At 37.8% G+C, this 439300-nt stretch overlaps 3 protein-coding genes across 3 annotated transcripts; 2 read left to right on the top strand and 1 right to left on the bottom strand.

Moving 5' to 3' along the window:
* The first annotated feature begins 51619 nt into the window (after nucleotides 1-51619).
* Nucleotides 51620-256947, top strand: PIK3C2G (phosphatidylinositol-4-phosphate 3-kinase catalytic subunit type 2 gamma). Its single transcript, XM_069861952.1, has 32 exons — nucleotides 51620-52352; nucleotides 58158-58240; nucleotides 62759-62916; nucleotides 66238-66349; nucleotides 74569-74671; nucleotides 82699-82769; nucleotides 87870-87933; nucleotides 92784-92906; nucleotides 98263-98296; nucleotides 106394-106589; nucleotides 110215-110337; nucleotides 113747-113878; nucleotides 121977-122091; nucleotides 124194-124327; nucleotides 130087-130275; nucleotides 142260-142353; nucleotides 143502-143596; nucleotides 172910-173090; nucleotides 174427-174534; nucleotides 176832-176924; nucleotides 179079-179208; nucleotides 184201-184337; nucleotides 187090-187259; nucleotides 200153-200309; nucleotides 204907-205016; nucleotides 212624-212816; nucleotides 213388-213509; nucleotides 218505-218613; nucleotides 226826-226901; nucleotides 234282-234376; nucleotides 250414-250539; nucleotides 256069-256947. The coding sequence occupies exons 1-32, from the start codon at nucleotides 51693-51695 to the stop codon at nucleotides 256219-256221; spliced, it is 4446 nt and encodes a 1481-aa protein (XP_069718053.1). The 5' UTR covers nucleotides 51620-51692; the 3' UTR covers nucleotides 256222-256947.
* A 2142-nt stretch (nucleotides 256948-259089) lies between these two features.
* PLCZ1 (phospholipase C zeta 1) lies at nucleotides 259090-317427 on the bottom strand. Its single transcript, XM_069849844.1, has 13 exons — nucleotides 317414-317427; nucleotides 316685-316808; nucleotides 312658-312892; nucleotides 304743-304944; nucleotides 302639-302783; nucleotides 301351-301503; nucleotides 288460-288687; nucleotides 284999-285155; nucleotides 283236-283352; nucleotides 269159-269331; nucleotides 264118-264250; nucleotides 262538-262687; nucleotides 259090-259175 (listed from the first exon to the last, which is right to left on the bottom strand). The coding sequence occupies exons 1-13, from the start codon at nucleotides 317425-317427 to the stop codon at nucleotides 259090-259092; spliced, it is 1917 nt and encodes a 638-aa protein (XP_069705945.1).
* CAPZA3 (capping actin protein of muscle Z-line subunit alpha 3) lies at nucleotides 317426-318658 on the top strand. Its single transcript, XM_069849758.1, is given in 7 exon segments — nucleotides 317426-317507; nucleotides 317896-317969; nucleotides 317971-318106; nucleotides 318109-318201; nucleotides 318204-318302; nucleotides 318305-318512; nucleotides 318514-318658. Coding segments are annotated over 7 exon segments (837 nt in total).
* Nucleotides 318659-439300: the final 120642 nt, after the last annotated feature.

A 439300-nucleotide genomic window follows, 5' to 3' on the forward strand; every position in this document is an offset into this window, starting at 1 on the left:
AATATAACTTCACTAGCTTCAGTCTTCTTTCTGTTGCAAGAAAGAGATTCATTTTTGTCCTAGACAAGCTACAGTTTTAACATGGGGTTTTTTTTGGTTTTTTTTTCCCCCCCATGGGAGATTTAAATTCATTTGCCATTCCTTTAAAATAGAGAGCAATACAAAAACTAACCAAAAATGTGTGAATTGGCACAACCAGAAAACAGAGCAAATGGCTGGCTTCAGGTCTTGAAGCTGGACAAGGGATCTACTTACATTCTGTGCTGAATTCAAGCTTGCTAATCATCCTGCAGAAGCCAGCTGAGATAATCTATTCTGTTGTGTGTCTCCTCCAAGCTCCACTGGCAAGATTTCTTCCTGAAAATTGGCAGGAAAGGCCCCTGTTTGCTAAACACTTAACTATTGTGGCAGTTGCAACCAGATTCTTAGCATAGAATAACTAGGTTGGAAAAGACCTTTGAGATCGAGTCCAACGTACCTGTCCACTACTCCACCATATCCCTGACCACTTAATCTACCCATCTTTTACACACCCCCAGGGTTGATGACTCAACCACCTCCCTGGGCATCCTGTTCCAGATAATCCTTGAAGGTGAAGAAATGTCTTGATGGTGTTCTGTGTTTATATGATGACATGGGGTTTCTATTTCTGAGTGGAGTTTTCTTTGTTTTGTTTAAAATTTTTTTGAAAATAATATGCTTTTTGCAACTTTAGGGTATGTTTGTGCCTAATGTACCAAGACCCTGATGAAGTGTAATGTGATACATTTTCTCAGTTGCCGTTTCCATAAACAGAAAATCTATCTCTGGAGTGCATCAGATTTTTTAACAGTCTTAGCTCTGTACCAGATTACAAATGCCAAGTTAAACACACTTCTCTAAAGAAGTACTTTTCTGTCTATACATGGAAGAGGGGGAAGGGATCGTGTATGTCTTTGCTTCATATCACATATATAAACTTTCTCTCTTCACCTTCTCCCCAAACCCAGTGCAGAATCCAGACACAATTTTTTTTAGGTTTTTTTTTTTTGGTTTGTTTGTTTTTCTTAAGGTATGTATTCTTTGAGATTTTTTTTCTTTTGCAGCTTTGCTTTAGTTTTCTTATGTTCCTATGCTTTTTTTAAAAAAGGGAACAATTGTGGGGAATGAAAATGTAGAAAGTGAGCCCAACCAAGCAGTATCTCTCTTCAGAGGAACCTGGCTATAAAAGATTTCCTTAAAAACAAAGAGAAAGGAATTGAAACAGGGCAAAAGTAAAATGAAAGGCCATTATAGCCTTTATCTTAAACTTTATTGTGTTTCACTATTTATCCTAGAGTTCTAAATGTAATTTAATCACTTCTGTAAAGTCGTGTTTATAAAGTCAGCTGAATATACACATGCACACAGAGCAGAAACTTGTGAGGGCATTTGGGGAGTCATAATGGGTCTTGCACTGAATCTACATAAGCAATGTCATAGTGCTGTGAAAAATATTATCCTGAGATATGTAAATAGGAGTATAACCTGAAGAGCAAGTGATGTGTTGTAGAAGTTTTAGTGGGATCACTGAGTCTATGTGTAGTTGCTCTACTTCAAGGAGGACCAAATAAAGACAAAGCAGTGAAAATGAGCAGAGATCTATCAGGACACTGAATGGGTCTCACGAAGGCTACTTATCTTTGAGAAGGCTACAGGAAGAGGACACAACAGTGGTTATCTATGTAAATAGCTACTGCAGAGGGAGAAAGAATAGTCTGTGTGCTGGATGGCATGGAAGATAATAGTTTGTTGGGGTTTTTTCTCCAGCAAGTATGACTTAAAATAAGCATTAAGAGAACTTGAGAGAGGGGCAGATTTAGACTAGACATAAGGAAGAATTTCCTCACTGTGAGAGTGGTGAGGCACTGGCACAGGTTGCCCAGGGAAGTTGTGGCTGCCCCGTCCCTGGAGGTGTTCAAGACTAGGTTGGATGGGACCTTGGGCAGCCTGATCTAGTGGGAGGTATTCCTGCCCATGGCAGGGAGGTTGGAACGAGATGGTCTTTAAGGTCCCTTCCAGCCCAAAGCATTCTATGATTCTAACTTGCAGGAACTTATTAAAAAAAAATAATGTATATATAAAACCACAAAAGCCCAAACCATAAACAAACACACCTGCCACTGCTTCATCTGATGAGGGAGACCTGGAAGAACAGGTTAAACAAATATCTGTCAAGAACTGCATGAGATTAATTGATCCATGTATAGGCCAGCCTATGGACTAGATTATGTTCTGGGGTTTCTTTCAGATTTGTAATTTTATAAGGAGTAAATTTATAGTACAAACCAGATTTTTTTATTATTGCTTTTTCTTTTAAATAGGGAAATAAAAGTTAGATTTGGGCACATCAGCTGGTGTTGGGAAAAAAAATCACCTAAGCATTAAGGGGAACCTGGATTTTGTTAGTCATATTTTCAGTATTTGACTTTCATGAACCTGTGAATGCATGGTATTTAATAGGACAAATGTTCACAGGGAATCAATTTTATATTTTCATACAAACCTCTTCCAGAAATCCAATCATGATTTTTGCATGCATATTGTATGCATTGGCAGCATATAAATAGAGTAAAATGAGGGGTCTGGTAACTTTTCCTGACCAACAACCAGTAAAACACATCTGAATTTTGACTATCAAATAAAATATCCACAATTAAAAGCTACAAAGGAGAGAGAAATTATTGTTAATAATGTCTGAAAGGGACAATTTATTTAATGATCAGGAGGAAGCCAGATTATCAGATAAAATGCTTCATTTTGCTGTAGAGTATCAATCTATGATTCTATAATCTATTATTTGAAAGTGATCATTTTCTTTTGGAAAGCTTATTTCCATGGTAAGGACCAACAAAAATGGTGATGAATCATAGAATGGTTTGTGTTGGAAGGGACCTTACAGATCATCTAATTCCAAAGGAATCCAATAGGATCTAAAGAATAGTGGAAAGAGAATGAGCAGAGCCAGTCAAAAACGATAACAGGAGAAGGAGCTTATTGGCTGTCTCAGTCCTAGTAAGCACTTTTCATTAACAGCAATTAGAGCAGTGTTAAGAATTATTTGTGCGTCCTGTTTTGCGTAAGTGCTTATCCAGTGACTGAGTCAAGTTTAGAGAAATGATTTCATAAAAATGGCAGCTGGTATAGACTGAACTCGCGATGTAAACAGTCTTTGACTTAGGGTTATAAAGTTTTTATAGTGCTTTACTTACTTGCACATCTCTGCAAGATGTGAATTTGTCATGCTGTCTTACAAATATTTTATGCTGTTGGATATATTAGGCTCCTTTCCGCATAGGCTATCCATGCTGCAGTCTTGCAGGCTGTGATGAATAGCAGCAAATAGCTAGAAAGTTTTTAGTTGTAACTATCCCAATGATAGAGCAGATTTCCTTACATTTGGGTTACCTTGAATGTGCAGCAGTTTTTACTTTTCTAATTAATTTTTTTTTGGTCATGAGAACAGTGAATTTCTCTGTACTGGGCGTAGTAAATCAACATCTAGAAAATTAAGTTGAGCGTTTTGACTCAAATACCTGTAGTATCTCACAACAGCAACACATAAAAGTAAGGAATGTAAAAAAAATAATAATAATTCATAGAATCATCATAGAATGCTTTGGGTTGGAAAGGACCTTAAAGATCGTCTAGATCCTACCTGCCTGCCATGGGCAGTGACACCTTCCACTAGATCAGGTTGCTCGTAGCCTTATCCAACCTGGTCTTGAACACTCCCAGGGATGGGGCATCCACAACTTCTCTGGGCAGCCTCTTGCAGTGCCTCACCACCCTCACAGTAAACAATTTCTTCCTAATATCTACTCTAAATCTGCTCTCTTTAAGCTTAAAACAATTACCCTTCACTCCATCCCTTCACTCCCTGATAAAGAGCCCTTCCCAGCTTTCCTGTAGGCCCCCTTTAATTACTGGAAAGCTGCTATAAGGTCTTCGCACAGCCTTCTCTTCTCAACCCTAACTCACTTAGCCTGTCCTAATATGGGAGGTGCTCCAGCCCTCTGGTCATCTTTGTGGCCCTGCTTAGGACTCACTGTAATAGATCCATGTCCTTCCTGTGCTGTGTACTCTAGAACTGAACACAGTATTTTAGGTGCAGTCTCTCAAAAGCAGAGTAGAGGGCCAGAATCGCCTCCCTTGACCTTCACGCTTCTTTTGATGCAGCCCAGGATACTGTTGGCTTGGTCATACTGAACACCTCTGGAGTTGTCAGGCATCACACCTGTAAGCCTTTGCATCATTGATCTACAAGGCTCTTCTAGCTCTTTCATGGTTTGCCTGCAATATTCCCGGCCCTACAATGGAAATCTTATATAAGAGAGAGTGAACTACTGCATTTCACTGTCCGCAGCCATTCTCTTGCACCAATATGTTGCAATAGCTTGTGACTGTGAAGTTTGCAAGACAAGAGAAGAACAGTGTGAACATTCATACTGGAAAGAACCAGAGAAGGTAAGACCATAATTGCATGAGAAAGCATCACTATATTTATCTCTGAGTCTATTATCCTGTGACTGAAGGGAACAACTGTATTTCAGCTGCTTTCTAATACTTGGAGAGCATAGCTACCTAACTGGGAAAGCATCACTGTCAACCTGACACCACTGTGCTTTGACAGTTTGTTAGCATATATTTGCAGCATCTTCAAGACCATGCAATCAGCCAGAATGTGAGTTGTTAATGGTAGATTTTCTATTTTGGGATGTGGAAAAGACCTGGAGAAGCAGCAGAAGCGCTTCTGGATCATGTTAGACTCTGGAAGCTATCCACATGTGATGTTTAATACTTTATGGCATACTAGCTGAGTGTTGATGGGTCTGCCAAGGTCACTGGCTCATGGAGGACTGTGAAGCTCTATCTCCACTCATCTCTGGGCTTGTTGCCATTCAAAACATCCTTGACAACACTATGTTCTAGATTCAGTGTTTTGCTGAAGCCATAGATGGGCATGCAATCCCAACTAATGCATGCAACATTAGGGTCTTGTTTTCTGGAATCTTTGTGTATTTTTTCTGAGACACTACTCTTCTGCTTAGCTTCCCAAATAGCAGAGTTTTGTGTTTATTGCTGATCAGTGGCAATGAACAGTATCTAGTTAAAAAGGTTTGAAAACTTGCCTCTTGGCACATGCTGGCTGCTTCTCAGCTGTACCTAACTAGCCAATAGAAAGAGATAATCCAGCAATCTACCTAATTGTCCTGGTTTAGTATTCTATGCCCAAGGACAGGAGTTCACAGAAGCATGTCCTGTTCTAGAGTTCCTACTATGTTCTATGTGTAGGTGCAGTCAAACACCATTGTTTTAGTGGTAGAAAATTTGCTAGCAAGACTATTCATGCTCCAGGACCAGCTCCACTGGTACACGTGAACTGGAAGAGAAATAGTTGATTGATATTCTATGTTGAAAATACACCTTCTATCTTTCCATTGCCCCTCTTGCCTCTCTTTTGGTGGGGCCATTTGAAGTCTCTTAGAATTCACTCTGATCAAAACTTCTGGTTCTGTTGGCTATGGCTTAGTTTACTCAGGGAGAGAAGAACAGAATTGTAAGCACAAGCTCTTAAGGTAGAAGGAAAAAAAAGAAAGGATTTAGTAGCACTGTCATAAGTCCTGATATCTCTAGTAATAAAATTGTGGAAGTCATCTAATAATTTTGCTATTCTAAACCATGAGCCAGGACACTTGGCTCCCTGTGTCATTGTTAGAGGGTGTCTATGTAAGCAACTACACTGAAGAACCCTTTTATAAAATATGGAGGAAGGGAGAGAGGAGGAGTGGAACAACAAACAAAAAACCAAGCTTGGCCTTAAGTTGTTTAATTAACTCCTGCAGCTGGGCCACATTGCACCACTTCCTACCAGGTCAGATGTATCAGGTTATGGGGCATCTGCTACTGCTTTCGATGTCCTTGTGACCTGTGTCTGACACATGTGATGTTCTGTGAGACTCAGTGGTTCAGTGGGTTGCCTCTCTTGTGTCTTCAGCTGAAGTGAAGAGGTACCACAAGATGCTCTTTTTTCCCTGGGTGGCTGTGAGGTGGCCCGGCTGTCCAAAAGGCAATGTGCTCTCTCCTGAGTGATAGCAGGACATCTTGTTCTCTGCTTCTCATGCTTCTTTCTGCTGTTTGATAGCACTCTTAGGATTGTTATCACTGGTGCTTAGGTTTTTTTCTGGGTTGGATGGGGGCGGGGGGATGTTGTCTGTCTTCAGCAGCCAAAAAGTATCTGTATATGGAAAGTGAGCTATTGTCTCAAAAATAGGAGAGGTTTGCCTACAGTAGGAAAACTCATATGAGAGAGTTTTGGAGAGCTCAAATTGCTGATATCCCTGCCGTGCCGTACCATGGATGAGTAGTGCTTGTTCTCCAAGAGATTAGAGCTTAGTATACTTTCATAGAATCCCTAGGTTGGAAAAGACCTTTGTGATCATCAAGTTCAACCATATCTGTCCACTACTAAATCATATCCCTAAGTGCTTCATCTACCTGCCTTTTAAATACCTGCAGGGGTGGTGACTCAACCACCTCCCTGGGCAGCCTCTGCTAGTGCTTGATAACACTTCCTGTGAAGAAGTTTTTCTTAACGTCCAGTCTGAACCTCCCCTGGCACAGCCTGAGGCCATTCCTTCTCGCCCTGCCACCTGGGAGAAGAAACCAGTATCCACCTCTCTACAGACTCCTTTCAGATAGTTGTAGACAGTGAGAAAGTCTCTCCTCAGCCTTATCCTCTCCAGGTTAAACAACTCCAGTTTCCTCAGCTGCTCCTCATAAGACTTGTTTTCCAGTCCTTTCACCAGCTTCTTTGCCCTTCTCTGGACATGCTCCATGACCTCAATGTCTTTCTTGTAGTGAGGGGCCCAAAAATGAAAACACTATTTCAAGTGCAGTCTCACCAATGCTGAGTACAAGGGCAGAATTCCTTCCCTAGTTCTGCTGGCCACGCTGTTTCTGATACAAGCCAAGATGATATTGGCTTTCTTGGCCACCTGGGCACACTGCTGGCTTATGTTCAGTCGGTTGTCAATCAACACACCCAGGTTCTTCTCCTCCAGGTAGCTTTTCAGCCACTCTCCCCCAGGTCTGTAGCACTGCACGGGGTGGTTGTGTCCCAGCTGCAGGACCTGACACTTGGCCTTGTTAAACCTCATCCCATTGGCCTCAGCCCATAGGTCCAGCATGTTCAGATCCCTTTGCAGAGCTTCCCTACACTCCAGCAGATCAATACTTCCTCCCAGCTTAATATCATCTGCGAACTTACTAAGGGTACATTCAATCCCTTTGTCCAGGTCATTGATAAAGATATTGAACAGGAATGGACCCAGCACCGAGCCCTGGGGACACCGCTTGTGATTGGGCCTCCAGCTGGAGTTAACTCCATTTACCACCATTCTTTGGCCCTGGCCATCCAGCCCGTTTTCCAACACAGCAGACGATGCGTCTGCCCAGGCCAGTGGCTGACAGTTTATCATGTAAGATACTGTGAGAAACTGTGTCGAAGGCTTTACTGAAGTCCAGGTACACTACATTCACAGCCTTTCCCTCATCCATCAAGCGAGTCTCCTTGTCTTAGAAGGTGATCGGGTTAGTTTGGCAGGACCTGCCTTTCATGAACCCATGAAGTGGGCCTGATCACCTGGTTGTCCTGTGTGTGCTGTGAGATGGCACCCAAGATGACCTGCTCCATGACCTTCCCCGGCACTGAGATCAGAATGACAAGCCTGTAGTTTCCAGATCCTCCCTCTGACCCTTCTTGTAAATGGTTATAACATCTGCCAGTCTCCAGTCCAATGCAACTTCCCCAGTGAGCCAGAACTGCTGGCAGATGATGGAAAGGGGTTTGGCAAGCACCTCCACCAGGCCCCTTAATACCCTCAGGTGGATCCCAGCCGGCCCCATAGACTTGTGTGTGTCTAATTTGCCTAGCAGGTCTCTTGCCATTTCTTCATGGATCAAGGGAGCTTTGTTCTGCTTTTTCTCCCTGTCCTCTGGCTCATGAGGCTGAGTACCCAGGAAACATATTACCTTACTATTGGAGACTGAGGCAAAGAAGGCATTAAGTACCTCATCCTTATCCTCATCCTTTGTCACTATTGTGACATCCAGTAAAAGATGGACATTCTCTTTGGCTCTCCTTTTGCTGTTGATTTTTATTCTCTTTCACAGAATTATCCAGTCTGAGTTCTAGTTCTGATTTTCTATCTACATGATCTCACTTCATCCCTGTAGTCCTCCCAAGACACCTGCCCCTTCTTCCAAAGCTCATATACTTTTCTCTTTTTCCTGATATCCACCCAGATCTCTCTGCTCAGCCAAGGTGGTTTTCTTGCCCACCAGCACGTTTTCTGGCACACAGGGACAGGCTGCTCTTGAGCCACCAGATTTCCTTCTTAAAGTGTATCCAGCCCTCTTGGGCTGCTTTACTCTTAAGGACTGTCTCCCATGGAAATTTATCAACCAGCCTTCTGAACAGTCCAAAGTCTGCCCTCCAGTAGAACTAAACATATAAAAAGATATTTTTAAAGACCTTCTAAAACAATTCTTCTGTCATGGGAAGTCAGGCCTACAATATTTCACTTATTTGTTAGCAAGAAAATGGAAGAGAGAAAGAAAGACAAGGCAATAAGGTCTAAAAAGAGAGTGAGAAGAAAAGGAAGGGAAGGTCGAGTAATAAAAACACTCAAGATCTAGTTGTGGCCTGCAAACAAACATTACCTTTTTAAGCTTTTATCCAACTTATGCCAAAGCATCAGTATTTTAGAAATAATTATGGGGAAGTGTGGTGTTTTGTTTCAGCGTTTTGTTCAGAGCTCTTTCTAGGCTTTTAAAATTCATTTGTCTTAAATGACAAGATTTTCCGAAGCAGAAATGTTTGTGTTCTCATAGCAAGAAGTTAATGAAAAGGCAAGTGTTAGCAGTAGACTAATGACAAAATACAGGTATCACAATATCTGCCTTCCAGAATTTTGGAACCAAGATAGATGTTGCATATTTCTGTAGCCAAAATATGTTCACTTTTTTTTTTGTATGTGAATTCAGGAAGGTTGCTCAGGTGTAACTGCCTGTAGAGCATTTCAAGCTTATGGATTTTGTACACCTTAGAGGATACAAGAAACTGAAACTCAAGAACAAGGAGAAAATAAAACCCAAGATTTTTGTTTCACAACCCAGAGCTGTAGGTTGAATCCTAGAAAGATTAAACTGTAAAAGGGATGTATCTGTGCACATGAATGTATTTCCACACATAGTTTAATTTCAGATGTGGAACTTTTGCTTTTAAGAATGATTGACTTGTCTTTTTCAAAATGGCTACAGCCTTTCGTATTGAACGAGATATTCTAGAAAAAAGAATTTTGATTCCAAATTTTCAGTTGGCTTTTAATGTTTTTTATATTGAACTACAAAATATATGCTTCTAATTGCCTCTAAGCATGATGTGTTGAAAGGGTGCAATGGACCACTACATAAGAGATGATAATGGATAAGAATGCACAACAAAGTGTAGAAAGGAATCACAGATGAAAAGCCAGTGTTGAGAAGGGCATGGAATATTTGTGCAGATGTTTTCAAAGTGCACATCCAGTTGTGCTGCTCTCAGACAGAGTTTAAACTCCTCCTTATTTTCTCCTCTCCTGTAAGTATTCTAGATTTGCCTGTATGGCAGTGCGCAGATCTCTGCTGCGAATCTTCAGCACCTGGAAGTAAAAAGGTGCTGAAATGAAATTCTAGTTGTGTTCAAGTTGGACTGAACAAAGTAATGCTAACCCTTGAAGAAGATGGTTTGAAATGCAAAGTGCTGAAGTAGCTCCTGAATTTCCAAACATTAACATTTTATTGGTTGGCACTGGCAGGCCAACTATAAGTAGTAATAATAACAATCATTTTATTTATTGGGCACCCTTCCATCGTTAATGTCCTGTTAGATGGCTCGCAAAAGATATAATCTGCTGTTAATGTCCTGCTAGGAGTCTCATAAAAGAAATAATATATAAAGGCAGTTATATGCTTAACGGTTTATGCTTTTTCTTTCGTGTTGATGTAGAAGATTACAGTAAAAAGCCCAATTCTGCATCTTCATTGAAATTAATGGAGTTTCAATGACTCATCGTGGATCTGAAACAAGTCCAAAATATGTTAATGCTTGTTCTACAGGGTTCAGTCAGCTGATGTTGGAACATTCCTGGTTGATTTGCAGGGTACCCCAACTGGATTAATTAGGAGAGAAAAATACTATTTCTCCCTCTGAATTCTGCTTACCGCAAAACCCACTTGCTATAAAATGTCATGTTAAGGAGGCTCCTTTTCCCCATCTCCTGACTAAATTGCCGTTTCTTGTGCTCATTCTTTTCATCTTTTATGTTGTTCATTAAAAACGTTACGTTTTATGCCCAGTATTGTTCACAGTCTACAAGGTTTTTATCACTTAGATAAAAGCAATCTTGTTGATGCACAGCTGGTCTCCTGAGTGATCTGATTGCTTTTGTGATAGGACTTAGACACCTAATGCTGTGCAGAGCACTTCTGTGCTTTTTTCAAATAATTAAATTAAATTACTTGCAGATGAACTTGTTTTATAACAAAATATCTGAAAAAGATTTTCAGATTTATGGCCAGTCTCTGCTGTACTTTCAAACATTCAGTAGCATTGTGATCTTTAAGTGGTCCCAGTGATATATTGGGAAATGATGTACAACTCTGCTTGAACATGATGTCCTTTTTCTCACTCTTCTGGTGGACTGGGAGAAGAGAGGAAAGCATCTTGCCTCTGGAGAAGGGATCACAGCTGTAAATCTTAAGCGTAAACACATGCCTCTTTATTAGTGTCCACTAGGATGCCTAATTACTTATGAGGTATAAAAGTTGGTGTTGGGCCTCTGCGCTGGCTGTTGGATAGCCTGCACCACACGTTTCTGAGAATCCTGAGGTCCCTGATGTTCTCCATGTCTCTGAGACACTGGCCACTCCAGTCCCAGCTCACAGTTTTGGGTGGGTAAAGGTGCACCTCACTATTAAACACAGGAGTATGATGCCTAGGTTTTCTTTGCCGATTTAGCCCAAATTCGAGACTGGTGGCATTCAGTGTGGTTCTTCTTTTACCTCACATAATCTACTTCCTCCTGAAACAAACATACAAAAGATCTTACTGTAAAAAGTTAGTACTTTGCCTCATCCGCCAACATGCTTTCATATAATCTTAACTTATAATAAAGCAAACAGGAGTTTTTTAAACAAGCCTTTTGTATTGTTTAGTGCATCCACTGAGACCACTTAACAGCTTTTCTTTTTATTGAAGATTTTTTTTTAATTTTTTTTAAGCTGCCAACCTGCTTCCAGATGGTATAATACATGGGAGGTAACAGTGAACTACTACCAAATACACTTTCATCCACATTTCCCTAGGAATACATTACCTAGCTGGCGATGATCCCAAAAGAACCAAATAGCTGCAAATCTTAGGTTATTAGGTCTCATAAAAATATTGTCAAAGTTAGCCCTAGTCACCCTGTAGCCAAGCCAAAGTCATCAGAATTTTTGGTCATGGGAAGTGTAAATCCCATTTAGATTTGATTAATTTTTCAGAATTTTGAAACCTATTTACTCTATCAATAAATGTGTCAACCTCTGTGGGCATGGAACTATTTTAGAGAGTCTTTTCTGTTGTTTCTTAAGCACTGTCTGGCTTTGTCCACGCTTCATTAAATGCATTTAGTGGCTCAAGAGGATTAGGATAACTCAAATCCAGCATTTCTACTCCCAGCAGAAATTAATTTCTTGAAAAGAAAGCTGTGCAGGTTTTGTTCTTGCTTTGTTTCTTAAACTGCCTGTAGCTTTGTCATTATTTCAGACAGTGTTTAAGGACCCAAAGTGAAAGCCAGTATATTAAAATATTTGATTATGGTTCTCCTTGATATAGTCTCGTATCAGTCTAATTACTGTATCTTCGGGCTTCCTAAATCTTCTCTACAGTAGCTCTAGGTATTGCTGCAGGTAAACCAAATCTAAAAAAGACTGAAATTTTGCTTTGCTATATGTGACACAAGATAAAAGTTAAACTGCTTTTCCCAAGCTCTGTGCATATAGTTGGCTAGCTCAAGCTCTAGTCATTCTCATGGTGAAAGATCTTCTGGCACCACACACTTGCACCCTGCTTCCAGCTGATGTTGTGGTTACCTCTTCCACTTCTCTCTCTCTCCTGCAGCAAGAAAGACTAATAAGATATCAATAGTTCCTTAACGACTTATGATTTTCATTAGTAGAAAACTTGTACCTGAAAACTGAATTTTCATGATATGTCATGGCCTGTTATATGAAAAGAGCCATTGGACTGTATCTTAAGACAAACTAACTGTAGAAATACATTTAAAAGGGAGTCTGGAAATAAGAAGGAAGTATTACATGCAAGTTCTGGCACTAAACAAAAAAGGAAAGCCCAATCATCCCCCCTCCCTAAACCCCATAACAACTAAAAATACTTGCATTCAGTATTATTTTCATTAAGGATGTTTAACAGCTCTATAACTGTTCAGCTGTTGACAATAGCATTTTCATATTGCACCTTCTGGTGGTTACTATTTTGCTATTTAAGAATAAATAGAGTGATATATAGGCAGACACACCAAAAAGAGGTAGTATTACTGCCAACTCCACTATAACTTTCCACCCGTTAGCATAAAACTCCACCACTAAATCTCTCAGGGTAAACTGTGTAGAGATAGAATAGCCCCGAGGTATTAAGAGTGATTTTGATATAAATTCCAATTCTATTTTATGACCATTTTACAGCTGCTTCTAGATATCTTCTTCGTAAACTGCAAGGTACAAGGCAAATGTTACTTTTTTTTTTTTTTATTCTGCAGGGTTTCAGACAGTTGGTTTATTGTGACATGTTAGCAGTCTTTTCTCTGCACTGCACGTTCATAAGAATGAATTTTAATGAGACTAAGCTAGCAGAAGACCCATAAAGGAGATGCGATTATGCTTTAAGTATTCATAAAATAGTTACATTAAATTTACACATTTTGAATTTGTCTGTGACAGTCAAAAGAAATAGACTGAGAGCATATGAGCCCATGTAAATCCATACAGTTAAAATGACTTTATTGTACGGGCTGCATATCCAGAAAACATTTTTTCATGCAAATAGGAAAACTTTTTGCTAGGGAAGGCCAGATGGAAAAAACAGTGATACAGGAAGTCACTGGCCAGTGACAGAGTACCGGTTTCTGTTAGCATCGCTGCTGAATGACATCTTTCATGCACGTATGGATGTTTGTGGATGGTATCATTACAAGATTTTTGATTGCTATTATGTAGTTCCGCTAAGCACCAGAAGATAACTTTTCATCTTCAGATAAAGACGTAGTTAATTGACCCCTTCATCACTCTATGTATGGGTGTTAGTAAACATTAAAAATGACTTAGTAAGTGCTGTGTATAAGATTTGTGAAAAAAAAACATTTAGGCTACTCAGTTATTCTTAGATTCTTATATTTCAGGCTTATGGCCAGGACGCCTGAAGTTCAGAGGGAAAAGAGTTTTATTTGTACTAATGTAAGTCAGTAATGCTTGTCTAATAGGTACCTTCTTCTGTCCTAGCTGGTACCATTCCCTAACAGTATGTTTAAAATATCTTTGTGAGCTGAAACCTTCCTCTCTTCAACGTATCCAAAAATAGTTCAATTTGAATTAAACTTCTTGTGCCGTTTTAGATGCTTTTTTACCCCTCATATTTATTTTGAAATTTACAGTAAAGTAATGTTAAGACAACAAAAGGTAAACCTTTCACATTTTCTAATATTATTTTTCAGCCTTGCTTGTCACGGGCATAAGATGCATAAATTCAGCTGACTGAAAATGCAGTGTTCAGAGAAATAGAGTCTTTGTTGAAAGTTTTATTTGCCATTTGAGTACGAGCATTTGTTTCCTTACTGGCCTGCACAGTTAATTTCTGAAATTTATACCATGACTCTTCTGAAGTCCACTAGAATGAAAGGAGGAATTACTGCTCTGGTTTAATTTTTAAAGAGCACACCAGTGGTAATATAGACCTTCTTCTAACCCAGTTTCTTCTTTGATTGCAGTTTTATTCAATTCAATCCTATCAGTCTTTCACAGTACAGGAATTCTACCTAGTATTTTTTCTTCCATGCTATTTTTAGACATAATAGGATTTTTGTCTGATGCTTACGTCTTTAAAAGGAAAAAAACCAAACAAACAACCTGGTAAGTAATTTGTTTTCCAATGTATTTTAAGATAGCCAAAAGAAACCATCATTCCCAATCAGTTCATTTTATTTTAGACATTAATAGCCATGTCATGCTATGAACAACCCTCAGTTTTTAATATATATTAAAAATTGTTTTATGATTTTAAGACTGACAGCCTATTAGCACAGGAGTATTTGATACAGAAGTGTACTTAAGTCTAACCTTGTTCAGTCTTTCTAGTGGTTCAGTCAGAGAGAGTAGTCTGTGAGCCCTGGTCCGTTGATTTATCATCTCTGAAGTTCTTTGCCAGTCCCAGGTGAGAGCCTGCCTTTTAGCAGGCCTTAATAACAGTTTCCCAGTCAAATACCTGCTCCTCCATAACGGAGGTCTTAAAAATACCTCAGAAGATCTTTTTTTTCCAGCTAAGTGTTATTTGTTCTTAGACTGGACATAGGAAGAGCAAAGTTTTGATTTGAAGCCTGTGAGACCTTCCTTTCTTGAGCCCCAATGATTTTCAGTTTTTAGTATAGGATAAGTTTTTCACAAGCACAGATTAACTCACCATAAATATAATAATCATATGTTATGGAACATTAATTTTATTCCACAAGAACTCGGACATCTCAGGATTGGAACTTTTCATGGCCAAGTAGAAAGTCTGCTTCATTTTACTCTAAAACTTACTTTTCCCCTGCCAATCTGAGTGTCTAGATGCACAGTTATGTTAGCATTAATTTTAGAAAATTTGATCTTGTATTTCAAAAACACTTAACTGTGGTTTAGGTTAAGGATGTTCTTGATGATACAACCTTTCTACAACTTACGTAGTTGTTCCACACCAGCTAGTCTAAAAAAACATATTTAATATACAATTAATACATATTGACTGAAAGCAATACAATCACAGTGTTATAGAGGCAATGACAGAATGGAGTTTTCCACAGTAAGTAGTTGAAGTATACACTGGTATCCAAATATCTTTGAAAAAACGCTTCTGTTTTGTGTTGCATTCCTGTCTTTCATGGAAAAAAAACCCCAACTATGAAGTCCATGATGTCATAGTAAACAATAAGTGATGGGTAGATCATTAATTTTTCACTGACTATCAAACAAGAAATGTGATTAGAGCAATATTTATCATTGCAATAAACTAAATTGAACAAGATGTTTCCCTGTGTGCATTCTCCTGAATAACAGGATCACGTGAAATGATTCAACACAAGAAGGGGATGTTTAGTGCTTTTGCCCCAGGCTTAGGTGCCACTGATACCATCTAACTAAATTGATGTTATTAAATGGCACAGACTCCTGGGGGAATGCTTACTTGGATTTAGACAGAGGTTTATTTTGGTACAGATTTTTCTATTTATAGTCAATTTAAGAGTAGCTGAAATCTATTATTTGTGAACTGGGGGAAAGTTGTCCATACTGAAACCTGAAAATGTAAATGTTCCAAGATGGTTTTGTCTGCCTGAAGGCTAATGGAATACTGTCCTGGGATTGATCCTAGGCAAATTTAGAACCTGTTTCTAGAAACTTAATTAGCATTTTCTTAACTAAAAAAACAAAAAAAAAAAGCTTAGACAAAGCAATATGCCGTGATCTGTGGAAGGTTGTTGATAAGAGGCAATTTTTGGTTTTGATTGCTTTGTTCTGTTTTTAACTTCTGTGTAATAATCAGTTTCACTTTACAGGGTTGTCCCCAACAGTGATGCTATATTTGAGTCAGTTGAGTTACAAATGATTAAAAAATTATGAATGTTACAGTTAAAAATATATTCTTCTTTATGAATTTGTAGACTGCATTGCATAAAGCTTAAGTCGCTGTCTAATTCTTGCTTAGCTGTTGGTTCTCATTGCTATATCTGTAGTGAATTGGTTTTCCAAAGTTAAAAGTGTGTACAGTTGTCACACGCATTGCTCTCAGAGCACGTGTCAAAGACTAGTAGCTATCATCTGCAGAACAGAAATACATGTATTACACTTTGACAGAAGAACCATTCTGGACTTCTAGTATTGATAACAAATTTTGTAGTTAAGATTAGAGAAAATATAAAGCTAAAATAATTTGTCTGATGAAATTAAGATATTAATTGAAGAATGAATGAAGAACACATTTTCTAATTGTATTTGGTTATAACTTTAATACTTCATGTAAAATTGAAGCATTGTGTGCAGCGTCCTTATAAACAGATTTTATTAGTTAATTCTGGTAAAAGCAACACCGTGAAAACTAAAGTCACAAAGTGAGTGTTGCATGGCAGTTAGGTACTGCTGGAAGGATGAAGTGGGATCTCCTAAATCTATACCATTTCTTCCAAGGTGACATAGACAAAGCAAAGTAGCTTGAACCGCTGTTCACTGCCCTATTGTTAATTATTTTAGGTATTTATTCCAGTTAGTGACTTCTGCCAGTTAACTTAAAATCAAATAGTCACTCCTCTTTCTTCTTAGTACTCCACAAGAAAATATAGGCATGAAAATGATCCCAAATTACTTTGTTCAAGCAAAAATCATGAGAGATGTGAAGGAATTCCTGTCTTTTCAGGTTGATTTTGTTATTTCTTTATTTTTCAAATAATGACAAGTTTTTAAAATAAATAATAAACATGTATTTTTATGGGGTTTCTTTGAAAATTACATTCACATTTACTAGACTGCATATTTGGCTTTTGCTTTACCTTATCAGGAGCAGTGCTGGTCCACAACACTGCATTCACAGGTGTGTCTTTGGAAGGGGAATATCCATGGGTTGTCCCAGTTGTCCCATATCCTCTGGTCTTCTTTATTGTAATTAAAATGACTAGTTTTTTGAAGATTCTGAACCTAAAGGATGGTGTAGCAAATAATGAAATAAAATATATAAGGGTTTTTTTTATGAGTCTGTAAATCATGCTTAGGAGTAACTGCTTTTTCTGAGTGAAGAGACAGAAAAAAGTAGAGAGGAGAGAGAAGTAGAGAAAAAAAAATATGATTATGGTACATTGCCCTAGCATCTTGTCAAGAAAAGATCCTTTTGTTTTCCCCTGTTCAGGTTAGAAAATTATGAGCCCTATTTTCAATCCCCAGTTCACAGCAGCAGAACACCAGGTAGTTATTTCTAGCATCTGTTTGTCATAAAGTAAGGTATACCCTAAAGAGACACTCTTCATAAACACTGAGCACCAGAAATACTGTTCATATTAAATTGGACCACATGAATAAAACAGAAGTCATGAATTTAAATTATTACTAACATTTGGAGAAAATGGCAGTATTTCAGCCATTAAATAACAACTTTGCTTTATTTCTGGAAACAAAGTTATTAAGTAGTAAATCATATTGATGCTATGTCTCCGATATATTTCTGGTTCTCAAGTAATCCAGACATATCTTGGCAGTATGGTATCACACTACAGTTGTTTCTTCAAAGGCCTTCAACTCACTTCTGTGAGATACTTGAGCCACAGCCATACTGTAATGGCACTATTTTATCGTACTAGGTCTAGGCGCCACTGTTTATGGAGCCAAAGTATTGTGGAGTTCTTGAGGTGGATTGTATAACTCATGTTGTAGTTGATGCTTCTGCAGTCCCATAACTGGTGGTACCAGAACAGCTATTTAGAGTTAACTGGGGTACAGCACAATGAGTAGTATTACTGCAGGAACTTTTTCTCCTTGATCTTTGAATTTTATTGGTTTATGTATCCTTAACAAGGTATGACTAAAACTCTACCAGAAGACGACCTACATGGGTAAATAAGTATCTTTATCCTGCTCATGATTTCCCATTCCTGCCCTTCCTTCACCCTTCACCATGCTTTCTAGGTAGTAAAATTAAGTAGAGGCGAGTTGGAAAAACAAGCATTGAAAAAGGTGACTGCTCGTTGATAGGGTCTATAAGGGGCTTATGTCAGAATGCAAAGGAGGAGAACTGGTTTCATTCCAATAATTTTGGCACAGAAAAACAGATGTTTCCTTTCTTTGCTTAAATAAATACATCCTGGATGATCTTGAGAAAAATAACTCAGTCTGTTGAGGACTTTGTAATGTATGGATGCAATATTTACGTAAGCGTCAGAAATTACATGTAAGAACTAGGAGTCACTTTCCATTTGAATAGTCTCTTCAGTTCGTATTGTCAGGTGGAAAATAAACTGGGTATTGTAACCATAAGAATAGAAGGAAAAGGTTTCTTTGGACTTTCCATCTCTTGTTGTTGCTTCTGTTCTTACTTCAAAAGGGGGAACTCAAGAGAACATAAAAAGATTTGGTTTGAAAAGTCACCTGCACTGAAAAGCTCAGAGACTTTAATATGTAGGTGTTTTGCAATTCTCTTCATCAGAGATACAAAAGACATCAGAAAACAGAATACTAAGCAGTGGAAAATGCAGATATGGAAGAGCTGCAAATCCAGCATTACAAGAATAGGCTCCAAGGGGAAAACACCTTCAGAGAGTGAAAGAAACACTGAGCAGCACAGGAGGCTACATGCTAGAGCTCAGGCTATGTACAGATAAGATTTGATAAAAGTCAAGCTGACTTAGACCTTGTGAAGAAAGTCAAAGCAAATAGGGAAAGTTTTCTTAGCTATATACATAAAAAGAGACTAAAGAATGAAAAGGTTGTAGGATGGGATAAGATAAAGCATAAAAGTGGCAAAATAAATAATGCGCTTCACAGTCTGTAAGGATGATTAGGCTGAATGTGGACTCAAAGATAGGAAAGAAAAAGGGATAAAGGGGGGTGAAAGCTGAGATGCAGAGTATTTTACAATACAAATTTAATGACCTTGAAGTAATAAAATGAAAATGAGATTCATTAGTACAAATTGTTGGGTCTTTTTTTTTTTTAGGATTTAAACATCCATTTGTATTATAAAGTGCAGACTGCTACTTTGGGGGAAAGCTGAGATGAAAAATTTGGGCAGAGTGCCAACTCATAGAGTACTTCTGAGCCACCACCACTGTGGTGTGTCTGTGGGACAGGAAAATACAAATTGAAATTGAAATAGAGGAAATTATTTCCACAAAGACAGGACAGTTGTTGCTATATATGAGCCATGTTGCAGAAGACACCTGTAATGCTTCATACTGTTCTGATCACTCGTATTTCAGGAACATAATAAAACCAAGCCAGAGTAGGAGAAGAGAAAAGACTGTGAGGACTACAAAAATGATGAAGGAAAGTGGCTTTCAGAAATGTGCTCAAGAAGGGGTAAGTAGAAGAGCTCTGTGTTTTCATTCTGTGAAAACAAAATCTAAGCGAGGTAATGGATAGAAAGCATCACTGCTACAGAAACCTTTATGCAGGGTGAAACTCTGACATCATTGAAAAGGTTTTTTTGGGGGGAGTAGGTGGTGAAGATAGAGGAGGGCAAAGGAGGTTAATCCTATCCTGTCACTAGCAAATAAGCCATCTATCTTGTTTAAAGGCACAGGGATTTTTCTCACCATGCAAATATTCATATGATATTCATATACTAATCTTTACAGTGACCAGTGCACTACAAAATATGTTAGTCTTTTTCTGCTATGAAGAGTGGGTTTTTTATTATTTAAGGAAAGCAAGTATTCCCACATTCCTAAAACAATTTGCCCATTACCCTTCCCTCCCTCACACATCTGAAATTCTCCTGGCTTTTGAAACATCAGGGTTGGAAATTAATTACTTTTTTTTTTAAGTTGTAATATTAATTACTCTATCAAATAGATTTATATGATCCATATGAAAACAACAAGATTTGGGTTGTTCCACCGCAAAGTGGAAGATAAAATGGAAATATATAGTAGTTCTTCAGGCTAATTAAATCAAAGCAATAGCAAGGCAGCCACAGTTTAGATTAAGATACTTCTCAAGAGATAAAATTAAAAATAGGTTAAGGCTCCCTTTTGGTGTTTCATGGTGTAAAATATTGCTAGAGACTTACTCTTTATCCTTGCCTTTCTTATGCCACTTTTCAATTAATTGTCTCTTCATAGAAATAAACATAGAAATAAGCATATACAAAAATACCAAACACTGATGGTAATTACTCTAAGTAAAATAGCTTTTTTTATTGCCGCAAATATAAAATGACAATTTTAATTATGTAAATTCTCTAATGCCTTAATGATTTTAGCCCATTTTCCAAGTTTGTACATGAAAGCTGGCTCCATATTTTTAGTATTACCAAAGTTACAAGGAGATATTATTGGGCTTTAAATGTTTATTGTCATCTTAGCAAAATGATTTTTTGTTTACGTTCTGAAGGGTTGGCAGAGTAGTGGCAATCCACTCACTAATGGATAATCTGGGTTTCTGCCAAAAGAACAGTAATAGCTACAAGCACAGAAAAAACATGTGAAGAGTAAATGCCAAATTAATCCCTGATGCAACTCTTTTGCCTTAGTGCAGTTACACTAGAGAATACATTTTTCACAGTGTGCATGATGTTATAATCCATTATCTTTTAAGGGGACTTGCATGTATCAGGACAGTTGAGCACATTGGGTTCAGCCATTGCCTTTCTATCGGAAAGACTCCCAAATCACACTGCCAGATGTGGCCTATGTGCCCTACTATTCAAAACAGCTAAACACACTCAGTCTCCCATTGAGAAACCTAAATGAATTGCAGCTTTACAACAGAATTTAGCATATTATAACTTCCTGTTGAATGCCATAAAAACCTAAAGTGATAGGTAAGACCTGCCAAAACCAAAACCTTTATATGCATTAATGGTAAAACTGTGATAATTTGTTTTGGCTTTGTTCAATACTGAATGCTAGCATTTTGATACTTTGCTGTATTTCATCTTTTTTTAACCTGTCAGTACGCTTATCATTCACGTAAGATAGGGGCATTGTTTTCCTGGAAACAGTAAGTAAGGTTATTTATGTTTGTTACAAGCAAAATAAAAAACAGCAGTGTGTCATTGCTCTTATTGCTGGGTTTTAAAATCATCATGCTCCACCCTTGGCAAAAGGAAACAGAGGGAGGGTACAATCTCCATACAAAGAGGTTTTTGAAAAAAAATCTAAGAATGTTATCTTTTAATGATGAATACTGAAAAAGAAAGTTGCTAAAGGCTGAGACGCTTACCTCTGTAGTCTGTCATTAATAATAATTTGATCTAACTAAATAGCGGGACACAATACCTCACTGATTTAAAATGGATTGTTGTAGAAAGTACCTTGGACATTTTTTTTTCCCATGATCTGTATTCTTTCTGTAATCAGAAGTGTAATTTCTCCATAATTTCTCTCACCCACATCAGATGTATTGTCTGAATATAGTGTGAGAAGCTCTTGATTCTCTTCTATCTGCATGGCTTCCCCCAGTGGTCGTGGTTAGCCATAATAATTGAATAGCTCTGTTCAGTTCTCTGATCACTGATTGTTGATGTGGTGCTTCCTTGGCCAGGTGAAGTGTGTTAGATCTCTAGCAATCTCATCTTTTTTTTTCCTCTGTCTTCCCAGCTTTGGATAAATTTTATCAGTAGAAATATCATTTTTAAACAGGGGCACCAGAGTCTGTAGTAACTGGATAAATGTAATATTCACATTCACTCTTTCAGTTTTCTTTCTTTGCTACTTATTACTGCAATCAGGCTTGTAAATTATGCCTCAAAAGTTTTACCCAGACATAGCCTAGTCTTAATCCATCAAAATCCTGGCCATGTTCTTATGTGGGTTTGCAATCATCCTTGTTTGATTTATTTTTTTTACTGGGGCATTGCTGCAGTTACTTAAAGAATTTTTGTGATCTCCCCACCATTCACTGGAGATCACAAAATCCTGTCTTGAACTGCATATTCTTTGTGGGTTGATGAGCATTTCAGCTGACTGATGCTGTTATTTTCCTTGTGTAAGTGAATGACATTTATTCTGAATTCAGAGCCTTTATATGTGCAAAAAATTTTCCTTGGAAATATCTGCCAATGCCATCTGGGTCAAATGCTATTGTAAGCAAAGATTCCACCGTTGTTCTAATAATTCATCAGGTCTATACCTGTGCCTTTTGCGGAATGAGAGAACATTTATTCTGTTGAAATCTATACAAAACCCAGTGACTTGCCTGGTTTGGAAATCGTCATCGCATCTTTTTCCATGGCTTTGTGATGCTATTATCTCTTGTTTAAACATGTTTTGGATTTTTTTAGCTTAATTCATCTTTCTCATAACAGAGTAATTTACTTGCAAGACATTTGCTAAGATATGGTCAATATAATAGTTGAATGCAACTGATTTCTTCTTTTCATGGGGTCTATGGAAAACATCCTGGATTATTTCCAATTATGTTCTCTGGTTGCGTGTGGGTTTCCGTGGTTTAACTGCTCCCTTGCTAGCAGTGGCATACTTGATCTCCTGTCTTTCAAGATTTCTATCACTTTTTTAATATTTAAACATATTCCTATTTTAATGGAAGGAGTTTACAGTTCTGCCGTCTTTTTGATGGTTGCAGACTAGAGTCTACTAAGCCTGGCTAGCTCATTATGTCCAATGTGTTCTGTTTGCTACCTTGGTATTAGCAAACAGGAGAATGGCAGAAATTGAAAGTAACCCTTTCCTTGTATGTTCTGTACTCTCTGTGCATCTTAGTGAATTGTTACACAACCCTACACCTGGGTCAGAGCAATCCACAGTTTCAGTACAGGATGTAGGTTGATGTGATTGAGAGCTGTCCTGCAGAGAAGGACAATTGATGAGAAGCTTAGCATGAGCTGGCAATGTGCACTTGCAGCCCAGAAGGACAACCATATCCTGCACTGCATCAAAAGAAGTGTAGCCAGCAGGGTAAGAGAGATGATTATGACCCTCTATTCTGCTCTTGTGAGACCCCATCTGGAGTATTGTGTCCAGATCTGGAATCCTCAAGGTATGAAGGATATGGAACTGTTGGAGCAGGTCCAGAGGAGGGCTACAAAGATGATCAGAGGGCTGGAGCACCTTCCATATGAGGACAGGCTGAGGCAGTTGGGCTTGTTCGGCCTGGAGAACAGAAGGCTTCAGGGAGACCTTATAGCGACCTTCCATAACCTGAAGGGGGCCTACAAGAAAGCTGGGGAAGGACTATTTACAAAGGCATGTAGTGATAGGACAAAGGAGAATGGCTTTAAATTGGAAGGGGGAAGATTTAGATCAGAGATAAAGAGGAAATTCTTCATAATGAGAGTGGTGAAGCACTGGCACAGGTTGCCATGGGAAGCTGTGGATGCCCCAACCCTGGAGGTGTTCAAGGCCAGGTTGTACGGGGCCTTGAGCAGCCTGGTCTAGTAGGAGGTGTCCGTGCCCATGGACAAGGAGTTGGAATTAGCTGATCTTTAAGCTTCCTTCCAACTCAAACCATTCTATTATTAAACCATCTCAGCTGCTTCACCCAGAAATCAGTTGGTCATTGACCCAGTAAGTGTCCCATATACCCCAGGATTTTCAATCGGAGTGCTTTATGTTATAGTCTTGTGCTATCTTGATCCTTCATGAAATGTTTGCTTTCATTCTAAGTCCACTTTCCCTTGGGTGCTTATTACTATATTGGATTTTTTCCTCTGCCAGTTTGAGCATAACTAATAATTGATCCAAAATCCTTGCTTATTTCCTTTCAATGAGGGTGGAAGAAGCCATGAGTGAAAGCAGATCTTTCAGAACACCCATAATCCCTAATTCCTAGCTCTACCTCATTGGTTTAGAAAAGAAAGGAAAAGGAAAAAACTGTCTTGGGTGTCATTCTGAACAGACAGCTAGAATATAGTTCCAATGAAATTTCCATTGGAAAGGTGAGTTGATTTTAACTATTCAAAAAATCATATGCAGAAAGACCTTTCTATAAAGCCATAGAAATGGAAAAAGTGAAAATCCTACAGTCATCTTTCTAAAGATCTAAATGGGAATGACAGCTCTCCATGATCATCTAGACAGGAGAATAAATGAGCATCCTTCATTGTCATCATGAAAATCAAACTGCTCTCATACTTCTTAGAAATCATCTAGGAGAAATTATCTGGGACAGGAGATAAGAACTAGTGCTAAGTAGCAGACTTTGAAAATAAAACAAGAACAAGAGGAAGAGGAAGGCAGGGGCATTTTTGTTCATGCCACAGTCTTCAGAAGCCTAATCTGGCTATTGTAGATTGCAAATTGTACTCGTCAATGGTAGACTGTTAAGGCAAAAAAAAAAATCTAAACATTATTTGGGATTTATAAATAAGAATTATGTGTTCCATCCTGGAGGTAATTGCTGCTTTTCACTCCCAAACGGTCATGAGGCATCATCAGGACTAATAATACTGTACTGTTTTGGTACTGCTGTGTAAGAAAAACAGTGAAACTCTGGAGGAGGATGGCAAAGGTGAGTAGAAATTTTAGATGACACTGAAATTAGGCAATACCAATTGATATATTTTGAGTTTGAATACAACAGTACATGACCTTCCACAGCTATGTATGGTAAGATCCTGCTCCAGTAGTGGAGCCAAGATAGTTATAATAGTTAAGAGGTAAACTGGTGAACTTCAATCTGTTTCTTTTGCCTTGTGACTAAAACAATGTCACATCAAAGGTGCAGCATAAGTTGAGTTGTTGAGGATGTTACTAAGAGAGTCTGTATATCCTTTGCAGAACAGTATACACATAGCTGAAGAATTAATAAAGTTTGAAAGTTTCTGATCTGCCTTCCACAATTGGAAAAATAGCTCTGTAATATGTACATTGAATGGCACCATAAATAATTTCCAGAATTGTTTGTCTGCTTCCTCTTAGAGAACAATTTCCTTGGGTTAAGCATCAGAATGTACATAAATTATGCCTCATAAAAATTAAAACATATATAATAATATTGAGCAGAAAACGTCTTTAAGTGATGTTTTTATGTAATAATTGTCATCTGAAGTAATGTGAATGGATTAAGATTCATGTGGAGCTGAATGCCAAACACAGTGAAGTAATTCATCTTCTGATTTCAGTGAGATGTGGAGAAGGAACACACAGTGGGAGATGTTGCTCCATGAGGAGCACCTCGCATATGAGGACAGGCTGAGAGAGTTGAGGTTGTTCAGCCTAGAGAAGAGAAGGCTCTGGGGAGACCTTATAGCAGCCTTCCAGTACTTAAAGGTGGCCTACAATAAAGCTGGGGAGGGGCAATTTATTAGGAAGTACAATGATAGGGAAAAGGGTAATGGTTTTAAGCTGAAAGAAGGGAGATTCTGATTAGATATTAGGATATCAGCTTCCTTTTCCTGGTAGTGTGGTGATGTATAAATCTGTGTAGATTTCGGGATGCAGTTTTGGGAACGTCCATCTTTACTGGTGTGGCGAAGGTGAGAAAGGACTAGTCTGTCAATAGATTCATGGCCATCCTTCACAGGTCTCACTTGCACTGGAATTGGTTTTTTGTTATTTAGAATTGTAAGTCCAGTCTCCCTAGTTATTCTGTAGGTTATTATGTTTTCCTTGAACCTCGAACCTTCACTGCATCATAGAATTTTAGGCCATCTTCTTTCAATCTTTTAGAAAACAGCTAGACATAAATATGTCTCTGCTCTTTTAAGTCACTTATAAAAAACATGAAATATAAAAAAAAAAAAATCAATTTCCATTGCCTTCGGCCACAGTTGGCATTGCATCCATGCATACATAAGTCATTTGCAATGTTAGTCTTGGATGACTGAGATATTGTGAGGGCACTCAGAGTGAAACAATAACTTAGCTATTTGGTCCACACTATTTATGTTCTCCTGGAACCATACTCCCTGGATTTAAGATGTTTTTTCTTAGTAAAATGTAGAATTTTGTTTGTCAGTTTAGGAAGAGATACAGGAGAAATGAGGATGGCCTTCTGTAAAATGATTGGTTTCTAGCCAGAATTAAACTGAAACCATACATTTCTAGTTCATGTACAAAGCTATAGGAACTTGAAGAGACGCTCTAAACCTGGGCTGGAAATCAAGTGGTTGAAATGAACTGGAGCGACTCAGCACATAGGCTAGCTGTACTGTTGAAGTATACCCCAAGCACTCTTTTACTGTCAAATTTTTAATAAAATAGTTCCAGATCTCTCCCAATATTGCTGTAACAAAAAACAAACAAACAAATCAGTGGGCCTAACTAACATGAGAAAGCCATGCTACCACTCTGAAAGAAAAAGCATAGCTAAGTTGAAAAGTGGAGTTGCACTTCCTTGTAATGATTTCCTCATTTGCCAAAAATTTCCCACACAGCATTCCTGCAAGTCTTGGACAAAGATTTTTCATCAGAGATCACATACAGAATGAGCATTGGGTAGAGCACTGTAGCTTTTCTGACAGTTCAGTTATATATTAATCTGAGATAGTAATTCCTGAGAAAGCAACAAGCCCTCCAAATAGCCTTATTGTTAGAGGTTCCCACAGTTTAAGAGTGCAGAAAGAAAAAAGAGGAAAATGAATTATGATAGGATTTTTCTTTTATCACTTTATTAAACTTCTCTAGGGTACATCAGTAACCAGTACTCAACTTCTCCCACCACCTCATCCCCTCAAATCCATGTATTCCACACTGACTGCTACAACATGAAGAATGATACTACAAAGAGACTTAGAAATATGTAAAGATCTCTATGCCTTCCCTGAATATGTTAAAATAGTCAACAAAAACATGGTAATTTCAGCTCCAGTTCATTTGATCTAATATTAAATTAGCTGCTCTTGGGACATCCTCTTTTTCATCAGTCAGAACACATTTGTACTCTCACATTTTTCTGTGGGGTTCATTAAGAGTTAAGAAATTGAACAGAACTGCTTCAAGTGATGAGCAACTTTTCCTCCCTCTCTCCCAGATCATTTTGACCTTGCGAGATTTTTGGCATCAAAAGGATGAAAACTGCTTTGCTGTTTAGAACCAAGGCCATCACTGATGTCAAGTCTCCTATATGGGTATGAAAAAGCCATTGTTTCTCAAAAATCCACTGAGCCAAGCCTATTGGAACAAGAATAAATTCTAGAATTCAGTTTGGAAAAATGAGTTGTAAAATTCTTGGAAAAAGGCAAAGATAAGTTGAATTTTATTCTGAGAACAAGTCTATGTGAGCAAAGGAAAGGGGTGAGGTGGTGGCAGGAGCAAAGTAGCAGTGATGTATATGAAACTGGAAGATCTTTTTCTGCTAATTTAACAATAAGTTTTATTCCTCTGTAAAATATATAGTAAATTTGTTTGATGAAACCCTAATAGAAGCAAAGAGGCTCTGAATAAGAAGAGAGACCTATTAGCATGGGTCCATGGTACTGCAAAATGAGAACCTTCATTATAGTGGAGGTTGCTTGTCATGCTGCTGTGGTCTTGTAATTTAATTTTTTTTGTGGGGGGTCTAGAGAAGAGGAAATATGTTATTGATCTTTTTATTTAAGAAAAACCCTAAACACCCAAATGAAAAGAAACACACAAAAAAGTACACACACACTGAAGAACAGGGGAAAAAAAAGCCCCTTGAGTCCATCAACTTCATTGCATGCAGTTCTAAAAGAAGTAGCTTTAGATTAGCTGTGATTGAAAATCCCATAGGAATGGATTAGCTCATATACATGCTACCCAGGAGAAAACAAAATTGTCACATATTTTGCTTAAGGTGTGGGAGGAAAAAATCAAATCAAATAGCATTTTTACAAGTGCATGTAATAACTTGAATTTAAAACAAGCTATGTATTATTCAAATAATTCTAAGTATGGTATAGTAAATTTTTCATGAAGGTTAAGAAAAAAAAATGACAGAAATATCATTTAAACTGAGTGGTTTTGATGCTGAACTTGAAAGTGAGGGATTTAATAGAACTTTTTTAATATGACGAGTCTCAGATAACATCATATTTGGCAAAGTGCTTTATTGGTTTTTGGATTAGAGTTTTTTCATAAATTTTGCTCTTCAAACTAATAAAATTCATGTAGTTGTCAGTTTGGATTTGATCCCTATTTTGTTTTGCCTCAACAGTGTAATCTCAATCAGTCTAACTTATTTTTATGCTGCATTTACTGGGTATAAAGATGACAAATGACTCATGTCTCAGTGCTAGTATTTTATCAAAAGTTTGAATGAATATCAAGGCTGAGGACAACAGAGAAAGATGAGGCCCAGAACAACAGCTGTGTTGCAATATACACTCTTCTGTCTTTACAGTATTGCTCGATAGCAATGGGGCTAACAGCCCCATATACATGAGCTTTGCACTGGCAAAGTACAGCCTCATTTCTTCAGAGCAAAGTGGCAGAATCCATGGGGAGGGATGGATAGTGGGGTATTGTTTATGGAACTGGTGAGGTCTTTGTTTCAATCCTCACCTTGCTGCTGACTTGAGTATAATTTCTGATGCAATCTTTGCGCTTTCTTTTGTTGATTTCCTTCCTGACTTGTGACTATTGGAAAAAGTCTTGGTGGTCTTGAAATACATCAAAAATTACCTCAACTATATTGCCTAAACTAAGACCAGGAAAAGTTTATATAAATGCATTCACTCTGAGTACTTTTTGTTGTATTGGTTTTCTATATAGATTTTAAACACTTAAGAGAAGGGACTGTTTTTTCACCATGTTTTCATGCCATACGTGGTCCCAATCTCAGGTGAGTCATCTAAATGTGATTGTAGAATGCTACAATAATAAGAATTAAAGTCTGGTAGCTTGAGAAAAGTGGGTTTCCTTTCTTAGGAATGTCTATGCTTATTTTTATTTCTTTTTCTTAAAATAGGCTTTGCCTCAACTTTCTGATTTAATAGTCTTTTATTTCTGGCATGTAAGGCGATGTTGAGAAGGCAGAAATCCCTGGAGCATCATTCGTTGATGATGCAGAACACTTCAAGGAAAGAAGTTGCAAAGAAGCATTTTTCAGTTACACCTTCTTAGTCCCTAACTTGTGATGATTCACAAGCAGGCAGGAATATTAGCAGTGAATTTATCTTCTGAGGGTCCTTCTCATGTGGCATTTGAGATGATTAGAGAATTAGGAGGAGGCATTAATGTGAAATATCAGGTACAGGAACATCTTGTACCAATGTTAGAAGATCAAATACCAACCTTTGGAAAGGACTTACAAGCTCTGATTCAGAATTATAATTGTCTAAATGAGAAGGCTAAAGGGGCTAGGCATTTATCTGTACTGTTGGTAAAGAATACCCTGGCCCTTCACAGGAAAGAGGAAGTGATGGTAGAATCAAATTAGAATGCAGAACTTTGAGGTTCCTTGGCATGAAAATGAAGAACTCTATATAACTCAAACTAGGGACATGATACAGGATTTGCTTGAACTTTGTATTTCAGATGCTATTGATGAATCGTAGAGTTTTAGTATGTTCCTTAAAAACTTTCATCTGCTGTTAAAATACGTATATTCCACAGTGGTGAAGTTTTTAATAAACTCTTACCTTATTTCTTCAGAAGGAAATAAAGAAGTACTGATGATAAATGAAAAGTACAAGGCAAGAAAATCACTATTATTGCATAAGGAAGAAATATATATATATCTCCTCTCAAACTCATCTGGGAAAGTGCAATATGCATCTTAAACCAGTAGGGAAGAGGTCTTGTGTTTTGATTCTTGAGTTGTCAAACTTACGATTTCAACTTCTTCCAAAAGTACATTTGCAAGTATCTAAAAAGAAATTGTAAAGCTCTTACTTTACAAATTTTCTTAGAGGAATGTGGTTAGAGCCTTCTCTCAACCTTATCTGTTGACAGTAAAGTCTTCTAAATTGTAATATCTTGTTTGAGATTCTCCAAGTGTGCTTGTAATTTCTGATATTTTCCTAAAATATGTGAAAACCCAAGCAGAAACAGATGCTGAATGTGTGTAGTCTTAGAGCTCCATTGATAAAGAAGCTATCCAAACAGACTCTAATACAAACACACTCTAGTACATCCTTTTTCATACAGGGATCAGAGTACAGCTGGAAGCTACTGCACTGTTTATGCAATGTTTTCATTAAAACCAGAAGTTCTTAACCTGAGCTTTCAACATCACATGAGGGTTTTTTTGACATCACCTATTTCACTCCACTGAACCTGCAGACTTGCCCAAGAATTGCGTTAGAGGAGTGAAAAAAACTAAAAGCACCACTACCAGATTTCTTGTAAGAAAGTGAACTAGACCTGAAAAAGTTATAGGTGATAAATGGCAAAGAACACATTCAGCAATAGGAAGAAGTTCTAGAGAGAGATTTTCTGGGTGTTTGTAATGGAGGAGCAGTAAATACGTGTAAAGTAATGATAACAACACTAAGAAGCATACAAAACAAAGAATACAGATATTTCAGTGCTTCTGCATTAAAAATCATCAACAGCAATAGCAAATATGGAGTGTAGTATTTGGGGTTATTTCTTAAAAATCCTTATTTCTTAGAAGTAAACATCTCAAATGTTTCTTTACCAGAGGAATGTGGTACCCTATTCAGTATGGTTTGATTTGTGTTTGATCACGTACTAATTAACTTGAACTGAATTTTCTAGTCAAGTTCTTAAAGGTCCTCCCTTCCCTTCTCTCTCTCTCTCCACCCTTTTAATATGTATATTCCTCTAATTTCAAATTTCACACTGTTAACAATCTCCAGGAATAAACAAATGGTGGAATTGAAGCACAGAAAAAGTGACTTAAAGTTTATAGAGTAGATCCAATAGCTAAACCATAATGTCTTGAGACTGTCCAGTGCCATTGGGTGCCAGTTTTGGATAACACCTGCTAGCTGACTTTTTTTAGGATTTTAACCCCTTCACCCTTATGTGATTTGCCTTTCTCTGAAAGTGATATAGGACTTTGCTGCCAGAAGGATTTGTTTAGCCTAAGTAAAATGATTCAGTAACCTTAGTCCTTTCCAAATGGTTTCTTGAGGTCTAGTTGAATTACAAGTGTGTTGGAAATGGCATCTTAGTAGAGATGAAAAAGACTGAAAGTATAATAAAAACAGCTACCATCTCTCCAAAAAGAGATTCTCCTCAGTACTGGAATGAGTTTTATTTTCAATATAAAAGATATATCGATATAGACCCAGTAGTATGGGTATGTGGACCACTCTTTAGTGGGTTGAATGCGCTTTAGTTCTTGTCCTGCCAACCCAGCTCTTTTGTTATAAATGCTGAAGTTCTGTAAAGTAAGAAACATTTTACCCTATTTTTATACCAACTTTTCATTATTTAGCATGAAAATAAATTTACTTCAAAGAGTCTTCTTGCTATCTTCGTAAAATATGTTGGGTTTTTTTCCTGCCAAGGCCAATTTATACTCTCACTATATGTGAAAACCCTGAAATCTCTTTCAAGCTGTATTGAAACTAACAAAGAAATGAAAATCCCTGATATTTGTTACTTTTTAGAAAGCTACTATCTCTGTATAATGAATTAGACACAACTAATTAACTGGGCACTACAGCTGTGAAGATTTCTGTTAACTGAACTTCAAAGCTTTCACGCTGACTGTTTGCAGGAGAATGTTGATGCTACGATCATCACTGTGCTTGTCTGTTGCTTTTAACAGTGTCAGCAGTAACATGAGATATGCACCAATTCCCCTAAAAGAAGCTGGAGATATGGGGATCCTGATGATAGTAATAGGTTTTCAAAACTTGCTTGAAGCATATAAAAAACTTACCTGACATATAGATATGGTCAAATTTAATTTAAAACTTCCAGTTATGAAAACTAGGTCTAAAGGTCCAATGCACAAGTCAGACTTTTTAGTTTATCAAGGCTGTTCCCCTGGCAATAGGGATTTATTCTTCACAGAAGATTTAATAAGGTACTCTTTTAAGAAGAACTGATGTTCTGTGTTTTAGTGGGAACTTTGTCACTTGTAGTCATCTGCCAGCCTGTATTCCTCTCATGAATGTGATTTTCTAGATTATTCCCAGGTGTGCAGAGGACTTCAAATCCCATGCTAAACTGTGTGGAAGTCCTTGTATTTATTCATATGGTGGCATTTGTTTCCCTAGTGCGCACTCATACCTAATACTCTGGATGTGAGTAGACCTGTCAATCAGCTGGAAACAAATAGTAGGCTAAGAGCTAAACAAGACAAAAAGGGCGAAGACCTATGCTAGCTTACATCCAAGCAGGATTTCAGTCACCTTAGGCAAAGGACTAAAGTTCTGGCACCATACTTCCCAGGAGGTCAGTTCTTCTTCAGCCAGAGGTGTAAAAACAGGCTGACCCCACCCCAAATAGCTTTTTTTCCAGTAAGCACACGATTTCATGCTTATAACATGAAGATATAGTATTATTTCCAAATTTAAAACTTTTTCTTTGCCTATTTGATCAATTTCTTTTGGGTTCTTCTGTACTCTGAATTTTCCTTAGGGGAATTTGCAACATTTTCCAGTGCAGTGTTGCTTGCAAGTTTAATTAACTTGTTGCTTATTTTCCTTTCTGCCATTCAATTTGAATTTTAATATATTTAGCATTAATAATAGTGTTTGCCTTCAGAAATTTGCAGTAAAAATATAGAAATATGTACAGTATAGGACTAAGGATGTCTTATTTACAATTATAAACTTGCTTCTTGCAGCTATTGTGGAAGCACTCTTGTAGAATGGGACTTGAGTGAAAGGCAGTTAGTAGCTTGGCTTTAACACAGCTTCTTCCTCATCATGCTAGTCAACACCTTCAGGAAAATATTATTGACAATGACAATAACTACTCAATGTTCTCACAAAATTTCTGAAACATAAATAATATCTAAGGAGGATGTGTGTGTTCACCTTCATTTTTTCCATATATATTTTATTTTTTCTGTACTTAAATCAGTGCTCTGATGAATGAATAGATGTACGCAGAGCACTGATCCTTATCTTATTAGCCTCTTGGATCTGATTTTATCTCACTTAGAAATAGAATTTGGCTGCAGTTCAACACTTGCTGCTGTCATGCATGTTACTGGGCATACTAAGAGCTACTTTATCACTATAATGGATTGCTGGATTGGGGGCCAGCTCATCCCTACTCAGCAAAGAGCTGAGAAATGTGCATACTTTAAGGAAAGTGTCCAAGCTGTTGACCTTAGTGTTCACTGCATGGATGGTGTGCCCTGATGTGCTTTGCTGAACTTGTACCCTTTTTGTTTATTAAACACTGATGATTACTTCTACCATAGCAAGCCTGTTTCTGGGATCTGCTTCATTCTACTGTACTAGGCTGTGGCCACTTTGCTTCATCTTGTATCTCTCACAAGTTTTACAGAAGCATAAAGCACTATTAACAGTAGGATATTAGTTCCAAATGGGTTCTTTTTATCGGGATTTTAAAAACATATGTCAGATTTAACCTACATGCAGTTTAAATATATGCAAACACACCTATTGTTAGAGATAAGTAAAACTTACATACACAAAAGAATTGTGATAACACAATAGATTTCACTTTACAGGGCACATCTTGATGTGTAGTTACTATGCTTATCTGAACTTGGAAAGTGTTAACATTGAAATTATTATACCTGCATGTGGATAGATGAGCAGAAGCTTGTTCAAGATTAGGTGAACCTGGCAGAGGGGAGCATACCTTGTCTAGTGCTCAGCTGTCTAGTTGATATTTGTTTCTACTGATAACCACTGAGAACAGTCTATGATAGTTTGGACTTACACAGCCTATACTGAGTAGATAATCTTTTTCATATTGTGTGGAAATCATAGACTATAAAGATGTGGTAGTTATTAAAGGTCTATGAAGAATCTTGTTTGCTTGAATTTAAAATCTGTAATTGCTGGTGTTTACGGCTGTCCTCTTCTTTAAGTGGAGTTTTTAGCAATGATTGTTTTTCATGCTTGGCACTTTCCTCTGTCATTACTTTGATGGTTCACTTGTACCTTTTAACCAGAAAACAGTAATGTTTTTGTAGTTTGCTTACATTTTAAGAAGCATTAGCTCAGAGGCCACATGTAGGTCAACTGGACAACTGCAGCGGCGCAAGCAGAAATGAGTCTGAGTGGGTGATGGATGCCCGTTTTCTTTATGGGAAAAAACAGTCACTGAATCATCCCTGTCAGGCAATTTGAGCAGCTGTAGTTGCACAGTTGGACTCTCTTCTTGGTCTTTGAGTAGCGAGGCTTACTTTGTGTCCGGCTGTCAGAATATTTTATGGATCATGCTTGCAATTTTTCACTTGCCTGAGTTTTCTCCCGTTTAAACCTCAGTTCAGTGATCAGGTCTTCAGCCCTTTTCTGGTTTCCTTTTCAGAAAATGCTTGCTTCATGTGAAAATGTTCAGAAGTACTTTTCTTCACTAAGTTGAAATGATGTTGTTTTCTTGTTTGCTCTTTAAAGTTTCCTAGAATGAAAGACTGCATTGCTGGTTCCCACTCTGGCTCAGCACAATCATCAGCTGGAGTGCTTTCTCTGCTTTTTACTAGAAAACCCATCATAAAGCTTAGAGAATTGTCTGTTGGAAACTCTAGCAAGTTTAATATTCTCACAAAAGGTTTTGATTTTGAAACATTAGGAACTTAAACAGAGAACAGAGAATTGAGTTTAAAATTCCATAGTTCCTTCCATTCAGGGATATTTACCCTGAGAATGGTGCAAATTCACCTGTGCTCAAAACCTAGCTGAGTCTTCGCACACTTACAGAAGTGGGCCTAGTTGCCTTATCCAATTTGTAAATCTGCTTTCACGTAGGAAGACATCAATTTTAGCTGTGGTAATGCATAACAGGTATCATTGAAACAGGGATCCTCACCCATTTTGTGTGAAGTCCCAGCATTAGCCACTTCAATCAGAGTTTTATACAAGGAGGAAAGAAAGTCTTAATTACTTACCCCTCTTCCCTTTAAATCTGCTGTATTATATACTAAATACAATATAATGATTAAAGCTACCTAAGTACAGCACACCAATTGGTACAGTGTCGCTTAGATAAAAATCCCGAATGGCAAGAGTTGAGGTGTTGTCACTCTTTCCAGCAAGATGGCTGCTAATCAGGAGTTCTAACAAATAACATTAAACAGCATTGTGTTCACATGCATACCATTAATTCTTGAAGTGCTTCATTAGTGCTCCAAGTCTGGTTTGCTTTCCTTTCTTCACAGCAAAGAATGGAATGGGAAGAGTTCTTGCTAAGGGCACGCTCTGCCAAAAGGGCCTGCTGAACTGACTTCAATTTTTAGGTTTTTAATGTTATGAAATGCTGGAGTTCAAATTAAATGGTGTTGAAACAATAGAATCAAATCCACCCTCAAAAGCATTGCAGTCATGGCTCTAAGACTTTTTACATTCTGGCCAAATATTTTAATACTGAAATGGGACCTAGTTTTGCAGACCTGGTAGCAGAGTTGGAAGCTGTTTGCTAATTGACTTTTGAGGGGCTGAAAGAGCATAGCTGGGGCAGTATTACTGAAGAAGTTTGTCTGTTTTTTTAAAAAAACACAAATGCCTCAAAATCAATTTTAGTTGAAGTTACCAAGGCTGTTCATTTACACTCTTCAAAGTATAACATTTTTGACCGTGAGAAACTTTTAACGCTTAATGTGTGGATGAGGTTTTTTTACCCAGAGTTGGCAGTCTAAAAGACAAAATACTGAATTGTGCTGACTTCTTGGCTTCTTCTTCCTTCTTGACATATTTTCCTTTCCTTACAGTGTAGTTTTTGTGGATATGCTGTCATCTTTCAGTTAGTTGCTATTGGTTAGAAACAAGCACTCATTATAGTTGTCCTTTTAAATCAAGGTGAAAAAAAGCAACCCAAAAAAGTGTAAAGGGAGGAACCTGCAGGAGGCAGCTAGGGAGGTAGAGTGAGATTAGCAAATATCTTGGAGCAGTAAGACAGAACAGAGAAATTCAGCAATCCCAGAGAAAGCCTAAAGGCATTGAAAGGCAGTTGTAATGGTGTTATCCAGAACTCATGAGAGTCTATGGGGTTGGAGAGGTCTAAGATTATTTTTTTTCTTAATTCCCTAGGAATTTGGTCAACTAAATGTAGGCCCCAAGCCACCTCCTGACATGAATTAAATGTATTCTGTGAGGTGACATGGTGTCTTTTTCCGTTCTCTTTCTCTGCTTCAGCTCCTTTTACTTTCCTTACTCTCTTTTTTTATTCCATTTTCATAATTTATCAGTTTTCTCTCAACTTTGTTTTCTATTTCTGTGACATCTCTCTGCTCCATTTAAATATTTTTTGCCTCCACTGCACTTCTGCTTTAGATAATGCCTTCCTTCCTCTGCTTATTTCTTTTTGTATCCTCTGCTGCCCTCTCTGATGATTTTATCTCTTTTGCTTCCCTCCTAATTTGCCGTTCTTTCCTTTGCTCCAGATTTCTGATCCATTGCCACACAGCTTTGCCTGCTTTCTTTATTGCCGTTTTTCTTTCTTAATTTCCTTCCTTTCTTACATCTGAGAGTATTAAGACTGCCTATGTCTTAATGCATTTTCATACCACTAGGATCAAGATGAAATACTGAGAACAATTAAATTGTATGTGAGTTGGGATTAAATGCAGATTTCTTCTTCAAATCCCCTCATTTTCCTTTCTGAGGGTAAGACAGAGCATTAAAACCCTGTGGTACATCTAAAGAGTTTTTTCTGTTTGCCAAACTGAGTTTTAGCAAATAAAGATTCCTTATTAAGTGATTAAAAGTTCTACTCAAGGTACATCAGTTTTAGGTGTTTTCCTTGCTTGTTACATTGGCACCTTAAAATGTACACTGAAGTTTGAGATCAGCATTATATGTGACTCTCATAAAACACATCCCTGAAACAGAGGCAAGAAACACAGTGAGAAGGATCCCTTAGATATTAGTGTCTAGCTACTGTCTATACAAGATCTAGTATCTAAGATCTGGAAACAAATTTTCAGAAATTTTGAGAGCCAAATGTTTATTAAAAATCTTCTCCAGCTATAAAGAGAGAGGGAAGTGAGCCAACAGGAAGGCCAGAGATGGAAATGTGGTGCAGTGTCTCTGCTGAGGAAAACAGTGTGTTTAGAATGGGACAAACCGGGACTATCAAGGATTAGGACTCATATGTGTTGCTCTTCTACCTTAAAAGGAATGTCATAGAATCATAGAATGGTTTGAGTTGGAAGGGACCTTAAAAATCATCTAATTCCAACTCCTCATCAGTGGCAGGGACACCTCCCACCAGACAAGGCTGCTCAAGGCCCCATCCAGCTTGGCCTTGGACAAGTCCAGCGATAGGACATCCACAACTTCCTATGGCAACCTGTGCCAGTGCCACAGTACCCTCATTGTGAAGAATTTCTTCCTTATGTCTAATCTAAACCTTCCCCTCTTCAATTTAAAGCAATTCCTCTATGTTCTATCACTACATGCCTTTGTAAAAAGTCCCTCCCCAGCTTTCTTATAGGCCCCTTTCAGGTACTGCAAGGTTGCTATAAGGTCTCCCTGAAGCCTTCTCTTCTGCGGGCTGAAAAACCTGAACTTCCTCAGCCTGTCCTCATAGCAGAGGTGCTCCTGCACTCTGATCATCTTTGTAACCCTCCTCTGGACTTGCTCCAGCAGCTCCATATCCTTATTATATTGAGGATTCCAGAACTGGACACAGTACTCCAGATGAGGTCTCACAAGAGTGGAGTAGAAGGGGAGAAGCAACTCCCTTGTCCTGCTGATCACACTTATTTTGATGCAGCCCAGGATATGGTTGACCTTCTGGGCATGAGTGTGCATTGCCAGCTCATGTGGAGCTGCTCATCAATGACCCCCCAGAAGGCCTTCTCTGCAGGACTGCTTTTAATCACATCACCCCCCATCCACATCGAAACTGTGGATTGCTCCGACCCAGGTGTAGGACTTTGCACTTGGCCTTGTTGAACCTCATGAGCTTCGCACAGGCCCACTTTTCCAACTTGTCCAGGTCCCTCTGGATGACATCCCATCCTTCTGGTGTGACAACTGCACCACTCAGCTTGATGTCGTCTGCAAACTTGCTGAGGCTGCACTCGATCTCACTGCCAATATCATCAATGAAGTTATTAAACAGGACTGGTCACAGTACAGATCCCTGAGGGGATATGAAAATCCATAGCTTGTTTAGAAGGCTTATTTTTTTCTAAACGCTTCAAAGCCTTAATATCCTCAAAACAGCAGTTTTTAGAAATAGTCTTAATTTCTTTCAATATTGCAGTGTAATATCGCTCATACCGAACTCTTACATAGTGCTTTCCTTCCATACCTTTTGACGAATTTTACAAGCAAAGTCAACATTATTCACACTTTACTACCAAACTCAGTCTGACACAATAAAGGTTTAAATCTTGTACAAAACTTTTCTGCTCTGCTCCCCAAAGCTGGGATGATATCCTGGCTTACTTGAAGTCAGTGGCAGAAGGCCCCATTAGCCTTCAGTGGAGCTAAAATTCTGCCTTCACCACCTGTCATCTGTTTTACTTTCTCAGTTCTTAGTACCCTGGAAAACTGAATTTGCTGAAGCAGCATCCACTTCAGTCCAGGCTCCAGGGCATTTTAGCTGAAATCCAGCCCTCAGAGAAGTGGACAAATCATAAGCTTTTGCTTTCTGGCAAATGGAGGAACAAGGGGTCCCTGAAACCCCACTATACTTTCTGCAAACTTTCTAAAACATATCACTAAATAAGAGAGAAAAAACAAAACAGAGTATTTCTATAAAGGATCCTTGTTTTGAGTATTACAGTTCTCTTTCAGTAAGCAATGTGTAGCTGTGAGAGTGTATTTCTTACCTTGTCCAAATATTTCAGTGGTGCAACAAAAGGGTTCAATGACATGGAACTGAGAAAGATGGTAGCTGTACTTCAGCAGTTCATTGGAGCTTATAATGTCAGATGAGTTAAAAAGCAGTAGAAAAAATAGCTTGAATCAAAAAAATGCAATGCATGACAGTTTTCTTCAGTGTCTGGTAGATCTGTAAGCTTATCAGCATCACGATGGCTTAAGCTTCTCTCTTGGTAGCTGAAAAGGGGCACTGTCTGCAAACCATCTCCATGTCTCTTCACTTGGTATATAGGCCTAAATAAATGTATGGCTGCTGCTTGGCTATAATCTGCTCAGGTACAGTATGCTGACTGGAAAAAGGTTGCCTAGTGCCTTGATTAGGACTCAATAAAATGACTTTGTTTTACCATAGTCAGTATTATTTGGCAAGTTCTGCATGGCAGTTTCCTAAACCACATCACTGTGTGGAGATTACCTCTTCCACCCAAAAATACTTTGCATGCAAGTGAAAAACACGTTATTCCTACTCAGTAACATTAAACGCAGAAAGAAATGTATTAATACAAGATCTGTTCAAAATACTGCTCCCATTTGGCCCTACTATGTGCATACATTTTGAATGGTCTGGAAGAATAGCAAGATTTTCTCACACGCAGTGACTGAATTAGAAAGGCAATGGGGGTTTGTTTGTGAGGGAAAGCATATCAGAAAAAGAAGCTGGTATAGGGGGTGGTGGAGAAAGAGGAGTCCTTCTGTGTCTTCTGTCTTTCATTTTAATATCCTAAGAGTGTCACTTCACATCATAAGGGTTCAAAGGGTTAATAGAAAGAGGGATTTTCATTACATTGTGCACAGTACCTATGATAGTGTCGGTTTAAACTTTAAAGGACAGGTGAAAAGAGAGAGAGGGAGCTGAATGCTTGCCTTATATATAGGAGAAATTGTTCATTCATGTGAAATGCTGACCTCTGTCATCCTGCCAAGTTATCCATGGGCCCTAGGGTGAGCGGCTGCTTGAGTGCTGGTTGCGGAAGTTAAAGCTGCCTGGGGAGTACTTTAAAAGGACAATGTCAAGGTTGGTATATCCAAAATCTGACCTATCATTTTTTCTCTTCCCTCTTACATCTATTTGAAAAGTTCATGTCATTTGTTATTACGTTTTTAAAAATCTTTTAATCTGAAACAAAATGCTTCAATTGCTATTGATGGTAGTGATAAGGAGCAGAAGCTGTGAGCTTTCACTGTGGTGATGCAGAGGTTGGAAGAAGGAAAGATCCTAAAATAAAACACTAACGTGGGGAGTGTTTTTTTAATTCAGTGACAATTAGTAACAGAAGATTCAGGCTGAAATGAGTAAGGGACCAATGAAAAAGCAAGAATGATGTTTTTACTAATGAAAGTAACAATACCGATCCAAACATAAGTTCACAAGAATTCCATTTATTTTTGTTCTAATAGTTTTAATTGTGTGTGCTTGTTCTTTCTTGGTAATAGTAGATTTTTATAAATGCCTATCATAACTGAAATATACCCTTCCTTTTTATTTTCTTTCCTTGATGGCCTAATTAAAACCACATTATATCAGTATCATTTTCTTCTATATGATACAGCAGTCCAAGACCCTCAGCACTTTTATAACCTCGCTATGCTACTTGCTATACTTGCTTACTGTCACACAAGTATTGCACCTACTTGAATAATTCCTGCTCCAAGTAGAAAATAGGTGAAACAACTACATGTGCAAGTCATAAAAGTAAAAAAAAAAAAAAAAAAAACGAAAAAAAAAACCCAAACAACTCAAAAGTAAGTAGTAAAATCAAAGCGATGAGAATATATTTTTTGTACATAATTAAGATGTTTACCAGGACATGAGGGGACCAAAATGAAACTTGAAACCTGAACTCGGAGGATTACAGTTCACCACTGGTTTACCACACAAAATTTCAGAGCACTCAAGAGTGTCATGCATGGTCATGCATTATACTGCATGATCACAAGAGGGCGATAGGATTAGACATAGTAGCTATTCGCTTTGAAGTCGACCTTTGCAAGCTTTCGTAAGTTTATCCCGTTTTCCAAAATTTTTCCTATGAACTGTGAGGCTCACTTCTGATTTCACTCTCATGTTTTTAAAAATACATAGCTACTAAGAAACCCTGGTGTGTCACAATCTCTTTCCTAGCGCCAAAATAATATCATTCCCTCTCTTTATGTTGGACAGAGTTTTCTAAATTCTAGAAGCATAAATGACTTTGCTCTGCACCATGGAACAAGGCAGCTCTGGTAAACAGGGGGAGAGTGGAGTAGAAGTCTCATAGTAACTGGCCGAGCCTCAAGGATCAGGAGTGGCCACAGAGAACAGGAAGAGTCTGCAACATAACTAGTTCCTCCATCCCTTCCCAATCCAAGCTGTTGCAAATCATGCTATTCCTTCGGAGTATCACTTTTGCAAAGCCTTTGAAGGATATACTAAATTCTAGTACTTGCTAACATAGATGATGGCTGGAAAAAAACCCCAAACTCACACCACCTTTCTGCAAGACAAACCCCTACAATAATAATTTCTAAATTCTCTTTCTCTTTGTAGCTAAGATTTCCCATATTCTCTAAACAAGAGTAAAAACCCAGACAGCAGTAAAGAAGCTGTCTTGGTTAAAAGACGCTCAGTCTCCTGCTAACAAAACTATTTAGTGTTTATCTCCATTATATCCATCTGTAGCTAATTGTATAGTTATGGTAATAGTGCCCTCCAGAGGAATTTTAAAGGAATTATTACACTCAAAGCTAATACAAAAGATGTTTTGAAAATAAGTGCAACAGGAAAATGGAATATTATTAAAATGATTAAATACTTGAACCTCAAGGGGAAAAAAATCTCAATATCAAAGCTTTTTCTATTTTGCACGTACATTTACATCTAAGAAAACCACATCCTAATTATAATAGGCTTCTTTGTAGCCTGATAGCATACATGAAGTTTGCATAACTCCTTTTGAATCCAGGATATAAAAGTAGATCAACCAAGTGAAGAATGAGATCGCTGTTCCTAGTCTGCAGCAGACATGAACAATGTATAATGAGTGGGCTCCAGCCTCAGTCTAGGATGACTGGATTTTTCCCGGACTTGCTGCTTTAATGTAGGCATGGCATAGTTAATTAAGGCCATCAGAAGTAAGTTCAGATGTTCACAGAGTTCTTTGGGTGTGGTTTATTTTAATATCAAGATAAAATGCTTATAGTCTCAAATTCCAGTATATTTTCATAGCCATCAATTGTAACACTAGGCCTCAAAGGAAGGGCATATTACTGTGGTACAACATGACATCATGCTTTAGATTGTGTCCTGGAGACCTGCAGTTTAGCCTTCTGAGATGACACCTCAGCACCTGAATTTCAGGTGTATTTAAATTTCCTTCTTTTTCTTTATTTTTAAGACCTATGGGGTCAAATTGCTGTTATACATTCTGAAACTCCTGTCCCCTCCTCTTCCAAAAGCTAACCAGCCCTTAATGAAAGCCAAAATGACAGTGAGTTCTGTATTCGTTGGCTTTTAAGTATACCTCAGACTCGTGTTTGACCTGAATGCCGCAGGTTTGCACTGAAGTGTCCAGGATTAGAGTTTTGCATCAGGACAGCCCCCACACGCGTGCTGCCAGCACTGGAAGGAGCAGTCTGGTGTTCTTACGCTTGGGATCAGATGAATCTGGTAGCTTCAGCACTTCTTGGGAAAGAAGAGAGATGATTGTGCTGCTTGCGTTTATCCCTTCATAACAATGTCACTGCCCTTAGTCTAAAACTTCTTCTAAACTGTTTTTTTTTATTTTGCATCAATCTCAAAGGGGAGTGTAGTGAACTAGGCACAGGCTGGTTAGGCAATGGTGACAAGACTTCACTGCTTAATGTACTGAAGCCCAGAGCTTTCCCCAGCAACTGTGGTGAAAAGTGTCTCTCTTCCTATCTGCATTCATGCTATCCATGCGTGGTGGTTTGGCTACCTTGTAGGCCATGGTAAAAGTATGGTACTACTTGTTTCTTTTATGATAGTTTCCTGCCACCCCCTCTGAAAAAGTGGCAGGAGATCACTGTTTGTGTAGAGACTACAGAAATTTTTAAATGTGGGTGTTTCATGGTCTGTTGAGTGGCAGGGATGAGTAGAGGGTGCTCTTGCTTTTCTTTCTTCCTTTCCTAAACCAGTGCTCACCAGATGATTTGATCTCATTGTGAGCTGGGAATCTGTTCCTGGAAGACACAAGCCACCTGTAGAGGCCATTGTGCACAGATACGAACTCCTTTGCCTTCATCTTCCACTGAGATATCCCTACTTCAGCAAAATTTTTGTCTTGCCTTCCCTGCTTGGGCCTCACAGTTCCCCTTCTGTCTTACTCACTTCTGCTATGAAGCACCGTGCTGCTGACTCCCTTCTTGATATGAATTTATTCCTGCATTTGAGTGGAAGACAGAGCGAGATGGGAAGGAAGCAATAAGGGTTGTCTGGGCTGCCTAAAGTAATGCAAGGCAGAACACAAATCTGAGTCACGGCTGCTGCAATGGGATGAGTAGCTTTGTTGTCATGAGGTAGGGTGTGCATTTATTGCTGCAGAAGTGCTGTAGTGCAACTATCTTACCAGCTTCAGTCAATGCACCTTACCTGTTTAATTCTACAGGTCTAGTGAACAGGGTCTTCTCTGTTGCTCCCCTAGTTCATGAATACAAAAACATTAGTAAACCCATGAACACGATAGCACAGGACCTGTCACAGCAGGCAGCAGTTGCTATTGTAAGATTAATCTGTGTGAGTACCACCACTTTGGGGTGATAGATGAAGCTGGATTCTCAGTACTGCAAGTATCTCTTTGCCAGCCACTCATTCATGAGCCAGTCCAATTGTGGTGGAGGGCTGCTGTGAGCTTAATTTCCTAGTAGCAGCTTGCAGAAGTAAGTTTTATTGTATGTGAGCAGTCCCTTTGCATTATTTATGTGAAAACTCAAATAAAATATTGTTGGCTTTCATGCTGCAGGTAAAGTTTTAATGAAAACAGTGATAAATGCTTTGCTGGCATGCATAGGCAACCTAAGTATGCAGCCAAATTAGCTATCTAAGCAGGCGCTTTATATGCTGAATTGCATATAAGGAATGCTGTTCACATGGTTTAAAAATTATATTTACCACTCACTATTTTTTTTTGTAGAAGCTATATATTTGGGTGTTGCTTTTTTTTAAAAAAAACCAAACCAAATATTTCAGTCATACTGTGAGCAATTGCGATAGTAAAATTTAAGTTGGAAGATATATGTAAGAATCTACCTGTGCACAAGCAGTTCAAGGATATTGCATTCTTTAAGACGTTGTAGTAACAACCTGTGTACTATGGCAAACGTCCTTGTGGAAAGGCAAGTTGAGACAAGGTTGGTACAATGTAAGTCAGCTATTGTTTTGGCCTCTTTTTATTCTTAAGGACTTACTAATTTGTTTTCTTTAATAAGGACCATAGAGCTGATTCAGATGCTGTATTAGGTTTACAGTATATACTAGCTTTTAGTATCATATTTACTGGTAGTATAAACCTAGAATAAGGTTTTATAATTTCACTTATTTCACTAAAGGTATGGCATCAATAAGAGAAAGACTCAGTCCTACTACTTCATCTGAATACTGAACAAGCCACTGAGCTGACACATCATGCAAATAAAAGGTCCACTCACAGCAAAACCCAACAAGGGATGTAGGCGGGTCTTCATTACCATTTCCCCATCACTCTTATGTGGTCACTTAGGAGCTGAATTTAAAGTCGTACTTAAGTTAGATCCTGCTCAAGTCAGTTGTAATAACAGCTCCCTGATGTAGCATGGACAAGCTAATATAGGAAGGTCACTCTGGCTCTGCCACCCCAGCTCAGGTCTGACAGAGGGGCTGAATTCTGTGCTTTGGGGTGTTCTCTGCTCTCCTTCTGTTATAGCAATCCTGTAGAGTCTCATGCATCAGAAGATGCAGCAGGTGGGCCTCTTAGGAATGGTGATGAGCCAGCTCACTAAATTTTCCATAGGTAAAAGCCTACTGTAGTGGCTAGGGAGCTTTTCTTATCACTGTGCTAGTATCACAAGGCTGTGGTTTTATATTTGTACAGTCTATGATACAAACAATTTCTTGAAGGTCAACAAACCCCATAGAATATACTGGAATGACAAAGCTGAATTTCACAGAAAGCCATTGAGCAGGCACACTACACTGGGGAAATGAAAAGAATAGGATAAGAAAACAGTGGAAAAAATTACAGAAGGTAAGAAAAATAGAAGAAAACAGCAAAAGTGAAATTTATAAAGCCGTATGGAAACAAGCTTTGGCTTTAAGCACTAAGCTTTTGTATGTTTGACTCTCTCAGCTGAAACCTGTGGCTTGACTTCTTTTCTGAAGAATTTAAGCTCTTTTTTCGGTCACTTAGCATTTATTAGGCATTTGTATATATCTGTACACATATATTAAGTTTTATAGAGAGATCTCTATATACATGTAAATATACATATATATGCATATATAAGCATTCACGTATGAGATTATGTGTGTACATGTGTACATAAAAATCTGTCTGCTTTTCTTATTTTAACTTTATACTTTAAGATGGTTGCAATAAGACTGTTCTTCATTCCAGCACTTAATTTTCTCAGCTATTTAATTGTTTTTAAAGCTGAAGTAATTGTTTCTGCCAGAAACAACTCTTCTGAAGTGGGCTGTTCCTTTCAGAGGATCAAAGTACAAAAGGTGTTCAAACAGGAGAGCTTAAAATCTGTAGTCTACATTTAGTCAATGCTAGCTTTGCAGTCTGTGCCTATAGACTGTGGAGGTTGATCTTTCACAGCAGGGTAATTCAAACATCAGGAGGGTGTTAGTAATGTAGGAACTTTGTGTATTTTATGTAGGTGTCAACAGAGCCTGTGAAAATGTTTTGTACGTAAAACAATTTTTTTTTTCTATTTGTGTTTCTTGGAAAAGTGAAACTTAGCTTCCGCCTGCCGCCACCCCCCCACCCCACTCCCCCTTCTATCTCTATCCTTTCCCTGACTTGTTCTGTGTGAGTAAACAGAGGGTGAGGAGTGTTTTCAGAATTGAAAAGTCCTGCTTACCCTTTACAGCAAATGTCTCTTTTACAGATGAATCATTTGCCAATGACTCAACCACTGTATTCTCTTTCTTGCAACTTTTATTTTCTTTGCCCGGCAGCATCTACTCTGCTGGATTTTACTAAATGAGTAAGAAGGCACAATCCATGCTTGATGAAGCTCATAAGAGAGAAGGAAGTAAGGGCCTGTGATACAAATCCCCATGCCTTAACATCCCTTTTTTAACCAGAATTCTTGTTCATCTGCTGCTTAAACACAACAAAATCTTGACATTTGTTTTCATCAGCACATGGAAAAACACTGTTGTAGCAATGTAGTTTTGCTGGTACCTTGTCATCGCCTTGGTGCAGCAGTACTTTGGAGCACTGATCAAAGAGAAGTAGTATCACATCATCTTCGAGTAGGATCTCAACAATCATGAATCTTGCCCTGCTGTCAAACAAAATGCTTAACTGCCACTGTGCTTGACACCGTAATCTCTCCTCTTGTGAAAATTTTGGGAAAATGACAGTAGGTGGCACTGGAGAATAGTAACACAGGCAGCTGGATCTGTTATGAAATGGAGCGATTTCCTCGCTGGCTCTCTGTTTAGCTAGTTTTCTGGTCCCATGGATTGCCAAAATGCTTTTTTGCAAGACCGTTTTTACTTGAAGCCTCAAATCTTCAAATGCAGGGTTATGATTTGGGAAAGCTCCAAACTGTCTGTGAAGCAACATTGAAAGCAAAAATCTGTATTTCATCTTAGGGTGTGTTGGAGTGAATATTTTGCCAGCTCTTTATCTGCAGCTTTTTATCAGACCTAGCTCATACGAGCATGCTCACACATGGCTAAACCAAAGACGTGATTATTAGTTAATGTGAGTGAAATGCAGACTCCTGCCGGTTGGTGGAGCAGCGAGAGTATCTAACAGAAAGAAAAGAGGCATTCCAGAGAGTATCCAGTTTTCTTTGTCTCTAGAGATTTTTTTTCCCACATGCCAGCAAAAGAGGAGGAGGAAATTCTTGGTAGTTCTTGGACGAATTAGGGTAGAAAGTGACTCAGCAGTTTCCTGCCCGCTACTTTGATGGGAAACAGAAAACAGGAAAAAACCAGAAAAAAACCAGAAAACAGCGGCCACCTTAAAAGCCTAATAAAATCCTGAAAATGTTCAGAGTTTCTCAAGAAAAAACTGTAATAATCTTCTCCTGGAAATCCCTGTGGGGAGAGAGGAGGAGTTGTCCCAGATCAGTTCACGTTACAAGTACAGCCTTCTGTGTTTGCTTGGGAATGTAAGCTCTTCCCATGCATATTTCCTCTGTTTTCATGATCCTCCTCCTTTTACGGTATCCAATCACTATGAGATGAAGCAACATCACGCTGCCACAGACTTGGAATGGCAGCTTCTAAAACTGGTGTGTTCCTCTCTCTCAGGATCGCTTTACAGCAATCACGGATAATGACTACAGTACAGCATAAATGCCACCAAATGGTTTGTGGAGCAAGATGACATTTTAAAGGTTGGAGAATATAAGAGAAAAAATGCATCGCTTTTCACCAACTGAAATAAGTTTTGTCCTTAGCTAACTGCTTTTAAATCACAATGATGTCGTTGGCAGCTTTTTGCTATACTTTGAAGGGCAAAGTTTTCCATGTAATGCTTAATCAAATCATTACTTCATTCAGTTTATCAGATATAAGATATCTGAGATTAATAATTAACTTTAAATGCTTTATCCTAATCTGCTCAGTCTTAATGCCTGGCTTTTTTATAACTGAAATATTGTTTTGTTCATAGTGATTCCTTCACTATTTTTGTGAACATTTTCATGTGACAACCTTGGAGTAGACTAGGATTCAGATTTTGTGTGAATCCTGAATAGCCACTTCAGTGAATCATTTTATACCTTTTTAAGGAATGGTATGAAGTGTGAAGGCAAATGGTCCCTGAGGGAGCTCCCTCTTCATAGTGCCTGGAGCCTCTGCTGCTCCCTTTTATGGTGGGCTCTGGGTTTCTGGTGGGCTCTGGTCTAGAAAGGTGTTTGTGACCAGTGCTGTATTTATTCCAGCTGTTTAGCAAGCCCTTTGCAGAGGGGCAAGGCTTCATCGGTCTTTGGGAAATACCCCAGCCTATGTGAGGTTCTACCCCATTAAACTCTCCCGGCTCTGCATACTGAGGAGCCAAAGCCAGAGGAACTCTGACATGCAAACTTTGTACTGTCTCCTTTTCCTGTTAGTAGAGCTAGGAGCTCCTTTGAGGGTGTACCAGCAGCACAGTTAGATGGAAGTTGCATGAAGATGGAGTAGAGTAAAATTCCTGAACATATACTTGTACAGAAGTCTTTCTAAGAGGCAAATCTTTCTAACAGGCAAGTCTTTCCCTTGGAGAAATTGTCTTGTTATTTTATGCATGTTTGATTCTTGCACTGAAAGAGTGAGATCATCAACCACAATAGGTAAAAAACAAACAAACAAAAAAAGGTTGAGTTCCCATATTGAGAAAGTGAATAGATAAGGTGTTACTTTTTTATTGTTACCACTGTTTGAAATTTCCCTGAAGAAAGACGTGGGAAAGAATTATTACCTTAGTAAACCGGTTAAACAGGAAGGAAAGCTTCTGAGTAAAAAGTTACACCCCCTTGATTCCGAAAGCACATAGGTAATCCTGAATGTGTCTGTGAGCAGGAAGACATAGGAGACTGTATATTCTTCTAAGAAATTATGTGTTTCAGGTAAGAGGTTGCAACAAATATTCTTACCACTTAGCAAGTCACCCAGGTGTCTCCTCCTGGTTTCTGGTAAAAAGGAAATATGGAGTTCACCGGGAACCACGCTTTTATACAAGAATGTGTGTGCATGCTGAAGTAAAGGAAAGTATTTTTGAGTGCTTGGACGGCAACTACAATGTTGTAAGCATTGTGTAATGTTGTCAAACCTCTTGATTTATAGTGATTATTTTACAGTATTTGTTAGGACTCTCCCTTAAAACCCCCGATCCCAGAACCACATAGTTATGTGAAAACACAGCTGTTACTTAAAAGGAATAGGATGGCTTCATAGTTGCATGAAAAAAAAGTCAAACCCTCCAAAATGTGAATTCAGAAATCATGAGTCAAAGAAAATGAACTTAAAAACTTATTTTTTTTTAAACATGCATTATAAACTTTGCCTCATTAGTGATTTTTGAAAATTCAGTGTTATCTATGAATTTTGCATGTTTCAAATGGAATTATGGTGGCTGGCAAAAAGCCACATCTTTTCCTGAACATCACATGCTGTTTTGAAAAGGATCAGGAGTTGACCAAAATACAGAGCCTAGTCTTACTACCCGAGCTGGGAGGTAAGGTTTAAGCCACTGAGTTTTACAACGTGGCATGCTGAGTTTCCAGTCCAAATGGTTGGTTTTAAATGCAAGTTGATATAAAAGAAATATAATGCTACAAACAGTGCTGTACGAATGTATGCCCACTGGCAGGCCCTCCTTCAGCTGTGAACCAGGCTGGGAGAGAGCCCACTGCATCATGTAGACTTCTTGTTATCCACATAGACTGCCCAGCCCACTTAAGAGAACAAGGGATGTGAATGCACAGACTGGTCTTTGGCACTAGAGCCGAACTGTAGATTTTTAAAGATAACTAGAAAAACAATGTTTGTCCTGAACAGTATGGAGAGTGCAGGAGATAAGCATTCATACACAGATGGATGGAGGTGAGCTCTGAGCATGTGTGTGAATATTTGTCTGTTGGAGAAATGTGGGATGTTAGAGATACATATCATTATTAACAGAATTTGAAACATAAAGAAAATATTTTAGAAACAATTGAAAACGTGTAATTTCTATGGTATTTTCTGTGCCTCATTTATAGGTAGCCAGACTTTAATAAAGACAATGGGATTGGAGGGAGGTATTGTTCTTTATCTTGTATTTTTCCTGAAACATTCTGATTTTCAAGATGAAGAAAAAGGACATTATCTTTCTTGATTTTTCTTTCTTGATTTTCTTTCTTGATTTATCTTTCTTGATATGTCCTTTTCTTTCTTGGTTTTTTTTTTCTTTTATTTACCTGCTGTAGAAATGGGAAACAGGAAGATGTAAATGAGGACAATTTCATACCCCCCCCATATTGTTCTGCTTATTAATTTTTTTTTCCAAATAAAGAATATAATCTTAATCTAAAAATGTAGTAAACTTCACAATTAATTTTGAGAGAAAGATGCAGAGACTGTAAAATGAAGTTCATGCTTAGGTTACCATTCAAAGTGGTATGCATCAGTTTGGTTATCTGGCTTCATGTAATTTCATGAATGCTTTTTTTTTCCAACACTGTTAAAGCAAACGGAAGAACACAACACATGGAATCACTAAGCGTAGTGCTTGAAAGAGCAGTTCACCCTCCAACTTGGAGATTTCATTTCAGCCTATTCAACTTTTTATTTCTTTTCTGATTTCTCACTCAGAGTTTGACTTCAAATGAAACAAAAGTAAATAAAGTTGTGATGAATACCTTCTGTTGTAATATCGATTTTCATTGCAAGGTGCTATTATCTAAACTAATACAGTATAGATCTTACAGACATATTGGAAAAGCTGTTTGTGGAGCTAAGCAATTTCTGAGCATACTTTTTATCTCGATAGTTGGTTTGGTTTTTTTTTCTTTTCCTCCTAGGGAATATATTTTTTTATTGAAGTATTAAATCAAATGTTTCTATTTCTTTTATATGATAAAGTACCCAGCATGGCTGTGTACTTTATGTAGTATTGCTATTCTGTATCAATTGTATTTTTATGCTGCATCTAAATTAGTAAATGAAACGGGCCAAGGCCTTGAGGGCAAGTGGCCCAGAATAGATTTGGGATTTAGAACTAAACTGTCTTCCTGAAAAAGGATACCCTTATCGCTACTGACAACAGTCTCCAGTACACGCTGCTCATCTGAACCACAGGACTACTTTGCACATGCTAAATTCATATCAGGAAGTTTGTTAGTAACAACATGAATGATGGTGAGCTTCTGCAGAAACTAATGCCCTTGCCTGTTAATTTACTAAAAAGCATAGAACCTCAAACTTTGAAAAACCTCAGGTTAAAAAAAGAAAGAAACAAAAAAGACTGAAATTGATTTATTTGTTTTTGTTTTCCTTTACATATCCATATTCAAGCTTTTGGGATGTAGTGTTTTAAATATTAATTAGAAATCCATTTCTTTTATGTTCTTTTACTTAACTATTTTTACCTGGCTACAATATGATACAAAATGGTAGAGTATGAAGAAATTTAAGGTCCAAAAAAAGAGGAAGATTCAAAAGAAACTGCCATTTAGGAAATCAGAATATGAAGCTTTCCTACCTGCTTGTTTTAAATTTAAACGTTGTGTGCTATACAAGTGTAAAATAATGGAAATAATTGTTGAATAATAATAATAGAGTAATAGTAGAGCAATAATACCAGAGTAATACTACTAAAAATTTATTATTTAATAATAATACTACTGATATGTCTGGAAACAAGGATCATGCAAAAGAATATTCAAGCTCCAGATTAAGAAAATATTTCCACCATGTGGAGAACTCTCTAAAGCAAAAAAAAATGCCCAAAGGAGTGTACTGTTTTCATTATGCTACATATTCATTAGTTAACTTCTATTCTGTGTCTTATTTCAGTAGGTATATGGCTCCAGGTATATGGCTCTGAACATTACCCTCTTGACCTCAGAACAGTTGCAAGACTACCGTGAGGATTATTAAGACCGAAGAGAAGAACCAGCAATGGCATACTTTGGGAGGGTGCCTTTCTCACACAATGAATTTCATGAAGGACAGGCTGGGAACCAAGCATCTTACCCAATGTACCATTCTGCATCTGCTGGAGGGGTCCATCTAGGATTTGATCAAGTAGTTGATGAAGTCAGCAATGAATTTTTTTTTCTTGGTTCATCACATTCGCATCATCACGAAGAAATGCTTTTCCCATCAGATGTCTTTGGTCTGAACGTGCCTAACCAGCACTTTTTTGGTCAGCCTCTAGGTGCTTATGGTGAGCTTTATCCTGGAAATCCTGTCTCTCACTGGCAACAAGGCAGAATGTCACCAACGATTGGCTTCAGATCTTCTTTACTGTCAGATTACAGGAACTTTTGTCTGGTGGATCCCTACTCCTACAGTCAAGAGCAAGAACTCTCTGGAGAGAATAGTAAAAGTTCAGTCACGAATGTTTTTGATTCAAATGTGGAAAGAAGCTACAGAAATCAAAGTTTTCAGATAGGCTTTGACAATGTAGGTACTCAGTGTCCTGTTTTCTTACACGACTATTCATTTGGACAAGAAGTGAGAGATGGAAGTGGAAATGGGGAATCTTATTTAACCAGCTTTTCCAAAAGCTATGACAAAAATCTTACCTGGCTCAGCAGCTCTGGACATGACAGAGAGGTATTTAAATTTTCTCATATTAACAATGCTTGAAGTTCTTGATTCCATTTTGTGCCCTTGCTCTTTGTTCACTCACACTGATGCAACATGGATAAGAAGCACTTAATTTAAAGACCTTGTGAAAAATTAAACATGTATGCCTTACTAGAATCAAAAAGTCTTGCTCCTATAGAGAGTTTTTGTCATGTGTCTCAGGACTCAGCTGGCCAAGAGCAACAGTGAGACCTCTTATTCACTTCTTATTTGGTCTTTAATGTTTCCAAAGATAGTGATGGAGGGAAACGTCAGGTAGTGTAACTTGATTTCTTGGCACTCAAAATTTGCCATAGTATTTTTGTACCTTTACAAGGAGGATGCCTTCAAACAGCACACAGGCTAGTTAGATTTTTTTTTTCCAGTACAGAAACCTCTGAGCATCCTCTTCCTTTGATTCTATTATCAGAAGAGAACCCAGCAGACCATAAAAAATTACTTTTGAAGGGAAGGTCCCTATTCTGACTAGCTAAGGAGGATTTCTTACAGGCAGAATCTGACCCACCTGTTTCATGTTTTAACCTTATACTTAAAATGTCAATGCATTGCTGTAACCTACCTATCAAAAGACTTTCTCTTAGAGTAATGGGCAGATTCCTCACCTTGTATAAAATGAAGTATCTCCGTTGACTTTAATGGAAACTTGCCATTTTACACTAGAAGAGAATCTAGATTACAGTCTAGAATGCTCCAGTAGGCTCATTTTCTGCCTCATTGAACCATAAAACTACCACAGAGGGATAAGTGCAGAAATGTAGAGTAAGATGTGTTTGAAAGAGTTAAGTTAACAAATCTTTATGGTCTGATATGACCTGGGATTCAAAATAAGTCCCTTATGCTGAATCTGTTTGTCTGTTGAGCCAGAGTATTGTCTATGTCTAGTTTTGCTGGCATATCCTAATCCTGAGAGATGAAAGATATCATGTCCTGCCTTCACCGTGTTCTGCATCCACTTTTCTGTATAATTATTATCTAAAAATGGACATATCTACTATAACTGTGGAAGCTAGATCCTATGGCACACTCTGTCACTAGATGTCTTTTTGAAGCAAATGATTTATCTTTTTTTCCTCCTTCCATCAGGTGTTCATAGCTCCATTTGTGGTTTTACAGTTTTAAATAATGATATGTTATGGGACTCCCATGACTCTTTCTGATGTTCTATCTCGCTCATTTTCTTTCCTTCAAAATCCTGACATAGAGAAGGAAAAAGAAAATGATAAATCCTCCCTTTTCTCTAGTCCTTGTTAACATTCTGAATCATTATAAGAATCCTAAAATAGCCTGCAGGATACCTCTGCACTGTGAATATTAGAAGGTAGTTTAGGTTCACTGTCTGCTTTCAACTTGCAGTGATCACAGTATTACAAAGCAGAGGGGAAGAGGCACTTGATTGACTTGTTTCTATGTCTGTGAATAGGAAGAAGTAAACATGCAGACCAAGACAGATGGGGAGATGGAAGGAGGGAAATATATCTGAGGATAGGAACTCTTAAGACTAATCCTGGGCACCACATTTTTGAAGTTCAGTGATGAATACAAAAGAGGGGGGGATGAATAGGTGGAGGGACAAAAGGCTGTTGTTGCTTTTAACTTACGATAGGAAAACTAAAGCATGCTGACATGGTGATGAAAAGAACAAGCTTTCTCATGAGAAAAGTAGAAAATAGTGGGATACAAATGAGCAGGAGGAGGAGATTAAATTGTGGTATGGGAAGAAGAGGTGCTAGAGGAAGCAAGCATATAAGAAAAAACACTTCTGTGATGGAGGAGGAGAGAATTATAGGGGAGGGAAGAGAAGAGTGAGTCAAGGGCAACTACAATTGAATATGTGGGAGAATTTGATTAAGTCAGGGAAGTATTTGAACTGTTTAGCAGGAAGATGAAGAAAGAGGAGAGAGGAGAGAATTGATTTGTAGCAGAAAAATCAGTGTGGTCACAGGAATTCCTTCAGGGAGAAACAGCCACGTCAGGAGGGAAAGAGACCCAAGGCAAGGGGTCGAGATGATAAGAAAGGGAAAATAAGAGTGAAAAAGTTGAGAGGGGAAAGGGTAAAAAAAAAAGACTGTGAAGAAGTAACTCATTGCTACTGAGCTGTAAGTTTTGGAAAGGTCTGTGGGGTCACAGGGCTGATGCTGAGTAAGATTGTCAGAATGGTTGGAAAAGTGAAGTAACACAGCAAAAGGAAGAGAATGAGCACAGATTGGATTGGTAATGTCCAGGATGAGTAGATGATGCATCTGGGCATTAGGAGATGAGAACCAAGACTGCAGACAGAGAGAAATGGAAAGGATGATGAAGTATGGAGATCAGCTTTGAGATAGGTCATAGGTATGCAAGATGAAATAGTCACATTGCTGAAATCATACTGTCATTCTGATCTTTAGCTCTTGGATGCAGTTGTATGGCTCTAGGCTTTATTTGATGTGTGCTAATCAAAATATGTCCAGGGTAATAAAGGAAACGTTAGTTTGCTCTGGCCTTATCATCACCGTCACATGTTCAGAAATGCTAAAGAAACTGTCTTCAAAACAACTCTGTAAAAAGATATTTTTTTTTCTCTGTATTAGAAATAAAAATTAGATACAACTTCAAAAGTATCCAACAGATTTGGCTGCTTCATCTATGATATTTAAAATCTAATGTTTTCAGAATAGCCAGCAATGCTCTCTTCAGCACCCAAGCCAAATCATCAGGCTGAACTGTGTTATTTCATTTTGGACACTCCAGAAATGAGAAATATACAATTAGTGTTCATATTTTGGAAGGATGGTTCAGATGACTTGATTAGCGTAACATAAGAAATCTGTGCATGGGAAAACATAGATTCCAGTCATCCAGGAATGCACTGTGTTACTTTGTTCTGTTGTCATCAGTTCTTTCTATATGCAATTCTCTGACTCATTCACTGCACGCTTTCAGATATTTGCAATGAGCGGAGATCAGAGTCCTATGGAAAAATAACGTATGATTGTGTAAGCAGTATTTTAGCTTTATATGCAATGGGAAGAAAGTAAAGTTTCTGGACACCTGAAAAGAGAAATGACAGAACTAAAACTCTCATCCACATGATTCATCAGTGGGGTTGAACTGTTCTGCACACCTCTGCCACCAGAATGACTTTGAGTTAGTTAACAATGGCATACTAATTCCCTGTGTGTAGACTATTACTAGTCTATATAGGATACTTGTTTGCCACAAGAATTCACTCAGAAATTCCCTCAGCAGTTCACTCAGCAAAGGTTCAGAGAGGTAGAGGGCTGCTGCATTACTTCTGTCTCCTGCATGAAGGAGTCATCATGGCCTGCCATCCTGTCCCACTCTTGGCCCTCTCCTTGCTTAATTCCCATCTGTTCCTCCTTCTTCAGTTCCTTATTTCAGTTTTGCTCTTTTAATATCTTCAGTCCCATTCAATGCCATGTGCCAGCAGCACCTTTTCTTACCAGTGCCCTGGTTTTCTTAGCTTTTCATATATCTACTATCTCTCTGTTTCCATGCACTTTTTCCAGAGCCCTGCACCTGCTCTGTAGAGGCAGAACTGCAAGTGGAAAAGGAGCCTTCCTGAGTTGCCAGAAGCAGCAGGTTTCCAGTCTTCCCTCCTGTAGGATTTTCCTTTCACTGCTACTGTATAGTAATCTTAAATTGTCTGCCCCTTTGCAGCACAGGACTTGGGTGATCCTTAGATGTGTAGAGTTCCTGTAAATTTCTTGCTCCTCCTTCTGGCTGCTCACCTCCTCCCACAGCTCCTTCACTAGCAGCTTATCACAACAGCCAGAGCACAACTTCTAAACGTGAGGCCACTATGGTCTTCAGCTCCAAAGAGAAGCAGCAGACAAACCCTGCAACCTGGGCTGCAGCATGCTTCCTCTGGAGCTAGATATAGATCAAAGTCTCTACTCTCTTCAGGGGTGGTTTCTGCACCCATGATAAATATTGTGTCATGCGGAACGTCACCACCATCACTGTGTAGTCTTCAGTGCCATTTCTGGGCTCCCATGCTGTAACTGGGCTCCCATAGCTGGGCTCCCATTTCTGGGCTCCCATAGCTGCTGTAACTTCACCTGCTCTGCAAGCTGTGCTCCTGCTCCTGGATGGAGAGCTCACCCACAAACACAATGTCTCTCTGAGCTTATTCCAGCTTGAATTCTTCCATTGAGAAAGCAGGGATACACAACATCCCAGATGCAAACTTCCTAGAACCTTGTCAATATAAAAATGTAAAAATGTAAAACTGTCTGCCTTGTTTAAGTGTGATCAGGAATGTGCTTTTTGTTGGGTTTGGGGGGGGTTTGTTTTGTTTGTGCTTTGGGTTGGTTTTAGGAATGTAATTTTGGGAGGCCTTTACTGTTATTAAATCATTCATAGTTACTAAATTGTGAACCTTCACAAGAAGATCTTATTACTGCCTGCTGAGGTGAATTGTAAAGTAGGTTTCTAATTGACGCAGAAAAAAGTGAACCAGTGGAAGTATGTTTTCAATGACTTTTGAAGGAGCTTTTTCAGCAGTCCATAGAATCAGGGGGTGATGGACTACTAGCTTGTATTGCTAAATTGTATTTCACTCTCTTATTTCAACCTTCAGGGTTATCCATCATTTTTCCTACCAGATTACAATTTTTCCCTCTGTTGATGATGCCCCTTTATTTTCTTCAAGTTTCATAAGCACTCTCCTAATGCTCATTCTATTGCAGTTAATGAAAATAGTTCATACAATGAGACCCAAGTCTGATGGTATCTATAAAAGGTTTGTAACTTCTGATCTTTCAATTCTGCTGTTGTGATGTCCACACTAGCTAGTTCCCAATAGATCTTTCATCTTTTACACTCATCCCAACTTTTAAACTGCAACTAAAATTTCCCAGCCTGCATCTTTTCATGCATCTTGCACTTCATTGTGCAGAAAAAATCTTCAATTTGGTTTATTATTAATTTCTATAAATTTATGTACTTGTGTATAAATTATTATTAGAATGATAAAATACACCTTTCACCATCTCAGTTTCCTCTTATGTGACGTCTTGTTAGTTGCTTCTGTTTCTGAAGGGATTTAAAAGTTGATGTCTCAACTGAGCCTTGTGTATGCCTTAGAACATTAAAATAACCTTGAAGATATAATAGTGTTAAGCTCTTTCCTGGAGGTAATGTTCTGACAGAAAAGGGTACTGTGGCAAACAGACAAGGGAGTGCTTTTACCCAAAAGAGTGGCTCTGACCTGTCCTCTTGAAATTCAGAGAAATTATCTGGGGATTTTTCGTGTTCGACAGAATATACTGGATTTCCCGTTATCTGTCTTAGGGACCTCAGACACGTTTATGGAGTTGAAGGGATCCTCATCTTCCTTCCAGGCAGAAAGAGAGAAAACATGAATTAAAACTCACTGCAGCATAAGCTTCATTTTATCTCTTCCCGCTTTTGTAAACTAAGCATACATCTTCTGCATTTAGAGTTCTCTGTGCTCTGACACTAGGTGACTTTTCAAAGCTTTGTCTGGAATTTCTTATATTCTGTACAGAGGGGGAAAAAATGATTGTTAAACACAAAGTAGATAATGCTTTGTGACTTTGTGTTTTTTCCTCTGACAGCATTTAGAGTGCAGTCGAATTGGGGTTATTTGTGCTTATTTGGAGCTCTGTCGAGTCAGGGGAGGGATGACAAGGTTTGAAAGTTAGTTTTCATGGAACCAAATGCAAGGTTAGCCTGTTGCCCTTTCTGCTTCTGTTATCTAAATAACTGAGCTCTGTTTCTTCTGGTGTCTTTTTGGTATTTCTTTAGGCTACAGATTGGTCTATTCAGCTGGTTGAAGCAAATCAAGGAAGTAATGAAAACACAGTTGCTTTTTGCAATGCGGTGGAGAAGTAAGTAATGAAAAAAGCCTTATTCAACCAACTATGAAATTTAACTTATTTATATTAATTGCATTGATTATCCCTTTGTATTGCGTCTGGCTGAAATGCAGTGGAGTTTCCCTGTAGGAGCCCTCATAGGACTGTGCTTGTACTGGTAGCAAGAAAGGTATTCGTAGCACACCAGTGTTTTGCTTGCTCCTGAGCAGTGTTGGCACAACGTCTAGACTGTCTCTCCAACCCTCACCCATAGGCTGGGGGGGTCAGCAAGAACTTGGAAAGGGACATAGCCAGGAGAGCTGACCCAAACTGACCAAAGGGATATTCCATACAATATGATGTCTGCTCAGCAGTAAAAGCTAAGGGGAGAAGGGGCATTCCTTACTACAATGTTTGTCTTCCAGAGCAACTGTTATTCCCACTGAAGTCCTACTTGCTGGGAAGTGGCTGGACATCACCTACAAATGGGAAGCGGATAATAAATCTTTTGTTTTCCTTTGGTTTTATGCACTACCTTTGTTTTTGCTTTTATTGAACTGCCTTTATCTTGACCCATGAGGTTTCTCTTCCATCATATTTTTTCCTTCCACCCTGTCCTGCTGAGGAGGAGAGGGAGAGTGGTAGAGCAGCTTGGTGGGCACCTGGTTTTCAGCAAAGGTCAATGCACCCCAACCTGCATTCCTGAACAGTGCCATAATTCCTGTATCTACTTACTTAAATATGGAAATGCTCCTAATTTTGATTTAAGCATTAAAATCCATAGAATGTTAACTCATTTTCTTCCTTAGCTATTCCCTTTATCAGTGAAGAGTACGTTTAACTCTTTAGTGTTGATGGTTTATAGCATGCAGTACTTAAGATTCATTATCTGCCATTGTCTTGTATATTGTCACTGTATATCTCAAAGGAGGAAAAATAAATTGGAGGAAATAACAACTGACTGACAACAGAGCTTCTGCATGCAGTTATGATAAAAAGGGAGACAAGCTCCTTTAATTATTAATAATACAGTTCGTAGCATGGTGTAATGGGATAAAACGTTTCTTTACTTTCTTAATCTTCATCAGAAAAAGAAATTGTGTTGAAATTCAGAGCACTAAGGAGTATAGTTTTTTAGAACATCTGTGCAGATTCATTTTCCTTTGTAGATATTCACTGATCACACTTTCAAGTTGCTAGCACAAATGCATACTTTTTTCCCCCAGAAAAGCAATTGGAAAATCGAATGCTGCTTTTTATTTTTTTAGACTGTAATGAATTGGCTGTGTTCAGCCAATGCTGTTTTTCTTTAAAAAAAAACGGGAAAAAAAATCAGTTTGATGTTGCCCTATAAAGTGTGGATGGTCAGCTTCAAAACATACTCATTCACATACATCTTGGATTTCTTTTTTTCTAAAGCTCATGAGTCTGAACCCCAAATCAGTTCTAATACCAGAGTCGTGAAGGCACATTCCACAACAGGCTTCCCTCTTGGATATTCAGTTTTTTTAGTGTCCTAACACCCTACCTTTCACTTTGGTCTCTAATTATAAAAAAAAGTTTTCTATTGATTCTTTGGGAATAAATGAGTTTATTTACAGGATTAAAAAGAATAGTAGAATTAAGCTATTCCTGTTTTGCTGTAACTTGTTTGGTGTGCACCACTAGTAAATGCTTTTAAAAAGAAAATAAGAACAAGCTTTGCTTTTCTTCTAGGAAATAAGTGGGAAGGCATTATTAGGACAAAACATCTCACAAACAAAAGACAAAAAATATGTCATAAATTTGCAAATAGCTATCATATCACTCTAGACCCCATCTGGATTACTGTGTCCAGTTCTGGAATCCTCAACGTAATAAAGTTACGGAGCTGTTGGAACAGGTCCAGAGGAGGGCTACAAAGATGATCAGAGGGCTGGAGCACCTTCCATATGAGGACAAGCTAAGAGAGTTGGGCTTGTTCAGCCTGGAGAATAGAAGGCTCCAAGGAGACCTTATAGCAACCTTCCAGTACCTGAAAGGAGCCTACAAGAAAGCTGGAGAGGGACTATTCATAAAGGTTTGTGGTGATAGGATGAGGGGGAACAAGTATAAACTGTGGAGAGGTGGATTTAGACCAGACATTAGGAAGAATTTCTTCAGCATGAGAGTAGTGAAACACTGGAACAGGCTGCCGAGGGAAGTTGTGGATGCCTCATCCCTGGAGGTGTTCAAGGCCAGTTTGGATGGGGCCTTGGGCCGCCTGACCTAGTGGGATGTCCCTGCCCATGGCAGGGGAGTTGGAACTAGATGATCTTTAAGGTCCCTTCCAACCCAAACTGTTCTATGATTCTGTGACTCTATATCCAGTCTTGGCAACTGAGTGTCCTTCCAGTCCCTAAAGAATCTAAATAACTGGCAGGTTTATATGTCAGAGGCAAGATGGATAATTCATACTCTGTGTTATGCAGACTTGCATCTCAGCATGTAGCTGAAATAGAAAACCATCATGGTTTTCTCTAGGTAATATTTGTACAGTTAGCAATCTATGATTGAAATATTTATTTGTACACGACTGTAAAGTAGTTTTCTAGACTCCTTTATCACATTACTCCTAAAATTATGGATGTAGCTGTAGTGAACCTTCATCGACAGGTGGCTACAGAATACATACTAAAGAGAGTTTTATGCCAGAAGATGCCAAGCTGTAGTCTCAGAGTTCAATACTGCAAAATGCAGAATTCCTCCACCTCCTACTGACTTCAAGGATGTGCTCTGCGCCACGGAGAAATACATAGCATTATGAAATACTGTGAAATAGCAAATCCCTATAAATGTCAGTACTTTCTGTATATGCTAAGTTATTGCAGCACAGAAAGTAAGTAGCACAAGATTTTCTTCATGTAATACTTTTTAACATTCAGTTATGCCTTTCAGAATTTTGTGATGGGCATGTTTCATCTACCTGCTCAAGCCAGAAGCTCTTTAATCACCGGAAAATAATAGGTGGTCATAAATGAGTAATGCTTTCTGGAACTGAATGTGTTTTTAACTGAAAAGCTTTAAAAGCACCCCACATTATCCTAAGATATAAATAGTGTGCGGTAGGGAAGGAGGTGAGGCTAGTTTAGTTTTGGAATGACTGCCAGTATGTTAAGGAGATGATTCATGCCCCGTGTGTGTACATAATCCATTAATTTGATGCCAGAGAAAGGGCAGTGAAGTTTCCAGTCTTATTCAGTCCTTGGCCTTCTAAGAGAAACAGGTTACAAGAGTGAATTTGGTGATAGAGGAATGCTTTGTATGTACCTTGCTTGCAAACTAAAAGGCTGATGTCAACTATATGGGTCACCAAAGCAACCACTGTAGTATAATGATTTTGTACTATGAGTATAAATACTGGAGGTATTGTTAAGCCTCATTTCCTCCTACCCCACTGAAGCATCATGCCCCCTGGCTTTTCATTGTAAGAAATGGGCTGCTTCACTGGATTATTAATTTTGGAAGCATAGACTTTTTTCCTTCTCATGCTATAGAAGTACACAGCATAAAAGAGTAGTTCATACTGTTGTTTAAGGTACTTCGGTGGCCCCCTGAGGCAGGAGGTAACATAGTAATGAAGAACTTTATGCAAGAGAACTATGGCTCAAAATACACTATAATCAGAGAAGGTATAATGTGCTGCCAACTCAGAAGCTACAAAATGCTGCTTGAACTAACAGACAAAAAAGAATGCAATATGCTTGGTACAGGTTGTTTGAATTTAGCTGTACGAAAATACTCAGGCCAATTAGTGAAATGTAAAGCTTCAGCTGGCATGATATGTAGCCTTACCTGTAGTTGCAGAGTGTATTTGCTTAAAAAGCAAGTTTAATCTCAGAAGAGAGACTTAATACCCATGACCAATGTTCATTAGGAAATAGTGCCTCTAGAGGAACTGGTTTCTGCAAGTCTTCAGTAATTGGAAGGAGGAAGGACTATACTTTGCAGGTGAAAGTATATCAGAGGGACTCAATAAGTGTAAAAGTTATTGCTCTCTACAGACATTTATATAAGTACCTCGGGTTTTAACAATGAGGATTTCAGATTGAATTCTAGAGCGCTGTGAAAATAGGGACTTCTCAAGATCTTGCATAGAAAGCATGTTCTTGTATCTTGTCAGGACATGTGCTTTTGGTTAGTTTTATGTTAAAATTCTGGTATTTAAGCACATAGCTGAGCACGCTTGTTTCTGCTGTGCTCAATGTACACTGAAGTCTGTGTTTAAACTCCTTTTGGCTTCAATGTTGTCTAGCTCAGCAATGATTCCATGAAGTTTGTGAAGATTTTACTGATGGTTTTCTACTAAGTAAAAGATATAGTTATAGTATGCTATCTGATATGTAGTTATCTCACTAATGTATGAAAAAAGTTTGAGTTGCTACCATTTTCCCCTCTGCTTCCACAAAATTTTATTCCTAACAGCTCTCTGTATTATTATTATAGGTATCCTGTCGAGTTTTTGTTTTGTTCTATTAAGAGAGCTGAAATGCATACCTACTTAGACATAATTTCCTTACATGTTCTTTTCAGAATAAGAAATGCCTATCCTGCTTCTGACTTGAAGACAAACACTGGGAAAATCTGGAGTGTCACTACAAGGTTCCCAGACCATATCCTTGGTGAATCAAAATTCAAAATCAGCGTTTTGACAGATTCTTCACCATATCCTCTGTTTCTTACACAACATGGTAAGTGGCTGAGGGGTCTGTATCCTTGCACAATTCATTTTCATGGAGATGGTAACAAAATGCATTTGTTTTCTGGAAAGATATTTGGTGTGCAAGTCTTATGTGAGTTTTGAGTGCATACTTTGTCAGTGTGCTTGCTGTAAAATTGAAATCACATTAAAGATCAAACTTTACTAGTGTATAGATCTCTACTTTCTTTAATCATGACTGGAACCAATTCTGGCAGTCTCAAATAGGCTATCATTTAGACTTTGATCCAGAAGGAATTTAACCTTGTGCCTAATTTAAAGTGTAGAATGTGGGGAATGGAACTTTCATAGCCTTGATTGTTTCTAAATCCAGGACTGAAGCCCGCAGTCACTAAGACTCCTCTGCACCTAAGGTTATGCACAGGTCAGGGAGAGCACAGGTCAGAAAATAAAAGAAGAAATTCTAAGTGGATAGAAAGAAAAGGAGAATAATTAAGAATTGGAAGAGTTTGCCCACAAAAGTTGTGAAGTTTCCATCCTTGGAGGTTTTTAAGGTCTTACAGGACAAAACCCTGAGCAAGCTTGTCTGAATTTGGTGTTGACCCTCCTTTTGGGAGTAGTCTGGAACAGATGGACCTACTGAGGTCCTTCCCAACCTAAATTATTCTACCATTTGTGTCAGTGAGAAGCTGCTACTGCTCCTGTGCATCCTGTGTGTGTGGTGAATGGGTGAATCTTTGATTGCAGATCTGTTAACTTTTACTTCTTAAGCCAGATATGCAAAACTGAAATAAATTAAAACTTCTCCCCCATCTCTTCCTGTGCTGCTTCATTAAGTGACAGGGTTTTGGGGGGGGTTTTTTTTGTTTGGTTGGTTGGTTGTGTTTTTTATGAGTCTTCAGTTGTCAAGGAATTATTTGGCTGTAACATATTAGTATTGGTTTATTTGACAGGTTGAAAGCTGCAAATCCAAAGCTCTACAGAATGTCAGTCAATGTATATTAAAAAAAAAAAAAAGGTCTTCTTACATAGGTAGCCGAGACTTACACATTTATTCATAGAAGTTTGATTGTTTTATTTGGGAGTACCTACATAGTTACTGGAAAGCCTGGAAAAAACTGTATCTCAAACCAGTATTTTGTGGATGCCATGAAACAAAGGGCTGAAGATCTTGGAATGCTTGGACCAGAAGGTAGTATCTCCAGCTCTTCTGTCAGCTAGGCAAGAGTTGTCCACACAAGTTTTCTGTAATGCAGTATTCTTACTGCTGGCAAATGTTTTATCATAAAACATCACCTACCCTATAGATTTTTCAGTTTTTAGTCTGTTTAACTGTATTTACCAAAATGCTTTAGAAGACTGAAATTGAAGGGGATATAAGAAACGGTCCCTATCCTAAACTTGCTTACAGACTAAGTAAACAACAAGATATATTTAAAGTGGGGGGAAGGAGTACACTTTTTTGCCTCTTCTAATATAGAGAATTGTTCAGTCTTGCAAAAATGTTTGGCGGAGTAAGAAAAGAAAAATGGGTCTGTGGAGTGCAAATGAATGGTAATAGCGAGTTTCAGATCTTTTTCCAATTAGTAACCTGAGGAAAATATATGTTATAATTTTAATTCAAGATTCTGTACCATTTTTCTTCATCTGGTGTTTATAAATTTAGCAAACAGTCACTGCAGTTTACATCTTAAACCAACTACAAGGACTTGCTTAAAACAGCAGATCATCTAAGGGCTAGATGTTTAAAGCTAGTAAAAACTGGCTGAAAATGTTTAATTGAAATGGCTTTCCGATCAAAAGAAAAATCTCTCTGCAGAGCAAATGAAAATTTTCAGAGGGAACTTTTCTATCCATTGACACATTTCTTTTCCCTGAGGAAAACCAAACCAAAGCTAAAAACAAGACAGCTATGGTATCCAGCTCTACTTTGTTTTAATTGTCACAGCCCATCCCCTAGAAATGTTAGTTGTTCTCTGAAGTTTTTTTCAGTATCATATTCTCTCTAACTTCCATGCAAAAACAATTTTGCATGCCTTGGTTTGTTCTAAAATAATAGTATAGCAACTCTGAACCAAGTTTGCTGGTATGAATTGTCTGCTGTGGGCGAGTGGGTAATTTAGAACACCATTACACCTTAGGAAACTGGTTGGTTAGGCTCAGTTTGAACCAGCTGTCTGAACCTGGGCCAGTGTAAATTAGTCAACACAGAAATCTGGGTCACATGTTTAGTTTCTGGGGATTTATATTCAGCTGTAGGTAGTTTCCATTTTTATATCAAAAAATTCAACTGAAGCTTCCAGTAAGAGCTTTTACGGCCTATAATTTTGGACCAATAAAGAAATACTATGAATAGAAAACTGAAAGGAAAAACTACTTCGGCTTTTCTGTTATCAGCTACAGACACAGAGATTGCCTAAGAATTGTGGAGGGAATGCAGACTGTAATTTGCATTGTAAAACCATCTTGGTACATTGCACAAAGACTTCAATGAAGAGTCAAATCTTTTTTCTGCTGGAGAGAGGTATCTCAGGCTTGTAGCATCAGTGTGCTCTGCATGCCTGTAAAAACCAAACTTCTCAGACATGTTTGAAATCCAACTGCCAGGTTATGCAGCTCTCTTTTCCTTTTTTTTCAGTTCTTCTAAAATGGACAGAGAAGAAGTGTCTTGGCAGGGATGGAAAATGACTTAAAAATATGAAGTGCTGCTGGAGGCAGTTCTGAAAAATCTAGAATATTTCTGAACAGTAGATTGCATGGTCTGACATGGAACTTTTTAATTTATATATATATTGTATATATTATATTGATTATATTTCCATACTGTTGTAATGTGATTAGAAATATTATTAAATAATATTAATATAATAAAAAGTTTTGCACAGCAGAAATGCTAGGAAGTAAAATTCTGGAGCCTTCTTGTGCCATGAATGGCAACAAACTCAACTTTTTCCTCAGACTGTGTTTACACATAGGAAATGTACCCAGATCTTCACTGGGGGAAAAAATAAATTTTTTAAAAAATGCCATTTATCTCTTCCTTTATGGTTGAAAAAATTGCTCAGCTCTTCATATAAGCCACCTAACAAGTTGCTTATTTCTTCTAAAAGGACATAGATCTGTCACTTGTAAAGTATTTGAAGCAAAAGTGGAAAAAAATAATCAGGTATGGCTTGATCTAATTCCTCTTGATGGAGCTAGTCTGCATGGCTTGATCTAATTCCTCTTGATGGAGCTAGTCTGCAACAGTAGTTAAGAATTACAAAGAAATTCTTATTTTCTTTGCTCAAGTATCCAGCCTGGAATGCTCTAGCACGCTACTATTAATTTTAGTTTCTATCTTTATTTACAGCTGGCTGCATCACTCGTGACTTAATTGCAGAGATCCTCCATCACACAAATCAATACCCAGCACAGGAAGAATGCCTTTTAAGTGTTTGTGGGTCTGATGAATTCTTACAAAAGTAAGTATTGCATTAGGACACGCTATCGCATATGTGTTGTGTAATATAAGGTGTGCATTTAGTGCACTCTGCTTATGTACCATGTAAACAGAACCATAGGGAGAGTTAGAGTATTATGTTCCAAGCACTCAGTGTATTGTTTTTGAAACTCCTGAAACGTGTGGTACTTATACAGAGATGATGGTGGGCTTTAGGGCAAAGTTTCAGATCCTGGCTCCTTTACGTAAGGTTCGTGCAGCCTTGAATAATTTGTTTCACTCGTTTGTCCTTCTAGTCTTTCTCATCCATAATACAAGTATGCTGTTACTACCAGTATCTCATAGGAGTCTTATAAGCATGTGGATGTATGCATAGCCTCAAAGGGAGTAATCGCCAAAGAGATGAGAAAAATTATTATGAAGTTGCATAGCAGGTGATTTATCTTCATAGCCAGCTGCAGTAGTAGTAAGCAAATGAAGTCACTGCTTTGGTGCTGACTGCAAGTTGAAGAAAAACACATACATTCAGAAATACCTGTTTGTATGTAGTCTACAAGTAAGGGAAGTAAATGCTTTGATGCAAATTCATTCAAGTAAACTCTTGTGGCTATTGAAAGCACTACTGGACTCGTCTGGTGTTTCTTGCCTTCTGGCAGCTTAAATTCGGCTGTCAGCAAAAGTGAGCAAATTTTGTGTTGAAGCAGTTAAAATGCGGGCTCTTGTTGTCAGTTGTGCTGTGGGGACAGTGACTTACAGCAGAAGGGCAGAACCTGGCAGTTCTCTGCTAACATGTTAAGCTGGCACTGCAGGAACCACAGCTCATCTGTTAGAGACTTTAAAAGTGCAGATAAAACAGTTTGTCTACAATTGAAAGGGAAATTTTTAGAAGCAGTCATGTATGCAGTATAGTGTAAAGATTACCTGAACTAGCTCAAAGCAAGTCAGCTTGATTAACCAAAGTAATGTAGCTGTGAGAGCAAGTGTTATGCTGTGTAAATTAGCTTTGCTGTATAGTCAGCCTGGACACTTCTACTCTTGCACAGGTCAAATGTTCAGATGTTTATAGTGAATCATGCTTTACAACTAAAGATGAAGACTTTGACATTTCTGAGAAAACTCTTGTTCAAATCTCTGTAAAGCAGTTGCTGGTACAGCAGAGGGCTGTGTGAAACGTTACCGTGTTGGAACTGCTGAGCAGAAAATCAGGTCATACATAGATCTCTTAATTACATGAGAAGGACAAGGCGCTTTTTTTTTGTTATTATTATTTTCAAGTCTCCTCATTTTAAATTACTTGCTAAAGAAAATGGAAATAATGAGTCGTTGTATTGAGGGTGATCTCAGTGCATTTCAGTACAGCATGTTCTAAACAGTTTTATTTTCACTGTTGGGAAGAATGCATCAATAGTGGACTGTTTAAAGCCCTGCACTTGCAGAATCTCTGTATGTCTCATTAGCAGTGAAACAAGGTCAATAACGTTCTCAGCTTTTTCACTTTACTTCTTCACTGTCATGCAGAAAGCACTAGGCTGTGCTTCTGGCCTCAGCATCTTGTAATTCTATACAATGCTGTAATTTCAGCTCTTTCTGCCTCCTCATCAAAGTCCCGTATCTGAAATTTGAAACACCAGACCATAATGATCCCTTGGGTAGCTTAACACGGCCTGTGGAGTTGCCTCAGGGTGAAATTTTTCCTGTTTGGGCTATCTTTTAGTGCAAATTGCTTTCCTCGAGGTGTTGCTAACAAAATGATTTGATGTACTTGTGCAGAGTTCTTCCGCCGAAGAGTATTTGGAAAACATTCAGGGATTAATTCCACTAGAAGTACCTCGAGTTATAAGGCAGCAAAAAGAATAAATTCTCTGTTGTTCCTGCTTTAATGTAATCCAGAAAAAAATCTAAAGTGAAGCCAGAATGGTAACATGATGAATTGTTGTCAGACCAGAGTGGTTTAGTGAACAAGAAAACACTGTGAAGATCTGCCAAAAGCTCTCAGTTACTGTTATATTGGACTACAGTTATGTGCCTCCTGTAGAAGCACCTGAAAGACTTTGTGATTTCTGGAGTCATTTTAGCTTTGAATTATAGGGGGAAAAAATACTTGTGTGCTAATGACCATTAGGCTCAGCACCAAAAAATTTCATCATCCGTTATTGTCTTGCTAAGGACATATCCTTGTGCTTACATCCTATGACTTAAAAGTCAAACATCAGATTTCAAATATCCAAATTTTTAAAAAATCATAGGGCTGCATATAGGCTGCAGGTCAGTCCGTAACTAATGAAGCCATCTGTGAAATTCTGATTGGGAATCTCTTTTGGTTTCTGGTCTTTAAGTTCATTTTGATTACTGATTGGAAATCCTGGCCTTCCCTCATCCTGCAGGCTTTCTTTTTCTTCCTAAGCTTCCTTTTCCCACCAGTTTTTATTACAGCACCTGTAGAACCTATCAGGATTCACTGCCACCTTGTCCCTGCCCTAGTATATCTCTAGTTGATATACTGCAGTTTCTTTTTCAGATGTTCAGTGCAAGCAAATTGGAGGCAGAACCTTGTCTGAAAAATACAGACTCTGTGAAAGAAGAGAGGAGTAAAACCCTTACCTGTGCCATCAATTCTTACTACTCTCCGTGGAAGTTTCTGATTTTTATATGTATATACTGACCCTCCTTCTCTGGGTTTCCCAGCTGTGGATGTGCTCTTTGCACTCTTAAACTTCTCCTGTTCATGGTCATGTTTTATTTCTTGGAGGGCCAACTACTGTTTCTTAAAATTCTTCTCTTTATCATACCATCATCCAAACTTTCTACATCTGTGTTTAAATCTTGGTCTCACACTTTACTAAATTTCCTTAGATTTATGGGCTGCTGGTAATAATTATTTTGTGATCCTCTTAATGAAAAATGTTCTGTAAAAATTAATTAAATTTGGGTTAAGCAGTTTGGGTCAAATAACTCCTAGCTCTCAATGCTAGCAGCAAGCCAAACCCAGCCCTACTCACGTGACAGCAGTGAATTAATTCTGCATTTAGACTTTTTTGCCTTCAGAGCTACAGGCTACAAGCTCAGAGAAACCTAAATGCCTAATAAAACGAAGCACATGACTGTATGTAAGAACACAGGACTTCCTTTTTCTTAAGTTATGTTTTAATTTTTTTTTGTAGATCTGTCTGTTACCAAGAGGTTGCAGTAATGCAGTCCCGGAAAAGGAATGTAGTCCAAGGATATTTATAAGCTTTATTTCTGAACATGTCTTCTTTTTTGAAGGCATTGGATTTTTAAAGAATTGTTTCATATGTATTTGTAGTTCCATCCACGCTCCACCGTAGTGTAATTTGCACAGTTATCTTATTGCTTTGCAGTTTAGCCAACATACTTAGCAGGGTTACAGAATAGAAAAGTCTAAATGCTTATCATTTATGCTCACATGCTTGCCTGTGACCTTATAGATGACAGTTTTTGCCTTACTAATTCTATTTTCTGAAAACTGAAATTTAAATAAGAATTAGTTTTCACTTTAAGTGAAGTTTAAGCTATTAATTATACACTGGGCAGAGTTATATTCATGCAGATTGGGATCATAAGAAGCAAGCACCTTTTGGATGAATATGTTCTTTGTAAAAAAAAAACTTAATTTTCTCTTGTCACTGCAGATTAAGTTTCTCATTCAGAGATGCTGCTCAGCTGAGTCTTTTCTTAAAAAACCCTGAAAAGTCTGATTGAACTACATTAGGATTTGGAGCTTAGAGTACATCAGAGAACTTTGCTCTTGGGAAGCAAAATCATCTAGTGGTAAGGGAGTCTTAAGAGACTTGAGGGATTTTTCTCTTTCCTTGCTTCTGATATATTGGGGCACCTGCAGGCAAGTCACTTTACTTTGACCAGTTTATTACTGTGTCTCTTAAAGATAAAGACTGCCTTTCACTTTATCATTTGTCATGGCATGCTTATGAGAGCTGCATTCTCCACATGGTAGTTCCAGCATAAAGTAGGGAGAAAACTATTTAAGTTAACAATGTACTAACATTTTTTTTATTTGTGTTGCCTTTACAATCTCAGAGTGTTGTAAAACAGCTACTAATAACGATACTGTTCTCCAAAGAGAGCTGTGTTACTTTTATCTTAATAATACAGGTATTGCAGCAAATCTGCATAATGTATTACAGCCTGGGGTATGACTAAAAGATAATCTGTTGATCTCCAAAGCTACATCTCTATTTCTTCTAGTTCACTTTTCACACAGATCAGGATTCTACGTTATTCTATTGAGACATTAATCATAGAATCATAGAATCATTAGGTTGGAAAAGACCTTTGAGATTATCAAATGCAACTGTACCTGTCCACTACTAAATCCTATCCCTAAGCACCTCATCTACCTGCCTTTTAAATATCTCCAGGGACAGTAACTTAACCACCTCCCTGGGCAGCCTTTGCCAGTGCCTGATGACCCTTTCTGTGGAGAAATTTTTCCTAATGTCCAACCTAAACTTCCCTTGATGCAGCTTGAGGCCATTCCCTCTTGTCCTATCACCTGTTGCTTGGGAGAAAAGGCCAGCACCCACCTTGCTACAACCTCCTTTTAGATAGCTGTAGAGACCAGTAAGGTCTCCTCTCAGCCTCCTCTTCTCCAGGCTTAACAACCACAGTTCCCCCAGCTGCTTCTCCTAAGACTTGTTCTCCAGCCCCTTCACCAGCTTTGCTGCTCTTCTCTGGACACACTCCAGGACCTCAATGCCTTTCTTATAGTGAGGGTCCCAAAACTGAACACAGTATTCGAGGTGTGGCTTCACCAGTGCTGGGTACAGGAGGAGCATCACTTCCCTGGTCCTGCTGGTCACACCAGTTCTGATACAGGCCAGGATGTTATTGACCTTCTTGGCCTCCTGGGCACACTGCTGGCTCATGTTCAGTTGGCTGTGGGTGAACACCCCCAGGTCTTTCTTCTCCAGGCAGCTTTCCAGCCACTCTTCCCTAAGCCTGTAGCGCTGCACGGGGTTGTTATGTCTCAAGTGCAGGACTCCCAGGTCATTGGTAAAGATATTGAACAAGAATGGACCCAGCACTGAGTCCTGGGGACACCACCACTCTTTGGCCCCGGCCATCCAGCCAGTTTTCCACCCAGCAGATGATGTGCCTGCCCAGGTCTGAGGCAGACAGTTTCTCAAGTAGGATACTGTGAGATACGGTATCAAAAGTTTCACTATAGTCCAGATACACTACATCCACCGCCTTTCCCTCATCCATCAAGCGAGTCTCCTTGTCATAGAAGGCAATCGGGTTAGTTTAGCAGGACCTGCCTTTTGTGAACCCATAAAGTGAGCCTGGTCACCCGGTTCTCTTGCATGTACTGTGTGGTAGCACTCAAGTTCACCTGTTCCATGACCTTCCCTGGTGCTTAGGTCAGACTGACAGGCCTGTAGTTTCCCAGATCCTCTCTCCATCCCTTCTTGTAAATGGGTGTAACATCTGCCATCCTCCAGTCCAGTAGAACTTCCCCAGTCAGCCAGAACTGCTGGTAGATGATGGAAAAGAGTTTGGCAAGCACATCTGCCAGTTCCCTCAATACCCTCGTGTGGATCCCATCCGGCCCCATAGACTTGTGTGTGTCTAATTTGCCAAGCAAGTCTCTTGCCATTTCCTCATGGATCAGGGGAGCTTTGTTCTGCTTTTCCTCCCTGTCTTCTGGCTCATGTGGTTGAGTATCCAGAGAACATCTTACCTTACTATTAAAGACTGAGGCAAAGAAAGCATTAAGTACCTCAGCCTTACCCTCATCCTTTGTCACTATTGTCCCCCCTGCATCCAGTAAATGATGGAAATTATTATTATTATTGTTATTATTATTATTATTGTTATCATCTCTCACAGAACTGGCCAATCTAAGTTGTAATTGTTCTTTAGCCCTTCTTATTTTCTCTCTACACGATCCTACTTCATCTCTGTAGTCCTCCTGAGATGCCTGTTCCTTCTTCCAAAGTTCATGTATTTTCCTCTTTTTCCTGATTTCCGTCCAGAGCTGTCCATTTCCACCTACAGCAATCCATTTTTGTCTAGTCTGTTGCGTCACAATACCTGTGAAAACTTTTCTCTTTATATTTGCACAAATAAAATCCACTTGTGAATTCAACTGTATGGCCAGTGCTTCTGACTGCAAGGTTTCAGGCAGCATTGCTATGTCAATAAAGGGTTTCATGTTTTATAATATCTGCCTGACACAGCAGAGCTAACACAAACTGCTAGTGCAAATGTAGTTATAACCATAAAATTCAACTTCTGTTGGTGTAACCTGTTTTGCCTGGAAGCATGATGACATGCAATAAATACACTTGCAAAAGATAGTTTTTATACACCTGCGGTACAGAATTTTCACTACACAGGAGGATATAACTATTCCTATTTATACTAGCACAACACTTCTTTCTGCCAGTATAGCTATAACCATTTCTATTGTTGGCTTGATGTAAAGTTTGCACTGCAATATGAATCTGTAAACTGGAGGGAAAAAAGTGACTCGGGGCTCACAGATGTGTTTCTCTGTAATTTTCTTTTTTATTTTTTCTATCCCTGTCCCAAGGTTGAAGCTAAGGCAGAATGGAAAGAGCAGAAATAATGTCAGGATAAAATAATAAAGAAACAGGTGTGAGGCAATTCTAAAGGATGCAAGAATGCATGGAGAGTTCTCATTAGAGTCATGAGTCAGACATGATTAGGTGAAATGAAGAGAGAAAGACTTTCAAGAAAGCTGTGAGTAGTCACAACACAGATGTGGGATGAGCAACAGAAGAGAATCTGTGCTTTGGTACAGTCCTAGAAACTGAGAATCAGTTGCTTAGACTTTAGGATGTAAAGGGGTTTGACAAGGGTTGAGGCATAACAGTGATGCACTTTCCACCAGTACAGGTATTTCATTGTGTGTGGTGTTAAATTCTCTCACTCTTATGCCTGTACTTTATGCTCCGAAAAAATTTTGCAAATGTATGGAAGAGCTATTGCAGGACCTTACTTTAGGTATTTGTCATGTCAGATGGAAATGGGTTTGTCCTCTGCAACCTTCAATGTATTTGGGGTGTTTTTTAGAAAAAGAACCAAAACAACAAAAAACCCAAAAACCTGTACCTACATTCACACCTTTTGTCACCTTTAATGGAGAGTATGTATTTTACCTAACTGTGGAGTAGTGTAGGTGCGTAACATTTACAAGATATATGAATTCCTTGTAATTGTGCTGAATGGCAATTATGTACAGCGTATTTATTTAAGTTTAACCATTCATTTGTGCTGGGAAACTGCTGCCATGTGAGATATGAGTCTCTCCCTTAAGTTAACACTTTACACGGTTTATTCATAGGGCACATGGGTTTTTTCAGCCAATTTTATTCAGACATTCCATCAAAATTTTGGATTATTTCACCTGATTAAAACAAAAAGCGGAAGGGAAACACTAAATTATTTTAGTTCCAAGTAACTTTAAGAGTGATAAACTAAGGCTGTACTATAACTTAGAAGTTGCCAACAGTAATAAGTGGATTTGAAGCTACTCTAAAGAGGCAAGTAAGAATAAGAAATTTCCCTGTCATAGGTTGCTAGAGCAGCCGAGTCATTGATAGGAAAGCAACTCCTTCACCAGCAGAGTAGCTGGTAGGAAACGCTCCCTCCAGCTGAGTGGGTAGAGCTCTGTATCTGACCTTAGCTGGCACATGATTTGAGAAGTTGGAGGATGAACTCACAGTTTCTTTTACCATCTCTGTGTGAGCTGCACAGTGGGAGTACTTTGATCAAAGATCACCTGCCTTAATGTATGTGATATTCACACTTATAGTTAATATTTGATTTTAAAGTCAGGTATCAAACACTACAAGTCATTTTGCAATAGTGGATTCATATCCAAGATACTTTCTATAAATTGCAGTAATTTGGGTTTGAAGAATATACGTGGATAATTTCAAGATTTGGAAGCACGTGCAATTTGTTTAGGATATTCTTTTTCTGTGGTGTTGTTCTGTGATAGAACTTAGTGGTGAAAGATACAACCAAGCAATTATTCTTAAACTGTTTCACCAGAAAATATACCAGAACAAAACCCCAATCCATCAGTGTTCATGTAAGTAGGTGCCAAGTGCAGTCTGCTTTGAACTTAGAATTTATTCCACTGCTGCTCTTCAAAGGAGAGAGGAAAATAAAGGAAGGAAGTAGCAAGCAGTGATAAACTTATGTTTGCAATTTTTTCTCCCCAAACTACAGTAATCATACTTTGGGCAGCCATGAAATTCTTCGCAAGGCAACAACCTGCATTCAGCTTCGACTACACAACATCAATTATTTGAAGGAAAGTTTGGCTCGAACGGTATGTTGTCTTTTTTCCTCCTTTTTCTTTTATGTAGTGACCCGTAGTAATAATCAAAGAAAGATTATTTGCTTCATTGGGATTGCATATAATATTGCTGAACTCCAGTTAAAATTTCTGGGGAACATCTCTACTTTGCTCCTGCACTTATATCTAGCGAGTTACTGTAGAGAATACACAACTGAAAAAGATGAAAGGTTACCTTTTTAGAAAAAAATCAGTTTTGACAGAATTCAATGATATTTATTTCTTTTTTTTTAATGTGCTTTTCTATGTTTAGAAATATAACAAGAGCAAAGCAACTCAAAGTACTGTGTAAAATTAATTAGCTCTGCATTCTTGTTATTATTGCTGAAACCAGGGTGGGATGATAAAATCCAGAATGACAGTTTACATGTTTGTGCATGTGTGATGCATATTTGTGTGTGTCTGTGTGCTTTTTGAACACATGCAGAAGTGCTGTCTGTAAGGACACATAGTCCTTACAGAAAACATTGTTTTATGATCGTCTTAAATCCAAGGATATTTCTGTTTAGGTTATTTGAGCTTAAGCAACCTTGCAGTGGATTACTGAGCCTTAATGACTCTGACCTATGCTACTAAATGTGAGCTGTATTCCCAGTGGACCACCTTGAATTACTTCCAACCCAAAGTTTGCAGCAGAGCAGATGCTTTGTTCTGAGCAGTATTCACTGGCAGTGTGTAGACTCGATTCACAGATAGTACCAATTAACTGCTTTTCATAGGTATGCCATCAGCCTGAGTCTGTCAGTGAATGGGTCAGATAGCAGATTTGTAACAGAAAAGGGTAGAGGCTTTCTTTTAATTTCTGTTATGTGTCATCATGTGAAACATCAAATTCAATACAATATTTTACTTGGAACATTAAAAAAGAATTATAATGAAGCCAAATATATATATGTATTTTTTTAATTTCTGTTTTAACCAGAATAATTTGCTGCTGATATAGAATCATAGAACCATAGAATAACCAGATTGGAAGAGACCCACTGGGTCATTGAGTCCAACCATTCCTATCAAACACTAAACCATGCCCCTTAGCACCTCGTCCACCCGTGCCTTAAACACCTCCAGGGAAGGTGAATCAACCACCTCCCTGGGCAGCCTGTTCCAGTGCCCAATGACCCTTTCTGTGAAAAATTTTTTCCTAATGTCCAGCCTAAACCTCCCCTGGTGGAGCTTGAGGCCATTCCCTCTTGTCCTGTCTCCCGTCACTTGGAAGAAGTGGCCAGCACCCTCCTCTCTACAACCTCCTTTCAGGTAGTTGTAGAGAGCAATGAGGTCTCCCCTCAGCCTCCTCTTCTCCAGGCTACAGTCCTGGGTTAAATTATTGGACTGCCAATATTATTCACTTCATTATTTATTTTTTTTTAAAAAACATTGATTGTTCTTGATGTAGCACTGGCCAAATAAAGTAAATTAAGAATCATAGAAGCTTTCATCATGAGGTCACTTCTAAAATGACTTAGATCAATGAATTGCCAAGTGCTTGCTCTCAGTCTAGAGAAAATACATTGTTGTTTGAACACACCTTCAGAAGGGGTTTAGCAAGTTCCCATCTAATCTCCTTTCTCACTCCATCCTTGTACGACAGCAGCAAAATGAACGTGCCCAGTGGCCACTGGAATGAGTTCTGTCTTGGGAAAGTAGCTGTGGTACCTTACCATCATTTAGTGGCAAATTGTTGAGACTGAGGCAGGAAATACCATGTGATTTCCCTTACCTGCATTGAATAGAGATTAGATGGTCATCACAGTCCTTTCTGGTGTTAGATTTGTGAGAAGATATCCTGTGTTTGGTGATGGAAAACTTCATTTTTTTTCCACATAATACTGCCAAAGAAGGGCTTGAGAAGAGTGGAGTGTTGGTGATTAGTAATAATTATGGATCCATGTAAGTATGTGGAATGGTGGAAAAATTGTTCACTTTTTTTAGGTCAGCATCCTTATCTTTTAGATGGAATAACATATTATTGACCCTTCTGCTGGGCAGAAGTGTTGGAAGGTTTCCAACACTTTCTGGACTGAGAAATCAGTGACATGGATTAGATGTTTGATACGGCTGCATTTTGCTAGTTATACACATGTAGCACGTGGTGAAGATTTGTTTTACATGCACATACTGAGGAAACGGAGCCTCAAACAACTTCCTGACAGTCTCCTCTTCTAACTTCCAGGCAAATGATTGTGTCTTTACAAGTTACTCTGTCTTCAAACAGAAAAACTATAATAAAGAGCAAATGACCTAATTGCTGTATATGGATCTGTTATTATTATAGATCTTCAAAATTATCTTCTTTAGAACCTAATGATATGTTCAGGAGTCTCTTCTGAAGCGTTAAAGTTTGTTCGTGCATTAAAGAAGAAAAACTCTATACCAATGCCATCTGGGGACTGCCTTCATGATTCTAGCTTACCTTACATAACACTTCTGAAATCAGGATGCAAAGTTAAAAGTATTGTCTCTACTTGCAAATTACAATTAATTTACTATTATGCTTAATAACCAATATAAGGTGATGCTTCTACGTAATGTGCAAATGATCTGTTTTTTTTTTTTTAAATCAAACAGCTTGTGAAATTTGGCCAATTGTTCCGAATTCTTTTGTGAATACAGATGAAAAACATTTTTTTAAGGTGAATACTTGCGTCCTTTCCTTTTATGGGAAGCTGGCATTCTGTTATGAAGTTTTCAGAAAGAGGAAATTGTCCTGAACTGAGCAGTTACAAGCAGGAAATTTGGCTTGGGGCTTTACATGGTGTCACAGGTCTTTCAGCCAGTAGGAGACCTTTAATTTGATTCTGGTGGAACATGAGATCTCTCAGCCTTAATATTCTCTAACAATGAGTTTTAAAACTCATTTTTTTCAAGATGCTAGATTCCTATTAAACGTCCAAATTAGGCTTATGCACAGAATATAAAGATATCTTCATAGTACAGAAATTATTGAAGCTCAGTTTTATACCATCTATCCAGACAAAGAGCTTCTGTTGACAGGAGTGGGAATTCTGCACATTTTTTCCCCATGTATTGAAATCTTGAGAGTGACAATGAATGGACGAGAAAATCCAGCAGTGCTCTTGTCAAATGGTGTCCCAGTGTACATGGGTTACAGTAATAGTGAAGAAAAAAAACCAAGAATTGTTTTGACTGCATTCCTGTCCTACTCTGTATTTTAACCTAGGTGATCTCTAAGAGGCAACTCTTAAGAACAAACTCCATAAGCTGTAGTGGCTCAGAAGTGTTACATTCCTAGTGGCTAGGTGGTGTTTAGGAAGAAGTGTGCAGTGGAACAGCATAGATACAGAAACCTTTGTCCAGATACCGTTGGAGAGGGATGGTATCCAAGAGTTTTCCCCACATAGTGCTTATTTGGGGGAAAGCATGAATCTTTGCAGTGAAGAGGCAGCAAAAAATGCTTACAAGTGTCTAACAAGAGCCTTCCTTCCTTCCAGAGAAGGATTTTTGGACTTAGGCAGCCAGCGAGCAATATTTCCTGAAAGTTCAAAAATATTTGTATTTTCATACATACCAGCGTTAATGATATTAACATTTTACCAGACGTAATGAGTTAAGTGTTAATGTTCTGAACATAATCACAGTTGAGAAAAATCAGTGCTCCATCATGATGAGAAGCTGGGTGGTTTTTTTCCCTTTATTTGAATGTTTGTGACTTTTTAGGGGGATTGTGTAGTACTTCAAATTGAGGGGAGCCTTTTCTCATGTCTGTCTCCCTTAAAATTGTGCTACTGTAACATGCTTTATGTTCTATTAATGTACTCAAAGTATCCTTCGACTCTGTTGCAGTTTGACAGGTCTAAATGAGGTTTAATATACTGCAACACACTGTGGAGGCCAGGAGCAGAGACCAGGCATCTCTTGGCGTTTCACATTTTGGAAATGGTTACAATTATCAGGTAGAACAATTATATGCAAATAAAAGTAGTCTTTCAGGCAGGTAACTAACAAGATTGGAGAACAAATGAGCAGCGTTCAGGCCATTTGAAAACATCTATTGCCTCAAAGTATTTGTGGAACTGTAATTAATAACCTGCACTGGGGTTTAACCAGGAATGGTGACATTTTAAGATGTCTTCAAGTGAATTATTGATCACCCTTTTACAGTAATTGACACGGCTCCAAAGGCTTCAGGCTATGAATTTACTTCAGGTCACTAATAATAGCAAAAACCATGAGCAGTGATTTAGCTGGCTTATGCCATAGAACCAGTTTTCCTCCTGTTTCAGGGCATGTGTGCACAAAACACTTGTATTAGGGAGGTTCTGCTCACAGGCAGGAAGGAGCACAAGCAAGTCTGTCAGGACCAGGCATAACCTAACAGAGAAGACACAGGCTGTGGTGCATTGAAAGCTGTGGTGTTTCCTTTCACTCTCAACTCAGTTCTATAGATCTCTTGAGTCTTCTGAAACCTGCTCGAGTCACAATTAATTCAAGGGTCTGAGGTAGTTCACACGGAGCTCACAGTCAATTTTGTTGTTGCTGTTCTCTGAAACTTGTGGGTTTGGTCATAAAATGCGTTTGAACGTCACAGACAGTTTATGGAAAATAAATTTTCTTCTATCAGAATTCACATAAAAGATGAGAAAATGGTGTTTTCTCAACACAAAAACTTTGAGACTTTTGAGATTCTTCATGTCTCTCAGATAGTTATGTACACGTGAAGCTACTGTTTGTTTTTTTGAGTTAATCTGCTCTTACTCTTCGGGAGAATTTCACCTACGATCTATAGGTATCCTTCCAAATTTTGAACTTTGGAATATGTTATTTCATAGAAATCTTCACTAAGGTTGTAGTTTAACTAGTATCACAGAAATATATGAATAGCTTGGCAGCCCTTCTATATAATAATCCCCTGTATGTATTCAGGTTCTAAATTCACATGTGCCCACCTTTTGCCCTAGTCCATTACATCCCCTTATGCTTATGGGTTCCTGTCAGTCACACATATCTTGTTTCTCCCTAAGCTTCAGGGATCCCTCCTTCAGTCTGCATCACATTGCTTCCAAGTTCAGCTCTCCCCGTCCTCTAGTCTTGTTAGTGTATGAGATCAAGGAGGGAGTTGTAATTTGTCAGGTTTTTTCTGCAGTTCAAGCCTTGTCCCTCATTTCTTGGTTTAGCTGAGCTCTGTTGTTTGTAAGGTCTCCAGAGGTGACACCTTAAAAGCTAAGCATGCAGTAACATTAAAAATGCAGGGTGGATTGCGGAACATGTACACTGTTCATCTGTAAAGTAATGTGACTTTAAAACAAAACCAAAAAAGGGTATGTTCTGCTGAGAGTCAAGATGATTGACTGTCGCTCTGTCTAGGTGTAGCAAATTTGAATCACAACATTATAGCAAGCAAGTGTGGGGTGCAGGGTGCTATTTCCTTCATGGAATACACACTTCTGATTATGGTAGCAGTACAAAATATTTTCAAGGCTTGAGATGCCGTAACATTCCTCTAGCATGCACTGAAGCGACATGTTCAAATGACCAAAGCAGAAGTTATTGCTTAGGTCTATGACACCTATATTCAAAGCTTAGTGCATGAGAGTGTTTATCTTCATTGTCTTCCATTTCATTCATTTAATTAATCTTTCATTTATTGCCACTATGTGATAAAACAGATAGTTGCACTCCATATGGGAACTCTTTACAGAACATCTGTAATGTATCTAGCTCAGCAAGATCTTGCTTCTTAAAAGCTATTATTGCTATATCTCTATTTAGCTATCTAAACCAGAATTTATGTGAATTAATTCATGTGTGATTTATCATATTTAAATTGAATCCATCCACAGCAGATACACAAGTTGCTCAGCTATGTTTGCTTCAGACTACTAGAAAAAAAATATGAATGTGGTCACCTTATTCTGAACAATCTTTCAATATTTGAATTTGCTAACATTCAAAATATTAGGCTAAGGCTTTTTTTTAGCCAAGCAAGTAGAAGACTGATTTGTTATTTTTTTAGTAAATACAGTTTTTCTTTCACATTCAGTTGGGGGTGGGGATCATGGGTCTCATTTAATCACTGTTGCATTATGCTATGATTTTTTAAAATTTTTGTTTATCTTATGAAATTAGAACATTAAAAGAAGAACAGAAGAATTTTTCCTAACTGAATTGTTGTGCTTAAAGTAAACCATTTTGTCTTCCTTTCACAAAGATTTTGGAAGTTTCATTAGTTTAGTTTAGCGTAAAATAGAGTCAGCTTTCAGAATTTCTATATCCTTAGCCAAACATATTTTCTCTCCTCTGGTTCACTTTTGGGAAAATAAATATTTTAGATCTGTAAACAAGTAAATAAATAGGCTGCATCCTGGTTGCCTAAGCTGTGTCTATCCCAGCTATCATTTGCAATTCTAGAGATACTAAGAAAAATAACGTCTGGCAGTTGTCCCAGACACTGTAGAAATAGAAGTTTATCACCACTAGATGCCCATCTGCTGTGCTGCTTCTCTACCTCTGTTTTCTTATTTAATTATTTTCTCTCTCCTCCCCCAAACCTTCCCAGAGTTATACCTATTCAAAGTTGTCCTTTCCTTTGTAATCCATGACCAGTGAATTTTGCTTGTCACAGGCCTCTCATTAATTTCTCTATGTGAGTTATAGGGATCTAGGCTCAAGCAGGAGTCAGAGAAAGGGCAGATTTTTCAGGATATGGTGGTACCTACAAGCTGGTAGTACATGGGTTGAGCTACATCTGTGGGCCAGGAGGAATTAAGGCAACAAGAGCAACAAATCAATGGGGCCAGAAAAGGGACTTTATCTGAATGGCGACAGGTTTGTTCAGCAGAATGTGTCAAGGCAAAATTACAGAATTCTGGAGAAGGGTCCAAGGAGACCTTATAGTGGCCTTCTAATACCTGAAGGGTACAAGAGGGGAGGCTAGCTGGGGAGGGACTCTTTACAAAGACTCGTAGTGATAGGACTAGGGGCAATGGGTATAGATTGGAAAGGGGCAGATTTAGACCAGACACAAGGAGGAATTTCTTCACTGTGAGGGTGGTGAGGCACTGGCACAGGTTGCCCAGGGAAGTTGTGGATGCCCCACCCTTCAAGGTGTTGGATGGGACCTTGGGCAGCCTGATCTAGTGGGATGTGTCCCTGCCCATTGCAGTGGGGTTGGAATTGGATCATCTTTAAGGTTCCTTCCAAGCCAAACTATTCTATGACTCGTTTAGGTTGGAAAGGACCTTATGGGAATCATTCAGTACAATCCCTGCAGGATCAGCTGGAGGAGATTGCCCAGGATAATAATATTCAAACATACTCTACTGCCTGTCAGGGCAATCTCTTTCCATATTTGAATGCTTTTGTGGTATTTTTTATTATTATTGCATTAAGATGGAACTTTATGTTTTCATTTGTGCCCACTGCCTTTTGTCCTGTAAGTGGACATTACCAATAAGAGACTGGCTTCCTTGTCTTCAGTTCCTCCCATATGATATATGTACACATTGATGGGATCCCCTATGAGCTTTCCCTTCTCCAAACTGAACAGTCTCAGTTCAACCTATCCTCATATGAAAGATGTTTTATCCCCTAAATCATCTCAATGTCTCTTACCTGAGAGAAGTCCCTTCAGAGGGATTGCGAAGAACGGTGCAGATGTTCTCCGTTCTGTTCTCTCACAAAAGGAAGCAGTAGAGAAGTTTTGGATACAAAATTATTTCTGATTTGTGATTGGTGTATATAGCCATTGAAATCTTTTAACAAGAAAGCAGATGCTGAGTTTATTGAGGTCTAGCTATAGCCTTAATTTATACATAGCTAGGAGGAACTAATGTGACGTTTTAGTTTGACCTCCTATATAGTACAAACCAGTGTAATATGATAGAGATCTGCCAAATAAAATTTCAGACTGAAACATACTGAACGCTCTGAAAGGAAAGAACTGAAAGAACATGCTGTCTTTTGTAAAATACCAAGCAAATCTCTCTAGCGTACTTTTTTTCCTATCAGAAAATAGCATCTCAATATGTGTTTCTCTTCCACAGCACGAGGATGACCAAAGTTTTTTCAGTGTGAATCAGCTGTTAGAACACACTTGTGCCTGGAGACTGATCCGGTAAGAACACTGGTACTTGACAGTATTTCTCTTGGCAATTACTCATATCTGCAGTGATCCTCCTGGCCCCAGGGACAATTCTGAGACCTACTGGGAACAGGAATAATACCTAAGAGAAAGAAAATGGGTTCAATGATTTAGACTCTTATGTTTAAACCTTATTGATTGCTTAGCAAAAGTCAATAATAATTTATAGATCTATATAGTTTTTCCCCATTGTCTTCCTTTTGTGTAACTGAAGGTTTTATTAAAGTTTTCATTTTTCCCAAAGTCTCTCAGGACTGAAGGGTCATCATTTTCATGTGTGTGTTGCTCTTACAGATTTTTTTAAGAGTAAATACTGTAAAAATAAAAGATTTATCTTACATTCTGCTCGTAGTTTCAAAGTTTATTTTATTTTATTTTATTTTATTTTTAAGGATGCTATTTATGAGAAGTTTTTAACTTAATATTCAAAGTGTACCTGACTCTAAAGCTAACCTACCATGGACGAGCACTAAATGTAAGAGTTTCTTTATTCAACTCCCATTATATTCCATTTCATGCACTTAGATAAGGAAGCTGTTAACACTTTTTGTAATGTTTTCATCCATGTATTGTAAAGTACTTTGCCAAAAACCGTAAATGCCACACCTGTCATTTGGCAGATGGAGGAAAACAGAGAGGTAGTGACTTGTCCGAGGTGAATATCTGGTGCTTACTGAGGACCCATCTGGTTTCCTAGGAGCATGATCCTGATTTCCTTTCTGGTCCTTGCTATAAAGAGATCAAACCAGTTATACAATTTATACATGCACTACTTATTGATTGGTTTATTTCTTGTGATGTAAAGCATGTGGTGTTTTCCATGCAAAGTAAGTATTCAGAAGGGATATATGACAAAGATGCTGAGCTGCAAATCCGCTCTTCTCTACAAAAATTCCTCTTGTATTGTAGGGCAAGGAGTAACTGGTAGCGGAAGCCATAAATACTTACTTTCTTCAACCACAAGTTCAAAAATATTGAAAAAATAAAAACTTGAACTGTGTTTGATCGCTATTTCCTGCTTGTCTGATGGATTGTTGGTGGTTAGGAGAAAACATTTTGCAGCATTACTGATCCAGAAATATTTGTGGTTAGGCTTTGTGCTCTCAATTGCATTTCTAACTTATCTAAGAAATAAAAGGGGTAAGTAGCGGTAAAGTGACTGAAGTTTTCTGTCCAGAATGTGCACAGGAGCTGCCTGTGATGATTTGCAGAAGGATTTTACAATGCTAAGTTGAGTGTGTGATAAAATGGCAGATGAAATTTTGAGAAGATGAATGAAGATAGGAGGAAAAGGTCTTAAATTCACGTAAGAAATCATAGCCTCTGAGTTTACTTTTACCACCAGGAGTGAGTTCTTGGGGTTATAATAAATAGTTCTGAATGTCAGCTTGGTGCACAGCAGCTGCAAAAATGATAAAATTAATGTTGGGAATTATTATGAAAAAACCAAAACCCAATATTATGCCATAGTATCAATGTAGGTTGTTCATTTATCTTGAATACAGCCAACACTTCTGCTTCTCCCATTTCAAATATGACCTGATAGAACTTGGAAAAAGTGATAAGAATTGCAGCAAGGATGCTCAGAGGAATGAAATGCCTTCCCTGTGAGAAACAAAGAAGTAATAGTATTCCTCATCCTGAGGAAGAACCTAATTTGAATCATTAGAATCATTAGAAGAACCTAATTTGAGCTGAAATCAGTTATGCTGAGAAGGCACTTAAATTTGAAGCACCACCAAAACTATGAAGTGAGCCATAAGGTGAAGAAAAGCCCTTATTATCGTAGGCAGTTTGGGTTTGGGATATTTTGGGGGGGGCAATCAATTATAACATACCTTGTCATAATGACTGTTTGAAAGATAACATATAACAATGTATTTGTGCTTATTCTGCACTGGGAAGTATGTTTAAAATACGTCATAATATCTCAATTCTGTATCTAGCTAGGGCTGTAATAAAGATGGAGTAGACAGGTGCAGCAGAACGCACTCAGCACAAGCTGTGCAAATCCACCTGGCAGCTAGGAGGGCCAGCAGGTTACCTTCCCATATTGCTGTCTTCACAGATATGCATATTTAGATTAGCTAAATAAAATAATGCTCAGTGTTGCTTGTATGTTTTATAGTTACATTTCTGACTGTAGCATGTGATTCTGTGATACAAACATTCATGTTCTAGAGAATGTATTGAGAAGCTCACTTGTCTGCTTGGATCCAGCAAAGAAGGAAAAAGAGCAGTTAGAACTGGCTTGAGATGAAGTAAAGAGTGAACTGAAACCTTTCCTCTGTAACCACCAGATGCACTCTCATAGTCGATTGTGAAAAAAATAAAACCAACAGCCTGTCTATTGCTTTATGCACTTACTTTTCATAACCTGAAAACCAAATACGATGTAAATCAATGAGTGCATCAGAAGAACCGCAGTCCATTGGCCCATAATCTCTGACACTGAGGTGCCAGTAACTGTAACATGATGACTACTCTGACCATGCAGTTAGGCGCAGTTTAGTTAGGAAGCACGATGATAAATAGAATTTTTTAAAAGGAAACCTGGCATTGCTCCACAGCATGTGCTGCTGCCAGGAAACTGAAACATGCATGCTGTAGTTACATGATATATATGATTGTTGTCTTCCTCCCATATAGACCAACCAGGATCCTAGACTGACTATCGAGTTGTTTGCACTTCTCTTTTTTCTTTTCTTTTATTTTCAGACACATCATTCTATATTACCTTGCTATAATGTCCAAATATTTCCTCATTGTAAGAGAAACATTGAAAGTTCATGGGTTGGTTAGTATCGCCATAATTACACAAAGCTATCAAAGATGTACAATTTTGAAATATATCTGTGTAATAATGTATGGATACTATTAATTATCTAGCAGCCCAAGATTCAGGATAGTGTTAGAGATATTTTGATCATTGCTACAAGTTACTGTATTTATTTGCCACTTATTATGTAGAAGTATGGCTACTTTATACAGAGAATTCTCTATGGTGGAGTAAACTGATGGAAAATATGTCCATTTTTGAATTGGAATTATAACTTATGAAATTATTTTGAAATCTGCATTTAGGCTAAGCATGCTAATAAACACACTTGCGTGTATGCATCAAGGTAACAAGGTCGTCCCATATGTCCAGAACTACTTTTGAAGTGGGTAATGCTATGAAAAAGATGTTATGCTTGGACACTTGACGAAAGCAGAGCAACAACCTGTATTAGCTATGACTTAACAGGATTTCAGGAGGAATTGCCAGATAGCTACTCAACACATATACTGCCTGGCTCGATAAGGCTAGTGCAGATCGGAAATAAAAAGTTGTAAAGGCAAAGCCATCAGTAGGAGGTGGTGAATAGTAGGCATCTACAGGGAAATGAATTCTGGTTCTAGTACAAGGAAGGCCACCTAACATTATTCTATATGATGACTTTGGTGTAATGATTCTTTTATCTTCCTCTTGCAGTACAATATGTATAATGAAAGTCTAAGCACATACCATAAAACCTGTACTTTGGACCGTAGTTGCAGCTCTAATCTTTGATTGCTCAGTTCACCCAACTAAGATACAGGAGGACACACACAGTTTCTCTGTAAACAGTCCATTTGTTTTGAAGCAATCAAAATATTTTTGTGACTTTTAGCTACTGGACTGCAATAGGGGATAAATTGCTTTTAAGCCTCCTGTAGAGAGAAAACCCTAATACAGAGCGACAGTGGGAAATATGAGGGAAAGAAAACAAGGAGAAAGTGATAAAGCAAAACAAACAAATACTAAGAAAATAGAAACTGAAATTTCCACTTTACCTTAAAAGCACACATAAACCCTAACAATTACCACCAGAGACCATCAAGGCAATAATGTGTCCATTTTACCTATCAGTAGCCTAGGCAGTGTGTGGAAGTGGGAATTAAGGTTACCCTACCTTTACCCTAGAGAGATTTGATCCTACAGAGGAGACTGTCAAAGGAAGTGAAAGGTGTATTCCTGTGTATAACAATCTTATCCATGGTCTCATAGGGACCTTTTATAGTTTGGTCTCTGTTCCAGCTGACAAATGTCTAGAATTTAACTGGGTTTGAAACAGAGCATTAAACAAATGCTTCTTAAAAGCAAAACTCTGTTTCTGGTTATCTGTTGGGGATAGTACTTGGAGCTTGTGGTTCTAAAATGGTGAGATGTAGAGCAGAAGCGTTAGTCCTGGAGTTCAGTGTGGAGAGGTCTATGCTCTGGTTTAGTGATTGACAGGAATGATTGGACTTGATGATCCAGTGGGTCATTTCCAACCTAGTGATTCTGTGGTTCATAATCTCACATAATTTAAGGAAGGTTTGCTAAGGCACAGCAATGTGCCTATACTAACTTTGTGGTGACTTCTATAGCATGACAAAGACAAGGGCCTACAGTGTGACTGTCTACTTACAGAAGAAAAACAAATCTACAGTATAGGTAATACCATGGAAAAGGTAGTTACTTAAACAGTTTGAGCACGTAAACTTGAGAGCTGTAAGCAAATATAATTTAATGAATTATTCAGCAGTTTTCCCTTTTTATAGTATACAATTTTATACTTGTGACTTAGTATGAACTTTTGAAATTTAGAGCTTTTTTAGAAGTTTTGACAATGTTATGCCTGATTCTTTCTGGCTTCAGTCTATGAAGTGCTTGAGAAAGATGATTTTGTAATATCTACTTAAGTCCATCCTTCTTCAAGATAATATTTAAGCACTTGCTTAACATTAAAGAGCAAAACAAATGGGATTTGGAGTTCAGTTGACACTGAAATAGCAAATAACTTGCTGGAGTTCTTTCACTTGGGAAATGTGTATCTTCCATGTTTAAAGAAGATATTTACATCTATGCTTTGTGGCACATGACTACCAAAGAACCACGGAGATCCAGGCTTAGTATTACATAATGTCTGCACACACGCTTGTCTTTATTTTATACCAACATAAATGCACTGCCAATTAAAATTGCAGAACATGGAAAAAAACCCCAAACCTGTTTGCCTTATCCAGTTTTTATTAATTCAATGTCGTTTTCTTTTTTCCAACTTCCAGATGGAACCTTGTTTCAGTTATTATGAAATATAGAGGTCAAGTGGAATGCCTGTTGCAAAATGAGGTATTTGTTCTCAGTTTGTTATACCAGAAAAACATTAACTTCTAGGTAAAAGATATCTAATTATTAATCTGTTTCAAATGCAATAAAGAAAGACTTTTAATTAAAGCTGTTAAACCTGACTTTGAAAGGATGTAAATTCTCTTAATAAAACTTTTCTTGAGGTCGGGAAGAAAGTGCTACAAATTTAAAATATTAAAATTGACTCTTTCCAAGTGTCAAGGAATCTGTAAATAAAACCAGGATCATTCAGATTGGCAGTGTATTGTCTGGAATTAATAGAGATACAATACACTATATGTATCTACAAAATTTGTCCCTGTTTTTGCAAGCCTGCCATTGAAATGTATATGGATTTACGATTCAAGCATGCAATAGTTCACAGGATTAGGTTTAGGCAGCAAAACTCAGAAAAGCTTTATTTTAAAGTAATGTGGGCTGCCAATTTAATGTTATGTGCTTGAAGGAAAAATCTCTTGGGAGATCTTCTCTGCTAACTAATGTCTTAACAACAAATGTCTAAAGGACAAATGCGTATTTGAGTGATAGTTCAGAAGAAACCAAATGGCGTTTTGATCCGAGTTTCAGGTTGTCATGCTAACTGACTTCCTAGGATTTGGAACTGGAAAGAAGATAAACGACATCAGTAAAATGAGAGAATACTGATGTATAACAGTAGTATGTAGATATTCCAGTGCATCCCTTCCAGAGTTATAGCTCATTATGCTGAAGTATGGATTTCTTTGAAATATATTATATGTTAAACATAAAATTCTTATTTTATTTCAGAAATGTCACCTGTATTCAACTCTAGTTTTTAATCTTTCTAGATATTCTTGATCTGTGGATGTTTTTATTTTGTATAGTCAGAAAACATACACATAAATGTTTATACTTACACATATATATGTAAATGCACATATACATAGACTTTGCATTAATACATAAATGTATATCAATACATATGTAAATAAATATATGTAGATAAAAATATTCTACATTTTTGTTGCTATGTTTGACATTTTCCTTTTGCAATATGCATACAAATGTAAAAGCTGTTGAAGAGTGCCTAGCCACAAAGCTCTAGTTTTGGTACTGTGTAAGCATTCACTGAACTACCCTTTGTAAGCAGCATCACAAAGGAGAATATTTGGTGTATAAAATGTGATACAGTCATAACCATTTGGAAAATTGAGGTCCCCAAACTCAATTGTGCATATATATTTCTTTACTGAAGTAGACCCATCAGGGTAGTTACTCACATTCACTTGAAATTTTAGTGCCTAAAGTAAGAAGATTCCATATTCAAAGGAAGCTATAATTACAACATTAATGAGGCATTGCAATCCACTCTCTGCAACTGATCTGTGGATATTCCTCACACAGATAATGACGCACTCTTAAAATTGTATTTGCTGAATTTTTTTACCTTGAATAAGCAATTACTTGAGATCATTAACTTTTTATTAAGGGAAGACAGGACATTTTTCAAATATTCATACTATGCAACAAATATGTATGTGTTACTCTAGAGCTAAATTTCTCTGTAGTTTATTCTTTCTTAACAATGTCTTGTCTGCACAGGAACACTCAATAAAGTTCATAAGAATTGATTAAAAGAGCAGTAGTGCATGTTAATGGCATAGGTCATATTACCAGGTAGAAGTTTTCCTTCAGAAGCTTCAGAGTTTATGGAGCTTTTTCAAACTATAATAATTAAAACTAGTCTTATTCTTTTACTTTAAGAAGTGGCTTGAAAAAATATGGAGCTGTAATCTAATAATTTATAATCATAAGTGTATAGTAAAGAACGCAAAAAAAGAGAAGTCTTTATTTGTACTTTGAATCCTTGTTTACTTATTTTCTCTAACATCTGGTTAGATTCCTTTAAGAATGTTTAAAATTAGGATCTTTGTAACTGCTGTTGATTCCAAGTTTACGTGGGGATAATTATGTCTATTTTCAAAGCCAGCACTCACATCACTAGGGGAGTTGTTACCTTTCTTTTGATCCACCACAATCCACCCTCAGCGCACTCTGAACTTTAGGCCACTGGGAGTTACTCACATATATTGTTAATAAATTAAGTACACACATACCTGCTTAAGTCCTGTCCTTAGCTGGAATTTCCTTAAGCATTCAGATTTAATCAGGCAGATCATTCTTCATTTAAAAACATCAATTTTTTTTTTACACATTTAGCTACTGGTTTCTTAATTTACTTGTTCAAGGATGTCTGTTATAGTTAAAAGCCTTGTAGATACCAATACTTCTGACTTACATGACAAGCCCACTGTTATTATTGTTAGTTATGACCAATGAATGGCAAATTCATTTTATGATAGATAATGCTTCTATAAAATGAAAATGGAGAAAAAAAAAGTTTACATTATTTGTAACACAATGTGGGTGTAGAATTTGTGCGTTGAGGTAAAGAGGGTTCCCAGAGAGTGTCTGCAGTCAATTAGCCATTTTGATTGCCCTGAGAATCACCTGACATGTACTTAATTTTTATATCTATTCAGTATATGCTATTAGTATATAGAGAAGACTTTGTAAATTTTTAATAGAAAGTGTAGAAGTTCTAGAATGAAGTAATATTTTTTATCATATAAGTAATTTAAACACCAGAATATCTTCCAAAGGTTCTGTTGATATTTAAATATGTAGAGAGAAAAACACATATACAAGATTACAATGACTGTAATTATTTTAGAGTTTCAGAAAATATAGAACTTATGTAAGAAATGAATTCCTGTCTTCCCTTCTTTGGGACAAAAATCAATGTCATATGTCTACATATGGAAAAGGAAGACTGTTTACATGCTAATATAAAAAATATAAATAGTGTGAAAGAAGTCACCATTTATAGTATTCGATATTGCACAATATTTTTATATGCTTACTGGCCTTGATGTGCAATATCCTGCTTAGAAGTATCTACCATATAAACAAAGTGTATGGTATTCTGTAAAATATTAAGTACTTTGTTAATTAATCTCTAAATGGAAAAGTATACTGTACAGAAATCGAATTGTTCCTTAAGATACTCAATTCTTTTGGTGGAACAGCATATATATGTATGTAAAATAATATATAAACTGTGGGGATTTTTTTCTTCTAAACTCCAGCAGTATTGCTGTTTCTCTGCTCCACGATTACTCTTGTGTATGTCTGTTGCTCACCTACTGCTCAGAAATTGCCCTTCATTGATGTGTCCTTACAGACAGAACCCCCCTGTTCTAATAATAAATATCCACTTGTGAAGAAAAAAAATGATAAATTAAAATGTATTAAAGTTAGATGCTAAATTTGAATTATAAATATTTTAATTGCAAACTATATATTGTAATTAAAATATATGTATGTGCATAAGTATGTGTATATATGTGCATTTCTTCAATAACTGTGCAGTAAACTGACACGCATAATGCTTTGGTTAAAAATGTTATGGTAAAAAAGCCATGCCATTTCTACAGTTTTCTACTTTTGTTGGCAATGTGTGTGAGCAGAGATATTAAATCTTGCAGGATTTCAATTTAAAAAATCTGAGCAGTAGGAAAGAAATATTAAATTAAGGAAGTGCACTCCTCGTAAATTGGCAGAAGGGTGAATAAAATTTAGACCAAAGGAAGATCTAAAGTTCTTAAGAGATCACAGTCAGCCATAGCTTTTTCTTCAGAACCTCTAGTATGAAGTGCTCTTGTCTTTAATTATTAAAAAAATTCCAACAACTTGTATTTAAAAGAAGTCTGGCCACCAGTTATTTGAGTGTAATTTATGTTATACATTCCTGCTTTAGTTCTGCTCAATGCAGGTAATGTAGAATTAGTAACCTCAACATATTTTTATGTTTATTTGTATAAATGACAGGTGGTAATCTTCTCAGTATGGTCTGCATATAGACCTTAAGCTTGAAAAAAGAAAGTTCATCTTGGTACATTTTTAGTTTTTCAGGCGTGAAATGGATAAGTTAGAGAAATGGTTTTATCAGTAAACAGACATGCTGTAGCACACTAAAAAGAATGTTTATCAGTACAGAAATATGGAAAATATTTATAGGATTTCTTCTTCTACCTTCTACTTGTTCAGAGAATGTATTTTAAGGTTTAATGAAGATATAACTATGCAGAAAAAGCATGAATTTTAACTGGGTTTTTAAATTTATTTTCCTGGCTGCATTTTGCTTCCTTTGATATCCAAATTTTTTTTTCTTGAAATCCCCAAGGTATTTCTGAGATTATTCATCTAGAGATTTTTTCACCTGATAATATTTAAAGATCTAAATTTATTATCACTAAGATTTAATAGTTTGATATATATATACACACATATATATATATTGCAGAAAAGCTAGTTGCAGAAGTACTGAGTCCACAGGTGTCAGATTATGCAGCTTCCCACACAGCCACTATTTTTAGGAGGAACGTGGCACTCTGCCATCTCTCACAAAGAAATGGGTAGGAGACTATAGTGAAGATGAATTCGCAGTATGATGAAAACCTCAAAGTCCATGAATCATTTGGGGTCAGATTTCCTTAGAAGTTTCTTTGCAGTGCTTCTGTGCTCATGAAGTTCAAACAAACTAATGTTTTGCCTCAAAATTAGTCTTAAATACCAAATTTGTCACAGTTTTCAACAAGGCAGTTTTTGTGGATGATAACTGGATTTCAATAAAAATTATGCTATCCTTAGATTGGTCACTATCAATTACAGCATTGTCAGAGGATTGCGTGGTGCGTTTGAGTTTTATATGATTTTCTACATACTCATTGTATGAAATTGATGGTAACATATTTCTGGTAAGTGGTACATGTCTACTGTTTGCTTTTTTCTTTCTTTGCAATCAACAGCATAAAGTTGATAATGTGATTGAAGTAGCTAAAGCGATCTGCAGTGTCCTCTGTTTTGTGGAAACCAGAGACATTACTGATGCAGTCAAGAAACTCCGTGCAGTGCCATTGGTGAAAGCACAGGTAAAAGATGCATGAAAAGTTGATGACCTGTTTTTCTCTTCTAAATGGAAGCTTGTATGTGTATTTTCTGATTGATCAAGGCTATTCTGCTGTCTTACTACATATTTTCCTTCTGACAACTGTTAGGTAGAGGCACTAAGAAAGAAATTAAAAAAAAAGATTGTTGACGATGTGTGACAGAGGAGTTACAGAGGACTTGTCTTGTGTTTAACTGATATTCTCCTCCAGTTGTTGTTTCTTATTCCCACCAAATATACAAATTTTGGCTTTGCCACATCACCTATTTACCGAATCATGTGATTTCAAAATATTTATTTTTCATATATTTAGCATAGGTTGTTAACAATTAAAAAAAATCCTCATGTAAATGTCCTTGATTTATGAGATTTTCATAGAGAAATGTCTCTGCTATTTGTACAGCAAAGGACCAGCATCATACCAAATGAATTTTAGTTGGAATACTCATTCTGAAAACATTGAAATGGGTTTTCCAGGGGTTACTGTGTAATTGTGAAATGGGACTTTGGAGGGCAGTATCTGTTCTCAGATTTGTCATCACCTTCTTCAGTGTGTCCTTGAACAAGTCACTATGACCTGATTTACAGAAGTTCTGAGTATCCAAAAATTCTTTTAAAATCAGCATCTTGGAAATACAGGTGCTCAGCAAATTTGGAAATTAAGCCATTAATCATTTGGATTTAGTCTGTTGTAACCTTAAGTCATGCTAATTGTTTGCCATTATAATGAAATTCCCTCTTCAAACTTCTTTTAACAATTCCCTAAGTTACTAAGGAATTTTTTTCTTTCCTTGTATGGTCTCTGTGTCATCATTCTTTCTCACAGTAAGTCTTGCTTAGAAAAATGTGCCAAACTGGGCAAGATGCTTGCGTTCGCAGACTGGTATCTGATGACAAAACTTTTATTCTTTCTTTATTGATTCTTTTTCTTTTAGCCCATGGCTTGTGATATGTGTAAGAACACGTAGGACAGGAAAATAAACAATGGGTTAACTAATGATAACTGAGTTGAGTAGTGGTGTTAATTAGAAACATGTCTAGCTACGTAAGTGGAACTTAATTATGCCCGATATGCAGTTTGAGGTCCCAGACATAAGACTAGGGAACGCTAGTGTAATTCTTTTTATAAAATTTCTTGTGTCATAGGAGTGATATAGAGTAAATTAATAATATACTGTCATCCATATACACATACTCTTGACAGGTTCAAATCCTCATCTTACAGGGGCAAACTTCTTCCTGAGAGGTGAAAAGACTCATCAAAAAGCAGAAAGTATATTAGTTGAAGAGGTCTAAGTGATGCTTTGAAACCCTCTTTTCTTAAATCTCTTCATTCTTATCCTTTTTTTATTCCTCTTAGACTGGTGTAGCTTCCAAATGACTTATCTTTACTGAGTATCCCTGAGTCCATTTTCAGCCCATTCCTCTGAACTCCAGCAGAGAGACAGATATAGTGATCAAAGAGCCAAATCAGTTCACATTAGTGTGTCCTGTCCTGAGTAATCAGAAACACCCGTATGTCATGCCATGAAGCATATGATAATGGGATAAAAACTTTTAATAGAGTACAGGTTATCTTTTCAAGTCTAAGGTTTCTGTTGATGTTCGCATTTGCTTCTGCTTCTCTTTCGTGTGACTGTCACACAAATACATTTTTTTTATTTTAGAGATGAAATGATCATTACTAGGCAAATAATTGAATTATAAATTGTAAAAACAAACAAGCAAAACCCCCCAGACAAACAAACAAAATACCCTGCTCCAAGTGTTCCCAGCTTGGCATCATTCACCCTCCGGCATGTGTCCGGTTTCCAACTCCACTGTATAGAGATTCTCCAATTCGTACAGATTCTGCTGAACCAATTTCCATGCACTTCCTCATACAGAGAAAGTAAAACACTTTCTTTTTTCTGTCTTACCTATTTAAATTACAAGCTCTTCAGAGCAAGGAGCAGCTCTCCTTATCTATATATACAGTCTCCAGCACAGCAGAGTGCTAGTCCTTGCTGTAATCTCCAGAGGCTAAAAATGACAAGTCGTGGTGGTGATGATAATGATGGTGTTTGCTCATCTGTAATAAGTGAAATTATACTGTTCCTGAAATCTCTCTTCTGAATGTTAAAAAGATTCTCTTCTGATTGAATATGTCATCACTAAGCTTAAACTATTTTTCTGTCCTAATATTCACATAAGAAGCTGCTTGTCCCCACATTTCTCTCAGGGAATACTGACTAAATTGTAACTTATTTTAAAAAAAAATCTAGTTTTTCAGTTATTGAGGTTTTGTTCCCTTAACATTCCATTTCAGGTTTGGTTAGCTGCACTAGTTATCTGTCCCTTGGAGCCTTTCTGTAAAGGCTGTCTATGACCCTGACTGACACTTCTCTCCTCATTCTCTCTCCTTGGTGAAGCAGACCTGACTAACAACTGACTTCAAACAAATGAAGGGGAAAAAAAAGTAAAAAAGAAAAGCAAAACTGTTCCTGCACCAGTAAATGCCATTGCTGCTCGTTGCTTTTTACTCCTTTGAGAAATAACTGCTTGGACAGTCAATTACACTTCAGCTATCTAGAGAAAGTTCAGGTTTGATTTTGTGAAGAGCTTCATTTTTCTCAACAGCAACTGTACTATAAATGTCATAAAAACATTAAAATATATTTTTGCATGTTCTGTAACTTGAACACTGTTCCATTTCATGCAAATAGAGATTACATATTATATGCAACTACCTCATGTATAGAATAGTGTATAAATGTAACAAGTCACAATTCAGATTTTATCTATATTTATCAATATTTATACAAAGACAGTGGACTGCATCTGCCTGCACCAACATATGTAGCCAAAATCAGTACTCAGTTGGATGTTTGTTGAAGTACCAAGTCCTCCAATCCTTTTTTGAGTTAAAATCATACTGAAGTGTAGGGGCATTTTATGTGATTCCTAGGTGCTGACAAAAGGAGTAAATCCTGCAATATTAGTATATCTTGTCAGTTCTGCTTGATTTTTTTTTATATTATGTTCATCAGCGTAGTGCTCCCAAGACTTTTTGTTAAGTAGAAGGGAGTCTTTTTTTCAGACAAGTGGGTAACACAAGTGAAATTTTTGAGGCTACCTGTTGCATTCCAAGTGCTGCAGCATTAGAGATTGAGTGAGGGAGAAATGCCAGAAAAAAAAAAAAGAAAAGTTGTCATTGCTTTTTCACCATGGTTTCCTGATGCTTTAGTGTGATGTATGTTGTGGTTTTGTGTAGCATACATTTTAATGCTTCCATTTGGCAAGCTCCATGTGTATGTAATGCTTCAGGGAAACTACTGCTTACTCCTTCCAATGTAAGTTACATAGGGTGCCAGTATATGTTTGTGTGTATATATATATATCTATCTGTACATGCATGCCTGCATACTAGAAAACAACCAACCTTAATGCACTTCTATTTAATTCCAGTTTTATGAAAAAAAAAGAAAAACAAAGGAATCTTCTTCCAATCTTCTGTGTTTAATTAAATTTTATTTATTACCTCCTTACTGCCTCCTCAGTGCCAGTATTGTGCATTCCTGTATTGTGGTTAAGAGATTGTGAAAGTAGCTGGCATCAGTGGGTAGTTTCTTCTTGACTGTTTGCCTCTCTTGATAATCATGTTTCATTCAGTCTCTAACCAGTCTAACACTGGGATTTTAAAATCCGTTCAGGGGATATTCTGGGCCTGCTGCACAAATAACATTTTTTCATCTCTATTTTTTTTTCCCTTCCTTTCTTACAGCAGCTCACAAAAAAGTTCTAGGAGATCAAATCCTGCCAGAACAGGTGCTAATCCACTATATATTAAATGGGCTACACTATGCTGAAATTATAATCACTGTTCCAAAATGTTGTTTATTTTCCAAAATTTGAGAGAATTGAACAAAGGTTTCTGTTCCTATTTGTCTCACTGCATAAAAGTATTGCAAAACTGTTTTTCTGTCTGGAAGCTGCTTTTCTCCCCTCAAGGGAGCATTTGACTTCCCTTCATATTACCAGACAAATGCTGGCAGCTTCAAACTGGGCACTGGAGGGAGAATGTACATCCAGCATCGTACTACTTGTCACCTCTGCGTGAACTGTAATTTTTTAAGCATCATCGAGCTGAGTACCTGAGTATTAACATATAGCATCCTCAACCCACTGCAAAGTTATTAATGACTGTAAAGGACAGTAAAACTTCGAAGGGCATGGGCAATAGCAAAACACAGAATTAACTTGTTAGTCTCTCTGGCCTTGAGTTGCACCTCAGTGACTTATTTCTATGCCTCCTTGGTAAATGTCATGTCAGAGCCAGGTGAACTCAGGGCAGGCTGAGCAGCCAGCAGGAGAAGCCAGTTGCTCACATTTGCCTCTGAGCTGAGGCTGGGTCGCACCTGTGGCCCCCCCAGCTGCATGTCCTGCTTATCCGGCATTGAGCTACCTACCCTGACATTGTTTTTTCCTGTGCTGACAGAGAGACACAGGCAGTGCAGCAATAATTAATTTTGTCCAGTGTCTAATAAGCCTGGAGCAAGGTCTTGCTGATGGCAGTTACTGTGGGGATTTAACAGAGCAGCTTTTTCTAAAAAACAAAAAATGTTTAATTAGACTGATCAATTCAGTCTAAACAACTGGCCTGACCTTTCAGTGGTCATATGCACCCTGCAGTTCCTGCTGACATCAATATGAGAGGTGGAAATCCAGATACTGAATTAATGTTAGGCGTGAAGAGCTGTGTTTAGGCACCAAGGGTATAAATACCTACTAAGTCCCTGCACCTAATGTTTCCTGTTAGCCATCTCTGGTTAGATGCCTGCTCAAGGGTCTTTGAAGGTGATAGCTATTTTTGCTGATTTGTCACAGGTGAAATGTAGGCCGCCTGAGTTTGGACTTGTTGCTCCTCAGCTTTAAAAGGAGGCTGAGGCTGTACCTGCTTGGCATAGTTGTGGTATTCACATATGAGTATATAAGTATACAAAGGGTATTCTTATCTCTGTTATACAAACACAGAGGCTGAAAATGTATATGTACTCAAAAGTAGGTAAGATTTTATTTATATCTTGATATGCCTAAATACTGCCAGAAATCGGGTCCTGAGTGACTTTTCTAAGATAGTAGAGGAAGCAGATGGAAGAGCAGGAAAGCACGCATTGGTACTCTGAATGCTGGTCATGCCCACTGCCATCATAAGATTAGGATGTATCATTCCCCGTTCTTACCCCAAACAACTTCATTTTCCATGAGTGCTCTTCCTAAAACTTATTTTTATTATAACTGCTATCTGGTCTTTTCTGAAGCAACTAATGAGTTTTTCCCTTGGGTTTTTTTCTTTATAGAATTCACTTCAAAGTTTGGGAACACCAAGCAAAGGTAAAGTGTTATTTTAAAAATATGTTAATTCAAGATGTATCATCAGAAAACACATGTTTTGCTGTTTGTATTAGTAAACAGTTATAGTTGACATATTGGAGATGTTTACATAATTAGTCATACTATTAGGTAATTAAAACAAGTTAAAATTTAAGTGATCTAAAAATGTAAATAAATCATAGTGTTTCTCAAAACTGATGATTCAAATACAGACGATGAATAGTAGACTGAAAGAACTTATTACAGTTAGTGATCATAGCAATTGTCCTTAATCTCACTTTTTATGTGGAGAAAAAGGAAAATAAGGAACTTGATGAAAGCCTAAAAAATTTATTTTGTGTATAGCATTTCTTTTCTATTTCAATAACTTTCATTCCTCCCTTCTTAAGCTTTAGTTCTTTTTTGTCCTTTATTGTGTAGTGTGTGATGTCTTAAATGATATGCTGTTATGAGAAGAGTAGTTTGATTACTAGTAATGGACAAAATCGTAGACCCTGCCTTATTTAGTTCTTCAGTCAAAATTCAGCTTAGACGCATTGGCTAATGCCCAGTTTGTTAACATTACAGTGGAGCACCTCACAGACTGAGGCATGTGCAGGAAGGATTCTGTCCTGTCACGGGTGCCTGTGTCCACGTCCTGGAGGGGACAAGCATGTCAGGGCATGGATCCTAACCTACCCCTTTGTGGCTGGCCTGTGACATACATTGGGGGTGCTACACAGATGCTTTCAAAGAGCCTTCTATCTGAATGTTGCAGTGGGCTGGGGTATACATGGATCAGCGGTCTCTCTCTATTTAGTTAGAGGAAAAATTGACCTCTGAGATGCTTTTCTCTTTCTTTTTTTTTTTTTCCTTTTGCCTGCTTTTCTCAATTGCAGTGTGCTCAGAGAGGCAAAAAGGTGAACCAACCACAAAGATTGCAGCAAACTTTGAAACACAGGTAGTTCAAATGCAGGATTCCAAATGCCAGGCTTGTTGTTTCATCATTATTCAGCTTCATGAACAGCAAACAAAGAAACAGCAACTATGCTTGTGAGCTGCCAGGAAAAGCTAAATAGGGGGAGGGCCAGAGAAGTGGGGAGAGAACATGCAGGTGCAGAAGGGAGGGGAAGGTAAATGCAGTTAGTAGGATTTTTCTCCTTTGTGTATAGTAATTTATCCCATGAGATTTTTTTAAACACCCTTAACAGCAACTAGTTGTTGATAATGAAAAGAACTAATAGTTACTAATCAACATCTACATTAGAAATGTCTTCATCTGTACCACTGTTCAGAAAACCTGGCTGTAACGGAGGTAAAACATTCCTCTACCTAAAGGTATTTCCAAATTTGGACTTCATTGAATCAACAACTTCCTCAAGGAAAGTCTAATTTATTAAATAATGGTATAAAGGAATCAGATTTTTAATTCTGTACTTTTCTGTAGAGGAACCTTGAACTATATAGAATAATGCTTCTCTGTTCTGGGCACACCCTAATTTCATAACAATTGCAGAATCCTTTTGGTAGTATAATATGAGAAACTGCATCTTACTGTTTGCAAGTCAGAACTTGCCAGGCCATTAGTCATTCTGTGGAGAAGCCTACATTCAAAGTAGGCTGTGTAAGGCAACCAAAATTCAAGTTGACCTCTTATATGCAGTGATATATATTTCACATATGTTTTGAATATTGAATTATATTGAATAAATATCTAAAAGCCAGCAAAGGATTTAAAGTTAGGCTAATGAGTGTTAACAGAAAAGTTGAGCTATGATGTTAAAGCTGATGTTAAGGGCATGTCTGACAAAAAACACAATGTAAGAGCAGTGACCAAAACTGATCTGCTGGAACATAGGGCTGATCCCCAGGAACTGGGCAAAGACAGTGTATATGTATTATGGGGATCACAAGTTTCCTTAGTCCCTATTTTCTCAGTGATTACCTTTTTGATAATGCCATGCGGCCTCCCATCCCCATGGGACCACCTAGGGACACTGAACCTGCAAGGAATCCAGATGATATTTTTACCTGCTGTAGCTAGAACTAAAAGCTAACTAGAAGATGAATTGTGAATTCCTTGTGAAATGTCGTTTCTGTTTCCTTTTCTACCTCATTTGTTTTCCAACCTCTTTTTCCTTCATTATGCTTAGCTGGCCAGAATTGCAGGCATGCAAAAATTTGCAAGCCTGTGACCTACAAGTAAAGTGGAATCACAACGTTAGCTCAGTGCTGGTAATTTTTTTGAGATCTATGGGAAGCTAAAATCATGTGCTCTGCTTTCTCTAGCAGCACAATTGCAAATGAAGACAGCATTGACAGCTGAGGAGGACACGGACTGCATTTCCCATTTGTACTGTTGTTTTCTCTCTGTTATATGTTTATCTTGAAGAAAACAGGATCAAATTTGAACAGCAAGAGCAGCAATCAGTTACTTCAACTAATAATTTCTTTTTCCTCTCCTCTTCTTACCCTAAGTGATAGCTATTACTCTGTCATAAAGGAGTATTGGTTTTCCTCATTATAGCTTCTTTCTGCTGCAAAAGAGAAAAAGATAGAGGATACTATTAAAATTAAAGCCTTACTTAATAATTTGTTTATAAACTGTTTTAATCTTTCTCTTTAATAAAAAAACACTTCAGAGGCTTAATGTTAGTCATTCAGCATGGGATAAGAAACTCAAAGACTATATTCAAAATATCTAGCCTTGACTTAACGTTGCAATAACTGACTCCATTAACAGTGTTATCTCTATAGATTAAGTTATTCCATTACAGCAAATACAGTATATATCTGTGTTATGCCTAAGTCTGGGTCATGTTCTTTTTCCTCTGCATGAAGTCCTTAGAAGATTATATTAATGTTTCAGTACTCACAGTAATTTTTTTTATTTCTTCTTAAGTGTGAGGAACCCATAGGCATTTCTAGACTTTAGTGCCTTTCTACAGTATAAACTGTTCCAGAAAATAAAGAATAAGGTTATTCACATTGATAGAGATTAAGCATTGGCATTTGCTGAAATCCAGAGTATGAAAAGACAGGCTGCAAGCTGGTACAAAACTGAGTCGATGCATGTTTCTCAAAAGCTGATGAATGAATGTTTACACAATTTCTACAGCCTTGCTGCTTCAGGCAGGGATTTCACCAGATCAGACATAATAAGCAGCTTTTGGAATTTGATCAGTAGTTCTCTGGGACTCATCCCAGGGAGTCTAGTATGTACCATGAACTAATGATATTAAATCAACAGTCTTTTCCAACTGAGTTGCTGAAGTTGCTGACTTTTCGAGTGAATGCTGAAATCATAGAATGACAGAATCACCAGGTTGGAAAAGACCTCTTGGATCATCAAGCCCAACCATTCCTATCTGCCACTAAACCATGTCCCTGAGCACCTTCTCTACCCAACTTTTAAACACCTTTAGGGATGGTGACTAAACCACCTCCCTGATCAGCCTGTTCCAGTGCCCGATGACCCTTTCTGTGATTTTTTTTTCTGATATCTAGTCTGAACCTCCCCTCACACAGCTTGAGGCCATTCCCCCTCATCCTGTCCCCTGTCACTTGGGAGAAGAGGCCAGCTCCCTCCTCTCTACAACCTCCTTTCAGCTAATTGTAGAGAGCAATAAGGTCTGCTCTCTGACTCCTTTTGTGAACATTTTGTGAAATGTGAAAGTTGAAAATATCTGAGCATTCACCCAGCCTGCTTTTCCTTTTATTTGGAAGATCACAAACAGGTTTTGGTAGTCTAACTAGCTCTCAGGTTTATGCACTTAGAAAAGAGTAGGTTTAAAACTATCAAGTAATTCATACTAGGTAAATCTACCAGTTAGCTGAAGTAATTGAGAATCATAGAATCATACAATCCTTAGGCTAGAAAAGACCTTTGAGATCACCAATTCCAACTGTACCTGTCTGCTACTAAACCATATCCCCAAGTACCTCATCTACCCACCTTTTAAGCACCTCAAGGGATGGTGACTCAACCACCTCCCTGGGCAGCCTGTGCCAGGGACTGATAACCCTTTCTGTGAAGAATTTTTTTCTGATGTCCAATCTGAACTTCCCTTGATGCAGCTTAAGGCCATTCCCTCTTGTCCTATCACCTGTCACTTGGGAGAAGAGGCCAATACCCATCTCTCTACAACCTCCTTTCAGGTAGTTGTAGACAGTGATAACATCTCCCCTCAGCCTCCTCTTCTCCAGGCTAAACAAACCCAGTTCCCTCAGCTGCTCCTTGTAAGACTTGTTCTCCAGCCCCTTCACCAGTTCTTCTCTAGACATGCTCCAGGGCCTCAACGTCCTTCTTGCAGTGAGAAGCCATCAGAAGCCTTGAGGATTATACATTTAGTGAATTCGTTTAATGAATTAGTGTGAAGGTTTACTAATTGTGTTTGGGATTTGATAGTTGCTTCTAGACCTGATCATAAAAAATGTTCACCACAGAAAGGTTCCCCCCCGAAAAAATAGAGGAGGACAGGGAAATAATGGAAGGTTTTTTGAAGGTGTTACTACATAGAAATGAAAACCCTACTTCTTTCCCAGTACAAAGCCATTATAGTTTGTTTTGTAAAAATTACTTTTTGTTTCAGAATATGGAATGATGTCAAGAAGTTTTTATTGGTTGTATTTCATCTGCATTGTTTTCAAATCTGAGTGTGGCTCTTGACCTCTAAGGTGTTGCTGTGTTACATTCTGATAGGTTGTTCTGAAAGCCAGGGATTTTTTAAGCAAATCCAATTTTTAAATAACGATCACCCTCCCCCCCCCCCCAGCTCTCAAAAAAAATTAGACTGAAGTTATCCCATCCTTATAAAGCATATAGTAGTGGAGACCTTTTTTATGCAAGTATAGCAGGTGATTAAGTTTGTTTCAAGCGATAATTCATTGATTTCTTCAACAAGTAGGCGGAAAATAAATTAGATATTGGTGTTTTGAAAATGCATCTGATCAGTATTTGTATTTAGCCTTTTCATGTTCTCCCTTTTTCTTGTTATAATCATGGTCTAATTAATTCTGCATAGCACCTTACCTAAATCTTAAGGGTTTTTTTCTGAATTTTTTTTAATATGTGTGTGTATTGCCTAAACTGTATTTAGGATCCTGCTCATTTTCTTCTTTCTGAAAATATGTGGGAAACAACAATATCAAGTTCCTGTTCTCACAAAATATCTTTAAGGTGTCAAAAGCGTCCTTAGTGTTCCTTCCAAATTCTGTTCAATCAGATATTTGTCATGTTTTACCCAGAGGAAACGTGCATACAGAGTCAGAGAGGGAGTGCTTAATACGTATTGAATTGATGTCATCTGCTAATGCAATAGCAGTAAATTACCTGCTCTGTTGGGAGGTCTGGCACTAAGATAGTATGTGAATTGTAACACTGGTCTGAGAAGAAGAAAGTAAGTGGTTTTCTGTAAGGAATAAGATGATATAGTCATTACTAAATCTTGGAGGTGTTTGCAGACATATTCATTAACACTTTCAGGGATAGTATGGATTGTTCTGTTTCACACCAAGGATGAAATTTATTCCTTCAAATTTTGTGCACAGGAAACTTGTGTTAGAAATAAACGTGTCTGGCAGCTGTGATTAAAGTTCCTTTCCCTTGGTCTCATCTCATTTCTGCAAGTCTCATTTCTTACTTTCAGTGATAAGGCGATGCCAAATAATTTCACAACAGATATGAATTATGAGGTTTGAGCTGTGAGGTTATTCTTCTAGTCACAATTGACTTCATGATTTGGTGTGTTCATCGTCTCCTTGTTACTGGCTATGCCTGAAACACCTTTCTAGAAAATAAACTCTGGCATAGCTGAAGCTATGAATCTGCTGTCAAAAGTCCATAGCTTGTGCTGTGTAAATTGGTGAAACACCATAGTAATTTCTCCTCTAAGATTTATTAATCATACGAGTTATAAAAAGCAGTAAAGTTCTCTGGTTTCATGAATGGGTGGCATAATTTCAGCATACCAAATCGTATTCAGTGACTAATATAATACAGTGAAAAGATGCTGATCAACTCATGTGAGTTATGTACATTTACAGAGTAGCCAAGATGTTTGTAAAATCTGCTGGTGGCCAAAGGTTACCTTTCAACACACAGCAGTAAGTTTACACAGATCCTGAACTACATTTAAGTCTTTCTGAGAAAATGCTGAGAAATTTCCACTCTGCAATCAGTGACTTCAATAGGCCAATTTACCTAAATAAGAGGTTTGCATTTGCACTACATCTATCTGTCTGCCACTTTGAATGGATTGCAGCCAGGGAGTCACCTAAGTAGCTCTTCTCCTTAATATAAGCAGTGTGGTTCTTTTCAGATAAATCAGAAAATTTGGTTCAAATAATAGTCCATTGATGTCCTCGTCTATACCCCTTATATATGTATGTGACAATAGCAAATCATTGGAATGTAAAGGAATTCAGAGCAAATTAAACATTTGGTTTGAAGGTCCTAGGTTATTACACATCCAAGAAAACTGGGTATGTGAGTGAGATGGTATTCTAGGGGGAAAAAAAATCATTAAAGTAAAAGATATATTCAGAACAATTACCATCAAGAATGATAAAAGAAAATAGTAAAGGGAATAAATAAAGAGATAGTTGAAAACAAGTGGTAGACAGAGAAGTATACACAAACAAGAGTTAAAGGACTGAATCTTAACCTGTTTTTCAGTTTTCATATGTGGAAGATGATTACAGCACAACAAGGTGTAGTATTCGAGCCAGTCTTTCATGAGTGCCATAATTTATTGTCAGTATTTCCAGTAGCAAACTACAATAAGTGTCAATTTTATGTATATCTCTATTATTACATAGTAAAAATTTGCCTATTATGAAACGAAGACTGAAGTAATTCCTTTGCACTGTTTGCAGTGCATTTTGTCACTCAGCAGTTCTGAGTATTTGCTAGTTTAAAGGCAAAACATATCTAAGAATGGAAACCAAATTCCAGAAAATGTTTATATTTTTTGGAGATGTTTCTGTCAGGAAACTGATACAATGAATTCCAGTGAATTGTGGTATCAGTATCTTATACCCATCCCTAATGAAAAAAACTAATATAAGAAAGTCTCAAGTTTCTTCTTCCTGGGAATTATTGTTTTTTTCAATAGCTTCTATTAGACAGCTAATGTATGTCTGCCGAATACAGTGGCCAGACAAGTTTAGGAATTATGTGAGGAATTGCAACGGGTGATGAGAGTACACTCTTGGTCATGTAGGAATCCAAGAGTTAGAGATGGAGAAAAAAGGACAATTTGGGGTACTCCTCTTGGAAGACAAATCAGCATGATCTTGGAATGATACAGTGGAGTTTTTCTCTCAGCCTGTCCCTTGCCTGAGAAATAACTGCTTGTACCAGCTCTCTTCACTCAGTGGAGGCTGCCAGAACTGGGGATTCTAATTTACACTGGCAATCAGGCAATCCTTAGCTGCTTCAGAAATGCAGAGAGAGGGAAGATGGGATAACAGCCAGGAGTTGCAGGAAAAGAGCACTGCAGAGCTGAAGCCAGAGGAAATAACATAAATAAAGATGTCATACATATCTGTATAGATATGATTTTCAGTGTCTGGTGTTGTGTAATGTTATCACTAATCCTTGATCATTTGAATGCTGACTACATCTGGTTGTGGTTGCAATTGCATATATTTTATGAATTGTTTACCTACAGTTGCAACAGCTTTACAGTCTTAAAACCTTACCGGTGCCTTTTCTCCATTCCACTGCTGCATTGCCAGTTCCTTTGAACTAAGTAGCTACTTAATTGCTGAAATCACAATATGCTTACATAATAAAAATCCTTCCAACACAAAAATTAACAGACTAAAATGGCATACCTAAGGTACTCACTATCTTGCTGTAGTTTAAAATGCTTGCTTTGAAACTGCCTTAATTTGAAAGCACTGTGATGGAAGACTGTTAATGATACACCAGAAATGAGCTAGGGCTGGTTTCAGAAGCACAGATGGCTAATTGGCTTCAGTTGGTAGGTTATGTCGTTTTAATTAAATTTTATTAGGAAGCATTTCAAAGCCATAACGGATGGTTTAAGATAAATATAGTTCTTCACAAATGACCTATCGCTAACCTTTATTTATATTCCTCTCTCCTCTCAGCATTAATAGAGGCTGCTGTGACTGAGCTCTCCACGGCCATCTCTTGTCTCATCCATGTTTACAGCAGCAGCTTTGATACAAATTTCCTGCTTGCCAGCATACCTAAAAGCCCTTCATGTGCAGACATCACTCTAGATTCCCAGCTCAGCTTCACTGTGTATGCTGCCCATAACATCCCAGAAGCCTGGGTGAACAGGTAGGAAGAGATCGGGTGTTCACCAGAAGAGGTCTTGTCTCTTGGATCACATATTTTCCACAGATACTAGTTTACCTCTGTTGCTTTTGTGATGCTCCTGTGTTAATGTTAGAGACTGAGTAAATGGGTGTATTATCTCCAGTGTTTTCCTAGCTTTACTTAAGCTTAGCTGAGTAGGAGACTTCCAGACTCCATATATGGATGGAAAATTAAGGAGAGGGCCTAGATGGTTGCCCTTGAATAGTGTGAAAGAATGGTAACAGAAGCAACATCAAAGCACTGGCTTTGATGGTTTTGTGTATAAATGCTTTTTTTTTTTTTTTGACTTGCTCAGTTGGAGGGAGGAAAGGGTGTGTGCTGCATGCTGAAAGATTTTAGACTGGGACTTCGTGTGACATCTGCAGTACAAGTAGCTGGTAGGGTTGTAGGCCAATTTAACAAGTTAAACACGGGTGGACTTTTGCTTAAACCCAATCTGAATGAAGCTTTATCAGCAACCTTTGCTCTTGGTGTATTCAAACTACATCACTTGGCTCAGCATGTGCATTGATGATCTTCTTTATAAATGGTGATTAAAATAAATATAGTTTATAGGTCCTATACTATGTTAAACATACCTAACGAGAAAGAAAAGAAGGGGACAACTTTAATAAAAAGTTGCTAGATGTATTCTCTTCTGCACTGTTTATTTGGTCAAATTAGTTGTCCCTTCAAATGGTTGCTTTTACTACTTAAGGCAAAATTAGCATTCTTTTCTTATGACTCCAAGATGGTCAAAAGAGAATAGATGACTTCAGTCTGTTAGCATTATTTTTTATGAGTCAAAATTCTGTTTTCTAAGTTTTTATTAATATTTTCCCTTTGTTTCCACTTTACCTTTAAATCCAAATAAGTGATTTAAAAAGAGCAAGATCATTTTCATTAGACTGTGAGCAAAACAGTGTACTATATAGCATTAGCTGTAATTAGCCATTTAATAAAAATTTGAGGGAATTTGCATTGGTTAAGGTAATAAATAACAAATTATAATTGCTTTCATGATTTTGTGGATGGTTATACCATTCCTACTGCATTTTATGTTTTACCAGAAAAATGTGAAATTACATACAGCCTAAAGGCCACTGATGACTTGAATGCTATGTTCAAGCATGTGAAAATGAGAATCCTTCTTCCTCCTTAATCTTCCTTTCCAGGCTTTCCAATTTTCATGGCTAACATGGACTTCTTAACAAGGACTGCAGCTCTGACGCCTACTCTCCTCAAATACTTTTACTAACTTCATTCATGTGCATACATGCATAGTCCCTATTCTTTCTGCATTGCATGAATTCATACTGGCTACATCATGGCTCTTTTCTTCCCTTTCCCAAAGGTCACATTTCATCCTCTTGCTGCTGTTCCTAACATATATTTAACATATATTCCTGCATATGTGTATATATATAGTATACATAATATAAGTATTAGAATATTGACATCATTCACTATCTTTCACATTGTTTTTTTTCCCATACATACTAATACGTGAGTTATGGCTATTCTTCTAATTTGGGACAGTGACCTGTTTTATGTTTTAAGACTCTTGTTACTGTCCTGTGAAATCCATCTCAAGTTCATTTTTGTGGACTGGCTTTTTGTCAATTTTTATATTTATGCTCTCTATTTCTTACTTCATTCTTATGTCCTCACTAAAATGATACAGGCATCGTGAGTTGCACAGTGATGTTTCAAACCCAATAATCTTTCTTCCTTTACTGTATTTGCATTCCTTTTTGTTTCTTTTAGCAGTTCGTAGTTTTATTTCGTTTAAATCCCAGGCACATATGCCTTATTTGCTGCCAGTGGCATAATAGTGCTAGCTTAATGTTTGGCTGCATTTGCTTCTACAGCCCAGAAAAAACAGATTCCTATCTAAATCTGGATGATATGAAGTTGTCTTTGGGACAAGACTATAGAATCATGCCTTTAAAGCCACAGGGAGGCTACCTAGGTAAAATACTCCACAAAGACCAAAAATGGGTTGAAAAGCGTGCACTCTGAACAACCTTTATGACTACAGACAAACTGAAGTATTCTGTTTAAACGGCAATGCTTAATCATTTGATTATGTTAAAACCTATTATTGCCTGCACTATCCTCCAATTGTTTGTAATGTTTAGATTTTAGAGGAATATTAACAGAACAGCAGAAGCATTTCCTAGTGTAGAAAGATAAATTTTTCTTTAACTGCAGGTGCCTACCAAGCTGCTTTATCACTCCCCTCCTCAGCTGCATGGGGAGGGGGAGAAAATAAAATAGAAAAAACTTGTGGGTCAGGACAAAGGCAGTTCAATAAAAGCAAAAACAAAGGACAGTCATGGAAGCAAAGGAAAACAAAAGATTTATTCTCCGTTTCCCATCAGCAGGCAATGTCCAGCCACCTCCTGGGAAGTAGGGCTTCAGTATACATAGCCATTTCTCCAGAAAACAAATATTGTAGTCGTAGACATCATATAGTAGGGAATACCCCTTTGTTGTGTTTGGATCAGCTGCCCTGGGTCTGTCCCCTGACAAGATCTTGCTCAACCCTAGCCTATTGGTGAGGGAAATGAATTTTGGAGAGGCAGCCTTGATGCTGTTGCAGCACTGCTCAGCAGTAGCCAAACTACTGGTGTTTATCAAAACCTTTCTATCTCCTAGTACAAAGCACAAGAGTGTAAGTGCTACTGTGGGGAAATTAACTCCATCTCAGCCAAACCCAATACAATCTCGTAGGTACTACAGCAGCCAGATCCTTCTGTAATTTTTTTCTTTCTTTTACTAAAAAGAGATACAGAAAAAGAAAAAGCATATCTGCTACAGTAATTATAACAATTGTTATAGTAGTCTGGAAGAGATCAACCATCATATTTGTAAATATGGCAGGCCAGGCTCTGTCAGTCTGCAGATGCTTCAGATTTGCTGGTCAGATTTGACAGTTTCCTAAGTTTATTATTCTTGTACAGAATGTAGTTTAAAGCTGAGAGTGGCAGGAAGATCTGGAAGTTACAAGACCAGTTCAGAATATTAGCTGATTTTGAACTATTTGCCTCTAGCTTGACTTAAAAGTTTTCATTAAGAAGAATCTGAAACCAAAAGATAGCCCAAGACTTGAATTACACTGTGAAGCTAGTCGGTTAAGTATCTGAAGAATGATGACACAGAGGGCTGTAATGCTTCTGCTGTAATGAATGTATAGATTAAGAGATTAAGTACTAACCTATTTTTTTACAGATTGTGAAAAGTAAGTTTAAATAGATTTACTGTTGATTGCAGTTGTATGATGAGCAAGTTGTAACACTTTGAAACTTGTGTCCAAGCTTCCTTTGATGGCAATAATGAAACAAAATGTTAGTCTTAATGGCAAAAATATGGAGCAGAATCTAGGGGTCATAAGTACTTATCTTGAACTCTGAACATTCAAAAAAAACCCCAAAACTCCAAAATAAACACACACACACATTATTATAAGATTTGTTATTTTTATTTTTTCATTGTTTTTGTATGTAAGGAAGGATTTTCATGAGTTTCTGAATGGTTAGCCCTAAATTTACTGTGCTGGACATGGCACATTACAACTAATTTTTTTTTTTCCTCCCTTTTTTAGCTACAAAGCTTTTTCCTTTTCTTGTTCATTGACTTATGCTGGGAAGACCATGTGTCAAGTGAAGATTTGCAAAAATATACCAGTTACAAGATCCTTCTTTTTCCTGGCGGACTGGAATGAGAAGTAAGTTTTGGTCTGTGTTTGATAGATATTTGTCTGACAGATTTTACATGTTGAATATTCATTTCAGGGGAAAAAAAAAAGACCCACATCTTTATTATGAATCTTCTTCTGAGCAAATTAAAATCCATAGAATTCAGTGAAACTCAGGGAGATGGGAGTGAAAGAGGAGTGGGATAGCTAGAGGAAGAGATATAGGACTAATCTAAGTCTGGTCTGACAATAAACTAAACTAAACCCTTCTAAGAATAGCTTTCATTTACTGGAGATGTCCTGGGGGAATACTGCAACCAAAAGGGGATACAGCCAAAGACTGTATTTCTGTTCTCTTTTGAGGACTTCCACCCTTTCGATTCACCTCTTATTAGAGTGGGTCCAACTTGAGAACCTATTGTAACATCTCTTTAAGAGTCTTCTTCTTAAAAGGTTTGGTTGTGGGTTTGGGGTTTATTGTTTTTGTTTGTTTTTATAAGAAGGATATCCAGTTCCAAAATGAAGACTGACTCTGAGACTAGAATTTTAGCATGAAGGCTACCAACTGCCAGTCACCTGCCTGTCTGCTTTGAGGAAAATAACTCCATTGAAGAGCAAAGCACACACTCAAACAACATTTAGCTAAGGCAATGGGATGACAAAAAGCATATTTGCTAAAGGTTGGAGAGAAGTAGTAAGCCATTTTTTAAGACTTGGCATCAATATTGTATTCTTCCAGCTTTCTCAGTGTGACATGTTTATATTTACAATCCTTGATATTTTTTTTATTTTTGTTTTTTCCATCAGTGTTTACTGCATTTTTAATCTGAAAGCAACTCGACTACGTTGTAATTGAACAAAGGCTACAAGTAATCTGAAAGAGTTTGGGTTTTTTTAAATCATAATTAAATAAAGAGTGTAATTCATAACTTCTTTTAACCTTTATCTAAGACACACAACAGTTTTAAGCTGGGCAAATGGAAGATGACCTTTTTATGTCAAATCTGATACACATTTATCTTAATGGAGATTTTGTGTAGCCTTCTTGATCACTGCCATTAAAAATGCATGTGGTAAAAGGTTACTGGGGTTTCCCTCTTCTCCATATCTTGTTAGGCTTCTCTATTTTGTTTATAGTTTCTCAATAGCAAAGTTTGGGTTGCCCCAGAGCCCTTCTGTGTTGAGTGCCCTTATGATACTAGGCCTTTGGCCCTTGAAACTAGCTGTGTAATTTTATCTAATATCTGTGAGTAGCAACTTCTCAGTGAGTAGCTTTTCTGTTTTTCTCCACTACTGCTGAAACTGTTCGCCCACAGAGTGTCTTATTTCTGGCCACTGTTCCATTTCCACTTTCTTCTTCTTAGTCATCCATTTGATTCAGCCTCATGCAGTCAGAAAGGATAATACCAGTTTGGTAAGCTCAGACACACGTTAATCAAAGTTCTTAAAAGTAATACGGGTATTCCCTTTCTCTTTGTATCACATGTCACTGGAAGGGAAATTTTTCTCCTCTTTGTCCAGAACTTTAACTCTCGGATTGTCTGAATCTTGTCCAAGTTTCCAGGTTCTTTTCCTGCGCGTGTACATCTGGTAGTACTTTATATATTTGCATTGTGTCCTAGGGAAACTCTGGCGATCTTTTCGATTTGCAGTGGGGAAATTGTAAGCTTTTTCTTGCTCCGAGTTCACAAGGAGTGTTAACAAATGTCTGTATCAGAAAATGCATGTATTGATTTGTTGTTTTTTTCTCTTCACAACATTAACAATTCTAACTGTACAATGTTACTGAACTCACAATGTTAACTGTAACTCTTCCTCATACAGTTTTATGTAACATAGGCAGAGTTGTTACCCTTTAACTGAAAAAGATATACTAAGGATAAACTATAGCATGTAAAACAGTTTACTTTCCAAATAATTGTTTCTAGCTAATTATGAGTGAGGAAGAGGGCATGAGACAGGGAAAACAGAGTTGCAAGCTATAAATAGGTACATGTGGGAAGACAGTTGAGAATTGCTTCTCAATTCTCTCTATGGTAATTAGAAAGAGTGGAAAATTGCTGTCTTGCTTTGTTATTCAAAGATAGAGGTATGCAAATGTGAATAATTTCCAAATGTTTAAGACTGATCACCTGAAATTTTGACACTGCTAATTTGGAGTTCTTCAGAATTTCATTTGAAAACAGTCTTCTGTCTTTCAGTGGCTTCTTAGTGTGTTCAAGGAAACTTTACTGAAGCCAATACAATTTTGACAGATTCGAAACTAGGAGCAAAATCTTATGTTAATTTTACCTTATACTATTACCTCGTCTTATTTATACTACCCATAATCCCTAAGTCTTTCAGGCTGCTATACTTTTTAACTACCAATTTCTACATTTGTTTACTGCTTAAATATGACTACACATTTTAAAAATGCTGAGAGTTGCATTGTTCTGCCAGTCCAGAAAATTAAATGGAATCAATATTATTTATATTTATCTTCTAGTTTGTTTTCTTAATCTCAAGTTTATGGAGATCTTTTGTTTTCTTAATACTTACGTTGTCAATGGGGAATAATTCTTCTAGCCTTTTACTCCTTGTATTGATTTTGTTCTTACAGAAATATGTAATTAATTTCATTTTCCACTTGAGAAATTTAGTTTGCTCTGAATATGCATGGAAAAAGCTAGAAATACACTGTCTACCATAGAGTTTCTCTTCAGGAAAAAGAAAATATAGACTGTCACATGTCTGGGTAGTTGCAGGCATGTTTTTTCCATACATCATGAAAGTATCTTATTAGAATTTTTTTAAGTTATGATTTTAAATTAATTCATATAAATTATATAAATAATTTGCACACTGAGTTTGCTAATAGCTAATAAAAAGTTGAAATGAATATTGATAAATCTGAATTTTCTCTTTAAAAAACATGAATCATTTATTGCTGTTATGACAAAGTCTGCCTTTAAATAGTGACTAGAGAGTACCGCACCACCAAAAGCACATCTGAACAAGAGGGTGGGTATCCTACTGTACTCATAAGCAACTCTTAGTTTCTTAAGTAGTGTTCTCCTCTGACAACACAAGACAGCAAATAACTATTGGTGTACAATTCACCCTTAGTGGATGCTTATACTGAAAGATTGCTTCATTGATAAGGTAAAGTGGAAGTTTAAGCTTCTCCTGCCTTTGTCATTTGTAGTGGTTATCAGTGAATCAAATGAGTTTTTATACAACTCTTCTCAAGTACTATGACCCAAGTTAATGGTTGGCAACACTCATCAATGTATTGAAAGAATGTCAGTTGCATTTTCCTTCAGAATGCAACTGTTGTAATTAATGGCATGATATCTGTGTTAGGACATGTAGAAAAATGTAGAAAGAAATCACTTATGGTAACAATGCTCAATTTTTTTTTTAACTTCAATTTTTATCTTTTCTGATTTTCTTTTAGAATCAACTTTCCTCTACGAATAAAGGCTCTTCCAAGAGAAACTATGCTGACAATAAAACTACTTGGAGTAAACAATGCCTCTAAAAATACAGAAGTACTTGCTTGGACATGCTCCCCATTGTATCCAAAAGAGTAAGATCAGTTTTGTGTGGCAGCTTATGAAAAGACCATTTTTGAATAGTATTGCACTCAACTTGGAAAAAATATAAAAAGACAGAAGTACTCATTTCAAGACCTTGCTGTAACAATACTGAGACAGTCACTTACAGTAAACTGCTCTTGATGTACCTGTAAGAGCCACATCCATAAGCTTTTCATTCTTTCCAATACATTGTTTTTTAACTTGTCTTATGTAACTGTTTGACACTTTCAGTGAAGTTCCCTAGGCTTGTTGAAAGGCCTTGCTGTACTCATTCCTTTAGCTTTGCAAAACCCTTGTCAGCATAGCATCTTGTTTGAAATGATTGGGGTTTTTTTGGGTCTGTGTTCCATTCTCACCCTCCTTCAGAATGAGGCAGTTACTGATGGCCACAATGAGCATCTTTCCCTCTCCATAGGCTTTAGAAGATTTGTCCTCTCTTTAACCTTTCTACACAGCACACAACGTAACAGTGGTTTAAAGATGCTTGTAGCCTTGAGTGTCTCAGCAGTGATGCACTAATATCTAAGGTAAATTTTCTGCAGTGCCCTAAATATATTTTAGTAGCACTGAGACATCTGAATTTAGATCAAGCCTTTGCCATTATATTTAATTTTTATTTAGACTCCATGGCTCTGCACGCCCTCAATAGATTGACAAGCCTCAAGTCCGACAAGTTTTTGCATTAGCATCCATTTATAAATTATAACTCCTTGCTCATCTTAACGCATATTTATCTACTTCTGCATTTGGTGGCAATCATTTAAAACAAAACAACCTCCCAAAATCTGGTTGCATGTATGAATTTACTGTGTTTTAAAGACCTTGGGTTCCGTTGAACTTTTAAGCTGAGATGCTTACAGCACTAGAAAATAGGACAGGACTAGAAGCTTTTTCATTCTTTTCAGAAGAAAATTCAAGATGGTTCTGTTCAGAAAAAGAGAGCAGTCTTCTGTGTCTTAGTGATTAGAGCACTTAGCTTGAAGGAAGAAAAGAAGTGTGGAACAAATTTCTACTTCAAGTATTGCTTAGGCATTTTATTCAATGACTTTTCTTTCATTAGGTTAGTCTGAAGAGGAGTACATCCCTCACTTCTCCATTGTGCATGTGTTTTTAAATTAAATATGCATTATGTTTATTTCGAGCATTTTTACCATCCTGATGCTTGGGTGAAATAGGTAGAGGGAATATCTGAGCTGAGTACCTGAACTGAGATGAAATGTTAAGATGTCCTTCTCCCTAGCAAGTTCATATGTGCTCAGTACATGCAGAAGCAGAGCTTTAGGTATAAGTTAGTTGGAGAACACTTAGACACACTTTGTGTAAATGGGATGGGTCAGAATCCTGTTCTTGAGAACTTGTGTTGTCCTAAAGATTTTCTTATTTTTGAGCATTAAAGTCCCAAAGGAACAATTTTTGGAAGATCTGAAAGCTTTTCATTCCCTGTGGTGTATATGTTTTTTTTAATATATGGCATCAAAGCGTGCATGTTGATTTTCATTAGATAGATCTCCAAGTCACCCAGACAGTTTCAAAAATTTTACAGAAAAATGGCTGAGTTCTTTCATGCCACATGCAATCAGCACAATGAAGGGGACAGGGGTTTACTTTCCTTACATCTGCTGTATAATTGTACAGATCATTGCTGAAATGACGCTTCAAAGAAGAAATAAAAGATAAGTTATTGGGGAGGAATAGTTTAGGAATAGCAAGTTCAGCACACCCTAATCTGATACCTGTGCCATTTGCAGTCATAGCAATTACTAGCACAAAGAAACCTAAATGCTTTTTGTTCTTTTAGCCAAGCACAGCTCACCTGAATTATTCAATCACTATGATTTCAGGTGATAGAGTAGTTTAAAAATAAGTATAGTCCTGGAATTCCTTCAGAAATGTGAAACTTGAAAATATTTGAACGTTCACCCAGCCTGCTTTTCCTTTTCTTTGGAGGATGATGAACAGGTTTTGGTAGTCTAACTTGCTCTCAGGTTTATGCACTTAGAAAAGAGTAGGTTTAAAACTATCAGGTAATTCATACTAGGTAAATCTACCAGTTAGCTGAAGTAATTGAGAATCATAGAATCATACAATCCTTAGGCTAGAAAAGACCTTTGAGATCATCAACTCCAACTGTACCTGTCCACTACTAAATCATATCCCCAAGCACCTCATCTACCCACCTTTTAAGCACCTCCAGGAATAGTGGCTCAACCACCTCCCTGGGCAGCCTGTGCCAGGGACTGATAACCCTTTCTGTGAAGAATTTTTTTCTGATGTCCAATCTGAACTTCCCCTGATGCAGCTTAAGGCCACTCCCTCTTGTCCTAGCACTTGGGAGAAGAGGCCAATACCCATCTCTCTACAACCTCCTTTCAGGTAGTTGTAGACAGTGATAACATCTCCCCTCAGCCTCCTCTTCTCCAGGCTAAACAAACCCAGTTCCCTCAGCTGCTCCTTGTAAGACTTGTTCTCCAGCCCCTTCAGCAGCTTTATCGCTCTTCTCTAGACATGCTCCAGGACCTCAATGTCTTTCTTATAGTAAGGGCCCCAAAACTGAACACAGTATTCAAGATGTGGCTTCACCAGTCCTGGGTACAAGGGCAGAATCACAGAAGAAACAGTAGGACATTGAGAGGCAATTTTCTGCTTCAGAAAAAAAAAAAAAAGTTAATAATTTGTTTTCATTTGACTCACCAATTTTGTGTGAAGCATTAATAAACTGTGCAATAAAGCCAACTTTCCCCACCTGGCTTCTGGAATGCAACTAAACTTCAAGAGATTTTCAGTAGATTACTTCTGAAATTGAAAGTATGTACCAAGGAAATATTTATACCTGTAGTATCATGCTAATGTGGCAAGAATACCTTGTATTACTGCAAAGACTACCGTATTGGGGTCTTTAAATAAACAAACTCTATAAATGTATATTAAGAGTGGAGAATTCTGTCCAGAAATCTTTGACAAAACATTTCTAACTTTGAAAATATCATTTTCTCAAAAGAAAACTTTTCTCAGAGGTGAATTTGAGTTCTAAAATGTCTTAACATTCTCATGTTTAGGATTAAACTTATAGGGGAAAGGACAGAAATAAGGCCTTTGAAGAAGCCAGTGGCCTTGAGGTATTAGCCTGGGTCATCAAGCATCCTTGCTCAAATACTTGTCCCGCTTGGACATTGAGCCATTCTTCTCAGGGTCAGCAAAAACAAGGACAGAGAGTGGCAGAGTGGCCTCTTTTTCGCTATTCCAATGTTTGTTAGAAAATAAATAAATAAAACTTTGGAAAAAGAAAATAAATGTCAAACAGTTTATAAATACAGTTTCTCATTTCTGTCCCACAATATCCTATGTTTATTAAAAACCCAGAAATTCTGTTCAGACTGGTTGTGACTTATATTGAAAAGATAAGGAAATAAAAATGTTATCAGTTTGGGGTTATTCCCAGCTATTACTTGAGAATCTTGATCTTTGAGTGACCTAGGAAACAAGAACGCTATTTTGAAAGACAGAATTTACTCTTCTCTGTAAATCTGATATCTGTTTTCTGTTCCAAAATTATTATTGTCATTGTATGGTCACTTCTGTCCTTCATCATTTAAATTCTTTGTGTTTAGTTTGAACTTAAGATTAAGAAAAACCGAACTTATTTTAACATATAAAGTGTAAAAAATCCTTCCATCTGTTTCAAGAAGTGTGAAAAGTTTCTCATGCTTTTGGGCAAAACCATGTCAAAGTCCCTTGCCAGATCAAAGGGCTGTAGCTATTTTTTGATATTTGATCATTCCAATTCTTCTCTAAAAAAATACTGACTAAGCGGAGTGTATAAGAAATATATTAAAAATTAGAAGCAAGTCCCAACTGTTTAAATATAGCATATTACTTATTATTTAGCATTTCTTATCCTATGTTGAAACTACACAGTACCCAAAAACATTCTGAAGAATTTGGCCTGTTTAATTTTGGTGATAGTAAAGACTTGTCAGGAAGCAGGTATTTAGTACACCTCATATTTGCTTAATTTACATTATTTCTTGAATTCTAGTAGTAGCTTTAGCTATTCTGACACTTGCCTTGCAGTGTGCTGGTGGATGACATGACTAGCTGATGGATAAACAGGGCAGCTACTGTAATCTTTATCAAATGTGTGTTGAGATTACTTCTTATCAATTTTGCGTGTTTCTGTAGAGTCCCACTCTTTACAAAACTGACTTCCTGAAAGTGCTCTCCAATCTTTACCTAAATATAGTTGTTTACCTTAGAGTTATTACTCATAACTTATTTTTTATATTTATGTGTTGGGTCAAAAATTAGGAAAGAATCTGGAACATAATTGCAAATTTGTTTCAAAAATCTAGAATAATCCGGTAATTTTATATTTGGTGTATACAGCATCTTCAAATTTATGGAAGTTATTTAAACTAGAAACTGGGATAGAAGATGTCCTTATTAATGTCTGTAGGACATCTAGCATTACTTTGCAGTTGAAAAATATATCTTTAATTTGAATTTTCTAGAATTCTGTAGTATTGGTAATTATAGTGAAGTATCTATTTCACAATATCATTCTAATACAGAATTAAGACTGCTTGGGACATAAGATATGGGGGTTTTATAGCTTAGCAGCTTTGGATTTCCTTTAAATTTAACCCCAACTCTGAATTACTGAGGCTTACAATGTCAGGTTTGGGGATAATTACTTTTTTTTTTTTATTACACACTGTAGTTTGTCCTCATTTTCCTGTTATATACAGTCTAAACTGTAACTCGGTTCTAATGTTATGTACATTTGGGAATGAATGCAGTGATAATGACTATAGCTGCCAGCTTGTCCAGTAGGTGAGTCGCCAGATCAACCTTTCTTATCCCTGTCAGGTAGCTGAGTTTAGATAGTGGCCCTAAATCAATAAAGCCCTCAATGGTGCATCTGTATCAAATTGTCTTATTAGACACAAGAGGCAGTTAAAAAAGTGTTTGCAAGCCTGCATGCCAACTTTCCATTCCTCCACATCAGAAAAATGTGTTTATCTCTTCAGCTGAATAGTTTGGTGATCCAGAGCTAATTAACAAAACAGAAATCCATCATTTGTGGCAATCTGGGAGTTGTAATGCACCCCATAATGGCCATTGCTCTAACTTCACTGATTCTAACATCACAATTTATTTTGAATCGGTATTTCCAAATCAGAAAGCATGCAATAAAAATTCCCTCTTGCTGGGTGTGGCGAGGAAAGTCTCCCATGTGATTTTAGGACACAAGGTTGATTTTTTTAAGTTAGGGTAACTTGAGCTGTCCATAAATAGCAATGTCCTCTTCTGCTGTAATAAGACAAGAAGTTTATTTTAGCTCTGGTGACAAACAAGAGCTGGGAACATGTGTAGTTCCAGGGGTTCCCGTTTGTCCTTGCTTTGCATGAGCATATAAATAAATAAGTAGCAGTAACAGAGCAGCACTTATTTATTACCCTTCTGATGTGCTTTATTCTAAAATTGCTATGTGGAAGCCATTGTCTATGACTATGATCATTATACAGTCTTTACAAAGGTCAGTATCACTACCCTCACCTTTCAGATGGCAAAACTGGCAAGCAGAACAGGGAGTGACCTGCCTGACCTCATAAGCAGAAGGAGGTAGCACAGAGAGGAATCTGTCCATTCAGTAAAAGTTATGGTTATCATGATTATAATGCTATCTCCTTCCTTTTCTGAATAGACCCTGCACACTTTACCTTTTTCTAAAAATAATGATGCGTCTATTCACTGTTTCATTCACCTAAATGGCCCCTGTTATTGTTCTTTTTCTGTGCCCAACAGGAGATTCTGTCCTGAAGAACACTAGCTGTGCAGTGCACACAGTGCCCCAAAGATTGCTAGGGAAAGCTGTGTCTCAAAAACATACACCACATTTCGCAGTTGTTGGTGCCTCTTTACATCTTTTAAAAAATGTCTCCTATTGTTTACAGAAAAGCCTTAGTCCAAAGCGTGACTTACTGATAGAAGGATACATAAGTTGCTTACTTATTTTTAAAACTATAAATTAGGCACAAATATGTGTCTCGTTTTGAGAACAAATTTGTTTTTTCTTAGGAGATATCATCTCCATATTATCAAAGCAGTTTCATGTCTTTGATATTACTCAAAGTCCTGTCATCTGCTTTATCGTGTCAAGTCTTCTCAGCACAGCAAGGATACAATGTTTTACTTGCTATTTTTCTAACTGAGGACTTCAAGCCCACCTGCTGATTCTTCCTTATCTTCCTGGACGGTCTTTAGCCACATCTGTATCGGGTGTGAATGAGTTGAAATAATGAGCTCAGGAAATGTCTCAGTTAAATACATCTACAGTGCCTCTGAGGTCTATGCTACTTCTTATATCTGTCTATACAGGTTTCCCAGGAAAAAAAATCACTGTTTGGATTCCTTTTTAAAGCCCCCTATAATTTTCAAGCACAATATGAAAGTCATTAGCAGTAATGAGAGCTCAAAAGGATATTTTAGTCTTCATGTTCATTCAGTTCTCAGCTACTATTCTCCCTTCTAACAAAAGTGCCAAGTAGTTCAAATTATGATGTAAACCCCTGTCAACAAAGGAGTGATTGAAGAGATGAGACAGGTTTATTGAAGGTCATCTGAGTATACGGAACAGAAAAACAACTTAGAACCACCACTGGTCACTTCCAGATTCATTTAGTGACCTAAATGGTCACTGTGCTATCTTGTTCACATCACAGCTTCTTTCTCTGCCTCCATTCCCCTACAAATACACCTACAGCTACAAAAGAAAATTATTTTGTCTTTAGTCCTCCTGAGCTGCATTCTCGCAATAAAATGAATAGTTTGCACTAACAACATGGATAGCTTGACAAGTGAAAGAGAATAATTAGCCCTGAATTATGTTTACACTGGGTGTTGACTAATAATGGGTCTTTATGGGAATTTCTTATTTCTTCTTCTGGTGACTTAGCAACAACATATTTCAGCTTGCAAATCAAAATGTACTTTCCTACAACAATGTTGCATTCTCATACTGCAATCTAAGAGTCCCTCTGAGTTCTTTTGTACCTCTGACACCTTCATTTTGGGTAAAACCTGTGTACTCAAAACTCAACTGTGTAGCTGGCTATTTCTATTGCAATGGGCAGAAGAGAATCTAGCTCATTCTCTCAGTTGTTTTGACTAAGCAATGCTTGCAACGATGGTAATAAAAAATATTTGTCAGTAAAAGAAAAGATGTTGAATATGATCAAATTTCTGACTTCACTAACGATTAATATGTGGACAATTTAAATGGTAAGTCCCATGTAATGTATCTTCCTTTACTCAGATACTGTGGTCTTAATTGAAGTGGATTGGATATGATTAGAATTTACACCTGAACATTCTGATATTATTCAATTTCTCTAGACTCAGTTGTGTTTACTTGCCAAATCATGCTGGTTTTCTTATCTGCAGACCACAAGCATGCCTGTTTCTGATATATGCTTGTTTCCTTGTACATGTGTTTAGACTGGTACTTCAGACCACAATTGTCTGCCTGTCTAAAAACCAGATGCAGGATGTGGTACAAACTATCGCACTAAAACTCCTTTCAGCTAGATGGGGGCTTGAGGTTCTGATAACATACTCCCTCCTCCCTGCCATCTACACATAAAATCAGCAAGGATCCTTCACGGTTGCAGTAGGTTGCCATGAGGTGCCATGAAAACACACTTCCCTCCACTTTATATAGTGTGTTAACACTTCATGATCTCTGACGTGTTTGTTCTAAAATTAGATCTTGAGATAGAAATATGGTATTATTCTTATTTTACACCTAGCTTACATGAACAACCTCTGTCACACAAGAACTCAGTGGTAAAGATTTATGTCCCGATCCCTTCAACTGCATAGTTGTTTTTACAATTAGTGAGGCCATTTGTCTGCCATTTCTGCTGATCTAGGCCAGATTTGTAGTGCTAGTCACAGAAAGATAAGGTTTTTTCTCCTTTTGCTTGTCTTTTAAACTATCCAGGTCCACATCCTTTGATGTAATTTCAATAAACACTGTTCACCTTGCCTTATGTACTGATGCAGTTTTTCTGTTTGTGTGTATTGCAGGCGGCTCATTCATGGAACAGTGTTGCTTAGCATGACATTGTACAGTTCACTTACAACAACAATGATTACCCCAGCCATCTGCAGTACTGATACACCAACCTCAGTAACGTTGCAGGTAAGAAAGCTAGAAAGCAAAGAAAAAGGTCATTTTCCAACAAACTGCAAGAAAAAGCATTGTTCCCATAGCTTCTCAAGACCAGACAGATTAAAAATCCTACTTCCATTATAGGTGCTCAAAGAAAGAAAGCATGTTAATCTTACTGGATGGAAGCATATAGTTCTGCATTGTGGTGAATAAGTATAATACTTTTATACCAAATACCACTTCTGAGGGCTAGAGAAGATTTTTGGTGGGTAACTTTTGTTCTTATAACTTTGATTCCAAAAATACTTTTGACACAAATTAATGACTTGGTGCCTGATTTAGAGCTGCCTTTCAAATCTGGATTTTTTTTTTTCTGAGTACTATTGAATTGCAAGCCATTATAAATGTAACGTACAGCTTGTAATTAGACTGAATAGCACAAAAGATTTGTAAAGGAAGTGGCTACAAGCAAAATGTCAATAAGCATTAGTATAGCTCTCCCTTGATGACTACATGCTGAACACCCAATCATTTGGGGCAGAATGGTGCTCGAACTGTTGAAAATGTATTAGGATTGCATGGTAGTTCTATCACCTTTCCAGATTATATTACCAGCTGGATACTTCAAGGTCAAAGCCATTTGTTTTCTGTATTATAAAGCTGAATCATTATTAGCAAATGACATATAAAGGCGGCAAATACAGATAAATGAGGCTAGCCTAAAAATGCCCCTTTTTAATAGACTAGCAAATGGAGATTTTCTAGTCTGAGGAGTTCAAATTCAACTCCTTAAAATACCTTCCCCTATTAATAATAAAGGGAAGTTGAGACAGTAAATGGCTATTAATATATAATCTCTCTTTTCTGAAAGAAGCAGAATGGGAGGATCTTTCATTCCCTCCTGCCTTTTTTTTCAGTTATTGCCATAAATGTGAAAGTATCATGATTTCACAGAATCACCAGGTTGGAAAAGACCTCTTAGATCATCTAGTCCAACCATTCCTATCTGCCACTAAACCATGTTCCTGAGCAGTTTGTCTACCCGTCTTTTAAACACCTCCAGATAAGGTGACTCAACCACCTCCCTGGGCAGCCTGTTGCAGAGCCCAATGACCCTTTCTCAGAAAAATTTCTTTCTGATATCTAGTCTGAACCACCCCTGGTGCAGCTTGAGGCCATTGCCCCTTGTCCTGTCCCCTGTCACTTGGGAGAAGAGGCCAGCTCCCTCCTCTCTACAACCTCCTTTCAGGTAGTTGTAGAGAGCAGTAAGGTCTGCCCTTAGCCTCCTTTTGTGAACATGCTGACAATGTCGTAAAGATACCTCTTCTGGTACAACCAAGACGCTTGCCATTTTTTAGGGAATAACTTTGTTAAGCTTTGGAGTGATGCATTTCAAATACATATTTTAAAAAAATAGACATAGAGAAGAGATTACAGTGTGTGTTTAATAAACCAGCACAGGAGAAGCATATTGAGCTGAATTTTGAAGACCAATCTGAATTTTCTGCTATGTCTGTACTCAAATTATCAAGCAACTCAAGCTTCATAATCTTGGTTAAGTGTTTTCTTTCTCTGTATCTTAAAAAATTATCCTAAATTTCTGACATTGATATGTAAGTGTAAATAATGAAAAATTGATGGATGCTGTACAATGTATATGAAATTCAATATCCAGAAGTGAAATCAGGAATCTGAGTTCCATCTCTTACACTGGCAAAGCACCCGTGAGAATTATCCCTACTTTTTCAGAGGAAAAAAGTATCTATATTAATGGAAACCTTCCCTTTAATAGTTATCTCATTAAATAAAAAAAAACAGGAAAGGATGAAAAAGGAAAAAAAATTACTTTGAGTTCATGCAGTTCTAATGAAAGTGAAATACAGTGAATGAAATTCTGCCAGGAAGGTCAGTGATAAAGCTCCCACTGATTTTTGTGGTCTTTTATCACCAGTGTATTTAAGCATTACATTACAGACCATGAAACATTCTCAAAGAATTATCCTCTCTTCTTTCTCTCATATTTTGTGTGTGTCCTGTACAAATCCAAGAGAACTTTTATTGACAGTTGTGCCTGAGAATACATATTGCTAAAAGGACTTCTCCATTTTCTTTTTTTTTTTTTAAATATAAAGATTGACTTTCCAGAAACTAATTTGGAGTTCATTAAACCTAAACCTGAAGAAAGAATAGGTGATGATCTTGAAGAGCCAAGTGAAGACTGCCTGAAGCATATTACAAGACTTTCGCAGACGCATTCTCTCTTGCTGTAAGTTGTACCCAGGTAGCACTAATGATTCTTGGCTTGCCATACTAACTCTATCGATCACAATTAAATGTATCCAATTCTTTTAAAACAAAATTTTCTTTTGAAGGAGCCTAGCTTGATTAATTTGAGAATTAACACCTCTAAGTGAGCGAATAGATCACAGCAAAGCCTGAATAAGCCCCTGGAGGTGGCGGTGTGTTTTACCAGTTTAGAAAAATGATTTGTTTTCCTCTCTTATTACTATATCTTTTTGTGCCTTTGAAGTTAGAAACTAATTTTTGATTGAAAATATAAGATTTTCAGATATTGCAGTAAGTCTGCATCAGTATTAGCAAGAAGAATACTGTCTGCATAAGTATTAGTAAGGGGGAATGGCTTCAAGCTGTGCCAGGGGAGGTTCAGACAACATATCAGAAAGAAATTTTTCACAGAAAGAGTCATCAGGCACTGGAACAAACTGCCCAGGTTGGTGATTGAGTCACCATCCCTGGAGGTATTTAAATGATGTAGACAAGGTGCTCAGGGACATGATTTAGGGGCAGATAGGAATGGTTGGACTAGATAATCCAAGAAGACTTTTCCAAGCTGGTGATTCTATGATTCTATGAAAACCTTTGGATTCTATGAAAATCAGCCTCCTTCACTAATAATGCACTCAGGCTTCTGCTATAGTAGTTAAATGGCATTTAATCATTATAACAATCTGTGTTGAGTTATAAGCAAGGCAGCAAGTAGAGCAAGTTTAACTTCCACAAGAGGTGTGTAAAGACAAAGTGAAAGAAAATCCACTGTATGAGCTGCAGCAGATTAGTATGCTCAACTATATGTATATTACAGTACCAGTTAGGATTATATACTGTATAAAATAATTTTAGATATAATCAGAGTGGAATTTGGAACACAGGTGCTTACAGAAAGCCATTATACCAAGCTCGGTTAGTTGTATGAATTAATCCTCCATCAAAGGCCAAAAGGTGCATTATTTGTACAATAATTAAATATCTTAAAGCCAGTTCAGCGCTCTCAATGTGATATGACATATCCATATGACATATGGAGAAGAGAACACCTAGAGGATGTGTGTGTGTTTATGATTAATTTTTATAAAGTCATGATGGCGGTGAACAAGGTGAATGCATCGTCAAATCCCACTATATTCAAATAAGGGTCATTCAAAGAAACAAGTCAGACATCAACTGTCAAGAAATGGAAGAACATACTTCCTCAGACAGTGGTGAACATTTAAAATCTACAAAGCCGTGGAGGTAGACAGCATAACCAGATTTGTGAAGGCTATATACAAATTCATGGATAACCGGTTCATAAATAGGTATTACAACGACCAGGAAAACCTAGCATTCCTATAACATGTTTGATACAACAACTTTGGTTTCTGTGGGAAAATGAGGGGAAGAAACCACTGAAAGTCACCAGGCTGGAGTTAAGGTTTTAATATGTTCAACAGCAGGTTCTTGGAAAAAAGACATTAGTAGTTCTGTTTTGTGGTTTTTTTTTTTCCATAATTTATTGTTTTCGTTATCCTATTTTATGGGCAAAGCTGTTCTACCGAATGAATTGTCAAGGTAAAGGGGAACATATTTGTGATTTCCTTTTTTATTAATTTTCTGATCAAAATTAATCTGTCAGCCTGAAATTTTTGTTGTATCTGTACAAGAGAAATTCTTACCTTCCTCAGTCATGATAGAATTTTATTTTAAAAATTTATAACAACATATTGGTATCCAAGAACAGTACAATGATACCTGAAAATATCTTCCTTCTTTTTTGTGTGTATATGTCAATAGTAAGACAGGAATATATGTGGCTTTTCAGTGGCAATATGTCTGTATGATGATCCTTCAGGCTTATAAGGCTCAACTACGATTTTGAAATAAATGGATATCTTGTGGTTAGAAGACACAATAAACCTTTCTCAGGCTGTCAGGTTCCTTCTGCTCATGCTACTGAAAGCAGAGAGAATGTCTTAATGGACAGAAAATGGTATTAACCTTGTGGTAGAAAAAGAAGAAACAATGGTTGAAACCAAACAACTGTATGGTTGTCCTTTTTATAGGCTGTTGAATCCAGTAGCATTATGAATGCAAAGCTGCAGTGGCTCCATGTCCCCAGGTTTGGCCATTGGAGAGGTGAACCACATATTCCTAATAAGGAGTACCAACAAACCAACACTGGCAGAAAACAATGGCTTACCAACACACACAAACACGTAGCACTGCCACAGAATGGACAGTACAGACAGCTTGAATCTGTTCCTCCTGTCTGTCTAATAAGGCTCGAAGTCCACTGGCAGAATACAAATTCAAACACACATACATGTATTTATATACATTATCAAAATATTAATTGCTCCAGTAGTTGGGCTCAGTCAACTCTGTACCTGGGCCCAAATCTGCTTGCTCACCCCAGGTGCTGACATCCAGACGTGTGAGCCCCCAAGGTTCACAATCACATTCAGTTGTTGGTACTTCATTTCTCCAGTAGCTGGTCCAGACATATGGTGTTCCCAACAGCTGACTCTTGGACCCCTGTCTCTCTGGTAGCTCGCTCAGATCACTTGTCCCCATGGCCAGCATCTCTTGGATGTTGATTACTGAGGGGATTAATAGGACTGAGGGAAATTAACTTTACCATATGGCTGTTGTGCTCCTCACAACCCTACACTGTGTGCTGCTGTGTGATCTTTGACATCATCACCAAACTGGACAAGAGAGAGGGAACCAAGAGAATTAATTAGTTACTGCTAGCCACTTTGGTTGGCTTATGAAAACATTTTGGGTGTGAGCATTTGATTCCTTTTAGGATTACTGTGTTTGAAGTAGAAATCCCAGAAAACTAGCCAGATAAGCGCTGCTCTTCAAAAGTGATACAGCCTACTTGTGTGCAGTGGCTCCCAGTGTAAGAATCAGAGACTGGTTTGAAGCCAGGACAGTCTTGTTCCTCCCATCTTCCTTCCCTTCATTCATTAGATTCCTTCTATCTTACTTTTTCCTCCCTTTCAGCTTCCCTTTTTCTTTTCTTTTTTGCCACTTAACTGGTAAGAATTTGCCTACCAGTTGTTACTAGAGTGCTGTTGCTGTGAATTGTGATCAGAAAGGCTATGCCCAATCAGGTGAATAATGGAATAGGTCTAAAAACATTTGGTAATGCTGCACGCATTAGCCTGTCCACAGGAGAGAAACTTGCAAGTTAGAATAGCTGCCAGGGGGCAAAAATTTGCATAATCTAGCTTTGCTTTTTCTTCCTCTTTTTGCCTTTTGTTTTGTTCTGCTTTAGCTCTGAATATAAACAAGAAAAATAGCTCAGAAACATTTAAACTAATTTTTGCCATTTCCTCTCAAAAAAAGTGATAATTAAGACCAGCCAAGAAATCTTTCACAGAAGCTGTTGCTTTCATTTATTAAAGAGATTAATGAAAACTTTTAAATTGAAAATTACTGAATTGTTTAGGTTTAAAAATATTTTAATTTTATTTGTGTTGAGCAGAAGGCTCTATATTTTAATACAGCTGCTTTATGGAGCAAATTTAGATACAAGTCTGCTTAAAAAAAATCATAAACTGCATTTTTATCAATAAAGTAGGTTTATTAGCATCTTATCCCTTTTAGGCCAATAAAATGTCCTTATTAGCATAACAATCTTCAGATGTTATGCATACGCAAAATACTTCTACTATGTATCTTAAATGTTCTATTACATGTATATGTAAACTTTTGTTATGACTAAGAAACTTGAAATCAAAACCTAAAAAGAACTCACACAACCTCTAATTTCATCTCTAATCTTTAAAACGTGGAAAGAAAAAATTGCATTGCCTCTGGAGTAAAGTCAGAGGGAGAAATCTGTTATTTAGAAAACCTGATACAGGGATTGATTTCTTATCTCCCCTTGTAAGCTCAGCAGAGGCTTTAGCTGCTTTAATCTGAACAACAGATTGTCTAGTTTGGAGGATGCTGTCTGAAAGCTGAAATCTCTGTTTAAAGTCAACAGATAAAAGAGGTCCTTTAGCTGAACTGTCCTGCAGAATACAATTCAAATGCATAAGAAAACCAAACAAACAACAAAGTCTTAGACCTACTTCTATCTGTTTTTCTCTGTGTGCCTTCTTCATACAAATGCCAAGACATCTATTGTCACAATAGACATGCTGTGAATTCTGAAGTAATTTATTAAAATAAGTACCAAAATGATATTTTCTTTGAAATGGTTACTGAAAGTCATGACAGAATTGGTATCACAGTTAAGTTCATCTTCTGCATACATTTGTGATCTTATTTTCCTGAAAGAAAGAAAGAAACATTCACTCTTGTGACAGTAAAAATCATACTGATCTTTGTACCTCCACTCTTCATTCCTAAATGCTTGGCAATTCGAAATTGCAAAGACCAAAAGTTCTCCAGTGCATACAGAGCCAAAGGAACTCATTGCTGTCAGTTGTGATATCCACAATCTTGACAGTGCAGGGCTAACATAGTTTTTGGCTAAGACATTGCAAATAAAAGGAAGATGACCTTGGAAAGAATGTAAGCACTTGCATTTTGAGCCCTTCTTGCCAATCTGGGTAATGAAATGCTTGACTGGAAACAAGCTACTTGCTTACTACCTTCTACAAGGTTTTTTGCACCTTGCTTTGAAATATCTAGGTCTGTTTAAAGTCACAGTTATGTTATCTTATTAAGCAAATGGATCACCAGTTTGGTCAAGTGTGACCAAAAAAGCCTACACTTGTCTTGGTTTCAATAATGTTTTCCATGAACTGGAAATCAGTTTACACTCTCAAAGCTTGCTGTTGAAGGCTCTGATATCATATTAAGGAGATTGTGCTTGTCTCTCGTAAGGCATTTCTTTATCTGTTTTCCGATGGTTTCAAGACCTAGGATTTAATATGCATGAAGCAAAAACATCTGAATTGCTGACAAATCAGAGGATCAATAGAAAAAGTTATGCTGAGGCATTTCTCACTTTGGTGAAATATGTTGTGATGATTGACCATTTTATCAGTATGTCATTTAGGTATCTAATGTCTCCATGAGGAATTTGGTATTGCTTCTTTTTTTTTAAGTACAGCAATGAAGGGCGTACTAGGCATTGTGAACAGACATAGAAGTTTCTGGGAAACTTTCCTCCCCTTTTCCGAACTCATGCTAGTGCTAGGGATAATCGCACTTTGTGTGTGTGTGTGCGCACACACTCATGGTCTTGTGTATGTGAATGGATGTGTTTAAGCTCTATTTTAAATGCAAGTACACTGAAAATAGACACATCTGAATTAAGCTGTCAAAGCAAGAGCAGAAACAAAAGCTATGGCTAGCAGTATTGTGTGTCTAGTTGTTACAATAGTTAGTTAGAGATGATGTGTAGTGGATGTAGCAATAATTTATCTAGTGATAATTGCACCTACTCTGTCTCTGTCAGAAAACCCTAGTAAAAACAAACAACACCAACAACAAAGACAGAGTAGAAGAAAAATGGAAGTGCTTGGGAAGTGAAATAACCATATATGTGTGTCTTTTGACACTTCATTTTTATATGACCCAAGGCTGACAGATCCAGAGTATAAGTATCACTTTTCTTATAAAAGCAGCTCTGCAGAAAAACTATATCTTACCCCAAGGAAAACACATACTTAGCCAAAAAGCAATGTACTGTATGACTTGGCCCCTCTGTACGATAAAGTTTGTTGCTACACAAAGCTCCAGGTGGTTTTAATTTCAAACTGAGTTTCCACTCTTTTCTTTCAGACTCTCAGAGCAACAGAGAAGGATCTTATGGTTTTATCGTTACTACTGCAATAATCAAAATTGCTCCCTTCCTTTGGTACTGGGCAGCACACCCAGTTGGGATCGAATGACTGTATCAGAAATGTATGCTATATTGAGGAAATGGAGATTTTCTAACCCTCTGGAGGCACTTGGGCTTCTGACTTTCAGGTAAGGGAAAATTAACCAAGTAGGAAATAACAATGAATACAATGATCACATGCTGATTAATTCAGCACTTCAATTTGTTCAGTACAGTATCATGCTTTGGTTCACTGACTGTGCTTGCTTCAGTTCTGTCCCTGTGTCAAAGTGAAGAAAAGGTTGCAACTCTTGTGAGGACCTTGAGTGTAAGCCCAGCCTCCGTGGCTGAGAAGGTTTTCTATTTCTCAGAATAATGAAAAGAGTATTCAATTTTTTTACAGCAGGTGCAGTAAGTTTCTGGTAACAAGTGATCAGCCAGATTCTTAGCATTATGTAACACTGTATCTTCAAACTGTTGTACAGACATGAAGTGACTAATGAGAGTTAAGAAGGACCAAAATATGCTTCCCGGTTATGATACCATGAAAATACATACAGTCCTACCTGTAGCCCACCTTTCATAGAAGTATAGAATCACAGAACTGGTTGGTTGGAAAAGACCTTTCCGATAGAGCCTGTCTACACCCATCCACTACTAAACCATATCTCCAAGTGCCTCATCTACCTGTCTTTTAAATACCCCCAGAGATGATGACTCAATCACTTCCCTTGGCAGCCTGTTCCAGTGCCTGATAACTCTTTCTGTGACAATATTTTTCCTGATATGTAATCTGAACTGTGCCTGGTGTAAACTGAGGCCGTTTCATCTCATCCTATCACTAGTTACTTGGGAGAAGAGACCAACACCCATCTCACTACAATCTCCTTTCAGGTAGTTGTAGGCAATGAAAGCATCACCCTCCTTTTCTCTTGGGTAAACAACCCCAGTTCTCATAGCTGCTTCTCATAAGGCTTGTTCTCCAGCCCCTTCACCAGCTTTGTTGCCCTTCTCTGGACACACTTTAACACCTCTAATGTCCTTCTTGTAGTAAGGGGCCCAAAACTGAACACAGTATTCAAGATGCAGCCTCAACAATGCTGACTACAGGAGCACAATCACTTCCCTTGTCCAACTTGCCACACTATTTCTGATGCAGTCCAGGATGGCATTGGCCTTCTTGGCTACTTAGGCACACTGCTGGCTCATATTCAGCCAGCTGCCAACCAGCACGCTGTTGACGGGAGCATCATGGAATCAAATGCAGAGATCAATGTGATCAACGAATGTTCAATTTATTACAGAGCATTAGAAGCTTTTATAGAAAAGGCAATAGTACACGCGACCGGTATGTAAATCTTTTCTTTAGCATTGGTTAATATCAATTGTCCACGCGAATACACTGATTGTCTGGTTGGTTAGTATCCTCAGCAAGAATAATTGCTAGCTGAACAGCTTCACACATACGCCACGTATACACAGGCCCAAAGTTCCTCTTTGCAACATCAGGGAGTTATTTGTTCTTGTACTCCCTTAATTCTCATGGGTACCGCTTCTCAGCCGTCCTTGGTTTGTTACTTCTAGTGTATCAACTCGTAGGCCGGATTGTTCACATGGCCATTTTCCATGAGAAAGTCTTTCAATATTCCAACAGCATGCCAGGGTCCTTCTCTTCCAGGGATTTCTCTTGCCTCTCGACCCCAGGTCAGTAGAGCGGCATGGGGTTGTTGTGTCCCAAGTGCAGAACCCAACATTTGGCTTTGTTGAACGTCGTGCTGTTGGTCACAGCCCATTGATCCACCCTGTTCAGATCCCTCTGTAGAGCCTCCCTACCCTCAAGCAGACCAACGCTCATGGCCAGTTTAGTTTCATCTGCAGACTTGCTAAGGATACACTCAATCTCTTCATCCAGATTCTTGACAAAGATATTGAACAGAACTGGACTGAACATTGAGCCCTGGGGAACACTACTTGTGACCTATGTGAAGGAGATACGAAGAAAATTTTAAGTCAGTTCCCCACACTCTGAATAAGTTATATTGTGATGCCTTATGTTCAACCTTTACTTCTTACACTGGGAGATGCTTGTTTGTCAGAAGCCTTTCTTGATGTTGGAAATAGTCTTACTTATGATGTAACAGCGGATGTCAGGGGACAGAATCTTCGTCAGCAGTTACATTCCTCCAAAATCTTGGGGAATATTTTGTGTTAAGTGATCTATCTTTGAAAACATTGAACACGTGGATGAAATGGTTGAGCAGATTTGTATAATAACCTTGCTTCTCTGGGTACACACAAGCTGCATCAGCTTTGCAGTCTCAGTTCTATGTTATACCTTTAGAAAAAAGTACCTCATCTAAAGCTTTACTTGAGAAGAGTCTGTATACACTCATCTCCATGTTATGAAAATATAGCTATTTAATAATATAAAACTTATATTGACTTTTATTTTCCTCTGGATGTGATTCCCTAAGAATACCTGTGTCCAGAGGAGGGCTGCAAAGATGATCAGAGGGCTAGAGCACCTCCCATATGAGGACAGGCTGAGAGAATTTGGGTTGTTCAGCCTGGAGAAGAGAAGACTCTGAGGAGATCTGATAGTGACCGTCCAGTACCTGAAATGGGACTACAAGAAAGCTGGGGAGGGACCATTTACAAAGCCTTGTAGCGATAGGACTAGGGGCAAAGGCTATGAACTGGAGAGGAGCAGATTTAGACTAGGCATAATGAGGAATTTCTTCACTATGAGAGTGGTGGGGCGCTGGCACAGGTTGCCCAGGGAAGCTGTGGATGTCTGAAGATGGGCACCTCCTTTGAGCCATTCAACTCATGCCAGGCCTGGTGCGTACAATCCTGTAACAAGGAGATCCACAGTTCAGATCTATCTTGTGTCATTTAGAATCATAGAATCATAGAATAACCAGGTTGGAAGAGACCCACCGGATCATCGAGTCCAACCATTCCTAACAAACACTAAACCATGCCCCTTAGCACCTCTTCCACCCGTGCCTTAAACACCTCCAGGGAAGGTGACTCAACCACCTCCCTGGGTAGCCTCTTCCAGTTCCCAATGACACTTTCTGTGAAAAATTTTTTCCTATGATATCCAGCCTAAATCTCCCCTGGTGGAGCTTGAGGCCATTTCCACTTGTCCTGTCCCCTGTCACTTGGGAGAAGAGGCCAGCACCCTCCTCTCCACAACCTCCTTTCAGGTAGTTGTAGAGAGCAATGAGGTCTCCCCTCAGCCTCCTCTTCTCGAGGCTAAAGAGCCCCAGCTCTCTCAGCCGTTCCTCATAAGACCTGTTCTCCAGCCCCCTCATCGGCTTCGTTGCTCTTCTCTGGACTCGCTCCAGAGCCTCAACATCCTTCTTGTGGTGAGGGGCCCAGAACTGAACACAGGATTCGAGGAGCGGTCTCACCAGTGCCGAGTACAGAGAGAGAATAACCTGCCTGGACCTGCTGGTCACGCCGTTTCTGATACAAGCCAAGATGCCATTGGCCTTCTTGGCCACCTGGGCACACTGCTGGCTCATGTTCAGTCGGCTGTCAACCAACACCCCCAGGTCCCTCTCCTCCAGGCAGCTTTCTAGACAGACTTCTCCTAGTCTCTAGCACTGCACAGGGTTGTTGTGCCCCAAGTACAGGACCCGGCACTTGGCCTTGTTAAATCTCATGCCATTGGACTCAGCCCAGCGGTCCAGCCTGTTCAGATCCCTTTGCAGAGCCTCCCTACCCTCCAGCAGATCAACACTTCCACCCAGCTTAGTGTCGTCTGCAAACTTGCTAAGGGTGCACTCGATGCCTTCATCCAGGTCATTGATAAAGACATTGAACAGGGCTGGACCCAGCACTGAGCCCCGGGGAACCCCACTTGTCACTGGCCTCCAGCTGGATTTCACACCATTTACCACCACTCTCTGGGCCCGGCCATCCAACCAGTTTTCCACCCAGGAGAGTGTGCGCCTGTCCAGGCCAGAAGCTGACAGTTTCTCAAGCAGAATGCTGGGAGAAACTGTGTCAAAGGCTTTACTGAAGTCCAGGAAGATACATCCACAGCCTTTCCCTCATCCAGCAGCCGAGTCACTTTGTCATAGAAGGCGATCAGGTTAGTTTGGCAAGACCTGCCTTTTGTGAACCCGTGTTGACTGGGCCTGATCACCCGGTTCTCTTGCATGTGCTTCACGATAGCACTCAAGATCACCTGTTCCATGACTTTCCCTGGCACTGAGGTCAGACTGACAGGCCTGTAGTTCCCTGGGTCCTCCCTGTGACCCTTCTTGTAGATGGGCACAACATCAGCCAGCCTCCAGTCCAGTGGAACTTCCCCAGTCTTCCAGGACTGTTGGAGGATGATGGAAAGGGGTTTGGCCAGCACATCCGCCAGCTCCTTCAATACCCTTGGATGAATCCCATCCGGCCCCATAGACTTGTGGGTGTCTAGTCAGGCTTGCAAGGCTCTGACCACCTCCTCTTGGATCATGGGAGCCTCATTTTGCTCCTCTAGCTCCTGGGTTTGTCTACAGAGGGAACTACTTTCTTTACAATTAAAGACTGAGGCAAAGAAGCCATTAAGTACCTCAGCCTTTTCCTCATCCCCTTTCACTGTTGTTCCTTCTGCATCCAATAGGGACTGTATGGTCTCCCTAGTGCTCCTTTTATTATTTATATATTTATAGAAGGATTTTTTGTTATCTTTCACAGACTTTGCCAATCTGATTTCTAGTTGAGAAATTTCTGTCCTCATGATTAAGCTCAAGCTTACATTTGCAAGGATAAAGAAATGAAAATTTTTGGAGGTGCTACCTCGTTTCTTGGGATAGAAGAAAGCACCACAGAGCTTAGGGAAGAGTTATCATGGTCTGTCAGATCAAGCCCCATTATTACGCACCTCTTTGCAACTCTCTGAAACTTCTAAATTGTTTTGTTCATTGCACAGTTAAATATACAATTTTTTAGATGTTTCTTATTCTTTGAGTATGTCTCTCCAACTGATGTTCTTCCACTCTGCAGGCACGTTTCAAGGTAGCCAAATGATAACATACTCATTTATGCAGTGGAAAGGAAGAACTTTCATAAACTGGAAACATAAGCATGGTACATTTCACAGTTAAATTTAGTAGCAACCTTGCATCCAGTTCTTGCAGCAAGTGCATTAATTCTTAAAGCCTTAGAAGCCAACACTTAAAAAAAATTAAAAAATAATGAATGTTTCTTTAATCAATAAAAACAGAATAGAGGGAATGGCAGGAGGAAGTGTAGAATAAGATTTTACACTCTTAGTTTCACCTCTAATTTCATGGAAGGGTGATTATAAACCATTGCCTGAAAAATAAATTTTCCCTTAAGGCAGAAGGTATAAAGCTGGTCCTTCCTACTCAGCTATGCTTATTGGTGCCCTGCTCATTTTACCATTGACTTCACTTTTCAAGTTTGGTAAAAAGCCAAGCTTTAGTGAAGTTAGAGCTTTCTATAAATGTATCTACTTTGCATGGCACACTGGTCAGGGAAACGACACCGATACACATGTTTATTCAGAGAATTCTCTTAATGACAGAAAGAAACCAAAGGCATTGTTAGAAATGCTATCAATTTTGATGTAGTGCTAACATGCCAACGTTTTGTGTATGTATATAACAACAGCACTTGGAAATTTTTGTCATGTTTTCTTGCTATTCAAGTTATCAAAAATTAAAGCCAAAATATATTCATTAACTAGAATGCTTGCTCCAACCTTGAGTTTCTGGCACATCTGGAGTACATGTGCAGCCCTGTGAGGTGTCATGGCTAGTAATCAGGAAGCCAAGACAGAATCAAGAAACAGCCACCAAAGAAAGTATGTGATTTCCCAGTGTTGTGGATAGCTGCAGCCATTCTGAAGAGTGAACTTTTATCAGTAGACAGTGTAGTTGAAGATATTGCCTCATAAGTAGGCTTAAAAATTTTTCCTAGAAACTTGCTAATAAACTATAGCTTTGTCAGGGCAAGAGCACAGAAAAGGACAAAGCCATGGGCTGATTCAAAGGATTTTGAGATCAGGCAGTAAGGTGTCAGAAAGGTTCTACGCTACCTTACTTAATCCCCTGTATGGAGCAGGCAGAGTAGGGGAAAATATGACTCCTCTTACCTCTTCTTGACCAGAGAAAATGCCCTTTTGGTTATAGCATCAGGCTTTGACTCTCACAGTATTATTGTTGATTTTCACGTTATGTAGCAGAGTATCTGTTGAGCTTCAGAGGTATATAGATATAGATCCATATACGCAAAAAACACTTCCTAAAAAATAATTGTAGTAAAATGTTATAGCTTGAAGCTGGAATTTGTTTGTATGCCTTTGAAAGCCAAATTTGTTTTAGAAGTGTTGAATCATATTGTCATTGTTGTAGCAAAAGCAGAATCGGAACTGTTTCCTCAGAGTCCACGGCAGAATGCCCAACAGATTATTTATCAAACAGATACAGCTAAACCATATCGTATCTGTTTGCATCTTATGTGGCTTAAAAGGCTGTAGTCTACAATTAATTTGTTACTTTGATGTACAAAATGCACTACTGATAAACTGCTTTGTAATAATGCACAGGAAATTTAGTGATAACTGGTATTTCTTTGTCTTTTCACTGCCTGTAACTGTTTTTAGCTTTCTTGGCAGTAAATATGAAAGTACTACTACAGACAGCTATAACAAGACAGCTAACTGGAGAACTATGTAGGATACCGCACGCTTTCTGTACATAAATGTGCAATTTAATCAGGAGGCGACTGACCATGAGGTTTGAAGTGTGGAGTGGATGGGAAGGATTCTCATGTATTGTCACAATGAGAAGTTAATATATTACCTTTTTTTTAGCTGAAAATTTTGGAAATCTGTCATTTTTATTGACTTTTTTTTTATTTTTCTGTACTTTCTTGTAGTCCTTGCTATTTTATAATCTTTGTACAGTCACACTGTTTTCTTTAGAAGTTCTCCAAGGAACGAAAACAAATCACCAACAGAAAGCATATAGCCCTGCTAATTTTATCTGTGTGCTAAAACTGAAGGAATCCCTCTATTATTATTCTTTAAGTTTCTTATTTCTTCCTATTTAATTAATTTTAAAATAGTTAAACTGCCACACAAAACTTATCTGTCAGATCTATTAAACCGTTCTTCCATACTTTCTCTCCTGGCCCAGGTGCATCTCTCAGTAACACAATGTCCTTTACTATTTAGAGGGGGTTTTTTGTCTTTAATTGGTATCTTCATTGCAGTAGATTTGCTAGCTCAGCCTTCCTTTTTCCTGCCAGACTTAATAGCAAGAATTTCATGGGACCAATGTCTTTCTTTTTTGAAAATGCAACAGAACTTAAATTGTGAAGGGAATTACAGAAATATGTGTCATGTTATAAGGCTCTAACTTAAAAGATGGCTTGTGAAAGGCCATTCTGTTCTCTACAGATTCTCCCATGCCAGAAAATGTAGTGAACTTTACAGTTCTGTTTGCCTGACAAATATCTTCCAGCATGGAGTTATTTGAGACAGTGCAATATAATTAGGATAATAAAACTCTTAACAATGAAATGCACATCTATTTCTCATTTACAATCACACCATCACTGGCAGATGCTAAAGTCTCAAGAGAATTTCACAAATCCACGGGATGCCTCAGCAACACTTAGTTTTCTGTTTGAATCTGATTTAGCTGAAAGGTACAGCTAGACAAATATCTCCCTACTGGCTATCTATATGAAAAGAGTCAAAGACTGTAAGTTGTTCTTACTTCTAAAGCAAATTGTAGTTTATGCACATCCAACTCAAAATTCAACTTTTAAAAAAAAAATCTTGAAGTCTCAAGGGAGATCTAACAATCTACAGCTACTTAGTGGAATTCATGAAATGGTGGCTGTCAATCATGGGCATTATGCAGAGAGAGAAGACCAAAATGGCAAAAGTATTGTTGAGGTTAAATATCAAAGGAAATCAGTTTCATCGCTTAAGGAGAATCCAGGTTATGAGATGAGCTGTAAAGGGGAAATTTGATGTCTTGCATTGTGTGACTTATTGCTAAGGATTGGACTCAACTATCATTTACATGTCACTTATTTTTCAGTAGTGTCTCTGGGTGTGTAAGCCTGGAACAAACTTGTAAGAAGACACAATCTCTGTTGTGGAGTACTCATTACCTGAAGAGAGAACAAATAAAATTAGCCAAAAGAAGAAAGCCACAACGTATTGCAATGCAATCAGGCAAATAAATGAAGAACACTGTAGTTCTAGTCACATAATTATTTGTTGACTGATAGGTTGTTTGTCAAGGAAAAAGAAAATACAGCTAGAAGTAATTGGAAACCTGCAAGAATATTACCATTTTGAGACTATGCAGGGTCATACAAGCATTATTAAAGGTTTTTGCTTTAAGTTGCTTTTTTCTAGCTAAATTCTCAAAGATTTTAGTGACAACCATGAAACATCTAGGGAAGAGTAGTGCCTGAATCTCCTGCCTCTCTGAAACCATTATCAGAGGTCACACGTCAAGAACTTGATAATCTATGATTCAAATACCTAGCAAAACTGACCTGATATAGATGAGCTCTGATACAGATGAGCTCCTCTGTCTTAGGTGAGTACCCATAAAGATTGGAATATTGAATTTGTTGTGATACAGTTATCTCACTTCTCTGCTCCCGGAGTTTTCAGAATGAGTAAATAATTATATATACATTGTAGCAAGCTCTGGAAATCAGATGTCCTCTAATAACCAAACTATGAAGCTGGATTTTTTAGGCCTAAACTGATTTCTCCTGGATTGAATCACAGAGCCAAAAAAATCAATTAATTTTGTCCTCTAATCAAGACTAATTTATGGATTACTAAAATCATATTTGATGCAACACTCAAACGTTCACAGGATTATTCACTGGGAAAAAAACCCTCTAGCCTTAATTAATTACCAGACTACAAATTGGCATAATTTCCAGGCGTGTGATGGGTAGGATTTTTTACTTAGATCTGCCTCTGGAGCTTACTTTGTTATTAGCTTTTTACAAACGAACCGATGTGCGTATCATTGAATAGTATAACACCAGGTAGTACTAGTTCAGTCCGTAAGTATTTGCACTAGTTCTAGTGTATCTGAGGATACTTAATGTTTGCTCAAATACTAACTTAAGGGGTAAAACAAATAGAAATAAATGCTTTTCTATTGTACTTATGGCCTCGACCAACACTGAAATTCAATACAGCAAGGGTTATTACATTTGGTGCTTAACAAATTTCTCAGGTAGTTACAATAACATGTTAGCTACCCATTCGTTAAAAAAGATTCAGCTCAGCCTCAAGCTGATCTTGAGAACTGCAAGCTGAAGAAAACAGTTTAGTAACCAGGATCAACAAATCACCAAAATCTCATTCAAGAAGTGTGACTTGAGCCATCTTTCCTGAATTGAAGTAACCTGTAGGTTTTTCAGCACAGTGCCTATACACCTGAGCGCATTATTTTTCTAATCACTTCTCCTAGAAATACGTTTGTTAACTTAGATATAGCCCCGGTTTTGACTCACAACAAATTAATTCTAAGCAAAGCAAATGTTAGCTGTTGAATTTTCTGGAAAGGCTGGGATTAAAATAATTTTCTCCGTCTTTTAGCTGGAAAAAATACAGGAGTTTCATAATAACATTGTATATATTCAAACGTTTACTGCTAGTAAGTACAAGTAAATAAGTAATAACATTTTTCTGCTTGACTTGGTACTTGTATAGAGCATATTTCACTGTTCAGTAACCTGTTGAACTATGCTAGAAGGGAAAGGGAAAGACTAATTTCTATGTTATCTGCACGTACTTGGCACATGGGCCTTTGGAGTAATTACAAAATTAGAAGATGATATGAAAGGGATTATTTGTTTTAATATGCAGACCTCCTTCAAATCTGTTTTGTTCTAAATAGCCATGTGATTATTAAAGTATCAACTTCATATTCCTAATGGGATGCCCAGAATAAATAAATAAATAATTCTTGCAAAACAGGCTAATTTGGGGCTATCATGGTAATTTGTTTATAATGCATTCCCTCTCTCCTCATCAAGGCCCTCCTAGCATTGTACAAACAATTATGAACTATATTAGAAACATCATCAAATATGTATCATAACAAACAAACAAAATAATAAAATCAGACTCTAGCTGCATTTTTAAAGCAGGATTTAAAAGTGCTAAAGGTAGCAGTTGACTGCAGGATGGAAGCCAGGCCTTTTGAGTAGGTACAACCATTAAGCACTTTTTCTTCAAAATGTCCATGTTTTTTTTGATGACCTACAGTTAATTCAATGATCAAAGCACACATATTTTCTTACTTCAGCTTGTTTTATTGAACTTAAAATATGAAGTTCAGAGCTGCAAATGCCACTATGCTTCTGAACACTCAATATTTTTTTCTCTTTCTCTCTTGATAACAATGGCCAGTCATTGCTGCAAATGTGGTACTGTCTCCCTTGTTTCACATGTGACTTATTTTTCTAGTGGGCCTGTTTCTGGCAAAAGGTACTGGATGGGAAACCAGGAAGAGAAAAATTTGGTTTTGTGTTCAGCTCATAAAGCAACAACACTGCTGGCCTCGTGATACCTTCTGCCTGACATGATGATTCTGATTTCAAAGGACTTTCTCCAGAGCAAATTGGCAGGATAATCTGTGTCCTTTACTAATGATTTTTATGTATGCCTAGACTGCCAAATCAGAGATTTTTCAAAAGAGCTTAATAGCTGTATCAGTTGAGAGGGAAGAGACTCACTGCTTTCTGTGGGGCAAGTACTTGTCCTCAGAGAACTGGATCAAAGCCCAGCTGCTCTTTTGAACAATATCTAATTGACTGTGGTGCTGTTTGAAGACATTTTTGCCCCTTTGGCAGAGATGACCACTCTTACGGCTCTGGTGACAGAAAGGTCTATGTGAACATTTTCAGTTTGCTTCAGGACAAAACTGAAAGGACTCTTGGGATGGCAGTGGGCAACCTTCAAGTCCTGGCAGATAGTTAAGGGTAATACCACATAGCAGACACACAGAAGAGCACATCTCTTCCTTTCCTTGTGAAAATGGGACAGTAGCAGAACAACTGTGAAGCAATCTAGGCAATTTCTGTGTACATGAAATTTGCTGTGTATCACAATTAATTCCACAAATGCAACACATGAAAAGGTGGAAATTGGTTTTGTATCTTATTTCTTCAAAGGAATTCCTTAAAGGATTATTTTTGAGCTTTTAAATATTAAAAGAAACACTGTATACTTTTTGTCTTGCCTCTGAAAAGAGAGAAAATGTTCTGAGTCAGTTTTGATCAGTCAGGTTACACAAAAATGTCATTCTTTCATGTTTTGACCAGCTGTATTATCCAGCCTTCGTTCCCTGTTTTTTCACTGCTGCTACACCATGTTTACTTCTTTTATCAATTTTTTTATTAGAGCTTCTTCCCAAAGTTTGTATTAGGCTGCAGCCACCCTAGTTTCAACTAGAATTTGTTGAGAGTACAGCTTATGCTGGATACTCAAACATTTGCTCATTAGAAATGACTTGGAGCCTTTCTAGGGTAAGGTGTTGGGGCCTTGCTAAAAACTAAACAGAAAACATGTTTTTCATGTCAAAATCACTTCTGTTTAAGAAATATTGTTAACTGTGTTATAACACCAACCAGAAGAGCTGACATTGGAGTAAGTTGTCTGAAATGAACAATTTTTGTGTGGGAATGTCAAGCTTTTCTGTTGTTGTTCAGAGCAAAAAAGTGACTGTTAAAACCTCCCACGGAACAGAAATTTCCTATTTCAGGTAAGCAGGTGCAGCAAGAGATGATCCATAATTTACTTCATGTTTCAGTACATAAAAAGAATATTACAGCATATGATGGCCCTTATTTAAAAAGGTATTTGAAAATCAGGGTGGTTGTTTGGGCTTTTTTTTTCCCTGTATGATACTGTAATAACAGTCAATCCAATTAAGTTATCTGCTATGTATTTCTTGACTCATGTTACAGTATAGCAAATAAATTGATTTTTTTTTTCTATTCTATTTTGAGAGAAAAACATGTTTTTCTAACATTTTGTACCAGTGAGAACTCAGCAGAGTTGCAGTGGTTCAGTAGCTCTTAATGATATCTATTTGTTTTTCTCTAGTTTTCCAGATCAAGATATTCGCAGAACAGCAGTCCAACAAATAGAAAATCTGTCAAATGATGAATTGTTAGACTACCTCCCACAGCTGGTTCAGGTAAGGAAGAACCTGATAGCCAATGAAGTCTTCTGTCTAGATCAATAACTTCATTAAATACTTCTGATTCTTTCAGTTTGATTGATACTTTGTAAGAGGAATAAACAAGAACAGCTGGTCAGGTGATGCAATGATTGAATTAACAACAGGGCTGAGCCATAGACTGTTTTATGGTCACAAGTATGTAGTTTTTAGGCATGCATATTGAACTTTTCTGTATACTACAATAAGGTATTTTCAAGTTAAAAAAAAATAAAAAGAAAAAATGCATCTGAACAAGAGAAATTCTGCTATAACCATCAAACCAGGGGCTGGTGGTGGCAGGACTTCATTGCAGTCAAGGAAGCAAATGGTGTTTTAGCGAACCTTAGTAACATATATATGGGAAAAAATCATTGTCAGTGCAGAGTAACTAGGACAATTTGGGTGTAGAATTGTCTCTTTATAGATGTACATTGCATTTCACTGGAAATTAATGTTTTACAAATTATGGGCCCACTGTTTCCAAAGTAATTGCTTTGTAGTTGATTAGGTCCTACGTTTTATTTCAGGAGAAATCGGCTTGGAAAGATTTATCCCCTTACTTTGTAACACTATGCACAGAGATCGCTTACAATTCCATGTGTCAAAGTTCCTCAAGGTTCTTTTTGTGTGTTAAAATATGTATTCATATAAATGCATGCACATATCTATATAGATAGATAGGCACACGTATGAATATATTTATGTTAATCCAGTGCTGTGAAGCAGTGTAACCTGCATAGCTTTACAGCATTCACACAGCAGGACATGTATGTTACCTTTCACCTTCCACAGCTTGTGATTCACAAATAAGTTTATTTTCCCAACCAGATAATTGGATAAAAATTTAAATATAACATTGATAGTTTTAAGCAGGGGAAGAAAAGCTACATATTTACATACACGTTAACACAACCAGAATCAGGATGATATCTGCCTATATTACAGATGGTGGCAGATGCCTGTATCTTTAAGTTTCTTTGCTCTTTACATTGCTAGAGCATTCTCCATATGTTGTATTGCTTTGTTTAGACTAAGCACTGTGTCCTTTCTGGTTAATTTTCCCATAAAGGAAACACACCAAAGCCAGCATACAAGTAATTCTTAGTATTAATTTATCTGTTAAGGTGCTCAAGTTTGAATGGAGTCTTGAAAGCCCTCTAGTGAAACTCCTCCTGAATCGTTCTCTTCAGAGCATCCAAATAGCCCATCAGCTTTACTGGTAAGATCGTTTGCCATTACTACCGTAGTAATTTTCTGTTACAGTTAACTCTATTCATGATTGTATTGGTGGCAAACTCACTTTTTGTTTAAAATCAACAGAAAACCAAGGTTTTTCCTCCTTCTTTATTCTCCTTTCAGTACTAGGTATGGCTAAACTGTATAAAAGACCTACTTATCTCTGCTTTCCTCCTGATCATGGCAGGAGGGGGTGGGGAAGTTCTGTTCACTTAAATAAGATACGATTTGTATATTTCTGCATTTTCTGGTTTGAGCCAAAACTGTCTTCCTCAAAATTTGCAAGCTCCAAGCAGCATTGGCTTACCTATAAAGGATCCTGCTTTTGTGATTTCTCTAACCTCTCCCGAAGTTGCCAGACATCACATGTGTGTCAAGGTGTCCTGCTTAGCCCTTTGCATATCAGTCTGACTTATGATTGTAGAGTTTCCGATAGTTCCTTTTCATAGCTATGGAGATGTAACAGTCCTGACAGTAACTGCCATTCATCATCTACCTGTACAATATATGGATATCTGTAATTGTATTATTGCACACAGTGGTTATTCTGTTTCCTGTGCTGACTTCAAGGCTCTCTGAATAGGACTGTGGCTCTGTCATCTGAACAAATGCCCTGTGATCTGTAAATCAAACAGTTGTGGTTTGTTTTTTTTTTTATTTTATTTTTGTGTTTTGTAATAACTGATGAACTGAGCTTTCATTTACAGTTCAACTGGTTTAGACGCCTTAAAGGAAAAACTTTTTTCTCTGCAAAGAAAAAGAACAACTTGAAATGTAATCATTTGGTTGATGAAGTGTGCTGTTGGAAAGAGCATAGATCATACTTTCATACCTCCATGGTCTCTGAAACTGTTAGTAGGAATAAAAGAGAATTATGAATGCGTTTGTTTCACTAAAATGAGTAGGATAACATAGCTAATAAGCATATCTATCAAATAAAGAGGAGCCACTTTTAGTGAGCCTTTTTTCTAACACTGCCTGAAATATGCCTGAAACAATTTCTACTATCTTGTATTAAACTTAGTCATACAGGATATAAAATGTCCAGTCTAGAGTTCTTAAATGTGCCCAGAGAGATGGTAGTTTTCCTGTGAAATGAGAAATGTTTTCTGGAGTTCAATGGACAGTGAAAACATCGTCTATTTGCCTGTGCTTTCTTCATCTTAGAATCATAAAATCACTAGGTTGGAAAAAACCTTTGACATCATTGAGTCCAACCATACCCGTCCATTACTAAACCATATCCCTGAGCACCTCATCTACATGTCTTTTACATATCTCCAGGGCTGGTAACTCAGCCACCTCCCTGGTCAGCCTGTTCCACTGCCTGATAACCTTTCAGTGAAGAAATTTTTCCTGATGTCTAATCTGAACCTCCCCTGGTGCAACTTGAGGCCATTTCCTCTTGTCCTATCACTTGTCACTTGAGAGAAGAGACCAACACCCACCTTGCTACAACCTCCTTTGAGGTAGTTGTGGATAGTGATAAGGTCTCCCCTCAGCCCTCTTTTCACCAGGCTAAACAACCCCAGTTCCTTCAGCTGCTTCTCATAAGGCTTATTCTCCAACTTTATCTTCTCTCCTCTTCTCAGAAGAAAATTGACTAAGTACCTGTGGTCTATCCTCCTTTTTACTTTTCAGTGTAGACCTGTGTATATCCCCATTTTTGTCCCACATTTTGATGAAGCAGTCTAATATTATAATCTTGTGTAATACATAGAAGATATTCCATCCTGAATAATAGATATCCTTATCTGGCATAGTACAGTTTATTTGGCAAAATACATTTTTATATTGCTTAATATATAGCATAACTATACATACCTAATAGAATATTTCTCAGTGTTCCCTGTACTCTCTGACTTTTATCTGGTAGTAATCCTGTTCAAGTCATCCAACCGTGGACTGTTTTTCAAGCACATTTTCTCCATCTGTGCTTTAGCAATTGGAGATATCATCAGCTACTGAGTGTTAAATATTTTGGTTATCATCTTCTGCTTTGTTTGCAGATGGAGCAGTTTACCAGTTCACTAAACTTGTTTCTAATTACACGTATCCAGGAATTGTGCATGATTGTGGATGCTTCCCATAAATACTATTTGTATAAACAGTGATTTGCTATTTATGCCTAAATAAACAGTATCTTCTACCTGAAATGTTAACTTTAGTTTCCTTAGAGGGACATCTTCTATTTAAATTTTAAAATGACCCTGAGTTTATATGTATGTTGAAATACATGTATGTATATGAAATATATATGTACACATATGTATCCAGAAATATTCAAATATATTTACCTTTCTTTATAATACAAAATTATATGTTTTCTAATCATTATTCTTCATTAATGTCTTTCAGTATTGTCTTACTGAGTCACAAGACAGAAATGGATGTAATTTTGTTAGCAGTAGGATCTTAGTAACATGAGTAAAAAGTACATTGCTAAATAACACTTAGCATCCCCTAGCTTTCATTGTAGACTTGTTAATCTTAAGAGTCCAGTGCCAGACACTCCTTAGTCAAAAGAGCAAATAGTATCAGGAGAAACACTATGCTAGTGGAGCAGGTGTGTATATTTGAGTTCTTTTTCATGGAGCAACCTGTCAATAAATTGCAACAGATGACTTGTTTCTAAGAACAAATTCATCCAATGGTGATGTCTTAGAATACGGCAAAAACCCGGGAGAGGGGGGAAACAACAAGCAAAAACTGCAGACAGAAACACCACCAGCCACCTCAATGGTAGTCATCTATGGAAGTATAGTGGTAGAACTATGTGCACCTAATATAAACTGAGTGGTCACTAAGTTTAGGTTGGAAGGTTGTTTCACATGAGATACTTTCTGGCTGACAACACATATTTAAACAAACTTGTGTGAATAATATGTATGTTTAGCTGCACAAAGCATCTAGTAACCTCATTCAATTTAGTGAAAGGGGCTGGGGTACCTCTTTTTGTTCAAATCTTTCAACCTAAACTGAAACTTAAATATGGAACACGTCTCTTAAAATTTTGCTTCTTGTGTACGCATTTTTAGTTTATTTAGTCTGCTCCACTATGTTCTTCAGTAGTAAACAGTTTTCTACCTAACATTTCAATTTATGTAGTTATTCGTACTCCTGTTCCAGTATTTTAAAGGCAGTTTCCCAAGCTGCAAATGCTATTTAAAAAATTGAACAGTAATTTCTTAGTTTTGACTAATAAAGCCTTAATTAATAAAGGCTTTTCTTTACTTCATAAATTGATTTTTAATCCACATAAAAGTACTGAAAAGCAGAGGTTTTTTTCAACTTATCTCTAAAGAGATTTTAAGAAGACCCTCAATGATTTAATAATGTGGTGAACACATGTGCATGTACACTCATGTAACTTCTTTTAAAAAATGTGATTAGGTAACATTTTATTCTCAAGTAACATATTCTGTTTCATTACCAAATTAGCAATCAAGAAGTGAGGATGGGTAAAAACAAACTTCAGTAACAAGATTATATTTATTTTTAATTGTAATAAACTGCATTACCATTCCACTATTAAAAAATACAACATCATGCACAGTGTACCTGCCCAATAAAAAACTTGGAAAAGATGACTCTAATGTAATTCAGAAAATTGGTGATGAGATTTCAGAACACAGGGGAAAAGTCAATTGATTTTAACTTCTGTGTTCTATAGCGGTATTGTAAATCTAGAAACTAGTTACCAGAACTGGTGTTGACTGTCAACCCTAACTTATTTTAATGATAAATATAGTTTATAATAATATCTCAGTTATTTAAAATATAAACTCAATAACTCAATTTCCCTGCACACCAGAAATAAACATTTAGCCAACAAAGATGTACCAAGTCATCACCGTTTTAATGTTCATAGTGGGTAGTAAATAGTTAACTTTATTCCATCAAGCAATGATAAGTTTGTCTGCAGGTATTATTGAAAAATTGTGGGACAGCAATTGGCAAATACATACAGTACAGATGGAATATTCGTTCTTGGTACATGTATTTAGCTGTTGTAAGCCAGGACAGCTTCAATCTGTTCTTTGTACCTGCTGCAGATTTGTCCCATTAATTTTGCTATTTAGAGTGAAAAGGTAATTGATCTTACACCTTGTCTTTGTTTGCTTGTTTTTTATCATGTGTAACTTGTTCCCTCTCCAAATTCTTGAGGAATTTGGGTCATCTGCATCCATCGGTGTTTCAACTGCTCATTGATACTTTTGAGTACTCTCCCCTTTCCAAGGAGACTAAAACTTGCCCATGGATACAGTGCTAGCACAGGAGCCATGTGCCATTTAAATCCCATTTTAGTCTTATTTTACGAGTTCCTAATGTGCATAAGGATCATTTACTCTGCCCCATTATCTCCTAGAAATTCATTCTGATTGTAGTCTTTTCCCGTCAAAGTTCCTGGGAGGGGAGAAAGCTGGACTAAGTTTTCCCATTCCCTAGAGCTATGGTCAGAATTTATGAAACACGTTCTACAAGTGCAGAAAAATTGCTTGAGGGGAAAGAAACCTCCTTGAGCCCCCTCGGGCCCTTTGGCTTGCTGAAAGCCTCTGTTTGTTTCTGTGCTACTGTGTTTCATATACAGGCAGTTTTTGTCAGCTTTTCTGCTGGAGTTTTAATCCTCTGGTCTGTCTTTGGCAACATGCCCTTGCTGGAGTGGTTTTGCCTTTTAGTTATTTTCACAGGCAGCAGCTGCAGCATGCAATCGAAACAGCTGGCTGGGGCAGCAGGTGGACAGGAGTATGTCTCACAGATGGTTGCTTTCCACAGGAGGATTGAATAACAGGGCAAATTGTAGTGTCCTCCAAGAGCTGTGGCAGCTACTTGAAGGTGGTGCTAAGAAACAGGTTTCATTCTTGTGGAGGGGTATGAGTGGAGCATAAGAATCTGGTATGCTTACCTCAAGAAAATAAAAAGTGAAGTGAAATCCTTGCTGAAGGCAGATTGTCATTCCGTAGCTTGTCTTCTAAATTCTCTTAGAATTTCAAGTGACTAAAATTTTATATATAACGTTTCTCTACATTTTGACTGACAACCAAGAGAAAAGGGAGTAGGAGTAGTCTTCTATCTTTTTCAGTCCACACCTTGTAGATAAGTAAGCATGTGAAATTAAAAAGAAACTCTTGGTGAAATCCAGCACACTGAAAACACTATGAATTAGACTATTGATTTCAAAGCTAGAACATAATATATTATTTTTATTTCATTTTCTGTATAAAAAGAGCTGTAACACTCAAAAATATCGTAACCAAGATACAAAAGTTTTAAAGATGACAGTTAAATTCTGTAGTATTTGCACCTCGATACTGTGTTTTCCAGAATTCTTACCACTTAGTTTCATTCAGCACTCCAGCACTGGAACAACAGATTTTGCTTTATGTTTTCTGAAACAAAATTTTTTGCTGTCAAAACTGGTTTATATTAACTGTAATTTACTTGAAGCCTTCAAAAGAAAGAATAAATCAAGCAGATATTCATCTATTCAACGTTTGTCTGAACATTAAACAGGTGGCCATCCTCCAGCTCTTTTTCTTCCCCCATTATGGTGTCTTTCTCCCACAGTCAGAACTTATCAAGTCTGCTAATTATTAATGAACTTCCTAAACAGCTGTCTAGAGCAGACTGAAAAGCCCCACTCATTAAAATGATATATATGTCAATATATCAATTAATCATATATGTAACTTTAAATCTCCAAATAGCCAGTCTCTTTATGTTTGATCGGTTGTTTTGCTACTCCATATTAGGATTTGAGTTCAGATCTGGAGCTGCCCAATCTTCCAACTTTCTGAGGTAATGTGTCATTCAGCCAAATGATGATTATTAGTTTCATCTGAATTCGAAATATTTGACGCGATCATAATTGTGTTTTGGATGGCAGTGAACCTCAGCTATAGAATCACTTCACATCTAGGGATTTTAGTTTTGAAATTCTTAATTCTTATGTATGAAATGCGTATGAAATTTGATGACTTTTTTTCCTATGGTTATTTATGTATGTAGTAAATAACATCACCAGACCATTATTATTGTGAGATAATGATTCTGCCATCTACTGTGCTAAGTATTTCATTAGTAACTGTGTGGGACTTGGATTGTTGCCTCGAAGACCAGACAGATAATTAATTTGTTTCATAATTTATAGACTTTCATTTTCTCAGACTCAGTTTTAGAAAAAGTTGGTGTCAAAAGAAACAAAGAGGTTTTTCTTTGAAGCACACAGAAGCAACATAACTCTTTGTTGGTTTTGACCTTCAGAATTACAGACTGAGTGGGAAATTGATACATTTGAATCAACAAAACCATGCCTTGCCTCTAAGTTAATGCATTTTAGTTTTTAAGAAAAACATCCTATTTTGCACTCACTTTTTTTCTGGCTCTAAAGAAAGAGAGGAGTAAGCTGAAATTGATAAAAGGAGATGGTACACTGCAACACTGGGTTGTCAATGCCAGTTACTGTCAATGTTTAGCTGCTGTGGGTCTGTCAATACTGCTTAATATAAGAGGACTAGGGAGCAAGACCAACTGCTAGACCTCTGGTCTGCCATGCTCTTTAACTGCAGCATTGGAAACAGTTCACTTTAGAAACCACCCCAAAAAGACAAGATGGGCAAAAGTACCCCTGGTTTGACACACTCTGTCCTCCAGCACTGCTCTACCCATACTTGCAAGTTCACATGAACCGTCTGAGTCAGATGATGACGACCTTCAGTCTCTTTTAATCTCTCTGACATTTGTAGATTATAACATAACCATCACAGTATTTCTGAAGCTATGGACTCAAATGCATGCACACACTGGTAGTGTGTAGAGAAGATGCAGTCTGTGTGCTGCAGAAGGAACTCGTCCTACTATGTCTGTGTCTCCTGGTCATATAAATGACAACACAGGCTGGCATTGACTGAGATAATCTAAAGGCTGGATGACCTGGTTTGCCTAGTAGAAATGATAGTTTCAGGTAAATCTACAGGCAGATTGTCAGGTGTTCTTCTACCCTTTAGCAGAGATATTTATAAAGTTGCTCTCTATACTGTTCCATGAACAAAGAAGAAAGTCTGAATCCATATCTCTTTGCAGTTTATGAGACTCTTTCCATTGTTTTTGGTGGCCCTTTAATGAGACATTTATTCTCTGGGGCTAAGTGTGATGTGTTTTCCTAAAACTGAATTTCCTAAAACTGAGTTTTACGTATAACATCTATTTGCCTAAGGTGCTGAAAATGTTATGATTTCTCTTTATGAATTGTAATATTCTAATTAAAATAATAAACATTTTTAACTTCTAAATTTTGAACTAAAAACAAATAGAAAATAAATTCCAAAGTTTTAAAATCCAAATTGAAAAAATAACTGAGAAAGGTTAGCAAAGATCTAAACATGTCATTTTAACATTTAAAATATAAAGAAAGATTTAGTTTCCCCATTCTGTTAAAAATTACCACTTTTTTAAAAAAAGAGAATCAATTTAAAAATTAATAAAGCAATCAGAGCTATTCCTTTTTTTTAATTCAGTGAATGTGATGTAGTCTGGTAAATCATTGACAAAGGATGTAAATAGCATAGTTGTGCATCTGACTATGTTTAATTGTTCTCATGATTCTTAGTAAAATGAATGTGTTCTTGAATGCTTAGAAATCTAGGAATGCTATGTGTTTTATCCATATTGGAAGCAAGCATGAAAAGGAAAAGGTAAGGCATCCTTGTGGTCAGATATCAAGATGAGAATTGAGTGAAGCATGATTGTTCACATCATTGACTGTATTCATGCAGGCAAGTATTCAGCTGCAGCTAAGTAAATTACAAAAGATAGAGATAAATTTGTGTTTGTGTGTGTGTGCGCACATGTGTGTCCCCTTTGGAACAGAGGCAATTCCATGCCACAAATCTTATTTGATAAGAAATGGAATTGTCAAGTGCAACATAAAAAAATCTGCAAATGCTGAAGTTATCAGTGCCTGTTACTGTGATGAAGAAATATGACACTATGCTTGGATACAAGTGAACCTGCTTAGAGTTGAAAATAATGAAGTTAAAAAAGTGAAAGATTTCTGAAAATTAAAAGAAAAAGAGCAAGTTGCTTTAATTCTTTTAGCTGCTTCATGATTTATAAGGTAGCATTTAGGAAAAAGTTTTTCAATACGTTGTTTTTCAAAAAAACAGCTTGTCTGATTTATTTTTGTTTTGACTTCTTTTGCATTTAAAAATGTTGAAGCTGACAAACCTGGTTTTTCAGTTATGCTGGAAAACTCCCTGCTAGTTTTCAGTCGTATCTATCATAACCCCTCAAATAGTGTAACTGAATATGAAAGATGAGTGTCATATTTTGGATATACTCTGTGGAAAGGGCTGAATGTGCCATTTTGATGGTCTGTAACTATGTTTCTGATGGTGGGATATGATGGATTATAATGACCTGCTTGTGGAGTCTAACAGGACTGAGGAAGCGGAGCGAGTGTTGCTGAGGGAAGAATTCAGAGCAGGGCTCTGTGCAGATATCATATAAGGCTTTCAGCTGTGCCTTTTATCGTTTTTTTCCATTAAAAATGTTTTATTGCGTCTTACTTCAAAAACAAAACAGTGAGCCAAAATATTTCTGAGAAATACCTCACATAATCTTTTCTTGTCCCAGAGGAACATTCGCAGGTGTAAACTAGAGTACTAATAAATCAGGAAGGCTTTTGACAAAACGTTCATCTAGTTCTGTCACTTCAAATATTCAGTCATGAATTTGATAGATGTGTAGGAGTCATTTTGTTTTTTATACTGTCAAAGACTGCTGGAAAAAGATGACGAAAAGTAATCCATGAAGTTATGCCTTTACACTGAAATTTGATTTAGGTGTTCATTGAGTTAGGCCATTATATGAAGAGTGACAAACTTTAATAATCTGAATGTCCAAACCATAAATAATAAAAGTAGCTGCAATTTAAAGATTATGCAAATTTCCCACATCAGGCTTTAATGATTTTGGAGAGTAAAATCATCAGTCAGTAAGGGAATAGCTTGGAGAATCTCCCGTGATTCTCAGCTGAGCAGTTGATGTTGTGTTTCACTGGTGAAATGTTGCCTTCTGCAGCAGTCCTGCAGGTGAGAGGGGTCCTCCAACAAGCTGCTTCTCTGCTAGAGTTGTGGTGCTACCTGATTCCAGTTGCTGAGGTGAAACACTAGAAAGGATGCTTCATTTTAAATTTGTCAGCTTTAATGGCTAAAAGATTTTCTTTGCATTTCATGCTTGCGATTTCAGGTTTTACCACTTGTGAGTGTTTGGAAACCATTTCATGATGATCTCCTTTGTATAAAGTGTTTTGGTTTTTTTTTTTATAAATGGCAATTATTGTATTCAAAATGAATCTGCAGATGTTTCAAAATTACATCAGATTTTGTAAAACATTTATAAGTCTTGCTCTTTGCTTTCCAGCTTAGCAAGCTTTTGTGTTTTAACTATATCTATTCGAACCAGTTTTTGGCAAAATTTTTCTTGAGCTGCCCTAGAGAGTTGTTTTCAGTCTGTTTTTCTATGGATGTGTGTCACAATGTTCTTACTGCCTGACTTGAATATATGTAGTGCAGACTCTGAGTTTCTTGGATTGGTATGTTTGGAGTCCTCATTTATAGCTATCATGCAACTGAACACTTTCAGTGACATCTTTATGGAAAAATGTAAATAAACAGGAAGAAGATTCAAGTGGATACAGGACATTCAGTGTGATGTTACCAGGAAATTGGGAACGAACTCTGTTCCCTCTAAGAATGCTGAAGGCTCGGCAGCTCAGCTGAAGTGCATTTACACCAATGCAAGCAGCATGGGGAATAAGAAGGAAGAGCTGGAAGCTGTCATAGGGCACAGAGCCTGTGATGTCGTTGCCATCACGGAAACGTGGTGGGATGACTCATATAACTGGAGTGCAGCTATGGTGGGGTACAAACTCTTCAGGCGGGATAGGAGGGGTAGGAGAGGAGATGGGGTAGCCCTCTTTGTAAGGGAGGACTTGGACACCATTGAGATGGATTGTGGCGATGAGGAGATTGAGTGCCTGTGCGTTAAAATCAGAGGAGCCCATAAGAAGGTAGATTTTGTGATGAGAGTCTGTTATAGACCACCCAGCCAAGGAGAAGCAGCTGATGAGCTCTTCTATAAACAGCTGGGGTTAATCTCTAGATCAATGCCTCTCATTCTTGTGGGAGACTTCAATCTGCCTGATATCTGCTGGAAGTACAATAGAGCAGAAAGGAAGCAGTCTAGGAGGCTCCTAGAGTGCGTGGAAGACAACTTCCTTGCACAGCTGGTGAATGAACCAACAAGGGAGGGTGCCCTCCTGGACCTGCTGTTTGTGAACAGAGAAGGCCTTGTGGGGGATGTGGCAGTAGGAGGATGCCTAGGACAAAGCGATCATGAGATGATAGGGTTTTCTGTTCTAGGTGAAGTGAAGAGGGTGGTTAGCAGGACAGTAGCATTAAATTTCCAGAGGGCAGACTTTGAACTCTTCAGAAGGCTGGTTGGCAAAGTCTCATGGGAGACAGTACTTAAGGGCAAGGGAGCTCAAGAGGGCTGGGAGCTCTTCAAAAAGGAAATCCTAGCAGCTCAGGAGAAAGCCATCCCCATGTTCCAGAAAAAAAAGCCGGCAGGGGAAAAAAACAGCTTGGTTGAACAGAGAGATCTTGAGTGATATCAAGAAGAAGAGAAATGTTTATGGGCTCTGGAAGAGGGGACAGGCCTCTTGGGTGGACTACAGGAGGGAAGTGAGATTGTGTAGAGAAAAAATCAGAAGGGCTAAGGCTCAACTAGAAATCAGATTGGCAAAGTCTGTGAAAGATAACAAAAGATCTTTTGATAAATATATAAATAATTAAAGGAGGACTAGGGTGACCATACAGTCCCTAATGGACACAGAAGGAACAACAGTGACAGGGGTTGAGGAAAAGGCTGAGGTACTTAATGCCTTCTTTGCCTCAGTCTTTAATTGTAAAGAAAGTAGTTCCATCTGTGTACAAACCCAGGAGCTAGAGGAGCAAAATGAGGCTCCCATGATCCAAGAGGAGGTGGTCAGAGCCTTGCTAGCCTGACTAGACACCCACAAGTCTATGGGGCCGGATGGGATTCATCCAAGGGTATTGAAGGAGCTGGCGGATGTGCTGGCCAAACCCCTTTCCATCATCTTCCAACAGTCCTGGAAGACTGGGGAAGTTCCACTGGACTGGAGGCTGGCTGATGTTGTGCCCATCTACAAGAAGGGTCGCAGGGAGGATCCAGGGAACTACAGGCCTGTCAGTCTGACCTCAGTGCCAGGGATGTCATGGAACAGGTGATCTTCAGTGTGGACGAGGTGCTAAGGGGCATGATTTAGTGTTTCGTAGGAATGGTTGGACTCGATGATCCGGTGGGTCTTCCAACCTGGTTATTCTATGATTGTATGATTCTATGAATTATTGGTCATATTAACATTACTGTCATTTGCATCTTTCCGTGGTTAATATTTCCAAACTTAAACATGATTTTCCACCAGAATTAAAACTGGGCCTTGGACTTTTATTTAAGTGACTGAAATATTAGAAAAAGAAGAATAATTAGTAGATGTTGTCATATATGTTTCATCAGTACATGATTTAACAAATATTACTTTGTGACTAATGGGATTTTTTCAGAGAAAAGAAGTCCATAATGTAAACCCAAGTATCATCATAAACTGGTTTCAAAATTTTGAAAACCAAAAAAATATAATAGAAGGCAATATATCCAGGAAGGAAAGGGGGAGGGTAGGTAAAAGGTCTTCCCAAGTCAACCGTGCAAAAAAATTATAATTCAGTATTTTTACCTATTTGCAGATGAGAATTTGAGAATTACACATCAGATCATGACTCACGTTGTCATATTCAGTGTTTTTTTTTGGCAAAGAGCCTGCTTTGTTAAAACTGATGTATGTTGGACCTTTGAATTAAAGAAGAGAAAGTGATATTGAATCTAAAGGAATTAAGATTCCTTCCAAATCTCGAGCTTGTAAAATCCTACCCAGTAGTTTGTGCAACCAGTAGACCAGTCATAAGACAGACAGCTGCATTTGACTTTCACTGTGGTTTCTATCAGAATTACTGAATAGTGTTTGGTAAAGATCATGACATTATTTCATTGTTTCAGAAAGAGAATGGGGCTACAATAATTGACATGACTCTGAAAGGCCATTATTCCTATACAAAGATATTCAGTATATATTATCACAACGTTCTGTCAATAGTAATTTTTCTGTTGTTGAAGCATTAATGTAAAGTAGTTAGTTAGGAATTTTTCACTGAATATTTTGAAATGTTCATCAGCATCAAAGCTTTAAACAGAAATGTTGAGTTTATAGGCAATGTTCAGGTGATTTGTGAAGTACCAAATGAAGTTGAAAAACATCTTAATACTTATGCTAGTAGCTGGAGTTGTGAAACTAGAGACTTGTGGCTGAGGTAACCCAGTGAGTCCTCTCACCACTACCTATGACTATATTCTTGAAAGTACCCCCTTCATTCTAAAGCAAGTCACCAGTACTTTTTCAGCTCAACCTTGAGGAGGTACAATTCATAATTTAAGACAATCTGTGATACAAACATTGTTATATCAGGTACATCTCCTACTTTTGTTGTTCATCTGAATTGCTCAATCCTAAACCATTAATAGATTCCCTTACTACTTTGCTTGAAAATAGATTGTTCTTTAAACATAACGATTTATGAAGTACCATTAGTATCTCATCTGGCTTCTATTCACTGATGGCTGTTACTTGGGGGAAAACCAATCTGCTTATGAAAAAAACAAAAAAAAGGAGAATTAAAAAAAGAATGTTCTTAAGTGGAGGGTGAGGCTTAAAATAGATTAAATTGCTGGCAGTAGGTATACAGGAAATTACTTGATTGTAAATTTGATGAAAGCTTCAATGCTAGAGTAGCTATTGTGTTTCATTTGTCTTTCTTTCAAAGAGCTGATACAAATTACCTCCACTGAATACTTTAAAAGTTAGATACAAATTTGTTTCTACTCATACTTTACTCATACTTTTTTCTATTAATACCTGATTTTAGTAGACAGAAGCAAAATAACATGCTGGCTGTTGGTCTAATCAGCAAAATAACATGCTGGCTGTTGGTCTAATCAGTACCAAATTTCCAGGGTATGGTTGAGCCATGCAAGCAGAATGCAACAGGGTGTTTGTATCTCTAGAGTAGTGCAGATTCTGTTGTGTGGATAAACAGTAGTGGAAGTAATGCTAACACCTTTTGATACCATTACTAACATTAGTAACGATGAGAAGAACTGCAGAGTTTATCAATGTTAATATGTTTTAGGAGGTGGCTTTTAGAGGTTGTCTTGCTGGAACTAGAGAAAAGGATTTTTCTACTGCTGACTCTTCATGCTTTCATTAGAAGGATCTAGAGAAAACATAGTGAATGAGCAAGTAAATAAATCATCTTATTAGCAAAACTAAGAATAGTAAATTCCTCCTAAAAGGAGAGGGAGCACTAAGATAGTAACAAATATTTAATGGATGCTTGAATAAAGAAGCAATGGCACACATACAAGCGGATGGTCTTTTTGAATCAGCACCATCCTTCTCTCACAAACTGCGATTTCCTTTCTCATCTCATCTAATAAATGATTTGGAGAGTTCAAACCCTTAGACATAAATGGTGACTCGTAAGTATTTCAATGTAAACAACAAAGCAGCCCTCAACATCTCTCACAATAAAATCCTGTTTTATGCTTCTTAATCTTCATTTTTCTAGTTTGTGTAGCAGGGCTTATATCCAAATAGATGCAAAAAAAAAAAAAATCTTTTCCCTTACATAAGTACTCAGTTTTCATGTTCAGTTTCCCCAGCAATTGTTCACAGTCTGTCATCCAGTGAAATTAAAATAACTCTTCCCCCAAGGCCTCCTTATGCTCCATTCCTAGACCAGTGCTTTCTCACATGGGGTGGTGTTGTATTTACAGATATACTTACACTGATGCACAGGCTTTCCTGCATGCAGTCTCTATAATCTAATCTATGGTGTTTCATATTTGGAAACAGAAAGCATCTTTCAAGATTCTCTTGGAAATGGATAGAGGAAACTGATAATGTGCAAAGCAGCATGCTTCTGGCAGTTGGAAGGGTTGAAACTAGGAATTCCCTCCACCTGGCTCTGCAAACATTTCTTTCTCTTCTGCTTCTGGATCTCAGTATTTCTCCCAGGCTCAGAAGTCAAGTCAGTCTGCACTAGCTTGGGAAGGGAGGGAATTGCCACTATATTGCCACTGTCAGCACAGAAGGGTTGAACTATGCTTGAAGTGATGCAAAAGAGGCCTTAGGCAGGCTAAAGGACAGAATAGTCACTGAGGAAACTGAGAAGGATAGCAAAACGAAGTTTCTTTATGGGAAGAAGGATACAGAAAAACAAAAGCAAAGAGCAGAGATAAGTAGTAAAGTAAGTAATATAGTGCTGCTGTATTCTCTCAGAAATAAGAGTTAATTTCCCCCAGCAGTGAAGTTTAGATTCAGGTTAAGTCCCCCTGAGAGAACTGGGAAATCTAGAACTTTTTCCACAAAAATAATTATTATTACTGAGTATAACCTGTGTGTTTACTCTCCCCTCTCTATGTAGTGTAATTTTGATTTGATTGCCTATATTGCTCCTTGTCCCTCTTGAGACCGTTGTGCCTAGACATGTAACCACTTAGTGCTTCTGTCTTGGTCTTAGTTATTGATTCTAGAAAACAAACAGCCATCAACTTCCCTTTCAGAGAAGCCACTGGAGACTCATAGTTGATCATTTAACACAAATTGTGACTCTGACTGAACTGTCCTCCTTTATCTGACGTAGCTTTTTTAAGAACCTAGAAGACTGTAGGCCAAATAGTGGTAACTAAATTGTCAGCTGTTCATTTAAAGGAAGAAGCTTTTGCGTTTTTTACATTGTAAACACACAATACGTTGTTGTCCAGTCAGTGGCAGAGATAAAACCCCAATCTGCTATTCTCTGCCCAAGGATATTTCTGGCTGATGTAGTTTAAACCATGTAAAGGATAATGTGAAGGATTTGTTTATACCCTAAAACTAATCTATTTCAAAGAAATTTTGAAATATTTGCTGTTCCTGTGGCTGTTGAGCCCCAGCTAGAGTTGCTTGCCAGGAATTGCTTTTCAGTTCCAATGCAGCTGAAGGCAGAGTTAGAAATGCAGTTTTTTGCTGCTTATTCATCTTACTGTTTCCAAATAGTTATGGTGGTCAACAGAATGTTAAGTCTTCCTAAGGTGAACTACCATATCCTTGAAGGACTGCCTGTCATTAGGTCATAAATTTTGAAACCAATTTATGTTCTGGGGATTCATCATTATATGGTCAGATTGCATCTCTGTTCCTTCCCCTGTCTCAGGAATTTTTCTAACCTGCTGCTGAGACTGAGCCCTCTGAACAACCTCATCCAATATCAGAGCTAGCTTTACTTTGAGCAGGAGACAGATGGGAGGACCTCCTGAGATTCCTCATGATGTCAGCTGTTAGGTGTTTCTGTAAATTATAAATTAATTATGTAACTGGGCTTGTTTATTGATTCAGTTTCCACGGTTCTTGACCCATCAGTGTGGTCGTTAGATAATGTCTTGCAGAATGGGTGTTGCCTTCTTGGAAGGACTGAGAATGGTGTATGTCCTAAATAAGCAACTTGATAATAGGTATCATCTGTTGGGTGCAGACTTCCATTAGTAGCTTTCTGTTAACATAACATCCAGGTTGTGTTACATATGAAAGATAATATTATGGTGAAAAACACAGGATAGGATCCCAGTAAGACAAGAATGATCAAATGATATGCTCAGCTCCAAGGAATTCCACTGGCCATCAGCGATGAGAGTGTTGGGCCACTGCAAACACTCCATCGCACAAATGTTAATACCCACAAGTGTAACAGAGTGTACTTCCTCTTCTCTCATCAGTTACTTGATATAAAAATATTGAAATTTTATTGCAGCCAGTGAGTGATTTTATCTTTTACATTAAAATAAGAGCAAATAGCGTAACAGTAGGGATGTGTGCTTTCTTCTGTAGCATCTGAAGAAACCAAGCCATGAAGCCAAAAGCCAAAATAATTTAATGGGAAAAAAAAAAAGAAAACAAAACTAGAAGGACTAAATTCAGCACCGCTTGAATGAAAAGTGGTGTGTTCTGTTTTTATTCATTTTTTTCAATCAGAAGTTCTAGAAATATAAAATGGAAATATGAAGAAAAATTGCTGACATGAAATACTTTAAGAGTAATTACTAGATTGTTCCATTCTGCCCATATCACCAGTCACATGCTGGAATATAAAAGTTATACGACTAGGCAGAAACCATACCATTTGAGGATGATGTATGAAAAAATGCCTGTAAGGAAAGCCGTAAGTTACGAGTGACAGAAAATGCTCTTTGGAATAAGAAACCAGTAGTTTTCAATTAGTGTTGAATGAGAAATTATATTATATCAGCCACTACTAAATGGATACAAATGTCTGGATTAGTACAAAATTATCTGATGCCTGGAAAAAAAATTAATTTACTGCATTGATATTAATCAGGCTCATTAGCTTTAGTGTGGCAACTGCCATCTTGGCTAATGCAGAAAGGACTGAACAGGCATTTTCAGAGCCAAATCCATGGGCGTGGATTAATGTAAAGAGCGCTCCATCATTGTCTGTGCTTTAACACATTATACATTTTTAACTGGGAGAAGACTTTGTAAATCAGCAAGGGTTCATCCCAGGAAAGAGAGTATCACTATTTGTATTGCTCTGAGCACAGGGCACAGAGGAGATCAGACAGTAAACAAGATTTCTACTCCTCTTACAGCTTGGCATAATGCCAGCTGATAAAACTCTGCTTACCTAGCTCAGGTAATTTCTGTTTTGACCTGTAGTATCTCTCTTGTTGAGTCTGGTATTAGAAGTCAGTATTTGTTCTTCTACTTCAAATTCTCCACAATGTTATTCCATTGTGTGTGGTGATTTCTGTCAGGAGAAGCATTTTTATTAACTAAACTTTTCTATTAGACACTGCTTATCCAGCTTCTGAGTGACCTTCATAACCTACAGATCTCATGTATGTGTTTTTGTTGACAGGGCAGTTTGCTGAGATGAATTTAAGCAGCCATCATGACAAGTATCCTTGCAATTGTCAGTGCTTTGTGCTGTTTGCCACTTAGAAGGACTTTGCTCAGTCATGGTACAAAAATGAAAACTCACGAAAATGAAAAGTCCCTCAAATAACAGTCCATTTTAATATCATTTTTTGCATCAGTTTAAAGCTGACACATACAATCTTCAGCTGTTGCCCCGCTTTATCATCAGGAGATTTTTAAACACCAGTTTAAAGGATATTTAAAAAGCAATTTACCTGGCTCTGCAAAGCTTGCCCATGGCTGCCACCCCATGAGTACTGCCACCACTTTCTGGTAGAAATAATATGGCACTTATCCACAAACATTTTTGTCACACACGGAATTTTACTTACTCAGCATAGTACATGTCTAAGGAGAAATGTGGTTGATGTGGGGTTATTCACGCAATTAAGAGTAAGTGAGCATGTGTGTGTATAAGTTATTATTTCTGCCTCTCAGTCCACTGTACAGCTGCACCTTAGTGAATTAAGCATAAGAACAGGACTCTGACTGCAAAAAAGATACCTATAACAGAGCCAGTGAATTTCAAAGTCCCTGTGGCATTTTGTGTCAGCTGGTTGATCTATATTTATTCTGCCAATGCAGTAACTGCCCCTGGAGAGCATGCTCCATTCTTTACCTGGCTCAGGACATATGGAAATACGACATCTGCTTACTTCCAGAAATGTATTTGTGAATCTTGGAATTATAGCTGAACTTTTCATTACAACAACTAAATCTTAATTCTGCTTTTCTCAGGAGCAAAGAATTGCCCAAGGCTGCTATTTTGTCACATCTGATTGAAAAATGCTGGCTATACGAGTACTACATGGGAAAGAGGTGGCAATGTTATTAAACAGACCTATTTGTTTTGGCATTTGTCTCTGTGGCATAAAAGCAGCTTTCAAACAAATACAGCATCCTATGGGAAGGTAAATAATCCTTTCCTCTTTTGAAAAGGAAAACAAAAGCATAGAAAAATGAAATAATTTTGTCAAGGTCACTAGCAAGAAAAATCAGGAATTCAAGGTGGATCATTCTTATATCTACCTTAAATTCTTCTGACATCGAAGTCTATGAATTTTAACCCCAAGACTGTAGGGTTTACTCTGAAGAAAGTCAGGTAAGATTTCCTTGATAAAAGCTTAAGAAGTAATGCCTTCTTGGTTAGGGGTTCATTAAGAGGGAATTTAGCTTGCTCAAAGGTTTATTCAGATCTGGTCCCATTGTTGAACACGTCTCATCAGAGCTAAGATGGACTTGTAAACTTAGATGCAACTTAATGTCTGCTACCCACAAATGAAAGTGCAACAAGCTGTCTGAAATAAGAGATCAATTTCAGCAAGCCTCTGCAAACTGAGCCAGCCTAATTTCCTGTAGGTCTATGCTTCATTTTCCTACTGTGCCTGCCCTCCAGCTCTTCTGTTTCCCATGGTAACTAGGCCAGCTGTCGACTAGGAAAATACCCTTGGGCCAACTAAAAAAAGAGAAGTTTTCTCTTACTAAAATCTTATAGCAAGCTTTCCTTGGTACATGAGCTTAACTTCAAATTCCCACTTCTCTTTTTGCAAAGCCAATATTTGGTGGCAATAAAGCAGTGAAACAGAAGGAAGAGCAGAAACAGCAGTGTTTTTAAAAGACAAATCTAAAGATATTTCATTCTCTGTTCTGCCTTCCTCTTCTACCCTTGCAAAAGATACTATTGCTATAAATAAGAGGGAGGGATAATGAATAGAGACCAAGATAAGAAGAGGAAAAATATTAAAAAAGCAGAGAGGAAGAAAGAAAACAGGTCTAGAAAGAAGAAGTATGAAGATAACAGAAATACTCTTCTTAACAATGTAAATGCTTGTTCTTCTGTCCTGTAACTGACAGGAAAGAGCTGACAAGAACTGTCTCTCATGGTCTCCTTTTCCTTAATTAAATTAAAATATGATAGGTATCATCTTTGAGGAAGACTACAGAGCAGCCTTATGCATAAGGAGAGTGATATCTGCCTTAGAAGAGTCAAAATCATGAAGAGATGGAAAAATGTTATTGGGACTTGAGAGGCTCCCCTATTGAAAAGTTTGTTTCTTTGTTTTCTGTTCCCTGAAAACAAATGAGTTTTGTTGATTAGTTTTGAAGTGTAAAGGGCCATCATCATGGTGACGCTTGATCTGAGCTATGGAGGATCACTCCAAGTTATTCTTTTGACAGTCAGACATACAAATGCACAGAGGTAACAAGTTGCTGTGATCTGAAGGTCTGATCCGTGCACCCTTAGCTGTTGTGCAGCATTGGTTCTAGTACGGAAGCTGTGCTTTTCAGGCTTCTCTAACGAGATGCTGCATGGCAAATTGCCAGAAAAAGAAGACTTCATGTCTTACAGAAAGCATAATAAGTCAGATATAAGAGGAATACTTAAACCAGAAAGTTTTGCAATCTTGTGATTACACTGAGGTATCATCATTGCTGAAATGCCTAAACCAGTAACTGCTTGAAGGCTTGTTATACCTCCCAATTCCTGTGTAGGCAGTGATCTGAAAAAAAAGTTCCATTTCTTAGATACTAGGAAAAGAAGATAAGCAGGGCCACTAGCTAGACCAGAGATGCCCAGATGAAAGTAAAGATCCAGAAGAGCAGACGTGTCAGGACATAATACGGAGTCAGGATCCTAGTTCTTGCACCTGTATTACCTGCACTTAAAACACAATGGATCTTCAGGCAGGTTCTTCCAGAGAGATAGAAATGATGCTGCCTTAAAAGATAAGTTTGAAATGTATCAGATCTCATCTATCCTTTCTCTGCTGTTGGTATCTGAGCATCCTGTCTGTAAAAATCTGGACTGTAGTTGAAAAGTAACAGCTTTGATTGTAGACATCCTTAAACAAAGCAAATTCTTGTAACTGAGTGCAGAGCAAATAGACAAATTAACAGCTCAAGATCTACTGCTCTTCAGAATAATTTTCTTTAATTACATAATATTTGCAAAACAATATCACTTTCTTTTCCTCTTCACTCCCACCCCAAAAACCAAAGACCTCTCTCCCCATGCCTGGGGTGAATCATAAGAATGGTAATCTGAAAACTGTTAAGATTATAAACTACAGATCTGGCTCAGAATGTATGAATAATGTCTGGAACTGCTCCTGATATAAGCAGCCAAAGGCCATAATGACCTTGTAGAAAAACAATTATAGTTTTCTTCCTGAAACTACTTCTGTATTAGTATGTAAAAACAAAAAAAAAAGAGAGAAAAAACACACAAACAAATAAACATAAAGCTGAAAAGTGCATACAGTATTTTAAAGTGAAGTTAACCAAAGTGTTGCACCATAACTCAGGTTTAATTCTGCAGTTTCATGTCAATCTGGATTGTGCTGTGCATGCAGAACTGTACGAATTAGTTTTGTGCTTTACATTTTGTTTTATAGTGTCATCAGTTATTTTTTGTTCCAGCAGTGACACTAACAGGAAGCTACAGAAGTTATGTAGAGCCATTTTGGTAGACATGAACTACCCAAACAATAGGCAAATAAAGAAAAATATTTCCAAGTTCTCCACAGTGTATTGCTGCAATAACTGTGGTCTAAATTCAGATACACCACAAAGCTTAGCAGCTCCATTGGCTTTAGTGGACTGCTTGAACTTGGATTAATTTTGTGTCTTATTTATATGGTTGGAAGTAGAGTAGTTTAGTCACCTTCTGTATCCAGTTGATTGCTGGCATATTTGGACATCATCCCATTAAAGCCATTGGGTCTGCTTATTTTAGTGGTGATTATCCCATCTAATCCCATTTACTGCAGTTACCCACTGGGAAGCACACAACAATTTCTGTTATGCCTGGAATGAATGGTACATTTCAGTTCCTGTACCAGAAATATACTCTAAGCTGTTACAAAGATAGGTGGTTTGTTGCTTTCAGGCTTGCTCATTCTGATGTAAGATACTGCCTGAAATTCTGAAAACAATATGGTGTTTGTTCTGACGAGAAAATCTGCAATTTTGAAACAAGTGCAGACAGGAACATATCTGGTCACATGAAGAAAGCACTGGCAAAGATGGAACCAGTCTTTTCAAAATTAGTTACAGACTTGAATGCCGTGTTTCTCATTGAATGCACGATAATACTGCCCCACTGATAATTTTCGTGCAGATATTAAATGCAATACGTTTGTTAAGCTGCTTTTTTTTTTGTTTGATAATTTGGAAAACTATTTTCGGAGGGCAAAGTTAATCATGTCCTCTGATTCTCCTGAGACAGTGGTACTTTTTCTATTCATACTTTACAGCAGATAGAGGATAGTTGCGAGCCTGAGCTTAAGTCAGTCTCACCATTACTGACTCTTCAAAGTGAATGCATTTCATTTCTGTTACTTTGGGTCGATACATTAGTAAGGTGGGATCTTAGGTCGACTGTGAACCCTCACTGATGGATTCTGAAGTTATCCAAGATCGGTGCTGTTGTACACAGGTGTTATTGGAAACAACCACTAATTCTGTAATGTTGGTGTTGCTGCAGGTATTTTTTGTCTTTGTGATAATGTGTTAGTAGATTTTGTCTTCTGCTACTTGCAGACCCCACCTGATGAAGAGGAGAACAGAGAAAGAACAGCTTTGCTAACCATTCGGGGTTTTTGTGTGTGTGTGTGTGGAATATATAGTCAATATTTTGATGTCAAAATTCAACAAATTGGCGAAGACATGTTCTGAGAGTGATCACTTCTTGCTTAGAGCTTAGACTAGGTAGCATCTACTACCTGGCAGTTATAGTGCTACCTGTGAACCGTTATAGCCCCCCTATACAGTACATTTTCAAGATAGGAGCTCTTTCTTCTCTAGACAAAACCAGATTATTTTCTTAAGACAGAAGTGTATGTAAGTAACTATACTATGTATCAAATACAACATTTTTCTGCTAGGCAACCTTAGCAGGGTTTGGCAACTTACTTTTATAGTGTAGCATAGCCTTTGTTTCCACTGATGTGCTAATTTTTGTGAGTCAGCAGGACGTGTTCCAGTTCAGGCATTCAATGGAAGTAGAGCTAAATGGCTCGTTTGAACCTTTGGGATCAAGTGGTTTATCTGGATGTAAATTACATTGCCTTGTTCATAAAGATCTTTGAGAAAAGATTAGCAAATAATGGCAACTAGTCCCATGGCTCCCATAAAAATGTTCTATTTCCCAAGCCTAACTAGTATACTTTATAATATGTCTACAACAATTTTTTTTGTTGTTTAAGGGAGACCAAAGTGTTAGACATCTGTTCAAAGTTACGTTATAAAAAAAGAATTAGAAAACCAAAATCAAATGTATCGTATGGCCTTTTAAATCAAAATTTCATTTCAAGCAGAGGAATTTTTCTGTTCAAGGGTAATGCTTTGAAAAATGAGTCTGTAAAAGAAGCTCTGTTATATGAGAAGCAGCAGGTGATACTGACCGCAGGTTTGCTGTGAGAGGTGCTGCAAGCTACCAAACAGCTGCTGGTTTTCCATCCTGGAGACTTAGTTGGTTAGAAAGACTCAGAGAAAATATTGTGTAACTCTTCACTCAGTCTGCTCAAGAAATGTAAACTTTAATTTTCTTCTTGTTCTACAATAAAAAGAAAGAAGAGAATTCAGTCAAAGAAAGGGAGAGTGAGAGGCTGTCCAGTCTTGGTTCTTCCAGTCAAGGGAGTGGCCTGGCATTATGTTTCTGTAAAACTATAGAATATGTGCAGTACTGCAGTCACTTAGGAGAGCTGCTATGTCCCCTCAGTCTTTGTTGTACATTAGCTCTTCTACCTAATTCACTTTTCTCTCCATTCTCCCCTGTACAAATTGTGTTGTTCTTAACATGTTAGGCATTTTGTACTTCTCAGTTTTTTGTTTGTTTTTCTTTCTTTGTTGATTGTCATGCCCCAGTAGGTCTACATGGAATGTTACTGTTGCTTTCTGTGTTTTCCTTTCTGACTTGGAGTACATAAATCACACCTTTCTATAATTTGGGGTTATTTTAAAAAGGGAGATATCCTGTATCTATCTTTTAATGAAAGCTGAAAGAGATAACCTATATGTTTCCCTTAAATAACAAAGAACCATGAGAACAAAGCTGCTTTAAGGTTTTTCCAGTAAGGTTAATGAAATTAAATATTGCTATCCAGTGAAGACTTACCTAGCCGAGAATGAGAAGGAGGCTGGGAACAGAAATTACATTGCAACAAGTGCTAGTGTTCCTTTCTGTTCTCTAAAGCAATAGCTGCCATCCTACAGACCTGTTTCTGGGAGCTTCAGCAAGTTCAGTCATCTGTCCTAGGTGCTGTCGAAGCAATCAGAAAAGCCACAATCATATTTGCCAGCTTGGCACTCTGCTGCCTTAGAGTTTGGCTGTGTCTAGAGAGGCTGTGCCTGAGTGTACCAGCTAGCAAAAGAAAAACATTAGTTCTGCAGACTTGGTTGTACTCTGCAGAGAAGCAAGGGGAGTTACAGGCATAGGGGATGGAGGACGATGGGTACTTGTTAGAACTGGGAATTCATTGGAGTTCTCACTACCTGTGCAGTCCTTGCTAAGTTGATATTTCTAGCAAAGGGATTATTCCTGTTATCTCTGGCAAGGAAGTAAAAACCTTGTCCAATGTAATCTTGGGGAGATAAAAGTAGGAAAAATTTTACTTGTAACCGAGTAATTAATAGCAGCATTTGTTCACTCATCCTCATGGCTCATCACTGGCTAGATGGGGATATTAATCTTCAGCTGCCCATTTTTGTCATCTCTCTCATCTTTGTGAGTAACTTGCGGTGGTATTTAAGAAGCTGCAAAGCCCAAATACAATGGCACTGACAAACCATGTGTGTTACTTGCTTCCCTGTTTAAGAATTCAAACAGTAAAATTTTTCCTTCACCAGTCAAAAATGAAGTCTGTCACATCCTTCAGATGCGTGTCATAGCTCCATGGCACAATGGAGTACAAACAGTTTAGAAGTGTTGCAGGATGTCTAATAAAAATCAAGATGGATGGCAACCTCAGGCATGGATGCCCTGCTGTGGTGAAGAAGTGTGAGTCTTTATCTTTGATGCAAAGGGCTGTGGAGAATAATTTTAAAACAATTTTTCCTGTAATGAGCAGCAGTCTTGTTCTAATGTTCTTTTCTTCTGTGACTCGTCCTGCCTCCAGCTTAATGAAACAGAAAACAAGCAGGAAATATACTTTCACAACAAAGCATATTGATTTCCTTGGTCAAGTCTACCAAAGATTGACCAATGAGATTAATCCCTCAGCAGTTACCTTAAAACCCTAAGGCACCTCTCTTTCATGGTGCTTCTGAATTCAAAATACCTTAAGCAAAGAGTACACAGTGTGTTTGCTGGTAAGCACACCTTTTGTATAATAAATTCCAATCATCACTTGGAAACAAATTAACTAAGGTCCCTTCTCTGACTTTGACACATGTAAATAACACAGTCAGCCTGCACCTCGCTCTTTCATAGCAGGTAGGGGTTAAGACTACAATAAGATCCTGGCCTTTTCTTGGGTTTATTTTGCTGTGATGTGGTTTAACAGGCTACCTGCAAGCTGATCTGTCCTGTTGGGAATTACTTTCTGGTTCACCTTTCTGCTCCTCTTTCTGAAGGAGACAAGGAACAGATGTTGAAGCAGCAGAGTTGCCTGAACAAGCCTCACTCCTTCACTTGTCTGCCAAATCCAACTCAGGGAGCAGACTGTATCTGCTGCAAGTCCTTTAGAGCACTGTTTTCCTTCTCTTTCCAGCACTACAGAAAGAGAATGAGGCAGCTTACCTGTTTTGCTACCAAGATCCATCCAATCCCATTCTTTTCCTTCCTTTATGGTTTATTATTATTATTATTTTCCCTTTTCTCCATAGCTTCCATTTTTAGTCCTGTTTCTCCTTTTCTGACACAGCAGCCAACTCAGCTTGATTCAACACCTTCCCTTCTGCCCTGTGGCCAGAATCTTTCCAGCACACTTGTATTTCTATACTCAGAAAATACACACATATACTTCTGCAGCTGTGAGTGTTGGAAAATGGGGTTGAAGACAGCTTGCAGGCATGGAGTGAACACATACAGAAAGGAAGAGAAGCAGCTGCTTGCAGAAGGAAGTCAAGGGCATCTTTCAGGGCACTGCAGAATCTGATTTGGACCCTCTAAATGATGCTAAGCAGGGTTGGTCTGGTTGCTTCTTCAGTAAATAGTTCGAGTTGTAAGAGACCTTAAAGATCATGCAGTTCCAACCACTTTGCCATGGGCAGGGAAACCTCCCACCAGACCAGGCTCCTCAGGGCCACATCCAACCTGGCCTTGAGCATCTCCAGGGATGGGGCAGCCACAGCTTCCCGGGACAACCTGTGCCAATGCCTCACCACCTTTATCGTGAAGAATTTTTCCTAATGCCTAATCTTAAGTCTTCCCACTTCCAATTTAAAGCCATTTCCCTCATGCTATCACTACAAACCCATATAAAAAGTCACTCCTCAGCTTTCCTTTAGGTCCCTTTAAGGTACTGTAAGGCTGATATAACACCTCCCTGGAGCCTTCTATTCTCCAGGCTGAAGAGATCACCATACTTCTGATATCTGGTATTTTCCAGAAAGTGGCTTTGGGACAGTGTATCTGAATTGCCCTGGCCTTGCTGAGAAGGAGGAAGTTTGTCCCAAATCAGAGAACTCTTAAGAGTGAGGAAGTCTCCCTCTTCAGAGCAAAATCCTCTGTATAGGCCTGGCATAAGGCCAGGCTTTTATATTGAGTTCTGTCTTGCAGAACCCTGTGAAAATTGTCAGAAAAAAAAAAAAAAACCCTAAACCCCAAATCCTTAACATATTCCTCACTGACAGCCCTGAGTTTTAAAACATTCCAATTTTTATTTCCTCTGTCACAGCTAGGCATCTTTTCTTAAGTTGAAAATTTCGTTAGTGTCTTGAGTGTTTCTGCATCCTGCAGCCTCATAAGTTGAAGAGTTGCCTGTCTTCACTGAGTCTTCGCAATGACAGTGTGAAGATGTGTGGGCCAGGAAACTTGGGAGACAGAATTACGGATGCGTATTTGTTCGGTTGTTGAATAAACATTTCAGCAAAAGCCTACAATGAGTCATCACATTAAAATCCATCCTTTGTATCCTCCTTGGGACTGGTTTTATAAAATGAATCTAAAAGTCAGATCCAGTTAATCCAAATCATTTTGCAAATTAAGGTCTACAGCTTTTTAAAAGCATACCTACCCCAGTGGACAGGCAAAAGGAAGTTTTGCTGCCTGTAGCACAGCTGCCAGACTTGTTTGAGTGCAGACATCCAAGTCCCCCATGGGCTGCTGAGGAAGCACATGCACCGTCAAGAGCTGCCATGTGAATTCAGACTGTAGAGGGTGTGCTGGGCAGCAGCTGGTGTGGACATGGATATTACCAGTGAGATCCTGATGACTGCCTCAACTTTCCCCATGGACTGGGCTCAAACTCTATACATTCTCTGTTCCCATCTATGCCTTATGTGTAAGCTATCTGAATCTGGCCTATAATGCTTTCTCAGGTTAAAAAGAAATTTTTATATTGTACGTGCATATTAGCTTATTTTCTGGGAATACTTAGTCATAAAAGTAATCAAAATATGGATCTTCTAAGTTGTCTGCCTTATGCAGGGAGTAGCTCTGTTAAAAATAGGAAAATGTTTTGATTTTGCTTCCTGTATGTAAAATGCTAAGCCTTTCATTCTAGGGAAATAGAAGTTGGTTTAATGTTCTGTATGTCTGAGAGGATTAAAGGGACATCTTGAACATGAAAGGGTACTTTTTCTGGATTCCTTTAATATGTACTGTTAAAAATAGAGTATGTGAATGCATTTAATTTAGATGCTTAGGAGCTGATTCCAATAAAAGCCTAAGTGCAGACAGAGTATTCTGCACCAATATAACTTGGCCACTTCAAAATAGATATTGTGGCATTGTCATCTTCCCTTAGGTGCACTTGCACTTGTCGTTGCAAGGCAGAAATAAACCAGTTTATTTGTTCTGCCTGAGCTCCAAGAGAAATGCAAGCTGTCTAGCTGGACTGAGGCTGCTCCAGTTGACCGCAATTCCTACCCATGTGACAGTCTGAACTGTGCCAATAATGCTTTTGTTTTTAAAAAAAAAATGAGCACAAAGCCTGTTCCTTGACTTGCTGTTGAAATAGCCAGAGTGCATTTTTGTTTTAAGTTGCCTTGTTTTCCTACAACTGAGCTAAAAGGCCACTGCAGAGTGCTATTCAGTAGCCTAAACATAAGCCATTTTACACAGCAAAAGGCATCTGAAATAACTGCATGGGAGTGACACACAGGAGATCTTGCCTCTAGTGGACCCATGCCCTTCCAAAGCAGCAGCTGGAGATCAAAGAGGGTTTTCTAGAACATCTAAAATGGCACAAGGTATCTAAAGTTAAGCAAATTAATTCCATTCTGTGGAATCCTGGATTTGCTTTGCTTGAAACCTGAAAGAATCAGTTTATCTACCACCATTTATGCATGTGCTGTCAGCCTTCTTCTGTTCGTAGAGGGTTCAGGATAAGAATCATCTGTCCCTATGTGCTGGGCTTTGCCTTCCATCAGGCACTGCAATGGCAATCTGTATTTCTTTACAATCCAGAAAGTAATTATTTGTTTTTACTAGTCTACAGAAAGAAATGTCATTTCAATTTCCTCCAGAGTGTGCTAGTGATAAGCTTTTCACATCTCTCTTCTTTCATGTCTCAGCTTTTCTGGTAGAAACACCACATATTCTTTTAAGATTTTCAGTGCTTATAAACCCTTAGATGTTCAGAGGTTTTGTGTAACTGGAAAGACTTTTCAGTAATCATTAAGTAATATTATTCTGCATGGAATTATATAGGAAAAGAGGACCTAGAAGGATCATTGCCTTATAATAGATGACAGGAATCCCTTATCACCAAAAGATGCATGGACTGCAACAGCAATATTGCAGTGCCTTGTGCATAGTTTGAGGGAATTGCAGTGTCTATAAGAATTATGATTTTTTTACCTTTAAATATCAGTGCCTGATATGTATCCTGCTCTTGCTTTTTGTTATGTGACATAGTCATATGTGGTGTGCCACGAAAGTGGACAGCTTCTGTATTTTCTGTCCTGTGAAAACTAGCATTGTTTGCTAGGTTTAAGTAACCTCATCTAGTAAGGGAAACTGTTTTAAAATTCAGAGATATTTGAAGAATTTAAGGTTTGAGATGTTCTTAAGGGTGAAGTGGTGGGGTGGAAAGTTCAGAAAAAAGGGAAAAGCAATTCATCAGTCTTGTAGACAAAGGGAAATCCCAGGTGCCTGACAGGATGTTAATAGCAACATAAAACTGGTGATCCATCTACACTTACAAAAATAAATCAAACGTGTACAAAACCTCTGGCCCACATAAGGAAAAAATTCCCCAGTAATCAATTCAATTAACTGAGAAAAACCCCTAAACCACACAGCTTTCATGGCCCAAAAGAATGTGTAATTAGAGAAGACTGTGTGGTAAACATTAAAAAAAAAAAAAAAAAGGTTTTGGTTTTATTTCTAAGCTTTATGTAGGTAATAACCACAGTTCTGAAGCTTTTACATGCTTCAATAGAACTAAGAGCTGAGTTTGTGCTCTAGACCAACACTTACCAGTTAAGGAAGGAATAATGTGGGCTCATTTCACTCCTATTAGAATTATAGCCAATTTCAGAAATGTCTCCTCAACTTAAAAGAGTGACAGTTTCTGGAATTGATGATGCAACTGAAATGAAAAGGTTCTTTAAATGCACCTCCTAGCTGAAAGACATTGATTATGCAAGTGCACTGGCAGAAGGAAAAAAAAAATAATAGATTTAGGGATATATGTTTAAGACTGGACTTCAAAAAAATATAACTTATTTTCACTTTGTAAACTTTCCTTGGAGAAATGCGAAGCAATACAAGTATTGCAAAATGTATGACAATAAGAAATGGCAGGTTCCTATTGATTCAACACACTTGAAATCTCATTATTTATCAAATGGGACTTGAGTACTGCCAACAAATAAATGACATTTTTTTTCATTCTCTGCTGCCCAAAGCCGCCAAATACTTATTAGTCTGGAGTGCATTTATTGTTTCTGCTAGAGGTAATATAAAATAAAAATCAGGTTTTGATACACAGATGTTTTTTCCCCTTGTTCCTTCAGGCTGTTGAAGAATGCGCTGAATGAAGTTCATTTCAAAATCTGGTATCAGAAGGTACTGGCTGCTCTCCAATTCTGTGCTGGAAAAACCCTGAACAATGAGTTTTCCAAGGAAGGAAAACTTATCAGAATTCTGGAAGACATTGCTGAAAAAGTAAAAGCTGCTGGTGACCCAAAGAGAAAGGTTTGTTAAAAAATACCTCCCCTTCCATCTGTGTTTTTTTGGCTAACTTTATTTTTTATAAGGTGACATCTCTTTCCTGTAGTGTCCTTTACGTAAATTAACCCAAGGTTAGCCTAAAATTTATAAAATTGTGTGCTGCTCTGCAAACAAGTAGAACGTATGTATTTAATGGGACAATTGTCATCGCTGTTTCTCTGAAGGTCAGCAGATCTTTTGAGCCATTTAAATTCCTTCATCAGTGGTTTCTCAAACACTAGAGATAGTCAGAAATAATAGGAAAAAAACTGATTAATATTTTACTAAAAGGAGTGCTCATATTTAGCACCTCATGGCAGAATATTTGACTCCTGTAGTGCTGTTTCTTGAAAACTTTGCTAAGAGTTGTCCTTGACAGACTAAAAATCCTCATTTCTTAGCAAATTCAACCAGACTGCACTATATATAATATCTTACATATAGCATTCAGCAGTTAATACTGTATATGTAACTGCAGAGATGCATTCCTGATAGCAGAAAGCTTGCAGTCTTCTTCTCCAGTGCAGGTTTTATATGACATAGGTGCATTTCCAATTTAAAACTGCTTTTTTTCCAAGACAGCTGTTGTTAATTACCGTATGTGTAATACTTTTTCTTACTGTGATCTCAGCAAGACAGACCAGAAAGCCAAATAAAAATATACCTGCTACTACTGGTTGTCATGAAAGTTATCATGAATTCTTTTTTGCCTTATTAAGGATTCAAATATTTTCAAAGGATTTTTCAGAATATTCTGTGTTGCTACTAAGAGCAGCAAAGCAAACATGGAAATTAAAAGACAATAATATTTGAAAAGAGAAAAATCCATGTAAAGTGAAAGAACTAGTAGTGATACATTATACATTACTGATGCATAATTCAGATTTTAGAGATTAAACTCAAGGCTGCAGTTACTGTGATACTGAGAAACTCCCAGATCTTGCAGTTCACATACCTGCAGTTAGGGAAGGGCGATCACAGTGTTGAGGCAACAAAGTTTTCTAGGAAGGCAAAAAAGACATGCAATGCAGCAGAGCAGATGCAAAGCTAATCAGCACTTAATGAAGGGTTTTGAATCTGAACCTACATGACAGCATGAAGTGAAGTGCATCTAGGCTGTAAAAGCATGATGTGGAGTAAAATCACAGTTCTTGCTTTTAATAACTGTACCTCAGTGCAACCTCATTAGCTGCTGTAAGGTTACATGGATGCTACTGTCTCCAGATATTGTACTGCTTGTTTAAAATGTAGAAAGGCAGTTAATGGCTTAAAAGATGCTTTTATGTTCTTTCATGTTGCCATAATGATTCACACATTGCAGGAGGTGCTAAAGGTGGAACTCAACAAACTTCAGCAGTTCTTCCAGGAGGTAAAGGTTTGTCGGCTTCCCCTGAATCCCGCGCTTGTTGTCCAAGGCATAGAGGCAGATGTAAGTGTAGTCCATGCAACAGATTGTTTTTAACTCTTTTTCACATTTTTTAGTGTAAAGGGGGAGAGGGAGTGAATGGCTTTATTGACTGGGAAATAATCTTACTGGTATTAAGTATGAGTCATATGGTAAACTGGCATCTAGCATAATCTTCTTTAAACTGGGGGCCTTTTCTGGAGGCAGGGGTGAAGAGAACTGGTAGGGTGGCTGTTGTATGCATGTCTCACTCTGTGAAGCAGCAGCAGCAGCAAAGATTTCAAACTCTGATCAATCTGCTCCCAACTCAGCTGCCCTGCCATGGTGTTGGTGTTGGTACGGGCAAGGATACCTGGCTTCCCTGCAGCTGAGACCTGGTTACCATCCTGCCCAAATAGCTCTTGGTGGCGGTTTTTTTTCTCATCTAAGACTCTCTCTTGTCATTTAGAAAAGCAGCTAGAACTTTACAGCCAGCTCTCTTCTTACTGAGGTGAGACTAGGCACATGACTGAGAATTGCTAAAATATTAAGTATTCTCAGTAATGTACCTGTGTTTATGACCCCTGTTAAGAATGACTTAAGAATAAAGGAAACAGCAATGTTTTTTAGTGTAACTTGGCTCTACTTTGACAATACTACTAAGGTTCATTTATTAACTCTTTAGAATTTTTTTCATAAACAGTATTATGCCAGTCAGAAGCTGTTCCATCTCTAGAGAAGGAAAAAGTATCCAGCAGCAAGAGAAATCAAACCTGGATGAAAGCTCATACATATTTCCAGTTATAGCTACCTAATTACAGCAATGTGTGCTCAGTTTTTGTTCTCTGGCTCATTATTCACAGTGGACCTGATTCAAAGAGGTGCTGATCCTTTCAATTACCTTTGACCTGTGATGCTCCAAGTAATTGTTATTCAGCCTTGATCTTGCTGAGAACAGAGGTCTTCCAGCACCCCGCAGGCTTGGGCCAATTGTGTATGATATAAGTCAGAAGAATTTGAAGCCTGGAGCTTCTCACTGCTTTCAGGCCCTTTGGAAAAGCTAACTAATGGGAAGGTACCTCACCATACAATCATGCTATTTATACTGCACCAGCTTGGCTGGAGAGATACAAAATGTTTAAGAATCTGAAGAGAATTTTTTTTTTAATTTTTCTTATATCATTATCGGCCATTATCTCGCAATAAATATATGCAGCTTCTTGATTGAACTGTATGTCAGTATAATCATGCAAATTAGAAGTTTTAAGTGCTTATAATTACCTAAATTTAATTCATTTTGGTACCATCTATTGATTTTACTAGAAGCAAGCACTGCTTCCAGCTCTGTGAGTAATGCATTATCTCACAGTAACCTTTCAAGCACTTATTGAGACATTTCAATGGGCAAAACTCCATAGGGGGTCAGGATTTCATCATCAGTAATAGCTATTGCATGTCACAGAAGTATGATCTGGCTAAGACAATATTTGAATGCTTGGAACATGCTTTGAGATGTTTAGATGAAAAGTAAAGAGACAGCTGTGTCTAGTAGTGTTTTTGTTCAGATTAGCCTCTATTGCACTCCACCCAATAAAGACAGCAGTAGCTCCTGTGGGGCGCTCATTATGTCTAGAAACCAGGCTATTAATTTACCATTGTCTATGTTTTTTCAGTGGATTTTTTCTCCCCCTTTTTTTAATGATGATAATACTATGCTAACTCACACAGGATTTGCAGTCCTTGGCTCACTGATGCTTTTTGAAGCCCTTTGAGATCTTCAGGTGGAAGGAGCTGTTAGGGCATGAGAAGTCAGAGTTTATATTTAATTAAGATATAATGCACATAAAATAGATTGAGAATTTCAGAATTTCCTGTATCTTCAGCCAGGTAATTCACCAAAGAAATTAGCAGGCTCTTTGCTTCTGTAAAAAAAGTATGATTGGACAACTTTTTTTTTTTTTTTTTTTTTTCAGAAAGTAGTAGGACCAAAGGCTTTTCAGTGCTTTACAGATTCTAATTAGGTCAGTCTTACTTACTTCATACACTCAGTCCCAGCCAAAGTTTGTCATTAATAGGCCTGAAAGTGAAAAACAATTAGTATGGAAAATATTATCCATTCATATAACCTGATTATTGAGTGAAACAAGTTGTCTTGGAAAAAGAATTTCTAATTTTCCCCACCCAATTAGACAGTCAATAATATCAACAATTATTTATTTTTGTTATCAGTTTTACTGAGCAATGTTTAAAGAAAGTACTTTTTTTGGAGGTATTGTATTAGCCTGACATTTTATATATGAGACATGGTTGTTCTATTCTCTCATCTTTTTTTTTCCCTGCAGTTATGTTCATATTTTACTTCCAATGCTTTTCCATTAAAAATCTCCTTCATCAATGCAAATGTTCCAAGTGGAAACATTAATGTTATCTTTAAGGTATGTTCTTCCTCTAATCCTCACTTCCTTTTGTATGCATAATGTTGATTTGAAATTCACCTTATTATGTTTTAAACCTTGAGCCTGAGAATGTTTGATTTGGTTCTGCTACTCATTTTTGCCAATTATTTTAGACACTAGAAATTTTAGCGGACTATGCTGAGGCAGTGCACTGAAGTGCACTTTTTGATCGCTAGAAAATCAAACAACTTCTTGCAATTTTTTTTTTCTTAGTGGAGACAGCCAGGCTGAAATACAAAATTTACATTTTAAACCTAGTTTACTTAGCACACTGAAGTCAGAGGGCAAGTCTCAGAGAAGAGATCATTCAGAATGACTGAATCCAGTAGCCTTTTCCATATGTCTCTAACAAATCAAAATACTGGACTAGAAATTGCATTTTACGCAGAGAACTAATTCTGCCCCTACTAGCCAGCATAGGGTAATGGGCTGAGGGAGAGGGAGGTAGAGGGACAGCAAAGGAGCTCTGTCTCATTGGAATTACTCTGCTTCATTTTCCATCTGTCACCTAGAAAAGCTTCAGAGTTCAGGACAGTGCTATGTCCGTCCACACAATACAACATCTGTAATCTGAAGTTACTTCTCTTTCAAAACAGCAAAAGTCTTCCACAACAGTAGATGCTGTTTTTCAAGGACGCTAAAGATCATAAAGTGACTGATGGATACAAAATGGTCAGTGTTGCCAAAGGCACTATTTCTAGATCTTTCACAGTATCCTGTTTCAAACCAGAAGCCTAAAAATTGATAAAAACAAATTAAAAAAAAAAAAAAAGAAGAAAGATCTTAGGCCATCTTGAATTAAATTGACCTTTAGGGCAGCTGTAATTCTCAGGAATAGAAATTTTTTTTTCTAGGTGGGTTAGGGGGAGGCTAGAAATGTTAAGTTTTTCTGAACCTTTAGACAGTTGGTACTTACACTATTTTATCAAAGATTCAAAGTTAAATAGACAGGTTCCTACTTACTTGAGCAACTCGAGCAGATGTCTGCTTATGGGCATTTAAACATTTGTGCTCTTTCTACATTGTCAGTATTTTCCCTGCCCAGGAACACTCAACAAACAATTGTCCAGTTGCTGTAGAACTATTATATCTGCCATCACTTTCTTCTGTCAGCAAACCACTGTGTTAGTTAAAGTTATCTTTTACTTGTACTGTAGTTCCATTGTTAATTCATGATGGATAACTAGTATGAAAAATAATAAGCACTGATATCATACTAAATTGTCTACTGACTGTATGTGTGAGGGAAGAAGGGAAAGTAAGTGGAGAAAATTAAGATTTTTCTCAGGTTTAAGTACTAAGAAGCCTTAATCAGGGTTAAGATTATTTTTAAATGAAAGAAAATAGATTTGTTTGGGTTTTTTTTAAAGATTAATTTATGTCTTCTGAAGTACTCATTTAATGGCAGTAAATGTCTGTAGACCCATATGTAAAAAGAATATAATAAAAGAACAAAGCATTTACAAATACCATTGAAAGTCACATGTATTTTAGATGAAGTGGGGAAGGGGAGACAAAAAAAGCAGGGCTTTTGTTTGCACAGGCCATTTACTCAGCCATGGTTGAAGATAATCTCTTCATTACCTCTTGGGACTAAAATTAAAGCCCCTTTTCACTAAGATTATTGTTTGACCAACTCCATGGGGAGAACAATCAGCACTGCATCACTGTTTGAAAAAGAATATGAATCATGTTGTGAATAAAATATAAATTCATGACAGAATTCCCCTTCAGCCTGCTGCAAATACCAAGTTGTGAAGCTTAACATTAGACAAATGCTGTCATTTGTGAAAAGGGATCTAGCATTATGTAGACTTTAAAATGTAACTAAATTAAGATCCTACCTCCGGATTAGATTTTAAACTCTAATAATTACATAGGAATATTAAGCAGAAGGCTTCAGTTAATCAGGGAGTATTTGTTACCATCTCAGTGGTTGCCAAAACCATTTCTGCCTATGTGTGCCATTTACACTGTCCTTTTCTGTCACAGAAAGATAAGTAGCAACTTTGAAGAAAAACAAGAGGGATGTACTGTATAATCAACGTAGCTGTTTTGGTGAGGGAAAAAATTCAAAGCTATTTTTCTCTGGTATTGAAGGAGAAACTTGGATTTCCTGTGCAATTTTCACAGATCGGTGATGATCTACGTCAAGATATGCTGGTTCTGCAAATTGTTCGAGTTATGGACAATATTTGGCTCCAAGAGGGTCTGGATATGCAAATGATCATTTATAGGTGTTTATCTACTGGAAAAAGCCAAGGTCAGTTTTACATTATGAAAGGTACCTGTATTGCATTATTCGTATCTCATGTGAACAGCAGCATACAAAATTTCTCCCTTTAACTTTTATTTTCATGGATGTCTTATTTATCTTCCCCCTTGAAAACAAATGTTCAGAATTTCTGTTACTCAGGCCCTGAATTCTATACTTGCCTGCTCGTGAATGTATATTTAATTATTTATTCTGCCTCTCCAAAAGTGCAACCAAACTCATTGAATTTTGTAGCAAGTTAGACTACAATTTTCCAAAAGCCTCAACCTCATCTGCTTCCGCCAGATTCTTAAAAGTAAGTTCACACAACAAAAAGAGGATGTTGAAGAACATCAGCCATAGCTACTAAAGTTTTAATCCACCATGATCCTGCACAGATGCTTAAATGTACCTGTAACATGTGGCTAGAGAAAGTATCTGTAGACAAGAGATGACAGTGTCACAGTGTTGATTTTGAAATACTGCTCTTGCAATTTATGCTGCTTAGGGTGGGCCTGACTCATCTGAAAGCTTTATCTCTATTTTATGGTTGTTATAGCAGAGCTGTAGCAAGGATACCAATTGCTTGCTGAAGAAATTTCCTGACAGCAATAAGCTTACCATTTTTTACTGACTCTCCAAATATTTTACTGAAAATAATCCGTGCACAAATAGAAGAATGATGTGTCCATATTACCTGCTGTTCAAAAACTACCAAAAAAGAAAATTCATTACTTTCTGAACCAAAAAGGGGAATTAGGAGAGCATGAATGATCTGAAGGAACTAGGAGAAAGTATAGAAGAATATATGCACATGGAGAGTTGTTAAGATCACCTGAAGAATATTCCTCCCTTATTTGTAGAGGCAGGAGTCAAAGCTTGAAGGCTTCTGCTTCAAAGTCAAATACCATATCTGAACTATATATTATATTCTCTAATGTACTAACACTTAATTTGATTTTTGCCAAGAAACACAGAGGGATCATCTGCAAATAATATTCTCTGCATGACAGTCTCCTGCTTTCAGACCCATAGCAGCAGAAAACCTCAGTGTCTGACAGATTTTCATAGAATCATAGAATAACCAGGTTGGAAGAGACCCACCGGATCATCGAGTCCAACCATTCCTATCAAACACTAAACCATGCCCCTTAGCACCTCGTCCACCCATGCCTTAAACACCTCCAGGGAAGGTGAATCAACCACCTCCCTGGGCAGCCTGTTCCAGTGCCCAATGACCCTTTCTGTGAAGAATTTTTTCCTAATGTCCAGCCTAAACCTCCCCTGGTGAAGCTTGAGGCCATTCCCTCTTGTCCTGTCCCCTGTCACTTGGGAGAAGAGGCCAGCACCCTCCTCTCTACAACCTCCTTTCAGGTAGTTATAGAGAGCAATGAGGTCTCCCCTCAGCCTCCTCTTCTCCAGGCTAAACAACCCCAGCTCTCTCAGCCGCTCCTCATAAGACCTGCTCTCCAGCCCCCTCACCAGCTTCGTTGCTCTTCTCTGGACTCGTTCCAGAGCCTCAACATCCTTCTTGTGGTGAGGGGCCCAGAACTGAACACAGTATTTGAAGTGCGGTCTCACCAGTGCCAAGTACGGAGGGAGAATAACCTCCCTGGACCTGATGGTCACACTGTTTCTGATACAAGCCAAGATGCCATTGGCCTTCTTGGCCACCTGGGCACACTGCTGGCTCATGTTCAGTCGGCTGTCAACCAACACCCCCAGGTCCCTCTCCTCCAGGCAGCTTTCTAGACAGACTTCTCCTAGTGTGTAGCACTGCACAGGGTTGTTGTGCCCCAAGTGCAGGACCCGGCACTTGGCCTTGTTAAACCTCATGCCATTGGACTCTGCCCAGCGGTCCAGCCTGTTCAGATCCCTTTGCAGAGCCTCCCTACCCTCCAGCAGATCGACACTTCCACCCAGCTTAGTGTCGTCCGCAAACTTGCTAAGGGTGCACTCAATGCCTTCATCCAGGTCATTGATAAAGACATTGAGCAGGGCTGGAGCCAGCACTGAGCCCTGGGGAACCCCACTTGTCACTGGCCTCCAGCTGGATTTCACACCATTTCCCACCACTCTCTGGGCCTGGCCATCCAACCAGTTTTCCACCCAGGAGAGTGTGCGCCCGTCCAGGCCAGAGGCTGACAGCTTCTCAAGAAGAATGCTGGGAGAAACTGTGTCAAAGGCTTTACTGAAGTCCAGGAAGATACATCCACAGCCTTTCCCTCATCCAGCAGCCGAGTCACTTTGTCATAGAAGGCGATCAGGTTAGTTTGGCAAGACCTGCCTTTTGTGAACCCGTGTTGACTGGGCCTGATCACCCGGTTCTCTTGCATGTGCTTCATGATAGCACTCAAGATCACCTGTTCCATGACTTTCCCTGGCACTGAGGTCAGACTGACAGGCCTGTAGTTTCCTGGGTCCTCCCTGCGACCCTTCTTGTAGATGGGCACAACATCAGCCAGCCTCCAGTCCAGTGGAACTTCCCCAGACTTCCAGGACTGTTGGAAGATGATGGAAAGGGGTTTGGCCAGCACATCCGCCAGCTCCTTCAATGCCTTTGGATGAATCCCATCTGGCCCCATAGACTTGTGGGTGTCTAGTTGGGCTGGCAAGGCTCTGACCACCTCCTCTTGGATCATGGGAGCCTCATTTTGCTCCTCTAGCTCCTGGGTTTGTACACAGATGGAACTACTTTCTTTACAATTAAAGACTGAGGCAAAGAAACCATTAAGTACCTCAGCCTTTTCCTCATCCCCTGTCACTGTTGTTCCTTCTGCATCCAATAGGGACTGTATGGTCTCCCTAGTGCTCCTTTTATTATTTATATATTTATAGAAGGATTTTTTGTTATCTTTCACAGACTTTGCCAATCTGATTTCTAGTTGAGCCTTAGCCCTTCTGATTTTTTCTCTACACAGTCTCACTTCCCTCCTGTAGTCCACCCAAGAGGCCTGTCCCCTCTTCCAGAGCCCATAAACATTTCTCTTCTTCTTGATATCACTCAAGATCTCTCTGTTCAACCAAGTTGGTTTTCTCCCCTGCCGGCTTTTTTTCCGGAATATGAAGATGGCTTTCTCCTGAGCTGCTAGGATTTCCTTTTGAAGAGCTCCCAGCCCTCTTGAGCTCCCTTGCCCTTAAGTGCTGTCTCCCATGAGACTTTGCCAACCAGCCTTCTGAAGAGTTCAAAGTCTGCCCTCTGGAAATTTAATCCTACTAACCACCCTCTTCACTTCACCTAGAACAGAAAACCCTATCATCTCATGATCGCTTTGTCCTAGGCATCCACCTACTGCCACATCCCCCACAAGGCCTTCTCTATTCACAAACTCCAGGTCCAGGAGGGCACCCTCCCTTGTTGGTTCATTCACCAGCTGTGCAAGGAAGTTGTCTTCCACGCACTCCAGGAGCCTCCTAGACTGCTTCCTTTCTGCTCTATTGTACTTCCAGCAGATATCAGGAAGATTGAAGTCTCCCACAAGAACGAGAGGCATTGATCTAGAGATTAACCCTGGCTGTTTCTAGAAGAGCTCATCAGCTGCTTCTCCTTGGCTGGGTGGTCTGTAACAGACTCCCATCACAAAATCTATCTTCTTATGGGCTCCTCTGATTTTAACCCACAGGCACTCAATCTCCTCATCACCACAATCCATCTCAATGGTGTCCAAGTCCTCCCTTACAAAGAGGGCTACCCCACCCTTCCTATCCCACCTGAAGAGTTCGTACCCCACCATAGCTGCACTCCAGTTATATGAGTCATCCCACCACGTTTCCATGATGGCAACGACATCATAGCCTCTGTGCCCTATGACAGCTTCCAGCTCTTCCTTCTTATTCCCCATGCTGCTTGCATTGGTGTAAATGCACTTCAGCTGAGCTGTCAAGCCTTCAGCCCTCTTAGAGGGAGCAGAGTTCATTCCCAATTGCCTGGTAACTGGAGTAGCTAGCTCCAGAGTGCCTGTATCTCCCTTAGCAATCCTCACAATGTCTTTCCTTGTGAGCTACAGAAGCAGTAATATAACTGATTTACAGTTAATGATTGAGAATACAAGGACCAAGTGACATGCCTGTGGTCAGTCAGAACATGTACTAAAGAAGCCTTGGGCACCTCAGTCTTCTAAGGCCTATGCTAACAACTTTTTCCTTGGGCCAACTTTGCTACACATGGGAGAGAAGAGATGATAATTTCATAGGGGTGGGAACAAGGAAATCACTTTTCATAGAAATATAAAAAACAGATATAGCACTGGTAGGATGCCACTTTCCAGGCAAGGTATAGTCGAGGAGCCTGTCACCAACTGAAAACATCAGAGGCCCTTCTTGTAATACAGAGTTGTAGGGTGATGTACCAGGGGACTACATGCAGGGGCATACGGCTGGCAAGCCAGGTCTTGGTTCCAAAAAAAGGAATTAAGTGTATGCAGTAGAGGCAGAAGATTCAAGTGAAGCATTGCAAAATACTTGGCTTCTCTCTGCACTTCAAAATCCCAGCTTATGTCATCTTGGGCCAGGCTAATTTCCACATTGTCTAATATAGTTTCTCCCAGCTGTGATCAGCATCACATACTGTAGAAAAATTTATGTACCATTCTTGACAATAAACACATATGAAAGAACTTTATATTTCATAGTAAATATCTTACCTTGTTTTTTATAGATTTTTTTTGTTTGTGTACACATTCTACCCACTCTGAATCTTGTTAAATTGTGGGACTTGTTGGTGTCTTGAGGCAGTTAACAATATTGTTGTCAGTGTTTTTCTTTCTCATTTGCAAAACTGCCACATTTTACTAAGTATTCTTTGGTGTTTTGTGTCTAAAGAGACAGAGAAAAGAAAAATCCTGATCTATATTTTCTATTGCATTCATTTTTTTTTCTGGAAGTTTTAAACACATATTTTTTCTGTGTGGAATAATCCGACAATAGACAATATTCTTTGATGGTCTTCCTATCTTTTTGAAGTTGAAGGTTTTTCATGTGAACTCTTTTCTACTTGATTAGGATTGGTGCAGATGGTGCCAGATGCTACCACACTAGCGAAGATCCACAGGGAGTCTGGTCTGATAGGACCACTGAAAGAAAACACAATTAAAAAGTGGTTCCATCATCACCATCCTCTGGAATCAAGTTACCAAGAGGTAACATCAGACTGAAGCTTAATATACTTTTCATGTTTTACTATGGGAAAAAAAGAATCCAAATGGCAGTAAGCAGCAAAAAACAAGTGACTCAGACACAAGACAAACAAGTCATAAGCATAATAGCTAGGGAATTGACTTAAATGTCACTCTCTTTCTAATGAGATATTCCTTTGGAGAAGATGCATTGTAATTTATTTTCTATAAAATTCTGTCATAAAGATGTTTTGAATTTACGCGTAAAATGAAAAGAAGCTGAAGTAAAAATTAAGTATTGAACTCAACACCATTTATTTTTAGGTCAGCTCTCTAAAATACATATTTTACATAAACCATGCAAAGTTTCTGTGGTTTACCTGCATTTGGAAATGACCATGTCAATTCACACAGTTTTAGAATCATAGAATCATAAGATCACTAGGTTGGAAGAGACCCACTGGATCATCGAGTCCAACCATTCAGAAAGCTCTTTTATCAAAACTGCCCACCTATATGACACTAAAATCATGCTTTTTGTATCACATTGTGGGATCCCATGCAATGCATCCAATTTTATGGAACTAAACATTATACTTGAGCCAAAAATTTGTAGTAGCAGAGGTTTTCCAATGATTTTTTTCTATTCATTCTTTGTTGTCCAAGCATATTCAGAGGCCCATGAAAAATTCTTAAAGTTTGTATTGCTGGAACAATTTTTAAAACCCTACTCCATATCCACACTACATTAGGAGTAAAAATTTTAAATTTTAACGAGAGATTTGAGTGTTTACCACTCTGAAAATTATGTGCCTTTATAGCAGTTTCTTAATAGATGTATTACATAGGTACATTTAATAAACTTTAGCAATTTTGTAATTACTCCATTGACATTTGCTTATCTACATTTTCAGTAAGAGCATTTAAAATCCTAGTATATAATCTTGATTCAATTGAATATCAACTATCTGTATAGAATTTTTTTTTCCCCAAGTTTGTATGTTTACAGTGTCAAGGTAGAAGTGCAATATTTCAATTGAAAACTGAGGTGCTATCGGTTACTGAATGAAAACTTGATTTCTTGCTGCTGCTGCTGTTTGTGAAAAGTACTATCAATGCGGAGTATCAAAAAATGAATCTCTACCCTCTTTCTTTCAGTTTTTTAAATATGTAAAATAAAGTCAGACCTGATTGTATAGAGGGTGCATAAAGTTACTATTCTGCATTCACCTTGTACTTCCTGGTGAATGAACCTTTCTCTTTTACTCCTTGATTTTTTTACTCATACCACACTGTTTGTAAGGTGCTAAAAAAACTTATGCAGAATAAGCTTTAATATGTTCATTTTACCGTTCAGTGTACAATATCACAGAAAGCTTAGGTGTTTTATGCAAGGTCACCAAAGTGGTTAAGTAGTACAGTTAAACATAAAATACAGTCAACTCTTGTACTGTGACCTACGTCTTCCACAGTGCTGTCATCCCTTTCAGGCATTGCAGGTGACACCCTGCAGCTACAAGGAAATCCTAAATGCCTAAATAATGATTAACCTTGTCTAATGTAGATTTGGTCGAAAAATATAATGATCACAGATTAGGACTGTTTGGATTTCTATATAAATGAATCCCATTGTGGTCGAGATTCATGGAAAATTAAGACTTCTGAATAAGAATGGTGTTTTCAGTGCTCAAACTGTACTAGATAAGATTAAGAGAAGATAAAAGCTATTCCTTATGCTTTGGGGTAGAAAAGCGATCATCATTTGAATGAGGAATAACTCTCCCCTGAGAGAGGACAATGAATTTGTGTGTTGTGAAAGAGACTGGTTATATTCCCCTACTAGGAGAAACCAAAGTTTTTACAGTTTTTTACACTGAAGTCAGAAGAAAACTTAGAATCCATCTGTGAGTGTCTGGTGAGCAGATCATTAGATTGTACATTTTCCTACATCTGCTGTGGGCACGTTTTGGGCAAAGAGCAATGCCACAATATAATATTTTAAAGAGGTTCATGAGGTAGATCTGCATGAGCCAGCTTATTTACACAAAGCAGACTAACCATGAAAGTACGCATCATCACATAGAAGAGCACCAGAGGAATAGGTTGTATTAAACATGACTGCTAGGCTGGTTTTTGGTTTAATCACTTGGGTCTCTTTGCATGAAACTAGGTTTGATCCCATAGTCCATTCAGATTCACAGATGCTATGAGCAGAAAACTATTTAGCCTTTCTTTGTTTCAGTACATTTCTGTAAAATGGGTTTTAATTCTTTGGAAATTTTTCTATTGTGAGACTTGATTGATTAGGATTTGAGAGTGGCAACAGATGTCTGGAGAAAAAAAAACCCATGTAGGTACAGAATAATACAGTGGGATTAAAATAGCCTTTCTTTACAAAGCAAATGGTTAAATTTGTGGATTTCCAACTAATTTCCAAGCAATTGGTTTTACAATATACTTGCAGGCTATTGAATAAAAAGTGTCAGTTTCCTTCGAAGAAGCTTGTTTTTCTTACATACGTTTCACTTTAAAAGTTTTCCATAGAATTTCAAGTGTCAGTAAAGCATGAGGTGAAAACCTCATGCATGAAATTTTTCTTGCAGTGTAACTTCGAAATTTGTATATTACTTGTTTGAGTACCATTCCTACAAACACCTGTCTCTTAACTTTTAGCAACATGCATAGCATTTGTAGAACTACAATTTCTGGTTTTCTTGGCAGTGTCACAAATACATCTCTGCATATTTCCAATAAGTGCTTTTGTTTTCCTAACTAGGCAATAAGAAATTTCTTTTACTCCTGCGCTGGCTGGTGTGTTGTTACCTTCATTCTGGGCGTATGTGATCGACATAATGACAACATAATGCTGACAAATGCTGGACACATGTTCCACATAGATTTTGGAAGATTTTTAGGTCATGCACAGACATTTGGAGGCATAAGAAGGTTAGTATCTATAGTAACGCACATATTAAATTTTAAAGCAGTGTTTTCTTATCAAAACCCATGGAAAAAATAGAAATGAGATCATGCTTTTTTTTTTTTCTTTCTGAAGTTTCCAAACCACTATCTTTTCATTGTTCATGAGACCTCTAAAAAATATAGCAATTATTGGAAAAGTAATTAAAATCAAAATCTGGGGATCTTTTTTCAATCTGAAAAAAAAAATCTAAATCTTTCTTTGGTCACAGATTTGAATTATGTACTTCAGTAGTGACAACAAGAGTAGATTGGCTTATGCCAAAGGATCTGTGATATCCATTGTTTTTTTGTAACCAAGGAGTGTTCTTATAGTGGCTCAAAAACCATAGATATACCTAAGTGACCACTTTCTTCCCTTATTGAGAGAAAAAAAAAGATTTTCCGAAGACACATGGAGAATAATTACAGTATGACTCTGTGGGTAAAATTGCAAACTTTTTCATTATCTTTTGAAGTTTTAGAGCTGACAAGACTGTGATCTTTCTGTATTTGTATCTATCTGTGATGTAACTATTTCATTACAAAGATAAATAAAGTAGTGCAACTCTATATTCTAGTTCCTAATGTGAATATACTATGGAGGAATGAATTGGGATTGAATAGGAATAGGTAGGATAATGCCAATATGTGCAAAACGCAAAGAAGCTGCTATTGCAGAGTAGAGAATGGATAAATGATCCCTAATAATGACAAGATGAGTAATGTGTGTGGGAGAGGGTGTTTCCTCCATGTTCCTAATAATTTCCAGAATTAGTCCCAGCATTAAATTTGGGCTAAATGTTTTCTTTTCTTTTATTTTTTTTTTTTTTAAGCTGGCCTCTGACTATTCTAGACTCTCTCAGTGTATTAGACAGTAATAACAGCCTGGGAGTGTTGATATGAGGGAAGCTGATGAGGCTTCTAAGTACTGCCAAACCAGGCAGTCAAAGGGTTTATTTGCAGTGCTTGGAATTATCATCAATCATTCAAGATATGCTCCCTTAATCCTACCTATTTGCTGTGGAAAGAATAAAGAACAATTCAGTAATAAAAAAGCATACTCATGCACGCTCTGAGTCAAGTGCTGCCATCCTTACTCCAGCAAACCTCCTTTTGGAGCCTAACAAGAATTTCCTGCAGCATTGATTTTGCATGAGCAAAGACATCTAGTTTGAATGACAGGATGAAGAGAATATAGGGGAGGACAGCAAATTTAGACAGAAATCTTATAATAGCAATAGTAAAAATATATGCTCATTTTACTGCTTTACAACTCAGTCATGCTAAAGCTTCTCATGAAATCTAAGAAAATTACCTAAAATATAGTACCTTCTGTAAACAGCAGCCATTTTTTTCATTTTCTCCATGCAGTATATTGCTTTTAAACTATAAAATGAAATAATACATTTTAGGACCTCCATTCAAGGAGTGCACTCATGGTTCTTTAGTAAAACTAGGACTCATACTTAACAGTAGGTGGTGAACATCATGGGACAGTGGTTGTCTTCCTCATACCTACATGCAACTGAGCAGATGCAATATTAATGATTATAGGTCTCATGAGCTGTATGCACCTTCATAAAATTTGTAACACAGGAACAGAGGGATATTTTTCTACAGAACAGAGGTATATATTTCTGCATCTCATAAATTTCAGCCTCTGTCAAAATCTGAAAACCTCAGTGCCGTTTGTATTCCCTCATTCCCACAAGGCAAGTCCTGAAATAAGTTTAGCCTCTGGTTTCTTTAACAGCTCTTTATATTAGATTTTTAGAGTTCCTTGTGCTCCCAACAATATCATGCCCCTAAAATATTCTTGATAAAGCAGCAGCACAGTGCTTTCAAATCTTAAGATTTATTAGTGCTAACCATTAAGGTTTGGTACAGTTGATGCTATACACATACTTGTGAAGTTCTATATGCGACTTTAAAGAACGAACAGTATCTGATACCAGTTTGGTTTTTTTAATGGAATCTATGCAAGTGAACAAAGTCTTATAGAAAATGAGTCCCTATCTGAGCTGTTTAAAAAAGTTGTTCCTGTTAGAATTTAGGAAGATAACTTGCTGGCCACAGCTATCCATTTTCTCTTCTCAGGAAGTGCTTTTTTGCCATTAACATACTCTTAGTCCTCACAAAGCTTCATGAGAACAGGCCCTCTCCAGTATTCTGCATATGGAGAATTTCTTCTGATGTAAATAAAGTGAAAAGCATACATGGCAGCTTTGAGAATTGCACTCTGTCATGCATGGGCTGCACTTCTTTCTATCAAATCCAATGTAAGTCTTCAGAGAACTCTTTGAAGCTGTTATGATTCATGCAGTCATGCTCACTTTTGCATTCATGACTGTATAACACTCCAACAAGGGATTAGTTAACTTTTATAAATCCTGCCCTCATCTTTAAATATTGTCCAATAAATCTGCTCAGTTTTGAGTCCAAGGCACAAACCAGTACCTCAGCTCTTATTGATTTCTTAGGGAAGATGAATCAGGAACTTTCTATCTTTTCCAATTCTGTGTACCTTCGCAGTACAGCAAATATGTTAAATATTACTAATAGCCTGTCTTTAGAAATGTTGGAGAGAGACGTATGTAACCAATAGCATAACTTGGCAGAACTATTCCCAAAGTCCCACAGAGAACTTTTCTACTGAACCATGAGATTTCAGGTTTGGGTTTTTTTCCTTTTAGGTTGTACTGGAGGACACATTTTGTTACTAGTAATAAAATACTCCTTTCATTCTCTAATCTAACTGCCACAACTGACCCTACATTTGCCTAAAGCAGTGAATCCTGCAGATACACTTCAAATTGTATGAGGAAACATTTCACATTTAATTTCATGTAACCATCCTATTCTTTATGTACAGATTATTCTGTGGCACTCATTGTAGACCCACTCTGACTGAAATGAGTGTAATACTGTCTAGGTAATCATATGGGACTAGGTCAATTGTCAAATGGTATGGAAGAAGGTGTCTGGCAGATGGTTGTGCCTGCCATGCTTTCTTTGCTTTTATTTTCTTCATTTCAGATCTGACCAGTTCCTATTGAACATTTTCTCTTTGGTGAATTAAACAATAAGAGATTTATTTAAATCCTGTGCTAACTGAACTAATCCTAACTTCAGCAGTCTTATCCTCTCCACTACCAGTCACTTCCAGCACCAACATCTATATTTTTTCAGTCAATGATGTGTAGTGTGAAACATGATGGCAAGTTATGGAGTGGCCTAGCTCATGGCACACTGTATATTCACCTTTTGTTAACCTAGGTGTCAATTCTGTTTTTTAAATACTCAGTCATCTTGATTACTTGCAACACTCTAGCATTTATTTTCCATGATCTGAATCACAGAGATCTTCTTGTCTCTTTGCCAAACTAATCCCACATCTTGGCATGGTTTTCCCAGAAGTTAAATCTGCTAAGCTGGTTTTCTTCTACAAAGTTAATTACTAGAGGCAGCCCAACTATTCCATTGGGAAATTACAGTTTTTTGAAGGAAGTTTCAAGAATATGGGAAAATTATGTTTCCCACACTTTTTTATCATGTCAAGGTTTCTCTGTAGTTAAAAGCACTTAAGAAAGTCTGAGCATGTAGAAAGGAAGAAGTGTCTCTCTTTATTTTAAAAGTAACACATTTCAGTTTTAGCGTTAATAACCTACTGTCTCACTGGAAGTGTTTCTTTGGAGAAAAAAAATAAATAAAGTGTTCTTTTTTGGATATTTCTTTCTAAAACAGAAAAGATAGGATACCTTATCTCTATATATGTTCCATGTTTTTCCTAAAATAGGAGGCTTTTTTCCTAAAATAGGAAAAAGTGGGGAAGAAGAAAGATAGCATTTTGAGAATTTCCCAATATACTTTTCCTTTTTGGACTATTTTTAGTTTTATTTAGGGTATTCATCAAAGGAAGAGTATAAAATTTGAAAGTAAAAACTTAAAATAAAATTCTTTTTAATTTTCTAAATTTGTGCGTGAAAACTGTTGGACTAACCTGTATTACCTGCTGAATGATTTCCTTAGGGATTTTTGGTGTGCCCATTTATTAATTCGTTTTCTTTAGTTTAAATTTATTTTTCTGACATGATTGGTCTGGATTTATTAGTTTATGTGTGCCATCCTCAAAAAAAATCTGACTGAAATCCTGGAAAGATTTAATTTCATGATTTAAAGCACCTTAGTAGACCCTATGATCTTAATAAGACTATGCAGATGCTTAAAGATAGTCATATATGTAACTCTTTGCATAAAGACTGAGTGATGAAATATGTATGAAGACCTGAATGTGAAACAATGTCACCTCCAAGGTAACAAGGCCTAAAGGAACTTAAATTTATGAGGCAAGAAGTCCAGCACTTCTGAAAGTCAAATGTCACCCATTGCCCCAAATTAAATGCCAAAATCACAAGTTGAGTCTGAGAACATATGAGCAGCACAAGTTGCAGTCATGAGTTTCAGATGTGCTTCTGTTATTTTTGTCTACCTTGAAGAGTAGGTGTTTTTTGTTGCTGTTTTGATGCTTTCTCTGTTTATCAAGCCCAGATAATAGTTTGTCATTTACCATTGGTTATTTATTTTCAGCATAGCCTCTTGCAACTTCAGTATTGCCTCTAGCAACTAAAGCTTTATGGAATCAGAATAAATTATGTTTACTGTCCTCTATGAATCATTAAGTTTTTTGTTTATTCATTTCAAAGTACATTGACAATTAATGGAGATGTTGTTTTTTCCACATGGTATTTGTACAGTTTTGGCTCTATCCAGTTTTGCTCATCCAAGCGTGTTGTTCTTTTGCTGAACTGAGTTTCCTGAAACTTAGTTCTCATGTGGGGCAATTCTCAGTATCCTTCCTGGATTTTCATTCAGTTTAAGCATGGCATAATCTGCTTTCCTATCTTCAGAACCAGCTGCTTTCTTGAAGGAGTTATCATGTATTCTTGTTAACCATTATCTGGGCTAGAGAAATTGTTTGATACCTTCTGAGCCACGAGTGGAATTCTCTCCACTTTGGGAGGTTTACTACAGATGAGTTATTTAAGAGACCCCCTGTCAACTTCCTGCTTCAGAGATTTCTTCCTGCCTTCTCACCTTTCCTCCTTCTTTTTCTATTAGTCACCCCATTTTTTTTTTCCTCAGAATGTGAGTCTAGAGACAGGAAATTTAACAATAAAACAAAAATAAAAGGGGAAAAGACATCATGTTCACTGTTCATTTTGATTATATGATTTTATTTGTTCTCCATTTTGAGTTATAACCGTGTACAGAGAAATAGACTTTCTCTTTTCAACTCCCATTGGAATCATTTTATTGTATCATCTCTTTCTACAAAAGCTTTCTATACATACCTTTTTACATTCAGGGGGAGATTTTCTCATACACAGTCAAGTACACATCAAGCATTTTTAAATTAATCTCTGTTGCTTGGTCTTGGTATCTTTTTTCTGCTTGTTCTGCGCACTACACCGTTGTCCTTCATCCTTAAGTGGAAAGCACACTGATACATTTAAGTTGTGTGGGATTTCATACCCTTCTCTAAGGAGTTTCTATGCAATTCAACTTCTTAATCACTGGTTTATTTCTGTATTTTGCCTGGTGGTACACAAAACTGCTGCAACAATCTACCACTGTGTTTTCCAAATAGCTATCTCATACTGAAAAGACCTGTTTGCTGAATATTTGGTAGGTATGGGATATAAGCACACTTGTTCTATTTATTTTAAGGCAGCTTTTATGTCTGAGTTTTAAAATAATTTTTTTTAGTACTGAAGGTCAGTCAGAACACAAAAAACAGTTGTCCAACAATCTCTGTTCACAAGAGGAATTACTTCAATCTCCTTATGAATAAACACTAAGTGTTTTATCAATAGGTTTAGTATTAGACTCCTGACAAACCTGGAAAATTTGATAGTTTTAGAAAATGGTATAAGGCATCAAGAATGCTGTACCGAGCACTTTCAAGTATAGATGTAGAAGATGAAGTATATAAAGGGTTTAAAACTACCTTAGCATTGTTATGCAGTCTGATTGCTGGTGACTCTAACTGCAGGCTACTTCATACATGTCTATCTGAATACAGGATCCTATCTCAGCTCAAAGGTGCCTGAGCTGAACACAGTAGCGCTTTTTAACCAGTCAATACAATGTGCATATAGTTGCAACAGGACAGTATTTGAAACCATCAAAGGCATGTATGTTCTTAAAGCAAAGTACATCTTCTTCCAGAATATAGAAGCAGCTGACTGTACAAAGTGGTTTAAATTCTGTTACATAAGTGAATAAAGTCTGCGGTCAGACTGCAGGACTAGTGATCACAGCAGGAACTGGGGCAACGCAGCCATAGTGAAAACCATCAAGAGATATGCCTTGGACTAGTTTCTGCTTTCTGATCATGAAGCTATTGCAAATTTTCTTGTTACATGGTAAGATTTCAGATGAGTCTCTGAAGCAATACACACTGCAAATGCTAGGTCTACACTAAGAACTGTAATCGTGTCTAACCTCAGCTGTAAACATTCGCATTAGCTGTGCTGTCACTTTGCATAGTAACCATATGGGACCAGGTGTAATCAAATCTCTACGATTTGCAAACTCACTGACTTCGATTGGCTCACAATGAAAGGGTTATTAATTAAGTGACATTCTCTCGCGTTTGCATAGGCAAAGGGGCACAAATAAATGGCTCACTATGGCTCAGTTTACATGGGGAAACTTGATGTTAACAGAATGATGAATTGGAACCCGCAGCTTAGGTGAGGATCATAGCTTGTTTTCTACCATATCCGTTAAGTATGATTAACTCTTGATGTAACCAATTCAATTACTGACAGAAACAGATAAATCTTTCAGAATAGGGCAGCCTAATGTGTGAAATAGTCCTTTTACTGCAGATCAAAATAGCAGGTACGTCCAACACAGTAATTTTACTAGAAAGCTAATATTACAGGTCTGATAATGAAAAATAATTATAATAGAAAAGTTGAGATACACATAAGAATAACTTAATGAATAAATAAAACCATAGTGATTTAAGAACTGTCTTCAGTCACCTAAGGAATTCAAGAGATTCTAGTTTGATGTTTCGGCTACTATAGACAGACGTTAATATAAAAATAATGTGGGTAAAGCTGTAATCAGAAATGAGATTTTGAGTTAGCAGATAGAAAACATTTATGAAGTGCATATCTCAAACAGCAGCAGAAATGACAGAAAACAGACTTAAAACCATGTTATCTGGTGTAGACTTGACTTCTGGTCATTTGGTTGAAGACTATAGGTAAAAGATTTTAGATGCATGTTTTGAATGTCCAGGCCACATAGTTTACCTGAGCCAAGGATCCTCAGGGCATTCAGGAATCTTTCTGTTAGAGTATTAAGGGAATAAGGTCAATACTTATTTCACACCAGTTTACCCTAGGCTATGTCCATTTGAATCTTGAACCTAACAGGATAACCTCTCCAGGCAGCCTTTTTCAATATTTAATTTTCCTCATAGTGAAGGGTTTTTTTCTTCAGAACCCTAGTGAAGGGTTTGGAGTCAGAACCTCAGCTGTTTCAGTTTTCTCTCTTATTCTAACCTGGATCCATCCATTTCATAAACTCCTATAAATACTAGAAGATTACTCTTTGGTCTCCTGAAAACCTCCTCATGTCATGGGCTAGCAAGCCCAACTTCCTCAGTTTCTTCTCATAGGCAAGTGCTCTAATCTCCAAATATCTTTGTGGCACTCTACTGAACTTACTCCAGTTTAGGAAGTTTAGGGTATAAACTAATAAGTACAAACAAGGGGTATCTAATGGCTGGTTTCCCATGAATTCAGCCCAGGACACTGTTAGACTTCATCACTTCCAGGGCCCACTACCTGGGGAACCTCGTCAAGGACTGAGGATAAGAAGTCAATGAGTACTTCATCCTTGTCTGTGCTCCTGTGTCACTAAATCACCAGTTGGCAGCAGGTCCACATTTTTTTTTTGTTTTACATTTATTAATTACGTACCAGCAGAACTCTTCTTGTGCCTCACGTCCGCCACCGGTTTTAAATCCAGTTTTGCTTTGGCTTTCCTAACGCCATTTCTGCATGTCTAGGCAGTTTCCATATTTCTCCTTTGTAGACAGTCCTTACTTCCACTTCCTATATATGTCCTTTTTTGCATTGAAACTTAGTAATGACTTGCTTCTTTGGGCAAGAGACTCTCCATCTGTCTGTAGCTTGAAATAAAAGCTATTAAAAAAACAATTGAGCATAACTTCCTCAGGATAAATCTGAGGGTTTTTTTTTGGAAAGCTGTTTCAAATTTACTAATTCATTTCTCTCTTCTATTCCTTTTTATAGCATTGTATTTCCTATTTGGCAATTGAAATTTAGACTGTCATTTTATTTAGATGTGGATGGATATACATCAGGTCTAGCTGAACTGACGAATGAAGTCTCAGCAAGAGGTTGTTTACACTTTTCAGGAGCAGACATGTATCTGTGGAACTCTTAGCAAGATTTCTTCACTAAAAGAGATAGGAAACCGACAAGTTGAATATGAGTTGATGATAGAATATTGAATTGGAAAGCATGAAATGTGAAGTAATCTTTGCTTCACGTGACACTGATGAAACTTCAGCTGAAATATTTTCAACATTTTACTTTTAGAAATATGTGGGTAAGGAGTCCAGAGAAATTACAGAGTCCAGAGAAAAGCAATTAAAATTATCAGATATCTTAAAAATGGGACTTATGAGAAAAGGTTAAAACAATCGTCTACAGAAGATTGAGGAAAGACATAATTTCTTTTTCCCAATACATTAGAGGCTATTGTAAACAAGACAGGATCTTCATGTTCCCTTAGGAAAGAACAAGATTAATAGGATGAAAGCACAGCAAGGTTAGATTAGACATAAAGGGAAAAAAGAAAATCTCTGTGTAGGGAGATACTGGAACAGAAATTTGATAGAGAGGTTGGAGAAGAGCTCTGTCACTAAAATTTTTTGAGAACAAGCTAAATAAACGTCTCAGAAACATGTTTATGGTTGGTCTTGTCCTGGTAAGCAGAAAGGTGGAGCATCTCCTGTGGTCCCCTTTATAGTTATATTTTTCTATAGCTCTTTATGTTCTTGCTTGAGATTATTTTTATTGTGCAGTACTTCACTGTTTCATTCTTCAATAACTGAAAAGAATAGACTTGCTATTTTTTTTCTGTATCTACAAATATATATGATGACTATGATTAGATATTTTCATTTGGCTTAGAGAAATACAGAAATACCACTCATGTTCATTTATTTGGCATGACTGTGTTCTTCAGTAAGCTTTTAACTTTTGCTGCAGAGCAAAAGACATCAGCATTCAAACACTCCCTAAAAGCTTTTCCTATTTTACTGGATACATCTGAATTCCATGTAGTCATACTAAATCATGTCAGTCACTCTTGACTCAGCTGAAATTATTTCAAAGCAGTCAAGGAATATATGGAGGCGTATGCTGCTGAACAGCTGATTTTTAAATTTCAAACTGTTCTGTGTGGTTTCTCACACACTGTCTCCTATGTCCATATGACAACTTGGACTACAACTGTTTTGGTCTCACTGTATTACTGTATATGACTTGAACATTTCCATAACTACACTATTAGGAAGTTTAGATGGGATCAGAGTAAAAGGCATTTGTTGTTGATTATCACATATGCTTTTTCTACTTAATATAAAAGGAAGACAATATCTCATTCTTAAATGTTCTGCACCATGAGATTCGTAGTAGGAAAAAGTAAGACTATTGTTGACCTTACAAGCTTTGTTAATCAGTTTACATCTAGTGTTTTGTAACAAATCCTGATGATCTTACTGATCTTTGAGGAATGCAGCATATTTCTAGCTTACAGTGAAGTCCCCAGAAAATGTTCTCATCACCCCAGACCAAGTTTGTTTTCACATGATGATCTCTTCATTCGCTTGAGGTTTCCTTTCTTTTCTCCCTTTCATGACATATCATCCAAACATTCTTAATCTTCAGAGGAACAGCAAAACACATTCCCATGAGAATCTTAAATCTCAAAAAGCTGTATACAAGAGAAAAAAAGAACAAAACCTCAAAAAACTAGCCTCGCTTCTCACTGAATAACTTGAGTAAACTCTTTTGTCATGATTTTGGAAGTCTTATTGGCTGTATATCTTTGGGCTATTTCAAGGTATGCTGGTTCCCTCAATTAGGCTTTTTTTTCCCTTAAAAAAGATAGTACCCAGTGTTATAGAGGAGAGGTCATTTAAGAATGCCTCAACTCTGTAATTCTTTATCACACCGTAAAGAAAAAAAAAAGGCTTTTGGTGTTCTACACAAATATGGTAAAAGCTTTAAATACTATATCATACCAGTTTTGTTAAACTGATGCCAGTCATTTCATTAATTTGATGGAGGCGGCAAGTTGTAATAGATACAGATGTTAGGCCAAGGGGCCAAGGAGCTCTTGTCCAATTGGCTGTAACACAGTCATTGGTCTTTGAACATCCTATGGATCTTAAGTATTATAGTGCTTAGCTGTGATCTTCAGAATATGTTTTGGGGTAAGAAGCATTTCATGTTTATATCTTTTGGATAACTTCATGTGAGCAAGATGCGTAATATATTTATGTCCAAATGAGTGATGTCTTTCATAGTCATTATTAACAGGCCTTTGGTTACATTGCATACCTTCTGGATAAATGCCATAATATAACATAATCTTAGCAATGTGCCACCAAAAAGGCTGTTATTTAGAGAAGTACTAGCTTAAATACGGAAATACAGGCCGTGCATGGGGGTGAGGTTCATTTGCATGTGTGTGTATGTGTGATAAATTAGAAGGCTCTTGCAATATTAGGGCATGCATTGCTTTATTATGTAGGCTATAACAGCCTCTGTGGTCTGCTGATGTAAATTTTTCCATGTGTGATGGACAGGGACTTAACTTGGCTGTCAGTAATTTTGCTGGAGTAATTTTCAGACTATCCACTCCTATGTTTTTATATTCCAAAGGAGTCTATGAAAGCAGCAAGGAACATTTTGCATCTATGCACAGATTTTCATCCCTGTCAGTTCATCCCTTTTTAACATTATTGTGGGGAAAGGCTGTGTTCTTCCTTCTAGTGGGTCTTGTCTCCTATATTAAGTTGGGTTTATGTGTTTATTTAATTCCAAGTGCAAACTGTTCCCTTCGTGAGCACCTGTCTTACATAGAGACATGTAGGAATGGAACTTCAGCATCTGACTGATTGCAAGGCGTTACTTTGTAGGAGAAGCTCTGATATCACAAGATCTTGAGCAAAACCAAGGAAAGCAAATTTCTGCATTGTATTGTAAAGGTTAACAAGAAAGGACAGGACTACCACATTAGAAGACAGTCTTAAATGATACTGAGAAATTTAAGAACCTTGTAAAACTGCTTAAAATCATCTTACAAGTAAAGTTAATCTAGATACAATATAAATATTAAAATATCAGTCATGTTCAAATGCATCCTTTAGTAACAACAGTAAGAGAATTGACTAGTGTTGCAGTCATTGCATTATGTGGAAGTTGGCCCACAGCCCAACACAACAAAGTTAAATACCATATTTCTTCCAGTAAAGTAATTTCTGATTGCAGTATCTGTTTTCAACTGAATGAGCTTAATGTGGGAGACTTGGACTAGCTCAGAAAGGGCTATTTTTCATAGTTTAATTGTACCTCTTGATGCCATTGAAATTGGAAATCAAATATGAATTTTGAATGTAATACATCATATAGGACCTTTACAGCAGTAGTTTTGACTTGGAATTTTTTAGCCCAAAAATGTAAAAGTCAGCAATAGACACAAACTTGACTTACTTTCTATAATAATAAAGGTAAGCATTTTTATAGGAAAATGAAGAAAACTCCTAGGAATACTCCTCTGTCTCCTTTATGAATAAATCAGCAGCTCGAGTTTGTTCAGACTCAGCCCTTGTTTGACATTTTAGCAAGAAACAGAGATCCTCAAATTTATTTCTGCATGGAAGCTTCTCAAGAATAATTAGATTACTCAAGTTCACTTTGAGTTAAGGGTTAAAATGCCGTTCATATTTCTTTGGAATATAGCCCTTTAATCTACTTGCATGCCTCTGTATACACAGTTGTGATGAATAAATCACTGCAGTAGCTTTGTCTGTGTGAGGATGCAGCGTATCAGGCCTTTCCAAAATTACCAAATGATAGGATTGCTAGCAGAAGCCTGGCTAATGTGTTTTCTTCTGCAATAGCATGCCGTAGCCACAAACTGTGCTAGTGATAAGAAAAAAAAGGCAAGACATGGTGTCAAATTCTGCACCTCATTTAATCTAGAATGAATACAGACTAACTGTATGGAAAACAAGACAATGTATTTAGGTTTATATGTTGTAACTTCGGTCAGAAACATCCCTTTGTAATGATGTATTTTTATTGTTGTCGGGTTGTCGATTTGTAGGGTTTGTCTTGAATTCACTTCTTGCCTACAAGGGAGTTGGTATTTATATCCTATCCTCACTGGGAAAAACTTCTAAATATTTCAATACCAGGAGAGAACTTGTTTCCAGATTCACTTTCAGGCTGGACTCAAGAATTTAAAGCAATGAGAGTTTCAAAACAAAAGCAATGAAGACCCAGAGTAAAACAAATAAGCTGTGAACTTGTTCAGTTGTCAGTTTTCTCACCAGGAAGCTTTTGCTGTCTCTGCCCCAATTAGTCAGTGACACCAGATAGAGCAATACAGATGTTAACATTGAGGAAGGGGAAAATAAAATAACAAGGAAGGTACTACTGGAAAAACAAAGATGACTAATGAGTTACAAATATTAACTGCCTTGTATGATTTGCTATTTTTGGTGAAATTTCTTATGTAATTATTTTCTTTTCAAGGGACCGAGCTCCCTTCATCTTCACATCAGAGATGGAGTATTTTATCACCGAAGGTGGAAAAAACCCACAGCGTTTTCAAGAGTTTGTGGAGCTTTGTTGTCGAGCTTATAATATAGTCAGGAAACACAGCCAGTTACTCTTGAACCTGCTGGAGATGGTAAGAAGTTTGAGGATGAAACCAAAAATCAGTTTCCTCTGGTGGCCTCTTTCCTTTTACCTCTTCTCTTCTGCCTGTGATTTGAAGATGTACCAGCTGCTCTGCTGGAAATGTTAGTGCTCATGCTTCTTGTGCAAAGAAACTCATTTCAGTACTAATTTCTAAGAAAAGAAAAGCTAAGATGCTTGGGGTTTTTGATTGGTTTGTTTGGTTTTGTTTGGTTTTTTAATGCATTGCTTTTTATAAAATAGCAAAATAGAAAATGCAAAGGAAGCTGGGTAGAAGTTTCACAGTCAGGAATTTCAGCTGTTTTTCTAGGTCTTCAAGCAGTCATTTGCCAATCTCATTCTTCATGGTTGCAGAAAGATAAAGTAAACCAAATATTTCACAGAGTGGGTGATGTGACAAGTGCCTAGCAGCACTGCAGCTAAGAATTACACCATTAGAGTGGGTTTTTCGCCCTTTTCCACACTCCTGTCTTAGACTGGCAAACAGGGAAGAGAGAGTACTATCTATGTTAACACAGGTTTGAAAATCCTTTTGCATAGAATTTTAAGACCTGCAGGAGTTTTCATGCCTTAAGTATTCCTACTGATCCATGAGCTGTTACAGTTTCCATAGCTGCTTTATGCCTCTGGTTACTTGTGTGTGAAAGGATAATGATTTTCACAGGTAGACTGAGAATATTAAATTAACTAATATTTGCTAAGTTGCTTGACTAATATAGTAATCTAGAACTTCTGTCCAGGTCCACATGCAAAACCTGAATGACTGGTCTGTGCATGAAAAAAATCTACACAACCTTATGAACAGAACCCCTGCTGAGGTTTGGGTACAGCTGAGAAGTTGCTCTGTAAACGCTGCTCTTTTGCATCCAATTTCTGCAATGGAGAGAGAAGAAATGGCAAGAGTTTGCTCATCTTGTTTCTGTCTTGTCCATGGATTCTTATGCAGTGCTACAGTGGGTGATTTCCCAGTATGGAGCAGGAAGGATTGCCCCAGATCTCTTAACCCTACTTCTAAGTACTCATAAAGATGCAGCAAAACTTCATTCCTGTCATGAAGCATAATTTTGCCCAAGTATATTGTTACTATATTGGCTGAAAGCAGTGCAGAGTGCAATTGTAAAAGATACTGACTCAAGTTAGAGCCTCTGGAAAACTCAGAAGCACCCATGCTTCCTCATCCACAGTGATAATCTGTGCATTTCTGAACAGGTTGCCTAAAAACACATGCTGTAAATATAGCTACAACTTCTGCCTACCTCCTCGTCCCTAGTGCAGCCCCTTTTTCTGCAATCAGCAGAGATAATGATGCTAGATTACTCTGGGATAATAGAGACAGAGCGTTAGGAAAATGTTCCCAGCAGGAGCTCTGAAATAACTAGGTATTCTGCCTGGATTTAGCTCAGGTTTGTCTATATTCAGGACATGCTGCATCTTCTTTTGTTTCTGCTGATCTTTTCAGAGAGGTAATAGTGCTGAGCTGAAAGTCAGCATACAAATATGTTTTAATATTTGTCAGTGGGCTGCAGATCAGTCAATTGTGTTGCATTTCATAACTGAAAAATAGCTGGGAGCATCCTTGCACCCTATCGATGATCACTTCATATCAAAAGGGAATTAAACAAGACAAGTCTGTGAACCCCTTGTTTTTCCAGTGTGTTTGGAAGAGTGAATCTGGTTCTGGACTTGAAGTGGGGCATTGTTCAAAAACTGTAAGTACCAAAATGGTACATGGGTCATTTCTAGAAACCTAAATAAACTATGGAAAATTCCACTTGAATTCATTTCCTTGCAAAATATCAGATGTTATCATGAAGGAACAAGATAAACTAACTACTGCTTATTTGTATCAAAAACAGTCTAAGATTTCTCTCAATATCTGGAAATCTGCATCATTAATCTTTCCTTCCCCTCCAACATTCTGACCATTCATTTTCTGAGTTGCTATTTATAAACCATGGTTAAATATCCAAACAATAAGGCAATTTCCAAAACATACAGTACTTCACAGGACCAATAAAACATACTCCAAATGGTCAAAAACTATTAGCGGTTTCTAGCAAATGGTGGTTACAAACAATTATTTGAGGGTTTTGGCCCAGTTTGGAACTTAATGCTTTTTCTTGGTGGTAAGAAGCTTTTTTCTACAACTGTACTGACATTTGCTACTGGGAGTAAAAAATAATCGATAAAGTTCCCATCACTTTCAAAAGGAGAAACATCTGTGGGGCATGCAAAAATCTGCTAGCAGACTTCAGCTGCATAAAAAAAAAGTCAGTAGTTCATCAGCTTTGCTCTCATTAAAGAATTGATGTGAACTGTTATAAAGAGGACGATTGCAGAACATAAATACCTTTTGACTAGTTTAAAGAAAATGGAAAATCCATTAATGTGATAAAGATTTTTCAGCTAGAAAATTATTAGAAAGGGTTTAGAGGTGACACTATACAGCAAGTAATTGGTCCACTTGCCTCTGTTGTGACAAGAAACAGGTGGACCTGGTAGTATAAAACAGGAGACAGTGCCTTGATAGAACGTATCTAAGACTCAAGAACCCCATGTCCTCATATTAGTCACCTCACCCTTCTGCAACTCAGAAACCCCAATTGGGAAAAAAGGATCAGGAAGCACCCCATTTTGGAGGTTTAATGGAGAGAAAGTACATGCCAAGACTATAAATTTTTCATGGGATGGTGGGCTAAGCATCACACAGTAGCTCGGAATCCAAGCCCAAAGGAGAGTTTAGGCAACTCCACTTTGTGAGTCAGAAGGCCTGGAATGACCAGGTATGGCAGATCAAAACATATGTGTGGCCAAAGGAGGTCAACAGTGCAGGAACTTAAACTTGGGCATCTACTGTAGATGCCCAAAGCAGCTGGTAGTTGTTTTCTAAACATGTTCTGTGTGTCGTCTGATTAGTACCTAGTATCACTAGCCACAGTTTTCAGTAGACTCCTCCATCAGCAGACTGGAAACATGAAAGTTATGTGGAGCAAAAGACAGATGAAATATTATAATACACCTCTAAGACCCCATTGCAGCCAGCAAAGCACTCTATAGCTAATGCCCAGCTCAAGACATTTTTTGTGCTTCAGCAAATGGTTTCCCATCTTCTGCAATGCAGAGAACCTAAAAAAATCCTGGGTTTTGGTTGCACTACAGATCATTCAGATTATGTTCATAGACGGGATAGTTCCCTTTTCTAACGCAGGGCAAGGAGTTTAATTTGACTATGCAACAACTCTCTCTCTTTTCTTTAAGGCAAACAAGTGTTGTTATCATCTTTTATACATGGGTTAAAGGCATACAGATAAATAGCATTGTCTATCCCTAAGTGCAGAATGTTGTTATTGTCCCTGTTCTTGATTCACTTAAATCCACATCATTGAGCTTTATGCCTCTCCAGAACTCAGCGACACTGTAATCAAACTGTCCAGTGGTAGTGTAGATTGGGTCATATATGAAGATTTTCCTCATAAAGCCAAAAAGAAAATATGTAAAGTATTGAATCCTGGCCTGACTTAAAAATATTGAGAAGATTTTAAGGAGTAAAGAATATACCCCGCCATCTCTTTTCCTGTTACACTGTTCATCACTTGACCAAGCTTATATATGAAACCAGTGCTTCCTTTCTTCTTTGCTGTTATCCGCAAAACTCAGTGGGTCTTTATGTCTTAGATAGACATAAATATCCATGAAAAATGAACAGCAGCGACTGCAAATTCAGATATATTTCCTTCTGAGCAATAAAAAGGAGTGATTTGTTTCTGCATTACACACAAAGCATTGCTTACTGTGATTGTTGAGAAAAATCAGTAGAATTTGTCTTGAGTAAAAATTATTTTCGTTGTTGACACTTTAAAATGCTGGAGAGCACTATATGGGCAATTGGATGTACGCAGTTGTCTACCCTACTCCTGTTGTTATTTTGCAAGGGCAACTGCATTATTTGTCTTCTGAACCTAATTTGACCACCCAACTAGACTAGCTCTGTCCCTCATCAATGGAGAACGATACCAGAGGGCAGTTCTCAGTGCCAAAGTTAGGGCTTTTGCTATGAATCAACATCTAAACGAACCATTCTCCTTCATTGACTGTAAAGGATGTGAACCTATGATCCCTTTGCAGGAGTTATGGTGGAATCAGTAGTAAAAAATGGGAAGGTGAAGTCTAAAGTGGATTAGGACTAAAATAATACCGTGAGCTTAACGGAAATGTAATTACCATTGTTCAGGTGGCTGAATTTGGTTGTCTTCCTTCTATGACCATTAGAAGGACATGACAGAAGTTTACCAGTGCACACGTTGAGATTATGGTATCCAAAGAGCAAATAAATAACTAAAATGGATTGGTGATTTTGACCCGTGCCTTTTTCTGGTACCTCAGTGTAAATATATTGTATTTGCAATACAATATATTCAGTTTAGTATTCCAGGCATTGCTTTAGCATCAGAACTGCTTTTCAGATCAGCAGATCTGTGTTTTACAAAAAGACCTTTCAGCGTAAAACCTTTCTTTACTCAGCTAGCCCCATTTCATTTATACTTCTTTTCAACAGAACAGTAGACTAATGATAACATCTTTATTTTAAGATGCTGCATGCTGGATTGCCTGAGCTAAACAGCATTCGGGATCTGAAGTATGTGTATGATAACCTCCGTCCTCAAGACTCGGACCTCCAGGCTACAAGTTACTTTACAAGGTAAACCCAGAAAATAATCCAAAATTATCTCCTTTGGGCATGAAAGCAAAGCTATCAAAAAAAAAAAAAAAGGCATTTTTTTCTGTTGTGTTGAGATGTTGTAGTCAGTGAAATTACACAAAAAGGGAATTGGTCTTCACATGTTTCCTTTAAAAAAATCCATTCCTTATGCATATCATAATCAGTCTCCTCAAATTTCAGGAAGAAACAGTTGTGCCTTTGTGGTACATTTGTAACAGATCACTCATTCAGTGCCTAGATATTTCTTTGGCTTACATGGTGAAACCATCCTGGCTTATACCTAGTCAGCTTTCCTCTCTGCTTTTGAATGCAGCAGCTACATTCAGCAGGATATGGATTGAATAAAGAGGTTCAACTTGGTGAATTGTATTGTTTATACGTCTCCTATTTGTGTATTAGAATTCAAAACTGAGGTAGCAGGTTTGGACAAGGGTGGAACAGAGACCTACCTAGCAAATTTAAGAAAAGACCCTTCTTTGAATAGACAGAGAGGAACTGCAACATTGCATTACCTTTACACACAGCAGAACATTGAGCTGCTTCTCCTTTCTTGCCCCTTAGCAAGGTTGTTACATTTTAAAATTTTATTCCAGCTTCACATTTACCATCAACTCCTACCTTATCCTTTCCTTAAAATGTCACATATTCCCAGATCACCAACTTGTATTTCCATTTCAAATAGGAAACATGCAGTTCCTAATTAAATTGTAAAAGTCTTGATTCTGTCAAATAATTTAGGTGGCTGTGTGTCTCTCTCATGGGTGAAAAACCCAATTCATTTAATCAGTGAAAAAAAGGCTAGATTGTACATAACAAACAGGGAAATGTGAATCTTCAGAGTTAAAACTGTGTTAGTGACATGCAAAGCTCAGAGCTAGTTCCCATCGATCTTCTGGAGGTGGAAAGGATTGGTATGCTTTTCACTTGGGTAGGACTAAGGTTGTGGCTATGCTTAATATCACTGCAATCTTACTCAGCTGAAAGATGAAGGATGAGGGCAGTGTTCAGGACAGAGTTGCAGCTGCTGACTGTTTTTTGGAGTTGGGCAAGGCGGTTGTGGTGTTTTAAGGGTTAGGGTGAAGGAAGTGAGGGACTTCACAATGGGAATTTACTTGCAGTCTTTCTCAGACAAAGCATGTAGAATAACAGCTGGCATTAGGAAGGAGATGTGGCTCAACACTATTTTGGAAGAAGAGTTGGTGTGCTTTGTTGCCTGGTAGAGGTTCATTTTAAAGTTAGGAAATTCTGTTCAGCCTAGAGAGACTGCAGTTACATCTCAGTGGCGAGCAAGTCCTTCTTCCCATTAGATTTCTTATTAAGGTTGGTGCTAAAGAAATGAAGTCCTTCAGAGAGGAAATGCCACCCAAATCCAGCTTATGAACAAAACTAGCATCATGATGATGATCTGTACAGTGTTGTGGGCTCTGTCCTTATTTGAAACTGTATTTTCTGCTAAAATGGTTTTATTAAACTCCAGAGCTACTTTTACAGTTTCCTTCGAAATGCTAAAGTGTAGATTTGTTATTGTCCATAGAGATCATTACATCTTGTAGGAAAGTCAGGTATTGCTAGGATGCCTATTTTGTTCTTTAATACTCTTTAGGGTATGTTTGTATTATGAATGCTCATTTGCAAGAAGAAAGTCTCTTGTCATTAGCTCATGAATTTCCATGGATCTCATTTCTCTTGGAGCTTTCTTAAAATTACTTTATTCCAATTTCTATTCATGTTTGAACATGATTTGTGTTATTTCAACATATGCATTAACATATATATCTACATATTTAAACAAGGGCAGAATATCAGACTTCATGACTAGTGGTATTTTAACTTTTCAAAAGAATATCCAAGCACTTTCCAAAATAAAGACTTGGGGAACTGGGCCTGACACCTGGATCCATGCAGAACTTACCCCTCCATATAAGCATTTCCCAGCCTGACCCCAAGAATGCTACTATATTGAGATTTTTGTGAGATTTGCATTACTTACATCATCTTTATTCCTGTCTTTCAGAAAAATTCTTCCCTAACTCCTTGTTATACAAAGTGTCTGGGTGAGAAAAAATCCCATTACATACTTCTCACGGTCACTCTGCAGGTTATTCTTGTATCTATTTTTTCAAGCTGTCCTTAGAAGGCCAAGGAAATGGAAAATTCTGATTATTAGCATAATTCCAGTAGCTCTCAAATCCTTCACAATTTGTAGCTCGTTTTTCTCAATAATTACTTGAAAACCACTTTATTATTTGTAAAATGTTCTTTTCCAGACAAATGGTGTGGTCCTTGAAATGTTAACACTGCAAACAGAAATTTATTTCTTGTTCTAAGTGCAAGGTAGTTATTGTAATCTTTCAGATCTGATCATATAATGTATCTACGGAAAACCCCAATCTTCTGCTAGGGGAAATAGAAGGACAGTATTTATCTGTATTTGTACAGAAATAGGTTGCTTTTAGCAGTTGTCTGAGTTTAGTTTAAGCAATAATACTGACATTGCCTTTACTGTTGTTTAAAAATTACTTGAAATTATGAACCATGTCAGAAAAATTCCTGGCAGAACAACATTAATTTGTTCTCTGCTGTCGCCTTTTTAGCCAACAGAATATGCTACCGGAGTTTGCACTGTAAGGCGCTGACCACTTTCAGGGTCATAAAGCATTCTGTGTTTTACCAAACTCCTTTGCTCTCATTCTTGATTTAAGACATGTTCAACAATCTGTGGTCTCATTTGTGTACTGTATTCTTCTCACATTGGGCCAGTTCACTGTTCTGAGCTGATGAGCGGCAGTGTTAAGCCTCACAGCTTAAAGCCTTCTGGAAGGTCACGCCCTCAGATCATGGGTAAACAATGCACCAATTGAGAGTTAAACAAGGCTTTCTGTGTTTTCTTGTCTGTTCTGTGCACCTAGTGCCAAATGAAACATTGTTGTCTCTCCAGCATCTGCCCTGAACTCAGTTTGATCCTTGAAACTAAATTTGTTCCTCTCTCCTCCATCTTTTCCTCCTCCCCTGACAACATACTTTTGCCAGAAACTGGAAACTCATCTTACCCCTGGATATAAATTTCCTCTTTGGTTTTCTGCAGATGTCTTCAAACAACAGCGTGGTGTCACATGCTGCAAGGCGTTTTTAATGTTCCTGTGAAGTGATGTATATATAAAATTATTTTTAAGGGATTCAGTTAGCCTAATGCCATGAATGGAGTTGATTTCAATTGATTGCAGTATGCAGTCTAACCCACTCACAGAAGCCCATGAATAAGAGATGCATGATGGATCTGACAATTGCCAGAGAAACACTGTTATATACATATCTTCAGCAGCCTCACTGGCAGGGGCTGGGGAGAGACTGCTTGGGTCAGCTGCCATCTTTATATATTTATTAACAGAATCATTTATTAGATACCTGTCATTGCCCAGGTCAAGTATATCCACTCCAAACCACATATGCCAGCAGTTGTGAAACTGGACAATTTGCAGTAACTCCTTTCAATACATGATGTTAATCTCAAACTGATGAGCCAATCCCTGTTTCTCAAGTGGCTGCAGATATTCCTGCAAGAAATCTCCCAAACAACTGAAACACCGGTGAAAGCTAGTGATTTCTGAAAGGACATAGGCAAAACTACAGTATTAAACTTCTCATGGCAGCATTCAAGCAGTTTGTAAAGATTGTTGTACAAAGAAACTGAGAATTTATGTTGTTTGAGGCATTCATATTCTTCTGCAATCCTCACACACTCAGAGGAGAGGAACGTCCTGGGAGAGACGTGTAGGAGAACTGATAGAGAAAGTAATCTGGAAGACATACTTCAAGAAAGTACATGATGTGCTCAGCCCATAGGATGAGAGTTAGTCTGAAGTAAACCCTGTTATTTAAAGCCTAGCAAAAGAAGGGGTAAAAAGAATATTTATTATTGCCTGTATGCAATCACAGTGTGAAATAAGGTACTAAACTGAAGGGTTATCACTGCTGTATTCAAAAGGAGTATCAACTGTCTATGAATAAATGTTCCTGAAAATTAGAAAAGGTTTGCTAAAAGCAGTAATATTCTGGAAAAGTCTGTTAAGAGCTGCTGCGGGCATACTACTCAACTTGTTTTAAAATGGAGCCTTGTGAATTCATGCATTGAAAAGTTGAAATGAAACACCATGTTCATTAACATCTGGGAATTCCATGAAAATAAATTTTGCTCATTATACTTTAAATTATTTCAAGCCTAGATGGAAATGAGAAGCATGATGCCATCAAGAATGATAAAAGAAATTATTCTGAAGTTTAGGTTGAATATTTGTTATTATATATATCAAGACTAAGACCTGGATAACTAGTCAGTAATAATGAGAGTATGTGCTCCTAAAAAGCTGTGGAGAAAAGCGGTACATCCAAAAGATCTAAGCAGCAACCCACAGAATACCTGCCCCATAAGAAGTATCTACTTCCTAAAAATCAAGGCATCAACTATCACTAGTCACTTTTGAAAAAATTAGCCAGTCTTTTCATTCATCTCTATTTACACAAGCAGCCAACCAGTCTGTATATGTTTTACCTGATATATGTGGAAAGACCATGAGTGAATATGAAATTAAAAGTCAGTTCAGCAGGTGGTAGGTGAAAAGTCATTACTTTTAAATAGTCTTGGATATTTAACTTGATTTTCTGAGATGTAGGTAAGATACCAATCTGTGTGGTAAATGGATGTGGTCATATCAAAGAAAAGTAACTTTTCTGCCTGAAAATTGTGTGTTAGGAATATTGCGATTCATAATTAATATTACTCTAGTTAATGAGAGTTTCCTCTTTTCTTCTGAGTAACCTGTGCTTTTGATACCCTTCATATAAGTCACTTCAGTTTTCCCATCCCCAGGCCGTTACGCACTAATTCTTTAAGAAGCTTGTGCTACCAAATCTCTCAAATAACTAGGAGACTTTATGCCATTTTTGTGAAGGTGGAGCCAGCTTTAGGTACAGTCAAACACGGTAATGGTGTAAGGAGCAAGAGGATCTCAACAACAAATGTCCATGGCCTTACCCATTTCTTTGCCTAAGGCTAAACTTAAGTTGGGTGCAGGGTAAAGATGGTGTATGAGGATCTCAAAGATTTCAAGGAGAAAGTTCCACCACTGATCTTTAGGATGAGTTTTAAAAATGCTAGCAGAGAGGATAATTAGTTCACCACAATGTGAACTGGGTGAGTGGAATAATCCACACCAAATATAAACTGCAAAAAAGACCCATGAGTTTGATGTACCCCACTGCTCCATACATAGTTAGAAACCAGCTTTTGGGAGGCTGTGGGAAAGAGGATTTCCTTAAGCCAGCTTGCCCTCAAAATAAAATACAGAGAACCATAACCAGAGTTGTTCTACCTTCCTATGAAGACACATGTTGAAGTGCCATCAGACGGACAAATAGTCCTTTTCAATTCTTTGTTGAGAGCATGACATAAGGATTGCTTAATGTTTTTTATTCTAACAGGGAGGACTGCATACAGAGAATGTGAAGAGACGAACGAAACAATGTATACTTCTGGTTTTGTTTTATTTTATTTTAAATACAATCATTTAAAATAACTCACAGAGAAAGTCTGCAAGAATGACAATAAAAGCCTCTGTTTAGGTTTAAAGTATGTGATTAGCAGTCTGGGTGTTAGAAGCATTCTTGAATCTGCTTAATGGACCTGTGGAAAGAACCACAAGCCATTAAAATACTGGGTTGTTTAAACAGTGGTATTCTGATATCGGCTGTTCTCTGTAGTGATGATGTCTGAATTAATACTAGTTTATAAGCAGAGGCTTGCTTTATATGAATTAAAATGCACTGTATTTCGCTGCAAAGTTAATATTCCTCTTAGTAACATTGCAAATTCCCTAACTGCTTATCTATCATATGGCCTACTTACAGATTCTATAACCTAAATCATGTTCCAGTGATCAAGGAAGTGTTTAAAGTATGCATGAAATTAAATACACAGGAGTGAAAAAGGAAAAGTTCGCCACATATGCAAGCTAATTAATCAGTACCGAATTGATTTGTACTAATATTTTGAAATGAGATTTGTTTTCTTGTTTTCCATTTGAGTGTTAATTTGCATCATTTATTAAATAGTCTGTATGTGTCTGTTTCTGGAGAATGTAATTAATAATTAAGATAATTAACTGAATCAATTCAGAGATACCTTTCCTTGTATTACATTAGAAAAACATAATACATCTTCTTTTTCAGTGTACTATGTCTAATTGGCATATGGTAAATTCCCAAAATATTTTGAATGACATATCAATTATGGGGGTTCAAGCAAGGGTATTAACTACAGGTAGAATGATCTTTTTGGTGTGGTTGCATCTGTGAAGCTACAGATTTCAGCCAGAATGTCTGAGATGGTGAAAATTAGGCTAAGTGAATGGAGTTGATTTCAACTGATTGCAGTGTGCAATCCAACCCGCTCACAGAAGCCCATGAATAAGAATTTAATTTAAATTGACAGGTGAAGCGTTTGCTCAGCTTTGAACAGGGGATGATGAAGGTGGTTAAGGGTGTTGTCAGCCCTCATAAGCTAGTTAGATAAAGTCCAAAACTGGAAGAAAAAAAGATAATAAATTAAAAAAGCGCTGACAATTTGTTATATGTTTGCTGCCATATGGCCTGAAACTAATGGGTTGTTGTTCTGTAATGTCAGAATCTATCCCAAATTTCTTCAGAGAGCTTTGGAAGTAAGCAGGGAAGTAGGAAGAAAAAAAAATATCAGAAGTTAAATAGATCTTAACCAGCAATTGAATTTAAGAGGGCAAGTGCTTTCTAATGAGTACTGCATCTTACTCTTCAAAGACCAGTGATTATCTTGCAGTGTAATTGCTCAAGTCGAGTTCACTTTGATGTTAAAAACATGTTTACAGTACATATCTATATGTATATCTAGCTATTTTTTTATCTATTGTGTCTTTTGCTGATGAAGGATCGTAAAACTCTGGGAAATTCAAAATGCGTTCTGGCTGCGCTTGCACAGGAATGAGATGGAGGAGATAAAGGGAGAAAACTTCTCTTTCTTTTTTTTTTACCTTAATCTGCTCCACAAGGATGGAGCTTTTACAAATTGGGTAGATGAATTAGCAACATTCATGCACAGTTAAATTGCAAATTGGATGCAAGAGCCTTGCGTAAACTCAAGTAAGTCCACGTGAGGTTAGTGTAACAAAAATAAAGTGCTAGGGCACTCTCCCCTACATGTTAAAGTGAACACACGTGATTTTACCCTGGAGTTCCTCAAAACACACATGGAAATATTCTGTCCATATCTTATCCAAAAGAAGGCTGATGGTATCCAGCTCATGAAGATAACTACCCCAAGGTAAGCCATGAGATAGGCAATGGCAAGAGCACTTCTTTAAGCAGTGGAGCTCAGGGGCTGGCTATGCTGTATTGCTGCAAATAGTAGTGACTGGTGTGTATGTAGATACATGATTATGTGAGATACATTTTGGGATATGGGAGATTTTGATTCTTCTAGCCATGAAACTGAGGATCAAGAACTGAGAACAAAACAGATGCATAAATAGCACCTCTTCTATTTGTTTGGGTTTTTTCAGGAAAATCAGAGAAAGTTTGGAGTGCTTTCCTGTGAAACTCAATAATTTGATCCACACACTTGTACAGATGTCAGTGACAGGTTCTACAAAGCCTCCAGCTCCAGAGACTATCCCCCAAGAATGGATGAAGCTGGACACAGAGAAGTCAATTGCAAGAGCCACCATTTTAGGGTTCAACAAAAAGTCTGACACCGTATGTATTATGTCCTTTGTTTGCCATCATTGCCTTGATTGTTAACAACTTTTCTGTGAGCCTATATACTCACTGTTTTCCTTTATGGAAGATGTGCTTGTGCCACATTAAAAGGATCACAGAGTGAACAGCAGGGCCATAAGCAATGAGCTACCAGAGAGAAAGAACACCAGGCAGACAGCTATTAGCAGGGAGCCATTAAGGAGAGCAGTTCATGCCCTATAGTGAAAAATAAATCAAGAGCTAATTAAAGCATCCAGGAGGAAATCATGGCACAAAATTAGAAAGCCTAATAGAAATCGGAGGCTGTTATATGGTGCTTTAATGGTGCGTTATTAGTTTTCACATACTGCAGTGATCTTTCAATGCTTGAGCTGTATGCTACCCAGGCAAGTTTCTCTTTCAGTGCAGTAAAGCCTATAAATTACAAACTGTATTCTCTGGCACTTGGCACTACATTAAACAAAGGATTTTCTTTGTTAAAATCACCCTGAATTTTCTCTTGTACGTCTGTTTTTTAATATGACTCTGATAATTTATCTTTTCTGCCTCTCCCTTTTCTCCAATACAGCTATATCTAGTCCAGGTGGTGCAAACCTGCAATATGGTCACTTTTGTGGAAAAATCATTTGACCAGTTCTCAAAACTTCACAGCCATCTCCAGAAGCAATTTCCGTCGTATGCACTCCCAGAGTAAGGCAGCATATTAGTGAACATTATTCTGCTGTTAAATGGGTCTGTCTGTGCACAGCTAAAAATGTGAGAAAATGTATGGCAGACATATTTTTAGAAACACAAAAGCGATGCAACAAATTCTATAAAGTCTTCTATTCAGCCCCAGAAGAAACCAAAACATAGAGAATTTGACACTTTAACTTTTATATATTTTATTGTTCCTTTTTTATGGGAGGAGAGGGGGAAAACAGCTATTTCTGAAATGAAAGCGTAAGTGATATTGACTTCATTAAAGGCATAGTAGCATCCTTAATAGTTTTTATTTTCCTCATGATGCTGATTAAAACTCAGAGCAAAATCCGTATATTAAAGCCATGTAAGAATGTTCACACTAGGTCAGAATAGAAACAAGCCAATCTGACACTGGCAGGCATGATCAACCTTTTTACAAAAAGATGCACAGGCTCTCCAGCTGAGAAATATGCAGCAGTCTCATGTACTATCCTCATCTAAAACCTGATAGCTTCTGCCTTCCATCACTCAGTTTAATACCTCTTGAAAAATACACTGTAATTAGTTGCAATAATTCTGAATATTACTTCTTGTCTGTGAGCATGTCCGTTCCCACCTTTCATATTCTGAAACGTAGTTCTTCACAGTTTCCTTGGACAGTGAGTTCTATGGTTTATTTCTATGTTATGTAAAACAGTTTTGCCTTATGTAATGATTGTCCATGGCTTTGATAATAAAAGTGGAGTTATGTATTCTACAGCACAGATAGATAGATGACATACCGCATACCCCATAGAGAGCAAAGTAGTTCTCTCACAAATAGTCATGCTGACTTGCCTGAGACAAGACCCTCTTCAAGCACAATTTACAATAAATCATAAAGGTAGCCAAAAAGACAAGCAATTTACTTGAACCAAGATTCAACTGGTATGCTTGAAAAGTAGGAAGATCTTTTATGTTTATTCTGAAGTGAATAGCCATAAACAACAAGAGTTTGACTTTAAAAATAAAGTCCAAGAATTTCACACACAAATTTGATACTCCCCCAAACTTGTGAAAGACATTCAATTAAATGGCTTTTTGTTAGTTACTTCTAGAGGAAGTTTGAGTCATCATGACTGGCTCACATGAACTGGTTTGCAGCAGTTGGTGAGAACTGGAATTTCACTAAACTCTGAAAGTGCTTGAAACATCATTTTGATTTAGAGATATTTGCATGTTAACTATTAGATTGTAAAATAAAATATTTAACAAGTACCTGTTTACACTTTTTTCCTGTTGTGAGCAGAGCCCTTTGAAGGAAAATCTATTTCTCCTTAGAAACATATAGACCTCAGAAAACTTGTAGTGAGCCATTTTTCAGATAAATATGCCTTTAATAAAATCCCTCACAACTGTTTTCACTACAAAAGAGAGTTGCAGATTTCACAGAGAGTTAATCTGCATATCCTGAGGCTGTGCCTAAGAGCCCCAGAGATTTTATTGTCATAATTCAGTCCCTGCAGTAGCCCCACTGTATGATCTTTCCATTTCTTTGTATGTATGTTCTTTAATGTTAAAGTTTAGGATTTTTTTCTAAGAGAACTTTGTCAATTGAAGGCTTTTCTAGTATTCCAAATTTCATTCTAATAATATCAATCTTATTATTTCTTTTTAGGAAGTAATCACTGAAACTGCCATACCGTATCAGACTATTAGTCTGTCAGTGTGTTACAAAGCTCCAGCTCTGGCCAATGCCAGATGCTTCAAAGGAATGAAAAACCTTATTCCATAATGTGACCACAAAATCAGTTTGAAAATGTATGATTTAAAGTAAAATGTCCAATATTACTTGAATAATTGGAACTGCTAAACGAAAGGACTTGGTTATTCATGAAATTGTATGTATTCGTGTCTCATTAGGAGGAAATAATGCAATATGAATCTGCTTCATACAAGTGCTAAATACTGGCTATATCTCAAGAAACTAATGGCAAAAGCTCGGAGCACTCAGCATCTGAAATTTTGCTATTGACATGTAAACATTTAGCCCATATTTATAAATCAAAGCACAGCTCTCCAAGCAAGCCCTTGTTCTCTAGCAGCTACCCTCTTATTTGGTTTCAGAGAGAGTATTAATTGTGTTTAATTATTGCTTTCTAAAAAGCCAAAAATTATTTCACCCAACAAAGCATTTAAGGGACATTATTTATGCACAAAATGTTCTTCAAACTAATAAGTAGGAAATGGAATCTGTTATGCAGGATGTCTGCACATGGTGCAAGGTTATATTTTTCTGTTTGACTTAAGGCAGATGAAAAGCGCAAAATCAGCCGAGGAAATTAACACTTTCTAGCACAAGTAGAATCATAGAATCAAAGAATAGTTTGGCTTGGAAGGGACCTTAAAGGTCATCCAGTTCCAACCCCCTTGCCATGGGTAGGGACACGTCACACAAGATCAGGCTGCCGAACCTGGCTTTTAAAACCTCCAGAGATGGGGCATCCACAGCTTCCCTGGGTAATCTGTGCTAGTGCCTCACTGCTCCCATAGAGAAGTAATTCTTCCTTATGTCTAGTCTAAATCTAGACATATATATATACACACATGTAGATGTAGATATTTACAGACACATGTATATATATACATGTATACATATATGTGTATATTTATGTCTATCTATGTTTCTATATATGTGTATATATATGTATATATTAGTACACATATGTGTACACATATAAGTGTATGTATATGTACATGTATATATATACATGTACATGTATATATGTAGAAGTATATTTGTTAAGTGCAAAGCCAGTTTCATCCATACATACAATTCAGCAAAAGCACAAAGTTTTAAATTGAACACTTTTAAAGAAACGTTCAGTACTACCACAAGGTTCAGATTGTCCTTCACTGTCCTTCGTGCTATCAATCAGTAGTTTCCATGTCATCTGTTTGGCCACTGTGCTTAGGTTGCATATTCTGAGAGCCCACATTTTACAGCCAGAGTCCTGTCCTTGTGTTGTACAGCCTAATTTAAGCTGCTTCCAAACAGATCCTGCCTACCATCTCTTGAAAGAAATCCTTTTTGCGCCCCAGAGGAGCCCAGGACATCCAAGGCTATCTGTGTGCCAAATGACCTGGGCTTTACTTTTATCTGTTCAGCTCGTGTATGTTGTGATCCTGAGTCATTCACTTCCCCCACCTCATTATGTGTCCTGCCATTGTAATTGTGTGAGGGAAGAATTGTCTTACTATTCATTTGTACAGTGACTAACTGAGCTCTGATCTTTCAGTGCTATAGGCAAAAATATTGAAGAGGTCAGATAGACATACAATATGATGCTATCATGCTGGCTTCTTGCTGTTTTAATTGCAGACTGAGTTATACTAGTGCTGAGTTGGATCAGTAAAGATCTGTCTACTCCTAAAAACAATTACAATATTTGTTAACCAGTATTCTCTTAGTCAAAGGCCTTGTGTTACAAAACAAGCTTGAAAAATCCCAACCCAACAAGTCTAATTACAGTTCTTAAAATCTAATTGCATTGACTCTCTTGGTAACAGAAACTGTAGACTAACCATCTTCAGCCATTTTATTTTCTCTCGGTGAGACTGCTATTTGCCATTTTTACAGCTGGGTGGTTTGCAAAGCTGGCCAGTGTTCCTCTCTAGGGATGAGATTCCAGTGCTCTATGTGCTGCTATTTGGCTGGTCTTTGAAAAGCTGATGACATCTTATCACTGAGCTGTGCAATTGGGTAAAACCTGTTTAAACTAGGATCTGACCAGCTGCCTTTCAAAGAGCTGGCCAAGTGTCTCTTTTCAGAGTATTGCACTGCTGGATGGCTTTTTGGTCATTTGTCTGGAGCCTTCAGGTATCTCTTGAGATCTAGTAGATAATCAAGATTGTAGCAGAGAAAAAGAGGTTTGTAAACAAGACGCTGTTAACTCTTTGTTGAGGTGGTGTAACATAAAATACAACCAGATTAAAACTTTTGCCTTTCTGTATCACATAGCTTAGAGGTCATAAAGCATAATACTAGTTTAGAAATCGCAATGTTAGTAATCCATATCACAAAATCCATTACCTACAATTTAACACAGATAGCTTTTCTAATGCTCCTTCAACCTAAGAGAGAAATAGTCCTTGTCAGGGCAAGGTTAATATAAATTGATTACATGTATAGTTAAAAATCTAACCTTTTGACTGATCTTATATGTGTTGTCACTTAAACTCAAAGATGATTCAAGTAAAAAAAAAAAATACGGGGTTTTGACATTTTCAATCACCAAAGCATTTTGAAATAGACACAAGGCCATTCTATGCATATGTGGTTTATTTACTGAACTGAAATGAAATTATTCTTAACAAAAATTCAGCAAGAACCTTACTATTATTATTTTTATTCCTTTTGTTGGGATTGATTTTGTTGTTGTGAAGATGATTTGTTTTCATATATTACTTTTATTATACTAACACCTAAAATTACATATGAGATCAGAGACCTGCTCTGGAAAGCTTATCTACACTCTAAATAGCTAAGGTGTAAAAGCAAGAAATGATATATTCATAAAATATCATGTTGTTGCTGGAACACTTTTGTATTCAATATTCTGTGGCAAGGGTTTGTATAGTATGCACCGTGGTCTAAGACCAGAGAACTGTTGTGCTGCGCGTAGCGCAAAAAATGGGGAGAGTGGTGTTTTCTTGGGATCATAAAGGGCCAGTTTTTTAGAGGTATTTAGATACCATAAAATGCAAATAAGTTCCTTTTTAGGGGGGTTATTTTTTTTTTTTTAATTTAGACAGGAAAAAGGGGTACAGTATGAAACAGAATATCCACAAAATATTAGATGAACCAGAGTCAGAGGCTAAACAGTCCTCTGGATATTGTACCCATTCCTTCCCCTACCTGAAAAATCACTTAGAAAATGTTAAATTTCTTCGGTTAAGTAGAGCTAGAAATATTTTCACAAATACAGTACAAGAATTATATTTACAAATCTTCTTTTCCAGGTTTCCCTACTCGTGGCATTTACCTCTTGTGGATCTTGAACATAAAAGAGCGAAGGATTTGAATCTCTATCTGAAGCAGCTGTTAAGTGGATCCAGGAAGCTGGCTAATGTGAGCACTTCCAGTATTTAATTTATTTGCATTTGACTTTTACTAGCATTGTACTAAAAGAATCAGGCAGCATTCCATGGCCTCATTTGAAAAAAAAAAAATAAATTACATAAGTGACACATCTTCTAATGCAGCTGTTTTGAAATGGAACCATTGTAGCATTCATCAGAACTTAAGTGAAATACAAGAATGAGTGAAATATAGTTTATTAGGCCTGGCAGGATATTTTTCAAACTAACTTTTCTTCCTTTGCTACCATCCAAAAGTAGTGATTCACTGAATTTTTGACAGCAAGGAGTAGGTTCTGAGGGATGTAATGTCTAAAAAAGGAGTAAGTTTTAAAATGTTGAAAAGTCTGATTTTGACAGTTTTTAAATGAAAAAAAGTTCTATTCTTTCGGCCTAGAAATATCTTCATTTCAAAATCTAGTTCATGTATTGAAGAAAGAGTTTTACAAACATAAGACCAAAACCAGAATGTTTCAATAGTATCTGATACATTTTGCCCATTAAAATTGGTGTTTTCTGATTTTTCACTTTTTGATCATCACTTTTTGATGTCCTCCTCCTGTTTCAAAATGGAAAATTGAAATGGTAACAAACACTGACCGTTCATTATTTGGCCTAGAACAAAGCTTTATGCACTTCAGCAGCATAAAAGCCAAGGCCAAGAGCAACTAACAGTCCCCATGCAGCACAGGAGGATGTTAAATCATTACACTGCATCACTTTAGAAGTAGGATGTTTCATGACTGATAGTGACACTGGCGTCTGAGAGAAAGAAGCATGTTCCAGTGGCCAGTGGTTCTTAGGAAAGCTGTCAAACAGGCATGAAAAATGTAGTTTACACTACATCCTAAGCTTATATAGACTCTGGTAAATGTAAGGAAGGCACACCATGAGCTCAGATGTAACCCTGCTGTTTCACGATTGGTATTTTCTCTAGCAGAGCTAGAGTAGAGCCGCTACTGGGTGAGCCATATCACATCCCATGACACAAACCGAGGCTGGTTTGGTTTAATACCATAAACAGTCTAGAATGCCAAAAAAACGATATGACAGAATGGTTTTTTCTTCAAAATTTCAAGTACGTTACAGGAGGAGAAAAATGTTTGTTGCCTAACTAAACTTTCCCAGCTGTGGCTGTGTAATGGAAATTAAAGAGGATATTGTCTGTGTGGAAAACAAAACGGAGTTTTCTTTTTAATATGAATATAAATTTTGTGCCCTGAGTTGAAACTGAGACTTCCAAAGAGGACAGATAATATCTGTCTCACAGAGTTCCTTAATTTGGTATGGATGGCTGACTTGGGTGCTTGGCTCCCTTGACCGACCTTGCCAAATAAACTGCACAAGTTGAGTTTAATTGTTGTGTAATTTCTATCACTCACGTTAAGGTCATGGGTTTATTTTACATTAGTGCCTTTTGGTCACAGCTGAGAATAAACTCATATAAGCCAGTGACCTAGAAATGAAGATCCCTGTATCTTCTGCTGTGCTCTGGACTGCTGTAAGGTACATGGATTTTCAGTTTGGGCCAAGGAAATGTAGGAGCTGACTGCTTAAAGCCCTGAGGTGGTAATAAAAACATTTCACAGTTGCGCGCAGAAGCTCTTTTCTCCCTCCTGCTTCATGGTCTGTGAATGAGCTAGTAATCATCCAGAGCATGCTGCTTTGCAGGGGGCTTCCTAATGCCTTTCCTCTTCCCTTTACGGTCCTGCAGTATGCGCCTGTGGAGCTGGGTAAGTCGTTCTGCACCTTACTACTGGGGCACCACCACAAACAGAATATTCAGAGGGAACTGTGGACAGATCTGCTTGGGGACATACACTGTTGTGGCTCCGGACCAGCCCAGTAGGGCTATTCAGATATGCAGGACTATCCAGTTGCTGAAAACCATTCCGGTCTGATATGGCCTACAGTGCTGAATCATGAGGAGAAGGAAACAATTTGTGCCTCGGAGGGCTGCACAGCTACTGGTGTTTTGGATTTGGAGGGCACAATAATAAATGGAGTAATGAACAGATTGTTTCCATCTGTAAAGTGCTGTTGCACACAGGAAATCATCTTGCTTACTACCATGCAGCTAACCTGCAATTCTAAATGATGACCTTTAAAGTTATTGATACTCTATAAACATTGAATCATTATTTTTACTTGAATATGCTTCTCCTGCTGGGAGATGTGAAAAATTTAGAAAATAGTGACGTGTTCTGACCCACTTAGAACAAGAAGACCAGTCAGTGGGTAATTTCCTTTGTATCCCCAGTTGAAGGCTTCTTTTTTTTACTTTTCTCTTTGATATCACTCTTTTGAACGTGTCATGATATCTTCTTGGTGTTACTCTGAGCAGAAAGGCAAGCTAGAAGGCTTTCTTGATAAAAATAAATGCAATTTTGTCTCTCTTCATTGCCTGGACAACTTTAGAGCCAAATTTGTCCTTTCTTTTCAAATTGCTAGGGAGCCTGACTGAAACCATTTAGTGACTTGTCTGTCCTCGAGCATTAACAAACCTTCATTCCTATGAAATAGTAAAATTATGTAGGAATAAATAATTAATTCAGAAATTTGTGAAGAAATCTTGTAAGAGCAGATACTTGTGGCACAAGTTTCCCTTTACGTTTTTGACACAGTCATTTCTTTCTACTGAATTGTATCTGTACAGTATCATAGCTGTATTTTAGCTCTACAGTATTTTGCACTATTGTCTGAGATGGAGAGAAGAGCTTTTATTTCATTATAAAATACCCTTGCTGACACTGTAATCACATTTCCCTGGGTGACTAGATACCTTTTTCAGCTCTGAAGTTTAGTCCAGTCCACACAGGACTGATTACGCGCTTGGTTCCACCTATTAAGTAATTAAAAATCCTAGAAATAAAGAACGAATTGGATTATGTCTGAATTCCTTTCTCAGCTTTGCCTTAAGTGCATGCTTTTTTGGTCCAGACTAAGTTCTGATTATGAAAATTGTGTTATAACTAAGAGTAGGTCAGAATGTCACTGACCTTTTCTGCTAAATGATTTGAAGAAAGGAGTAGAGGTGGAAATAGCTGCCTTCTCATTTGTACTGTAACTCAAATGGAATTAAATGTTTCTTTAAAACCTTCTTTAAAGAACTGAAGATTCAAGTGACCTTTCTCTCTGCCTCTGAATTTTAGTATCAGATCCAGTAAATGCAGAAACATCAGCTGACGAAGTTACAGTTCAAATGCTTAAATGTGCTCATGCTCATCCCTGTGCAGAGCAGTTTTTAAGTTTGTGGTTTGCTTTGAACATAAGCAGTGCTTTTCCTAAATCCAGGTTAGCACTCAGTTATAAATAAGTACACAACCAGTCTACATACATGAACAACAAACTATACTCATTACATCAGTCAATAAAATGCAAAAGCTGATGCACCTTTATTGTCATACTGATTCATTTAGGATGGGATCAAAAACAGGCTTCAGTATCTTTTTGTGGTTTCATTTTACCTCTCCCAAACCAGTGGCAATATATGTGATCACACAATAAGAATATTTAGTTCTGTGCCATTGCACCATTGCTGACTGGGTCACCAGCTGAATGTGTTGAAATGCCTGGGTCTTCTAGATCAGCAAGTCAACATATTCAACAATGCTTAGACTCTTGGATTTTTGCTTTATTTAATGGCAAAACAACCAAGTGAAGCCACCATTAATAGACAAAACATCATGAAACGATAAATTGCAGTTTGGTAACATGGAGGAGGACAAAAATATGCATTATCAAAGTATAATTCAAATCTGTGAGAAAAGACAGCTGCTGCTGGCCACTTTTACATTTTTCTCTATTTCACTCAACTCCAACTGAGTGATGGGCTGAATGGAGATGCAGCCCAGCATGTCATATAAATTAGGGCTGCCCTAGTGGCTTGTCATTTTAATGCTGTATTGTAGGAGGGTTGTACACTCCCTGGAGACACAAAAGCAAGGTAAGGCTCCATTAATTTGGTCTGCTTTTGGCCCTACTGTCAAACAGCAGCATTCACAAATCTGAATGTCTTCATGCTTATCTTGAAAAGACAACTTGCACCTGGCTTGGCCATTACAAATGAAATACGTAAAACTGAATCTAAAGCAATATTTCATATAGCAACCATATGTATTCGGTACCATCAGAGACCTAGTAACTTTCTATGGATAATTTTCCCATCTCTCATCATTTAAAAGAAGTGGCATTTAATTTGCCTGCATTTTTATTGATAACACAGCTCAGATACTAGACGCACATACTGATCTTGCAAAATTACATAGCCTTAAATAAACATATCTTATTTGTTTCACATTTTTCCCATAGATTTGTTTTGTAGGCAGGTTCGGTGGGCTTGGATGTTTGAGCTGGTTTCTTTATCATGGGGAGGTTGGCAAATATCTTAGTAAGTGTAGCTGCACAGCAGGATAATCAGTACAAAGAAATGAGATATACTGGGGCTTGTCTCTAAAAATTTCTCTCTAAGTATCCAAATTATCTAAGGAACTTGGAGGCCAAAGATAGACCTAGTGCAAACAGGTAAGCAAACCAACAGTGTATCAGCTATGGTTAGATTCTATAAACAGTTTTATGGTGACTTATAGGCTGTGTAAAAGGGCTTTAAAGACGATGTAAATGTAAATCATTGTAAATTCTGTTCACTCATTTTCAAGCACACAGTGAAAACCAGGCCCACAGCGTTGTTTCTAGAATGACTAATGCTTTACACTATGAAAGTAATCAAGTTTGATAAGAGCTTCCCATATTTCATTTGTATTTTATTCACTGGCACGACTTGGGCTTTATGGAGATGAGAAAACAGCTCCTGCAGTGCCCGTATTGAGTTACATAACGCAGTGGTACAAAGTGCTCCCAAGGTATGTGTGTCCCCTAAATGCCCACAACTCCTGTACTCCTGCAGCAAGGCATCCAGCAGAGCCAAAATAGAGAGGGTTCAAAGTCCTTTCTTTTCTACTGTCCTTTCTTGAAGTTATAACAGCTGCAGCAAGGTCAGCTTTTTCTGGTTTCTTTCTTTCCTGCTGATTCTCCATCCTGTTAAAGTATAACAGGTGCATGGGTGTTCTCTGACCCCAAATCTACTCTAACACAGCTGAAAAGAAAGCTGAAAGCAGAGAAGAGGCTGGTTTTCCTTGTAACAAAATTAAATCTGGCTTGAAATCTGGCTGTGTTTCACTAACAGCAGAGTGTTTTTCTAGTTAAGTTCTAATGGAGAGCAGTAGACAAATCCTACTGTGCCACAGTGGCACAGGGCTGTGCCAGCTCCCCTAATGCCACTGAAATTGCTTCTTTCAGTTTAGGCAAAGGTGGAATTTATCCCTTCTGAAGTTAATGGCTGAATAAAGGTCATGCATGACTTCAAGCCAGACCAGCACTGATGCACCCATACCATACCTGGCTGCTCCCCAATACACTGATGTTAAGTGACGTGGAAAAATATCAATGCTACCTATTAAAGATTGTTATCTTATTAGGTAAGAATGGTTAGACAAGTGATAGGAGGCTTTTCTAAAAATCCCCAAATAGTCAGTATTTTAGGGAATTCCCATTTACTGATCTAAAGGTAAAAATTCCAGGGGAAAAGGAGTAAGTGAGTGTTTATGGTCATCCTCAGTGCCTGTTTATCCGCAAAGACCGTCACAGGGTCTCTAAGATTCCCAGCTATGGTCACATCTTTGTAACAACAATTTATCATTTAGAAGTGGATTCTGTCCACCAAATTACAGACTGCTTTTGATCATACATATGTTCAAAGGTCTGATGTGCCTGCTTCTATTTAGCAATGTAATTAGATGCATGCTTAACTCTAAGCATATGCTTTAGTCACATTGACTGGAGCCTAGTTGATTGAAGTCTTATTGATTTAGGAATCACCTGAAAGTTCAGCATGGGCTTTGATAGTCTGCAGGCAGAGGGTGAACTGAAGAAGGTACTTACATGCTTTACTGATGGAAATCTAAACATTAGAGTCCTGTAGCAGGCGAATTAATGCGGCTCAGGGAGAAATTGCTGTCTTGTGAATAACAGCATGCAAAATGCTTTGTTCACAAACACATAGGAGATCACCTCCATTGCTTTTGAAGCACTTTGCCCTGGATAGATTGCAACATCTGCCCCTGCAAACCAACCTGTTATTGGGTTTGCTATCCATTTGCCAACATTAGCCTTCCTGCTTCTCCACGTTCATAAGTACCTGTAGAGTACATGGACACACGGGCAGGGAAAGCTTTGAAATCAGTGTTGTGACAGCAACGGTGTACATGCCTGTTGTGTTCATGCCTGGTATACGATCTGCACAAGTTCCACTTCTGTCCTTAAACCAAATGTCATTTTTTCAGTTTTGTCTTCTTTATAAATAAGATTTTGGAACTATCACTTGAAACTATCTTTGCACCTCCTGTTTACAAGCCTCTCTGTTCATATATTTCCATTTCTTGCTGAAAGAGTAAACGGAGAGGAAACAGAACACCAGGCTGCTCAATGTAGATTTTTTTTATTGCTCTTTCAAGTCAATTAGTGCATCCTTCCTTCCAATTCCTGCTCACTTCTCTCAGGAACTTTGAACTTCAAGGGCTACTTAAGTTTCTCTGCTTACTTTCACGCTGTCAAATAAAGGCTGAGCTGCCCAAAATATACTCTTTCAGCCCCTGAGATTTCCCACACTTGGGACCTGTGTTGAAAGAGCAAATGGAAGTCCCACAGGGAATAACTCGGCTGTTTAAATATACTGGAAGCTGAAGCAGGTGTATGGGCTTTCCCCTGTAAGCTATGCTTGCAAGATGAGAGAATAATTTGTCATGCTCAGAACAGACAGGTATATTGGCAGACCACTGCTAATAGCTTAAGGATTTATCATTCAGTTGAAAAAAATATAATTCTACTGGTTTATCTTTTATTTTTCCTGGTTTTTCTTTTAAAGAAAATACCAGTGTAGGTGGAAAAATTCTAAATAGTTGAATGAAAAATAAAAGGCAACTGCTAAAATAAATCCAGATTGCTAACTTTTATCTCTACACTGAATATATACATCTTGTTCCTCTGTCTGCTGTAACCATGTTAACTCCTGACTAGCTGCATTTGTCACTAAACACTTTTTTTCCTTTTTCCCTTGCAAAAATCATGCCGCATCTTGTCAAATTGAAACAAGATAAATGGTACATGAAGTACATCTTGCTGATAAGAGACACATTATTTTCCATGGCCTGGAAAAAAACAATGGTGACATTTTAATGCTGGAATCTGAAAGTCACTTGTTCTACCCATTCATTACAGTGTCAGTCCAAGTAACATCAGTATGAATGTAACAATGCTAACCATCCTGAAGAATGGCCATGCTGAAGTATGGCTTTATTGAAAAGCTAATAAAATGCAATTACTGTCCACCTCTGATTCAGAATCACAGGAGTCCATTTCAGAATTCACATTTTTATTGCCTTGCACAATATTCAAATTTGGGGATTTGGTTTATTGTTTAATTCTCTACAGCTGAATGTAACTACCTGTTATATATATATGTTCACTACAGCAGTACAGATCAGTACATAAAAATGAAAGTTATAGTGCAGTACCTAAGGTAGATTACTCTTTTAAACAGGATGGCAAAATATGATCATCCTTTTCACTCCCCATTGTTTTCTGGCAGGAGTTAACTCTGTATGGTGCTTTTCAGTGTAAGTGTCCATTAAGCTGCCATGTGAGGGAGGTGCACACAGTATTTAAACCTCAGGAAGGCACACATTAGGTCAGATGCTTGAGGTCAGTCCTATGCCAAGGGCAAATTTCATGCTGACTACACAATACACAGTAAATATGTTCTCCTGCATTTGTTTCACAGATGGGCTGCTCTGTAAAAGTAATTGCAGCTGCTAATACATATCTTGAGACGCTGGAGATCAAGCAAGAATGCAAATCTATGGCCCACATGGCACATTGCTCTTTGGAAATGTGATGACAGAAAGGGGCCAGGTATGCACCAATGCAGCATCCCTGAGAGAGTGGGAAGGGGTGCCATTGTCTTCTCTGTGCCTATGTAGTTATCATTCCCTGGGATACTTGCCCATAATCAGAAGGAAAAGGCTCCCTTTTATTTTTAATTCCAATATACGCATTAGAAACCTATCAGCAGTTTGTTTAGAGGGGAAATATTTAAGGAACAGAGCACAATATGTGACATTCCCTGAAGTGTTTTTATATTCTTTCAGAATGAGCTTGTACTCAGCTTCTTCCTGAATTGGTCCAAAAATACCTTGGCAGAAGATTCATCATCTATGACCTTAGGTATGTGGATTACCAGTCTTATTTTTTCCAAGAAGGGCTTCTTTGATAATATTAAATACAGCAATGCAAAGGTGAGTCTAATGTGTTTAAGTGGCTTTTGTTTGAAGATATAAAGTTACTAACAAATAATTCCTGATTTCTCAATGTCTCTGAAAATGTGTTGGTAATGTGATCTGTAGCTTTCTTTCCTTTTGAATATTCTCCTTAGCTTTGCTTCATTTCTTTTTGAATAAACATACCTATATGGAAAGTAAAATTTTATTTACACAAACTGCGGCAAGATTCTTGTTTTACGAAACAAAATCTTCAGAGAAGAATCTGGAGGAAACAATCTGAGTCATGGCAAAGTACAATGTGTGCTTGAACAAGCGAAGAAAATTAGGGATGACTTCTAAAGTCGTTTTCACAATGAGTGGAGCAGGTAAATAACAGAACATTATGTTAATGTCTAGGCATACATTATTAATGATAGTGGTAATTCACTTCTTACTAAATGAGATTCTGCACTGTTCCCTTAGCCTATCTAAATACTTAACCCATTTCCCTCTTCTATCCAGCACCTAATTTAAGCTAATCTCTGACATTACAGCATTAAAAGCCAAAGTATAAACCAAAAAAGGTAAACAGGGAATGTTTATTGTATTCCACTGCACTATGTCTGCACAGAAAATAATCTTCCGTAGACAGTTTTTAGGCAAAATAAAATCTCATAAAGAAGCCTGCAGCTGCACTCTGCACCACAACAATTCAGCTGATTGTTATGTGCTCCAAGTGACAGGATAGCTTCCAAGATCAGTTATCCACATTTCAGAAAGGAGTGCAAGTATCTCTTCCTATCTAGTTTGCATGTCCATTAAGTTAATTTAATCCCTCTGCAGACAGGGGCTTCATTTTATGTTATCCTAGGACTATTTTTTTAATTCATCACAACAAAATAAGTCCCATTCTGGCTTCTCGGCCTTTGGAAGACTCCCCTTGTGTAGAGTTTATTTGATAAGGGCATGCCATTATCATATTAAATCCATTATGACTATTGGAAATGACTAATGGTTGCTCTAACTTTTACAAAGGAAGGAGGAGGTAATGCGAAGATGTCCTCAGTGTTACGAATATACAAAGCTAAATCTTGTCACAGAAAGTCCAAACCAGAGTTAAAATGTAACGTAGTCTGGGTACATGATCTGCTTCTCTCTGTATGCTCTAACCAAAGATACAGCCAAGTGAGAGTGACCTGAGGCATAAAGGAGTTAAAGTCCTCGGTCTGTAGAAGGATTTTGACATTACACTATTATTAAAGTGTCTAATTATTTCAAAGAATGTGGGTGTAAAAGTCTTATGCCAAAGCATGAACTGAGTCTATAATAAAGTTGAGAAATAAATTATAGCCTCAGAATTCCTACAGCGGTGTCACAGGCTAATATAGTCTGAGGGGTAAGCCATTTGTTTTTGTTGTCAATTGCATCAAAATCAGAGAAGATAATAAAGAAGGAGAGGTAAGAATATGTTTAGTTTGATGAAAGCTGTGTGACAAGTAACCCAACCTGCTTGTTCCCTAAACAGTTAGAGGAAGTGAAGGTCACAACCTGGCTGGGGGAGATTAATGTGTTTCTGGCCTCAAGCAGTATGGTAACAAGGGATTTTTTTATTTCTGTTTTTTCCTGCTTAGGAACTCTGCCTTTAAAAGTCTGGACGCTTCAGTTCTAGACCTACAGCAAAACCTTTTTTTAACATAGGAGAAAAAAAACAACACAAAAAAGTCACCTCCCTTTGGCCTTGAAAATTCATCAGTATCATTTATTGGTGGAATACCAGTAGCACACAAGGTCCAAATCAGGACCCAATTAGTTTAGACTCTATAAAAACAAAGAACAAGAACAATGGGCTGAGTTGCTGTGGGTATAGGACCACTTCTGGTCAACAAGGAAGGGAATGCACCTGGTCAATTGTTGATTGCAGTGAACTGTGGAAGAAGGTGAGTTAAGTTCAGCTATCGTAAGAAGACCAGCCAGGTACATGTTAATTCCCACCTTAAAAATTATTTTCATGTACGTTAGTCTGTGCTTTGCTCCTTATTGTTGGAGTTAGGCTGTTGCTATACTCCAGCTATCACACTTAGGTCTTTGCTGCATGGCATTCTGCACCCTATTAACATTTATCTTGTGGGAAGGTGAAGACATGAGTCCAGCTAAGGCAGGAGGTGACTGATCATGTCATGCTTCCAAGTAGCAAGCAAGGAGTTGCGGGGAAGGGCACAAGGGCCCTGGAGGCTCTTGTTTGCTGGAAATACCCTGAAATACTCTTGTAGTAATGCCATAGTCAGTCTAGGTCAGGAATTAGGTTCACTGACCCTGCAAGCAAGATGCAATTTCCATGAAAAGAATACATCCTTCCTCCACAGCTTTTATTACTTTATGAGCTCATAAGGGCTTGCATTTCACCTGTTTTGAAAAATAACTCAGGTTTAATATGGGCAGTAGCTTTCCATGAATCCGATAATTTCTCTCTCAGCCTTTATGTAAGCAAATAATCTGTCTCTTCATTAGGATCAATATAAAATAAAACAAATGCCCAGTAGATGCAGGTTATGAATTTTGATCAAGACACCATCTTTCTCCTACACTGATTTAATTTACTAATGTTGCTGGTAATTACACTTACTAAAGTAAAATAAAAATTAAAATTTATGAATTTGTACTGTGTTTCTAGCAATGAAGAGATTAAAAATCAGTGTTAAATCTACTTTGACATGAATACTGATTCAGTAGTCTCAGTGGGGTGGATTCTGAATTATACTGAATATTTTCAGCCTTTCATTATACCAAGCTTACTGCAAGGGACTGAAAGCAGATATCAGAAGTGATTTCACAGACAGCTTTTATAAAGACCTTTTACGAGAAGGAAGAAAGAAAACATATTAAAATCATATTCATACCCATCTTGTTTATTTTTCTGCTCTTGAGTTTGCATTTCCTGAAAATATTAATAATTCAGACTGGAATCATGAACTCTTTGCTGTTGTTCATGACAGTATACAACCCAGGTCTAGTTTGCTTTCCATTTAGTGTTACAGAGAAACTGGTTCTCTGTCCTAAAGGAAGATCTAAGCTTTCCAAAAAGAATATCATATGTTATGCCTCTCCATGCATAATCACAGTCCTCATTAATAGTCCCTCACGAGAGTCAGCTATTTTGCTCGTGTTTGCTTGTGTTTCGATATGCTGCAGTTGCTCATTCTCAATGCAAAGCTTTTGCCACAACTTGCATTCTTACTTTAGTTGCATTTAGGCTATTTTGCTGGCTGTAAGCACCTGTTGTTGGCTTGTGGGATGAAAACAGTGAGATAATCACTTAATGTGAGCTGAGTATCTGAAGTTGGGTGCATTGGAGACTTGTAAACCCAAGCTATAGTTAAAGCAGGCAGCTGGTTGGCTTGGGGGATTCAACCCTGGCCCTGAAAAACCAAACAGGTTCCAGTACCCTTTGGTGCCAGGTGTTAAAACAGGCTGTTGCCAAAAAGAAAGGTCTAATACAAATCCAAGGGTCCAGAATACATAATAATATTTAACTCCTGAATGCTAGTGCTGACACTTAATCAGTGCTTTCACGTTGCTTTGCAGTCCACGTGTGAAATGCAATGTATTATTAAATTATAATTTCCCTATTGGTTTTGTCAGTCTTCTGCAAAGCATCTTCTTCACAGTTTATATTTCTCATGCATTCTGCAAAGCATAATGCAGAGCTTGTTTTAGGAAGCTGTTAATGAAAACATTACACAAATTATAGAATACAGAGCTGGTAGTTCTCCAAAGTGCTAGAGAAGATGATCTAGACAAAGAAAAGAACTGCATATTTTACTCTGAATATCATTCCACCTTTGGTAGAAATTTGAACACTAATTGCCTTAATTTTGTAATTCAGAAAGGACCCACAGTTTTCTAGTGTTTATGTTCCTTGATAGAAGATATTATAAGTTGGTGCAATGTCTGAGTTTTTCTGCAGTGGGAATTGGTGGATGGCTCCCACTCTAGAGAGCTGAGACACATGGACACAAGTCACATAGAAAACACTATGAGCGCCATTCTGTCTGCAAGCAGCCAAACTCCAGGGTCCTTGTTTGATATTTGTCAGCTTTTGCATTGACACCAGTGAGGAAAGAATCAATCCCTGGGAGGGAAATATTGCTTCAGCTGAAACCAGTGGAGCTTTGTCCTATATCTACAACAGACAAGCATTTGGTCTTTGCCTATAATGGAGTGCAAGTAGAGCATGACAGTTGCTAAAAATGCAGAGCCTGAGCTCAAGTCCATCTGCCCAAGCTGGCTAGACTGGAAGTAATTACTGTATGTGTATTTTATTATCATTTGAAGCTAAAATCACCTAGACTTCAAAAGGACTGTGATTTAGCACTGAACACAGGAAAACCTAAAATATAACGATTGAGTGTAGATAACAGTACCTGTCTTTTCTTATGAAATATAAGTGATAGAGGTTTATTCCACATATATCAAATTCCCTGTATTCTGTTTTTTCTTTATCTTCCTTTAATTTTTGGCTTTTAGTGCTCAATTTATTACATAGAAAGAACAAATAATTTATTGATAACTATGCCCATAGTGTCTATTTCAGGGTTCATTTTACATACTCAGTTAGAAATGTATTTTTCCCCTCCGATGTTTTTCTTTATTTTCTACTTGGTTAGAAGCGTATTTACTTTATTTTTTTTTTTCCTAAATCAAAATGCCAGCTTCCGCAGAGAAGTTCTTCACCTGGATGTAAGCACTCGCATTGTAAAACTTAATGCAGAAAAAAAATGTCCTGGTAGGAGTACTAGTAGGAGAGAAAAGGCACGGTATTCAGCTTAATTCTAGTGGTGTAATTTAGCCTCTGAAATCTGCTACTCTTGCTGATACACTCAGGATGACCCACTGCAATTCACAAAATTAGCAGAGCTCTGCAAGTCAATTGTGCCCTTGTGTTAAAACACAACTCACCCTGTGTATACTCTGGTTAATGGTCTAGGATTCTATTTTTTCCTGTTGCAACTTCAAGAGAAAAGGATGCAACTTTTTAAAAAAAAAAAGAAATGGCTCTGCACGATAGAGGAATGAACCAATTTTGTAGGCTTTTTGTCACCCTATAAAATACTAAGCATTGACTCGATGATCCGGTGGGTCTCTTCCAACTTGGTTATTCTGTGATTCTGTGATTCTGTGACTGGATCATGGAGTTTTCATCCCCTATCCCTCCCTGTCCTTACATGCGTAAAACCAGAAATGAAATAATGTATAGTCTGGTTAAAGGATTTTGTCAAAGTTCGTAAAGGAGAATAACAAATGAAGAACAGCATCTTGGTCTTCTAGGTCCTATATTAGTGATTTCTTCATAAGTTTTCAATTCTTCAAGAATGTGTTTCAGGCCCTTCTCTAATTAGGATGTGATTAAAAATGTATTTTTGTAGTCTCTAAAGGGAAGAAATTGGAGATGGATTCATATTCTAAAATTCCAGTCCAAACATCAGAAACTCAGAAGTATTTATAACCAAACTGCCTGGAAAAAATATTTTATGGCAGTTACATGAATACACTGTGTTATTTTTAATTTATTTGAATTCATTTCCTTAGGATAAATTGCACTAGCTCTCTGGCTGTCAATAGTACATGACACCACTGTAATTCTATCTGCTTAGCAGTTATTTTAGCCTCTGCTCACTCCAAAGTTTTCACATTTGATTTCTTCAGAAAAAATACAGCCAACATGGCTTATTCGTTGTAACTTCCCCTCTGCCCGCTCCTCTGCTGAACAACAGAGTGAAGGCTGAGGAGAGGGAGTTTGATTTCTCGCTCTTACAACCCTGGCTGTAAGAGCTCTGATGCACATGTGGAAAAGAGAGCAAGAGTGCAACCGAGAGTGCACAGGTGTCCGCTGAGGCTGAAAGGAAGACGGGGGAATCCTGCCTGCTATTGAGGTTGAACAGTTCTGATAACCTTTAAAATGCTTCTCCTTGCTAGTGCATAACCTTTGCATGTGATGAGAATTCTTTCATTCTCATCATACTTTCTCATTTCTTCCCCTTCTTTAAAGATGTGTTTCAGTTTAAAGAATTAACTATGACTATATCATTTTGTCTCATGTCATTATCTCACCCTGTGGGGAGTTTAAGGCTGGTGTGTCAGTGGCAGATCCCAAGGCACATGCAGAGAAGCAGGACTTTTCTGAGGGCTCAAGGTCAGCTACTTCTTTAACAGTGAAGTGGGCAGGACAGAGCCTAACAGATGAGAGATCGCTATTTTGTTGTAAGGTTAGCAGGACTGAGTTTTTATTTCTCAAATTATAGTAAATATATTATACGGGTTGTAATACAGCTTCAGTCTAATTAAATGAAGCTTTTTTTGCATTAAGTAAAACCAGGCTAGGCCACACAGGCAGCGTTTGGACTGTCTTTGATGATGACCATCTGGGGAGAAGCCTGGGTCTCAAAACAAGTAGTGCAAAATGCCTCGTGTACACCCTGTTCAGGCTTAACGCTGCAAAATAAGAAGGTCAGATAGAGATCACGGAGAGGTTGTTGTGTTCACCATTATGTAATATAATGTGGTAAAAGCCATCTGTATTTTCTACTCTGTCTCTGTGGGGCAGGTAAGCCATGATACTTACCCAGCTTCAAGGACACACCCTTTTGGCAGTGAAGACAGATGTCTCAGTGCCTCCAGCAGAAAGAAGACACAGGATACGCTTAGTCATTTATTCCACATTATGAGACTGATCATTCTTGCTTGGAAACTGAATTTTTTTTATTTCAGTGGGAACAGAATCAAATTCTATAAATGCATTTTAGTAGAAAAATCTATGAAAGCAATGGCTTGCATGAAATTAGCATGAAACTGGAAGAAAGCAGAATAAGGGAGGAAGAATTTATATGTGTTAGATATAGATGTTGTCTCTGTGAATCTGCAGTTGTTTTGGAACTGGTCTGGAAAGTAGCATTTTTTTTCCACTGGAAACTAAAAGAAAAATAAAAATTTGATGATTTTAACCAGACAGAACTGCAACAATACTGACTAGTGTCATCAGCAATTATAAAAAAAAAAACCACCAAAACCAACAATTATTTGTCACTCAAGCATAAATTTCCCACTGAAATTCAGAGTGATGGCAATTAGAAAACATAAAATCTTGCTGTCAGTGTGTAAACAGGCAAGAAAATTAACAGTCAGACCACTTTCTTCCATCACACTCCTTATCAGTGTTTTCTAATTTCATCCATGATTTAAGCAAACAATAAGTTCTTTTTATATATTAGTTGATGTGTACTGCAATATTTCACTGACATAATTCTGTTGATCTGTTAACTGAAAAATCAAATTATCTGGCCTTTTTTAGGTCCTCAGTCAACTGATCATAAGCCTGGAGTACAATTAGTCATATCCTATGAAAGAACCCGTCTGACAATAATGTTGAAACACATGAGGAACATTGTAAGTATTTTTATCACAATCTATTACTTATTAGTCTGTATTTTCAGAGTAATGTGGAAAGATTAATCGTCCAACACCCTTCTGGGATAAGTAATTTTAACTCAAAATAATGATGAAGCTTTTCTGTCATCACTTAACACTTGCTTTTCTTCCTTTGATCTTGCTTAGTAGGGTTACAGGTGTGGGACAGAGAAACTGGGTTTCCTTAATGGCTGATAATGGCCTTTTCCAGGCCATACAGAAAACCAATTTTGATGACTGTTTGGGTACTTTCAGATGATGCATTTTGATACCAGTCAGATGTAAGGCATCATGCAGTGGCATGACTTTTTCTAAGATGTCAGCCTGGCATTATTGATTGATTATGCACACATTTCTTTCAAGTCTGGAGGCATTACTGGTCTGTGAACAGGGAAGAGCTCAGCAGAGGAAGTAGTGGTATATTTTAAGATGCAACGTCACGTGATGGGCTGATGTTTAGCTTTATAACACGTTCCTGTAGCCAGAAGGGGGAAGCTAGCAGTGCTCCTGCAGCACAAGACAGGTGAAATTTGCTGATGAGGATATCTTTAGATCTAGTTGGTGCTGTGTGTGATCTCTTAATTGAAGTAGCATGTCTGCTGTATCACAATGAGTTCAACCACCTAAATGTCCTTTTAGAATTCCCAATTACCCAAGTAATCTTTTGCCATCTTTGTTTAGCTAGGAGGTTAAAGCATTTATTAACTGTTGCAGGTTCTCATCACATACGCTGATGCCACCTTGTTCTCAGACTGGGTTGCAATCGCTTTCTCTAAATGGGGCCAAACTGAAGAGCATATGTGAGCACCAGCCAGTAATAAAATGAGAGTGAATGCTTAATTAGTTGTATGACACACATGAGGCTTACGTAGCTCCAACAGTTCTCTGTTGGCCATTCTGGCTTCTGATTTGCAATTCAAGCATGTTCATTTTGGTTTATAATATTCAATAAGTCTCTCTCCTGAGAGATTTGTCTTTTGTTTCTTATGCACCCCCTTGACAGGTGAGATCAGCCTCTGCTGACAGGTCCAATTTATTCGAACTTTAACTCCAGCATATTGCATAAGACCCTTTTTAGTTTTTTTCTCTTGTGCTTTTTAAAGCTAAGTGACTTTGATAAACTTCTGGTAAAGTTCTAGTTGATGGGAGCAGAATATTTAAGTGATTTCCATGCTGATGTTGTTACATTCATTTCAGACAGGTAGTGTGGAGATGCACACAAACAGATGTTGGAAACAGTCCTCCTCCTTGTTTCCATCATTTTGAGTGTATAGGCTCTGAACAGTATTCTTTAACTTATAAATTTCAGGCATTTAATTAAGTGAAGATAAATTACAGCATAGATGATAGCTGTGTATAGCAAAAATAAAATCCGGGGTTCCGTTCACATTATTATGTAAAGGAGCAATACTACTTTCAGTTATTGTCTGACTTTTGAAAGTCGGAAACTTAAATCCATTTTAGCCAGTTTGCAGAGAAATGGTAGGAGTCCAGTTCAGCAAGACTTGCAATGATTTATGACTTGAAAATAAGGTCATTGTTTTAGTGGCCTAACTTAGTCAATCATGTTTTTAAATCCTTGGATTCTGATTCCTTCCATCCAGCCATCCAGCCATCCATCATCATTGGATCTGAAATATGAAATAGTAGTGCTTTGGGGTGCTGTGATGATGGACTGCCTTCAGACTAGTAACCTATAACAGAAATGTTCTTTATCCCATTAGTAATCTTCTCAGCTTTCCAGTCATGTAGATCAATCTCTCTGACATGCTCACTTTTCTTTTTCCTTCCTTTCCATTTTTTTTTTAAGTTGAGCTGAACAGGGATTTTAAAAGTATGCCAAGATCATATCTTATTCAAGACATGTTAAAGCTATTTCAGGTGTATTCAGTCTTTTGCAGAGTCTCACTAATTATATTTCAGTAGCTCATCTGTGCAGAGATTACTTTGCTATGGTGTTTTATTTCATAATTTGTGGTAAATAATTTTTGTGCTGCTCTTTCCCATTTAATTTATCTCTTTATAGAGGCTTTACGACGTGTTCAGATGTGAAAATCATTGTAGTAGTCCAAATTAATCTCAAATGCACCTTCACAGAGAAAGAGTAAGAGAAATTGTGATAGAGACTTCTGATCCACACAAATTAATTTTATTTTCTGTTTGTGTGGGTGTACTTCTAGGGGCTTTAATAGGATAGATCCTGCTGTACAAATCCTATATTAATATACAACACACAAGAGAATCCATAGGGAGCTGGTATTGTTTATAGACATTGTCAAGTGTCACATAGGTTCTTTAAAGGAGGAAGTCAGGAGAGTGCAGTGCTATAATTTTGCAGGACGTTTTTTATGAAGCTAACCCCATTCATGTGGGATGTCATAGACAAAAACCATGATAGCACTTAGGAGAGCATTGGTCTGATGCAGAACTGCTAGAGGACTAGCTAATGTGGGTGCATGCATGGACTCCACGGCACAAGCACTTTTAGTCTCATGCATCCACATATGCCAGATTTGCAGCAAATGTACAAGTCATTCATGCCTGGATCTGTTTCAGAATGCCCTCTCCCCTACCAGTGCAACATTTCAGCCAGGCCTGCTTGAAGAAAACTCTATCAAAAATTCTTCGAACACCAGCAATGGAGAACAGCCTTACAGATTTTGTGGCTGAAAAGGACCGTTATTCTAATCTAACCTCCTGTAAACCACAAGCTGTATTTTTCCTTGAGAAAATACTTGCATCTAGATCAGCAATGCAGGTGAAGAGACTGAGCAGAGAGATATTAAGACTGATTGCAAATGCCTGTCAGAGCTTAAAACTGTTGGTACACAATGAAGACAAGTTCTCTTAAATAGATATTTATAAGGTACTAGCAATGTTTCAGTCTCAAGATATTCCTCCTCAATTCATTGTATTATCTGAGGCCTGAGATTCTGTAAGTCAGGTGACTCACATCATAGAATCATAGAATCACTAGGTTGGAAAGGATCCATCGGATCATTGAGTCCAACCATTTCCATTAGTCACTAAACAATGCACCTCAGCACCTCATCCACCATCCCTTAAACACCTCCCGGGAAGGTGACTCAACCACCGCCCTGGGCAGCCTCTGCCAGTGCCCAATGACCCATTCCATGAAATATTTTTTCTTGATGTCAAGCCTAAACTTCCCCTGGCAGAGCTTGAGGCCATTTCCTCTTGTCCTGTCCCCTGTCACCTGGGAGAAGAGGCCAGCTCCCTGCCCTCCACAACCTCCTTTCAGGTAGTTGTAGAGAGCAATAAGGTCTCCCCTCAGCCTCCTCTTCTCCAGGCTAAACAACCCCAGCTCTCTCAGCCGCCCCTCGTAAGACTTGTCAGACTCAATGCTGCTACTTATGATTTGAATATCACCATGACTGCTGAGGAAAAAACTTCAAATTCAATTTTCAAACATACAAAAGCTATGATGCTAATAAAATGCATTTTTCCAAACGTGTATATTATGTGATTTTAAGTCACCCACCTGGGACATTACTTGGTCTGCTCAAATGATGGCAGTGCGACAGTAGGCAGTACAGGCAATATTGCCTTAATTAAGTGATGCTAGACTAGAAGAAAACCTTTGCGTAGGGGTAAAAACCAGGGAGGTTGCATAGAGAGACTATGCAAGTTTGCCTCTGGAGTCATGAAGGATGTGGCAGCTGGTGGGGCTGAGACAGGGCAGGTTTCTTCCACGAACACAGTAGCGCAGTACCTAGCAAAGTTCATTATCTGGTCTTAGGAGACACAGGAGCCCTGGGGTAGGTTTGCTTTTTCACCTGAAAAGAAATGTTAGCTAAGATCAAAACCAGTCCAGTTTTGGCAGCAAAATACCCAAAACATTGGCAGTGGGAAGGAATAGGAGCACAGAGGGAGTGCTAGAAGGAAGGCCTGAGACTCTACCTAAGAAAATGTGGGATCCTAGATCTGAGTAGAAGCTGTGGATGAAAATTCATGAGAATTGAAAGATATATAGGTTTTGAACTCAAAACACCCAAGTCCAGTTCCATTCATCTGTATTAACCAACACAAAGAATGGGGGGAATATCAAGACCATACTGTATCTTACACAGACCACCTTGGGCTACCTTAGTACTGTGTAGCCAGAAACAGCCAGGCTACCTACTGCTGCACGGCTGGGCTTGATTGCCTGCTCAAAAAGACACCAAAGGCAAAAGAAATAGACATTTCTGAAGTTCAAAAAAAGATTGGCTAATGTATTTCTTTTCCAGAAGGGAACAGTGGTTCAGCATTGGCTCAGAAGGAAGTCTGCTTTGTCTTCTGACTTCATTGCCATGACTTCAGGCATGCCCTGTTTTTCTAGATAAGCAGCTAAACTTTCAATCCTCGCTGCTAAATATTTTTGCCCATTACTTTTTGTGGACAGAATAACTCCTGAAGGGTAATGGGGAGGAGAAACAAAGCCAACTTATCCTGAACCTTATGCCAATAAATGTAAAATGTTACTAGAATTCAGGAAAGTGTGTGTGGGTGATGAATTCAGAACCAATTTTACAAGGAGAAAATTTGCTGGAAGCAAAATAAACTCCTACAGCACTTTCCAAAACTACTTCCAGCTTTCCTTTTATAAAAGCTCTGAAGCTGTCATATACCACTCTTGGTAATTAATGATTCTGTGATAGCTGATATGTGGGTGACGAATTAGTAATCAGCCTTAGGCTTACACAGACATCCAGCCTCTTTCCATTTCATGTCCTACACCATCTGAGTACAAATTACTTCCAAAAAAGTTTGTGAAATGTGATGGCTTAAGTGCTTTGGGAAAAAATGTGAGAGCCAAGCTTTCCCTAAACCACAGGGATGAAATCTGTTTCTAGGCCTCCAGGTGCAGAGCTGTAGAGAAGTTCCCACATACAGTACAGGTAGAAGCTCTGCTGTCTTTGCTGGGTTTTGTCTCTAGCTTGAGGTGGGTAAGGAGTGGAGACTTTTATTCAGTCTTAGTTGGTTCCCATTGTTCCTCTCATGGGCTCACTAAGTTTTACATTTTATGAATATCATTAAATGGAAACTATATTACCTGCCAGCAATGCAGTGCCTGCCAATTAAATAAAAAGCCACACTATCCTTTCAGAATATTATGAATGTATCCTGCTTTCTTTACCATGGCCCATGGATCAGCCAACAGGGATTGAAAAGTAGTTGCAGAGGCAGGCAGGCTAAGCCTGGTCAGTCATCCAGGGATGGAAAATAAGTGGGAAATGGTCTCTTTAAGCTGAACAAAAGTTATTCAGAAAGTATCAGTGACAGAGTGATATCAGCAGCTTGGCTGACAGAGGAAAGTAACACATTCAGATAGAGCTCTCCCTAGACTGGCACAGAAAAATAAAATAAAAAGTCATGGAAAGAAAGCTTTTGTACTAACTCTAGCTTATTAAGAATGTGGATCTAATTTTATATTCATAGAAAATGCTTTTACTTTAAAAAATGAATGGAAATTAGCTTAGGTAGACTATGTTGCCTTTTGGACTGAAAATTAGCTGAACACCTATAAACAAAGGGTACTACTACTCAGCAGTAATTTAAATTAGGAAGAGATGAGGTCTGTTTTTCTGGCACAGGGATTACTGTTGGATTCCAATATATTTGTTATGAAAGGTGTTTGACAACTATATTATACAGAAAGTTGTGTTATTATTTCTTGTTAAACCCTTTAATCTGTCACAGTTGCAATACTGCCTCAGCTCTAAATTCTGACTGCTAATTTTTAAATAAGTAATTCCCTACATAGCTGATACATGTTGAAAAAGAAAAAAGAACAAACCAACAACAAATAGTGAGCTCTGTTTAATAATATGAGTGATCTGGGAGATGAAGGTGAACGTAAATTAAATTTGCCACTGGTTGCAAATGAAGAAAACACTGAAAATAATAGTGGAGACAGAGCAAGATCAAGAGAATAAAAGTAATTTCCAGAACCCTACAACCAGCTTGGACAGATGAAAAGTATTTCCTCAGGGAGGTATAGATCTATATCCCACAGTAATGTGAAGATAAAACAAGCAAATTGTGAGACATGAGGTTGCTATGAGAGATGCCAATGAGAAAAGCCAGATCCTGGTGTCATGGTGCTGAAGGTAAGTAGTTCATCTTTACAAGGCTTTGATAGTAAGATATTTCTCTCAAGACATTGTTTTAAACCTAGAATACGAGTTCAAAGAACAGTTCTCAGTAGGATTACTTGGGAGTGATTGATTCTTTGGGAGTGATTTATTGTTACTAAAACTTAACTTAGTGAAGAAGAGACTAGCAAGGACACGAGTCAATCGTGCAAATATTTAAGGGAGGAGACCACAAGGTTCAAGAGGGATTAGGGCATTGAACAAGAGCATAAGTAGAAGTAATGAGAATTAGTTAAGGAGTAGAAATTGCATACATCATATAATGAAATGCCTTCTTACAAAGGGAGATGGGAAGCTACAGAATAATCTAAAGAAAAGTGGAGGGAGCTCTGTACAGTTTGAGAATTAAAAAGTCTGGATCAAGCATATATACTAACTTTTAAAACTCAGAAATTGAGAAGAAAAATAGTGCAGGGTGAAGAGACAGGTAACAGTATTACTATTTCCTTATGTGTTTTCATATTCACTTATAATCTGTGCCTAGGCAAGGAAAGAAAAGAATATGGATGTGACAAAAAGATAGAAACAGAACAACAGCATTTGCTTGTGTTTCTTTTCTCAAAGGCTAATTTCCTTCCATGCCCTCAACCAGGCTTCAATGCTGATAATCCTAAGTGATTTCAAAAGAAAAACAAATTGGGCATTTCTTTTTAAGCATTTGTTCTCCTCTGTGCTTTATTCAGGAAATTCTGAGATCTCTGTTTCTAAGGGTACAAGCTAGATCAATCTTATCTCAGCTGGTGTCATAGACCCTGGGACTGAATGTTCATCTGAAAATTAAATGATACAAGCACAATAATACAAGGTTGGAACCAATGGGATTTAGCTTCTTTACAGGCTTGGTGGTGATTCTGGAATAAAAGCTTCAGAAACTTGTTCATGAAATCTGCTCTCTGCATTCTACACCCTGTACCAGCATTGCTAGTAGAATCATTGAATGGTTTGGGTTGGAAGGGACCTCAAAGATCATCTGTTTACAACCCTCCTGCCATGGACAGGGAGACCTCCCACTAGATCAGGCTGCCCAAGGCCCCATACAACCTGGCCTTGAACACCTCCAGGGAGGGGGCAGCCACAACTTCCCTGGGCAGCCTGTTCCGTTGTCTCACCACTCTCATGATGAAGAAATTCTTCCTAATGTCTAATCTAAATCTTCCCCCTCCAATTTAAAGCTATTCCCTCTTGTCCTGTCAGTCCATGCCCTTGTAAAAAGTCCCTTTCCAGCTTTCTTGTAGCCCTCCCCTGGACCCATTCCAACTGATCATTTTCATGGCCTTCCTCTGGACTTGTTACAACAGTTCCATACGCTTCTTATGTTGGGGGTTCCAGAACTTGACACAGTACTCCAGAGGAGGTCTCACAAAAGAGGAATAGAGGAGCAGAATCACTTCCCTTGACCTGCTGGCTATGCTTCTTTTGATGCAGCCCAGGATACAGTTGGCCTTCTGGGCTGCAAGCGCTCATGTCAGGCTTCTCATCAATCAGCACCCCCTCCTCTGCAGGCCAGCTCTCAATCACGTCATCCTCCATCCTGTATTGAAACCACGGATTGCCCCAGGTGTAGGATCTTGCACTTGGCCTTGTTGAACATCTTGAGGTTCACACAGGCCCACTTCCTCAACTTGTCCAGGTCCCTCTGGATGACATCCCATCATTCTGGTGGGACAACTTGCTGAGGGTGCGCACGATCTCATTGCCTATATCATTGGTGAAAATATTAAACTGCAGTAGTCCCATACAGACCCCTGAGGGACACCACTTGTCACAGATCTCCAACTGGACATTGAGACATTGACCACTGCTCTCTGAAAGTGATCATCCAATCAATTCCTTATCCACCTAATAGTCCACCCATCAAATCCATATCTCTCCAATTTGGAGAGAAGTTTGTTATGGGGGAGGGACTATGTGAAAGGCTTTACAGAAATTCAGATAGATTACATCCTTTGCTTTTCCTATATCCACTGATGTGGTCACCCCATCATAGAAAGTCACTAAGTTGGTCAGGCAGGATTTGCCTTTGATGAAGCCATGCTAGCTGTCTCAAATCACCTCCCTGTCCTCCATGCGCTTTAGCATAGCTTCTCGGAGGATCTGTTCCATGATCATCCCAGGCACAGAAAAATCCATAGAAAAATATAATTTTAAAGCAGGACTGAGTCTTAATTTCTTTCATCTATGCAAAAAAAGCAGAGATTAGTTGACTCAAAGATAGTAATATTGCATTCAGGAATCTAGAACATATCTCCTCACCTCCTTCTATTTTGGAAAAAAACTTCTACATGATTCTTGCACAAATCTTTTACTGGGAATTGTACATTTAATGCATTCACACCTCTGGTTATACAGACACCTTCTTTTATATTATTTTTGCAGACTTGGTAACTTTGTTATACCCACATGGTGCTATGAGGAGCACCCAGTAATCCAGTTCTGAGCATTGGTGAAGTATTAGTGGAGTGTCAGAATCAGGAGCTGGCCTTAGGCTTTGACTGAGCTGGGCAGGGACACAAGCTGTTCCAAGACATCTTTTTCTTTGTTGTTAATTCAGAAGGAGTAGTAGACGCACACTACACTCGGTCGTTACTTCCTGGAGCTAAGTTCTAGGCCTCTGTGTGTCTGCTACTGCGTATGGTCAGTAAAAGGCAAGAGCCTGTTTTACGTACGTGTTGTAGTCACGTTGTTGTACAGCCTTTTGCCCATTTCATTTGGGATTGTATCTGTCCTAACATACAGCTCTCTCTGGATCATCAAGACAACAAATTATTCTTTTTAAATGGGGCATCAAAGCTACATCTGAGTTTCTTTCTTCACCTTTCTGAAACTGTTAGATTCTCATTTCAGAGATCTATAGAAATAAAGGCTTGAAGGAGAAACCCTCATGACCTTCTGGTATCACAGACCAGCTTTCATTTTATTCACTTAATTTAAGCAGAGTTAGATGGGCTTTCCTCTTAAATGACTGAAGCAGTTCAGCAGCTTCTTACATAGTTCTCAGAAAGCCTTGAATCTTTGGGGATCTAGCCTGCTTCCCAGAAATTTCTTTCTCCTTAAAAATAAAACAGAAATTGATTTTGTTAAATATTTAACAGATAATAGTTGTTAATTTAAAAAATTCCACTGTCTGTGTGCCTTGCCCTAATTGGAGTGGGATTCACTTTGAAACTATAGTGTGTACATATATATGATGTGCTGGAATTCAATTACCTGATCAGGGCAATTTCAAATACCACGAAGTTTCTTGCTTGACCTGCAATGACTACTCCAGAATGGTGCCAGTTTCCCATAAAGCCTGTGTCATATTTCCAACTCCATACACACCTGCTGTATTCTGAGGTGACACAAAGCACAGTATTTTAGAAACAGGATCCTAGCCTAGATAACCAAGCTCTCATTTTGATTACTGGAGATTTAAGTCCCAGTTCATTTTCCTAAACATGGAGGAAATGACTTAACATGTCCCATATGGCCTCCAGCTGCCACTGCAGAAGAGGAGGGCCTCAGGTATGGCCTGTGTCATATCTGACAGCTTATGCAGGTATCTTAAGCAACTTATGCGTCTCAAATGGTGCCAGACACGAATGTGTGGGCAATTTAACCAACATAAGCCAGGAGATGCCCACAATGTGATGCTTTGTATTCCTTTCTGGCCTCTCTTTTTGAGATCATTATCGAGATCTGCTTAGACTTTTTTAGGATCCTGCATACCTACCTCACATATGCACCAGGATAGGTCAACGTTGACACATTGCAGGACATTAGATGTGATGCTTTCCTTCTGTCTCAGTGACTGAGGGCTAGTTTTTCCCATTTGACAGCCAGCAGGTCTTAGATAGTGATGGTTGGTTCACTCTTTAGAGATTTTGTGACTCAGGACAGCTCTAGACACTATTTTTGGCAGCATAGTTCTTCCCATTGGGAATGCAGCGTACCATCTTTTATTAACACGCTGGACTACACAAGTCCTTGGTTTCCTAATACAAACAAAGCTGAACCACTACACCTGATTTTTTTTTTTAACCAAAAAGCCTTCTTTCACTTGGGAGAGAAAGGGCTGGAATAAACTGCAGTGGCAAAAGCATTGGTTTTCCTAGAATTAAGAGCACCAGCATTAAGGACTGCTTACCCATTTGGTGCACTGACAAACTGCATGTGGAACAAGCAGGTTTATAAGGATGTTGAAAGTATTGGACTGCACAGAGTGCGTAAGCTGTATTTGGAGATTCAAATCAATAACATCTTTGCATTTTTATCATAGTAAATGACAAAGCCATCTGCAGGCTTGCTCCAATGACACAACTGACACTACCACATTTCTGAAAGGTAGAAAATGCCTGCTCAGAAAATGCTTTCCAGCGTTGAAACAAAATACCTGTTGCTTTGAATCAACATATCTTTTTATTTCCCTGAACTAAATTGAGATAAACTTAATTTCTTTTTTTGTTGCTTTGCCATTTACCTCCATGTCAGTGACATCTATCACAATGTGTCTTCTCTGTTAACATATATAACGCAGACACATGTATTGAATAGGAAAGAAGTTAGGAATAGGAATGAAGTTACTCATAGAGAACAGCGGGAAAAAAATGCATCAGAAGGTATAATAAAGTAAAACTTATCTTGCAGAGAAGCAATTTAGGTGAAAAAAAAAAAAAGCAGTTGTTTGGGAAAAAAACCACCTTATTTCTGCAATCAGTTTTGTCCAGTTGCTTTTCTATTTTCTTTTGCCAATAGCAGAAATGCAGGATGTATCATCTGTTTCACTCTAGGACTGAAGGCAGAAACATACCTGCATGCCTAACACTAAGAGAAACTGATGATGTGATTTAAATTTGAGGTGGTAGTAATCTAAAAAGAAAATTCAATGTCACTTAGGAAGAGAGAATTTTTTAAAAGCTTTACAATAAACTATCCCTAAAGTGCATTTTTTAAAAACATAAAAACCTCCTTCAAATTCCTATGAGCAAGGCCCAATATTCATACTGGCTGCTGAACTGGATAGTTTAATATATGGCAAATTTTGAAGAAGGAAGGCCTATAATAATGGCAACAAAGAATCCATCCTTAAGGAGAGTTGTGGATGATTAGTGATGGTCAAAGGAGAAAAGTCATTAGGATAATGTAATTCTTGTGGAATTGGATTTCATCCATTCTTCCCCAGCTACAGCTAGTATATTTAAAATTAAATTACACAGGACATAACCTATATGCATGGGTTTCTGTAAGTAAATATCAATACTTTTTTGGTTTTGGAAAATAAAATTGGAGTGAAAATGGAACATAGCCTAACAGATCTGTCTGTATTAGTTTTACAGTATTGAATTACAGATGTGTACAGAAGTAAATCCCTAGAGTATTATTTCCTCTCCCTCTCCCCCCTCATTCTTAAATATTTTCATCACCTTCAGCCTGACTTTAGATGAAAATAACATTTCAAAGGTAAACTGCTTTTTAAAACATATATACAGGCAGTTTTAACAGAGTTCCTTAAAAACATCAGTCATTATCAGGATCAAGCAGGCAGGTCATTCTTGGAGAAAATTATTCAGTTGTGGCTTGTTTGTATTTGAAGAAAGCACAGGGAGTCAACTTCTAAATTCAACTCAAATTTTTTTATTGGCAGATCAAAATAATTGGGATTTTTTTTGTCCATAGGCTTAATATGGAGAGTTCTAGTATTTCTGTTGGGAATTTGGTTTTTATACCTTTTCAGCCTTACAGATTTTTATAACTTCAATTTTTTTCACAAGCATATGCAATCAAAGATTTAAGACAGTAATTTCAATTGGGAGTAACTTCTTTTACAGGAAGTAAACCTCCTTTATGTTGAGGTTAATGAAATGACTACAGATTTAAACATAAATAGAATTCAACCTAAAAGTTTGGGGGTTTTTCTGTTTGCTTGAGCTCACGTACATTGGACAAGCTAGAAAGATTTTGTAGAGTAATTAAAATGCAAAACAGCATTCACAAAGTGCACTTTGATTTCCTTCTGGCCTGGACTATGGACAAAAATCAGTGATTTTTGAGCCACTAATACTAACAGAAGGCATTTTTGCTGAGTTTTAAAATTACTCATAAATCTGCTAGAAATCTTACTCTGTTTATAGTGGACCCACCAGAACAGACATTCTTTGGTTCCAATGAGAGTGGCATTTAGGTCCAATATTCTTCACACTCACCTAAGTTTGTAAACACGCCAGTGCAGTCTGAGTTAGAAGTAAAAGGATAATCCAGGGGTTTTGCCCATTAAATGTGACACTGTAGCTTGACAGAAGAAGTAATCTTTGGAATGGGAAAAAAAAAAAAAGTGATTCTTTTTCTTATCTCTTTTATTCAAGGAAATACTCAAGTCATATGTAAAAGCCTGAGAAAAGATTGATTTGCCTGAAAGCTTGGGATTTTTGCCTGCCATGTTAGTTGTTTTAATGAAACAGCTTAATTCAACTTTCACCTATTTTAGATTTTAACAAATATTTCTGACATGTTAATCCTGCTCTTGGTTTTGCCTTGTGATTCTCAAACTGACAGGATCTCTCTTTGTTCTTGGTAGGGAGGGTCAAGCAAAAGCATAGCTCCTTCCATGGCCATTGCAAGCCTTGTTTCAAAAAAATCCTTCAGTGAAGTGGGCTCTTCACAATGAAAGATTCAACTATTTTGACAATCAAAAGGAAGCAAGCAGAAACTCATCATACGAGCTACCTGTATCTGCTCCTGCAAAGCCATGGCTGATTTATACCCTCTGTTAATCTGTAGTTCTGGATGATGAGTGTGTAGTTGAACAAAGCCTTTTCAACAGTCAGAGACCCTCCTTAGATGTTTTGTGTTATATCAGGAAGCAGGGGAGGGCAGTTGAGAAGTGGAAGATGTGATCTCGTTTGAAGAGTGCTCAGCTGAAGCTTTTTGATCGCTTGATAGTCTAACAGTGCCACTGCATATGAGGAATTGGGACAATTGTGGAATTTGGAGTGGCCTGTTTGCCTTTCCTCAGCAAGAGAAAATAAAGTGGAAAAACATTATGTGTAAAGCAAGAAGAAGGAAAAAAAAAAACCACCCAACAATCAGAACTAAGATCTCTAGTTGGAATTCAGGTGGCTGCAGTTTAAATTACCTTAACAGTCAGCTGCTGATTGCTCTTATTCATGAAGAGTGGCTTTGTTTTAGTTCTGAAAGATCCCAAAGCAACTGCTCTGCCCTGAGTTTTATTCTCTGGATCGCTAAAATATTATCCTTTTTTATATCCTGTCTTGACCCTCTCCTCCCACTCACCTCTTTCAACATGTATTAAGCTGTTAAGCTACATTCAAAGGGACAATGAAGAAGTAGTTTTCTTTCCATGTTTTGTATGGCCACAGCACTGCTGCAAAGTGCCTTCCTTAGATTTTGGGAGGAGTTGGCTGAAGACTAAATAATGTTCTAGCTTTGTTAGCAGGGAACAAGGAGAAACTCAAAGGTATAGTGATGATTTTATTTGACTTTTTTTTTATTCATTGCATGCACTTCTAGATCCTCCCATCCTGTTAAACAATCATGGGGCAATCAGCTTGGATTGTTTCCCTGGCAGGAGAAAGCCAGACTGAGCCTGTTTCAAATGCAAAAGTACTGCCCTGATCAGCTCCTTTGTTGTCTTGAGGTGTGCAGTGGGGCACAGCACTTGGGACTACACCCTGTCCTATCTGACCACTCAAAGAAGAGCAGAACAGCATAGATACAGCAGCCTCATGCTTTTTGCAGCTGCTGCTGACCTCAGCTTTTGAAATTAGCTCTGGCATGGTCCCTGGTTAGGCAATACACTGCTGGGATGAATTCTAAAGCCTGATATTTTTCAAGACTCTTCCCGTACTGTGTTTCCATAGTGAAGATCATTTTGCTGGGCCTCAATATTCAGCTGATAAGGTCTTCTTCAAGAATGACACCACTCCCACTCCCTTTTTTTTTAACCCTGTTCCTTTTTTGTCTGAAACAAATAAAATCTGTTTACCTTGAAGTTACAGTGTTGCTCATTTATTGATTGAGATGTTAATTACCTATTCTAGGTGAACCTGCTTTAGCAGGGCAGTTGGACTAGATGATCGCCAGGGGTTCCATCTATTCCTGACCATTCTGTTATCCTTTGAAGAACTTGATAACAGTTAGGATCCTGGTTGCTTAGACTGGTATTTAAGGCTACATTTGTTTCTTCCTCCTGATTTTAGCGAGACTGTGCAATTTAATGTTGTTTGTAATCCTCAGCTGAAGTTTTAGAATACTCCTAGATCAATAGGGAGGGGCATTCAAATGAGCAGTGTAAATTATAAATCCTGTACTTACAGTATGGTACTCTGTCCTAGCAAAATACCTCTTAGTTTCACTACTATTTAATGGAATGCCTGTCTTAGGCATTGAATCCCATCTTTCTAAATCCCATGTATATTTTAAATCAGATGTGCTTTGGGAAGCTTAGCTATAGTAACAGTAATCGTTCACGTCATGCTAATAGTATGTAATGACTTGAGTTGTTCATCCTTTGATGCTGTACAGTGAGTGTTAATGATAGCAATAATAAGCTTTGCAGCTGACCACATAATTTGCCTTGAAGGATCATTTCAGATAACAAAAACCAGCTTTGTTGTGCTCACACACAAACACTATTTTTCTTCCCAGCAGAGAAGTTATTTATTGCTAGGGCACCAGCAGTTTCCCCTATCACAGGGATATGTTGCTGATAATGCCTGTAGAAATCCCCATATTTCTTGACACATACTGTGAATAATTAAGATCTCAGAAACAACTTTAGCCTGAGCCAGGTAAATTTACAATAGGAAATAGAAATGCAACTGCTTGTGTAATGGTCTGGGTTCATCAGTTGCAAACATTTTAAGGTCTCTTCTTTTTATTTGCATTTTCATTTACATCCTGTCGCTGGATTTCTTGTAAAGTGTCTGGTAAAATTTCTGCCTAAAATGCTGATAATACAATTAAAATTACTGATATTCTTATGTGCCTCATTTTGTGCTTTCTGGTTGTATACTGTGTTACGAACACAAAGGTTTCTGCTTCATTATAAGCTAAGCACTGTGACATATGCTGAAAAGATATATGTTTGATAGTTGTTCATGATTATGTTCTTTAAAACTCTCATACTACCAAGGTGTTTTCTGAATAACTGTAATGTTGCTTTAGGAATAACCTTACAGCTGTTCAGAAATAATCAAAAAACTCTCCACCCAGTAGCATACAACTGAGCCTGCTTAATAGATTGGCTCTGATCTCGAGTAGCTACCCTGAGATAGAATGTCTGGAATATTGTTAAGTAATCTAAACTGGAAAATCAAACAGATTTTGCAGCTGTGTGATAGGAGAGATTGGAAAGATTGTCACTGTAAGAATCCTGTTCTGTCCATACTGCTGCAGGAAATGCTTTTGGCTCTTCTATAGTAACATGCTTTATGAAACATCCTTAGAAACAAACAGTTCTCCCCAGCATTAGCACTGCTACTTAAGAGTTAAAATCAATAGGAGCTTACTGCCTGTAATCCAGTTTCTATGCATTGCTCTAGAAATGGAATGGCTAGACTTTGTATCAGATTAAGCTGAGTTAAAGTAGATTGAGGCTTAAGGGTTTTTCAGTCAGAAAATAAAATATTAAAGATAGGCAATTTTACCTTGTTCTTGTATTATTTCATTTCTAATACCCTGATTCAATATTAAGCTGATTTCTAAGAATTCCTGTTGTTTATTGCACTAGTACTCCAAGAGAATACTGAGGATGTAATGTGTTTCTGAGTCTGCTTAAAGTCCAGATTTAATTTGGTACTTCATATTTGTTTTCAGTGCTAGAACATGAGCATTCATATTTATGACCGTTTTGTTTTTCAGCACCTCCCAGATGGCTCTGCCCCAAGTGCACATGCTGAATTTTATCTTCTGCCAGATCCTTATGAGGTCAGTCGAAGGAAAACAAGAACAGCTCCAAAAAGCTCTGACCCTACTTACAATGAAATTGTGAGTACCATTCACTTTTTCCCACCATTTCTTACTTGTCTGGTTTTCTTTGCCCACTCTTGAAATAAAATAACATGGCTGTGGCTATTTAGATCTGTTGCAACAAGTACGATCAAAAATAAGGAACATGTCATAAACTGAACCACAAATGGGGACAGTCTTCTGCTTTGCATCTTTCTAAGAAGTGAAACAGTCTCTTTATGTCTTTCTCTTTAGGAAACCAGGTGGATGGTTGGTTTATGGCTGGATCCAGTGGGTCCTAGTGATTCTATGATTCTGTTATTATTCACACTGCTCTATTTTATGCCACAACCACAGTTACATGTTAGCCAAATGAGACCAACCATCATTGTACCAAAACCTATGCTGTTTTGAATGAAGATTTATACAATAACTAAAAAGTACTGATCGAATGGATGCTGTTATTCAAAGTTGCATTCAAAAATAGACAACCAAATAGGTTGTCACTGTTCTAAATGATAACACGATAATAAATAGCTAAGTTATTTTTATGTCAAAATGCTAGCAGTTCACAGCCATATATAATTATTTCACGCACCACTGAAGTGCTCACGCCTCTGGGGTGAAACCAAACATTTGAATGGAGGAACATTTTCAGCAGATTGGGAGATGCAATAAACCATATTCTTTAATATGGGCAGATGAGGTTTAAACAGTAAGTGGGGTTGAAGATTATAATTATTAAATATAACAAATCTCCTAAAGATCTCAAAGCAATTTACAAATGCTCTTTGAGTAGGCTTTAAAGTACAAGGCATGGGAGATATTGCCACTCCACCCCATTTCATAGATAAGATATGATGAAGCTTAAGTTAGTCAACTGAGGCTAAGAGTCCTTATCTCCTACTTTCCCAGTCCTGGGATGTTAATATTTTTCTTTGTCTTTTCCCACATCTATTTGATCACAAATTTTACGTACTTACACTGACAACTACCAATGCTTCTGTAAGCAGGCTCCTCAAGTAGTACTGCTGCTAAGATCTGAGTCAGGTTTCCATCCCTATCTAAAGAAATTCCTTTACATTTGAAAGATATTTAAAGCAGAGTAATACAATATGTTTATATAATAACATTCCTTGCAAAGTATTCAAAATGGAATGCAGACAAGAACCAGCCAGCAACACTGGAAGACAATTATCTTTCTCACCATTATTAGATCAAGTCGAATGCAAGAAAATACAAAATCCTGTCTGCAGTCAGACGGTAATCACTAGGAGGAGATTTAATTGTTGTTGAGGAGTGTTCCACTGCTGTTAAGTGAAATCCCATGAAAACTTTAATATCCTTTACTCAAAACTCAAAGCCTTCTTCACAGATGCTCAATCTTATTCACCAGGAACTGCTAATCACAGTGGGGACATATGGTTCCATTGAACTTGGACATTTCAAACCCAATGCCTGTGCTGTTCACAGCTCTGTTCTTCCATATGTGTTATCATTGTGTATTCATTTTCTGTCCAAGGCTGGTAGACTGAGGCAGAAGCCGCCTCAGGGAAGAAAACTACTAAAAATACAAGTCAGCTGTCTTTTAAGTTAGTTACTGTCCAAAACGCTGTGTACAGAAATGTACTAGCCTTTTTTATGAGTTCATAAGTTTTTATTAAAGCCAAATGGCTGGAAGGAAGCTGTATATTAATTTGTCTCTGTGTTCAAGACTGAGAAAAATCTGAAATGTGCTTCTCTTGGGTATTTTTATTTTTAGTTTTGAACTTCTATTGCTTATGACTGCCTACAGCAAATTATCAGCCTTGCAAAAGTGCATTTTATTTTTTATTTTTACTCATGTGTGAGAGTAAAGATGTGAAAATCCAGGAGGGCCGACAATAGAATGAACTATGCCAAGTGTTTTGGAGTTCCTTTTAACAAGCACTCCTTTTTTCTCATGTTCCTTTATTTGGTTTTTGGAGTTTGTTGCATTCACACCGATATAATATTGCATTAAAAAATGATGGTTGAAAGGAGAGGAGAAAGAACACAGAAAAAATGGAATGCATAGTAAAGAGAAAGACCACTGTTAGGAATAAATGAGTTACTCAGGAGGTTCCAGAGTAGTTTAGTGCAAACCAGGAAAGTAAAAAAATTGAAAATAAATTTGAATTATTTAAGCTTAAACTCTTGTCAAGAAAAGTTGCAATGATCAGAACTAGCTGCAGTGGAGTCTTGTTCACCTGTGTAGCATTTGCCCTGAGACGTACATCAAGGTCTCAGTTGTTCGCAGTTTGGCTCTTGAGTGCCTGCATTTATGTGCACCCACAAAATGAGCAAACCTCCAAGACAAAGCAGAACGTCCGTTGTTGTAATGAAGCCAGAAAGAGAGGGAACTCTATCCTGCCCTTGTGGTGTGGCCAAGCGTAAGCAAATATACTTGAGCCATATCAATTTATTAGTGTTACTCCAATTACCCTCAGAGCAGAGGGGACTCTGGCCTGCAACAACCAGAATAGCCCTGGCAAGCCTGATGGAGGGGGAGGAGGAAGGGAACTGTACAAGGAGCCACAGCCGCTCCCTCCAGCACCATGCGTCAAAGCTAATTTGGACAATTAAAAGCAAATCTAGGAACTGTGCCATGGCTACCTAAGGAGAAGCAACTGTCCTGCATTTGTGATTAAAATGTCATTAGACTCCTGTAGGTCAACAGTGCTTCTCTTTTTGGAGCCAGCAGTACTTGAATTCCATTCTTAACTGTCGCACCGGTTTGCTGCATGGCCATATGTATCTCCCCTCCATTTGATGTAGCTGTATAAATGCGAGGCAAATATTCTCACTGCACTATCATTTCAGGATTTAATTGTTCTGATTATGAAATTCTGGCAGGTGGCATTTGTTTTATCCACATACTAATTCAGTTATCTCCAGACCTTTCTTCTGTCCTTGCATCCTAATGATGTATATCTAGCTCTGCCTGAATTTTTAATACCATTTTAGAAACAGTTTATTTGGACCTTTTGAAAACCACCCACCCTACACTGTAAGGTCTGTCATTGCTTAAAGCTTAATGCTTCTTTTTGTCCAAAGACTGAAAGTTGTTCATTACCTGAGTTCATGCCTGTTGTGATCCACTCTATTGAAGATTTCTTAGCTCTTGCAGCTTTTCATATACTCTTTTCTGCAAGGGCGGAAGATGTATCTTTAATATATTGGCAAAGAAACAAGGCACCTTTCTATGGTAACATTAGTATCACTCCAGTAATCAAATAATAGTTTTATTCTAAATTATAATATCACTTACGGTAACTGTCCTTGCTTGGGGGATTTTCTTCATCATTTCACTTTGGTTTTGGTGGGATGATGCCATTGGAGGACAGAGAAGGTGGAATTTTTAGTTCACATAAAGTTTGGTGAAATAGGTACAGTGAACATTGAAACCAAAAAGCACCAGGCTTGACTTTCATGACAGCTGTTTCAGACCATGATTTGCAAATATTTCTAAATGGAAAAGGAAATGTTGCACCCTGGTAAGTTATTTCTAGTAAAATCCAGTTAAAAGGATTGAGTGGGACAGTTTTTCTTTCCCCCACAACCTGTGGCAGTGGTTGTTTATCCCCATAGCACCAATTATCCCTGTACAACAGAGGTCTTGGTGTTCTGTCTGTCGGTGCTTGCTGTCAGAGTGGCTTGATGTCCTGCCTGTTTGGCACTCACTGCAATTTCTCTGCAGCTTGCAGTGCAGACAAAATGACCCTCTGGTCCCAGAGGGGCAGCGGAGGCCAGCTAGGGTTGTCTGGGAGGACTGGCTATTTTGTGCCTCCTGGGCGCACCTGTGAAGTTCAGAACCACCCTTCTGTTGCCATTCAGCGTGAGGATCGTTACTGAAGCTGAGCCTTTATAAACTCTGTCCCTGTCTGAAGGACATCTGCCATGGCCATTTCTGCTTCTTATAATTGGAGATACAGAGAGGACTCAGCAGTTCAGCCTGCAGCGATCCAGGCGAGGGGGGCTTGTTCTGACCTCCGCTTAGTAGTGCCATACTTATAGACTGCATCAGGTTGCACCATAAATCCAAGCAGGTTGCATGGCAAATACCTTTTAGGCAGCTTCACTTTACCGTTCTCCTGAAATGACAGTATGTCACTGGGTTTGCTTTTTACACTGCATGGAGTGATTAAAATTTAAAGCATTTACCATTGTAACTAAAATAGGAAAAACATTTTCAGCCATACAAATTTTAGATAAGATGTTGTTCTCTTAACAAAGCTCACCTTTCAGGCCTGAAACTAGCATTCTTTCACATTTTATAAAAACCCACATGCTGTTCACTCAGCAGTTTTTGATTAATGCAGAGACTGAAACGTAGTAATCTGTTCTGAATACACCTCATTCTTGTTAGCCTATCACCACAGATTTTTATTTTTTTTTTTGTAATTCAGAAAATACGCCATTAATATTTCATTATTTACCTCAGTGTGTTCTCAGAGCATTAAGGTAATTTTAAGGATATTTTAAAAGCTATAGGCCTTAGTAATTTTCTTAAGAGATGCTAAGCAAGCTGTGTCATTTAACTTGAGGTAGATGCTCCACATGTACAACTTCTACTGAGTGGATTGAGCTTTCTGTCATGTTTAATATTTTATGATTCTATTAAAAAGCAAGCATTTTTATAATGGCCACATTTGGATACAGTTAGCATTCAGAATCATTATTTGTATTGAAATAGTAAAATTTATACAGGCAATTTTCAAAGGAAAATTGTCTCTTATGATGTGGGTTTGTTGCATCCAGAACAGTTATGAGATATTATGAAGTCTTGATTGGAAGAAAATTTTGTTATGTTTTAGCTTGATCTTTTTTATTCAGGTATGTAGCACAAGATTTAATCATAAGTACAGTACAGAGAAAAATTCTGAGGAACAGTACTAAGGAACATGTAACAAACACAATATAAATAAGTTTTAAAATAATTGACATCAAAACTGTTTTCCTGGGTTTTTTTTCTGATTTTAGCAGAAGAGCAGTACCATTTATCAAAGCATCTGCCATGGAAAGATATTTAAAAATTGTAATAGTCTACACTTTTCCAGAATTACCTATCTCATGTTTTCAGGCTACGGTCTGTGATTAATACTTTCCATTTAAATATCTCCTCCAGAAATTCAACCATATTATCCTTCCCTGGTGAACTTCATGGAGGACCTCATATCTCTTCACATTTGAGTTCAAAACTCTCTGCAAGTTTCAGTTTTCACAGGGAAAATTATGTATACCTATTTTTTTCTCAAGTATTGCAACACAGGTTTTCAATTTATTTACAAATGCTTGCTAATCAGATTTCACAAGTTGGTAGAAACTGTTTTATTTGACCTACATAAAGTCAAATGTATTTCTGAGGTAAATTCATTAAGTTGAGTGAATTTGGCTCATGGCTAGTAGTTTTTAATTCTGGAGGGCAGTTTAAAGCCATTATTACAAAGTTGTAATCATCACCTTGAATGCTGTATTGAAGTGTTTTGCCTGCCAAATAGATTCACAAATTCATATGGTTCTTTTCTGTTTCACTGTATATGATTTCAGGTTGTGTACGACAAAGTCACAGAGCTCAAAGGCCGTGTACTGAAGCTTATTGTAAAAAGCAAAGGAACATTTGTTGGAGCTGTTAACATTCAACTGAGCAGTGTCCAGTTAAATGAAGAAAAGTGGTATCCACTGGGAAACAGTGTGATTTAAATGTTGTCTAAGATGATTCAATTATTTATCCACTAATGTTTGGTTTTCCCGTTTCTCACGGTACATTTTATCTCAGTTGCCCTTGAGAACATACAGTCATCTGCTGAGAACATACTTTAACATTTCTAATCATAAGGCTATGGTCTTTAAATTGTTATCTTCTTGTAACTGATTCTTGTCAGTGTGAGTTTAAAATATCACATTCCAAGAACTTGTACTAGCACGCAGGAAATTCTTACAACAGCAATAAAGATTTTTATTTTGTTCAAATTAGACAATACTGTAAAAACACCAAATTCTGTATACATCAAAGTGTGAGGCCTAATTCTTTGTCTATTAATTCCACTGCCTGAGTTGAAACAATGCTGATAATGGTGTCATTTATTGTCATCTGCTGTGACTCCACTACATATGATGATTTCACCATAGAAGCATGGGATGATTCCCTTGGTGCCAATACATTTCAGATGTCAAGCAAATTTCATGTTAAATCTTATACAATCAATCCTTTTTTTTTTTTTAGAAAAAAGAGAACTTAAAAGCTTTGCACTTTGCACATTTTGTGCAGTACAGGCTGGTGTGCTTTTAACGGTTGATATAACATTGAATGGATACTCATTTGTTGATAAGATATGTCATTGTTTCTTTTTTTCTGACATCCAAGAAGCAGATAACTGGTCATTTGTAAGACGAAAGGAGGAGGGAGAAGCTAGTATTCATGAATAAATAAAGCATATTGACTGTGAGCTTTCAGTGTGGTATTTATTTAAGATCATGATATAAAAAAGATCTTTGTTCACTAGTCCTACCTCATTGCATTGTTATGCTGCATAAGCGAGTCAAGTCAATACATGCATTGACCTCAGGGCTATAAAATGTATATATACATATTAAACAATGAATGTGAGTGGTTCCTTTGAGTTCACTGAGGCTAATTATGGGCTCTGTTCTTCAAAGCATTTTTACCTAAATTGAGGAAGCGCTTAAGTACATCATTAAACATTTAATATGTGAGAAACCGTAATGAACTGCCCATTATTGGTAGACTCTTACACACACAGAATTGGCCGTGTATCTATACCTTTCTACTTTTCCAGGACCAAGGGCACATTGTGATTTGAACTGCTGGAAAATTTTAAGTTACCATGTACTGAGTAGGTCTGACACTTCCTACCAGGTGGAAAAGTGGTCAACAGAGGGATGATAAAGCCAGAAGCTGAAGGAAATTGCCTTCTTCTCCCAAAGGACACTCACAAATCAGGCTTCAGAAGGTAATATTGCATAAAGCTCCTGAAGTGGGACAAGGAGTGTAATTTAAGAAACTGAGCAAGCCAGAGGTTTTCTCAGCATCAAACCAATTGACTATGTCACTTGGTCAGTTTTTATCTGAGAATAGATAGAACAGAATGCCTGGGGAAATCAACCTCCTCCTCAGTAAGAGAAGCTGAAGGGAACTCTGCTTGAATATTAATATTATTAGTATTCTTCAGAGTTGAAAAAAAGCCATATTTACCACGTGAAAAGAATATTAGCCAGCATACAGATATGATCACTACAAAGACCAGTAAATCTAACGTTTTAGGTTATAGACTCTCCTGGGTAAAGAATCAAGTGATTTGTCACTCAAGTATAAAACACACACTTTGATCAACTTACAATGTTATCAAATTACCTGACCTCACAGTCCCATTTGATTTTAGATTTTTCTTAGTCTACTGTCCTGATTTCCTTATTATAACTATAATGAAATTTTCTATTAGTGTTATTTCCTGTGACATTTTCTAATCACTGTTTACTGTATGCCCCGATTTTCCATCTTAGAGCAACATTAAATAAGATAACATTAAAATGGTATTAAAAAAAGAGTATTAAAATATAATATTATCAGAACTGTCTGCAAACTCAAGCAATACTCTTTGGTATTAATGGAATAATTAATATAGCTCTTTTTTTTAAAAAATAACATTTGAATAGCAAATCTGCAATAGATGCAGAACTGTGGGAGGTTGCAATACTTCAGTTTTGTAAGGAAGATGGGAAATGAAGTCTCATGGGCCAGATCTGCAGTGACAGCTATGTCAGGCTAGCTATGTCAGTAGGCTTCAGAGATCTTTAATCAAACAATCAATCCTTGTCTTTTCTAAAATTCTTCTACCCCACCTCAAAGCATTGCTCTTTCTCTTACCTGAGTTCACGGTAAGATGAATCCTGAGCTCCCTGCTGCTAAGAGGAACATAGTCCTTTACAAATCAGTCCATGAGTTATTTGTTTTTCTTTGGCAGCAGGAGGTTCAAGACTAAGTTAAGAAAATGTAGTCATATTAACATCTGAGTTTTTACCACTTTAAGAGCTATTTTTTTCTCAAAACTTTTCCCAGGTGACAAAATTGCAGTGGATATAAAAAGGTATAGTATAGCCCAATCAGAAGCTGCTGTTATAAATTTAAAGCATACATTGTGAGTATAATTTTTCCTGTTCTCCTGGAAAGAAACAGTGATAAGAGATTTTGTTCAATAGAAGTAAAGTTGTCAATGTAGCACACTCATAATTATGCATTCTTAGATCATAAATATTAGACTATTATTCTCAGTCAGTAATTAATAATACTTTTGAAATTAGCTGCAAATGAAATTAGCAACTGAATTTTTAAAATGTCCAAAAAAGATTGGTCTTTATGAATTAGTTCTAAGTAGCGTCAGTAGCCATTACTTATTCAGGATACCATTTACTCACATAAGAAGTCCCATTAGCTTAAAATCATTGAGAATATGCAACTGTGGGAATCAAACCACTGGACTGATGCATGCCTAGGGATGTTGCTTTATTGAGCAGAGTGTGATCCTCCAGAACAACAGCTAGTGCAGAACATCATTGATAGTACCAGACATGAACAAACAGTGATGCAGGTTTGAGGTTGCCACCATCTTTGGACAATAGGGGAATGCTACAGTAACCTGTAAATATAAGGACATTAATCAGCATATTAACTGCAAATGTCACTCCATTATGATGGAGTATCTTTATGATCTACTATGTAAACAAGGCATAATTTACGATTCTCTAAATAACTCTTTAAAATAAACTGAAATTACACAGAACACAAATCCCATTTTTACTGGTTTTCTCTCCTATGTAACAAACAGTATTTCAGTTCTGGCAGTTTTGGACACAAAGAGAAACTCCAGTGACTTTCAAGGACATGATGTGTTTTCAAACTGAAGGCTTTTAGCACAGTGATAAGATGGGGAAAGCATACATTTTAAACCTCCAAAGATGTTATGGGCTGCACACATTTCTGTTCTAGCAAATTAAATAACTTCTGAATCAACAGTGATAGCGCTTTAGAGAAAAATGGTGTTGCATAAATAATGCACTGTCCAGCTGAAGCAGGAAAAATGTGTAGAGTGTTATCTTCTACCATCAAATCTTAAGTCTGTTAAGGATCAGCATTTACAATTTGTTTGGCATTGATTATAGTTTTTGTGTCTACGCTTATTTCCTAGCATTTTGGATTACTCCACTCAAAATATTTCTTGTACACTCCACATGCTCATGCATTTCCAAAACATGAATTCCCCCATTTGTGACTAAAATTAATCATACGGGCACACTAAAGACATGCTGAAAACTTATGAAACAGAGCAAAATAAAACAAAAACTGCTCAAAGTGATGGTTTTACAATTTACAATATTTAAACTTCAGTGTCTGCTATTTAAATTTTTCTCAGACATTGTGAGTTGACCAGGGTTTTTTTTTTTCATTATCCTGAAATATATAAATAAAAGGAAAGTAAAGGGTGATCAGTCTCAAATTTAGGTTGGAGAAAAGTAAGTGTTCTTTAAGAGCAATGTCTTTGTTCTTGTGTAACTCTTCAGCCTTAGCTAAGAATCACAAACAGCTTTATGACTTCAGAACCAGGAAAGAAAAAGTCATTAATAATCTAGTTAAGCTTGATAAAAAAGGAATAGTGCCCATTGCCAGCTCCAACATTTCCCTTCACATCTTCATTCACTAATAAAAGATTGTTTTGTCAGAAACAGCTTTGGAAATTCAATATAGTAAACAGCCATTTTAAATAAGCCTTTCTCCTTGGCCTACTGACTTCTTTGTCTACTCTTTATATGCAGCCTATTAATCACGTAAGAGTCCATTAGCTATGCCAGTACGATAGAAGAAACACTACCAAGGAAAGCACCATAAATATTTTGCTTAATTTGTATTCTTTGTTCTCCAGATTGAAACGTTGCAGATAGGTTCCTTGGAGCTTTGGGATTTGCTTTGTTTTGTTTTAATTTGACTTTTATTGGGTTTTGAGCCTAAACTAGTAGAAAGTGCACAGAACTGTTGCGTTTGTGGTAGTTCTGACTAATCTTTCTTCCTAGATCATATTATGAACAGTTAAAATACTGTCTGAGCAGTTTTTATCTAGAATAAAATACTGCAGTAGAAAAAATAGTCATTATTATCCTTTTGATTTCTGCATTGTAAGTTTGCATTCAGAGACTACATAATGACTTAATAAAACTAAAGAGTACAATTTTAAACTATGGATACAAAATTCTTTAGGAAATAAACAGAATTCTGTGGTCTATCAACACTATTGTAATAATAAAAGCACAGGGTTGTTGTGCCCTAAGTGAAGGACCCGGATTTTGGTCTTGTTAAACCTCATGCCATTGGACTCTGCCCAGTGGTCCAGCCTGTTCAGATATCTCTGAAGAGCCTCCCTACCCTCTAGCAGATCGACACTTCCACCCAGCCTAGTGTCATCCGCAAACTTGCTAAGGGTGCACTCAATGCCTTCATCCAGGTCATTGATAAAGACATTGAACAGGGCTGGAGCCAGCACTGAGCCCTGGGGAACCCCACTTGTAACTGGCCTCCAGCCAGAGTTAACACCATTTACCACCACTTTCTGGGCCGGGTCGTCCAACTAGTTTTCCACCCAGGAGAGTGTGCGCCTGTCCAGGCCAGAGGCTGACAGTTTCCAAAGCAGAATGCTGTGAGAAACTGTGTCAAAGGCTTTACTGAAGTCCAAGAAGTCTACATCCTCAGCCTTTCCCTCATCCAGTAGGTGAGTCACTTTTTCATAGAAGTCAATAAGGTTAGTTTGGCAAGACCTGCCTTTCATGAACCCATGTTGACTGGGCCTGATCACCCAGTTCTCTTGCATGTGCTTCATGACAGCACTCAAGATCACCTGTTCCATGACTTTCCCTGGCACTGAGGTCAGACTGACAGACCTGCAGTTCCCTGAGTCCTCCCTGCGGCCCTTCTTGTAGATGGGTATAACATCAGCCAGCCTCCAGTCCATTGGAACTTCCCCAGTCAGCCAGAACTGCTGGAAGATTATGGAAAGGGGTTTGGCCAGCACATCTGCCAGCTCCTTCAATACCCTTGGATGAATCCCATCTGGCCCCATAGACTTGTGGGTGTCTAATTGGCCAAGCAAGTCTCTAACCACCTCCTCATGGATCATGGGAGCTTTGTTCTGCTCCTCTAACTCCTGGGGATGTACATACAGGGAATAACTTTCCTTACTGTGAAAGACTGAGGCAAAGAAGGCATTAAGTACCTCAGTCTTGTCCTCATCCTTTGTCACAGCTGTTCCCTTTGTGTCCAATAAGGACTGAATATTCTCCCTGCTCCTACTTTTAATATTGGTGTATTTTTAGAAAGATTTTTTATCTTTCACTGAATTGGCCAGTCTGATCTCTAATTGGGCTTTGGCCCTCCTGATTTTTCCTCTGCATGATCTCACTTCTTCCCTGTAGTCCACCCAAGATCCCTGTCCCATCTTCCAAAGTGCATAGACATTCCTCTTATTTTTGATTTCCCCCCAGATCTCCCTGCTGTCTTTGACCCAAGTGTCCTCCAACCATCATATCCCCCACAAGGCCTTCTCTGTTCACAAACAGCAGGTCCAGGAGGGCACCTTCCTTTGTCGGCTCTTTCACCAGTTGTGTGAGGAAGTTGTCTTCCACGCACTCCAGGAATCCCCTAGACTGCTTCCTCTCTGCTGTATTGTACTTCCAGCAGACATCTGGTAGATTGAAGTCCCCCACAAGGACAAGAGCTAGCGATCTTGAGACTTCTCCCAGTTGTTTATAGAAGAGCTTATCAGCTACTTGTTCTTGGCTAGGTTCTATAACAGACTCCCAACACAACATCTGCCTTCTTGTGGGCTCCTCTGATTTTTACCCACAGACACTCAATGCTGTCATCACTACAATCAAGCTCGATGGTATCACAGCACTCTCTAACATAGAGGGCTACCAACTGAGCTGTTACAGATGGCTCACGTAAAAATATTACCTCTTCTCAGGCTCATCACTGGTAAAGTGTATTGACCAAGGAATTCATTTGAAACCAGCGATACTTCATCCTCCACACAGAAACGTATTAATGCCAGTTCTGGAACTTGGATGGTAAAAAAGAAATATTCATCCCATTTAGGGCTCAAAGCTAGTGAAAAGAGAAAATACACAGAATCAAAATGCCATTCCATTTATTCTACTTAATATCTGAATTATTGTATCTGCTATCACTAGTCACAACTGATAAAGATTTGTTCTTGTTCTCTAGGTTTCTGTTTCCATTTAAATAAATGATGAGATTCCCTCTGACTACATTGGTACAGAGGTCCTGTCTTTTGTATAGATGATGGAGTTAAAACAGTGACAGAGTGAAGCTCTTAGAATGAAGCAAACAGAGAGCTTGGAACTTGCTTACTGTGTGCAGGCCAGCTGTTTCTAGGGATTTGCTATGTATTAGCTACCTCACACTATAAATCAAAAGCCTAAGAAAAGTGGTGTCATCTCTTCGAAGACAGTAAACGGGGACAGCAACAGCCTGGTCAAGAGCCTCTGCTCAACTTAAAATTTTCCCTTAGCCATAGCAGTTTCATGGTTTTTCCAAAGCTTTTTTTTTTCTTTTTTTTCTTTTTTTTCAGCATTGAAAATGAGGCAGGAGTTAAATAAACTAAAGTAATAAAGTGATCACTTGACCAAAAATCCCAAAAGAAGAGGTGGGAGAGGAGGGGAATGCTTTATCTTGAGCAGTGTTTATACAGAGAAAAGGAATTCAGCAGCCAGCTATAAAACAGAAAAAGGAAAAACAGATGACAGAGGCACAGAAGAAGAAAGATGACATGGAACCTATAGTCTGAGACATCAAGAAGTTCTGTGTGGTAAATGTAAGGGAGTGCTTGACAACAACTTCACATAGTACATACTTCACCTGCTAAGGAATTAAGACACTAGTCCTACTAGTAGCTTCATTTGAGCTAAGTGATGAAGTCACATAAATTTCCACAGAAAAAATTGCTTTGTATTTACCAACTAGTGTACTAGTTTAGGCTGAAATAAGGTTAATTTTCTTCATATCAACCACTATAGGGCTGTGGTTGGCTTGGATTGGAAATGGCTAAACATCTATCTGCCAATGGGAAGTGGTGAATGAATTCTTTATTTCACTTTGCTTGCATGTACAGCTTTCACATTACTCAATAACCTTTTTATCTCAGCCCATGAGTTTTTTCATTTTTGCACTTCCAACTCTCTCCTCCATCCCACTGGGGGAGACTGAGCAAGTGTCTGTGTGGCACTGAGCTGTTGTCCTGGGCTGTCACAGCAGTGAGTAAAGACAATGCACGCCATCCTCCTTCAGGGGAAACTTACTAGTTAAGAAAGCCTGTGCTTTCTTAACCTACTAGTCTACAAAAATGGCACATAGCATGAAATTCTGCTATGGATTTTGAGCCAGAAGATCCTAGTCCAGAGAAAATCAATTGCACTTTCTGTAAGTACAGAATAGCCTCTTGGGATGGAAAAACAGCAATTCCTCATAAATTATTATTGTGCTTTGTTTGTGAAGACAGACAGACTGATGCTCACCATTGCTCCTTACAACAGAAGTTTTCTGTTTTGCTTGGTCTTGTGGCACACCGTAAATTTCTACCTGCACTAAAGGGTCAGCTTTGTTACTCTTCGACAGGCTACTGGGTGGTAACTGATGACCACAGATGACCTGGAAAATTAGTTATAATATATTCAAATAACTGTAAGGAAGAACTGTACATAGTAGCCATAGTAACAAAAACTTTTCCATGAGAAACTACCGCAAGAATCATATACCAGCCATAAACTATTATAAAAGCAAGTATTAAACACAATACACAATAAAATTAATACTATAGTGCTTCCCATTTAATTTCATTCTTGGCTAGTTTCATAGAATCATAGAATGGTTTGGGTTTGAAGGGATCATTAAAGGTCATCTATTAAAACCCCAGCTGCTGCAATGAGCAGGGACATCTTCAACAAGATCAGGTTGCTCAGAGCTCCATCCAACCTGACCTTGAGTGCTTCCAGGAATGGAGCATCTACCACCTCTCCAGGCAACCTGTTCCAGCATTTTGCCACTCTCATTGTAGAAAAGAAAAAAAATCTGATATCACGCTTTAAATAATAATTTTCAAATTTAAGCTTTTTAAATCAATAACTGGCCATAAAAAAACATTGGTTTCCATGCAAAATAATAATGTTGGAGGAATCAATCTCATAATTTTTGCATTTTCTGAGATCAACTTCACAAATTCCTACTAAAGCTGTGTCTACTAAACCAGTGTTAACACCTACGGTGACATCCGCATTGTGGTACAGGATATGTAGCAAAGTGCCTCACCTGTGATCCTTCTCTTCCATAGCAACACAAAACCACTGTATTTAGTAAGCTCCCTAATGTTTTTCTCCTTAAGTTTAGTTAGATACCTGGAAATTTTATCTCAGACTTCCCTGTAAGCTGGTGCTCAGCCTAAGAAAGTTTTTATGAAAGTCACAACTTTGCTTTCTATCTTCATTTCAGAACACCTGGGAGACAATAACCATCTGTACAATAATCTGCTTTTTAGAAATCGATGTATGGAATGTATCAAGAGAGACATATGAGCCTGCAGCAGAGGTAAAAGATATGACTCTTATGATCCATTTCTCAGGACTCAGTATCAAAATTCATAATGCAGTTTCTTATTCCCCTGTCAATGACCTAAAAAATAAAACCTCATAAATTCTACCTTTTGCTTAGGTTTTTTTTGCAACACCTTGCTCCAGGAAAAGTTCTAGCCTACAGCACTGAAGAACAGTGGCTTAACAAATCCTGATGCTGTCCTCTTTCCTCCTACAAAATAGCTACTACATTCACTAGAAAGCTTTGCAAGATGCAATCATTAATAGATTGACTATTTAAAACCAAGGGAGGTTCTCTTGTCATGCCCTAAATTCCATGACAAAATTCAGCCATATTAGTCAAGTCCTGCTTCCCACTCTTACCCTATTGCTAGACCTAGTCTTAGTTTCCTAAGGGATGGGGAAAGAGTGAGCTTTTTTCAGCACTCTATGACCTAAATTCATAAATTCATAAATTCAATCAATCTTTGAGATCCAAGGTAAAGCAGACATACAGAAACAGTAGCAAATAACATGGTAGGCTCAGAGATTTACATATGAAATACCCTGAATATTTGTATTTCTCCTTCAAAGGCTATATACTATTTGTTATTGGGAATTGTGGCACATCAGCAAAAGAAGGGTATTAGATTCAGTAAAATCAGGCCCTGTGTGATTTTTGTTTTCACTTACATTCTTACCATTCATTCATTCATTCATTCATTCTTTCATTCTTTCATTCATTCATTCATTCATTCTTTCATTCATTCACAGTCGGTCTGAGAGATTTCATACCCAGATGTTCTGTATATTTTCCCTCTGCTAAATGATTTTTCCATTTATCATCAGTAATTCCTCTTTAGCAGAAACTGTTTTTCCTTTGACTCCTGCTCCTGACCCTATTTGTTTTAAGCCACCATTTCCTGATTTTTTCCTGCTGACTCTATGAATAGGGGGCTTTATGCACCCTACAGTATCTTAGCTGGTGGGATGCCATTGCTGCTTTGTATCCTGCACCACATAGCCTGTCTTCTCAGTCTAAAAAGCTGTCTTTCTCTTTTCCAACTTTTTCCAAATACAAAATTTCCAAATTTTCCTTCCCCTTCAGTGATTTAGTCTGTCTCCTGCATTACAGCTGAGGATTTTTCCCTTATGTTAATTAACTCCAGTTCTATACAAATAAGAGCTAAAATAACTGATGACTATGCACAAGTGCTCAAAATCATCCAATGATATCTATTCATAATTGATATGCTCACTGTTAGGACACTAAAATGTTCTCGATTAAGTACATGTATTATGTAAGCATTTTACAGTTGTTATTAGTTAATGTTTTATCTCCTTTATTTATTTCTCGAAAGAAACAAAAAAGCAGTTATACACTAATTTTGTGCTAATTAAATAACAGTTATGGAAGTGGTGTACCATGTAATCAGAAATAGTATTTTTTCTCTGGGAAAAGGTAGTTTTCTAACTAACAAACAATTACAGAATGTCTATTTGACCTCAAAAGAAGGGTTTTTCTAACCCATTAGCTTTAAATTACATGTATTTCTAACATTTTTAAGAAGTAAATAAGATTTTAATTTCAGAGAAGAGGAAATAATTCAAAGGCTTATTGATGAATTCCCCTTTTTACACTTAGATATATACTTTTGGGATGATAAGTACTCTTTTGTGTATAAAATCATAGAATCATAGAATAGTTAGGGCTGAAAGGGACCTTAAAGATCATCTAGTTCCAACCCTCCTGCCATGGGCAGGGACACCTCCCAGTAGATCAGGCTGCCCAAGGCCCCATCCAACCTGGCCTTGAACGCCTCCAGGGATGGGGCAGCTACAATTTCCCTTGGCAACCTGTTCCAGTGTCTCACTACTCTAATGACGAAGAAATTCTTCCTAATGTCTAGTCTATATTTGCCTTTCTCCAGCCTATATCTGTTCCCCCTCGTCCTATCACCACAAGCTTTTACGAATAGTCCCTACCCAGCTTTCTTGTAGGCCCCCTTTGGGTATTGGAAGGCTACTATAAGATCTTCTCCAGGCTGAACAAGCCAAACTCTTTAACAAGGCCAAATGCCGGGTTCTGCACTTGGGGCACAACAACCCTATGCAGTGCTACAGACTAGGGGAAGTCTGTCTAGAAAGCTGCCTGGAGGAGAGGGACCTGGGGGTGTTGGTTGACAGCCGACTGAATATGAGCCAGCAGTGTGCCCAGGTGGCCAAGAAGGCCAATGGCATCTTGGCTTGTATCAGAAATGGTGTGACCAGCAGGTCCAGGGAGGTTATTCTCCTTCTGTACTCGGCACTGGTGAGACCGCATCTGGAATCCTGTGTTCAGTTCTGGGCCCCTCACCACAAGAAGGATGTTGAGGCTCTGGAGCGAGTCCAGAGAAGAGCAACAAAGCTGGTGAGAGGGCTGGAGAGCAGGCCTTATGAGGAGCGGCTGAGAGAGCTGGGGTTGTTTAGCCTGGAGAAGAGGAGGCTGAGGGGAGACCTCATTGCTCTCTATAACTACCTGAAAGGAGGTTGTAGAGAGGAGGGTTCTGGCCTCTTCTTCCAAGTGACAGAGGACAGGACAAGAGGGAATGTCCTCAAGCTCCACCAGGGGAGATTTAGGCTGGACATTAGGAAAAAATTCTTCACAGAAAGGGTCATTGGGAACTGGAACAGGCTGCCCAGGGAGGTGGTTGATTCACCTTCCCTGGAGGTGTTTAAGGCACGGGTGGACGAGGTGCTAAGGGGCATGGTTTAGTGTTTGATAGGAATGGTTGGACTCAATGATCCGGTGGGTCTCTTCCAACCTGGTTATTCTATGATTCCATGATTCTGTGTCACCCCCTTCATGTACTGAAGACGGGGATTGCCCCAACCCAGGTGTAGGATTTTGCACTTGGCTTTGTTGAACCTCATGAGATTCTCACAGGCCCACTTTACCAGCCTGTCCAGGTTCCTCTGGATGACATCCCATCCTTCCAATGTGGCAACTGCACCACTCAGCTTGGTGTTATCTGCAAATTTGCTGAGGGTGCACTTAATCTTGCTGTCAATATCATTGATGAAGATATTAAACAGCACCGGTCCCCGTATGGACCTCTAAGGGACACCACTTGTCATGGATCTCCATCTGGACTTTGAGCCATTGACCACTACCCTCCGAATGCAACCATCAAACCAGTTTCTTATCCACCGTACCATCCACCCATCAAATCCATAACTCTCCAATTTTGAGAGGAGAATGTCATGGCGGACAGTGCCAAAGACTTTACAGAAGTCAAGATGGATCACATCCGTCGGTGTACCTGTGTCTGCTGCTGCAGTTACCCCATCAAAGAAAGCCACTAGGTTGGTCATACAGGATTCGACCCTGATGAAGCTGTGCTGGCTGCCATTAAACACATTCATGTTCTTTATGTGCTTTAGCGTAGCTTCTAGGAGGATCTGTTCCACGATATTCCCAGGCAATAGGGGAGTATGCACAGGAAGATAATGAAACTTAAGCATAAAGCTTCCTATCTTTAGTCTTTGAATGTTTATATTCATCAATTAGCATTACAATAGTAAATGTGGTATTATTATTAACACTAATGAAAATAACACCAAAAGTGCACATTTGGTTTCTGAGTTTTCAGACTTCAGTTACCTCAACTGCAATGGACAAGTCTCTTTGTCAGCTACACCTGTCACACAATGCAAGGGATGTTTCTGTGCACCACACCATGAAAAATCATGTATTTTTGAGACTGTTATAACTTCTGAACAACTTCATATTTTTAGCAAACATGAGTGAACTACAGATGGAAAACCATCCAAGCAGCAGTAGATAATATATGAGTTTTATCATGTTATTAAAAAACAGAATTAAACTATGCAACAAGCAGGAATGGGGTTAAAGTGAGAAATCAATCATAGGTAAGAAATAGATCTGAACTAGATAATGTTTGCTTTCTCATTTTATGGAAAAAAAAAGCCAATAACTAATTAAGCTTACCTTTATTGACAGAGACATTGGGTTACTGTTAATGCCCACATTTTGTGGGGTAAAGGTTGAATTGCAATTTCTCAAGAATTCTGGTTTCAGAATATAGCCACATCCACCATTGTCTAGGAATTTTCCATTTTGCAATTCCATTTGTAGTCCCAGTGTCTGGAAGTTTAAGGCCACTATGAAAAAAAATAATATTTATTTTCATGAATTAGACTTGATACCTTTTAATAAAACGATTATCTGACAGTAATAGTAAAAATATAAGCAAAAGAAATTAAAATATGAATCTTTCAATTCACATGCAAGATCTTGTTTTTTCTCTTAAATTTAGTAGTATTAAATAAAGAATGATTCATGAGCAAAAGTGCACTACTTAGAACGATGTCACTTTCTAAGCCTTACCCTACAGAACTCTTTTTATACTAGTGTTGTGCGTTTTCCTTTTTCTTTCTAAATTAGATCTTGAGGAATATGAAATAAGAGGTCTTCTTTTTTCCATAAAGACTAAATTCACTACTAGTTTCTCTGCAGTGGCAAGACCCTACACCCTGAACCTGCTAACAAAGTACTGATGCAGAAGGCAAAAACATAAGATTGTAAATAAACTAAGTCATGATGCAGAATTTGCTACAAAAAAATGTCACTCAGAAGATCAAGAAGCTTTAGTTTAGAGTTAGAATGTTAGCGCAAATACATGTAAGTTTATAGAAGCAGGCACAATTTTAAAAGTGTTCTTAAATGTATGTGGAGAGACTCTTTTAAGCTCCAGTACTGGTGTTTATTGTTAGTATACACCTGACAGATTTTCCTTTCCTTGGCAGCACAAGACACATTTGGTTTGCTGCAGCAGTCATAAAATAACATGCTTCTTATCAACAGGATATTGTAATTCATGAGATAAAGCCAACATTGAAATAGACCTGTCTAATGAATTTTTTCCCCATTCTGGTACATTGGAGCTTCCTGTCACATTCAAAATAGAAAACATGCAAGTCAAATCAGCGAAATGATAACATGACATGTGTTAAACAGAAAATGATAAAAAGTCATTTACTTGATGGCTTGCTAGGGAAAAAAATGAAGACTTTAAGCAGTACAAGTGACTCTTCATAATAATTCAGGAAGAGGACTTTATTACATGTTCCTATGAACTAATATAAATGTACTGAATGAATATTTGGCAGAATTCAGGTATCTTTATCTCATGTGGAAAATGCAAGAAATTTGGATCTGTTCCACTGCAAAAATAATTTGTCTTTTCACTGCTTTGGTGACTCTTTTGAAAAATTCTGTAGTAAATGACTCAAATAGGAACGGATCTGTAGAGTGAAGCAGCTGGTACCATGGAACTAATATTTGCACTACGCATGTTTTTCGTGGAGTTACTTTCGAAAAGCTCTAGCCTGGTCCCATGACCTCAAAACCAATTAATGGCTGGAATACATCAAGCACTCCCAGAGTGCATCCCATGTTGCATCGGAAAGGAATCCCATCTGTGCCAACTGCGATTGTCTTGCAACATGAATCAAGGTGCGGTAAATAGGAGCAATTGGGAACCTTGCCTAAAAAAACCCAAACAGAAAAAAACAACAACAAACATAACATGCACTCCTGCTTTGAACTAACTGTTAATGTAGATACAGGCACTGATTCTTTCAGCTTATTTTTCTTTTGACAACAGGAATTAAGCTTTAAAATGGTCACATTGCCCATTGCACACCATTATCTGGTTTTAAGAGGGTAAGTATTCTTTGGGTATGAGTTTGTCAGTGATTCACAGTTTGTCTTTTATGACTCAACACATCATCCAGAAACAGATCCAAATGTGGTGCTATGTGACCCTTGTTTTATCTTAATACATTGACTCAAGCAGCGCAATGAATGCTACAGAGCTACACCCCTGAGGCCCCTTGAAGCCTGGGCCCTGGCATGATTTACAGATAACCCAAGATCTCAGTCCATAGGTAATTCCTATGTTATAGTTCCAGAACAAGTAGTTTAAGAAGCGTAACTGAGATTAGGCAAATCAAACAGTCACAGCTTCAAATAGCAGCTTCCACATGATGAAACAAATAACATGATTGCACATAATGAGACTATTGCTAAATTTTCCAAGCTTCATAGGCTACTAAGTAGGAAACTCTGATTTAGCAACAGAAATAAGCAAAGGAGAATACTTTACATTTTATCATATTAGGAAAATTACTTTTGCAGCACAAGCAAAGGGCAACGTTATTATGGGCTGATATCTTCAAACATACAAGACTGTATTTAATTCAATTTTACCTTAGACTAAGTTAAAAACACACTGAACAGTAGTTTCAATTTACCTACTGATTTCCCAATATTGCAAGTTGTAACCCAATTAAGGTAAGTGAATGTGAAATTTTGTATTACATTCTCTGAGATGTGTGCCTCTACTACAACAGTTTGCAATGTTCATAGCTGCTTGGGGCCTCCTAGGGCAATGCTTTACGGTGTACTCTTGATGCATGCTTTTTTCTTTTTAATCAGGTGCAGTTATAAAGCTTACACGTTTTGAGAAAGTTAATAAATTAAAAAAAGGTTTTTATTGTCTAGCAGTGTGATCCTAGTGACATTTTTTCTGCAAAGAAGACTGAATTTGTACTCAATGTTTCATCTTACTTCGTTGAATTCAAGAACAGAATTGTCAATTAAGTGCATGTGTGAAGAGAGCTTTAAGCTGCTGGTTCCACTTGGAAAGAAGCCTAAATATGCTTACTATGAAGCCATCTGAACATCAGATAATCTTAATGTATGGTTTTCATGAGAAAGTACCGGCATCTAAAGTTTAGCACTGTGTAAAATGAACTTTCTCCTCAGTCCCTACATTAAGCACCAAAAGCCTTTTCACATTGGCATAAAAATCAAAACAACAGAGTAAATCATGGGTCTGGAGGACAATCTAGGCAAAGGAATTCCTCAGTGTTATTCCTGCATCAGAAATAGAACTAAGTTTTCCTGGAACCATGAGGCTGAATCTCCTTCAGATCAGAGTATTTAGTACTCAAGTCTTACAAAATATCAAAGCTGCCATGGTTGTCCCCATTAGCCCAAGATGTAAATAATTTTATATAGCAAATGCAATTTAAAAAATAGCCTATCTCCAAAAAGATGAAAAAATCCATAACGCACAGAGGAATACAAAGGGTATATTTTCATCCCAAACCTCTGTATCACAAGCTGCTAACTGAATTCAGTCCCACAACTAATAGCAGAACTAACCACAATCTAAGTATTCAAATACAAGCACTACTCTTCAAGGTAATTCATTTTCAGACTGAAAATTAAAGTGAGTACTGGGTTTCTTAGATTTTTAAGGCTCTGATTTTAAGGTCATTAAGGAAAACTGAATGTCTTTTGTCTGTGATGCTGTCTGTCAATTAATATTCCTATTCAGACTTTTAAATCATCATTTTTAATATTTTATTCTTTGCTTCCTGATTCTATTAGCTATATTATGACCCTAAGGTTTAATATATTTTCTGCATCTAAAACAGAAGATTTAAAAATGGATAAGCATGCATTTGTCACTGATTTTCCTTAAAATTAGTTACTTAATTGTTTTTTTATAGCAATTAAAATTCATCTCAAAATGTCTGAATTTTATGCAATCTTCAAAAATATCACGCGCAAAGAGCACTCAGCACCAATATTCCTGTCTCCATGATTGACTTCACTCTAAGGAGATATAATAGATCACATTTCCAACACTTTCATCAGTCTTGTTGCCATCCCCTCAGAACTTTCCAGGTGTCTGTGTTCTTAAAATGGGATGCTCACAGTGATGCAACACAACTTCTGAGCCCTATATATCAAATATTTTAATAGAATTCCACACAGACTGGGAAACATTAGGAAAACAGGATCATATCCCAATGTTCTGGCATATTTTGTTGTTGGTTATGAGATAGTCTATGTGATTGGATTTGAAGACACTGCATTCATTCCACCTTAGCACTCCCAGATGGGCATTGACTCTCTATCCTTTTTTCCTCCCATGTAGGTCACAGCTGCATTCAATCCATCACTGGCCAAATCTACTGAAATATTTTCAGAAATCCTAATTTTACTACGTGGTCCACTTTATTTTTTTCAGAGTGATGTAGATAGCTTTTAAAAAATTTCATCCACGGCCTGAATAGTCATGCTAGCTGAGTACGTGTTTACTCAAAATGTGGATTAAAAGGGAAGATATTCAGTCATAAGATTATGAGGAAAACAACTGTCAACACCTGAAGGAAAGATAAACTGTAACATGACAACAAATTGTCACCCGTTACATATACCAGAAAGCAAGCATTCATTTAATGGAAGCAGCAAACACAGCAGAAAAACCTATCATAAGTAAACAAATTCTAACCAAAATATGATAAAACCTTCATCATCTGAATGGCAAACAAAACACTAATTTCTAAGCCCTGTGCAAACATTAACCATCACAATATCCACAAATACAAAAATATTTCCCTTTTAGTATATTGAAAGTACTATTAAGTCTAGTATTTAGTCTAATGGAGTTTGCACAAGAGAAATCCAATGCATACTGCAATACCCTCCTCACTACCAGCAGATGTGAGGAAGATAAAGTGCTGTATCACCAGGTGGTCAGAAAAAGGCAAGTTGGGAAGATGTTGGAACATGGTGGTTTCTAAACACTTATTTCATCTGGCTCTGAGAAACTAGAAAGACTTCCAGTATAATTAAGATACTGCCAAATTACAGCTGTCTCCTCAGGCTGCTCTGAGCCTGAGCAATAGCTGCTGTTCTGGTCCTGTCTTGACATGTCATTGATCCCCATTGCCATCTCTGGGTGCTTGTTAATTTGAGCTCAAGGACACACTGTCCAAAGTCAATCTTTTAAGTGTCCTCAGCATCCCCTTTGCCTTGGGCTTTATTAGTTTTTTCAGTCTTTACACAGCTTTTACACTTTGGCTAAGCCAGTGAATAGGTTAGATCCCACCCAAACTTTACGAACAAGGACGCATGTCTACCAGAAAAAAAAACCAAAGTATGGAGTGATTGATTCCCTTACAGCAAACAGCAAACCTACTTAACTAGTTAGTATAAATTTTTATATACAAACTGTTTCTCATCTTTTTTTCTGTCTAAAAAATTAGTCAAATTGTATATACTTTTTTCCCTTTCCTTACAAAATAAACTGAGGCTTTAGCTACTCAGACTATTCAACCACCCTGGCGTATGTTGGAAAAGTAGCACAGCAAGCTGTAGGTAATCCAGGAGACTCTTACAGTGCACTGAAGATAATTTCTTAGCCCAGGTAATAGACACCCCTACCCGAGGGGATGCAATACTGGACCTGATGATCACTGATACAAGTGAGCTCATCAGTGACCTCAAGACTGGAGGAAGCCTGGGCTGCAGAGATCACGCCTTGGTGGAGTTCAGGGTCCTAAGGGATAAAGGACAGGTGAGGACTATAGTCAGGACCCTACATTTCAGGAAAGCAGAATTCCGGCTCTTTGACAGGCGTCTTGGGTGGACTACAGGGAGGAAGTAAGATTGTGCAGAGGAAAAATCAGGAGGGTTAAAGCCAAACTCGAGATCAGATTAGCCAAGTCAGTGAAAGATAATAAAAAATCTTTCTATAAATGCATTACCAATAAAAGGAGGACCAGGAACAATATGCAGTCCTTATTGGATACGAATGGAACAACTGTGACAAAGGATGAGGACAAGACTGAGGTACTTAATGACTTCTTTGCTTCAGTCTCCAATAGTAAGCTAAGATGTTCCCCGTGTGTACATCCCCAGGAGTTAGAGGAGCAGAACAAAGCTCCCATGATCCAAGAGGAGGTGGTTAGAGACTTGCTTGGCCAATTAGATGCTCACAAGTCTATGGGGCCGGATGGGATCCATCCAAGAGTATTGAGGGAGTTGGTGGATATGCTTGCCAAACCCCTTTCCATCATCTTCCAACAGTCCTGCCTGACTAGAGAAGTTCCACTTGACCGGAGGCTGGCTGATGTTTTGCCCATCTACAAGAAGGGTCGCAGGGAGGACTCAGGGAACTGCAGGTCTGTCAGTCTGACCTCAGTGCCAGGGAAAGTCATGGAACAGGTGATCTTGAGTGCTATCATGAAACACATGCAAGAGAACCGGGTGATCAGGCCCAGTCAACATGGGTTCATGAAAGGCAGGTCTTGCCAAACTAACCTGATCACTTTCTATGACAAAGTGACTTGGCTGCTGGATGAGGGAAAGGCTGTGGATGTAGTCTTCCTGGACTTCAGTAAAGCCTTTGACACAGTTCCCTCATGAAATTCAACAAGGCCAAGTGCAAGGTCCTACACTTGGGTCGGGGCAATCCACAGTTTCAATACAGGATGGAGGATGATGTGACTGAGAGCTGTCCTGCAGAGCAGGGGGTGCTGATTGATGAGAAGTTTGACATGAGTCTGCAATGCGCGCTCGCAGCCCAGAAGGCCAGGCATATTCTGGGCTGCATCAAAAGAAGCATAGCCAGCAGGTCAAGGGAAGTGATTCTGCCCCTCTGTTCCTCTCTCATGAGACCCCACCTGGAGTATTGTGTCCAGGTCTGGAGTTCTCAGCATAAGAAAAACATGAAACTGCTGGAACAAGTCCAGAGGACGGCTAAAAGTATGATGAGAGGAATGGAGCACTTCCCATACGAGGACAGGCCGAGAAAGTTGGGGTTGTTCAGCCTACAGAAGAGAAGTCTCCAAGGAGATGTTATAGCAACCTTCTGATAAGTGAAGGGGGCCTACAAGAAAGCTGGGGAAGGAATTTACAAGGGCATGAAGTGTTAGGACAAGGGGCGATGGCTTTAAATTGGAGGGGGCAAGATTTAGAATAGATATAAGAAGGAAATTCTTCGCAATGAGGGTGGTGAGGCACTGAAACAGCTTGCCCAGGGAAGATGTGGATGCCCCATCCTTGGAAATGTTCAAGATCAAGCTGTACGTGACCTTGAGCAGCCTGGTCCAGTGCAACGTGTCCCTGCCCATGGTAGGGGCATTGGAAATAAATGATCTTTAAGGTCCCTTCCAACTCAAACCACTCTATGATCATAATTTCTGGGTTTGCTTATCACTGATGCATTTTTAAGTGGATGATCTTACTGTACAGAAACTTAATTTATGAATGACTTACAGCATCATGTATTGTGATGTAGTAAGAGGAACTACTCTTCTGAGAACTGAGGAACATGCATAACTGTCTGACACATCATGCTCAGCATGTGCAGTCAGTCTGTTCTTATTTCTCTGGGCCAATTCAACACTGTTGCTCAAAAGACACCATCATTAGAAATATTAAGAATTCAGTCATTCTAATGTTTCTAATATCTGGCATTGTTCCTACTTAATTACAAGTAGGTCTACTGGAAAAACTGTCAGGTGATTAAAAATCATCCATCGTCCAAGTATATATACAACTGGTTTTAAGTAGGGAGCTTCTCTTCTGAGGTTATCCTGGGAGAAGTATCTAAAGCATTTCTGATAAACTATGGAATCTAAAATCTAAATTGATTTCTGATATTTAGTTAATGTCTCAATCTGAAAGTTACACTTCAGTGTAAGTCTGAGTATATTTTGGTTTTCATTTCACTTATTTCATTCCTGGAATAGATACTTTTTCAAAGTAATGCTTAAATTTTTTTTGCCTTGTTCTTCTTGGCAGAACAGTATATATTATCAGCTTCTCTTTCCTGCTTTAGTCTGGGTCAGTAACACAGGATTTAGGACAAGGTCAGCAAGGACTTCAGAGACAAATGCGTATCTGCAATTTTTTCTGTCATTTTTTTAAATTAACTATATTTCAGATAAATTATTTAATATTCTATTAGTTGTCTGCAGTCATGAATTTAGTGAAGATAGCTGGGAAAATTGTCTTCATTATTACTGTCAACTAAATGTTGACAAAATGAAATTACTGTCTTTCTTTGCTTTTAAGTGAAATTCCAGTATCTATTACACACGCGCGCACACACACACACACACAAAAAAAAACCTGCCTAAAGGGAAGCAGGCTCCAGAGTAAACAAGAGGCAGCCAAAAAACTTGGCAGTTATAGACTGCAAGTCAAATGTGAAATCTTTGGTCAAATTACCTCCCAGCCCTTGAAGCCATTCCAAAGGAAAGGTGAGTGTTATTAGATAGCTTCATATATCAGGCTGATATTGTTCCACCTGACTTGTAGATGTCTAAGCATGACTCAGCTACCCCACTACAGCTAGTGAAGGTCTAATCAATGAAGTTTAAGGGACAGTGTAACCAAAAGTGAAGCCATACTTGAAATATGAGATTAATCACATCCCTGGATTCTAATAGCTGTCCCATTGGACAGGAAACTTATGGGAGCAAACAGTAGGAGATGAAGAAACCCTTTTAGGGGGGTTTCCAGAAATCATGACAGCTATATGTCTTATTACAGCTGTGGATTTTTTTCCAACCACATTACTTTGTTAATAAGCACTCTTCTCTGTTTGGAATCTTCATATTATGTCTTGACAACACACCGTTCAACAGTATTTAGTAAGATTAATGTCAGTTGTGCAAGATCTAGTTTTCACTTCCTAAAAATGAATTCTTTGACTATTAAAACCGTATTAGGAAGAAAGTAATAATATGGGAACTAACCACACTCCTTGCCTTTCCTTCAGCTAATTTATGTTGACTTATCCAGTCCCTGAAACCTCAACAAGAGAGTGGAGAACCAAGAGATGGTTTTCTAGGCCTTCTTATTTCATTCTCCCAAGGCATTATTTGGCTTGGAAGCTTACAGGAAATCTTTCCTGTCTTTCTCATAGCAAATTTTCCATGAGTCAGTTGTTGGATAAGACCAAAGCAAGCCCAAACAAAGAATGAGCTCTAGATTGGAAGAATAATTGTACAGAATAGCCTGGGCATGTTTTTGCCATGAAATGTATGACGTGACAGACTCATTCCCCGTCTTTGAGCAGAAGAGGTGTTTCAGTTCAGGACAAAATCCCATTTTGGAAAGGCAGTTTAAGATCTATTTGATGACTTGAGACAAATTACTAGGTTTTTAGAAGAAGAATGAATAAAGATGAAATGCTATGATGTATTTGCATTTTCTGTGTCATAGACAATGTTTAGAGTTAAGTCATCTGCAAGGTTTTAAGGATTATGAAGAGCTTTGTTGTATTCTAATAACCTAACCAGGAATAAAAATAAAAACATTAAACTGTGTCACAAGTATGGCACTTCACAAATTTTACTAGAAATTCAAGCAAATATTCAAAGCTATAATGTGATAAATATTCTCAGTTTGCAAACATACACCCAACCGAAAATTCCAAAGAAAATTGGTGATTATGTGCCCTCTGTTTTCTTTATGAAGCTTCCCAAAGTCTGCCTTTTCTCTAAATTTTTACTCATAGAATCATAGAATAGTTTGGGATGGAAGGCTCCTTAAAGATCAACCAGTTCCAAGCCCCGTGCCATGGGCAGGGACATGTCCCACTAGATCAGGCTGCCCAAGAACCCATCCAACCTGGCCTTGAACACCGCCAGGGATGGGACATCCACAACTTCCCTGGGAAACCGGTGTCAGTGCCTCATTTTGAACCCAAGCAAAGTCAGACTTGATGGTCATTTTAAGTTGTACAGGTGAAAAATACCAAGATCTAAATAAGTAGGTTTCTGTTCCCTGTGTAGCTTCAGAGGTTAAAATCAGAACTAGTTGAAGAAATGTTTGTCATTCTCTTTTTCCTGCATGGTTTTTTCTGATGTTATTGCCCACAAAATTCAGCTGAAAAACAGTTGTGACAAAATTGTGTTTTGATATCACAGGTCAAAACAAAAAACTACAAGAAGTAAAATGTTTCATATAAGTACTGGAACCTTCACAGCAGCATTTAAATATTTATGAGTGCTCCAGGAAACATATGGTCTATATAACCTCTTCCAAAACAAGATTCTGTACCTGCCATACCATGGTTTTCTCATATAACTTATGACACGTTTTGGTCATTCCTGTAGATTGTTTTGACACAGGGATAATGTTTTCCACTGCATACAAAGGACATCTTCAAAAAGATATTTAAGCCTCTATTTTTATTTTCACTGCAGCTCTCTTTTGTTTTGTTTCTTTCCCATCCGTTTTTCTCAATCAATATAATACACCTCATATCTGTTTATTTTAATAACTGTCTTGGATTTTCTTTTCCAACATAAAACTTTACTTTCCATTTTATTTACTAAATAAAAAGGAGATATGGGTATGCCAAACCAGTTCTTTCCAGTGCCACACTGCAGTTGTATGCAGGAGGCATACTAATTTGCCCAGACTATAAAAAGTTATTCTAGGCATTTTTCTCTGTAAGACCTCTTTGTTCACAAAACCTATTCTGTTCTTACAAGTTTCAGGTTTCAGAGAATGGACGCTGAATGCACAGTGATATCCAAAAGCAATTTTGTGGAAACTACTTTCTACTGTGGTTTGTAACTTGCCTTTCTCTGGAAACCAGGATTATACAATTACATAATTCTCATTCTCAGACCAAACAAATCTTGAGCCTGTTGAACTATTTCATCCTGCTTTATCTGAGTGCCAGGCTGCTCTGAGTTAATATGTTTCAACCAATTTAAAGAAAAGCACTGTTTTGGGCCTGTAATTAAGGAAGTGGAGGAATAACTTAGCTCTCATCACTCACATGATACGGAGACCTGTCAGGCAGTAATATATGTAAGCTTGAACAAAACTTAGTATGGTTTCTTTGCCCAGTCAGATTAGTTATGGATGTCAGAGGAACTTAAAGGTGAGAAGGGAAAGTGAGCAGGTGTGGGGAGGGTTAGAGCAGCTGAGGAAGGGAAATAGGTGACATAAGAGAAAACTGAAAGTCCTGTGAACAGATTAAGGAAAAGACTAGAAGTGATCTGGAGGGATTACTTCTGTGCATGGGATGCAGAATGCAGTGGTAGGGAGACAGAAAAGTTATGTGAACTATATGGACACAAGACAGACACAAAAATTTAAAACTCTGTGTTAAGTCAGTGGAAGGACCTCAGCAGAAGATTCTGTGAGTAGAGCTCTGAGAGTCACATTTCTGCCAAACACTTATCTAAAACAGATTAGGGAATCAAGAATAGATCTAACATGGCTTGGAAATAATATATGTGGAGAATTGCTTATAAACAGCTTATTCTCATGAGAAAAATGTTTCTCTAAATGAATAAGCAAATGATGTGACCGAGGGGGCAGATCTAACCACTTCCTGCATATTTTTAATTCTTCAAGGAAGGGGCCCAAAGCCCCTATAGAGCAAAAATCATATGGTTTGTATACTAATGTTTAGACTGACTTTTCATTAAAGTTTACTCTGAGACAACATTCAATGTAGTCATTTTGAAAAACTTTAATCCTGTTTGAGGTCTAACAAGCAGATATTCTTTGCAGAGATCAATGTGGAGAAGTATAGGCTAGAAAGAAGACTAGTAAACTGCGATATGATAAGCCTGAGAGATTTTAAATTTTACAATTTTAAGTTAAAGATCTCTGTCCAGTGCTTCCTTTAAGCATGGAACAAATTTACTAGTACTAATATCACTGTAGATAGTAGTAGTGCACCACCCCAGGTAATCCCGCAATATCCTAGCCCAAGTACAAATCTGTACTGCAAATAAACATTTAGAATGACAGAGACACAACCAAAAATTACTGTAACTAGTCATTTTTTTACTCCTACTGTGGATATAAAACTATGCTTCAATACAACTACCCGGATGAGAAGTAGAATTTGTAACAATGAAAAAACTTAGCAGTGGAGGGGACTACATTCCAGTTTTTTCACTGAACAGCCAGCACCGAGTGACCAAATTCTTGCAATCTTCCTAGCCATTCTTTTGCACATTACCCTAACAGTGTAGCAGTGGCAGCATGGCATAGCTCAGGGTGAGGACAGCAAATAGTAGGAAATTTATGTTTGGGGAAGATCTACTGTTTGTGGTCAGGTCCACAGACGTGGGAACAGCAATCTCTCAGTGAAAGCTGAGGCATAATACTCTTCCTAAGTTCTGTAAATGTAAGAGAGTAGCTGGGGGTACACTAGGGGATTAAACAATAAATAATATTCACGTACATCATTGATTGGTCATAGCACACTGCTAAAAACATTTCTGAGAAGGTAACTTGAAATAGAAGGTATCTTGGGAACTGAGAAAGGAAACAAGTGAAAGAGGAAGGCTGGGGCAAAAGTGCACATAAGCTCAATGTCTCCACAGGCAAAGTTGAACCTGTACCTGTCTGTATGAACGTGTGTTGTAATATAACAGGGTGAGACCGTACCTTTCACCTCTCAAAAGTAGAAGCCTATGTCAAACTGCCCTGCTTACTCCACAGCCTCCCTCACGTGCTCTTGGTATAGAATCATAATTGAAGATAGAATATACATGTGGATGCAAAAAATACCGTTCTCTTCTGAAAAGCTGAAGAAGGTATAGCAAACTGATGCAGGAAAACATTCCGTAAGTGAAAATCTTTTAAACTTAAGAACAAAAAGCTGAAGGCAAGATTGTTTCTGAAGAGGCTGAAAGGGAAAAGTGCTTACAGGTGAAAGGCTTTTCAATGACTACTGAGTACAAGGGTTATGGGTTTTTTTAACAATTTCAAAATAAAAACTGGCTTGAAATGAAGAAAAACAGTAATTATTGTTATATCATTGCTCAGGGAACTAATATGTTTTGTACTAGAAATTAAGAGACTAAACTTACATTGCATCTATACAGTCACTGGAGACCTCCAGCAGCTCCCAGCTGTACCTGGGTGTTCTGCTGATCAGGAGTATTTGAGTTCTTCTTTGCAGTAACATATAATCTGGGAATTTTTGGCACCGATATTAATTGTTGTGCCCATATCTCCTGCATCTGTGTTACTCCAGTCACACAAAACCATTGAAAACCCAGTGATCCTTCTGATGAGGCTTCCTTTACTGTGTAAAAATTCTAAGTCATACCCAAGTATCTTTCCATCACCTCTTCTAATTATGGGGCAACCAGCAAATACAACTGCATTTCAACAATTCCTCCCCTTAGCTAAACCGGCAGCTGACTCTGTTTCCCTGCTACAAAGCACCTATAAAGAGTTCTAGATCTCACTGGAAAAAGAGTGCATTTTTGATTTAAAAAGCAAAAGAGAAAAAGGGAGGAAAAAAGGGAAAAAAGAAAAAAAGAAGCTATCATTCCCATTTCCTCTTACAAATGTGCTCTATTTATACTTCAGTCACAGCTGACAAATAAGTAGAAAGGTCATAGAATTAGATTAACACAGCACGCAGAAGAATGTAATCTATTTTCATTTTCTTGAAAGATACATTGCAATTGTGGTGGGTTTTTTTTTTTCTGGCAGTTCAGTGCTTAGTGCGTATCACACTCACTTTTACCTCAAAACTTAAGGTAACATAGTTAACATAATAATTTTAGCCCAAAGAGACAGGCAGTAAAATATAAATTATCCTTTAGATTCTCCTTACAGACATTCACAGATACATATAATAGAATTATTTATAAAAAAGAGATAATGTATGAAGAAAATTCTGGTTTAGGTTTTGAAACTTTTTTTTAGATACGTGCTTTTGCTACAGTTTCATAAGATAAAATCATGACTTGTTTAGTCTTAGGTCTAGAAGTAATAACATTAAAAGATTTCAAATGTTGCATTGTTCTTAGTAGTGCTTTTATTATTATCTAATAGAAAAAAAATTGTAAAGAAATTAATGAATTATAATAAATTGGAATATTTGGGGTAAGATATAGCTATTACAGAAATGTGTTTATAATTAGTTAGGCCCTAATTGTAACTGATTACAAAAGTAAATAGATTAAAATCATAGTCCCCTTAGCTACTCTATACCAGAAATCCTTGATTCTGGGAAGAAAAATCACTAGGATATGTAGAGTGAAGCAGAAGGTCAGATAACCTATAATGAAAATGATGCCACTGAGGGAAAACATGTAACTTCCATAACACAAAAAAACCACTACAGGAAGGAAGAACACTTCTATCAGTATAATCTCTGCAAAGCCTGGAATGCAACAGTCTCTGCAATCATACATACCCATCTGGCACCCTACGTTCCAGAACTCTTGAGGATTATAATTTGAAGAGGCTGTTCTTGTTCCTTTGGGGTAGATTCTTGTAATGAATCTTGATGTATGAGAAACAAACTCTTTAGCTGAAAAACAGAATGATAAAACATAGGCAAGAAAAGCTTTATTAATAAAAAGATCCAAGTAAATAATAATATAAATATAATAACCTGATCCAACATTTTTTTCTTACACAATCAATATATCACATCAACATACATCTATTTTAGGGCATTTTTACTTATACTAACACTAGTATATGGGCCACCCTGAGCTATGACTAAAATCCTATTTTCAAACGTCAAAATTTAGTGTATATTTGAATCTGATGGTATTTCTCTGTTTATTGCAGACTCTTGCTAAATTTTCAATAACCAAGAATTGTTCCTTCAAAGAAATGCTCTAGTTTTTATCTTCTTTGTTAGGTACATATATGGTCTTTACATTAAAGCACCCTGTGTTCTCATGAAAAAAATAGAGAGACTAAAAAGGAAATTGATGAAAAAGTCCACTCATTCTTTAGTAGTTTGATCGGAAAAAAATCATCTCCAAGCGATCTTAGTTTGATTGCTGTTTTGAGGTTTAAATAAAATAAATTAATAATCTCAAGACCAGTGAACAGCACATTTCCAAAAAAAATCTTAATTGATTCCTTTATGATCTTCAGAAAATGTTAACTATTCAAGTGAGCTGATTTTCTTCCTCCTAGCAGTGTTCACTCCTACAAAGGTGTAAAATACACAGACGTGGAAAACTTCAAATTACATTTATCTACATTATTCCTGGTTAATAAATAAACAGAAATATTTAGATTTCCAGGGTCATGTAACGGATCCTTTCCATCCTTCCCTTTCCATCCTCCCCTCAGGCCCTCTCTCCCTGCCCTTTTTTTTTAATAGAATTACTTTCATGTTCACAAGATTGCCAGATGGACCACAGGGGACTCTGACTATGGATGACTGGGAAAACTCTACTTTTTTATGCCACCTGGCACCATTCACTTAACCAAACATTGAATCAGCTCCACAAAACAGTGGATGGCAGCTGGGCTGGCCCTGAATAAATGAGCCTGTGGCAGACTTTATTCTCATGGTCAGTGATCTCTGTTCTTAAACCTCCCTTAAGGCTGTTGGCAGACAGCTGGAGTTAAAAAAGCAGAGGCTGCACTGTATTGGCAGCACCAAATGGAAGCATTCCAACACAGAATGAGTTTTGAATAATCCAGCTTGGCTGGTATGAAAGACCTGGTCCAATGGAATAAACTGCTTGCTATGGGGTTTATTCATTCCACCAATGCAGATTCTCTTATCTGCAGTTATCAAAGCCAGAGGTGCTGCATGCACAACTCCACCGAGTACTACAGACCATACCAGGGGGAGGGGTGAGTGTGAAATCTATTCCATACATTTTCAAGCGTTGATTGTAACATCTATATTATTTGATGCAGAAAACAATGACTCAAAGAGTATGCATACATTTTGTGTACTGTGTTCATATTTGTTTTTCTGAAACTACACAAAATTAAAACAAAGTGGAGTTTCAATTTTCCTCACAAACCAGCTGAAATGTAAAAATGCAGTGCAAATAAAAAGATATTTCTAGAACAATGTTATAAAAGCAACAAAATAAAATTGGACAGCACGTGTTTCATAAAATTTTAACTTCTCCAATACCTGAGCAGTGAGCCATAGCAACAGTGTATCTTTTACCTGATTAAATCAAAAGAAATTACCTGAATGTTTTACAAACTTCCGTGCTCGAACCTCCCCAATTGAATTATTTTCATAGCACTTCTGATTAGATAGAGAATGCTTAAAGTTCACGAACTTCTCAGATTTCATATAAATCACAAGGTCCGACAATGCAATGGCAATTTTTTTCTTCGTAGTCTAATAATCATAATATAAAATAATGGAAGAATTAAAAAATGACAATAACATGTATTTCATTATTATTATTAACAAGTCAGAAGAAATTCTTTTTTTGGATACATAAAGCATGTGAGTATGTGTTACAATTAACGACTATTTGAGCCTAAGATATGACTTTTGATAGTAACAGTTGATCTAGTCAAAGACAATTAAGGTTATTGTCTCTGTGTTTATCATAGCAATTGTGGGATGAATAGAAAGATGCTTCCAACACTTCCTAGCACAATGTTCTGTTGGACAGCTTTTTTTCCCTACTTTAGCAACTAGTATGTTAACTAATAATTTTTCTTGGGCTTTCATATTACCCATTTAAAATGAATTATCAACTTTATATTCCTAAGTAGATAGAATACTAGAAAAGGTATATTGGTAGGAAGTACTTTGAGGAAAAAATACAAAAGAGTAGGAGAATATATCAATGGCACAAAGTCAAATACAAATTGTGGAATAACAGGAAAAAAAAACAAGTTAATTATCAATGCTCTGGGTGAATCTGCTTTAGCAGTGGGATTGGAGCAGATGATCTTCAGAGGTCCCTTCAAACCCTGATCATTCTGTGATTCTATGCTTCTGTATCTTCCTCCAAGCATTGCTCTGAAGTTAGGAAAACTCTGTTCATAATTAAGATGGAAAGTTCTTTGACTTAAGTCATTGTCTTGTCCTGCTCCATTACCAAAGCAAAGCAAAAGCAAAGGCTGCTATACATTGAAGCAACTGAAACTTTACCAGCATCTCTTCTCTTAAACTGACGTATTACGTGACCTCTTCGTTTCATTTACCATGATCTTGAAAGCTTATTATTGGTAGCAGCCAGTAAAGAACTGATGTTGCTAATAATGTTTACATTCCATTAAAGCTTTTGAAGACAAATTAGCATCTAACAAAATAATAGGGATTGCATGCTCATGGCTCTTAAACTATGCAAAGTTCAAGTGCATTAATTATTCTGGGGTTATGTACCATAAGCAGCAATAGGGAGCTACTGGCAGAGAACTTCTGAATAATACAGCTCTCTGGATGTGGAAGGCAGTGACACAGCCAAAGACAACAGCATCTCTTGGGTATCTTGTGTGTGGATTCAAATGCTCTCCCATGCTCCAACAGAGCAGTAGAGTGGGATCTCAGAATAAATACTTTCAGTTCAATGGAGTGGGACTGTGGAAACGCTTTGTCTGCTGCCTGCAAAATATGACAGGGAAGTGGTGGAGTCACAGTCCCTGGAAGTGTTCAGTAAAAGTGTAGATGTGGCACTTTGGGACATGGCTTAATAGGCACAGCGGTGTGGGGCTGATGGTTGGTTTTGATCATCTCGGAGGTCTTTTCCAACCTTAACGATTCTTTCATTCTATTCTATGATTCTATGATGAGTCATCTGTTGTTGCTGCTGTTAAGCAAGATGTATGTATTCTAGTCTCTAACATGTTGTTATAAATAAATATGATCCTATTATCTGGAAATTTTTCTCTGTTTAAAGAGGAATCCATCTTTCCTCAGATTTTTTCTTAATATGTCTCTATATCACGTGGAAATAAAAAGGAGCAAAGATCTTGACCTTAAAATCACTTAGAGAAAAGAAGCACAGTGGAGGAAACACTTCCTCACAGCAAAAACATTAGGCCCTAAGAAGCATTGCCAGTCCATCTACATTCAGATAATCAGAGCATGATGTGCAAGATACTGCCTGCTTCCTGCCTGCTGAAAAAACTTGAACAAAACAGTTTGAACCCTGATAGACCAACAGATTTCCATGGCAGAGATTTATTGTTTGATTAAAAAAATGAAAAAGTTCAATTTGACTGTTAAAAAGAAAATTATATTCAGTTCTCACAGCATTCTGCTTGAGAAACTGTCAGCCTCTGGCCTGGACAGGCGCACACTCTCCTGGGTGGAAAACTGGTTAGATGGCCACGCCCAGAGAGTGGTGGTAAATGGTGTGAAATCCAGCTGGAGGCCAGTGACAAGTGGTGTCCCCAGGTCTCAGTGCTGGGTGCAGCCCTGTTCAATGTCTTTATCAATGACCTGGATGAGGGAATCGAATGCACCCTAAGTTTGAGGATGACACTAAGCTGGGAGGAGCTGTTGATCTGCTGGAGGGTAGGGAGGCTCTTCAGAGAGATCTGAACAGGCTGGACCACTGGGCTGAGTCCAATGGGATGAGGTTCAACAAGGCCAAATGCCAGAACCTGCACTTGGGGCACAACAACCCTGTGCAGTGCTACAGACTAGGGGAAGAGTGGCTAGAAAGCTGCCTGGAGGAGAAGGACCTGGAAGTGTTGGTTGACAGCCGACTGAACATGAGCCAGCAGTGTGCCCAGGTGGCCAAGAAGGCCAATGGCATCTTGGCTTGCATCAGAGATGGTGTGACCAGCAGGTCCAGGGAGGTTATCCTCCCTCTGTACTCAGCACTGGTGAGACCGCTCCTCGAATACTGTGTTCAGTTCTGGGCCCCTCACCACAAGAAGGATGTTAAGGCTCTGGAGCGAGTCCAGAGAAGAGCAACAAAGCTGGTGAGGGGGCTAGAGAACAAGTCTTACAAGGAGCGGCTGAGGGAGCAGTGGTTGTTTAGCTTGGAGAAGAGGAGGCTGAGGGGAGACCTCATTGCTCTCTACAACTACCTCAAAGGAGTTTGTAGAGAGGAGGGCACTGACCTCTTCTCCCAAGTGACATGGAACAGTACAAGGGGGAATGGCCTCAAGCTCCGCCACGGGAGGTTCAGACTGGATATCAGGAAAAAAATTTTTACAGAAAGGTTCTTCAGACACTGGAACAGGCTGCCCAGGGAGGTGGTTGGGTCACCATCCCTGGAAGTGTTTAAAAGACAGGTAGACAAGGTGCTGAGGGACACGGTTTAGTGGCAGATAGGAATAGTTGGACTTGATGATCCAAGAGGTCTTTTCTAACCTGGTGATTCTGTGATTCTATGATTCTTTGACCAACAAAGCAGCTGAGACCTATCGTGGTATTGAGTACCTGGGAGGAGAACAAGACTTGAAAGTGAAAAATGCAGATGGAGTTTAGGATGGGAGCTCAGGGAAAGTTCACTTTTCAGTTGGATAATAAAATATTTCTAGTTCGGATTGTCTTGCGAAAATCAGGAAAACTCTGAAACCTTGAGCTAAAGATATTTCAAAATATCATGCTTTAAGTAATTTTAAAGCTTACCTTTAAAATTTGGTGTCTATTTTAAGATAATATATTCCTCCTTTTTAAAAAGCTGACATACATCTATGAGTTTTCTAAATTCAGTTGAGACAAAAATTACCTTTGACTTTTTTCTAGGTGGGGACGAAGATCTATGATCACTTTTTCTTTTTAAGGAATGTCTCTTTTGGTTAAGAGTAGCTCTATCATCAGTTTCATCTTCTTCAGTTAAATATTCAGAATCAGAAACTTCCACTGCCTCGCCACGCATGTTCGATGCTCTCCTGAGAAGACCTTCATCAATTGTTCCAATTTTTTTATTTTTAATCAGAATTTTGAATTTTAATTCCTGTAGAAAAGAGGTTAATCAGTAGTAATTAGAATTTTATATGCATTACTTCTAGGGTTTTATATTAAGATATCATTTAAACAGGCATTTATTAAATATAATGAACTGAAGTAACACAATGAAGTGAAGATAAATATCAGCAAGGCAGAAGTCAAAAGCAAGTAAAAAAAACCCGAATCTGGGGATCAAAGTACACAATAGAATGTGAATATCCAACCCCATGACAGGAAGAAAACCTCTTCACCAAACATACACAGATGCTGAAACTGTGTGTTAGAGTAAGGTAGGAAGTTAAGTAAGTGTCATAAGTGAAGGCCAGGTAAGACATAGGAGGTATAATTATTACTATGCATAAATTCATTTTTATATATAGTCTTATATACTTGTATCTGACACTAATTTGAAATTTTTTTAACTCTCTCTGCAGCTGCTGGAAATTTGTTACCCTGTTTGATTAGTGCATTTGTGCTCAACTGTCTAGTGCAGAAAATTAAAACTTTTGTTGTCATGTCAGTATACAGTGGGTCCTCATAGTTATCTTACCTGGTCATGGAAATAAATACAGTTCGATAATTTGTTGCCTAAGCAGTTTCTCTATTTTAAATGGGCATGTTTCAACTCTCATAATAAAGAATGTGGGAAAAAAGATTATTAAAGCTTATAATTTCTAATAAGATATCTTTCTTCTATGCACCTGAATTGTATAAGTACAAACTTCACCTAAAGTTATGAAATAGCTCATAGTGGAATAGCTGTTATGTAGCAGACAGTCATTTCTACCTCTATACAAAGGAAATGCTTGTGAGTAAAAGGACTTACTTAGGTTCTTGGATAAAATGATCCACAAAAATATTCCTTAAGTTTCTTACATAATAGTGAAAAGGAGGGCTATACTGCCAGGAAGATTACAGAAACAAGGAACAAATACACATTAAATAAAAGATAACTGAGATGTTTTATTTTAAGATATCCACTAGGTAAATATGAAGATCATGGATATTAAAAGCATATATATAAAACCAAAGCTTTATCATAGAAACCAGAGCTGTAAGCAAAGACACAGACATTTCATTTATTTACACTGCATTCTCCATTGGAAATAATCCCCTTATCACTTCAGATCTGCCTTCCAGTACTTAAACGGAGCCTACAAGAAAGCTGGGGAGGGAATTTGTCCAAGGGCATGTAGTGATAGGACTAGGGGGAATGGCTTTATATTGGAGAGGGGTAGATTTAGACTAGTATTAGGAAAAAATTCTTCCTGTTGAGGGTGGTGAGGCAGTGGCAGTTTCCCAGGAAACTTGTGGCTGCCCTGTCCCTGGAAGTGTTCAAGGGCAGGCTGGGTGGGGCCTTGAGCAGCCTGGTCTGGTGGGAGGTGTCCCAGCCCATCACAGGGGGCTGGAACGGGATGGGCTTCAAAGGTCCCTTCCAACCCAAATCATTCTGTTTCTATGATTCTGCGATTAGTAGTTTGTCAGTGTTCCATTAGAACAAGATATCCTATGCTTAATATCTATCAATGCCATGCCAATGTAAGATTTGATTAGTCTCTCTGCACTGGTGATTCAGAATAAGGATACCCTTTAACTTTTCCTTCATTTCTTATTGATGCACTCATTTTTATTCTGTGATATTTATAGAAGAGTTTTAATATGAGTAATGCTACTCATATTTCAGAGAGTTCTGAATTTTCCTTTCCATCTTCTTATTTCGCAGAATCACAGAATAACCAGGCTGGAAGAGACCCACCGGATCATCGAGTCCAACCGTTCCTATCAAACACTAAACCATATCCCTCAGCACCTCGTCCACCCATGCCTTAAACACCTCCAGGGAAGGGGATTCAACCACCTCCCTGGGCAGCCTGTTCCAGTGCCCAATGACCCTTTCTGTGAAGAATTTTTTCCTAATGTCCAGCCTAAATCTCCCCTGGTGGAGCTTGAGGCCATTCCCTCTTGTCCTGTCCCCTGTCACTTGGAAGAAGAGGCCAGCACCCTCCTCTCTACAACGTCCTTTCAGGTCGTTGTAGAGAGCAACGAGGTCTCCCCTCAGCCTCCTCTTCTCCAGGCTAAACAACCCCAGCTCTCTTAGCCGCTCCTCATAAGGCCTGTTCTCCAGCCCCCTCACCAGCTTTGTTGATCTTCTCTGGACTCGCTCCAGAGCCTCAACATCCTTCTTGTGGTGAGGGGCCCAGAACTGAACACAGGATTCAAAGAGCAGTCTCACCATTGCCGAGTACAGAGGGAGAATAACATCCCTGGACCTGCTGGTCACACCATTTCTGATACAAGCCAAGATGCCATTGGCCTTCTTGGCCACCTGGGCACACTGCTGGCTCATATTCAGTCGGTTGTCAACCAACACACCCAGGTCCCTCTCCTCCAGGCAGCTTTCTAAACAGACTTCTCCTAGTCTGTAGCACTGCACAGGGTTGTTGTGCCCCAAGTGCAGGACCCGGCATTTGGCCTTGTTAAACCTCATGCCATTGGACTCTGCCCAGTGGTCCAGCCTGTTCAGATCCCTTTGCAGAGCCTCCCTACCCTCCAGCAGATCGACACTTCCACCCAGCTTAGTGTCATCTGCAAACTTGCTAAGGATACACTCGATGCCTTCATCCAAGTCATTGATAAAGACGTTGAACAGGGCTGGACCCAGCACTGAGCCCTGGGGAACCCCACTTGTAACTGGCCTCCAGCTGGATTTCACACCATTTACCACCACTCTCTGGGCCCGGCCAACCAACCAGTTTTCCACCCAGGAGAGTGTGCGCCTGTCCAGGCCAGAGGCTGACAGTTTCTCAAGCAGAATGCTGGGAGAAACTGTGTCAAAGGCTTTACTGAAGTCCAGGAAGACCACATCCACAGCCTTTCCCTCATCCAGCAGCCGAGTCACTTTGTCATAGAAGGCGATCAGGTTAGTCTGACAAGACCTGCCTTTCATGAACCCATGTTGACTGGGCCTGATCACCTGGTTCTCTTGCATGTGCTTCATGATAGCACTCAAGATCACCTGTTCCATGACTTTCCCTGGCACTGAGGTCAGACTGACAGGCCTGTAGTTCCCTGGGTCCTCCCTGCGGCCCTTCTTGTAGATGGGCACGACATCAGCCAGCCTCCAGTCCAGTGGGACTTCCCCAGTCTTCCAGGGCTGTTGGAAGATGATGGAAAGAATTTCCCTATATTTAAAAGTAATGCTATCCACTTTTGGTTTTTTATTTTGTTATTCATAGGTAAGATTTAATTCTACAGATTAAAAAAATAAAGGAGCTGGTATACGAGGGAAGGAAAAACTTTCTCTGCCTATATTACTACCTCCTACATCTCAACTTGCATTAAGTAAAAAAAAACCATAGCCTGTGTTATCATATAATAAAAGGGCCATGATGTTCTAAGTCAGGTAGTTCCTAAAATTCTTTTGATGAACTGTTAGCAAAAATGTAAACACCCTGAGGTAGGACAAACATTTTTTTTTCTATAATGATAACACTTTTAAAGTTACCACTTGCTTTTAATAAAGTTACAGAATATACCCTAGAAAAAAGAAATTTTGATACTTTTCAGGCCAGAAGCAAATTGGATAGTTGTCAAACCAAATCACTGAAAGTGAACCATGAACAGAAAATATGCATATCATAGATTTAAAATTCTGAGTTTCAAACAAATCTTAAAAAAAATCTTACGACACTTGTATGGCAGAAAACCAGTGACTATGGAAAATTTGATTTCCTTAATCAGTAATCAGCAGTACTAAACAAGTTACTTCTTTTTGTACCTATATCTAAATCTTTTAAGTATACAGTTAGCTGAAAGTCTGAACATTCACTAGAACTTCTCTTTTCTAGTTTAAATATAAAATGAAAAAATACTTAAATTGTACATCTTTACTATGTATGTAAACTGTAAGGGTACTAAAATTTTAAATTTGTAAAACACAATAGATCTTCCCTACAGGGTCTTCAAGATTGGTATAAGTAAAATCCTCCAAGTACAATCAATTAGAACAAATACTTAAAGAATTAAACAAACAAATCTTTGTTCTTGTACAAAGTAGGCATTCTGGTTAACGTGATATACTACACAAATCAGAACAGCTGAAGTAATACAAGACTCCAAGACAATATCACAAAGACTTCAGAATGGATCAGTTAAATTCACTTACTGATCACTGCAATTAATGTAAAAAGAGACAAAATCAGTCCTCAGAAATGTACAGAACAAACCCTGGATTTTGGGTCATGAGTATTAAAAAGAGAAGAATAGATTCCCTTATTAAAATTGGGCATGTTCTTCTCTCTTCTCCTTTCCTGATCAGCTGTAGGTGCTTAATAAAAGGAATATCAAATTCTGAAAATCTTGCTGAGTAACAAGGTTAAAATCAGTTTAAAGTTTTCAATAATTTTCTATTTCAAGAGTTATAGTACTGTCTTAAATACCGGTATAGGGTAATAATGTTAACACCTCCCATGAAATCTAACATGAGGAAAACTTTTGAGGCATTAAAAAATTTATCTTGATTGAAAATAACAGGATAGTACCTTAAAGTACAACTATTAAACAAAAACAGCACCAGCAATCGTCAATGATTCAAGAAGATAAATGCACCAAGTGATGTTGTGAACCCATGTCTTTGCGGCATCCTTATGAATCACAGTTAATGAGATATTTCAAATTCATACTACTACTAATGTCTAAGCTCTAGTTAGATCAGTATAATTATAATAGGACCATTGTTTTAGCTATCTCATAGCAAGCTTTCATACAGTACAGTTAATCAAGTGAGAAGTCCCTTCACTGAAAATTCCGGTTCTGTATTGTGCTCTGTAGTAGTCACAAAATATGTGAATCTTTATAATTGTCCTTTTATTAAAAACATAAAAAAGCAAAACATGCCTAAAGAAGGAAATTCAGAGGAATAGCACTGCCAGACTACTTTCTGGATGAAGTGAAAACCTGACACAATCCTGGGTAAAAGCATATGTGTTCTAAAGAGCACTCGGTCCTTAAATCACGATTTTTCAAGGTATGATTTCTCATTCATCTGCAAGGAAGAGCGCCACTCAGGCACCAAAGATAAAGAAAGGATCAATTTCCTAATGCTTCAGAGGCTTGACCTGTTTTAATTGTTGGCAATAATGTTAGATATCATTACAAAACAAGACCTTTAGCTGTCAATGCCTTTTCATGTTTAACTGAGGACTCCATCAGACATAACAGAAATATGAAAACACACATAAACTTTCCCAACAATGCAATCAAAAACACATCTGACAGTAGTCTTGGAAAAAGTTCTAGTGCAGTGATTTTGCATTTCTGACAGACATTTAAATAAAAAAATTTAAAAAAGGGGGTTGTAACTGATCTGCTAATATCATAGAATTATAGAATGCTTTAGGTTGGAAGGGACCTTAAAGATCAACTAATTCCAACCCCCTGCCACTGGCAGGGACATCTTCCACTAGATCACGTTTCTCAAAGTCTCATCCAACCTGGCCTTGAACACCTCCAGGGATGGGGCATCCGTGACTTCTCTGGGCAACCTGTTCCAGTGCCATTTGTTGCAAATAACACTGCTAAATGGCCTGCTGCTCATGATTCAAGAATCTGCAGCAACTCAGAGTCAGAGAGTAGCAGCTGCACAAGGTGACCCAGGAGCTGAGAGTGACTGTAGGGCAGGCATGGGGCAACAACCTCACCATCCAGGGCAACAGTAAGACAAGTAGAGCAGGTCTGGTGATGGTAGGCAAGCTCAGGAAGCAGTCCAGTGACTGCCAGACAAGTCACTTGACAGGCCCAAGGTCAAACCAGGAAGACATATCATTAAAATACACAATGGCTGAGTTTGGAAGGGATCCCTGGAGACCATCTAGCCCAACACCCTTGTTCAAAGCATGGTCAGTAAGAGTTAGGATTGTGTCCAGTCAGATTTTGAGCATTTCCAAGACAGAGACCATAATCTCTCTGGGCAACCTGCTCCAGTGCCTGACCACCCTCACAGTACAAATTCTTTTTCTCATGTTTAAATAAAATTTCTTGTATTTTATCCTGTTACAAATGCCTCTATCAATTTCATTGTGCATCACTGAGAAAATTCTAAGTAGAGAATACAGAAATTTTATAAAAAAAACCCATAATTTCTCTTATTTTTGAGGTCATCACCAAAGCACATTGCATTTTCAATACCTTTCTTCTCATATTTGTAAAGAATTGATGCCATGGACAGAATGAAAGGCAAAATAGTAAACTGGAAGTGTTTTTTACTTGTTAGGAAGCAAAGATATTTCTGATGCAAAGACTTAGTCAAGACATTTGCATACGTGACTTGTAGGTCAAAAAAGCTCCAAATGAATCTCATCACTGAAACAACAGAATTAGATATGCTAAAGGAGTCTCAATTTTGAATTTCTGAGTGAAAATCTTCAAGCCTTACTTTTTCAATAACAAGAAAATAAGACTATAAAAACCTATAAAGATATGGAGAGGAAATTTTAGAGATGCTTAGACTCACTTAGAAAATTGACTCATATAGCCACAGGTTAATCTGTGTATTACCATTTCGTCAGATATTACAGACAGTCAGTAAAAACCTTTTTGTCAGAGATTGTAGACAGCAGGGTACAACCAGGATTTGAAAGTGTCTCAGTGAGAAAGGTCTTTACGGAGAAAAGAAGAAAATGCAGTAGCAATATGAATCTCTTAGACATACAATCATTGTATTTAGATGGTGAAGAGTGTGGTACTTGGTTCTCCCAAACTGGTGCATTCTGGGAAAACAGTGTCTATTTTGGAAAAACAGTGACTGCATATGGAAAGCTCCTTTGTGTATCGAGTAGATAGAGGTGAAGAAAAAGGTGAAGGAGGAATCCTGGCTCTGGGGTTCATTGGCTTTCTTCCTAATAGTAAGAATTTCAATGCCCAGGGAGCACAAAGTTGTACTGGAGACTTCTATTACTCTGTTTCAAGAAGGTTATTAAACAGGCCCTTTTATTTAGATAGCATGATTTTAAGAACTATGGGGAAACCTTGTAGATTGTGGCCCTAAATGCTTCTGAATCACTACAACATAGTAGTTGATCATACAGCTGTGTGATAAACAGTGAAGGTGACTTGTAAAATAACAATAGTTGCCACTTCACTTTCAGTTAACAATGCATCAATATCCCTTTCCAATTTTGTGATAGGATACCTGCAAATAATTAAAAATTCCTTAGTAGTTCATGTATATGACATGCCAGCAGTGTAAGGCAGTTTGATGTACTACAAACCAAAATAATTGAGGAACAAATCTTCATTAAAAGCATTGATGCATTTACTTTCCTGCGTGTGTATTACATTTGAGGCTTATTAGCCTCTTTAAGTAGCTGTCAAACCCATTAGAGATGAAAGATTCAGCAGGATAAGAAAAAAATGTATCTCAATTCTAGGATTCTAATATTTCCCATGTTCACCTAAAATTCCTGTACAAGACACCACATTCTGTCACTTTATATCAACATAATCTAGGAGTGCTGGTGCAATCAGCAGAGGTCTCTGTTGCCAGTCAGTGATGCCAAATATAATTTAATGTGGGAACCGACTCAAAGGACCTGATATTCCAGTGAATATTAAAGGAATTAATGAAGTCCTCTTAGAAGCACCAGAGTGACCAAGACTGCAAGCAGAGAATTGTAGTGGGTTATTTGTTTAGGGTGGCAAAATATCTGAATGGGAAGGAGGTCAAAGGATAGATATAATAAAAGATTGGAGAAGCTTAAAAGTGGGCTCAGTTTATCACAGTGGATAAGGGATGTGTGAAAGAATCAAACCATGCAAGAACCTTCTCTTTCCTCTACTCAACATGTCTGTCAACATGCTACAGAATAAGGTAATATTCCAGGGAATTAACAGTACTAGTACAGTCAGTTGCTGGGTGAATGTGTATATGACTGAGGCCAAAGAATTAAAAAAATCTCTTTTCTGGAAATTTTCTCAGTTTTGTGTTTCAGGGCAAGCAAATGTTGAGGAAAAGCAGAGAGCAATAGCTTTCAGTGACCATGGAATTTTCTTTTCTAGACCTCCTTGTAATTTTCACTCAGACTTACAATGGCAGGAGAAATCATGCACGAGCTGTGGCCCAAGGCAGCACCTTAATACTGGGTTTGCTCTGCATTTTAATCCTCCTAGACACACAATCAACAAAGATGTAGCTCAAAACCTACTTAGAATGGGATGTAGAGGATTGATCAGACAACAGAGAAGAAAATAATTTCCATGGAGATCTCCAGATCTCCAAGATGTAAGTAAGAACTTGTAATTGGAAAATATTTCTGTGAAGTGTTTGGAGAAATTATGTGATATTCCACTTCATGTGCAGACAAGGGCACCATTTGATTCAGATCTTGAAGAACACTGAGCACTGGGTATTAAAAGGAAGTTTTGCCTGTGCTACATACAACCCTTCATAAGAAAAGAAAAGCTAGGAATAAAGTAACTGTCAGACAAAGAAGGTTTCCCACTCAAGAAACATAATGTTTCAGTCTCAACTGTTGAAGAGAAGCTGGATGTTGAAAGTCCTTGCCAAGGAAATTTGAGAGAAAAGTGAAGGAGGGCTGAACTGATTAGTTCTGAACTAATATTCAGAGTCAAATCTTTGAGGGATCCTATAAGCAGGTTGTCAGATAAGGCCTAGCAAAGAAGGCAATAGCACAGGTCATGAACACAAGAGGCTTTCTAAGTGATATATTAATTGTGATGCAGACAGAGGACTTCAGGGACGGAAGTATGTCCATTGCATTTACAGGCATGTGAGGTGCACATGGAAGTAAAGAGATTTCTGCTGTGTCCCTAGGGTTATAATTAAATCAGAATAGCCTCTAACAGAGCATATAATAAAATATGTCCATATGGTTATTGTTAATTTTAATATGAAGTGAAAGAAAGACTCTATACCCTTTCAATCCCCCTCATCTTCCTTGCTAAGATCCAAGCAGAAAGGAGCAGGGAAGAGCTTAAGTCAAGGTAAGCAAACATGACAAAAGCCGGTAAACAAGATTGCAGGGAAAATGAAGGTAATGCACTGTAACTCTAATTCAAATGCCTTAATTTTTAAACTCAGAGTAATTAAATTCACACATATATATATACCCATTCACATAGTAAAGTGACTTTAAGAATATTTAATACTGAGATACTTCACTGTGATATTCATATTCATTTATAATCAAGATAAGCAAATATAAGAATATAAGCAATTTAACGCCTATTCTCATTTTGCTTTAATATAAGGCAGTGTAACAGTTTAAAAAAAAAAAAAAAGAAGCAGCACTGAAGAAATAATTTTAAATCAATATTTAGAACATACCTTAAAAGCAAATCCAGTAAAACACACTAAGGAAAAAGCTAATAATCTAGGTGAAAGGAATGTATGTCAGCCACAAATCATGCTGAACAGGGCTCTAAATAAAAAGCTTAACAACTGTTAGTAGGCTAAATTAGAATGTATAAAGATTTCTTTTTAAAAAAGCTGGGGTTTGCTATGCTTTCTATTTCTTCTTTTTTTATTCCAGTATTTAAGGAAGATACAGGTTCATGTATAAATTCAGATGAGTTAAATAAGGAAGTTTGAAAAGAGGAAACTGATTTCAAAGCTTTCCTTTTTTGTTGCATATAAATGTAATAATAGGTACAGTTATCTAGTAAGAATTTTGCTAGTAAAAGTACTCATGAAGGCAGGTACACCAACCAATTGCTTTTAGTGCATTATTCGTAGTTTTTTTTTCAAAATGCATCATCAGGCTATTGGTTGTATCAGCCTCCAAGCAAGTATATTTACTGTGCTTGAGCCATGCCAAGGAACACTTATCATTCTATTGAACCAGTCTCATATCTGAGTAATTACAATGAACTTTAATCACCCTGACACTTACTATATTTTATTAGACTTATATTAGAAATTAGAAAGACTGTCATTTTTTAAAAATGACACCTTAATTCTATTATTGTTTTTAACAGTTTTGACACGATTTTCTTCCTGGGATGGCTTTAACAGTTGGGTGCCTATAGAATCATATCAGATACAACAGCTTCTTCCCTATTCTTGCTAGTGCTCTGTCTTGAAGAGTGGAACAGTAAGTTACATTCATGACAATAATTCTTTTTACACTAACTGAAAATCCGTCTTGCAAAAAGCATTTTAAATTTATCATTTATTGTTCTTTAACATCTCTTTTGAACTGCTGAAATATAACAGGCTTAAGGCTGAGTTCAGCATTTGATTTACTCAAATTATAATTAATTTACCCAGGCCTTGAATATGCACAAGGTCCCAGGCTTTAAAGATGTGATGCCACTAAGACTCATTTGAACATGAACCAAAAGTGGTTCTTCAAATAGATGTTAACCTAAAGTCACACTTACTACTCTCTCTGCAACTTCAGTCATAACTATGTATTTCCATTGCAAAATAAAATCCCAATGATTTTTCTTACGTACTTGATCAGAGCAGCTTAGAGAAATGGAGATGATCCTAATAATTGTTCATTCTCAACATAATGCTTTGTTAAATTCAGACTTTTGTAAATCAGCTGAGGACAGTGTTCTGATTTAGGTAACTCATACATCTTACACAGATGTGGAATACATCTCACATAACTTTAAAAGTTCAACAGCACAAATCTCATCTGATCAGCATGAATCTCACCTGAATAGCATACATTAAAGTGAGGACTATGGAATGCACCAATGCATTTTCATGCAAAAATTCCACAGAGGTGACATATGAAAACTCTAAGCTATGGAAATATTAATTCCCTATATTACAGTAAACATAGTAAGGGACATATCTCATAGAAAGTAATATTTTTAAGTATGTAGTTCAGTGATAGCACGATTTGGATGCAGTGCACTGATTTTGCACTTGCTACAGAGGACAGGTGATCCTTGGACATCTAGTAGACAGAATGTAGCTATGCTTTGAGGAGCTTTAAAACAAACTCTCATGTTTAATAGTTTATATTTTTTTCTAACTTACAGAACATTTTTCATGGTTACAAAGTGATATTGGACAGTGTGATATTAAAAATGTAATGCTACAATTCAAAAAAAATGCTAACTTACTGAGATGTATTAAATATGTTTATGACAATATTGTTACGAAACCATAATACTTTAGCAAGTCTTTTAGACACACCACTCCAAAAATGTTTTTCCATAACAAATCGTTTACGAAAATACATCTCTGTGTGTTGTTCCTTATCACATTGTTTCCTCCCCACATTTTCATTTGCATTGCTCCCTTTTCAGTTACTGTAAAAAAGATATGAAATATATCTGAGATATCGCTGATAACAGTGAAAAACCTAAAACAATATTTTGTATGTATACATGTGCTTGAGTCACAGGAGATTAAAAAAAAAATCTTTTGTCCTTGAAAGAAAATTATGTGCAAAGACTGGAATAATGGGAATTTATTTGTTTTAGTTTGCAATAAAATTTTCAACACCCATCTAACTAACTTTTCTGACTTCATATCCCAAGGGTCTGAAGCCACCAGCTGAGAAACACTGCTTTAGGGAGAAACACACTGAGAAAGAACAAATGCTTTTTCAGCAACAGAAACCAATTAAATAGCTGCATCAACATCACTATTGACAGAAAATGTAGGTTCACGTTTCCATTTCAATAACGTTTACTTTTCAGGAAAATCTTTTTAAAAGTAAGGAAATAAAAATAGATCAGCAGAAAACAGACACACTAACAATTTTAAAGTAAAGATCTATTAATTTTGGTTCAAAGCATAATTTTGTTAAAAAATTTATACTCTGTCTCCTTTTTAAAACTAAAACACTGGAAAGGAGAGGAGAGGATTGTTGACTTTGCAGGTCAACACAAACTTTGAAGCTCTTTTCTACAACAAAATGTTTCAATAACTTGAAATTTCAAAAATTAAATTAGTCAGGTGTTAGCATATCTCTCAGATTCAGGGTTCAGGTTCAGTAGTATTTCCTTCACAATCTTGGGCACGTCATTTCCTGTCTGTAAATCTGCCCTCTTTAAAGGCAGATGCTCTTTTCTGTGTGAGTTTAGACTACCAAGCCTCCAACATAGGACTAATTTAGATGAACTGTCCTATGATAACTTAATTCACATTCAGTAATAGTTTAATTTAAAAAAAATGAAAATAATTTCATTATAGTTCAATACAGTTTTATTCAGTCTTAGCAAGTCTGGTTCCAAATAAAAATTCACATTACTACAGCTTCCATGTTTCCATATAAAAGAAACTGAAACCCACAAATTTAACTTAACTGTATTTGTATATAAAATAAAATAAAACTTCTAATGCACCCAAAGCACCAAAAATTGGATTGGTGTGAACTGTAGGATCTAAGGTTTTGCAAAAATGTTAGTATATTAGCTTTTAACAAATGTATGCTTCAGCATTGCACTGAAGACAGTTTTCCTTCAAACATTCCATATCGATCCGCATGATTAATTTTTTTTTTCTGTTTTCTTTATCTTTTTGTGTTGTTTAATTTTGTTGTTGTTGTTGCTACTTGGAGTTTATTTAAAACACCAGATGAGCCATTTCATAGATTTGATTTCAGAAGATTAAAAAAAAAAATCCCAAGAACATAAACCAGGGGTTTTTTTCCCTTATCCCTCACAGAGAAAAGCTTAATGTTATTACCTCAGGAGAAGGTAGCTGAGTCATATTTGTATCACCAACTGTTGAAGTAAGAAGTTTGTCACCGAGAATATTTTCTAAATAATATGCCATTACTTCCTGTTGTTTAGGGCTGCAGTGGTTCTCCAAAGACAGTATAAGTGGATAGTCAGATGCCTGGAAACGTAATTTAAAAGTTTTTATTAATAATGAATTAAAAGAAGACTGCTTTATTTTTCAAACTATGTTACAAAAGTCCCCTTGGAAATGTGTATTATCCTTTATTTTCAAAACTGTCAGAATACAGGTTGGTTGTTTAAGTTTAGTAAGACAAAAAGAAAGCTCACAATATTTACCAAAAAGACAAAGCACAATTGAAGAGGAGAAAAAATTTCATCCTTAGGTGGTTAACAGTGATTAAAACAGGACTAGGTGTATACAGAGATGGAAAAAAGCAACTAGGGAAGTCAAACAAAGATCAGTTAAGAGGGATAAAATACTTCATTAGATAAATGAAATAATATCTGTGCTGCTCTTAGAAAGCACACATTTACTTGTATTTGTCCAATAATCCATAGAAAATAATTTAGCAGAGTCATTTAACATACTGATTAATGTTGGATATATAGAAAGTAGAGATAAAACAAGTGTTAAATCTGCCCCACATCAGGCTGATCCCATTGCACCTGGAAGCAAAAAGCTGAATTTCTCACAGAGTTATTGGCTCAGTTGATATAAAGAGCTTCTAAATAATGATGCATGCACTACTATGTGCCTGAAACAGCAGTACCCAATAAATGAACAGACAAAGAAATAAAGAGGAATTATCATGTCAACTACTAAAAAACAAAAGCATAAAAAATTATTTAGGTTAATTTCAAAGGAAACTTTTAATATTCTACATTCTAAAAAAATGAGTGTTGACCATTTTGGTATTTTTCAATATTAAAGATATCTTCATATCTTCAGATCTAATATTAGCTCTGTCTTTTGCACTGAAAGATTACATCACAATTGCTCTGAAATTCTTTGACTAAGTCATCCTAACATGGAATTATCACATTGGGTAGATGATATTTTTAGAAATAATGACTATGTTTTGTGAAGAATAATTTCAATAATGGGAAATAAAGGAAAAGAACAACATAAAACAAAAATAATGCAATTATCATGTACCTAGAGGAAGAAGTTGGAAGCTTTGACATAATCATCTACCTTTAAAATTACATCTGACATATTTTGGTGATCCTTTAAAACTTGTTAAAGACACCATCATATTTTAACCAGCATATACATTTACAAACATACATACCACAAATGCATACTGGTCGATCACTTGAATTACAGAACGAAATGGAATTTTGCTCGTTAAAGTGTGACCATGATACACAATAGGTTCATTGTTTGAGCCATCCCAGCAGTCAATTTCCACACAACGACATCCTTTTAATAGAGCACTTCAAAAGAAGGAGAGAAATATTTTTACAGTGAAATGAAAGATACCACACTTTCTTATACAAGTCTTATACAATTTCTCATTACAAGCACAAGTTGAGTAATTAAAAAAAGTCTACTTTTTCATCACAAAAGAAAAGAAATACTATAGAATTATACAGCTATGAGTCAGGGCTATATTTTTCATTGCTTGTCATGGGCATGTCAGGTAATAAACTTTGTTAGAGTCTTAAGGAGTAAGATTGATTTTCCGAATAACCTTCATTAAAAGACCAAAAATTATGGTGAAGAATAGAAGAATAATTTTGGAATGATGGCAAATCGTTGCTTAAAATAGAAGAAGAAATGTTAGAAAGGGTCATTTTTATTACTATACTAGGATTTGCCTGCTCACTTGAGTATCATCATACTTAAAAATAACTCCATTACACATACAGAATCATGTTGCTCTTCGTCTCTACATAATTCAGTTGTTCTCCTCCATACCTTATTTCTAAGAGGTAGTGTTGAAGTTTCTTGGATGCCTTAAATTTACCCTGTTTTAATTTTTAATACGTTAATGCCACTCCTTAGAGGTCTTAGGTTTCTAATATTTGGCTTGTTACTAATTAAACATTTCTCGTGGACTATTTTACCTAATTACCAATCTGTCTTTTTACATGCTGCCCTTTACATGCTAACAATATCTCAAAGATGCTTCTGGCTTATTTTAGCATGTTACATTTTCCTTATACAATTAGTAGATAAAGAGGAAGAAAGGGTGTTTTATAGCCTCTTTGCAATTATTTTAAGCAATGCGATATTAATGTCACATCATTTTAAATACAGTTAGAAATAAATTCATTAGTGTTTGTGATGTTTGCCAGTGATTATAGAATGTCCAGAGAACAACCAAAACAAAAATGTTAACATAGATGATGATCCAACTGATTTCACTTCACATAATGAATACAAACTAGTAGGAATGCTGGTTGCCTGTCCCAAATTCTTCATGCTTTCTATACCCCTCTATATGTTGCATTTATTGCATAACCCATTTACTCCTTCCCTGATCATTTCTTCTAAATGTGTCCTGACAATAAGGCATCCTGGTCAACTTCTTCTCTTGGTGCCATACAATGTACATTGAATGACAAAGTTTCTTCTCCCTCCTAGCTATGGTCATGTTCATAGAATCATAGAATCATAGAATAGCCAGGTTGGAAGAGACCCACCGGATCATCGAGTCCAACCATTCTTATCAAACCCTAAACCATATCCCTTAGCACCTTGTCCACCCGTAGATCCTATCCCTCCTCACTAGCCTGTCTCAAGGGAGAGGAGCAGAGCAGCTCCAGCCCTTTCCCTTCCCTCTGCCAGTGGAGCAGATGGTCTGCAGGCTCCTTGTAGGGCTGCCGACAGCACAGGGGAGCTCACAGCCCCAAAAGCCACGCAGTACTATTTCACCTTATTTTTTGTTGTTGCTGCTTTGCCAAAAGCCACGCAGTACTATTTCACCTTATTTTTTGTTGTTGCTGCTTTGCAAACTACACTGATCACAAAAATCCTTGACATACTCCACCATACTGTGCACCTATGTCCTATATATTGATCAGAGTAGAGTTTGCCTGGGAATTTAGCATTTATTTTAGGGAGTTTTTTACCTTTACAGGGCATATTGAGATTAAAAACTGATTTAATCTTAAACTGTGCAGCATAGTATAGGTATCGTTTTCCATGAGGTAGGTTTTTTTGAGGTGTAGGTGGAAAAATAGATTGTTTCTAGACTAAGAAGAGATAGTTTGTCAAATAAAATACGTTGAAAAGTGTACACACAAAATAAAATACCACTCTTACATTCTCTCTTTGTAGCTTTGATATTTTCATTCCTAATTGCCAAGCAGGATTATATGTGACTTAGTATTCATTTAAAAAAAAAAAGCTGAATGATGTTTAAAATATTAAAAGATATATCAAAATACCTGGTATATCCCCATAAATCACTGGGCCCTATCAGCTGGTCAGATACCAAGTAGGTGTTGTGAGAAGATGAAATAAAGTAGTCACATAATGGGTGGTTCATATCTTGGTAGATGGTCTTGTGATCTTTTCTAAATATCGAACAGTCTTCTGAACTCATGTACCTTATAAATCCTTCAAGTGACATCTGCTTTCTTTTCCTCACTGGACAAAAAGAAAGCAAAAATTTCCAGTGTGAAGTTAAACTGAAGGTTATATCTGTGTACTTTCCATAATTTTCAATAGCAAGTTCTCAACATTGCTAAAGGTTATGCAGCATAACACTTTCCTGTAATTTTAAAATTTATGACAAACAACATAAACACAAACATCAGTTTTGTGCAGTTCTGGAGATCAGTCCCTGCAGTTCAAAATTCTGAAAGGAAATAAATGTGTTCTGACATTTTTATTCTCCTGTGGACACCAGTAAGAAGAGTTTGCATTAGTCCTAATTAAATAGCAAGGAAAATACTTGTTATTTAGTTTTGGAAAGTGACATGTCAGTCAGTGCAGGAAGAGGATCTGCTTTTCTTTGTAGAAAGAATGGAAACTGTTCTCAAAAATATCAGCTGAAGGCTGTAAAAATAATCTTGGAGAAACAACGATTCCCAGCACAAAATTCCAAACAAAGACTGATGAAATAATGTTTAAATTAGAAGTATTCAAAATAAAAATAACATCTTAACAAAATAAATTACTGCCCACAAAGATGAATTGCAAATCAAGCTTATTTCATTACTGCATCTGTAACAAAATGTGCTAATTGTCTTCATACCAGTGATAGTCATCCCATTTGTTTTGTTTTTAACTGATTTAATGACAAACAGATCCATTATACCGCCAAATGCTGCTCCAATGTCATGTCTCAAATGCAATAATTTTGCAAATTATATAATCTCAGAAGTCAGCTTTGCTTCAAAACATAACCTGGGTTGAATTAGTCAGGGATTTTGCCCAGTTCTGGCTCTAAAATAACATTATTGTCAACATAGGAGGCTTAAGTAAAACAATTAACCCCAGATAACTTTGTATAATTTAAAGAGGTCAATGTATACAAATTTTTGACAATAAATAAATAAGTCATTAAATAACAGCAAAACCAAGAACTAAAGCACTTTTCGGACCTGTTAATTTTGAATACAGCTATAAAAATCACAAATTACATGTTAGTATTGCAATTATCAGTGTTCAGTATGTATACAGACTGAAAGTTTTCTATCCAAATAAGAATTTTTGAAAATCATTTCAATGATGGGAACACATATAAAATTATCATTTCTAAATTATAAATTTATTTGAACTAGACCTCAGGTGATGTTTTAAAATGCTAAACAGAAATAATGTAGAAAATAAGGTTGGAGGCCCTGAGGACATCACACATATATACACTGTTAAACATGTCCTACCCTGTTTTTTCCATCTTTTGGCTGAGTTGTTACTCTGGTCTCATTAATAGTATTAGCTATCTGGCTGTACTTAGGTAGCACATCAAGTAATTACTTAGTCTTTCCTTTAAATAATATATTTGCAGGATGACTTATTTCTACCCTGATGACTCTTAATAGTTGTATTTTATTTAGTAACCTGACTTTTTTGATTTATCCACATACACGTTATGCTGTTTTATACTGGTAGCAATTGGAATAAGTTTCTATTTTCCGAGCCTTTGTAAAACTTAGATTTTTTTTTTACATGTTGCTTAAAATAGAATACATTCATCCCGTATCCTTTATCTATAATGAATTACATGAATTGTAGACTTATTTCTTTTCAAGAGAAGGCTTTTCACCAATATTATCCAGTTTTCATTTCTGATTAATGTATTTTTCATGTTCTATATATTTCTGTGTTATTACAAGTTGGGCCAGTAAGTCCTCCTTTTCTTGTCTTTTTTTTTTAATTATTATTATTACTTTATTTCCTGATAATTCTTTCATGAGTTTTGTTAAATATATATCTCCTGAATTAGTGAAAAACACCAACTTTCCAAATTTCGCTTGTTTTCTGGATTATTTTTTATGCTCTCCTGGCTGTTCTTGTCATTGATAAAAGATAACTACAGCTTTCTCAAGAAGAGAACTTAGGTTTAGATAAATATGCTCATGACTATAATCTCCTAAAAGCAGAAACATTATAGCAGAAACATTATAAAGAAAATTTTTGTTACATATTTAGCCAACATGTCAGTTCTTTGACTTCAGTAAAACATTCAGCTCATGAGTCTAACCAATGAAATAAAAATATTTGTATTTTTATACAGCCTAATATAGGCCCTGAGCCACAGTTTAGTTTTGTAATGGCTTGTATCTCATAATTTATTGCCATTTTCTGGTGAACGTTTCCCTGAAACTGGATATTTACATGCTCCTTCACACCTCTGAATTCTTGTGCCTCATAAATCCAGCTTCAGACGTTGTCTTAATTGAGATTCTAAAGCCATTTTTCTTATTTCACTTGATTTTTTATGAAATCAATAGGAATTTGACTGAAGTCTCTACTTCGTTAAATTTTATTTACACTGGCCAAAGGGATCAATAGTTATGTCCTCCAAATGCATGCTCTCCCTCTTGCTGTCTCACACATACATGCACATACAAAAGAATAAGTTTGAAAGAATGTATACCCTAGGAAAAATACTGAAGATGTTTTTTTGATTCACAAAAACATTCTGGGTTACTCAAATTCTCTACCCAACAGATGCAACAAGCTTATATTGTTATTTACAAAGGAAGAAAGTTTTCCAAGACTGGATTTTATTTTTGATCTGGTTTTGTAGTACCTGGCAAGAAAATTCAGAAACTGGGACAGTCTTTGAATGGCACTATCCTGTAAATAATAGTGGCATGCCCATTCTCATCCCCACTGTGCCTCTAAACCCATACATACAAATACTGAATAACAAACAATAATTTTTTTAAAGAGGTATTTACCAAACTTAAAAAAATAAAGTGCATTTGGTTAGCATGTTTTCTATAATCACATTTAATGACTTGAAACTTCTATTCAAAATTAATTATAAAATGGAGACATAAACAAATGTTTGTGTAGAACAAAAGTGACATTTGGATATTAGTAAGACACAACTGTTAGATGTGAATCACATATTCACAACTTTTATGATCAATTCCATAAAATGGTTCCTTCAGCCAAAAATGCAAGCTTTAGCGCGCACACACACACACACAAATTCTGCCAATGCAACATTTTTCCATTAAACATTTAAATTGCACAACAAAAATGGAAGAGCAATTTATTACATACTGTGTCTGAACTAGCTACAGTGCCCTGAGGGTGTTAATTCAGAGTTATCTGTCTCAGTAGTGTTGAAAAGTATTCTCTCTCTGCACACGAGTGTTAGAGATGCACTAAATGTTATAGATGGACTTATCAAAGTTGTGTATAAAATGTCGTCACTGTTTTCATCTTAATCTTGACATGCTAGTGGTATTGAGTTTATCAGATAATGGTTGTTACTATTAGCAAACCAGTCAGTCAAGTGTCAAAATCTGCCCTTTTCCCTTTATGCAATACACAGGACAAGGATGGCAGATGAGTCCAACTGATCACCCTGATGAAGAATGTTCTATACCAAATTGAAAACGACAGTTACACAAAATGGTCTATCACAACACCATACGAATCAACTATCACATCAATCACATCCAAAACTTTCCAATGAATATGTTTGAGTGGGAGTATTAGTACACCCAAAGGAGCATAAACAATACAACTGTTATTTCATTCAGTAAGATTATTTCCAATTACAAGACAATTTTATCACAGACAAAGAAACAAACAAGAATTTCACTCAGTATCTAAAATTTTAAACAGCCATTAATTGAATTAAAAGTATAGGAACTTTCTTTCTGGTCTCAGAAAGTAATGGCACAAGGAATCAAAGGTTTTGTAGCTAATACTGGATAGTGAAAGTTTGTTCTTTCCACCATGGTGGGAACGATCAGAGCAGATATTCCAGGGTTATTATTCCAAAATGAGGACTTTTTCCTTCTTACGTTTATTTTCCTTAACCAGTTACTAATTCCACCCACTATCAAAGACTGGGAACCAACTGAAACCAACAAGAGTTAAACATGTAAGATTCATGTTCCACTGAACAAAACAGCAGCTCACAATAAATTGAAGTTAGTCTAGCTTTCCTTTTCTTAGCTTAGTGGCAATTTTTGCCTCAAGTTATGGGCAGTGAGAAACAGTGGCATTGTTACACGACAAGCTGAAGCAGCCTTCGATTGCTAAAGAATGTGCACATAACAGATTTAACAAACTTGCACTCATCTCAGAGTTTTCGTGATTCAGAAAGTGTGATCAGGCATCTCTGAAGCTCTTACACAGCGTTGCTTCTGCAAGTAAGTCAAGGGGACGTATAAGTTTGGGTTTGCAGGGGAAAGGGTTTGTGTAGTCACTAAATGACTCAAATGAGAGAAGTCAGTATAAGAAGCAGACAAGCAAAATGGTAGATAAGAAAGCAAAGGAAAATAGGGTTTAAAATGGTTTGTAACGCCAAAAACCAATTGATAAGGGGAAAAGATAAATATATGATGGAGAAGGCAGTGGATAAAGGAGAGTCCATGAAAATAAAGACATTAAAACACAAAAAGAAAAAAATGATAAATATATAGAAAATCAGAAAAGGGTTTCAAAGTAATAAATGTATGAAGGTTTTGCATAATGGTTTCAGAATATTGTTTTGATGACTTTAAACATTCATCACAATATAACTGGAGCTTTTCCTTAAAAAAAACAATGGCGGCCACACACAAACTCTTCCATGATAGCTAAACAGATGGGAAATTATGAGTTCTACAAATATAGCTGACTCAATAGGAAGAAGAACTCATTGGTTAGAAAAATATTGTCTGCAAAGTATTACCAAAATCTGGAAGAACCTAGCTTGAGCTCCATATTCTAGACTGAATTACTAGTGCTAGATTCCTAGTTAGTTTCCTTCTACTGCAAAAACAATATCATGGATTCACCGAGACAGAGTAAAAGTGAAATAGCTTTAAAAAAAACCTCTAAAACTGCTAGTCACAGTGTGGGCAGGCTGCAAATGAGGAATATAGAAATATTGCTAAGGCATGATGAAATGGTGTTTGGAATGCCAAAGCACAACCAGAATTGAAACTAGCAAGGGACATTAATGGCAACATGAAGCACTTTTACTACTGCACTGGCTGTGTTTTTAAAAAGGAGTAAGTGGACCTGCTGTTGAATAGTGCAGGTGATTTAGTGACGGCAAACACTAGTAATGTTAAAGTACTCAGTGCTGTCTTTTTCCATCTTCGTCAACAATTTGTAGGCTTTGTGACAACAGGCAGGATTCAAGGAGAGAAGAAACTACCAGCAGACAGAGATTAAGATAAAACAGAGATTACTGGAGAGAATTCAACACATGTAAGTCTATGAGACCAAATGAGGTGCATTTGAGAGTGTTATATCATTGCAAAGCTATTCTCTATCATCTTTGAAAGGCCATAGAGATCAGGAGAGGTCCCCGTGACTGGAGAAGAGCAAATGTTATACTCATTTTTGAAAAGGGCAAGAACTTGCTATGCTCACAACCCAGAAAGCTAATCATATCCTGAGTTGTATGAAAAAAACCACATGGCCAGCAGGATGAGGGAGGCCATTCTGCCCCTCTACACTGCTCTGGTGAGACCCCACCTGGAGTACTGCATCCAAAGTTGGAGTCATCAGTACAGCGTTGAAGCGATTCCAGAGGGAAGTCACAAAAATTATCAGTAGGCTGGAAGAGCTCTCTCCTGAGGAAAGGCTGAGAGACATGAGATTGTTGTAACACCTGGAGAAGAGAAGACTCCAGGGAGACCTTATCAAGGTCTTTCAGTACTTAAAGTGAGCTTAGAAGAAAGATGGGGACAGACATTTTAGCAGGGCCTGTAGAGACAGGACAAAGGGTAATGGTTTTAAACTAAAAGAGGGTAGATTTAAGCTCAATATAAGGAAGACAGTTTTCATAACAAGGACAGTGAAACACTGTAACAGGTGTCCCAGAGAGGCAGCAGAAGCTCCATCCCTGGGAACATTCATGGTCAGGTTGGATGGGGCTCTGAGGAACCTAATCTAGTTGAAGATGTCCCTGCCCATTGCAGGGGAATTGGAGTAGATGAGTTTTAAAGGTCCCTTCCAGTCCAAACTGTTCTATGATTCTATGTTTCAGTTCAGAGAACTACAGGTTGGCCATCCTAACCTTCATCCCTAGGAAAATCATGGTGCAAGAACTCTTGGAAACAATTTCTGGACCCATGAAGAAGGATGTGGATCTCTGTCCTTAGGAGTTTTCAAGTTTTGACTGAAAACAAGCCCTGAGAAACCTATTCTGAATTCACCATTACCCTTGCTTTTAGTAGAAGGCTGGAATAGCCAGCCTAGGTCCATTTCTATCTGAGCAGTTCCATCATTCAGTAGTAATAGATGCCTGTGTTTAGAGACCTACCCTTAGAAGCTGATCAGAGAATAAAATGGAAATGCGTTTCAGGTTCAGAGAGCACTAGATATATGTTTAACCCCAATAAAAGACACATGATGGGACAGATTAATAACCAGGCTTCATGCTTGCTGAAGATGCTACTGATCCACCCACTGCCTTTGCAAAATGTCTTCAATCAGAAAAACGACCGGTATTGTTACCGATCATATCCAACTGAGGGCAAACCAGAGTGTAACTGTTTAAGATTTCAGTCTTTCTTAGTATATAAAAAGAGACATAACCTTTTCAGTAGATACTTAGAAGCTGTTTGCCTCTGCGAAATACATGTTATTAGACTACTTCTACATTTAAACTTTCTGCCATATGACATTTAAATATAAACCTATCAAGTCCAAAACTATGAATGACACGAATAATAACGGAGAGTATTCTATTAAAGCAAATAGGAGGTTTAAAAAGTACAAAATGGAAGTAATGTGTCAAACTATAGTAGCACGTGTTCTTCCCATTTGTGAGACAAATTTTAAGCAAAAAGCAAAATGTTATGTCAACAACAATGTAACAATTTACATGAACCCCAAGAAGGATTAGAGCAATCTTGGTCGTGAAATATGGTTTGAAATGCAATGGGTTTAACTAAACTTCTTTTCACTTTATTGTGATAGTGGCTCTGAGTATTTAAACCAAACTAAATTACATGACGTTATGTTCTCACTTTTTCTAGTCTTTAAAAATGCTGTCCTCAGTATTCAGATTTTAATAATGACTTTTTTTGAAGTCATTATTACTGATTTAATTATGATTTATTTTATTTATGAGAAATATCCTGTGCTGAACAGACCAGCTGTTAACAAAACATAATTTCTATTTTTTTATTGCTGTAATTCAGCATTTACATTCCTCTAACTAATCAAGCAAAATTATTTTTGAACACTTAGTTAAACAAAAAAAATCAGTCTGGCTTCCTAATGATGGTCGTTCACATGTTGCAGTGGGCATTAAAAAGATTTAATGCAGTTTATGCTAGCTCATCTACAGTATGAAAATTGAATTTTTTTGGAAGCAATTTACATGTAGGGTTTGGACTGGTCTGTTGCAACAAGGAGTAAGTATGATGGATCTGCTATGTAATACAATATGCTAAGATTGAGCAATATGCTGTGTAAATTTATTGTCCTCTATTAATGGCTTCTTGTATTATTATATTCACAGTAAATTGAATTTTTTTTAAATCAGCCTTTTATACAAATGCTTGTAGGAGATATTGCACAACATACATAATTATAATTGTTTACATTAGTTTTCTTTAAAATGTTCAATTTGCAAAGTCAGGTGAGTATTCAAAAATATAAACACAGTTAATGACAGAACAACAATACCAGCTAGGAAACAAATATTTAAACTACACATACCTTCTTCAATGGGTTCATACTTCAAAATAATTTCTAAAGCAGTCATTTCACAATCTTTAGATTCATATTGTTCTTTCCTGAGAAATTCAATGAGCTCAGTGTCAGCTAGAAATTTGCTGTTTTGAGAGTAACTAGAGAAAAGTTCAAGAAATTCAGCTCTGTGTACAATGGTTCGATAAATTTCCCGGAAGTCTTCCATGTTAATTGTATTTTCCTTTCGTTTGTCAACTATTTTCTGGGGGGGAAAAAAGATTTAAAGAGTCAATACATGCAATTATACAAAGATACGCACAAAAATTCTATTATAACTGATCATAAGAACAAGAACAATAGAGAAAATCTCAGGCAACAGTGACTGCAATAGAATTAAATTCTTCTACTTCCAAATGCAAGTTTTAGATTTGACTTTGTGCATTAAATATATTTTATACAAATTAAAATGTACCATATGATATCATTAACATCTAAGTAATTATAAGGAACTTATATAAAATGTATATGGAATATTAAAATTCATTATGTAAAACCTCTAAAGTGCTATGCAGTATAATAAATCTGCAGCATAAAAATTATCAAGTGGAAAATACCTTTAGTATAATAACTCTCCAACAGCTACTTAAACTATATTTTAAATACTGCCAATTAAATTTACATACAACAAAAATAAAACAATAATCTAAAAAAATGAAATTAGGAAAACAAAATTATCATAAGATCCAAGTCTTTCAGTATATCAAATAAGAAATACTACTAAAGTTTGGAGACAAGATACTTCATAGTAACCTATGACATTGTGTTCCATTCTTAACAATCCAGAATGTTTAACTCAGGTTAATTATTCATACTTCCAGAATTCTAAAAATGTAGGCTTATTTTCATAGAGCTTACAAAATGTTAGCACATTAATTACTTCCAGTGCTTCAGTATAAAAGCCACAAGAAAAAAACAAAAAGGCAAAAGAATTCGAGGACAATTGTACTTTTTTACCATTTCTGCCAGGCTTAACAATTTCATTTAATCTTTAAAAGTTTCTACCTGAAATATGTGCCTATGAAATATAGACATTTCTAACAGTTTAGCTTGTATAATTCTTAAAATTTGCCAAATTGAGAGAAACTTTGGAAATTTACTGACAAAATTGCTCACAAAAATAAAAAATAAGTAGTGCCTCATTGCCTTATTGATTATCACTGCAAGATAACTATAATCCATAATTGTTGGCTCCTTAAACTGAGACGATCAAAGAGACTAAATTTCAGCATCTAATAACATGGACTCTACTATGATTATTACAGCTTCCCCAAAAGTGTCCATAAACATAAAATGGCGTATTTGAACTTTGGGTTATCTTTGATAAACACTTTTGATTACTACTGAGTTTGATTAGTTTTGAAAACACACCATAAAAACTAAAAGTCTAATGATATATCACTGGCTTCTTCCTATGCAGTACAGTTCCTACCAAGAGATGTCTGAATAAGTAAAGCAATAAAAGTAAAAATGCGCTAGATAATCAAAGCAAGTACAAAAGTAAATTTCATGAGGTGTTGTAGCCAAAAATTTTATAAGCCTGTAATTATTTGGTTTGAATATGTGAAAGAGACTTGTAAAAATCATTTTTAACCAAAATCACCAGCAAGAAACTAACTCAATACAAATACGAACAATACATATTTCGTTACTTCTTGAGAAATCCCACATCTAAGATTGATATCCTCAATCTAACTTTTAACATCTTTAAGAAAACTGAAAATTCACTCATAACTGTTAAATAGAAAAGAAAATAACAACATATTTTAGAATTAAGCAATCTATGAGGACTTGGGAGATGTTCACTTAGGCACAAAGTGAAGCTGGTCAAAAAAAATTTAATTGCATATCTCAGTGGCATCTTGATGAAATGCAGTCAATAATACTACACAGGAGAGCTTTGAAAATAATGTAGATATTTTTTAAAAAGCCTGCTATAAAATTTGTTTGGGTAGAATTTATTATTCTTATTTCTATTAATGTACATCAAATATTTGCTATTCTAAAAAAGAAGTATCTTGACAAAGTATTAGTCTTTAGAATAATTATATGAAAACATATTGTTTTCTAAAAAATCTTAATGTTCATAACTCTGATATTGCTCAAATGAGCATTACAATAAAATACGTTCAAACACAAGAGACAAAGAAAAAAGGAGATTTTCTATAAAAATTATTTTGATCATATATAACCATTTGATCAACCATTGATGTAAAGTCACTGACGATGACAGTAAGATTTCTTTCCAGACTGCTTTGCATTTTTACATGTTATTATACTGATGAACAATTTTAGCCCCAAAATTTCTGAATACACTCAGATATCTCTCAAAGAGCAAAGAATATCTAACAATACTGCTATAAATAACTAGATCAGACTGTTGAGTATATTATATTGTTAAATATAGCTAGATCAGATGTTCTATGCAGGTCACTTCCTCAAATAACTACACTCTTCTCTAGTCACAATTGAACTTTTTTTTCAAATTTCTGTCGAAAAGCAAAGTAGGTGAAAAAAATGGAAAGCAATTAGAAATAGTTTCAAGTTCTCATGAGAGTCTCAAGCCTGGCAATTCTCTCAGTGTGGTGCAAGTTCAAAAACCACAGTCAGCCTCTAGTAAGGGTTGAGTTCATGCTGCCAGTTTTACCTTGGCTTGACAAGGCAGAGAGCAAGAAGACAGGAACAAGACAGAGTGAGGAAATCTTAATGCCTTCCCTCTGCCTGCGTACCTGCCTGTCAGCATGACATCACTTAAAAGTTTCTGACTTGCTGTAGTTAATTCTTCTCTGTTGAATCTGGACAGAATCAGCCAGTTGGTTACAAAATTCTCAAAGGAATCACAAATATATATACGTATGTATGTGTGTATATATATCTGTACATATAGTCACTTGGCTTCATTTCCTCAGGCAAACAGCTTTACCCAACAGCTATGTTTGGTTAAAAAAAAAAAACAAAACAAACCAAGAAAGCTAGAAGGAAAAATCATACATCATTTGTGTAATTACTAGAAGGGACCTAAAGAACATGAAAAACCTGTATGTCCAAAGGCACTCAGTTTTGCAGTGTTTACTCACTGAGACTGCATCCCCTTGATGGTGGTTTGCTTACCTACACATAATTCACTTATTAGTAAGTCCAATTTCTAGCTGTATCATGGAACCTTCATAGAATTTCCTAAACATTGCCATATCTGAGTGCTACATACATTCCCAGGAATTACAGTACAATTCCTTTTCATTCAGGTATACCTTTTAAATTCTTCAGAAGACAGGCATGGAGGAAAACTGAATTAACAAGTGTTCTCCTGGCAAAGGATTTTTAGGAAGTCACTCTAATGGCTCTATCCAGCATCAGACAAGTATGTCTGGGATTGTTAGCTTGATCACAGAAGCAGCTAGATGGGATGAAACTAGAATGTTTTAAATTTTCTCAGGTGAGGTCATGTTACAGAAAACATGGGAATCAAGACCTACATACTTTCTGTCATCTTACATTATTTTGATGCGGTAAAGAGATGATGTTACTTGGGTGCCAGTCTCTTCTCTGAAGTAACGAGTGATAGGACAAGAGGAAATGGCTTCAGGTTGCACCAGGGGAGGTTTAGATTAGATATTTGGAAAAAAATCTTCACTGAAAGGGTTATTAAGCATTGGAACAGGCTGCCCAAGGAAGTGGTTGAGTCACTGTCCCTGGTGGTGTTTAAAAGAAGATGTGATACTTAGGGACACGGTTTAGTGGTGGGATGGCGCTGTTAGGTGAATGGCTGGATTCAATCTTAAAGGTCTGTTTCCAACACAAATGATTCTATGATTCTATTCTATTATTCTAATGCAACCACTCAATTATCTGTTTTACACAGAAACAAAAGACCTGAATGAGGCAAATTATTTGCTGATTTTGTACATTCACGTCTCAAAAAGAAAAAGTCAGCAGACATAAGACATTACTGTAACTGGACTTCTAATTTTTTTTAATTATTTAATTACTTCCTTACCTTGAAAACATGTTTTACATGTGCAAAATCCAAAGCTACTTGCAGATTTTCAAGCAGCTTCATTGTGTGGTCTAAATCAATCTTCCCATACCTGAACTCATTCTGAATGATGGACAAAAACCACGTATAAGAGGTCAGGTTAAGGAAACTTCTGGCCCATGTCACTGGCTTTTAGTAGAAGCTAAAGGGGGAGAAGTTTAAATTTTTTTAAACTTCAAAAGCTAACACTTTGATTTTCTCATATTCTAGAACTCCATTTTCTTCTGATTTCTGAGAATGCCGCAGGCTACGAAGCATGCAGGAAGATATTTTTGCTTCATGCCCAGAGACTCAGAGGGCAAAGGTGGCAAAAGAGGCCAGAGAAAGAGAAAAGGAGGGTGTGAAGGAAAATGAAGGGCAGTCAGGGTGAAGAAAGGAGTGTAGGGAGGGAGGAAGGAAATGTGAGGCAGCCAAGGGGATTCAGCAGCTGTGGGGAATGACAAGAGGAGGTGTGCCCAACACATCCCCTGACACCAAACTGGGGTTCCTATGCATGCACAGGCCAGACCTGAGCCTGGGGGGAAATCATAGAATAGTTTGGGTTGGAAGGGACCTTAAACATCATCCAGTTCCAATCCCGCTACCAAGGGCAGGGACACGTCCCACTGGATCAGGAAATAGGTGCATAGCGGGGAGGAAAGTCACAGGACAGGGAGAGGATGAGAAGGAGGTAGAGCAGGAGAAGGATATCTGTTCTCCTCCATGGCCGCCGTTTCAGATCTCTTCACTGCGGTGGCGCTAGCAGCATTTGGCAGGACATCACCTTGGCTTTTTCCAGTTCTTGGCAATGTCCTTTCCCTTCCCTTGCAGCCTCACACGCTTGCCAGGTTGTCCAGCACTCTTTCAGCTCTTGACCCCCTGTCCACACTTGCCCCCCCATCAGTGCTTCTCCAGGTGCTTCTGTGAGGTCACAAGCAGTGGGGCCACAGCACAAACCCCTGCCTGCCACCTGCCCCCCTCACCCCCACCGCCATCTTGCATCTTTTCCCTCCAGCACCAAGTGGATCCTGTGCCCTCCCTTCACCTGCAGCCTCCTGCCCTTTGGATGGCCGTCTTCCTTCGCATGTGCACAAGGCAGGAGCTGCATGAGCCGGCTAAGGTGTCTCTCATTCGCAACCTGCTGTGCTGATCCACTCTTAGGAGGTTTGGCCAGCTTGTCTCTTAGTCTTGAGATGTCTCTGCTGTGGTCCGAGATGACAAGCTGGGGAGGCAGAAGGCTGCCTGGGTAGGGCCCTGACACAACAACAAAAAACTTCACCCCTATCCTAATAAACAGGAGGACTGTGCTAGTGACCCAGTATGACAACTTAGGGGGAAAATGCTTCTTTGACCCCCAGGGCAAATTCTCTTTAAAGTTTGACCACCTGCATGGGGTAACCAGCAAGCCCAGCTGCAAAACATGATGCTGTTTGAGGGGTAGTAGTGGGCGGAGACTCTCCACAGGGGCTTGAAGGTCTACATGAGCTGCCACTTTACCGTTACCTGTTCAAAAAAGCCATGGGGAAGAAACAGATGTTTGTGGCTTTTCAGTATCAGCCTTCGAATCACTGGAACAGCTTCTGGAACTCATACTGGACTTTTGCCCAATTACCACTTAGATTACAGGGATCTTTCTCCTCCAGATAAACTGCTTCAAAGATGCCAGCCTTCACATAACTGTCAGCAAGTCTGCGAGTGAGAATCTAAACGTGATAGACCAAAACCAGTTTGCTGCAGAGTTTGTGAAATTTGTGAAAGCCAAGGACAGCAAGTTTCACATTGCCATTCTGGAAAACACCCAGGCTTTAGGGGAAAAATCTGTGGAGGGAACTCCCTGTTACTCACATTTCTATGAACTGGAATAAACTATTGAATGATCAGCATCTACACGTCAATGTCTCCAATACAGAAGTGCCCCCATGCTTACCAAAACACACTTTTGATATGGTGGCCTAAATAACAACAAAACAAAAAAAAAGACGAAAAAGAAATAATGGAAGTGCTCAGTTGATTTATTTCTGAATTACACACGAGAGTGTGGAAATTGCCTTCAGTCAACCACCCCTTTGAAAATAATTCAAGTCAGCAATGACAGAAAATAATTTGATGTATATTTTTATTTTCTTCATGCACTTTTCAACTGCTTCTAGAGGTGCTAGTAATGGACAAAATGTCAAAGGTAGTACTCACTACAGGTGAGCCAACAGACAAACTCTTAATTTCCTTTGTGAGTTTACTCAGTATTATATTTACTCATGTAACTTCATATTATATGCACCATTCGTTATAAGGAAATTGGATAAGGTCGGTTGGCTAACATACCGAGGCATTATTTCTAGTTTTTTTCATTGACACTAAAACCCAGAAAATTCATCCTTCACACTTTGCCTATGCATATCTCTCTGTATGCCCAGGAGATATCCTTGACAGAGTCACGTGGACAAAGGGAGATTAGTACACAGGAGGAATAAATTTCTTATACCTAATGCAGAAGATATTTCAGGACTGACCAGAGATGTATATCAGGTGTTACAGCACTACAGAATAAAGCAATGATACCTCCCTTCTCCCAGTGTTTATTACAAATGCTAAAGGGAAGTATGTGATTTTGTTTTACTTTCAAGCTATGACAGTGATGCTTTGCTAACATGTTTATTACAATAAATGAAATGCCTGCCACACTTGCTGTTTTCTGTAAAAATACCTTTTAATTAAAGTTTTATTGGAAACAAAGTTTAATTTCAAGCAGTAATCACTGGACTTTCTAAAAATATTGACAAGAACATTTAAATATTTTTATTACAAATATTAGATATTTTTAATGCCAACATGAAATTTTGCTTTTTCTCATCACTGCTGGTGCAGTTATGTTTTCACATGGGTTGAACATACTATTTTGTAAATACCAATCGGTTTCTTTATAGCTTCTGTGCTCAGACTGGCCATGATTGCTTCCATTGTCTCTGTTTTAAACCGTAGTGAAGAACTGTGCATTGTTATGGCTCTGGGGATAACCAGCATTATGTGATAATACTATCTTCAGGTTACTCTTCTGATAAAAAGACAATTTTGCATCTGTACTCACACCTGATTTGGGAGATTCCTTATTCTATACATCTAAATATGATAATTAATTACCCAGAGAAAGCAATAACAAAAAGGTGTCTAATATAAAAAATGTAATTCTTCATCATCCTGCATTGCAGATGGAAAATTCATATGCTCAGTTTTTATATAATATACTAATCCTAATTTTATATAATATACTAAGCCTTATTGCATGACACGAATTTGTACTGTTGCCAATATTTGAATGCAAGTGAAACAAATGAAAGAGTTTCAATGGAATTTCTTCAGATTTGCATTGACTAGATTGCACTTCATCTGTTTGTTCTTCTTTATGATCACTCAGCGCAAGGATTCTGGAAGTGCTGTACTAATTTATGTGCAGAAAGGTACTCATTAAGCAAGTTTCCTCCCCACAAGCAGAAAGCAGGCTGCTGCCTGTGTAACAATGTCCCTTGACGATGCCTTTTACAGATGCCCATTTGATAGAGAATCCGTACCATGCACTTGAAGAGGGAGAAGGATGGAGCATGGTGAGCATTTTCTGTGTTCCTTCTGCATTACCTACGGTTCATTCTCTTTTTCACCCCACAGCTGCTACTGAGATCTGTCCAGCATTAATCCAGACCTTTTAGTGCTTGTGTTTCTGCTGGAGATGATTCATTGAGCAAGCAGCTGTCTTTACGTGGCATTTATCTGGATATGTGATTATTTCTTTACTGAAAATAAGAGCAATTTTATTAAAAAAATGTTATACAACCCAGGGCTGCTATTGTGAAGATGGCCTTTTGTGAGTATAGTTCATGTCTGTAGCACAGAATAATGGATTAAATTCTGGATATGAATTTAAGTGCTAACAGAAACAAGGTCATAGTACTAGAAATTCTGGATTGTGAAAAAAAAAGCACTTTATTCAAACACAAATATTGAACATGAGCTAACAATATGAAATAGCAGGGAACAAAAGGAAAGACTAAACAGTTAGATGACTTTCAGTTTCAAGATTTATTCCACCAGTTATGAGATGCAAAGATATGACATTTTTTAATCTTCCTTATCACTCTACCTTTATGAACTACCCATTTTCCTTCAGTTTCCTTTCTCTGAAAGAGAGGGAATTCATGATATTAGAATCTGCAATAGAAGCTGCTCAGAGGGATGGAGTTTGGGCAGAGTAAATGTCTGTATCTGGCTAGAAATTCTTGCTAATTTTTGCAAGGCCTATGAAATTAGTCTGGAAAAAGTAATTACCATACAGGGCTTGTCAATTTTGCCTCTACACTCTCCATGAAGGTCTCAGAGTTTTTTATTCTTTTGGAAAGTTGAAGTGGAGAGGAATAAACATTATGAGAAGTGAAGTTGTACAATTCCAGTGAAAACTTTGCAAAACATTTGCATATACAATGTATATGTATATATAAATATACATATTTACATATGACTCTGAATATTTTTGCAATTTAGTTGCAACTTCTTCCTCGTTTGACTATTCAAGAATTTATTTGTTGTAAAGGGAATACATTCCAACTCACATTATCTTTACTCCTAAAATCTTCCTCTTTTTCTGTCTAATGCTTTGAAAACCACACACATTCTTTTAATTGCCTGTGAATCCACCTCTTTTTGTTAGCATCAGTATCCCATATTCTAAGAAAAGAAATTAAGAATAGGCATGCATAAGTAAATCAAAAATTCAAGGTGTCAAACTGTATCTCACAATAGGTTTCTACTACAGTCAGGAATACAGCATACCTACAATTGAAGCTGAATCAACCTATTTATAATCACAACTATCTACTGCTAAAGACTTGCTTTCTGCCTGTCATCAAGTACCTTTCTATAATATGCTTCCAATACTGCTTTATTCTTATCTTTGGTTGTTACTGAGTGGCCATGGTTATTTATCTCGAGGAGTAGATCCCCTACTCTATCAGACCAGAACATTTACCATATAAGAGGTAATATCCTTGCAAAATAAAATGTGGATTTTGTTGAAACTCTGCTCCTCCATTTATAGGCTTGCAGACTTGTTGGAATCATAAGAGTTGGTACCTGAGCTAAATTGGCTTCAATTTCTTATTTCCAAAAATAATTTTATATCTACCATTAATTGTTGTTGCAAAGAAAGTTATCATTTTTATTACACCAATAACTAGATTTTATCTTGGACTTCATTGTCTGCTTCCAGCTACATTAAAGTTGGAAGAAATCGACACTTAATAATAGTATTTGATTGACTATTTAGTGTTCACAATATTAAGCTTGCTTCATATTTTGTGAGTACTGCAGCAAAACCTGACAAAATAAGGACACTTAGCAAAACAAGTTTCATAATTTCATTTTCAAATGAATTAAAAGCAACTTTCTCTGTAGTTTCAGAATCTTTAACAGGCACTGAAGACTCAACCTATCTGTTGACAGAAAGCAAGTTCTATCAATACTCTTAGAAGAAGTATTTTCCCCTTTGCATTCTCCGAAAACAGTATTAATAATTTCTGTGCTTCAGTCATGCAATGAAAAACACAAACTTGTTAAAAAAACCCATCCCAACTTGTAAGTTTTCAGGCTGTAACCTGTATCATAATCTCCACTGTATTCCTTTCTTCCTACTCCCCACCAAGTTGCGGAGAAGAAATGAAAACCTAATTTTGAAACAAAGGAAATGAAAGTGAAGGAAATACAATGAATGTTCTGTAAAGTGTATAACTTTTGTTGATTTCAAATCATCAAGGTATTTATGCTTCAGTTATAAGACCAAATTCAATGATTATTTTCCATTCTACACTATGGTTTAATATATTCAACAAATCTGAAAAAGAGGATTTAGTACATTCCAAGTGTAAGATAATTTCCAAATCTCTATGTCAGTATGCCACTTCTACACAAACAGTAGATTTGTAATTCTTTTTACTGAAAGCTATGGAGTTCTTAAAATTATGGAGTGGTTTCAAAAAGTCACTATTTCAAAAATAAACTGAGTATTCAAAACATAGCATCCTGGGATTCTCCAAAGCTACAAGAGGTATTTGTTGTAGTAAGACTTAGAAACTGCCACCATGCAAAACTGAGGGAATAAGAGACCTAATAAAATTTAAACAGACCCGTGTTATATGAAGTCATTTATGTAGCAGATTATCTTTGAACAGAACAGGAATTACTACGTAGCCTTAAATTCATGCCCAGAAGATATCCCATGATTGTGGGATCCTAGTAATAGGATCTGATTGGTTTTGGTGTTTGCAGTTATTCTATATTATTGTTCCTATAACACGCTTGGAAGAAAAGGGAGCATAGGCCTCATTTTTTTCTAGATGTACGTATAAGCCTTTCAGTCCTAAATCTTTATACATAATTAAAGGTCTGCATTTTCTATTTGCTTACTAAGGATCATATCAACTCTTACATATACTGCTTCTTAAATAGCATTCATAACGGCTGTGTTGGAAACAAGAACAGCTGAAAGCCTTTCTGAATATTCTTCCAGAACCAGAAGGCTAAAAATGTAAAGTCTGTATAGCAAGAATCATAGCCAAGTTTTCAAAGTACGCTGATAGTGATACAACATTAGAGTTTTAAAATACAGATTGCAGAAGAGACCTTTATAAGAGTTCTACCTATGTATCTCACCAGAATTGCATGTGAGACACATGGCTCCTCTTAGGAGAATGGGAGCGCAGAGTCTAGTACGACACTAGCAACCTGGAACAGGAGGGATAAGGGAAAGGGCATGAGTGGGGGTATATTGAAGAAAAATGTGAATGAGGCAAATTCACAACCGGAGAAAAGAATAGAAAAGAGACCAGTATTATAATTCCACTGCTCTTGAACTTGAAGAGACTTTCCAGAATAGTAGGGCTGAAATCTCAGTTCCATTGTTGTCTTTCCTCCGTTAACCTTTGGGTAAATCACATGGATCCAGATTCCTAGAGATTTCAAATCACTACTCCAGTATACATGAAATTCAATCTATAGCTGCTCAGGAAAGCTAACCATTCTTTTCTGATCTCATAAGTATCCTATGAGAGTGCATTAAAATGATGAATAATAACAAAATTTTTGGCTTTTAATAACTAAGATAGGGAATAATTTCATTATATGTTGGTTGCCTGGGGAAGCTGTGGATGTCCCAACCCTGGAAACGTTCAAGACTAGGTTGGATGGTGCCTTGAGCAGCCTGATCTAGTGGGAGGTGTCCCTGCCCATGGCAAGGTGGCAGCTGGAATTCAATGATCTTTCAGGACCCTTCCAAATGAAACCACTCTGTGATTCCATACATGCAAAGTCATCATTGATCCCAACAGAAACTTTCACAGCTGATAAAAGTTTGTTTCACAAACTGAAAAAGCATTGAGAAACAGGGAATTTTTTCTCCTGATTGAAACAGCATTACAAACTTGCACCCTCAAGTACGCTGCTATGTTTTCATATGTGACATCCTTCTTTACCAGTAAAGTTTCGCAATCTGGCTACACAGATCACAGATCAGTGCACCACCAGCCCCTGAAAGGCCACAGCTGATTAGGTATGCTCCTCTCAAGCTTAATGGCAGAGAGCTCACATTTCAGGTAGGAATAGCCCTCAAGGACAGACTGGTAATAAAGCAAGGGATCAAAAATCTTTGCTTATTCACTTATTCCTTGTTTATTCTTAAACACAAGAAGTTTAGAAGCCCAAGGAAGACAAGAAGACATTAAATACAGTGCTGCCCGTGTAATTGCACAGTTACATGACTTCTGAGACATAGTATGGCCACCAAGGCCACACAAATGCATGGTGCAGGTGGTAGTAAGTCCTGTACACACAAAGGAGATGAAAAATTGAGTTCATGATCACAGTTGTGTGTTCATGACTGGAGACTCTCACAGAGGCACATACTGATAGTAGTCCTCTAGTCATTCTGCCTGGGCACATGGCAGACTACTCCTTTCCTACGGGTCATTTTTTCCCACATGCCCTAATTCTTTTCCTTCTTAGTGAATGTGTAGTTTGGGGTTCTGTGCTGCCAAGAGGTTGGGACAGGACTGAGGAATGTATCCAGATCTTGGTATCCAGTGGCTGATAGAGTCTGAGTTCCTCAAAAGGCAAAGAAAAATATATATTTACCCTGCAAGCCACTTCTGTTTGAGTGGGGAATTGACAGCTAAGGCTCCTAGAGGCTGGGTTTGGTAGAAAACACTGGATTTCAATACATGGTTTTTGTTTCAGAAATAAATACTTTCTGTCGGGAATGGGATAATCAAGAGTAAGATGAAGATGTAGGAGCACTTAGAGATTTTTTTTTACCTTGTGGAGTTTTGGGGTCCTTTTGCCTTGCACTGAAGATACTGTTAATACAATGCCCTCTGAGAAGATCAACATTCAGAATTCAGACTTACACAGTGAAAAATAGAAACTCATGTGTATGCCTTTAACATCTGTTTTGTCCTGTAGGTATTGTGAAGTAATTAGGACTCCATTGATCTTGAAGCAAGTGCTGCCATAGATAACTTACCATTAAAACCAGATATTTTCCAAGTCAGTTTCCTTATATTCTCTCACTTCATTTATAGAATAGTCAAGACAAACCAGTTTTTGCCTCTAATGTATATGAATTCATTAGTATATATCTTCTACAAATCCTTGTGTTCATTTCTGAAAAAAAAATTTTTGCTAATTCACTGAAAATATTAATTGCACTTAAGAACTTTATTTCACACAAGACTTCCCATTTACAATTTACTTTTAATTATATCCTCATTAGAGACATATATGAAAAGCACAGCTTATTTCAAGTATTTATTATTCATTCTTGTATTGTTAATGAATTAATGCCTGAAGAGCATCTGCACTAAAAAGTCACCTTCTTGTTCATCAGATTTGCATGTCCATAAAATAAATGTGATTGCTTCAGGTTCTGTTTTACATAGATCCAGTACCATTGCTTTCCATATATAACATCTACATGCAAATTTATTCTGTTGTTCTTTCTTAAATAATTAACATTATCTGCTAATGTATTCTTGCCCAGACTAGTTCCTCTAGTAATTACAATCGAGTGTGCAGTATGTATTCATTGAGTCTTTATACTTCCATTCTTTCTCTTCCTATCAAAAGGTCATTTTGAAGACACATTGACAACATGCATTCTATGATCAGGAAGCCCTGCAAAAAAACAAGCTGTTATTTCAGCCTCTGGGCTGTAGTTCCATATGCCTAAATCCATTACAAAACATGGATTTAGCTGAAGCCAATGAAAAGCATAATTAACATTTTGGTATTCTGTGTGAAATAATTTATTTTCCATTATCAAAGTTACATAGGCTGCCAAATGTGTGATACAGATTATGGGACAAACTGTGCTTAAAATGCAGTTTTTTTCAAAACAATGTGTTCTGTCCTGTGAAGTATTCATGGGGAGAAAGAAAAGATTAAAATGCATAGGCTCTATTTTGCCTTCAGCTATTTTCTGGCTCCTCTGTTTAAGTCCCAGTTCAACAAAGTACTTAATTGTTTGATTAATTATAATAATTTGACTATTTCCACTGGGAGGAATAGTATGATATAGGTATTATGACGCTAAGGCTGGTTAAATTAGATCATATAAAGCTGAAAGATCAGAGACAGAAGGTATAGATAGCAGAAAAAAATTCCCCTCTTTCGACTGTGATTTTTAGACCAGCCTGGAGAAAATTTCCTACAGATCAATTCCCAGCCCTTTTCTCCACTATCTTATAAATTAATTTAAATTATCCAATTCCATTTTGTTGTCTTACTCTATGAAACATGATGATTATGAAGCAACTCATTTTCTTTAAATTAATACCCCTAGACCCAGAAATGGACCTAGAAGTATAGAAGCATCAGTAAATTCAATTTATTTATTCTCTACTCAAATACAAAACAGTCAAGTGAAGCACCTGTGCAGCCCTTGATTGTTTAAGCTCAGAGCTATATCAAATCTAGTCCATGTAAGCGTGTTCAATGTCTTCTTAACTTAAGTAGGTTCAAATCTCTTTCGTTCTTCCAGTAGATGGCCCTTGCAGCTACAGTATGGCCTGGCACTCAGAGGAAGCACACAACCGTACAACTGTAGCAAATGTGCAAAAGGTTACCACAAATGCACAATTTGTGGGCATAAAAAGAGAAAGATTAACACAATTCATGATTTAGCAGGAACATACCTGGAGGACTGCATTCTGATGGCTTCTTCTGTACTATGAAGGTATAAACCAAGTTTTTTAAAATTTCCACACTTCTTTTGTGGATTGAGTATAGTTCTTTTTGATGATGAGATAATTGATCATAATGTGTTGGGAAAGTAAATATATGAAAGACTGTGAGCTGCCAAGTTTCTGTGATGTGGGTGTCATTACGTGCCCTCAGATAACAGGAGAGAGGGAAGAAATTAAGTGCAGAATAAAGAAGGAAAAAAAACAACTTGGATTTTTGCCTGTCATTAGCATCTTTATTTTAGACTTTGAGATTATTCCCAGTACTTTTTTTTTAAAGACAAGACATGTTTAAAGAACTTCCTAAAGATAATTATAAATAATAGAAGAATATCCTTCACTTTTGCGAACACCTGAGACCAGACCAGAAAAGGTCAAAGCATTTGCAAGTTTATCCCTGTAACTGTGTAGGCAATTCCAAAATCTTCTTTTGATATTGGCACAATATTTTCGTAGAGCAAAACGTTGGAGTGGAAACAAAAATAATTCAATGTATTTATCATAAAATTTTGCATTCAAAAGTCACTTTGATGCTTCTGTTCTTGTTTCATTAAACCCCTTGAAGGCAGCATAATCCTGATAATTTTTTAACTTGCTAGAAGAATATTCTCTTTTCCATTTTCTTGTAGGAGATCAAATTATTTACTATTGTCACACTGTCATTTAAACACATAACACTGTGCTAAGCAGAAAGGAAACTGCCAGGAGCTGCAAGCATTGGGTCAAAGGACAGTTGTTTGTAGCTCATTAGCATGATGAAGTGAAATCTGAAATTATATTAAATGTTTGTCTAAGATGTAATTAGTGAGGAATTCATGCATTTTCAAGTATTCCGTATAGATCTGGAGTCTCATATCAACAGTGTCAGAAATGCTTCCCTGGGTACATTTGCCTCCTCCAGAGGCAGAAAAACAATGCAAAACTCAAAATATATTGCTCAGCACTTGTTTGCTTTTATTCTTTTTACCACTTCTCTCTTCTCTCAGCTGTGCTACCCTGACTGCCAAATTATGATTTCACAGTGGAGCTCAGCTCAGCTTCTCTTCTACCTTTATATACCTGAAGAAAATTCAAATAAAAGCTGAAATAGCCTCATGACTTTGCACCATATGGGCTGAAATTCAGCTTCCAGGTTGGTGTGACATGAGTAGTATGTACCTCAAAGGCTGTTTCTCAAGTGAACAAGCTAAATGATAGATGGTCAGTGTGCTCAGACTGGTTGAAAGGAGAAGAAAAACTTCACATATGATACTTCACCTGGACTCGTTGTTTTTGATGTCAGGGAGAGGGATATGAAACAGGAGAGTCCACTTTTTCCTTGGGAAGTTGGATTTAATGCCTTTCTCTCCCTCCATACACACTGTGTGACCTGTGCTGCATGCTCATTTTACTGGTTCACCCACTATCCAGAGCTCTGGCCAACAACTACTTCCTCTCTTTAAAGTAAAATTTGGACAAAGAGCTTCAGACCAAACAGTAGAATCTCTCCTTCAGTGTTAGGGGAAACAATGAAGGTCTTGTTTTCCTTTGGCATATAGAAAGGAAAGAGGGCTTGACAAGTAGCCCAGTGACTGTGAGCACATCCACAAAAAAAAGAAGAAGAGAAAGAGGATGGGGAAAAAAATCTAAAGTGGGAGAGTGGGGAGAGTGCTTGTTCTTAGGGTACAATAGTGCCTGACCGATTTCTGCAAAAGGCGAAGGATAAAATAGATGCAGGACTGAAATACTTCTATCAGACTGGGAAAATGAGGACTACTGAATCCTGAAAAAAAAATTAAAAGGCAAGAACATTTCAGAATATTTGAGTAAGTATAGTGTCGTCTAGATGGTATTGTGCTTAAATAAGAACAATGCACAAAAATCAGTCAATGAAACGTATTACCTGCATCTTTTTAATAATGATATTTCCCATCCAGCATGTAGCCATTATTTAGAATGAACAACTGAAGATAGTTAGAGTATTAAAGCGAAGAACCTACATGACCAAGGCTTACTAATGCCAAAAGACTTGTTAACTAAGTATAGTGCCCTAAAACACTACCGTGTTGCACCGGGTATGAGAAAAACATATCTTTTACTCCTTGAAAAATACCATTTTACTCTTATCAGTTTTGGACATTTCCATCTCAGTTTAGATACTCCATTTTATACCAGGTGAAAACCTGGTCTCGGGATTTTACTGCTAGTGCAGCAAGTACTGATTGCTGTCTGGATTTTGGATAGCATCTCCTACAAAGTAAGAATCTCCCATCTATTTGGTATCAAATCCTTCTAAAATCATTGAACAATAGATTTTGGTACTAGGATGTTGAAACACCAACCTGCCTAGTTCTTGAAACAGATTCATTACTGCTCTGTCAGAAGAGCTAAGACCCAGGCTAGTGAGTTTACATGCAACATGGACCTACTGCAGCTAGACTGAGTTTAGAATTCATACTGTTTCTCAGATAGAATCCCCAGCTGTGCTGCACAGTATAACTATACTGGCATTGACATTGCTACCTCAGGAGTCACTGCAAGTGCATTGTTGGCATGAAATGCCCTATATAGGACAGGGCAGACCTGACATTAGCAAATATGCTTCATGAAAGGAAAAAAAGACTATAAATATAAAAACCATAAAGTGTATATGTGTGTGTATAGATATAAACATAAAGAACGTAGAAATATATACACACACTTTTTGAGATGAAACAGATGAAACAATAAAAGTAGGATAGCTAAAAGTCATAAAAGGGCTAAGCTTTAATTCACATACAGGATGCAAAGCTGCAGTCACTTATTCAATGTTTAATGTTGCATTATTGAAGATTCATCCTATGCAGATTTCAACTAATCCTCACAAGAAACAAGGTTGCAGTGAAAGGCATATTTGAGGAATTATTGAAGAAAAAAACCCCTGTATCTAAGCAAGATGAGCTGACTATGTTGGGTGCATCTATAGCGCTCTAGTCATTTAGGCATAATCAGAGTTTTCCTTTGAAAGAAAATTTAATGATCTGATAATAATTGATTGACAGATAAACTTTTTTCTCTGGTTGCCAAATAGATTTGCAAATAGGCTGTTAGAAGTGCTGATTTAACTACTGTATCCAATCTAATCTAATTACAGAATACTGAAATTTTATAAGCAACATTTGCTGGTGTCTGCATACCTTAAAAAAAAACAGCAAAAACTCTGTTTTTCAGACTAACAGCCTTTTAAAAAACTGTCTGATAACTTAAAAATTGGACTTCAAACATTTTTGATCACAGATTACTCTAAATACCCATAAAAACCATAAATTTATGCCTCATGATAAAAATCTATCCCACATTAGAATACTCCCATATTTCATCTAATTTGTTTATAAAAAGACATCACTTGTACAAATAAGCATAGCTTTTAAAAATTATATTTGGTTTTAATTTAAAATATTATTTATATTAATAAATTTATTACTGCATTAATGTGTTAATATATATTGATTAATAAATTAATATGCTCATTTATTAATATATTAAGGAAAATAATAACTAATAAACCATAGGTCCACAGCTTCTCTGGGCCCCTGTTCCAGTGTTGGACCAACCTTGTGAAGAAAACATCTTCATCATATTGAGTCAGCATTTTTCATGTTCCATCTAGTGTCCATTTTCTGTTGACCTTCCACAGTGTACCTCTAGGACACAGGATCTGTCTTCACCACATCCTTGGATTAGGTAGTTAGCAATAGATTAGGCAGACAGCAATTATATCTCCCCTTTGCCTGTATCTACCTCTCTTCATACATCCTGTCCCTCTAACCAACCTAATGCCCCTGTGCTGGACTTATTTCAGTACATCAGTGTCTTAACCGGACACAGTGCTAAAGGTACAGTCTCATAAGTGCTGAACAGAGGGGACATCTTCAGACAGACCATTGCCACTGAGCAGATTGCTTCTAGTTTTATGAAGAATCTCCCTTGAAGTTGCATCTACTTGCAACTGGAAGCAGACAGATAATCTTGCCTTTGTTTTTGCTATTTCTGTGATAGCAAGCCACACAGCTTAGAGAAGCAGGATTTAAGTATATTACAACGCAGAAGGGTAAAAAGCTTGCAGAGGATAAAAGAAAGATGACTAGGGAGAAGTTAAAAATCTTGGATAAGCACTGGAGGCAAATGGATTTTGTGGCCAGCAGACTTGTCCATAATTCCTGAATAATACTCTGGTTTCTGCACATAGCTCAACTCTGATTTTTTTCTACTGTTTGCACATAGCTCTGAAATTTAATGCCAAACTATAACCTCCTAACTTACAGATAGCTCTCCATATGTCAGTTTGCTGTGATGTAATGCTTTGTTTACCGAAATGACAGGCAAGTGCGCTGTGTAGCTAAATAATCCATTCTTGTGCATGAAAGAAATATTGTTGTTTCAGATTTCAGAGTTCTTGTTTTGGTCAGTTTGCTCTTTGAAAATTGTATTTAAATTTTCTATTTAAAGAACAGCATATCAAAAACAAAGCACTAAGATGTTTACTTTTACGTATCCATACTTTCACAGAATCACAGAATGGTATGGATTGGAAAGGGCCTCTGGAGATCATCTAGTCCAACCCTCCTGCTAAGAGGATTCATCTAGACCAAGTTGCACGGGATTATGTCCAGACGGGTTTTGAATATTTCTAGAGAAGGAGACTCAATAACCTCTCTGGGCAGCCTGTTCCAGTGCTCTGTCACCCTTAAAGTAAACAAGGTTTTCGTTATGTTCAGATGTAATTTCTTCTGTTCCAGTTTGTGCCCATTGCCCCTTTTCCTGTAGCTGGGCACTACTGAAAAGGGTCTGGCTCTGTGCTCCTGACACTTATCCCTTAAATATTTATAAGCATTGATAAGATCCCCTCTCAGTCTTTCCTAATAAGAGAGATGTTCAAGTCCTTTATTCATCTTTGTGGCCCTCCACTGGGCTTTCTCCAGCAGTACCTTCTGGGAAGCCCAGAACTGGACACAGTACTCCAGAGGTGGCCTGCATACACAGCGTTGTCATGTTCCTCCCAAGTCCCTTTTTCCACATTCTGTAAAATTCCTTCTTTCATTTGAGTTTTTCCAGAAGCTCCTTGCTCATCCATGCAGGTCTTCTGCCACCTTTGCTTGATTTGTTACTCCCAGGCATGCACTGATCTTGAGCTTGGAGGAAGTAGTGTTTGAATACTAACTAGCAGTCTTGGATCCCCTGACTTTCTAAAGCCCTAACCGATGGGTTTATTCCAAGCACAACTTTGAAGAGGCTAAAGTTAGCTCTCTTGAAATCTAGGGCTGTAATCCTTCTCATTGACCTGCTTCTTCATGCAGAATCCTGAACTCCATCATCTCATGGTCACTGCAGCCAAGGCTGCTCCCACCCTTCACCTCCCCAACCAAGCCTACTTTGTTAGTACAAGATCTGGCAGCACATCTCTTCTCATTGGCTCTGCTACCACCTTTGTCAAAAAGTTATCACCAATGCTCTGCAGGAACCTCCTGGACTGTGTGTGCCTATCTGTTTTGCCTTTCCAGCAAATGTCAGGGTGGTTGAAGTCCCCATGAGAATCAGAGCCTGTGATTGCGAGGATACTTCCAGCTGCCTGTAGAAGGCCACATTGACTCCCTCTTGATAATCAAGTGGCCTGTAGTAAACAACCACAACAATATCACCCATATTAGCCTGTCCCCTAATTCTTAACCATTAGGTTGTGACTCGCTCTTCATCCACTCCTAGGCAGAGCTCAATACATTCCAGTTGCTCTATCACATGAAGAGCAACTCCACCATCTCACCTTTCTGGCCTTTTCTTTTCTAAAAAGCACATAGCCATCCATGACAGCATTCCAGTCCAATATTTCTGATACATTCTTTAACTGTACAATCATATATTAGTAGTTTTCAGCCAGCTTGATTGGCGTGTGAGCTAGCTTTGCACAATGATTCTGTTTCATTCATTACTTTGTTTCATTCCCTTGGATAAACTGGGGATATAATTTAAATCTTGTCTTTTTTCAGCATGGAAGATGTTAAGTTAGAAGAAGAAGGAACTTTATTTTGAAGTGGGATATTTTTAAAATAGAATAAACCAAGCGCTATTGCTGTGGAGAAGACAAAACAGAATGGTACAATTTAGTAGTCCTAGTCCATCAGCAGTCTATCTGTCCCAATTCACTATACACAGCTGTTTATCTGTCTTTGCAAAAGTACTTGAATGACCACTGTGAATTCTCATTTCTATCATCAATTAATTGAAACATTGTGGATGCAAAGTAAAGGCAGTTAAACCATTAGACATTCAGTGACATGTATTCTTAGCTTTTCAGTTACTGGATGTTAGTTCCCAGTCTCAAGAAGATGGACTGTGTTTCAGGAAATCAATTCTGTTCTCATTTAAGCCGAAGGGGCTTGCTTTTGCTGCATATCTTGCTCTTTCTTCAAAAAAGATTTAATACAGAAGATGTAGAAATTCTAATGATGTTGCCTGAAAATTTAGATTCCCTAAAGATATACTTTGCAGTGTAAAGCCTCAGTCTTGCAATGGTGTCTCATCACACAAATCCCTAAAAGTTGCTGCAGATCCCCACTGAAGTCTGTATTAGAGCACACAGGATTGTGGTCTAATCACAAAGAGGAATTTTCTGCTGTATTGACTGCTGCTTTGCCTAAACCGAAAAATCTGTTTCCTCTACAGATTAAAATCAAAAGAATGTGAAGACTGAAGCACCAAATCTACATAGTCTTAAAAACACACATAAACTCTTAGGTCATATACCATAGCAGAGGAGCAACAACTTCTCTCTTCTCTTTTAAAAAGATGAGCCAAATTAAAGGAAATAATCACCACAATGCTTCTTGTTATTTCCAAATATATCCATTTAGGTGTTGGGAGAGAGGAAAATAGTGATTAAATATCACTCCTTGTATAGTATAGCGCTCTGGGCAAAAACTAGCACAAAGAAAACCAGGACACAGTCACTCATGAAGCCTTATTCTATGCACTGCTGTGAAACTTGTGCTGAACTGATCAGTAAGTTGGACACGTTCACCTTTGTCTACCTCTCCTGCTTTGCCAGCTCCTAAAATGGGAAAAAAATGCATGAACTCGTAACCTCACCATCTCTTTCTGCTGCTATTTCTCTGTTGAAAAGGCAAGCAGGGAATAGTGAGTACTAACTGAACCTGTTGATATGTTTGATGCAATATAGGATGTACAACTGAAAAGCCTCAACTTGTGTTTGGGGAAAAGCTAGTAGCAATCAAGGCTCAGAAGTTTTAATCTAAGGATATATTAAAAATAATTACTGTAATCATAGGTTGCCTTCACTAACTGAAAATAATTGACTTTTATTCCATCTGCTTTTCAGTGATTAAGGATTGCTTATGCTTTTGGGTTTTGCACAAGCAGAAAGCCACCTTCCTGTAAAATATCAAACAGGTACTTGTAAGAAGTTGACTGACTGACATAATTAATTCTCCTTCTCTCTCAGTGCTAGTATATTTTACTTACTTTGGTCTTGTGAGATAGAAAGTATGGGGGGGGTGGGGCAGGGGAAATCCTTAGAAATCTGCAGAATGCCATGTCAATTTTTTTTTTTACTTGTAGATATTTGGGAGACAGGAGGCTTCATCTTTAACAGCACTTAAATAATTAGATCATGATTTTAAAGTAAGGATTGAAGACTTGATAGCCATGCTCATTTTGAGATCAACATTGGGAAGGAAGAAATTTAATTGCTCCAAGAGATATTACACCAGATGTCAATCTTTTGTTATTGAATTTCAGCCAGTTATCAATTGTTTTGAACTACAGCCTTCAAAATGTTGTATACTTAATTATTATGGACAGTCACATATCAAATAATAATAAGAATAATAGATTTCCTATCCTTAAAGTTATCAAGGCCATCTAAAATTTATTAATATCTTTCATCAGCTTTTCAATTTGTCCTTCCCCAAGGGTTCCTATCCAGAGTATTTTATCTAGCGTTACTGTTAAAGAGGCAAATGAGTCTCCACTGTTCATAAGGTAATGGATATCATGCCATTCTGGACACTGAACAGAAGGTTGAAGCAGAGCCCTAATTTTGGATTTGTCTGCCCAGCTCCTTTTACAGGATCTGTGTGTTGTGAATCACAGTAGGTTTAGTTTGCAGATCTTTGCTCACCATCAATAGTTCAAAATGCAGTTTACCTTTGAGATATAAATACAGAGGAAAAACTAAATACAGTCAATTGAAAACCAAAATTAGTTACATGGGTTATCCCTTTTGAGTATAAATTATATTTATGACACAGCAATTGTTCACTTACATCTGGTTTTCTCAAAAAACTTGCCTTTAGTCTGGCCTCTGCCGAGAGATCTCCAGATAAGTTGTAGTATTGTGATACATTTCCCTGTTTGAAGTCTTGTTTGTTCTGATTAGTCACCAAGAACTTAGTTGTTGAGAAAAGTACTCTGTTTCCCTTATACCCCTGCCTAGATGATCATAATTCATATGATCAGAAGGATCATTTCTGCTTGAGAGAAGCCATCTCCTTTTTTGTCTGATGTAAATCACGTTTATGTCAAACTCAAACATCTTAGAAGTATTCTAGTCACCTTGCCTGTGCCTTTCTGACTCAGTCAGATTGTATCCTAGTAAATGTATCATCTTATCTAATTTCTTTATGGAGTCTAACATTTATTTAAAATGAAAATCTCTCAGTTTTTCAAGGAAATATGGCTGGATGTTTGTATGCATTGATTTTCTTGTACTGGCAACCATAACCCCATAGCACATTACACTGTATTAGATGCAACTGCTGTATCATATTCTCTCTTTTATTCCCCTAATTAATGGGACATTATCCTAAAATTTATACTTAGTCATGTTATTCACTCAGTTTTACATCAGGAATGATCTGATGATTCCCTTCTATCACCAGACAGGAGTGCACAGGACTTCTAAAACAGACAGTACAGGGATGCACTGCTGGCTGATTTCCCCAAGGAGGAAGGATAACACACCTAACCCAGAATATACAAAGACGTAATTTGCATTTGAACAAACATTCATCAACAAATCACAAATGGTTCAACATCCAATAGCTACTTTGCTCTAACAGAGTCCTGCTAGAGTCTCCCAAGTCCCAGTAGCTCTTCTCTAGTTCTACTACTTCCATCTCTACAGATGAAGCAACTTATTTTATGGAACTGATTTCTTTGAATAAGTTCTACCATCTTCAACAGGAACAGCGTTCTATCAACTATGACTATGAACTATGACTACTATCCTCTGATAGTAGTCCAAACTGGTAATGATGATCTAGTAAACAAAAAGACCAAAACCATCAAGAACGACTTCAGGGCCTTTGGGAAAATGATGGAGGGCTCTGGGGCACATATAGTATTCTGCTCCATCCCAAGGCTAAATAGAGAGGAGCGGGAAGTCAGGAAGAAGAATTTGATTAATGCTTGGCTCCGAGCCTGGTGCGAGGAGAGGGGCTTTGGCTTTTTTTGATCATGGGGTGGCTCATGCACCCCCAGGCTTTCTTGCTAAGGATGGGACAAGTGGGTCTCCTAGGGGGACTAAAGCCCTTGCTAGAAACCTAGCTAAGCTCATAAATTGAGCTTTAAACTAGATGTGAAGGGGGAGGGGGTTGAGACAAGGCTATACAGGAACGAGCCTGGATGTGGGGCAATGGTGATTCAGAGAGGATGTGCTGGTGTGGACCACCAGTACCTCACCACACAGAAAGTGGGGGAGAACACACCTTGGGGTGCTAAGGGAGATACAGGCACTCTGGCACTAGCTACTCCAGTTACCAGGCAATTGGGAATGAACTCTGTTACCTCTAAGTGGGCTGAAGGCTCGGCAGCTCAGCTGAAGTGCATTTACACCAATGCAAGCAGCATGGGGAATAAGAAGGAAGAGCTGGAAGCTGTCGTAGGGCAAGGAGCCTATGATGTCGTTGCCATCACGGAAACGTGGTGGGACGACTCATATAACTGGAGTGCAGCTATGGCGGGGTACAAACTCTTCAGGTGGGATAGGAAGGGTAGGAGAGGAGGCGGGGTAGCCCTCTTTGTAAGGGAGGACTTGGACACCGTTGAGATGGATTGTGGCGATGAGGAGATTGAGTGCCTGTGGGTTAAAATCAGAGGAGCCCACCAGAAGGTAGATTTTGTGATGGGAGTCTGTTACAGACCACCCAGCCAAGGAGAAGCAGCTGATGAGCTCTTCTAGAAACAGCTGGGGTTAATCTCTAGATCAATGCCTCTCGTTCTTGTGGGAGACTTCAATCTGCCTGATATCTGCTGGAAGTACAATAGAGCAGAAAGGAAGCAGTCTAGGAGGCTCCTGGAGTGCGTGGAAGACAACTTCCTTGCACAGCTGGTGAATGAACCAACAAGGGAGGGTGCCCTCCTGGACCTGCTGTTTGTGAACAGAGAAGGCCTTGTGGGGGATGTGGCAGTAGGTGGACGCCTAGGACAAAGTGATCATGAGATGATAGGGTTTTCTGTTCTAGGTGAAGTGAAGAGGGTGGTTAGTAGGACAGTAGCACTAAATTTCCAGAGGGCAGACTTTGAACTCTTCAGAAGGCTGGTTGGCAAAGTCTCATGGGAGACAGTACTTAAGGGCAAGGGAGCCCATGAGGTCTGGGAGCTCTTCAAAAAGGAAATCCTAGCAGCTCAGGAGAAAGCCATCTTCATATTCCGGAAAAAAAGCCGGCAGGGGAGAAAACCAGCTTGGTTGAACAGAGAGATCTTGAGTGATATCAAGAAGAAGAGAAATGTTTATGGGCTCTGGAAGAGGGGACAGGCCTCTTGGGTGGACTACAGGAGGGAAGTGAGATTGTGTAGAGAAAAAATCAGAAGGGCTAAGGCTCAACTAGAAATCAGATTGGCAAAGTCTGTGAAAGATAACAAAAAATCCTTCTATAAATATATAAATAATAAAAGGAGGACTAGGGAGACCATACAGTCCCTATTGGACGCAGAAGGAACAACAGTGACAGGGGATGAGGAAAAGGCTGAGGTACTTAATGTCTTCTTTGCCTCAGTCTTTAATTGTAAAGAAAGTAGTTCCGTCTGTGTACAAACGCAGGAGCTAGAGGAGCAAAATGAGGCTCCCATGATCCAAGAGGAGGTGGTCAGAGCCTTGCTTGGACAATTAGACACCCACAAGTCTATGGGGCCGGATGGGATTCACCCAAGGGTATTGAAGGAGCTGGCGGATGTGCTGGCCAAACCCCTTTCCATCATCTTCCAACAGTCCTGGAAGACTGGGGAAGTTCCACTGGACTGGAGACTGGCTGATGTTGTGCCCATCTACAAGAAGGGCCGCAGGGAGGACCCAGGAAACTACAGGCCTGTCAGTCTGACCTCAGTGCCAGGGAAAGTCATGGAACAGGTGATCTTGAGTGCTATCGTGAAGCACATGCAAGAGAACCGGGTGATCAGGCCCAGTCAACATGGGTTCACAAAAGGCAGGTCTTGCCAAACTAACCTGATCGCCTTCTATGACAAAGTGACTCGGCTGCTGGATGAGGGAAAGGCTGTGGATGTGGTCTTCCTGGACTTCAGTAAAGCCTTTGACACAGTTTCTCACAGCATTCTGCTTGAGAAACTGTCAGCCTCTGGCCTGGACAGGCGCACACTCTCCTGGGTGGAAAACTGGTTGGACGACCCGGCCCAGAGAGTGGTGGTAAATGGTGTGAAATCCAGCTGGAGGCCAGTGACAAGTGGGGTTCCCCAGGGCTTAGTGCTGTGTCCAGCCCTGTTCAATGTCTTTATCAATGACCTGGATGAAGGCATTGAGTGCACCCTTAGCAAGTTTGCGGATGACACTAAGCTGGGTGGAAGTGTTGATCTGCTGGAGGGTAGGGAGGCTCTGCAAAGGGATCTGGACAGGCTGGACCGCTGGGCTGAGTCCAATGGCATGAGGTTTAACAAGGCCAAATGCCGGGTCCTGCACTTGGGGCACAACAACCCTATGCAGTGCTACAGACTAGGAGAAGTCTGTCTAGAAAGCTGCCTGGAGGAGAGGGACCTGGGGGTGTTGGTTGACAGGCGACTGAATATGAGCCAGCAGTGTGCCCAGGTGGCCAAGAAGGCCAATGGCATCTTGGCTTGTACCAGAAAGGGTGTGACCAGCAGGTCCAGGGAGGTTATTCTCCCTCTGTACTCGGCACTGGTGAGACCGCATCTGGAATACTGTGTTCAGTTCTGGGCCCCTCACCACAAGAAGGATGTTGAGGCTCTGGAGCGAGTCCAGAGAAGAGCAACAAAGCTGGTGAAGGGGCTGGAGAACAGGTCTTACGAGGAGCGGCTGAGGGAGCTGAGGTTGTTTAGCCTGGAGAAGAGGAGGCTGAGGGGAGACCTCATTGCTCTCTACAACTACCTGAAAGGAGGTTGTGGAGAGGAGGGAGCTGGCCTCTTCTTCCAAGTGACGGGGGACAGGACAAGAGGGAATGGCCTCAAGCTCCTCCAGGGGAGATTTAGGCTGGACATTAGGAAAAAATTTTTCACAGAAAGTGTCATTGGGAACTGGAACAGGCTGCCCAGGGAGGTGGTTGATTCACCTTCCCTGGAGGTGTTTAAGGCACGGGTGGACGAGGTGCTAAGGGGCATGGTTTAGTGTTTGATAGGAATGGTTGGACTCAATGATCCGGTGGGTCTCTTCCAACCTGGTTATTCTATGATTCTATGAACTGATTGATCACAAAGCTCCTCCATAAGGTCCAAGCTTCTGCTCTTAAAACTGTCTCAGATATTGACAGTTGTTAGGCATGTCTTTGTCAGAAAGCTGAAGAGCTGTTTCACAGGGTGTTAAGGGTAGCACACATTTTAATATTTCCTCTTTCAAGCTGTTTTTGCACATTTTTGAATCTTTAACATACATGAAGAAGATGTATCTGATTGCTCTCTCATCAACAAATTCAATATAATCTAGAGGAATGAAAAGCAACCTTATACAGAAATACTTCAAATTTTTGACTGAGATAGTATAAGAAAGAACATTTTCCTGAAACTAAATTTTCAGTGCTAACTTTCTGAAATACAAAGAAATTTAATGTAAGCTGATGGATAAGATGAGATGTGGAACATTATGTATTTCGCCTCATGGATCCTGTCTAAAGGGCTGCCAGTAATAACTTCACTGATGAAAATTATATATATAATTTTTATATATATATATATATAAAATTGTCTTTGGACAGACAGCTACAAGACAGCACTATATCAGAAACTGTGAAACAAATGTTATGGGTTTTGTAAAGTCATAACTGGGACTGATTTGGAACTGATGAGTGCTGGCAAGCTCATTTGCACACACCAGTGTGTGGGCAGACATATTATATAGCAGTTCTGCTATGCCATTCTGTACAGAATTATTCTGGGTATAATTATTTGATAAAGCAGTAAGATGCCAATGAAATTGATGCCTAAAATCAGGTAATATGATTCTTTTCTGAAAGTTGTTGGCAAAAAAAAAACTGGTTTGCTGAATAGTTTATCTCAAATTTGTTAGAAAGTGTTTGGCAATAGGTACCTGTCTAATGAATATGTGTACTAAAATACACTATTCCCTTGTCAATACAGTTTAGTACTTTTTAAAAGACAGTATTTTGTTTGTGTTTTGCAAGACCTTCAAATTTATTTTATAATGCTGCAGTGTCACAACAAAAATAACCATAGATTCTGCCTCCAAAACCATCTAATTCAGTTGGTATTTCTGCTCAACAGACTCACTTTTTATCATAATTCATGTAGATTTCTCTTCATATATGAAAAATGGTAAAAAGGTTCCAACCACATTCTTAGATATCAAAGTTTAAACAGCGATAGCTATTGTTGACTTCAGGTTAGTTTGGAAGGGTGAGAGGACAGATTATGCATTAGTTCAACCAATAGCAAAACAGATTAATGACAATGACCCCACTGTCATGAGAAAGACCAAAATTTAGTGTTATATTTAATATACAAAATTAAACAGGTGGCCGTAAGTATTGTATTAGAAAATGGGAGCTTATATATCAGAAAACAAAAATGGTCCTCACTTTTCTGGGTTTTTCTGTAGCAACTCATCTAGGTATAAATCCATGGTTGGGTCATAAAACTTTGCTAGCAATTTGTGTGTGTGGTGCTTCACTTTCTATTCGTTTTTCAGCTGATACGTCTTTGTTCAACTTTGGAGAACTAAAGCTTTTCATAGGTGGAAGAAGCTTTAGCCCTGTGGCAGCCAATGAAAACAAAACAAGAGCTCCAAGTATTTCAGCTATGACACAAATCATTCCTTTTCAGAACAGCTGACTGTCAGGGTTATGGTAACATCCATCAATTCAATCTCTTCTGAAAGGTACTCATGTAGAATGATTTAAATCTTGATTTTAAATCACATTATGTCCAATAAATGCTGTATTTGTGTGGTGGGGAACTTAAATGTCTATGGGATTTCTCTGCAGAATACTGTACCCTGTCAATCCTTGAGTTTGATTGATGATTAACGTAGTCAGATCTCAAGTACTCATATAAAATCCCATTAACTTCTAAATTTGGCAGAGAATGTGCTGGAATTTCTGAAAATACTTTCAAAATTAGTCTCTTATTATTTTTATGTCAGTGAATTAACATACTTTGAGCACACAAGTTTGTACTTTAAAGTGGACTCTACAGACAGCACAATAAATGGAAGATCTGAATTTCCAAGCATTTCCTAAATTAGTTGCTGATTTCTTTTTATTCTGTTCTGCTCCACAATTTTGGTGTTTATGTGGTTTGTAAAAAAGTCGTGTACTGATATTAAATCAGAAATGAGTACATTTCTGTAATGCCTAAGCATGTTACTATATAAAATATATTACTGTCCCGTTTGTTCCAAGCAATACAGATAAATCTTATCCTAATAATAACAATTTTCCTTTCCTTCCATACTCCACCTCCTATACAGTACATAATGAGATTGCAAATTCAAATCCATGGACTCTCATGGCAGAAGAGCAGAAGGTGGAGGGGAGCAACCAGCAATGTGTTTCATAGCAAAAATTGTTTCATTCTTTATATGAAGACTAAAGTTACCTAAAATATATTGATGCAGAAGTTAACGCTGCAGAAAGCATTATTATAGTCATTGTTTATGTTTGAAAAGAATAATAAAAAATCTCATTAGTCAACAGAATCACAATATATAAAATTAACCAACCCAACAATGCTAAATAAAATTTGCATACTGGATCTGTAGAGCATCTCACAAATGCTGTCATCTTGAATAGATATTTGGGGAGAGTTATCAAATGTAAATGTAAGAGTTTTGTTTAAGTTTGATTTCTCTCTCCTCTGGTTTTCCTACCTCAGGCACTGCGGTTTTTCATATTTTACCTTTTATTGCTCTGAGCTATGTTTCTCATGATAGTGTTGAATCTGAGGCCTACTTAAGTTGTTTCAGTTTAAATGCATAAAAGCAAATAATTTCCCGTTATGTAATTATTGTCAGTCCAAATAGCTGTGTCTTTGTGATTTGCTTTATAACTACTGTCATTTTTCAGTGACTACCAGGCATTCTAATACCAGTCTGGCTGAGAGCCATCATTAGCAAATCAAAGCAGATGTATTTGTATGTTTAGTTTTACTTCTCAGTCCTTGGAGTTCTCTGTATTGCTGCTACCTTATCATTTGACTCCTGCCAAACCATTAGTCTTGCCTATTGGCAGAATTTGTTTTGGCTCAATACTGAGAATTTTTCAGCAAGTATATTCCTAATATGAGGGACAGAAAATGGTATCCACAATGGTTTTATACAGCCTTCAAAAAATCCCAGTGGTAAAGTCATGATTCAAATCAACGTGTCCAAGTTATGTTCTGGAGATGCCACTCTCATTCCTGTTCCCTGGATTTCTCCCTGTGCCACAGAGCTTCTCTCTAGATGTTATCTCATTCTCAAGTGAAGAACCATAGCAGATTTTCCCTCAGCAAATATTGCTCTTTCTCTCTATAATATAGCTGTTGGCAGTTAGATTTATTTGACTATTACATTCAATATTCTTACAAAATTATTTTTATCTTGTTCAGTAGGAATCTTCAACAAGGAGAGCTTGTGCTGGAAACAGAGGGCAGCAAGGGCAACAGCTGCATAAGGTGTGAGCAGGTAGATGATCTCAACCTGGTAACAGAGCTGAAAAAGGAGGCAGAGAGGCTGAGGAACATCAGGGAGAGTGAGCTAGAGACAGACTGGTGGAACCAAACACTGAGCTCCTGGATACAGGAGCAGACTCAGCCATAGGAAAAAGCCCAGGATCAAAGGCATCTGGTACCTTCCCCCAACGAGGTTGTAGGCAAGGCCTCAAAATGAAGTAGTGAGTGGAAGCGAGTCCACCAATGGGGCAGAAAGCCAACCTCCTCCTTTCCCACACCTCCTCAGGTGTCTCTCCACAACAGATTTGAGGCTCTCGATGTGGAGGACAGACTGGAGGAAAACATGCAGGAAGATACATCTACATTGGAGCAAGGGTAGAGACACAATGGCACACATGCCGTATTGCCACAACTGCCATGAGGACAGATAGGAGGGTCGTAGTTGTAGGATGCTCACTACTTCAGGGGACAGAGTGTCCAATATATCAAGCAGACCCACTCACAGGGAAGTCTGCTTCCTCCCAGGAGCCCAGATAAGGAATGTTGCCAGGGAACTTCCCAACCTGATGAGACCTACAGACTACTACCCATTACTGCTGCTCCATATGGGAGGGGATGAAGCTGCAGTATGAAGCCCAAGGGGGATTAAAAGAGATTTTGGGGCCTTGGGATGGCTAGTGAGGGAATCTGTGGCCCAATTGATTTTTTCTTCTCTCCTTCCAGTTACAGGTAGTGACATTGTAAAGCTCAGACAGGTCTAGACTATTAATACATGGCTCCATGGCTGGTGTTGGTGAAACAACTTTGGGTTTTTCAACAATGGGATGGCCTATATGACACAAGGACTACAGGTATCAGATGGGAGGCACCTTTCTCGAAGGCGGAGGAGGGTCTTTGCCCAGGAGCCTGCAGAGCTCATAGATAGGGCTTTAAACTAGATGTGAGGGGGTACATGATGTCATGCAGAGGGACGTGGACAGGCTGGAGAAGTGGGCCTGTGAGAACCTTGTGAGGTTCAACAAGGCCAAGTGCACTTGTTCAGGGCAATCCCTGATTTCAGTACAGGATGGGGCATAATGTGATTGAGAGCTGCCCTGCAGAGAAGGACTTGGGGGTGCTGGTTGATGAGAAGCTCAACATGAGAAGACAATGTGCACTCACAGCCCAGAAGGCCAACCATATCCTGGGCTGCATCAAAAGAAGTGCAGCCAGCAGGGCAAGGGAGGTGACTCTTCCCCTCTATTGCTCTCTTGTGAGACCTCCTCTGGAGTGTTGTGTCCAGTTCTGGAATTCTCAACAGAAGAAGGGTATGGGATTGTTGGAATGGGTCTAGAGGAAGGCCACAAAGATGATCCGAGGGGTGAAGCATCTCTCATATGAGGACAGGCTGAGATAGTTGGGGTTGTTCAGCCTGGAGAAGAGAAGGCTCTGAAGAGATCATATAGTGACCTTCCAGTACCTGGAAGGGGCTACAATAAAGCTGGGGAGGGACTGTTTACAAAGGCTTGTAGTGATAGGACAAGGAGGGGATGGCTATAAACTGGAGAGGGGCAGATTTAGACTAGACATAAGAAAGAATTTCTTCACCACGAGAGTGGTGAGGCAATGAAACAGGTTGCCCAGGGAAATTGTGGATGCCCCATCCCTGGAGTTGTTCAAGGCCAGGTTGGATGGGGCCTTGGGCAGCCTGATCTAGTGGGAGGTGTCCTTGTCCATGGCAGGGGAGTTGGAATTAGATGATCTTTAAGGTCCCTTCCAACCCAAACTATTCTATGATTCTATGATTCTATGATTTTATGATTTTATGATACTATGATTAAGAGTTCTTGAACTGAGATGTATGAGATGTGATTTAATAACTACTTCACCAGAGACAAGGAAATGACCACAGATCTCAGGCCACAGCTCTCAATATATTGAATGAGGATGAAATAGTCTTTTTCTTTTAACTTTTTGACATCTGTTTACATTATAAACCCTTTGGGACCTAGCTGGCACATTGCAAAGCATAGGTCCTCAGTTGAATTTGAGAATTTTCAGGATTGAATTCATTACAAGGGTCAGAAAGAATAGGGACAGACATTAAGCAGATTAAGCAATGCAGAAGCATCAGTCACTGAAAGGGTGGAAAATTTCTAATAGCCAATTTTCACAGATGACACAAGGGGAAGAAGAGCAGGTTTCTGTGCCATCACACTTACTCATTAATTCTGTAATACTCATATCTTTGGCTAGTGAACTCCTTGCATTCAGACCTGGATTTTATTTAGATGAGGTTACAGTCATTATCAAGACTCACTCCTCTCTCCCCAGCTTAATTTTTAAATTCGCTGTAGTGAACCCAAAATAGGCTAATTTTTGCATCCTTCTGTGGCCTTCATGAACTAAGTTCATCAAATTTGTGTCATTACTTTATTCCTACTCTAAATTCTGACAAATGGAGTGTGCAGAGATCACCAATGCGTTTATTTTTAAAATTGTCTGGAACACACGGTTTTGCAGTAAAAGGTGAAGAGGTAACAAAAACCCCATTCAGACATTTTGGGAAGACGTATAAAAACCCCAAACCCAGGTTAAGGCATGATTTACTGTAATAGGAGATAAAAATGTGCAATAAAACTGTGTGGTTTTTTCTGTTTAATTTTTATCTGATTCTGCTGTCCATACTTGCCCTCAAAAAAATAGTGTCCAAAAATTTAAGTGTCTTATTCTGGTATTTAGACTAATGTTCCTTGCAGAGTGAGACAGAGTTTGGAACCTTAATAGTTGAGGTGAGTTTATTTTTTTAAGGGTGAATAAACTAATTTCAGTATGCATTTTGTTAGAGGAAGGGAAAGGAAGGTGTTAAATACAGAAATAAAAAAAAATACTCCCATAGGAAGAAAGGTGATGAAAACAGGAAGGGCCAAAAAAAGCCAGAGTCAGAAAGAAAGTAAATGAAAAATTCTGCAGAATGACAATTTTTAATGTGATTTATTGTTATTTGGGCAACCTAAATTCCCAGTTTTACACAACATTTTCTGCATTGTACACTGTCTTGTAAACACAAGTAGCTCTGTCGTATTTAAAAGCTTCCAAAATCAAAATTGCTGTGAAGAGAAAAAAGGTGTTCTTAAAAACTACCTCTTGACCACAAATTTCCTTTCAAAAATTTGTTTTAAGAAAAGTATAAATAGCATTAAATATGCATTGACTTTTTCCAGCAAAGAAAAAATGTCTAACCAGTGTTTTAGAAGACCTTTTATGAAAATTATTATAGATACTTAGGTCTTTTAGCCAATAACAGTGCTATTTGACAACACAAGTGCTTTGCTTCTGAGTCCCACAAAAATGCCTTTTCAATAGGGCAATAAAATTGCAGATTAAATGTTTTTTTAATTAGAAATCTGGGTATTGTAAAATTAACTGCTGTAACTACATTGGTGACTACCCAGTGTGTCCAGAGATTAAGCCAAGGACTCAGAAGTCTCTCTTGTGACTAAATCTTGACTTTTTTCTGAGGAATACACTGTGTCCTTCACAACAACTACTTTGGTCTTAGTGAATCTTCAAATAATTGTTGTGAGAGGCAAAAGGTGGTGATGGTCATTTCATTAATGGGAAAAAAACCCGACAAACAGAAACCTACTAATCACAGAACATTAATGTAAAAATGCTCTTCTTGATATTTGCTGTTTGGTGTTTGGCTTCCACAGCAAATTTTCTAGGAAAAAATTGTGTAGTGCCATGTGACATGTATCTATACTATGTATATAAAGCTATGATCAAATCTAGGCATCTAGGTAAGTGATTTTATACAAAATACACCTTCCACTCTCTCCAGTGCGTGAGAGTGTGTAAACACTTTGCCTGAGGTCAGTTCCAGTGTAGTACTTAAACACTGAACAGTTGAGTGCTCAGGAGTGCTCCTGCAGATAGCATAACACATGCCTAAGTGGTTTGTTGAAGTTAACAATGAAATTGGACTTTAGTGACACTGAGTCAGATTTACACAAAATGAGTCCTCTGCTTTTAACAGGCATGTGATCACAAGAAATATATATCACACAGTAGAAGTAACTGAGCAACTGTAGGGTGTAAGAATTTCATTTTCAATTCACGACTTCTGTAACTGAATTGAATCATTTTTATGTTCAGATAGAAGACTATGATAGAAATAATAATAATGAAATTCAAAATAAGTAGGTAGTTATCCAATATTGTGTTTGTCTATGGCAAAAGATGCAAAGTACATAGAAGAGGCCAGGCTCAGCAGAAAGAGCAAGAACTTAAATGATATGATTTGGAGGCTTTATTCTTTCAGTTGTTTAACAGACTACAATGTAATAGCAGTTGGATAACCGGATATCCTCCAGATGTCCTGGTAAATAGGAATAGAGGAGTTTATTATATGATGAGAGCATAATAGTGAATGTGTCATTCACAGTGCCATTTGTTTCCTCTATTCACAGAACACTATAACATACTGCTGGGTAGACTAACAATACAAATAACTTGTTCTCTGTTTTCAGCTACTAGGAAAGTAATGTCTACTGTGTATTTTTCATACGGATTTTATGCTATAACAAAGCATGTATTATCTTTGTTTATAACAAATGAACACTGATGGCCACAATGAACGTGCCTAATAACTTAGATGTGTATTTTCAGAATAGTAGCCAAGAGTGCCCTATTCACTGCCTGATGAGGGGAAGCAGGAAGATTCTCAACTCTACTTGGGAATCTAGTATACTGCTTAAAAAAATCTAGTGTATTACTGTACTGTACCTAGTATGCTGCTTAAAAATTGATGCTTTGTTGTTTCATATGCAGTTCTTTTGAAGAAGCAAGAAAAAAGCTTACTTGATAGAGATACAGCACATCCTATCTAAATGACCTCCATTATTACTGACTTTATTAATAAAATGACATTTTTGCAGTTACTTCAGCATTTGCAAGAGAATATCATGCAATTACTACAAATTGCCACTGCGAACAAAATATATGCTAGTTCAATAGGCTCAGTGGAGAGGAAATGGAGGTGTCTGGTGGAAAATGCTGGTTTTTCGCTAGTAATCCTAGAGGTCAAAGCAAAGTGAAAAATGAAAAAAGTATTTACATAGAGCATAAAGGGAGTTAAGTTAAAGACAAGGATGACAGAGAAACCATAGCAAAACTTGTTGGAAATGAGTATGGCTGACTTGAAAACCCATGGGAAATTAATGAATAAATGTTCCTGAGACAGAGAATTCCATCTTGCCCCTGGAGGGTCCATTTTGTTTTTATAAATAGCATGCAAAGGATGTGGATCATACACAGAAGTCTAGTTAAGTAGTCTCTAATTCCAGGCACCTAGAATTTGGTTACATCGGAGTTTGAATTAAGATTCCTTGTGAGGATTTCAGTGACTCCACTGGAGAAAGAGTACTGAGGAACAATCAGGACATAGTTCTCTGACAAATTTATTTGGGAGTGAGGAATAGACATGGGCCTCTCTTAGATTGTTGGTCATTCATTACTTTAAATATATCTAGTCAATAGAAATTCCAAAATTAAGTCTCCAACGGAAAAGGCAAAGGAAATGGTACGCTTTTATTTACTGTTGTAAATTGTGTAGAAGGGAGGTCACGGCCTGGTATTAAAAACTATCTGGAGCTGTTTCTTTGATCCATGAGAAGAAAAAAACCCCAAATTAATTACATTTATTTCACTTGTAATGTCTTGTTCTCAGCTGTGTTCTTTCAGGTAGCTCAACAAGTAAATTTAGTATACTCTTTATGTTAGCTGTGGAACAGTAGTCAAAAAGTAACCTTCAGTGGAGTCAGAAGGGGCAAAAAGGTACAACATTTTTCTCCATCAGTCTTTGCTTGCTTCCAGAGATAAATAGAGTTGTCATATTATCACCACTGTCAAACTTTTCTTTCCCAAATACTACTTAATTAGATTTTTAGATAACAAAGCTTGGTAAATTGTCATCTACAGGAATCTTAGCTGTGTCACTTCATCTGTGGTCTTTTTTTGAAACAGTACTAATGCTGGAAATCAAACTGGCTAGCAAGCAGCTTAAGAACAGAAGAGCTTTCTTTTGGAAAAGACAAAAAATTTACATCTGCTTTCAGGTGATCAGTGAGCTCTCTCTAAAGGCCGAACAGCAACTGAAATGTTCCTAGATGGCCACTGCATAAGCAGTGGGAGAAGAAACCGACCTCTCCAGGCTGTCAGATGAATGATCTCCAGTTTCCCATTTAAAGGACTGGGTCATAGTAGTGGCTGCCAATACAACCCAGAGGCAAGGAGATAGGTAAAAAGAGTGTCTGCCAGTATTTTGGGGAGACTAGGGCTTGAATAATGGAGCACAAGTTTTATATTTCTTACGATGATAAGACCTTTTCACAAAATTTTTTGTAGCACCATATCTTTCCATTACTCCACACTCTGGCAGGCTGTGTTTCCTGTAGAGTGGGCTATACTAAAACTAACAGTGTTAAGTGTAACTTATTCTGTGATTGTTCCTGGCATTGGTTTAAAGATCTATTCTCTTCTGGTTTAGGACCACAGCTTTCAATGGCCTATTATAACGTTCTCTTACAGTCATCAAAAAAGCCCATTGATAGATAGAAAGGCTAGACTGAAACCTAGTGAAATATCTGTTAGATTGGCTATGTGCTGATGGTTTGGTGATTTTGTTAAAGATTTCCAGTAAAATGATGAACAGTATCTTAGGTTCCAGCTCACAGAAAAGAGCAAGTTTTTGCCAATTTTATGTTGTGCATGAAGATTATGTCCTGGTCCTATTATTGCTTATTTTACCTGTCTAAAATTTATATATATATATATATATATTTATAAATAGAGTATTAACTGCAAGACTTTTCATATAGGATAATAAACTGCACAGAGAGTCCCAGTCTCTTCAGCTTTCTTTATCTTTTACTGTTTACCTGAAGTGGTGATCAGTATTCTGAGTCAGGCCAACCATTAATTTTCTCACAGAAAATATGGATCAGGCCTTTCAACGAGCAGATGAAACAAGCTGATTGTTGCCAGCCTTAATAAATTGTGCTTAATTGGACCTGGCAAATGCACAACAAACACTGTGATGCGGACTTAATATAGCACCTACTCTTCTAAAACTTTGTAGTGCCGTTGGCATAGCAAACAAAAGTTCTGCTCTCTACATTTAAAGTGCTGCAATAATTTATTCTAGAGATTCACAAAGACATTCAATGGGGTTTTTTTCTGGCAGGTGAAAAAAAAAGGGAAAAAAGACACCCCATCTAAATCAAAACCTACAACTCAAACTAAGTTTCTTTTTCTCTTTTTCAGTCTGCTAACAAACAGAATCTCTGGCAACAACCTGTTCTGGAGAGATGACCCTGCATATAATCTCAATTAACTGTTAGAAACCAGAAGAGCTTTTGGAGGGCCTACAGTTATTTAAGGACTCTAATACTAGATGAAAGATGTAGATGATTTTATTTGTTTCATTATAAAGTTACAATAGTGAAGTCTTAGGTGAGCAACAGCAGGTTCCTATTCTTCTGATCTGTACCAACCCAACAGAATATAGCCTCTGTCTTATAATTAATGGTTTCAAAAAGACAAAATGACATGAGTGCTAGATTATGTGAGCAATATAAATGTTTGACCTGATGCCAAACCAGGAATTACTGTCCAAATTTCTTCCATCCTAGAGCACTGTATTCACCCCAAGACCACCTACTCTTTGCAGCATAACAAAGTAGAGATCACTGACAGCACCACAGGAAGGGAGTAATGGCAGAGACTTTTCACATCCTGTCAATTCTGTACAGAAATAATTATTTTTTCCTTTCTTTTTTTGGGTGGGGTTTGGGGGAGCCGGGGGGAGTGGAGAATGAGTCATCCCATGTAAAAGAAATCGGATGCTGCAGGGGTTTGCTGTGATCTGACTCACCAGCTCTGGTCAGAGCCTTAAGTCGCCAGAGAGCAGTCTAATAGGAATAGGTAATGGCAAACCAGATTCACAAGAAAAAGTGGTAGCAGACAGTATATCCATCAAGATCAGAAGCCCAGAGCAGCAACTTCACTGTCACTTCCACTTCCTAGCAAATGCTGACCACTAAGGGAGAGGTGGACAGCAGCATGCCCAAACTGGGATCCCTGCTACCTCCTGCCCTTGGGAGAGCAGGTCCTTCTGCTCATCCACAGCTAGACACTAGAAAACATGTAAGGTACTGCTGAGTGTAGTGAATGGTCGTTACATTTGTTCTCACTTATATTCTGTGGTGTGATGGTCTTGCACGTTTTGGGTTGTTTGGTTTTCCGAGTTGTTAGTCTTACTGAGTTTCCCTTTCATCTCTGTTCCCTAATAAAGTTCTACTTCTGTGAAGCAGTTTAATCTACTGCTTGCAAATGGAGATTGACGAGCATTTCTTACCAAGAACCCAGATGATATAATTCATATTCGTGAAGGGCTAAAATGTAGTTTTATGCTTTGTTTCATACTGTTTTCAGAAGTTTTCCAGTGAACCTGCTCATTGTTCTTGCCAGTCAGTGCCTGTCAGAAAGTTTACGGCAGTTTGCATAAATCTGGCTACCACTTTACTGGATGTAGATAGCTGGATTAGTGAATGTGTGATTTTCTTTACAATAAGCACCTTTGTTTAGGGCTTTTGCAGAGTCTGGAAGTGCTGGCACTATGCCTTGTCCAATGTAGCTATTAGAGTCTTTTCATTGACTTTAATTGGAGCTGGATTAGGGCCTAATCATTAAAAAAATCATCATCCTGTAGAGCGTAATGGTCACATTTGACCTCAAAATTTCAATAGGAGGCATTAGTAGAGGAAAACTAGAACATAAAAGATAGAAAAATACTAATTTTTCTGTCAAATAATGAATGATAGATAACTGTATGTAGTACAGTGACCATATGCCTCAAATTTGTCTTGAACTCCCCAAAAATTTTCTACATATGATCTTTCCAAGTTTGATTTTTGGCAGCTGTCAGAGCACAGTGGAAGGGAAGGCTGTTTGTCTGCCTTTAGCTGGTGTGGGATTTGCTGTTGGCAAGCACAGATGACAAACACTTCAGTTTTGTGACTAAATGTCTTTGCCATTATTTTATTAGACTGTGGGATGTTTTGTCTGAAATGAGGCAAGATATTTTTAACAACTTATTGCAGCGTAACAAATTAATAAAATAGCAGAGAACAAAATATTTTAATTGCATGTGTGTATACTTTTGTGTATCGAAGTATGATATATTAGTTAGTGTGGTTTTAGAAAGGATTTTACAGTTCACAAATCAATGCTGTATCATTTTTACAGTGACTGTCCATCTGTGTCCCTTTCTTTTTGCCTTCAATTTCTTTACATTATCTATGTGCTACAGATGAGAGGTCCCATGCTTCACGTCCTATGCAAGTCCAAATGGAGCATGTGAGGTGTAATGGAAGTGCAGCTGAACTGAGCCAGAAAGATTAGTAATGCAGGAAACTCTAAATGATATATTATTATTAATGTTATAAATAATTTCTACATCTTAAGTCTATTTTTATTTTTAGGGAAGTAATTTTTTTGACAATACTATTAGGAAAGTGTACTTCATTTTGTAATCTATTATGCGAATTGTTACTTTTTGTTGCATTTGAAACATCTACTGTGTGGGAGGTATGAAAGAAATAATGTCTATTAGTATTCATATATCTACCAATACAAGATATGGGGTCAATGAGACGTGGTGAAAAAGATCATGTTAATTTATCGATGTCAGTAACCTGTAGTGACACGTCTTATGAAATGAACCTATCTGTTTCTGTTTTAAAAAACTAAATAGTACTTGTTCACATAATCATTAAAGAAAGAAGATTTTAGCAGATTTTGATTGTTTCTTCTCAAGAATGGAAGATTTTCACTCCTGGTATCCAAAATGCTAACTAGTTTGTTTTCTCCTCTTTCTCATCATGAGAGTACTATTATTTGCAAACATGGAAGACGGAGAAACAGCACATGGGAACAATATTGTCCAGCTAGCTGACATTTACATAAAACAGTTTATTCAGTGTTCTGATAGCAAGAAATAGACGTTGCAAAGAAAATCTTTCTCTCTCTTTTCTTGTTTTGTGTTTTCCTTCTCTCCAAGGCAAATAATTTCAAGCTTATCTCCTTGATTCACATACCGAGGGACACACGTATCAAAACTGCTGGAAGCAAATGCTGTAGGGCATATGTTTTAGGAAGCTCTTGATTCATTTATGTACTTATAAGTTTTCTATTTTTATTTATGGTGAGCATACTTCACCACCCTTGTCATAACAGCTCAGAGACTGAATTCAGTTTTTCCCCTTTAATGGTTTTATCTTCTGAAATATCTGTAAAGTGTATTAGTTTGTTGTTTCGGGTTTTTTTTTAAATCCCCATCAGATGCATAACTGCACATTCATTTTAATTCACTATGACTACAGCACACATTGCCATCCTTAAAATTTTCTCTTCTTGGTTGTACTAGCTTAAAGCTCCTTGGCCGGCTCAACAATGGACACAAAATTTTGCCATCTGTGCTGCTCTACCTTCTTCAATTTTAGTGGGGTTTTTTTGTTTTTTTTACCGTTGTGTTTAGTAACAGTTAAATGGGTTCAAAATATGCCCTTGCTGTTTTCATGATCTTGTTTCATGTGAGTTTTATTTTATGTGCAATGAAACCACCTTGATGATAAACACTTTGCAATGCATGCCACATTTTAGTGTCTAAATAAGAAATTAATGACCAAATTCCTTTTCCTGTTTGGAGGGGTGGAGGAGGGTAGATAAGGTGACCTAATTATATTTCTCTGAAGAAAATACTAGAACATGTAGGATTTATTTTAAGACTTGTCTTCTATTTGACATGAGAAAAAATCCTGCTGGCTTTCAAGGAAAGCTGGTCAGGATACTTATAATGAATACTAAGTATCTAAGGTTGGGAAAACTGGCAGCTGTGAAGAGTCCTTTTGGAAAAAAAATCATATACGCTATTATGGAAATGGGTGAAGAAAATTGAAGGAGACTTCAAGCAGTAAATCATTGAAAGGAAGACCGTGGACAAGAAAAGTCAAGAAAATCATGGTCATTTCTCATCTTAGAGCCCAGGTTTTATCTTACTTAACAAAAAAGCCTTGGAGAAGGGAGGGATGAAACAAATGGACAAATGACATACAAGGGAGCCTTAAGCCCTGCTCAGAGCTGGGCTTTTTTACAGAGTTCTGATAACCAAGAGTAGAAAAATTAAGGTGAGTGCCAGGAATCATCAAGGTGTGGCAGACAGGGCTGGAAAGAACAACAGCTGTTCAGGTAATGGGGAAGTCACAGGCTACAGGAGGACGAGAAAAAAATATTGCAGGCATACAAAAAGCATACCAAAAAAAGAAAGAAAAGAGAGGAATAGCAGTCTAAGATGAGCTATGAATGCAAGGAAACTAATTCACATAAGGTAAAATGAATTGCACCAAAGGAGAATGTTGTTATTTTGAGCAGAAGAAAAGCAGGGAACCTGTAGGGCTATTCTAGGCCTTGAAGTATTCTGAGACACTTTCCACAAAAAGCCTTACAAATTCTGATCTGAGGTTCTAGGGAGTGTGTCACACCTCTCTGTAGCTTGCCTCTTGTTTTGGGCATATTTCAGTGTTAACAGTTTCTGCTGTTTCTCTGTCACCTTCTTTCTTGGTAATATGTTTGCTGTGCAGATGCTAAGGATGGCAAACTGCTTCCCAGAATTAATGGGACTTTGTAGCAATGTAATAAATGCCTGCATCTCACGCCAGCAGGAAGCATCTCTCCTGTTTGCTGTGCAGCTTTGACTTTCAGCCACGTACGTGGAGGATCATACATTCTGATATAAGTGCAATATCTTTATGGATCATTTAGTGCTATGTTCATAAAAGCATTGCTAGACTTTTAACTTTCAAAATAGGGGAACGCAGGGGAATTTAAGGTAATAAATCTGTCATGTACCATAATATGCATTAGCTTTCCAACGGTTCTATAATTTTCCTCCACACATAAATTTGGCCACTTGTACATTCATCAGGACATGGGCTGAATTGGTCTCTCCAAGCCAATATGATGACCATCAAATAATCAACTCCTCTTTTCCATTCACTGCTTAAAATAAAATTCAGACAGAGAACTCTTGTTTTGTTGATGTAATTATTTCATGTGACAGCAGAGGCTTCCTGCTTTATTTGTTAACCAAAGTAAAATAAACAGATTTTTCATATGAAAAATCTGCAGCATTAATCAAGTTTACTGTGGAACTCTGTAAATATGTGCTTGTGTCTTCTCTGAAAATGACTGAGCCTGTCATCTTGATTCTAGTGAATACAAAAAATTCACATTGAATTCAAAGAATTACTACCACTGCCTCTTAAAGTCTTTTAGACAGAATAGACTATTATAGTTGGAAAGGACTTACGGCACCCATCTAATCCAACTGCCTGACCAATTCAAGGCTGACATAAAGTTAAAATATGTTGTTAAGGGCATTGCCTCCTGACCACTGACAGACTTGGGACAAAAGTACAGAGAGATAGTTAAAAACATATTCAACTATAAATTCAAAGGGATATTTTGAAACCAGCATATAGTTTTGCATGCCTAGTGAGCTATGTGAATATCCCAAATATGTGTGCACAAACAGGATGGGTGACAGCAAACAATGAAGAAATCGCCATACCAGTGTACACAAAATAATATCTTGAACGATGGAAACTGTTTCATTTTTCTCCTGTAGCTCCCTTTTACAGCCATTATGGTAATGCCTGAGCCCTTTTCAATCCTCCCAGAGTTAGCTTCAGGCTTATTGAATTTTACTTCATCATATTGCCAGGAGCTAGGGAGGCACTTGCACTGCTGCTGCCATGGGAGGGAAAATAAGATGAGGGAAAAGTACAAAACTGAGATGAGGAGTACCCTGGGATATTGGGTGTCCTGCTGCTGCTTGCTGGGGCCACCTCCAGCCTTGGCCACAGCTGCTACCTCCAGCCTCCCCTGGCAGCAGCAGGAAGCAGGCGGCATGTGCTCTGACGTAGCACCAAGCAGAGAGCAGGACTATGACTTTTGTCGAGCCACTCCCAGCTGGCTGTGCAAGGTGCTGCCTGCTGCACATTGACCCAATGCTGCAGTCTTCATCCAGCTGATAAATGCGACCGTGTGATTATTTGACATCCCTCCATGTCCAGTTGAGCAACAGAATCACTAAGTTTTGCTGCTTAATAGGTAGTTTTTGGCAGGTCGTCAGTCCACATGTCAGTCACAACAGAGAATTTTTTCCATTAACTGTATCCAGATGTTAGCTTTTTTAAAGCTTTATTTTGTGTCCTTTTAAATGTTTCTGTTCAGTTTCACTGTTGGCTCTGCTGACAACCGCAGTGCTACCGGCAGCCTAGCACAAGGACTGCAGTATGAGTGTGGTAGTAGTACTTTGTCTTTCTGAATGTCCTCCTGCTTTCAGTCATTTAGGATGAAGAATGTGTGCTCTGTCTTGCTAAGGTCAAATTCATAAATTCTTCAGGAGCAGAAGAGTGTGAGACCCTTTCAGGGTCATCAGAGGGCAAATACTGACACACCCCACCTGCCCCCCGATGCTTCCCTTATAACTGACAGTTATCTTTATAATAAAAGGTAGAATAAGTTCCCGTAGCTAGTCTAATTTTAAACCACATTTTAAATATTACGAAGTTGGTGACTACAAGTGTGCAATGCAACTATTGCCTTCAGACCATTATTTAGCTGCCTAGAACCACCCACAGATTTTACTCTAGTGTGGTCTCCAGTTCTTTGCTAGCTATCAATAACAAATAATTTCATGTTTCCTCTGCCCGTTGCTGCAGCCACCTGGAATTTTCACTGTTGCAAGTAGAGGAGTGAAAGGTGGTGTAGGGGACCAACAAGCAATGGTTCTTCAGACCCCATAGGAAAGTGAGAAGCACTACACAGAAAAAACCTATTTTTTTTCCATTTTCTTTTCAAAATTCCCAAGTTGTAGGTGTGTAACTGTAAGGTGTAGTGCTACTGTGAATCAAGATGGAATAATATGATTCAGCATGTTCTTAAATACTCAGTTTCTAAGATTAAAAATTAATTTGTCTAGTTTATTTAAATGAGACTGTGTTATATTTGTTACAGGAGGAGTCCTCCAAAGGTGAAGAAGCTAGGACCTTGATAACTGCATGGGCTGTTATCAGGTCCCACTGGGAAGTGATCGGGTGTTTCCTGCGAAGAACTGAAATGAGACATTTCAGGAAAGGATTTTTTTCTTTTCAGAAGATTCTGAAACTAGGGAACTAAATGCAAAGAATTTGTAGAATAGGATATACTGATCTGAATGTATTACACAGCTGAGTCAAGGACCAGAAGGGGCAAGACAATGAATAAAATTGCTGTTTCGTTCTGCAGCACCTAGTTGGTATCTTTAGCATACATTTTGAATGCCATTTAAACTGCTGACCTGTTAGAACTTTTGCTGTGTGCAAAGTAGAAAAAAAAAAAAATTTAAGCTACTACATTCAGTTCTCACATAAGTCATTTATTTGTGCCAGTGCTATCTCTCTGGCTGTTAGCTATAGGTAAGCATTATCTGTTTGATGGTAAATGTTGTGACAGAATGAGTCCTTGAGTGATGTTCTGATTGCAGGCCACATCAGTAACAATAAATACACAGAACTCTCTGCAGGTGTTTTCTCACAAGTGTTCAAATATCTCTAAGTGTTTTGATTCTTCCCGTGTTTGGATTTAGCATAGCTGATATTTTGGGTTTCAGAAAAGTAGAAGTGCTTTTAAAAGCTGCATAATGCACAGTACTGTGTCTCGGTATTACTTTTGGAATTTCAAATTCCAGTTAGCATATGTGGATTATTTCTCTTTAATAAATCAGGCTTTTGAGAACCAATGCTAAGTTCCACTCTTGAATTCTGCTGGTTACAATACATTGCAAAACACAAAATTTCTAACCATGTTTTGTGCAAAGAAAATTTGAAAACTTTTATTTCCATATAGTAAACATATGAAACTGCCTAATCCTATTCCTCTTTTTCTGCCTGATTGTTCTGTTTTATAAAAAAAATATTTTCCAGTAATTCATGCTTCCATCTTCTAACAGCTTTAGCCTGAAAGTGTAATGGCAGCATCTATGTATATCTCTTTTTTGCTGTGGCATTCTCACATACCATCACAGGCTAGAAAACACTTTAATAAACGAGAGGCTTGAGGGAGCATACAGTCAAGATTCAATGACAAAGCAATAGAATCATAGAATAACCAGGTTGGAAGAGACCCACTGGATCATCGAGTCCAACCATTCCTATCAATCACTAAACCATGCCCCTTAGCACCTCTTCCACCTGTGCCTTAAACACCTCCAGGGAAGGTGAATCAACCACCTCCCTGGGCAGCCTGTTCCAGTGCCCAATGACCCTTTCTGTGAAGAATTTTTTCCTAATGTCCAGCCTAAATCTCCCCTGGCGGAGCTTGAGGCCATTCCCTCTTGTCCTGTCCCCTGTCACTTGGGAGAAGAGGCCAGCACCCTCCACTCTACAACCTCCTTTCAGGTAGTTGTAGAGAGCAATGAGGTCTCCCCTCAGCCTCCTCCAGGCTTAACAACCCCAGCTCTCTCAGCCGCTCCTCGTAAGACTTGTTCTCCAGCCCCCTCACCAGTTATCCTCATAGTTAGAGGATAAAGCATCTTGCCAGTCAAGATGATGAAGCTTTAAACTTTTACTCAAATCCACAAAGCCAACAGCTAATTGGAATGGTATAGTTCACTTATATAAATCTACAATATAGATACTGCATTTTATCACAAATCACAGTAGTAGTTCAGAATTCTCCGTGAAATATAACAGTCATGATCTCTGACAGAAAAGTGTCTGCAACACTGCTGGAAAGTGAACAGCTACAGCAGGGAATATCGAATAGGCAGACTGTAATGACTAAAACTTTGTGAACAATACATCACCTGTATTTTTATTAAAATAGTCTGCTAATCCTTTTGAAAGAATGAACAAACAGCTTCGCCTTCATGCTAAACACATGATTACGGATGTGGAGGTGGTAGCATTGGCAAGAAACAATATTTATTTTTGTTGGAAACCTCCAACATATCCTGGCAAATGGTTGATTAAGGATAATATTTAATGGTTCAATACTAATTCACAGAAAAAAATACCATGCTGTTGTGGCTTCTGGAAGGGTAGTGGGTTCTGTATGCAGTGATTCAGTACAGTCCTCAGAAGGGCTGAGTTATGATGAAAAGAGCAGGATTCAAGTCAGGATTAAGACTGGAGATAGAATGATGAGCTACCATAAACCACACACGATTCTGAGAGCTGGTAACATTAGGAGTCTGGCTCAGAGGTACTTTCAATCAGGTTTTGCAAACCATACTTTCTTTAGCCTGTAACTTATTTTTATTCCTAATGGCATATCAGAGAACATGATCCTCTCCTAAAGTGAAGTCTAAGGCAAAATCTGCCAGCAACGGCTTCCTCCATAATCATATTTTTTATCTGATGTTTAACACTAAACATAGTTTCTAGATGCTATGGTCCTAATTCCTAACACCAGTTTTAACCCTTGTCATACTTCATAGCCCAGGGATGTTTACGCACCCTATAACTAAACGGTAAAGGGATACAACATTGCTGTACTTAGCATTCTTTACTATATCTTCTTAAAAGCTACTCCTAGAAATCCTGACCTGAGCCACAGCCCCATATCAGGACTTTCCCAAACATTCCAGGTGCACTCCATCATATTATGATGCTTAGAGCTTTATAGTCATCTGTTCCAACTAAGGAAAAGTCACTTGCCCTTACTTGCATCAGGTCTTACATTTGTCTTGCCTTCTTTGAACTCTACATCACTTCAGTAACTCATTCTCTGTATCCTGCAGGGCTCGATTATTCGTGAAGTGAGAATTACTCACTGTGATAAGAATAAAATTGGAATTAGAGGTAGGTTTAGGAAATTGAGAGGCTGAGGACTTGTGATCACTTCAGAATGCAACTAAGTGCAACACCTCTTCCAGTAAGGAAACTGCAGTTTCTTGTTGCCAGAAAGTCTTAAAGTTAATTCTGATAGTGTTCCTGTGGTTTATGTTGGCCTGTTAGCACAAAGCTAAGTCAATCCTGTTAGTCGGCTGTATCTGAAATAAAGAGTTTAAGACTGGGCCAGTTATGTGCTTAAGAAAACAGAGACAGACATCAATAGATCTATCTTTCTGAGAAGTGAAGCCAATCATTTATATTTTATGCTTTGTTAGTTTAGCTACAGAAGCACATGCAGATCATTACAGTACATACTAGTCTGTCTTCCCTCTGATTTCTTTCTCTATAGCAGGATAATGACAGAGGTAGATATGTTTGTAAATATAGGAGATCAAATCATTTGATATCTAATAAATTATAATTATGCCCAAGAGACAAATGGAGACATTTGTAGTACAAAGTAATTATAGCTTTTTTGTAAGCACTTTAGCTTCTAATATCTAGCCAGTCATGTGAGTTTGGGGGTCTGCTGAAAAGGAACCTTGATGAAGACACTTGGCCTCTTGTTGCAACTTCTCACACCTCTCATGTAATTTCTAGTTCGACATAGAAAGGGAAATGGATTGACACAGTGACAAGATCCTTATGTGAAGGACAGGAGATCATACCGAACGTAAGTGATTAGAGAGAGTTGTGTTCTCCTGACTAATATTATTTGGGCAATGTGACCTCATCTTTTCACTCCTGGTGGAAGAAGATAATAGCAGTTTAAATTCTGAGTTGCTGTGGCACTTGATGAGCTATCTGGCATGAAGCCTGACCTAGCTACACATGGTCATAGGCAAGGACATGTCTGCTACCTTATGTCAACAGCCTCCCAAAGCAACTGCCTATGCCTCATACTAGTTCTACTAGCAGATCATTTGCCTAATTAAAAAAAAAATAAAAATAATAGCAAACCACACAGAGCATTCTTTGAAGGGCATGTTTACATTTAAGTCATTTCTGTTGTACTCAGAGAGTTAATTGGCTTGAGTGTAGCTAACATGAGTCATTTAATCCAAAAATAGGATTTGCACACACGTTTGGCAAATCTGCTAACAACCCACATTAGTTCTGCACTCAGTCATGTTTGCAGCAAGACCTTCTGGGCATGCAACCCTTCTTCCCTGAAATTCACTTTGGTCTTTCTTGTTTTCCACCTATTTGTATGCCATCTTTTTCTGTCCAGCTGATTAAAGAGATATATTCAGTTACAGACTTCAGTTTTCATATCAAGGTGATAGGAAAAGGTCACTTTTTCTAGATTTTCTGGTGTATACCCATTCTTCTTCTGTGATACCTTTGTATTGTAATAAGAAAATAAAATTAAAGAACACCTATGAAAATCTGTTCTCTTGGATTTCAAGAAAAATAGGATTTGTAGTCCAAAAGCTTCTTTGACAAGCTGCAGGTAAGTGAAACTGTGATAAAATCAATTCAGGTACAATAAGTCACACAAAATAATCACTTGGAAGATCAGAAATCCAAATGCATTTTTATATATATTTTACAATTCTTAAATAGAATACAGGAGTTGTCCCAAAAGGATGTATTTTGAAACATGTTTTGTATGGTTTTAATAGATCTAATCAATTCAAACTCAGTAGTCATGAATTACAGTGTATACAATAGTATATTAATAAAAATGCTGAACAGTTTGTCATTTAAAATGTCATCTGAGTTTGTCTAGATCAGAACATCTTGTTTTCTGATTGACAGAGAAGTTGGGAGACATTAGGGATTTTTTGATTTTTTTTTTTTTAAAAAAGCTGTTTTTCAGATGTTATATTTATTGTGTTCCATTGTCACAGTAATTATAACTGTTCCATTTCCAAATAAAAGCTGCAAAGTTGGGATTAGACCTGCACAGGTCAAGAGAGCATAAGACTGTGTTTGCTGCACCATGAGACACAGACATGCTTTGGCACACAAAGAAAACTTGAGCCTTGATCCATTATTGGAAATCATTAGCATAAATACTCTGCCAGGTCATTGACATCTGCATTATCAAATCCCCCTGTGGGACTAGATATTCAGCACTTAGATCATGCTCTTACTCTATGATATGGTAATGAAATAATCAGCAAAAATGCATATGTAGGAATTCCTGAGTTAATATAGAAATGAAATAAAATTTAAAATACACAGAACTCGTTATATTTTGGTACATGTTATATAGTGGATTGTTCTAACGTTCTAAGCATCAAGCTTTAACTCACATTCAGACTGATCCAAAGACTTAAGTGTGAGTAGAGCTGGTCCTGCTCAGCTCATAATGCTCTTTAAGAAGCTAAATTATGCACAGTAACTCTATAACAACAGTCATTGCCAGAAACCAGCTTCCCTAATTCTGAGCTCTAATCTTTATTGACTGGATTATGCTTCATCTCATTTTCTGTCTCATTTTCTGGGTTAAATATACCAGAAAATGAGACAAAGGTACAGGATATCAGAAAGTATCTTTGATGGCAAAGAATTTGCCTGAGAAATAATCTTGGTAAAAAACTCAGAGATAGAGGTTAATCTCTCTTGGGAAAGAGGACTGTAGGGGCAGTTTAGACATCTTTAATTTTCATCTGATGATTCTCAAATACTTTTGTTCTAATGTGTCATCAGAAGACCATCTGTATCATTAGGCCATTGTAGGGACTGTAATTTTTTCCATGTATAGGGAGGTAATCACAATTCTTGCAGGCTGTGAATGTATACATGTTTTAACTGATAGCATTGCAACCTAGACACTGGGGAGAGGTGCTGGGGCCATGAATTTCTTGTTCTTCCAGCCTGGTACAAAGCAAGCCAGTCATAAAACTGAGCAGCACATACATCTTACCTTAAAATCACATTTTGCTACAACTATTTATGGTGTTTGGTCTGATGTGTCCTATTGCAGAATGTTTTTGTGAATTAACTGGAGTAGGCATTTTAGCAGAATTAATCTTAACCTAAGTGCCCTGATTTGACAACTTAACAACTGTGGAGCAGGAGATAAGCTTTACAACTGTCTTTATCCCACTAATTCAGGCCGGTGTTATTAATAAGGTGCATGAGATTTACAGTAAGACCCTAGAAGGTAGATTTAAGTTTAACAGCCAGGAAGCCTAAATTTTGTTTGCTCTAGATTTAAGCTAGAGAATACCAGATTTTTTTTGGTTTACTTTCTGGTAAGCTACTTTACAAATAACACTGTAAATTTTAAACTACAACTTGAGTTATTGAAGGCTTTAGGCACCAGAATAGAATAAGAAATTTGCATGCAGATAAATACATATAGCATTCCTTTAAAACAAAGAAATAAAACGCCTTACAATAAATAAAAATCCAAGATCACATTGGGGGAAATATAAACAATACAAGGAAAAGGAACAAACTCATAATTCTTACCCAGGAATATATATGTAACCATCAATAGCATCTTACAGTTTTCAGTATTTGTGATACTTATAGAATACCTTTCCCTCTGCCATTTCAAACTGTTTTCTTTATATTAGGTTTCAGAGAAGCCTCGTGCAATAATAGCAATCCAGGCAACGGAAATGCAGAGGTAACAGGAACTGACATCTAAAGAGTACTGCCACACTCAGAATACGTGCAGCTCCTACCTTCTCGCACCACCTCTTATATGCACACTTCGGGAAGTATCAATTCAAACACTGTTTTTTTCACTTTATTCTGAATTGTTTTAAATATATTCTGTTTCTGAACAAAATCCTTATGATCACCAAGTTTTCTCTGTCAATTCCAGTATGAAGCAGTGTGTAAATTCTACATCTACAAAGACACACACTTAAACTTACAAGAAAATGGCTTTTTATTTGGCAAAAGTATGCCAGATACCTGGATACATTTTTCATTTATTTTGACTGCTGTAACACTTGGATTGGTTTGTAACACAATAATTTACAGTCTTTGTGGTCTGTCTAGAGATGTCACCACAAGCCCAATAGGAAAGTCATGGTATGATCATTTCCTCTCTCAGAAAATTCACAGAAAGGTGGAGGTGCTTAACGTATTGAAGCTTTATACAGACTTCACTGAAGAATAAGCATGCTCCTAAAATCCCGTGGCATCTCAAATTTCCTTGGAAACCTCTCCTGAAATTGCTCTGAAGTATTTGCCTAACATGATCCTGTTCTGCTTGCAAGATCAGAGCTCACAAATAAACAAGCTACAGTAGCTTTAGGCATTGATCCTATTACTCCAGTACTTTATAAGAGGCACTATATAATTACTCTTGAAATGCTGGACTGAAGTGTTATTGCTACCAAAATACTCTAGAATGCTGAAAAATATCAGAGAGAGTACAAAGCACAATTTCACTTGCAGACTGTGTAGATGCTATCACTACATCATCTAATCAGCAACTCATGACATCACCAGACTTTAACCATTTTGGCTTACATTTTCTACAGTACTTGCCACAGGCAGGTGTTGCAATGTCTCACTTTCCCTTTGCAAACAGGAAGGCATAAGGTCATTTAGCTCACTAGTTAGGAACTAGTTTCGTTAATATTGGTTAGGCACTTAGATAATATAGTGTAAGTAGAAAAGTCTATGTGGAAATTAAAAACATTTTTTTCATAACGTGGTTTGAATCTATGCAAAACCTCGCACTGAACCAAATGTTGAAAAATCCTTAGGCAGCAAGCAACATCCATTCCACTCCATGAATGAGTCTGTAGTGTAAAGAGAAAAAAGTATTATGCAATAATGTAATTAGACTGCAGAATAATTAATATACACAAGGGAAGGATAACTCCAAATACAGGTAACCTAAATTCCTTTTTCTTCCTGTAGTTAATTTTGCAGCCTTTATTTTCTTTCGCTGTAGATTTTCTCTTTGTGAGGTATGGTATAAAGGAAAACAGAAGTGCCGTACTATTAACTGATTTTATTCCCTTTCATGAAATGTTAATGTAAAATCTGCAACCAAGAAAGCAGCTGCCCATTTGCTATTCTACAGCAGTTCAGCAGCCTTTCAATCAAAAAGAAATTCTTGGTCACTTAGCAAAGAAAAGCAAAGTTAGACTCTTTCACCTTATCTGCCAGGTTTCTAACTCTCTTAAGAATATGCTTGAACTTTGAAATTCCTAACACTGCTTGCAGAAGTCATGAGTTATTTCTGGTTCACCAGGAAGGACACGTCTCTATTGTAAATGTAGCTATGTTAGGCTATTACCTTACAATACTGTTACACCTTAACGTGCTTTCAACAGAATTAAAATCTGTAGAGGGCTAGGAATTATATGTGTTGTGACTGGACTAGAGGATAATCTTTTAGATTTATTATTTGTTACATTGATCTCCCATTTGAAAGGTGCATCCAAGCTCAGGACTTTATTTATTATATGAAGATATCATTCAACTTTGAAGTGCCGCTCATAGTTTGACTTTCCTAGGATATACTGCAAGAAATAGCTCATCCCGCTGAGAAAGTAGAGTAATGAATATGCCTCTGCTGATAAAAAAAGCAAACACACACATAGAGGTATATTCATAGGGAAGACTGTACCTATAGTGGTATCAAAAAATAGTACATTTTCCTTATCTTCTAGTAGGCTTTTGTTCAATGAAATTGCATTGTGAAATACCCTGGAGCTATGTATTCAGTAAGCAACAAGCACTTGTTGCTTCTCGATCATTAACTCTCATTTTATGCCGAGTTCTCAGTTTCATGCTTCCTTGTATTTCCTAGAGCTCTGATCCTGCTTTTCATGTCTATGTGCAAGCCTCGTTAACATTTCTTTTCAAAGACTGCTGGGACAAAGCATCTGTGCTGATACTACATAGTGTAAATTCAACAAACAGGCTTAACAGTAAAAGTAAATGTTCCAAAATACCCAAAGTACTATCATTATGTCAACACAATAGGTACAGCTATCCTGGTGAAGTCGAGGAAGTGGATCCAATTCTACTTGCTAAGAAGTGAAATGCAGAACATGTAAAAAGATGTTTGTTCACACAATCATTATTACAGACAAAGCTCTAATTTTAAAGATTTAATTTTTTTTTCCTGATGGCTTTAAACATAGATACTGGTGATTCTGGTTGCTCTCATTTTCCTGGTCACCTTTTTCTCTTCTTACAGGACTGGAAATAAGACTCCACTGAAGCTGTAATTTCAGCTCAGCTCAGCTCAGAAAGAGAACAATTTGGGGGTTACTTTTCATTCAAGACATCAACACATCTCTCAGAAATCAAAAGTAAATCTCTAGTTGAATTCCGTTATGCAAGATGAAGTTCTAAACTGGAAAATTTAGCAGATACACCCTGGTAACAGTGAGAAGAATCAGACTGCTTAGGCAGATGACCTTGAGGCTATTAGTTCTGTTCCTTCATAGTTAAGAGTAAGCACTGTGGTAATTTATGCTGCTGTCTGAGACAGCATTTGTTTAGTAGTCTCAAAAACTTTGACAATGTCCTTCTATAAAAGGTGACAGATATGACCTAGAATGCACTATTACCAAAAAAAGCAAGAAATAGTCCTAATGATTTAGAATACTTTGACAAACACAGAGAACACTTCTAAAAATTCCAATTCTTTGTTCAATAAATTCAGACAAATGTTTTTTACTCAGATTTAAACTTTAACTGTGTAGAATCCAAACTCAACTATGACGTTAAATAAACAGCATACTAGTTAAATAAACAGCACACTATTCTTCTGACATTGCATTGCAATTAGAACTGTGAAAACAAATCAGGTTAACATTTTTGTCTAATTCTGTTTGTCACATTAGAAATTGTATATGGCAGGCTAACTTTTTTTCTTGAAATCCATCAATTCACAGCAGTTTTTTAAAATATTTATTCAGAGTATTTGTTAATATTTGAGCAATTTTGTTACTGTACACAAAGTTTACTTAAATGATCCTACTTCTGCTCCTTCTTCTCAATTTTCCATAAGCTTCCTGAACTACAAACTAAATAATTACTGTAACAATTGAAAAAGTGAAGTCATTCATTAAGGATTAAGGTCAGGAAAGTATATATTCATGTGATACAACTGTTTGCATTCTTAGTACCTTTTTGCCTCATGATCCTCACCATTTGTGTCATTTAGAATCATACAATCATAGAATCATATTTGCCTCAGAAGATCTTTATACTTAGTTTTAGCAGCAGACTATAATGTCTTCTTAAATAAGAAATACAGGATTCTCAAATATAGACATAATAATTGGGAAAATACAACTGAAGAGAACTCTCATAAAAAAATAAGATAAATATTGATAGAAAAAGTATTATTGTATCTGCCAAGCTATCGTGGCACTATAAAATCAGCATTCTGTAATCAGCCAAATTTTTCTCCACATGTAATGCAAGCTCTACATTTCATGCAAATCTCCTTGAAAATTCCAGTAAAGATTAAGAAAATTAACATGCTTTTAATTTGGGGATTGTAAAAAAATCTGAACCCAAGTAAGTTTCATATTAGTTAGGAACTAATAAAGAAATAATGGAACAGAACTAAATAGGTTTTAATTTTCATCTAGAGTAGACAAGTAAAAAAATTGGACAATTTCATTTTCAGCAGGTGAGATAATCTTCCTTATCATGGATTGCAATGCAAGAATACCTGACCAAAGAAGAGACCAAGGCAGTTCTCAGCCTCGTTTAGAATAACAAATGTGTATTGTCATTATTTATTACCATGAAATTACTGAAAGGAACCTGCAGTGACATGGCCACAGTCTGTGTTAGGACCGCAGCCTAAATTAGTAGTTAGTCCCTGTTGCGGTTGTCACAGACATGTAGTAAGTAATGCAATTCATTGGACACACTTGATTTTTCTGGTGAAACCTACAGTTCTAAAAGTGACAGCAAGTCATCATCAGGCAAGTGTTTAATGGTTAGAAAGAAAAAGTTAGTTTATGCTGTAAGATTTTAGATTATTACTTTTTCACATCAGTGAGACTTTATTTAACAAAGGTTTATTCCTGTTCTCAGCCACATGACTGAATTTGCAATTAAGGTTTTTGTTTAATTTCTTTAAAACATCATTCCTGTTTATACATCTTCTGCAATTCCATTTTTAAATGTTATTGCTTCTAAATCTCAGAGGATATTAATAGCTGCCTGAACTGATATGTTTTAATACTAAGAACTGTGATTTAAACTACTAATGCAAAAAATGAACAAAGCAAACTAGATGCAATTCTAACCATGTTCTGACAGCTGATTCTTTATATTCTCTATCCGTACATTTATTTCAGTGTTCGAGATTCAGCTGCAGGTTTATAGTTCCATTAGGCCACACTGCCTGTGTTTACAGGAATGATGTGAAAACTTAAGTCATTCCTGCATCTGAAACCACCATTTCTTTACCTTTTCTTGGGATGACACCACTTTCTGTTGACCCATACTGTTGGAAATTGGATTGCATATTCCTGGTCATCTCGCATACTTTTTTTGGAGTACTTGCCTGACTGGGGAATCATAGAATCATAGAATCATAGAATAACCAGGTTGGAAGAGACCCACTGGATCATTGAGTCCAACCATTCCTATCAAACACTAAACAACGCCCCTTAGCACATCGTCCACCCATGCCTTAAACACCTCCAGGGAAGGTGAATCAACCACCTCCCTGGGCAGCCTGTTCCAGTTCCCAATGACCCTTTCTGTGAAGAATTTTTTCCTAATGTATCCTAAGCTATCCTAATGTTCCCTAAGCTATCACTAAGCTTGTAGTTACATCTGCAAACAGTTCTGCTCATCAGGAATTTAAGCAATAGATTTTTTCAGTGTCTGCTGTTAGAGTAAAGGACACTTCGGCTGTGCAGATACTCTAAAACGGTAGTGGAAGGCTTTCTTCCTTCACTGAGAAGTCCAATTTTCTGTTTTCCTCACAGGTATATGGTGGAAATTACAGTCCTTAACTTAGAGAATGCCTGTAATATACTTCAGAAACTGATGAGAAAAATTTCTTATTACAGAGAAATAGAGAAATTACATCCTCTCAAAATCTTTTTTTTTTTCCCATTTCCCTTCCGTCTGAATGAATGTCAGGCAGGCAGGAATGATCTCCATTCGTATGTGCTTGTTGTTTCCAGCCACAACATTTCTTAGAGCACAGTTCCTGCTTTATTTAAAGACACTCATGACACTTACAATTTGTACCGTTATACTGCCATCATCTTCAGAGAATGAATGTTGATACCGGCAAAGATATACCATCAACGCTGCTTTATTAGCAGGATGATCCAAACAATCTTTTTCATACTCTAACTACTGAAAGTTGTAGATTATGAGGAGTTTCAGCAGTGCACCTCATTGCATCCTCTCCTCAGTGCCTTGAAATCACTAAGCACAAAACTCTGGAGGTTTTATATCTTATAGAGAGTCCTAATCTTTCTTGATTGACTTTTTCCTCCTTTTACTGTTCCATAAAAGATATTGTTTGGTGTTCTTTTCTATATGTACATGTGTGTGCACAACATATGATTGAAATTATTGTAATAGGGACATTCTTCAAAGTTCCTAATGAAGTATTCTGATACCACTAACATTTTCCCATACAGTGAGTAGCCTCAAAAGCATTTTGCAAATTGGTTCCACCTGTTCTACCACAAAGACTTTGTCGGTGTCTGAATGATCAGATGAAAAGGCCTTTCTGTGTTTTCTGCCTTTACCAAATTTCCCTAAAGTGTAGTTGCGTTTTTCCACTTTCAGAGAACATCTTATGCTCACTGAGGAACATAACTATGCCAAACAAAAGCTGCACATAGAGCAGTTCTAGGGAAAGTGGAGAGGTAGCAACCAGCTGAAGATTCTCTGATGACCAGATTAAAGCCGTTTCAGTTACCCCTGGTTATATGTAGCTGCCTATAGCTTGAATGAGCCATCTCAGCAACCAGAGGTCAGCTCTGGAGTACTTCACCTGCCGCTCTTTCCATGAGACAAGTCCTCTTTATAAGATTCCAAAATCCATAAAATGGTTTCATCATCTGTCCAGCACCTATGATTTTACACAAAGAGTTTGTGCAATAGCTGAGTCATAAGTTCTGCTCTTTCTTTCAATAGCTTTGTTTTTCTTTACCATTCCTTCTCTTTCAGTCTACAGCTATTTTCAGTCCTGTATCTGTCCTGTCACTGACTCTTTACTTGTCATCTAAGTTCTATTCCATGGCATTGCATTTTTATGCTTTCTTCTCCTTTACAAACATATTCCATACAGCCCCTGAGAGATCTGTCTCTTAAAGTTCCATCAAACGATATGCTCACTTCCTTTATCCTTGACTGATGCTTTTCTTCTGCCTGGTCATTTTCTGATGCCTTGCTGCATCCTGACTATGTTTTCAGAATATAAATGCATTTTCCTAGTAGCAATCTTTCTGTTCCTTTTATATTTCCAGGTTGTTCATAGCTTTCAGCACTTGGGAACCTGACTCAGTGATTTACACCACATGCCTATTGTCCAGCAGTCCTTCCAATTATGCCACACAAGGGACTGCATTATGAAGCCTAGACTAACTAACAAAGTTTTGTAAGATGTGTCTACGTAGGCTAAGTGGAGCTGCTCCAGTGAATTACACCAGTGAAACTTCTCAGGGTGGAGACACCATTGCCTCCTCCACATAAGAGCTCAGGCATAAAACTGCATGACAAATGCTGTAATTCTCAGGTCAATCAGATCCTTCATTAGCCACACAGGGAGACATTTAAGACATACTTGTTTTTCCTTTGATTATGTCTGCCCTGGAAATTTTCCCCAGGCCAGCTGTGAATAAGTTAGCCTGGGAACAGAAAAAGTCCAACTGCGACAGAATGGAGTTACAGTTAAACTGATTCTTCCATTTGCTATTCACAACTATGTGGGATGTTTGCAACCAACAGTGTGAACACATCACTTTCCTTTCCAGGACTGATAATCAAGTCATGGAAAAAGAGTTCTAAATCCTGAGTTGGTGTAACGACCCAGGTTATATACTCACCTCTCTTTTACATAGATCCATTATTCCCTCCACAGAATTTCACAGAGATGTTGTAGGCAGTCTTGCAGTTGCATTAGCAGAGGCTTTCGAAAAGGGAAGCAACTAAGATACAAACTAAATTTTGCAAAGCTGGTGACATATTACGTATAATTAGCATGTAGGAATGATAACAGTTTTGAAAATCTACAGTAGCTTATGAAATCTTCAATCAAAATTTAGTGTAATTAGTTTGCTTGTACTTGCAGAGTTGATTTGAGGATTATGGTTAGAAAGGTCTTATTTCCCAGTATGAATAACATTTTGGATGTAACAGGAAAAGATCTTTAAAAAAACCCACTATCTTCTAGTTATAATAACAGAAATAATAAAGTCTTAGTTTTTCTGTATGATTTATTTGCACAAAAAATTACCTTTGAGACGATCCAGTTTATTTTTACATTAAATACCCTAAACAGATCTCAGCATGACAACAAATGAAAATGAAATGAAGTGTGGGTAAAAAAGGGTAAATTAATAAGTAGTCTGGTGGTTTTGAACATCATTCTGTGTAGAAAAAAAACATAAACAACTGAAAATACGTGTTTCTGGTGGCATTCATCAACAACCTTTGTGATTCATCAGCTGTTATAACTTGAACAGCCAGTGAACCTTTTGGCTTGGACAAAAATCCCATTCATTTACCAAGAAAGTGGAGATGCTCTCAGAAGTTTTTCTTTTTTTGTCTTTTTCCTTTTCTGTCTTCACTCTCAACTCAGTTTTCAGTGTATCTTTTTTTCTTACAGACTAGTGTATGATTGGGAAGTTCAGAAAGAAAACACTTCTCCAGTTATCTTTTCTTCTGAGTAATGTAGCACTAGGAATGCTGGCCAAGGTATCATTTACATATAGGACAGCTGACAAAGTGTTGTAGGGTGAGGGGAAAAAACTTAAATTTAAAAAAAAACCAAAAACCTGTGACAAATTGTGAAAGAAAAATCAGAGAAACGGAAAATACTATGAAAACACAGAGGTTACCTAAATAGCAAATACAGCTTTGATGAATCACTTTGCTTCAGAACAGTTGTATTCTTTGATTTTCTTACACTCTTTTCTTTTTCTGTTTGGAAACTCCTCTTCTATAAATACGCATTGCTATTTTCTGAGTCCCTTTCAGCTAGAAAAGATTGCTCCAACCTTCCATCCAGCACATTGCTAATTTATTCTGTGGAATCTATCTTACATCAAGTGTTCTAATTCAGCAAGTATACTTTTAGAGTAAGTGAAAAAAAACTATTTTCATTCTCTCTAGCCTTCTAACTTCAGCTGGGATTGTTCACAGAATTAATTTAGCAATAATTTAAATGCATTTGAGGTCCTCAGACAGAATTCACATTTGTTAGAATCTCAAGAGCTAGAGACTATAAGATTCTTTTCCTATAAACTCATGACTTCAGTAGCAAATGCTGTTTCTTCTTATACTATAAAAATCTGCCAACCTTAGTCACTCTGTCCCACATCTACAGCCTCTCCCTAAAGCTATAATACCAGTACTTCTCCTTCAATGACATTTTTCCTCCTGACATAGTTCCTTCTTCATGAGAGTGGTCAGAGCACTAATATTAGCTTGGTAGTTTTTGAAAAAAGTTGTCATGGTTTCCAGGATAATTACCCCAGAGTACACTGTACTTAATATGACAGCATTGAATATGGAGTGAAGCCATGCAGTTCCTCCACTCCCAGGCTGTCTTGTTCAAGTACCAGAGGGATCATTTCTGCTGTCTAATTCAAACCACTTGCTGGGCATACAAGAAGAGAGATAAACAAGGCATCTGGAGATAAAAATGAGTCAGAATTGGATGTTGCCATGGGAAAACTCACTTGGTCCCTGTGCATACCTTACACCTGCCAGGTACCATCTTTCCAGAAGCCATTTGTGCAGTCATGGAAAACATTATCATGCATATAGCCAATTCACTACTTAAGGAAACACCAGGGCTGCTGCTGACATACAGCTTGAGTGTCCTCATGGGGAGGCAGCAGGAGCGCCAGCATATACCGTGCTCCCTCATCTCTGCAGTAGATTGAGCAGCTGAACTTGGAAGGTTGGGCATTGCTGATGTAGCACATGAAACAATTACTACACATCAGCTATGTGCCAGAGAATCATTGGCAAATATTCGACCAGATCAGGGGACATCTGCCTTTAAAATATATATGGCATTTCTAAAGCTGAAGAGCTGGAACATTAGCAACATGAAGGGATACAATACTTGTTTCCATCAGCATTTCAATTACCTTGTAGCACTGAATATTTTTAATTTTGCCACTCTTCTCTCCTCATTTTCTGACCCATATAGCCTCTAATTGTTTCTCAGGGGATCATCTTTTGGCCACATGGCTTCTTGTTTGTTTTCCTTTTCCAACCTCCAGAGGGATCTGTCAGATAGGGATTCTTAATTTCATCCCATAATCTCTTTAAAGTCTTTCCCAGCTTATGGCACTCTAGTGTACTCTATTCAAAAGAACCTAATAACTGTATCAGGTTATTTGCTTTATTATTTTTATATGGTTATTCATTAAATTCAAATGAGATTTTAAAAAACACCATAGGAAAAAAATCCTCATACAAAATGGTACATGTATTCTGTTTTATGCAAGTCAAATTCTGCTCTGTAGCATATGTCTATAATAATAAATTCTAAGTACACGTAAAAGACAAAGCCTAAGCTCTGTATTTCAGAGTTTGATTGTAATTTTCTGTTATTACAAATTACTATATCGCTTTTTTTCCTAGATAAAGACCTTCAGAAAGACCTGAATGTATATCTACAGCCCATTTAGGCTAAATTTTAGTAGAGATCATAAATAATGATAACTTTTATCTTTATGATGACTTGGAAATCTGGTCAATATTTAAACACTGGAAAGGAGGTTGTCCCCTATGAGTGGATTCTGCAGTTATGTGCTCTGTCTGTGAGATGCGGGTTACACTTCTGTTTATCAAGCCATTGTGCTTTCTCAAGAATATTTATGTCCAAGTAAGTTAGTCTAAAGCAATAACAAACTTTGCCAACTCACTCCCCTTGTAAAAGGGAAAGAATTCACTCCTGGAAGGCAATGCATTTGAGTGCTGCTCCTGGACATAACTATAGAGAGCAGTGAATTGTTCAACTGTGTTGCTGTGTTAGGCTTGAAAGATAAGCCAAGAACAATACAAATCAAACATAGATGTTAGTTGATGCTGCTATTGTGATTGTGCCGTTCAATAAGTCAGAAATATTCCATAGCTTACAAATAGACTTTCACGCTTCTTCCACCACTAATAAATAAATAGCTGCTAGTTTGATCAGCAAACCCAGTTGTGGGCAAAACACCATAATACAGAAATGCTTGCCAAATGCTATTTGGACAATGACCATAGTTCATGCAATTCTTCTAACATTTTTGTTCAATGAGAACTGACACACTGTTATTACAAACAATTAAATATTTACCAAACAACAAACAGAATACACAATGGCAGCATCAGAGTGAAAAACAGTCCTAAAGAACTTGGTGCCTCTCTCAGACTGTACTGAAATATGTGTAGACTTTGCTATGTGCCCTGTTTTACAACATTTTCAGAAGGCATGGGCTTCTGTCAATGGATGAGGATACTAGAGAACGTGTGATTCCTACTGTGCATCTTTTGAAGATGGGTTTCCAAATAAAACTTCCAAGAACTCCAGACATTCTTATAGGGAAATAGAGGTAATGAATAGCTTAGTTTTGCATTGTATTAGCTATAAATGTAAAAAGATGACAAGACACTGTAATGTCATGGTAATGATACCTGTACGTCTAGAAAAATACAGAAAGTTCAGCTTTATTGGGCTCATCACTTTTCACTCCTTTAAGAATGAGTGATGAAAACCAGAAAAAAAAATAAAAAAGATTGGAGCGGCTTTTGCAGTAAAGCAATTCTCTACTGCATCAAACCATAGCCATAAAAGTTTAAAAACCCTTACATCTCTCTAATAAATAAGCCAATTATGTATATAATGGTACAGTAATAAAAATGCTAATTATAAAAATATTGGAAATAATAGATCTACTTGCAGTAGCCCCATGTTAATTACCAGGCCTATTTTTTTTCCCCCCAATGCAGTTTTATTTTCATGAATGCTGTTTCAACAGAGAACAATTCCTCTTTTGGATTTCACAATTCTCCGGGGCACACTAGAGTGAATCAGTTATGCCCAACATGCAAACATTAAGCAAACAGGAGATTCATTGAAACTATTCTGATACCTTCTCTTTGATTTATGTGGAGTAATTTCAGCAAAATATCCTATAAGAAGAGCCCTGATTTTTTCTGCAAATTATGTGTTAAATTAGACTTTGGGAAAATATGCCGTGTTCAGTATTACTGCAGGGTATTAATTTGATTTGGGAAGCTATGTAAAAGCTTTTATGAATAAAAATGTCTGAAGAAAAGAAAGGAAAATCATTACATTATTTATTCTTGAAGGTTTTGATTACACATTAGTAAAGCTTTATAATACCTCAGTTATGTACATATTTTTGCCAACTTCTATATATCTTGTAGGTAAAGTGAAGATAAAAAATCGTACTTCTACTTCTAGCTTTGAAGATATCTTTATATCTCTTCCAGTAATTTAACAATGGAGTACTTAATAGTGTAAACACAGTCTCTAAATTCCTTCACAGTTCTGGGAAACTGTCTTCTAAATTGTAAGAAATATTGCAAATTATTACCTCTACATTAATATCCTAGAATGCACACTAGCATTTTCCTGGTCAGTCCCCCAAAAACATAAAGCCAAAAGCCACATGCATTTAATTTCAGCACTAAATGCAGCAGACATTTTTTAATTCTACATTCTGTCTCCACTTTTTTCTCTGAGTTGATGAATAGCAGTTGCAAATTCTTCCTCTACTAATATCTATTAGAGTTGGAAAGGCAAGAGACAGAGAGAAGAGACATTGGTCGAAACAGAACATTTAAGAATGTAATGAAGATCTTTAAACAGAGCTATGGCATACAGCTCTAATAAGTCTCTCAATGGTAAACCAAATTTGCTTGTTCCTCTGTAATCTCACTGACCTTGAAAGACAAACTACATGATCTTTTCTATTGTGGAGGTTCTGTCCCATAATGGGATCTGAATAAAAACAGCCTTTAAAAATGTAATGTCACGGTGCTATTCTGAAATGATAAATTGTAGTGTCAGTTATAATTTACTTATAGAAAGAAAAGATAATACAATTTCAAAAGAATATTACGGGGAAATCTTCCATAGCATTCAAGGAAAATATATATATTATGAGTGACTGCTGGTGGTATTATTATTATTATTAAAGTTGTTATACTTAAAATTAAGATTGCCAGACACCATCTGGTATAGTACAAGAGTTTTTAATCTGGCAAATTTTTACTGAAAGGGCTAACATTTGCCACACTAGATATCTGCCTTAACGTTAAGTACAACCTGAGCCATGAGATTCAAAAACATTAGTAAATAAGAATAATGAAAATTACTGTTTTCAAGTTATGCTCATTGGGAAAGTGAAATATACCAGTGTAACTGTCAGTGAAGGGCAGTTCTGCCATAAGGAAAGATTTGTTGGATGAGGAAACTGAAAAGTGATGCAGGGAAAGGGAGCTGGATTGAGTTATTTCAACGTGATGTACCACTGGATCCCAGAGAATACTTAATGGAGACAAGAGAAAAGACATAGGGCAGAGCACAAGGAAGGAGACTCCCCAGCAAGCTGTAAGAGAGAGCTTATGTGGCCGGGAACAGTGTGGTGTAAAAAACATGGGAATAAGGGAGAAACAAGCTGGACAAGAAGCTGGGGGCAATGGACTGGAGGTTGGCCAGGCAAGGAGCCCAGAGGAAGAGCTGGGAAAGAGCTGCATCCAGCTAGGATTGTTTCTGAGTCTTCCTACTTTTCTGCTATCAGCACATAAAACCCAGAGACAAAGTGACCCATCCCTCTATAGAGCAGCTCTGTGGAAAGTGCTGGAGTGCATTACTGCTTGTTGACTGTGATGACAGCATTCCATTAGGTGGAGTTACCCTTTTTCAGTTTATTTAAACAGGAAAAGGAGAAGGGAAAGGCAAATTTCATAGAGTTTTTTTCCCTTCTTTGATATTCACTTAGCCACTGCATCCTTCATTCACATATTATGGTCCTTTGTATTCTTATTCTTTAGTTCAGTATTCATAAATGCCATGGCATCCACAGCTCTAAAACTGTGCTTCTTGTCAGTAAAGCAAACTAATTCCCACACCCACTCCACCCCTCAAAGAATTCTGATAAGCTCCATGCATGAACAGAAGTAGAATAAAGAGATTAAAAAATTAAGGTGACAGGAAGCAGGTTGCCTAATATGAGAGAGAGAGAAGTTGGAGTCAGTGAGGGTTAGACGGGAAGTCAGTGGCTCAGAAGAGCAGAAAAATTGTTAGGAATTTGAGAGGCCAAAGCATCAAAGGAAAAGCAAGGCATAAGAATGACCAGTTATATGCATGAGCCATCAGAAATGGCATTTAACAGTCCATGCTCAGCATTGCCAGAAGGTATATTGGTATAAAAATGACATCATTGTGCTACATTCTAAATCTGGCAACACAAAAGTAGAAACACATCCTCATGTCCCATTAAAATCAATGGCACTAAAGAAGGCTTAATTACACAAAAAGAAAAGATTTACAAAGGTGCTGTGGTGGGTTGACCTTGACTGGATGACAGGTGCCCACCAAAGCTGCTGCATCCCTCTCTTCCTCAGCTGGACAAGGGAGAGAAAGTATAATGAAAGGCACATGGGTCAAGATAAAGACAGCAAGAGATCATTCAACAATTACCGTCACAGGTAAAACAGATCTGACTTGCGGAAAATTTAATTTCAGTTATTATGCTTCAAATCAGAGACGGACGATGAAAAATAAAACCAAATCTTAAAGCCCATTCCCTCCACCTCTTCCTTCTTCAAAGTCTTAACATTACTCGTGATTTTCTCTACCTCTTCCCCTCACAGTGGTACAGGGGGATGAGGAATGGGGGTTGTGGTCACTTCATCACACACTGTCTCTGCTGCACCCTCCTCCCCAGGGGGTAGTTTCCTCACACTCTTCCTCTAGTCCAGCATAGGGTCCTTCCCGCAAGAGACAGTTCTCAGTTTTCCTCAGTTTGCATGGTCCTTTACATGGGCTGCAGTTCTTCACAAAGGGCTCCAGTGTGGGTCCTTTCTGCAGGGTGTAGTCCTTCAGGAAGAGGCTGTTCCAGCAAGGGTCCCCCACAGGGTCACAAGTCCTGTCAGCAAACCAGCTCCAGCATGGGCTCGTCTCTCCATGGCTCCACCCGTCCTGCCAGGTGCCTGCTCCAGCATGGGCTACTGAAAGTCACATAGCCTTCTTCAAGCATCCACCTGCTCTGGTTTGGGTTCCTCTACTGGCTGCAGGTGGGTGTTTGCTCCCCTGCTAACCTCCATAGGCTGCAGGGGAACAGCCTGCTTCACCACGGTCTACGCTACAGGCTACAGGGGAGCCTCTGCTCTGGTGCTTGAAACAGCCCCTCCCTCTCCTTCTTCACTGAACTTGGTGTCTGCAGAGTAGTTGGTCTCACATATTCTCACATGTATCTCTGATGAGAGTTACTGATGCACAAGTTTTACCCCCATTCTTATGCATGTGCTATTCCAGAGGTGCTACCATTGATGCTGATGGGCTTGGCCTTGGCCAGCAGCAGATCTATCTCGGAGCCAGTTGGCATTGACTCTGTCAGACACAGGGGAAGCTTCTAGCAGCTTCTCACAGAAGCCATCACTGTAGCCTCTCATTGCCAAAACTTTGTGACAAAAAAAAGTGGTTTGTTGCCTGGCTCAAACTAAATAGGTGCATTATCATGCAAGACATCTTTGAGTATCTTATCCTACATGCTTTGTTTCCAAAGCAGGGAGAACTGAGAACAATCTGCAGCCTCTATAATGAATATGGTTATTGTATTTTCACATTTTCAAGCCCAAACACCAATCATACCAATATTTGTGGCATTTCTACCAACTAGATATTTTTAAATGAAATTATTTACACAATGGAGATGTAAATAGTTTACACAAAAGGCTTTGAACAATACTTTAGAAACATTATATCCTATTGTAGAGAAGTGTACCTTCTCCAAAGTGAAATTTCAGCACGATGGCTTTCAGCAGCTGCTCTCAAGTCTCTGTGGTGCATTGTATGAACTCTGCCTGCAGTACTTCATGCCTCATTTCCTCTAACTTGACATTGAGTATATTTGTTGAATAATCAGTGCAAACATATCATCATTAAAAATGTTTACCATTCTGTTGTAATGGGAATAGCTGTAAAAGTGTAAAGGCAAAAATATGCCATTTTACACAAAAAGCAGAACAATTGCACCCTTCAAAGAGGCCTCACAAGGAACTATGAAAATAATGCTGTTGAGAAACTATTTGGCTTCTTTCATATTTTCTTACTGCTTTTTTCTTTATTTCATGTGGTGGATGTTTGCATGAAAACAAGAGGTCAAGTTCTGCTCTCAAATCAGCATAAATTTGAAATTCAACAGTTACCGTAAACAAATAGCAGTGCAAGCAAGAGAAATCCCACACTGGCTTTCTGAGTGTGTTTTATGGCCAATGACCTAGATGTTGGAATTATTTTTTTTTACCCAAGCTGCACTACAGTCAGACCTCTGGAATTATTCTGCTTCACCCTGATTTTTAAAGGAAAACGTCTCAGGTCTTTTCTTTTCTTTTCTTTTCTTTTCTTTTCTTTTCTTTTCTTTTCTTTTCTTTTCTTTTCTTTTCTTTTCTTTTCTTTTCTTTTCTTTTCTTTTCTTTTCTTTTCTTTTCTTTTCTTTTCTTTTCTTTTCTTTTCTTTTCTTTTCTTTTCTGCTTAGGGTCTAGATGACACCTCATTGCTTAGCTGATGAAGAGATGAGCAGTGAGTGTTTTCCCTGGAAGTGCAGAAAATGTATGCTGGTGCCTCTTTTTGCCCATTCGTTCTGTCTGAGAGCAGACAAGTCAGCTAATACGTTTATGACTTAGTTTCCTTACATCAGTGGGAATGCAGACTGTCTTTAATAAAAAAAAAGGCCACTTAATGATATATGAAAACCATTTTGTTTGGAAGGGACTACCAAATTGCAGAGTATCTTTTTTTGTAGCAACAGCAGAATAGGTTCCATAATTTCTTATCGAAAGCATCAGAGTAAACAATACAAGTTGGAACAATGCACCGTTTCCAGAATGTGGTTTTAAAGAATGTGTTATGAGATGATGATACTGTTGCTATGGTTACAGACCCATCCAAAGAAGTGAATGCACTAAATACTATTATGAAAACTAAGTAAATATTAAGCAACAGTTTAAAAAACGTGTGTGTAGGAGTCGAAGTTTTTATTTTTGTCATTTTAAATACTCTCAATATTTGTGAAAGCAGCAGGCTGAAAGGGCTCTCCATCAAAAGGTACGGTGACTGGTTAGCACTTGGGGGGCAGATCTCTAGGGAGCACCTGAATGTTGATAGGGACTTTTTGTAGGTGCAGTACCCTTCTCTATTTTTCTCCATTTTCTCCTGAACTTATTTTAAATGTAATGGAAAATGCTATAGTAAGAAATGTGAACACAATGTGCTTCAATAAGAATCATATTAAACCCATGATCTTACATAGCAGGTGACAAAAACTTGTTCTTTACAGCTTACAGATGAGGATAAGAAGCTCTACAAGCTCATATAGTCATGGAAATTGTGGCATGGTTGATATTTAATTATGTATTTGACTGTGGTAGCATTTAGAGCCCTTCATCAGTATAGCGAGACCACATGATATCCTAATGGACTTCTAAACTGTTAAGTAGGTGAGCTCCCCAACCTCACTTGCTGTTTATTCATAGTGCAGGTATGCCAGGGTCTTTCCAGGCTCCTTGCTGAATGAGTGAACTTGTTTCCTTCAGGACGAGACCAAGGCACAATTGGCACAGTAGTTTGCTTCAGTGTTCACTCCAGGCAGAAAACACAAAATTGATGGTGCCAAGACAGGCTCCTTCAGCCTGGGGCAGACTTCTGACATGATGCCAGCAGGCCCTATGCCCACAAAGGCAAGCGCATATCCTCAGGACAGGCTGCGGGGCAAGCAAGACACGTGTGGGTTTGGCATTGTGCTCTGCAGACAGTGCTCTCATAGACTGCAGTACAGATTTCACTTTATTTTCAGACTATCTCACTTTATTATCACTTTGAAAACACAAAACATTCTAGTTACTTCTCAAAGCTGCAGATCCAGGATTTTCTTCCTGAGGTAATGAGTTTATTAATGTAGATGTACCCAGACTTAGTTTGCACTTGTCTTGAACACTGCCATGAATGTATTCCCTTCTATCTGAATATCAAAACTTTCAGGAAAAGATGGAGCTATCGATTATTAATGAACCCTGAATGTTTATTATGAGTATTAGCTTTCTGTAATCAAAAAAGGGATGTGCAATTTATAAAGCACACATTCAAATACATGACAGGTGGTTGTCTGTCAAAAATTTACACATTTTCTAAGAGTTTGTACCTAAAAAAGTTGAGCTTTGGGAGAGACTTGGCATATGGTAGTTAACGAAAAGATGTTTTTAAAATTGTGCTGCCAGTATATCTAAATATAATCCTAAAAAGAGAGAGAAAAAAAAATCGAAAAACAGAGCTGTAATTACACTTACCGACCTACTTAATTTATCAAAGCACATGATAAAATAGGCAGAGAATTTAACTCAGGAAACCTGCACCACTTTCAATTATCAGCCCTATAAATTACACAACCAGTGAAACACAATAAGATCAAAGACTCTGAACCATTTGATTTTCTTACACATGAGTGAGTGGCTAGTAGGCACATAGATTACTCACCAGTGCTGAGTAACCAGGACAATATTGAATTCTATACATGTGGCACCACTGACACTGGTGGAGAAATGAACTGGGGATACTCTGGAGGTTTGTTCAGCAACAGAAGGCTGGTGTACAGATAAGCAAATGTCTTATGACTGTACTAATGTGTTTGCCTTCTAACCCCACCAACAAAAAACACTGGGGCTTATTTATTTTTCTTTGTCTCTTCAGAATATGTATCACCTCTATAAACTGAAATGCTGTCTCTCAAGTACATTAAGAATAATTTCTAATTTCTATTCTAGTCAAGGCATCTTTTAAAATTTTGATTATACCTGTATTGGGTGCCCTATGTTATTTCAGTACATATTTCTTTCAGACTATTCAACTTCAAGCTTTTTTCATCTGTCTGAACAGAGAGAGTAGATGATTTGCCAATATTTACGAAATTAATTTCATAAAAGTTTTAGAAGAAATGGTAGAAAATACTGCCTTTAAATATGAGCTTGATCCAAGCCTATTAGTCTTCTGTTTTCTTCCAACAGATTGTACTCCAGCTTTAGTTCTACAATTTTGCTTTTGCTTTTTCACATATGGTCCTGAATAACTTCTACGTATACAGTGAGAAAGAAGGCAGGAAGAAGGGAAGGAGAAAAAATGCCATGCAAAGGCCTTTTCTCTCCTGTCCCTCTGAAGTGTTTTGGCACATATTTCATGTGCTAAATAATCTGTAAATATTTCCAGTAGTGGTGATTCTTCCTATTCAGTAATGGAGATGAGCATTGTAAGGAGTATGGGCTCTGCACCAGACAGTTTCACTGAATCAGCTATCGGGGGTTTCAGCTGGTACCAGCTCAGCAGCCAAATCCTCCTTCTCCTTCTCCTTCTCCTTCTCCTTCTCCTTCTCCTTCTCCTTCTCCTTCTCCTTCTCCTTCTCCTTCGCCTTCGCCTTCGCCTTCGCCTTCGCCTTTCAATAATAAGGACAGTAACTGAAAAATCTCAAGTCCATCCCTGGGCTTATCACAACTGTGCATCATTCCTAATTTATGGTGTACTATAAGCCAACAACCTCGCCTTGTGGTTTTACCTCAGACTTTAACCTTGTTTCTTTCCATGTATTTGCTTTTACATCTAAAGACAGAGATTTTGCTAGCAGCAAAGCCAGTCTGTGTGAAATCTATGTGCCAAACTAAGTTTTTTACTAAGGAGAATTTTAAAGCAAACAGTAGACAAGAAGAAGGAGTTCAACTTAATTAATGTCAGTTTGTACAATCCACAGAATGTGTAAAGCACTACATAATTGCTAGGTATTACTGCTAGTCTTAAGTGAGTAATTCATGTTGAATTATCTGTTTGCCAAATGTCATCTCTCTGTTTGTGAACTGTCATTGAAAGATTATGATTTTTTTCTCCCTGTTTTTTTTCAAAACTCCTCTCCAAATAACTTCTGTCAGTAATTCTTAGCCTGCTGCTTATTCATGAGCAATTCATTGCAAGTGTCTGATAGGTGCAATTTGAGATGTTTTAACTGACCAGTTAGATATTTGATATACTTTCTTTCAGACATTTGATAACTGTAACTTTGAACTGTGTGGTGCAGATACTCATCCAAGCCAGTATTAAATTGGCTTTCCATGACTCCTGGCTAATATCTGCCTTGATAAGAAACATAGCCCTGTTTTAAGATACATATTGTGGTAGTGACTAGAAGTTGATCAATTTGAATATACATTATTTTGAGAATGATGCAGATGTTGAGTAAATGGTAGTCTCTGTTCCAAGTTATTTACTGCACAGGAAGAAAGGACTGATCTGTCTAACATTCCTGTCTGTAAGAGAACAAATAGAGTCCCAGCAAGGTGATCTGAAATTGGAAATGAAAGTGAAATGTTTTTATAAGAAAGCATCCAGACCTATTAATCAAATAGCTAAAAATTACTATATTTCAGCAAAAAGTCTGCACATATAAAATACATCCTAACACATTATGCTAACTGGACAAAATTACATGGAAATATATTTAGCTTTCTGAATAGTGTGGAAATTAAGATATAAATCTGGAATGTCAAAGGGATGTGCACTAATTTATAGCATATTTGCATAATTGCATCTCAGTGCTGCCCCATGCTGAGAGTGCACCCAAGGTTGAATCAACCACTGTTGTCTGCAAAGCAATAGCAGTTGAAAATTGGGAACAAGTCTAATTATAAACATTATTTAATCTCTGAAGTCCCTAAAAATTCAAAAGTAATATCTCTATGAAGATCACATTTATTATTAAAGTATTTTCTTTAAGAAAATAAAATTGCATATCAGTTTGCTTCTTGCTGATGAGATCTGAAAGAAATGGATGCACTAGGTCCCTTTCACCAGTTAAACTACAGTTGGTATAATTTAAAAAAAAATATTAGAAACTCTCTGTGGGAATGGGGATTCATTTTCAAAGACAAGAAACCACTTTAAAGCATAGGTAAAAGTGACTTTGTCAATGTATTACAGCATATCTACAGAACAGAACAGTCCCATCGGTCTCAGTGTATTTGTGGTTGTTTCCACCTAATGGTTTTTGAAATAGTGCACATTCTTCATTCTTTTTATTTAATCACTCTATTAATGTGAATAATTTAATTTTTCTGTTTCTTGAATTTGAGGTAACAGGGCATTTTGGAAAATCAGTGTGCTTACCTGATGTCAGAAAAGAATGTCTTCTGCTCATGCAGAGGGTCCCAGGCAAGATGGAGAGAATAACCCGTTACAATTCACCTCTGGTGCTATCATGTTTCATTTCTACAAAGCATACAAACACTCTGTTCACTGTAGTTCTTTGTACAAAAGAGGTACAGAGGGCTGAAAAACTCTTAATGTAATTACCATAACAAAATCAAATGCTAATACCATCGGGAGCAAGGAAAAAGCTACTGCTTAAAAAAATAATTTTGCTGAAATTATTTGCAAGAGCTGCCGTTTGAATGGGAGAACTGGAAGGACTTTGTGTGATGGCAGAACTTTCAGATTATGGAGGAACTCCACATTTCTGAGTACAGTTTATTCACAGGCAATGGAATTTCAAGATTTCTGGAGTATTTGTGCACCTAAAAGGGAGATAGACAGGACTGATAGGAATTCTAGCTACACGGACCTGGTCTTGCATTCTTGCAAATGAGTGGCAAAACACCTACTGACTTCAGCAGAAATAAAACCAGTAGCTGTTGAAAATACATATTGATCCATATTCTACCCTGCTGGATGGCTTATTTCATTCCTCCTGAATAAGAATGTAAAGAAGGCATTTATAAGTATTATGCCATCTGCTTAGAAAAATGTATAGATTTTTCATCTTAAAAATCCATTTCTCTTAGTTACTTGAAATTTTGAGAGAGTAAAATAATACAAAATACCAAACTAAAGGAGTTCATGGCCTTATTCTGTCATGATTTATATCTAGTGCATATTACTTGAGTTTAGTGAGGTTGACCAGACATATGTTAGGATAATTACGGGGAAAGAACCTAATTGTAGTGCACAGTGCTGGTTTAAGCTGACAGATAACAGGTTGTTATGTATAAAACATGTGTGTACATAGACTAACAACATGTTAAATATCACATTACATCTTGATAGATAGATAGTGTTGGGAGGATGTAAATTACAGTACCAATTATTCTGTTGCAGTGATAATGAAGCATTAGTGCCTTTATTCGCATGCATCTATATTTGTGCAGCTAACAATGGCCCTCTTTAAGGAAGAAGATTGAATGACTTGATGTTGACCTCAAAGCTATTGCTCCCACTTTTAAAATTCTGTGTGCTAAAGATGCATACATGTGGGAGGGAGGACACTAGTGGCAGTATAAGAAAACAGAACAGAACGATATAAGCAGTATATTTTAGAGTGCTTTATTATATAAGAAAACTGGGGAAGAGGGGACTTGAGGTAAAGAAAAACAAGCTATGGGAAATGACATACAGAATAGTGTTTCAGACAGGAGAAATACCATAGAGAGCCGGGAAATTGTCATTATGTGTAACATCAGTCTCAAACACTGGTGCACTGCGCTCTTTAAAAAGGTTTCCTTATGCATCTGCATTCCACAGTTATTTGTCAATTTAACAAATACAAGAACAAAGATGAAATGTCAACAAATATATCAAGCTCTTGCCTTCTTCTGCATGTTGTGCTTTCACAAACTGCCAATCTGATCTACCAGTTTTCCAGCTTGAAAGATGCAGCTTCTTTCAGGTCTTGTAGGAGCAGATGTCGACAGTAGAAATGAAAGGCTTGTCTTATGGCAAAAGCATGTTCAAGAAGACAAGGATCACTCTTTCTAAAATTTCCTTAGAAAGTTGGATGGCTATTTTCCACAATCTTGAAAACTTTTTTTTTAACCTCTTATTTAAGTGACTATTAAATCATGACAATTAATTCCCCTTTGTATTGTAATAAATAGCACAGACAACATTTTGAAACAGCAGAAAATACCTCATGCCCTCGGGGTCCTAGGAGACAGTCTCACCGGCAACAAAGCATAGTGAAAGCTGGAAAGTATCTGGAGGAGAGCACTACTTATCTGTTGGATTTGCACCACAAATGACAGAGACCTAGAAAAGAGAAGGAGGACAGAAGAAGAAAGTTTAGTAGAGGAATCTCAAGGAGAAAAAAGGATTTTTTTTCAGCAAAATTAACTGAATCACTGGAGGAAGAGCATATGCTGCCCACCTAGGTCAGAGACAGACAAGATAAGGGGAGGGAGCACCCAGAGCCCAGCAACCTTCAGCAGGACCAGAGGCAAAGCTCTGCTATGGGGGGGATGAGCCCTGGCAGCCACACAGGCTGGGGCCTGCCTGCCTGGGGAGCAGCTCTGCCAAATGGCCCCAGGACCTGCTGGACAGCAAGCAGGGAAAAAGCCAGCAGTGTCCTGGCAGTGGAGATGGCCAGCAAGCCTCTCAGGTTGTACCAATGGGGACAGAGCCAGGGGCTTGCAGGAAGCAAGGGATGAGGGATGATCCCCGCTCTGCTCAGCACTTGTCAGGTCATGTCTAGAAGACTGTTCAGTTTTATTGCTCCCTAATAAAAGAAAGAGGTTGATAAACTGTCTGAAGATCAGCAGAGGGCCACCAAAACAGGCAGGGGCTGGAGTAGCCGACCAGCAAGGAGAGGTTGAAAGACTGGATAAGAGATGGTTTCACAGGTTTTGACAGTTAAGGCTGTGCACTCTCCATCCTTAGGGGTTTTCAAAATACAGCTGAACTCAAAACCTAACTCTGAGCAGCTGGTTTAATCCAAAAGCTGTCCCTGTTTTGAGCACGAAGTTGGAAAAGATTATATCCTTTTGTCCATTCCAACATGAACTATCCGTTACTCCTTTGACTTATGTATCTCCCATTTAGAAATTATTTGAGAAGTTCTTATTTTTAGTACTTTTTGAAACATCCCTGCATAATTTGCCCTATATTTGACAAACCATGGCAGAGATTATGCAATTCTGCTAATTTAACTTATGCTACTTATCTAACTTTTGGGTAGTATGTGCTAGTTGTCAGCACTCCTTCCTCACAGTGGGCACATTTCAGGGAATAACATATGCCAGGGATTGTTCTGAACAATATTTTGGATGTGATCATCCTGTTTTGGGTGGAAGAAAGCTTAGGAAAGTCAATGCAAAGTGGCCACATCACCTTATGTGGGGCCAGGCAGTAGACTCTGGTCTCTGTTACAAACAAGAACAGATTTAGCCTATTAGAACCTCACAACAGGATCCCTAAAGCATCCCCTCTAGTAAAATTTGCTTCTCTAAGTTATATAGATCTAGATTTTATATCTGAATTATACTAAGTTGCACAAGTTCAAGAACCTACAAATGGCTTGCTGCAGCACCCCGATTCTCCGAACAAGAGGAGAGAATAGAGAGTGTGCTGAGGTGCCAGCTGCATCCATAAAGTTTTTGCCGGAACTGATTTCCATTCCAAACAGACTTTGTGTATCTCTTCTAAATTCAGTCCCCTCTCAGCTTACCCAGCACTTAGAGAATATGAAGCCTGGCTTAGTACTTGGCCATAATTCTGTGCAGGAAATAAAGCATTTGAAGTCCAGATGTAATATATGCTGAGGGCCTTTCTGAAGGATGAAGTCTGGCGTGTTATTGTGGAACCCATCATCACATAGAATGAAGAGAGGTAGGAGATAATTCTCAGATACGTGGTGAATTTTGGCATTGATAAGGAAGCCAACACCTTGAAAGATTCCATAGGATATGATGAGAATTTCAACAAAACTAAGGCAATAACAGGCATTTCAAGGAAAGCAGGACATTCAAGTTCCTGCCATTCTTTTGGAAATCAGATCTAAAGAGTATATCAATCAAGAATTAAAGAGATGAGCACTGGGAAAGGAGACATGCATCCTAGAAGTATCAATTTCTTTTTTTTATTTAAATAGCATTTTAAAAATAAAAATAGTCAGTGTTTAAAATATGTCCAGCAATGTGCAGAAGTTACACCATAAATTGATAATGATAAAATTGGACACTAATTGGTGTCTCAGAGTTCTTGCATGACATTGAAAGATGGAGGGTTATAAAAAAAGCAAGTTGCAATGGAGTATAATACTACAGACACATTGCACATTTGCTCCCTTAAACTTTTTTTTCTAATACTCTTTAGAATTATTTTATCTATAATTATCACGCAGGAGATTTCAAAGAGATGAGTGTATTGCAGTGGATTTGTCTGGTCTTCCTTGGTTATTAAAAGAAATAAAATAAGGGAAATCATAGACAGATCATTAAATGCAATAACAAAGCAATGGAAAAGATAAAGAGGAAGACATCTGTTTCATGCAGGATTTATATTTAGTGCTGAACAGTGGGGGGTTTTCCCCTGTAGTTCTGCAGATCGGGTCACTGGAGAAGTGAAGGATTACAGGAACATTTGCAGTGGGATATAGTATTATTCAGGTTTGAAACTGATGAATTGTGAAACTGATGAAAATGAAGAGTGCTACAAATTACTGCTGTTGAACCTTTTTTGATCATAGTGAGAAGCTGACAATTGAAAAGAAACGAACTACCTTCTAGAAATATATTGCTACAGTTTGGCTTGAAAGCTCTTTTTGTGACTCACTCCAATTCTTCTGTAAATAGTCATTACTAGAATGGCTTGAACCAACATTGTTGGTTCTGACAACCCTGAACTTTGTGGAAGTCTGTATTTGAAATCAAAACTTCTCTGCCACTTGAGATTGTTTCAAATAAAAGGTATATTAAGATTTCTTCATGTGTTAATGTTTTACAAATTCAGCCTTATATTAGTTAAATGTTATCACAATCTTATGAAATGCAGATAAATGAATCTAATATGGAGTAAAACAAAACACTTAATATTATATGCTTTATTTCATAATACTCTAGAGTAGTTCCATCTCTGGTTAGTAACAGAGCAGAAAATCTTAAATATTTAATTGCTTATTAGTCAATTTCAGGAAAAGTCTTGCCACAATCTACGTATGTAAGCATGGGCTACAAGTGGACAACATATTCATTTTAAATACCCAAGTGCCTAGATTAAGATAAGGTCATGCAAAAAAAAAAATTGTATTTCTGCTCACAATCCCAAATCCAAAAGAATGTAATCAGAAACAGGTCACATCGGAGAGCCAGAAACACTATCCCAAGGATCTACTTGTTGCTCTCAAGCTCAGGCATCTCCACCTCCCAGGAGCAGTTGCCATTTCTTTGAAAAACAGTATTACGGGCCGATTAGTGGATCTCCAGAATATATACTGGGCATCTCTGCACAGCATGGGGGCTGTGTGGGTCCTCCATGTGTCCACAGCAACTCCAAGCTCTCTAGGAAAAAACGCGGTGGTCTTGATGCAAATATCCTCAAAGCCTTTGCTAGCTTCTGTCTTCTTGTGCAGTCACCAGGAGGGTCCAAGTGCTTCTGCATCTCCTTCAATGTGTCTGTGAAGGTAACATAGCAAACGACTGGCCCTATATAATGTCTGAAGATACACATATATACCAAAACATTTCCTGTAGCCATCCTTCCAAGAGTCAAAGGCTACAGCTGTGTTTGCACGTCACTGGGAACAATGCTCTTTGTTGCAGACTACATTGCAGCAAAGCTGCCTGTAGGTCATCTGGACAGGAGAGACTCTGCATGGGCCCACAAGACAAAAGGGGGTGTTTGGCAGTGGGTGCATGTGTAGCCTTGTGTTGATGGCTAGGGCCAGGTTTCTTGAAGGAAGTGTATCCACTGGGACATGTGTTTGCTATGAATAGTCTATACAATGACAGCACAGTGTTCTCTCTGGGACATTAGCTGGTTCCTCTGCAGATAAGACCCTCAATGGTTCTGTTTTCCTGGCTTAAGTTGCCAAATGAGACTGGCAGCTGAGATAACGTTGCCCTTCCCCAAGGCCAAGGTTGGTATGAACAAGACTAGTTAGGTAGTATGGTTATCACTTTGCATGGTGAAAATTAGACGCTGATCCAACTAGTAAAAACAAGATGAAAGCAAGAAATAATATTCTTTATCATATGATCAGTACCTTGAAGCTAATAGATTTTTTAAATAGTTTCTAAAACACTAACGTTCTTCACTTATGTACATTAAAAGTTAGCATGTATTTTTAACTTTATTTTGATCAATGACCTAATGCATATTTGGTAAAATTGTCTTTAACCTGCTCATTGATTACCTAGATTTTACAAGCAGCTTCTGGATCTATTCCATCTACTAATGTCTCCTTCAGTAATACAAACATCCAGCTTTTCTGCAGTCATATTGGTGAAAGAAATTATAATAGGACAGATATTGTCAAAGACATCAAAAAGGAAATATATGTGGAACTCAGAAGTGATCATATATGTTTAAAATAAAGTATCTTGCCATGATTAATCCCTTTACATTTCAGAAGTTTTCTAGTTTACAAGAGCTTTTGAAATACCCTACATAATTATTCTAATGATTTATTAATGGATAAGAACAAGGCTTAGAAAACAAGGTAATACCTTTATACACAGCCATATAGCTAGTTACACCAGCTCTCAGTGACCTGGGTTCTCATTTAGAAGCCACTGACCTCAATCTAAGCATAGTTTGAGAACTGTTACTGTGAATTATAATTACTTTATTAGTCAGACTGGGCCTTGAGTCTAACTTGAGAGAAAAAGGTGGCTGGAATATAAGGAACAAGAGGAAATATTAGAAGTGAACAGGTGAGAAGGGTGATAGTTCCAGTAAATCACAAGGTTGGGCAGGTAATTCTTGCTGATGAGAGGATTTAACAGGAGGTAAGGGCCGTATGTGCCATCAGACAAATAACGCTATAGAATCCATGATTTTTTTGGACTAGGCATCTCTTCCTTTCTTAGTAAATGAGATTTCCTAATATAATCTTTGATAGATAACAATCATGAGCAGCACAAATACTTTATATATTTCCTTGCGCTCTTAATATTTTTTGTAATACTATACAGATATAGATTAGAGGTAGAGATTAATAGACAGATACAGATACAAATAGACACAATCTCTACCTATAGAGGTATAGTGTATAATCTGTAGTAACCATGTTACATGAAAAAAAGCTTTGCTAGTGTGACATTTCGAAAGCTTTGGTGTTCTTTCTGTAACCCAATTGCCTACAATTTATTTGTACAAGCTTCTGCAGAAAAATACTCTGCTTTCTATCAGACTGAACTTCCACTTCATCTGAGATGCTGCAGATCTTTAAACTTTATAAAACAGCAATGCACACTGGTCCATAAAAGCAAAGAGGGAAATGACCACAAGAACGCAGTGACAGAAGGGAAGGTGGCCATTCATAGGGGCAATGGGATTTGCCTCAGAGCACTGAGAGGTCTGCTGCTCATGGTTTGAAAGGGGTAATTCATTAAGAATATTTCCAAAGACTGTGATATGATTCTGCCAACAGTCAAGTATGAATTAGGATTCTGCTTACTTTAATCAATACAAAGCTCTTGTCACATATTGGTAGATACTGAGAGAATAGCCTGGAGGTATAAACTGTGTATTTACCATGTCTTTAAATCTTCTCTGGGCATCCACTGGGAGCTGTGGTTAGAGAGCACAGCCCCTCGCTGAGAGCTGTTGTGGCTCTCCTTACTCTTCCTAGCTACCTGTCTGATTGATTTTGCAGTTGAGTTGATAGAGGACACAGATTTAGAGGGTGAGAGGTTAATAGATGCACATGGGAATGGATTTTTTTAACTAAGAAAAGTACAGAGTTGATTTCCAAAAATTCTGACTCTTTGTATAACTGTTACAGAGCATCTTGATTTATACAAGCTTTTTGACAGATGAAACAGCCATGGCATTGTTAGCCCAGGATTTGCTGTGCTATGTGAACTGCACCACGGAATCACTTGTTAAGGATGTGAAAGAGCTAGTGTTATGTTAACTCATTCTATCAAGCAATCTAATACTAATTAAAATTGTTTGTTATTGTTTCACAGTATTAAGTTTTAATTAAAGTGCATAGATCTCCTTCTTGACTACCGTAAAGTTAAATAATTAAATAATCATATTTTAATTCCAAATATTAACTGCCATGTCACTGTATTTTCATTAACTTCAGCAAGCTTTGAAACACACTGTAGAATTATGCCAAAAATCTATAATGAAATGTAAACATAACAGTCTTCATGTTAGAGTTAATTCCTCTCATGTTCTTTGTATTTTAAGCTTGCCTTTGTAATCTATCCTGTTCAATTATTTATAAGTTCATAATCAGGGTTACCTATCTCTTGTGATGTTTTAAATCACCCAGGAAATTGTCCATTGTTTAACAATTAACCAAGTTGATTTCTACTTCTAGCAATAGACATTTAAGACCTCTGAATTGATATTTGCCTCTAAGCTTTTAAAAATGCAAACTTGTATAGCAAGTGCGTTAGCTACCAGCAAAATCAGATTTGATGCAGATAGCTAGACAAAAGTGAAGAAATCATTTTCTTTCACAGGTGTTTAAAAAAAAAAGCAAGGTATTTCTTAGCCTTAAGGGCTTGTCACTGTAAGTCTACTCTAAAAATGAAATAATGTTTTATTCAAGAGAGGATTTATCAACAAACACATGAAAATTTTCTGAAAGCTTCCAAATGTGGCAACTTGGCAATGCAACACATTTTGGCATTTTATTCTCTCTATACATATGTTTCACTCACTTAAATGTCATTGACAATTAGGATGCACATTCATCAGGATAGTCTACCACTTTAGGACTGGATTTGTCATACTTTATCTAACAAGTGGTCCCATTGAAGTTAGTGGGTGTAATTCTGATTCTGAAATAGTTAAGAGGAGTCAGTAAGCTCATATTTTCAATATGGACTGTGGGATTACATTACAAACACTCTTTCCTAAGAAAAGAAAGCATTTTAGTTATCTGATGTTGTAGCTCCATCTTGATTTCTCAAGTTTATTTACCTAAATTCCTTTGGAGTTTCACTTGGACAGTCCTGTATTTCTTTTTGCTGGTCTATTAGCCCAAGTAGTTTATACCATCACCTCTGAGAACTCACTGATTGCTCGGGATTATTTTCAATTATAAGAGGGGGAAAAAGAGAACAATGGGTTTCTTTCCCCACCTCCCTCCCCCACCCCGTAAGCATATAACATTTTAATTAACCCCAAACCAGAAATGTTGCAATTTGCAACTGACACGCAAGCTTTCTGCTACTAAAAAGCAAAAGAAATTTGTGTTAAGCATGAAAATGTAAATACTAAAATACTCAAAAATTTATCTCCTTAAAAAAAAAATTTGCCAACTTTTTTCATGAACAGTGATACTTCAGCTCCCCATATATAGAGACAAGCTTGTTCAAAGCCAGACGGTATAGTAATACCTCTCAACTTGACAGCACAGGTTACGCAGTAGCATACAGACTGTTAGCAGCTACTGAAGACCAATCTGCTGCTTTGTCCTTAAAACTATATGAAATACTAATGCAGTGTGGGAACCTTGCATTTAGGAAGTGCTTAAATGAAAAAATTGGATGTTTCTGACTTTCCTTCCAACAGAAGTAAAGAAATATATGTCTGCATATGACTCACAGATTCATGGAATCACTTGATTGGAAAAGACCTCTGAGATCATCAAGTCCAACCGTACCTGTCCACTACTAAGCCACACCCCATTGCATTTCATCTACCCCTCTTCTAAATACCTGCAGGGATGGTGACTCAATCACCTCCTTAGGCAGTTGTTCCAGTGCTTCATAACCCTTCTGATGAAGAAATTTTTCCTGATGTCTAATCTGAACCTTCCCTGGCACAACTTGAGGCCATTTCCTCTCGACTTGTATAGATATTGAGCCTTATTCGTAGTTGTGAATGTGAGTCCAGCATGATGTTTTAAAATCTCTCAGGAAAACTTAATAATCTGGCCTGAATGCATCCACTTTTGTTTGTCAGTCTCCCTCAAATATTTATAATGAAAGTTCTTATAAATCTGTGTTAATATTATACTTTTTATTCTGGACAATAACACAACATGTATAAAACTGAGTGTACAAGAGTTTTTACCGGCGCTGATTTTTAATGCAATGAAATATTCTGATTTTTTCAATATTGTCGATCCATCCATTTTAATACACCAAGTAAAGGAATGCTTTATTTTTCCCTCTCTGCTGTTAACAGGGAAATGGAAATAAGTCACTTTTTGCTATTGGGTTATCAAGAAAAAAATACTGAACAGTTACTACAAATGAGGCAATATTGCTTATTCTATACTATTTCCAATTTTCTCTAAATATTTTATCCATGGCCAAGTAAAATTATTTTTTTCATGATACAATAGTGCTATGATACAATAGTGTTATGATCACTGGTGATTTCTCCCTCTGACAGCTCACATCTAAACTGGTTAGACTAAACTGCTATTCAGGCTTATCATTATTTATACAGCATAAGGTTTTCAGGTGAACAGTAAGTTTAATTTCTTCCACATTTTGGATTCTTCTTACACAATGTAAAGCTGACCTAATTGCCAGAAAGCAGTGATTGCCTTTCTTTCTTTATGATACTTCAAGGGTAAGTAGACATCAGAAACAAAGATGTTAAGAATCCAGTTGATTTGATATCGCAGTATACATGTTGTATGAAGGTAGCCTCAACGTTGTGATGGCAGTTCTGTTCTTTGGCGACCCCAGAGTTAATAGTTCCTGTAGGAATCAAGAGGAGGGACTCCACATAGCAACACAACAGCCATGGGAGCACAGTGCTTCATAAAAACATGGCTAAAAATATTCCTAAAGGTGATAAATAGTTACTTTCTGATTTCTAGAATGATAATATTGGTGAAACTCTTCTGAATTGACAGAAACAACTCTGACTTTAAGCCCCTTCTCCTTCAGATGTTACTGAAGGTAGTATGTGACCTTTCAGGATATTTATGATGTGAACTGACCTGCCTTTAAAATTATAATCCTTTAACTGTCAGTATATCCTTGCAAAGTTCAATAGATTCATAAATAATGGAAGTTAATATTCCACTACAATACTTATGTAAATTATAAAGGCTAGAAATAAAAACACAATACCTTTTGCCTTTAGTATTACTTCAGGTTCAGAAGTGAAAAAATTCCAAGAGTCATATTCAGAATAAAATTTGTACTCCTGATGCTGACAACTTATCTTTTTCTTTTAAGAGAGTTCATTCTTGCATTTTCCAGTGTGCTGATTTAGTCCTTTTGGCACTTACCCAGATTCAAAAGTAAAATAAAGCCTTGATGCTGCAGTAACATTTCCAGCCTCCTCTTTATCTCCATTGTATTGCAAATATTTATCCTTTGCTCTCATGCAGCCTCCCACTCAGAACAGTCTGCCAATCTTTTTAAAAGCTTAGGTCAGGAGATTCTTCTTAGCACAGCAAAGCTTTCTTGGAAACATAGGAAAGGTCATACAACAATAAGAGTAGCATCAACGTTTTGGCTACAGGCCTTCATACCTAAATGGTTATGACTACTGCTAGTATAATCATTGGTTCAGTAATAGATGCTTACTGTGAGGGCTGTAATTTAACCTTCCAAACCCAGTGGTGATTTTTTCTAGGGGAGCTTTGTCTCAAGTAGGATTCAAAAAGGTATTATTTGCATTATATTAGTGTGTATGTATTAACACACTAGTTTTATCCTTTCTTTACAGAGGTGGGAACTGAGGTCCACTGATGTTAGGGGTCCCTATCAAAAGAAGGACTTGGTTATCCAGAAGTAAAGGTCTATAACTTCCAAGCACCTGTCCCTCCCTAAATTGTGTTAGGCACACCAGTTGCAATATGTTGCATAGAGAACATGAGGCATTGCATAACAATATTTAAAGCAATTTTTATGCAAAAAAGATTAGCAGCATGTCTAAACCCGGCACACTTAACAAGCCACAAGCTGGAGTCAAGCAGTAGGAAAACAATAGTCATTGCTCTTGGAGGTGCTGGTAAGTAGATTCTTTCCTTTCAAGGGCTATATTTTTTTTCTTTTTCTTTTTTTTTTCTCCTTCTGAAACACTGCCTGAAGAGGCAGTTTTGATCCATATTTCAGATTCTACTGTGGATTTTCAAGGGAGGCTTCACTCCACAGCTCTCATCTGTAGTTCAAGAAGAAAGAGAGTGGAGAGGAAAGACATGTTTGCCAGCAGATGCATCCTATTGTACGATAGAAGACTAAGACAGAAGGAAAACTTTGTCACTGGAGGTGTCACCTGAGAAAAGGCTACACACGGTCATTGCCCAGTTGGAACTGGACAAGTTGTATTCATCCATACTCAGCCCTACCCACGTTACTCCTCTGTCCTTTTACTCATGAGGGAGCAGTAGCTGGGATTTATCCACCCCAGACACAGGTACTTGGAAGTCAGCAAAGGTTCGATTAGGGAACATGTATATGTCAAGATGGTTTCAGACTTCACCCGTCTTCCTGCACTGCCAAAAATTGTGAGCTATCAAGTCACACTGGCAACATGACTTCTTGATAAACTCTCAAATATTTTGAGACACTTCAGTCATTTACAATTGCCTCAGTATCTTAAATATTGGGCACTCATGTTCTCTTCTGTTGTTACTAAAGGAAGTTGTGAGCTCAAGCAGAAGAAAGCAAGTTCCAAAAGAAAATAAATGAACATAACTGGATGTAGACTGAGAAAATTATTTAGCTTTCACAGACTGTTTATCAGAGGGCAAGTGTATTCAGACTACTTCACCAATGATTATAACTAGCCTTGGTTTGGGGATGGACCAGTGAGCTTTCAGGGTGTCTAAAATCTTGAGGAATCCTCTAAGGACTAGCTAAACACATGGGATTTTTAGCTTTTCATTTTAAAATACACATCATAGAGAGTTTTAACCAAGCTTAGAGTAGGCTTGAGCATCACTCACAAATGCTTTTAGACAATGACTTCATTGCTCAGTTACATTCTCGGACAGTGCCTATTTCAGACAAATCGCATTTCAAAAACCAGTCATTTCCTATGCTGGCCTCAATCAAGTGCAATTTAAAAACTTCTTAAGGCTTTAAATATCCAATTTTATACACAGTGAAAATCTCTTCTCCTTTTGACCTTGCGCACTACTCAGACAGGGACAAGATTTCCTGCTTGAAGATTCTCCAGGAATTGCCATAACTTTTCACCCCATAAGTTTAACTAGTACCTGTTTAGTGTATGTTAAAGAAATTATCTGCTTTCTGAATTTAGTCATGAATCTGGAGCCTGCTCCATGAGGACAACTATTTAAAAATCAATGTTTTAACATTTGTAAAATAATCCAAGACTGGCAAAAAAAAAAAAGTACAACTAAATATATCTGTGTATTTGTCTTCCAAAATGAACAATAACCCTGGTTAGCCCTGCAGTATTTTAACATACAACATTGAAACTAGCAGGCCTTTGCTTCATGCAGAGGATTTCCATCTCAGTCTCAAAGCTCACATTTAAGAATATTTACTAGTCAAAGAGTTATTAAAAAAAAAAAGCAAACCTGCAATGATAATTATATGTCCATAAGGAACATAAGCAAAAAAAACTGAGGAATACAAAATATTATGAGTCTTTATTCTGAATAGAATATAATTATTTTCTTTCTTTTTACTAAACTTTTTACTTCTTCACTTACATACTAGTCACTGCTTCAAGTTCACTAAGGGCAGAAAACGAAAGGGTACAATCAAAATTTTAAAAAGCTATTGGACTTCTATTAATGCAGAATTTTTTACTATATTTCACATCAATACATTTACTAAGAACTGTGTCAAAACAGAGCTTTCTATTTTCTATCTCTGATGTCTTCCAGCAGTTTGGGCAGGAGTATTTTCATTCCAATTTTTCGCGTGTTCCTGACATATTTTGTGCTTGCCCCCTCTGAAGCTTTATGGATACATCTGCATTGCTGCATGTAATGCCCCAGGAATGCTGCCAGAGCCAAAGTTGGTACCTGGCCACAGTAGACGAGATCTAGAGTTCTCCCGGAGCCAGCTCTGGAGAGAATTTCCTACAACTATTAGGGAAAACTTTGACATATACAACACTTCAGCAATATCCAAAATACAAAGAAGTCACATGCAGTGACCCCAAGCTGTCCCATCTACCCTCTGAACTGTGGTTTTCTTTTTAAAAGAGCCCTAGTGGCACCTGCCACAAAGACAGATGAGATTCCTGAGTCCTGGGAAAGACAAGTTTCAAGGCAAGCCTTCCAGAAGCACTTTGGCAGGACTAGTATAGACATATGAAGAGTGTCACAAGTTCAAACCATTCCACAATATAGCATGTAAGTGCTTGCCACAATTTTTCTATACACTTTGTATAATGCTGCCTGCCTCTATTGAGTCTTGCAAGAGTTAGTGATTGTAAAGCTCTTTGGACCTTTAGAAACTTAAAAAGCTTTTAGAAACTTAGAGAAAACTTAAAATCTTAACTCACTTATTGAAGGGTGTCTGGATGGATGCATCTCTTGAAGCAGATGTACTGGAACTAATACATAATGACTGACTGACATTCAGCCCGTGACTCTTCAATGTTAGTTAGCCTAGATTGCCTAAGCCTTTGATTTCACCTAACTCCGGGCATAATTGCATGAATTCTGTAAGCTTTTATTTTGCTTTTAACAATGGTTGGTGATATTTCTATTTGTCCTTCTAATGTGGCCATAGAGTGTTTTATTTGCAAGTTCATTGTACAATAAAAAGATCTGTCAGTCTACCTCACACTTTCTTCCATTGGCTTCTGGATACTTTTTTTCTTTTCAGCTTTGCTGTTTTATTAACATCATAAATTTTCTGATTTGGTTCACCAAACTCTTTGCAGCTAAGCCTAAACTGAAGTAGAGGCATTGTAGAAAGATAAGTAGTATGAACAATTTCAAATGCATGAGCTTTTGTAGGTTAAGTTGGTATCTTATACACATTGTACTAATTTTTCAAATCCAAACAACATGAGCACTTCGTTAGGATTTTCTTATGTTTTACTTAGACTATGTTTAGGTATACAAGAAAGACAAAGAATAACCAAGACCACAAAAAAAAAAAAAAGAAAAAAATAAAATTCAATAACTGGACATGGTAGGTTTTCTCAATTTCTTGAACAATTTATTTTTTCCTTTCTTCCTCTAGAGAAGTATCAATCAGGAGTTCATTTTTGCTGACAGTTCAAAAAAAGGCAGTGTCCCCTACCACTTGCTGCTGTGCTTTTAATACAAGAATCATAGAATCATAGAATGATAGAATCATCAGGTTGGAAGAGACCCACCGGACCATCAAGTCCAACCATTCCTATCAAACACTAAACCATGCCCCTTAGCACCTCATCCACCCGTGCCTTAAACACCTCCAGGGAAGGTGAATCAACCACCTCCCTGGGCAGCCTGTTCCAGTGCCCAATGACCCTTTCTGTGAAAAATTTTTTCCTATGATATCCAGCCTAAATCTCTCCTGGAAGAGCTTGAGGCCATTTCCTCTTGTCCTGTCCCCTGTCACTTGGGAGAAGAGGCCAGCACCCTCCTCTCTACAACCTCCTTTCAGGTAGTTATAGAGAGCAATGAGGTCTCCCCTCAGCCTCCTCTTCTCAAGACTAAACAACCCCAGCTCCCTCAGCTGCTCCTCGTAAGACTTGTTCTCCAGCCCCTTCACCAGCTTTGTTGCTCTTCTCTGGACTCGCTCCAGAGCCTCAACGTCCTTCTTGTGGTGAGGGGCCCAGAACTGAACACAGGATTCGAGGAGCGGTCTCACCAGTGCCGAGTACAGAGGGAGAATAACCTCCCTGGACCTGCTGGTCACGCCATTTCTGATACAAGCCAAGATGCCATTGGCCTTCTTGGCCACCTGGGCACACTGCTGGCTCATGTTCAGTCGGCTGTCAACCAACACCCCCAGGTCCCTCTCCTCCAGAGAGGAGAGCCTATTCCTTTTGTTCTTCACTACATTCATTCTGCATCATTTTCAGATGAATTTGAACTGTTGTAAGACTCTGATGCAAACAGCAGAAATGCTCTTTCGAGGTGGGCACTGAATATATTTTAGTTAGAGCCTACCCTCTATGGCCATAATTGTCCCACAGTAACTGACCTGCGGTTTATGTTCTTCTATGAGCTAATCTGAGGGGAGATATTCAATATGGTCATTCTCCAAAATCCTGCAGCTCCAGAATACGCATCTGTTCATAGATAACAATTGTGGTGACTTAGATGCACACCTGTTCATCTTTGCTACTTGTAATCCCACATGGTATATCAAAACCTACTCTGCAGAGTGAAAAGTCAGGTTCAAAAGTTGCTTTGATATGAAAAGAAAAGGCCTGGTTCTTTTTTTTGGACGAGTTTAATGTAAGTCTGTTAAAGACTGCAGTTGAATTCCACACAATGAGCTATCTTGATTTCACACCCACTTTATATCATTTACTTTTCCTTAGTGTCGCAATTTATATTACATTTGGGTAAACAGTACAAATCAAATAAACAACTGCCACAGTACTACCCTCAAGAAATAACTTCCTTCTAGAAACAACTTTCAAGTTTGCATTAATTTTATGCAATTATTTATTCTTAAACCCACATATTTAAATATAATTATCTGCTGAGAACCTCACAGCACAATCAACATTAGTCACCAAGAGCTGCTTTATTTTGGAATGAATAAGTTGCAGAAATTGTTATTTTGAGTGAAGGCAAAGATGACTTAATTCACTTAAATCATTTCGAATAAAGGAGAAATTCTTTATCCTGCACAATCTTGTGTTAAGAAAAGAAACAGATTAGTTTCTCAGCATATTGACAGTTCATCTGATAACATTTAGAGAAACAGAGTTAGAGGTAGGGTCTAATCATCCTGTACTAGAGTGCTGAATGGGCAACATGGTTTCAAACCAGTGCTATGACTATGACATGCTTATTACTCCCTAATATTTACTAATCCTTGAAATGAAAAGACTCCATAAAGCAGAGAATCTGCTATGTGGAAAGGACATTGCAGACTGTGAAATGTGAGTAAACATTTTTATGAATACCAGTGATGTTTCATCCTGAGTGTCTGGTAAATGTTAAGCAGTACCTGTCCTAGGGAATAACTGCTATAAAGGATGATGATGTAATTAAAGCTAAATTGAGATCAGATGACTGGTACTTTTTTCCTTTTTCTTTTTGCTGAGCTATACAATAGCTTATAAACATTCAATCTTGATAAAATACCTGAATGAAAGAGATGACTAAGAGTTTGCTACCTCTTAGATAACAAAAAAGACTTGTTATGACATGACTGAACATTTTGTTTCACTGACAACCTTAGAGAATCTATTGCAAAATCTAGAAAGACCATGAGTAAATTGTATTACTACTTAGAATAAAGTTAACTTATTTTTCTATGTATCTTAGAAAACTAGTTACTGCCACTGTCAACCTGAGCAGAAGAGTGTTCCAGTGGCTAAATAGCAAAATGTGTTTTTCTTTCACAGAAGACTTGATTATTTTAAAGACTTGATATTTCTCAGAAGGCATGTACCTGAATTACAGACCAGTGGTGCTCTAGGAGCAGAACAACTCAGTGTTTCACAAACAAGTTTAACTTTTACTGACTGGCAATAGAGTTACATCAACAAGCAGCTGGGCTGCCTAGACTGGTTAGATGTCTCATGTTGACACAGCCTATCCCCTTCTGCTACGGAAAATTCACTTATGCCAAGGACAGCCAAAATCATGTTTTAGCATCTAGTGCCATTAGCCTGAAATGGCACTTGTTTTCCGGTCAGAAAAAAATGACAGTATCTTAAACTTGAAAGGAAAAAGAGTTTTGAACTGCTTTATAGTGTTGAGAGCTTTTACCACATTTGGATATGTGTTTAAAAAGGCATGTGTTTAAAAATGCATGAGACAGCAGTACCTCATGTGGATGCATCAGTTAACATTATTACCTCCGTCTTGCATTTGAAGTTTTGAGGGAAGGGGAAAGACTTGGTTGCAACTCACAAGCAAGTGTATTTACTGTGATTAAATATTTTTTTTAATAATAAATTGTCAGAATTCTGCCTACCTCTAACATTAATATAGGATGAAGTGCCTTGGTACTCCCATTAGTTGATTATTGTATGCAATTTGATTAGACAAGGGCCTGCACTGAGAGATCTATAATCTTGTGTTGTATCAAATAACTTGCATCAGCAAAATCAGAGCACAGATTTATGTATGACTAGTGAATTGATCAGCTATATTGCTTATGAATGCTAACTACAACAGATGGTACTAAAAAACTCCAAACTCTACTGGAAATGCTCACCAGGCCATTTTTATTTTGCTTTCTGTGATACATCAGGTTTTTGTAATGCAGCCAGTCAAGTTTGTAGCACTGTGAGCAGCAGTCACAAAGACGACAAGGAACATGATGTTTGGCAACTGGTTGACTGAGAGAGGAGATGGAAAGAAGAGGAAAAATGTATTTAAACTTAATTAAAAATCATTTACACTACTAAGTCAAGAATTTCAAAGTCGATTCAACTGTCATTCATTTGCAAATCCTAGGGATTTTTTTCTTCTGAGCTAGTAGGTGGCATTTTAACTCCCAGAATAGCACCCATTGAAAGACAAAGACATTGAAGTGTAACCTGACAGAAATGAGTCAGTACCTACACAATTACATTTGGCTACCAGTGGCAATGTGACAGAAGTAAAAAAACGATTGGAGAAGCAAACCACAATTTTTCAAAACATCTGAAAATATTAAAGGCTTTATATTATACAGGGATTCTTCGTGTCACATGTCTCTTCTTTGTAAAAAGATATGCGGCATAGCCACATCTCAGCCTTTGCAGTGAGTCTGTGTAATGAGATGTGCTTACCATGAATGTACCAATAAACCAGCTAAAAGGTCCTGGAGGAGGAAGTGGAGATGGGAGGTAGTCATGGATTCAGCAAGCTAAAAACAAAGGAGTTAAAACTTTTCAACTTTCACACAGGCAGACTTGTTAGTAATGATTTCCACAACCCTATCTCAGAAAGGAAATCACTGATCAGTACTCCAGAGGGTTGGTAAGTCTTCTCCAGAGAACTGCCAGGAACAGCCACATTTACACCTGAAATTCAAACTCCAAAGATATTCCAGTAGAGCATGAAGGAAGTCTTTCAGACTGCACAGTCTCTGGGTAGCGTTAAGACTCCAGTTTTAAAGGCTGGAGAGCCCCTCAGGTATTCTACCTAGCAGACACTGGGCAATTAGAAAGGTATCCAATTATCAAGCAAACCTAGGATTGCACTTATGTTTGCTCTGCTTGTTTACCTACTTTTAGTAGTCTGGCTGATATCCTGGCATGAAACCTTGCTCAACAAATGCAGATGTGTGGGTTTTGTGTAATTCTAAGTGGGGAGTTATTTTACCTACTACCCTTGCCTAGCATTCTGAGTGCAAACTGCAGTGAGGTGCAAGAGGTTACCCAGGTTGTTCCACCTCCATAAAGGTAGCAAGTAGAATATATGGAGGCTTTTGTAGGTTCTCTGTTTGCAGAAGTATCACAGACATAAGCTGCTAGTATCTCTGCCAAGATGCCTAGGGCCAATGTGAGGGCTGGCACACAAACATTGAGTGTTAGGGATATTTCCTCTCTGGCAAACAGAAGCGGGAGCAACAAGCAGAGGAGTTATTTTGTCCTTCTGCTTTGAGCAAGTCCAAACAAAACTCCCAATTTGTTGAGCGCAGAAAGTGAAACTGAAATGTAGTTCCATGCTTCTCCGGTGAAATACATATTATCTTCACTGTATTTCCTTACACAAACATCACTCCTTGAAATCAAGCCAGTGGAGAACAGAGCAACGCTTGTGTCTTAGCCTCCAGTTCTCTAGCCAGCATAAGGCAGAAGGTTTTGGTAGTCTTGCAGAACATAAAACGCAATGCAGTGTTCAGTACTATGTGTGCTAATAGGCAAAAAATGAGTAGAAACTCACGTAACCTCATGCAGCAACAACAGCTCCCCAGAGCGGTTCGCTGAGGGTCAGTGTGCCAGGTACAAGTATTGGACATGAACAACTGGGTGGAATGTTTGGTCTACTTGGAGAGCAGGAGCACACTACATTTGCACTAACCCTAATTAAAAGACTCAGAGGTGCTACGTGCCAGTGACAAAGCTGTTGACACAGTTGGTTTTATATAATCAGACTGACACACTCTATTTTACACAAAAATAACTCTGTACAGTGGGCTACCTGGAAAAGGGGCATGGAAAGACAAGCTGGAAAAAAAAAAGAGAGGTGCAGTTAAGGGGCACAATTTTCACTCTTTTGTCACTTAGTGTCATTTTATATTTCAGCATCAGTCATAGGTGACTGGGTTGCACAAGGAACAACACAACAAATCATCAACTCACCTGCAGCAGTGATAGCTGGCAATTTTGCATTTGTTTGCATTAAATATTAGTGGTGGATAATAAAAAAGAAGCATATTATGAACAAATGGCAGTAGAAGGTTTTCAACATACTCGTGTATGAAATGGAAGTTATAACAGTTTTAAGTGGACAGTTAGGAGATAGAAGGAAAGGCAAAAATTCCCAAATGTGTATACATGGACTTTCAGTTTCAATGGGAATATTGTCTGGCTGCAAACTGCAGGAGAATGAACTCTTTGTCTTATTTATTAGCATGAAGCTTTACTTTTTAATGTTTGTTTTCCTAGTCAGTGTGGAATAATCATAGAATCATAGAATAACCAGGTTGGAAGAGACCCACCGGATCATCGAGTCCAACCATTCATTAAGTTATGATATTAAACCTTTGAAATGGCCTTGAATGCACTGGGATTCAACAGTGCACACAGGGCAAAATGCATCTGCCAAACTTTCTATTTTTGCCTCTTTCAAGCTATTTTAATACCACTTCACTTGGGAAAGAAAACTGAGTCCCTTTTACTGCTAATAATAAATTATTCTGCTCTTTTGATCCTTATGTTTTGCTTTCTAATTACCTAAATGTCATGCAGGCCTAATAAATTGGATAAATGGTATCGACTGCACCTCTGTTTTTTGTAGTTAAACCATAGGTTTAATTAATCTGCACTGTATATATAAGAAGATAACCAGTTATTAAAATTGAAAGGAGGCAGGCAAAATTAAACCGAAGAATATTTCACCAAATGAGCCCATATCTAGTATATAGTCACAAGACTCTCGTATGGTTGTGTTTCAAAATGGTAAGTACTGGAAATTACTGGAGACTTGGAGGAAATGCTGGTTTCACGTTTTACTGCCTTGCAAAGCAGGCAAATAAATGGTTTATCAAGCTTCCCAGGGTTTTGCCATTTATTTAAAACAAAATGACAACAAGAAAAACAAAACCCCCCCACAACACTTGGAGCTATCATTACAAATGTATATATACTTAATTTTCTCAAACACCATCTGAAACGGAACAAGGGAAGGGGAAGATATAGGCAGCCATAATATTTAACCACTGCCTTTGGTATCTCTGTATCACATGATTGTGACAATGTGCAAATAGATAGTGCTAGTCTGGTTAAGGCATCGGCACTGCTGCTGGTATTACAGCTGATGCCAGTGCACGGTGCCCAGGGCCAGAGCCAGAGATCCTAGCAGAGTCCCTCCTCCTCATACCTAGGGGAAAGGTGCTGCTGGGGTTATCTGGAGCTGAAACACTTCACCATGTGGGGTCATACAGAGGTTTCCTCTTCGGCAGGTGGGCTTGGAGCTTCCGGACACCCCAGCACCCTGTTGGGCTGGGATAAAGAGAAGAGGAAGGGCATCTGCCTGCAGAGCTCCTCCAAGGGTGGAGTACCCCAACTGAGCTAAGTATGCGAATGCTGTGTTAAATGAGGCTAATGCTTTCCTGTCCCAGGGAGGGAGAGTGAAGATAAACATATTAAAGATGTTCACTTACTGCAGTGCTGGCAGCTATATAAGCCAAGGATGGCTGCATAGATTAAATGCCAAAAAGCCCTTCAGCAATGATTAGTCTGCGGCTGCACTGACTGCTGCTTCAGCTGTGATCATAATCACCTCCCTCCGACCGTGTACCACCTCTCGTCTGCTCTTCTGTTGTTTCTCATATTCGGCTCAGCTATTGCTTTAGAAGAGTTTTACAATCAGCTCTTCAATGTGTTTGTACAGCACATACACAATAGGGTCCAGCCCCTGACTGAGACCTCCAGGCACTAGAAGAGTACAAATGGCAGTAGTAATTGCGTACACGTTGAGGACTCGAGCCTCTCACTGGAAAAAATGTGAATGATGGCAGGCAAAGAATGTCAAAGATTCGTTTCTGTTTTCTGTCTTTCTATTAAATTTCTCTTTAATAGCAACATTTGCTTTGAGGAACATGAATATTAGTGTATAATTTTTGTCTTTCTTTTCACTCTCATGTTTTCTAATCCCCTAAAATAATCAGAAGGAACTGGGAACTCTTTAATCTTTAACAGAAAAACGTTATAATTTCAGGTATAATTTGAAAGGTATATTTTCAGAGCCAAACAGCATTCCTAACTTTCAGCCTGAGAGATTTGGTAGGACATAAAACAAAATATTTGCATTATTCTCATCTTTAATATATGCAATAGTTCTGAGCAAAAACTTCCTTCTGGTCTTAAAGATTTCTAAAATAATATGGTGTGCTAGAAAAGGAATTTTTCTTCAGACTAATTTAAAAACTGTAATATTTTTTCTTCAGTTCAGGGACTATGTCTAGAATCCTTTTAAATATTAGCAAACTCTACATGCTGGAAGGATTGCATTTTCTAACTGAAAGTAAATGAAAAACAGCAGTAAAGGTCATTTTTTCTTCAGGTTTTATTTAAGCAAATAGGTAAAAGGGAAAGGTGATTAGGACACTGAAGTTTTGTTTCAAACTTACTTTTCAGTTTCCTGACTCAAGTATAAACACACAGCCAATTGTAGACTCATTAATAATATGAAATGCTGCCTGAGGGATTCCACTTCCCTTTGGAGGAACTGAATCCAGATTCAGGATACACACAGTAGCACCAGTTCCACAGAATAAACCCACTGAACAACATATGTTGGAGGGGCGCTTTCACGGTCCTCTATTCCCACTTCCCACTCAGAACTGGGCCAACCTCTTGAAAGTAAATCAGGTTGCTGGAGCCCTTCTGTAGCTGAATTTTGAAGGCCTCCAAGGATGGAGATTTCACAGCCTCACAAGGTGCCTACTTCACTCCTACATCGTCTTCCTGCTGTATTCTCCATACACTTGAAAATTTAAGCGACTTTTTTGTTATGCAGCATAAATTTCATCAGCCAGCTAGTACATAGGTATGCAAAACCAACATAATTAACAATTTAAACAGGTAAAGAAAGTTTTATAGAAGATAACTACTTCCTTTTGTCATATCACCAGTAGTTTGGCTTTTTTCTATAATATTGTCTTTTACATTTGGTCTAAGATATACATTAAGAAAACGAAAAAAAAAAGACTCGGACACATTCATGCAATTCATATGCTTTATGATTTATTTTTGTGATTAGTCTTTTTCTAACTCACCCAAAATAACTTGGTCTTAATCACTATTGCAATCACATTTCCATTGTAAATATGAATGGAAGTGCTGAAAGGGTAAGAGTCAGTAAGGCCTGAAGGGTAGTGCCTTGAGTCTAAGCATCAGAACAGCTGCATCATATTCCTGCCTCTCCTGCCTACTCCACTTGTGAAGTACACTCAAGCTGTTTCATCTTCTTAAGCTTTTCACTATTTCCTTTTTTCTAGGCATGAGTCAGCAAAAAGCATAGAGAAGACTTGCAAGATCTGTGACTTCTTTGAAATCTCTCTTAGGGAATTATTGTCTCTCTCCACGGCTCTCCACAATGCTTCTGCCAGTACCAAGAATGTCACTGAACTTCTGGAGGCTCTCCCCTAAAACTAATAATTAAAGAAAAAATTGAAGGGTTCAAAACAGATACTTCCAAAAATCATTTTTATTTCATTAATGCACACTGCACCCCTCCTACTTCAATTAGGATTTTTGCCATGGATATTAAAGTGCATTAATTATCATACTTTGGGATCCTGGCAGGCAGTTTGAAAATAATCATATAGCCTTCAGAACTTTGGTTTCAGAGGATTAGTTCACTGTTCTCCAAGACTGCTGTATAACTATCATGCTTGTGATGTTTGACAAAAACAACAAAAAGAGAGAAAGAGGGCATTTAAACCAGACTTTTTTTCTTCATTTATTGTTTAAGCATATTTTCATTGTCACTGTTCAGTGAAGCCAGGCAGCCAAACACCAAAACTTTGCCAATTACAAAATGCAGATATCGTGAAAGCTTAACTAGCCATATTAATTTGCTCACGATATACACCCATACAGATAAAATCAAGATTCTGGAAGGTATTGCTCTGTTGCTCTCCTAATTGATGTGCTAGAGGTATTTAGAAAATAAATAAATCACGCTTCCTACACATGCCAGAATACTGTAAGAAGCTGGAGGAAAAGAAGGCACAGCAAATACAAAATAAGATTGAGCTTTCCTCCTGTGAGACTGAAGAATTACAGAAAATTCCAGGCTTCTAAAAAACACAGCTGACACTCTCAAAGTGGTATTATTTAGTGATTTATGTCTCCTATAGCCCATCTGGCTGAATTCTTACACTATTAATTTCTATCTGTAGATTGCAGGTTGTATGTTATAAAAAGGAAGTCTAAGAAAGGAGATCATGATAGCTGGGCTATGAAGAGAAGGAGGGTATCATAGGTAAAGCTAGTGGTTGAAAGAAAAACTGAGATGCAAAGCTGTATTTTTTGATGGTTTTTGTTTGGTTTGAAGTTTTGGGGTTAAAAATGGCATACAGACACTTTGTCCGAATTCAGTACACACAGATCGCCATGAGAAGAATTTTTGTTCTCTGGCAGAATATCAGATACCTTCTTGCAGCTCTTTTTATTTCTCCCCAACAGCCCCTGTGATCTAGGATTCATCCTTCTGGGAAGAAAGAGTGGAAAGCCTATAGCAAGGCTTGGTAACTAGTCTGGTCTAGACCAGAAAAGAGATATGATGTTAGCAATATGCTCAGGAAAAAGGACCTTAACTAACTAACATCACTCTAAAGGATGTGTATTGCCAGAAGGTGGGAAAATCCAGTAGGTGCTGTGCCTTCCAGCAGCTCTCCAGGATTCCCAATAGGCAGAGATGGAGGTCTTGGTTTTTCAAAGCCAGGCACACAGCTCTGGCTTTAGCTTCTCACTGCAAGGATTTAAAGGCATCTCTAAGAATATTACTTCTTGTGGTTTTATCAAAAAAAAGCTACAATCTGGCCATTAAATCAAAATTTAAACCACACATTTCCTCCCATTACGCCTGTCTTGGCTTCTAAGCTGCCTTTATTCCTTTCTAACCAATCAACAGTGTGATCAATGAAGATACTGTGGCGTGGGAATAGAGAGGTTGAGAAGAGAGGTTGGTATCTGTCTAATGTTAAACAGATATGAGAATGTAGTGGCCTTTTGCAAGTAGCACCCTTGTTTATCTTATAGTATAGACAGAGTCATCTGTGAGAGCAAGGGCTGCCCTGTTTAGCTGAGTGAGGTTTTTGGAATGCAAAACTTCACAAACAAAAAAATCCCATAGACCATGATGACCTCAATTATTATAAACTTTAGAAAAGTCAGTTTTGAAAGGCATGCCATAGGATGTCATGCATATTTAACACTGAAATCCTCATCTGGAACAGGTCTCAAGTCAACAGAAGTGTTCTGAGTGTCTGGGTCATGATATCATATATATTACACTTTTTCCTTCCAAAGACAAATTACTTCACAAATTATATACACAGCTTGCTTAACCACTTAAGAGCAATTGCTGATGCGGACAAGATCAACCAATGGGAGGAGAAATATAGCTGGTGAAAAACTGAGATTGCCTCATGAGTGACCAAGGTTCAGTTTGCTACTCAAAGTAACACCGATAGGTTGCCATCTAAAAAGCAGTTCTCGCTGCATGGTTTGATGAAAAAAACAGTATAAAAGTGACCAGAGAAAATGAGGATTGTAATTTTAAAGTTCCTTTTGTATATAGCTGAAAAGGAGAAAACTTTACCCAAAAATTATTACAAGGTGTATTATTTGGTTTTCAAGATTTTATGTGAAAAGAAAGCATACCAACTAAATTGTATGACAATCTGTACGTGTATCTCAGAATAGTTAATGTCTCCGTGGATCTTGCAGGACTGAAAGTGTCTAGGTATCCTAAGTGTGAAGCTTAGACGACTAAACTATCCCCTCTGGGAACTGAGTTAAAGTTTCAATTCCAATTCAGTTAAAAAATGTCTTACCGGTATGACAAGCTAGAGGAGTGTTGCCAGAGTCTAAGGAAGGTATTCCAAGTGTTTGTCAGGGACAGATGATGCACTACATTGTTGTTTTTTCATGTTTCCACATGACAAGGAATTGCTTTCTTCAGCCACTGGAGACCACAGAAACAGTCAGACAATTCCTCAGCTCTTGGTGTGTGAACAGGATGGACGTTGTGAGATGGCTGTAAGGTGACTCTGCAGTGAGATACAGGACCCCTGGAGCTGGGAAAACCAAAAGATAAACCAGAACTCAGCAATCAGGATATAGACTCTAAAGCTGCAAAAGATTATGAAGAAGAACCTACCTTGGATAAAATCAGCTACTAGTTTTGTAAAGGGGAGGAAAAGATTGAGGGACTGAAATATTATTGTAATAGTAGAGACTTCTTTCAGATCCATCTGTTATCGCTAAGGGGAAAAATCAGAATGCTGTACTGTGCATGAGAAAATCAAGCTGTTTTCTGAGACAGGGAGGAAACGGGAGGGCTGAGTTTCAAAGTTTTTCCCTACTGAACAAAATGTGCTTTGGTCCCTGTGTCTTCCCTACTCCTTCCGGCCAAAGGGGCTTGTTGCTCCAGGTGACCAGTGCAGAACTGGAATCTGGTTTTTGCTCTAGCGAAGCCTACAGCAACTACCACATTTTCTGAAAATACTAATTACAATTCCCTAGTTAAAATTAAACATATGCTAATTCGTCCTTTAAAAATTAGCAGCTTCATGCAAATTAAAAACAGACGTCTGTGTCTTCATTCAATGCTAGTTAGTTTATGCAGTTCACACAGCCTGTTTTACCACCTCCCCAGAGCCACAACCTCCTATAACACAGCTCCATCAGTGATCACAGAGCATGCAGCACAGCTCCCCTCATCACTAGAGCCTTACACACGCACCTCTTCTGTGCAGGGAGTTCTGTTGCTCAGCAGTGACCATTTCTGTCATTTTGTTATTGTTTTCTTTAGTGGGGTGTCAATCTCTGACAATCTGAAATTCTGGGCCTGGATCCAATCCTCTCAGCTCTTTGAAATTTACTTGTCACCAGTGTAAACCTCAGGACACTATTGTGGACAGGTGACAAATTCTCCCTATTTAAGGTTGTAACCAGCTCCTAGCGTATGTGTTGTAAGTACAGAGTATGCATGGAAATCAAACTGTTAGCACTGAGCATAAACTCGGATGCTGCTTGAGGATGTTTGTTGGTGTGGGGTCAATGATGCAGACAGAACAAACCTTTTCTGGGTTACTTTATCACTGAAAATCCACAACCCCCACATTTTCGTTTTAATTATTTTTTAAAGCCCTACACTAATTTTAGGTAATGAATTTTAAATGGTTTTACAAAGATTCTTGCTTAGCAGTATCTGCAGTGCTGCTTCATTATCAGCCATAACACTCCAATGAATTACAGACACTGCAGAAAGATGACAACAATTCTGCCTTTGTAGAATATCTGGGAAAGGGGGAAAATAAGCTTAGTGGAAATATAAATACTAGATTCTAATAGTCAGAGCTGTTCATAAATAAGAAGATATATACAGATCAATATGGCTTAGTGAAACAGGTACATTTTTCTCTAAGACTGACTTGCTGGATGATTTTGAAGGAATCACTTTGACACATTTTGGCTCAGTTTCCAAATATGAAATATAAACTGATATGATTCTTAACACTCAGTGTGAATAAAATTCTTCAAGCATATGAATAAAAATAAGTGTAGAAACACTAATATATATTTTTTATAGCTACATCCACATTCTGCACATGCAACCAGTGAATGAAGCTGGATTTTTGCTTGTTGCACATCTGTGCCACCAGTGGAAGTTTTGCAAGCCAGATTAGGTCCTTGGGGACGTAAGTGCATTCCTACTTCTCACTGTGTGTTTGTACAGTTGCATAGTGGCTTAAACTACTAAGCAATTCTGATCATGTCTGTACAAAAAAACAACAGCCATCATCTTACCCTGTTAGCTTTACTCATTCTTCAGTGCTAACCAAAGGAAAAGATGCACCCATAATATGAGAAATTGGGAGATTCATGGTTTGTAAAACACAGAAGGTGTTTACAGTCTTATCAGGATGGGAAGAGAACAGTTCTGCCTGGAGAAGCTATTGGTTTGTGCAGAATATTTCTGTAATTCTGTTTGCTAAGAAAGTGTTTTCAAAATAGCAAGAGGCTTCACTTAATTAAAAGCTAGCCAGTTCCTGCAGAATTTATATTTCAATTTGGTCAAAAGTCATCTGAGAACCCCAAAATACTGTGACAGAGCTGCGTACTAAATTCTGCCTTCATTCTGCCTTCATTTATATAGCTCCTGTTCCACTGAGGTCTACAGAATACTGTGTGATGATTAGGTTGTGTTAAATTCATTTTACACAGAAGATGAAATATTGGAAAGCTGAATAACTTGCCCAAGGTCAGTGACACAACAGGGAGCTGAATTACCAGGAAACGATGAGTTCTATTTGCTTGCTGAACTCACTAGACTCATTGAAAATTTAATTTCTGCTCTGCTGACTCATGTGTAGCCACATAGGTGTGGCTTCAGTAGAGGTCACAGAAGTCTTTCTAAGGACGCCGCTGAACCGCATCTTCTTGTTTGGGCCTATTCTGTGTGTAAATGCAAAAAGGATTGCCAGGTCTGGTCATGGTGATAGCAGCTGTTCAAACTGAAATATGATACTGCTCCTGCTGCCATCAAGCACTATGGATTTTTCTATTAGTAAACAGATATTCTCCTTCAAGGTTAACCACAAAAATGTCTTTAACTTAAGCAACAATACTTTTCAATGAAGATTGGAAAACAAAGTTAGAGGTGAATATTTACACATACTCTATTAAAACAAATAATTGTAAGGTTTTACTGAACTTTTTAATTTTGAAGTGTACAGCTTTTGAAATATTTTCAGACTCTATATAGCTCAGGAGAATAGTAGCAGCATCCACATGCTGCTTTTTTTTTTCCCCTAGTAGTCCAATCCAGATTGGGGTGATTATCCTGCCAAGAGTTAGACAGCAAAGGACTTGGCATCAGCTCTCACTAAGACTTTTACATACCAAATGACTGGTCCTAATCAAAGCTAACAGAAACAGTCATATTGTAAAAACATAAGCATGTGTTAAATCTCTAACTACATCAGCACTGGTTACTGCCGACTAAATACAGGAAAAACATGTAAGTATTAGAAGTAACCTGACAATTTAAAAGTAACTGTGCAAATAAAATCAGACTATATTTTCATAGTGTTGTAACCCCTCCTATATAACTGATCCATTGATATATAAATGATTGAAATATGTTATTCACAAACAAATTACCTATTCGCAACCATGCTAATAAGAGATGTGTACTACATGGTTTTCTATCCACACCTTAACAATTCTGTAGTTTCTTTATCATGGCACTGAAATTAAATGCTTGATATGGGAAGAACAGCTTTAAGATCTTATCTTGTTTTCATTAAAGAGAACAAAATTACTTCCATCTGTAAAGTCAAACTTTCAACTGCAAATCAAACGATAGCTAAACATCCTAAATGGGAACCTCTTGCTTACTCCAGTGGACAGAAATTACTCACTTTACAATACCTTAATCTTTTAGGTGGTCTTTGAGTATGTTGTCATACTGTGTTTCCTTTCCAAGATGCACTCTTGGAGTGCAGACACCAGGTTCTTTCCACCCTTCATACTTGTCTGGAAGGAAGCACATTTCAGAGGCTATGTCATCAGATTAAAAGCAGTTGCTGGTGAAAGTTCTTGAAAATCTCTGAAGAAGCTGTTTGCATAACATGAATGAAAGCCCCCTATAGAAAATGTCTTGAGGAATAAAAGAAGCTTTAAGTAATCTTTCTTTATCCATATCTGGGACAGGCAATGCTGTGACGTAGTTCAGGTGAGGACCAAGGGGGAGGACCCTAGCCAGGTTTTTCAGGGCTCTTGTTCACCTAGCTCTTTGCCCAATAGTCTCACCCAAAGTCACGGCTGCACCATAACAGTGCTGGCTTTGAACACGGGCAGCCAGATCCCTCAGCACGAGTAGAAGAGGTGACAGCCTCTGCGCTTCATTCAGAGACTTGATGGCAGACATGTTAGAATGTTTAGGACAATTTCTTCTTTGAAACTCCTATTCAATCTTATCAGCATTTTGGACAGATATTTTGGCCAAAAGCTCTAGAATGTGGCATAGCCGATGGCTTGATGAAATTGTACACTCATTTTGTTACAAGATGGTTTTAAACATGTTAGGATGAACGCGTGCCCTCTGGGGAACTTTTGTAACTTTTAGTTCTGGACTTACACCTTAGAGGCATAGTGCATATAAATTGTTTAAAGTCTATCAAGAGGTTAAGTATAAATTGATAAGGGTAGTATTGCATCCTGTGTAAGTACATGAGACCATTTTGTTTGACTTTAGTATGCAATATCTGTTTACGAAAAGGGCTAACTGGTGTCCCAGCAGTTAGTCCTGACTGAGAGTGGGTAGCCACCCTTTATTCTAGGCAGGCCTGCAGAAAACATCTCCTTCTCCTGTCTAGAAAGAAGTGTGCAACTGCTTTCAGGACTGCAGACCAGCAGTCCTTCCAACATGAATCTCACCTCACTTGAGAGCAAAATGGCATTTTCTACAAAACTGAAAACAACGCTGGTAAAGGTCATTTGTTGCAAAAAGACCCCATTTTTTGTAAGGATGACCTTTACCTGAAAAAAACCCAAAATAATTAATGAAACGGTGATCATCACAGCAAAACCAAAATCTGAACATATACTTAAATACAGGGTTGGCAGTTGCAAGTTTTTAAATTTCTGTGGCTGCTTAGCATTTTGGAGAAAAGGCTGTCATGAGAGTAGAACAGCTTCACAGTGTCAGAGTAAATGCTGCTTGTAACTCTCAAGGAAAAATCTTCATCTTACTAATATGCATTCAAAATTCAACACTATTAGAAAAAAAATTCTATAAGAACTTTCTACTTTTATATTTCATAATTCAGAAAGGTCACAAGCCCAATTATAAAAACATGCTTTGCAGACATGAAGGGTAAAATGCTGAACATGATATGTAGTTTATTAGAAAATATTGCACATCACTTGTCACAGGGATGTATTAAGATAATAAAGCAAATCCAGGAGAGAACTCCCACCTGATTTTACCATCTTTTACTTGACCGGTAGATGCTCATTCTCCCATTTCTCATTGGAGCACCTCCTTGCCGCTGCCATGCAGTTCTCCCAGCCTTCTGCGTTGAGCTGATCTGTTAACTGAACTTGAAGAAGCAGAACTGCCTTCTCTAAGTTACTGAGTACATATACCAGTGCCAGTAGGAGACAGTCAGATAAGAACAGTAGAGTTTTTAAGAGGGTGGGCAGGAGGTTTGCAGTTAGTAATGTACAGGAAGGAGAACATTTTAACAAGCTTTTGACATCTAGTAAATTTAAAAGAAAGTTAATAGATAGAGATCAAAAAGGAGAAAAAACATTTGTGAATAGAGGTCATTGGGTAGACAGTTAAGGTTTGAACATTTTGGGGCCAAGTAGAAAAAGGAATTAGAAACAACAGGCATGAATGGAGATCTGAGGAGAAGCATAAAATGCAGAGCTTAAGCATTCACAGCTGTGCATTAGAGGTCAAATTCCACAGAGTGAATTTAGAGTTTGGTTCTTCTTTCATTTATAATTGCTTAACATTGATGTAACTCTACTGACTTAACTATGGGAACCTCATCATCTGACCTTGATTTTATTTTTTTTTTATAGAGCCAGTGATTCCTGTTTCAAACCATCAGATCTACTGATATTCTACATTGCATTTTAGCCACAAGCAGGAATTCAGAAAGTGTAAAAGAGCATTTCTTTTAACAACAACAACAAAAGAAAATATTTAGGGCGAAAGATATTGGACATCTGTTAATCTTGATCGCTCTGACCAAAGACAGACAGATTGCTCTGACTAAATACATTCCTGTCCTGTTAGTTTCATAGCACTTTCTCAACTCCAGTGTGACAGGGATAGCTGAGCATAACCATTCTTATTCATATGTGGGCAGAGCCTGTAAACACTAATTCCTCCTTACGGATAATGACTAAACCCTACTTTTAGTGAAATGGGAGTAAAATTTCAATAGCTCTACTGGATCAAAGAGGTAATCTGACCCCAATTATTACAAGGGCAGCATATTGTAGCCTATTGAATATATAAAAGCAGAAAATTAGCAGCCTAATAAGTAACCAAGCAACAGAGGAAAGACATTATTGCTACAAAAACCTTAGCTTTAATATTCACTGATTTTTACCCTAAGATTACAGAGCTAATGTGACATTATCCTAAGCTTTTGCCAAGGAAGGTCCTGTATCGCTATCATCTTTTGTGATTTTCACGCCAGCCAGCAGCTTTCTCACCACGACTCCACTGGAGCCCCTTAGTCTTTTCTTTCTTAGCTGACTAACAGAGCTGAGCTCATTTAACATCTGTCACAGATATCATGCTTGCACTTCTTAGTTGCAGTGAAAGAGACCCAAGCTAGCTTCTTTATAGAGCAAATTATTCTGTGCAGAGCACACCAGCAGATGCTGCTTCCGGTCCCCTACCTAATCTGTTAGAAGTATCTTGAGTATCTCAGCTTGGTACCACACTCTATGGTGGAGGCATACTACTGCTTCCTTAACAATTTATGCAAATACATTTGGTTTTGCTTCCAGTATCTTTAAGTGGAGTCATTCTGCTTCCTTACACGAGTGTTATAGGTATAAAGTCATGCATACTACCGAAGCACTCAGCATGGTGAAAGAAGCCACAAAAAACTCCACTGGCATCCTTCTGTGGCTAGCGCAAGCTGAGCTGGCCCCTCAGTGAATGCACAGATTCCTCTGGCCTCCCAATGCCCTGCACGACTTTCTCCCTTCCTTCTGAGCACAAGTCAAGCAATGATTCAAACAAAAGAAAGAGAGATTTCTCCACATCCCAAATCAGAGTAGTGGCCATTCAAGCATATAGTCTTAGAGGAATATGTAAAGTAAGAAAAGAGAGAAATTACTAGGTTGTGAAAGGGCAAAAAAGTAGCAGCTTAATTAAATTAACTGAGGGAATATTTACACTTCCCGTTTCTGCGATTTGCAATTCTGTAGAATAATCTCCCAGAGGAAGTCACAAAAACCTCATCACTGAGATATTTTAAATGAGCAGGAATAGCTCTACAGTGAGCAACAGTGTGGGAGACTGACTTATGGTTCCTCTCTCTTTTGTAATCAAACACGCTCCCCTTGTATCTCCATGCCATGAACTGTGGGATAATCCATATCAACACATTAATGTATTTGACTTTTAAAACCTGTACAGATACTTATCCCAAATAAATTAATAGGATTACCAGCAGGATTAACGTACTGTTGTTTGTCATTCTTCTGTTTCGTGTGATCATACAATATAAATGTTAATTTAAAACTTTTGGCTGACTCTTAAATGCATTTCATGATGTAGATTCCCCATGCACACTTACATCTGTTAAAAGCTTTCCCCATAACTTTGCATAGTATTAAATATTATGTCTCTTGTCTGACCCTAGGAAACCTTAGGTAAAACCAGACCTTTATGGGTCAGGATCCTTTATATTTTCTTATTGTGCATATTAGCATAGAAATTTCTAATATGAAAAATTAATGCTTCAGAAGATTTGAGTTGGCATTGCACAACCCTAGGGACAAAGCCCATCTTGGGAATACCCCGAAACGATCCACCGCAGAAGTGATGAGAACTGCATCAGATGTCACAATTTCCAATGTGTCATTTCTGTGTCTTTACCAAATGTGTAGGTATTTGACAAATACCTAAATTGTGCACTGTTCTTCTGCCCCTAATGCCCAGTGCTGCAATTGTGGATTAGCTTTTTCAGGTGTTTTTTTCTTCCATGTATGTACAAGCTGAGATAAGTAATGAGGTCTAAATGTGTAGACTTTGCATAGTACACAAGATTACTCAACTCAGACTAGCCAATTCTGTTGCTACTCTGCAGAATTAATTCCACTTCAACTTACTATGACAGTTTGTTTACTTTAGTCCTAAATATCTTGATTCTTTTGAAGAAAATTAATGAAAACTGAAACAAGAAAGAAGGTTATAAATTATATTACTAGTAGAAAGACAGTAGTTACTGAACCCACTGAAGTTTTTCCTACTGTTTCAATTAGAGACAGTATTATGCCTCACTTTGTATTGGAAAATTATGTTTAAAGTTTCCATGAAAAACATCTGCTATATTCCACCCCAACACTGGCAGTTATTCAGAAATAGATTAAATCACTGCTTCCAGACATCCTAGTAAATTTAGTCTCCCTTCTGTTAAAGTTGTTATTGACCATGGCTTATTGAAGGACTCATTTTGTGAAAGTTAGAAATCAACTTTTTCCAATTTGGCTACTCTTTCCAAGTAAATACCTTACTTTTATCTTTCTCTGTCATTTGCACCTTGAACACAAATGTTGCTTCCAGACACACAGTGTTTTGGAAAATCAGGCCATCAGACTTCCCCAAACATAACTGAACATCTATTTTAATCCTGCCTTTTGATGATGTTGCAGACACTATTGTTCAGAACTTCTTGTTTTATCACAAAGGTCTTATTATATCATGGGCAAAGGTAATCAAGATCCCAACTGATTAGATTTTACATTTTCTGCCTTGAACTGCAAGAACAGCTCATTATAACAGGGTTGCAATACAACAAGCACCAGCTATCCCCTGAGCAATGGGGCACATTTGTGCAGCTCACACAGCAGTAGTGTTTTACATATTTAAATGTTCTGGATAAAAGTCATTCAACTACGTTAAAATTAATTATTAATATTGCAAGTAAGATAAACTGAGTTTTAAAGATCCTAAACAAAGACAACATAGCTAAATGCCACCCAAATCAAAACTAAAAAAAAAAACCCTGAGATCTGTCTTTTCTTTCTTCTAGCCACCAGCAAAGGAATTTCAAAGGGAATTAGAAAAGCTAAGCACCTAAGTTTTAATGATATTGTCTAGGCCACGAGGAAGTTACACTTTATGGCATGTTTTACACTCCTGTTCTGCCAGTTACTTTGAACTTTTCCAGAGCACTGCAGCTATCTCCTATCTAGTTCTCATAGATATACACCCAGGTCTCATCCTGAAGAAGAATATGGACATGATTAGATATTCAGCTGGATCGTGGATCTGGGGAATACTGATGGAGCCGCTGTACTGACATAGACTGTCCAAGTAAACAGAAGTTAAGGTAGTATCTTAAATGTTGTGGTTTGTGATTTTTCACTTCTCCTTCCATACTTCTGTATTCTGAACTATGGCTTAGCCAGAGTCGGAGAGAAGAGTTTCTAAAATACTGGCAAAATTTTTCATGGTTTTCTTGTATTCTCATCAATATTCAGCTTTAAAATTAGTCCAAGTAGAATCCAATATTTAAAAACACGTTAAGTTTTTAAACTAAAAATTAACCGATCCTATTTTGTGTTTGATGGGGTCAAGATTCTGAACTTGCTACAATGTTGAGCTTCATGGCAATGTATTTTGAAACCTCAACATATACAGAAGAGTTTGAAAATGTTTACATGTATACTTGAGCCTTGTAAAATAACTACCATTACTGCACAAAGACCTCTCTTCACTGTAGTGTACATAGAATCAGTTTCAGAACACTATGGGGATCATAAGTGGTAAATTATTAATATCTGTAGCCCAGTTTTAACACTACAGAAATTGCCTCTTATATATAGTTTACAGTTCCCCTACTGGTACTTAAAGATTACATTTCAGAAATTGAATTATTACTTCTTTCTTATGATAATTCATGTATTCTTACAAATTTTTATACTGAATATATATGCTAATATGTAGGGATGTAATTCTATTGTATCCAGTTCAAGCAGAGCACTGTAAAATAAAAAGTCTACTTGCAACCTTTATTACAGTAAAACCTTGTCTAAACTTCAAGAATAGGGTATCTATACCTATCACGATCAAAAAACAAAGACCATGAGTGAGGCCAAACAGTATCTTTCTAAAGCTACTAGGAAACTTCCTAAGAGTCATCAATAAATATGTTCTATGAATGATGTCTTGTATGACGAGAACATAATGAGACTTGGATATGCTATGTATGTAAAAGAGGTACAATCCTTATGCCTCTCCTGGAAAGTAAAATCCTTATGCCTCTCTTTTGTTTTTAAGGCAAACAGTAGCTTGAGTAAAGTTAAAAAAAAAAAAAATTCTGATTAGCACAAAATCTCTGCAGCATGCAGACTGAGGCTTTCAGTCACCAAAAATGAAAGTAATAAAAACCAGGACGTGAACACTCACTGTGTCAAGCTTTGGGGAAATAATAGCTGTCTTTCAAATTAGAAGGTTTTGCAAAGCCTGTTAGAGAGTGCACAGCAGCAATCCACATAGCTCTGCCTTCGTGTTAGGGAATCAAAACCTCAATTCCACCAGCAGTGCTGCATATAGGCTTCACAAATATTTGCTTGTATCTCCTCTAAGAGCCTAACAAAATCTAAATGAATATTTGGGAAGATGAATAATATCTCATCATGAATATTCCAAACCAGCCTTCTTAGGTATTTGTATAAAGCCACTCAAGTTAACCTGCTTTTTTTTGTGTGTATTTGTACATCTAGATCAGTGCATTATCATTCCTTATATTTCTTTCGTAACATAGATATAGACCTGCATGCCAAACATGAATTAAACAAAATTAATTGCTACATAAGAATAAGCAATTAATTTACAGTATATAGCATTAACATCTAGTAAAACATTATACTTTAAGAGTAATTTGTTCGCCTTCAGATTTTTTAATTAGCTGGTCCTTTTATCAAGCTTAACTCATCTCCCAGATTACTCTACCATTTGCTTAACTTTAAGCACACATTTCTCATTAAGCATATGGTAGACAGTTTGAGGCCTTACAACGTGCCAGTCTTGGAGATATCATTCTTTTCACCCCATGAGAGCAGAGATAGCTGAAAGATTGCAAAACCAGCTCCAGTGGAAAAAGCTACTAAATTTTATTAACCGGGGCCCTGAACCAGGAATCATTGGTATAACAATGCAAAATTCAGGTAAAATATCACCTCATCAGTATGATAGTATCTTAAAACTCATTTATACTTATGCAAATGATTGCAGGTGTGAAAGGCAATAATGAATTAATGGACCAATCACACAGAGGCACCAAGGGTAAAAATACAAATTTATTCAGGATTCATCAGTGATAGAGCAAAATTTTAAACTACAGAGACACTATTTTTCCAAGAAAAGTTTGTCTTCGTATTCACATCACACTTACGGCTATCATCAAATTCTTATGTGTCTTCAGATGGATGTGAAAAATGATTTAATACACAGAATTTGTAATTGCTACAGGATGTGTTAGTTGCTGGTGAGATACGAAGGCAAAACTGCAAGGAGTTGACAGTCTTTCAAACAAAAGGTTAAATTTCTGTTCATTAGACTGTAGGAAAGGTAGGGGTTTGATGACAATCTTTCCTGGATGACTGCTAATCCTTTTGTTAGGCACACAGATACACAGTTGCCTATTGTCATGGTAACAGGCAGCTCTACTCCACTTTGCTTCTTCGTTTTCTTAGGCTGTTGACACCCATGCACTTCTCCCCAGGTATAATCCTGGCATTATTCCAGTCTTATCCTGAAAGTTTTGCATTGGCCCTTACCTTTCACACTTGATAATTCACTACCTCTCCAGGAAGGGACCTTTCTTTGTTCTCAGGGACAGGACACAGTGACTTGAGTTATTTTTCATTGTCCTGCCAGAGGAGGTACAGGCACCAGCTCATGTTCATGCTCTACCTCACTGTCTGTACATGTGCAATTGGATGATACTGCTTGGCTCCCAATGCCAACATTAGAGGATGTATAACACGACACAGGCATACACATACTGATCAGTTATATCTTTTGTATATATTGTAATGAATAAGTTTTATTTCATTGCTCGAATAATGCACTAGAGAAAGAAAGATTCAAAATTAGCCACTACATTTCAAGCATGTTTAAGCTCATTAAGTCTTTCACTTGCCTGCAAATTCTGCCCACTTGTCTTTCCAAGAAAAGCTTTGGGGTGGACCCAAGCATACATACCACTAACCAGCCTTGTTTGCACCTGCCTGCTGCAGCTCCCTCCCCTGCCTTCCTTTTACTATTTGCTCTGGCTCTGCACCTCAGAGACCTTTCTTGTATTCAGATAAAAGGGCAATTTTCTTCTGCCTAGATGCATAGTTCTGCTAACTAGACAGACCTCTCAGAGTGAAATATTTATCCTGCTCATAATGCAAGCACGGCACGCTAGTGACAGCCTTTTCAAAACTATTACAATTCACCCAGGATCACCCCCACACTTGTCACACATACCTGTTCTCAAAATGGAACCACGCATTGGCAGATTTTTTTAGTCAGTTCAGTGGAGGGAAAGTGGATGATAGGATGCCTGAGGGCTGGTCTAAGCTACACCAGCTGGCAATGCTTCCAGAGGGAGCTGTAAACCAGCTGGGGAGAGGCGTATGTGTGCCAGTGGCAAGTCTCAGCTCTCTCTCTTTTGGGAACTAAGATGGGGGACAGTGCTGGACACAGAGACAGGAATGCTGTGACTGCTGAAACTAGTTGTCTGCAAAGAGAATAAGCAACTTGCCAGACCCAATACTTTTTTAGCTCCTTTGGATAACTTAAACAGCATAAAGTCTGGAATAGACAAGGGTATCTGGCAAAAAGATTTCAATATAATATTGACTGAAAACCTTTGCCCTCAGTTGCAGACCTTCTATTATCATTGTCATTTTTTTTCACTGGTTTGGCAGCATAAAAAGAATCTGAATTTCTGACCTAGAAACCAGAGCAGACAAGCAAACAAAACAACCAACCAAACAAAACAAACAAACAAAGCTGTTTCAGATCCTCCTTACTTTTCATTAAGGAATAAACAGAGTGAGAAGAGTACTACTTATTTTGCTTTTCTGGCCATCTTCGCAACAAACAGGCCAGAACAGCCAAGAAGCATCTCTTGGCTCATTAAGTTGGTATTATTAGTAACTTTTGCTTACCTTATTTTTTACCTAGGGCTAGTCTGAATAAAACTTCAGTTAAAACTTGGATGGAGACCTCAGACTTTGGCCCAGTACATCTTCTGAGTGCAAAAGGATTGAATGAATGAATGAATGAATGAATGAATGAATGAATGAATATATGAATGCATATTTAGTGCTAAAGGCAATCTTTGTCATATTTAATGATGATGTGTCTTTAACTAACACTGTTCACTTAAGACTCCAAAAGCAGTCAATATTTTCAGTAGTCATATAGTATTTTTATTAATAACTATTGTTTTTACAGATACAAGTTGAGATAATTTACAACTAAATGCCTTCTCAAAGCCATACAAGACAATCTAAACCTGTGGATTCTCAAGAAAAAAGATAAGCTTAGTGGTGACCTGGTTTTCACCTCTTCATGAGCTAGACAGTTGGCCTTTCACTTGTTATGGCTCATAGAATTTGCTCATAATTATTAATAGCAGTAGGAATTCAAAAAACTAGGGAGGTTCAAAGGACTTGTTGCCAACGTAGAAAACTAAAAACAACAGAGAAGGCCACTGGCGCGGTGGAATGTCAAACGGAAACAGTCTTTCTCAACCATGATAACCTTACAAAGAAATTGGAAGTGACATTGGGCTTTAAATGCTGAATAAATAATACAGTACTATAAAAAATAATTCTATGAGTAGATTTTACTTTATTTATATCTTCTACTATATTTTTTCCTTTCTCTGTATTTTATTCTGGCCTGTCTACCTATCTCCCTTATGTGCTTATACATAGAGCCTTTCTCAATACACAAGAAATCTACTAAATCTTCTTTAAAGAAAGTAAACATGCATAAGAAAAGATGCTAGCATTATTCTGCACTATCTTACCCAGCCCTCTGAATGTAAGTCTACAAGAAGGGTCGCAGGGAGGATCCAGGAAACTACAGGCCTGTCAGTCTGACCTCAGTGCCAGGGAAAGTCATGGAGCAGGTGATTTTGAGTGCTATCATGAAGCACATGCAAGAGAACCAGGTGATCAGGCCCAGTCAACATGGGTTCATGAAAGGCAGGTCTTGCCAAACTAACCTGATTGCCTTCTATGACAAAGTGACTCGGCTGCTGGATGAGGGAAAGGCTGTGGATGTATCTTCCTGGACTTCAGTAAAGCCTTTGACACAGTTTCTCCCAGCATTCTGCTTGAGAAACTGTCAGCCTCTGGCCTGGACAGGCGCACACTCTCCTGGGTGGAAAACTGGTTGGATGGCCGGGCCCAGAGAGTGGTGGTAAATGGTGTGAAATCCAGCTGGAGGCCAGTGACAAGTGGGGTTCCCCAGGTCTCAGAGCTGGGTCCAGCCCTGTTCAATGTCTTTATCAATGACCTGGATGAAGGCATCGAGTGCACCCTTAGCAAGTTTGTGGATGACACTAAGCTGGGTGGAAGTGTGGATCTGCTGGAGGGTAGAGAAGCTCTGCAAAGGGATCTGGACAGGCTGGACTGCTGGGCAGAGTGCAATGGCATGAGGTTTAACAAGGCCAAATGCCGGGTCCTGCACTTGGGGCACAACAACCCTGTGCAGTGCTACAGACTAGGAGAAGTCTGTCTAGAAAGCTGCCTGAAGGAGAGGGACCTGGGGGTGTTGGTTGACAGCCGACTGAACATGAGCCAGCAGTGTGCCCAGGTGGCCAAGAAGGCCAATGGCATCTTGGCTTGTATCAGAAACAGCGTGACCAGCAGGTCCAGGGAGGTTATTCTCCCTCTGTACTCGGCACTGGTGAGACCGCTCCTCGAATCCTGTGTTCAGTTCTGGGCCCCTCACCACAAGAAGGATGTTGAGGCTCTGGAGCGAGTCCAGAGAAGAGCAACAAAGCTGGTGAAGGGGCTGGAGAACAGGCCTTACGAGGAGCGGCTGAGAGAGCTGGGGTTGTTTAGCCTGGAGAAGAGGAGGCTGAGGGGTGACCTCATTGCTCTCTACAACTACCTGAAAGGATGTTGTAGAGAGGAGGGTGCTGGCCTCTTCTTCCAAGTGACAGGGGACAGGACAAGAGGGAATTGCCTCAATCTCCGCCAGGGGAGGTTTAGGCTGGACATTAGGAAAAAATTCTTTACAGAAAGGGTCATTGGGCACTGGAACAGGCTGCCCAGGGAGGTGGTTGAGTCACCTTCCCTGGAGGTGTTTAAGGCATGGGTGGATGAGGTGCTGAGGGATATGGTTTAGTGTTTGATAGGAACGGTTGGACTCGATGATCCGGTGGGTCTCTTCCAACCTGGTTATTCTGTGATTCTGTGATTCTGTGATAAGTACAAAATGTGAGTGGCAATGAATGACAGCTAGGGGCAGGTTTCCATATAAGAGCCCACATTTACCCCAAAGCATTTGTATCTCCAGCACACCACAGTTTTTATGTTAGTGCAGCAAGTGGCTAATATATAAAAAGCCTGCTACGTGTACTGTGGATGATTAACAGAAAAGGGGAATTTTCCCCTTAAATGCAGCTGGAGAGGGTAGAGCTGTGTATCATACACCCCCTTTATTTTAACTTGGGCTTCACAGAGTCACAAACAAGCTGCCCTATAATGTAAAATCTTTAATAAGCTCACTCACGTAAACATGTGCACTAAACCAGAGGATTGATTGTAACTTGTTCCCAGATAGAACACAAAGCATTTAAGCCCACAGTCTGCAGTGAATTTCCAGACTCCGCAAAGGTGAAGAGAGACCTGAATATTTTTTTCTTATTCCTGAATTATTACTGGCTCAAATGTCCTGAATACAGATTAGAAGAATTACCTGATTATATTAACCTAGGGAAAGAGTTGAATAAAAATCCATGATCATATTTCAGGAAAACAGTCTCCATTACAAAGTAAAATCTCTCTCCCTCTCCCCATCTCTCAACTACTTACATCCAGCCTGTAGTGCCTTTTGTAACTCATTTTTGGTGTACTTGGATCTGATTGAATATTGTCTACTCTACCTGAAAGACTATGAAGTCACCTAGGACTCATGTCCTAGGACAGCAATCAACTAACCCTCCTGCCAGTCATAAACACATAACATGCCTGCATTTAATGTTTGTTCTCTTCCCTTTGAAATGTTAATCAGCTCTATGTAAATTCTAGCATATTGAAACTCAGTTCATATTCAAGTTACCTGATTTAGATACATAGAGGACAACCATTTATCGGCCTGCTTTTTAAAGATCAAAGAAGCTTGTCCCTAAAATACACCCCATAACATGCAAATGAATCTTAATGTCTTTAATTAGATTATAACTTGAGGGTGCTTTCTGCTGTTGAAATAAAATGTTTCTGTGTCATAGGCTTAATATACTCCAAGGATCTGATCTTCCCAGCAAGTCACAATCACACTTCCTGCCCCAGTCTATAACTCGCCTACCCTCACTGGTTTTGTCACAAAAAAAATCAATTTTTTTTTCTGACACCTCCTCTTCAGCTCTAACACTGATGACATTGTGGAAAGGCTTGGGGAGACAAGATTCCCTCATGACAGGTGTATGAGTTACTGTGGCTTTGTTGTGCAACATGTTCAGCAACTGTATATGACAAGGTCTAAAGGCTCTACCTGCTTGTTGATGAGCAAGAAATTAATTCACACGTCAAGTTCCAGTGCTGTATCTTATACAGGGAGATAAGCATGTCACCATGGCTATCTTGCTTTAAAATCCTAGGTGTGAAAAACCTTATAATTCCACTGAAAGGTAGCAAAGTGAGGTCAACACTACATCATATGCCTGTAAGTGACTCCACCTGCTATGTTTCACAGTAAAATAAGAATTTACTGTCTCCATGAAGCTTTAAAGCAGGAAACAAAAATACAGGTTAGTCATAATGTAGGAAAACATTTTGTTTAACCTGGAAAGAAAAGTCTTAGTCACTTGGTGCAAACATATGTATTTAAAAATAAAAAGGTGTGGCTGTCGACTGGACTAGCACTTCAATTTCCACAGGGAATACTGCAGACTCTCAACCAGAAGCTACTTGGTAAGCACGAGGTGAGAACAGAAAACGTGCAGAGATAGCTGAATATTTGTTACAAGTGCAGCCCTTCTTCATGCTCATGAATCATTTCTTAACCGATTCCTGATTTCTTCAAGAACACTTGTTGTTGACATGCTACAGGGTATATCTTTATAGCAACATCACTAAGAAGCAAATATCATTATGAGTTATGTGCACAGGAAATGGGAAATCTGATCCATCTCTCTCTGCTGTCTTATTATGTCAAAATATTACACTGTAAGGTTGCTGGGGGTTTTATCTGTTTGTTTCTGTGGTTTGTGTGTTGGGTTTTTTTAAACTGTGTCTCTTAAACTATTCCTCAGTAAGTCCTGTTATTTTTGTTTGGGCTAATACTAAAATCAATATAAATAAATTTCAACTAATTAGTGCAAATTAACTTAAGCATTAGGATTTTCTGGAGACACTGAGCTTGAACATGCATAAGGTCACTCTTTTGTTTGTGCACAAACATTGAATGGCACAAGAGCAGAGAAGGAATTTGTATCTAACAGAACCAGAAAATGGTGCTAATGAATAAGAATTGGGGGAAAAAATTAAGAACCTTAGGATGTGTGATTATTTTCAAGAACATTCAGCTCTTGCTCTACAGATATTTGGAGAAGAAACACTGGGGCTGCAATAATAGCAAAATAAAATTCATTACTCCTATTTTTCAGGATGTTTTAAATTCAGTTGTTCCTTAAAATAAAATAAGTGGTGATTCCAAAACCAGGTTTTAGACTCCAGTGGGTTATTTCATTGTGTATTTTCCTAAGTATGTTAGAATACTTCTTCGTGTGTTCAGCATTTTTCTAAGAAGAAAAAATGTGCAGAATAGATTTGAGGACTTTCCCTGGCAGCCCGCAAGTTTTGTGTTGTGCAAATGCTAACGTTCTTAACTTGAGCATTCAAACAAGCACTGAAGTACTAGTAAAACACAGAACTTTGGTGTAGGATTTGACTACTTTTTTTTTAGTAGTTGGACAAATTAAGATGAGGTAATAGGTGATTAGTCACAAGTAGCAAGCCCAAGGTAAGAAAAAGGGTGTTCAGATGAGACTCAGATGAATCCACTCAGTCTGGGGAGACATGGATAAGGACTTGGGTTCTGATAAGCTTTAAGAACGCTGCCTGTGTTCTAAAGAACCTGATGAAAAAGGATGGTGGCATAGTCTCTAAACAAAATAATAGGAATTAGAAAGAAAGGCAGAAGGCAGTGGCTGCGTCTTCCTAGAGAAACTATGAGGCTAGTTTCCTTCATGAGAAGGAGTTGGCAGAGAATTAGAGAGCCGAAGTCTTTGAACAAAGGTGTCCTATTATTTGAGCTGGAATGGTCAGAAGAGGCTGGCTCATATAGGAACTAATGAAGCAGAGCTTCCAAGAAAGGAAACTTTTTTCCATATGAGTCATGTTTTTGCAAGAGCTAAGAACCTTACAAGTGTCACCACTGTGCAAGGAATGAGAGAGCAGACGGATGAGGCTATGCTTGAGTCCTACATACAGATATGCAAATTTAAAGAGAAACACCCCCCAAAAATCATAAGCTTATGGTAATAAAGAAGTAGATTTACATGTCAAAATTCCAGGTCATTCTTCAACAGAAAATTTCTCACTGAAGGAACCTTGCACGCTCCTTCATCACTAATTTAAACCAAAAATATAGTTGAGTCATGCCAGATATGGTAAGTAGTACAAGATCCACAGGTATAATCCACTTCCCTGTAATATGAGTTGAATAGCATTTAACCTGTATGCTGCTAGTTAGTGTGGGCCCATTTGAACCTGAGCAGTTTAACTTTTTGTCTTTCTAAAATCAGTCATATTTGTGTCAAAATGAAAAATTATAGTGGAAGAGGAGACCTAAGCTTAATACATAATAAAATGGGATATAATGAGAGACTTTTTTGCCCTTCTACAGAAACAGATTTACTACATAATTTTCTTACGAATGACCTTCCATGACTTGATCTGACTAAAACACAGTTTGCTGTAAAATGCGACATATGTGAATCTAACACTACTTTAAAGCAATCTTGGTTCAGACGTAGCTGAAAACAGCAACAGTATTATTTTTTCTTTTCTACTGTGTCAGAATAGAACACTAGATTTATTATTCTGAGGCCTTTTGGTTCTAATGTGGTAAATATTACTTAGGTTATTTATATTCTAGTAGCATCCATAGCCTCTAATGAGACTGGGCCCTCACTGACCTCATTATGGTTACATTCTGGGTCCATTTATGTAACTGGTGATAAGTGATGTAGATGAAACATTTGGGTTTTGCTTTCTGGATGTTCAGTCAGTCATTTCCAACTGGATTTCTTTGAACCAAACTAAAAACCTTCTTCTGCAGCAAACAAGCCTGAATCCATTACCACTTTTTTTTTCTCATTTATATCTCGAAATATGAAATGTTTGTAGTCTACAGGAGCCTGAAGCCTTACTTGTGAATAAATTATTTGTAACGTCCTGATTTATTGTGGTGTTTTGGGGCCATACTCTTCTGCCTGAGTGACACAAATTAGGGTCAATAGCATCTGACCAAGGTAGACTGATTTAATTTCTGGCCACTTGGACCTGTAAGAAGTAACATGGAGCTCTTACAATATCAGACACTTTTTGAAGACAGACCTTTACTTTTATGTTTGCATCAAGCAGGAAACATTGAAGATAACACATGAATATCAAAACATTGTGCTGTCTTCCACAGAAAGCTTATTTAAAAGAGCTTAAGGTCTCTTAAATTATTCCATGTTAGATTTCTGGAGACAGTGTTTTTAAAATTCATTAAATTATCCTGAGAAGATACTTGAACACATAAGTGATCTTGAGAAACCTGCCCTAAAACATAGGGTGAAAACTCCCTTAATTGGTCTCCAGTTTGTTGAATTTCATAAAATCATAGAGTCATAGAATCATAGAATAGTTAGGGTTGGAAGGGACATTAAAGATCATCTAGTTCCAACCCCCCTGCCATGGGCAGGGACGTCCCACTAGATCAGATTACCCAAGCCCCCATCCAACCTGGCCTTGAACACCTCCAGGTATGGGGCATCCACAGCTTCCCTTGGCAAACTGTGCCTGTGCCTCAACACTCCCATGGTGAAGAAATTCTTCCTTATGTCTAGTCTAAAACTGCCCCTCTCCAGTTTATACCCGTTCCCCTCATCCTCTTACTACAAGACTTTATAAATAGTCTCTCTCCAGCTTTCTTGTAGGCTCCTTTCAGGTACTGGAAGGTCGCTCTAAGATCTCTTTGGAGCCTTCTCTTCTCCAAGCTTAACAACTCCAACTCTCTCAGCCTGCCCTTGTATGGGAGGTGCTTCAGTCCTCTGATCATCTTTGTAGTCCTCCTCCTCTGGACCTGTTCCACAAGCTCCATATCCTTCTTATGTTAAGGATTCCAGAACTGGACACAATACTCCAGATGAGGTCTCACAAGAGAGGAACAGAGGGGCAGAATCACTTCCCTCAACCTGTTGCCCATGCTTCTTTTGATGCAGCCCAGGATACGGTTGGTCTTCTGGGCTGCGAGCACACATTGCTAGCTCATATTGAGCTTCTCATCGACCAGCACCCCCAGGTTCTTCTCTGCAGGGCAGCTCTCAATCACTTTGGTCACCGGCAGGTCATTCTGGAGTTAGCAGCATTCTCAGTGGGTCATGGACTGGACACCTGGAAGTGAAAAGCAAAAAAGTTCCAATTGGCACTAAAGGCTTGATTTTCCCTGTAATTTAGTGGACTATGGTTAGTCTACCTTAGCTTTGATGCAACTGTTCCTTCCATATCACACACATGCTCCTGGGAGCTTCTGTTTCTTGGAAAGCTTGAAAATCAGGCAATTTATTTTGGTAACTAAGTATGCACAGACGTACCCCGCTTCAGCTATCTATTTTCCTGGCTGATATATCATTGCTGTGCAGCTTCCTGTCAGCAGCACAAACGCCATAAAGAGCTACACTGGAAATTCAGAGCTTTTAGCCAAATCAGGGCTTCACAAGTATGATGTACTGCAATACTGATTTTTGTTTCTTTATGGATGAGATTCTTTAAGCATTATTGCCTGCTCTGTGTATTTAGAGAAGGAAATAACTACATTTCCATCCCAGAAAAACAGCTTTTTGGCCTACTCGCTGCTGAAATCCATTAAGTGGATTTCATTCTGCAGGGTGAAAAAAAAAGAGGTTGTTTTTTTCTCTTTAGGTTATATATTTTACAGCTATGTGATAGAGTATGAGTCTGTCTGCGTGGTCAAGGCCATCCACTTGACTGTTGTATTTTTGTCCTACCTTTGACTATATCTGCATCCCTTGTGAACACCATAAAGCACTTACTTTCAAAGTACTGACATTGTAAAAACAGGCTATTCTTTCAGAAACATTTTGTCAGTGATAGGGAGGTCATTGCCAAGATGAGAGCAAACCTGGCAGAGGCTTGTTCCTTCAACTCCACCCTGTTTTGCGCAAGGTTCCAGCAGGCTTTTTAGCTGTGCATCTCTAACTGGCTTCAGTCAGCTGGCTGATGCTGAAATTGCTGTTGTTGTAAGGTCAGCAAAAGCCTCGGGTTTTGTTTGCTGGGGTTTTTTTTTCCTTCATTCTAAGCTCCTTCCTGTTGTGTTATTGCATAACTGGAGCTCTTGACAAAACATGTGTCCCTAAGATTACGTTCTCTGGGAAGGGCTTGTTTCAAAAAGAAATTCACCAAGTTGCAGTAACAGCATTTATACTCTGGACAAAAATTCATTTAATGATTTTGAATTCAATTGTGCCACCACAGGCTTAAAGAGGCTTTTTTACAACAGAAACAAACCATACCAAATGCTCAGAAAGCTGTTCAAATGTCTGTGTCATTACTAAGACTTTCATTTTGAGTGAGACATAATGCTGGGTTGGGTTTGTTTGTATGTTTGCAATGCCTGAAATACGTGACAGGCTTCTGGTTTTCCTCTTCATTTTTTCTTATTTCTTAAACACAGTTGTTCAATGTTACAAAGATGCACTGTTTTCTACAGATGCTGAAGCACACAGTGACTGGACCTTTATGGTGAGCAAATTAGATTCTATGCAATACCTTAATTTGAGATTCCCTACAGATTTTGGCAAGTATAGAATCTGTTAAAAATAAGTTTTTTAAAAAATAATTAAAAATTCTTATGATCCTGTTTAAAAGTTATGTATGTTAAGGTTTGAAACACTTCTCATTTCCTCTTCAGATTTTCCATATTTTATGTTTTCGGCTAAGCAAGGCAAGGTTGTTTGGTTAGACCTATGTGTGGTATGCATTTTGTTCAGCTTCGTGTTCTCTATCAACTTTACCAGTCAGATATTGTGCTAATAATCTGGTCCCCATAAGGCGGATTCTTTTAAAGACTAACAGAGCACTGAAGAAATGTTTAAGGGAGGTAACTGTAAACACAGGGGCTGTAGTCAGCATTGATTTTTTTTGCAGGAATGCATTTGCCAAAAGCTTCTTGTGTCAATTATTTCTAATAGTATTTTGGCTTTGGATAACCTAACAAATATCTGACGTGCTGAATGAAGCAAGTATCATTCCAAAACCATACTTGTATTAAGTTCAGTGATGCTTATGGAAGTAATTGGGTTTTTACTTAAAAAGTACTTATCCAATACTTCCTGTCTTGGAAATAACTACAGTGCCTTGATACTGAAAAGCAATAAAAAATTATGACACCAGAGGAAGTGGCAAATTATCTCAATCTTATTTTGTTCCTTTTTTATAATCCTGCGAAGACCTGTGAAATCCAGTTATTTATAGATTCCTCTCTATCACCAGCGTAACCAAGCTTTCCTTCTACAGCTAACTCTTTTCTGGCAATCACAGTAAAAGTAGTTGATAATTTCTTATATTTTTCTTGGAACATTTTCTTCCCTTTCTCTAGTTTCCTTAGGAACTGGCTGTAAACACTTTATGTATGTATCATGAGTATAGTAATACTGCCCATGTCCCAAATTGAATCAGGTATCTACTAGGTCTGCAGCTGGACAGGCTTGGGATTTTGGGTTTTCTTCCAAGTATCAACTGTTCCCAAACCAATTTTATCTTTATTCCACCTACATTCATTCATTCTTCTGTACTGTGGTTCTAGCAGTTCCCTAGAAATTGTCAATCAATATCTAACATAGCTTCACTAAGTGAACATAGACTCTATAGTCTTTTCAGATACATGGCTGAAAAAGTTGCACTCTTTTGGCACAGTTGCCCCTTTTTACCCACAACCATTCCAGAATCAGTTTGAATTCTCATCAACTTACAGTTAACTATTTTGTAATATAGTGTTGTCTATTCCATTATGCTATCTCCTGTGGGAATGTGAAAGCATTTTCTGATCTCGGTCCTCTTTGGGTGGTTTCCAGCATTTTCAGCTACTTGCATGCTGCTGCAACATTGTTACATACATTGCCTTTCTTCTTTCTTAGCACCTGCGCTGAACGCACCAACAACCATGGCCTCTTCTACTGTTTATGGCTATTCTTCTCTTTTATAAAGGTGTTCTGGTGTGAGCTTTTCTATGGCATTAACATTATTATATCGGAAACCTGGCTTTCTTATTTCTCTCAGATTTCTTTTGTTTGACTTCACAGAGTTACTGACAATGTCATATAATCTGCTGGTGGCATAAAACTTGCTGCTAGTTTTCATGATCTAATGGTCAACAAAAAGAAATTGTCCCCCGGCATAGCTGAACTGGTAAAACATATTTTTCTTTTTTTTTCACGATCATATAAACAGCACTGAATATGTCTTGTTAAAAAAAAAAAAAAAGACCCTTTCTCTGTTTGGTTTTTGTTGCAACAGGCAATCTTTGAAAGTGGCGTTAGAAACAAAATCTGTCATCAGGATAGAATCAAGCATGTCCTTTCCTCTGCAAACTTTCCTCTTTCCTCTCAACATTAGTACAAGAACTCACAACTGATAACAACGGCATTTCCCATCTCCTACTACAACTATCAGGACCTTTATCTGATACTTTTGTGGCTTCTGTGAATGCCATTTAATACACCCACTAGGGTTTATATAACGTCTCTAGCACAGTGGCCATGTGGCAGAAGGCTCCGCTGTTGCAGCTTGCAGTGAAACTCCAGAAGTCTCTGGGGCATCTGGCACACTGCTACTTACTCCTGTTTTCTATTGAGCAGGGTTGCTTCATTTTATTGTGCTTTCGCAATTCCCTCTGCAGTTGTCTTTGTTATAGGACTTATTAAACGTCTTTCCCCTTGACCTTACACAGGAATTCTCTTTTTCTGTCATTTCTTAAGATCCAGGATTACTTAATTTCTTCCAGTTTCCCAAGAGTTCTCTTTCCTGTCTTTCAAGCCTTTCCCAGCAGCCTGATCTCACTGAGATTTTTTTGTGGTTTTCCCAATTTGAGAACAGTATCCATTTTTTTCTCACAATGTTTTAGGAATAACCATGCATGGTAGCAAAGCTTCAAGAAGCTAATCTCTTCAATTTGCAAGTCTTCCATACGCCTTCTTGCCCCCTCTAAAACCTGAAGCATTAAAAGTTACAGTACAATTTAACATTTTCATTAGCTTCATTGATGGAAGGAATAAGAGCATACTGAGACAGCATGAGGAAAGCAAAACAAATCGAGTGCTTATCTGGAGAAATAAAGCAGCTGATCTAGACTTATAGAAGAGCACAGATCTCAGTGTAGAAAATGAAATCATCAGCTACAGAAAAGAGCAAAATGGAAAGCCAGAAGATAGTTTAGTACAGGAGTGAGAGAAGAATGGTATCACACAGACATTAAACACAGAAAACAAATGGGCAGGTACAAAAAAAAAATGATAGCCATAGCAGACTGGAGGGAAGGAAGCCTCTTTATTCACAACACCAATCTGACTCCACTGGGGACCAGCTGGAGGTGCAGAGTTTTGCAGACATTATCACCAGAGAGGGCAGGTGCACGGACAGTGCTGGAAAGAAGACACAGCCTTCAGAGAAAACAAGAGGCAGAAGAGAGGTCGTTCTGTCACAGCTTTTGCCAGTTTCTGTGCTATGCTGGTCCTCTCTAGAAGGAGCAGAAGGGTAAATGGAGGGAGAGAGAGGTCGAATTGAAGGAGATACTAGGAGAGGCAAAGATGATGAGGACGAAGTAGGGTTTGAGTCAGAACAGGCATCGGCCATTTCAGAGGCAGAAAAAGGAGGGTGAGAAAGGGAGGAAAAATGAGAAAGTAAATCTAGTGGGAGCAGTGGAGCAGTGAGGCAGAAAGGAAAAAAAGGGAAAGAAAATTGATGCGCTAGTGAAAAGCAGTATTTAAAATACTGAACAAACAGAACACAGTGCTATTTTTCTGTAAGAGTCTTCTGGTGGTAAGGGAATTGACTGGTGAGGTAACTGAATTACAAAGTTTAGAGAACTTGATGCAGGAGACGCCAGCAATTCTTAATTAAAAAAAAACAAACCAAAAACCAGACAGAAGCTTTTGGGTATTTAACGTTGAATAATGAAGACAGAAGGGCGAGGGGGCAGCCTACAGGGACTGCAGGGATGCTAACTCTAAGTGAATAAATACTTCAAACAATGTATTTCAAATATGCAAAAATCAGTAGAAAAAATGAGATTAATATTACTCAATAAAGAAAATTTAATTTCAGAAATCAGAAAATGTAAAAACACAAGAAAACTACTATAAATCAAGCTGGGTTAACCATTGCTGCAAGCTGAGACAAATGGAAATAACTAGGAAAAAAAAGAGATGTATTAACAGCAGAATTTAACCAGGGAGCTATAGGCTGCGTGTGATCCATGAACTACTAAGTGTTTACTGAATGATAAGCCTGTTCTCACTGCATATAACCCTATCACACAGGGCTTCTGCCTCCCCTGGAAAAGAGAGCTCCACAAACCAAAATACAGCTGAAAACCATTTGAAGAACAATACTATATGAGAGTATCTAGAGTAGGAGAGAACTATACAAGCATAAAACTTAATCTACAGATCAGCAACTGAGATTACACAAGAACTAGCAAGATAAATGACAGTGGGTTTCTGGTTGTAACTGAGTGACTGGTTGCCTTAGAGGATGGAATGATTTCCAATACAGCAACTGTTGTCAGTCATGTTTGTGGCAGCAGCTGGTTTAGTGGAGCATTTTTAGTTTCTCATTCACAAATTCCTTCTTCTTGTATCTTTATTATGCTTACATACAAGCATGTTACATTTTTTTTTTACTATTAAAGACGCCTTTTTTTCACTAATCTAGCATTTTGTTTAATGCAACTTAAAAGCTTTGCATGTCAGTATACTAGAGGTAAGAACAAAAGGTGGCACAGAGAAATAAATGACTAGGAGAAGTAGTAAGTGGATAACACTTTGGACCAGAAACCATGAAAGTTCAAAGCAGATTAAATTCTCCAGAAACAGAGGATAAGTTTAGAGGAGATTCAATCAAATTACACAATTTTTCTTTAAAAAGAAGATAGAACTCATGAAAAGAAAAATTAATTAAGGTAACACTGTTTCTGAGTACTGCAAACCAGACGCACCAAATGAGAAAACTCTTGCTATGGGGATTTGAGAAAATATTGCCCTCTTGGAAAAAATGAAATATTTGAGACACAGCAGTTGGATAGCTGAAACCCAAAAGGAAATCTTTCAAGGTGCTTATAATGTTTGAAAGTACTGTCAGTTGTGTAATTTTCAAAATCAGGTCTGAGATGAGAACACTGTAGGGATTGAGACCCAAAACTCAGAAAAAGGCTTGTAGAAGATCACAGTTTTAGCTTAGTAAAGACTGTGAGAATTAACTTGGCTGCAGAACAGAGCTAGATCTGATTACAGGCTTTGAAAAGAAAGCCAGATGATGCTACAGAACCCCGTCACAAAATGAAGAAGCAGAACAGATCTGAAGATTTGGAGGTGAAGTCTAAAAAAGTACAGTCAACCAGGGTGAATTCTCACGAAATAATGGAAAAGACTGATTGGAAGAAAATGCACAGCTATATTCATAAGAAGAGAAAAACCCAACATTCTGCAAAAGCTCCCCATCAGTGACTACAAGTTTCTTTAAAAAAATAGTCTTTGTGAGAACTGTTCAAATGATAGCCAGGTTTCAGATGGCATTTGTGTCCTCTGACTGCAGCAGTTCATCATACAGGTGTCTACTTCTGCTTCAGGAAGAATCCCATTGTTGTTAAGGGGGTGCTAGTCAGTGTAGTCAGAACAGTTCAAGGTGTCATTCAACTGCACGGAGATAGGTACCTGTACCAGAAAAGGAAGAACTGCACCATAGACTATACTGCCTACACTGAGTAACTCATTGCTACTATAAAAATGGCCTTGGCAGACACTTTAATTTTGTTAGAAAAATCCAATCCCAGTACCTGAAATGCAATAAGTATGAGTTGAATACAGTTTTGCAACTAAAGCTGCAATAACTTTTTTCTGTTACATGATTATCCAGCACAAGTAGGTAAAACTCACATCATGCAGTGAACAAAACATTCTAATTGTGAGCAGAATGTAAATCAGATGTAAAGGAAACAAATGTGAAAAAATGAAACTCTAGCTTACCTCCCTTTGGGAGAGGTGACACTATGGAAGAACAGGAGTTCATGAAAATAAAATGAAATGAAAAAGATGTGCATAGGAAACTTGAAGTACACCACAAGATAGCAAAATAAGAATAGAATTTATTGTAAACAGGCCAGGCCAAAAAGAAAGTGTTAAGAAGCCGAAAGGTGAATATTGCTAACAACAAAACAGGCGTTGGAAGAATTACTAGCTCATATATAAATATACTCAAGGAAACTTTAGATCAACAAGTCAAGAGGTGGCCTGGATTTACCTAGGATGCTGGGAAAATTATAGACTAAAAATAGATTACTTTTCCTGTTATTCTGCTATAACACTATTAAAGAATATCACTGCTACACAGGTAATCTTATGTCTAGTCCATAAAGACTGACATATGTATTACACCAGCTGTGGTAATTACAGAAAATGGACCATGATTTGATTATGATGTTAAATGTCTTGCAAAAATAGTACTCCTGAAAGCACTTCAAGGCCAAGGTATCCACAACATAATGGTTTTATGGAAAATGTCATCAAGATTGCAACAAGGGTGCCTACAAAAATCTTTAGAGTGAAATGCACCATTACTTCCCCTTACTCTGAAAACAGAGTATCAGTTGCTGAAAGTTTAATGGGGATAGCTTAAAATTCAATACATATTTGGTACTATTAAATACAAAGATACTAACAGCTCTTACTAGCCCCATCACGGAAAAAAAAAAGGTGTGGCAGGGGGAAAATGAGAAAAGATTACATAACTAAAAGCCTTTGCAAGCCATAGTGCTCTTGTCTGTCTTATATAATGTAAACCACGGGTGAAGCCCTTGTAGATATTTCAAATGAAGTTTCTCTTCATTTGTTCAAACAAATACTGAACAAAGATGATTCTTAAGAGAAACACAGCTCATCACCTGCTTTTTCCAGAACAGGGAGAGCTTTTGCATCTCCTGGAATACGAAACAAAGCAG

Source organism: Phaenicophaeus curvirostris, chromosome 1 (genome assembly GCF_032191515.1).
Source record: "Phaenicophaeus curvirostris isolate KB17595 chromosome 1, BPBGC_Pcur_1.0, whole genome shotgun sequence".
Classification (NCBI taxonomy): Eukaryota; Metazoa; Chordata; class Aves; order Cuculiformes; family Cuculidae; genus Phaenicophaeus; species Phaenicophaeus curvirostris.

Excerpts from the sequence above, each read along its gene's own strand:
- PIK3C2G (XM_069861952.1), top strand. The coding sequence starts at position 51,693 with ATGGCATACTTTGGGAGGGTGCCTTTCTCACACAATGAATTTCATGAA. Across the intron at positions 110,338-113,746 it reads CTGGCGGACTGGAATGAGAA|AATCAACTTTCCTCTACGAA; the intron begins GTAAGTTTTGGT and ends ATTTTCTTTTAG. Across the intron at positions 142,354-143,501 it reads ACCTCCCACAGCTGGTTCAG|GTGCTCAAGTTTGAATGGAG; the intron begins GTAAGGAAGAAC and ends TTATCTGTTAAG.
- PLCZ1 (XM_069849844.1), bottom strand. Across the intron at positions 301,504-302,638 it reads TCGACCAGTATGCATTTGTG|GCATCTGACTATCCACTTAT; the intron begins GTATGTATGTTT and ends TTACGTTTCCAG. Across the intron at positions 264,251-269,158 it reads CAATGTCTCTGTCAATAAAG|GTCATCTGTGGTCATCAGTT; the intron begins GTAAGCTTAATT and ends CTAATTTTCCAG.